Source organism: Caretta caretta, chromosome 7, assembly GCF_965140235.1.
Source record: "Caretta caretta isolate rCarCar2 chromosome 7, rCarCar1.hap1, whole genome shotgun sequence".
Lineage (NCBI taxonomy): Eukaryota > Metazoa > Chordata > Testudines > Cheloniidae > Caretta > Caretta caretta.
This window is the reverse complement of record NC_134212.1, coordinates 105069120-105645835: the sequence shown is the minus strand read 5'-3', so window position 1 is coordinate 105645835 and position 576716 is coordinate 105069120. Positions and strand designations below refer to the sequence as shown.

Below are 576716 nucleotides of genomic sequence, written 5' to 3'. Positions count from 1 at the left end.
TGTTTGTAGATCCTCCTTTGAGTGTGCAACTAGAGCACAATCATCTGCGTACTGGAGTTCGGTTATTGTTGCCGATATTACTTTAGTTCTGGCACGGAGACGAGAAAGGTTGTTGAAGAGGTGGCTGTCAGTCCAATATTGGATGCCAAGGCCCTGTGGTAGACTGTCTTGAGTTAATGTTTTCAGAGCTGCTAAGAAAATGGAGAAAAGGGTGGGTGCCAGTACACAGCCTTGTTTTACGTCAGTTGGGATGACAAAGGGCTCAGTGGCAGAGCCACTGCCCAGGATGGAGGCAGTCATCTGGTTGTGGAGGAGTCTTACAATGGTGATAAATTTGCTTTGGCAGCAGTCCTTTGTCAATTGATCAGTGGGGCTATTTGCATAAGGATTTACTCTCATGAGTAAAGGTTTGTATCATCTGGACTGTACTATTTCCCAGCCAACTCCCATTTTCCATTTTTTATCTGTTGTTAGTTGATCATATTGTCTATAAGGGCCAGATCCTGCAAAATGTTACTCACCTGAGTAATCTTTGCTCACCCAAGTAGCTCCATGGAAATCAACAGGCTTTTTTGACAGAGTACAGTCTACTCAGATGATTAAGGAGTTTGCAGGATCTGGCCTTTATTCTGTATGGAAAAAGTCTTTTTGAATCAGACAACTCTGGTCTTTGGGGGGAAATTATTTTTAAAACAGTATATTTGTAAAACGTGCTCTGGTTTCCGTTAGCTTTTCTAACCTAAAAGCCCACATAATAATATGGTTTATGTAGGCGTTAAAACATCTTTCTGTGAAATCAATGTTCAAAAGGCATTTGCTTTTCCCTTTCATTTTTCAGCTGATAGATAATTGTAGAATACCAAGCAAGTCAAATGCAGTACATCTAATGTCGTTCTATATAATTATAAACAGTATCATATCAAAGGGCTTTGGTACTGCATGCTTCCTTAGTTCCTTTGTCAATCTGGTCTTCTTAAACCATTCATGACATATGTTAGATAGCAAGCTCAATCTTTTCTTTTAATTCTCTAGTTTCAAAACCCAACAAATCAAAACAATATCTGAAGAGTGAGAGGGAGGCTTAGTAGTGACTGAAATGTGAAATAGAGAAGCTAATAGCACTCTACCTTTGTAAAGAAAATGATGTACAATTTTTTAGGTTACTTAACAGATCATAACAAAATAATTCAAATTAGATTTTTTGAAGTTTGCTTTTCACATACATGCATGCCATGAAGCAAAAGAAGATGTTAGAAAACACTGTCTGGATGAGATATTAAAAGAATTTCCCTTATGTTTATTCTAGCAAGTAACATCCAGTGGGTTAATACTGTGTTTTATTGTAACCACTAAAAATATAAAACATTTATAGTTAGGATTTTTGTGAATATTGTAACCTCCAGTCCTTTTACATTCTACCCTAGAGTACTTAGTGTTCCTCTGTGCCTAAATGGCTGGAATTGGAAGGATTAGATTTTTATCGGTAAATGTCTATTTCACTGTACATACACAACCAATGAAAAATATTTCCGTCAATAATAATCAAAATTTACAGATAGGCAAAATCAGAAAAATGCTCCTTGAGAATTTAGAGTTTGATTTAAGGATATTTACCTTGTATATTCTGATACAGTATGTTGTTAATTTGTGTTTAAACAGTTCTACAGTTTTAACTTTTGAATCTCAACATCTACAATCATTAAACAATTATTGTCTAATCCCTCCATTGTCTAACCTCACCATAATTTCCCACAACTTTGAAAATTTAAAATCAATAAAAATTTGAAAACAATGCTTAAAAGTAAACATCAAAATTGTTTTTAAAAATCTCCCAAGCCTATATGACTATCTATCTACATCATGTCATCTGAGCCTTGATGTTCAGCACTGCTGAGTGGACTGACATGGGATAGATACTGTAAACAGTAGTATTTAAGAAATAGTATGTAATCTTGTAATTGCACACTGTCCCATGATGCATATGTACACGGGGTGGGGAGGGGGGGTGGAGACACAAGACAGGTACCAAGATAGATAGGAGGAAAGATGGGGTGAAGTCCTAAGGAAGCTGAAAGCCTGTTTATTTGTCTTTGTGAGTTGGCTGTCAAGGTGGGGAGCCAGAAAAACGGTGAACTGATGCAAGATCTTTATGTGGGGATCCTGGGCTGTGTAAGTCAGGTGAGACTTTCAGAAGCAGTGATAAGTAGCAGCAGCCAGCACAGGGTATAATCATGTCCTCTCTGCTTCATATATGCTTCTCAGACATGAAACTCTGATGTTAGGACATCAGCAGGGACAGACGGCACTGCTCATCGGATACCCCTTCTTCCTTCCCTCCATTGCTTTGAGCTCCCAGCCAGTGGCTGCCCAAAAATGCAATTCCTTGGGGGACATTTCACAGCTTTTAGGGATACTTCTTCAGTAAGGAAGCCTCTGTGGGTTTGCTGAGGACAATGCCACGCAGTGTGGCCATCTCCTGCCACCGCCATGTAACCTACATTGTTCTGGTGAAACTTCTGGGGGAGCAGCAGAAGCGGGAGCATGGCACAGAGCTACTGCCCCTCCTTTCACCACCCTTACATTGGTTTCTATTGGGTTTTGCTCCCTCTCCTCACATTAGCAAAGGGAAAACCATGTTTCATTGAGGGGAGAATATATCTCTTAAATTATATTTTCAATGCAGAAGTGAGAGTCTGTGAAATTTATGCTTTACCCATAAACCAAAATTCAAGGCAGCAGGAAATGGCTGTTAGCAAAGCTAAGGCTTCAGTTCAAAGGGAGAAATATTTTCTTACAGGCATGACTCTTGCTTTGGTTTGGGTATGTCAAAGGAGATTCACAGAAACTCCTCTTCGAAGAACGCAAACTAGCATGTGGTTAGAATTACCATAGGAATGGGTTTGTATTCAAAAATCAAATGTGGCTGTGGTGGAAACAAATGGGTTGTCTTTCTTGATCACCATGTGGCCAACAGTCACAATTTGCTGCCCTCCTGCAACAGCAACACTATGAACGCACCAAAGAAAAATGCCAGATCTCATATTTTTATCCTTTTCTGCTGATTACAAAAATAGATTGTACAGAGGTAAAGAACAAAAACTGGATGTGACCTTTTAAAGCCTCCAACATGCTGCTTGTCCCTTCTGAGGATCAGACCCAAAATTAATGGGCCTGATTCTCTTTTTGATAACATTGGTTTTATGTAGGGCTGTCGATTAATCGCAGTTAACTCATGCGATTAACTCAAAATTTTTTAAAATATTTTTGGCAGTTTTTCTACATTTTTAAATATATTGATTTCAATTACAACACAGACTACGAAGTGTACAGTGCTCACTTTATATTATTTTTATTACAAATACTGGCACCATAAAAATGATAAACAAAAGAAATAGTATTTTTCAATTCACATCATACAAGTACTGTAGTGCAATCTCTTTATCGTGAAAGTGCAACTTACACATTTTTTGTTACATAACTGCACTCAAAAACAAAACAGTGTAAAACTTTAGCACCTATAAGTCCACTCAGTCCTATTTCTTATTGAGCCATGCTAAGAGAAACAACTTTGTTTATATTTATGGGAGATAATGCTGCCCGCTTCTTATTTACAGTGTCACCTGAAAGTGAGAACAGATGGTTGCATGGCACTTTTGTAGCCAGCATTGCATGGTATTCACATGCCAGATATGCTAAACATTCATATGTCCTTCGTGCTTCGGCCACCATTCCAGAGGAAATGTTTCCATGCTGATGATTCTCATTAAAATATAATGTGTTAATTAAATTAGTGACTGAACTCCTTCAGAGAGAATTGTATATCTCCTGCTCTGTTTTACCCACATTCTGCCATATATTTCATGTTATAGCAGTCTCGGATGATGATCCAGCATGAGTAGTGTTCGTTTTAAGAACACTTTCACTGCAGATTTGACAAAACGCAAAGAAGGTACCAATGTGAGATTTCTAAAGATAGCTACAGCACTCGACCCAAGGTTTAAGAATCTGAAGTGCCTTCCAAAATCTGAGAGGGGTGAGGTGTGAAGCATGCTTTCAAAAGTCTTAAAAGAGCAACACCTCTGATGTGGAAACTACAGAACCTGAACTACCAAAAAAGAAAACCTACCTTCTGCCGGTGGCATCTGACTCAGATGATGAAAATGAACATGTGTCCATCCGCACTGCTTTGAATCGTTATCAAGCAGAACCCGTCATCAGCATGGATGCATGTCTTCTGAATGGTGGTTGAAGCATCAAGGGACATATGCATCTTTAGCGCATCTGGCATGTAAATATTTTGTGACGCCGGCTACAATAGTGCCCTGCAAATGCCTGTTCTCACTTTCAGGTGACATTGTAAACAAGAAGCAAGCAGCATGATCTCCTGCACCTGTAAACAAACCTGTTTGTCTGAGCGATTGGCTAAACAAGAAGTAGGACTGAGTGGACTTGTAGGCTCTAAAGTTTTACATTGTTTTGTTTTTGAATGCAGTTATTTTTTCTACATAATCTCTATGTTTGTACGTTCAACTTTCATGACAAAGAGATTGCACTACAGTACTTGTACTAGGTGAATTGAAAAATACTATTTGTTTTGTTTTTTACAATGCAAATATTTGTAATAAAAAATATAAATTGAGCACTGTACATTTTGTATTCTCTGTTGTAACTGAAATCAATGTATTTGAAAATGTATAAAACATTCAAAAATATTTAAATAAATGGTATTCTATTGTTTAACAGTGTGATTAATTGTTTGATTAATCATGATTAATTTTTTTAATCGCTTGACAACCCTAGTTTTATGCGAATGTAGCAAATGCTATTGATTTCAGTGGCGTTACTCCTGATCCACATAGATGAGCCCATTCTGAGTGAAAAATGCATTCTTTGAAGTTTTTTAAGAGTCACATCCATAAAAGCAATAATATTACAATGTAGCTTTGCAGTGAGAGCCCTAGAGAGGAATTCAAAAGACCTGGATTCTGTTCCAGACCCGGTCATTGGCTTGCTAGTGACCTCAGGCAAATCACTTCATCTCTCATGCCTCAGTTGCCTCATCTTAAAATGGGTCTCATACTCCCACTGCTGTAAAATGCTTTGAGTTGTACAGAAGAAAAGCGCTATATAAAAGCTAGGTATTATTAATTATTATATTACAATTAAAGTTCATATTCTGTTCTTTACCTGCCCAGTTTATATACAGTAAGTGTTATACAGGTCTTGACAAAGTGGCTAAATCACAACCATCCTAATGTTTTCTGCACTACATAGGGACAATGCCATGAAACACATAACCAACAGTGGGGACCAAAATGTGCTCATCTCTACACCAGTGAGTAAATTCCATTGGAATAACTGAGCTTTATATTAGTGTAGGTGAGAAAGCAAGATTTGGCCTTGAATCTTAACCCATAAAACAGGGATGTTCACAGACAGTAAAACCAGACGCTTCACATTGTATGAGCCTGGTTTGTGACGGTGAACTGTATTACACATTCCAAAGTATGTGTTTTTAATTATGGTTAATACATCATTAAAACTTAATAGGCCCAAATGTACATCTGCATGTACATCAATGAGGAAGTGGCCCCTATCGGAAGCGCCATTTTCTGAACATGAACTAATTACACTTGTTTATATACATGGTTAGTTTTTAGCTTATGTTTTATTAACCTTTTTGCATTTATATATTACAAAGCTCATTCACATTATTTAAAAAAAACCAGCAAATTTCCATCTAAGATGGTGCAAATTTGTAAAGTCCTATCAAGCTAAATTAGTCAGCCTTTCTGCTAAAGCCTGTCATCCCTGGTCAAAAGGTGGTAAAATTTATTTAAAAATACAACAATAATTAACAAGGTTTGCTAGGGTTCTGTTACGTAGTGTCTCTTAGCATAAGAGAGCATTACATGTGGGAATGCCTACAGTAATGAGTAGTCTGTGTAATTCTTCAAACACACAACAGTGTAAATATAAATACTGGCAGTTGTACATAGAACAGAGAAGCAGGGCTTTCAGAGTTAAGGACACATGTAGGGATGGATGAACCAGTCAGCAAAAATAAGAACTCCCTCTCCTCCCCTCAGCTATTTGGCCATTTCTCGAACTGACAGTTAACCAAACCACGTAGAAGATTCTGAATTCTCCATTAACTGCCTCCATTACTTTTCATTTCCATACATCCTGTGCTCTCCTAAGTTCAGGTCGAAGTGAAAACAGTGCCACAAGAATATCTCCTCCTGTGGTATTTCCAGCCTAACGTGAAGCAGGAACTATCAGGAACCAGGCAAGAAACCTTGGACTCACAAGATCCTCAGACAAATCTTGCACATAGACTTAGATAAGTAGCACAGTTGAACCTCAACTCCAAGGGCCAGCTCCTCTGCTGGTGTAAACTGACATAGTGCAAGTGCAAAAACCATCTCCTGCTAATGGTTTCAACTCATCTCAAGCTCTAACTGTTGCTTCTCTCTAGAAGGGAAGAAAAATAGTAAGCACATGCAGACTAGATAGAGGATTCTTGAAGCATGACAAAAAATAGCATATATCCATGGTTATAAATAGAGGTGCATTAGCAAAGTGAAATAAAGAACATGAACAAGCTGACGAGGAGCTGACAGTATTAGCATATAATCACTCACATTTAAAGGCAGCATGCTCACATGAATTTGCAATGTGTACACATGTGGAAAGTGCTCTTAGCTGCTCTAATGCTTCCTCTGCCCAAATATTTCCACAGTGAAGAGTTTGTTCCCAGAAGGAAACAGGCCCTCACAATGTGTCAAAAGATCACTTTGGCAAGGGCATGGGAATTTGCTATCAGTAGTCCCCCTGAGAATCTCCTATTACTTTTGGGGTCTGGGTAGAGTCAGATTAAAATGGGGCTTTAGGAGATGCAGCCCAGGGCCTTAGGCTAAGGGGGGTCCTGCAACAGGCCCACTGATGGGGGGGGCAAAGGGGACAATTCCCCAGGGACCCGGGTGATTTAAAAGGGCTCGGGGGCCACAGCTGCCACCGGCAGCAAAGTGGGGCTAGGGCGGCTTCCTGCCCACCCTCGCTCCGCGGCCGTCCCAGAAGCAGCCGGCATGTCCCTGCGGCCCCTGGGATGCGGGGTGTCTCTGTGCACTGCCCCCGCCCCAAGTGCCAACTCCACAGATCCCAATGGCTGGGAACTGCAGCCAATGGGAGCAGCGGGGGTGGTGCCTGTGGGCAGCGGTGCACCGTGGAGACCTCCTGCCTCCCCCCTCCTAAGAGCCGCTGCCAGAGGGGTGTGCTGGTTGCTTTCAGGAGCTGCCTGTGGTAAGGGCTGACCCCCTGCCCCCCTCCTACACCCCTTTCCCCTCCCCCAGTCTAGAGCCTGCACCCCCTCCAACACCCAAACTCCCTCCCAGAGCCCATATCCCCACAGACAGGGGCCCCACAAAATTTAATAGCCCTGGACCCAGAGGAGAGTTAATCTGGCCCTGGGTCTAGGAGATAAAATGCAGTACAAGAGGAAAAGGACTTTGAGCTAAATCTTGAGAGCTGTAAATGTTAAGCCTCTCTCGGGATCAAAATCTTTGCTACTGGGACATTAAAGCAGCAACAGTGAGGGTGGTCAAGGGTTGGGATATTGCAGAGGGCAGAAAAGAAGTTGAAGACTGTGTTACCAGGACTTACTGGGAACTGAAGAAAAGGGGTTTGAGAGTGGGAAGGAAATGGAAGGAAAGTGCAGCAAGGAGATGATCCAAAGGCTGCTGGGGCTTTGAGTGAAATGCAGTGGGAGCAGAGTGAGGTGACAGTAAACTGGCTTGATCTGGAGTCAGGTGAGTTCTCGGTTTCACTGGATATTTGGTCAAAATTACTTGTTTCATGGAGTCATGCTGGGAATCAGGCTACATAAGCCTGATCATCAAAGATCACAACAACAGGTTTTGATGGGGTAAGGTGAAGTTTCTTGGGCAGAATACTGTATTGGGGGCTAGGAGAGGTGAGATCAAGTTAGAGCCTCTGGCTGAAATCCTGGCTCCAATGAAATCAATAGGAGTTTTGCCATTGACTTCAGTGGGGTCAGGATATCATCCTCTATGTTTGGAGAATATTAGTGCTTGAAAGACAAGAGAAAATAGATGTGGAGTGAAGGGACAGTTGTGTTTTTATTAAAAGTCCTTCAGGATCTATTTTTCTTTCGGTTCCAGATAGATCACCATGTTTTCAACATTTTATGTTATTCTGTACAAATTCTCTGCACCCAAAGGGCCTGATTTCAATACCCTAATTGACACTGATTACCATGTGTCTCCTTGCAGAGCAAGGTACTCAACATGAAGACAAACAGAATCTGGCTGTTAATGAAAATGAGCCAGATTCTGCTCATGATTACAACACCTTTTAGCTATCATTATTCTTTCTAGAAGCACCCACAATGTGCTCAAGATTTCACAGTGTAAAAGGGCTTCCATTAGTGAAACCAAGAATCCAAAATCAAACTCTTGTTTACTGAAGTAGCAAAATTTCATCCATAAACAAGAATAGTAAATGAAGAGTGAAGAGCAAATAGCATCCTAAAGAGGCCCTTCACATCATTTTATGAGGATTTCTGTTCAGAAACATAACACATACAAGGAAAAAAGAGAAACCTCAAATAAATAAACTTGAATTCCCACAGGAAGAAGAAATACTAGAGACAATCTCTGCTTTCAACAATGGAAAGGAGCCAACCTCATCTGGATTCCAAATAAAATTCTGTAAGAAGTTAAGTGAAGGGGAGGACACATAATGCAGTCTTTCAGTGTGGCAATTTACTTATATCACTAGGATGTGCCATTTATCAGTTACCTTAAAGGCTGAGAAAGATGAGGAAAGGCAGCTTGCAGATACATATATTGATCAAGGAAGACTGTAAAATCCTTGGGCCAAACCCTGTGATCTTTAAGTCCATCAAATCTCTCTGTGATAAAACAGCACATGCTGGCGCTCTTCTGCGGAGACATCCTCTTGTTAGGTTCCTCAACCCCACCCAGAGCTGCAGAACTATGTTCACAGAGTTGCTCTGAGGTTACATCAGATCCATCAAATTAGGTCAGATTAGGTCCAATCTAGGAGTGGCTGGCAGATTGAAATTGGGGGCAGAGATAGAGGGATCCTGAAGGGATAGCTTCGGAACAGCCAAGCCTAGAGTTGAGGTTTACATTCTGTCAATTGTTGCCAGTAAGGCCAAACCCAAGGAAGAGGTTTCAAAGTGGTAGCCATGTTAGTCGGTATCAGCAAAAACAATGAGGAGTCCTTGTGGCACCTTAGAAACTAACACATTTATTTGGCCATAAGCTTTCATGGGCTAAAACCCACTTCATCAGAAAGTTTGTGCCCAAATAAATTTGTTAGTCTCTAAGGTGCCACAAGGACTCCTTGCTGTTTTTGCCAAGGAAGAGGGTGAGTCTGGAATTTGTAGTGAACGTATATTTAAACATGGCAGGAGATCTACCTGTCTACACACCCACTGAAGTCAACGAGAGCTTTGACTGCTTAAGAATAAGGGTATTGGCATGTTGTGGTACTATACACTATACTGTTCAAAATTATACTTCTCAAACTAATATGCCTGAACCAAGTGGGCTTCATTTAAAATAATGCATTTGAACAAAATTAGATTCCTAATAGACATCATTCAAAGTAACAAAAACCAGCCATTAGGCCTAATTGTCTTGTCAGTTACATTTTGTAACTTTGGAGTTACTGAAACCAATTGGATTCTATTTGTATAGGCGGTATCTGTACATTTATCTGCATTTGTTCAAGTGACTTGTACTTTGACTGTCTGAGAGTTATACTGTATGTTCATTTGTATGGCCATCAGACATTACTAAAAAGTTATCTTCTTCTGATGAAAATAAAATCCACACCTATGGGAGAACACAAGTGGGAAACTAAGACACGATATGTGGTGCTAGAAAGAATAGTTTTGTGGTTAAGGTGCTATAGATTGGAGCTCAGGAGAGCTTGGGAAAGTCACTTAATCAGTTTGTGCCTCAGTTCCCCATCTGTGAAATGGGGATAATATTTCTCTACTTCAGAAGGGGGTTGTGAGGCTAAATACTGGGGAAATGCTTAGATACTAGGGTGATGATGATTATATATCAACATGGATGGTAAGAGAAGAAACTTGCCTCATTCTCTTCCCCATTTACTGTTCCCATCTTTCCATTTCCTTTCCCTTTTTAGCATCTTGTTCTCTTCTTCCTTCAGAAGCAATATTCTACTTTGCCATCCTGAAACTCAACAAGGAGACCATGGGCACTCGCTTCCTTTGAATCCTTAAAGTGTGCTGATCAGTGAAACCAATGAAGACTTTTGGGTTTTCACTATAATTGTGACCTGTTTTTCAGCACCGAGATCAGTGTGTATTTACACACAGAGAAACACATAAGCAAAATAGATATGCACAAGCAAATCCCTGATTTGCACACACATGACCAGAGAAACACATATCTACCCATGTAAATGCACGTCAAGAATTTAAGCATCTGTCTGGGTACTGAAAATCACATCCTTAATGTCCAAGGGATTTATGTTAACAACTGCTTAGCTACACTGCCTTCTCTAACAGTACTGCAGTTAATAAATAATTAAATTCCATCAAGTGTATTACTATACATCTCACTTTAATATCATTTTCAATTGTTTCAGTACAATCCTCACCCTTTCAGCAGGTCTCGTTCACAATCCCGTATCACTGATTAGCTTCATCAGCTACAAATGGCAAGCAGTCTGATGCTGCTGTCTTGAATGCACATGCTTTCTCTCACACATTATCTCATTAGAATAACAATGAATGCCATATCCTAGTCCCTGCCAAATATGCTTTAAGCTTTGTGAAATACTAACTTTATGGCAAAAATAGGATCTTTGCAGGATCGGAACTCACAGATGTGTTTAAAATTCATGAGACAACTGCAACAGGCTTAGTAAAGATGAGCTTGAGCCTCAAAATTCAGAACTGGTTCCCATATTTGGGGAGCTTGAAAGCAGGATTTTGGCTCACCCTATACTAGAGGCTAGGAACTAGCAGTGAAATTCAGATGTGATTTCCAGATTCTAAAAGCTCAACATTTGGAAGCTTTGGGGTCTTTGATCTAGAGTCCAATATATCTCTAGTATTTAGTACCGTTAATTTCAAATATTAAAAATAAACAGCCAAATTCTGCCCAAGGCGGTACACAAGTGTATCTGGGGATAAAACTCTGTCCAAAGTGAGTAGATAAAAGCCCAGATCTTCAGCTGCTCTATATTGCTGTAGATCCATTGAATTTAAAGGAACTGCACCAAATGGAACCAGGTGAGAATGTGGCCGAATATGAATAGAATACAAACCCCAAAATCAAACAATCCTTATCATTTTTAGGGGGAAAGGAGGAAAATAGTGAGGAAGAAGAGACCTCTGTTTTTAAACAAACATTCTTCATTTCGAGACACAAGTAAAGGTAAAGTCCATTATTGAAGACATAGACCTATTAATTGGGGCAGCTGAACCTGAGGGCAGCAATACTTGTTAATAATACTTCACCCAGGGTCACATTTTTGTAAAGTAGAGGTTGAGGCCCATGTCTTCAAATACACATCATCCTTCACAGTCACCAGATTTGTGGGCTCAAATACATGTGTATGCTTCCATGGGCCAATATACGCATTTTCTTGTAGTCTTTAGCTTTTACTGTTATGCCAAAAGATGAGCTGAATATTTCAAGGAGAGATACATAGTGATCATGCACCTCCTTTTACTGTTTTTTCACAAGGAACTCATTTCACCTGTGCTACCAGAGAGTCTTCAGGAATGTTAAACTTAATGGCACTCCATTTGATCTACCTGTGATGAGCCTCCACTAATATGTGAGTGTTTGTAAATTATGGAGCATGATCAACATGGGTCTGCTCCTGCTCCCATCCAAAGAAGCTTAGAATTCTGTCAAACAGCAATCTGAAGAAGGATGGATTTATGGATAAGGCACTAAGAAGATTTGAATTCAAATCCCAGCTCTGCTAAGGGCTTCCTGCATGGCCTTGGCCAAGTCACTTTAATCTCTCGGTACTCCTCTGTATGGTCCCCATCTGTAAGGATCAGGGCCAGCTCTAGGCACCAGCGAAGCAAGCAGGTGCTTGGGGCAGCACATTTGCAGGGGCGGCATTTGGGCCTTTTTTTTTTTTTTGGCTTGGGCACCAGCCCTGCGGGCGTTCACTTAGGCAGACGCTGTCCCAGCCCCCAAGCTGACGCCGAAGTCCAGGTAGAAGAGCCGCAGCGGGTGGCCAATGCTGGCTCCAGGACTGGGGTCCAGCAGCAGCAGCACGGGGGGCGCCCTGGGGCCAGCCAGGGCCAAGCCATCCAGCGGGCTCTGACACGTAGAGCGCGGGACACTCAGGCTGGGGGCCGCCCCGTGGAGCACACGCAGCTGCCCGCAAGCCGGGGCTAGGCGAAGTGGCCCGAGCCGCCCAGGGGCTGTGGCAGGGAGGCCAGGAGCAGCAGCAGCGGCAGGTCCATAGAGGGGACTGGTGCCCGGGGCGCTGCCGTGTGGGGCCCGCGTCCTGCTCTCCGGGGCTCCACTCCCCACCGGCTGCTCCCTCTGGGGCTGCCCTGCCCCGGCTCCTCAGCCCCCTGCCGGGGCGGCCCCCCCCGGCTCTGGCCTCCCGATTCCCAGCCGGTCCTGGAGGTGGGAGCCCCAGCTGGAGGGACCCTGGGCTGAGGGGCACCCCGGGAGCCCAGCTGCTTACCCCAACCCTGCCAGTGCCGGACCGGCTGGAGGCGAGGGGGGAGCGGGCAGAGTCTGGGGGGGACCCAGAGCTGGGGCGGCAGGGGGTGCGGGTGTGGGGGGAGAGCCCAGGGCTTGGGCAGCAGGGGGGTAGCGGGGAGCCAAGGGCTGGGGTGGGGGGCAGCCAAAAATTTTTTTGCTTGGGGTGGCGAAAAACCTAGAGCCGGCCCTGGTAAGGATGGGATGATATTCCTTTTTTACCACCGTCTGTCTGATTTATCTATTTAGATTTTAAGCTTCCCAAGACAGGAACATTCTCTTACTTTATGTGTATAGTTCCTAGCACAACAGTGCCCCACGCTCAATGGGGGCCTCTAGACACTTTTTTATAATACAGATAATAATAAACTCCTAGGACTAAATTGTAAACCCCTTTCTTCCACTGGGGAGCAGTTACTCGCACAGGCAATCCCAGTGCCTTCAATGAATCTAGTTTATTCATGTGAGTAACTAGTCCACAACGACAGGCTTCAGAGTAACAGCCGTGTTAGTCTGTATTCGCAAAAAGGAGTACTTGTGGCACCTTAGAGACTAACCAATTTATTTGAGCATGAGCTTTCGTGAGCTACAGCTCACTTCATCGGACGCATACTGTGGAAAGTGTAGAAGATCTTTTATACACACAAAGCATGAAAAAATATGTCAGCCACACTATCAGAGGCGCGTTCACCTGCACATCCACCAATGTGATATATGCCATCATGTGCCAGCAATGCCCCTCTGCCACGTACATTGGCCAAACTGGACAGTCGCTACATAAAAGAATAAATGGACAAATCAGATGTCAAGAATTATAACATTCATAAACCAGTCGGAGAACACTTCAATCTCTCTGGTCACGCGATTACAGACATGAAAGTTGCAATTCTTCAACAAAAAAACTTCAGATCCAGACTCCAGCAAGAAACTGTTGAATTGGAATTCATTTGCAAATTGGATACAATTAACTTAGGCTTGAACAGAGACATTATGCAAGGTAACCTATTTCCCCTTGTTTTTTCCTACCCCCCCCCCCACAGACGTTCTTGTTAAACCCTGGATTTGTGCTGGAAATGGCCCACCTTGATTATTATACACATTGTAAGGAGAGTGGTCACTTTCGATAAGCTATTATCAGCAGGAGAGTGGGTTTGTGTGGGAGTGGGGGGGGGGGTGAGAAAACCTGGATTTGTGCTGGAAATGGCCCACCTTGATTACTATACACATTGTAAGGAGAGGTTTCAGAGGAACAGCCGTGTTAGTCTGTATTCGCAAAAAGAAAAGGAGTACTTGTGGCATCTTAGAGACTAACCAATTTATTTGAGCATGAGCTTTCGTGAGCTACAGCTCACTTCATCAGATGCATACCGTGGAAACTGCAGCAGACTTTATATACACACAGAGAATATGAAACAATACCTCCTCCCACCCCACTGTCCTGCTGGTAATAGCTTATCTAAAGTGATCAACAGGTGGGCCATTTCCAGCACAAATCCAGGTTTTCTCACCCTCCACCCCCCCACACAAATTCACTCTCCTGCTGGTGATGAAGTGAGCTGTAGCTCACGAAAGCTCATGCTCAAATAAATTGGTTAGTCTCTAAGGTGCCACAAGTACTCCTTTTCTTATTGTAAGGAGAGTGATCACTTTAGATAAGCTATTGCCAGCAGGAGAGTGGGGTGGGGGGAGGTATATTTTTTCATGCTTTGTGTGTATAAAAGATCTTCTACACTTTCCACAGTATGCATCCGATGAAGTGAGCTGTAGCTCACGAAAGCTTATGCTCAAATAAATTGGTTAGTCTCTAAGGTGCCACAAGTACTCCTTTTCTTTTAGTCCACAATCTAGTTCATAGGGAATTAGAGAGAAGGCTGCAGAAATGTGTGCTAGCTGAAGGCATCTGGAGGGCCAGGTTCTGATCCCTTAACTCACGCTGAGTAGCATCTTACTCCACAAGCAACACCATTGACTTCAGTGGAATTAGTCAGCCTGAAGGGCTCTAAGTTAAATTGAAGGGTGAGAGGAGCAATCTATTCTTTCTTGCACCAATAGTGTCTTTGTACAATTAACCATTTTAACTGTTACTGGTAAATGATTGTTTCCAGTTAGGCATGAACTCTTTTCTATATTCCTTTGTCACAATGAGCTTATGTATTTTTCCCCCATCATCTGTTTTAATTCTTATAAAACTTAAGAAGAGAGCTGTGACGTCCTGCCTTAAAATCTCCCACTCATGCTGGTCTCCTAACTAGGAGTTACAAGAAAAGGATGATAGAAAGTTTGCTTCCTTTTGATTAGAAGGCGCAACAGTGCAACAATATTTCCTGCCAGCATATGTACTATGAGATACTGGACTAGGTCTAGTCCACGAACAAAAGATTTGCAGCTGCAATCAGTGGTACAAATATTGCTAAACGAATAATGGCAGCCAGAGGATAATCACAGTCCTTTTTTAAGAGACTGAGAGCATTTATTGACTTATTTACTTCCCTCAAAGCTATGTTATGAATGATAGTATGTGGTTAGGGTAATGGTTGAAAAATCCAATATCTACTAATATAAGGAGTTAAGAATGGAAGGATTTCCTTGTTTACAAGTTTGCAAGTGTTTACACTTGTTTACAAGTGATAAAAGGTGTAACCCAGATTCTATTTGTTTATTGCTTTTGTTGTCTTTTTTTTCCCACCTTCCAATGTTTGTTTGCTTGTCTCACAAAGGGAGCAAAAAACTTGAGTATTTACTTAACTCATAACCATTACGGGTTGATGTGCTGCTGTGAATCATATTTTTGGCATTTTAGCTCATGATTAATCATTTTGATTTATGAAATGGGGAATTCCATTAAACAAATAAAAATGCATGCTCATTGCTCTCCCGATAGTGCATTCAAAGACTGTATTTTGCATCAAAACATTTTTTAACAAGGAAAGATTCTCCTAACACTCTCCCCTTGAAACACCTTTACTTTTAGGGAATGGGAAGTCAGACCCCCCTTTTCTGAATGTTTTATATCATTAAAGGCTTAGCTAAGAGGGGAGGTAGTTTACAGAGGAAGTGAAGGCAGCTATAAAAATAAAAGAACAGTGTACAACAACTGGAAGGGAAGGGGGAATGTAATATTAAGGAATACAAATCAAATGCTAGGAATTGTAGAAAACAGATAGTAGAAGCAAAAGTACACAAGAAGATATCTATAGCCAATAGAGTTAAGGATAATAAGAAAGAGATTCTTACGTATTTTAGGAACAAAAGTCCTAACAGTGGTATTGGTCTATTGCTAGATGGAAATCGTAGAACTGCCAATAACAATGCAGAAAAGGCAGAAATATTCAATAAATATTTGTTTTGTATTTGAAATGAAAAGCAGATGTGTTGTCATATCATATGATGATCATTGATTAAACACTTTCCTTTCCAATAGTGACTCAGGAGGATGTTAAACAGCAGCTAGTAGTGTTAGAAATTTTAAAATCAGCAGGCCCAGATAATTTGCATGTAAGAGTTTTAAAAGAGCTGACTGAAGAGCTTATTGAGTCATGCTAATTTTTCGATAAATCTTGGAACACTGGGAATGTTCCAGAAGACTGAAAGTAACCTAATGTTGCACCAATATTTAAAAAGGGTGCACAATGACGACCTGGGTAATTATGGGCCTGTCAGACTGACAAAATAACAGAATGGCTCATATGTGACTCTATTAGTAAAAAATTAAAGAATTAAAGGGATAATATCATTAATGCCAATCAACATGGGCTTATGGCAAATAGAGCCTGTCAAACTAACCTGATAGCTTTTTTTCTGAGATTCCAAGTTTGGTTAATAAAGTTAATAGCATTGATATAAAATACTTAGACTTTTGTAAGACATTTGACTTGGTACCACATGACATTTTGATTAAAAAACGAGAATGATACAAAATTAACATGACATACATTAAATGTATTAAAAACTGGTTTACTGACAGGTTTTAAATGTAACTTCAAACTGGGGATCATCAAGCAGGTGTGTTTCTCGGGGGTCCTGCAGGGATAGGCTCTTGGCCCTACATTATTTACAATTTTTATCTATGACCTGGAAAAAACACAAGGACAGGTCACTGAGCCAGAACAATCTGGATCACTTGGTAAGCTGAGTGCAAGCAAATAATGTGCATTTCACTTTTGGCCAAATGTAAAGTTATGCATTGAGAAACAATGAAAGTAGGAAGGATGAGAGACTCTAACCTGGGAAGCAGTGACTCTGAAAAAGAGTTGGGGGTCATGGTGAATAATCAGCTGAACATGTGCTCCCAGTGCGATGCTGTGGCAAAAAGGGCAATCTTGGGGTGTATAAGCGGGAGTATATCAAGTAGGAGCAGGGGGGTTATATTACATCTGTATTTAGCACTGGTGTGACTATTACTGGAATACTATGTCCAGTTTTGGTGTCAACAATTCAGGAAAGATGTTGATAAATTGGAGAGGGTTCAGAGAAGAGCCATGGAAAACATGCATTATAAAGATAGACTCAAACTGCTCTATCTATTTAACTTAACAAAGAGAAGGTTAAGGGGTGACTTGATCACAGTCTATAATACATGGGGACCAAAAATATGACAATGGGTTCTTCATTCTAGCAGAGAAAGGTGTAACATGACCCAATGGGTGGAAGCTGAAGCTAGACAAATTCAGACTGGAAATAAGACGTAAATTTTTAACAGCGAGGAAATTAACCATTGGAACAATTTACCAAGGGTCATGGTGGATTCTCCATCACTGGCAATTTTTAAATCAAGATTAGATCTTTTTTTAAAAAAATATGTTCTAGTCCAAACAGGAATTAATTCAGGGAGGTCTTATGGCCAGTGTTATACAGGAGGTCAGACTAGATAATCCCAGTGACCCCTTCTGGTTTTATAATCTATGACTAATAATGAGTCTCTATAAATAGATGGAGCCTGAGGGGCAGACCGTCAGCTGGTCTAAATTGTCATAGACCCATTGACTTCGATTCCCTTTACAAACAATGGGCCTATGACACTTTATACCAGCTGAGAATCTGGTGTGGAATCGGTGGACCAGTAAACAAAAGATTTATTTACTGTCCAGCAGGGGCCCAATCCAAAGTATATGGAAGACAATAGGATTCTTCTATTAACTTCAATGGACTTTGGATCAGACCACTGAGAAGTGGGTAGAGTAATTGAAAGACCTGTTATGTTCACTTTTTGCCACCTGATCACTTTATTTGTTTTACCCTTCTCCAACTCCTGTGAAGTTCCTCAGTGGTTGAGCAATCCACCTGCACAGTAATTATGTCTTGGTAGCCAGACTTCAAGATTCTGTCAAGATTCAAGATTCAAGATTTTACTTTGTACACAGAGATAACCTTTCACTCTGCTGCACCTCAAAGGCAGTGTGTCATTTGTTTTCTAGTAGGACAAATGGGTGCTCTTTCATAAATATATTTTTAGAATTGCAAAGCCTTCTGTGTTCCAGCTTATACATCTGAACTTCACTAAACCATCAAAAGATCAAGAGATAAGATCTTACTTTCTCAAGAAATGATACCACCTTCCTATCGCCCTTACAGAAAACATGCTGGTTCGTTGATGTATGCTGCGGAGAAAGAAACAAGATGAAACAATTAAAATTAGATTAAAGATGAGATCTCACTTTGTAATATGCTATGCAGCCTTTGTTTCTGATATGCAATCAACAAATTATTAAATGTTTTTATTTGATAATATCAAACTGGTAAATGGTTTAAAATATTGAGTTCTGCAACCAACAGATAAGACATTATTCAAAAGCAAAAAATTCTAAAGGTTTCAGGCCAGATTCTATTTAAAAACAGATTAGAATTTTTTAACAATCATGTGCTTCAGTATTTTGACTTTTAACGTTTTTATTTAGAAACATTTGATATTGGAGATGAACCTGATGACGTAATTTGTTATATCAGTGTAACACATTATCTAGTAGTTACAGAGCATGTTTTTGAAAGCTTTTAACAGCTTGTGATAAATGTAATTATTGTGTTGGCAGTTTTAAGGAGCTACTGTTTCTGAATGTACAGCTCATCACATCAGCTTTTTCTTAACACGACGGAGAAAAAGATTTTACATTGAGACAAACCTGCTAGAGATGGCAAACGTCGCTTTTCCTTTCGACGATCAGTGTTGCAACATCTTTTCAGCCACTAGGTCTGTTTTGAAAGGATTAGTACAGTACCATAAACCCAACAGGTTTAAATAATTATGTCTTGGAAAATATAACTCATTAGCCATGGAACAACAGGCCAATTTTTATTGGTAATTAATTCCACAACTCTTATGGGGCAAATAATGACTTACAGTCAAAATAGTTTCTCATCAGGGCTGGAAAAACAGCTTCACAATGAACTGTAGACCTATGTTTTCTAAATGAAAAGCTACTGCATATTTATTGTCTAAATTCAAGTTCACATCTCAAATAGAGGTGTTAGCCACCAAGCAATTTCACATATTAAACAGCAGACAACAAGGTAAGGATGCTGGAAGCATTCCAGTTGGTCTAAAAAGGACACTGTTGTCTTTAAAATAGTATTGTTAAAAATCATTTCCCCTTTAGTTACACTACTAATAAAACTTAGAAACCTCCAAGTGAGAGTAGTTTTCAAATGTGATCTGCAATTTTCCGGTTTTGCTATTTGTTTCCATATGCTAATCCCTAGGAAGAGGGAGAAGGCTTATTAGCACAGCATTTACTTGCTACTTCTATGCACTATTCATGCAATGGAAATGGCCCTCAATCCCACTGTATCTGAGCACTTCAGTCTCTATTGTATTTGCCCTCACAACATCATCCCCTTTTTACAGATGGGGAACTGAAGCACAGTGAGAATTAGTAACTTGCCCAACGTCACATAGACAGTCTGTGGCAGAGCAGGGAACTGAAACTATATCTCCCAAGTTCATGCTTTAACCACTGGACTATCCTTACGCTCTATGATGGTGCCATCACAACGCTTATGGCAGGCTATGAAAGCAACATGCTCGTCCCCACACCTCCATTCACTCTATAGGAGGAGAGTGTGAGGAGGGTGGATACTCCACTGTGAGTGTGACTAAAGGAATTCAACATTATTTCATTGCATCACTCAGTTCATTACATCACTATTCAGTAGCCTTTGGGGGGAGGGTACAGATCCCTGCAACAGCCATTTTGAAGGGATAGAGGGACCTCCTATCATCACAGTGGCCTTTTCTTGGAGGATTAGGGCCATTCCTCCACATTAGTTTGGGGAAGGGTTCAGGAGAGATGGAGTTAGGGGCTCAACACCATCCCCATCTACCACAAAGGAGGTTTGAGGGGTTCCAGCTGTTCACTATGAATTTCTTCTCCCTCACCCCATTGGCACAGAGTGGTTCCTGGCCCTGCTAATCCTTCCCATTCACATCTTCAGAGAGGCAACTTGCTTCATACTTGAAATTCCCTTTATTCAGCAGGACTTCCCAAAAAGCAGCTCCTCTTGTCTTCCTGGGTCAGCCCTGCAGGTGGCATGAGCCCAGGGTTGGAAGGTCTGTTTGACATACAGTGCTCTCTGGCTCCTGCACGCAGAGGTCTTCAAAACAGCACCAAGCTGAGATGGTCATCTGCCAAAGATGCATGTTTTAGTGCTAAATCAAATAGCAATCATCCAGACAGACTACTTCTGGAACAGGGAATCTTAATGTCAACTATTTTAAAACAACAACATTTTAACTGACAGAGTCCCAGACTATTGCTTATTAAACTCACCTCTGCCCCAATCCAAAGATACGTCCAAACTGCAAGGTTCACATCCAAATCCAGATCTGAACCTCTCTAAATTTCAAAGAGATGTGGATCTGGAGATTAAGTTTTGGTCCATCTCACCTACTGTAACCAGATATCCTCAGTCTTGAAAGAAATGCTTAATTAATGTTAGTGAAGTTAACATCTCATAGTCTGCTATTTTCAGACATTCTCCCATGTAGAATCTTGGTTACACATTTTAAAATTCAGGCACATCTTTGGGCAGCTCACAGCCATGGATGAAGCAGTCACAATGGCACAATTGCTTCAGTATGGTCCCAATTACCATATCATCTGAGCACCTCATATTCTTTAATGTATTTATCTTCACAACCACCCTGGGAGGTAGGTATCCCTATTTTACAGATGGGGAACTGAGACACACAGAGGTTACATGGGTTGCCCAAGTTCACACAGGAAGTCTAGCAGAGCAAAGAATTAAACCTAGGGCTCCAAAGTCCCAAGCTAGTGCCCTAACTGCTGGACCCCCACCCTTCCTGTCTCTTCCCTATGCACAAGAACAAAATGGAGGTTCTCAGTGCTGTAATCTCTCTATCTTCATTGAATATGTCTGTCGGAAATAAAAGGCACCTCTTTTAGCAAAAATACATGACAATTATGGAGTAAAGGACATTAACCAAATACTACACTCCACCAACAGCTGAAACTGATTGGCAGTAACACTTCAGACAAGAGCTTCTGACTTTTTTATATGTAGAATTGCACCTGTTTAACTAAAGGAGTGATTTTAAACCAGATAGTTAAACTGCTGCAAAAGGCTGTGGGGACACTCTTATTTCCATTTAAAACAGGCTTCCTCCAGTTTAGTTTAAATGGATTAGGAACAACTTTAGGCCAAGCCACCCTTAAAATCGAAAAAAGTGTCTGTATAGCCTATCGCACCAGTTTAAATAAACTAATGCAAGTTTGTGTGTTGATGAGGCTTCAGTCTGTGGAACTCTTTTAAAGAACTAAATGATTTTTTTATTGTTTTTAGGGGGTAACATAAAAGAAATGCCACAAAGTGTCTCTTAAGGGCCACCAAACTACAATAAATTCTGCCCGTATCTTTATTTAATACAAAAGCTGCTAGAGGCTGCTGGAGCTCTGCAAATAAGTATTAAATCTGTACCTGCGTGTGTGGCTGGCTCTTCCACTAGGCAGTTCAAATAGCAAGTTCATACAAGGTCGGCATCTATAAAGAATGCAAAAATATTCAGTAGATATAACAGAGTACAAAGCTGAATCAACATACTTCTCAAGGGCAAATGCAAGCAAAAGTTAAGCAGATACAAACTGTCGCTTGTCTAATCTCTTCCTTCTGATAATGAGTTGTAGCCCTTTGGGGATTCTTTCAGGGAAGGGGGTTGACATGCATTTTTCTTTTAGAATACAACTCTTATATAGTATATTTCATCTGTAGATCTCAAAGCAATTTACAAAGAAGTTAAGTGTAATTATCCCACTTTTACAAATGGGGAAAGACAGCCAAGTGAAGTCAACCAGAAATAGAACCTGTGAGCCTCACTCCTGTGTCCTCTCTCCACTAGTCCACACCACCTCCTTAATTACTTTTGAAAAATATTGTTGGCATAACCGATGCTAATAATTACACAGACCACAGGTAGTGTCCAATATGTATATAAAGTTTATACCATACATTATTGGGAAGGTTATAGCCTCTGTCCAGCATTTACAGCACCATTAGTTCAAAATTAATGCTCCTGTCAACAGTGTTGATCATGCTCACTTTGCTTTAACATGCTATGTAACCACCAACACTCTACAGTGTATGATTATGATGTCCTGTATTTAAACCTAGGGAAAACTGTAATAATCAATACAGATTTATCTCTGTATTTTGTTCCACAGCTGCCTCCAAATCATAAAGAGCACTTAATTGGAAAGTGTGTTTATTTAGATTTATAGAAATACTAAAAAGAAAAGACCCCTATGCATATGCTCTGTGTTTAACCGACATAACTTAAAAATACATTCTAAGTCTTTGAGCCTGCAAACACATGCTTACCTTTACTACTGGAAGTAGTTCCATTGATTTCAACGGGGCTACTCGCAGTAGTAGATGTAAGCATCTTTGTAAGTGTCTGCAGGATCAGGACCTCAATGCATGACAATTTAATATAACTTACACCCAGCAAACCAGACAACTTTAAAACTCATATCCCCTGGCCCTTCTAGCAATTTCCCTTCTGTCACCTATTTTCAGCTGCTGGGAAACTTTCCAACGTGCACTGATTCAGGTTCTTTTGGATCGAAGGGAGGAGTAAATTCCAAAGCTGTGCAGCCTTCAGACTATCTATGATTATGACATTTAGGCAAAGCTACCCAAAATGTCCAGCAGTTCTAAACAATTAGCCTGTTAAAAACAACTGCGAAGAGGGATTCATATTTGTAGTGCCCATGTGAAATTGAGCTATATTCAAATTATGAATTGTTTCCCAGAAAGTAAATGTACTTCCTGATTTTTAGTCACACATATACACTTGGGTGAAGTTAATTATATTATACTAACAAAATTTTGTTTTGTACATTGTTTCTTTGAGGGGGCGGAAGGGGAATGTTATTGACACTTCTTTTTAAAAATAAAATAAAATAAAGCCTGCCTATTTTCTTCTGTCACTCACCTTCAGATTCAATTGTAATTTTAAAAGGTTCTATGGCACTTTTCTCAAAGAGACACAACACATATTTTGGTATCCAATAAAACTTCTGGGTCAGATCCTCACTTGGTGTAAATGACCATAACTCCACTGCAGCGGTGGACAGCAGTGGAGCGCCATCGATTTACAATGGCTGGGGATCTGGCCCTTGAGATCTGAGAGTTAACACCAGCGCTTTTATTTCTCTTTTAATTCAAGCCAAGTGCTCAGCCCTGCATGTACTCAGCACAGGAAATTCTGAAACCAATGAGACTTGCACATATGAAGATCTTAAAGTTTATGGGGCACTTCTCCTCTCATTTACATTAGTGCATCTCCACTGAAGTTACACTGCAGGTTTGGCCCTTTAGCTTAATTTTGACAGATAATTTTACCTAATTCACTACACTCTTCTAATATCATCTAAACCCCATGGTCTTGATTTTGCTTTAACCAGAGATTATTATACTTGAATAGATGTTGGCGTATTACAAGGCAAAGGATATAAAAATATCTTGATATGGAATATTATAACTGCATAGTTGTTATTTTGTATTACACTAGTACCCAGCCCTGTGTGACTAGGTGCTTTACAAAGACATAGTGAAAGACAGGCCTTAGTTCAATTACTTTAAAACCTTTCAGTCCATGCTGGTTGGATTGATCCCAGCATTTCTGGGTCTCACTGACTGCGTGGGCACAAGGGCCCAGCCACACAGAGCAGATTGCAGACTGGGCGGGTCTCACTGAAGACAGGATGCAACAGGTAGGTAGCACTGACATGCCCAAACATTCCAAAATGATATTTGCTTCACATCATGAGATTTCAAATCAATAAAGTGGGGGTTCTTTTTATTTGCCCTCTGCTTTGGGGGTCATATTTGCTAGCTTTTTTCACAACCATGAGGACTAGGAACATCTTTTTATTTAATAAATGAAAGCTGAGATTCTCATGAACTCACATGTCACAAGCAGCTGCAGCTTCAAGCTAAACACCAAATATCCCAAGACTCATAACAAAATCATGAGCTGGCAACACTGAGTAGGTGTAAGAAATGATCAAAGGGAATTAGGGAGGGAGGACCGGTGTTAATGAAAAAGTGCACATCGTTGCTAGTTTGGTTATGTTTTCAAAACAATCATTTAAATCTACAATATTACCTTCTTTTTTCTTTCAACTGTTTAACAATTAATTTTCAGGCTAAAATCTTCCATTCCCTCTGTGAACATTTGCGTTTAATTAACAGAGGACATGGGAAGTGAATCTAGCACAAAAAGTTACAATACATTCCTATTCTCCTGCAGCCTAATAGCTAGAGCTAGTTGGAAAACGGTAAACATTGTGATGCCGGCCTCAGGACTTAATTTGTCCACTTTGACAACGAAACCAGCACCTTGCTCCAGGCCGCTCCCTATTCATGAAATGCTTTTCCAGAGGTCATCTGGCAAGCAACTACAGTCTCCTCATTCAAATCTCAACTTCTGTTATGCCCATTGGAAGTCAGCCAATTTAGACTGTAATCTTTTGGGGGCAGGTACTGTGTCTTTGTTCTGTGTTTGTACAGCAACTGGCACAATGGGGTCCTGGTCCAGGACTAGGCTCTATGGCAACTCAAATCATAATAGTACTGAGGTCATATACAGAACTTTTCATCAATAGATCTCAAAGCAGGTGAATGGTATCATTATCCCTGTTTTGCAGATAGGGTAACAGACACAGGAAGCTGAAGTGACTTGTTCAAGGTCACCTACCAAAACCAGAAATAGAAACCAGATCTCCTGAGACCCAGTCCAGTGCTCTAGCCAACAGGCAACACTGCTTCCAGGCATTTTTTTTTCTTTTACATAGATAGATATTTTTTAAAATGCATTCAACCAAATGCAGCACAGCTGTCTTCACTGCATAAGCATGTCATATTATTACTGTAACCCTGTCCTTTCTTCCCCATTTCCACCTATTGTTTTGTTGCCCCCTTTATCGTGTCTGAAATTTTAGCCCAGATACTGCAAAGACTTTTGCATGTATTTAACTTTATGCACTATGAGTAGTCTCATTGACCTCAAAGTTGGCATAAAATTAGGCACATGCAAAAATCTTTGCAGGATCTGGGCTAAAATTTCCAAAGCAGGACCCATATCTTCTTTTCTATATTGCCAGGTCTCTAGCACAATTGTGAGTGCTGCAAAATAAATATAATAAAAATAATAGCATAATGCATCATAGATCTTTAAAGAGATGAGAACTTCTTATTCCAAATTTCTAATTAATTGGTTCAGGAACAGAATTTAGAACTTTTGAAGTTCAAGATCCATTTGGCTCTGCAGTTCTGGATTGCTGCAAATAGTTTTTTTAAAGTATTTATCACACTCATAATCATGTTGGGGTACAAAGTTTCCAGTTCCCACCACCAAAAAAAAAAAAAGAAAGAACTGGCTGGTGCCACACCATAAGGAGAGACAGGACTTGATATGCACCAGAATGTTTCCAATGCAAATAGAGAAAGAGTGAAGGAAAACATGAAAAAAAATATTTTTGCTGAACAAGCATTATATCTCTTCCCAATAACAAGTGCCCAACATAAACTAGTGGTAGACTAAATCCACTGGGCAAAATTCAGTTCCTTCCACTGGTGTAAATCTGTAATTACTCCATTGACATCTACTCAGTTGATTTATTCAATAAGCATTATTGGAATTACTCTGGATTGACACGATGGACACAGAATCAAGTCTAGACAGCTGTGGTGAAGGCAGCTGCAGAGCAGGTTGTAAAGAGCAAGTGTTATCCCTCACTATGCAGCTTGTTGGAAACAATTCTTGGCTGGGTATCTGATGCTACTAGACTTACTCCTGCAGATGTCTCCAATTCACCCCAAAACAGTTCTCTTAAGAATCACTTCTCTTGTTTCTGTCTTTGCCTCTAATGATCATGACTATGGCTTTTAGCGAATTATTTCCTATTCTTCCTAGATTCACTGTGTTCCTGTCATCCACCATATTCCCCAAAATGGGTTCTGAGTTTTCAGACTCCTCACAGATGACTCCTTTCCCCCAATTCCTGCCCATTCTCATTTTCTTTCCAGGGATGTTTTCTAAACTCTCATGAATCCCCTACCCTATTTGACACGTTTTTACCAGGGAGCCCAGGATCTGGTTTTAGAGGGATGAGCTCATACGGTACATTATCACTCACACAGAACTAGATTATGTAAACTTTATCCACACTGAGTATGTCCTTCCTATACGTTGTTTGTCGTCCCTTCAGTTACAGCGTAGCTACTGGCAAAGGAAGGGACTGATCAACATGCATAAAGGCAGAATCTGGCCCATAGTGACTGCATCCAGACATTACATTAGAACCTGGGCAAAAATAACAAGAACCTTGCCTGTTTGAGTAGCAAATTATTTGTAGAGTTTGCCTACAGGCTTTGGGGTGAGGGTTGGGGAATAATTTTGGCCCTGTAGTTCAGAGGAGATGACAAGAAACTGGTTTTAAAGGTGGCCCCTCTCCTCTGCTGCCTTCATGCTGTTTTCCCCCTGCCCCTTTTCTTTTATTCCCACTTTGTCTCCTGTAGTTCGCCCTGTTCACACACCCTTGGAACTGGGCTCCCTCTCTTCCCCCTGCCCTCTCCTCAAGTTTCCATTTGCCTCTGGTTCCCATGTCTCTCCCACACTACTTGTTCCCCTTCAGCTCTGTGTGAAGCCAAGCAGGCTCCTCCTCCCTACTGCTGGGGAGCTAGAATCTTCAGACTTCTGGAAGAAAAAAGTTTTTAACTCTGCTGCTCCCCCGCTGGCCAGCTGCCTGCAGACCTGTCTCTCTGTGTGCAGCTGAGCAGAATATCAGCTATTGACTGGCTCTGAGAAAGGGAGAAGGGGGGAGACAGAATGGTGTAAAACATGGTGTTGCACACTGTTGCCTGAGTCCCCTCCTTCAGATGTTCCTACAGAGCAAAAGGGGGAGAAGTGCTGCCACTTCCCATAATCTGACAGTTGCAGAGTAAAGATTCCTTCCACCCCACCCCCTGTTTTTGCCCATTGGTGAGGGTTTCCACATAGCCTCACCTAATGGCATTTAAAGAGCAAAGTGAACTACTCTAAACATAGAAAAATAATATACCTTTAATGACTCAATGACCCATCATGTACTTTGTTAATGTATTAGCTAAGGCGCCAATTATAGAATCTCATTTAAGATGCATTTTCAGCAATCTCCAATTTATTAATATACACACTTCAAATGGTCATAACCTCCAGACATTTTCTTTAGAATTTGTTTTCTCCCTCTCGGGGGATGAATAATATATCTTAGACCTCCTTTCTCTTGCAACTCTGTTTCTCTAGAGACTATTTTACCCCAGCCAGCTGGGTCACTGGCATCTGATACATGTTGTCTATAAGACTAAGTCTTAAAGAACAACATGAATAAAACAGCAATTACAGATTAAAATGCAATAAAAGAGAAATATGATTTAATGAACTCTCAAAAGCTTGCCACAAATTTACTCCTTCCAAAGGATTTCTGCTGGCTATTTTTTCCCCTTCCGTCTTTTATTTTCAAACAGATGGTTCAAGGATGTGGTGTCTCAGAATACAATTGTTTTCAGGACCATTCCTGCACGCCTTCCTTAAGCTAAACTGTCATTGAAGTCAATTCATTTAGTTGACAAATACAATTAGCTTGCAGTCAATAGGAGTTTTGCTTCCTACATCAATAGATCCTTATTTTGGGACACAATTTTTATTTATCTGGGAACAGATGACAAGCTTCTACCAGGAACTCTTCTTAACATCAGTCAATTCCATTTTCCAACTTGCTTGTGAAGTCTAAGATCAGGAGAGAAGAAGAAAAAATCCTCCCCCAAAGTTAGTTCTTCTTTTGATCCTGTTTCCAAGAAGACACAGACTTTCTCCTAAAGTAGGGCTTTTCATTTAAAGTCCTTTTTAGAGGAGTTGTTGTGTCCATGCCTGACTAACTCTGTAGTATTTCTCCAGATAAACAGAGGCATTGTTAATCACATCGGTTCTGATTATCAAACTCTTTCGTTCCTCATTCAAAAGTCAAATTACTCTAGGACAAAAGGAGCTATTACCAAAGGAGAGGATATAGCCTCAAGAAAGTACCATGATGCTAAAATAGAAAAACATCCTATTGCGCCCAGTTTTCGGGCCCAAGGCTAGATTCTGGAGTAAGGGGGAAGGTGAGGACAACAAAGATGATTTATAATCATTCTCATCCAGCTCTAACAAAATATAGACTCCCCTGTGGCCATCTTTAGAGGCAGGCCTGTGGCAAAGCAAGATGGGAAATGTAGTCCACTAATGTGACCATCATAGTCAACCTGCATTTTGCAAGGTAGGGTAGCTGGGAAATGTAGTCCACCATGAGGGCTAGCTTTCTTAGCTTATATATGCGGCTAGGCATGGTGGGGAAAAGGGGTGGAGACTTTACTATAAAAACAGCTCCCTTTCTACAGACTGGTGAGAGTCTGAAGGTGGGTGGGCAGGGAGATTAAGCTATAGGGAGCACTCTCTTAGAGAGTAACAAGGTTTTCAAGTTAGAGAAGCTGAGATTCTTTAAAATGCACTACTGCAGGTTTCCTCCCCCCATATCTCTGCTTTCTCTATGCTTCTTTTTTTGTAATATGCATATATCACTTAGTATAGAAGGAATATAGCTGTTACAGAAATCCTGCCTTTCATGTTGAGTGAAATAAATATCTTCTAGTTTGAGCCAACATTTCTAGCTTGCTGTTTTGGGGGAATTGTGGGACAGGAGATGACTTGCTATCACATGCTTTTAATCAGTAACTGTTTACATGTCTTGCTTTCTGCATGCTCTTCAAATTTTCAAAGTTAGTAGGACCTTGTTAATTTCATTAGTTGATGATTTAATTTCATCTTCCAGCCAGATCATTGCATTTTGCAAGTTGTCCCATCTTGTCAGTATTTGTTTCACTGTGATATTTGCCTCAACCAAGAAGGGCTCAGCTAGAGCCTTTATGTAAAACAGAGAAGGTGGCAAATGAATGCTTGTCAAATCAAATGGTGGAGGTTTTGTTTGGGTATTTGGCATTTTGTCACTCTAATCTTCTAGAATTCTTTGAGCATGTCAGCAAAGTAATGGATAAAGGAGAACTAGCTGATATTTGTTTGAACTTTTAAAAAGTCTTTGACAAAGTCACTTAGAAGATGCTATTAAGATAAACAAGTAGTCAAGGGTGAGAAGTGAAGTATTGTGGATTAGAAGCTGGCTAAGAGATAGAAACTAGAGTACACATAAATAGTTAACTTTCAACTTGTTAAAAGTTTGACAATGTGTTGCCTCAAGAGTCCACGGTAGGATGGGGGATCACAATATAGTACATCAAAGATCTGAAATAGGAAGTGGGAGGCAAAATTTGCAGATGGCACAAAATTAAGTAGATTAGGTAAGATTCGGTAAGAGAAGACAGAGCCCTCATAAAATGAGGTGAAGGGGCAGATAAAATTCATTCTTGATGTACTTAGGTAATCCACACTGGTAAAAATAATTTGATCTACTCACACATTACTAGGTTTTTAAATTAACTGTAACCACTCCAGTAAAATACCTGGGGATCATTGTAAACAATTCAACGGAAACTACTTAGTGAACCTCAGTAGTCAAAAAAGCAAACAAAATGGTAGGATGTATAAAGAATGAGCTAAAGAAAATGATACTGAAAATATAACACTAAATTATGACTCAATGAACACAGTATACTAGGTCAGGGTGTACCATGTCCAGTCTATCCAGGTGAGAAATGACATTGCAGAGATGAGTGATGATGCTTAGACATCGATAGGAGGAGAGATTGAAAAGACTGGGATGGTTTAGTTTGCACATGAAATGAAGAAGAGGACATGAGGGGATTTCAAAATGAGTGTCCCAGAAAAGATAAATTGGGCATGCTGGTAGTGCTGATTGGCTGAGTGAAGTGTGGATCCCCTCTGCTGGTATTTGCAGAATAGGTCCCTTTTAGTGTTTCAGGTGGGCAGGTCTCTCCTAGGTAATGTAGAATATTGGGTGGGAAGTCTAGATGTATGGGAGAGGCCTACCCTGGCTGCTGGTGGTAGAGGGATGAGAGTAGGTTTCCCCTTGATGGTGGCAGTGTTCCGAGGGGGAGCAGAGCTCCAGGCTTCTTCCCAGTACTAGGTCTTCATACTCTGGGCTGGGACTGGGCAGGGAGCAGCCAGTGAGGAGAAAAGCTACAGCGATGGTAGCTTGTCTACTTCTCTTGTGCTACTGGCTTGGTTGCCAAAGGAATGTGTTGGGATTACATGGTGCATTCCCATGTTCTCCCACAGGCACAGTGAGGGATTCAAGAAGAAAGCAGAGCCACCTGAACTGCTGTTGGCACAGTCCCAGCCTCAGGGAGGGCTGAAAATGTTAACAAGCAGAACCAGCCTTAGAATTCTGGCTGGGATTGTGAAATAATTTTTTGCCACCTCCTGTAACCCCAGACAAAACTGTCCCTTTTCTTCTATGCATAGGGTTGGTCTAAAGATTTCAGGGGAGGCCAGCAAGACAATGCTTTAGGATGCTTTCCAGTGTTAACAGACCAATTTTAAATAGCATGTGTGGCAGGAGCTGGGGATCCTTAAGTTCTCCCCAGTTTCCTATTGCGGAAGTGGGCCTACCTGACCATTAATTTCTGTACTTGTGATCTATGTACACAGGAGCTACTGCACATTGCTTTACAGATTCAAAACTATCTCTACAAGGAAAATAAGCAGGTTTTTGTTTTTGTTTTTTTATGAAAGCTAAGATTCTCCATCATAGAGCACAAAGGCTGGCTCTGTTAACAAGGATCGCATATCTTCCCTCTAAGGTCATCCATGGGGAAGGAAGGAATGGTCACTGAGATTAAAACACACTCACATCTCTGATGAGGTGACAGAGGAAAGTTTTGAACTGCTGCTGTCCATGCTGTGATGGTTCTGTAGAGAGACAGAAGACTGAAGTCTCCAAAGTTGTCAACCTGACATATTATAAGCAGCTAATTGACAGAAAAATGACATTTTATAAGCAGCTAATTTGAAAGAAAAGGGGAGAAAAAACAACATGACAGGCTGACAGGCAGAGAAGCAGAATGTCAGGTAGACTAAAGCATTCAGAGAGCGGTAGGCTTACACCAGGACTGCAAACAAAAACTACATTAAAAGAATATTCTTAAGATTGCAAAGTCAGGCGCTGAAAAGTTAAGAAATGCCAGAATTAAAGTTGTCCATTCAAACTTAATTTTGCCCTATTCTGCATATGCATTAGGAGACAGTTGTTAATTACATGATCATATGTAATTTTTTCCACAGGATCTCTGCTTCATTCAGTTTAAAAAAAAATAGGAGATTATATTGAGAAATGTTAGGCAACTTTAATAATAGAGGTTACTGCCAGTAGACTGTATCCTGCTTATAGGAGACATTTAATTACAAAAAATTTTAAAAGAAATTTGAATAAAAAAATAATGCAGGAATTGAGAAAAGATTGTTGCCACTTTATTGCTTTATACCAATTATGACTATGGCAGTACATTTATTTGGCACCTTTTTGGATGTAGCTGCTCATTTATGAAAACCTAATTCTTTCTTGTGCTTAGTCAACTCTGTGGCAAGCTTATGGGGTAAAGCTTGTAGCATAAATCATATATAAAGATGTGCCCAGCTATTTGGGAATAATTTTGTTTAGTCAACATTCTTTGAATTTCGTGAATGCTGAGACCACTTGAGACCTCCAAGCTATCACTGTTTGGAATGGCACGTACAGAACAGATTACGGCTCTTCAAATTGATGTGTGTAGATAAGGTCCTTCATTGTACTCTCTTATTATTATTTTTCTGCTTATGCCTGAAAACTCATAATCAGCTATAGAAGTACCTACTCTAAATGGGATGCCATCTATTGAGCACGTACTGGTGAGATATACATGTAGGTCAGAGCATATTTTGCCACCTACGACTCTGATTCTGCAATTGGTAACATACCCACATAGAACCTCATTCAAGTCTTCCAAAATGATACCTGAAGTCAGAGGGGGGCTCTGTATAGCTGCTACAATCCCACCCACATGTTATCAATTGCAAGATCAGAGGAGGGGTCTAATTTTACACACGGGCTTTGAATGACAATTGCTTTTTACTGAATAAAAGCAAAGCACCCATACACACTTTGTGAGCTCAGTAAATTCTTATTCGATCTATATTAAGATTCCCTGTATGCATCTATTATAAATGTTAGGTTTTGCAGGATCTTCATACTTGCCAGAAAGTAAAATCTGTATCAACAATCCTTCAATGAAGCATAAAAGTGTCTTGTGTTTAAAGATCTATTATAAGAAAGACTGGAAGTGTTCTTAATTTTTACTTTATTGATTTACACTGTGTAATATGGTATAATAAACGAAAGATGCTAACTTTATGGATATAAACAAAACACACTAAGGAATAAATTGATCAGTACCTTTTCAGGGGCATGCGACTGCTTCTGTATACAAAATTTAGAGCAGAAAAGTACAAGGAGGGAGAAAGAGGGGTTATCAATTTAGTTCTGAACACTAAGAAGGACAAACATCTTCATACAGACTAACACGGCTGCTACTCTGAAACCAGTATTTCAATAGTGACTATAAATTTGTTACCTATGGCGTTTAATTCATGATAAAGTAAGAGGAGAAATGGAAAAAAGGAAGTGGTTGTATTTGAGTAGCTATAATTATGGAAGAATGCAGATGAAAATGAATGGAATAAAGTAATGGAAAGAAATGACACAGAAAAAATGTAGGTTTCAGAGTAACAGCCGTGTTAGTCTGTATTTGCAAAAAGAAAAGGAGTACTTGTGACACCTTTGACACTAACCAATTTATTTGAGCATAAGCTTTCGAGAGCTACAGCTCACTTCATCGGATGCATCGGTTAGTCTCTAAGGTGCCACAAGTACTCCTTTTCCTTTTAGAAAAAAATATAGAGACTTCAAACCAAATTAGAGTAGACTCACAGATGCATCCGATGAAGTGAGCTGTAGCTCACGATAGCTTAAGCTCAAATAAATTTGTTAGTCTCTAAGGTGCCACAAGTACTCCTTTTCTTTTTGCGAATACAGGCTAACACGGCTGCTACTCTAAAACCTGTCACAGATTTATGTATGTCATTAAACACTAGAGGCACAAAATGCCAAACATGGTTGTCCCTTGAAGTGCAAAAAGTAATCATAGAGAAGAAAAAGGTAGTTACAGGGAAAGACTAGACATATTACAGATTCAATTAGGAGACTGAAATTACAAGTAAAGCAAAGATAAAGAATGAAACAAGATTTCACCAAAAGATGAGCAATAAGAAACGTTTCAAATACAGAAAGAATAGGAGGTCAGTGAAGGAGACAGGATGGTATCCAAGGCAAGGGTAATAATTTATTGACAATAGATTCTGACTCTGCTAAGAAAAAAAATTAAATGAATGCTTTGCTTCACTGTTCACAAAATAGGATGTGGGATTGATGCCAACAGCAGATGTACATTGTTCAAAAGAGAAACATTGCAGGAAATCAAGATTGCTTGAACAACTGATCAAGGAACAGAACCTTTTCAGAAGTGACAAAATGCCAGGATTAGACGAGACCCAAAGAAATATGGGCAAAGTTTACAACAGTTTTTGAAACAGGGAGCCAGTTCTAACCTAGGGGGATGTTGAGGTAAATCATATCCAAAAATGTGTATTTGAAAGACCATGGAAAGTAGAAATATTTTGTGCTCAACAACACTGCCATAAAGCAGGGATTAACTGCATTAAAGCCATTAGAATTAAATCACTGAGAGATCTGAATCAGGCCAATTGTAGTTAGAAGCTATAGAGAATAAGGAGAGAGCTGTGAATGAGAGGGTGTGTAATCCTTGGAGCCTCTGTAACAAAGCCAGAGAACTCTGAGGAGCCAAGTGGAAAATGGAGGACAGAAAGAAAAGTTTGGAGCCAAGAGCAAGAGAGGACGGGGAATTGACTCAGGGCCCAGGAAGAACTGTTAAGAGAAATAGAATCTTGGCCACAGTGAAAGCGAGAGACCAGTCCTTTGAAGTAGTGGAAAATATACTGAGCCCTAAGGGTACATTGAAGGGACCTTAAAGTATATTTATTTTAGGAAGAATGGGAGACACAGTGGTCTACTGGACTGAGAGTCAAGTGATATGAGTTCAATTCCTGACACTGGTCTGTTGTGTTACCTCAGGCAAGTCACTTTGCTTCACCTCTCTTGCCTCTATTTCCCCTGCCAGAGGCTTGTCTGTTTAGATTGTGACCTTGTCTGGGTTCTCTCTCAGTATACTTACAGTGCCTACAACAATGGGGGCCCGCATCTTGGTTGGGGTCTGTAGGGACAACCTCAATACAAATAACAAGGAAAGTTACTTGGTAAAAAAAAAAAGACTTTTTTTGCTGTCCTTTGTTCTTGAAATGGCATGTGCATGGACATACAAATCACATGTACGGTATCTTGTCTGCATTGTACTGAATGGCAATCAGGATACATCATCATGAAATAGCTGTTTGCTTTCCAGTTCGTCAAGTTCTAATTGTGAATGCTACGCTCCAGAATTCAGAACTGTCCTTTCTACATGGGAAAGAGCAAAACTACTCCATGACATTCGAGCACTTTATAGTAGACAAAAATGTGCTGGCAGTAAAAGGAAAAACCTGTTCTGATTTGAATGGGTAAACAGAGTATCATGGAGATGACACAACACAAATTAAAACCGAACATCAAGTTACATAAGACTGGCCATACTAGGTCAGCCCGATGGTCCATCTAGCCCAGTATCCTGTCTTCTGACAATGGCCAGTCCGAGATGCTTCAGAGGGAATGAGCTGAACAGGGCAATTTCAAGTGATCCATCCTCTGTTGTCCAGTCCCAGTTTCTGGTAGTTGGAGGTTTAAGTACACCCAGTGCATGAATTGTGTCCCTGACCATTTTGGCTAACAGCCATTGATGAACCTATCCTCCATGAACTCATCAAATTCTCTTTTGAACTCATTTCTATTTTTGGCCTTCACAACATTCCCTGACAATTAGTTCCTCAGGTTGACTGTGCTTTGTGTGAAGTAGTACTTCCTTTTGTTTTAAACCTGCTGCCTATTAATTTTATCATCTCGTGTTACAGGGGTGAATAACACCTTTTCTCCACACAAGTCATGATTTTATAGACCTCTATCATATTTTCCCCCTCCCCCATTTAGTCATCTCTTCTAAACTGAACAATACCAGTCTTTTTAATTTCTCCTTATATGGAAGCTGTTCCATAACCTTAATTATTTTTGTTGCCCTTCTCTATACCTCTACTTCTAATATATCTTTTTTTGATATGTGGCGACCAGAACTGCACACAGTATTCAAGCTGTGGGCATACCATGGATTTATATAGTGGCATTATGATATTTTCTGTTTTATTATCTTTTTATTATTTTTCCCTTTTCCGATGGTTCCTAACATTCTGTTAGCTTTTTTGACTGCCATTGCACATTGAGCAGATGTTTTCAAGGAACTATCCCTGATGACTCCATGATCTTTCTTAGGTGGTAAATGTTAATTTAGACCCCATCATTTTGTATATATAGTTGGGATTTTTTTTCCAATTGTAAGGGGACTGTTGCCCCGTTACTAACATTCAGTGGGGGTGTTTTAGTTGCTAGCTCCCAGTACTAAAAGGGGGAAGGGTCGATGGGAAATCAGGACCCTGAGACTGACTGTCCCCAGGAACAATGGGGAGAGGCCAATGCTCCAGGTCAGCCTGAATGACAGGGTGGGCATGCTAAACAGGGAGTCAGGAGGCCACGGAGGTCCCATCCTCCGTGTGAACTTGAATTGCCTGGGTCAGACAGAGTGGGGCCGAGCTAAGGAGAAAACGGGGCCCAAGCTGAGCTGGGGAGCAGAGCTGTGCCAGATCCAGAGGGACCAGAAAAGCAGCCCAGAGAGAGCAGCCCCTGTGCTGGGAGGAGAGCTGCAGCCCCAAAGCCAGAGGCACAGCCCAGAGAAAGCAAACTTGCCCTGGGAGGAGAGCTGCAGCAACAAGAGCCAGAGGGGCCAGAAAAGCAGCTCACCAAGCAGGTCAGTGCTGGGAGCAGAGTCACAGAAGCAGCCCGCAGAGCAGACTTGTCCTGGGAGGAGAGCTGTAGCAACCAGAGCCAGGGGGACCAGAGAAGCAGCCCAGGGGGCTGGAGCTGAGAGAGAGTGGAGCTGGAGCAGGGGCTGGAGCAGTCCAGAGCAGGGTGTGGTGAGCAGCTGGGGAGAGCAAGGGGGGACCCTGGGCAGTGGGCCCAGCACAGGGAGACGCCTCAGCCAGGAGGCTCTGCTAGCCGGACTCAGAGCGGGATTGATACCTCCGACAGGGCGGGGGCAATGCTGGGAAGAAGGGCCCTGCCACCTAGAGCCTGAGAGCGTGTGGCCACCACCAGAATGAGTGTCCAAACCACAGCATCCCTGCAGCAAAGCCAGAGTCTGAGCAGGAGGCCTGGGACTGAAAAGGAACAGACTGTGAACTGCCCTGACATTTCAGAGACACTGTTTGTGATGTTCCCTGCCACAGAGCAGGGTGATGTTTCCTTTAACCTTTCCCATTTTTCCTTATTCTTTTTAAAATTAACTGTTGATTAAATAACTTACATTTGCTTTAAATTGCATGTAATGATCAGTGGGTCAGAGAAGTGCCCAGTGCAGAGAGAGTACCCCAGAGTGGGGACACCCTAGCCCCTGTCCTAAGTGACCACAGCAGAGTTGGGGGTCAAGCCGCCCAGGAATCCTGGGCCCAGCCTTGTTAGGGTTACAAGGAGTCTGCCAGACAGGAGAGTGGAAGGGGAGCCCTCGAGGGCAGGGAGGCCTCTGGGTAAAGGAAGTGGGAGCGAGACTTTGTGATCTAATCTTCATAGATTAGACTAAAAAAGTTTTAGCTATTCTTTCGCTAGCCCACTTCACTGGGGTAGTGCAGAAGCCAGGAAAGTTCCCCACAATAGCAGGACTGTTCCCCCACTTACACAATGCACAGTACTTTGCACTTATCATTATTGAATTTTATCTGACATTTTGTTCCCAGACATCCAGTTTTGAGAGATCTTTTGGTAACTCTTCACAGTTGGCTTTGGGCTTATTTTGAGTAATATTGTATTGTCTGAAAACTTTGCCACTGTTCACCCCCTTTTCCAAAACATTTACGAATATGTTGAACAGCACAGGTCCCAATACAACTCCTTGGGGGACCTTGCTATTGACCTCTCTCCGTTGTGAAAAATTATCATTTATTCCTACCCTTTGTTTCCCATCCTTTAACCAGTTACTGATTCATGAGAGGATCTTCCCTCTTATCCCATGACTTCTTAGTTTGCATAGGAGTCTGTGTTGAGGGACTTTGTCAAAGGCTTTTTGAAAGTCCAAGTACACAAGTTTTAATTGCAGAATCTTTATTACTGATGATGAAGAAAGAGATTTTTTTTAAAAAACACAGCACAAAGTCATCTTTATAACAAGACATCTAGAATTATATAAATCTTCATAGATTAGATTTAAAAAGTTTTAACCAATGTTTTGGTTTGAACCTGTCTCTAGTTTAAAAATTTCTCTGAGGTCAAGTTCCTGAGAAAATAGTTCTTGTCAGATAACAATCATAATTCATGAAATTGTTGAATCCAACAATATTTTGCTTAGCTCTGATGAACAGTTCTGAAATTCATGGGAAAGTAGCCAAATAATTTTGAGCAGTTAAAATAAACTGCAGAGATTTATCTTTGAGGACAGAAACAATTTGTATTATGGTATTTACAGTAACAAACAACTGCTGCATACAAAATGCCTTCGGACAGCATCATTTATTCAGTTTATCTTTCAAAAATGTTAAACGTAAATGTAGACTCTAGGAGAAAAAATCTGCTCTCATTTACTGCCTGCAACATCTCTAAAGGCCATGGGGTTACATGGGTGTAAGAGCAGAACCTGACTCTGGGTCTTTGAACTCAATATGTTTATCACTGTTTTTCATCATCCAATGATGATTTCCCTGCATTCTGAACAAATTATGGCCATATGCCGTAGTTGTGCACATTTATTACCCACTGTTACTAAAATCTCAGATTTGTTTGTTTACACAAATTTACTGTATTAATTAAAAATACATTTCTGCAATTATTGTCAAATACAGTCAACTTATTTACCACTGATTCTGAGGACAGGAATGTGGATTCTGTAATAGTTTATATAGATGGAGGTTTTGTGAGTGTGGGAGCAAGGATTTAGTAATATTGCATCCTTTTCTGCTTTATTATGTTACCAGAAACCAAGATGCTAAGGAATGCGTTAGAGTTTCTTATAATTTATCGTAGAAATCAGAGATGCAAAAAACAGAAATGGCAAGCCTGGATACCAGTTTGTCCATTTAAATAAAGTGTGCACATGTCACATTCATGCCCACAGGTATTTCCAAGGCTAACAGTGACTACCACCCGCAATTATTATGACTGTTGGCTTTGGTTTGCCATGGTGAGTCCATATTGGACTAGTCTGTAATTTTGGTGCTATAAATTACACTGCTAAGATGGCTCAGTGAACATGCCCATGTAACAGGGAGACAAGCTAGCCAGTAACAGGTTGGTTGCTTTAGCAGGAACAGGATCTGAATGACTGAAGAGAAATTTCACATAACATATATGTAAAGGAAACTACAATGGTGAGTACAGGTAATTCTGTGATCCATGGAAGGGGCTAACAACCCTGCTATGAGAGCTGTGGGAGAACCAGAATTTCCATGTAGTGGGAAATTCCAAAATATTTTCATTTTGAATCGAGATTTTTGAAATTTCCAGTAAAATGCAATTTAAACAAACAAAACAAAATCCACCCACACAACAATTGATCAGCTGAAACATTTCAGTTTGATAAAACTGAAACATTTTGTTTCAATTTCAACATTTTTAATTAAAAGAATAATATAAAATAAAATTTTGAAACAAAATATCAATGTTCAGTCCCAAAAATGTCAAAATGGAACATTTCAAGCTTATCAAAATGCTTTTCTGGTTTCAATTATTTTCTAGAGGAAGATCTGTTTCCCTGCTGGTTCCCCCTCCCCTCAAAGGGGTAAGAGAAGGAAAGAAGAAGACACTGTTGCTTCCAACTCTCAATCCCCTCTAGGGGAAAAAGAGAGACCCACCCACCTCCCCTTTCCTGCCCAGAATCCAGAGAAGACAGGATGGATCGGCATTTCCTTCTCTCTGCCTGGCACTCCTCAGGAGGGTGTGCAGAGCGGAAGGACAGCTGGCAGGATTTAGATTCCCCCCCCCCCATGAGGAACATAGGTTACTTCCAGATATAGTTATTCCCTTGTTCTCATTCTATGCCCTGTGCCATGTCCCATCACAGAGAAACTGCAAAATTACTTCAGCACATGATTTCCACACCCATGACGGCATAACCTCCAATTTCCCTTCTATTTTGGCCTACATTAACCATTGGAGCATACCTCTCCGTAAGATAGAAAATTGATTGATTAGAACAAAAATATTGACATAATGCTGGTCTTCTAACTAGCGGTTTGAAGGTGAGAAGCTGGTTAAATGTAGGACTATTATGGTTTCTTCTGTTATGTGAGTAGTTCCTTATATAAAATATGGGGCAGATTCCCCCACTCTCCATGCATGTTTAGTAGAACCATGAGCTGGGAGTAATCCCACTGAAGTAAATTAAAATAGGGTTTAGGAGGGTGGATTCAGGTGGGTTCGTGTCCTCCTCTGAAATCAGTTGGATGACTTGAGGAGTAAGGAGGCGTATAGTGGATTCTCCATCACTTACAGCCTTTACCAAGAGTGGACGTATTTCTGAAAGATATGCTACAGCTCAAACAGAAGTTATGGGCTTGATGCAGAAATTATTGGGTGAGGTTCTATGGGCTCAATTATGGAGGAGGTCAGACCTAGATGATCACCATGGTCCATTTGGGCCTTAAAATCTATGAATCTGGCCTAAAATAAGTGTCAGACTCTGTATTATTTATGTCTGCTTACCACAGAAGAAGGCACAGAGCCAGTACAAAATGGAGTGAGGATGTACTGAAAAAAAGGAAAACATTTGAAAGGAAACAAGCTGAATATTTTTTTTCCCCTAAAATCAAAACTTTTTTACACGGATGCATCCAGAACAGCATTTCCAAAATGCAAGGAAATTGAAGCAGGACACGCAGGTAGGTGGTCAATCAAAACACATAATAACCATTTACCAGTTAAATCAGCAACCGTCTGAACAAAACATAATAGTAGCCCAAAGGAGGGATGTAGCAGCAGACCCTGTGTAACTGCACATACACCACGCTATATTCATACACACATGCAAACAGGAACTCGAACACTGAGTACAAGGAGCAGGAACCAGGAAACAAAGGAACAGGAAGCAAAAAGCAAAAGACAAAACACACATGCCAGTCATCACAAAAACTTACATGGGAAGCAATTATGTTGGGTGTTAGCATAACTACTCTTGGTTTAATCTATACCAAACCACCTGGAATGCAGTCTCTTCACATGCATGTGTACAAACATATTCATGCTATTAATACTCCCTATCAGAAACAAACCAATGTTACTTTAAATATAAAGCTCTTTAATTTGGGGTGAAAGTCAAAGAGCCTGATTCTATAAGATAGTGAGAACCATTAACTTACACTGAAGATAGTGAGGGCGTAGCATGCAGGATCAGGTCAAAGCACCTAATAAATTTCATTTTAACACAGGCTATTTCTTTTCTTCCAGCAGAGCAAAATCTCTCTGACACCAGCAAAACAGGATTTTTTCCCCCAAATAACACAGTGGCCAAACTTACTCTGTTCAGTTTTTTACTTTAAAAAAAGCTATTGTTTGATATGCATTCTTACTTCAAAGCTGCAAAAAGCTGAATACAATGGGTTTTATACCAAAATTATAACTCTGTGACCCAGATCCTCATTGTCCTACGCTGATTTACACCAGAAAAAGATCTGATCCTGTTCTCTGGACCTCTATTTAAATAACTGTTCAGAATGCAAACAAGTATGAAAGAAATATTCCATACCCCGTATTTTTATATGATCCTAGGTCCTTTGCCTCATTGCTGGATTTATAATATATCATTTGATGTGACATGATGCAGTCATGCCACATCCCAGAGCACCATTCAGTTTGGCATACTATGGCACACCTCACCAGTGACTCATCAGCAGGCTATTTCTTACACTTAGTGTCAATTTCATTTTTACACAAAGCTGAATTGTTCTTTTTCTTTGATTGGGCACAGCCTCATGTGAACAGTGGGAGGCTATGGTTCCTCCAGTTAAAAGGCTGATTAGCCTGTGCTAATATAAACTTAAATTGAACCAAGGGTGAATGATCCGGAAAATAACAAACCCCATCTAATTAGAGATGGAACAAACTGCTCTGCCTTTTTGGCTTCATTTTACATGTTAATGGAAAGTGATAATCATTGTGCTTGATATTGTTAAAGAGCTGGAGTGAATGAGCCTTTCACTTCCTGGGCTGGATGATGCTATGATTTACACCAGTGTGTAAATGAGAAGGTACTTCCTTGGAATCAGCTGAGTTACATTAATATAGAACCAGCGTAGCTGATATCAGAACAGTCCACTCTGTCTTTCATTACTGTTAGCCCATCTGACAAACCCCAGATTTGTTTTAAGTCTTTAATATAACAAACAGATCATTCGAACCTCTCAGTTAACCTCTCAGTTTCTCTTCCAGCTTTTCTTTAATGGAGGGTCAGTTTACTAATCACATCCCCCCTCTAAAGTTCAGAGGATGAAATGTAAATTCCAAACAATACTGTAGGTTCTTGAACCACTTATAATAGAGACAACTTACATGTATATTGATTGTTACGGATGTAATGGTCAATGTCAATAAAATTATAATATACTGCAAAATTACTTTATTTGCACCATTTAGCCTACAACCCCTTGTACTCTGGCGATGGCTAGACTAGGATGGAATAAAAGGGACGTCTCCACAGAGATATAGGAGAGGAGGATGAGACACTGAAGTCAGGGAAGCAACACACACACGGATGGATGGACAGATGCATTTCAAAATTTGACCCACAAGATGTATGGAAATTAAATCTATAATTTCATCTCAAAGTTCTGGTGAAATGAACTAATTACCTGAGTGTCACTCTGTACATTTGTGATGTCCTGCAGCCATACCACTTTGTACTGTGTTCCTCCTAGATTCATAACCGAAGCAGAGTTGGGTGTGATCAGTCTGTGGAGACCTTCAGAGAAATCTAGGTGTTGCAGAAAGTGGGGACGGTGATTTACTAGGTGAATCTCATTCCTCTGAGTCAGTATATAACCATTGGCTTCTCATGGTGTTAGGGGTACTGTGCTGACTTTCAGGGGCAAAGTAAAACTGAAGAGTATGGTATGTTTATTGTGAGATCCTAGCTAAATTCCAGAGCAGATAATTATGTTCTGCCTGTTTTGATTCCCAAAACATTTTATAGGGATGGGGTATGCTTCACTTCCTGTCCTAAATGCTTGTGTATTTTTGTAATCACACCATGAACCTATCTGACAGGAACTATAAAGTTTACTTAATTAGAGCTGGATTGTAGCCTTACAAAGTCAGCAGTATGTAGCTGCACAGATCCCAGAAATAGGGCAGGAACCAGACTGGGACTTTGCGTCACAATCTGGTTCCTGCTTCCCCCTTGCTCCAGGGAGGAGGTAAGCTGAGGCAACCCTACTATTGATGGAGATTATTTGCTGATTTAGTAGTGACCAGTGTTTTGTGGGATATAACCAAGGCTCTGTCCACTCCTTCACCTTCTTCCTGCCTACCAGCGCAGGATGAGGAATAGCAGTCTGGCAGTGTACTTAGTGCATACAGCAGTGCTCATGACAAAGCCCTTAATGTTTTTAAAGGCATTAAAATCCTCATATTAAAGGTACAATTAAAGGACAAAACATAATTATAATTTCAGAAAGTTAGAATCTCTGAAGCCACACCACGTGAAAGGTGTGAGAGACAGTTGGTGTCCCTGGTAGGTTAGAGAATGCACACAACTATTTTAGTAGTTTTTAACTGACGATGTCTGGCTCTCAGTTCTGTGTTTGGTGTCATGACCTAGACAACCAGCTCTTTCGGGCTGTGAGTAACGGGCATTTTCCTGATGGAGACTTCACCTTGTGACTGCACAAGCTTGAGCTCTGTGCAGCTGCAAATGGCTGGGACCCTGAGCCTCAGCACTGATGGCTGCCTGCTTTGCTCAGGAGTCTATCTCCTCTGTTACATGAAAGAATCCAAGGGGAAGAGAAAAACTCTCAGGGAGGAGTGGGAAAAAAAATCCGTAGACTTACATTTCTGTGGCAGATACTAATTGTTATGAGAGATGTCAGTCTCTCCAGGGATAAGGTTAGAGCCAGAGTTCCAATATAAACCAGATTTAATTCTTCACCCCACCCTCAGGCTCATTCACCAAAGCCAAACTGATCCTCCTAAAATCCAGCATAACAGATCTATCCTGGGGCAGAATTTTTCTGGAATGTTTGGAGCAAATCTGTGAATGCCTTTGGAGGACATAGGGGGTCAAAAAACTGAGGTGAAAGATTTTTCAAAATGGCAAACTCTCAATTTGTTTCTTCTCTTTGTCCTGTCAAAGTTTTGCAAAAGTGTGGAAAGGTGGAAGAGACTAGTGTTGAATTCCTTAGAGATTAGCCATGGAATTAAGTTACAATATAAAGCCTGCATGACTGATGGGCATTTTGCATAGCATCCAGGGTTCATTTAAATAAATTGTTTCTCATTCAAATACAAATGACCATGAGTGGGAGGCATGACAGGCAGGTAACAGGTGGGAAATGGAAAGTAGATGGGATCAAGTATGGGAAATGAGAGAAAAGAAGCAACACATGGAGGGAGGCTGTCTGGACAGGAATGGTGTCTACCCCATGTTCCTTGCATGATGTGAGTCTCCATGCAGCTTGCAAGGCCTGTCCAAATACCCACAGGGACTCCAATCACTGAACAATTCTTGCACAATTTTTAAAACCTAAGGAAATTCTCTGGCAAAAAACTACGGACCTGCGCTGCCAGAGAATCCCTAGCTAGCAGCTGTCCCATAGCCCCTACTAAAGGGCAGGGACTGTGTATGAACAACACCAAGCACAACAGACATCTAGGCATCACTGTAATATGTATAATAAATAATAACAATAAAAAGATGGGTTTTCCAACATGGAGTCAGCGCTTACCTTTGGTGCCTTTTTTCAGAGGCAAAGGGAAAGGAATGACGTTTCCCTCTACCATTCCATCTCTCCCCTCCCACACTTTGTATAAGATGTAGATTCCTGGCCCACACCTTTGCAGTGTCAGGGTTGGAGGGAAGTCCCACAGAGGCAGCATGGTTTGGGTGCACAGTAAGAACTGGGAAGATCTGTGTGGTGGGTCTTCCATGTTCCTTTACTTAGGGGCCCAATGGTACCCTGTGCCATTAATAATTTACATGAGGAATGACATTCTTTTGAGTAGAAAACTATCTAGCCAGAAAAGGCTCTTAGCAGCACTGTTCAGCAATCTAGCTTCAAGAAGTATTAAAAGGTTTCATACAATTTGTGATATACAGTAAGTGGTATTTAATCTATATGGAAATTTACTAGTTCTGAAATACATATTGTGTTTCAGCATTAACTCAAAATGAATGATATCCAGGAATTAAATCACTGTAGATCATAAAAATGTGTTAGTTTATGGATAGTGTCATCTTATTGTTTCTGCTCTATATTTCTGTCGCCATAATAGTATGGCTGTGAAGTCCAACACATCAGTGTTCTAGTAACCATGTCATTTAATGGAACTGGTTTATGATCTTATAGATAGTAGGTGGCTTGATCCTCGGAAGATTAACTCCTCAGAGAAGTCACACAAAGGGGATTTATTCTGTCATGGATGTGCACATGAAATACCCAGTCACACTAACAGGTGATATACATATACATCAATGGGGAGATCATTCCTGAAAAATACCTCTCCACTCGTAAAGACCCAAAATGAGGTCCAGAAAGCATAAAGGTGCAGGAAGCTTACCATAGTATGGAATCAGTTTCATTAGGATAAACAATATTTTGTCTACCGTCAACTAGAGGCCAGTTATGCAGTCCGTACTTGTGGTGTTTAGATGTTGCTTGTAATTATTAGAATTGGGAGCACTCGCTGGTGGGAGTCTGAAAGGACAGGAAACAGGAAGGAGGGGGGAGGAGTTGAAGAAGCTGGGGGAGGAGTTGAAGAGGGTGCAGCTGCAGCTTGGAAAAGAGGTTTCCACTTTAAAAAATAAAGTCCTGTTGAAGTTTGTTAGTACCTTGCCTGGCAACTACTACAGTACTCACACATGGTGAGACACGTCATCTATTCAACTCAATGGGAGTTCTCACCTAAGTGCTACTCAGCATGAGTACAGATTGCAGAATCTGATCCTTAATGATTCCACATTTCTAATATAAATAATTTACAGCACAGTACGAGTGAAATAACAGCAAAGCAAATACAGGATTGTCCAAAGATCTGTCCCAAGAATATATTGTGACATAGAATGAGTTTCAGTACAGTTTAGTGCCATGATGATCAGATATTTTCCTAAGCCTTGTTGGCAAATTTATTCTTTCATAGTAAAATTCTGGATTTCCTGATTTAAGGGCCTAATCCGAAGCTCAATGATGTTGGTGGGTGTCTTTCCACTAACTTGAATTGGCTTTAAATATAGGCCCTGTCAAGGTTCCTCCCCCACTCTGAACTCTAGGGTACAGATGTGGGGACCTGCATGAAAAAACCTCCTAAGCTTATCTTTACCAGCTTAGGTCAAAACTTCCCCAAGGTACAAAATATTACACCCGTTATCCTTGGAATGGCCGCTACCACCACCAAACAATTACTGGTTACTGGGGAAGAGCTGTTTGGACGCGTCTGTCCCCCCAAAATACTTCCCAAAACCTTGCACCCCACTTCCTGGACAAGGTTTAGTAAAAAGCCTCACCAATTTGCCTAGGTGACTACAGACCCAGACCCTTGGATCTTAAGAACAATGAACAATCCTCCCAACACTTGCACCCCTCCTTTCCTGGGAAATGTTGGATAAAAAGCCTCACCAATTTGCATAGGTGACCACAGACCCAAACCCTTGGATCTGAGAACAATGAAAAAGCATTCAGTTTTTACAAGAAGACTTTTAATAAAAAATAGAAGTAAATAGAAATAAAGAAATCCCCCCTGTAAAATCAGGATGGTAGATATCTTACAGGGTAATTAGATTCAAAACATAGAGAACCCCTCTAGGCAAAACCTTAAGTTACAAAAAAGATGCACAGACAGAAATAGTTATTCTATTCAGCACAATGCTTTTCTCAGCCATTTAAAGGAATCATAATCTAACACATACCTAGCTAGATTACTTACTAAAAGTTCTAAGACTCCATTCCTGTTCTGTCTCTGGCAAGAGCAGCACACAGACAGACTCAAACCCTTTGTTTGTCTCCCTCCTCCCAGCTTTTGAAAGTATCTTGTCTCCTCATTGGTCATTTTGGTCAGGTGCCAGCGAGGTTACCTTTAGCTTCTTAACCCTTTACAGGTGAGAAGAGCTTTCCCCTGGCCAGGAGGGATTTCAAAGGGGTTTACCCTTCCCTTTATATTTATGACACGCCCCCCAAATCTCAGCTAGGGTGAAACACTGGCTGGGATTTCTTCCTGGAGCTCTAGGGAAAACAGAGTTAATAAGACACATGCATCTCTAAATATACTACCAAGTACATAAAGACTAACAATATTTTCCACATCTCAAGGACGATTTTAACCAGTTGACTCTGGGAAACTTTCACGGGAGAGTGCATCAGCCACTTTGTTAGAAGCTCCTGAGATGTGTTGGATGTCGAAATCAAAATCTTGGAGAGCTAAACTCCACCGAAGAAGTTTTTTGTTAGTTTCTTTGACGGTGTGAAGCCACTTCAGTGCAGCATGGTCGGTTTGCAGGTGGAAACGCCGTCCCCAAACATATGGGCGTAGCTTTTCCAGAGCGTAGACAATGGCGTAACATTCTTTTTCAGTGACTGACCAGTTGCTTTCCCTCTCAGACAGTTTTTTGCTGAGAAACACTACAGGGTGGAATTCTTGATCAGGTCCTTTCTGCATTAAAACTGCTCCCACACCACGCTCGGACGCATCTGTGGTTACAAGGAACGGTTTGTCAAAGTCTGGGGCCCTTAGTACAGGGTCAGACATGAGTGTCGCTTTAAGCTTGTTAAAGGCCTTCTGACACTTTCCGGTCCACTGAACAGCATTTGGCTGTTTCTTTTTGGTTAGGTCTGTCAGTGGGGCAGCGATTTGGCTGTAGTGCGGTACAAATCGTCTGTAATAACTGGCCAAGCCTAAGAAGGATTGAACCTGTTTCTTTGACTTTGGGACAGGCCACTTTTGGATAGCATCCACTTTGGCCTGTAGGGGGCTGATAGTTCCTTGACCCACCTGGTGTCCAAGGTAAGTCACTCTGTTTAGGCCTATTTGACACTTCTTAGCCTTAACAGTTAGTCCTGCCTCCCTTATGCGCTCAAGGACTTTTTGTAGATGTTCCAGGTGGTCTGCCCAGGAATCCGAAAATATGGCCACATCGTCAAGGTAGGCGACTGCATATTCTCCTAATCCCGCTAGGAGACCATCTACAAGTCTTTGGAAAGTGGCGGGTGCATTTCGCAGCCCGAAAGGGAGTACATTAAATTCATACAGCCCGAGATGTGTGATGAAGGCTGACCTTTCCTTGGCAGATTCATCTAGCGGTACCTGCCAGTACCCCTTGGTTAAGTCCAAGGTAGAGATGAACTGGGCCCGTCCCAGTTTCTCTAATAGTTCATCTGTGCGTGGCATTGGATAGTTGTCTGGGCGAGTTACAGCATTTAGCTTACGGTAGTCCACGCAAAAACGTATTTCCCCATCTGGTTTGGGAACTAGAACCACTGGAGATGCCCATGCACTTTCAGAGGGGCGGATTACCCCCATCTGTAACATATCCTGGATCTCCCGTTCTATAGCAGTTTTAGCTTGAGGAGACACCCGGTAAGGTTGGACCCTAATTGGGTGAGCATTACCTGTGTCAATGGAGTGGTATGCCCGTTCAGTCAGTCCTGGGGTGGCTGAGAACGTTGGCGCGTAGCTAGTGCACAGCTCCTGGATCTGCTGTCGCTGCATACGCCCAAGGGTCATGGAGAGGTTCACCTCTTCCACACCACCAGCACATTTCCCTTCGTAGTAAACACCTTCAGGCCACTCAGCGTCGTCTCCTCCCTGGGCTGTAAACTGACAAACCTTTAATTCTCTGGAATAAAAGGGCTTTAGAGAATTAATATGGTACACCTTAGGCTTTCGGTTGGAGGTGGGGAATGCTATGAGATAATTAACAGCTCCCAGGCGCTCCTGGACCGTGAATGGCCCTTCCCACGATGCTTCCATTTTATGGGCCTGGAGCGCCCTTAAGACCATGACCTGGTCTCCTACTTTGAAGGAACGCTCTCTGGCATGTTTATCATACCAGGCTTTTTGCTCTTTTTGAGCATCCTGTAAGTTTTCTCTAGCAAGGGCTAAAGAGGTTCGGAGGGTGTTTTGTAGGTTGGTTACAAAGTCCAGAATGTTAGTTCCTGGAGACGGTGTAAATCCCTCCCATTGCTGCTTCACCAACTGCAATGGCCCCTTAACCTCACGGCCATATACAAGTTCAAATGGGGAAAACCCTAAACTGGGATGTGGTACAGATCTGTAGGCAAAGAACAACTGCTGCAACACTAGGTCCCAATCATTGGAGTGCTCATTTACAAATTTACGTATCATGGTCCCCAAAGTTCCATTAAACTTCTCCACCATGCCATTTGTTTGATGGTGGTAAGGAGTGGCAACCAAGTGATTTACCCCATGAGCTTCCCAAAGGTTTTTCATAGTTCCTGCCAGGAAATTAGTCCCTGCATCTGTGAGGATGTCGGAGGGCCAACCTACCCTGGCAAAAATGTCTGCTAGTGCCTGGCACACACTTTTAGCCCTGGTGTTGCTTAGAGCTACTGCTTCCGGCCATCGGGTGGCAAAATCCATGAAAGTCAGTATGTACTGCTTTCCTCTGGGTGTCTTTTTCGGAAAAGGACCCAGAATATCCACAGCTACTCGCTGAAATGGAACTTCAATGATGGGGAGTGGCTGGAGAGGGGCTTTGACCTGGTCTTGGGGTTTTCCCACTCTTTGGCACACCTCACAAGACTGGACATAGGTAGAAACATCCTTGCCCATTCCCTCCCAGTGGAATGACCCCCCCAAACGGTCTTTGGTCCTGTTCACCCCAGCATGGCCACTAGGGTGATCATGGGCTAAGCTCAAGAGCTTGGCCCGGTATTTAGTTGGAACTACCAACTGTCTCTGAGGATGCCAGTCTTCCTGGTGTCCACCAGAAAGAGTTTCCTTGTATAAAAGTCCTCTTTCTATAACAAACCTGGATCGATTAGAAGAGCTGAGAGGCGGTGGGTTGCTCGGTGCCGCCGTCCAAGCTCTCTGGAGGCTTTCATCTGCTTCCTGTTCGGTCTGGAACTGTTCCCTTGATGCTGGAGACATCAGTTCCTCATGGGATTGTGGACCTAGGCTTGGTCCCTCTGGAAGCGATATAGGGGATGGAGCTGTTTCTGTTGACTGTGAACCGCTCTCCGCTGGTGCACTATGTTGGGATTCAGGCTCCGGCTGAGCCTCTTGGGTCGGGTTATCGGCTGCTGCCAGTTCAGGTTCGGTGGGGCCCTCTGTTGTTGAGGTTGCAAGTACTGGATTCAGTGCTGACACGGGGTCTGGTGTTGGTTGTTCGGCTGGTTCCGGTTCTGGGACTGGTTCCGTCTGGGTCTCTGGGACTGGATCCACTACTGCTGTTGCAGACATTGGCGTGGGGTCCAGGTCCATCACCTCTGACTGGGTCCTGATAGAAGTTTCCGGAACAGAGCTAGGCCTCATGGCTTGTTTAGCCTGGCTGCGGGTGACCGTTCCCACCCTCTTGGCCTGCTTCACATGATTGGCCAAGTCTTCCCCCAACAGCATGGGGATGGGATAATCATCATAGACTGCAAAAGTCCACATTCCTGACCAGCCCTTGTACTGGACAGGCAACTTGGCTGTAGGCAAATCGAAAGAGTTGGACTTGAAGGGTTGAATCGTCACTTGGATCTCTGGGTTGATTAAATTGGGGTCCACTAAGGAAGCATGGATAGCTGACACTTGTGCTCCGGTGTCCCTCCACGCGGTGACCTTCTTCCCGCCCACACTCACAGTTTCCCTCCGCTCCAAGGGTATCTGGGAGGTATCTGGGCCTGTGGACCTCTGGTGTGATTCCGGTGCAATGAACTGTAATCTGTTGGGGTTCTTGGGGCAGTTGGCCTTTACATGCCCCAGCTCGTTACACTTAAAACATCGTCCAGCTGACGGGTCACTGGGGCGAGGAGGGTTGCTGGAGAACGGGGTGGTGGGACGATAAGGGGTCTGGAGGGTTCTTTGGGAGGTAGGTGGGGCTTTGGGCGGCCCCCGGTAATAGGGTGTGGTCTGGGGTGGTCCCTTCTGGTCTCCACTCCAACTGCGACCAGTTTTCTTCTTCTCTGCCACCTCCACCCATCTGGCTCCAATCTCTCCTGCCTCGATTACAGTTTTGGGCTTCCCGTCTAGGATGTATCTTTCTATTTCCTCAGGAACACCCTCTAAGAATTGTTCCATTTGCATTAGGAAGGGCAAATTTACTGGAGATTCAACACTTGCTCCTGATATCCAGGCATCCCAATGTTTCACAATGTGGTAGGCATGTCGGGTAAATGACATGTCTGGTTTCCACCTTAGGGCTCTGAACCTCCGACGAGACTGCTCGGGTGTTATCCCCATTCTGACTCTCGCCTTGGATTTAAACAGTTCATACTTGTTCATGTGTTCTTTAGGCATTTCAGCTGCCACCTCAGCTAAGGGTCCACTGAGCTGCGGCCTCAGCTCTACCATGTATTGGTCAGTAGAGATGTTGTACCCAAGGCAGGCCCTTTCAAAGTTTTCTAAGAAGGCCTCAGTATCATCACCTGCCTTGTAGGTGGGGAACTTTCTGGGATGGGAAGTGGTACCTGGAGAAGGATTGCTAGGGTTTGTTGGTATATTCTGCTGGGCCTTTATCCTCTCCACCTCCTCCACATGCTTCCTCTCTTTTTCCTTCTCCTCCTCCACATGCTTCCTCTCTTTTTCCTTCTCCTCCTCCACATGCTTCCTTGCCTCCATTTCCCTCTTGTGGGCAGTCTCCTGTACCTCCTTCTCCAGCCGCATGAGTTCTATCTGTCTTTCATGTTCCCTTTGTCTTTCCTCAGCCTGAAATTTGGCTAATTCCAGCTGTAGTTGAGCTGAGGATTTGGTCATTCTAACCTCTCTGTTTTTAACTAACTTTACACCTGAGGTTTAGAAATAAACAAACAAAACTTGGCTGTAAAATTTTGCTGTGCTGCAATAGAATACCTATTCTCTGATAGTGATTGTCAGCCTACAGAAAAAGACAATTCCCTTGTCTCTGCTCTGGGCCCAAATTAAAGCAAAAAACCTCCAACTGCTTGGAAACCTGCTTACCCAGCCCAAAGAAAAAGCAAATGGGTAGAACACACACCCCCTATTTACTTTTAGGAAGAAAAGAAAAAAAAACCTCTGGGATGGAAGACTTCCCTGCAGGAGTTAAGTACTCTGCCTCCAGGCAAAGAAAACCTGCAATTCACAAGATAATCCCCTTTTGTCTCTGCTTGGCCACAAAGCAGAGAGAAACCAAGCTGCTTTCAGTTTCAAAGCTGCTTTCTGGACTTTCTTTCCAAAGAAAAAAAAATTTCCTTTTTAAAATCTGTATTTCTAGTTCAAAAAATCTCAACTGGGTCTCAAATGATTTCAGGTTAATCCCACCACTGTGCCACCATGTCAAGGTTCCTCCCCCACTCTGAACTCTAGGGTACAGATGTGGGGACCTGCATGAAAAAACCTCCTAAGCTTATCTTTACCAGCTTAGGTCAAAACTTCCCCAAGGTACAAAATATTACACCCGTTATCCTTGGAATGGCCGCTACCACCACCAAACAATTACTGGTTACTGGGGAAGAGCTGTTTGGACGCGTCTGTCCCCCCAAAATACTTCCCAAAACCTTGCACCCCACTTCCTGGACAAGGTTTAGTAAAAAGCCTCACCAATTTGCCTAGGTGACTACAGACCCAGACCCTTGGATCTTAAGTACAATGAACAATCCTCCCAACACTTGCACCCCTCCTTTCCTGGGAAATGTTGGATAAAAAGCCTCACCAATTTGCATAGGTGACCACAGACCCAAACCCTTGGATCTGAGAACAATGAAAAAGCATTCAGTTTTTACAAGAAGACTTTTAATAAAAAATAGAAGTAAATAGAAATAAAGAAATCCCCCCTGTAAAATCAGGATGGTAGATATCTTACAGGGTAATTAGATTCAAAACATAGAGAACCCCTCTAGGCAAAACCTTAAGTTACAAAAAAGATGCACAGACAGAAATAGTTATTCTATTCAGCACAATGCTTTTCTCAGCCATTTAAAGGAATCATAATCTAACACATACCTAGCTAGATTACTTACTAAAAGTTCTAAGACTCCATTCCTGTTCTGTCTCTGGCAAGAGCAGCACACAGACAGACTCAAACCCTTTGTTTGTCTCCCTCCTCCCAGCTTTTGAAAGTATCTTGTCTCCTCATTGGTCATTTTGGTCAGGTGCCAGCGAGGTTACCTTTAGCTTCTTAACCCTTTACAGGTGAGAGGAGCTTTCCCCTGGCCAGGAGGGATTTCAAAGGGGTTTACCCTTCCCTTTATATTTATGACAGGCCCTAAAAGAGAAGATCAACTATACCAAATGTCATTGACTGGCAGTAAATATTATATATCTATCTGTTGCCTAAATGTTCTATAAATATATTTGATTATTATTTGATTTCAGTATGGTTACATTTTTAATACATTTTCTATATGGTTAGATTTCTCAAGTGCATTAACAGAGTAGAATAATGAAGCAGGCCAGACTCTACTATTTGAGATCTCCCTGAAGTGATAAAAGAATTTACACATTCAGAACAAATCTGTAACACTATGTCTCTTATGTGTCTGGGCTCAGGCAATACATTTCATGATTCTCTTCTTCAGTGCTTTTATGAGGCATTGCCAGACATATGCTGTATGTTTACAAAAGTCTCAACAGATAATGACTTTAAAAATACTGAAGTTCAGCTGCCAGGACAAATGGCCATAACACCAATTATCTTTGCAGGATTTAGTCATTAGGTTGATTCAAAGGCAAAAGTGAATCAGAGGCCCATTTCCTTCCCTCGTGAGGGAAGCCAAGGAGAGCTTTTTTCTGTTCCTATTTCCTGGTACTTTTCCTCCCAGTGTCCTGATATTTATATTGTTGGCATAATCCCAACAATTAAACTGACTATCCTAAGGGGATGTAATATTATTTTTAACCCAGTGTGTCAAATGTCCTAAGTGTTTCCATTAATTCATCTTTAACATGTGGGGTTTTCCAAGGGCAACACTCGTGCCTGAGACAAGGTCCCATGTATTGAACTGTCACCATAGTTGTCAATCTGGAAAAGTCCAGTATGTATATTCATGACAAATTGGGGTCTATATGAACCAAGCAGTGATCATGGGGGACCACAGATTGCCAAACAAAATTAAAATATTAGTTGCCTTTGGAAAACATCTGCTTCTATTACATTTTCCTCCCTGACCCAATAGAAAACTCTCTGCAAAATTCTACCCAGTGGAGCTGGAAAATGCAGGAAAGATGGCCAGGAGCCTTTGTTTTTCTGTCCCCAAACCCAAGGTGAAACATACTTCTCCTTGGTGTTTAACCTTTGGGGAAGAAGAGTGGAAATGGGGGCAGTTCTGGGGCATCTCTGATAGTCCATGGAAGAATGGCTCCTGAATAAGCCAACATCTAACTGGAAGACATTTTCCCTCTGGCCAGGTTGGTTATTCTTTTACCATTTACAGCTGGGTTTCTTGCACCTTCCTCTGAAGCAGATGTTACTGTCCAATCTGGGAGACAGGAGAATGAAGTAGCTGGACCACTGATCTGCTCCAGGATGGCAATTCCTATGAGCCATGCAGTCCAGGAGCCAGGAAGAACTGATGGGGCTAGGCAACAGAGTGGAGGCAAGGAGCAGCTGTGCAATTCCTGACTAATCTTGAGGGATCTGTGGATTAAGAGGGTGGAGCCTCTGGGTTCATTGCCAGGAGACTAAACCTCCCACTCCCTCAATAAGAACTCATAGGAAGTGCCACTATTTTCAGCTAGTGGAATTCATCTGTCCTATGCAAGTTATTCCCACATTACAGTGCTAAGGGGCCCTTAATTTCAATAGGATTCATATTGAAAAGTATCTTGCACCTGCTGTAAGTTTCAAAAGAAACCTGCGAATGTGTGTCAAATGTTCTGTTAGGGCTGTGAGTGCATTTATGAACACCTCCACCTCAGTTACTACTTTTGGTTTGAGAGCTCAGGTTTACGAAACCCTGGGGAAGGAGGTGGAGGAGGAGCTGCACTCTCACAGGCTCCCTCTTGTTTTAACACCTGCTCAGCAACTCAAAATTGCACAGGCATCATGAGTTACTAAATGACTCTGACTTGCTGCAGTAGTATCAGTAGCTGAAGTTATTGGCTCAGCAACTCTAGCTTGCTGGGTTGATGATGAGGGCAGGCCTTTGAGCTCAATTTGCGCAGTAGCTCTAACTTCTGGGATGTTGTCAAAGTATCATTGGCATGGCACCTCTAGCTTGCAGGGCTGATTTTAAGGTACAGGTTTCTGTGAGGTCTGTAATTCAACATCTCTAGTTTTGTGGGCTGTCAAGGCACAGCCTTCTGTAAGTTCATTGGCTCAGTTGCTCTATCATGCAGGTCTGATGTCAAGGTGCAGGCCTCTATGAGCCTGCCACTATGCTCTGTCACTAGCTAGGCTTTTCCAGCTTGCTGGACTCAATGTCAAGACAGATTTCTGTGAGCTCACTGACTCAGCAGCTCTAACCTGTTGGTCTTATATGAAGGCTCATCTCTGTAAAATCACAGGCTCAGCAGCGACAGAACACTGGTCTGATGTCAGGGCTCATGCCTCTGTGAGGCCATTAGCTAAGCAACTGTAGCATGCTGGACTGATGTCAATGGGCATCATTGACTCAGTGTCCTGACATTAATGGACAAATTCATTTGAGGTCTCTGATTTAGCATGTTTGTTTTACTGGCCTAATGCCCAGGTTTAGTGCTCTGTAAATTCACTAGGTCAGCAGCATTAGCATGCTGGGCTGATGCCAAATCTGAGGCCTCTCTGAAATTAATGGTTCAACGCCTCTTGGTGGGCTGATGTCAAGGAGCAGGCCTCTGTGATGTTACTGACTCAGCAACTCTAGATATCTGCCCTGCTATCAGGGAGAGACCTTTCTGAGGTCACAGGCTCAGCAGCTACAGCTTGATAGATGATGTCAAGGGTGATGTCTGTGATGTCACTGGCCTTTCAACTTTAACCTGCTGGACTGATGTCCAGGGGCAGACTTCCTTCTGTGAAGTTTTTGGTCTTGCTCCTGTACCTGGCTGAGCTGATGTCAAGGCAGAGGATGTTCTGTGGTTATTGACTCAGGACCTGGTCACTGGCATAACATTTCTAGCTTGATGGCTGATTTCCAGGGACATGGTTCTGTGAGGTCTTTGGCACAGCATTTCCAGTTTGCTGGATGAAAGCCAAAGGATATGGAAAGCCAGATCCTCTAGGTGATTAGGCTGACGTGAAGGCAGAGGACTCTCTGAGGCTGCTGGTTCAGTACTTCTGTATTGCTGGACTGAATTCAGGGCATGGGCTATTGGTGAGCTTGCTGACTTAGCACCCCTACGTTGTTGGATGGATGTGAAATACAGGTCGCTGTAAGATTACTGGCTTGGAATGGCAACAAGCTCAACTTGCAGCTCAACAGGAATGGAAGCAACAGTTTCAGGAGCAGCTGCTTTAGGGACTCATTATGCGATTTGCACTGCTCAGGCTGCTAGTACGCCCTAGTCCTTCCCCGACCAAAATGGGACTCAGAAGTGACCCGCAGGTAGGGCTGGCTGAAAATTTTCCAGTATAAAAAAGGGGGAGAAAGGGGAGGGGGAAAGTAAACAACTGAACCCCCCTTTTTTCAGTTTTTGAAATCCAAAACCAAGCTGAAGTTTTCTATTTGAAATAAAATTTAAAATTTCATTTTTGTTTTCATCAAAAAATTCCACAAAAAATGTGGAGCAACATAAAAAATAATCACATCTCATTCAAAATTGTTTGGGAAATTCATTTGGATTTTTTAACTCAGAGGCATTGCCTGTCTTATTTTGTGGCTGAGTGGTTAGCCTCTGCAGCTTTGGGGCTATCTGTTGGACTCCGTTTCTATCAGGGGAGGCATAAGCTGTATGCCGTGCTCTAAACGATAGGATATTGCCAGACTCTGGAGCTGTGAAAGCTGCTAATTTGGACTGGCTGGGCTTCTTAGAGGAAAAATACCCATTGCAGATTAGCATAATCCAGAAAAGTGGCCATATACCTTCTTACCATTTATTATTATTATTATTTTATTATTTATATTTCTACCGAGGAGTCCCAATCGTAGACCAGAACCCCACTGAGGTAGGTGCTGTACAGCTACAGAATAAAAAGTCAGGCCCTGCCTCAGGGGCTTACAATTTAAGCATAGGACAAGAGAGAGATTAATACAACAGATAGAAGGAGTGCAAGGTAACACTGAGACATAGTGCTGGGCAATTTGCTGGCTCAAGCCTGAGACCCAAAGGACTTAATAATGGAGTAAAAATACGTGTCCGGGGGGCTGGGGGTTATGAACTTGGAACACGGGCACCAGCCTAGGAGTGGGGTGAGTTTGGACACGAATTCCTGGGTCTGGGTACTCTGTTGAGGATGAAGTAGTGACTCAGCCCTTTCATCCACACACATTACCCAGCGAAAACATAGCTTTCATTCGCAAACCCCCCAAATCCAACATGAAATATTCTTCTTCTGTTTTTCAGGGCTTTGAAATGGGCATCTATAAAAGCCCTCAGAAATATTGCTGTAAGGATTCTGTAATTCCTTGCAGCTCCCATCCCTAGCAACTAGAAGGTTCCTTTTCATCAATTTCTCGAATTAGCAAGCTACCTGTTTTGAATCAATCAGAAAAAAATACTGCACCAGCCATCGGTCAACCTTTTCTCATCAACAAGTCAAATTACACAAACATGTTTCCTCAGCCTGGGATTCTAGACCTCTCTGACAGAATCTTTTCCTCATTGCTCAGAAGTAAATCTGAAAGCTATTACACCAGGGAAATATCAGCTGATACATCTCTTTACTCCTGATGGCCATAACATGCATTTCTGCCTGTAAACATATGGCCCTGCTGGAATGGATGAAAAGCAAAGATATGCTTGCAATCCTAAAACTAAAAGGCATTCCTATGGGGTGGGGGGAAATAGTGATATGTAACAGTTTCAACTCTCCTCAGGGAATCAAGTAACTGCTTCAAAAATACACTACCACATATTTGTCAGGGGGTCTATTTGTATTACACTTACTGCTACGCTGGGTCTTTCCAATCAAACCAGGGGTCTTACTTCAGTGAGGAAACAGCCCTGCGTAAATAGAGACAGTATGTATGAAATGCATGAACACTCTAGTGTAAGAAAAAATCGTGAAAACAGTAAGCACTTTATGGATGTTTGTAATTCCAAAGCCCTGTGTGGCAGGGCTGCAATAATGAATGCCGTGACTGAATAAGCAATATCAACAATTAATGGTGAGGTTACTAAACCATCATAACAGAAGCTAAACCCATCTGTACGTTGTAACAGAAGTGGTGCACCATTTAAAACCTGTACAGAATTTGGCAGGATGCTTTAGTTAGTTTATGTAGATGTTTAATATCCTTGTGTCTTTAATCAAGACTAATTTAATTTAAGGTATGCGACATAATCAAATTACTATAGCCTGAGCTGCTCGCCTGGGAAGCAGACTCCAATGGGATATAAACCATAGGCTTTTGTTTCAGTGCACATAAAGCACTTTATTGCTACTAACCTGACAAAGAGATGTATTATTCACATGTATTCCTCCTGTGTTTTAAACACTTCATTCTGGAAGTGTCAAAGCTATAATTGATTTCTCCCCCCTCTCCCCCAGCCCTACTGTTGTGAAGTTTTGCTGAAACACCACACTCTTTGTAAGAGCCTTTACGAAAAAAAGGCACTCACACAAGTAGGCATTATTGGCTTTAATGTTAATGCATGAGTTTACTGAAGAAATGGGCTGAACTAATTATAAAGTCTCCAAACATGGGTTATCTACCTTCTTGCCAGTGCTGAGCTCCTTCCTAGTGAGTCAAGCAGCCTGAAAAATAAAATTATATCAATACAGAATGTGTAGTAACAGTAGTACAGCAGTAAGCTTTAAAAGGTCTTCATCTGTTTATATAACCTCCTACTGTGTGTACCAAATTGTACTTCTCCTAAATGCACATCTTAGCCCCAGATATCTTCACTTTTATATTATTTTAGGTACCCTGTTTATGTCCCCCTTTGCTAATAAAAACTACAACAGTAACAAACATGTAATGTTACTACTGCACTACGTCAAGAATCTGATCCTTCAGTTCTTACTCAGAGAAATCATCTAATAAGGCCAATGGAAGTTTGTCTTGAGTAAGGATGACACGATTTGGCCCATTTATAATTATGCAGTACAGTACTTTGCATATGCAGTGATTATAATATGATGTGATTAATTCATTATCACATTATTAATACATTATCTGGTGATATAATTAAATGTATATTCTGCTTGGGGCTAATGTTGCCAGTAATACCAGCTGGATTTTGGTGGTTTACAGTACATACTGTTTGTAACCATTTAATGACAGAACTGGGCTTTAATGCAGCCACAGACATTAACCGTGTGATTAAGTCAGGGTTCTCAGGCATTCACATTTTTGCCATTTGAATCCATGGATCATTTGGCCCATCATAGCAATAAGTTTCCCAGCCCAAAAGAGTCCATTGGAGCACATTCTCTGCAGGCCATATAGATATTTACATCTATTACTCAAATGATCGTTAAACATATATGACAAGTAAGGCTATGGTTTTGTCACAGGGGTCGCGGAAGTCATGGAATCTGTGACTTCCAGAGACCTCTGTGACTTCAGCCGATGGCAGCTGGAAGTGGCAGGGTCCCCCTGCAGCCTACAACAGCTGGGAGCAGGGGGGGAACCTCGCTGCCAGAGGTGTCAGGGGGCCCCCAAGCTCTGAGCCACTGTGGACGGTGGGAGTCCCTGCAGCTCTCAGCCACTGCCACCGGCAGGGGTTCCCCACAGCTCCTGGCTGTCGCAGATGATGGGGTCCCCCAGAGCTCCAAGCCACAGGGGGACCCCACAGTTCCAAGCCACAGGCGGCGGGGCCCCTGGAGCTCTGAATCGGGGTTCCCGCTGCTGCCCAGCCACCGCGAGAGGTGTGGGGAGCCTGCATCTCCCCATTTTGTCATGGATATTTTTAGTAAAAGTCAGGAACAGGTCACAGGCTTCCATGGATTTTTCTTTATTGCCCGTGACCTGTCCATGACTTTTATTAAAAATATCCATGACAAAATCTTAGCCTTACCAACAAGTAATAAATTTAGTATTGTGTGCTATTTATACAGATTGTTTTATGGTGCTTCCCCTGTTAATATTAATATATATATATATATATATATATATATCATCCCTTTGTCAGCAATATCTGAAATCTTACCTTTTTCTTTTAAGTCTTCTGAAATACATGCCCGTAATTTTTTGCCCTGAGCTCTTGCAAACCCATATCTAGGACCATAAAATGGGAGAGAAATCATAGCCTTTATTCTGAAACTGCTCACCTTCCATAATGTTTCTCCTCTTCTATGCAATGGAATGATTTATCCCCATAAGAATTCATATGCTTCTGAACATGGTGGTTATCAACCCATGAACTGGGCAGGTACATTCTGCTAGTGACCCTTTTATTTACTTATGCATTCACATCTTCTAGTATATCCTTAGCTTCATTCCAGTATATTGCTCTAAATTCAGACACAGAAGTTTCTACTGGCCTACACAGAAGCTCGATAATGGCCTGCCTCATTCTTCATTGCTTTAATCCATCCCTCGTATCCATCCTGACTACCCTTTCAGCTGATTACTTAAGGCGCTTTTGACATCTTGACATTTTTTTGCCCATCTGCTCATCACAGTTTATTTCTATGCTCCCTAAGGTTGTCAGTCAATTGCCATTTAGCAATTCTGCTTTCTGCTTTAATAATCAAGGATGTAATATTCTCTGACCAGGAACTAAATGGATTTATAGCTTGATTTAAGCATTTAATCTATTTACCATTCTTTTTATGTTCAGTACTGTCAAAGATAGAATCGTTAGAGCAAATACTGTACAGTAAGTTTCTAACAGCATGGTTCATCTTTCTTTTCTATACAGTTTCTCCTGGAATCCATGGGCAACTCTTTAAGGAGGGGGGAAAGTAAGAACATTCTATTCTATTTGCCTTCTGATGGTTTTCTGTGCACCATTTCAGGCTGCCACAAACGGAATGGAAGAAAGTATGCAATCCCTGCAAAACAGACCTAAGTGAAGGAAAGTTGCATGTTTGTTCACTAAATTCCAGCCTGTATTGAATTTCCCTCTGCACTCTCTTTAAATAAATACTGAGATCATGCTCTTTCACTGAAAAACAAAGAGGTGAAGGTGTTCCTGAATGCTAGAGAAAACTACCTCATAGAAATTATATGGTATGTTTTACTATGGGGATTTTCTTCATCAACACTCATTTCCTGACCAGTAGTTAAGAACTCTTTTTTTTTCTTTTACATTCCTCTATTCATTCAGAAAGTGAATCTAAAGTTCATAACAGTGTTTTTCGTGAACTTTTAGTTCAACAAGAGAGTCTGCAATGTGGTGTGAGATGATGGCATCAATAATGTCAAACACTTGTCAACAAGGATCCAGCCAGTCATGTCACTCATGGAGTAAAAGAGGACAAATAAGTAGAACTCGTTGTCATAGAAGTTTAAGTTTAGACACTTAAATTAAGGGAGGGGCCCACTCCTGCAGCCCATACCCATGTGATTAGTCTCCTAAAAGCAGGACCGGCTTTAGGCACTAGCAAAGCAAGCACGTGCATGGGGCAGCACATTTCCAGGGGCGGCATTCCGGCCGTCCTTTTTTTTTCCCGGGCAGTTGCGCTCTCAGAGCTGCACCACTTAGACGGGGGGAGGGCGCCGCGCCCCCGGCCACAGCAGGAAGGGGAAACCCCAGCCCCGGGATGCTGAGCTGCCAGGGCCCAGCCGCCACCTGGGGAAGAGAGGGCGAGTCCTGCCGGGGCTGCGCCGCATCATCTGCACGCTGGCTGCTGCGTTGCCTTATATCGGGGCTTCTCTGCGTGGCCGGGCGGGGGAGGGGGTAAAGCCCCTGCAGGCGCTGGGAGAAAGTGACATCACTCCCTCCGCTTCCAGCGCCGCCTGAAAGCCCCAGCCCCACCTGAGTGTGGGGTGGCAAAAACCCTAGAGCCGGCCCTGCCTAAAAGTCATTGGAATCGTTTGTGTAACTAAGGACTACTTGAGTGAGTAATATGCAGAATTGGATTTTGTGTTTGGCTGTGGTGATATGAAACTGCTTGATTTGGAATCATGAACTGGAAAGGAAAGAAAGTAAATACAATACTTGGGCCTCTTTGGCAGTATTTTATTTTGTCTTGGTGCTACCCTCTGTGATGGGGCAAGGCCAGATGGCTATAGAAAAGTAGTGGGAGATAGATAGATTAGCTCCAGGCTAAACAAATCCCTGGTACCAGGATAAGTGAAATGGCAGCTGCTCCAGGTCAATTAAGACACCTGGGGCCAATTAAGAACTTTCCAGAAGGCAGGGAGAACACTAGGTTGATTGGGACACCTGAAGCCAATCAGGGGCTGGCTGAAACTAGTTAAATGCCTCCCAGTTAGGCAGGGGGCTGTGCATGTCAGGAGCTGTGGGAGGAAGTTGTGCTGTTGGAGAGACTGAGTAGTACACACCATATCAGGCACAAAGAAGGAGGCCCTGACGTAAGGGTGAAGTGGAGCTTGAGGAAGTGAGGGTTGCTGTGTGGGGCAAGTAGCCCAGGGAATTGTACATGTCGTGTTTCTAAAAGATCAGCTACCATAGCTGATGCTTTTAGGGTCCCTGGGCTGGAGCCCAGAGTAGAGGGTGTTTCCAGGCTCCCCCCCGCCTTTGCCCCCTGATTAATCACTGAGACTGGGAGACAACAGAGACTGTGCAAGGAAGGATAGCTTCTCCTCACCTCCCTCGCTGGCTTATGATGAAAATGGCTCAGTGGACTGTGACCCTTGTCTCTAGAGAGAGAAGGGTTACATGGAGGGTTCACAGTGAGCCTCTGAGGCTAGTGAAATCTGCCAGGAAATGCAGGACCCACGGAGGCAAGGACAGAGCTTTGTCACACCTCCCATCACTTCTTATAACACAACCACTACAGGATGTACCAATTAGCATTTTCATCTTCAAAGTAAGCATTACAAGACAAAGTGGTTATGTGACATCCCAAGGTCTCAGAAAAGGTTAATAGCAAATGCAAGATTAGAATTTGTTCCTAGCTCCCTATCTTAGCTTATGCTTACACAGTGAGACCACATCTCTCATCAACAAGCCTATTAATGTGCTGCTGTGTTACCGTTTGTGTTCTGGACAGTTTGCAATTTGCCAAGTGGTGTTTTCACTAGGTATTGTCGTCTGCTGTACTGCTTCAGTCGAATGTATAATACTATAACCGGTATAAAGTCTCTTTCAGTTACAATTTTCTAAATTGCTCTTTTGCCATCATAAAAAAAAAATACAAGAGAGAGCTTTTAAAAGGCACAAAGGAAATTAATGAAGAATGAACTCCCTCATCTCTTACCAGACTCCAAATTTTAGCAATTTTAACATATCGGAAATGCCTATAATTTTTTTAAAGCCCCAAAGGCCTTGTTGTTTTTGTCTTCAGTTTTAGCATGAAAGATGAGAATGTGTCAGTATTTTAATTTCTCCATAATAAGACAAAGCTTCTCCAAGCAAGAAGAAATATCCAGGTCAATAAAGAGGGAACATATTGGTGTGTGGAAAAAAACTGTCAGCTAAGTTTCCAGAGAAGTGACAAATCAAAGAGCTTTCTCTTTGCCAGGAATTTCCAGTCCTAGAGAAACCTGGCTAATCTGTAAAGACCATCTGAGAGGAAACTTGAGGAAGATTTTCAGGGGAAAGAGACTGTTTAGCTAGCCAGACATTCATGTTCTATTGCTGTTGAAGCATGAAGAATAAAACAAAATCATTCATTTTCTGAACTGGAAGTTAGATATCTTTCCAGTGCTTTTTTCATTTCTTACAAATAAGCACAGATGTTTTATTTTCTCCCCTTGTCTCCTACCTACAGTAATTGTAGATTTCTAGGTTTCAGAGTAGCAGCCGTGTTAGTCTGTATCCGCAAAAAGAAAAGGAGTACTTGTGACCCCATAGAGACTAACAAATTTATTGGAGCATAAGCTTTCATGAGCTACAGCTCACTTCATTGGATGCATTCAGTGGAAAATACAGTGGGGAGATTTATATACACAGAGAACATGAAACAATGGGTGTTACCACACACACTGTAACAAGACTGATCAGGTAAGGTGAGCTATTACCAGCAGGAGAGCGGGGGTGGGGTGGGGGGGGACTTTTGTAGTGATAATCAAGGTGGGCCATTTCCAGCAGTTGACAAGAATGTGTGAGGAACAGTGTGCGGGGGGGGGGGTGAAGGGGGGGAGAATAAACATGGGGAAATAGGACTCCAATGAGAGACTGCTGAATTGGAATTAATTTGTAAACTGGAAACAATTTACTTCAGCTTGAATAAAGACTGTGAGTGCTGTGTAATTACACAAAGTAAAACTATTTCCCCATGTTTATCCCCCCTTCCCCCGCACTGTTCCTCACATGTTCTTGTCAACTGCTGGAAATGGCCCACCTTGATTATCACTACAAAAGGTTTTTTCCGCCCCTGCTCTCCTGCTGGTAATAGTTCACCTTACCTGATCACTCTTGTTACAGTGTGTATGGTAACACCCACTGTTTCATGTTCTTTGCCCTGGTCTACACTAGGACTTTAGGTCGAATTTAGCAGCGTTAAATCGATGTAAACCTGCACCCGTCCACATGATGAAGCCCTTTATTTCGACTTAAAGGGCTCTTAAAATCGATTTCCGTACTCCACCCCTGACAAGTGGATTAGCACTTAAATCGGCCTTGCCGGGTCGATTTGGGGTACTGTGGACACAATTCGACAGTATTGGCCTCCGGGAGCTATCCCAGAGTGCTCCATTGTGACCGCTCTGGACAGCACTCTCAACTCAGATGCACTGGCCAGGTAGACAGGAAAAGAACAGCGAACTTTTGAATCTCATTTCCTGTTTGGCCAGCGTGGCAAGCTGCAGGTGACCATGCAGAGCTCATCAGCAGAGATGACCATGATGGAGTCCCAGAATCGCAAAAGAGCTCCAGCATGGACTGAATGGGAGGTATGGGATCTGATCGCTGTATGGGGAGAGGAATCCGTGCTATCAGAACTCCGTTCCAGTTTTCGAAATGCCAAAACCTTTGTCAAAATCTCCCAGGACATGAAGGACAGAGGCCATAACAGGGACCCGAAGCAGTGCCGCGTGAAACTTAAGGAACTGAGGCAAGCCTACCAGAAAACCAGAGAGGCGAACGGCCGCTCCGGGTCAGAGCCCCAAACATGCCGCTTCTATGATGAGCTGCATGCCATTTTAGGGGGTTCAGCCACCACTACCCCAGCCGTGTTGTTTGACTCCTTCAATGGAGATGGAGGCAACATGGAAGCAGGTTTTGGGGACGAAGAAGATGATGATGATGATGATGATGAGGTTGTAGATAGCTCACAGCAAGCAAGCGGAGAAACCAGTTTTCCCGACAGCCAGGAACTGTTTCTCACCCTGGACCTGGAGCCAGTACCCCCCAAACCCACCCAAGGCTGCCTCCTGGACCCGGCAGGCGGAGAAGGGACCTCTAGTTAGTGTACCTTTTAAAATACTATACATGATTTAAAAGCAAGCATGTGAAAGGATTAATTTGCCCTGGCATTCGCGGCTCTCCTGGGTGTACTCCCAAAGCCTTTGCAAAAGGTTTCTGGGGATGGCAGCCTTATTGCATCCTCCATGGTAGGACACTTTACCACTCCAGGCCAGTAACACGTACTCGGGAATCATTGTACAACAAAGCATTGCAGTGTATGTTTGCTGGCATTCAAACAACATCCATTCTTTATCTCTCTGTGTTATCCTCAGGAGAGTGAGATATCATTCATGGTCACCTGGTTAAAATAGGGTGCTTTTCTTCAGGGGACATTCAGAGGTGCCCGTTCCTGCTGGGCTGTTTGCCTGTGGCTGAACAGAAATGTTCCCTGCTGTTAGCCACGGGGAGGGGAGAGGGTTGAGGGGGTAGCCACGCGGTGGGGGGAGGCAAAATGCAACCTTGTAATGAAAGCACATGTGCTGTGTATGTAATGTTAACAGCAAGGTTTACCCTGAAAGAGTGTAGCCACTATTTTATAAAATGTGTCTTTTTAAATACCGCTGTCCCTTTTTTTCTCCACCAGCTGCATGTGTTTCAATGATCAGAGGATCTTCTCCTTCCCAGAGGCTAGTGAAGATTAGAAAGAAAAAAAAACGCACTCGTGATGAAATGTTCTCTGAGCTCATGCTGTCCTCCCACACTGACACAGCACAGACGAATGCGTGGAGGCAAATAACGTCAGAGTGCAGGAAAGCACAAAATGACCGGGAAGAGAGGTGGCGGGCTGAAGAGAGTAAATGGCGGGCTGAAGACAGGGCTGAAGCTCAAATGTGGTGGCAGTGTGATGAGAGGAGGCAAGATTCAATGCTGAGGCTGCTGGAGGATCAAACCAGTATGCTCCAGTGTATGGTTGAGCTGCAGCAAAGGCAGCTGGAGCACAGACTGCCACTACAGCCCCTGTGTAACCAACTGCCCTCCTCCCCAAGTTCCATAGCCACCACACCCAGATGCCCAAGAACGTGGGGGGGGCCCCTCCGGCCAACCAGCCACTCCACCACAGAGGATTGCCCAAAAAACAGAAGGCTGGCATTCAATAAATTTTAAAGTTGTAAACTTTTAAAGTGCTGTGTGTCATTTTCCTTCCCTCCTCCACCACCCCTCCTGGGCTACCTTTGTAGTCATCCCCCTATTTGTGTGATGAATGAATAAAGAATGCATGAATGTGAAGCAACAATGATTTTATTGCCTCTGCAAGCGGTGATCGAAGGGAGGAGAGGAGGGTGGTTAGCTTACAGGGAAGTAGAGTGAACCAAGGGGCGGGGGGTTTCATCAAGGAGAAACAAACAGAACTTTCACACCATAGCCTGGCCAGTCATGAAACTGGTTTTCAAAGCTTCTCTGATGCGTACCGTGCCCTCCTGTGCTCTTCTAACTCCCCTGGTGTCTGGCTGCGCATAACCAGCAGCCAGGCGATTTGCCTCAACCTCCCACCCCGCCATAAACGTCTCCCCCCTTACTCTCACAGATATTGTGGAGCGCACAGCAAGCAGTAATAACAGTGGGAATATTGGTTTTGCTGAGGTCTAAGCGAGTCAGTAAACTGCGCCAGCACACCTTTAAACGTCCAAATGCACATTCTACCACCATTCTGCGCTTGCTCAGCCTGTAGTTGAACAGCTCCTGACTACTGTCCAGGCTGCCTGCGTACGGCTTCATGAGCCATGTCATTAAGGGGTAGGCTGGGTCCCCAAGGATAACTATAGGCATTTCAACATCCCCAACAGTTATTTTCTGGTCTGGGAATAAAGTCCCTTCCTGCAGCTTTTGAAACAGACCAGAGTTCCTGAAGATGCGAGCATTATGAACCTTTCCCGGCCATCCCACGTTGATGTTGGTGAAACGTCCCTTGTGATCCACCAGTGCTTGCAGCACTATTGAAAAGTACCCCTTGCGCTTTATGTACTCGCCGGTTTGGTGCTCCGGTGCCAAGATAGGGATATGGGTTCCGTCTATAGCCCCACCACAGTTAGGGAATCCCATTGAAGCAAAGCCATCCACTATGACCTGCACATTTCCCAGGGTCACTACCCTTGATATCAGCAGATCTTTGATTGCGTGGGCTACTTGCATCACAGCAGCCCCCACAGTAGATTTGCCCACTCCAAATTGATTCCCAACTGACCCGGTAGCTGTCTGGCGTTGCAAGCTTCCACAGGGCTATCGCCACTCACTTCTCAACTGTGAGGGCTGCTCTCATCTTGGTATTCATGCGCTTCAGAGCAGCGGAAAGCAAGTCACAAAGTTCCATGAAAGTGCCCTTACACATGCGAAAGTTTTGCAGCCACTGGGAATCGTCCCAGACCTGCAACACTATGCGGTCCCACCAGTCTGTGCTTGTTTCCCAAGCCCAGAATCGGCGTTCCACAGCATGAACCTGCCCCATTAGCACCATGATGCATGCATTGGCAGGGTCCATGCTTTCAGAGAAATCTGTGTCCATGTCCTGATCACTCACGTGACCACGCTGACGTCGCCTCCTCGCCCGGTATCACTCTGCCAGGTTCTGGTGCTGCATATACTGCTGGATAATGTGTGTGGTGTTTAATGTGCTCCTAATTGCCAAAGTGAGCTGAGCGGCCTCCATGCTTGCCTTGGTATGGCGTCCGCACAGAAAAAAGGCACGGAACGATTGTCTGCCGTTGCTCTGATGGAGGGAGGGGCGACTGATGACATGGCTTACAGGGTTGGCTTACAGGGAATTAAAATCAACAAAGGGGGTGGCTTTACATCAGTGAGTATTTCAGGCAGGACTTCATGGAGGGTTCCAATAAGAAATGGTGCACCTAAGTAATTGTTCTTATTGGAACAAGCAGGTTGGTCTGGCCTCTGATTGATACATGACTAGATTTACCTCGCTGCACCTTCTACCATTTCCACAGTATGCATCCGATGAAGTGAGCTGTAGCTCACGAAAGCTTATGCTCAAATAAATTGGTTAGTCTCTAAGGTGCCACAAGTACTCCTTTTCTTTTTGCGAATACAGACTAACACGGCTGTTACTCTGAAACCTGCACCTTCTCTGTGAGTGACTGCAGTGTGACCTAGAGGAATGAGTCCCCTAGACGGGGGAGGAGGGGAAGCAAATGAGTACAAAACAAATCTGGTCTATTTCTTGTTTTGATCCACTCCATCTATCTTTTACATCTTTGGCTGGCAGCAGACGGTGCAGAAGGACTGCAAGCTATCCACATCTCATGGCCGCTCGGCAGAAGATGGTACAATAGGACTGCTAGCCATCCTCATCTCTTGCCTGCCTGGCAGAAGATGGTACAGTAGGACTGCTAGCAATCCGTATCGCCTGCCTGCTCACCATAAGATGGTTCAATAGGACTGACTGCAGGACTAAAGAGACTGACCTGGTCAAGTCACTCCAAATTTAGTCCCTGCGCCCATGTCTGCCCAGGCGCTCCTGGCCAACGTGGCCAGGAGCACCTCGGACATGACGATGACAGCTACCAGTCATACTGTACCGTCTGCTGCCACAAGGCAATGGGTTGATGCTGCTGTGTAGCAATGCAATACCATGTCTGCCAGCACCCAGGAGACATACGGTGACGGTTACCTGAGCGGGCTCCATGCTTGCCGGGGTATGGCGTCTGCACAGGTAACTCAGGAAAAAAGGCGCAAAACGATCGTCTGCCCTTGCTTTCACGGAGGGAGGGAGGGAACGGGGGCCTGATGATATGTACCCAGAACCACCCGTGACAATGTTTTAGCCTGATCAGGCATTGGGATCTCAACCCAGAATTCCAATGGGCAGCAGAGACTGCGGAAACTGTGGGATAGCCACCCACAGTGCAACACTCCGGAAGTCAACTCTAGCCTCGGTACTGTGGAAGCACTCCGCCAAGTTAATGCACTTAATGCACTTAGAGCATTTTCTGTGGGGACACACACACTCGAATATATAAAACCGATTTCTAAAAAACCGACTTCTATAAATTCGACCTAATTTTGTAGTGTAGACATACCCTCTGTGAAAATAAATCTCCCCCTGTATTTTCCACTGCATGCATCCAATGAAGTGAGCTGTAGCTCATGAAAGCGTATGCTCAAATAAATTTGTTAGTCTCTAAGGTGCCACAAGTACTCCCTTTCTCTTTGTAGATTTCTGTTTCATCTTACTTAGAGTTAAACTGTGATACCTTCCTTACTCATCTTGGAGATCCGTTTGTCTCACTCTCTGGATTGGCTCATGACCGTGAGTGCCTACCTCAGGACAGACTGTCAGAAAACAGGGCAGACACCCCTAATTGGTGGTGTATTCTATAAATAAATTTCACCAAGCCAGTAACAAATGTGAATGCCTGGATCGCTATACCGGTCTTACAATGGAGTCACAGACTTCCCTTAGACACTCCAGCCTATCTTGCCATCCAGACAAACTGGACTAAAAGGTCCAAAAATCACACCATGTTTAGGTTGCTTCCAGTACAAGAGACCGGTCACTTATCCCAGTTCAGTTGATACCCTAGACCTTACACCAAAGACAACTCTGGTAGCCAATTTTATAGTAAACTAACTAAAGGTTTATTAGCTAAGAGAAAGGAATGAGAGTTCTTGAGAGGTTAAAGCAGGTAAATTATATGTGCAGGGGAGTCACAGTCTATAATTCCAAAGGGTAGCTGATATGTACTAATCTGCCAATTTCCCCAAAAATCTCTCAGGGCTACCCAGAATATCTCTGGGGATCTCCGTCTTCTTGTTCAGTTATTTCATCCTGTTAGAATCCAGACAGTCCAGAGAAGAAGGATCTTTCCCTGAATCCATACTTATAGCTTCTTCTCACAGAGAACAAGCTAACAGGGACTCTACCCACATAGGCTCTTCCTTTGATGACAAAGAGTGAGGAATGCATTTAGACGCTTTGATATCCGGTCATCACACACAATGACCACTTGCTTTGAAATTAGAATATTTCTGTTACAGTTCTTCATTTGCATTCCACAACGCTTCTTTCTCATTTGATGGGTTATAGGGGTATATACAGTGTAAATGTTTGCTACTACATTATAATGGGGTACAGATAAGTGAAAACAGTGCATATAACATCCCATTCGCTTTCATGAAGTTTAAACACATATGCTCTTATACATTTAACAGACACTTTGCTCTATAATACACAAGTGAATTGGCCTGGCTATGCATTTGTAAGCAATCAGTGAGGCCTAGGGCTTTGGCATGAGCTGGTACTTGGTCTGCCAGCATCACACCATTATTAACACAAGTAGTCCCAATGTGATTACTTATGTGAGAAACTGATCATTTAAAAAAAGGTCGTCCTAATACAGCCTTCCATAAATAATACAGAGCCAAATTTTAGTTCCACTGAAGGCAATGGCAAAAATACTATTGATTTCAGAGTTACTAGAATTTGGTCATTAAGGCAGCTGTCTTCCAGGCAAGAAATCCTGTACCAGATTCTGATCTCAGTCACACCAAATGACAAAGTATCTTCATGGCAGGCATGAGAATTACTCTGGATCTACACTAATGTAACAGAACAGAATCTGGTCCCACTTATCTTTATATTTGCCTTAAAAGTGCCTAATGGCTCCAAGACTGTTGGTGTGACAACAGAGTCAAATGAAAGTAAGTGGATGTTGAAGAGAAAAGTTAATTCCTTGGATATATATATCTATATCTATATCTATATCTATTTCTATCTATATATATATATAATATACATATATATGAAATAATGTTGAACTCTTTATTCCAGAAATGACTAAAAAACAGGTTAAGAGCTAGAGTTGGTTGTAAATTCAAAAAAGTTCAAAATGTTGATGCCTTCCACAATTTTTTCCAACAAGCCTTATTAGAAGCAACTTGTAAAGTCTGGTTTTTCTTTAACTCATTCATCAATTCAGAAGAAACCTGACTGAGCTCCAATAGCAAAATAATTTACAAAGCAAAACCTTCATCAGAAATTTGTAACTTTAATGCTGCCAGCCTTGTTCAGCAAACAAATAAATACATCCAGGTTCAATAGATTTTTCTGCGCTGTGGTGAGAAAGCTGGGCATATTTATTTGAGAAACTGGTCCTTCCAAGCTTACCTAACTGATGGATCAATACAATTGCACATAATTAGTGAACAAGTACAAGATAAGAAAGCAGCTGTTTGACCTCTTTGCTTGTCAGCCAATTTCCTGACCATGTTTGTCCCAAATAAGGCTCCTCCTGTCTTCATTCTGTTTTAGTTAGCCATCCAAGAAATTTGTACTATCACACAGTCGGGGACTATCCTGCTCCCAGTGAAACCAGTGGGACTTTTGCCATTGACTTCAAAACATGTAGGATCAGGAACCTAGAAACCAAAAGCTGCTACTTGTTATGTATTGGTCTAACACATGAATTATATTGGAAGGCAAATAATGTACAGCTCAGGCAATGCCAATAAAAGATGTAGCTCTCTTCCTGCCTACAGAATCCAGCATTATTCAGACATTTGGCAAGAAAATATGTACTGACAATATTGCAAGAGCAAACTGAAACAACAAATCACATGAGTATTGATCACTGAAAGTTATGTGTGATCACATGGAAACAAGGGACTGCAAAGACTGGATTCTCGCTTCTGCTGCCTTTCAGCCTCTCCCTGCCTTCCCAGTGTAAGCAGAGTCAGGATGAGCTCCACCCTGACATCTGGTGGTGAGGTTTAGCAAACTGTGGAAAAGAACTTCAGGGGCTGATCTCATTTGCATAGGCACACCCACCCCACCTAGAATGAGGCCATAGCTGCCCAAATGGTCACTTTGGCTGCTGTGGGATCCCCCGTGTCTCTGTTATTGGGGCAGGAAGAATAAATTGTTATTACCCTGATTATGGGAATCAAGGACAGTGGAACTGTACTTGGCCTTTTGTTATGATGGAGGGACTCGCCATCAACTAAGTAGCACTCGCTAGGCAAGGGACATGGGTTCCAAAACTCTGTGAATTGAGAGAGGCTTGAGATAGGTATTAGTACCTGGTGGTGTGGGCCCCTTTGTGAGGGCCTGAAACTTCAATTGCACCTCTGTCTCTCTCCACTGTGGAATGTCAGAGCTAATTTTGGGTCTATTAAGAGTCTAGCTACAGGTACTGTGCTGAATTCACTTTGGCCTTATGGTGCACCAGCACTAAGGCTCCCACTACGACAAGCTAAAATTACTAAGAGCTGAAACCAATGAGCACTGTGTCAAGTAGTGGGGAGCCTGAAGATCTAGAGCACAGCGGAGCCATTCATGGATGGGCTGGTGGAGCAGTTCATGGGACTGTGGGAATCACTTGTGTGGAGCAGAGCTGTTTGTGGGATGGCTGGCGGAGCGGGGCTGTTCGTGAGACAGCTGGCAGAGTGGAGCGGATCAGAGTGGAGCCCTGTGGGGCAGTCAGCTTCAGGTCACATAAGGTGCCCCTTACCTCTTCTCTCCCCACACACACATTTTACCCAAACTGGGGAGTAACACTCTGCAGATGAACTTTTGAACTCTGGGGCTGGACTTTTGGGGTTGTTGGACTTTTTGGACTTTGGGTGATTTTTGGATTGCTGGACTCAAGAGGCGTTTGGGTTGTGGGACTCAAGAACCCCAGGGAAAGGACGTGGCCTAATTTGCTGGGATGGGTCTTTGCTCATGGTTTGGTTGAGGAACCCTAGTTGTGGTGTTTTCCCAATTTAATGCTGATGTCATTTACCTCATGTTATTAAAGATTCTTTGCTACACCGAGACTCTGTGCTTGTGAGAGGGGAAGTATTGCCTCTTTGAGATGCCCAGGGGTGTGTGTAAGATTTTCCCAGGTCACTGGGTGTGGGCTCGAGCGAGTTTTGCATTTGCTTTGATGAGAGGGAACCCCTGTGTACTGAACCCGGCCCTTGCTGCTATCAACTCAGCCTGGCAGAAGGGTTACACCAGTATCTGCGTGCCTGCCACATCCACCTCCAGAAAGAGATTAGGGTGAAAAGTGCCAGGCATTGATGGGATGGAATGGATACAACCAGACCAATAAATGGCTCTGTGTTATGAGACCTTATTTTTGGCTTCAGAGTTTAGGGTTTGTATTACAGGGGAAACCATATTAAAATACCCAAAGGCATCAAGTTGCAGGGCAGGGTCAGTTCAAGCACATCTGCTCCCCTTGCAGATCCATTCGAGTGTAAGATCAGAGAAAACCTGCCCACCAGGCACTATTATATGTGGGGCAGAGGACCTACAGCAAGCACTCGCATCACTCCCGGGAGGGATGGGACAGTGCGTTATCAGTCATAGGAAGAGAGGGCAAGGCACCTAGGAACCCCCCGCGCACCGGTAGGGTCACTATCATCCCCCTGTAAATCTGATTCCCCTCCCAGGGGATGGGTGCATTCACAACTCTGACACCTCTGCTGAGGATCTGCCACTTGATGAGGCCTAGAATGCTTCAGCTTTTACACAGTGCCCAGCAGCTTACTCCTACTATGTGGAGTGAAGAACTGAGCATGCTCAGAACAGTGTCCCATCCAAACAGGGTCCCCAGCTGGTTCCATAAGCAGAACCAGACATCTCTGGAGCTGGGAAGTGCACATGTGGCAGAATTTAAGATATTCAGACAGAAATGTGAATTTGGAGCAGATTTGTATAATCCTTTGAGGTCTCAGTTGGTGTGGGGTCTGTGAGACATGAAGCTGTACAGAAACATTTGCTAACGTGCGTATACTTGAGCTGTAGAAATTGCTGTGAGATTGCAACACATGAGTCAGAAGAAATAGCCTAAGGTAAAAGTGATGTACAGTACACCAAATTAATGCCACTTTAGCCAAAGTTCAGATCAGGCTAGTGAATTTTAAATGGCTTTTCAGAGGCCTAACAGACTGTAAAACAGATGGTTGGTTCAAAGTGGAGTTGTCAGAAAGGCCTGAAAATAAGGCATGTTCAGCCTGTGTAAAAGTAAATGCAATTGTGTAAAATTCAGGTGACAAATACAACAGATTGGGTTATGTGTGAGAGATCACCTGCTCGAGCTAGTGACAGTAACTATAAGGTAGCTAGTATGAATATATACAAACTCTGAAGAAACTCACCTCTTATTTGGCTAGAACTACAAGTGGATGGGAATCATTTAAAATGACTGGACACAGGGTTTGCAGTTTCCATTTTCTACTGGAAGGATTATGCGTGGTTTCTTAGAGCTATCCCACTTCTACTTACTGTGGCCCATCTTTGGGAATGCAAGCTGGAATTTGAGAAGGAAATGGCTCCATCATATAAAGCTAGACTGGCAGGACACTAGGGCAGTGTCACAACATATACTGTAGTTCTAAGCCCTGGAAGTGATTTAACAAAACTTCTGGAAAAGCATGCTGAAGTTTTCAGCAGTGATGTGGATAAACGAAAGGATATTCAGGTCACTTTATCACTGGAAGAAGGATGCCGGCCAAGTTTTTAAAAGGCCTAGCAAATGCCATATGCTTCCAGGCCAAAAACTGTTTTGACTATAATGGAGAGATTAGCACATGAAGGAGTTGTGAGCTAGGTAGAGCAAAGTAAACAAGCAACACCAGTTGACCTCTGTGGTTATTTCTAATTAGCAATCCTGTTTTAAAAGAAAACATACTCCTTATCATGTTAGAAGATATCTTTGCTCCATTACCGGGTGGGCAGAAGGTCAGTTTAGCTCATGGTTATTTACAGATGGAATTGAGCCCTGAATGGTATGCACTCTTCATAGATAATAACCCATAAGGGACTGTTTTCAGTTTAATAAACTGCCCTTTCCAGGAACATCTGCCCCCAGCATTGTGAAAGAGTCATAGCATAAGTGATTCTGTTAAGGTGCCTATGAGAAACATCCCGGTACTTGAGTAGTTTGGTAATTGTTTACGTGTCTTATTTTATATATTTGTTAACACAACAGTATATTTGTTTCTCAAATACCTTCTTCCCACTGTCAGTTTGTTTTACTTATGCAAGTCAGACTTTGTGATCCCCTCAGGGCAGTGATTATAACTCAGATGTCTGGAAAGTACCTAGCACACTGTGGATATTACCAGAAATGAAATAGTGGTGGTTGTGGTAAGTTTTGCAAGAAAACTCTGGAATTCAGTGTTATGTAAATAATATCTTCACAGGATAAACTGATGCAGGACTTTTCAGAAACCTAAGCAGAGTGTTACTAAGGCTGGAAAGATATGGGCTGAGAGCAAACAAGGCCATGTGAATTCTTTCAAGAGGAAACTGAACACTGTGTGCATGTGCTAGATGCTAAGGGCCTGCCTAAACTAGTGAATAACGTAACTGTTGTAGAGAATGCCCCTTGTCCTAACATTTCACAGATATCTCCTTTTTAGGATTTATAAAGTATTATAATCTTCTTTTGCCAACCTTGCAATAGTCACCCACTCTGTGCTTTAGCTGCTCAAGAAGTGTAGAAAATGATAGGATTTATAGCCTTTGCAGAAGCACTGAGGGAAGCCAAGAGAGTTATAACTTTAGATAAAGGATAAAACTTTCAAAAGTGTCTAAGTGACTTAAGTCCCATTGACTTTCACTCCCAAATGCTTAAGATTCTTTTGAAAATGAGACTTACGCTCCTAAAACCATTAGGCGCTTTTGAAAATTTTACCCACTGTGCTCAGGCATTCTGATGCAGGGCTTGCCCTGGGATTGGCTTGTGATGCCTCATGCCATGGCATGGGAGCAGTGCTGTCATATGTTCTGCCTTGACAGCTGTGAGTTGTATTTACATCTCTTTCATTAACACCAACCAAAAGGACTTGTGCAAATAAATAAAAGGGACGAGCAATTTGATGGAGGAAACTCAGAAGTTTCACTAATACTTCTGTGGACAACCTCTAACCCTATTAACAGACTATCAGCCTCTGTCATATGTATTCAGCCCAGAAATAGGATCCCAGTTACAGCTGCTATGTGTTTGCAACACTATGCATTGTTCTTGAGTGAATACCAATACAAAATGGAACATGAACACAGCAGAGCATTCAAATGCTGATGCGGTCGACTATCCCCCGTGAGCGTTGAATTAACGTCTAGAACAGACACATCAGATGTATTCAATATATCTCAGATAGAAACTTTGCCAGTTACCTGTGCAATGCTGAAGAAAGCAGCTAGGAATTATCCTGTTTTAGTAAATATATATGAGGCTACTCTGAAAGAAAGCCAATATATTCTCTCCTTAAAGTGAGAGTTTAAGCCAATGCCATCACAAGCCATTCATGATGAGTGCCTAATGCAAACCATTTGAACAGTCATCCTACCCTATGTCTACACTATGAGCTATGGGTGTGATTCCCGGGCTTGCGTCCACATACTGCAGTAGCTGGTGTAGTTGCATGAGTAGTGGCTAAGCCAGGCCGAGTACAAATCCACCGGAAACTGGTGGGTATGTGCCCAGCATGGCTCAGCGATACCTCCAATGCCCGTGCTACCATGGCTATGCTACTATTTATACTTACTCTAACTAGATGAGAGCTAAGGCGAGTCTGTTTACATGAGCAGGGGAATCACACCCCTAGCTGGTAGTACAGACATAGGAAGCTGTAACGTGTGCTGGAAGAGCTGCATTTAGGCCTTTTGGGGGTGATTAAAATTAAAGGTTTGGCAAGAAGCTGTGTTTGGTGGTCAAATACAGATAGACAATTGAACAGGGGCCAAAGGATTTATAGTATTTCTGCCAATATAGAATGCACCACAAGAGGCACTAGACCACCCTTGTGAGTAGCTGAGACAACCATGGGAGCACATACTTATGGATTGCATGGGACTTATCTGGGGCTTGGGGCCCTTTGTTATGATCCATGTCTGTTCAAAATGGCTTGAGGTATTTTGTTTGTTATCTACAACATCAGCATATACCTGTAACATACTACTCGTTTTGTTTGCAAAAACCAGCACCCAAGAGTAGGTTGCTAATAATAGTGATCTCATCACCTACATAATCAAATTTCCAGGAATTAATGAAGTTTAATGGAATCAAATATCTACTTGCAGTCCCATATTATCATTCTCCAGGGGTTAGGCATAATGGTTTACTCAAATGTTAAAAAAGAGGAATACAGTCTATGAATTGAGAAAAGAACGTTATTTTAAAAAAACTGACTAGCTTCTCCTTTGCTGGCAGAAATGCCCCACACAGCAACACAGACCAGTCACCATCTGCTTTGCTTTTTGGCTGAAAGCTTCATTTTCCACTGGATCTCCTTAAACCAGACCTTTGAAGATCAATTTTTAAGAAGCAAATAAGAGTAGCTGTCCGTAGACAATATAAATTGTAGATGGGACATAGTATGTGACCTGAGCTAACTATAGATTCCACAACTCAGCACCACCACAAAATTGCATCCCACAAATTAGGAACAAGATTTCCAGGATCTCTTTGAAGTCAATATTACCCAGAAAGAGACAGCTGCCTACCCGTCTTACAGTTAACAGAAATGTAGATTTTACTACAGTGCTTGTTTACATTCCATACAGCATTAAATATAAACATATAATATTAAGTATTATACAGCATTAGTGTTGAGTGTTTGTTTGTGTTAAGGGAAGCTGAGATTTTTGGTGGAAGAAACTGAACTGAAATAAGTAATAGTCATAATAACCCTAATGGTGGTTCTATACCTACAACAAGGTACAGGATGTTCTCATGTTTTTGCTGTTGTGGTGTTAATAGTTTGTGTGTGTGTGTGAGAGAGAGAATGAGAGAGAGAGCACACCTCACATGGAAGAGCTACAGATGTCACAGCAGCAAAAGATATTAGAGAGCTAAAGCTATCATGTGACAACAGTAAGAAACATAATCTCACTTTCTTCTAATACTGAACAGAAGCTTTATTTGAATAAGAAAACCTGTGCAAAACTATATTCCCGCTCCCTGTCTGTTTCCCTGTAAAATGTCTACTGGGCAAAACGATATTCCTGCTCGCTGTCTCTTTCCCTGTAAAATGTTCCCCTTCCTCAACCCCTGCCTCACTTCCTGCTGAAGATTGAAACGGTACATACAGAGGAACTGACTTATAAGGAAAGATTACAAGATACATATGTTTAGCTTGGCTAAGTGATGACAAGAGGGGACAGGGTAACTGTCTGCCATTGTCTGAGGGTGGCAATGCCAAGGACAGAGAGGAATTATTTAGGGTGGCGGAAAAAGTTAAGTGGAAATAATGGGATGAATTAGGCTCCATACACTTCCTGACAGTGAAATCTTTTAGATTTTAGAATAGTTTCTCAAGAGAAATGATATTTAAAAGTAGCCAGGACAAAACACTGGGAAAAGGTAAATCAGAGTACATTCCTACACTGGGCAAAGACAGACAGGGTCCACCTTGGCCTCTGCCATCTCTTACTTCCATTGTTCAGAAGTAGTAATATTACAGTAGTGCCTATATCTCCCTCTGACGTGCAACATGAAGTCTGCCTCTTTGCCTGTACATTGCTCCTTATTGATGAAGTCTTTCAGGAGTCTCAGCAAAGCCCGTTACCTAGATATAACGGCATTATATGAGTCCGTTTTGGCTCAGTGCAGTTTCCTGGAGCATAGTACTTCCTATATGTAAACTGAATTTGAAATGACCATTCCTGCTTGAAGTCAGAACTTGTTAGCCTCCCGCTCGCGGCTCCCACATTGCTGAGAAGTGACATCATTTTCATACCTGCACTATCCAGGCCCAGTGATAAAGTCGTAAGCCAGCTTGCCTCCTGCTTTCATAATGGTTTAACATCAAAAGGAGAGGTGAACTATTTTAACTATAGGTGATTTTTTTAAACTCAGAACTAATTGATGCATTGCAGCATCAGATAAGAAGAATATAAGAGAAAAGCCAAATCATTAAGGACTCTCACATTACTAATATACTTAACAAATAAAATTTTAAAGATTAATATGTAGAGCAATGTGTCATAGTGGACAGAGCATGGGACTGGGAGTTGTATTCTATTCCACTGGCCTTCTGGGTGACCTCGGGCAACTCACTTTAATTGCTGTGTGCCTCAGTTTCCCCATCTGTAAAATCGGGATAATGATACTGCCTTTCTTTGTAAAGTACTTTGAGATCTACGGATGAAATGCAACATATAAGAGCAAGGTATTAGTAACAGTAGTATGCATTTAACATTCAGCAATCAAACAATGTATAATCTGATGAGTGAAGGGGCTGATCCAGTAGAAAAAAAGAGTCCAGTTTTAATCTAGATGCAATCTTATATTCTTAAATAGTCAGAGTTAGAGGTTTTGGTTCAGGCCTATATCTACTGTTCATAATTAATACCTTATTCCTAGTAACGTAGAACCAGAGTATGACCTTTTTGGACTTCCATGGGCCTTCTCAGCTGACCAATAGGAGGAAGGGGTCACAATCTCAACCATAACAAGTATCCAGAATTTGGCAGACTGTGTTATAGGATTTGGTAGGTGGAAAGGTAGTTTTACCATTTCTCCCTCCCCCCCAGCCCCAAAGAAGAGAGAGATGTACAGTAAAAAAAAAAAGAAAAGCCTACAAGCTTCAGTGATGTTTGTTAGACCATTATATATGCTAAAAGATTAAGGCACAGAAAATATTTGTTAGTCTCCAAATGGATAATGTCAGCATTCAGAGTGGAAGTGAATATTGAGATAGATGTACACAATAGAGAAATGTGTCACATGGGCTCTATCTAAGGACCCGATCCAACTTCAGTAAATATGGAAAGGTGTCTATTGACTTTGACAGGAATTGGCTCTACCCCTAAAAGTTCCCCCGATGGAACATGTTGTATGCTAAGGAATGGATTACATTTGTTTTAATAATAAAGTGTAGTTCTGACTTTAAAATATATTATATTATATATTATATTATAATAGCTCAATTTAGAAATGCTGATTTCTTTCTCATTCATTGTAGAGGTTAATCTCACCTGCACAATAGGTCAATGCTATCTGTAAACTAAATTTGTGATAGAAATGCAAATGTTTCCATTTCTGCGCTGACCATCTGTAAAATTTTCCTATGTAAAACGGGAAAAATAACAAATTGTCATTCATTTTTCTGAGCTCTGTTGTATTAGTGTGTAGTGTACATTAAATAATGGAAAAACAATCATATTAGCCTCTGTTATGAGCTGCATGGCTGCACCAGGGACTAAGGAAGCATAAGGAACCCAGACCCTGTGAGTGGAGAAAGCAGCCATTGCTGGACAGCGGTGATGAGTTGGATGGGGTGACCAGATAGCAGGTGTAAAAATCGGGACAGGGGGTGGAGGGTAACAGGTGCCTCTATAAGACAAAGCCCCGAATATCGGGACTGTCCCTATAAAATCGGAACATCTGGTCACCCTATGAGTAGGTGGAGTTTTAACTCAGGCCACCAGTTGTCCTGGCCAGAGCATGTGAGCAAACTCAAAAAGGGAAGTAATCTATGCCAGGAAAAATATTGCCAGGCTTCCTTTCTCCCGGTGCAATTGACAGAAGTGCACAGCCATGCTGAGATAATAAGTGTAAAACAACTATGAGATCTTTGCCACTGCTAGCAATTTTTCTTTTTAGAATTATATACTCTCCTTTTTGATATGAAACAATGCAGAGAAAGAATATGGTGTTTAAATAACTTTTCAAGAACATAATAATACTCTGCACCTACATAGTCCCTTTCATCCAAGCATTTCAAAGGGCTTTGCAAAAGCTAGATCTATCAACACTCTGAGAGGTGAGTAATATTGTAATAATTTTTAGATGCGAAAACTTTGGTACAGAGAAGTTAAATTATTTATCCAGCATCATACGGTGAGTCAGTGGTAGTACTGGGAATAGGACTCAGATGTCCTAGCTCTTGATCTTGTGCTCTAACCACCCGTGGGGGGAAACGATCAAAAAGCACACTGCTTTCCAATGTATTATGTGCTCTAAAAGTATTGTAATGCTGATTGATGATTGTTATTTTATAGATGAATATGAGTGTCAATGAAATGTTAATGTGATATTTCCTCAGAATGAGGACAGTGATTTAATTATGTAAAGATCCCCATTAATTAGATTTTCTATGGCTAGAATGTTTTCTAAGACCCAAAATTATGAATGTGATTTCTGGCAATAATCTAGATTCACACCTCTTCAGAGAGTCCATGTATTCCTAACATTCTCCTTTGAAGATGCGTATTTCCAGTGACTATGATACTATATCATTAACATAGTGATAAGTATGGTTTTGTTACCATATCCATCATCATACAAATGGTACATGTTTACTAGAGATGAGCCTAAAGAGAACAGCTGAACCAAGTACCCTATTAGCGTCAACAGAGTTTCCTTACGTTACACTGCTGTCATCAAGAGCAGAATGGCCGATGGTCCTCAGAGCGAGTTCTCTACTTTGAGCTGGGGGGAAATGACAAAACTGTGTAAATAACATTTTTCTGCTTCTTTTCAAAATTTTGTTTGGATGGAAATTTTCTGAGCAGCTACGTTCCCATCTAGCCTCAGACTGAGCTAAATGAACTAATACACTAGAAATAACAGCACAGGCACTGGGCAATATAAACAGATCCAGAGTCAACGGTTCTCTTTCGCTACATGGTAAAGCTCACTGCACTCTGATGAGACAACCATGTGGATATCAAATAGACTTCTCACAGCAGCAGCCTTCTCCTACTTACAGTTGAATACTTCTATTTTTAAAAATCTGCTACATCCTATTTACCTGAGACTCTAATCATCCTGTTTTCAGTGTCGGTTACTGAAATGCTTTGTGAGTGTGTGTATGAAGCCAGGTACAATCCTCACTAGGGTTTTTTTTAGTGAACAGTGAAATGCTGTCAGATCGTCTCAGTGAGCTCTGAATATCCTCAAATTTACTAGCTCCTGCATAATATTATTGGCACAGCAACTCACTCCTATTACACAGTCAAAACCAGGAAGTTGAACCAACTATTTTACAAAAGATTGCCCTTCTTACCTGCCCTGATTTCCTTCTCCGCTTTTGACACACAGTCCTTAATGACTGGATTGTGACTATCCGGGGACTTGTAACAAATGAAGTGCAAATTCTGCTCTCGAACATCTGCAGTTGTTAATATAATCACTATCAGTTCCTGCTTCAGACAGATCAATGCCTATGCGTAAAGGAAGTCCAGACAAAGTGATAATACCATGGTAGAGCAATATGCCAATTCCCTCTTTGAAGATAAATTTGCCTATGTCCTCCATGACTACATCTAAGTCAGACCCTGGGATTTATGAATAAACAAATCATGGGCTTCACAGAGAGGAAATCATCTGTTGACAGAGGAGTCTCGGACTAACGGAAACCATAACATGGATCAATGTTATAGGTTATGCTTGATCAAGTTTGTCAGAATGAATTGAAGTTTCTTTAAAAACTGTTGTCTAAAATCAATTTTAAATCCTGTACAAAGCACATCACAGCACTGTATGCCAAAGTGTATGTTAGCACATTTTATGCAGCCCTAGTTTTGACTTAAGTTATTACTTTGTACCATATTATAGTAAATTAAGAATACCCTTTGACAGGATGACTGATACTTTATCCTGCTATTTCCCTGTAAAGTACATATACTTTCTTGCACATTAGCAGAATACTAATTAGCCACATTACTTTTAACTGTGTACATCAGTTTTGGAGTAGAAAGCCACTGGTTGTAAACCATGTGTCAAAATCAAGTAAGCAATTAATTGTGACTACATTGTGTTCACCTCACTCTCAGCTATCAAATCTGTCTGCATAACTTGCTTGTGATAAAATAATTGTTTCCGTTAGCCAACCTGGTGAACCAGCCAAGGAACAAAATGTGCAAACTCTCAATACCTTTCAAGCACAGCCAGTTCCCCACAATGGTCACTGCACCTGAAGCTGGTCTTTTTATTTTTTACCATATATTCTGTGACCTTTCTGATAAAACAAATTGTTTGATTTACATCTTTAACAAATAGAGATTTTTTTATCCCCATTTCCCCCTAAAAACAACCACACTGACTGCTTTAGCATCACAGCAAAAGACTTTACAGCCATGTTTCTGGTGAAGATGTCACAAACCACAGTACATATAAAAGATGAATAGGTATCAAAGCCTACAAGCTTCTCAAAAGGTGACATATTTTCGTGCTGGCCATTGATCCAAATTCAGCAGTAAGTGGCTGTACTTTTATATAGGAAAGCAGCAGTTTGGCACACATGCCACAAATTTTAAAACAGCAAAAGTCCATGGCTATCAATGACCCAGTCCATTGTGTGTCTTTTGTCATAAACTCTGAGTCCTCGTCATAATGACCAAACTCTGCAACATAATAGTATAATGCACCATCACAGACTAAAACATTATGCTTCACTCACTTTAGCAAGTAAATATTCAAGAGGTCTGAGGCCTGGTTTTCCAAGTTGTCTGAACAATTTATTCCTCTCTATCTTGTGGTAAGAGGGGACAGGGAACAACATGGCAATGAACCACCCTTTTTATTTCACTTTAAGGAGCTCAAATTCTATGGTGATGAGAATATGAATTCTGCCCACCCATATGTTTTCACACACCTAATTTATTTACATCGATATCTGATATGTGTACTCACATCAGGTATTTGCACATGTAGGTTGACCATGTCTGTATGCTAATAACTTATTTACATAAATCTACAAGCCATTTGAGCACACAAATTAGATGTGGTAAAATGTATACATGTAATTGCACATACTTAAGTTTGAAAATTGAGCCCTAAATGTTGATAATTTTTAAAACTATTAAGAATATTGTTTTCAAACGTGTCTTTGTTGTAGATCACACTGAGACTTAAAAATCAAGCCAAGTCAGAAGATTGTATTCGTGTACTTTAACTTCTGCATGTAAATTGTTTACAAAAATCCAGTTTGCATGCTATAGTAAATTGTATGTTGGATTAAATGAAACATTGATAATATAGAGATAATATTTGAAGGAATAAGCACAAGACGGCAAAGCTATGGCTATGCTTTCAACCTTAATTATGCACTTCCTCATTTCTGAACTTTTGAATTCTTGTATTCCAATATTGCATTAATGCTAGCTTTTTGATGAAAAACACTTAACATTCTTATGGTATTGGGTGTATCTGTTTATACAAATCGAGCAGCTGTCAACTAAATTATTTTGAAATTGTTGTTTTAATTATTTTAAATGAGTATTTTGGCCAGTAATGATTGAAAATGGGATGTTTTTATATGAATAAAGCCAGGACTGGCTCTAGGCATCAGCAAAGCACATGCTGGGGCAGCACAATTCCAGGGGCGGCATTCCGGCCATCCTTTTTTTTTTTTTTGCTTGCTTGGGCAGTTGTGCTCTCGGAGCTTGGGGCGGCAAAAAACCTAGAACCGGCCCTGAATAAAGCAGAGTTACAAATCAATTTCAGTAGCCCAGTTTCCTAAATGCCATGTGTTATCAACAGCATCTTTCACAGCTTCTCTGGCTATGTCGGACCCAGCATAGTTCAGTATTACATTTTTTGTAATGACCTGCTTTTATTTTGGACATATGTATTTGTACCCCCTTGTATCGTAACATTTATTACAAAAAAGGTTGATGTATAGCTGTTTTCTAGCATATTATACAGTATAGCCATAATATATTAAGGTTTCTATCATATTACTCCCATTAGAAGAATTCACATTCAATTTGTACATGCTACAGTTGTTCTGTATCATTATCAGTATCATGATACCACTAGTCAAGAATAATGGACAAGTGTAACGCAATTTCAGGCACTCTTGGAGTACAAACACGATTCACAATCTTTATCTTATTAATATTTGATGCACTGTTTTCTTTCATCTGCACTGGAGAAATCAGAGGAGTAGAAGGAAGTTAAATCATTTAAATCTACATTTGGCTGTCACGAGGGACTATAAACATAATTTTTCTTCATTCATATGCAGTATGAAGTCATTGACAGGGGCTACATTAGGCAAGAAGAATGCACTGTGGTTTTCAAATTTTTTTTTTTAATGCAACCACTTTTGGAGTTTCCAGCTTAACTATTGCTTCTGATTTGGTTGGACAACAGCTCAAATGTAAGTGAGGAAACAGCTGCACAGGAATTAAGCAATGACATTTGTCATAACAGTTATAATTCTAAAGTCCTTTGAGCTTATTACGTCATTGGTTCCAGGGCTGTTTGGTCTTTTACTCTTTCCTCTTTAGACATAAGTTGTTTTTTCCAGAATCACAGTATGGTAGATCAGTCTGTATGTTTATTTAAGATACAACAACACACTCTGTCATCCTCTTAGGCCCCAGTACTTCAGCTGCGTCCAGCCAGGTGGAGCTCTATGAGCACCTGGATCCAATTTTAGATCTGCAGGCTTACAGGCCTGGGAACATTTCCCCTCAGTAACTGGATCCAAGTTGCAGTATTCCCTCTTCATGCCTCTGCAAAAGATCAAAGGAAATGAGTTACTGTCCCTGTTAAAGGTTTGCCCTTGGTTCCCTTCCTTTCTAGTGAATGCCCATCATACCCATTTCAGCATCGGACATGCTATGCGCTTACAGCCAAATCCTGTCCTCAGCACAAAATGGGCTAAGCACTGAAATCTGTGTGGTTCACAGAGGGGCCAAGTGGAGTCTTCAGGTTTATATGCCATAGTGAGAGAAATAGACTGAATCTATAGAGCAGAAGTGAAGCTACTTCATGGATGCTACTCTGTTCTTAGGATTGCAGCGGCCCTCGCTGGCATTTATCTAGCAGATCCACTGGTCTCACCCCTGCAGCCAACCCCTTACTTCTAGGAAACAGGGAGTGTACACAGGGTTTTGGACTCCCACCCTGCCTAGGCTCCCTGCTTCCTGACCTTCATCATCCCTATTTCGTGCAAGACGAGTGGAGCAATTCCACTACATTCTCAACCTCTTCTCGCCCTTACCTGGATGACAGGATTTTGCCCTCACTGTGGTACTGGACTCTCAGAATGCCATTCGTGAAATTGAACATCATATTTAAATCAAAATATAGAGGTACATTTTCTCTTTTTTTAACAGCCTGTTACAAAACAGGCTATTATGCACTTTAAAGCACTTTGAAGCTATCAAGAGTAAATGGGATTTTTAATGGTCATATCATTGTAAATTTTGTGCTAGTTACACCAGTTAGGTTACCATGCTGCTGTTGGTGTCACGAGTGTTTATAAATAATGTTTCCAAATAACTACATTGGACAGTCCGGGTTAAGTATTTTGACATCGTAACCCTCTTAGATGACCAACAACATTAAATTGCTCTTAGAAAAAAATAGATCTCAGCGGTATTATTACACATGCCATTTTGGATCTATCTGGTTAATACCTATTTATTTCAAGAAAGTGATACGGTGTCAGGATCCTGAGCAAAGTTATGTAGCACGAGTAGCAGGAGCTCAGTAGGTAAGAACAACTGCCTGGGTTCAGAGTCCATGTAGGGGTTAATAGTCAGGCTGAGGGTCAGGCCAAAGCTGCAGACAGGTTAGAGATCAGGCTCAGGGTCAATACTGGGTATCTGGGTCCAAAGTGGGTAATCCTGGTAGCTAACTAGAAAACCACATTGTTACCTGAATACTTCTGGGAATGCCTCTTGGGTTTCTTTAGTGTGGAGAGCCAGTCAGGTGCCAGGAGGCTGCTGTCCGTCAAACGCCCTGAGAAAGGACTTCCTGTGGTGTGTGTCCAATACGGATTGTGGGTAGGGGAGCACAAGGTGGTTGAAGCTGCTGCTGGGTGGCAGGGTGGAGATGTTTGCTTCCTGCCAGTTGTGTAGACCTGGGTTCAAGACCCGCTGGGCTTTATGTAAGGTAATACTTCAGAAGCACATTGACAGACAGGTGTTGGCTTGGGCTGAGCTCAGTCATGTACTACTGTTCTTGCTTTATGAGCTCTCTTTCTCTGGCAATGAGTTGCTACGCAGAGGATATGAAGTTCAGAGGCTACAAATTGACAACCAACAAAACAATCCATTGCTGTGTTCAAGGCACCTCTAGACTCTAAGATCCCATGCCAGAATCACAAAAGGATTCACAGATCCGCTGACTTGATCATAACAAGGAAATAAAACCTGAAAGAGATGATCCCTTGCCAGAATCTTTTACTGCAATTCATGCATAATAGGATGAACATTGTTTAATATGAAAGGCAAAATCTTTACCCTTGAAGCCACTATAAAGGACCATGATGGCTTCCAACAAGATTGATTTAAAAGGATTTATGTCAAAAACAAATGGAAGCTACTGAGAATAAATCATGTGGCAAGACTATTAGATTGATCAGTATAATTTGGGAGAATATTTTGTAAAGTAAATTCCTCAGGGTCAGAGAGGATTATATTTTCCTGATACTATTTATTCAGATTCAGTAAGATCCCTGCCAATGAAGAAAACTATGGGACAAAAGGCAGTGGAGACATTGGTAATTACTTATTTTTAGTTTAAACTGGTCTAATATAATCATCCAGGGTGGAAGAGATCAGCAAAGGCAAAGAGATATCCAAAAAAGTCCCAGTATCTATTTTCCCTATATTCCCACCTGCTTTCAAAGTCAGGACCCTTGTCTGGACATTAAACATGTGTGAAAAATATTGGTTGTAGACCAGTTCCCTTCATTTCTCTGCCCTGCAACACTTAGTGTGTTCATATATCTCTCTGTTTCTAGGACTGCCTGAACTGGGTAGCCGTGGTGTATGAAGGATAAATGAGGCCTGGATCTAATGCAACCAAAGTACCCTACAGTCAACCAGAGGACCCGCCCACTACAAAAGTGCTTTGTAGCTCATGTACATTTCCTGTCTCAGTGTTGCCCAACTTTTTCCATCCTGTGATGCAATTTTAGAAGAAAAAAAAGCTTTTGGGATCCACTTTCCAGCTACCCATAAAAAAAAAAGATGGTGCTCTTGATCTCCTGCAACATAGTCATGACCCCCCCAGGAGGTCACGGCCCAACGGTTTACACAATCCATGCCCTCTCTGATTCTGATCCATACAGATTTCTTTTTGACTTTGGTGACTACTTACTAATAAGAAGGAAACTGCTGTTTCATGTTTTCATGTTTCGTCTTCAAACACCTTAGATACAAAACTCATAAGATGTTGCATATGGTGAACATGGGCACAATATGAAAACTGTGGGAGGTTATTACATCCAAGTTAAATCCAATACCATGGGCAGGATTCTTTTCAGATTTTCCTATTGTAGTTTTCCCGTGCACAATAGGGAACGTCTGCATATAAATTCGGTTTCTCTCTGGGCTTTTGTCTATCAGGGGGCTAGGGGAGGAGTTTTAACCATTTTTGTATTAAATAAGCTGCTAGTGCAAAGCACACAAACTAAACATAACTATAAAGGTAATCACAAAAATCAGTCACTTCACCTGCTTGTGCCTCGGTTTCTCTATCTGTAAAATAGGGATAATGGTACTGGCCTCCTTTATAAAAAGCCCTTTGAGGTCTGCTGATGGAAAGTCTTATATAAGAGCTAGGTATTAATACTCAGTATACATTTGTGGCAGGAAAATCATCTATCACAAATATGTTTACTTCTGCTGAGCTATGACTTAAATTAGGAAAGACTTTATCAAATGTATGGACCAGTTATTTCATTTTAGCTTAGTAATTTCTCTACACTGCCCAGTTCAGTGGCATTTAACTCTTTCTCTTGAACTTGAAAGTCAGGAGTGATACCATGTCAAGGTTCCCTCCCCCACTCTGAACTCTAGGGTACAGATGTGGGGACCCGCATGAAAGACCCCTAAGCTTATTTCTACCAGCTTAGGTTAAAAACTTCCCCAAGGTACAAATCCTTCCTTGTCCTTGGATGGGTACTGCTGCCACCACCAAGTGAGTTAGACGCAGATTCAGGAAAAGGACCACTTGGAGTTCCTGTTTCCCTAAAATATCCCCCCAAGCCCCTTCACCCCCTTTCCTTGGGAGGCTTGAGAATAATCTACCAGCCAAATAGGTAAACCAGGTGAGTACAGACCAGACCTTTGGTTTTTAGGACACTAAAAACCAATCAGATTCTTAAAAAACAGAACTTTATTATAAAGCAAACAAAAGTAGAAGAAACACCTCTGTAAAATCAGGATGGAAGGTAATTTTACAGGGTAATAAGAGTCAAAACACAGAGGATTCCCCTCTAGGCAAAACTTTAAAGTTACAAAAAACAGGGATAAACCTCCCTCTTAGGACAGGGAAAAGTCACAAGCTAAAACAAAAGATACTCTAATGCATTTCCTTGCTACTACTTACTATTTCTGTAAGTTAGATGTATCATTCGGTAGGAGCTAGATTACTTGCTTGGTCTCTCTCCTTGTCTCCAAGAGAACACACACAAAGAGACAAAGCAAAAACCTTCCCCCCCGTCCCCCCCGCTTTGAAAGTATCTTTTCCCCTTATTGGTCCTTTTGGTCAGGTGCCAACCAGGTTATCTGAGCTTCTTAACCCTTTACAGGTAAAGGAGGGATTTTATGCTACCCTTAGCTGTATGTTTATGACATACCAGTTACCTACATCCACTGCAAATCTTGAACACCAGGGGTCCAGTTCCACCCTCAGTTACTTCAGGTATAACTGAGTACAGACTTAGACCTGCAGTCTCTTTTACAGCTGATGGCCAAAGACCAGAAAGAACCCAGCTTGCCTTTCAGATCCCATGTTTGCACAGCTGGCATTCAGGAAAAACAACAACAATTTTAGTTGTGAGCTGAGCAAATATGATACTGAATCACTGAGACACTGTAAACATGGAACCCCATACTGCCATTTTTCCAATCATTTTTCAAAGGAAAACCACGCTTTAATGTGGTTTTTCCTTTGCACTGAAAAAGTTATAAATAAAAAATGTTTTGTTTTTTGGGGTGTTTTTTTAAAGGCAAATAGGCAAATTCAAGGAAATCCAAGTCAGGAAATATTTAAGTAGAAAAAATGGCTATCCACAGTCTTCCAAAAACAAACCATTCAAAACCTCAGACAGTCTCCTTTTTAGCAATATGTACTTTTAAAAAGCAGCTAATTATATTCTTATCTCAGACCACAGGGGATTTATGCTTGACATTCTCAGCACAGTTACAGTACACATGTAGATCTCACTACAAATTACAAGACTACAGCTGTAAGTTTACACAGGTGGAATGTAGTATGCTCTGAGTAAACTAGGCAGTACTTTTAGTGGCTGGAGGTTGTGCTTTCTTTTCGTATTTTACACCCACTGGCCTTTCCATTCAAAAGCATCCTTCAAGAATGTGCATGTGAAAATAAGTACAAAATGGGCTGTTTAAAGGTGAGGCAGTGCTTTCATATTTTTTCAAAACTTAAACAAAATAAAACAAAAAAAAACACCCTCATGGGTGTTGTCTTTGACTCTCTCTTGCACCAAACCTCTATTCCCCCCCCTCCCCCGCCATGGAACTCTATCTGTGTTTGTACAGTGCCCAGCACAAGGGGGTCTGGTCCATGACTGTGTCTCCTAGGCATTATAGCAATACAAATAATAAATCATCATCATACAGTAGTAGGCATTACACCTGGTAGTAAGTACTGGCAAATCAGCCTCTTATGCATCACTGCAGCTATTCACATGGAAAATTTTGCAATCAGGCTATTACCTACACATAGAAAAATGTCACAAAACCTAGAAATTACATGAACAAACAAAATTTGAATATAATTTCCTTGCACAAAAGTTCCTTTGCATTCCTCCTTTGTCAGGGTGCTTTCCAAAATGAGCAGCTGTGCTTGTTTTGAAAAAAAACAAACCCTCTATTGGTATGCAGTTGGTTTCTGGATCCTGCGGTGCTACTTACCACATTGTAAAATTTTTCCATTGTCACTGGCAATTACAGGAGTCAAATGCCAAGTGGTGGAAGTTATTTTCTACTGCCACTGCATCTGGTTTGCTGGCAGATTTCTCCGACAGTTGTGTTGTTGACTGTGGAGCTATCTCTGTTTCTATTATCTTTTTAAGCCACTTTCGTTAGTTTTGTCTCCTGAATGCTATTTTCCTTTGTCTCACCTTTCAACTGCTTTGAACAATTTTCCATTTATTAATACTGTCTTGCATAATTTCCAAGAGTTCAGCACACAAAACTACCCTGCATATTTTTTTCATTTATTCTGCAAATTCGTCGACAGATTTTTTTATGATGTAACTGAGCATTTCCCTGTGTCTTTATTCAATGTGTCTTTGCATCATTTTGTTTGCTAGAAAACCAGTCATATTTTTATTAGCTCGGCTTTGCTATATCTTGGTGATGTACTCTCTGAAAAGAAACATGTCTGCAATCCTAAACTGCTTCTGTTGGAGATGATTTAGAGAGAGTGCTGTATGTTAGGAGACCTAGTAATTTGGTATGATCTAATTACTGATGGTGCAATAGGCTGGTCTTCAGTAAAAAAGAAGCACGTTATTACTGGACAATACACAGCTTTTCACTGGTGGTGGAAGCATCAAATCTAGCACTGGCATAAAACTAATATATGTGCGTACTCAAGCAATAAAGGGTTTGTAGATTCAGGCCCTCTAGTTTTTTTGGGGGGGGGTGGGGAATTGATGGGCGGGATTGGGGTTGGGGTGGTTTTTCACACATTTATAAGGCCAGAACCTCAGGTGCTTGTAAACTGGCATAGCTCCAGTGAATCAATTCCACTGAAATCAATGGAGCAATACCAACCAACCTACCGAAGCCGAGGATCTGGCCCCTCAGACTTTACATTTATTTGAGAAATTATTTTAGACAACACTGAAAGAAAAGGATTGCTCTGTCCAAAGTGAAATGTTGAACAAAAAGCCCCTTTTCCAATACCGTTTAAGTTCTGATGCAAGCCCTGAAAAAATTCAAAAGCTGAAATTCATTTTATTTCCCCTTAAAAGAAAGCAGCCCATCTCCTGCTGAAATCAGCATTCTGGGAGTTCACACAGGGAGAAAAATTTCTCACCAGTTGTTCATTAAAATGGACACTTCCATGTCTCTGCTAGTGGCAGCTGAAAAGCACTAGCATTTGTAACACCAGCAATATGGATGTCCAATGCAGTGCTATTTGACAGTTACCAAACTGGTTATGACCAGACTCATTTAGTAAAGGGAAAAACACCTTTGTATAATATTTCCATAAATACCTACACACGCATTTCACAAGGGATGCGCTGTCTGTTACACCGGCATAAAAGTAGGATACAAACTGTCTTAAAATGACCCCGAAGCAGCGAGTCTGAGTCAAGTGACTTAAGCTCGTGCTACAAGGCTAAAAATAGTGTGGACATTCCCGCATGTGCTGGAGCCTGGGCTCTCAGAGCCAGCGAGGTGGAAAGGTCTTAGATCCCAGGCTCCAGCCCAAGCAGCCACATCTAAATTACTGTTTTTAGCCCCATAGCACAAGCCCTGAGAGCCTGAATCAATTGACCCAGGCTCTCAGACTCACTGCCATGGGGTTGGGTTTACTTGTTTGTTTGTTGTTTTTGCAGCGTAGATGTAACACTCACCTCTTCTATGGAGATGCACCCACTGAAGGGAAAGTGTATCTAATAAGCACTACCGGGTTCACCTCACAGATTGCTCACTGTGGCTGATCCAAAGCCCATTGAAGTCAATAGGAGGCTTTCCATTGATTTTAACAGGCATCAGACCAGGCCTTGTTTAAGGAGAGGGGTTTAGGAGGTCAAGGAGGGGCTGGGGCTTGGAAATCCTGGGAAGGCATAGGCTCCATGGAGAAACAAGTCTCCATTCTCACAGGCCATAGAATCATAGAATATCAGGGTTGGAAGGGACCTCAGGAGGTCATCTAGTCCAACCCCCTTGCTCAAAACAGGACCAATCCCCAATTTTTGCCCCAGATCCCTAAATGGCCCTGTCAAGGTTCCTTCCCCACTCTGAACTCTAGAGTACAGATGAGGGGACCTGCATGAAAACCTCCTAAGCTTACTTTTATCAGCTTAGGTTAAAACTTCCCCAAGGTACAAACTATTTTACCCTTTTGCCCCTGGACTGCCACCACCAAACTTTATCTGGGTTCCTGAAAAAACGTAGTTTGGAAACATCTTTTCCCCCAAAATCCTCCCAACCCTTGCACCCCACTTCCTGGGGAAGGTTTGGTAAACATCCTCACCAATTTGCATAGGTGACCTGTCATAAATATAAAGGGAAGGGTAAACCCCTTTGAAATCCCTCCTGGCCAGAGGAAAAACTCCTCTCACCTATAAAGGGTTAAGAAGCTAAAGGTAACCTCGCTGGCACCTGACCAAAATGACCAATGAGGAGACAAGATACTTTCAAAAGCTAGGAGGAAGGAGAGAAACAAAGGGTCTCTGTCTGTCTATATGCTGTTTCTGCCGGGGATAGACCAGGAATGGAGTCTTAGAACTTTTAGAAAGTAATCTAGCTAGGTATGCGTTAGATTATGATTTCTTTAAATGGCTGAGAAAAGAATTGTGCTGAATAGAATAACTATTTCTGTCTGTGTATCTTTTTTGTAACTTAAGGTTTTGCCCAGAGGGGTTCTCTATGTTTTGAATCTAATTACCCTGTAAGGTATCTACCATCCTGATTTTACAGAGGTGATTTCTTTACTTCTATTTACTTCTATTTCTATTAAAAGTCTTCTTGTAAAAAAACTGAATGCTTTTTCATTGTTCTCAGATCCAAGGCTTTGGGTCTGTAGTCACCTATGCAAATTGGTGAGGCTTTTTATCCAACATTTCCCAGGAAAGGGGGGGTGCAAGTGTTGGGAGGATTGTTCATTGTTCTTAAGATCCAAGGGTCTGGGTCTGTAGTCACCTAGGCAAATTGGTGAGGCTTTTTACCAAACCTTGTCCAGGAAGTGGGGCGCAAGGTTTTGGGAAGTATTTTGGGGGAACGATGTTTCCAAACAGCTCTTCCCCAGTAACCAGTATTTGTTTGGTGGTGGTAGCAGCCAATCCAAAGACAAAGGGTGGAATATTTTGTACCTTGGGGAAGTTTTGACCTAAGCTGGTAAAGATAAGCTTAGGAGGTTTTTCATGCAGGTCCCCACATCTGTACCCTAGCGTTCAGAGTGGGGAAGGAACCTTGACATGACCACAGACCTAAACCCTTGGATCTTAGAACAATGAAAAAGCATTCAGTTTCCTTACAAGAAGACTTTTAATGGAAGTAAAAAAAAGAATCACCTTTGTAAAATCAGGATGGTGAATACCTTACAGGGTAATTAGATTCAAAACATAGAGAATCCCTCTAGGCAAAACCTTAAGTTACAAAAAAGACACACAGACAGGAATATTCATTCTATTCAGCACAGCTATTTTCTCAGCCATTTAAAGAAATCATAATCTAACACATACCTAGCTAGATTACTTACTAAATTCTAAGACTCCATTCCTGTTCTGTCCCCGGCAAAAGCATCATACAGACAGACACAGACCCTTTGTTTTTCTCTGTCCTCCCAGCTTTTGAAAGTATCTTGTCTCCTCATTGGTCATTTTGGTCAAGTGCCAGTGAGGTTACCTTTAGCTTCTTAACCCTTTATAGGTGAGAGGATTTTTCCTCTGGCCAGGAGGGATTTTAAAGGGGTTTACCCTTCCCTTTATATTTATGACAGGCCTCCTCAAGGATTGAACTCACAACCCTGGGTTTAGCAGGCCAATGCTCAAACCACTGAGCTATCCCTCCCCCTATGCTCGTATGCTCTGCAGAGCTCATTCCCTTTAGAAGATATGCTGCTATTGGGTCACACCCACTCCAACTTCCAAGGGGAGAGATAGTCAGGTAGGCCTGTAATTGCTGTTTCCATCAGCAGTAATGAACATGCGGATTCCCAAGGAGAATACATACAGAACACTGAGGAGCATCATAAGGCACATAAGATTTGGCCAGGGATGTTGGATCAGCCCCAACACAGGTACAGAATAGGCAATGGCAGTGCAAGCTTCTCCCAAATTACCCCACAATGTGCCTTGACCCTCACCTAGTGAAACTTTCTTTAGGCATGAGAGGATAAATCAGTCTCCATCCTCATTCATCCATTTTGCTGAAACAGCCAATGAAGAAATCTGTTAGTGCCAGTTTTGATGGTGGTATTAATGATAGCATAATTGTCCACTAGGAATATGAATAAGATAATCAATTAATTGCACTAAACAGCTATTAGATAACAGACATTTTTGGCTAATATCAACCTGGCCTGGATTTGAACCAGGGGCCTATAAAACCTTCTATAGCCTGTTACCAGTTCCCTGTGCCATCTATACCCCACCAATCAAAGTTGTTCTTGAGTTATGCAAGCCACAAAAGCTGTCCAACATTGCAATTTCTTTTTCTATTACTATAACTTTAGAAGAGTTAAACTGATTTTTCCTCACAATTTGATGGCGGAGTTATAGAAAGCCCTGAAAATTAAGATTTGCACTAAAGTGTTGCCATTTCCTTATCTTTATAGGAGTAGGCTATAATATCACAAGACTTTCTAAGGCAATAAATTGTTTTTGAAAGACATAATTGTTATATGATAATATTTGTACATCAGCTTTACACAGTCATAAACCATTGGTTTAATCCAGACTCCATACATGTTATCAACCACATCATTCAGAAGGAAAAATATAGAAAGATTCTATTCAGTGACAATTACAAAGACCAATAAAGAAATACATTCACAGTGTAGCCAGCCTAAAGATTACAGCTTTGATGTGTGTCTGTGGTGACCTGGGGGGAATTAGAAATGATATCCCTCTCAGCAAATTAGATTGAAAAGTATTGATGAGAAAGTCAAGATCAAAAACAGCTGCCCGCTAAGACATTCCTCTGCCTCTTCCCATTTACTGACATATTAGTCTCTCGTTGATCTATTAAATACCCTTTTTCTTGCCCATTGGTTTTGGGGACACCTGGGGAATAAGTAGAGAACCTACATTACCACCTCAGCAGGTACCCTAAAAGGTAGTAAGGCAAGTGAGGGCTTGAAAAGAAAACCCTGAAGCCATGAATCTAAAAGGATGATATGAGGAAAAAATTGTACTAATTGACAATACGATGTATGAACTTTTCAACAAGGGCTGATATTTTGCTCTTCCTTTCCATATTTCTAAAAACTGGAAACATTTTCTTTTAGCTATGCTAAATCTTAGGGGCATATTGTATCTGGGAAAATGTTTTATTGTATATTGTTTTATTGTATATTAATATTAAATAGACTGCACCTTCCTCTAGTGGGAAACTGTTATTGTGTACATCTGGGGTAAAATCTTGGCCCTACTGAAGTCAGTGGGACTTTTTCCATTGATTTAATTAGGGCCATATTTCCCACAGTGTATATCTGTCTGTCTAATTTCATACTATACTTACCATTGTGGTATCTGAGCTGCCCAAGTAAAACGTGGTACAATTTGCAAGAGAACTCAAAGCCAGATTTTCAAAAGAGCTCAGCTCCTATTTAGGCATGCGAACAAGGGCCAGGTTTTGCAAAATATTCCACCCCCAACAACTCTCACTGTCACTTTTGGGGTCAGATTTTCAGAAAAGTTCAGTGTGTCCCATTGACCACTTTGGAGCCTACATGGGAGCTGAGCCCTTCTAAAAATCTGGCTGTATGTCCCAGGTATAGATATAATAACTGTGTGTCTGAGTCAAGAAGTCAGCTCTCTTAAATCCTTGGGGTTACTGTAAAGAAACTGTCTTTGCCCAAAAAAGAATAGAGTCTAAAGAGACAAGACAGTGCCAGGTGGGAGAAAAGAAGTAGTAGATGGGGAACTAAGGTTAAAGAGGCATTAAGTGATTGGTCCGATTAAGCCTACATGGGCAGTAGAGTAAGGATAAAAGCAAGTTGTAACAGCTCCGGCTGTAGACTGGACAAAATGATATGTTCTGGACAGAAATGGGCTTGACTGCTTAGAGCAGTGGTGGGCCGCATGCAGCCCCTCAGGGTAATCTGATTGCGGGCCATGAGACATTTTGCTGATGTTGACCATCCGCAGGCACCACCCACTGCAGCTCCCAGTGGCTGCGGTTCTCTGTTCCCTGCCAATGGGAGCTGTGGGAAGTGGTGGCCAGCACCTCCTTGCAGCCCCTTTGCCTTTTGAGGCACCGCTTCCCACAGCTCCCATTGGCAGGGAACAGAGAACCACAGCCACTAGGAGCTGAGGTGGGTGGTGCCTGTGGATGGTCAACGTCAGCAAAATATCTTGTGGCCAGCAATCTGATTACCCTGAAGGGCCGCAGTTGCCCACCACTGGCTTAGAGACATTGAAGTATAGCTGTGAAACACAGTGTGTCTGTGCTGGGTATATGAATTACTCCCCATTAGGATCAGGGGGTAGTCGTGTTAGTCTGTATCCACAAAAACAACAAGGAGTCCAGTGGCACCTTAAAGACTAACAGATTTATTGGAGCATAAGCTTTTGTGGGTAAAAACCCCACTTCTTCAGATGCCTGGAGTGAAAATTACAGATGCAGACATAAATATACTGACACATGAAGAGAAGGGAGTTACCTCACAAGTGGAGAACCAGTGTTGACAGGGCCAATTTGATCAGGGTGGAGTAGTCCACTCCCAATAATAGATGAGGAGGTGTCAATTCCAGGAGAGGCAAAGCTGTTTTTGTAATGAGCCAGCCACTCCCAGTCCCTATTCAAGCCCAAATTAATGGTGTTAAGTTTGCAAATGAATTTTAGTTCTGCTGTTTCTCTTTGAAGTCTGTTTCTGAAGTTTTTTTCTTCAAGTATAGCTACTTTCAAATCTGTTATAGAATGTCCAGGAAGATTGAAGTGTTCTCCTACTGGCTTTTGTATGTTACCATTCCTGATGTCCGATTTGTGTCCACTTATTCTTTTACATAGGGACTGTCTGGTTTGGCCAATGCACATGGCAGATGGGCATTGCTGGCACATGATGGCATATATAACATTAGTAGACCTGCAGGTGAATGAGCACCAGAAGGTATAGCTGATGAGATTGGGTCCTCCGATGGTGTCGCTAGAGTAGATATGGGGACAGAGTAGGCAACGAGGTTTGCTACAGGGATTGGTTCCTGGGTTGGTGTTTCTGTGGTGTGGTGTGTAGTTGCTGGTGAGTATTTTGCTTCAGGTTGGGGGGCTGTCTGTAAGCGAGGATTGGCCTGTCTCCCAAGGTCTGGGAGTGTGAGGGATCATTTTCCAGGATAGGTTGTAGATCGTCGATAATGTGCTGGAGAGGTTTTGGCTGGGGGGCTGTACGTGATGGCCAGTGGTGTTCTGTTTGTTTTCCTTGTGGGGCCTGTCCTGTAGTAGGTGATTTCTGGGTACCCGTCTCGCTCTGTCAATCTGTTTCCTCACTTCCCCAGATGGGTATTGTAGTTTTAAGAATGCTAGGTGTTTGTCTCTGTCTGAGGGATTGGAAGAACTGGATTGTTCGTCAACCCAGATTGTGGTAGTAGGCTGGCTCCCTCAGTCGGTCTCCAAACCCAGGGAGAAAGGCCCAGATCCTCAGACCTTATAAGGCTGCTGTAGTGGCACAAACAACCTTTATGTTGGCCTGATCGGGAATTATCCTAGCATAGGTGAACTGCCATGTGGCCTAGAGCCAATATATTTGTCTCTATGGTCATCCACCTCACAGACCAATAAGGAAGGATGTCCTGGGGCTGCTGTAACTTGTACAAAGGGTCAAACCAGTCCCTAGGGATTGGGGAAGTTCATTAGAGGCCTAAAGCCAATTTTGCTCCCACCGTGGGTTCTCCACCAAACCCAGCTTCACCAGATCCAACGAACTGGGCCACATTGCCTGTTTCTCCTTGTCCCTCACCACATTGTAACATCATTCACATAGGCAGGTCTTCTGGAAAGGTCATCACCATGCAGCCGATCACCTGGTGTCCATGGAGTAGCAAAAAGAAAAGGAGTACTTGTGGCACCTTAGAGACTAACCAATTTATTTGAGCATGAGCTTTCGTGAGCTACAGCTCACTTCATCAGATGCATCAGATGCATCAGATGCATCTGATGAAGTGAGCTGTAGCTCACGAAAGCTCATGCTCAAATAAATTGGTTAGTCTCTAAGGTGCCACAAGTACTCCTTTTCTTTTTGCGAATACAGACTAACACGGCTGTTACTCTGAAACCTGTCATGGAGTAGCAGGGCATTCAGAGAGTGGGTTTCTCTATGCTCATACAGTATCTCTGCTGTGAAGTTTAAGGTCTTATGAAGCTTCACTGTATGTCTATTTTTAAATTCAGTTTTGATGGTTGTTCTTTAGAATCCTTTGCGCTGACTTTGGCATTTGAATTGCTATGACCTGCTACAATGCATGGAAAATTTAGCTCGTGATTTCCCTCAACAGTCACAGAGAGCTCAGATCCAGCTAACTTGTTCTTTAAGACAGTTACTGAATTATCTGCATTTCTGAGATGATGAGATGTGACTGTGTGTGGTCCCAATAACAGCTGATGATGGTATTTTTTCTCATGCCTGTTGCTAGTATGTCTATATTGTTCCTATGCTTTTCCTGGAACTCCACGGTTAGCTGCACCAAGGTAGCTCGCAGCTTGTTGATTCAGCAAAGCTCAATGTTAATCATAAAGAAAGACCACAAGCTCTGTTTGGTGGTGAAGGGTCGGCCAGGTTTATTGTCAACAAAGCGTGGTACTACTGCCCCACATAGCACAGTGCAGGTACACTTAACACATGTATGCCTGTGCCAAAGTAACAGCTCAATCAACATAGTGCTGTCCCCTTGGCCCCTCTTTCTACTCTCCTTTGATCATTTGCTCAGGAATGTGCTTACCTGGTTAGCTGATACCTAGGGTTGCTCTTCTGACAAGGTGTTCTTTTGTTTGTAGCCTTATTTTGTTTCATACTTTTAACGATGCCTACAATGGCCTACAAATTTTGACCATGGGGAAAAAATTCATCAGACTCTTGTTCAGAGAAATACAAACTGCTTTCTTCTGCTCCTCGTTTCAGCTCTGAACTCACTAATACAGTGATTCTTGCAGAAATTCAGGGAAAGAGTCACAGGAGAGCAGTGATAAACCAGGCAAGAAGCTGGTAATGTAGCAGAAGAAGGGAGAGGACTGACAATGACAAACCAAGAGGGGTCTTACTCAAATCTTTTGGAAGTATGGCCAGGTAATATACTCTGGAGGATGTTGAGTACCTTCTGTACCATTCAAGGGCTAAGCTGAATTTTGTCTGCTATCTTCTGTCCAAAATATAGAGTGCAATAGCAAAGCACTAGCACAGCAGGAGAGAGTTTGTTATTGGGATGTACATTTTCAGCGAAGAAGAAGCCTTGTTCCTGGGTGCAAATTGCACCTGCAAGAAAAGTACACACCGTGACAGGGCTACCTTCCCCGCCCTTTGGAGCGCCACAAACAGGCTGGACTCTTTGCAGGTTTATAAGCACCAGTGTGTTATTTATTAGATCCCCTCTACCAGTTCAACAGTACAGGCTTGTGCAGCAACATATAAGTGGACAGAAACTTCCCCCTTAGCTCACTCTGCAGGGAAAGGGAGGGAAAGCTTGCCTCATCCTGAGATCCTGTGTCGTCTGACCCCTGCCGACCTGCTCCTTCCTTCCTGTCTTTTAATTGTTCCCAGCTGATGGGTTGATTGCTCTCCTTAGCTTAGCAGCCCCTGCCTAATTAAGTCCCCTCCGGGAGGAATAGCTGGTACCTAGTGACCGGAGTGGTGGGTCAGGTACAGTTCCTTGCACTCTGTCAGACACGCAATCAGGTAGTTAGTTGTGTAAGTACTAGCATTTGCATCTGCAATTCATTTGCAAGGTGCAAAAACGCAGAGTAGCTTTTGGGGGCACCAAAATGCAGGTGCATATTTTTGGTGGGAACAAATTGTCCCCAAAACGAGGCTGATCTTCTGAAAGTATTGGCCCTCTATGGGCATGTGTTCATAGCAATTCCATACCTGGCGATGGGGAAACCCTTTCTTATCCTCTGTATGGTAAAGGTGCAGTCCAGCTATGTAACATATATGAAGCATCATTCTCGACTCTTAAAATATGTGCCAGAATATATGGCAGGAGGAAGCCAGAAAACCCTGTTCAGATGTAGATAGGGCCAAGCAGAATCTCTATAGGTACTGCTTCATGGATTGGTTCTTCAGGCTGATAAAGAGACATTTAAATTATCTTATGGATGCCTGGTGCTACTGTAGCTGTTGTGCATGCATTATGAATAGACTTTCTGCTGCTCATAATCTCAGCAAATTGCAGCATTCAAAGGGGTTCTCAGTTTAAGGCTCAGCTTTAAACTATGTAGGAACTAGGTTAATGTTGCCTATATTGTAGCATGGAATATTTATTTGCCCATAGCAATGTGATGTTTGCATACTGATCATTTAGGGCTAGATCATGCCATTTAGGCACAGACCTGCATTAGGGTTGGCGTGGAACTACACCATTGTAGGGGAGGTAATTGTCCCTGAGCCTTGCATAAAGACCCTGGTGTACACGTGCAGAAACCAAGGCTAATTTGGCCCTAAAAAGCCCCTTTGGGTAATATTTTAGTATTTGTATATATTATATTGGCCTATAAGCCCTTTGAAGTGGATGTACTTTGTAAATGTGTTTTCTAAGCAATTTCATAATCATCTCCACCCCGTTAAAAAATAATGAGCAAGATCCTTAGCTGCTATGAATTGCTGTGGTTCCATTGAAGGCAGTGGTGATTTACAGCAACTGAGGAACTGACCCAATAATCTCACCCATAGATTGTCATGATTATTTTATTGTAGATGTCTGCAGAAAGCGTTCTGTTAATATAGGTTTCCTGAATGAAGTACAAGATTTTAATTCTTCTCTTGCTTACTTCGGTTTAACGCTATTGGTTTCAGTGGACTTACTCCTGATTTACACTGGTGAATCAAGCCCAAATATTGTTACTTTCCCTTGTGAAAAGTTCCACTTGGGCCTTGATCAACCAGGGCGCCTATGTACATGCTTAGCTTTCAGCACATGAATAGTTGCATTTACTTCAGTGATTCTACATGCATGTTTAAAGTAAAGCACATAAATAGGTGCTTGGCTGGATTGGAGCCCTAGCACCTGTCCTCTTTAATGTCAGTCCCCACCCAACACCCGCATCTCGGAGAGTAAATGGAAATGCTTTGAGATGTGTACAGTTTCAGGGATGATTCACAGGTGATCGATTTTTTTTTTCATGCTACTCCAATCAGAGCCCTGTATTGTGGGTGTCATTTAAATGATGCTGAAATGTTCAGATCCACCCAACTGAAGTCCTGCACATCTCAAGATCTAGGTTTTCAAGGAATCTGTGACTGTGCACCAAAATTCTCTTTATCTTTCTTCCCTTTCTCCATCTGACTCTTATTCTTCATTAGTAACTGGGATTTAGAACACACACAACAATATCTGAGTTTTAAAAAACAACTGAGCATTCTTTTTCATATCAGCTTTTCCCCTTGCAATCAGTGTCTTAATATTAAACAGACTGTTCTTGATTACTGAAATTGCATTTGTACCTTATTTCTGGGTTTGATGAATTGAGAGGCATGCTAATACTTGCAACTAAATCCCTGGAAAAAATCTTAGATAGAAGGTAAGGGGGTAAGTGGAGGGGGTGAACAACATGAAAACAGCTGTTATTCTAACACAAAGAAACAAGGTTCACAAACCAAAGCAAACTACTACATGGATATCCCATCCACACTCAAAGCTAAAATCAAATGAATGAATGCCCTAGTGTATTGGGTTTATCCATGCTTATTTGTCTCATCTAGACTTTTCATCACTTAGCTCAGTCTGGCTAAGAGAAGAAAACTGACTTCTCTCCAGGGTGGTACTGACTTAATAGGTATCTAGAAGCCTCCAGCTGTGATTTGTCCTGATCTTCCGTGGCATTTTCGTATGATACTCTGGTCTATGCCAGAAGCAGCTGAGCTAGCTGATAAAATCAAATTTGAAGAGGAAAAGCTATTTTTCATAATGCAGCATCTATTTAAAAATGATTAAACTGAGCATCTGAAACTGCATATGGTCTACCTATATATATTTTCCATTATTTCCATACACATTGATGTTTATCTTGACAAATCATCTTAAACAATGTCCCTAGCCAAAAGAAAAACAGACAGTTCTCTACATTGTGTTACAAATGGGTTCTTGGTATCTTTATGACTGTAGATACTTGAATTTGCAAAGCAACATATGATTCAAATTTAAGCATTGAATAGAGACAGGGATTCTGGGGAGAAGATATTCAGAGTCAGTCAGACTGTCAGGAAATAATTTTGTCACACCCTACTGGGTTTTTCATAGAGGCCCAAGAGGGGAGAGATGCTGATAGAATGCTCTAGTGCACTGAGGTAATGGGCTTGTCCTTTTTAGGATGATGATGGTGGTGGTGAATAAGCATTGATTGTTGCTATCCCTGAAAATTCTACCTTGCAGGAGAGTTATTTCTGATGAATAATGTATGAGTTTGAAATCACTTCTCAATGTACTTTAAGCCGCTAGCAGAGTTGCACAGCACAGCATACCTTAGTTGGATTGTCTTCAAAGTGTTGTTTTATTGTTCTGAGACACTGCATAACATTATCCCTTATGATTTATGCAAACTAATTTTCATCTATAAACAAAAACAACCGGTATGTCCATTAATCTCGTAGCCACCCTCATTGCCATAGGCTCATGTCATCCACCAACAATTGCTAGATGAGAAGAAAGCCACTGTACCACTATTTGATTTTTCTTGTAGAGAATCCCTACATCATCTCCTAGACCATTAGGGACACTGTTAGTTGTTAAGATGTAATAGTTTATTGATCCTCTGCAAGCTGACTGGATGAACATGCCTCATGATAAATAGCCAAAGATGTGAAGTCTTTTCGGGTTTAAATATAATGACACTTAGGTCTGGTGAAGTGTGCAGCAGTGCACGTTCTTCAAACTATTCCTTTTGCAACCTCTGCTTAATCTATGAGTTTAGTAATTTATTGGTAATAGGCTTAGAATTCAATTGATCTCAGGCATGGCTGGAATTCCAGGATTGCAATCAGTGTGGGAATAGGTCCATCACTGATATTTATGCCTCGGAGCAGTTTTGCTTTTGTTTCAGTACTTCATATTTTTCTAGTGTGCAATTTGAAATGTTCTTTGGAATTTTTCTTTCCTTTTAAACATTATTTTATTTGTATCTGACTGCTGAATTTAGGGATTCCTTTATTACAAAATTAGACCAGCAAACGTAACTGTATTTGTATTTAAGGTTGTTTTTGTTGTTAAAGATCATTTAGCTCTTCCCAGGGATCTGAGGTATGAAGGCAACTTGCCCATCAGCATGGGAGCAGTAAACAGCAAGAACAGAGTTTTGGCTGGTTCACAGACACAGCTGATGGCGAGGCACAGCGCTCTGTTTAAGTATTTAATTCTGATTATTGTGTTTTGAGATCACCATATAAAAGATGAGTTACAGCCATAAAGAAAAATGATGATGAATACAGTTCTGTGTATGGCCTACAACTATCTTATCCTTACCCCACAGGGTAAAAAAGAGGAAGAAAAAGAGGAACAGTGTGTCTATCAAGGTACCTATATGCCCCTCCTCATCATAGTATCTAAGCATGTAGGAGTGTAAAGCTACTACAGGAATTAGCCTCTAACCGTCAGTAAATACAGTAGAAGATAGGGCCCCAAATCTATTCCAAGCATCCTCTTCCTTCTGCTCTGTGGGTTACTTATTATCATCATTATTTGAACTACAGTAGCACCTATGTGGCCAAAACCGAGATCAGGGCTCCATTATGCTAGTCGCTGTACAAACACATGGCAAGCTTTACAGGACACGGGCTGTCTCTTACTATTCATATTGACAAGACAGACAAAGGGTGGTTGGAGAAACAAACACAGAGAGGTTTTCCCAGAGGTGACTTGCTCGGAGTGGGTCAGTAGCAGAAGCAGGAATAGATCCCAGGTCTCAATCCACTGTGTTAGCCATTGGACCGCACCACCTCTCACCTCTTCTCTGGTGGTGTCTGTTCTGGAAGCTGTCTGTTCCTGTACTGCCAGTTTCCCATGTCTTCGGAGAATGTAGGATGACCAGATGTCTTAAATAGGCTCCTATTACCCCTCACCTACTGTCCTGATTTTTCACGCTTGCTATTTGGTCACCCTAGAAGAATGGTCTTTGCTGCCAGCATATTAACAATAGCCCAAGAGAGAGATTTTTCTCTTGACAGCCTCTGAAGCCTAGAAACATCATGTAAGAGACAAGATTCTGCTCTGTAGGAAGGTGAACGCTTATGTGACCCATGGTGCCAAGTGCACGTCTCCAAAAGCTAATGATTTCAGCTTCCCAAAGCATTGTCAGTAGTGTGCTTACTATCACCGGTAGGGTGAGTGTCCCACCAATATGCGCTAGTCTCTCAACACTACTTATCTGATTTTGGGTGGTATCCCGTGTTCATGACGCAACAGTCAGATAAACTCTGCTAATCTTATGCAGGGTCTATTATCTGACACACACTCTCCCATATTTAGAGGTGACCCTGGAATATGACTTATTCTATGTGATCTCAAAATTGGGCCCTCAGTCATGCTGGGCTCCACAAATGTCCTTGTCTTACTGAAGGCACATAGTGTGCAACAGAGAATGTCTAGCAAATAGTTCCAAACAATGGAATTTTATAATAGATTTTATTTTTACTAGGAAATTCTATAAAAAAAAACCTGTTTAAAAACATTAAAGATGCCAATAAAGCATTCAGAGCCTGAAAGTGTCAAAGTTAAGGTAGCTTCTGCAACCTTAAGTCTGCCTCTGTGTACTCAGTCTAATAAATTCTTTAATTACACATACTATTTGTTCCTCCCTCATTCAGCACACAGGTTGGACAGTGTATGAGGCAGGACGTTCTCTGTTCCACAATATGTGCACAGAGTTTGTTGGTGTAAAGTGAAAAAGGCAGAGAACCAGACAGTGAACAGGAAAGACAAAACATATATTGAACAACTGCCTCAATAAGCAAGTATCAGCCATTAGATCTACAAAATATGACCTATGAGGAAAGTACGTAAAAAGATTGTTATAAAGAGGAGAGCGATACATTTTTCTTCTTAATCATAGAGGATAGGGAATAATGGGTTTAAATTGCAGCAACTAATGGGCTTAAATTGTAGCAAGGGAGATTTAGGTGAGACATTAGGGAAAACTTCCTAACTTTCAGGATAGTTAAGCACTGGAACAAGTTACCTAGGGAGGCTGTGGAATCTCCGGCATTGGAGATTTTTAAGAACAGGTTAGATAAACATCTGTCAGGGATGGTCTAAAAAATACTTCATCCTGCCTCAATGCAGGAGTCTCGACTAGAAGACCTACTAGAAGTCCCTTCCAGTTCTACATTTCTATGATTACTGAAAGAAAGAAAGAAAGAAAGAAAGAAAGAAAGAAAGAAAGAAAGAAAGAAAGAAAGAAAGAAAGAAAGAAAGAAAGGGATGTGCAGCGCAAAAGATGCTATGTGATCGTGCAATTAAAGGCTGTAGAAGTCAATGGAGATATGTCAATGTACACCAGCAGAGGACCTGGTCCTGAATCTTAATACATACACAGAGGGAAGCAGAGAATTAAGGTTTCATATTAATTTTGGACAATTTTTGGCATTTTTGTGCTTCTCTTTGCAACCTTGGCATTCTTTTAACATAGTTGTTGTTATGGGATAAGATTTGTATTGCCCACTGCAATAACACAAATAATGACCCTCATTCTGATCCCTCCACCCTTTTTCAGATGCTTTCTTCAACCCACCCATCCCAGAATGTCTGTGGAAAAAAATGAACTTTATTATGTATCCTCAGTATAACAAATCTAGATTCTGGAGGAACAAGGGTGCAAGTAAGTCCTAGGATCAGAAGCCTTCATAGAGAAAGCCATGGCAGTAGTCCCCTGCTATTTCAACCAGGGTAGCTAGAGCTCGGGTGACTCTGCCGGATACGACTGTCAGATAACAACATCCCAGACAACTGAGATATTTACTGGTTAAAAACAACATGTTAAATAATCAGTCAGAGGGTTTATTTTGTGTTCTGTTTTGTACATACACGGAGTTGAGCAATACCTGAAGGCATGGAGAAAACACCACCTACCCATGGACATCACTTCTTTGGTATTGAGGATGAGTCAATGCTGCATGCAGTCAAAGAGGCTTAATGCAAACAGCCTGGTCTGTTTCAAACTGGAAAATGTTCCTGGTCAAAAGCAGAACATTTCTGAATATGAAAAGCATTTGTGCCACAGTGGTATATGTGGAGTTGCATCTGTGTGAGGCAACATCAGTCAGACCAGATGGGAAAGTTGGGTTGATGACTGTAACATATTAATGAGGATTTTTCCATCTGTGAAAGAGACATTAAAGAGGGAAATGGGGGAAAAGGGATGGGAACAGAAGTGCTGCCAAAACTCCAGCGTCTTTGAAATTATTGCAAAACATTCTAACTTTATTGCAGGTGGCATGGAAGCTCACTTTTATGCCAATTCTGCTGTCATGAATGGAACAGAACTCACCTTGGTTAAAATGGGATTAAGGATTGCAGAATCTTGTTATTTGGGAAACAAGTGTGCTGGCTTCTTGCATGTCTATTGGGCAATTAAAATAAACCCAAATACTCATCAATCAATTTACAATATTATATGACAAAGGAAGTTTATACCAACTAGTTGTGAATAGGATGATGCATTGATTAACATTGTTTTTATGCTCCTAGGTTTGTGAAATATCATCTGTGATGATAATGCCTTAGCATAGTATTGCTGGCTACTAAATAGGAACATAGAAGAGATATAGGCTTGCCTGAGACACATGAGTCTAGATGACTGATGTTATATAATAATCATTAGGCCAGCTGGTGTCAGCCTTTACCACTTCATTGACTTTACTGGAGCTATGCTGATTTACATCAGTTGGCTCATGTTTTTTTCATAGATTGTATTTGGGGATAGTTGGGTTTGGGGAGAGAAGGTAGTGTTACATTTTAATGAAAGTATCAAAAGAAAAGTTATTTTCTATCTATTACTGACTTTTATATATACAGTCTAAAGCAGAACCTGTTTACAGAAATAAATACTGTTCCTAATACAGTCAGTGGGAATTTTGCCATTGACTTAAATGGGAACATTTTAGCTCATAGTTAACTCATCAGGTGTGAAAAACCATTTACAATGAAGCAGAGAGGGAATCCAAAATTACTTCAGCACACTTTAATAGACTTTTACTCATTTTAGATCTTGTCAAACATACACACACTCTATACCGCTGAACTGTGACTGTGTGTATTACAGCTCATATTACAGCTCACACACTCCATGTGTATATGTAGGTATATAGTGTGTGTTTGATTTTAATGTAACACAACAAGAGTAAAGTGACAACATTTTAGAGCTATAGAGCAAATACTTTTTAAGAAGTAACTGATTCATCAAATTTTACCTTGTTCTGTTCTTGAATTGTCCATGAGCAGATTAAGATTTTCTCAAAAGCATTTGTTGTTTGACATTGTTCACCAAATAATTTCTGTAGATAACTCTGGGTTAGAAGCTTGCAAGCTCACAAGCCATTCTTCATAATTTATTTAATATTCAAAAGTCAAACTAATTGGATTGAATATGTAGGTCACAGGGTGTGTATCTTTTCCCTCAATGGGACGGGTTTGGATTAGGAATTCAGAATTTGTTTTCTGTGAACATTCTGAAAACATTCCTACTAGAAACCCCATTCCCTGGAATATTAATGGAAAACAAACACAAAAGATGTACAAACTCAGTTAAAGCTAATTAGCTTTCAACTTCAAACGAATGTTATTGGGGGGTGGGAGTGGGAAATAGAATTTCAATATTCACTCAATTCCACAACAAATGATGTGATAGAACATTAAAGACCACATTTCTGAGAAGATGCCAGTTATTCTCACAGTTGGCACACTATTGTTTAGCATCAAACTAGAGCAACATAAGCTTCAAATGTAGGACAAGTTAGCCAGTCTCACTTATTTTTCAGCAAGCTGTATATTTACTAGAAGACTTGAGGAAATGAGTTTTCTGTGGTGATAGTGTTCCTGTTTATTCCCAGTGGCTTGGTAAAACCAATGAGGTATAAAGTGATTTAAGTAAGCGAAGGTCTCAGTAGGAAGAGTGCTTCATTAATTCAGTAGTGGTCAATATCCCTTCAACCTACCGATAAAGCATTAAATGTAGTCTTGACTTTTTAGACTTTTAGTCAAACACTTTTACTTTTGAAGACAAATAGCTGACTGGGTCCTGAATGACCTTGAATGGATCCATAGGCAAATTCTTGAGAGTTCAAATTCAGGAAAGAGTTATTATTGATGCAGTATTCATAGCTATAAGAGAAGTATATTATCATTCTAATGCAGTTTCCTCATCTAGATGTCCTGACTGGAGTTAACAGGAAAAAACTCAGGTTTTTGAAAAGTCTGTTGCAGTAAGTGGCTAAGGAAGATAGATTTGTAGAGAATGCTATATTGTTTCCACTAAAAATATCAGGCTCTTACTAGTTGCTTGTAGCATCTGTCTCTTTTCCAGATATAAGATATGATGATCATTGTGATATTGCCAGTTTTTGAGTGCTGAGAGCCTCTCCCTGTGATCCTATAAATGTATCCAAGTATAAATGGGTGAACATTGGCCTATTCAGTTTTTATTTCAACCCAAAACAGAAACTAACCTTTAGATTGTGGAGAAAGTACAAGATTCTCATGGTTTCAAGAGAGGAAGGATGGTCTAGCAGTTAGGGCTCTAGCGTGGGACTTGGAAGACCCAGATCCCATTCCCTTCTCTGCCACAGACTTACTGTGTGCCCTTGGAAGAGTCATTTAGCCTCTCTGTGCCTCAGTTCTTCATCTGTAAAATGGGAGTGCCCTATCTCAACAGGTCTTGTGAGGTGATTAGATACTACAGTGATTGGAGCCACATAAGTTCCATAGATAGAATTCCTCAGTCTAGTGTCAGAAAGTTTTAGATGTTACTTTGAACAATGATTTTCTTTAATCAATGAAAATGAATCCTGTTTATTCCAAAATATGTGTATGTGTTTCCAGGCTTGCAGTCTGTCCTTCAGTGGAATCCATTCATGGCATCTTTTCAGGCCTGGAATTAAAGTGATCCATTTTACTGTCTATACCTGTACCTTGTGAATTTTGTTGTCTGTGCTTCAAGCTCTGACACGCTTTAGTCAGTTCTCCATGAGAATCTGGGCCATGAAGTGTGTCAGACTTCTCTTCATCATCATTCAACTATGGATCATATGCTACACTATGTGCCTCTGACAGCATCAAGTATTGGAGAAATGCTTTACTTTTTAGTGTTTCAGAGAGAATATAATGGCCACCAACACCAGTAAAGTGTTGCTGTTCCCACTGATTTTGAAGCAAAAAAAACGGAGGGCTGGTGATTGAGAAACTGTGCAGAGAACTAAATTGTTTAGCAAGAGGAACACTTGTGATGTGCTGATTCTTATCCTCTTATCTTTGACCATTAAATGGCTAACTCTTTTCTAACACAGCTGTTTTCAAGGCTGTTTCATTTGAGGATTTTCAAAAGCACCCATAATTGGTCTAACTCTGTTCCCATTGACCGTTAGATCAGCTGGAGTGGAGTCAGCTCCGTGCTGAGCACTTGTTTTGGAGCTGTTCTTTTATAGCTTGCCTTTGTACATTTGTAAGCTTTCTGATCACATCCTGATCATACACCAGCATGAACAGATTGAGAAAGGTTTTTGCTGGGAATTAAGCAACAATTGACAGAACAAGACTGGGAGTACAGCCAGTAAAGCCAAAGTAATCTGAAAACCTAAAATGAAGATGACTGGGAATGTATGATATCACTTCATATTATGGCTAGCAAGCTGAAAGTGATGGTTAGTAAGCTGAAAGTGAAAACTGGGACTGAATTATTTGACTTTTTAAAGTATTTCCAGGCTCAAAATAAGCTCTATTTAAAAGAATGTACAATATGGATTTTTAAGCTGTTCTTTAAATGTAATATTATTGGTAGCAAATGTTTTTATTATGGCTGTGACCAAAGGCCCCCAATCGGATTGGTTACCCATTGTGCTGGGCATTCTACATACAAAGAAAAGAGGAAATCCCTGCTCTGGAGGATTAACAGTCTAGTCACAAATTTCAGCAAATAATTCTTGATCTGCAGATTGTTCATGAGAAGTTCAAGACTTCCAGACTCAAGAATTCCAGAGGTGATAAGTATTTATTTATCTAGATTTGTTACAAAGGGGCTCTTATACAAACCCCTAGGTGGTCCTTACACAAATTACAAGACCAAGAAAGGATGGTCTGTCTAGCTTGGGTTCAACACCCTGCTCTGCCATGAACCCCCTTTGACATTGGGCCAGTCACATAGCCTCTCTGTTCCTCAGTTACCTCTTGTAAAATGGAAATAACAGCACTGCCTTACACAGGCTTGTGAAGATAAATACATTAAAGACTGTGAAGTCCTCAGATAGTAAGGTAATGGGGCCATGTAAATAGCCAAGATAGACAAAATGTTATTTATAGTAGCATATCCTCAGCAACCAGTAAAACTCAACCCCCCGTGAAATGCAGTTTTGACTGGGTGCACAGGTCACAGCATTATGTTCCCTGATTGGATGAGTAACTTATAATCAAGCTTCCAGTGCAAGCACTCGCCTCTTGCAAATTCAAACTTTGCTTCCCATGAATATTCTCTAACTTGGCTTAACATTTGCTGTTTCTGATCATATTCCTGCTTGTAAACTGGCGCACTTGGCTATCTGTGGAAGGCAAACTCAAAAGGGCAGGAGAGCAGTCAAAGACTGTTCAGTATATTTTAATCTCATGTACGCTCAGGAAAATAATTTTGATAATTTGCTCAAATCTAATTCCACAGAACCATCTGTGTTGTGGAGAATATAAATGCAGGTCACATAAACCACTGAGAACCCAGTGTCAGGATATCTTAACATACATTAGTGACAACTCCTGCTTTGGTTAGTAATAACGAAATTAAGGATTTTATCGGATATATCACAAATGCTATGGACCTAGATCTGCCCCCTACTCTTATAGTAACACCACTGGAGCTATTTGTGGAGTAAGCTATGCTTGACATGAATAAAGGAGGAAGATCCTGGTGCTAAAAGCAGATGGGCAATTTATGTTTTTAGTACCTCTATGTATATTTACTCTTTAAATCAAGTCTATGCTTTTTGGATTATCTGGGCAGCATGGCTCGCTTCAGGCTGACAATGAGGAATTCCCAAGTGGTGTGACAAAGCCTGTTAACTGCATATTGATGTCATTGCAGTTTGTCATCCTGAGTGTCTAGATCAACTGAAGCTGCTCAGTGTTCCAGAGAGCACCTTGGGAAAAGCTTTGAAAAGTTGGTCTTTTATCTGTCCTTCTGTATCTAAAGATAAAGTTTAATTTATTTTTACTCCAACACATTGATTTTTTATTTCAGGCTGTTTTGCTGTACATTTAAAATCTTGCACTTTGCACTGATTCATGGTTACAGCCATCTACACTTCATTAATAACTGCACTGTATCTCCAATCTGGAATTCAAAATTGGGTCATTCTTGGAAATTTCCTAATTTTGGTCTTCAAATCTAAGGCTTGATTTTTACTTTACCTCTCCCCTCCCCACGCCCTCAGGGCCATAGTTCCTCCCTTGCTTCCTCCATGCTCCCTGGGAGTAGTAGGTTTCTTTTGGCCTATACCAACAGCAAATTAAGACGCCTCAACATAGACTCAGCTGTACTGCCCAGCAAGTGATGTAGACAAGACTCTGCCTACTCCCCTTCTCTGCCCTCTCGCTCAGGGGTTGATGGTAAGAATGTGTTTCACAGTTAGACCCAAGGGGCGAGTAGTCCAAGTAGAAGTGTAAGAGCATGATGGTGGGGGTCCTACTTCCTTTTACTCAACAGCCCAGACACCTAGCCCAATTCACAGTTTGGCCCCCAGTGAGTTCTAATACCACTGTGCTTGAGTAGAACACATCTCTTTGGATGTCCATTCATCTCTTGGGAGTAGACAGTGGAATATCCTGGATCATCACATGCCAAAATAAGGATAATTAATCCCTCTCCCACATACAAGTAAAATGGAACTAATATTAGAAGACAGCCAAAAATACTGTAAATTGGTCTGTGACCCTAGAGTCTCAAAGATTTTAAAAAAGGAGTACTTGTGGCACCTTAGAGACTAACAGATTTATTTGAGCATAAGCTTTCGTGAGCTACAGCTCACTTCATCGGATGCATTTCCACTCCATGCAGCTAAATTCAGTGCCTTGCATAATGACAGGTTTCAGAGTAGCAGCCGTGTTAGTCTGTATTCGCAAAAAGAAAAGGAGTTCTTGTGGCACCTTAGAGACTAACAAATTTAGCCATATGGAGAGGAAGAGCTGTAGCTCACAAAAGTTTATGCTCAAATAAATGTGTTAGTCTCTAAGGTGCCACAAGTCCTCCTTTTCTTTTTGCGAATACAGACTAACACGGCTGCTACTCTGAAACCAAAGATTTAAAAGGTATTGATGTGTTATAAGATCCTGTACCACAGTGTTAGCCTGGCCTACTGCAAGGGGCATAGTGGAACTCAAAGAACAGCCAAGTGGAACTTGAAAGGGAATGCTGAGGGGGATTTTTCTTGCAGTAGTCACAATCAATATGATTGGGGGGGAAAAATAAGTGAAACAAGAAAAGAGATGGAGCTGATGCTGGCCAGAATTCAGGCCTAATGCATTGGAGGAATTTTCGAAGACAATTCTTGTATGTGGGAAATATGGGCTGTGAAGAGCTGCCAAGGTTACTGGGACTTGTGATCATACTCTGAGTAAATCATTTATATTAAAGTTGCGTGCATGCATCAGTGCCTTTATGTAGCGTACTCTATCTTGGAATGCTTTGCCAAGATTGAAAACATAAAATGAGAGAAAAAGAGGACATGTAACCTGGGACTGGGGCCTGTTTCCCTTCCCTTATCCTTGTTCTCTAGTGTATCTACCATGGGGAGCACAGGCCCTACTCTTTGAATGCCTACCACCTTTCTCCAAAATATATCTCAAATTTGATAAGGAAAAAATCAATTGGAAAGATGCCAGTGAAACTCTGAACAAATCCAAACTATGTTTAACAGAAAACAATGTTCTGTGGTGCTAGAGACAGGTAAGGTAATCACTAGAGGGACAATAATGAATTAGGTGGTTTAAAGTAAATAAAAGGTTGCCACAGTTGACAAGGGGCAATATGTTAGGAAGACAGGTGGAAGATAAAGAGTATATGGCCATACTGTGTTTGGTGTAGTAGTGGGGAGTGGTAATTAGGGAGGGTGTAAATAAATGTGAAGAGGTCTGTGAGGCAAGGAATGTTGAGGGGGAAAGGAAACATGGGAAGATGGAGAGGAAGGAGGGAGACTAGGGAACGGTTACCATGGTGATGGGTGTGGTATAAGAATTTGAATGGATTGAGAAAATGAGGGGCAAGAGACTAAGTGGGGGAAGGAGGCAGAATGTTGAGGGAGAGGGGAATGTAGGGAGATAGGAGACCTTGGGCAAGCGGGGATGGGGAGATGTGGGCAGGAGATTATGAGAATCTGGGAGGATGGATCATGGGGATGGGAGGAGGGGCAGTAGCTCTAAGGGGAATGGAGAGGGTTAAAATAGCATCTCCCCATCTTGGGTGTTGGCAGAGGATAAGTGCATTTCCCATCCAAAAAGAAAAGGAGTACTTGCTCAAATACATTGGTTAGTCTGTAAGGTGCCACAAGTACTCCTTTTCTTTTTGCGAATACAGACGAACACGGCTGCTACTCTGAAATCTTCCCCATCCAAGCAGCCGGTGGGGAGGGACTGCATATTTCCAAGTACATTAAGCTTTGATGGTCTCACGCATACAAACTGAAGGCAAGAGGGTTTTTTTCTGTAAACGTCTTATGAGACAAAAACAAACAACAAACAAAAACAGCCTCAGCTTTAAGCTAATCTCATGGTCTGGATGTGGGAGAGGGGTTGGTTTATGATTTTTAACTCCTTCAACAGAAAGGAATGTTTTAAAATTTTGTACAGTGCTGAAAACTGTTTTGGCAGTGCTGTTTATGGCATAATCTGGCCCATAATAAGAGAAGCCTCCATAGGTTGGGACAAAGGATGCAAATTGGTCTGCTCAGCTGGCAACATTCCCTGTTACAAGAGGCTGAAGACACAGAGGTTTAGTTGGATGGTTCTTTAGTTTCTGCTGTTTGTTAAATGTTCACAGATTTTAAGGGAGCAAGTTTCACAAAATTACAAGGACAACAGAGATATCTGGTTCCAAATTCTCTGCTAGGGGAAACTGACGTATCTCCATTTGGTGTTAAGCCAATTTACACCAATTGAGGGTATGACCTATGAAATCAATGAGCACTGATTGAAACAGCATCTAAAGACATGAGGGAAAGAAAGGGTATTAGACACTATGGAACCATGGAGGAAGGATCCCATCCACAGTAAATTCTCGGCACACTGACTCCTACATGTTCAAATATGTGCAGAATTAGATACATTAGGCCTGATCTGCACTGATTTCTAGTCTGTGCAGCCCCTTCTGAAGTCAGTTCAGAATTCACCCCATTAATAAGAGTAACATTCAAGGTAAACACAGAGCAGGCAGAAGGCTGGAGCACATGAAAACAAGATCTATGGTAAGAACAAATTGTAATCATTCTGAACAACAAAAACATTCAGAACCCATTTAGAACAGTATAGGAGAGTGGTACCTAGAGAATAAATCTGTTATTTCCAGATTTAACTAGACTCTTACAAATCGATTGTTTAGTTATAGGACAGTGGGAAAGTGTTGTTTGCAGTGCCAAAGGACAAATTGCAAGGAGTTTAGTATAATATACTTAACCACTTGTTGATTCAACAGTAATAAACTTTGGAACAAGAAAACATATTTATTCTAATGTATTCCTTACGACATCTGATCTTAAACCGAACTTCACACCCCTTGACAATCTGTACATTATTCCCTGATAACCAGAAACTTTTGTGCTTAAACTCTGTACCATTCACTTTTTTTTTAACGTCATCTTAATAATATACTTAATCACTTGTTGATTCAACAGTAATAAACTTTGGAACAAGAACACATTTATTTTTAACAAGATAAATCTGTAATAATTTGAAGGGATGATGTAAATGATCAAGGGCTATTTGGGGTAATAACACTAGAACTGCAAGATAAACAAAGAGTTGCATTTCAAAAACCATTGTAAACTAAGTTTAATGAAAGCTCTTGAGCAGAATACTGTCAATCACAATCACCTGGGGTTAAAGTGCTTTCCTCTGTGAAAGAGTAGCCTGAAGGATGTGACCACAATGAAGGAATATGTAATGTTTATGGTTTCAGTTTAGGTATTAACCTTTTGATATCCAAGATAGAATGCTAAGGGTGACAGCATGATCCAGTGAATAGGGACCTAGCATGGAGACCTGGGTTCTAGTCCTGGCTCTGCCATTAACCTGCTGTGTGATCTTAAATCCCTTCATGTCTGTCTTTTCTGTTTAGCCTGTAAGTATTCTCTTACTAGCAGGGCCAATCAGAGGGGGGCCAGGAGGGCCATTTGGCCTGGCCCTCAAGCTCAAAGGGGCCTCAAATTTAGACACTTGTTAATTTTTTGGCATTTGATAAGTTTCTCAACTCGTTTTAATGCGCATCCCTATCGGACCAAAATGTGACACACTCTCTCTGTTTAGAGCTGCAAATTTAAGCGAATAAAAGATGTGATTTGGTAAAAGACATAATTTTTTTGTTAACTGATATAGATTTTTCCATTAAAGAGATAAAAATATTCATAAATATTAATAAAAATATATCGGTTCTGATGGCACAAGATTAGACCGTGATGAATGTGTTCTCTCAGATCAGCTGATTATATAAACAAACCACTACTAGTGGCTGGCGCTGAATCAAGTGCATGTTGAAAAGTAGAGAATTGTCACATTTTAGTATCTTTATAGTTTTACATCTTGTTGACTAAGGAATTATTTACGTGTGAGAATTCCTCATTATTATCTTCATATGGTAGCTAAAAGGGATGACTGGTTGGTTGATTGAGCCCTAGCTTGGTAGCTTGGCCATCATCATAGGCTTTTGTAGTCTATAGGCCAAGATTCAAGGTGAAAATTTGTGAGGACAATCTGGTACAGTGAGTTTTGTGAGGACACACATTTGAAATTTTTGGACATTAGATGATTTGCACGGATTGATTGAGTTCAACCAGTTGTGCAGCATTTGAATTCAGTGAGAAATGCTTTAAATGAGCTTAAATCTCTCAATCTCACTGCACAAGCTCGAACTGAACTTCAGTCTATTCAGAAGCACATGTCCAAATTTGAATGCATTCTGATATCATCTTTGCGGATGAAGCTACTTAAAATGATCCAGCAAACTAATCTGGTAATTGAAGCATGCAGTGCTACACTTGATGTGGAGAGGAATAACATTGAAAATCTTATCAATGATATTCAACAGATTCATGAACAATGGGGTGCGATCCTGACTGAGTCCAAATTAGTAGCACAGAATATTGGCATTTCATTTGAGTTCTCCACCAGTCGCAACTTACCTACTGAATCCGACGCCGAGCAGCATTATAAGATCAATGTCTTCCTTGTCATCATTGACTCTATTCAATCAGGTCTTACATGTCAATTTGGGTTACTGAGACTAATTTGTACCGTTTTGGGGTTTCTTTGGCAATTCAACAGACTGAGTAATGAAGATCTACTTTCTGCAGCTGAACAATTTCAGCAACAGTACAACAAAGAAATCTCAAAAGTTCTCAGTGACGAGGTCATCTTCCTCAAACAAATATATTCCACAAACTTTAAATTGGATTGCAGGCTAAAGGAATTGCTTGAAGAAATACTTGAACTTGGACTCTCTGGGGTGTTTCCTAATATCACAGTTGCATTGCGTATTTTTGTCAGTTTGCCTGCATCAGTGGCTTCAGCTGAACACACTTTCAATGTGTTGAAGCAGGTAAAGAACTATCACCATTCAACTATGGGACAAGAGTGTTTGAATGGACTCGCCATGCTTAATATCAACTGTGACATTGCACAAAAGCTAGATTTTTCCTCAATAATTAGTGCATTTGCACAGAAAAAGGCTAGAAAAGCATTTGTTAAATAAAAAAATATTCAAATTATGTCTCTCTCTTTTTGTGTGCCTTATTTTTTTTTTCATGTGTTGTCATTTTTTATTTTTATTATGGCTAGGGGCCTCAAAAGCTAGAAGTGGCCCAGGCCTCTCTGGACCTCTGAGAGGGCCTGCTTACTAGCACAAAGTACCTAGCACAATGGGCCCCAATTCCATTCAAGTCTTCTGAGGAACTATTGTATTACTACAGAATAATGTAATTTCCTAGAAATAACCCTTCCTAAATACTTCTGCCCTCATTGCAGATAACTTATGGTTTCTCTCTCTAATGGCAAACTTTTATTTTCTGCTAGATACATTCGACTCACTGAGCTGTAACTTTAATTCACTACATCCAGCCTCTATTTTTAATATGGATCTATTTTACTTTCTGCAAAAAGTAAAATACACTGGAGGGAAAATGTTATTTAAGGGAACCAATCTTTTCCTGCTAAATCAAGTGAAAAGTCTTTATTAAAAGTGACTTCAGACTGTTTTCAGAAAATACCAAAACAGTTTAATGGAGTGCCACATACCACAGGGTAACCTCTGTTGCACACATTCATATATGGATGTTGCAGGCCTGTCAAAACCGACTTTGAAATTGCAGCATACTTAGAATCAGCTATCATTACCAAACTGTGAAAAAGCCTAAAGAAAGGGTCAAAGGAACAAGGAACAAACATCTGAGCTTTGTATCAAATCTGTACAATAACAAGAAGATTTTATGGAAAGGTTTTACTGTTGTATATAACAGAGTTTTGCAATGAGCACTGACTGTAAAGGAGAAAGAGATGACAACTAAAAAGCAGAAGTATCCTTTCCATCACACACAGCCAGGAGACAAAAGAGACATAGCAAGTAAGATTGTGTGTGTGTAGAAAATTTCAAGTATCAGAGAGGTAGCCGTGTTAGTCTGTATCCACAAAAACAACGCGGAGTCCAGTGGCACCTTAAAGACTAACAGATTTATTTGGGCATAAGCTTTTGTGGCCACTTCTTCAGATGCATGGAGTGAAAATTACAGATACAGGCATAAATATATATTGGCACTTGAAGAGAAGGGAGTTACCTTACAGAGCGAGATGGGTACCCAGAAATCACCTACTATGGGACAGGCCCAAGAAGGAAAATAACAGAACACCTCTGGCCACCACATACAGCCCCCAGCTAAAACCTCTCCAGTGCATCATTAACGATCTACAACGTATCCTGGAAAATGATCCCCCACTCTCACAAGCCTTGGGAGGAAGGCCAATCCTCGCTGACAGACAGCCCCCCAAATACTCACCAGCAACTACACACCACACCACAGAAACACTAACCCAGGAACCAATCCCGGTAACAAACCTTGTTGCCGTCTCTGTCCCCATATCTACTCTAGCGACACTATCATAGGACCCAACCACACCAGCCACACCATCAGAAGCTCATTCACTTGCACGTCTACTAATGTGATACATGCCACCATGTGCTAGCAATGCCCTTCTGCAATGTACATTGGCCAAACTGGAAAGTCTCTACGTAAAAGGATAAATGGACACAAATCAGACGTCAGGAATGATAACATACAAAAGCCAGTAGGAGAACACTTCAATCTCCCTGGACACTCAATAACAGATTTAAAAGTAGCCATTCTTCAACAAAAAAACTTCAAAAACAGACTTCAAAGAGAAACTGCTGAACTACAATTCATTTGCAAACTTAACACCATCAATTTGGGCTTGAATAGGGACTGGGAGTGGCTGGCTCACTACAAAAGCAATTTTCCCTCTCTTGCTATTGACACCTCCTCATCAATTATTGGGAGTGAACCACATCCACCATGACTAAATTGGCCTTCAACATTGGTTCTCCCCTTGTCAGGTAACTCCCATCTCTTCATGTGCCAATATATATTTATGCCCGTACTGTCATTTTCACTTCGTGCATCTGAAGAAGTGGGGTTTTTTACCCATGAAAGATTATACCCAAAAAAATCTGTTAGTCTTTAAGGTGCCACCAGAAAATTTCAAGGTTATGTCTTGATCCTGCAGTTAGATTTCCTCTAGTATTTTTGATATCACTGTAGTAGCAAGGTGTCATGGGAGGCTAGAAGCAGAAGAAAACAGCACAAAGGTTGGGTCATGAGCACATATAAAAAGGGAGGGACATGGGGAGGCATAAGAAAAGGGGGAAAACACAAAAGAAAATGTTAGTAGCAGCAGCCTCTGCAACGGATTTGACTTCCATAGACTTTAGGTCCCAGAATGTTACCTCTGGCTGGGGTTTCTGCAAGAGTTAAGTGCCCATATCCCACTGAGTTTCAATGGGGTTTGGGCACCTAGCTCCCTTAGTTGCCTTGGAAAATCTGAGATGTGATTTGCTGGTATTGCTACATCCAGTAACACTGGCGAAACTCTCCAGCCAAAGAACTCCACCTGAGGAACATTGCATCAGTGCTTGAAAACAACACTGAGAAAAACAGTGATGAAACCACATCAGAGATCAATTCCCTCTTTCTCATCTCCATTAAAAATATTCCCAAAATACTGAGTTACTACTGACTACCTCAACTAGCAAATGCAAGAGTAATTTTAAACTGCACTGCTTGGGTTTGACCCTACTGCCTTAAGTATGAAAAAAAGCACAAACGGCTATAAACTGAGATAAGGGGTTATCTCCTATAGTTACTAAAAATAAGATATTCATAAACCTCTTGTGTGGCTACAAAGGCATACAAGCTCGTTAGAGCTCCGTATTCCCACTGCTGATCTGTTTGCAAGACTTGCAAGCTTAATAAGATTTTGAAAAAAGAAGCAGGTTTGCTTCACAGGCAGGTTTTTTCCCCCTTAGCTTTCACAATTCTATTTATCATTCAGTCCTTCACCATCTGAAAGTTCTTACAGGTCTCTCTTATCTCTCCAGACATAAAAGGACACTGGAGACTGAAATGAGAAAGCTAAGGAGAGTATATTCAAATCCCAGACTAGTTATGTGAGTTCACGGTAGGGAAGGTAGAACAAGCATGGTGCTGAACTGATTTTTTGGGGTGGGAGGAGGGAATTCCCTCATCCCTTACCACTATGTGCAACCACCAGATCTGACTAGCTGTGCTCATTCCAATTCTTCCCAGCAAGCCTCTGACTTCTTCCATAGACTCTGGGTGGACCCATGTATGGGACTTATCGAAGCAGGAGCAGATTCTCCTTTGCAAGCCTCCTGTTGCTAATGGTTCTCATTCACCCCCCCCCGCCCGGGTACTGGAGAGGATGACAGTGAACGGATCCTCTACCTTCACCCTATAGGTCAGGAGAGAAAATCAACAAAGCTTCTGTTCCCTTCAGCCCACAATCCCATTTCACTAGATCACTCATATGGACATGAGGCAGGGGTGAAAGTAAGCCGGTACAGGCTGGTACGGCATACCGGTAAAAAGTGGCCATCAGAACCGGCCCATACCCAGCTGCCTTTAAAGTGCTGCCACAGCAAAGGACCCTGCTTAAAGTTTAAAAGGGCCCAGATCCCCAGGCCCTTTAAATCGCCACTGGAACTCTGGGTGGCGCTGACCCCCCAGCCCTGCCCCTTCAGCCCAAGGCCCTGCCCCTTCCCGGGCTGGAACCGGCCCCCGTACCAGTAAGTGTTCTCCTTTACTTTCACCCCTGACAAGGGGAGGTGAGCACTATACCCGCTGACAACCAACTCTCTGTCCTGACTGCTGTTCAGCGTCACCTGCTTGCTCCCGGCATAAGACAGGTGCTCAGACAAGGTGACATTCACTTCTGTGCAGAAGACTTGTACAAAACGTATACATCACTTAAATTTCATTTAGCTCCCTCAGCAAGGGAGTTGAGAACTTGTTGTTGCTCAAGCAAGATATATTATGGGTCTATACCTCAATTGTACCTTATCTACCCCAGTTCAATCAGACTAAAGATAAATTAATTGGAAATAACCCACTTTGATTTTCAGATCCCAAGACGGGTTTTCAGGGTTTAGGGTTAGGAAAAAACCTTCCCTATCTTCAAACTGAGAGGATTTGCTTAACTAGTTTTGTTTCTTTTAACCCAGATACACTTTTGGCAATCACACCATCCAATGGCAATAAATTCCACAGGTTAATTATGCATAGTGTAAAAAAAGTACTTTGTCTTGTTTGTATTAAACCTATTCCTATTCATTTCATGGGATGACCCATGGTTTTTATATTGTGGGAAAGGGCAAATTTTCCCCACACCATTCAAGATTTCACAGACCTCTGTCATCTTCCCCTCTTCCCGGTCGTCTCTTTTCTAAGTTGAAGAGTCCTAACGTTTTTAGTCTCTCCTCGTATGGAAACCAGTCCATACCTTTGATCATCTTTGTCTTTCTCTGAACCTTTTCCAGTTCTACTGTATCCTTTTTGAGGTGGGGTAACCAGAACTGGACACAGTATTCAAGCTGTGAGCACACCATGGATTTATATAGTGGCATTATGATATTTCCTAGTATTATCTATCCCTTTCCTAAAAGTTCCTAACATACTGTTAGCCTTTTTGACTGCTGCTGTGCATTGAGCTGAAGTTTTCAGAGAACCATCCATGGTGACTCCCAAAATCTTTTTCTTGTGTGCTCATAAAATCATTGACAATCAAGAAACATGGAACCTAATCTAAACTCACAGCTTTTCCTAATTTGTAAAAATTTCAGGTTTCTATTTAAAATCAGTTTCTGTGCGTCAGAAAGGAATGAAATTAGCTAAGCTTCTGAGCACAACATCAAAATGAGTAAAATAATACACTGTGCTAGAACATGTGCTCAATGTGATATGCAGCTGTGAGCTTTGGAACGAACACTGACTGCTCTGCACCTTCATTTTGCAATCAGTGTGAGAGGTCCTGAATGACAAGCCTTTTCCATGTCAAATAGGAAAATAATTGTGGGAAAGAAAGTAACCGATGAAGTGAGCTGTAGCTCACGAAAGCTTATGCTCAAATAAATTGGTTAGTCTCTAAGGTGCCACAAGTACTCCTTTTCTTTTTGCGAATACAGAGTAACACGGCTGCTACTCTGAAACAGGTTTTAGAGTAACACACACAATGTGCAGCGGCAGTCAAGAAAACTAACAGAATGTTGGGAATCATTCGGAAAGGGATAGATAAGAGAGAAAATATATTGCCTCTATATAAATCCATGGTACACCCACATTTTGAATACTATGTGCAGACCTGGTCACCCCATCTCAAAAAGGATATATTGGAATTGAAAAAGGTACAGAAAAGGGCAACAAAAATTATTAAGGGTATGGAACAGCTTCCATATGAGGAGAGATTAATAAGACTCAATTTGAAAAAGAGATGATTAAGGAGGATATGATAGAGGTCTATAAAATCATGACTGGTGTGGAGAAAGTAAATAAGGAAGTGTTATTTACTCCTTCTCATAACACAAGAACTAGGGGTCACCAAATGAAATTAATAGGCAGCAGGTTTAAAACAAACAAAAGGAAGTATTTCTTCACACAACGCACAGTCAGCCAGTGGAACTCTTTGCCAGAGCATGTTGTGAAGGCCAAGAGGATAACAAGGTTCAAAAAAGAACTAGATAAGTTCATGGACGATAGGTCCACCAGTGGCTATTAGCCAGGATGGGCAGGTATGGTGTCCCTCGCCTCTGTTTGCCAGAAGCTGGGAATGGGTGACAGGGGATGGATCACTTGATGATCACCTGTTCTGCTCATTCTCTCTGAAATACCTGGCATTGACCACTGTCAGAAGACAGGATACTGGGGTAGATGGATCTTTGGTCTGACCCAGTGTGGCCGTTCTTATGTTCACAAGCATTACTGTGCGTCCCACTATATTATTTTTGAATAGTTCCACCATATTTCTTTGTATAAGAAGCAGAATGGAAATTGTTATGAAATGTTAGAATTAATACACTCTCAGAGGGCAGGACTGTTAACAAATGGAAAATACATGTAAAAGAGCACTCATGAACTAACTCTGTCTCTATTAAAACCTAATGGAGATAATTCCAGGGGGACACAAATGAAGCACAATTATATATCACTCTGCCAAAACATTACCAAGTACAGAATAGCCTAAGATGAATATTTAAGTATAACTAATAAAGCTCTTGCTAATTTTTAATGATCCTTTGGAAATGCAGTGGTATTTCAACACGTAATTCAGTCTTCTCTGTCTAGTATATGTTTGGTTTTATATGCATTTGGTTCCATGCAAGCCATAATAATTCTGCCCACTCTCGTTGACAAAATATCATTGTTTTAAAATGGTTTCTATTTGTTTCACTGGGAATTGCAAAACCAACTAATTGCAATTAATGCACCACTTTAATCATAATATCTTGAGATTGCCTAGCTGCTTCCTAACTATAATTGACTTCCTATCTTTGGGGGGAGTTTTTGACTTGAAAACATCAATTTGTTTTATTTGCTTTGTAAGTTTATTGAGCATTTTGTGAACTGGCTATCCAGAGCTAATAACAGTGGGGCTGTTAGATGTGCTAGCTAGAGAAAACTGCACAGCCATAAAGTGAGTCAATTCAAAAACTGTGAGCTTGCCTATTAATAATTGTGAGAATTATTGTTATTTATTATTCTATTAAATCCATCAATTAAATGGGACATGAGGGGCTGACTTGTTAGCAGTTGTTAGCGCCCTGCAGCAAGATACTGTTTGAGTCTTGCTGACTCTTTGGTAGATGTGGCTCATGAAAGGTGGCTGCGGTGACTCTTTGGTTGAGGGAACTAGAACAGAGAGTTTTTTGTATGGAAAATAAGGCTGTCAATTAATTGCAGTTAACTCACATGATTAACTCAAAAAAAGTAATCGCGATTTTAAAAATTAATCGTGATTAATCGCAGTTTTAATCACACTGTTAAACAATAGAATACCAATTGAAATTTATTAAGTATTTTCCATGTTTTTCTACATTTTCATATATAGTATTCTGTGTTGTAATTGAAATCAAAGTGGATATTATTTTTATTACAAATATATTTGCACTGTAAAAATGCTAAACAAAAGAAATAGTATTTTTCAATTCACCCATACGAGTACTGTAGTGCAATCTCTTTATCATGAAAGTGCAACTTACAAATGTAGAAATTTTTTGTTACATAACTGCACTCAAAAACAAAAAAAAAAGATAAAACTTCAGAGCCTACAAGTCGATTCAGTCCTATTTCTTGTTCAGCCAATCGCTAAGACAAACAAGTTTGTTTACATTTACAGGAGATAATGCTGCCTGCTTCTTATTTATAATGTCCCCAGAAAGTGAGAACAGGCATTTGGCATGGCACTTTTGTAGCCAGCATTGCAAGGTATTTACGTGCCAAATATGCTAAACATTCATTTACCCCTTCATGCTTTGGCCACCATTCCAGAGGACATACTTCCATGCTGATGACGCTCATTAAAAAAAATAATGCATTAATTAAATTTGTGACCAAACTCCTTGGGCAAGAATTGTATGTCCCTTGCTCTGTTTTACCCGCATTCTGCCATATATTTCATGTTATAGCGGTCTCGGATGATGACCCAGCACATCATTTTAAGAACACTTTTACTGCAGATTTCACAAAACACAAGAAGGTACCAATATGAGATTTCTAAAGATAGCTACAGCACTCGACCCAAGGTTTAAGAATCTGAAGTACCTTCAAAAATCTGAAAGGGATGAGGTGTGGAGCATGCTTTCAGAAGTCTTAAAAGAGCAACACTCAAATAAGGAAACTACAGAACCCGAACCGAAAAAGAAAATCAACCTTCCACTGGTGGCATCGGACTCAGATAATGAAAATGAATATGTGTCAGTCCGCACTGCTTTGGATTGTTACTGTCATCAGCAAGGACGGATGTCGCCTGGAATGGTGGCTAAAGTTTGAAGGGACATATGAATCTTTAGCGCATTTGGCACATAAATATCTTGCGATGCCAGCTACAACAGTGCCATGAGACTGCCTGTTCTCACTTTCAGGTGACATTGTAACCAAGAAGTGGGCAGCATTATCTCCTGCAAATTTGTTTGTCTGAGCGACTGGCTGCACAAGAAGTAGGACTGAGTGGACTTGCAGACACTAACATTTTACATTGTTTTATTTTTGAATGCAGTTTTTTTGTACATAATTCTACATTTATAAGTTCAGCTTTCATGATAAAGAGATTTCATGACAGCCTTGTATTAGGTGAATTGAAAAATACTATTTATTTTGTTTTTTTATAGTGCAAATATTTGTAATAAAAATAAATATAATGTGAGCATTGTACACTTTGTATTCTGTGTTGTAACAGAAATCAATAAATTTGAAAAGTAGAAAACATCCAAAAATATTTAAATAAATGGTATTCTATTATTGTTGAACAGTGCAATGAATTGCGATTATTTTTTTTAATTGCTTGACAGCTCTAATGGAAACCCTAGGAATAGTCATGTTTAGGGTTGAAATTTAGGGCAGATCTATACTTAGTCCTAATTTTACATTTCACTGTTGTTTGAATGACCAGAGTCATCCCCTCCGGGAGAGTGTGTGTTTGGACTAAATACAGTGTATGCAGATCCTCTACCCCACTCTTTTCCCCTGGTGCAAAGGGGATAGTGACTGGCTGCAAACTTCCTGCTCGGGATACCCCTGCTGTATGGAAGTCTAGCAATCTTCACCTCCTTTCCCACCACCCTTATATCAGTCAGTGGCTCCCTCCACTCAGAGCCCAGGTGTATCAGGGAGAGACTTGAGTGCAGTGTGCTCTGGTAATCCTCAGAGGACATATGGTTTCTTGGCGACTATTTCCAGATGGCATAAATTAGAGCAGCCCTTAGACTACCCTAACCTGTGTTTGGCACTAGGATTGGGCACAAAACCCAGCCAGGTGTTTGTGGGTTCTCTGTGAAATCAATTGCTTACAAGGAGACAGTTGTTTTGTGTGTAGAACTGGCAGCAAAATAGAGAAAAACACAAAAATATCCAGTTCAGTTCTCAAATACCCCAGTTCAAATCCCACTAAAATCAATAAAAAGAAAAGGAGTACTTGTGGCACCTTAGAGACTAACAAATTTATTAGAGCATAAGCTTTCTTGAGCTACAGCTCACTTCATCAGATACATACAGTGGAAAATATAGTGGGGAGATTTTATATATACAGAGAACATGAAACAATGTGTGTTACCATACACACTGTAACAAGAGTGATCAGGAAAGGTGAGCTATTACCAGCAGGGGACCGGGGGGAGGGTGGGGGGGACGTTTTGTGGTGATAATCAAGATGGGCCATTTCCAGCAGTTGACAAGAACAGTAGGAGGGAAAATAAACAAGGGGAAATAGTTTTACTTTGTGTAATGACACATCCACTCCCAGTCTTTATTCAAGCCTAAGTTAATTGTATCCAGTTTGAAAATTAATTCCAATTCAGCAATCTCTCGTTGGAGTCTGTTTGTGAAGTTTTTTTGTTGAAGAATTGCTACTTTTAGGTCTGTAATCGAGCCCTCTACACCAATATTCCACACAAAGATGGACTACAAGCCGTCAGGAACAATATCCCTGATAATGTCACGGCAAACCTGGTGGCTGAATCTTGTGACTTTGTCCTCACCCATAGCTATTTCATATTTGAGGACAATGTATACCTTCAAATCAGCAGCACTGCTATGGGTACCCACATGGCCCCACAGTATGCCAACATTTTTATGGCTGACTTAGAACAACACTTCCTCAGCTCTCATCCCCTAATGCCTCTACTCTACTTGCGCTACATTGATGCCATCTTCATCATCTGGACCCATGGAAAAGAAGCCCTTGAGGAATTCCACCATGATTTCAACAATTTCCATCCCACCATCAACCTCAGCCTGGACCAGTCCACATAAGAAATCCACTTCCTGGACACTAAGGTGCTAATAAGCGATGGTCACATAAACACCACCCTATACCGGATACCTACTGTCCGCTACACTTACCTACATGCCTCCAGCTTTCATCCAGACCACACCACACGATCCATTGTCTCCAGCCAAGCTCTACGATACAACCACATTTGCTCCAACCCCTCAGAAAGAGACAAACACCTACAAGATCTCTATCAAGCGTTCTTACAACTACCATACCCACCTGCTGAAGTGAAGAAACAGATTGACAGAGCCAGAAGAGTACCCAGAAGTCACCTACTACAGGACAGGCCCAACAAAGAAAATAACAGAACGCCACTAGCTGCCACCTTCAGCCCTCAACTAAAACCTCTCGAACGCATCATCAAGGATCTACAACCTATCCTGAAGGATGACCCATCATTCTCACAGATCTTGAGAGACAGGCCAGTCCTTGCTTACAGACAGCCCCCCAACCTGAAGCAAATACTCACCAGCAACCACACACCACACAACAGAACCACTAACCCAGGAACCTATCCTTGCAACAAAGCCTGTTGCCAACTGTGTCCACATATCTATTCAGGGGACACTATCATGGGGCCTAATCAATTCAGCCACACCATCAGAGGCTCGTTCACCTGCACATCTACCAATGTGATATATGCCATCATGTGCCAGCAATGCCCCTCTGCCATGTACATTGGCCAAACTGGACAGTCTCTACGTAAAAGAATAAATGGACACAAATCAGATGTCAAGAATTATAATATTCAAAAACCAGTTGGAGAACACTTCAATCTCTTTGGTCACTCGATTACAGGCCTAAAAGTGGCAACTCTTCAACAAAAATCTTCACAAACAGACTCCAACGAGAGACTGCTGAATTGGAATTAATTTACAGACTGGATTCAATTAACTTAGGCTTGAATAAAGACTGAGAGTGGATGTGTCATTACACAAAGTAAAACTATTGCCCCTTGTTTATTTCCCCTCCTACTGTTCTTGTCAACTGCTGGAAATGGCCCATCTTGATTATCACCACAAAAGGTTCCCCCCACTCCTGCTGGTAATAGCTCACCTTTCCTGATCACTCTTGTTACAGTCTGTATGGTAACACCCATTGTTTTATGTTCTCTGTGTATATAAATCTCCCCACTTTATTTTCCACTGCATGTGTCCGATGAAGTGAGCTGTAGCTCACGAAAGCTTATGCTCTAATAAATTTCTTAGTTTCTAAGGTACCACAAGTACTCCTTTTATTTTTACGGATACAGACTAACACGGCTGCTACTCTGAAACTGAAATCAATGGGATTGTGAATAATTAATTGAAGCAAGATTGGGCCCAATAGGTCAATATTCAGAAATATTCATATTTTGAAATTTTGATTCCAGAATATATAAATGTATCATAGAAAACTATGGAATATAACTCCTAATAAAACCAGGATTTCAGTCATTTCCAAAAGGCTACTTGCACTGACATATTTAATTATTTTTATACCTTTTCTAATATTTGGCAAAACATATTGATGATATTTTATTATGCACTTATCATAGTGAATATCTCTTCACAGATGTCCAATTTTACTCCTGAGAGCATTCTGTGCCAAAAAATTAAAAATTTTGTGCCAAAAAAATAAAAATTCTGTACTCAATATTTTAAAATTCTGCAAAATACTGCAAATTTTATTTGTCAAATAAATGTGGAGGATCCAGTATGGTAGTGGGGAGCACAGGCCACTGGCTACACAGAGGTTGGAGATCACTGTGCAGCTCCTCCCGGGACCTGGACTCAGTGGTGAGGCTGCATCCAACTCTGACACAGTGCAAGGACTGGGCCTTCCCCATAAACACCTCAGGGCCCTGTCCCTCTTGTCAGGTGCACCAGGTGTGAGCAGGCAGGCCCAGCAAGGCAGGATCCAAGTGTGGGGGGCTTAGTGGGGGGGATTCAGGTGTGGGTTGAGAGGGTTCTGTGTAGGATAATCTGGGTACAAGCAGCTCAGTTGGGGATCTGGGAGTGGGGGGGATCTGGATGCAAAGGGCCTTGTTGGGGGGTTCTGGGTGCAACGGTAATGGGACTCTGGAGGGGGGTCCAGGTGAAGGTGGTTGGGCCTCAGTGGGGCAGGGGAAAATCTGGATGTGGTGGGGATAGAGCTTGGCAGGGGGGTATGGGTGCAGGGGGCTCAGTGTGGGGGCCAGATGCAGCTGGTTGGGGCTTGGTGGGGGAGGATCCAGGTGCAGGTGGCTGATCGGGGTGGTCCAGGTGCAGGGGGAATGGGGCTTATGGGGGGGTTCTTAGTGTGTGGGGGGGTGAGGCTCATCAGGAGGATCTGAGTATGAGGCGGTTGGGTGAATGGGGAAGCAGCTCCGTGTACATGAATGCCTCCCCTTGCAGCTGAGGAACGATGGGCACAGGAAACAGGGGGAGTTTGCAGAGTTTCCTTCAGCCGAGGGAGAAATCTGGGGGGGGTCTGACCCGTCCTTGGATGCCGAGCAAGGGAAGAGGAAGTTCTGTCCTCCCCATCCTAGTCAGGACTAGCAGCTGAGACCAGCGCAGGGTAGGAGCCACCAACCAGGTCTTCTCCAGTCCAGCCTCCTGCCCCACAGTGATTTACCTCTCTGCTGGCTGCCCTGGGCTCCTGAAACATAGTGTGGGGAGGGTCGCATGACCGCTCTTGTGTCTTCCCTTTGCTTCCCCATCAGAAAGTCATTTTTCTGCGGGGAAGCAAAGAAATCTGTGGGGGATACAAATTCTGCACAGTGGTGCAGGATTCCCCCAGGAGTACAAATTTGCTGATGTCATCCAGAATTCTCAAACTGATGAGACTCCTGTTATTTTAAGTACTCATGGCAAAAGAGTCTATTTTAATTGAGTTTCATTCTTGCGGTAATGAGAGCAATCCATTTTGTGCTTCAGCTGACAGTGAAATGAACACACCATGCAGGCACAAAGATAAAGGATGTATTCAGTTGACCTGTGTCACACACAGCTGTGTCTTTTTAAATACATATAATGGACAGACATACAGCTACAGTATAACAATGAGTCTTTCACTTACCTCTGCCTTCACAACGAAGACTTGGAATATCTGGAGTATGAAACTTGTAAAGAGTTTAGTCATCCATCTACATTATCTTGCTGCCAGTTTTACAAATGTCAGAAAAACCTATGTAAAGAACAGTGGAAAAGTTTAATGAACCATTCAGTAAAATTCTGTTTACATGGAATGACAAGTGGAAAAGAATCTGTTGTCTTTTGGGAACTACAGCTATGGCATGCTTTGTACAACAATGTGTCATGATATAGCAGGAGGGGTTTGCATTTCTTTCCTCTCTTTATAAGAAATGATGTTTAGTAATAATATTGCATATCACCAAGGTAGAAAGGTTTTCCTTACAAACACACCCATGACACTAGAGTTCAAGGTGACAAGGTATTTTCATCATAAGACCTAATTTTCAGGTGCTTATAAAACTCTTTGGAGTAATATTTCCATTGGTCTTAAATTCTCCTCCTGCCTCTTATTTCAGGCAGGCGTTTTGTGGACAGTCTGGGAAAATTCCATTCAGCTGTTATTGAGTTATTCAAAGTATTAAAAACACTGAACCAGATGAGTGCTCTGTTTTGGTTGCTTTGCACCACCCTTTATTTAGTTGTATTGTGGCAGTGTCTAGAAACCCCATCTGAGGGTCAGTCCTCATTGTGTGAGGTACTGTACCCGCAAGAAAAGAAGACAGTTCCTGCCCCAGGGAATTCTCAGTCTACATGTTCGACAAGGCACTGTAGACAAACTTCGCACAAATGGGTTGGTAGGACGAGGTAACAGTAAAGCAGAGCTTAGCAGACAAGCAGATATTACAGCTTTCCATTTGACTAACCAGGGTAGATGGGAATGGTGTGGAGAATGAGGGAGATATCTATATTTTTATGAATATCATATGTCCTTCAGTTTACCTGCTTGATATTATTCTGCCTCACTGCACATAGTTAAATCAAAGGAGTTTGTTAGGGGGAAACAAACAGGAAAGGAAACAATGGCAGAGATAAGTTACCTTCAGAGACAATACTCAGGGTCCATAAGGGAACAGTGGAGGGCTATTAATTGGGGAATGGCTATCAGCCCAGCTCCAGACAAGCTAGCAGAATTACTTTTCTCAAAGCAGGAGCCTAGGATCAAAGGGGAACTAAACCATTACAGATCCCAGCCTCAGGAGGAAGGGGTGTGAGTAGAAAGCAGCAGGAGTTGGAAATAAGTCTGACAGAGGGACACAGAGAATGTGTCAGAATTTGTTCCTCTCTCCCAGCCCAGAAGGAAGGGGTCTGGGCTGAATGGAACCTACCCAAAATTTGCAAGGAAAGAATAAGGTTTAGGTGAGACCAAGTCAGATAAGCTTCTTGTTGTTTTATCTCTTTTCTCTGCTTGCTATATACCCATAAGTGAATAAATAATGCTGGGTTTTGGAGAAGCTGTTTTTCGATCACTTTAATCAGCTGCTGGTCGTAGGCACCTGGAGGACAAGGGTTTACAGGTGCCAAACACAGTTATACCTGTTGTGATAGGTTTCAGAGGAACAGCCGTGTTAGTCTGTATTCGCAAAAAGAAAAGGAGTACTTGTGGCACCTTAGAGACTAACCAATTTATTTGAGCATGAGCTTTCGTGAGCTACAGCTCACTTCATCAGATGCGTTGTGATATCACTCACAATTGGTAAACAGAAGAGCTGCAGCCCAGGGATCCACTCCAAGAGCAGTGAAGCCATGGGGTTCCACCCAGAGAGGAGGGACGGTAGAGAAAGCTGCCCCAGAGATGTGCACTCAAAAGGAACACAAAGAGATCTAAACCATAGCTTGCCCTGCGACTTTAATAGTAGGGATCACAGATGAGACAAGTTTTGAGGAAGGATTTAGAAGGGGATAAAATGAGGGTTGTATGAATGGTGAGTCAGTCATAGAATTTAAAGCCAGAAGGGACCACTAGATCATCTAGTCTGACCACATGTATATCAGAGGCCACCAATACCCTCCAGCACCTTCACACTTAAACCCTACACTAGAAATGACACCAGAGTAAATGGGACCCACAGGAGACGAGACATTAAGTGCCAGAGGCATCGAGGTGCCCCAGTGCCAAGGCCCCTGGAATGGCAGGGAAATGATTAAATGAGATATACCCAGATAATCCTGGCAAATGATCCATACCCACACTCTGCAGGGGAAGACAAAACCTCCCCAAGGTTGCAGCCAATATGACCTGGGGGGAAATTCCTTCCCAGCTCCACATATGGCAATCAGTTAGACCCTGAGCATGTGAGTAAGAACCAGCCAGCCAAGCACTTGAGAGAGAGAGAATGTTTAGTGTCACCGCAGAACCCAGTCATGGCTGTCCCTCATACTTCAGAGGAAGAGGATAAAAATACCTCTGTTCCTGACCCCTGCTGGTGGCCGACTCAAACCCTGAAGCATGAGTTTTAGGAACATAAGCTATCAACTGGAAGTGAGCCCCAGGACAGTTGAGCCTTGCTCCCCAGCATCACAAGTAACCCTGTCATACAATTTCAGTCATAAATTTGTCCAGCTCTAATAAAACTAAGTGGTTTGACCCCACAACTCTTATTGGGAGGCTGTTCCAGAACCTCACTCCTCTGATGTTGAGGGTCAACAGTTCAACAAACGAATAGATAGCATTGGGCTAAATGGTGAGGGGCCCTTGAGACAAAGACCGGGAGCTAATGTTTGACCAGGGGAGCCAATGGAGGGAAACAAAAGGGGGGGCATAATGTGGTTGGCATGACAATCCAGGGAGATGAATACCGTGAAGTGCAAAGAAGCCTTAAAGCCAGTTTACTTGGCCAGCAGGGAATCTCCCCTGTGTAGGAGAATAGTCCAGTAGTAAAAAGACCAGAATACAGCTTCTGTGTCACCCACTGCATGGCCCCTAGTATAGAGAACATATTTGGGGGGACAGAAACGTGGCTAGGACATGGCAATCACCAGATGATGGATCAGCCACTTGGGGTCATAGGCAGCCAAGAGAAAAGCAGAGCAGGCTAAACAGCCCCAGGAAGCCATAAAGGTGTCTTAAAGCCCTCTTTTCTCCCCCACCCAAAGCCTGTGCCATACACAGTTCAGCAAGACCAGAGAATTTGGCTCAATGTTTTTCATCACTTCATTCAAATTTGGTTTAGAAAGATCAAAGTTCTAAATTTTAAAAGGTTGTAGGAATTAGAGACTAGAACAGGAGTTAGTCTAAAATACTGAGCATGAGTTCATTTATTTGACTAAGTGAGATGGAATCCTGGGATTTATTCTTAGATAAAATTTGGTCAAGCAGCAAAGACAGTTCAGTGTCATAAGATAATTAATATTCTGGAATATCCTTCCACTCTGTGTCTTACAAAATGTCTGGAACTGAGTTGTGCCAGCTACAATAGAAAACCAAAGAAAAATCCCCTGGAGAAATTTCAAAGGTATGGGGAGAAATCCCTGCAGAGCTTACTAACACTTTCTATAGATTTCCTTTATTCCTGTGGGCTTCTAACTTTCTCTACTCATTCATATCCATTTTAATCATGGGTGAGATGGGAGAGAAACCTTGAATTGTGGGATGCAAAAGAAAATAGGGTTTACCTCAAGACTACAACATTTAGAGACATTTACTTTGGTCTAGATACATGACTGATTTGAGGGTTATGTATCATCATGTACATCTTATCTCTTTTGCATCACATTATAATTCCTCATACAGCATGTGTTAGCACTCCTCTGATGTTGAGGGTAATACCTCAATACCCCTTAATACCTGGCAGCTTATCCAGCCCCAGAGAATCCCTGGTGGAAAAGCGGACATCTGCAGATCTGTGGGCCTACAAATCACACTGTCCTAGTGCCTGGGAACAGGCCTCTTCAGGTCCACAGCATGTGAGCCGAGGGTAGGATTTTCCAGTGCTCAGCATTGACCTGGTCCTACTCCCACTGAGGCCAGTGGGAGCTTGACCGCTGACATCAGCGGGAGCAGAGACAGGCCAAGGCTGTGGGCTGGCACTGGGCAGGATATGGATCTGTCAAGGTCTTAGAAGGAGCCTCTCATTAGGAAAGAACAGACTATGAAATGAAAATGGGACACCTTTGTTTTGCCAGCTGAAAGTTACCATGTCTCATGAGTAATATAGAGATTTTATACAAACAACAAAGTGAAGAAAATAAGCAATATACAGGGGTTTTTCTTATTACCCTTTTTCAATTTTATCCTACTATATGTCTATATCTTAAATCAATGCTTTTGGAACTGAATATCCCAAATATGACAAAACTGGCACACATGTCACAACTGACATGCCAAGCCTTCCTCAAAGAATGAAGCCATAACATAAGCAAATCTACAAGTATAGACAGAAACCCATGTGCTTTGAGGGTAAATAAAGAGCAAGTAGTTATTACAACTTAACAAAAAGAAAAGCTCAGCTCACTTCATCGGATGCTCAAATAAATTGGTTAGTCTCTAAGGTGCCACAAGTACTCCTTTTCTTTTTGCGAATACAGACTAACACGGCTGTTACTCTGAAACCTACAACTTAACAATTTTCCAAACAGTAAATGCACATTTTAGGACTAAAAAAAATCTTCCTAAGAAGTCATCTTAAAAAGGTATTTGCCTTAAATGTCATAGAATCACATACAGAGAGCAAAGGAAACATGCTAAGAGAATTCTCAGATGTATTGCAAGGCTGTTTGGAAAATGAATACCCTTAAAATAGACAAATTAGTAAACAGACAAATCAGTGAGGGATCTAGCCACCAACAAATATCCCTTAACAAATGAAGTAAAATTAATTAGATAAACCAGAGAAGCTGGAAGTCATTGAAATTGTAGAACAAGCTACAGACTGTTTATGCTAGGGTTGTAGTTGAAAACCCAAATCAAGTCTGGATATGCATTGATATATGTGAATAAAGCCATTCAACTAAACATGAATATTATCTGATGAAATTAGTTAGAGTGATAACTAAGCTCTCAAAAGCAAAAATACTTTTGGTATTAGATGAGGAATATGTATTTTGGCAGGTAAAGTCAGGTGAGTCATCCTCTAAGGCAGTGACTTTTAATACATTTGGATATTATAGATTTAAATGAATGATGTTTGATATTAGTCCTGCTCCCAAAGTATTTCAAGGAGTAATTACACAGATCTTTGAATAATTAACAATTGTGAAGTTTAAATTTTTTGAACTAGAGAACATAATGACTGAGGCTTAGGTAAGTTTTGCAGTGAGAGAGAACAGCCAAGAGCAAATAAAAGCTATAGCTGAAATGCCCACTCCACAGTTATAAATAGATCTAGAGAGATTTGTGTGTGATGGCAAACTGTGGCAAAATTAATACCAAATATATCTGTGGTCAATATTTCTTTAAGGAAAATCATGGACAATGTAATGTCTGGCATTGGGAAGACAGACATAATCAGGCATGAAAACATGGATCACCATTTCCATCACTTTTAAAATATGATTTAACTATTTTATTAATCCAGTTGCAGGGAGTATAGAGCTGCCTTCTGCAGAAAAGGAAAACACCGTATTTCACTGGTTCTCTGATATCTAACAAAGACAGGACAGAACATATCTGTGACAATTGTTTGGCTGTTTTTCATTGCATTGTAAGATGAGAGAAAAGATACATAGGAGAAACAGAGCACAATCTATTCTTAAGTTTGTTTTAGAAAATCTTTGTACCTAGCCCAGCCCAGAACCCAATATTTGATGCTCTTACTGCAAAGACCTGATCTCCAAGTGGCATATAACTCAGATAACAAACTGCAAACAATGGATACTTTTAACAAGTAAACCAGGTCTACATCACCTGCAAGTGATATTTTGAATTTTATGAGTGAGGCACATATGCCAGGAATGTTAAAATTAGCAGAATTTAGAAGTGAGAAATAGAACCCTCCCAATTTTGCATCAGTTGAATTAAACAGTTTTATAGGCATGACTCTGAATAAAGAGGGACAACATTGGTCACATAGTGAAGACATGAATGAGGACAACATTTTGCTATAGCAAAAAAAAGTTCCAATTGGCCAAAGAAAAGGAGACACTAGTGATTGAAATAGAAGTTCATAGGGGTAACTGGACAAATTGCCTAGGGAGGTTGTGGAATCTCTATCACCACAAGAACTGGTGGTCACCTCTCTAGATTATCTAGTACCCAAAAGATAACTATAGTCTGTCTCTGTTTGTTTATTACAACATGTAAAGACTAGTGAGAACAGACAGTTCAGTCTCCAGGCCCAATTAATCTTTGGCCACTTTGCTCAGGGTGCCAATCAGTGCCAAGTATGGTGTTGGCTTTCATGATGTAAACCCAAGTCCTATGGGAATTGGATTTAAACCACTAAGCTCTTTTCACATAGGTCAAATAATTTTGGTGATGGTCACAGATCTAGCATGCACCTCTTTGTGGCCTCCCACCAGCATTGCTGTGAAGGGAATCCAAGCCCTTGTGTTCTTGATTTCTTGGGGGGTTTCAAGCTGAACAGAATCCAACCATCATCTCTCATCTCAGGGTCCCAACACACACTTCAGAGCACAGACCTTCTGTTGTTCTCCTTAACCTCTGAGGATAGGACAAGAAGCAATGGGCTTAAATTGCAGCGGGGGGGAGATTAGGTTGGACATTAGGAAAAACTTTCTAACTATCAGGGTAGTTAAATACTGGAACAAATTGCCTAGGGAGGTTGTGGGATCTCTGTCACTAGAGGTTTTTAAGAACAAGTTAGACAAACACTTGTCAGGAATGGTATAGTTATTACTTAGTCCTGCCTTGAGTGCTGGGGACTGGACACAGTGACCTATTGAGGTCCCTCCCGTCCTACACTTCTGTGATTCTAACTGTCACACACACACCCTTCCTAGTGTTGTAACCTACTGTCCAATCACCTAGCCTCTCTGGGCACAGCCCAGATTCTTCTGACTCCCCAGTACTTAAACACACCTCTCTCCCAGAACTCCACCCAACAGGTGTGTAGCTTCTGGTTTAGTTTCACTCTCTCAAGGACACACAGTAGTTGTGAAGTAGTCCACACACTCACAGGTTGCCCAATAGCATCTTTATGCTCTTATATTTAAGCATGAAAAGCACAGGACAGAACAGATTATACACAGCAATAAAACATGCTAAGCACAATGTCCCTCACTAGCTCACCCTTTTCTTGGGAGATAATCTGTGTTCTCACCCCATTACCTACCCTGCCCCAGCAGCAGCCTCCTTCATATTACTCTGGTGCATCTAGTACTCATGCATTCCCACAATACTGGACATTCTGGTACTTCTAAGAACAGTGAGGGCCTGCCCCTGCCAGCATGACCTCACCCCTGCCAGCATGACCTTGGACAACTGGTGCTTGCAAGGTCACCCTGCATGGAGGCGTAATGGCACGCTCTTCAAAATGGTGTCTGGTTTAATACCGGACAGGTGGCCTGCCTACTCCTGTCCCCATTTCTCTCCCCACCCCTTTATAGACTTCTCCTGGTTTCCCCTGCTTCCTTTGTTCTCCTCCTGGTAACTTTCCACTACTTCCACATCCCCACTCCTTTCACATAGGAGGAGGAAGTGTCTTCTCCTAGCTAGATCAAACCCATTGTCCCAAGGTATTTTACTTTGAATAAACAATCACCAAGTGCTGATTACTCACCATTGACTCTGGCCTGGCAATGACATGACACAACCCTGATAACTCAGGGTGGATCCACATACCTATACACTTTCCAAGACATAATTTCATTAGACAATTTCTTAAAGTCATCCACAATTCAGACAGACAAAAAAACTCTATTTTGTCACAGTAATAACTATCATTTGCTAGCACCCCAGGCAGAGTGTGAATGGGCAATCTAGACATAGATGCTGGAACTAGGGGTGCTGCGGTTGCTGCTGCCGCACCCCCTGGCTTGAAGTGGTTTCCATGATATCCAGGGTTTACAGTTTGGTTCAATGGCTCTCAGCACCCCCACTGTACAAATTGTTCTAGAACCTCTGAATCTAGAAGTGTAAGGTTCTATTCGCCAACACAAGACTGTGCTAACACAGCAAAGTTGTGTGTGTAAAAAGGAAACTAAACAATATAGCAAATAAAATAAGCTTATTCCCCTCAATAGCTGAACTTGCCAGAAATCACAAGAATTGGATCTTCCTTGTTTGCCATAAAAAGTTATCTTGAGAACAGAATACATGGGGGATGCTATGAAGAAGGACATTCATAGATTTCCACCTGCTATTGCTCTTTTGACAGATTTAGATATTATTTTTCTTATGATTAAGTCTCTCTTCCTATTTCCAGCAATATAACTTTGGCTTTTTCATTGTGACCTGCTTTATTATTTCTTAATCCCTGCAAGTTAGCTGTTGTCTTCCTTGTCCAATACATATGAGATCACAGACAGTCCTGTATTTTAGACAAGGCTGCAATTCAGTTTAGGGACTCTTTTCATTATCATAAACAGTGGGAGTCTGGTTAGAGTGGTTTATGAACAACAGCAGAACCTTGAGAGTAAATTCAGTTGTGTATCCATTATGGGCCTTTCAGGGCTATCTATTGTTATTTATACTGTATACAAACACACACAAACTATAATAAGATAATATTAGGCCTCTGGCATCAAGTGATGAAAGGCAAGATATTCAGAGTTAAGGTTAAAAATGCATGGTTGATGTATTATAGATGACAATTTCCTAACTCAAAAATGACAGGTTTCAGAGTAACAGCCGTGTGAGTCTGTCAAATAAATTGGTTAATCTCTAAGGTGCCACAAGTACTCCTTTTCTTTTTTCTAACTCAAAAAGTGTTGCATCCAACGCAGGGGAATTCTATATTAGACCTTGTCTTGACAAATAAAGAGGAACTGATCCCAGAACTAAAAATTAATGGTAACTTGTAACAAGTGATCGAAATGTTGATCACATTTATAATGTGCAAACAGAATACAGTACAGATCAGTGATATAGCTACTTGGTGTTTTAAAGCAGCCAATTTCACAAAGCTGCAAACAATTATGAGCCAGCTCAGCTGGCAGGAAGAATTTAATCAGAAAAATGTGAATGATAACTGGGAATTGTTTGAGAACACTTTACTAGATGCCCCAAAAAGCCACAATTGTGGAAGAAGGCCATATTGGTTTAAAATATCTGGTTTAGAGGGGAAGTGAAGGCAGCTAATAAAAATAAAAGAACAATTTATAACAAATGAGAGAAAGCTGATAGCTTCTGATTTATATTCATTACTAGGAATTGTACAAAACTGATAAGGGAAGCAAAGGGACACAAGGCGACATCTGTGGCCAGCAGAGTTAAGGACAGTAAGAAGGGGGTGTTATATTGTTTCTATGTATTTTTTTATTTTTTTGAAACTTTTCATTAAGGCAAAGTTACACTAAAACATTAACATATTACACTGTACATTCTTATTACTTATTCAGGATCAGGTTAATATTTAAAGAACCTGGCTAAAGATTCTGGCTTGCTGACTGCAGAGCTCTCCTCTGAGTATGCTAAAAAGGAAAGGGGTTTTTTAAAGTACATTAGGAAAAAAAATAATACTATCAATGGTACTGGTCCATTACTAGGGGGAAATGATAGAATCATCAATAATAATGCAAAAAAGGCAGAAGTATTCAATAAATATTTCAGTTCTGTATTTGGGGAAAAACAGATGATGTAGTCATATCATATAATAACACTCTTTCCATTCCACTCATATCTCAGGAGGATGTTAAACAGCAACTACTAAAGTTAGATATTTTAAAATCAGCAGATTCAGATAACTTGAATCTAAGAGTTTTTAAAGAGCTGGCTGAGAAGCTTGCTGGACCGTTATGGTTGATTTTCAATAAGTCTTGGAACCCTGGGGAAGTTCCAGAATACTGGAAGAAAGTTAATGTTGTGCTAATATAGAAAAAGGGTAAAAGCTGATGACCCAGTTAATTGATGACCCAGTTAATTATAGGCCTCATAGTCTATCATCGATCTTCGGAAAAATAATGGAGCAACTGATACAGTACTCAATTAGTAAATATTTAAAGGAAGATACTGTAATAAATGTCAATCAACCTGGGTCTATGGAAAATAGATCCTATTAAACCAACTTGATATCTTTTTTTGTTTGCATTACAAGTATGGTTGATTAAAGATGATAGTGTTGATGTAATACACTTAGACTTCTGTAGCGCTCTTGACTTGGTATTGGGTGACATTTTGATTAAAAAAAACTAGAAAAATATACAATTAACATGGCAAATGTGAAATGGATTAAAATCTGGCTATCTGGTAGGCCTCAAAATGTAATTGTAAATGAAGAATCATCATCAAATGGGTGTGGCTAGAGAGTTTATACAAGGATTGGTTCTTGGACCTACTCTATTTAACATTTTTATCAATGACCCAGAAGAAAACATGAATTCATCACTGATAAAGTGTGTAGATGATAAAAAGGAAATAGGGAAAGTGGTAAATAATGAAGAGGACAGGTCACTGATACAGAGCGACCTGGATCGCTTGGTAAGCTGGGTGAAAGCAAACGATATGCATTTAATATGGCTAAATGTAAATGTATATATCTAGGAACAAAGAATGTAGCCCATACTTATATGATGGGGGTCTCTAAAATGGGAAGCAGTGTCTCTGAAGAAGATTTGGGGAGGAGGTAGATAATCAACTGAATATGAGCTCCCAGTGAGACACTGTGTCCAAAAGGCTAATTATAGAATCATAGAAGATTAGGGTTGGAAGGGACCTTAGGAGGTCATCTAGTCCAACCCCCTGCTCAAAGCAGGACCAATCCCCAACTAAATCATCCTAGCCAGAGCTTTGTCAAGCCAGGCCTTAAAAACCTCTAAAAATGGACATTCCACCACTTCCCTAGGTAACCCATTCCAGTGCTTCACCTCCCTCCTAGTGAAATAGTTTTTCCTAATATCCAACTTAGACCTCACTCACTGCAACTTGAGACCATTGCTCCTTGTTCTCTCATCTGCCACCACTGAGAAAAGCCAAGCTCCATCCTCTTTGGAACCCCCCCTTCAGGTAATTGAAGGCTGCTATCAAATCCCCCCTCACTCTTCTCTTCTTCAGACTAAATAAGCCCAGTTCCCTCAGCCTCTCCTCATAAGTCATGTGCCCCAGCCCCCTAATCATTTTAGTTGCCCTCCGCTGGACTGTCTCTAATTTGTCCACATCCTTTCTGTAGTGGGGGGCCCAAAACTGGATGCAGTGCTCCAGATGTGGCCTCACCAGTGCCGAATAATCACTTCCCTCGATCTGCTGGCAATGCTCCTACAAATGCAGCCCAATATGCCATTAGCCTTCTTGACAACAAGGGCACACTGTTGACTCATATCCAGCTTCTCATCCACTGTAATCCCCAGGTCCTTTTCTGCAGAACTGCTGCTTAGCCAGTCGGTCCCCAGCCTGTAACAGTGTATGGGATTCTTCCTTCCTAAGTGCAGGACTCTGCACTTGTCCTTGTTGAACCTCATCAGATTTCTATTAGCCCAATCCTCCAATTTGTGTAGGTCACTCTGGACACTATCCCTACCCTCCAGTGTATCTACCTCTCCCCCGTGAACCTGCTGACAATCCATCCCATCATCCAGATCATTAATGAAGAAGTTGAACAAAACCAGCCCCAGGACAGACTCCTGAGGCACTCTGCTTGATACTGGCTGCCGACTAGACATTGAGCCATTGATCACTACCTGTTGAGCCCAACGATCTAGCCAGATTTCTATCCACTTTATAGTCCATTCATCCAATCCATACTTTTTTAACTAGCTGGCAAGTATACTGTGGGAGACCGTATCAAAAATTTTGCTAAAGTCAAGAAATATCACATCCACCGCTTTCCCCATAGCCACAGAGCCAGTTGTCTCATCATAGAAGGCAAACAGGTTGGTGAGGCAATCCTTGGAAGCATAAACAGGAGAAACTAAAGTAGAAGTAGAGAGGTTATTTTACTTCTATATTTGACACTGGTGCAATCACTGCTGGAATACTGTGTCCAGTGCTTGTGTCCACAAGTCAAGAAGGAGGTTGATAAATTGGAGAGGTTCAGAGAAGAGCCATGAGGATGATTACAGGGTTAGAAAACATGCCTGATAGTGATAGCTTGAACTCCTAGAATCCATTTTGCTTAGCAAAGAGAAGGTTAAAGGGGTGATTTGATTATAGTCTATAAGTAATTACATGGGGAACAAATATTTAATAAAAGGCTCTTCAAGCTATCAGAGAAAGGTATAATATGATAGAATGGCAGAAAATTGAAGCTAGACATTCAGACTGGAAATAAGGCATAAATGTTTAACAGTGCGAGTAACTAACTGTTAGAGCAACTGTTGGAGCAAAAATGGTGGATTCTCCATTTTTAAATCAAGACTGGATGTTTCTTTAAAAGATATATTCTAATAATTATTTTGGGGACGTTCTATGGCTTGTGTTGTACAGGAAGTCAGACTAGATGATCACAATGGTCCCTTGTGGCCTTGGAATCTAGAAATCTAGAAATCTAAGTGTTGCATAGCTCTGTGGATTTAACCTACTGCCCTCTGCATACTGAAATACAAAGAGACAATGGGACAAATCAGGAAGAGCATTGAAGAGAATTTACTTTCAGAGAGCATTTCCACACCTCAAAGAATATTGCAAGTAATGAGCTAGAAAGTGGTAATGTAATGACTGCATAGGCAAACAGAACAGCAATAGTGGACCCAGGAATAGCTCACACTGCCTTGAGCACTAGAACTTGCTGGTTATTGATGCTGTTTTTCCATAAACAGAAAGCAGCCCTCCACTTTCAGTCAGAATGTCTTCTGCTTTATTCTGGGAACACAAGACACACCTGCAGCCAGGTGTCCATGACAGAGTGGACGATGTATGTGTCTCATCTATCGTAGGCTGCATCCACACGCAAAACAGCAGCTGCCTATGCAGCTGGGTGGGGGATTTACTTCCATTTAACTGTACAAGAAAACAAATGGCAACACATGCAGGTTACATACATACAAACTATTGAGAGGAAGTTTGAGACCGGACAGCAGGACTTTCCCTCACTCTTTTCAAAAAGTGCTATAGGGACTATAACCAGACATCCAGCATACCAGAAAAGCCTTGACGTTAAAGCCTTATTTGAGAGATGGCACCTCTAATCACCAGAGTATCAGGTAAGCCATGAACATGAACCTTCTTCCTAGTGTGAGTCTTGAACCACTGAACTCCTGGTTTAGAGGACAAAAGGGAACTGAGCTGCACCAAAAGCAAATCAAGTATGAACTTTTAGCTGTGGATCCCAGGGCAGGATTTTCAAAAACTCTGAGCATTGGCCTAACTCTGCTCCCATTGCACTCAAGGCCATTGACTGGAACGGGAGCAGAGTTAAGTTATCATTAAGCACGCTTGAAAATCCCACTCTCATTGTGCCGCCTTTCCCCTAGTTATATCAGATGCTTGATATTATAATGAGTTATTTGGGTAAAATTGCAGTTTGGTTCTATTTGTGGGGAATTCTTTTGGGTTGGAGAGGTGCTTTTCATAGATTTCTCTTCTTGTTTGAAACTGTCTCTGAAGTGTAGGGGTGTTGACATAAGTTAGAGAAGTTATTGCCTGATGGAAATAAACTTTTAAAAGGAATGTTATCTTGCAGTTTCGCTGTATGCAAGCATAGCAAAAATCCATTTGAAATGTTCTTAAAAAGTAAAAAGAAAAGGAGGACTTGTGGCACCTTAGAGACTAACAAATTTATTTGAGCATAAGCTTTTGTGAGCAACAGCTCACTTCATCACTTTGCATGCATTATTATCTGTTCCATTATCAGTAGCACATATTAGCAAGTGATTATCTGCTTGCTAAATTTCTTGTTTGCTTCATAAATATAATAATAGGCCTGGATCCCCTCTGACCAGAAATGTTACTAATAGCAAATTTCTAAAATTCTTAAACAAAAAAATTGATAAGCCCCAAACAATGTGTCTTTCACTTTTAATGTCTGGCTTTAATGTTCCACAGCAATGCACTGGTATTTGCTGTATGACTTTTATTAAAGTTAGTGAGAGTCTGCCAACTAAAACCCAGTGCAACTCTTTGAAAATGTACAGGGCGGGATTTTAGGACCAGATCTTTTTCTTAGGAGAAAATGTGTGTGTTGAATGGTAGAAGATGCACTAGGAAATGGATCACAAGTGCAGCTCATTACATAGATTCCACCTGCAGGTCAGAATCCTTCCGGAGACAGTGGGACTAGGTAAATGGAATGTATTTAGTGGCATAGGACCTTTGCACCTCCTGATCCTGGAGGCATCCATCCAGTTCTTCTGGATAGTGTAGAGCAATCTGAAGCCTGCTGTATATTACATCAACTGCCCATGACTCCTTGGGGCTGCTCCTGTCATCCAGGAATCATCAAGGTGTAGAGATGCTCTGGCCATGTCCCATTTCCCTTGCACATGCCTCCTGTGCCAGGAGCTGAGAGAAGGCAACATTTAGGAGTCACTATGGCAGCATATGGTGATCCTTGAGTGGCCATTTCAGGTAGGTTTAAGACTGATTTTGGTCACCAGAGCAGCACAAAGCTGTGGCAGCATGCCCCGTGTTGTCTGAAAATGGACGATGTGGGAGGTACTGCAGGGGAGCCATAAGGTATATGGAAAAGTAATCCTCTTTGTATTGTTTCAGGTTTTCTTGATGTACACTGAAGCAGGGTCAGGCTAAGGCATATCACACCAAACATTTCCTCTTTCTCTGCAACAGGAAACCTCCACCCTTTAGCCCCAAAGACACATCCACAAGTTGAGCACAGATTCTCTGCCCCCACCCCCACCCGCAAGATTGCCCTCTGACCCGCAAATGCAGAGATACACAAGTCAGGACCTGCTGGTGAATTGTACACTGACCCTTGTGCTGCCTTCTGAATGGCTTTGCAGAGGGCCCCAGATTTGGTTGAACCAGGCCAGATGTGGAACATGACCCAGCACATCTGTATAACAGAGGGATCATGATGGCCACATGCAGTGGACACACTGCAGTATATTACCAGTGCTATACAATATACGGTATTGCACTGAGGTTATATTTGGTCACACAGATAATAAAGTGAATGTTTGTTCTGTACACATTTGCAGACAGTGATCTGTCTAAGATCAGCTTTAACTTGGGCCTAAACTATTTAACATTTTCATCAATGACCTGGAAGAAAACATAAAATCATCACTGATAAAGTCTGCAGGTGACACAAATTGGGAGAGCAGTAAATAATGAAGAGGGCAGGTCACTGTTGCAGAGCAATCTGGATTGCTTAATAAACTGGCTGCAAGCAAATAATATGTGTTTTCAAACAGCCAGTTGTAGATTTATACATCTAAGAACAAAGGATATAGGCCAAACTTACAGGATGGGGGTCTCTATCCTGGAAAGCAGAGACTCTGAAAAAGATTTAGGTGGGATGGATAATCAGCTAAATATGAGCTCCCAGTACAACATTGTGACCAAAAGGGTTTATGTAATCCGTGGATCCTTAAACAGGGGGCTCTCAAGTAGGAATAGAGAGGTTATTTTACTGCTGAATTTGGCACTGAAGCAACAGCTGCTGGAATACTGTGTCCAGTGCTGGTATCCACAAATCAAGAAGGATGTTGATAAATTGGAGAGGTTCAGAGAAGAGCCAGGAGTATGATTAGAAAATATGCCTTACATGATCCAAGCTATTTAGCATAACAAAGAGAAGGTTGAGGAGTGATTTGATCACAGTTAATAAGTACCTACATGGGGGAAAGAAATTTGATAGCGGAGGGCTTTTCAGTCTAGCAGAGAAAGGTACAACAAAATCAAATGTCTGGAAGTGGAAGCTAGGCAAATCCAGACTCAAAATAAGTTGCCAACTTTTAACAATAAGTAATATAATATAAAATAAGTAACCATTCAAACAACCTACCAAAAGTTATGATGGATTCTCCATCACTGGAATTTTGTAATTTAAGATTCCATGTTTTTCTCAACGATATGCTCTAGTTCAAACAGGAATTAATTCAGGGAAGTACACTAAGGCTTGTCTTATACAAGAGGTCAGACTAGATGATCAGAGTGCTCCCTCTGGCCTTATAAATTTTGAATCTATGAATGAAATCTTGCCCTCCAAAACATCAGCTTTGTGTTGATGGTATTAGAGCAGTGTTGTTGTCGGGATTAGAAAAGACAGTGGCATGACACCTGGACACACACAAACAAGCTCAGGTTGAGTATCACCAATATCAATGCAGAGCAATGGTATTGTAATTGGTGGACATCATACTGCCAAGCTATTCCCTGGCCATAGATACTGCAGTCTTGGGGGTGAAGCAATATATTTCACACACTTGCAAAATACTGCAGTGCAGATATGATTACAGGATTTGACCCTTACTCTTCCTACCTTAAAAAGTTTAAAACATTAGCTTTGTAGCACTTTTCTGTAAGTGCTCCATTCATCTAACTCCTCAAGCACTGAGCCTTTAGCAACCCTCATTGAAGTATCTTCACTGCATAGCTATTATTGCTGGCACAGATGTCAATAAGAGAGTATTACCCCGACCTCTTGTGACATCAGCCAAACAGTATCACTCGTAATCTCTTCAGCTCCCCAAGAAACACATTGGAAGGTACAGGACATGTGAGATAACTGAGGAGTTTATTTCTCCTGTGAAAGCTGCCTTCAGATACGTCAGCTGTCCACTTTAGCTCCTCTGGCCTCAGACCTTCTCATCTTGATTTTTCCTATTTCTGTTATCAAGAGCCATGTTGTTTTCGTCATCTGGGGGGTCATATCCTACGATGTACAATGAAATTATTGGTCCATTGGCTGTCAGCAAGATATGAGGAATCTCACAAAGAGACTACAAAGAGCTCATCCGACAGCTTCAATATCAATATAAAAGCCAAGCTGCTACAGAGCTAGGGCCCAGTCCCATAGGGCCAGGCTCATAGTGGTCCCATTGCACTAGGGAGACTATAACCATTGCTCAGTGCAGCTAGGAAGATGCAAAGGCACCACAGGGTGCCTAGAAGTTCTCCCACCCACTGATGACTGAAAATGGTACAGAAGGCCCATATGCAGAGGTGAAAGTAAGCCGGTACGCCCCGGGACAGCATACCGGTAAGAGCCGGTGCACCATACCGGGACCGGCTTTCCCAGACGGCAATTTAAAGCCCTGGGGTAGCGGCGAAGGGGCTCCGGAGGGGATTTAAAGGGCCAGGGTGGTAACGGCTGCCGGAGCCCCAAGCCCTTTAAATCCCCGCCTGAGCCCTGCTGCCGAAGCCCTGGGGTAGCGGCAGCGGGGCCCCGGAACGGATTTAAAGGGCTGGGGCAGTAGTGGCGGCTGGAGCCCCGGGGCCCTTTAAATCCCCGCCAGAGCCCTGCTGCCGCTACCCCAGGGCTCGAGCAGCAGGGCTCAGGCGGGGATTTAAAGGGCTCGGGGCTCTGGCAGCCACTACCACAGCGGAGCCCCAGGCCCTTTAAAGCTCTGCCAGAGCCCAGAACCCCTGAGTAGCGGTGGCAGCCAGGAGCTCCCAGGGCTCTTCAGTGATTTAAAGGGCCAGGGGCTCTGCTGCAGTAGCAGCAGCTGGAGCCCTGGGCCCTTTAAATCACCCCCGAGCCCCGGGGCTCCCAGCCACCTCTGCAGCTGGTAGCTCGGGGGTGATTTAAAGGGCCCCGGGCTCCCAGCCGCCACTACAGCAGCTGGAGCCCCAGGCCCTTTAAATCTTGATTTAAAGGGCCCAGGGATTTAAGGCCCTGCCTCTTCCGCTTGAGGCCACGCCCCCTGCTCAGGACTCCGGCGTACCGGTAAGTCCTCTAACTTACTTTCACCCCTGCCCATATGCCATACACAGAGCAACTCAGCCAGCTTTGGGCTGCCTCCACTGGAGTCCCATTCTCCCATGGCTCCTGTCCTGGTAGCACAGAGGGCACAGAGCAGTGATGGGCAACCATTGGCCGGCAATGGTGAACTGCGGCCACTGGGAGCTGCGGGTGGCCATGCAAATGTAAACAAACTGTCTGGCGGCCTGCCAGCGGATTACCCTGATGGGCCACATGCGGCCTGCGGGCTGCAGGTTGCCCACCACTGGCATAGAGGCATCAGGGGATACATGGAGGTGGGTCTTGAGTGGAGCAAGGGTGGGCAGGGCAGAGACGCCAAGGCACTCCTATACCCTGTTTTTTCCTGTACTCCTGCAATGGCCCATTGCAACAGAGACACAGTGCAGTGACATCCTGAAGGCTGCTCTAGTCTGCGCTGGGGGCTGAACTAGTTCCCTCCACCGCACAAGTGGCCCTTGAAATTGGGAGGCACTAGCTGCCTCTTCTTCATCCAGGGCCTGGTGCCTGCTCCAGCACAAAGATGAGTCTGTGCCATACAAGTCTGGGTGCAGGGTCAGCCCCATAATCTAGACACACACACACACAGTGGCTCAGTGTAGCTAGCTGCACTGAGTGTTGTAACGAAGTCTGGACCTACCTGAGTAGTTCTTTCTAACAGTGTTTCTTACTCCCTTTGCAATAATCTGAATGTTGTGGGACTTAAACTATGGACTCTTGCCACTTGGAAGCCTTACTATTGCCTTCTCGCCTTGCCCTTTTCTCTATACTCCTCTTCATGGGTGAAACTCACCCCTGTGCAGCGGCCTATGTGCTACTGAAGTCCTTGAGGATTTAACTGGGATGTCAGTGGCCTTGTGCTTATCCAACACAGTGAGTTTCACCCAGTGGTCATGCACTCCACTCTGTCACTCCTCGCTTTACCCTCCAACACAAGGACTGTACACTTCTTCAGGATCTAGGTCCCGAGATTGTTTCCAACATTTCCATGATGTGTGTGGTCCCGGGCACTTTTCTGACAAGACTTAATGAACCAAATTCATCCCTGACTTTAATACAAATACACCAGGGATGAATGTGAGCCAACTCTCTGCACCTGGCTTTATGGAGTTTGAGGTCTGAGATAAAGAGAAAGTGAGGATGTTGCTGTTGTTGGTTTGTTTGTTCTTTGGTCCAAACATACCCAAAGTTTAAGGTGCTCGGATTCAGACTATTGGTTTGACTCATGTTAGATAATATCAACCAGCTGTGTAGTCTGGACCAAATATTGTAAAGTTTCAGGTGATTAGTTCCGGAGTTTTGGTTCCAGCCCCCAGATGTCTGGGGACGGCTTAGAAGAATTAATTAGAGTAAAAGCAGCTCAGGATGCAGCTGTATTTTGAACAGCCACAGTAAAGAAGGTAGGTTTTAAACAGAGTCAAGAGGAGAAAATGAAGTTAACAGCAGCAAGAAAGATTGGGCCATATTTTCTGCTGATGTAAATCAACATTGCTCAGTTGATTTGCATCTGTGCTGATATACACCAGTTGGTCCATTAAATATATAAGAACCAGAGGAATTTAGTTCTTCCTGATCTTTGGCCATTGTAAGTAGGCAAAAGACAAGGTTTGGTGTCCAAGAAATATGACTTTCCGTTTCAGATGTTGGCATCAATTCTTCTGTGTCCTGCTGATCTCTGGGTAAGGTACAGAAAAAAATATACATATTGCTATTTTGGGAGGCCAATGCTAGAGAAAAATCTGTTTGAGTGGAGAAAGTTTTCCCACCTGAGGAATTTGAACTCTAACCAGCATCTAATTTTGGATTTTAATTTAAATTTATGTGCTCATCTAAGCCACAGTTATAATGTTAGATTGCTTTCTTTTTCCCCCATCTCCGTGCAAATCCTTCAGCTTATGTGTGAATGAAGAGAAATGCTTTAATATGCTGAGATATGCTTTTGTGAACAGATGTTTGAATTACTGTCATACAGCAATAATCGTAAGATAGTGGCTGGGGGATACAGCAATATGGACTGAAGGACATCCATGTTACTGTAATGTGTTTTTAGTGTTAATTGCCTGTTTAGAGTTAGGTAATTAGCAAATGAACCACGATCATAGTCTTAATATTCTTCATACTGTCTCAGTGATTAATATGCCTCCTTAATTTAAAAGCTTTCAGTGGCAGGACTGAAGTAGCAATCTTGTCTTCAGTTACCTTTATCTTTTCTTCAACATCACCCTCTCAAATATACCCCAACACCTCAGCCCATGCCTCTGTAGAGGACAGTGTAAGAGAACTATGAATCACTTCTAGGAGTTAGGATTGGCAAATTTATTTTGCTTAATAACTAACTCACCCAAACCTGTGGGGTGGAAAGGTGGGCCATAACTTGGACGTTATTTGATTCACATTGTGCTAGAAGAGACTGTAAAGTAGGAGCAGGGATGGGGCAGAGAGGCAAAAAAATCTAATGGAAAGTGAAAGACAAAGAGAGAATTTCTAATATAAATTATCTCCAGTCCAAATACTATAAAGAGGATGTGTCAACCTAGCACTTGTGTCAACCTAGCACTTTGACTGGCTTCCTCTTAACTAGGAAAACATGCTGTCCTGTCCTCTTTTTGAATCAACCTTGAAAGCACCCCAGGTTTAAATGACAGAAAAGGGGTTGTGTGTGCTAGCTAGTTTCGCCACTCTCCCAAAATGGCTTGTGAAGTTTTGAAGCTCTTCTGTTCCATGAGCATTGTTGCCCTTCCCTATTATTCTTATTAAATACTTATATGATACTTATATTGGGATCAGGACCCCACTGGGCTGAGTGCAGTACACAAATAGGACAGAGCAAATCCCTGCCCTGAACGGCTAACAATCTAATCAGCAGGGTGTTTTTGCTTTGTTTTCTGATTTGTTCAAGGTGTTATCTTTTGAAAGACTTCCCTGAACCTGCCCTTATTCTAACTGACCTGGCTGGCACTATGGTTTCCAACCTACTGGAAGAGGATTTAGACCAGGCGATTTATAACTCCCTTATCTAGTAGCAAGGGAGGCAAAAGCATTCAGCCAAGTATTTGCAAGTCTGCACGCATCCTCCAAAGCATGGAGCCTCAAGAAATCAGTGGCATTCCTTGTGTATTAAGGGGCTTGATGCTGCAAAGTGCCGAGCATTCTGCTTCCACTCTAGCATAACACTTAAGAATGTGTTTACTTTGGCTTGTGAATAGTCCTAATGACTTCGGATCAGGCCCTAATTAGATGTTATCAGACAGATATGAAGGGATATGTGAGCGATTGGATCATCTCTGGCGTGAGTGTATAACAAGATGACCCAGCAGGGAGGGTTTCATTGGGCCATTATGTGCCTCTGATCCTGGATGAAGCATTTGTCTGTTTGCACATTCATATGTTCCGTAATTGCACAGAGAGTTCCAGAGTTTTTTTTCCTGTGCCGTTTCATGAACTGATCCAATTGATTCTTCTCCGAGTCTCCACTCTGCCACATCCACTGCATTTCATATTGCTTCATGGAGATGCTGACCACGTTCAGGATTCATTTTAATGCGCTCGTACAGAAGCTGTGTAATGGCATTGATTTAGCTCTCCAAAGAGAAACTAAAAGCAAAGGACTGTTGAAAGCGGCAACAGGTCAGTCATGTAAGTTTTGTTTAGTGCCCTGCTTTTCTCTCTGGATCTCATTCACCTTGAGGCTGCGTTCCACAGGGCTTCATGGGCAGCTGGGACGCAGACAGCATGCCACATATGCAAATAAATGTCTTCCAGGTTATTTTATCAATATGTAATTGAAATCTCAGTGGCCATGCCAGACACAAAGTGCTGATGAACACAGCGAGGATGAGGAAGCGGCGGCAAAGGGGAAGTAAGGTCTGTCCCAAAATATGTTCAGGCTTTAGGCTACTTCATTTTCTTTAGGCCGGGATCCTCAAATGCATGTAAATAACATGATGTATTTGTAAGGCTGGTCATTTTATACCTCCATTCGTCACTGGGATTTCAACACTGGGGCCAAATTCTGACATCAGTGACACCTGTAACCATCACAAAATCATTTCACTGGGGTTGCATGGTGCAACTAACGGTAAAGTTTGGCCCACATATCATCAGCAAAGGGTTTCTTATTGTGGGGGGGGGCAGGGCCAAGGCAATGCCACAATTCTGAGACTGCAGAATTTGAAGGCCAGAATCTTTTTATTATTAATTATTATTATTATTGCTATTGATTTGGCCCATTACCACTCTATAGTCTGCAGAGTCCTGGATGTAGCCAAAACATTCCTGCTCAAACTCATGTATTCTGAATTAAAATCAGTTGAATGTAGTCCCTAATAGAAAGCATTTGTCATTTGTCTAATTTGCCTCTGCACTCTAGTACTTCAGTAAGGGCTTGATCTTGGGACAAGATGCAGATGTAGTAGAGCATCCCACCCCATACCACAATCCCACCCTGACTCCCCACCCTCATGAAGGGTCACAGGTTTAGACCATGAATTTACCTCAATTTGGGTGGTTCTTAAGAAATTTGATATTTTCCATGACTCACACTTGAGGGTTTTTTCCTCCAATCCCTCCCCTCATCCCCACAGTCCTAGTCCCAGTTCCACTCCTCACCCTATGCCATCTCCTTCCCTTTCCCTGGTACAGTGTAGTCTGCTGAGAGCATCTGTACTCTTTCCTTTGCTAGTCCCCGTGCTCCTGTCTCTTCATAATGCTGAACTCTCTGCAAACAAGCACAGAATGCATTATGGTGGTACTGGCAGAGCAAGACTCATTCTTGGGTTCAAAATATGGTACCACCCTAATATCTGTCACCCTCCACCCCGATAGGGATGGCTATGCAACCACTCATGACAGTGACTGGCAGAGAATAGGATCCTTGGTACGGTATCTGAATGTAAAAACAAGAGGGACTGGAATCGGGGTTGCGGCTTATAAATTGAAATTTATTCATGCACCAGCTGATCTGTTAGATGTGCCATCTGCCACCAGCTAGAGCCCTATAGTTTTTCAGGATAGACATTCACACTACAATCACTAACCCAGCAGGTACAATTAAACTCTGTCCATGCTAGTCCTATCAAGAAGTGGGCAGGTGAAACTGACATGGAAAGGAACATTCAGAACTGATTGACACTAGTGAAGGAAAACTGTAATGCATCTGATTCAAAACTGGGTAGGCCATGGCTAACCTGCCAACCCAGAAGAGTATCCACTACTGAGACAGAAAGAGAGAGCCTGTGCTGACAAACTGCCTGATGAACGAAAAGCAAACAAAATGCATCCTGCCTATGCAACAAAGGCAATTCCTAAGAAATTAAAATTGTTTGGCATAGTTAACAAATGGCTATGCATCTCTATGACTCATGCCTGCAGATGTAAGAAAGGAATTATTACTGGCGATAATCATCTTGGAAGGAACCATGTAGTAATTGCATTCATAAAATACTTTCAGTTCATCTTCACACAAGGGCATGCAGGACAATGCTTTTAGAATTTCATGTTTGCATTATCTCCTCTAGCAAGAAGCACTAGTACTTGGGAAGGCCACTATCTGCATCAGTCAAATGCACTGGTGAGCAAGCATGCGGCCCATCAAGATAATCTGATTGCGGGCCGCGAGACATTTTGTGGACGTTGACCATCTGCAGGCACGGCCCCCAGCAGCTCCCATTGGCCAGGAACAGCAAACCGCAGCCACTGGAAGCTGTGGGGGGGTCATGCCTGCAGATGGTCAAAGTCAACAAAATGTCTCGCGGCCCACAATCAGATTACCCTGATGGGCCACATGCAGCCCGCGGGCCGCAGGTTGCCCACCACTGGTCTAATGTCTTTCATAATGCAGATATCATCCCTGGAAATTGATTGTCTGCACAGGAATGCCTGCCTGGGATGGTTTTAATCTCGTTTTTATTTTTGTGCTTTTGAAGGTTAACTTCAGAACTAGGAGCTCAAACCTTTGCTTTGTTCACAGTCCAGCTAGCATGCAAATACCAGTCATTTTCTCACAGTGCCTAAAAGTGACTAACCTTGATAGGAAGGAGCTGTTCCCTGCAGATGTGAGTATAAGAGATCAGGAAGTATATCAGCAAGACCTCATTCCTCTGCCTCTCCTCAGATTGTGTGACATTTACTGCAAGCTGTTCAGACAATACAAAATCACCTAGTTATATAGCTCTGGTTCATGCTCAGATTTGTCCTCCCTCTGGGACGAAGTCAGCCCTGCTGTAGCAGGACACAATGCTATTGAAGCCAATGGAGAAGAACCTGTTCACAATATTGTTTAATTGGTTCTTTATTTTTTCTGACTATTCTCCTTTGAAGACTATGTTTTAATACCATGGCAATAAAAACAGATTTCAGTCCTATTCACGCTGGCACTGTTTACGTGATGATTATTTCTATTAGAGGCCCTAAATGAGATTAAGTCCCCATTGTTCCAGGCACTGAACATATCCATAGTACAAGACAGTTCCTGCCCCAAAGAGTTTCCGATCTAATTAGACATGACAGGCAGATGGCAGGGAGACAGGAAGTATCGTTAGCCCCAGTTTACAGATGGGACACTGAGCCAGAGAGAGACTAAACATCTTGCCAAAAGTTAGATCGAAAGCGTGCATCAGAGCTGGGTTTTGAGCCCAAATCTCAGGAGTCTCAGACCAGAGTCCTAACCACAAGCCCAGCCTTCGTCTTGGATGCCTCTGTGTTTAAGGCAGAGGAAGCAGGAGATCTAGGTTCCTTTCCTGTCTCCGACACAGACTTTGTCTGTAACCTTCAGCAAGTCACTTAATTTCGCTATGCCTCAATTCCCAAGCTGTAAAAAGGGAATGATTAATACTTCCCAGTCTCACATGGAAGTCTAAAAATGATTAATATTTGCAAGTGCTTTGGGCTTTTTGGGTGGAAACTGATGTCTAAGTGCAACATATAGCTACCCCTTTTGCCCAAAGCAGTGAGGCAATACTTGGGATCTTGCAGGTTCTTTCCGTTAGGAGGAGAAATTGATGTCAGGGATTTGGTTGATTCAACCCCATTTATTTACACAGAATGTTTGTAAAATCCTGTTGCCCTGAACACAGCAGGAAACCATTTCTTTGCTCACCGTTCTAAGCCACCTATCACTCTGCTTAAAAAACTCTTATCTCTCTCTCAGAACAAAGTTACCGATGCTTTATATTGCTGTCTGCTTGGGTTTTGGGTGCATGTCTCTGCCTGCTTCTACTAACGAACAGATACATCTCCATCAAACAACACCTAACAAAACGCCTCTGTGCACATAGCTCAGTTTCTGACTCGTCTTGCATGAGGCCTGCTCTGTGTTTTGGGCAGTGGCTCCTCCATTGCATCAGCTATGTTATTCCAAAAAAGTAGGTAAGCTGCTCTCACACTTATCCCGAACGAAGGGCATGTATTACACCGACCAATGAGGTTCACTCAACTTCCATCATAATATTTATGAATTTATCCCTTTGTAACACAATGTGGCCACTGATTTTCTGCCGGATATTTAGCTGTGTTTATGACGTGTTTCACATTTGACACACAGCATGTAAAGTTGAGGGCTTCTGCATCTAGATAACACTTCACATGAATATACAAATAAATACAAAATCCTCATCCTACATCCACGTGGGATGTCAGAATACATGGGATCCCTGTGGAACATATTTTATCTTTGTTGCTTAAGACCGTGTTCAAAGGAAGGATGCTCAGTTATAATCAGATTGGGTAAGCTTTATGACGTTATCTCGTGACAAAATGTGTGCCTGATCAGAGCTCAAGATAATAGCTGAAGTCTTTATGATTCCCTCAGATATTATGCTTCCATCAGTGTGGAAAACAGTGCCCTTTGCGGGAAACTGTGATAGTCATCACATTTTTAAAAAACAAAAGCTTTCGAAATATCAAGTAATTCATATTTAATGTCTGTGCAAACCAGCTACTCTCTGATTGCTACTTGGGGACAAGTCAAAAGAAAAAATATGAGGGAATGCTAGAAAACAGACCCTGATACCTATAACCCCATTGAGCGAAGCAAAGCAATAATATCCCCAACCAATGGGATATAATTTAACAGCGGTTACCATAAATATATTTAGTAATAGTTCAAAGCACTACAGAAGTGTATCTCATGCTAAGATCTCAAATACTTTACAAATATGAAGCAAACTTTGCAGTATCCTCAATGAGGCTGGTCACGCCTATAATGCTGAAAAACTAACTGTTGCTGTTTATACTGGCCAACTATGGGATACGCTATTGCTGGGGTATGCTATGGAAAATGTAGATAATGATATTGCACCTGAGCCTGCCCAGGTTGGATAGGCTATTTAAGTTCTTGTTTCCTCCAGAGATTATTTCTATAGACATAATGCTAATCACAGTTACTACTGTGGGGCCAGTTCCTGTTTCTCCCCACACCAAGCAAGCCCAGTCTCAGTGCCTACTCTGGAGAAATATGACAGATGGATGGACTAGATTTCCTAAAGTGTTTTCCAGCTTGCATATTTATATTCCCCACCTCTAGTAGCAGCGATGTATGTTAGAAGAACACTAATTTTACATATTTCCTTTTACTCTGAATTATTTCAAGCTAAATTTTATTTACAATTTTCTTTACACCTTTCATTTAAGATCTTTATTCATTTTGAATAAATGAGTTAACTTTAGAATAGTCCCTAGGATTTGTAGGATACTGGAAAAGAGGTGAAAGTTTGAACATGGTTAAATTACACTGTTGGGCACTGTGTTATCTTTAGGGTTCATATTCCTGAGGAGTATTATGTAGCCTAAACCTTGGGAAATTAATGGGACTCCTTGTATGAGCAAGGTGAATAGGAGTAAGCTGCAGTCTTATTTGCGATAGTACCACGAATGTGCTGGGCATTTTCCAGCCAGCAGAGTCACTGTCCCAAAGTACCCTCAGTGTGAGCCTTCACTTTATGCACATAAAGACAGACAAAAGATTAGGGAAGAGGAACAACAAGAGGGATTTTCCATACACATCAACAGAATTCACTACAGGCCAGTATTATCTGGTCTGTGTTACTGTCAGCATGATAGGCTATTAGATGAAAACCCCAGCTGCCTAAAGTATTTGGAAGAAAAACAAAGGAGCATTTTCAAGAAGCAACCCAACCTCAAGCAATTCGTCCTTGACCCCATCTAGCTCAGAGTATCTAAACTCCCTTTGGAGTAGGGCTTTATAGCTGTCCAGTTCCCACAGTGCTTTGCAGTACAGGAAAGAAAATTTAAAAAGCAATTACTGTCTGGCATCTGGCACAGAAGCTGAGACCCCAGGCGCATAGTAATGTCTCAGTAGTTTTGCCATGTTTCTGTTAAAACACAAGTGACTTATGACTAGGATTCTTTAACTGCAGAACATTGCTGGTATCGTTAGCTCCTCCTCTGCATTTCCTGCCTTAGGATGAGCGTACATTACGTAAAACATCCCTTTTTACATCATAAAAAATATTTTCCAGTAGATCACTGGATTGAACAGTCACACAGATGTATATACTTTGTAATAATCAGACACGGAGATTACATCCCCACAAGCTAACAGTCCTGATTTAGGAGTGCCAGTCCCATTCTTTTGAACAAAATATTTATGTTTGCCCTCTTCATCTCACAAAAAGGTCCCCCAGTCCCTGTATTTCTGTGTTATTAAAAGGTGTAGTGTAACCCACACACCTCCTGGGTGTGTTGTTCTGTCCCACCTAACGAGAGGTTAATGAGTCTGCTCTACAGCCTTAGCTAAGCATGATATGGCTTTTAGCTCATGCAGTAACGGCTCATGAACTGAGGTCCCTGGTTTGATCCCACATGCTGACAACCAGGGTCTGTTGGTATTTCAGTAGCCCTACTTTTCTTCCAAGATTTCCCTAGTTATAGCCTTCACATGTTGACGGGTATGAATCACACAGTATTTTTTAGTAATCTTTATGGGGGAGAATAACACTGATGAATAATTCCACCTTGCTGGAGGGATAGATTGATTGATTTTTAAAAAAAACCTCCTCTACCTATAAAGCTAGGATGCAATAAGAAAACCCAAAATGTGCTTATGAGTTTACTTTGAGAGCTCTTACAAGTAATTTTCTTTGCACTTTTTAGAGTATACTTTTTAAATGACCTAATTTGTAAAACAGTGGCAATTTGAATTTAGCTAAATTAGTCTCCTTTTCACAGCCCCATCCATACAAAGCTTCACTACCTCACCATACACTAAGTCCCTCTGCCTGCATAGCACACACAGATGCAGTGGTGTTTGTGTGGCTTTTCCCGGCTTTATCAAAGATCAGAAGCAAGCCCAAAACAGGAGCAATTTCCACTAATGCTACACCCATGACTTAGCTTTCAGCACAAAGCTGAGCTTTTGGCTCCATCTGCTGAAGGAAAGTTGAAAGAGACAGGGAATAAACAAGCAGTAGCTACTGCAAAATGTGGAGAAAGAAAGCAACTGAGGACATGTTTTTCTCCTTAACTGAAGTAAAAATCAAAGCCAGTAACTTTGCTGTTGAAATACAAATAAGAGGGTTTGTTCCACCATAGACACTTCTAACACGTTCAGGATGTTGTGCGGCAGAGTGGCCTATGGCATAGGCTTAGTATGCCTCAGGAGCATACATGCTCAGACATTGAATTTATGGAAGGAAGAGGTAAAGTAACAGGTTCGTTGTCTACTGCTTTTTTTGTATAAGAACCACCTTGAAGAAAATTTCTAAACCAAACTAAAATTCCGGAAAATGAAACAGGAGGGTTGCTTTTTTGTTCTGTTTGGTTTTTTAAAAACAAGACTATCCATTATTTATATCCATAAACTGGAGAGATTACAGCTATGCCTATTAAAGGAGGAACAAGAGAAGCAGAGAGAGAACAATTTTACCAAGGGAAAAATCCATAATGCGCATGCGCGCGTGCACACACATAGAGTAGGTGGGAGTCTAACCGTATTATGACTTTGCCCCTTTGAGCAGTGGGGGAGTGGGGAGAGAAGGAATTTTGATATGTCCTAGTGTCATCCTAACTGTTGCTACTATCTTGCTGGAGCGCCCTCCCGAGTCTTTTATTGATGATGAATGGAATATATCCTCTCTGCCTGGGAGGTTCTCCAACATCTTGACCGTCTCTACCCTTTTAAATAAAAGGAACCGAGATGGGGTTAGTTTGCTTTCCTTCTTCCCCAAGTTGTATAGATGTCCTGCCAAGTATGTTTATAGCACTAGCTTAGTAATGATAGCAGGTCTGAGAGCCTTAAACAAAAGGCAGGATGTGTTATGTTTGTTACTAAGTGACTATGATGCATGGAGAAGGTAAACTTCTGTGCTAGGCTCTAGGATCAGACTTGAGAAAAAAACATCTGACACCAACAAACACACAAGTCACTAAGATTTATAGGAATCCGAGGTCCTGCTTCCACCTACTTTCCATGGTGCTACAAGGCTCCATGATTTACTTTTTGAAGGGACTTAGTCATGGATTATATACCACTTTCTTTCTGTTATACCATTAGCCCTGTTTATATTACCTGGCAATCTTGCACCTCTAAGTGCTGTTGACATCAAGCCACACCTTCCGGCATTTTGTCCCTTATCTCCAAACCCAACAATCACCATTATGTCTCTCTCTCTCTCAAATACATATTCACCTTTAAGGAAAACTTCACTCTCATTTTTACTCATCCACAGCTGATATTCATCCCATCCCTTTTTCCAAAATAATGTACATTGTGAGGCAGCATAAGGTTCTCTAGTCCTGTTCACTTCCATAAATAACCACCAACTTAATGTTGCCTTTGCAAGAACCGTGTACACCATTTTTATATACTCTGCTACTATTTAGTAGTCCTGGTTCATAGTTAGTAGGAAGTCTTTGCACTGGGCAAACTGAGAAAGGAATTTTTTAAAGCATGAGATGCATGGCATTGACTAACCACTGCCCTACCTCAGTGGGAACTGCATTACATGGTCCAAGAAAAAACGGTTACTCGCCCTCTCATAACTGCTGTTCTTCGAGATGTGCTGTTCATGTGCATTCCAATCAGCTGTGCGCATGCCACGTGCACAACAGCTAGAAGATTTTTCCCCCAGCAGTATCTGTAGGGTCGGCCAGGGCACCCCTGGAGTCGCGTCTTTATGGCAACAAATATAGGGCCCTGCCAACCCGACCCCCCCACAGTTCCTTCTTGCCGGGTACTCCGACAGAGGGGTAGGAGGGAGGGTATTGGAATGGACATGAACAACACATCCTGAAGAACAGTTATGAGAACGTGAGTTACCGTTTTTTCTTCGAGTGCTTGTTCATGTTAATTCCAATCAGGTGAATCACAAGCCTAAATTCTGGAGGCGGGGTCGGAGTTGTCCCCCGATTGGAGTATCACTCTACCAAAGGCCGCGTCATCTCTGACCTGCTGGGTGATTGCACAATGTGTGATGAAAGGGTGTATGGAGGATCATGTCGCTGCTCTGAATATTTCCTGGGTTGAGTACCTGCACCAGGAACGCCACTGAAGAGGCCTGCACCCTGGTGAAGTGTGCAGTGATCGGAGGGGCAAGTACCCCTGCCAGGTTGTAGCACTCTCGGATGCAGGAAGTGATCCATGACAAAACTCATTGAGAGGAGACTGTAAGACCTTTCATTCTGTCTGGCACAGCCACGAATAGTTGGATGAACTTTTGGAATGGCTTTGTTCTCTCGCTGTAGAAGGCTAACACTCTGCAGACATCCAGCAAGTGAAGCCTCTGCTCCCTACCGCTTGAGTGCGGCTTAGGATAGAACACTGGGAGGAAGGTATCCTGGTTGATGTGAAATTGGGAGACAACCTTTAGGAGGAAAGCTGGGTAAGGCCTGAGCTGAACCTTGTCCTTACAGAAGACGGTGTCAGGAAGTTCTGATGTTAGGCCTTGAGCTCAGACACCCTCCTGGCTGAGGCTATTGCCACTAGAAACGCCACCTTATATGAGAGGTAGAGCAGGGACCATGTCTCCACGGGTTCAAAAGGAGGCCTCATCAGTCTGGAAAGGACCAGGTTGAGGTCCCAAGCTGGGACCGGCTGTCTGACTTGCGGGTATGGCTGACCACAGGGTTGGCGAACACTGACCGGCCCTCTGCTCCTGGATGGAAAGCAGAGATGGTGGCCAAGTGAACCCTTATTGACAACATGGATAGCCCCTGCTGCTTGAGATGGAGAAGGTAATCCAGGATGAGTGGCATAGAGGCATCAGGGACGAATGATACTTGTCCGCCAGAAGTCTTATGTTCACCACCATGTTGGTGCCAGGAGTTCTTAGCCTCGTTTCTTGGTGCCAGTGCGCTGCATGCAGAGGAAGCAGCGCTCAGCATGGGCTCCGCCGACCCGGGGTTAGACTGTGGATGGATGGCTGCCTCCATGAGGAGAATTCTGTCTCTTCTCCCGATCCTTAAGGGTCCTCGGCCGAAACCCCTTGCAAATGCAGCATTTGTCTTTTTGGTGACTCCCACTGAAGCACTTCAAACAAGAAGTGTGCGGGTCACTCTTCGGCATCAATTTCCTGCAGACTTCACATGATTTGAACCCTGGCAACCATGGCATGCCCTGGTGTTGGGGAACAAAATGGAGGGGGGGAACCCCCACCACGGAAACGTAGAGAATCTACTAATACTACTAACTAATAATCTAACTTTATACAGCTGACAGTGGGACACTGCTAAAGGCACTTGCAAAAGCGAGAGAAGTTCCAGCTAGCCATCACCAGCGGTAAGAAGGAACTGAGGGGGAGTTGGGTCGGCAGGGCCCTATATTGGGTGCCAAGAAGGCACAACTTCAGGGGTCGCCTAAGCCAACCCTATGGGTACTGCTAGGGGAAAAATCTTCCATCTCTCTTGCATGCGGCTCATACACACCTGATTGGAATTGACATGAACAAGCACTCAAAGAAGGGAGACTGATTAACCAGGACCAAGGAGTATCCTAGTGAAAGATTAGCAGTGACTATCACATGTGCGTGTTTAATACTATACCCAGCAATTTCCAAAAGGCAGGAAGGATTAGAAACACTAGTCCTGAAGGAAAGTAAAGCAGAAACCTCCAGTGTTAAGGTGGCTGCAAACAGATGGGATATTCATTAATATGAAGGAGCTACTTGGCCATAGCTACTAAGAAAAGCTCTTGTAAGGTTCAAGTTAGACTAATCCTTTTTTAATACATTGACAGTTTTAATTGAACATGGACATTTCTTGATAGAAGATGTATTTATTTTAATGTAAATAAACATCAAATTATAGAAGGATAACAGTTTTAGAATGGCAAACCAAGATCTGTACACTGATTGGTTTCACAATCTGTAAAACAGAACACTGAGATCACATTCTTGAAAACAATGTCTATTATTGTCATACATTCAAGAGATTTTACATACAGAGTATAAGCTGGTCTGTGACACATTTACAGGTAGAACATCCAGTTTATCAAACCTTTATGGTTAGATGCCTTTTTATAAATTGCAAAAGAAGAACAGAAAAATTATGCTATTCTTGATGCTTTGAGGATGGGAGCCAGGATTTCTCGGCATGACAACCAATAGCGTCCACAGCAAGAGATTGAGTCCTACAAGTACTGCATCAAGTGAGATAAAATTCCAAATACAAAGCTTTGTGCAGTTATATAAAAGGGAATGTTTATTATTAAAATATGTGTAAATTACACATTAAACTTTGGCTGAGACCTTCAGCAATTTAAGAGATGTCTACATACAGACTCCTGTTAAGAAGTTTAACTTAAAGCATACAGTACATAATTGGTTGAATATAGCTTCACTTCTTCATTTGCAAATAGTCACAAGAGATTGGAAATTTCAGAGTCATGATTTACCTTCTTCTGATCCATTAAAATTTAAATACCTAAACATAACTAAGTTTTAGAAGTATAAGTCCTTTAAGATATACGGGAGTTGATGTTTGCTTTCAGAGTGGGGTCTTTATAGCACATCTTTCAAATGCATCTGCTAGTTGACCCAAGGTGATGTGCTGAAACAACATGTCTTCAGAAAGACAGAATGGTTTTATGAATGATTTCAATGCACTCTCTGATTTCATCCTCCTTGATCACAAGTGGGGGTGCCAGCCTGATGATATCACCATGTGTGGGTTTGGCGAGAAGTCCGTTATCACGAAGCCGCAGACACACTTTCCAGGCATCATAGTCTAAAGCCAAAAAAAAAAAAAACTTTATGCTACAGCATATTAAATGTCACCATGTTAACTTGTAGTGTGTGGTACCAGACTGCAGCCTCTCTGCTGTCTGGCAGTACAGTAATTAGATTACATACGCAGTGTTCTTTATCTTAAATGGAGTGGCCAGCTATGAGCTACTTCCCAGGTAAATGTTAGGACTGCACACATGGGACAGTGGCATATCCATATTTTATCTCCAGCATAGGTTTTCTGCTATTCTGCTACTGAGAACTTGACACAGAAATAAGATAAAATTTATTCTGGACTATATTGGCTAGATATAAAACAGACCGGAATGGAGCATCCAAAAGTTTTGTCCTCCATAAAACACATATCCCTTGCTCTGATGAGATTACTATCCATCTAGACCCTCTCCTCCTTCCCAAAAAAAAAAAAAAAAAACTGTAATGTTTAGGTGCCCAGATGCTAAAATCTATATATAAACAAAGTGGAGAAAGAGAGAGGAGGAAGGCTGAACAGAGGTTACAAATAAGGTGCATATGATATACCTAAATCAGTGCATTAGGTCTTAAAACTACCAAGGTAACTGCAGTATTTCCCTGCAGCACTTTACCACAGAAAGCAACAGGACCAGAATCAGCAGAAAAAATTAATGAGAGCATATGACAGCACTACTCTGTATTCTGCACTGGCTTTTAAGCCACTTTCAGGTGCAACTCAAGGTGTTAGTCCCTGGAAACTGATTTTTCTCAGGGGTCATCTCTTCCCCTCCCAATGCCTCATTGTACTCATTTGTGACACTTTACCTCTTTATTCCAGGACTGACAACCTGGGAGTACAGCAGCAATGCATGCTAATAGTGTGCCTTCAACTCTAAAAGCTATTCCCTCTGTGTGTGGCTGGGATTGACTTTCAGGGCACAGTACAAACGACATCTCTATCTGTTCCATCCAGTTTTGTTTGGGCAATTAGCTGGGAGGGTGTTTATTGACAGTGATAAAGATGTGTGATGTCTGTTGCCTATATTGGTTGGATAGTTTAGCATTTGTCATGTCTGTGGGAATTTACAATGGTTGATGTGACATAAACTAACCAGCTTTTTCTGCTTGAAAGTATACACACTAGAAGGGAAAAGTATCTCTTGCCAGAAACATACAGTTGTATGGAGACACTGCCACTGGAGAGTAAGATGAGTTAGCCATGATTTGAAACCCAAGGTGCTGTAATTAACTCATCCTCCATTTCACGCAATATCTGCAAGTCAAGTTAAAAACCTGTCACTCACTTTGGCTTTGCAACTGGTTGAGAGTTTTCTTACCTTTAGTTTCACGGATAACAATAGCATTTAGTAATCCTTTTCCTCTTACACAGGTCACAATGTCTGATGGAGTCTTCATGAGCTCACTTCTTAATAGGTTGCCCATTGCTTCTGCATTTTCACTTAAGCTTTCTTCTTCAATCACCTAAAAAGAAGTTGAAGCTGAAGATAACTGAAGGGCTTTTTGGTTGTTTCAGTCTCTCTGCTAAGGTGGAATACACCATACTGGTACGTATAAAAATGAAATATATTACCAAGTACAGCACTTAGTTTTGGGGTATAAAAAAACATATCTGCTAGAAAAATCATGGTGGAGGCTGACCATCCAAGCTGATTACTGTACATTAGGAGTCCTTAATACTTCATGCAGACAAGCTGTGGATTGCTCTGAACTTTTAATCTAAACTCTGCCTTCTTTTGCCTGTTACGTTCACTTTTTTTTTTAAACTCCACACAAGCAGGTGGACACTCTTCGAAGACACAATCTATTAATCCATTAATTTTTCTGAATCTATATATTGGACAATACTTTAAAAAAAAAAAAGCTTCATGATTTAGTGGGAAACTTACATTAAATAATTCTTAAAACATGGATTCCTTGACATGATATTGTAACAACATCTGTTTTGAATTGTGACACCACAGATGTTTGAGTAAACTAACTTTATTAGTGTGTAGAAGGATGTTAGTCTATTATAATGACAAAATTTAGAAGCTTTTTTATTAAAAATGGCATAGGAGAATGTTATTTTATTAACTCCAAATAATGCCATTGAAATATTTGGTCTTCCACTAGACAAAGCTGATATGTAAAGCATTATCATCCCCAACTTTTTTCTATTGGAATATTTAAGAATTTTAAAACAGTAAAATTAACAGAAAGTAGCAGATAAAATTCTAGCAGTTATTTCAGAATGTGTGTTGTAACAGTCAATATATACAAGTTATAGTAAGCTACCATCAGTTTTCCATTCCTATCTAAACCTAGAATTCAAATGGACAGCACCACTAGAAATGCTGCTTATTTAGTAAAACTTTGAAGTCATTATTCTCCACTGTTTACACTTTAGCAAAAGTCGATGTGTATATCATTGAAACATAAGCAATTTTCCGTTCTAACCCTGTCAAATTTAACGTTGTCCCTGGAATTTCAAAACCTTAGCTAGAACCTACATACCTCAAGTGCTGCCATAGCCACACGGCAGGCTAATGGATTTCCTCCGTATGTAGATCCATGTTCACCTGGCTTAATGGTCAGCATAATTTCATCATCACACAGTACTGCTGATACCTAAAAATTGGGAATGTCCATCAATTCATTTGCATATATGTAATGATCAAAATAATTTTACACTTAGACCAGACTTTCTTCAGTACCTAGAAATTGTAACAAACTATGCAGATTGAGAACTACCAAACATCCACATTCCTCTATAAATTCCACATCTACAGATCTGTATAGAAGGAGAGGCTGTCTAGCAGTCATATGACACAATATAACTAAGCTTGGAAGAATTAGATTTATATCAGTAAATGTCAGTAAACATTGATTTCACCATGCATACACAAACTGATGAAACAGTATTTTCAGTGATAATAGCAATATACATATAGGCAAAGAAAGAAGAACTCAGCTTGAGAACTCAGTTTGATGTAAGGATATTTACTTTGACATAATGTTGGCAATTTGTGTTTTAATAGTTAAAAAGCTTTAACTTTATGAATCAATGTCTACTGTCATTAAATAATTGTCTAATCCCCCATTGTCTTATCCCCCCATAATTTCCTGCAACTGTGAAAATTTAAAAATAAAAAAGATAAACTGAAAAAAGCTTAAAAATAAACATTGAAATTATAAAAAATAATAAAGAACAAATTCTGCCAAGCCTATATACAACCCACTTAACTACACAGGTACTGTATAATGTCTTAGTAGATATGAGAAGCACTTTGCATTGTTTAGCATTTTGGGGGGATTTTAATATTCAGTATTCTGATTAACAGCTCAGACAGAGCTCCAGTTAACAGTAATGCTTAATTACTGGTTGTAGCTTTCCTACTCAGCAGGAATTTCATTACATTAGAGCCATTTAAGCCAGTTCACATGGGCATTCTAGACAACTAAAACAAGATCAAGACTAATGCTCACTCAGAAACAAATCTTTAACAAAAGCCATTTTAATGTGTGTGTGTGTGAGAATTTTCTTCAGCTTTCCAAGTTCATTCAGCTCAGCACAGAAATAGCAATGAAATAGCTCTATGAGAATAGGAGCATAGAATGATTAGTACTCTGACACAGAGCAGAATCCTGCCCTTAACATTTGATAGTTACAGTTGTTAAGATAACATTCAATGAGACACAAGTGACATACTCCAGTACTTTGAATGTCAGAACCACTGTACCTTAAATGACCATCATAAGAACTAGGATAGTTCATACCGTTTATACTTATTTGGAAGCCAATCCTCCAAAGAACAAGTCTCAGTGGTTGGCTTGGAAGATGATAGCAAATGGCCCTGCTCTTTTGGCAGGAATACCATTAGTCCAATCATTAATATATAGTGCTTACTATACTAACAGTTGGACAAGCAACTAATAAATTGTGTAAGTCATGAATTTCACCTGTATTTCTAGCAAGTTAGGGTATCTAGTTCAGAGTACCTCATAATTCTGGAAGCAGTTATTCCTATATGTACATCACCTTCCCAAGAATGCCACATATCAGACCAATTTTACATTTTAGTTTGTGACAACACAGTCTCTCCAATATGAGCGGTTAGTTTAAACTGAAACAGTGTTTTGCTACTTACAGGATATAAGCCACCAGAAAGAGCCTTTCCAAGCAGCACCAGGTCAGGTCTCACATTTTCATGGTCAACAGCCAGCATTTTCCCAGTTCTAGCTAAGCCAGTCTGTATTTCATCAGCAATAAACAGAACCTTCACAAAAATTCAACAATGAATGACAGTTTACTCAGATATCGAATTAAGATTTAGACATACTGATCTTTCAGAAAGTTAACACACAACATAGCAAAGTCACCCCAGTTACCTGAAATACCTGCCAACTAACCTACACCAAGCACCTTTCTTTTGCCTCCGCAAAACTCCTGAAAACCCATTGTTTTCATGACACACTGACTGTAATGACTACTCGACGTACTATATGGTAATTTTTACATTAAGACTTGTTTGGGGCAGACAAGAATTCTCTTCTACATTTAGCAGATTCCACATTGTTATAACACCTGAAGTTCTATATAAAATAGTTTCACAAGGGGTAATATTTTCATCATTGGTCTAACTCTACTCCCACTGAAGTTAATTCAGTGACTGCAATGGGAGCAGAAGCAGGCTAATGCTGAGCACTTTTGACAGCCCTAGGTAGTAAGTCTGTTGGTCTTGTAATAAAATAGATTACAAACACTACCATCTTAAATTACTTTATCCGGAGATGCAACCTATAGTCACGTTGCTGCATGGAAAAATGCTCAGGGAGGAGGAGGAAGAAGATGACAGCCTAAGGAGAGAGAATCATTGACTATGTCTGGAGAAAGAGATAATTGTGTATTATGCATGAAAATCTAATTGCTGGTATTGTATTTGTCCTCACTTTAAAAAGAGGGATTGTGGAGCAGATACTCCACTATGAAGAGGATGCATTGTTTGGGTTTCCGTACAAAATGGTTGAACAGGGAGACCATAAGACAATCACTGTCAAGCAAAAGAGACTAACAGATGCATGTGGGATATTAATTTTAATTAAGTGCTTTACAGAGGCCTAAAGTAGTACTAGCTATGCATTAATTTTTGGACCACTCTCTTATGAGCTTCTGGAGGAACCCAGAATTCCATGTGCATCCTGATCCCAAATGATGTTATCTGGATGGCAGGATCTGCAATGGCAGCTGTTGTCTCATTGACTCAATTCACTGAGGGGATAAACAGACAATTTCAATAATTTGAGAGAGTGCATCCATTTACACCACTGATTAGCCTGGCCCATTGTGTTTATACGAAATGCAGATCCGGGGTTGGACGCAGTGATGAGTAGCTTGCACCAGTGCCAGTGAACTTTGTCCGTTGTGTTATTTGAAACCTGTCCATTACATGGATAATTAGGAGGTATGCCTCTGGCACCAAGAGACTGAACACAGCTTTTGGCTTGCTAGCATTATTCCTCAACAGCAGCTATATTTCTCAAGGCACAGAATTAATTAAAAAAAAAAAAAAAAAAAGGACAAACTCAAATGCTTTACACTTCCATTTCATCTTGACTACTGTTAATACCATGACACACTTGATTTTACTCAGACACATCATGTTAGATCTAGCCCGCAAATTTTGATTCCCATCACTATGAAATTTAAGAAGTTAATAATTAGATAACACACTAATGACCTAAGTATTAACTACTACCGCTCCAAAATACTGTAATGGCTTGTCATGAAGAATCTGAAAAAGGCACTGTTAGGCAGTCTCCTCATTTATACTGGAAGAAAACAAATGGTTTAATAATACACAAAGGCCTCAACATTTTGACTTAAATGCATCAATTATTTACAAGGGCCTTACAGGCCAAGATTCTGGTAAATACTCAACTTTGGCAGGATGTATTTTAAAGTATTTAGCTCAAATGAATTACTTACATTGTGTTTTGTGCAGAGCTCTTGCACTCCTGGTAGATAACCTTCATCAGGGACAACCACACCTGCTTCACCTTGAATTGGTTCAACCATGAAAGCTGCTATGTTTGGATCCTGAAGTGCACGCTATGAAGGACATGTGGATTGAAAGGAGGAAAAAAAAAATCATTTACTGAAGTTAATCATGGAAATAGATGAATCCCTATAACAGAACCTAAATCTAACCTGAAATTTCTACCTTAGATAAGTATTTTGGGTCACATTAACAATGTATTTTAACATTTATTGGCATGAAGGACTAAAGGCTAGATTTCAGTCTCCAATACCTAAGCATACATCACCATGTGTCTCAAAAAATTAGTCTGTTTGCATGCATAAGAGACTAGAAGACTTAAAAGGGGTTGGGCACCCAGACAAGTGGCTTATCAAATCAGTTAAACATATTAACTTGATTAACCTCTTGTGAGAGAAAAGCAATTGAACAATAGTAGCTCCTGGATCTCCTCTCAAGAATGGAGCCATTCAAGTGTAGCTTTATCATTCCATAGCAGGGTCTGCAGACATGTAAACACAGATTCAAGCCTTAAAAGTTGGAGGAAACTCAGAGACTAAGCATTCATAGAGGGGTTTTGCTACAGCTTTCTCAACAAGCTTTCCCCCATAAGGGTAGAGACAAGGTTAGAACTGGCAAGATTTGTCAGCATTAGGAGAAGTTTTCTTAAGCAAAGACCCAAAAATTGCCAGTATGAGATGCTTGCACCTCAGCCACCCAGAAAGAGATAGTCAGAGCCTCCCATTAATAACACAACCAATGTATGTTTATTATCAGACAAAATAAGTATGAGTTTAAGTTACAGACCACAGCTCAAAGCACCTCCAGAACCTGAACGAAGTTGACTGAAATCAGATAAAAACAGAGCTTCCACCATGAAGGAAGATGATTCAAAATTGGATAGACTATCTTATCCTCAAAGCAACTAAAAATACTGAAAACCTTTGTTTCTGTAAGAATTAAGTATGTAGTCTCAGTCGAGTTCTTAAGAAACAAACATCTCTACTACATCAATCTCCACCTCCTCTCCAAACCACTGGCATCCTTGTTGGCACAGATACCAAACTAACCTCTCACCCCTTTAAGTGTTGTCTCCAGATCATGGCTAAAGTATATGAGAAAGGCAGATGGTAAAGCTTGCACCCCACTGAGCTTTACTTGTGTTATGGCTAAGTGGAAGCCTTCAGTCTCTGAGGCTATTAATCCAGCATCCTATTAGCACTAAGATGCACTTATTTATTTGGGCTAACAATCATAGGTGGAGTTTTGAGGTTGTCAGCTCTCAAACAATGCAGGGCCAAGCTTGGCCAGTAGCTTGACGGGAAACCTCCCAAGAAAACCCAGGATGCTGCAAGAAATGGTGCTGGCACTTCAGTTAAGTAAGTAAAATACCACCCCAGCATGGTTTTGGGGGACATTGTGCTATAGGAAGTGACTTACATTCAAATGTCAGGCCTAATCATTTGGCCATTGAAAAGCCATTTGACAGAAAAGTAGGTGAGGGTATTGGGACTAACATCGAAGTTTCAATTTTTGTATTTATTCTGCCTATCCAAATTCCTTCTGCAGTTACAGATATACATGATACTCTTCACTCATGTCATGAACAATCTACTGCAGGTAGTATAATTCTCCCTTTGGGTTCTAAAACAAAAACCGCAAAAAAAACTAAACAAGTACAAAACATTATATTTTGTAGTCATAAACATTTGTTCCAAGGATAAACCATGTTCACTTTCTTTGCATCAGAATTTACTATACCTACAAGGAGAGATTAAGAATGATATTTTAGAGGAAGATATTGTGAAATACCTCAAGAGCTGGAAGGTCATTGTACGGAATTACTTCAAAACCTGGCATAAATGGTCCAAACCCATCATAACTAGTTGGATCTGTAGAGCTAGAGACAGCAGACATTGTTCTGCCCCAGAAGTTCCCAGCTAGAAGGAGGGGGGGGAAGAATAGATATTTAACACTTGTAAAGGCATTCAACTGTAGCACTTGGCTGACAGAATTATATGTTTTCAGCTATGAGATGGTTAGAATCACGTAAAGTACACCAGTCAGCCAACAGTCAGTACTGGTGATGCAGCAGCAACCAGACTTCAAGCTGGTTGATTTTTATTTTTTTAAATGAATTATTTAATATCTGAGGCCCTTTGCTAATTTATGAGTTTACAAAACACACTAAGACTATTTCTCTCCCCATTGCTATATGAAAGGCACCAGAAACAAAAAAAAAAAAAAAAAAAAATGCCACATCACAGGAGAAAACAGACGATGCAGGAGAAAAAATATTATGCGAATGTTTAAATTATATACAGAATTAGGGGAAAACATTGTTTAATTTTTGAGATTAACTCAAGCTTTATAAATGCCATGTATTGCACTAAGTATACTATCATCAGTCTTTACAAAGGAGCAAATGCTTGCATTTACATTTTTACAAACGTAAGCACTTTACATTTTCTGTTGTGCAGAACAGCTTTTGCCATAATTACTTGTGGTTTCAATTTAGCTAAGCAGGGCAGACAGAATATTTTCCTCATCTGTGCTAGTTCATTCAAAGTTAAGAAACCAATTGGGAACTGAAAAAGCAAGAAAGCTTGATTTCCTCTTCCAATTTATAAATCAAAATCAGGAGGGAGAGGATGAGATCTACTAATTCTAAGAATTTGAAAGACATGGGGCAAGATTTACAAAGGTAATTAGGCACTTCAGTGCCTAACCTCGTGGGATTTTCAAAAAGCACAGAGGCAGGTAAGGAACCTAACTCCCATTAATTTCTATGGGAGTTAGGTACCTAACCTGTTTAGTACAGGGTAACCAGAAACAATCTGTCAATCCACTAACTACTGATAATGCTTCTTTTGTTTAATAAAACAGCTTTAAAAACAAAATATTTTTATAAACTTATTTTTCCTATGTACCCAGCACATTTAGGTAGTTTTATTTAACTAAAAAAAAATGCTGTTATACATTAGTTGAATTCTAATTTCCGTCCGATTCAGCTTGACACAAGTCCTGCATTGAAAAAAAATCACCTTGTAAATAAGAAGTGCTTCATTCACCATTTTCTAAATGTAACCCCTGCTTGTAAAAAGTAACAATCAGAATGTATGTTAAAACATATAATTGCTTTAATAAGTGTATAGATATAATGTATCCTTCTCGTTACCAAAAAGTAGTACCAAATATACTGCAAAGAGTATATCTGGTTGCAAATCAACATGTTTTAATAGTTATACCAACAAATGAGATTGAACCTTTCTTTCTGAAAATAAAAAGTACAAATGCAAAACAAGATTAAAATAGATTTAAATCAAGGTTTCCTCCTTGCTGACTTAAATGATAATTAAAAAAAAAAAATCAGTGACAAAAATTAATCCACTCTTTGTGCCAATTTGCTGGTGTAAAGGGGCCATAAAAGTCAGCAGATTTAGCCAGTTAGGAATCCTGGGTGAAATCCCCAGGTGCTGTAGAGCTCATAAAGCCAGCTGTAGACAGCCTTCCTTCTGGTCCCCAACATAAGGGGCATAGCCAGAACCACCCCTGCACTGCAGCAATGCCTGAGTTCTGAAGACCCCCTGGATTGTTACAGCAGCCATGTTACTATAGTGAGACACACATACATGATCTGTAACCTTGGTTACTACAACTCACGCATCTAGGATCAAAGCATCACACAGCAAAATAAGTTTGAATTGGTATAACATGCCACAGTTTGTCTACTTAACACTACATCACCCTAGTGCTCTGCTCTCAGGTCCCCTATCCAGTAGAAAATCCACCTTAAGTACTCTGCCATGGTGTTCAAAACCCTCAAGAGGACTGGCCCTAGCTAGCTGGACATTGTCTCTACAATCCCTCCACAACACTTACCTTTCACAAAGAGAGGGATTATTTCTGTTTTAGATAATTTGCAGGTGCTGAGATATTATGGTGATGGGGAATTCATATAAGTAGAATATGCCCCTCATGATGGGAAAGTACTTGTTAAACTGCACTATTTAAATACTGTAAGTTAAAAATATATGAAAAAAATCAATTGTTTATAACTTCCACGCACTCTGGCATCTGTCTCTTCAGAGGACAATGTATTACTAAACTCCAGACTTTAAAAAGCATTTATAAACTTACTTGCATTCAATTAGGCTACAAAAGCATAACTATTGATTAGAGCTGGGCGAATAACAGATTTTTCGGTTCACTGGCAATTCTGAAAAAATAAAAAAAATGTTTGTTTTGGGTCAAATGAAACGTTTCCTTCAACCAAAATAAAATGTTTTGTTTAGATTTCAAGCATTTTTAATTATGTTTGGGGGGGAAGGGTTAAATAAAGTTAAAGGGAAATCTGAAATGGAAAGTTGTTTACAAAGTGTCAGAACAAAATATTTTCATTTTTACTGGATTTTTTTTTAAGGTTTTTTCAACTGAAACAATTTGATGAAATTGACATAACCTTGCAAAATGTTTGTGCCACTGAATCTGCATTTTTCACCAAAAAGAGTTGTGCAAAAAATTTCACCCATCTCTACTAATGATTCAAAGATTTATGGTTTAAGCACCATGTGCACCAAGTGCCAGAAGTAGTCTTAAAACTTTTCTACTACTGCAGTTGTCAAACGATAAATTTAACAAAATCACTGCCTGACATTTTAATATTGTTTTAAAACAGCATTCTGTGACCAAAGGGAGCCAAAGTTCAGTAATTATAGCTATACAGAAACGAGATTTTTTTACGCTATGTATGCACTTTTCTCAATCACAAGTAACATGTCCCTGTTCTGCTTATAGAATGCATTGTGCATTAGAAGGTAACATCAGACAATTCCAGCTCCCAGTATTAACTCAAGGTTCCTGTTATAGTCACTACATAATCAAGACTGTATACAATGTAGTTTTATTGCCGAAATGGCAACTCCTGCTACATCTGGTATGAAAGCCTCATCCCAACTGCTGAGATTTCTATGCTGAAGTCTTGAACTCTGGGTTTAGCAGCCATTTCAGAAACCTCTAACTTGCTGGAAGCTGCATGAAGATGACAGGTAGGCTTTGGAGAGGGTGAGGGCAGCAAATATGGTTTGTGCTTTAACACATCAGCAGTGGTATCCAGGGGCTGTGATGTAGTCTCATAAGAGGCTGACAGCCTCCCAGTGAAAATTGCTACCAACCATGCAGCTGATTTTAGAAAAGTAATTTTAAAAGTGTGTAAAAAAAAAAAGCTTTCATTTTATTGTAGACATACACTGAATATGTATCTTCTATAATATGGAAAGGAAAACTGAAGACTTTCTACCTTCCAGGACCTGAGTTCATAGTTCTTTTGCCCCTGCAACAGATGGCATCACATCACAAGCACCTAATAACAAAACAGGGAACTATATTCATTGTCTTGTTGATACATGCAGTATCAACTTTTGCCAAGAAAACAGTATCCTGAACTCTGAATGGAAGGCAAGGAAGAATTAATTTTCAACTCCTGCTTTTAAAAAGTCTTTCTATTAAGACAATATATGTTATTTATATTACATGAATTTTTTAAAAATTCCTGATAATCAGTTGGGATCATAGATAGATAGATAGATTTAAGATATTAAAGCTTAATCTATTTCACAACCTACAACTGACCCATGTCAGAGGGTAGCTGGCCCTCTGAAGGGGTCAAGAGCTCAGCCTACCTCTGATAGGTGCCATAAGGGGGAATGAGGTAACTCAGGTTCACTTGGGACTAATTAGCACATTGAGTAACTGGGAGACAGTTAATCAGGAGGGAAGCACCTAGGCATGATAAAAGGAAATCTACAGCCAGTGCAGGAAGCTAGGAGAACAGAGGCTCCTAGGAGAGGAACAGTTCCCAGAGTACACAAAGAGAAAGCTCCTATAGAGAAGGCTTCTTGGGGGGCAGAAGGTGAGAGGGGCTTGCCAGCAATGGGATAATACTCCTGGATGGAAGAGTTTCCAGAAGAAAAGGACTATGAATCCTAGATCTCAGAGAAAGCTGGCTCCCATGAACCACTTCACAAGGTAACAGCAGAAGTCCTAGGTTAAAGGAATTATATGCTGTCCTTGAGGTTCAGTTGCTGTGGGGAACCTTGACCCAAGAAGCAAGACCCTTCCCAGCTAGCACCAAGAAGCCCCTGACTCCAGAAGAGGGTTCTGTGTGACAAAGGCCTTGCAGGTAAGGGACCTTGAACATAACTGGAGTGGACAGACTAGGGTTGATTTAGCCCCTCCTCCCTGCAGCTAGAGATACTCAGGGAGAGGCCTATTCATGTAATGTTCTGCCTTTGGGGTTGAATAAATTAGATCCTTGAAGGGTGCTGTCCAATATACAAGCTACAGTGGATTTATGAAAACCTTCATTTGGGAAAACTGAGGCAGAGACGTAACAGAAGCACTGCACTGAGCTGCCAGGGGCATTCACAGGTAAAGGCAGCCATTACAACCCAATTCAATGAACAGGAGAGATTCGGACATTAAAGATACTATGGTGTAATCATCATACCCTAGAAGACTACAGTGTTTTAGCCTATGCTTGGGGTTCTATTATGATAGGGCATCTTCTCTTCTCCCCTGAAAAACAAGCTCTTATGAGAACTTCACGTACCTGCAAAAATAATCTTTGCTTTGTATTTTGGAATTCCCTTTACAGTGTATGCCCACTTGCGAGCCAGTTTACAGGCAGTTTCTCCAGCTTCCACCCCTAAAATAAAGAACCATATATGTGCAATTTGGCCACTTGTAATTTTTGTTCCTTTATAAGAGTAACTCTTTTACATGTAGGGGGTAAAACAGAGACGGGAGGACAGTACTCTACCTGTGTTCATTGGAAGAACTTTGCTGTAGTTGAACATTTTGGTGATATACTCTTCATATTCACCAAGTACATCATTGTAGAATGCCCGAGAGGTAAGGGTCAGTTTCTCAGCTTGAGATTTCAGAGCTTCCACAATCTTTGGATGACAGTGACCTTGATTCACAGCACTGTAAGCGCTCAAGAAATCAAAATATTTTCTGCCTTCTACATCCCACGTATAAATACCTAGAAAAGTTTAGGTTAGATGAGTACATGAGAAAAATGAGGCCATCGGTAAACAGTACAAGCTACAGTTACAAAACAAAGAGACCTGGGGTCTGGTATATATGGTATTCTAGCAATTCCTTAAAATGTGAATGCATGGTGGGTCTGCCATACAAGCTCCTTGCTGTTGCTTCTACATGCATATCTTTGACACAGAACCACTTCAACCCCTTTTAGGAATTATGGGAACCATAGAGAGCAGCTGAGTGATTCTGTCATCATATGTGCCAAGTGACACTTGATCAACCAAGGGCATGTGTAAGAGGTTATTGATTTTTTTGTTTGTTTGTTTTAAATTACAAGTGAGCTGACAAGATTCGTTCTATTTCTCTATGGTGTTTAAATACAGTAACTTTATTTACTGCAGTTGGTTTGTTTCCTTATTCAGTACCATATTTTGTTTCAATATTATACACTCAAAGCACTCATGGTAAGAGAAAAGAGACTTATGTCCATACAACAGTTATGATGATCGGTAATTAGCTGGAGCTACTCTAAGATATTACAAATCCACCCCCACCCTAGGGTTTTCTTATGATTTTTCACTCCAGCACTGGGACTTTTCCCTACCCCCTTTTCCTAAAGGGCTGTGATCTTCCAGCAGCTTTTTCTTAGCTGCTTGCTGTATCTTACCCAACCAGGAAATTGCTTCCTCCTCCCCTTTCTCTTGGGGGCAGAGGGGGTCGTCATTAGCATTTTCACTGACACTCAAGGCTTTAGTAGGATTCTCATCCTGTCTTAAAGAGACAGTTTCCACAAGTGCATCAGGAATAGCGTTTTGCAAAAGTGGGACCTGGATTGACCATATCTTCTGTCACCCCCTCACTATCCCCAAGAGGTCAGTTGTGTGACTGCTCCCCTCCAGGAGATCAGTTACACAGTCCCCTCTTAAAACCTGAGCCACAGGTTGGGTGCCTAGCTGCACAGAAGCTGACCCAACATTTCTGTCCTGGGCAACCTCTTTCCCCACACACACACACCCATGTAATCAGTGAGGAGACATTCTTGTACCCCCTACTAATTCTTTTACAGCTTCCTCCTCTGAGCCCCCATCCAAGGCACACACCTCTGCCCTCTAGAGTGGGATCTATCCCCTGCTCAGCTGTAAAGAGCTCACAGATAACAGCCTGAATAGTTCTTTCACGGGCAGGCACTACACACCCCTCCCTTCCTGAATTGGGTTTGCCTCACCCACCACAGTGGTTTCTACGATTCCATCACCCACCTCTAAGCTTCCCTCTAGGACACATCTCCCTTTGCCTGGGATTGGTGAGTATCCGAGTGCGTGTTTGCTGAGTGAGTAGCCGAGTGTGCGTTTGCTGGGAGGGCAGTTTGAAAGCCCGAGCGAGTGCCTGATTGGGTGGTAGCCTACAGGGGGCGGGTATTGGGGGTGTCTGTTTCAGGGAAGCCTGGCTGTTTAAAAATAGCCAGAACTCCGCAAACCATCTGAGCGGCGGCGAACCAGCAGAGCAGCACACAGCAGGAGTTTGCCTGGGGCGAGCCCGGTTTAGGCTTACATCGTGCCAGCTTCTCTGAGGAAGCTCATAGTAGGAAGGTGATATGGGGGGGGGGGTTCAGCTGTTGTTACCTGCACAGGATATGCCATGTTTGTCTTTCTTCCACAGGACAGAAGCAAATTTGTCTGTACAAAGTGCAAGCTAGTATCCATAGTGGAAGAGAAGATCGAAGGTCTGGAGCAGCAGATATCAACCCTGCGTTGCATACAAGAATCTGAGGATTTTCTGGACAAAAGTCAGGATGCGCTTCTACGGGCACAAAGCTCTAAAGATTTAGAGCAGGTTGCACAGCAGAGCCAAGAGGCCAGTGAAGAAGCTTGGCAACATGTGACCTCCAGAAGAAGAAGGGGGAATGTCCAGGTACCAGCAACGCAGACACAGGTAAGTAACCATTTTCATGTTCTCTCCACAGGTACCATTGTGGTGAGCAGACCAGATGATGCGTCTGAGGGGAGAAAGCAGAAGGAGACTCCTGGTTGGAAGGCATGAGATGTGCTGTTCTGAGGTTGGGGGCTCCACGACCACCACTCCCAAGAGGAGGCGGGTGGTGGTGGTCGGGGACTCTCTCCTCAGGGGGACTGAGTCATCTATCTGCCGCCCTGACCGGGAAAACAGAGAAGTCTGCTGCTTGCCAGGGGCTAAGATTCGCAATGTGACGGAGAGACTGCCGAGACTCATCAAGCCCTCGGATCGCTAGCCCTTCCTGCTTCTCCACGTGGGCACCAATGATACTGCCAAGAATGACCTTGAGCGGATCACTGCAGACTACGTGGCTCTGGGAAGAAGGATAAAGGAGTTTGAGGCGCAAATGGTGTTCTCGTCCATCCTCCCCGTGGAAGGAAAAGGCCGGGGTAGGGACCGTCAAATCGTGGAAGTCAACGAATGGCTACCCAGGTGGTGTCGGAGAGAAGGCTTTGAATTCTTTGACCATGGGATGGCGTTCCATGAAGGAGGAGTGCTGGGCAGAGACTTGCTCCACCTAACGAAGAGAGGGAAGAGCATCTTTGCGAGCAGGCTGGCTAACCTAGTGAGGAGGGCTTTAAACTAGGTTCACCGGGGAAAGGAGACCAAAGCCCTGAGGTAAGTGGGCAAGCAGGATACCGGAAGGAAGCACAGGCAGGAACGTCTGAGGGGAGGGCTCCTACCTCATACTGAGAATGAGGGGCCATCAGCAGGTTATCTCAAGTGCCTATATACAAATGCACAAAGCCTTGGAAACAAGCAGGGAGAACTGGAGGTCCTGGTACAGTCAAGGAATTATGATGTGATTGGAATAACAGAGACTTGGTGGGATAACTCACATGACTGGAGTACTGTCATGGATGGTTATAAACTGTTCAGGAAGGACAGGCAGGGCAGAAAAGGTGGGGGAGTAGCACTGTATGTAAGGGAGCAGTATGACTGCTCAGAGCTCCAGTATGAAACTGCAGAAAAACCTGAGTGTCTCTGGATTAAGTTTAGAAGTGTGAGCAACAAGAGTGATGTAGTGGTGGGAGTCTGCTATAGACCACCGGACCAGGGGGATGAAGTGGATGAGGCTTTCTTCCGGCAACTCGCAGAAGCTACTAGATCGCATGCCCTGGTTCTCATGGGCAACTTTAATCATCCTGATATCTGCTGGGAGAGCACTACAGCGGTGCATAGACAATCCAGGAAGTTTTTGGAAAGCGTAGGGGACAATTTCCTGGTGCAAGTGCTGGAGGAGCCAACTAGGGGGGGAGTTTTTCTTGACCTGCTGCTCACAAACCGGGAAGAATTAGTAGGGGAAGCAAAAGTGGATGGGAATCTGGGAGGCAGTGACCATGAGTTGGTAGAGTTCAGGATCCTGACACAGGGAAGAAAGGTAAGCAGCAGAATACGGACCCTGGACTTCAGGAAAGCAGACTTCGACTCCCTCAGGGAACAGATGGGTAGGATCCCCTGGGGGAATAACATGAGGGGGAAAGGAGTCCAGGAGAGCTGGCTGTATTTCAAGGAATCCCTATTGAGGTTACAGGGACAAACCATCCTGATGTGTCGAAAGAATAATAAATATGGCAGGCAGCCAGCTTGGCTTAACAGTGAAATCCTTGCGTATCTTAAGCTTCTTTTTTATGTTTACAAGAAGTGGAAGATTGGACAAATGACCAGGGAAGAGTATAAAAATATTGCTTGGGCATGTAGGAATGAAATCAGGAGGGCCAAATCACACCTGGAGCTGCAGCTAGCAAGAGATGTTAAGAGTGACAAGAAGGGTTTCTTCAGGTATTTTGGCAACAAGAAGAAAGTCAAGGAAAGTGTGGGCCCCTTACTGAATGAGGGAGGCAACCTAGTGACAGAGGATGTGGAAAAAGCTAATGTACTCAATGCTTTCTTTGCCTCTGTCTTCACGAACAAGGTCAGCTCCCAGACTGCTGCGCTGGGCAACACAGCATGGGGAGTAGGTGGCCAGCCCTCTGTGGAGAAAGAGGTGGTTAGGGACTATTTAGAAAAGCTGGACGTGCACAAGTCCATGGGGCCGGATGCATTGCATCAGAGAGTGCTAAAGGAGTTGGCGGATGTGATTGCAGAGCCATTGGCCATTATCTTTGAAAACTCGTGGCGAACAGGGGAAGTCCCGGATGACTAGAAAAAGGCTAATGTAGTGCCAATCTTTAAAAAAGGGAAGGAGGAGGATCCTGGGAACTACAGGCCAGTCAGCCTCACCTCAGTCCCCAGAAAAATCAGGGAGCAGGTCCTCAAGGAATCTATCCTGAAGCACTTACATGAGAGGAAAGTGATCAGGAACAGTCAGCATGGATTCACCAAGGGAAGGTCATGCCTGACTAATCTAATCGCCTTCTATGATAAGATTACTGGTTCTGTGGATGAAGGGAAAGCAGTGGATGTATTGTTTCTTGACTTCAGCAAAGCTTTTGACACGGTCTCCCACAGTATTCTTGTCAGCAAGTTAAAGAAGTATGGGCTGGATGAATGCACTATAAGGTGGGTAGAAAGTTGGCTAGATTGTGGGGCTCAACGGGTAGTGATCAATGGCTCCATGTCTAGTTGGCAGCTGGTAGCAAGTGGAGTGCCCCAAGGGTCGGTCCTGGGGCCGGTTTTGTTCAGTATCTTCATAAATGATCTGGAGGATGGTGTGGATTGCACTCGGCAAATTTGCAGATGATACTAAACTAGAAGGAGTGGTAGATAGAGTGGCAGGTAGGGATAGGATACAGAGGGACCTAGACAAATTAGAGGATTGGGCCAAAAGAAATCTGATGAGGTTCAACAAGGATAAGTGCAGGGTCCTGCACTTAGGACGGAAGAATCCAATGCACCACTACAGACTAGGGACCGAATGGCTAGGCAGCAGTTCTGCAGAAAAGGACCTAGGGGTGACAGTGGACGAGAAGCTGGATATGAGTCAACAGTGTGCCCTTGTTGCCAAGGCCAATGGCATTTTGGGATGTATAAGTAGGGGCATAGCCAGCAGATCGAGGGACGTGATCGTTCCCCTCTATTCGACATTGGTGAGGCCTCATCTGGAGTACCGTGTCCAGTTTTGGGCCCCACACTACAAGAAGGATGTGGATAAATCAGAGAGAGTCCAGCGAAGGGCAACAAAAATGATTAGGGGTCTGGAACACATGACTTATGAGGAGAGGCTGAGGGAACTGGGATTGTTTAATCTGCAGAAGAGAAGAATGAGGGGGGATTTGATAGCTGCTTTCAACTACCTGAGAGGTGGTTCCAAAGAGGATGGTTCTAGACTATTCTCAGTGGTAGAAGATGACAGGACAAGGAGTAATAGTCTCAAGTTGCAGTGAGGGAGGTTTAGGTTGGATATTAGGAAAAACTTTTTCACTAGGAGGGTGGTGAAACACTGGAATGCATTACCTAGGGAGGTGGTAGAATCTCCTTCCTTAGAAGTTTTTAAGGTCAGGCTTGACAAACCCCTGGCTGGGATGATTTAATTGGGGATTGGTCCTGCTTTGAGCAGGGGATTGGACTAGATGACCTCGTGAGGTCCCTTCCAACCCTGATATTCTATGATTCCCTATGCACCCTAGAGCGAGGTGTGTCCCTTGCTTATCTACAACCTGCTGGCAGCCAGCAACCTGGACAGTTTCCTCACTAACAGGCAATACACTCCCCTCCTCCCTCGAGGAGATCCTGCCATTAGCTACTGAGCAGGAGCTGGCCTAAACCACACCCACCCCTGGAAGCATACTGTTTAGCACTGCTTCAGAGAAATTAAAGAGACACTCAAACAGCAGTTCCTGGGACTTCACCCTTTCCCTCTGGGGGTCCAGCATAAAATTTCTCCTTGACAGCCCGAGCTACACGGAAGAAATCTTTCCCCAGTAACAAAGCAACTGGATTATCATTTACCACTGCCACAAACCATACAGCTCCCAAATCCTCATTTTCTGTGTGCACTTTAGCCAAAGCACAAGGATTTTGTAACTTCCCACTAATAAAAGCTCTGCAATCTGTCCTGGCAGTAAGTCACTTTCCTGTACAATATTCCTTCTAACCACAGAAATTTCTGACCCTGTCTCTTCCCACCCAAGGTATTCTTTGCCATTAATCCTGACAGGCTTTGTGCTTCATGCCTGGCTGGGCAGAGGCTACTTTTACAAACCCTGAGGTGCCTCTGTGCTCAGGGTAGATATTCATGGAAATGCTGCTAGCTGCCTGTTCCTTCCCACTACAGGACATTTATTCCTCAGATGCTAACTGTAATTACACTGATAGCACCTTCTGGGCTCCTCTGTTTTTATAGGAGTTTTGGGATGAGGGCTAGAGGAATGGATTTGGAGCGGTAAGTGTCCAGCCTCCACCCTCCTTCTTCCCAGGGGTAAAATAGGAACCCAGCTTCCCGTCAGGTTTAAACAGACGATTGAATTTGCTCAAATTGATCAGCTAGAGTAGCCAGTTCTTTCACCATTTTCCCTTTTTTGTCCCACAAACACTGCTTTACATCATCTTTTCATATACTCAAGAGCAACAAGGTCATACATTCCTTCAAAGCTTGTAACACCTTTCCCCCTTACCCACTTTTCCATCAAATCTTTCATGTGGTTTACATATGCCACATTACTCATCCCAGCACCCCTCTTGAGGCTTCAAAATTTTACTCTGTTTCAGGTGTAATCTAAAATGGTTTCAAAACCATTTCCTTGAATTGACCATAATCTGAAGCATCTCTAATTGGCATCTTATTCAATAGCTTTACCCGTCAACTTTGCAATCAAAGTGGGCATCTTTTGGTTCTCAAGAATCTGGTGAAGTACACACAGCCTCTCAAAGGTGAAGAAATATTCAGCAATGTCCCCTGTCTCACTGTATGCAGGACACAACTGTTCCCATTTGTGGATTTTTGGAGAGGTGGGACTCACTGGCGTGTGGGTGTTCTGGTTCTGCTTCTCTATCAAGTCCAGTTGGCACTCCTATCTTTCTTTTTCCTCCATGACTAATTTCTGTATCACCATTTCTTTGTCAGCCTCTGTCTGTTTCAGTTCCAACACTCTCTTCAGCTTTTTGCTTAGCCTCCTCTGCTTCCACGGCTCTTCGGTGTGCAGTTTCTTGTCCAACATTCTCTGCTTCCATTTCTTTTATCTGTAATTGTTTTAATTCCAAGAGTCTTGTGTTCTTTTTCTCTCTTCTGCCTGCAGTCTGCACAGCTCCAGCTTCTTACTAGTTTAACTTTCACTCATTTTGCTGCTTTTCTGTCCCTACTTCCTTTGCCGAAATAAGCAAAACAGAAAATAATAAACTGGTAACCTCTGACTGATCTCTAGCCTTCACACTTAAAAATCACCACCAGAGCAAAACTCACTCAGAGCAACAAGCTGTGCAAATGATCCTGCCGACTATACCACTGTGACAGGTTCCCCCTGGGGTTACACCTGGAACTGGGGTACCACTGAGCCCTCTGGCCCACGAGGCTGGGCTCCCCCACTCGCTGTACTGCTGTGACAAGCTGCAAAGCCCTCCAAGCTTGCCCTTTCACCAGCATTCACAAAGATAGGGACACAGTACCCAGCTGCAGTTACATGCAGGCTCTCTAACCACCAGCCTCCCAGCCTAGGATCCTAGAGCAGTACCGTCCTTCCCTGGATGAATCTAGCCAGTATACGGGTTTAACACCTGGTCCGCCTCTCCCTCAATGTGAAGAGGGCCATGCACACTTGTGGTAACCAAACTGAGATTTTCCCCAGACACCTAATCAAACACATACTGGTTTGGATTAAACATAAAGTAAGTATTAACTACTAAAAATAGATTTTAAGTGATAACAGATCAAAGCAGATTACCTAGTAAACAAACAAAAACCACAAACTGAGCTTAACATACTAGATAGGTAGGATATGAATTAGCAAATTCTCACCCTGAGTGATAAACAGGCTGGCAGATTCTTAAGGCACAAGCTGCCTTTGCTTTGCAGCTTGGGTTTCCCAGGTTTTCATACACAGGCTAAAAATCCCTTTAGCCTGTGACCATCACTTCCCCAGTTCAGTCTTTGTTCCTTAGGTGTTTCCACGGGTGTTGTGTAGGGAGAGTGAGGTACCATCATGATATTTCCCCCTTTTATATCTTCTTCCCACTTGCTGGAAAGCTCTTTTGCTGTGACCTGGGTCAAATAGTCCCCATTGTGCAGTACTATCTATGAGAGGTTTCTACTGTACACAGTTCCTGGGATAATCCTTGTGTTGTGTGCATTTCCTCAATAAGGCATTAACATTATCTGGCCTTTTTACTGTTGTACTTGAAAGGCTGCTTATGGGTGTTTTCAATTTCACAACATGTTTCGGTAACACATACATAGCCTAACTTCACATATGATAGCACGTAGAATCCAATGAGATATTGTCTAGCAGATCAAGACTTTTAGAATGATACCTCACAAGGCATACTTTGTACAAAACATATCCTAATTATATGACAGTGCTGAACAAGGGGGTGCCAGGGTGTCTCATATACCATTGCCTATTCCTTACTCTAGTAAAAATGTGTAAACTGTTTAAAGTTCAGGAAAGAGCTGTAAGGAAACAAGCTCTCATCTTCAGCAAAAGAAACTCCTTACTTGACAAGAATAATGAGTCTTTCAAATAAGTTACATTCTAACTTAACTAAAGATGAGGAATTTTTCCAATTAAGGCTTTTAAAAAAAAAAAGACTGAAGGATTATTTTTCAAAAGCATTTAAGTAAATGGAGCACAAACCTCACAGAGTCAATGGGACTTCTCTCTTAAATCAGTTAAATGCTTCTGAAAATCCCACCCTAAATACCAGCTTTGCAGTGCCAAACCAACTGCCAGTTGGTTTAGACTTCATAGCAAGACTCAGTCTAGATATTAAACATTTATAATGGAGACTGAAATAAGCAATCACATAAAACTTTTTGGCCAATCAAGGTTTGACCTCTCAAGGTTTAGATCCTCAGATTGAATTGAACCAAATCAAACAGTTTTATTAGAAGTCATTAGTTGCACAATCCCTCATTAGCAACAGAGTGTTTGTCTACACAAGCTAGGGTATAAATCTACCCCTCACTAACCTTCTGTGCACTAAGTGTCCATGGGGACCCTGCTGAAATACACTAAGAATTCCATAGTATGGTATGATCTACCCCCATTTTAGGGTGCAATGGCAGGGAACACATGTACAATTAGTGCACAGCAGGCTAGTGCTGGGTAGATTTATACCCCAGCTTGTTGCAAATTAAGTGTTTGTTTGTGTAGACAAATCCTAGGTTTCATCAACTGTCCTGGATGCAACCAAATTATGTGCCAACCTTCAAGTTTTTAAAATCCTGAACATCCCAAAAAAGTTTTGAAGCATCACACTTTCTTGTGCAGCGTAAAGGCAAATCAAGATACAGTACCTCTTCCTTTTTCTAGAGCAACAGGTAGGGGATGATAGTTGTGTGCACCATATTTAGCTTCACGTTCAAATATGTACTCAGAGGACAGAGTTCCCTGGCTGGTTTTTTTAGGTGCAACTGATGTAGAAGCACTCACTGAAGCATGAACGCCACGACGCAGAACAGCAAAGGTTTGCGAGTGGGCTAGTTTGGAAAACATTCTTGACTTCAGGTATATTGTTACAGATCTGAAAAGAGAAAATTGACACTTTAGAACTAACATACTCTACTTGTGGATGGTTTCAGAGTAACAGCTGTGTTAGTCTGTATTCGCAAAAAGAAAAGGAGTACTTGTGGCACCTTAGAGACTAACCAATTTATTTGAGCATAAGCTTTCATGAGCTACACCTCACTTCATCCTTGCAGGGATTCAAGTGCCTATTCCACCAGGATTATAGAATTTACAACTCTTTTGCAATTCAACTGAAAAAGTTTATACTCGGTACCGAGGAATGTAGTGCCCACATCAAATACCTGATAAAACAAGTTTCTTGCTTTCATTTACTATATTTCAGTGGTCTACAGAAAGTTAACATCTCTGATTAAGTTCTTGTGTATGCACACAAGCTGCAACTCCCTTTTCAATGTACTCCGCAGCAACCTGGGCCGAAACTCTGGAGCATGGGATCCAGATTTCTGTGCCATTCCAAAGCAGCAGACTAGAAATTCTGGAGCAGCTTCAGAGAAATTGTTTTATTTTCATCTTCATGAAAAAGCAATAATCAGCACCATTTCAACTACAGTAGTATTTTTATTGTATTAATTGAATTTAGTAAGATAATAAAAAATACAATATAAATAAAAAGGCAAACAATAATATATAAAATCAATAATAATTTTTATTCTATAGTTCAGCAGATGAGACAAATTTGTATCCTTTAAAAACATTAACATAAGATCAGAAAGTAAATAAAACAATCCAGAAGTAGGCAAAACTTGTGCCCAGTTCTGACCCAAAGCTTAGATGACAGTACTATCAAGTTTGACAGGAGCAAAACAATTCCACACAAAGTTTAGGCGAGCCTGAGTTTTGGAAGTGAAATTTGTGCTTCCATATAAATTCTCCTGTACTTTCATCATGTGAAGTTTGTCTGTAAATAAAGGATATAGATTTTAAAAATTACATCACTTAAGAAGTGCAAATGGAACTCTTTGCTTCATTTAGAGGACAAAAATCAATGGCTAAGTTGAAAAGCAGACTCATGAAAGGACTTCACTACAGAAATTCTGATAGTTACTTGAATAATTAACTACTAAATAGATGCAGCTGGATATGAATGTTTGTCTTACATTCTTATAACTCCCCAGTAAACCCATGACTTCAGATATCTTGTCTCTAACTATGCAATAGAGAAGTCCATCTAACTCAAGTCATTTCCTAAACACAAAAGTTAGAGATAAGAGTTGCTTGGAAACCTGAAGAAGAGACTAGATCTTGAGGACAAAAACAAAATAGCAAAATAAGACTACTCTGAGAGCACAAGAAGCCTCTCCTAAAACAGAATTTGTTTAAAAATGCAAGCCATTCCACACTCTGACAGCTTTGTGGGGAATGGAATTTTCCATCTTAATAGCGTGATTATTTTTTCTGAAGTTAAGATTAAATAGGTGGAAAGTGACATTGTGCCAGAGAATGAACATGTTTATGCAAAACAGAATGAATTTTCTAAAAGAACAATTAATCCATGTTAGAACATGAACCTTGTAATGCTAGCATCAAAGGATAATATCAGGGCAGAGTTCACTTATACAACCAGTTTTACAGAAGTTTCCAGGACATTTTCTGTGTTTTCCATGCTTCCAGAGGGGACAGATTCTCTGCGTTTTCAGAGGAAAAAAACAACCATTATATAATTTCAACAGAAGAGTAGCACACTACTACTTTTCCATTCAAATTCTGTAAAACATCTGACAAAAGGTACAGCTGAATATTCCTAGATTCACTCTGTGTAGATTTTTCCACACACCAACCAGGGGGAGAACAGTTAAGAGAAAAAAATAGGAGTGATGTGAGGAAAAAATAGGGCTCACTATTTAGTTCTGAGGTGCAACTACAGCCTCCTGTAAATAATAAATTAAATACACAGGATAATTTAAGATATGTAGACATTATGCAAGGCAAAAGTTTAAGAACTTACCTACTTACATTCTATGATGGGTGCCTCGGAAAAGTTGAATTAGTTCTTTCAGATTTCTATTTTGCAACAAAGTTTAACAGAGTCTAGTGTTTTAATGCTTTTCTTCATGAGTTGAAGAGAACCAGCACTTACAAATTTCAGTTACACTACTGCAACTAGAGGAGACCAAGATTCTTCTAATACTACATAGTTTTGCTGGATAGAATAAAAACTCAGCATTAATTTAGGTCAGTAAAACTGATATGAGTCACATTTCATGTTAAAGTTACAGGTAACTATAAAATGGCCAATAAATTTTTTAAACGTTACACAATGGAGCCCACCTTGTTTATCAGATTTCCATTTGAAGCTTTCAGCTTCTTCATTAGGGCAAAAGTTTTATCCGAATTAAAGTCTAAGAACAATTAAAGTTTTAAAAAAATTAATTTCCATTGTATAATAAACCTGCTGGGAAACCATTTTCCTTTTATGTATTCTATTTTTATACGATATTACAAATCAGAAACTGCCTGAGTTTGCAGAGAGACAATAGCTATAAGGTATGAACTGCCCCATTAATTTCACTGGTATCTAACTCAGCTGCCAATGAACAAGGACTTAAACACAAAGGTTCTAACTAACTCAGAAAAGTGATCCAATTAACAAAACTTGCAACTCTCCTTTCAATGTATTCTGCAGCAACCTGGACCTAAACTCTGGAGCATGGGACCCTGGTTTTTGTGCCATTCCAAAGCAGCAGACAAGAAATTCTGCAGCAGCTTCAGAGAAATTATGGATTTTTGCTTTTTAAAGAACATGAAAATAAAACAATTAGCACACTTTCTCTTGTATTTTGCTACTGAATTCCATTTTGCTCTGTTCCAAGATTTTGGATCTTTAATATAACACGACTGCACTGCAGTAGATTTTTGTCACAGGAGGCACAGTATATTTTGGCAGTGAGTAGGGGACAGTTTGGGTTTTTAGCGTTTGGAGGTGTGTGTAAGATGGTGTAAAAAACGTAAGGAAACTGAGTCTTTGCACTGTGAAAGGGATACATCTGTTTATTTCCTGTTGAACAGGAACAGAGGTGAGACACTGTGAGGCTTGAACTCCTTGTTCTTCACCAGATCAACTAGCTCTCTTGCTACCTGGCACTATCTCCAATAAAGATGAATAAGCTTTTAAATTGTTTGTGGAAACATGATATGTTCATCCTCACTAGATTTCACAGTTACCCCTTCACTGGGCAGTGGAAAGAGAGGAGAGAGAAAGAAAAACAGTAAATCAGCCCCCACCTTTGGATTTCTCAGTGAAATGGAGGGAGATCTCTGGGGCAAGGACAGTGGGGGGAGGGGGATTGTGCTGCACAGCAGAAAAAGCACATTGTCAAAGCTAGTCAAATGACAGAGATTAACAGTGGACACAAATACGGGCAGTTCACATTTCAGAGTTTCAGGCTGTCTGTAGACTCAAAAACGAAAGCATTGGTTTACATTCTGGTTCATATTTGAAAAAGTTTTCATGAGGGCTAAAAATATAAGCTTAGATCCTTCTGGACAATTTTAAAACAAGGGATGCATTTTGCAGCAAATTCCACAGTTATGAACTCTCAAAGCTCAATTTATAAGTAAAGCTAAAGTCCTATTGTTTATTGTTCAAATAAACTGATGCTATATGTTTAGCTCTTTAAAAAAAAAATCAATATTTTTCTTTTCAAATAAGAGACTATCTTACCAGCCATTGCCCTGCTGTTAAATATTAGCTTTGTGTTAGCTTTTTAAAACACACATCACATAAAGAGATTTTACAAATAGAAAGGGCAAAGAGATAACTGAAATGCAGCTCAATTGCATCAGTCAAAATTACATCTGGTTTAACTACTCAAATGTGACTGGTCCATGACAGCCAGGCCCCTCAACACACCTCCCTAGTAGTGTAGCCAGTGTTACTAAGAGCACAGCTACATTGGGAAAATTTCCAGAATGGACAAGCCTTAAATAAAGACAAGTAGGGAATTTAAGCTGTACATGCCATCTATTAGAAAGCTACCTTTTGGCATTATTAGGGCCCTACCAATTTCACAGCCGTGAAAAATGTGTCAGACCCTGAAATCAGCCCTCCCCTGTGAAATCTGATCACTGCCACTGAAGCCGGATATTGGGGCAGCCCAGGCTTGGGGCTTCCATGCCCCCCCACCACTCCAGCTGGGGCTAAGAGCAGTCCAACCCCTCCACCCCTTCCCCAGATCACATTTTGGGTCAGGACCCCCATGCTTACAAACCCTGAAATTTCAGATGTAAACAGCTGAAATCATGAAATTTACCAATTTTAAAACCCTCTGGCCATGAAATTGACCAGAATGGACTGTGAATTTAGTAGGGCCTTAGGCATTATGAGTTAGAGACAACCAATTTGGGTTCCCTCTTACTTTCCTTTAAAGAAGAAAAATGTCAATCAGCAACACTGAAAAGGATTTGAAAGTTGTGATTTTTTTAAAGAATCCTCCTTAGAAACCCAGACAATGGGGAGGCAACAACCCAACAACCATGTGTACCCTGCCCTGCATGAGTACTGTAAACCAGAAAAAAAAAACAAGAACTTGGTAAAAGCTCTGGGAGGGAGAAAAACTGAGTTACGCTGAAGCCACATCAAATATAGTTATTGGGCAAAAGCATTTGATGAAGTGGACGGAGAGAAGTTCCTGGATGAGGATGGAAGACAGACTGCAGAAAACACGTAAAGAACTTCACCCAGTTACAAAGAATGTTCATGAGGGAGTGCTGTTGCAGTCCTCACATACAAATTGAACTATTGTTCACTGCCCTTACTAAAGCATCAAAAAATCATCCCATGTTGTAAGTCTATGTCTTTACATGAGAATTAATACAATGCAGAGAAATCAGTGAAATATTTTCAGTCTATAAAGACTCAGATTACACAGATCAGACTGGTTGGCTACAAGGCACAAGCTTTCAGGAGGAACAGCTACAGCTGGTTATGTATTATTTAAACCTTTTCCAAACAAGATCTTCACAAAAATTACATCACACCTGAATCAGGCTCAGGAATATACATCATTAAAGAGATCTAATAATTGGGTCATTTGTGAGAGGGCAATTGTGCCATCACTCTCTTCTCTGCCAAGAGCTATCAAAGACAAGTTAAAAGCAGGACACTGAGGATGTAAATAGCAGGGGAGGCTAATGTTACATAGCCAAGGGAGAAGGAAACTGTTTGTAAGGCCCCATGTCCTATCACCTTGGAGGAATAGGTGGGTTGTGGTGTCTCTCTCAATGAGATTTGAACTCCCCCCTTCATTCAGTTTCCACTAGCCCAGAATGTCAAATACTTGGCCCATCTGATGTATTTATGTGATCCATAGAATAGATTCAGACTATGCAGAATATAGGCCTTCATTTTGGAAATCAAGTTTATAGCCCTCATTGTTAAGAGGAAAGTCTTCCGAATGTAACTGATGCAGTGGTGTCCTGCTGAGTCAGAAGACAGCAGGAAACAATGACTCAGAAGGGCAAAACTTCCCTCCCCCTATTAATCTCCCTGTGATATTAATGCTAAAACTCAACGATGACACTTCGATATCTCTATTAACTACTGAATTGCTGACCATTTTAGCAATTAGACTAGGGAAGAAGGGGAGCGTGAAACTCACGGGAGGGTGTGAACTAGGACTTGCTGCTGAGAGCAACATGCAGAGGAAGAATTTAGCAAAACAGGGAAGTAAGAGAGAAAGGAGAATGGAGGAAGGAGGAGAACAAAAAGGCAGAAGGGGCTCTGCGGTAAAGATTTCAGAGCACTAAGGGCCTGAGGAACCTGCATCCCACTGGCTTTCAAGGAGACCTGCTCCAAATGCCCGAATCGCTTCTGGAAACGGGACTGGGGCGCTTGAGTAGGTTTAACCCCTGGCCCGAGATGGGGGGCAGATTCCCGGGAAGAGCTGACACCTCGCTCGTGCCCTGGGACCAGGGCGTCCACAGCAACACAAACGGCCACTAGCGACCTCAGCGGTGCCCAGGCAAGCCCAGCTTCGCCCCTGCATCTCCGTGGGATGCGCCCAGCCCCGGGGGAGCCGAATGTGCGGGCAGCGGGCAGCGCAGCCCTGGCCCGGCCCCGCCAGTGCGAGCGCCCGGCCCTACCTGCCCCTGCCGGGACTGGGGCTCGGGGCAGAGCCAGGGCTCCCGGGGCGAGGAGCCAGGCCTGTGCGTCTGGGGGCGCGGGGGCTGCTGTCAGGCCGCCACTGTCACCGGCCGCCGAATCCCCGTGGCCGCCGGGCTCAGCCCCCGGCACGGGGGAAGGCAACGGCGCGGCCCCGGACACGTCGCTGCCCCGGGAGCCCCCAGCCCGGCACTCACCCCTCAGCACCGGCGCGCTGCTGCCTCTCCGCCCGCAACCCAAGAGAAAGAGGCGGAGGCTTCGCACACGGCAACTGTCACCGCTCTAACCCCCGGCTACGTCACACCCCCGCTAAGGGCAAGTTCTGCCAGCGACACGCCCATTGGCTACCTCGGCCACGCGTCGCCAATCACGGCCCGACCCAACCGCCCATGCCCACTGCCCATTGGCTACCGCCACTCCACCCTCCGATCGAGGTTCCACCCATTTCTTCCTCTGCCGGATCTAGGCCGGATCCTGCTCCAGCTGCTCCCCAGGGCTTACTCCCGTGCCCCCCAAGGCCCTCTCCCATCTCCCGGGCCTTACTCCCGCCCCAGCTTCCCCCTCCTCCCTGGGCCTTACTCCCCGCCAGCTCCCCTCTTCTTCACCTGGGGCTCACTCCCCTCCCCAGCTCCCCCCTTCTCCGTGGGCCTTACTCCCGGCCCGCTCCCCCCAGCTCCCACTCTTCTTCCTGGGGGCCTTTCCCCAGCTCCCCCCCTCTCACCTGAGGCTTACTCCCCTCCCCCTCTCCCATTCTCTTCGCCTCCCCTCACTCAGTTTTTGTCTGTCTGCCCTTCTACCACCAATCTCCCTTCTCCAGACCAGTCACCTTAAACAGCCTCTCTGTCCTTCCATCAACCTCCACTTCTGGTCCTTACACAAAGACCAGCGTGGCAGTGTTGCTTGGCCCTGAACTGACGCACCTAGGCTGCTTTGGCAAATGTCTCATACACCGCATGCCAGGAGCCCAACTGCAGCATGCACACAACTGATGAGAGAGACCAGCAGTTGCCAGCCGCCCTGTCGGATCATAGACTAGAGACCACAGTCCAGATTATTTTCAAATTACTGTACTATTTATGCATGGTCATCACGCAGCACACAAAAAATACTATCCCAGGCCTGAGGCTTTTGCAATGAGAGCAACTCAACTAGAGTATCCAGTCCCCCTTTCAAATGCAGAATTATTTTTGCCATATTACATACTTTCTAGTCAGTAGGCATGAGTAGGACTTTGTTAATCAAGCCTTGCATATGCATAACTGAAGTTCTGTGTGCTTGAGGGAATTTTTAGTGTATTTAGAGTCCCATCTACACTGCTGTTTTCGTGTTTATACCAATAGTCCAAGCAGCTTCAGATAGAAATCAGTTCTGGAAAGTTTCATCCCCAAAGGCAAAAAGTTGAGAAAGTTATGAGAAACTGAAAAAGGCCCATTAGAATGGAAGTCACTAGGCAAACAAATACACAGTTCAGCTATAGTCAACCCATGCTGCTGCTTGTGGTTCTGTCATATTCTACACACTTAGTCATCTTCTACACATTTTTCTACCAGTTAATGTCCATTATTTTACTAGGTACAGAAGTTAGACTTATAGGAAAGTAATTGCCAGGATTACTCTTCTTTCCATTTTTTTCAAAAAGAGTACATTTGCTTTTCCCTAATCTTTTTCTACTTTGTTAACTGTGGCTTTTCATAAATATTTGTCAGTGGTTCGGTAAGTTTGCTATTGAATTCCCTTTTTATCATGTGAGTTGTGGTATATTTACATGCAGAATGCATTGACTGTAAAACCTTCCTCCACACTGACTGAGTAATAGATTATTCCATCTGTTATGGAATTGGGCCAGCAAAAGGCATTCCTGAAGGATGCTTCCATGGCTAGGTAAGAAAAGGAGAGGCTGAGCCACAGAGACTGCCTTGAGCACTCCCCATACTGTTGCTAGTATCACTGGGGGTGAAACGGACTTTGTTTTCTAGGGTGTGATGAGATGCCATCTTCAAGACCTTGTCCTCTAGCAGGAAGGACTGGCAGAAAGGGGAGCCAAGATGGAGACTGTGAGACTCTATGCCCCACCCTCCTTGCAGCCTCCAGCATAAAGGATAGGCTGAGAAAGGGGTGGGGTGGAGGAACAAAGCACCACTGAACTCTGACTACTCTTTTCTGTTGTAATAGTACCCAGGGATGCTGGACAGCCAAGTGTAAGATTGTAAGTGTAAGGATATAACTTATGTCGGGGGCTGGGGTGGATCCTGAATACTCTCAGAACATGGAGAGATGCCAGATTGGTGAAAAGCCAATTTTGCCACCACCACCAGTATTCTCCCATATTTCCGTGCTGAGGATAGCTGAGCCAGAACAAATGAACCCTTGGTGAAGAAAAATCTATTAGTGTTTTTATGTAGGGCAGCTGGCCGCCTATGGCAGGTGTTAAGGGTCAGAAAATGAGCTTGGTGCCAATGTCACTCCCAGTACTCGCTCTCACTTCTTTCAACCTGCCCAAATGTGTGATAAAAACCCAAAAAGAGTGACACAAATGTATTCATGCAGGAAGCGGCGAGAGTCACTCTTTTGGTGTAAATAACTCTTGCTATAACCTCAGTCCCACGATTTTTATTTCTGATGTAAATTTTCAGCAGTAAAATGAAGGGATACCAGATAAGTATGGAAAGTAGGTAACTTTGGGACTAAAATGAGTGACATCCTCATAACGAGGGACAATTGAGAGGTATCTCTCTTGTCAAACTCTCAGCTGGGGTTAGACAAGAAGGCACCAGTGGGGAGGAAGATACAATTAGCCACTGTCCTTCCATGACTCTGGTGCTTCACCATGTTAAATTTTACCTATAGACAGCATTTTATAACCAAAAAAAACTTTAAATTCATTGGTGAACTGTGAGGTAAGCTTGATAAATATGCTAGTCCTATTCTGAACAGAAAGAGAGACTGGGAAAACTACTGAGCATAATTACTTTTATCTTCTCATTGTTATCAGAAAAACAAAGTCTGAACAGTGATCTTTTATTGGGGCCTCTTGTTTTTGCTCATAAACTGTCCTTGACAAGTCTGTTGATGCTGGAGAGCAGTACATTTTTTCCACAGAGAAAACAAGTTATACGAGGTTGACAGTATAGAGAATTAGCATATCTTCCTGCCTTTGAAAACATTTCTGAATCCTGTCATAGCCTCTTACTACATTGTTCAAACCTTGGCAGTCAGAGATAGAGCAGCACTGCTCATAAATTTACAGAACAATACCCTCCGAGAAACATTTTCCCTATGTACAGTCAGCATTCTGTGGAATGAATGGGAGCGTACCACAAAAGACTATGCTTTTAACAAATATACATATATTTGAGATCAGTTCTGCTAATATTTCTTTGCCTCTTTATGGCCTGGTGCGGCAAAACGGAGAATGCTCACATCTGCCACTGAAATAAATGGGAATTAAGAGCTCTTAGTGCTGCAAGATTGGGCCCTTAGTACTAAACTGCAGTACATGTTTCACAACCACATCTGCTGACAGATAAGCAGCAATACTGTGCTAAATAAAATTCCTACCATCATTCTTAAAGCAGTTGTGTTTCAGGGTGCAATGAAACCAGTTTCTTTCTAGTTAAAGCTATGTTCTGAGGTGATTCACACACACACGAAAAAGTGACCTGAAAAACAAGGAATGGCATATCTACCCCATAGGACAATTGTTTACATTTAACAGCTCAAATGCAGCCCTGGTACAAGCTTGCACCAGGTCTTGCAATCCTTGCACAAGCAAACTCCCATTGAAATCAGTGCCTGCAAAATTGGACCTGATATTTAGACCTTTGGCATTTTATTCCCTCATTAGATATGTTATCTTATCAGCTTATTAGAGTCACACTAAGTATGCCTTTGTCCTCACTAGAACTGTTTCCAACTCACACAACTAAGATATTGAACGCTACATTCTACCCAGATTTTGTAGAATGAGACTCTTATTTAACTTAAGCAACATTAGTCTTGCACCAGCCTTTAAATCTGCAGGCCTAAATAGTTCATGTCAGAATGGGGAAAAGGGAGTCTATTTTTTTTTAACTTTTTCACAGTGTCAGTAGATCCTGAAATAAGAAAACAAGTCATTCTTTTGCTCTTATGCTCAAATACAAATATAATATAAAATATAAAAATAAAATGTACAGAAGATTGTGTAGTAAATGTATTTTAAAATGTATTTTAAAAACTGATATGAACTTTTTTCAGAGCTAAAAGCAAAGGACTACAAGCAGGAAATAATTCACATTTGGAGTCTAGTTGTTTAATATCTGAGAGAGAGGGCCTCTGGAACTATCCACATGTAGCCAGGACCAAAGTTTCATTTGGGATCTATGGAATGTAACTCATTTCCTTTCCCAATTTTTTTTTTTTTGCATTTATAATCAAAGCACAGAAAATACCCACTGCTATGGTTACCCGCATGGCCCCACAGTATGCCAACATTTTTATGGCTGACTTAGAACAACGCTTCCTCAGCTCTCGTCCCCTAACGCCCCTACTCTACTTGTGCTACATTGATGACATCTTCATCATCTGGACCCATGGAAAAGAAGCCCTTGAGGAATTCCACCATGATTTCAACAATTTCCATCCCACCATCAACATCAGGCTGGACCAGTCCACATAAGAGATCCACTTTCTGGACACTACAGTGCTAATAAGCGATGGTCACATAAACACCACCTTATACCAGAAACCTACTGACCGCTATACTTACCTACATGCCTCCAGCTTTAATCCAGACTACATCACACTATCCATTGTCCATAGCCAAGCTCTAAGATACAACTGCATTTGCTCCAATCCCTCAGACAAAGACAAACACCCACAAAATCTCTATCAAACGTTCTTACAACTACAATACCCAACTGCTGAAGTGAAGAAACAGATTGACAGAGCCAGAAGAGTACCCAGAAGTCACCTACTACAGGACAGACCCAACAAAGAAAATAACAGAACACCACTAGCTGCCACCTTCAGCCCCCAACTAAAACCTCTCCAGCGCATCATCAAGGATCTACAACCTATCCTGAAGGATGATCCCTCACTCTCACAGATCTTGGGAGACAGGCCAGTCCTCGCTTACAGACAGTCCCCCAACCTGAAGCAAATACTCACCAGCAACCACGCGCCACACAACAAAAACACTAACCCAGGAACCTATCTTTGCAACAAAGCCTGATGCCAACTCTGTCCACATATCTATTTAAGGGACACCATCATGGGACCTAATCACAGCAGCCACACCATCAGAGGCTCGTTCACCTGCACATCTACCAATGTGATATATGCCATCATGTGCCAGCAATGCCCCTCTGCCATGTACATTGGCCAAACTGGACAGTCTCTACGCAAAAGAATAAATGGACACAAATCAGACGTCAAGAATTATTACATTCAAAAACCAGTCGGAGAACACTTCAGCCTCCCTGGTCACTCAATTACAGACCTAAAAGTCGCAATTCTTCGACAAAAAAACTTCAAAAACAGACTCCAACGACAAACTGCAGAACTGGAATTAATTTGCAAACTGGACACCATTAAATTAGGCTTGAATAAAGACTGGGAGTGGAGGGGTCATTACAGAGTCAGGCAAATTCCCTTCCATTGACTTTGCACAATTATTCCCATTATTCATTGAAATCAGGATTCCACTTCCTAAGGCTTCTGCAAGACAATATATATGCACATGCTTTTCTGCAGCATCACAGAGACACTATGCAAAGGCATCACATCATAACACAATGGCTACAAGCTGTAGTTCATGCAGGAGGTTTCCCCTGATCAAATTCAGATAGAGATTCTTAAACGTCCTCCAAATTACTTTTTGCAGAGCACAGTATGGATCCCCCAGAATCACTGCTGTCTGGCAACATTTGGGATGGATGATATGTTAGAAATTCCAGTTGAAGTGACTGACCCTTGGAGTAGATATCTCCTAGTACAAACTAAATTACAAGATAAAGCCTGAGCTTTAGTTAATATTTACCCCTCAATGAGTGTAAGGCTGCTTGCTTTTCAAAGATTTTTGAAGATATTGTATCAGTATCTCTCTCTAGCACAGGGGTAGTCAATAGTCACACCGTGGGCCAAATCCAGACTGCCAGATGCTTTTGAACAGACCACAAAATCTTTTTATTTACTTATTATCATCATTATTGTTATTGCGGTGTGAAAAATATTTCTCTGGAGTCTAGGCCTTGACTATACCTTGACCGAGAAATTTGGACCTTTACAAAAAATAATTGAGTACCCCTGCTCTAGCATCATTATTAGATAATATAAGTGGATAATTGAATTCTTAACGTCAAATTAGATAAAGTCACTGCATCCTCTTCTATATACATTGCTGAATGTCTGAACTTATATTGAATGTTTTTCATTCCTCCTTTATTGATGCCTGATTCCTGAATCTATCATAAATGAGAAGAGATTAGTCACTGTATTCCTATTCCTTAGTGGTTTATTCTTTGATGTATATATAATTCTCCTTTGCAGGGTGACTAATGTGAAACATGGAATAATAAACCTTCTTAATTGTAGTGCTTAATTTCTTTTATTTATAGACAGTTTTAGCTTATAAGGCAAAGATGTAAGAGGTCCTCTCTGTGAGTTTCTGGTATGACCCACCCAGAATATCATATTCCCTTCTGGGCAGCACATTACCAGAGACATATTGACAAACTGGAGCGAGTTCAGAACTGTTGTAAGAATGCTTGATAGAGATCTTGTAGGTGTTTGTCTCTGTCTGTAAAATTATTTCACCATGATTTCAACAATTTCCATCCAACCGCAGCCTGGACCAATCCACACAAGAGAGCCACTTCCTGGACACTACAGTGCTAATAAGCGATGGTCACATAAACACCACTCTATGCCAGAAACCTACTGACCGCTATACTTACCTACATGCCTCCAGCTTTCATCCAGACCACACCACACGATCCATTGTCTACAGCCAAGCTCTACAATACAACCGTATTTGCTCCAACCCCTCGGACCGAGACAAACACCTAGAAGATCTCTATCAAGCGTTCTTGCAACTACAATACCCAACTGCTGAAGTGACGAAACAGATTGACAGAGCCGGAAGAGTACCCAAAAGTCACCTACTACAGGACAGGCCCAACAAAGAAAATAACAGAACGCCACTAGCCAACACCTTCAGCCCCCTCTAAAACCTCTCCAGCGCTTCATCAAGGATCTACAACCTATCCTGAAGGACGATCCCCCACTCTCACAGATCTTGAGAGACAGGCCAGCCCTTGCTTACAGACAGCCCCCGCAACCTGAAGCAAATACTCACCAGCAACCACACACCACACAACAAAAACACTAACCCAGGAACCTATCCTTGCAACAAAGCCTGTTGCCAACTGTGTCTACATATCTGTTCAGGGGACACCATCATAGGGCCTAATCACATCAGCCACACTGTCAGAGGCTCGTTCACCTGCACATCTACCAATGTGATATATGCCATCATGTGCCAGCAATGCCCCTCTACCATGTACATTGGCCAAACCGGACAGTCTCTACGTAAAAGAATAAATGGACACAAATCAGACGTCAAGAATGATAACATTCAAAAACCAGTCGGAGAACACTTCAATCTCTCTGGTCACTTGATTACAGACCTAAAAGTGGCAATTCTTCAACAAAAAACCTTCAAAAACAGACTCCAACAAGAGACTGCTGAATTAGAATTAATTTGCAAACTGGACACCATTAAATTAGTCTTGAATAAAGACTGGGAGTGAATGTGTCATTACACAAAGTAAAACTATTTCCCCATGTTTATTTTTCCCCCTACTGTTCCTCACACGTTCTTGTCAACTGCTGGAAATGGCCCATCTTAATTATCACTACAAAAGGTTTTTTGGTTGTTTTTTTTCTCTCCTGCTGGTAATAGCTCACCTTAAATGATCACTCTCATTATAGTGTGTATGGTAACACCCATTGTTTCATGTTCTCTGTGTATATATATATCTTCCTACTGTATTTTCCACTGCATGCATCTGATGAAGTGGATTTTAGCCCACGAAAGCTTTTGCTCAAATAAATTTGTTAGTCTCTAAGGTGCCACAAGTATTCCTGTTCTTTTTGCGGATACAAACTAACACGGCTGCTACTCTGAAACCTGTCACTTTTCAATACTTACCTTTCCTGTCTAACAGAGCAGAGTAACAAAGTTCAGACTGTTACAGACTTAGCTGGTTTCTCAGGTACCAGGATTCAAACATTCATAAAAGCACGCCTGCTCCACAAGGCGTTTTCCTCAGTGAATGGGTACAGAGTGCTTCTTGTTCTCTATGTTATACTGAAAACAGCCTTTTATTTCTGTTCACAGATAAGGTGAACCCTTGTCTTGTTGTGAAGTTTATTTTTTAACTTTAAATGGCTTTGATTGTTTGTTTATCATTGCCTCTGATAGTTTCCCATTCAAAGTCTTAGTGTTGCGCAATTGAGCCTTGCACTGCATCACTGCCCAGACAGGGCAGTGTGACAATTTCCCCTTGCCTGAGTGGGCCATCATTGAGACACATTATCTCCGAATGACTAATTTCTACTCCAAGTCCATAAAGCAGGGGTCGGCAATCTTTGGCACCTGGCCCGTCAGGGTAAAGCCGCTGTTGCTCCGGGCCGGTTTGTTTATCAGGAGTGTCCACAGGCACAGAGCCCCGCAGCTCCCACTGGGCATGGTTCGCTGTTCCCGGTCAATGGGAGCTGTGGGAAGTGGAGCGAGCCAAGGGACGTGCTAGCCGCTGCTTCCCACCGCTCCCATTGGCCGGGAATGGCGAACAGCGGCCAGTGGGAGCTGCAGGGCTCCGTGCCTGCGGATGCTCCTGACGGGCTGGGTGCCAAAGGTTGCCCACCCCTGCCATAAAGCATACTTTCAGGATAAATATATTATTCCTTAAATATAATCCTTACATAGAGCTAACAATGATTATGAATCCTGACAAGTTACGAGCTTTCTGTATCAAAGGGGTAGCCATGTTAGTCTGGATTTGTAAAAGTGGCAGAGTCCTCTGGCACCTGGACTCTTTGGAGCTTTCTGTAGATACCTTACAGGATATTAATCCATAATGAGCAACATGTAAGATCTGTGTTTGGTATAGTGAGTTTGTCAGGTCTGAAGTGAGAGTTTTTGCAAAGAACAGGGGACCCTTTGCCAAGAGACCACTGTGTCACAGCTATACCAAGTGCTAAACCCTGCCCTTCTCACAGAGATCAGTGCCTAGGTCCAGACTGGAGGAGACATGTGTCTCTGCTTGTGATCCATGAACCAGGGCAAGATAAGTGTGTGCCTGCCTATGCTCAGAGGCTGCCCAATTCCAGACAAAACAGGCTGGGGGAGAGGAGGAAATGTCCCTTCATTATAACCTTTAGCCCAGTGATTAGAGTATTCACCTGGAATGTAGGAGACCACCTGCTCAAGTCCCCTCTCTGCCTGAGAAGGGATTTGAACAGGAATCTGCTGCCTCTCAGATACATTCCATAACAACTGCACTATGGGAACTATCTGAGGCAATGTAGGACTCCCTCCGCCTCTCCTATTGAAATTATCCCACGTTAGCTAAGTGATTGAATGATTAAATGTTAATTGAGCTACAGAGAGAGACTGTGAGTTTGAGAATCTCTCTGTAGTCCAGTGATAAGCACACTCACCTGATAGGGGGCAGATCCCTGTTCAGATTCCATCTCCTCATAAGGGTATTGAATGGGTGGTCTCTCACATCCTTGGTCAGTACCCTAACCATGAGGTTTCAGGTTATAAGGGAGCTTCTTCTCCTCTTCCAGCCCCCAGTTATTTTGTGTGGAATTTGGTCAGCCTGTGAGCACACCAGATTAGTCCCTGCCGGCAAGATAGGCACAGGAATAGGACACTATCCCCGATAATGTCACGGCTAACCTGGTGGCTGAACTTTGTGACTTTGTCCTTACCCATAACTATTTCACATTTGGGGACAATGTATACCTTCAGATCAGCGGCACTGCTATGGGTACCCGCATGGCCCCACAGTATGCCAACATTTTTATGGCTGATTTAGAACAACGCTTCCTCAGCTCTCGTCCCCTAAAGCCCCTACTCTACTTGCGCTATATTGATGACATCTTCATCATCTGGACCCATGGAAAAGAAGCCCTTGAGGAATTCCACCATGATTTCAACAATTTCCATCCCACCACCAACCTCAGCCTGGTCCAGTCCACACAAGAGATCCACTTCCTGGACACTACAGTGCTAATAAACAATGGCCACATAAACACCACCCTATACCGGAAACCTACTGACCGCTATTCCTACCTGCATGCCTCCAGCTTTCACCCTGACCACACCACACGATCCATCGTCTACAGTCAAGCTCTGCGATACAACCGCATTTGCTCCAACCCCTCAGACAGAGACAAACACCTACAAGATCTCTGTCAAGCTTTCTTACAACTACAATACCCACCTGCAGAAGTAAAGAAACAGATTGATAGAGCCAGAAGAGTTCCCAGAAGTTACCTACTACAGGACAGGCCTAACAAAGAAAATAACAGAACGCCACTAGCCGTCACCTTCAGCCCCCAACTAAAACCCCTCCAACGCATTATTAAGGATCTACAACCCATCCTAAAGGATGACCCAACACTCTCACAAGTCTTGGGAGACAGGCCAGTCCTTGCCTACAGACAGCCCCGCAACCTGAAGCAAATACTCACCAACAACCACATACCACACAACAGAACCACTAACCCAGGAACTTATCCTTGCAACAAAGCCCGTTGCCAATTGTGCCCACATATCTATTCAGGGGACACCATCACAGGGCCTAATAACATCAGCCACACTATCAGAGGCTCGTTCACCTGCACATCCACCAATGTGATATATGCCATCATGTGCCAGCAATGCCCCTCTGCCATGTACATTGGTCAAACTGGACAGTCTCTACGTAAAAGAATAAATGGACACAAATCAGATGTCAAGAATTATAACATTCATAAACCAGTCGGAGAACACTTCAATCTCTCTGGTCACGCAATCACAGACATGAAGGTTGCTATCTTAAAACAAAAAAACTTCAAATCCAGACTCCAGCGAGAAACTGCTGAATTGGAATTCATTTGCAAATTGGATACTATTAATTTAGGCTTAAATAGAGACTGGGAGTGGCTAAGTCATTATGCAAGGTAGCCTGTTTCCTCTTGTTTTTTCCTACCCCCCCCCCCCCCCGATGTTCTGGTTTAACTTGGATTTAAACCTGGAGAATGGTCAGTTTAGATGAGCTATTACCAGCAGAAGAGTGAGTTTGTGTGTGTATGGGGGTGGGGGGGATGTGAGAAAACCTTGATCTATGCAGGAAATAGCCCGACTTGATTATGTAAAGAGTTGTCACTTTGGATGGGCTAGCACCAGCAGGAGAGTGAATTTGTGTGGGGGGGGTGGAGGGTGAGAAAACCTGGATTTGTGCTGGAAATGGCCCACCTGTTGATCACTTTAGATAAGCTATTACCAGCAGGACAGTGGGGTGGGAGGAGGTATTGTTTCATGATTTCTGTGTGTATATAAAGTCTGCTGCAGTTTCCACGGTAAACATCTGATGAAGTGAGCTGTAGCTCACGAAAGCTCATGCTCAAATAAATTGGTTAGTCTCTAAGGTGCCACAAGTACTCCTTATCTTCCCCTGGTTTGTAGATTGCTCTGGGTTTAGGCAACAGACAGGTATTCTCATGCCTAGAGTGAGACAGCAGCATGCATACCCAGATGCAGAAACGTAAGTGCCTAGGGAACTATTACTGCAAAAACTTAGGTGCCGCATGAGTATAAACACCTACAGTGTTCTGTAGCCGCTCAGCAGGGGGGTTGTCGATTGCAGTGGTGCCTATGAATGGGATTTAGGCACCTGAATCTGGGGTTAGGTGTCTAAGTACCTTTGTGGGTCCAGGCTTTAGAGCCTAATCCTGCATTCCTTGTACTCCCAAACCTCCCAATGACTTCACTTAATTAAGTCTGATCTTGACGGTTACTGACCAGAAAAGGTTATCTCTTTACCTGTTCTCCAAACTCCTGAAATCTAATCAAGAGATCTTCTGTAGCTGCCATTAGAGCTCAAATAACAATAGATATACCTAATCATGTGATAGGAATAAATTCCTTGACAATTTGATAAGTCTCAGGGCTGAGCACTTGGGAGCTGGAAACATTTTATTTCAGGAGTTGCGGTATTGATAGTCCAGACAAGCTTTATAAACAACTCTACCAAAACACACGGATGTTGACCTGAAGTACCTTGCTCTTTTAATCCTTGGCATCTCTACAGCAGAGATCGCTAATCTTGCTAAATTGTGGGAGATGGGAATAATCATCTACTTGTGATTACTGTAGTTCAAGATTGAAAAGCGTATATAACTCCTCACCCAAATCAAAATTTTAGCTTAGCTCCCCTGAGGTGGAAGGCTATTCAGTTAATCCATTGCACCTCCTAGCCGCTTGTTGTCTTCCTATGATAAAAAACATTTGCTGAGCTACTTCACTCAGGACAGAAAAATTGGCGCTAGGTTATCCTGGAATCTCAAAGGAAGCCCAAAAATTATTCAAAGAATTTTTTGGTGCCTGTGAATTTAATGGTAGCTGTGCGTGCACGATACTTCTGAAAAATCAGGCCATTAGCAAAGAATTACAATGCTATTTGCTGGACTTTTTATAGATTTTTTTGTATACATCCTTTCCTTTAAAATTCAATGTTAAAAAAAATCAACCAAATTGAGATATCAGTAAGTGGAGAAGCGTATTGTCAAAGGAAGGCAAGATTTGCTGTTAATAGGAAGCACTTGCGAAGAGACTAGGCCCAGAGCCAAGTTAGGAGCCTAAATACCTTTGTAGATTCGGGTCCTAGTTACTTCCCAACTATCACATGGCAGACCCATATGTTGCCGGCACCCAGTGCCGAGAGGCTGAACAACAGCTTGAGTTGGTTCGCTACCCGATGTGCTACACCCAATAATCACAACGGGGTGGAGAAGCAGAAAAGTTTATTTGAAGCTTCAAAAAGGTACAGGGAGATTTGAATCTCAAATCCTGTACACAGAGCAGGAAGTTACACAGGCTTTTATACATCCTTTTTCCCAGCATACTTATCTAATAGCAAGCTGCCCTAAGTTTCCATATAGCCAGCCAATCCAATTCCCAGCTAGTTCCCTTGTTCTCTGTATCATTTCTTAAACCGTACATAAAGCTGCTTTATTCAGCATTGTTCTTCCATATCTCCCCTGTGTGGCCTTGCTTAGTTTCAGGCAGTCTGACTCCGTAGCATATTGTTGCAGATTCTCAGCATAACTGCTGTGTGTGCCTCCAGGCGGGGGGGCCAAGGACACTTGGGCCTAGTACGCAGAGCTGCTGCGAGTGCCTCCAGGCGGGAGGGGGGCCAAGGACACCTGGGCCTAGTGCGAGGGGCCTTCATCGACACTCGTGGTCTTCCATCCCCTCGAGTTACCTAGTGGCCATGCCCCAGTGTCCCCAACAACTCCCCCCTATGAGAACACTCAACAACCTTGGCTCTGAGTTTTCTCACTTGGGCTACTTATTTCTTTACAATAGGACTTTGCATAAGCACTTTGTGATAGCACTAAAGAGAATGATTCATTAACTTCTGCAAAGGGGCCCTAACACATGATACTGCACAGCATAATACCAGTAATACAAGCAATACAGGAAAGAGAAGTTTCAATAACAGGCTGAATAAACCACCAAGCCAAGACGACAAACCCCAGCCTGAAAACAAGGTTTGCAACCAATCGCTCTCGGGGGCAGTATAGGCAACCTGTGGTCCGGCTCGGGCATGGGCCTCAGCCTGTACCACCTTTTCATAGATCTCATAACTGCTATCATTTACATATACACAACATCGGGGTCTGACGAGGGCACAAACCCCTCCTTGGGATGCCAAGAGATAGTCCAAAGCCAGCCTGTTTTGGAGGGAAAACGTCCTGAGCTGCTGTACCTCTTTATTTAATGTTTTTACTGCCGACCCTAAATCACTAACCGAGTCCTCTAACTCTAAGGCCACTTTCTCAAGTACCATTTGCAGCCTTACAGTATAGCGGTCTATGCATGCCATGCCTGGCCCGGAAAACAGTGGCGCTATTCCCAGTACAGAGCACCCTACAAGCTTCTCGGTTGTGAGGGAATTCTTCATATTGCCCGCCAATGCTGTAGTCAGTTGCCGCAGGGTCTTTTTTCGTGACTCAACAGAGGTGTCTCGGGCATTTCTAATCTTTCTTTTGGGCAGTGTGGCAGTTATTGACAGATGAGGAACTCCATGAGCTATATAACAGCTACCTGTCCAGTTGGCTGGCAGCACCTTGTAAGCCTTTCGGACACATACAAAATAGTGACCCTGTAGGGCCCAGTAAGGACTGTTTCTTAAGGGGATTCCTGGGATATTTAAGGCTGCTTTTCCAAACAGTTCATATGCCCCTAAGGGGGCATCCCATCCTCCTGATTGGGTACAAGTGGGGGCGTTTCTAATTGTGCCGTTCAAATTACACTCGCCATAGGGACCACTACAAACCCACCATTGGTTTGCTACATTGGAGATATTAACTGGACGGCAAGTTATATTTCCAAACCCCTCTTTTGTGGTAAGATTATTTGTAAGACTTTCCCTAAAAGGGGAGGAACCATTACACCCACACTGTTGGCCTCCCCTGTTGGTCTTTATCCAATACCCATCAGCCCACTGTGTAAATAACACAGGAGCTTTTTCCCACAGGACGCCCATAGTGATCAGATTGGTTTCGGGTAAAACGTAACACTCCCTCAGTGAGTACTGCAACTGAATACTCCTGGTCCTGATAGGTGGCTTGCTGTAAAGAGGTCTTATTCCAGAATGGCGAGTCCGTTCTTTCCTGCTCTTTGGTGGTGGCTAATTCTGCTAGGGTCAAGGGCAGCATGTCAAGGGGCATTCCCGTTTTGGGGGACAGTGGAGTTGAAGCACATACCCAGCAATCAGTCTGGTTTGTTAAAGTAGCAACATGGTGCGCAAGCAAAACAAAGGAGTTATGCTCCCAATATGCACAATTTGGAAATACCAATACAGAGAATAACAATGTTACCCAATTAACTATCACCAGAGTCTTCCCAACCCAGGGCCTCCAGTACCTGGGTGGGCCCATTTTAGCATTAAGGTGCCCGCTATTTGTGTCTTTTAAACAGTAGCTTTAGCCCGAGATCGTCACTAGATGAGGAGTCAGCAGGTTGGATGGTCCACTGTTCTGCTGACGAGGGGGCAGGTACTGCCTTCAGACGAGAGTGATGGATCCAGTTCTTGTGTCCCTCGATCTTTGCCGCTGAATGGGAGATCAGCAGGACGGTATAGGGTCCTTTCCACTTTTCCTGGAGAGGCTCGTCTTTCCAGGTACGAACAAGCACAGAGTCACCGGGCTGTAAGGAGTGGACGGTAGTGTCCAAGGGGAGAGGCTGGGAATCCTTGGTATAACTGTGAAGAGACAAGAGAACAGCAGACAGGGAACACATATACTGTAACAAAAAACCATTACCCAACTCCCATTCCCCTGACAGAACCAGGGTGCCATTCATAGGCCATGCCCTTCCAAACATAATTTCAAAGGGACTGAGCCCTAATCTACCCTTTGGGAGAACGCGGATATGGAGTAGGACGAGGGGCAAAGCATCAGGCCATCGCAGTGAGGCTTCTTGGCACACTTTTGAGAGATGCCGTTTAAGGGTCTGATTGGTATGCTCCACTACACCACTGGCTTGTGGTCTCCAGGGCGTATGGAGTTTCCGGGGGATCTGTAAGGCATGTGAGGTGCTTTGAATGATTTTTTATGTGAAGTGTGTCCCGTTGTCAGATTCCATCCACAGGGGGAGTCCAAAGCGAGGAATGATCTCCTTAACAAACTTGAGGGCCACTGTTCTGGCAGTGCAGTTACGGCATGGGAAGGCTTCTGGCCATCCGCTGAACCGATCCACTATAACAAGGAGATATTTGAACCCTTGGGTCCAGGGAAACTCAGTAAAGTCTATTTGCCACACTTGTCCAGGGCCCGGAGTGGGTTCTAGGGCAGCTGGTGGCACAGGATGTCCCGGTCGGGGGTTATTCTTTTGGCAGACTAAGCAGTCCGCTTGTACCTGGGCAGCCAGGGGTCAGAGTCCAGAAGTGATAAAGTATTTTCCCTTTAGTTGGATAAGTGCTTCCCTGCCAGCAAGAGTGGTTTGATATAGTTTCTGCAGCACTGGCCGGATTAGGCCCTTTGGTAAGAGGACCTTCCCTTCTGGGGAATGGAGCCATCCCTCCTTTTCCCGGAGACCGAGTTTGTCAGTTAGCTGTCTCTCCTCCCCAGAATACTGAGGGGTTGGAAGCTCCCCTACTGATGGGATAAGGGCATGCATATGGGCGTTCTCAGTCTGAGGGGATGGCAGGGTGGCAGCATGCTTAGCCTCTCTATCTGCCCGGGCATTACCTCTGGCCACATCTTGATCCTCCCTTTGATGGGCTTTACAGTGTACCACCGCCACTTCCGAGGGAAGTTGTACGGCTTCTAGGAGCCGGAGGATTTGGGGCCCGTACTTGACTGGGGAGCCTTGGGCTGTCAGCATTCCCCTTTGCTTCCATAGGCCAGCATGAGCATGCAGCACACCAAAAGCATACTTTGAATCAGTAAAAATGTTGACCCGCTTTCCTTTTGACAGTTCAAGTGCACGGGTCAGGGCTATTAGTTCGGCAAGCTGGGCAGAGGTCCCAGCAGGCAAACCTTCAGCTTCCACAGTGTCATGGAGGGTCACAACAGCATAACCCGCCCTCCTTTGCCCATCTGTTACAGTACTGCTACCATCAATGTACCACTCATAATCTGCATTTGGGAGAGGTACATCCTTTAAATCTGGACGGCTGGAGTACTGGACATCTATGATCTCTGAGCAGTCATGTTCCTGTTCCTCTGTTTCTGGCAAGAGGGTGGCTGGGTTAAGGGAGGGGCAAGGCTGTAAGGAGACTTCAGAGTTCTCTAACAGCTTAGCCTGGCACTGAGCAATCCGAGCCTGGGTGAGCCAAAGCCCTCCCTTTGCATCCAATAAGGCTCGGACCATATGGGGAGTATAGATTTGCATAACCCCTCCCAATGTTAGCTTCTCGGCTTCCTCAAGCACAAGGGCAGTAGCTGCGACCGCCCGTAAACATGCCGACCAACCCTTTGTAACCTGATCCAGTTGCTTAGAAAAATAAGCCACGGGACGTCTCCATGCTCCTAACAGCTGTGTAAGCACTTCTAGGGCCACCCCCCTTCGTTCATGTACATACAACTGAAACGGCTTAAAGAGATCCGGCAGGCCCAGAGCCGGGGCTTCCATCAATTTTCTTTTCAGGATTTTAAATGCCCTGTCAGCCTCTGGGGTCCAATAGAAGGGGTCATGATCTGCTCCTTTTACACAGTCTTACAGGGGTTTAGCTCACAGTCCAAACTCTGGGATCCATATCCTGCAAAAGCCTGCCATACCCAGAAATGCCCTGAGCCGCTTACGAGTACTTGGGGTAGGAACTTGACAGATAGCTTCCTTTCTTTCGCTTGAAAGCTGACGCTCCCCTTGCCGTATGTGAAACCCGAGGTACCGTACCTCTGGGAGGGCGATTTGAGCCTTACTCCGTGCTACCCGATATCCCCGGAGTCCAATAAAATTCAGAAGGCTCACGGTGGCTTTAAGGCAGGGGGTTTGGCCCACAGTGGCAATTAACAAATCATCTACATACTGCAGAAGGAGGGCCTCCTCATTATCCCACTCCTCTAGGTCCCTGGACAGAGTCTGGCCAAAGAGGGTGGGGGAGTTTTTAAATCCCTGGGCCAATGCTGTCCAGCAAAGTTGCTTTTTAACCCTTTTTCGGTCCTCCCACTCGAAGGAGAAGATCTCCTGTGACGGGGTGGCAACTGGGATGGTAAAGAAAGCATCTTTCAGATCAAGAACTGAAAAATGGGTATACTGTCCCCCTGTAGAAGCCAATAAGGTATATGGGTTAGGGACAAGAGGGTGCAGAGTCTTAACCCGTTCATTGACTGCCCTTAGGTCCTGTACCAGCCGATATGTGCCATCAGGCTTCTGTATGGGTAGAATGGGAGTGTTCCAGACTGACTGACATTCCCAGAGAATACCATACATTAGGAATTGATCTATAGTTTCCTGTAAACCTTCTCTGGCTTCCCTCTTGATTGGATACTGTTTTACTTGCACTGGGCCTTTCCCTGGTATGAGCTGAATAGTAATGGAGGTCTGGTGGGTGTCCTTTCCTGGAATCCCTGATGCCCACACGAGGGGGTACATCTGGTCTTCCAACGGGCTCCATTCTGGGGCTTGCATGGCTGAGGGCTCAACTGCAAGGGTCATGATCCATGCAATCTCAGGGGGTAAGGTAAGGGTTATTTCATCCTCAGTAAAATGCAGGGTGGCACCGAGGCAACAAAGCAGATCCCGTCCCAGCAGGGGCATTGGACACTCAGGGAGGTATACCAGCTTGTGGGATATAGTCCTGTTTCCCAAAGCGCATTCCGCTGGGGCATACACTGGGCACTTGGTGTCCCTGCCTGTGGCTCCCACCACAGTAAGGGAATCTGCTACTGGCAACTGAAGAGGTTGATTTATGGCAGTTTGGCCCGTTCCAGAGTCCACTAAAAAATTTATTTCTGAGCTTCCCACCCACATCTTTACTCGGGGTTCGAGGGTAGGATGATCCGTCTCCCCGACACCCTTATTCCTGTTCTTCTATCGCCATCATAGAGGTACCCCCCTTTCCTTCTTGTTTGGGCACTCATTCTTCCAGTGTCCCTCTTGCCAACACAGGGCACACTGATTGCGCCCCAGTCGTCTCTCCCACGGGCCTGGACGTCTGCGTCCACGGCCCCTTCCTTCTCGTTCACTTCCCTTCGTGCCTGCCTGCACCGCCGCTACCATCAATCTCACTTTCTTCTTCTCCTTCTCCACTTCTCTTGAACTATACACTCGATTTGCTGCTTCTAAAATCTGTGCCATGGTCATACCCATCAAATCCTCCTTTTTCTGTAGCTTTCTCTTAATGTCAGGGGCTGCCCTGCTTGTAAATGCTCCTTTAATAATTGCCTCAGTTTGTGGATCATTAGGATCTGCATTGATATACTGTCGGATCGTGTCTCGAATGCGCTGTAAAAAGGCTCCAGGGCCTTCCTTTGGATCCTGCATTACTTCATATGGCTTTGCCCAATTATTATGATTTTTATTCTTTGCAAACTCCGTGTATTTCTTTGTGTTTCTAAAAAAATATTTAAGACTTCTTTTTCTAAAACAATGCCAGCAGAATAACTTTTATTACCAAACCTACAACAACAAAGAGTATGTCTACTGGTGGGACAAAATATTTTATTTGTATTCAATTTGTACATTGATCTGGCATCTTTGAAAGTATTGGGCTTATCACAGGCTGATTAGTAAAAAGGCATAAATCTTGAATACCACTGTGATCCCTCTGAAGTGATACGACATAATGTTTAAGCTCTATGACAGAGGTTCTCAAACTGGGGGGTGGGCTCTGGGGGGGGCACAGAATGTATTGTGGAGGGGCATGAGAAGATTTGGGTGGGGGGGGGAAACTTACTGTGTACATTTTACCCACAGCAATGAATAACTAGCAAACTTGATTCCTCCAGACATATCAGGTCCTCAGATGGCGCTGTGCATTTTGACGGATTTCTGTTAAGCTTGCATAGGAGTATACAAAGTTGTTGCCATCTCTATGTGAATCCATTTCCTACAAGTCGGTGTGCACATTTAATTGTAAGTATGGACCAAAATTGTAGTTTTGTTTTTGCTCTTATCACAATGGATTGTTGGCTCATTTGCACAAAGAAAAAAAAACTCAAGTGAAAAACAAAGAAGCCAAAACTGATTCAAGCGAACCACCACATATATCCTTGTATGTACTTGTGCGGCAGGAGCGTATAACTACGCCAGACAAAAAGAAGGGCGGCACGATCAAATACGTTTGAGAACCACTGCTCTATCGCACACTGTAGCTTTATCATATTTGTCCTGTGGCACGATTCATACTGTATTAATCTGGACAATCCGCCATTAAAATCAGCCATTCATGGAAGGTTGGCAGCCTCCCTTCTTGTCTCTTTTATCAGCGGAATGCATTGAGAGTAAAACCAGCGTGGGAGTTCTTTTGTGTTTGAGGGCCAAAAACCTAGAAAAATTTAGTTTAAAACTTGCAAAATACTAACAAGCAGAGGTGGTGCTGCCACAGACCTCCCATAAATCCAATCCCTCCTCCATGTGGAGGTGTTACTCGCACAAATTTAGAGCCCTCTCCTCCCCCTCTGGGTGCAAGGGCCCTCTGTGGATTAACAGGACCTTTTCCCAGTGAAAGAGCCTTCACGCTGTAAAACCTTAACCTCTATTTATCAACAATTAATCAACAGAATACATCCGCCAAGCATATAATGCTCACCACTCCCAATAAAGCAGATGGATGTCTCCTGATGGCCAGTCAGGATCCTATTGTCTGGGGCTCCGGCCGCTGCACAGTATGGTCATGCAGGATATGAGAACTCTAGCAGCTTTGTCCCAGAGTTAGGTTCCAACAAGCTTTCTCTTCTGTCCCTCATTATATCGTGAAAAGGGGAGTCTTTATCTATACCTTATCTAATTACTTTACGTAAAGCATGACTATGCAATAAATCATAACCCCCCTAATGGGCTAAAACCATTTTCCTAACAGCAAAACCTCAATTCTATGTATCAGCAAAAGCAACTTTTAACAAGAAACTCATTCAGGCACCCAGTCAGAAACTTGCAGAAACTCAAGGTTAGCTTGTTCATACTCCTTTCTATTCCCATGAATCTGTGATTGTTCTGTATCTATCCCTGTTAGTAATGCTACAGCTGCAGATAGTATTTGCCCATCTGCCTAAGCCAAGCCCAATTTTTTCTGACAACATGCCTCAGTTGATTCAATTTACCTTGCCACTTGTTGGCCAAATTGGTGCACAACTGCTCATCCATTTTAAACAAGTTCTCACGCACCCCTCAACAGTCCAAGAAGTCCCACAGTGATGGAGGAACTGCAAAAGTGACAGGCTATGGCCATTGCGAGGAGTCAGAGTCGTGATTCTGCATGTGAGCAGTTCAAGACTTCGGTGTGGGGTGACGCAATAGTCCAGAGGCATCTTGATCGCCTCGGCTGCTCTATTCAGAGACAGCACAGCCAACTCAATCTGAGGAGGGGGCTAGAAAAGATGCCCTAAAAATTGCTCATCCTGAACAGCCCTGACCGTCTTACTACAGCTGGAGGGTGTCCGATCATGTGGGTTAAAATTCAAACAAGCCTTGAAAAGTTTCCTTTTGTCTCAATGTTAAGACATAGATTGTTCATACACTCCTTGATTGTTCAAACCACACTGATCGTGCTGCCAGGCAGACTGCTCTGATTGATCAAGAGCTTGACAGAGATTGTATAGGCATTATGGTGCTGAGCAAGATGCGACTTGCTGAACAGGGTCATCTGGCTGAGGACAGTGCTGAGTACACTTTCTTCTAGAAGGGATGCTCACAAAATGAGCCACACAATGCAGGAGTCAGCTTTGCAATCAGAAAGAATCTTGGCTATCATTTGGAGAGACTGACAGACTGATGAAGCTTTGACTGCCTCTGAGAAGTGGACATTATGCTTCACTGATCAGTGCTTAAGCACCAGCAATGACTATCTGATGAGGTTAAAGAGCTTGTCACGAAGGTTCACTCACCATTAGAGTGCCCCCTCCTGGCTGCTGTGGAGGTTAGCTCCATCCAAGTCTGATACCCTTTTCTGAGGCTTGTTCACATGCCCTGCCGCCTCTCTTTCTCTGTGATTCAGGGTACTTTCTCTTTGTGGCTTGGTCCTCCAGGCAGGTATCAGAATCTTTCCATACAAGCTGTCTCAGGAAGTGCCTTTTCCTACACCCTCTCCCCTAGGTTTTTCTCCTTCCCTCTCTAATGTCCGGAGAATGGCTACAGGCTCCCTCACTGCAGTCCTGTCATGACCGAGAAGTGGGTGGTCAGACCTAATGGTAGGAGCAGGAGTCAGGCCAAGTCAGGTACCAGGAGGTCAGAGTCCAAGATGGGCCCCAGGGCAAACCAAGAATCAGGCATCAGGAGGCAGGCAGGATCAGCTTACCAGGAGATCAGGCTCAGGTTACAGACAGCAATTGAATAGCAAAGTCAAGGACAAACCAGGGTTGGAAGCTGGAGTCTAGGGTCAATTGCAAGCAGGGTTGGGAGCAGAGAGGCAGACAGTCCGTGTTGTTGCTCAGACAGCTCCCTTTCATTGCTTCCTGATTTAAGTACTGGTACCAGCCAGTCAGTGGGCTTTGAGGGGCCATCACTCAAGTCCTGCTGGGTGGTACTTTTGGCCATACCCAGCCTCCCAGGGGCATCCTGTGGTAGCCTAGCCTAAGCCTCCCATGGCAATATAGAGGCATCAGCAGCACAGAACCCCATGGTCCCAGTTTCCAGCATTGCAGGTTCTAAGAAGCCCCTTTCTGCTGCTAGCTTCCTGACTTTATACTAGCCCTACCTGTTCCTTCTCAGTTGGGCTCCATTATCATTCAGGGGTTACTTGGGCTACCTAATTCCCCTCAGCTGTGGACTACTCGGTGAATTGTCTTCTTCTCACCTCATTAACCCCTTCTAGGCTAGTGAGGAGTGAGCATACCATCATAGATCAATATTGCTCCGAACAAAATGACCTGATCCGACTGACTCCGTATGAAGACAAGTTGATTATTTTAGGTAACTTTAATGCTCATGTTGGTGGTGAAGATTCTGCAGGGTGCGACTGACTTTGCAACCATGGCATTGGCAAGATGAACAGGAATGGCCTACTTCAGCTAACGAGATATTGAGCACCATCTAGTTATTACAAACACTGCCTTCTTATCCCCCAACAGATACAAAACAATCTAGATGCATCCTCGCTCATGTCATTGGCATATGATCGACAACGTGTTGAGCCAACAGCGCGACCTACAAGATGTGTGTATAACAAAGCTGATTGTTGGACTATCCACCAATCTTATTTGATCAAATCTTTCTTTCTCTTTTCAGCTTAAAATGTGTAAAAACCAGTTAGTTAAATGTGTATTGCCCGGCTGAAAGATCTGACAGTCACTGAACAATTTTCACCACAGCTATTGTATTAGAAACTCTTCTAATGATCAGTGATGACATATCTACTGAATGGTATCCCTGTATAACACTATCTATAACACTATTGTGGATTGTGTTGGGTATTGTGATGGGGTGTACTCCCCACACTGGCTCTGACAGGGTAAATTAGGCCCGATGAATCTATAGGTGGCTCCTAGAGAAGAAGCCATGGAGTAGGGATTGATTAATGAGACATAAGGCTCAGCTGTACAGGAACAGAAGGAGCCTGTATAAAGCTAGGTAGCTGGCAACAGAAGGAGGTGGCAAGAAAGTCATCTGCAGTCACTCCCTGGGAGAGGGGAGGTGTGTTCAGGACTATAGATGGTTACTCCCTGAGAGGAGGGAGTTGGGAGGCTGGCAAACTCAGACAGGGAGGAAGCCAGGAAGGTAGGAAAAGGCTCAGGGAGAAATCAGCAAGGTAGGACAGTGCAGGTCTTGGCTGCTGACCGGAGGGCCCATGAGCTGGAACCCAGAATAGGAGTGGGCCTGGGTTCTCCTACCAGCCACTGGAGGAGTGGCACACTCAGAGCAGTGAAGCAGACTTTAGCAAACTCAGGGAGTTGGTAGGTAAAATCCCATGGGAAACAAGTCTAAGGGGAAAAACAATTGAAGAGAGTTGGCAGTTTTTCAAAGAGACATTATTAAGGGCACAAGAGCAAACTATCCAACTGTGAAGGAAAGATAGGCAGTATGGCAAGAGACCACCCTGGCTTAACCAGGAGATTTTTAATGATCTAAAACTCAAAAAAGAGTCCTACAAAAAGTGGAAACTCGGCCAGATTACAAAGTATTAATATAAACAAATAACACAAGTATATAGGAACAAAATTAGAAAAGCCAAGGCACAAAACGAGATCAAACTAGCTAGGGACATAAAAGGCAACAAAAAATATTCTAAAAATATATTAGAAGCAAGAGGAAGACCAAGGACAGAGTAGGCCCGTAACTCAGTGACGGGGGGGGAAGACAATAACAGAAAATGTGGAAATGGCCAAGGTGCTTAATGAGTTCTTTGTTTCGGTTTTCACCAAGAAGGTTGGTGGCGATTGGACATCTAACACAGTGAATGCCAGTGAAAATGAGATAGGATCAGAGTCTAAAATAGGGAAAGAACAAGTCAAAAATTACTTGGACAAATTAGATGCCTTCAAATCACCAGGACCTGATGAAATGCATCCTAGAATGCTCAAGGAGCTGACTGAGGAGATATCTGAGCCATTAGCAATTATCTTTGAAAAGTCAGCAAGGGCAGTTTAGGTTGGACATTAGGAAAAACTTCCTAACTGTCAGAGTGGTTAAGCAATGGAATACATTTCCTAGGGAGGTTGTGGAATCTCCATCATTGGGGATTTTTAAGGGAAGGTTGGACAAACACCTGTCAGGGATGGTCTGGATAATACTTAGTCCTGCCTTGAGTGCAGGGGACTGGACTAGATGACCTCTTGAGGTCCCTTCCAGTTCTATGATTCTATGGGAAGAGCGCCATTTTACATAGTGGGACTTTGATACACACACCCCCTGCCAGAAGAGGGAACCACATAGTGACCTGGCCTGAGGGTTGAGTCACGAAGAGGAGGCTGCAGTTCCTGGTCTGCAGGGCGAGAGGATGACGGAAGGAACACCGCCAGAGGAGGACACAATACCTGGCCAGAGCTAATCCCCAGGATGTCAAGGAGCAGGTACTACTAGCAGTGAGTGCACCCTGTGACAGGTATACAAAACACTGTCATGCAGACTGATTCAATTATAATGATCTTGAAATATCAGATCTCCCTGATGTCAAGCACAAGCACATGCCACGCTCTTAACAGACCCACTCTCTGAGTTGAAAAAGGCCACTAGAGGGCAGTTTGCAGCACACTCGAATGCAAACTCCACCAAATGCAAAAAATGTGGTTGACCATAAAGCGGATGAATTACAGGCCCTTGCTGATAAACATGACTCCAAAGGTTTCTATCATGGGGTCAAAGATGTGTACAGGCCTACCCAGTCTGAGTCTGTCCTGATACCACTAACAAGTGCTAAGGGGGTGTCAATATTGGCTCAGGGTACATCTACAAAGGGATAAAAGACCCGTGCCATGGCTGCAGCTGGCCAAGGTCAGCTGACTCCAGCTTGCGGGACTCAGGCTACAGGGGTAAAAATTGCTTTGTAGATGTTTGGACTTGGGCTACAGCTTGAGCCAGAGCATCTACATGAGGGTTTTTCAATCCCAGAGTCTAAGCCCCACGAGCCCAAGTCAGCTGACCCAGGCCAGCCACAAGGTGGTTTTATCTTTGTGTAGATATAGCCACAGTGGCCCGTGCAGTAACTGTTGTTCTTCCCAGATTGGCCTATGGAGTCATGCCAAGACCCATAAGTACAAACTGTGATTGTCAACGTCATCCTCAAAATTGAGGTGACTAGCACCGTGTGTGTGCGTATATAGATATAATCAAAGATATCATGACAGCCACAGTGAAACACATATGAGTAAAGCAACCAGAGGTGTACAAAGTCACCTACCAAAAGGCTGAAACACACCAGTATCATGCAGTTTGTAAATCAGTTGCAATCATCAACATCTTCCCAGCAAAACTTGTATTGAGTGTAATGCCAGAAATAGGCTCTGGCATGCATCAGTTCCCAAATCAGTGAGGAACCATAAAGCTCTATTTAAAATGACTGGAGCTGATATGCAGTCATATTCTGTCATGGAAAGCAAAGAATTTGTCCAGCTTCTAAAGATATTGCAGCCCTCCAATCCACTTTTCTCTAGGAAGATTTTACTAACCAGAAATATTACCAGATTAGCTAGTACCAAAGCTGCTAAAAACAGATTTTTTATCTCATTCCTGGCCAATTCATAGACCAAAACCTACATTACCCAATCAATCCTTGGCGACCTGACTTCTTAGCAGACTGATGAGGCATTTAATAGATCAGCTGTTATGATTTGTAAGCCTTTGATGATAAACACCCAGGTGTCTTTATTATCATCACTTTTCTGAACATGCTATAAAACTGGCAGATTGCCAAAGATAGCATCCATCTAGCTTTATTAAATAAGGGGGCAAATGCTGAAAAGGTTTTTAGCAATTGTGGTGAGTGCACTGTGAGTTGTGTTGCACACACCTTGTAGCTGTGTATTAATGAGGCTCTGTAGAAGCAGATGTCCAGAGGCAAGGTGGTCAATATGACCTGAACGTTGCTAATCCCTTTTAAGCACTCAGCTAGTGCATCTTCAAGAGTCTGCATCTTACAGCAAAGAGTTCACCTGCTTCAAAAATGTCTAAACCAGAATGTGATCATTAGATGGAATCCACTCCAGCCTTCGCTACTATATCCTGCAATGACTGATCAATCATAAATGGGTTCTGAGTGTGCTTTGCATTGAGGAGATAAACACTTCCTATCCAACTCCTTCAGTGGAAACTAGTAGACAGAGTGGGTCAAATTTATCCCTGGTGTGGATAAAATCATGGAATTGCAGTCAATGGAGTTACAGAAAGAATGAATTTGGCCCACTGATAGCTATTCTTGAGCCCTATGGGCATTTAACGAGCAAAATAAGCACTGGGCAAGCCTGCGCCATTATGGTTTTATGTGTATTAGCTACTCTGCACAGCAAGGTCAGCACAGAACACCCTTTGGTGTCATCAGAGTTCCTAGTGGAAATCTGCCCAGAAGTTACTGCCAGGCATCTCCCTATTTAATTACAACCTGCCCCACCATGAGCAGGACTTTTTTTACATACAGCCTTGGCAGGGACAAAATGGAAGGGTCTCTTCTGAGGGAGCTGTTCTGCCAAGTGAGAGGGAAGCACAAGGAGTATTGCGGAGGTACTGGGCCTGTGTGTGGATGTCCTGTCTCACGGTCTTGTCTAAAAGGGTCTTGAGCTGTCCAGTTTTTGTGCCATCCATTAGTTCCTCTTCATGTTCCACATAAGGTTATTGGAAGAAAACTCCACAAATGGAAATTCAGTTTCCTAGCCTCTGCTCAGAAACCCATATAAGGGGTAGGATATATCTTATTACTTAGTATTCCATCAAATAGGGGGTTTTTTAAAGGCAGATTCATCCCATTGGATGTAAGGAAATGGGTTTCGGTTTCATGCTTCTAATGGCTTGTAATAATATGTTTATGAAAAATACGTTATCTCTTCCCTTTGAGTTAATACACTCCACTGACAATTCCAAGGCTATAGGGGCTGTTTTTTCTATCTTGGGCCAGCCATCGGACCGTATGCTATTTTTATGAGATTTTTACAAAATAAAAGTTTAAAGCTACATTTAAACTAAGATTTCTAATGCATCCTTAACTATGTTGTTGTGACCAGCTCTAGCATAATTCTGTAGGTCATAAGGTTAAATAGAGTAGATTTTAAAAGGGGATGGTTGCTTGTATGACCAACAATAACATTTTAGTTATGTCTGTTATGAGAAGGATAAACAAGTTTCATGATTCGTGGTGGGTGATGATCACTATATGGGTCACGAAAGATATCCACCCCGTGTGTCCCTCATACAGCACTGTACAGTTTATTAAGTGCACTGTAGTGCTTTGGTTGTCTTCTTATGAAGTATCAGATATCAGCCACTGCTGCAGACATGATACCAGATTAGATGGCCCAGAGTCTGATCTGCTGTCGCAAATCCCATGATGTTATTCTAGAATTAGAATGAAGTGAGTGCAAGCAAGAATGTGTGTTTGCAGGACCCACTGAGAAGTTACCTTCTGTTCAGTCAATCTGAACTCTCAGTTGTTGATGCATGAATATGGCTGACATTATTACCGGAAATCAGGGAAGGACCAATATGATGGGAATGAGAGAGACTAATTTCCTTATACTGACTGGAACATTTTTCATTTAAAACTGTTTTAATTTAAGAGAGATTCGTTCTTTGTATTTTACATGTGGGACACAATTGTGGTTCACATCTAACATTTATGTTTGTCTGTGGGTAAAGCCAATTTTTGCCTGAGATTATTGTAAAACTGCATATTCATAGTGGTCATGCCTTGCCCTAGAGATAATGGATCTTCAGTGGAACATTTACAAAAGTGATAAAGGCCTATATTGAGAATAACATAATCCGGACAATCTAATGTTTGAATGATGGAACAATTGCTAACAATTTAGTTCTCAGCACCGGGTTTGGAATCACAGCTTTGGTAAGTGGCACGTTATCATATCTAGAGCTGACTGACAAAGAGGTCATCCTCAGGGGCAGCTGACCCTGGACAAAAGAGAAAATAAGGAGCACTTTGTACCATTTAGCCAGAACGTCACTTGATGGATTGTGATCAATGCTGCATAATCTGCAGTAATGTTGCTCTTCACTGCTACTCATCATTCTTTCAGCACTGTGTGGTACACAAGAACTAATATAAAGTTGGGGATGTTTGACTTTTTTTTTTTTTTTTTTTTTGTAAAGTAGCACTAAAGCTATGACTCCAGAGCTACTGTCTTTGCTATAAAGATAAGTGTTTTCCTGGCGAAGATAGAGAGTGGAAAAAGTCATTTGGTCAGCTTTTCTCTCCATAATTGGCATATATAAGAATTAAGTATTAAGATTTTCTGGGAAACTAGAGTAATTTAGCCAAACAGAGAGACAAAATATGTTACAAACCCTGGTGCCTTAAAAAGGCACATGAATGTCAATGCTGAAAACTCAAAGGAGGAAACTAGTGCCCTACCATTCCTTTTATTTTAACATGTAATGTTCTTACACACTTTGTCATAATATTTCCTTATTAAAGTGGAAAACTAACCATCTTATCAAGAGCAAGGCATAGTGTGGGCCGGTGTTTTGTAAGCTTTTGAGTATGATTCTAATACACCTGAGTGCTGACCATGCACCACTACTATTCTTATCCTGGGAGTCTGTTGGTCAGACTCTCAAACATACTTTAGATAAGCTATTACCAGCAGGACAGTGGGGTGGGAGGAGGTATTGTTTCATATTCTCTGTGTGTATATAAAGTCTGCTGCAGTTTCCACGGTATGCATCTGATGAAGTGAGCTGTAGCTCATGAAAGCTCATGCTCAAATAAATTGGTTAGTCTCTAAGGTGCCACAAGTACTCCTTTTCTTTTTGCGAATACAGACTAACACAGCTGTTCCTCTGAAACCCATAATAAAACATGTGACTATTCTGATACAGATAATAAATAATGCAATGGCAAAAAAACCCACATTAACACAGAATGAAGTTTGCTTAGTGGTCTGTTGTCTCTTGCAGAATGTTGAATTGAGCAAACTCAAACTTCTGAAAACAGGAAATACACAATTAAGTTGTCCATGCAACCATACGTCTTCCTTCTTTCAACAATGACCAAATGCACACAAGGAATGAACCTACCAGAGGGCAGAGTTAACCCTGCATGCGCAGCCTTTATTGTGCATTTCCTGTGAAATTTGAAGTTTGAGTTTTGCTCAACTCAGTGTTCTGCAAAGGGACAACATACGAATCAAACTTAACTCTGTGTTAAATAAACTAGGCAATTCAATGGCAAAAACTATATTAACAGGAAACTGTAGTAAAGCGAGAGAGCCTGGAGTACGGGGCCTGCTCCAAGATCTGAGGTCTGAACCAGAGGCTGTGAACCAAAGTCAGGCTATAAAAGCAGATGCTTACAAGTTTTTCAGTACATGAACTTGGCAAACTTGCTGCTAGTGTTGCTAAAGCATAGGCACTCCTAAGAAGTAGTGGGCATGAGATATTTTACCTAAATACATTCCAGAAGGCTAGTACAGATACACCCCAGTCTAGTACAAGATAAGATGGTTTGACAGAACAGTTGAAAGGGATGTTGTGTCCAAGATATCCGGAACAAGGGGAGGTAACAAACAGATGTCACAGAACATGTAAGGTGGTATGTAAGGTGTTTATCCCAGTTGTTTGTCTCAGTCTATAAATGTCGGGATACCTTGCTTTAACCCTTTCTGTGGCCAAGGGGACAGCAGAAACTCTTGCTGCTGACTGAGCCGCTCCTTCCACAGGGCACTCATGTTAATGTACTTGTGCAAGTTGTCAGAGTCATTAGGACTGTGCCTAGAGGGTAATAAATCTGGTGGAGTGCCTTTGTTCCTGAACCGTGTCTCTGGTCTTTTGCTATGAGTAACATTGAGGTCTGCTGAATTAGCAGGCTGTGCTTTCTGCTAGTGCTGATAACACCAGAGCTTCACGGACAGAAGCACTGAGAAACTGAAATAGCTTAGCTGCCTTTATAGCATACTGCAATAATAACATTCTTCCACCCTTCTACAGAAACAATCTGTTCCTTTTAAGAGTTAAGAATCATTTAGGCCAGTGGTTTTCAAACTTTTTTTCTGGCAAACCAGTTGAAGATTGTTGATGCCCGTGACCCAGCGGAGCTGGGGATGAGGGGCTTGGGGTGTGGGAGGGGCTCAGGGCTAGGACAGAGGGTTGGGGTGAGGGCTGCGGGGTAGGGCCAGGAATAAGGGGCTCAGGGTGTGGGAGGGGGCTCTGGGCTGTGGCAGGGAGTTGGGGTGCAGGAGGGGGGTCAGGGCTCTGGGCTGGGGATGCAGGCTCTGGGGTGGGGCCAGGGAGAGGGTGACCGGACATCCCAATAAAATCAGGACTGTCCCGATATTGAGCAGTTTGTCCCGCATCCCAACTGAAGTACGGTCAGGATGCCATTTGTCCCAATATTTTGTTTTGGGCGTGTTTTTTTTTTCTTTCCTTAGGTGGCAGTGACAGGCAGGGGGAGTGCCTTTTCAACTGTTACACTCACCCGGCACGTCCGGGTCTTCGGTGGCACTTCGGCAGCGAGTACTTCAGTTGCTGATGGGCTTCGTGGCATTTTGGCGGCGGGTACTTCTTTTTTCATCGGCAAGATTTATTTCCTGCCACCGAATGTGCCGGGTGAGTGTAACAATTGAAAAGGCACTCTCCCTGTGGCGGTGCCGATATTTTGTATTTAGCATCTGGTCATCCTAGCCGGGGATGAGAGGTTTGGGGTGGAGGAGGAGGCTCAGGTTTTGGAGGGGGGCTCAGGGCTGTGTCAGAGGGTTGGGCTGTGGGAGGGGGTCAGGGCTTACCTCCAGTGGCTCCCGGTCAGTGGTGCAGCCAGGGTGCAGAGGAAGGCTTCCCTCCTGTCCTGGCACTGCAGACCGCACTGTGCCCCAGAAGCAACCAGCAGCAGGTCCAGCTCCTAGGCAGAGGTTCACAAGTGGCTCCGCGTGGCTCTCGCCCGCAGGCACCCCCCCTCCCAGCTCCCATTGGCTGGTTCCCAGCCAATGGGAGTGAGGAGTCAGTGCTCAGGGCGGGGGCAGTACGTGGCCGCTTCTGGGGCGCAGCGTGGTGTCGGAACAGGTACAGACTTGCCTGCCTTAGCCAGGTAGCACTGCCGATGGGACTTTTAACAGCCCTGTCAACGGTGCTGACCAGAGCCACCACGACCCAGTCCCTTCCATTCCGCGAGACCCCCAGTTTGAAAACCACTGATTTAGGCTGTTGTACATATGACGTCCTGCAATTTGCACACTAAGTCGAATCAGCCTATAGTCAGCAATCCCCATGTCATAGTGTACTCCTTGCTTTCCCTCAAACTTCTACAGCCTTGTGATCCAAGAATTGCCCAGAATCCATACACGGGCAACTCTGACCGCACACGTATTTTTTTACCCTCAGTGGTCAAGATACCCGTGCTGTCAGTTCCAAATATATGCACTATATGTCTTTGGAAACACCATGCCACTTCCTACCCATCCCCAGGAGCTAGTAAAATACAGATTTTTCTCAACCAATCCAAGGCTTGCCTACTTTCTGACCTCATTGCCCAACCCTCTTCCGCCCACACCCCCGCCCCCCGAAGCCACAGTTCTTCCCCCATCACCCCAACCCCCATACAAAGTCCTCTGACTCCAGCTCCACCCCATCTAATATAACAACAATTTTGGTTAGACCAGCTGCTGGCTATTCTGCTGTGTTCACAGTAAAAATCCCTATAAAATAAAAACATGTTATATTATAACAGAGATAATTTGTAATAAGCAACATGCCTTATTAAATCTTTATTGCACAGGTGTACAAAGGTTCAACTAGACAGGTCAGTGATGGGGAAGTTCACCAGGTCAACAGCATTGGCACATTTCCTCGAACTATCCAGGCAAGCGTAAAGTGGCTGCATAGAAACCCTCTCACATTCTTTTGTTTACCGGGGTAGGCACACTGTGTTCCTTCCAGACTGCATATCTACACAAGCTAAGAAATAAACATGTTGTTGAATACTGTTCTCAGTGTGGATCCCCAAAAGATTTAGTGGGTGCCCTGCACTACTTTGGGGGGAAATTGACCTACTGAGACAATTTTGACCTGCATCACTGCAACAGTTGGATCTCTAGCTCTGTGCAAAAGAAAAAGAAAAAAAAACCTAGAAACTTTTTTTAAAATGGCTTATATCTCTGGAACCCCTAGATCAAATGACCTCAAATTTGTCTCTCTACCCTACTCTGCATTCACACCAGGCATAGCAAATTTCAAGAAAATCCATGCAAGCAACAGAATTTTAGAGCACTTAGAAGCATGATCCGTGAAACAGGAATGGTACAGTTAGTAATAGAGAATGGAGGGAAAGATCTCCTCTAGAGTATCTGGGGGCTCTTAAAGGTGTGAAGTCACCCACTCATCTCAATGTGATGTTCTCGGCTGAATGAGAACACCCCAAACAGATGAATACAACCTGAAACAAAATAGCTCTGAGATGTGAGAGCCTCTCCTCTCATCTCAATGAGTGTTCCCATCCCCCTCCTGAATGCTTTAGAGCATGTGATATGCATGAAGTATACCTGTTCTCAGCTCCTCACCCAAAGAGGTAGGACTTCCCCAGATCTTGGCTCACATGGGGGGCAGGGAGGGGGCCTCAGACCCTCCCAAATGAGCATGCCCCCTCAGAACTTGGCTCATATGATGGGATTAGGGATAGGGCATCCAACTCCTGGAGATGGGCACAGGCCCCCCAGATCCTGCAGCTCACATGGGGTAGGAAGAGGGGCTCAGACAACTCCAGAGGGGCAAGGGTCCCCTTATCCCAGCTCATATAAGGGGCTAGGGAACAGGTCTCAGACCCTCCTAAAGGGGGAAGAGTCCCTCTAGATCTGAGTGCACATATGAGAGGGCAGAATGTGGGGGGCTGACAGATGTCCCTGCACCCTGCCCCTCTTCACCCACAGTCCTCCCGCCACTCACCCCAATGTCCCCCTTCCTAGTATCCCACCCCTCCATTCCCCGTAAGTCCCAGGCCTCCCTCACCTGAGCCCCAACCTCTCTACCTGCCCCTACCACACGTTCTCACTTATGTCCCTTCCCATAATCCCCTTCCCCTCACTGCAGCCCCAAACTCCTGTCTCCCTATTCCCCCATTCCTCTCCCCACTAATATTCCTCCCCTCCCAGGAAGTATTCACGTTTAATTTTTTGAAAAACTTAGGTTACATTCCCCCCAAAATAAAATTGCCAGCAGGACTCACAAATTGTAGCAATCTCCAGGCACTCAGTCCAAACCAAAACTCCTTTTTTCTTAGGTGGGGGCTTCTGATTAACTTCTCCTTGTTTATATTAATTGTAGGGTGAGTTCACAACCACCAATCTCAAAGAGATTCATCCAGTCATTAATACCTCTCAGTTGAGGAGTACAAAGCAGCAGAAGGAATCCAGGTTTGTTTGGGGGGAAAGAAGTGATGTAAGTTGGGAACCTCTTGGTCAAATGATCCCAGATTTGATTCACTAATGATACCCCATGCAGCACACCAAATTTCAAGGCAATCCAAGTAACCGTTTGGATTTTACAGCACTTTCAAAAGTTGAGCTTTAAAGCATTAAAATGGTAGGAATGGAAATCCTCTAACTGCTTTTCTGTTTTGGGTCATGAGCACTATAAAACTTTACATTTTCTTAAATGCCACTATAAATTTGGGTTCCCCAAAGATTTAGTGGGTGCCATGCACAACCTTGGATAAAATTTGACAGAGAGAGACCATTTTGGCCTGTATCACATCAATAGTTACATCTCTAGCTCTGCTGAGAAACTATTTGAAAAATGGTCATTTCTTTCAGGGCTTATATTTCTGCAACCCCTAGCTCAAAATGATCCCAAATTTGGATCACTAACCCTACACTGCACGCCACCCTCCTGAGACACACCAAATTTCAAAGGAATCTGACTAATCACATCAATTTTAGAGGACTTAGAAAGACTGACCTTTAAACAGAATTTGTGATGAAACCTTAACTATAGCGGCATTGCCATGCCACTATAATGTTTAGAGGACCATGTTGAGACCACCATATTCCTTCTAATTAATACCCAAGTCATTTGAACCCAGGCCTCTAGACATCAAGTGCTATGTCATTAATCCACTCTGACATATCTCCAAAGCTGCTGCTGCTACCTTTTGTGCATGTTGTTAAACAGCAGTCAGTTGCTTCACACATTAGGAGGCACAGTTATAATGATCCCACCTCCTCCCAGTTAGATCCTGTTTACCTTAAAGATATAACCTTGCTGTAACCTGGCATAGTTTATTTCTAGTGTCGCTATTACCTGAAAGAATGAAACCATCTAGTGGTGGGTTTCTCTACCATCTAATCTATCTATCTATCTGTCTTTCTATAGATATGATACTTTAAAAAACATTAACATTTGTTTTATAAAAAATGTGTTCTATGTGAAAAGAGCTGCCAAATCAATTTTAGTTAGTCCACCCAGTGGTTTGACAGAAGCACGGGAAGTAGCAATTCATAACACCTGGGCTTAAAAGTGTTTTTCAGATACTTGCTCCCCAGGAAGCTGCAAGTTATGCAGGCCACAAAGGTGATTTGCTTAAAAACAGGTATCCACTTGATCATCACCTCTTACCAGTCTTCAGTCTATTTATGAAGAAGCAGTGTCAGGGATGGTATAGATAATACTTAGTCCTGACTTGAGTGCAGGGGACTGGACTAGATGACCTCTCGAGGTCCCTTCCAGGTCTATGATTGGTTGGTACCATAAGAGGACGCTGGTCCACTGACCTTCTGGTAAGAGAATAAACGCAGTAACTACATCTGGCCACTAGAGGGTTCATGGGTTTTACAGAACTGAAAATGATGGCTCAGGAACCAAGGAGTTTTAGGATTCTCCCTGGGGTCATGGCCAGGGTAGTGTTGCAAGGGATTATTTAGGTTTGGACCCTGGGGGGAAAAAGGTCCACAAAACAAAAATAATTTCATCTGGGAATGATTAAGAACAATTAAACAAAGTCTAATTTTTAAAACTGCTTTATTTAGACAAACACACCTATAGATAGATAGGACTTACCAGCTACCTTTTTGGTTGGAAAGCCAATGTGCAGTTTAAGCATCATGACACAGAAAAGATACGTTCTTGAACAACATGTTGTAATAATTTGTGCAAACTGCATGAGACAGATTTTTGTGAACCAATTACTTCCTGGCAGTTCAGGGATGGATAAGCCCCCAGCTAAAATTCTTTTTCATTATGGTACTTGTAATGATGAAGATGAAATGTGATTTTCCTCTCTAACAAATCCTTTAAAAAATCAGATTCCTCTGTTATGGAAAAGAGTGCACTGCATACTGGAAGCTCTGCACTTTAACTATTTTCTACCACAACCACCCCTTTTAAAAATAATAATGTAATGCTTTTCTCTGATGTATGTTTTCTACCTCATTTGGCATTAATGCTGTGTTATTAAAAGAATAATTGCAGAAAAAAGCTCTTTTGATCTAAGGCCTGATCCAAAACCCACCGAAGTCAGTAGAAATGAAAGGTAGAGAGGTAGCAGGTATATCACCAATAACTGGATACTTCCTCATGTGTCAGCCAGGTTTCCCACACCCTGCCTGACAATTACAGAACTAAAGTTTCAAGTAGCAGTAAGCAGTATTACTTTCCTATTCCCACTAACAAACTCTCTTCATTAATTTCTTGGGATGCCAGACTCCTAGCTTTCAATTTTTGAGCCCAATGCAGCACCCTTGAAGTCGATAGGAGTTTTAACATGATTTTTAAGGTTACAGCAATTGCCCCTTTATAAGGTTGTATTACCCACCTGAAACAGGTAACTGATCTCCAGAGATAAAAGCAGGGCTTAGGGGCATCTTTTGTTCTTATCCGCATCATTCATATAAAAGCAACAGTAACTAGTCTCAGAGTTTCTGAGTTTTCAGGTTAGGAGGGATGCCCTGCCAAACCAAATGACAAAGAGAAATGTTTTAAAAGGAAACTTCAGGAGAGAAACTTGGGAGAATTAGGGTTAGGTACAGTAAATGTAGAGAGGATTATCTTTTCCATCTCCTAGGCCTATGATTACATCTCAAATATGCCAATAAAATCCAGTGGTTACTTTTTTTTCCCCCTGACGAAAACATGCTTCGGTAAAGACTCAAAAAAAATCAACTTCTTACACTTTAAATTACCATGCAACCATCAGAAATGTACACTTGAACTCTGCAGCCTAATGAGGAAAAACGTATAAAATGATATACATTTATATGTATGTATAAATATTTGGACCACATAATGTCTGAATGTTCCACCTGTTTGGTTTGTCACAGTCGTTTATCTATGTATATCAGGACCTTTACTTTTGTTCATCCAAAGATATAGCGCAGCACGATTGTGAAGTATAATCTAAGAAATCAATCATTACATGCCACAAACTACACTTGAACTCAAATATGCCTTTACAGAAGCGCGGCTGCTCTGCTCATAGACATCCATCAATTTAAAGGGATTAACTGGAGGAGCGCGACCCTGGCTCCCACGGAAACTCCCATTCGTCGCGATGGGGCCAAGATCCGGCGTAAACTATGCCGGGGAAGGATGCCTTAAAATACCAAACACGTGGGAAGATGTCAAACCTGAGCGTAGTGCAATGCACGTTTTATTAAAGTTCTCCAGTTTCCAAACTCCATGTTGCATCCGAGCAGTCGCAGCCAGGTCCTCGGTTCTGACCGGACTGCACGCTCCGGTCGGTCACAGAGACAGCAAACACGGGACCGCTGCTGTCTGAACTGGAAGCCTCCACCACCACCACCACCAAAGCGCGTGTGCCCTGCAAGTCACCCTGCGCCCCTCTGCCATTCCCTCCAGCCGTGGGAGAGGGGGAGACGGGGCGGGAGGGGCGCTCCCTGCAGATGGCAAAGGCGCTGTCTGTTTCTCCTGCGGTCCTGTGGCCGGTGTTCACGTGGGCAGGGCGGCGGGGGCCGCCTAAGGGGCTGCGATCCCCCCGGGAGGGGAGTGCGGGGGTTGTGAACGCACTTGGCGGAGGGGCAGCGAGACACACCCACGGGCGGAGCCCCCGCGGGCTGCCCCCAGGGTGGGAAAGGCTGGAACTGGTCGGGCGGGCTCTTTAGAGGTGCGGGGTGTAGAAGGGGGCCAGGTAGGCCGGGCCGAGGAAGGGCGCCGCGGCCAGGGGCAGGGGAGTAGCCGCTGGGAAGAGGACATTGGCGGAGGGGTAGGAGGGGAAAGTCTGGAAGGCCAGGGCGCTAGGGCCCGGCGGGCTGGGGCTGCCGCCGCCGGCTCCGCACGGGGGCACCGCGGCGCTGGCTGCCGGCTGCCCCGCCCCGTCCGCCCCGGGGTTCTGCTTCTTCCACTTGGTCCGTCTGTTCTGGAACCAGATTTTGACCTGGGTCTCGGTCAGGCTGAGCGACAGGGCCAGGTTGAGGCGCTCGCACACCGACAGGTAGCGGGTGGCCCTGAACTTGTTCTCCAGGGCTACCAGCTGCTCGTACGTAAAGGCCGTCCGGGCCCGCCGGGGCTTGGCGCAGCTCGGCGCGGCGCGGCGCCGCTTGGAGGCTGGCGGGGAGCCGGGGTCGTCTCTCTCCTCCGGATCGGGCGAGCCGGGGAAGTCGTGCAAGCGCGGGGGGGCTGCTGCGGGCTGGCTCCGGTCAGGTCCCGGGGCCGGCTCCTCCCCCTCGCACGCGGAGCCCTCCAGGGTGGACGCGGCCTCGCTCTCTCCCTTGGAGTTGGCATCTAAGGGTATGTCTACACTACAGAATAAGGTCGAATTTATAGAAGTCGGTTTTTTAGAAATCGGTTTTATAAATTCGAGTGTGTGTGTCCCCACAGTAAATGCTCTAAGTGCATTAAGTGCATTAACTCGGCGGAGCGCTTCCACAGTACCGAGGCAAGCGTCGACTTCCGGAGCGTTGCACTGTGGGTAGCTATCCCACAGTTCCCGCAGTCTCCGCTGCCCATTGGAATTCTGGGTTGAGATCCCAATGCCTGATGGGGCTAAAACATTGTCGCGGGTGGTTCTGGGTACATATCGTCAGCCTCCCGTTCCCTCCCTCCCCCCGTGAAAGCAAGGGCAGACAATCATTTCGCGCCTTTTTTCCTGAGTTACCTGTGCAGACGCCATACCATGGCAAGCATGGAGCCCGCTCAGGTAACCGTCACCCTATGTCTCCTGGGTGCTGGCAGACGCGGTACGGCATTGCTACACAGTAGCAGCAACCCCTTGCCTTGTGGCAGCAGACGGTACAGTACGACTGGTAGCCGTCATCGTCATGTCTGAGGTGCTCCTGGTCGCCTCTGTGAGGTCGATCAGGAGCGCCTGGGCAGACATGGGCACAGGGACTAAATTTGGAGTGACTTGACCAGGTCATTCTCTTTAGTCCTGCAGTCAGTCCTATTGAACCGTCTTATGGTGAGCGGGCAGGCGATACGGACTGCTAGCAGTCGTGCTGTACCATCTTCTGCCGAGCAGTCATGAGATGTGGATGGCATGCAGTCCGTCTGCTGCCAGCCAAAGATGTAAAAGATAGATGGAGTGGGTCAAAACAAGAAATAGACCAGATTTGTTTTGTACTCATTTGCTTCCCCCCCCTCCCCTGTCTAGGGGACTCATTCTTCTAGATCACACTGCAGTCAAGGTGCAGCGAGGTAAATCTAGCCATGTATCAATCAGAGGCCAGGCTAACCTTCTTGCTCCAATAAGGACAATAACTTAGGTGCACCATTTCTTATTGGAACCCTCTGTGAAGTCCTGCCTGAAATACTCCTTGATGTAAAGCCACCCCCTTTGTTGATTTTAGCTCCCTGAAGCCAACCCTGTAAGCGCCCCTCCCAGCGTCAGAGCAATGGCAAACAATCGGGCATCTGAGAGTGCTGTCCAGAGCAGTCACAATGGAGCGCTCTGATGGGGCTAAAACATTGTCGCGGGTGGTTCTGGGTACGTGTCGTCAGGCCCCCGTTCCCTCCCTCCCTCCGTGAAAGCAAGGGCAGACAATCGTTTCGCGCCTTTTTTCCTGAGTTACCTGTGCAGACGCCATACCACAGTAAGCATGGAGCCCGCTCAGGTAACCGTCACCCTATGTCTCCTGGGTGCTGGCAGACGCGGTACGGCTTTGCTGCACAGTAGCAGCAACCCCTTGCCTTCTGGCAGCAGACGGTGCAATACGATTGGTAGTCGTCCTCATCGTGTCCGAGGTGCTCCTGGCCGCGTCGGCTGGGAGCGCCTGGGCAGACATGGGCGCAGGGACTAAATTTGGAGTGACTTGACCAGGTCATTCTCTTTAGTCCTGCAGTCAGTCCTATTGAACCGTCTTATGGTGAGCAGGCAGGCGATACGGACTGCTAGCAGTCGTACTGTACCATCTTCTGCCAGGCAGGCAAGAGATGAGGATTGCTAGCAGTCGTATTGCACCATCTTCTGCCAGGCAGGCAAGAGATGGGGATGGCTAGCAGGCGTACTGTACCATCTTCTGCCAAGCAGCCATGAGATGTGGATGGCATGCAGTCCTTCTGCACCGTCTGCTGCCAGCCAAAGATGTAAAAGATAGATGGAGTGGGTCAAAACAAGAAATAGACCAGATTTGTTTTGTACTCATTTGCCTCCTCCCCTGTCTAGGGGACTCATTCCTCTAGGTCACACTGCAGTCACTCACAGAGAAAGTGCAGCGAGGTAAATCTAGCCATGTATCAATCAGAGGCCAGGCTAACCTCCTTGTTCCAATAACAACGATAACTTAGGTGCACCATTTCTTATTGGAACCCTCCGTGCAGTCCTGCCTGAAATACTCCTTGATGTACAGGCACCCCCTTTGTTGATTTTAGCTCCCTGAAGCCAACCCTGTAAGCCGTGTCGTCAGTCGCCCCTCCCTCCGTCAGAGCAACGGCAGACAATCGTTCCGCGCCTTTTTTCTGTGCGGACGCCATACCACGGCAAGCATGGAGCCCGCTCAGCTCACTTTGGCAATTAGGAGCACATTAACCACCACACGCATTATTCAGCAGTATATGCAGCACCAGAACATGGCAACGCGATACCGGGCGAGGAGGCGACGTCAGCGCGGTCCCGTGAGTGATCAGGACATGGACACAGATTTCTCTGAAAGCATGGGCCCTGACAATGCATGCATCATGGTGCTAATGGGGCAGGTTCATGCTGTGGAACGCCGATTCTGGGCTCGGGAAACAAGCACAGACTGGTGGGACCGCATAGTGTTGCAGGTCTGGGACGATTCCCAGTGGCTGCGAAACTTTCGCATGCGTAAGGGCACTTTCATGGAACTTTGTGACTTGCTTTCCCCTGTCCTGAAGCGCATGAATACCAAGATGAGAGCAGCCCTCACAGTTGAGAAGCGAGTGGCGATAGCCCTGTGGAAGCTTGCAACGCCAGACAGCTACCGGTCAGTTGGGAATCAATTTGGAGTGGGCAAATCTACTGTGGGGGCTGCTGTGATGCAAGTAGCCCACGCAATCAAAGATCTGCTGATATCAAGGGTAGTGACCCTGGGAAATGTGCAGGTCATAGTGGATGGCTTTGCTGCAATGGGATTCCCTAACTGTGGTGGGGCCATAGACGGAACCCATATCCCTATCTTGGCACCGGAGCACCAAGCCGCCGAGTACATAAACCGCAAGGGGTACTTTTCAATAGTGCTGCAAGCTCTGGTGGATCACAAGGGACGTTTCACCAACATCAACGTGGGATGGCCGGGAAAGGTGCATGATGCTCGCATCTTCAGGAACTCTGGTCTGTTTCAAAAGCTGCAGGAAGGGACTTTATTCCCAGACCAGAAAATAACTGTTGGGGATGTTGAAATGCCTATATGTATCCTTGGGGACCCAGCCTACCCCTTAATGCCATGGCTCATGAAGCCGTACACAGGCAGCCTGGACAGTGGTCAGGAGCTGTTCAACTACAGGCTGAGCAAGTGCAGAATGGTGGTAGAATGTGCATTTGGACGTTTAAAGGCGCGCTGGCGCAGTTTATTGACTCGCTTAGACCTCAGCGAAACCAATATTCCCACTGTTATTACTGCTTGCTGTGTGCTCCACAATATCTGTGAGAGTAAGGGGGAGACGTTTATGGCGGGGTGGGAGGTTGAGGCAAATCGCCTGGCTGCTGGTTACGCGCAGCCAGACACCAGGGCGGTTAGAAGAGCACAGGAGGGCGCGGTACGCATCAGAGAAGCTTTGAAAAACAGTTTCATGACTGGCCAGGCTACGGTGTAAAAGTTCTGTTTGTTTCTCCTTGATGAACCCCCCCGCCCCTTGGTTCACTCTACTTCCCTGTAAGCTAACCACCCTCCCCTCCTCCCTTTAATCATTGCTTGCAGAGCCAATAAAGTCATTGCTGCTTCACAGTCATGCATTCGTTATTCATTCATCACACAAATAGGGGGATGACTACCAAGGTATCCCAGGAGGGGTGGTGGAGGAGGGAAGGAAAATGCCACACAGCACTTTAAGCACAGCACTTTAAAAGTTTACAACTTTAAAATTTATTGAATGACAGCCTTCTTTTTTTTGGGCAATCCTCTGTGGGGGAGTGGCTGGTTGGCCGGAGGCCTCCCCACCGTGTTCTTGGGCGTCTGGGTGAGGAGGCTATGGAACTTGGGGAGGAGGGCGGTTGGTTACAGAGGGGCTGCAGTGGCAGTCTGTGCTCCAGCTGCCTTTGCTGCAGCTCAACCATACACTGGAGCATACTGGTTTGGTCCTGCAGCAGCCTCAGCATTGAATCCTGCCTCCTCTCATCACGCTGCCGCCACCTTTGAGCTTCAGCCCTGTCTTCAGCCCGCCACTTACTCTCTTCAGCCCGCCACTTACTCTCTTCAGCCCTCCACCTCTCCTCCCGGTCATTTTGTGCTTTCCTGCACTCTGACATTATTTGCCTCCACGCATTCGTCTGTGCTCTGTCAGTGTGGGAGGACAGCATGAGCTCGGAGAACATTTCATCGCGAGTGCGTTTTTTTTTCTTTCTAAGCTTCACTAGCCTCTGGGAAGGAGAAGATCCTGTGATCATTGAAACACATGCAGCTGGTGGAGAAAAAAAAAGGGACAGCGGTATTTAAAAAGACACATTTTATAAAACAGTGGCTACACTCTTTCAGGGTAAACCTTGAAAGTTAACATTACATACATAGCACATGTGCTTTCGTTACAAGGTCGCATTTTGCCTCCTCCCACCGCGTGAACGGATTTTGGTTGAATGCCAGCAAACATACACTGCAATGCTTTGTTCTACAGTGATTCCCCAGTACGTGTTGCTGGCCTGGAGTGGTAAAGTGTCCTACCATGAAGGACGAAATAAGGCTGCCCTCCCCAGAAACCTTTTGCAAAGGCAGAACCGCAAATGCCAGGGCAAAGTAATCCTTTCACATGCTTGCTTTTAAACCATGTATAGCATTTTAAAAGGTACACTCACCAGAGGTCCCTTCTCCGCCTGCTGAGTCCAGGAGGCAGCCTTGGGTGGGTTCGGGGGGTACTGGCTCCAGGTCTAGGGTGAGAAACAGTTCCTGGCTGTCGGGAAAACCGGTTTCTCCGCTTGCTTGCTGTGAGCTATCTACAACCTCCTCCTCATCATCTTCTTCGTCCCCAAAACCTACTTCTGTATTGCCTCCATCTCCATTGAAGGAGTCAAACAACACGGCTGGGGTAGTGGTGGCTGAACCCCCTAAAATGGCATGCAGCTCATCATAGAAGCGGCATGTTTGGGGCTCTGACCCAGAGCGGCCGTTCGCCTCTCTGGTTTTCTGGTAGGCTTGCCTCAGCTCCTTCAGTTTCACGCGGCACTGCTTCGGGTCCCTGTTATGGCCTCTGTCCTTCATGCCCTGGGAGATTTTCAGAAAGGTTTTGGCATTTCGAAAACTGGAACGGAGTTCTGATAGCACGGATTCCTCTCCCCAAACAGCGATCAGATCCCGTACCTCCCGTTCAGTCCATGCTGGAGCTCTTTTGCGATTCTGGGACTCCATCATGGTCACCTCTGCTGATGAGCTCTGCATGGTCACCTGCAGCTTGCCACGCTGGCCAAACAGGAAATGAGATTCAAAAGTTCGCGGTTCTTTTCCTGTCTACCTGGCCAGTGCATCTGAGTTGAGAGCGCTGTCCAGAGCGGTCAGAATGGAGCACTCTGGGATAGCTCCCGGAGGCCAATACCATCGAATTGTGTCCACAGTACCCCAAATTCGAGCCGGCAACGTCGATTTAAGCGCTAATCCACTTGTCAGGGGTGGAGTAAGGAAATCGATTTTAAGAGCCCTTTAAGTCGAAATAAAGGGCTTCATTGTGTGGACGGGTGCAGGTTTAAATCGATTTAACGCTGCTAAATTCGATCTAAAGTCCTAGTGTAGACCAGGGCTAAGGGAGAGAAGGGGGCTGATCAGAGTGACAGGACGAGCCCTTCCCCTGCCACATCCCTGCGCCTGCCGCTGATCCAACCTGACCTGCGCCAGCGCTCGCCTCCCGCCAGCTGCTCTCCGCACGCATCTGTGTCACCGGGGACACGCGCGGCTGGGGCAGGCGCCTGCTGCCGGCTGATGTCAATTCCTCATTTGTTTATTAAACTCAGCTTGCAAAAGACACTTCCCCCCTTTCCCCCCGTCCCCCAGACTGAGCAATTGAAGCGGGCTCTTCTTTCCGGTCCCCCTTTAAAACGGGAGCCAATTTGGGATTGTTTCCTCCCTCCTAAAACATTTTTTTTTAAATCAGATTTTATTTTTAAAAATGATCATTTGCCCTTTAAGAAAAACCTGGCCGTCTGATATGTGAAACCCTTTATGTGCTGCAAGCTGTGCGAAACTCGTTTGTGTGCGGCGGTATGGATCTCTAGCCAATTAAATAAGTTATTAAAGCCCCCTTTAAAGAGACAAAAATCCCCTCCCCCTTTCCATCTGCTCTTCCCAGCCGTGCTAATAGAGTTTCAGATTTGTGAGGGGCGGATCGATAGATGTCATCTATTAAAGGTAAGTTTTAATCGAACAATATTAGGATCAGGCAGGGGGAAAGAGGTTTGAAGTTGGTACCTGCAAGCTGCGGGAAGGAGATATGCAGGAGTCAGTAATAGGATATCGATCAATGGGGAGCTAAGGCATCCTCTTGTGGGGACGATTTGAACAATTATCCAGCCTGGCTGTCCCAGTGCCAATCAGGGCCAGCCAACGAGCTGGAGTCGAAAACAATTGCATCTAACTTTTGGTTTCCCATCAGACCTGGGGGCGCTGCAGTATAAGCGGTGACCCGAGGAGGGTCACGGCTCAAGGAAATCTGCACCTAATGACCCTCCTCCCAAAGCAGTTTTCCACGGCAGCTTCTTAAAGGTGACATGTCCCCACACCAGGAGCGGCTAACCGCTGCCTGCCCGCCCTTCCTTGGGAAACATTCTGCGGAAGGGGTTAATAAATATCTCCGTGTCCATCGCTGACACAGGCTGCATGAGCCAATTTTGACTTACGCTCATCAGCAATGTGTTGCTTGTTCTGTGGGAGTCCTGGCTCTACTCCCACTCTAATTCACGTGCTCAGATAGTTCAGCATCAAAACGAGCCAGTCCACTATCTTGTTTTTTAAAATATATCATCAGGTTTTAAATCAACTACAGCCCCGTTCTGCTGCCTGTTTCACGACATCCTCTGCCGACCCGCTAAATAAATCGCAAACACACTAAAGCATAATCCTCGGTGCTTTTAGCCCCGTTTGTTTTAGCCTGCGCACACAATTTATGGAACTGGCCCCTTTCGGCTGATAGACGGGACAAGGTTTCTTGTTAATTTGTTTGAAAATAACCATGCGGATTGAATGCATTCCTACCATATGCCTCTAGTGTGTCCTTGCTGCTCCTTTGATTCGCGGGATCCTTTTCTGCTTCAACTCCGCCAAAACTTTTCTCTGGCTCTCCTGAATGCGAGATGCTGCCCCTGCTCTGCGCAGCCGGATTGCTTTTCCTGGTAAATTTCTGGGGATCCAGGATGTCTAAGATGGAGAAGGAGATTTTATGATGGATGGGGGCCACCTTGGCCCCACTGTCCTGACATTCCAGCATTCCCCCCTCAAAGATCCCGAAAGAGTTGTGGTGCCCCCAGACAAATGCACAGGCAATTGGCCAGCTGCTCGCAGGGAGGAGAGACGTGGTGCCAAAGATGCCTTCGGTCGATGCGTGGCTTTCAGTCCTGCTCGCTGCAGGTTCGATCCCCCGGGGACGCTGTGTCCGTAGGAGGAAGGGTCCTGAGGTGTGCAAGCTTGCGCTTTGCAGATGTCCTTCTGGAGGGAAGCGGCTCCTCTGCTTCGGTCTAGGAGGAGGATGCAGGCTTGGAAAGGGAAAGGGTTGGAAGTGGGGGTGGGGGCCGAGGAGGGGGCTGCTCCGCCGTTGGCACTTTCTCCGCTTTCCCACCAGCCTGGCTGCCCCAGCCACGTGGAGAGAGCAGCGCGGGCTGCCTTCAGAGGGGTCTTTGAAAGCTGCACTAGTATCGTTAAAGCAAGAGCCGCCGGCTGGAACTCACACACGCAGCTTGTGTGTGTGTGTGTGTGTGTGTGTGGTGTGAGCGAGACGTGTCTCCCAGACTAACGTGTCATGGGGGGGGGGGGTTAACCCCTGCAGGGGGTGGGTTAAAATCCCAGAAGAGCACAGATGTTTGATTTGGGGGAATCCATAGCTCCACGTACCAACGAATTACAGAGTCTAGTTTTAACCTAGGACATCGCTGTACCAACATGCACAACGTGTGCCCTTTCCTTAGAGACCACCAGGTAACAGCAACACGTTGTAACAACGTGTATACAAAGTGTACCGCTGCCACAAGTTCTCGGGTGCAGAAAACCCCATTGCTTCGATTTAAGAAAATCTCCACTCCAGATCCAGGTCAGACCTGGATTCGCCGTATGGTTGGGGAAAGGGCATAGAAATTGCAATGCTTTCAACCCTCCAATGGACCGTTTCAGGCCCGCCACCCCCTTTGCCGGCCAAAATCGCCCCGACCCGACACACTCATTTGTAGCAGGTAAGGTTCTAATAGCGAGGTTGTCCTACGGGAGTTTCGTTGCACACTGATTTAAAAACCCACTGAAATAGGTTGATTCCAAAAATGTATTTTAATTTTTAATGGTGCACGGACGGAGACAACAGGCAGACGTTAAAAGAGAACTCAGGATCGTCAAAGAGTGCAAGGAATTCAAATGACTTCTAAGCAATCAGTTCACTGGGTAAATCTCTTTGCGGTTGGGGAACATATCACACCCCTTGTTGGCCGAACAGACTGCAGCCTGGGATATGACATGACATCTTTTAAAGGCAAATTAGGAGGTTTTTCAAGGATCATCCACCCGGAAATAGCACTGGGAGGCTAATGATCTCCTTTCCCCACCCCTCCTGCAACCTTCTCACTGCCAACCCTCCTCGATTTTGTTATGGAGCAATAGGTTAGCAATTAATATTGTCTTAGTGGGTATGAAATAGGAAGAGGAGGAGAAACCACCACATTATAGCTCTAGGCCTCCTATACCCAGCTGGCGTTGTAAATGAGCTTTTAAAGCAGCAATGTCCTTTTAGCATTTCTCATTCAAACCTCCACTTCTCCACCCCCTTGCCTGCTGCAGTATTCATCCAGGCTCTAAAACACCTACCAACCTCCCCGCTAAAATCCTCTATAATGCAAACCGTCTACTAGTTGGGATTTTACCTTCAGCATTCAGCGAAGGAGGGACTGAACCTGTTTTACTGCCTCAAGAGAAAGTTAAGTAAGTCAAATATGAAAACAGGCTAAAGTAAGAGTGATCTAAGTAGCATCTTTTAAAATTCTTGAATTTTAATAATTAAACATGGGCTTAGGTTATTACTATTTAAATATATATCATCTTTATACATCATGGTCAAATTTTCTTGCGCAACTGCATGCATATGACTTCTGTTATTCCAGCATTATTATGTTATTACCTAGCACAGAGTACAGTATAAACCACCTTTAGATCTAAGGGCTTGATCCTGCATTCCTTGTGTATCCAAAGTTCCCAGTGAAGTCAATGGGAGTTTACAAAGTATGCAGGATTGAGTCTTATGTTTTAAAAAGGTCCAGAAAAATATTAAGCCCTTATATGGCATTTTATGTCATCTAAATGTGGTTCAAAGATTAAGAATGAGATCTTGCACTCACTGAATTCCTTGAGGGTTGTGGCATTGACATCAGTGGCAAAACTATGGGCCTGATCCAAAACCTACTGAAATAAAAGAGAGTCTTGCTGTTGGCCCCAGTGGGTTTTGGATCAGCCCCTATATCACCACACTGCATGAAGGGCAGGATTGGGTCTGAGCTAATTAATCCTCACAGCACTCCTGTGGAGTATATATGATTCCCCTTTTATAGATGAGGAAGCTGAGGGACAAGTGACGTGAGTGAGTTACGCAAGCTCACACACCAAGTCAGTGGCAGAAATAAATATTAATATACTATTGAAAAAGAGGTTATAATCTCTCTCTCTCTTTTTCTCTCTCGGCAGATTAAGGTGGTGGCTTGATTCTTCGCCACCACAGGACAGGAATAACTCTCAATGGAAATGACTCCTATTCTACAGGAGAATAAAATCCTCTATTTATATACAAAACAGGTAGAGGGCTGACAAAAGCAGGGCATGCTTCTTTACACCACTCAGCCAGTGTGCCATCCCCCTGACCATGACTGGGGGCGGGGGGGGGAGTCCCCATAACCAGTTCAAGCAATCACAGAGCTGTAAATTTTTAAACTTCACACTAACTAAGTGAGCTGTAGCTCACGAAAGCTCATGCTCAAATAAATTGGTTAGTCTCTAAGGTGCCACAAGTCCTCCTTTTCTTTTTGCGAATACAGACTAACACGGCTGTTCCTCTGAAACCTAACTAAACTGTGTGTACTGTATCTATAAGGTGGATTTTCTTCTCACTCTCGCATTTGCATTTGACCTGACAAATCAGGATGAACATTGGAAAAAGGAATATTATTTCTGGATGAAGGATTTGGGGATGGCAATATTAATGTTGTCTGTATTTGGGAATCATCTGGTTAACATATAGTTTGCACCTTGGTATGCCATCGATTCTGCCACCCTTATTCGTGTTGAGTAGTATCTTACACTACCAATTGTCCCATTGAAATTAATTATTTTTAGGTGCTCAGAGCTTCTGTATGGATAAAATTGTTGTTAAATCTAAAGAAATAAAATGAAATAAAATACAACAGTACTAAGGTAATGGAATTAAAAGTGGCAGAATCTGACCCTTATTTTCCATTTTGATATCACAGAACCTAAAATAATTGACTAGGAAGAAAGAGAGACAAAAAAATGATGAAGACGTGCAGGAATCAAATTACAGAATTATTATGATTAATTATTATCATCATTTATACTATGGCAGCACCCAAATGCCCCAATTAGTGTGGTGTTCTACTGTGCTGAGCACTATACAAACATAAAAAAGAGACAATCTTTGACCCGAAGGGCTTCCAGTCTAAAGGTACAAACAGACACAGGGCAGGGACAAATGAACCTAGTAAAGAATTGGCACGCTTTGTTAGATACTTAGATTGTATTTTTCTTTTAATTGGGATAGAGGTAGGGAGGAAGAAAGTAGGAAAAGGAAAGAAGGGGAAGAGTAATAGTCACATGGATATCATTCTTAGTGTGATCAACTAAGGAAAATGGATACCAGACCTTTACATATTTCTTATCAATATTTCTGAAACGTGATTCTCTTTAAAACTTAACATGCTAGTCTAATAACTGTGGTATAAAGAATTACTTAGAAACAATTATGATGCCATCACAGATGCTGTGATATGGAAATATTCCTCTGGCCTGTGTATGCATTAACTTAACTTAAAGCACATGCATAGGTCTTTGCAGGATCAAGGCCTTATTTTGTAAGAGAAAATCCAAACCATCTGATATATGTAAGATTACAAAATATAGCCTTGTGGATATATTTTAATATTGTGGCTGCAAAACTGTAAAAGGTGAGTTGTAGTAATGGAATTCTTTAAGATATACATTTTTGAGCTAGCAGACATCTTCACATATTGTCAGTTTAACATACACATGTGCACACACACACATATTAGTCTTAACTGTTTGCTTGAAGTTGGTTGTTTCTCAGCTTAGGCATTAAAATTCAGTCTGAGTGCTGTCTTTAAATTGCTTTGATGCTAGGTGGGTTTCAACCCTGACCTGTCCTGACGGCAAGTGATGGCTGTAACAAGCTCTGGATCAATATTCATAGCGGGTGTCCTGGACTGATAACACTATCCAAGACAATGTTCACTATCTGTGTGGACAGCTGAGATATTGCACCATTAGCGATGTTGTTTTAAATAACCTGATCCATTTCTGGGTCTATTTAATTAATTTCACTGTTTAGATATTATCTGTAAGGAGAAGCCAGAGGCTATTCCAGAAGCAGTGATGCAAATCAGTGGTGCCAAGGCTACCCTGCTTTTTTTTTCAAAACAAAGTGGACTATAATTCCAACCCAGTTCCTTATATATTATGTGAATTGTGGCAGGCTATTTATAGTGTTAAGAACAAAAACTATCTGCATTGTATCAAGGGGAAAACAATATTATCGGTAAGGCTGGAACACAACTGATCAAATCTTACCCATGATTATAAAATAGTGAGGATTAGTCTAATTCTTTATGTGACAGGCTAGTGTTTTTTCAATTGTTTCTATGAGGTAATGGGATGTACTGTATGTAAAGGCACAAACTTTGTAAGGTACAGCTTAGTCTGTATTTTGGCTGGGTCAAAAAGGTCTTGCCAGGCTTTCTGCTACTTTTTTGATCAACACAGCCTCAGTTAAAGTAAATATGCTCTCTATGGGCCCCATTTTATACTTACATCAAATCTCTACTACACTGCAAAAATTTGCATGGTAGTATGCCTGTGCTGCAAATGCTGAGCTTAAAAAGCAGTCAGTATAAAAAATGGGATCTGAGCTGGCAATCTATATTTACACCAAGTCGTTCTACTGAATTCAGTGCACAGTGCCTCTGAAAATCAGGCCCGTTGTGCCTAAATCAGGCAAAAACTGAGGCCCCCAAAATTGGAGGGCACTTTTGAAAACCGGGGCCCTAATGTGAAGGTGACCATGTTTTCAAAATGAAAACCCAAGACACTTTTGTGCCAACATTTTCAGGGTCATGAAATACTCCCACAAAAGACAAACAAAACTACACTTTTAAAAAATAAGTGTGTGCCATTGTTACTACTGGCAGTGTCTGACTCAGTAGTGACGTATATTCCTTAGAATGGAGGATTTTTTTCCAGTAACTTAGTGTCCCAATGAGTTTATCATGAAACGTTGAAGAAGTGTTGTTAACATTTGCTCTGAGCAAAAGAGCAGCTTTCATAGTGTCAACATACTTTGGAATTTTCTCTTTATTCAAACACTCTTTATCATGCTGACCACTCATTCACTCAACTGTTTGTCACTGATAACCACTGATGCAAATTCTGTTCATTATAGCAATATGTCTATTTTATTCTGTTCTGTTCTATTCTGGTTCTTGTACTTTCCTCATCCCCGTAATATTGGAGCCCCTTCCAGTAATGCATTAAGCAACATAGCTAACATCTGTCACATGTGGTTTAATCTTTCTCTTATCAATTTAATGGGCTTTCTTGTATACAGTCTCATCCCAGAAGCCAAGGAGTGAATAGGTATGGAGACTGTGACTCAGCTGCCTTCTTTTCCCTGGAGGTGGTCCCTTCACTAGAGAATTGAGGAACAGAGGTAGGGTAATGTGGAGAAGTTTCCACTGCAGCTTGCATTGTGGGGAGAAGTAGAGGATATCAGTTTCCAAGGGTGGCACTCTGCAACCTTCCATGAAAATAAGAAAATCAAGATAATATTATAAAGAATTTTAAATTGTTTCTCTTCTTGCCCTGCTTTTTTGCAGCCTTTTTAAATTACAGGCAGAGCACATAGCAATGCCTGTAGGTAAGGCTGCACAAGCCTTTCCACTCTGATGAGTCATTTTCAGGTGCCTGTAACTTACTCAGGCTGCTATTCTGAAGGTTTGATTTCAGCCCAGGAGTGATTTCTTTAAATGGAAGATTTGAATAAAAAGAGTTTCTGTTGAGATTCATGGCAGTTTTATCATTAATTTCATGAGGATGGGGATCAGGTTCTATGTCTGTGAGTGATCTGAAGTGTGACCATATAAGATATTCGCTTACTATGTGTTTGTTCAGTGCCTAGTACAAGCGGGCCCTCATCTTGGCTGGGGGCTGTAGATACTACTGTAAAATGACTTGTAAAGGGCTGGGTGAAGTGTGCTTGGTGGCGATGATGATTGCTAAGTGCAAGACCGTAGTATGATAGTAATTACTATTATTTATTATAAAAGACACAAATGAAGCAGATTGTGACCTGAAGTTGTGTGTAGAAGCTTACTTCAAGACAGCCACCGTGAGAATCTGTTTCTCCCCCTGCTCACTGTCATCACTAGCAGCGAATCAAAAATGCTGCCTGCCCATTAGTCCCCGTTCTACCTCCCTCTTGCCCCTCCACAACATATGCTGGGTGCCACACCTCCCACCATTCCACCCCCCCCAATGTATGCTGGGTGTCACACCCCATTCCACCCCCCTCCCCAAGGTATGCTGCGTGTCACACCCCATTCCACCCTTCCTCCCCAATGTATGCTGTCAAGAATTATAACATTCATAAACCAGTTGGAGAACACGTCAATCTCTCTGGTCACGCGATTACAGACATGAAAGTTGCAATATTACAACAAAAAAACTTCAAATCCAGACTCCAGCCAGAGACTGTTGAATTGGAATTCATTTGCAAATTGGATACAATTAATTTAGGCTTGAATAGAGACTGGGAGTGGCTAAGTCATTATGCAAGGTAACTTATTTCCCCTTGTTTTTTCCTACCCGGCCTCTCCTCAGATGTTCTTGTTAAACCCTGGATTTGTGCTGGAAATGGCCCAACTTGATTATCATACACATTGTAAGGAAAGTGGTCACTTTAGATAAGCTATTACCAGCAGGAGAGTGGGGTGGGGAGAGGTATTTTTTCATGCTTTGTGTGTATAAAAAGATCTTCTACACTTTCCACAGTATGCATCCGATGAAGTGAGCTGTAGCTCACCGAAAGCTTTCGCTCAAATAAATTGGTTAGTCTCTAAGGTGCCACAAGTACTCCTTTTCTTTTTGTGAATACAGACTAACAGGGCTGTTACTCTGAAACCTGAATGTATGCTGGGTGGCACACCCTGTTCCAGCCCCCCATCCCAATGTATGCTGGGTGGCACACCCCGGTGCACCGCCCCGTCGCCCCCTCCCCAATGTATGTTTGGTGCCAATCCCGTTCCACCTTTCCCCCCCATGTATGCCCGCACTTCGTCTTCTTCTGCTCAAATTAACACCAATGAAAAACTACGTTTCCCAGCGGCCCTGGCGGAAGGAAGGGCTCTGGACTCGGCGGAGTTCAGCTGACCCCACGCCCCGGCCGCACGCCCCAGGCCGGGCTGTGCGCGCTATGGCAGAGTGGGCAAAGCAGCATGCGGGCATTACGGGAGTGGTGCTAGATATCAGTGGGGTCTTGTATGACGGTGGAGGAGACGGAGGCGGGGTTCCCATCCCGGGATCTAGAGAAGCGGTGGAAAAGTAAGTGCCCGCAGAGCTAGGGCGTTACACAGCCCCGGCGGCCGGCCCCCTCCTCCGCCCCACCCGGCGGTGCCCTGACCCGCCCCGCCTCCCGGGCACGCTGCGAAGGGGGCGCCGCCCCCTCCCTCCTTGCAGCTGTGTGGGGCCGCCCCCTTCTCGGCCGGCGCCAGGTTCAGCCAGGGGCCACGGCGTCCCGCCGGGCTCCTTCCTCGCGGTGCTTCCAGCCGCTCCCAGGAGAAGGGTCCAAACTACCGCGGGTTGGGAACCTGCGGTCCTAGCCCTGTGGGCAGGGGAAGGGACGCAGAGCTGCAGGCCTGGGAGAGAGCCCAGCGGGGCACGCCTGGGGGCCATACGCCGTGCCCCGTTGCCTGCCCCCTCTCCTGGGTGCCACACACTATGCCACACTTCAACCCCCCCCCCACTGTACGCTGGGTGCCACACGCCATTCCTCCTCCCCAATGTATGCTGGGTGCCACCTCCCCTGTCATGTATCCTGGGTGCCACACCCTGTTCCAACTCCCCCTCACACCTCTGCCATATACTCTGGGTGCCATACACCATTCCACATTGCCTGATGTGTATCCTGGGTACCACACATCACTTTACATTGCCCTCTGGATGCCATACACCATTTCACATTTCATCCTGCCACCCCGCCCCAAATGTACCCTGGTTGCCAATCACCACTCCACAGTTTCACCTCTCCGACTCCCGGGCCATGTATCCTGAGTACCAAACAGCATTTCACTTCTCCCTCATCTCATGTATACTGGGTGCAACACACTATTCCACATTTCACCTATCCCTGCTGCCATGTACACTGGGTGGCACACGCTATTTTACATGGTTTCCCACTACCTCCCCCGGTATGCTGGATGTTGTACACCATTCCCACATGCTCTCCCTTCCATCTGCTATGCATCTTCAGCCCTATGCAATGCTCCCTGTATGCTCTCCCCCTCCTGCCATTCACTCTTGCATTGCCTCCTCCCCTCCAAACCAGGCATCTAGGATGCCATATATCCATACATTCTGTTCTCCCCCACACCTGTTAATCACAATCAGATTGTGTGTTCACTCTGAATTTTTCCAAAGGGTCATCAACTGCAGTGGGGCTGGTGCTTCAAATGTTAGGACTTCAGCTAGTTGAGGACTGTGTTCTTCTGATTCAGAGCCATAACTTATAATCTATTCACTACCTTGTGCAGGCCTTTAAAGAATGAATTAGCACATACCTGCAATATCTTTTGAAAATCTTTGAATATCTTGTGAAATCTGTGCTAGATCTTCTAATTTTCTGTACTTATTTTCAAAATCTAGAGCTCTCATTAATGAGAGAACCTTTTTTTCTCTCATCAGCTCACACAGTGCACTGAACCACATTTTCCCAGCAACCACAAAGAATATCTGGGAGAATCTGTCTCCAAATAATTAACCTTCAGGGCATAAGACAACCTTTAAATATTGATCATTAGGAGGAAGCTTTCCCTGGAGGCAGGTTATTCCGTAACTGTTTTCTGTAGGGTTTCTCCTATCATCCCCTGAAGCAGATGGTACTGGCCACTGCTGGATTTGATGGATTATTGGTCTGATCCAGTAAGGCAATTCCTGTGTTCCTATAATGTCCATTTGTGTAGTATTCTTCTATCCAAAACGATTCACAAGTCTGCATGCATATATGCATACATATCCACTGAAATATAGAGGACGGCATCATGCTTGTACAACAATCAGGTGAAAGGAAACTTTCGCCAAGTTCAGTAGGTCAATCCCCATCTCTTATAAAAGGTGCTAAAAGCACATTCATGTAATTGGTGGAGCAGGGGAAGACAGAACCATAGTTTATAACAGTGGTTCTCAAACTTTTGTACTGGTGAACCTTTTCACATAGCAAGCCTCTGGGTGTGACCCCTCCTTATAAATTAAAAAACACATTTTTATATATTTAACACCATTATAAATTCTAGAGGCAAAGTGGGGTTTGGGGTGGAGGCTGATGGCTTGTGACCCTCTCCCCATGTAATAACCTTGCAACCCCCTGAGGGGCAGACCCCTGTCTGAGAACCTCTGGTTTATAAGGTCTTATGTGAAAGTCATTCTTGTGCCTCCACATCTTCAATACAATAAATTGAGTGGTGCTAAATCTCTCTCTGGTGGAATTACTGAGTGAATCCTGCCACATTTGGGACCTGTAATTTCAGGGATCCTGATCTTCCAGAAGTGATGCTTAGATCTCCAAGCCATCCCCACCCAGTAAAATTGGTCTTTGGTCTCTGTTGAGTTTTATTCTAAGACTCTGATCCAAAACTCTTTCAAGTGAAAGGGAGTCCTTCCATTGATTTCACTGGGGTTTGGACTGGGCTTTTTTTAGTTTTGTAAACCCTCACTCTGTGGCTAGATGGTTTGTCTGCAGAGGAGCAGCCCTCCCCTGACTGTTAGGCCGTATTATCTATATACTGAAAGTGTGGGTATGTTTTTAAAGCAAAACTTTAGCATTCTTTTTCTAAAAGAAGCAATTCAAACAGCTTTTCAGGAGGTGCCAGTGTACCTATAGCAACTAGTGCATTGTGCGTTGGTTTTCAGAGGCTCTGAGCATTGGCAGTTTACAACAGTGGCTCTCAACCTTTCCAGATTACTGTACCCCTTTCAGGAGTCTGATCTGTCTTGTGTACCCCCAAGTTTTACCTCTCTTAAAAACTATTTGCTTACAAAATCAGACAAAAATACGAAAGTGTCACAGCACACTATTACTGAAAAATTGCTTACTTTCTCATTGTTCCCATATAATTATAAAATAAATCAATTGGAATATAAGTATTGTACTTACATTTCAGTGTATAGTATGCAGAGCAGTATAAACAAGTTGTACGAAATATTCGTTTGTACTAACTAGGCTAGTGCTTTTTATGTAGCTTGCTGTAAAACTAGGCAAATATCTAGGTGAGTTGATGTATCCCCTGGAAGATGTCTCCATACCCCCAGGGGTACATAGCCTGGTTTAGAACCACTGAGCACTAGACTGGAACTCAGGAGACCTGAATTCTATTCCCAGTTCTGCTGCTAGAGTACTAGGTGACCTTGGCCAAGTCACTTCATTTTCCGGTGCCCCAATTTCCTCATCAGTAAAATGGAGATAATTTGCTTACCTCCTTTGTGAAGGCTTTGAAATCTATGGATGTAAAGTGCTACCAAAGAGCTAGATATTATTTATAATTACTGTTCTGTCATCAGGATGTATAGTGTCCAGGCATATACCCTTTTGCTTGATTATGCTACATGTTCCATGGTATTTAAAGAGTTACATTTTTTATTTGGCTCAAGTTAGTGGAATTATATCCAAAAATAAAGTAGGATCAGGGTAAAAAAATAGACTTTCCAGACCTCAAGTTTGTAGTCTTAAAAATTGAGTAAGATAGGAAAACAAACATGAAACTTTTGGTTTACCTTGACATTTTAAAAAATATTTGTTCAACCATGAGAGAATCTATTGAGTTTGAAGCTCTGCTTTCCTTGGGCTCCTAGCAAAAAATAGTAACCCAACCCCAGAGAAATACAGGCAGGTTAGATTCAGTTTCAGCTGATATTTACTTTAGTCACTATGTATATTACATCTAAAAATTGGAGGACAATGTAGCTGTGAACTCTAGTATGTTCAATCATTAATCAGTTGAAAAAAATTGCCTGCACTGGTAGGGTACTATCCCAAGTTGATGAACATAGCAGTCAAATTAGTTTATATTTTGCTCCAAAAAATTCAACCTGAGGCAGACACCAAGCATGGGAAATTTCAGCCCAAATGGTGAATAAGCAATTGAAAACAGCGTGTTATAGTAGTATTCTTCTATCCAAAACTTTTCACAAGTCTGCATGCATATATGCATACATATCCACTGAAATATAGAGGACGGCATCATGCTTGTACAACAATCAGGTGAAAGGAAACTTTCGCCAAGTTCAGTAGGTCAATCCCCATCTCTTATAAAAGGTGCTAAAAGCACGTTCATGTAATTGGTGGAGCAGGGGAGGACAGAACCATAGTTTATAACATAGGCTATTTTTAATAATAGAATTCACGACCTCTGTTATAAAACATGCAAATCAATACAAAAATTGTCAAAGTTACTGTACCTTCCCTTAATACATACCTATTGTTTAATTAGTGTTTGGGTGTTAGGGCAGCTTAAGGCAAACCCAGTAGTGACATGCAAGGAGTTTCTTTTTAATTGAATTTAAGGCTTGTGTAAGATGCCAGGCTGGGAGCCCAAAGACTAAAGTTGTCCATTTATACATGGAACAGGTATGTCTGAGCAGCATCAGTGCTAGTTTCCTCACACTGCCCTGCCAGTGTGTCTCAACTGTGTCCTGAAGGGACCATCACTTGAGTGGTGAGGGGATAGATCTATCTCCACTCCTAGGCAGTCATTGACCCTTGGTTGAGACAGCTGGCAATGGTGCAAATTATGGTGGTGGTTTTGTGTTATAGATATTGGTTCAGTAGAGATCGCCAGGTCGTCTTACATCAGGTCACTGGAGGGTCATCAACAAAGCAGCGGCAGGCACCATAACCCATGACGAGCCCCTGCAAGGAAATTTGCCGTTAAAGCTGTCACACTACACAATTGATTCAGCACCATGAGCTCTGGTTAGGATGCAGTTTGAACCCCTCTCCACCTGTGGGTTCATCTGCATTAGTAGTGGGATTCACACCTAAGGAAAGCAGGCCACTGTGTTGAATGAGCACATCTCCTGGGTGCCTTGTCCCTGCATCCTCCTTTGCCAGCACCATTTGCTTCCTGGGCCATACACTTCAGAAGAGCAGTGGTTAGTTTGAGCAGCTTTTGCTGCCCCCAAGTCAAACTTTCTTCCCTAGCTGGGGGAAGAGGGCATATTTTAGTTCTGTTGGTTGAAACGAATGAAGCCCTTCACCTTGAGGGGATCTCTAAACGTAAGTCACATGCATTACAACCACAGATACAGCAAAGTGAGTTCACGACAGGAGAAGATTTATTTTTCATCTGATGTGCTCATTTATGTTTGACCATGAGGACCTAATTCTTGTGCTGAATTATCAATTGGGATTGTAAAGGAGTGAAAATCACTGCTAAAGTGACTCCTAATGTTATTTTAGGGCTTGATCCATTGATTTCAATGGGCTTTGTATGTTTTTAAAAGAAGTATCAAAACCTGTTCCTCATCTTAGACCAGAAGGGTTCTAATCGAACCTTTCTGATATGCGTTCTATTTCTTTATGCTTGTGCAGAAAGTCAAACTTTCTCAGAGTGTCAGCCACTGCTGTGCTAATTGGTCTGATATTCCTACCATTAGACTCAAACAATTATTATTAATATTGTGTAAGTTTTGACAGTGTGCACAGTGACAGTGGCACTGGTATAAGACACAAAACTAAAGTAATTTTCTTCTCTGAGGCATATGCATTCCAGGGCCCCTGCAAGTACTTATGTACGTGCTTTGCTTCAAGCATGGGAATAGTGCTGTTAAGGACAAGTAACTGGGGGAAAATATTGAGTGCAATCAGAGAGGTTATTTTAAGCTCTGCATTTGGCACTGGTGCAACTGTTGCTGGAATACCATGGTGAGTTTTTGTGCCCCCAGTTAAAGAAGAATGTTAAATTGGAGATGGTTCAGAGAAGAGCCACAAGAATGATTAAAGGATTAGAAAACATGCTGTCAAGGTTCCTTCCCCACTCTGAACTCTAGGGTACAGATGTGGGGAGCTGCATGAAAACCTCCTAAGCTTACTTTTACCTGCTTAGGTTAAAACTTCCCCAAGGTACAAACTATTTTACCTGTTGCCCTTGGACTTTCGCTGCCACCACCAAACGTCTAACTAGGTTTATTATTGGGAAAGAGTCGTTTGGAAACATCTTTCCCCCCCAAAATCCTCACCAAAACCTTGCACCCTCCTTCCTGGGGAAGGTTTGATAAAAATCCTCACCAATTTGCATAGGTGACCACAGACCCAAACCCTTGGATCTTAAGAACAATGAAAAAAGCATTCAGTTTCTTACAAAAATAATTTTAATAGAAGTAAAAAAAAAAATCACCTCTGTAAAATCAGGATGGTAAATACCTTACAGGGTAATTAGATTCAAAACATAGAGAATCCCTCTAGGCAAAACCTTAAGTTACAAAAAGACACAAAGACAGGAATATCCATTCCATTCAGCACAGCTTATTACCTCAGCCATTTAAAGAAATCATAATCTAACGCATATCTAGCTAGATTACTTACTAAATTCTAAGACTCCATTCCTGTTCTGTCCCGGCAAAAGCATCACACAGACAGACCCAGACCCTTTGTTTCTCCCCCCCTCCTGCTTTTAAAGTATCTTGTCTCCTCATTGGTCATTTTGGTCAGGTGCCAGCGAGGTTATCCTAGCTTCTTACCCCTTTACAGGTGAAAGGGTTTTTCCTCTGGCCAGGAGGGATTTTAAAGGTGTTTACCTTTCCCTTTATATTTATGACACATGCCTTATAGTGATAGACTCAAAAAGATCAATCTGTGTAGCTTAACAAAGTGAAGGTTAATGAATGACAGTAAGTATCTGCCTGAGGAACAAATATTTAATAATGGACTCTTCAGTTTAGAAGAGAAAGGTACAACACAATCCAGGGGCTGGAATTTGAATCCAGACAAATTGAGGCTGGAAATAAGGTGTAAATTTTTACCACTGAGAGTGATTAACCATTGGAAGAGCTTACCAAGGGTCATGGTGGATTTTCCATCACTGACCTTTTTTAAGTCAGATTAGATATTTCTCTAAAAGATATGTTCTAGGAAATATTTTGGAGACGTTCTATGGCCTGTGTTATACAGGAGGTCAGCTGGGATGGTAGCAATACTCCCTCTGCCCTTGGAATCTGTAAAGCATGGCTATTGGCCACTGCTGGACTTGCTAGATAAGAACCTAGGCATTTCAGGACCTCTTATTGAGAAATTCTCTTCTGTAGTTTCCTGAATAAAGACTAGATTAATAAGGAGTTTTAAAAATCAGACTGGTTCTATTTTCCTTGTTGCTTGTAATATCTTTATATAAAGAGGAAGGATGGTTTTGTGGTTAGCGAAACTAGTGTGAGACTCAGGAGATCTGAGTTCAATTCCTTGCTCTGCCACAGACTTCCTGTGTGACCATGGCTAAATCATTTAATCCTCTGTGCCTCACTTTCCCCATCAGTGAAACAGGAACAATAGGCCTTCCTTTGTCTATTTAGACTGCAAGCTGTTTGGGACATGGACTGTCTCTTACTATGTGTTTGTACAGTGCCTAGCACTGGGGCCCTGACCTGGGCTGGTGCTTCTAGGTGCTACCACAATAAACATAAACAATAACAATCATATAATTACTGCAGGAAAACAGGTCATTTCTTATAAAACTGGGAAATATTTGATAATATCTCCACCAAAATCCCCCCTATGTCATTGGAGATTTGGTTTTGTTTCTTTTAGGTTTTTCAACTTAATTTTTTATTAGGTTACATACTGTTATTAAACAGTTTTGTTGCTGCGTTTATTGAAACCTCCTGTATGTAAGCAACATAGACTGTAATTTAACTTACAGTAATGTCAGAAATATGTTGGCTGAAATAGCAGTAAAACTCTGGCCTTGGGCACAATGCAAGATGTTAAGAGTTTTCTCTTGATATGCTGGAAATCCCTAAGCCCTTGTTCCTCATTAGAGATCACTATATTTCAGCAGTTAATTTGGTCTGTATGCTTATTTGACCTGGGGGAGGCTGTGTAGAGTCTTCAAAGCGGGTTTTGAGATCCTAACTAACTATAGACCCCTGGATGCTGTCTTCAAATAGGCAAACTCCTTTGGGTTGGAGTTGAAGTGTAACAAAACTGGAAGACAATGTATGACATTCACCCGTGGTGTAAGGACGGCAGAAGGCCTCTGGCACAGCAGAGCTGCTGCTGCAACTGGGGCTGGGTGTGCAGAGGAATTTGTGCCCCCGTGTTTTGTATGTCAGCTTTGGCATCAGCTGGGGGAAGTGGTATGATGCATGGATCTGTGATTCCATGGATCCAGTGGCTACGACCTCTAGGGTAAGAAGTTCAAGGCTGAGGGGAGACCCCACACCCTGCTCATGAACTGCAGAGTGGCTTCTGTATAGTTCCAAATACAAAGCCTGTTTGTTCAGATATGTGTGTGGGGAACGGAGGGTGAATTTCACCCTGTATACGCTGGGTCATTCAGTCTCCTACCATGAGCATAATTTATAAAGCTTCTGGCTTTCTGTCTAAACTGGTTGATGGGCTCCATAATGCCTTTAACACACAGCACAGCACTGCACTCACAATGGTCATAGGAGCTCCTCTCCATAGAGCTGTAGGGCTCATTGTGCCTCAAGCAGGCATGAGGCCTTTCTGAGCTCCAGATGTGTGGTTGCTGGCACTCAGGCTGCTTTGTTCTATTGTACAGTGCTTTGGGACATTGCTTTGCCCTCTTTGGAGAGCTAGTACAACTATGGTTGTTAACCTCACTCAGGAGGTATGCAAGGCTCAGGTGTGCCCCTGGCTTCTGAGATTCTTGCACTTTTATTCCCGTTCCCACTTGTGCACAGAGTCCAATAAGCACCCACGGAAATGAAAGAATGAGCTCACCAGAATGTGCAGCTGCTGAACGCCTCCTCCCCGCCCCAGTGAGCATTGCAATTTCTCACTGGCGTTCAGAGTAATACTTAGCACATATGCATCTGCACAGCACCTATGAATCCTCACAATTGTGACATCATTATTATATTGATCTTGATCTTTGTGCCTGTCTTGCTAGATCTTCATTGTTGATTCTGTATAGCTCCTTGGCAGTTTTATACTAAGGAGCAGCACAGAAGTGACAGCCATAGTCATGGAAATCTGGTGCAGCAGGAATACGTGCCAAAAAGTGCCAAAGAAAAACATTATTCATGGCATTCAATATAATTGCTTAAGAATGATCACTTTGCTCAGTGAAGTCCAGGAGCCTTATTTATCTCCTTATTAGACAAGAAATTATTCTAGCTCACATAATTTAAAACCTTTATTGACTCATTATCTCATTACCAACTGATCATTAATACTGTGTTTGGATGATAGCATAGGTCAGTATGTAGTTGTATGCAAATGTGTTGACACTAAAAGCTGCTATTTTTTAAGAAATTGCTTTTTAATCAAGATTTCTAAAAAGTCATACATTCAGATGCAAATAAATAGAAACCCTGTAAATAATTCAGATTCATACAATAATTGTTTGATGTGATGCATGCCTAAATAAATCTCTTAGTAAATATGCATTTTATTCTCTATATGATTCGTAAATATATTTTTGACACATAGATACTGCTGAAAGGATGTCTCTGCTCTCATATAATGCAAGTGCTGACCTTCTCTTCAAATGCCTTGCTGTACCATCTTCCGCACACAGTCACAGCACTGAAATCTCATGTAACAGTATACAGTACACAAGGACAAAACACAAAAGCAACATTTTCCTTTGCAGTAGATCTGAGATAGAGGAAGCGATTTTTCCTTCCACTAAAGCTATATTCCTAGTTAGGAATATTACAGCAAGGGTATCCATTCCTTCTTAGTATTTTTTAACTCTAATGCATCTCTTTTACAGTTTGTGGTATTGGAATATTTTAGGATTACTCTGGAAGGAAATTGCCAAATCAGAGTCTGAAAATAAAACCCAAAGTAAATGCTTATTCTGCAGGATAGGCTAAGTTCTGCTCTTGGTTATGCTGGTGTAGATCTGAAGTAACTCCAACAACTTTGCTGGATTACTCCACATTTACACTGGTGTAACCATGAGCATTGATACCCCCTTTTGCCCAAAATACTTCAACTGACAAAAACAACAAAAAACCAACTCACAAACAGCAACCCTGAAACCAATCAACATTACAAAAAATAAATTAAATGAATAAAAACCTAAAAAATTAAAAACAAAAATTCAACCCCAAACAGATGTTTTACCCTGAAAAAGAAGAAAGTGCCAGAAACTCCATGAAGACCATTACTACTGATTTTTCGTGAAAGGCACTCAGATACAACAGTGATAGGTGGCAGTATAAAATCCTGAGACAGGTAGAACAATAGGGGAATTTGGCCTGTTATCTGTGTTGCAGAAAAGCTTATTTAGAGACTTTAAAATCAAGTTGAATTGTGATTGTTTATTTTGTTAGTCATTCATGCGACGCGGCATACATTTGTTGTGGGGAAAAAATTCCTTATAGTAGGGCTGACTACAACATAGGAAATGTCTCCTCTACATGTAATAGAAATAACTTGCGTAGACCAGAATATCACATTTGTAATGAATCCGAAAATACATCAGTGATTTAAATGACTCCTTCAGAACTAACCTTAACAGCTCCTTTATTCTGTGCTATTATGGTCCTGATAGATTGACACTGCATGAAAATGAGGTTCACTTTGCATGTTACAAACATTAAGGAGTTGGTCTGTTCCAAGACAGAAGGTGATTAAACATCCATAAAACATGCCCATCCTGAGATCTGTTGTTTGCATTTACAGCTGTATGCTCATAGCATGCCTATTAGCATATACATATGAAAAGCACACAGAGGTTAGACATTTACAACATCCGGTTGTTTGGTCAGTATAGTGCATCTGTTAGCACAACTTTTAACAGGGCTCTTTAAAAAAGCAATGGAAATCTTAGGCATAGGGAGGCTGTGGAGCAGCTGGACAGCCATGTTAAAATAAAATGCCTGCAGAGTCTTACAAGGCTAAGATTGTGAGAGAAACAAGCAGAATTGTAATCATAAAACAATTCAGCATGTGGGGGTGGGGGGAATAGTGAGTTAGTACATGGAGATCAGTTGCAAGTTTACAAAGAGCCATCTGAAGGCGCGTGTAGAACAAGAGAGAAATTCACGGTTTTAGTCTTAAATCTCTTCGCACAATCTGCTACAGACATTAAGAGTTTCGAGAGCATGCTACATCTGAAATGCTTCCAATGGTCGGGGTTGGGTTTGTTGAGAAAGAGTCTTTCAATCAAAGATGTCTAAGCATGTTACAAATATTAATCAATTAATTATTACTTAGCTCTGCATTTTCACTTTTTGTCAGTAGAGCTCAAAGCTCTCTACAAAGGAAGGTATGCATCAGTGCCTAAAAAGTGAGGTGCAGAGAGATGAAATTACACGCTCATGGTCACGCAATACGTCAGTGACAGACCCAGGAATAGAATATGGGGAACAGAGCCTCAGCTGGTGTAAATTTTTCATAGCTCCATTGAAATCAGTAGAGCTATGAATATTTTCCCCAGCTGAGGATCTGCCCCCAGGTCTCTTAGTTCTCTGAGTCCATTGCCCTATCTACTGGACCATACTTTCATTAAGTTAATCAGTACTGTGTTTGATTATTATTTTGAAGACCCTCCTTTCCTGAAATGGCATATACCCCAAGCCTGTGGATGTTTGTGTCAGCTGAAAGGAGAAAACACTCCTGTCTCTCCATTGGAATTTAAATGCGATTGACATTTAGCATCATGAGTTATTTATTATCCAGTGGCATAATTGGCTAGTGTGCAAACATCCACCAGTGGGTAGATAATGAGGAAAAAAGATTACCACAATACTCGTCACTTATTTATGTACAATATCACTTTATATTTCATAGCATTGAGCAAATGTATTTCAACTAATTAATCCATACAACAGTCCACTGATAAGTACTATTATTTCACAGTTTGCAGATGGGAACCTGAATCATGGCTCAGTTTAAAACTAAAAGATTTTTTTTTCTAACTTCCCACCTGAAAGCTGAGAATGAAACTTCTCACATATCATCACCAATATTACAATTTCTGGAGGCCTAATTAGGCCCTGAATTATCCTTGTGCATTGTCTCCAGTGGGGCTGCCAGAGTGTAACTGATTGGGAATCAGTAAACAATTCTGTTGGTGAAACATAAGAAGGAATAGTCTTGCTCACTCTTTCTTATGTGTGTTGGCTCTGCAGGGTTTATAGGCGTAAAAAGCAGTAAAAATTAATTTTTCAGGACAGAAGTCAGCAGATGGGGCTCTGCACACATACAGGGAGAGGATCTGTTTAGTTTGATTGGTACCATTTTTTGTCAGTCACTTTTCAAAGTAGACCCACAGCTTAAGCTGTATGGAGAATTATACAGCTCGCAAATATGACAAAAATAAAGCTGATAAATACTGACTGAGTTATTTCTAGTGATAGAGAGAATAAGCCAGATTCATCCCTTGTGTAACTCCATTGAAGTAAAGATAAACCAGGCTGAAATTTGCTTTTTTTTTCTTCATCACAAATATCTACTGAACATTTGAAACTAACATAAAGGGACATTGGGGAGAGAAATAAGGACACAACTGTAAATTCAGATAAAATTCACTGGTTTAGGAGAGCATTCAGGAGAAGGGGCAGAGTGGAAAAATCATAAATATTCTGTTTAAACTATAGAGACTGTCCTGCTCAAATAGGGAAGGTTGGCATGCATCAAAAAGGATGTAGGTTCTTGTGTTAGGCATGAAGTGGCTGATTCAAAGCCCATCAGAGTCAGTGAGTGGAGTTTTTCCATTGATTTCAATGATACTTGGATCAGGCCCTTAGTTTAGAGATGAACCTGACCTTGTTTAAATTAGATTTGATAAAGGAAAGGATTTCAGAGAGAGTCTTACATAAATGCTACAGCAATCTACAGTTACTAGTACAATACACTCCATCTTACACTAATGAGAGCACAGTGTTTGGGGCTATTACTACAGAGTACTGTGGTACATTTAAAGTAGGAGTGAAAGGAAAACAAGTGGGAGAATTGAATTTTTATTTGTGACACAGGCCAAATGAATCTCTGGGATAACAGTATTGCAGTCAAAATAGTTATCCCAAGGATGAGCCCAGCCCTATATCTTTGATGTTAGTAATAAAATAGGTGATTTCATCATTGCTCTTTCAATGGATCACAGATGGCTGAATGATCCACTTTACCTGCCTATTTGAGAGCATAAAAAAGAATTCACTGAATAAAAAGAGGCAAAGTCTTCCTTTTCCTTTCCTTTCCTTTCCTTTCCTTTCCTTTCCTTTCCTTTCCAGAAATACAGTTAACTGTTTACCAACAGATGTCCTTTGTATGCAAAGTATAATAATGATTTGACAGTGGAAAAGATATTAGGTTTCATTGGCTCTTATATATGAATAATGAGTTGCTTCAAAGACAAATTGTTAACTATCTGTCAGTATGGAACAAAGGCCAGTGTAATATGGTTATCTGATTATATTACCCATAAAAATGTTGTGATTAAATTAACACTGTACAGTAGTTACTGCAAATAAATGTATAACCAGAGCTGTTTGTACTAATTAATAATGGTTGAAACCCAAACGTTCGGATGTTTCTTTGGGATAAGAACCCCAGAATTGAGAAGCTTACTAACAGAGGCCTGGTGTATGCCTAAAATTTAGGCTGACCTAGCTACGTTGCTCAGGGAGATGTAGTTAAGTTGAACTAAGTCCTGGAGTTGACACAACATGGTCAGTGGAAGAATACTTCCATCAACCTACCTGCCACCTCTTGAAGGGGTGGGTTTATTACAGTGACAGAAAAGCTCCTTCCGCCACGGTAGCAAGTATCTACTCTACAGGTGCTACAAGGCACAGCTTCAATGTTGCAGCTGTGCTGCTGGAGCACTTGTGTAGGTTCTCATGACAAATTAGTTGGTGGCCTCAGAGTGCGGCCACCAACTCTGGCTAGTGGCTGCTCTCACACTTTTATCTAAAATACTTAATTAGCTTTAGGGAAAACCAAATAAATATGTACACATACACGTCCATTTATTTATTGCTAGCTAGTAAGTCTGTTGTGAAAAGTGATATTAACAAACATACAAGTATCACTTTTCACAGCAGACTTACTCAGCCCTGGCAAACCTGGGGCCGGGGGAGGCAGTGTGGGGCTGGAGCCTGATGCCCCACAGCCAGGGGACAGGGCCCAGGGATGGAGCCTGACGCTGCATGGCCAAAGCCTGGGGTCTGCCACAGTACAGCTGGAGCCCAGTGCTGGAGACCAAAGCCCTTTGGCTAGAGCCTGCCACCGCACCACCTAAGGGCTGAAGCCCAAAGCCTGAGCCCCACCAACCCTGGGAGGTGAGGAACTCACTGGCTGCATGCTCCTCCAGCGTTGTGCCCCACATGTCTCCAGAGGGAGGCAGGGCCTAACCCCTGCTGGTGGCCCCAGCAACCAACACCAAGGTGATGCATCCAAGAGCAACAGGAAGGAATAGGGGCTGCTGCTTTGCCCCCCTGCTCCCAGTCATAGCCCAGGAGTCTGTGGTCACAAGAAAAGCCCCTGGTGGCTGCATTTGAGAAACGCTGTGTTTCTTGTTACAGCGAGCTAGACTTTCCCATGAGATTTTGGTCCTTCCTGCTTCCAATCAGTTCATCAGTGCCTTGAGAACACCCTTTTAGAGTTTTTTGACACTTTCAATCCTAAATGACACATGGAAGTGCAGAGATATGTAGAAATGAAGGGATACTGTGGTCTTTAGAACCTTAACCTCAATAGCTAACAAAAGCCAAAACAAAAAGTTCTAGTATTTAATTTTTAATTTTTCTCCTGTATGTTTCCCATATTCTTTGATACAGAATAATAATGAAACAGAGAACATATAAATATGCTTACAAGCAAAGACACCCATGTGTTTGAATAATACACTACATATTGCTGAGTCATAATCTAAAGATCAGCAACCCCTTAGAAGGCTGACTGAGGAACCCTAAATGATTTCCTTGCAATCAGTTAATATGTGGTAAACCCTGGGGCTACTAGTTTTATGCTTTGCATTAACATGATAGAAGAATCTGGTGTAACTAGACAAATTGTTCGAATTGACATAATGGCCAAACAGATTTCTTACATTTTTTTAATTATTTTTTTTGCTTCACATATCATTTCTATAGGAGTTCATTAAGAGAATACATGTAAAATGAATAATTAATAATAGTCTTTTCTATGGCAAAATAATCAGGCAGTTCACCTTTAGTTATCTAGTAAATTGATGTGCTACAAAATTGTTTCACTTACATAGGTGGAATAGGATTTACAAGACCAGACCAGACCATTTGTTCAGCAAATCTCGTATTCTGCCTGTGACTGGAGCCAATGTATCAGAGAAAAGCAACCCTTTTCTCCACTCACCCCCAGCAAACTCCAGAGTTAACCTAGCAAACTGTACAATGCTGAACAAGGAGGGGGAATGTTCCTTTCTGACCTCTGTGATAATCATGTTATCCTGAAGCATTAGATTAGCTTTCATTTATGCATTACTGCAAATGCTGGGCCTGATCTTTCAGTCCTTCTCAGGCAACTGTCCCATTGGTATCAATAGTCGTTTTGTCTGAGAAAGCTTTGTAGGATTTGGGCCCATTATTTTTTAATGGAAAGTTATACAACCTTTTAAAAATCTAGATGAGGAATTGCTTGTATTCTGGGTATGTTTGTATCTACTTACATACCATTTGCTATCATGTATTACATCTTCTTTGGACGTTTACTGAGTCCACGTACTGTCTAACAATTTCAGTGACAAGCATGCTTTTATTTACCAGTACAAAGGGTCTCTCTGTTTTTACAGTAACACCAGACAAAATCATTACTTCAACATCTAGAGGAAGGCTAGATGTAAAATGAGCTGTCAGTTACTTTGCATCAATTTTTGCCAAGTTTTAAAGTATTGTACTCTTGTGATTACATACACACACCTATCCTCCCCACCTTTTGCTTGGTGGTAGGTACTCTTGTTCACAGTGGGCTAGGAATGTTGCCCACTGTGATTTAAGGCAGCTGCAATTAGCTGATAGAGGCCCTGATCCAGTGGTCCCACTGAAATCGATCAGACTACTCACATGAAGAAAAGGAGTACTTGTGGCACCTTAGAGACTAACCAATTTATTTGAGCATAAGCTTTCATGAGCTACAGCATTGGTGCATCCAAAGAAGTGAGCTGTAGCTCACAAAAGCTTATGCTCAAATAAATTGGTTAGTCTCTAAGGTGCCACAAGTACTCCTTTTCTTTTTGCGAATACAGACTAACACGACTGTTACTCTGAAACCTACTCACATGCTTGAACTTAAGCATATACTGAAGTGCTTTGCTGAATCATGGCCTTAATTACATAGCAAATCCTCTCACCGTCAAACTGCAACTTGGAAAAGGCAAAGTCTTCCTCAAGGGTGTGACTAGGCCCTCAGTCTTTGGCAATTTGATCCTAAGGGCCTGATGCAAAGCTCATTGAAGTCAGTGAGAGTCTTTCCATTGACTTCAGTGGGTTTTGGATCAAGCCCTAAATACGCTACTGTTACTTGGCCACATGTTCGTTCTTTCTTTCTGGTTAGTGACTCTTTCCCAGGGCACCAGTATCTCATTATGCCCTAGCCAGATGACCTTCTTCTGTCCACACAATATGCTCAAACCACCTCAGTCTTGCTGACCAAATCTTTTCTGTCTCTGCTGCTATTTTTGCCTCTTCTTTGATCACCTTGTGCTTTCATTCACCCATGTCCTGTCACTGCTCTCAGGTACAGCAGCATTCATTAAAAATCACATTCCCTGGTGGCCCAGGTTTCTGCTCCATATAGCAAGGCTGATCTTACACATTCTTGTGCATCACACTCTTGGCCCACTCATCCTTGTGCACCGAAGTCTGAATCTAGTCTCCCCACTCACTATCTCACTTGCCCAATTTCCTATCCTGCCACCTTTGGCTTCCTTTACTCTTTTGAAGGTGATAATCTAGAGGAAATCTGAGGAAGGATCATAAAGAGGATAAAATAATAGGAGGGAATTGCCTCTGAACAGGAATGAAAGGAGATTAGTAGGTACAGCTTAGAGGAAGGACATAAAAAAAGGAGGAAAATATTATTTAAGGTAGCTAAGGGTGAACTAGGGTTGCCAGCTTTGGTTGGATGAATTCCTGGAGATTTCATCACATGACATCTTTAATTAATCTTTAATTCCTGGAGACTTCAGGACAATCCGGAGGTTTGGCAACCCTAGGGTGAACTAATAGGAGTAATATTATAAAACTAGGGGATTGTTGAAATGCCATTAAGAGAAGCCGTTCAAAGAATAGATAAAATGGTCGTAAGTATAGGCCAAATTTTCAGAACATAGGTCCCAAAATCCATATTTAGGTATTTAAATAAAAGTCTAAAGTTTAGATATACATAGGAATTGCCAGACAGGATCAGATCCAAGGTCCAGCTAGTCCAACATTTTGTCTGACAGAATACCAGTACCAGATGTTTCAGAGACTGACATAAGAACTCTGCAGTAGGCAGATGTGAGATATTTCTGCACCCTTATAGATCTCTTCCTGCTCTCTGATAGTTAGAGATTGCTATAAACTCTGAAGCATGAGGTTTAATATCCCTTCCAAAATTTTTGTTGTCATTAATTAATTCTGGCAACACTGGATATTCTTGGTATTCATGTAAATATCCAATCAGTGTTGTCAGGTTCTTGTCATAGAAAGTCATTGAGGCCAATGGTTCCATAGTTAATCATGTGTTCTAAGAAAAAGTATTTCCTTTTATTGATTTTGAATTTCCCACCTTTTAATATCATTGACTGTCCCACAATGTTAAAGAGCCAGGGAGCAAATGGGTTCCCCATCCACCTTCTCTGCACCATTCATTTTTTATACTTTTTTTTTTATCATATCTCCTTTCTAAGGTAAACAGTCCCTGTCTTTTCCATCTCTTCACATGAGCATTCTTCCATGCCCTTGATCACTGACTTTAATTGGAGCTGGAAATGTCCAGCATCTCTGAAAATGAGGCTGCTTTTAGTTAAATGCTTAAAAATGAATTTAAATGGGCAGATTTCAAAGCCCAAATGGCAGTTGGGCACCTAACTCCTTTTGGAAGTTAATGGGATTTAAGCAGCTAACTGTCATTTGAGCCTTTGAAAATCTCCCCCGAAGTGCCTGACTTTAGGCACCCAGCACTGAAAATGTGGACCTCCATGTATACAATACAATCAGTGGGGATGGACTAACAGGCACAAGCCCTAAGCCACCTTACCATGTTTCATTCTGCAAGTAAACAGTGTCCAGTTACAGTGGTGGAGAAGTGTAGAATGAATTGCTTCCTTTTAACTCTGAACAAGAAACTTTATTAGAATGATAAAACAGCAATGTCCCTAAATCTCTACTCTCTTTCTCTCTCCTTCACTGTGGAGCTTCTGCTTACCCTTGCACAGTCTAGTTCCGCCTGGCTTTCTGCTACGTATTTAAATAAATAGTATTCAGATAGTGACAGGAAAGGCATCTACCTTATTTGTAACCATCACTTCTGACTTTTTTAGGCTCATCTTCACTTAGTGACAGTTTGTATAATTCTTCTGTTTGCCTAGCTCTCTGAACATTCCTCTCTCACTTCTATATCATCTGCAAATGCTGAATCACAGATCTTTCTACTGCTGCCTTCAGTGTTTATAATACGTTATCTTTATAAGGGGAGCTTAGCTGTTAACTTTGGTGGAGACCCACTTCTGCTTCTCCTATTGCTGTTAATCCACTACTGGTTACTTCATTTCCACTTCTGAAACCAAAGTGCTCATCTCTTAATCTTTCTTATCTTTTGAGCGGAATTTGTTTCTGTGCTCAGGCAAATTGATTATTCTGCCTGTCCACAGCAGAACTTCACTAAAGTTGCACTTTGGCAAACCGCACTCCCATGCTGGAGATGGCTTTTTAACTTTGCAATATATTCAGGGACCGTCGAATGAGATTCTACAGCTGTGCCAAGTGTAGTGCCAGAATGGGTGATGTAATGCTGCTCACATACGAGTAGGGGAGCGCTACGTCACCTAGTATTCAGGATGTCCTAACTGGCTGGGGGTTCTGATGTGTCTGGTGTCAGCAGCACTCACTAGGCCTCAATCCACACCTGGCTTTCCTCACCATTCGTGCTGTTTAGTGAGGTTCTTATGTGTATTTGTTTGCTGTAATACCCTTATTATTATCATTGCTTTTTCACATACTGGCTAAAACAACAAAATGCAGTGGGATTTCCGGTCACTTGAGTAGACTAAAGCAGTTCTACCCTGTTAGTTCTGTTGTTTTAAAACTCTTTTTTAACTTTTCTTAAAACCATTAAACTAAAACAACGAGGAGTCCGGTGGCACCTTAAAGACTAACAGATTTATTTGGGCGTAAACTTTTGTGGGTAAAAAACCCACTTCTTCAGATGCAACTGAAGTAGGTTTTTTACCCACAAAAGCTTATGCCCAAATAAATCTGTTAGTCTTTAAGGTGCCACCGGACTTCTCATTGTTTTTGTGGATAGAATCCTTTGTAGATAGAATCAGAGGGGTAGTCCTACCTTTGACTATTATTGATATTCATTTTACTGGTTTATAAGACCTTTCTATTTTGCTTTGCCTTGACACCTGAGATGTATATCTTGAAGGCTATTCCCTGTGTACATGTTAAAATTTTCCTTCTCATCTTGTAGCAAAATAAGCTTCCAATGAACTCAACAGAGTTATGGCAGGAATTAATTTGCCCCCAAATGTCTAAATTCCGCCCTTATCCTTACTGTTTTGAGAGTGCTCTCTGTCGGTAGGTATGTAAATAGCTAGCTAACACATATGATACCAGCAGATGGCACTCAAGAATTTGTAATGTAGTTCCTGGGTTTTGTGGAACCAATATACTTGTTTTATTCTCTGCAAATGGCTTATTTCTGGACCTCTTAGCACTTAAAGCTGCCATTCTTCTAATCATTCATATACTTGCAGTCTTCTGTAAGCCTAGAAGCAGGAAAGTCATTGCCTTTTTGCAATCACTTCATCACACATGATGCTGTGTCTCTATACTGTGTTGCTTTATATATGATGACATCATATGATATAACATTAGTGCTATGAAAGTGGTGCAAAATGCTAAAAACAGCCTGGCAGCTGGTTTAAGTGTTTTCCAAAGTTTTCAGCCATTCTTAAAGAGGGAATTGTACTTGATTGGACAGGAGATCTGAGCCCCTCCAGAGGAAAATAACCCAGATGTTACCTACCCAGAAGGGTAGAGCTGATGCAGCATATTCATGATGATAAAGTGCAGTGTGTGTTGAATAAATTTATTTCATTGCTTGGTCACAGGTAGTTGTCTAATATTCATTTTTTCTCTTGTCTCTGAGACAGTCATTAGATCACTGACCCATGACTGCCACTTTTTATGTCAATCACACACTGACCATACAAAGGTTAAACACTCCAAAACACATAGGTGTGTTGCAAGATTTTTTTTTTTAATATATATAATGAGTGGCCAGTTCTGCAAATCTTGTGCAACCAGTATCTATCCAAGTCCTGTTGAACTTGTGCTCAGGAAAACACCCCACATGAGATTGTTGCCTTATCTGTGACTGAATTTTCTGGTTGGGTTCTCCTGTCATCCAATTCATCAACATCGGCTGCCGCCAAATGAGGCAAATGTGGTTTTCAGGTGCTGTGTTTGAAATAGCGTGAGTTGTGACAGAGACCAGTGGAGGAGGGGATGTCCCAAGTTTTGCCTTATGACTTGTCTATAACTTGTGGACATGTATCTTTTTCTTTATCCTGCCTTTTGCAGAAGAGTATGAACTTAGAACGAAATGACAGCTTTGACTCCACATTCCTCAGCTTTTTTTCCTGATGGTGTCACAACCTTTTGGTGGTCTAAAAGTACATTTTTTGTGTTTTATATGCCCAAAGTCTAACCAAGAAAAGGTTGGCAAGGGCAGTTGGTTAAATCTGCGCAAGGTCAGTCAGGATATCTAATAATTGTCCTAACACTTTACCTGTTATGGAACAATAATGAGAGTTTTTTCATTATTTTCGGGTGAGTGAACCTGGCAGATGCTGACAGCCAGCAGATGTGTAAAGTTCGAGGTGATTTGTAAGGGACCAGCTCATCTGACGCACAGTAATTGCATTGTGGGACATTGTCACTCAGAGTCTTGTCCTGTTCTGTCAGAATGAGGTAAAGGTCAGTTCAAAGAACTGGTGTAGTATGAGGGACAGCTCTCAACTGAAATTAAAAAACTGATTTTCATACATCCTGTACACACACATTCACAATACAAGCAAAGTCAGGAGTGTGTCCCGATCTATGATTTAGGGATTAGTTGGGTGAGACTGCGATGATTTTTGTAGTTTTAGGCAGGTTAAAAAATTCTTCCTACTGTAAAAGTATGTCATCTAGCCTCCACCTGTTGGTCTTTAATTCGTTACTAACCTATCCATTTTTAGTTTCTTGACATGGAGATTTCTTTTGTGACCCAATTCCTTATTTCACAGTGTTGATTACATTAAAGTCAGCTCTTCCTCCTGTCTGTTGCCTTCCATGTAAGTATAAACAATATTTGCAAAATTAAGTATGCAGCCTAGAGCTGTGCGAACTCTGTTTCATTTCCAGATTGCTTTGAAAGGGCCTTGAGAAATATTTTTGCATCAGAAATAGGTTATACAGGTTTGCTGTCTTTGAGCTTCCAAGAGGTAAGAACCCAGTTTTTCCCTGTTAAAATTTCACTCTGAACTCACAAGCAAAGTTTGAGTTCCATGGGTTTCTGCACAGAGTTAATCGGAAGCAGAAGAGGGACTAGAGGCCATATTGGAAAATGTAATGTGATTTGGCTTCTGTGACAAGGGAACCACTCACACTCAAAAATCACAAGTGAAAAGCAGGTTTAGAATGTCCATAGATACCTGGCAAGTGCAAAAATCTTCACAAAGCTGTTCAGACAGTTCATGGGTACAAAATAATTGTTAATGGTCCACTGCTTGGTTGTGTACACAGCTTGAACTCGAACCATGGTTGATTTATAATAATTTTAGAGTTTGAATCAAATATTTGTCACAGCAGCGATATATTTGACATTGCTGGAGCCCTGATCATTTCATTATTCACATTCTAGTTATTTATTATTTGTATTACTGCAGCGCCTCAGAGCCCTAGTCATGGACCATTGTGCTAAGTGCTATACAAACAGAACAAAAAGATTGTACCTGCCCTAAAGAGCTTATAATCTGTGTATCAGACAAGAGACAGCCAGTGGCTATAGACTAGTGGTGCCCAAACTTTTCCTGTCTTGGGCCTCCCCCCGCCATTTCTTACCAGTAATGGAATCTGCCCTCTCCACTACTGTACAGTTGGCTCAGCAGAGGAGCTTGGGCTGAAGGTGGAGCTGGGGGCAGAACTGGGGATGGGGGAGAACTGGGGCTAGAGGCAGACCTGGCCTGGGCGTGGAGAGGGAATGAGGGCAGGGCTGGTTTGGGGGCGGAGCAGAGGGCGAAGTGGAGCTGTGACTGGGGCCAGAGCAGCACAGGGGGTGGAGCGGAGCTGGGGCAGCGCAGGTGGCAGAGTGGAGCTGGGTGGCACTCCATCCCTGCCCCCCATGGGGGCTGGCCCAGACCTCGCTGCATACCCCACCAAACATTCCTCCATGTCCCCCTAGGAGGGTGTGCCCCACAGTTTGGGGATCACTGCTGTAGACAAATGGGGGTGTACCAGTCTTGACTGGAGCTGGTAGTTGCTACTGTAATACAAATAGTCATAAATCTGTAGTTCCACTACAAATGTGGCCAAAGTGTGTTGTTGTATTTTTAATTTTGATAAGGGGAGGGTTAGTATGTTTATACCTGCAGGAAATTTTTGAATGGATTATTCTTTAGCTGATAAGGTTGGATTCTTTTCTAACGAGTTTTGTTGCAAATAATTTGATCTTTACTTTTATCCTCCTTTCTACTATCTTCAGTACCCCCACAGACTTGCTAATACTAGAGATCACTATTAAGTTGCCCTATAGCAGATTCTAACAACTTTTGACCATGAATAGCTGAACCAGTTTAACAACACAGGATTTCTCATTTCTCTTTGCTAATTCAGGGGCAATGGCTTCAAATATAATAAGTATTGACTTGCTTTGCATGGCATCTTGTATTCAACAAATGCAATTGTTCAGTCCCTGTTTTGTAACACTTCCGTGGGTGAAATCCGGACCCTGTTGAAGTGAATAGGAGTTTTGACTTCAGGGGACCAGGATTTCATCCTATGTGTGGTTTGACTGTAGAGTCAAGTCCTTTGACAATTACAAAGTTCATAGCTGTGCAAGGGTAATAGGCACAATAGTCTGTCAAAGAGCAAAAAGAAAAGGAGTACTTGTGGCACCTTAGAGACTAACCAATTTATTTGAGCATGAGCTTTCGTGAGCTACAGCTCACTTCATCCGATGAATTGAGCTGTAGCTCACGAGAGCTCATGCTCAAATAAATTGGTTAGTCGCTAAGGTGCCACAAGTACTCCTTTTCTTTTTGCGAATACAGACTAACACGGCTGTTACTCTGAAACTTGTCAAAGAGCAATGACTTGTAGGCTCAATACACATGCACTAAGGTGAACACTGAAATATCCCTCCTAATATCTTTGAAAATACACATCTACTATGACTGAACAACTGCTTAGTGCCAGGAGTTTGATCCAGGCCAAAGTGCTCAGTATTGGGGCAGGTCAAAAATTTTCCATCAAAACTGTTCTTCAAGGTTTTCGACAACATAAATAATTTAGTAAAAAGTGTCCGCTATCGGTGGAAAATTTCAGCTTTTCATTGAAAATCCAAATACCTCCAAACTGCAAAGTTTTTGATTTTCAACTGAAAAATGTTGTCTGAAAACCAAAACATTTCTATTCAGTTTTGATATAGTCTGGCCAGGAAGCTCAGCCTGGAGAAGAAAATGTAGACATGAGGCACCCAAACTACAACTCTCATGAGGTGACCCGGCAGCATTTCCAAATCCAAATGTTCGGTGTTTGATTTTTCACCAAACATTTTTGGAGAACTATTTTTTTCTTTTTCATAGACATTTTCCACAGGAAAAAAAACCCATTTTTCTGACCAAGTCTACTCATTGCCTAGTATGGGCTCAGCTCTGCAAAGTAGTTACCTACTTCTGTTGACATAAACACTAAGAGTCATTGGTCTGAAAGACAGTGAATATTGATGGTCATCAAAATATGAGGTTGATATTAGCATTGTTAAGTATTTCTGAATGTCTCCAATATGGTCATGAGTTTCAGAAGTGTAAGTGTTTTTCCTTCTAACATTCTAAAGAGGAGAAGAGTTAGAAAATATATTTAAAAAAAACCCCTATTATTCACTTCCAGTGAGCTGAATAATAATTTTTGCTGCATACATCATAACCTATCAAGTTGCAGTTATTTGCAATAAAATTTGATTGTTTAATGTTGTTCTAGAACTCATTTTATTGACCTTTGAGGAAATAAACAGTAGATTTTTATTCATCACATGGTTGTTTCAGCCAGTCATGAGCCATGATTTTTTCCAAGGATGGGACAATACAATTTGTGTTTAAATTAAATTGTTTTAACTGTAAAACACTCCCTAAAGTTTTGTTGTATATATAAAATATATCGTTTTGTTTTTTAACTGTTCCTGAAATCATGTTTAGAATAACAGATGTGAAATACTGTCATCTAACTGTCACACCAATTGTTCATTGTTCTGAGAAGGTCACATCATAATTCATTAACAATAATTATTCCCTGGGTACACCCTGCACTTCTTCACTCAATTGCTTCATTAACTTGTGAGTTAATCTCACATTCACTGCTCTAATCAATGAAGATATATTTATAATGTACAAGTGAATGCTATTAGTTACAATATATTAACTGCCTAATTTAAAATAGAAAAGCTATCTTTATGAAGGGCAATTAACCACTAAGTGTAATTGATAATTCACATACCTATGATTAGGAAAGACAAATAATAAGAAAGAAATGAATCACCTGTGTTATTGAAGAAGACGTTGCCAGACAGTGTAAATGTGTAGAGGGGGCGCCCTACATTAGGATCAGATTTCTAAGAATTCTTTCTGATGGAAGATTCTTCACCAAATATATTTTATCTAACTAGTTTTTCTGTTGCTACCATGCTACTATGAACTTCATTGGGGAAAGAATCCACACATTTTGTCATCTGGAGAGGAGAAGCAGAGCAGAATGATCCTTTCCTTACAAAAAACTATTGTTTCTTCTTACAACATTTTAATAAAAATGTATAAAATTAGTTCCAAACTATCAAACACTGGTGTTTAAGGTTAGGTACCTAAATCCATATTAACTTCAGTCCTTTTGGCCAAGATATTTTAAAGCAACTAGTGATGTGGCATGGCTCCATTTTGGGGTGCCTTACAAGGGCCTGATTTTCAGAAAATCCTCAGTGCTTGTCCTCTAAGAATAGGCCTCTTTGTGGCATCTCAGGTTGGGCAACGAAAACTTGAGGAACCCATAATCACTAAATTGCTTTTGGAAAATCTTGGCCTTTATATCATGTCACAGGATAGAGTCATGAAATAATTGTCAATATGACTGTAATTAAGCATAATAACAATAACTAGTTCTGATATTGCACCTTTCACCTGTAGATCTCAGAGTGCTATACAGGTACCATCATACCTGTTTTACATATGGGGAAACCTTGCATAAGATCTCACAGCAGTGAGCCAGGAATAGAACTTTTGTTTCTTGCCTCCCAGTTCAGTACGCTAACCACTGGACCATAACTACTTCCCTTTTCTCTAAGGAGCCAGACATGCTTTACAAACATTGATTAAACCAGTCAATATTTCTGTGAGATAGTCAAGCATGATCATTTATCTCCATTTCATGGATGGGTATATTGAAGCACACGGAGGTTAAGACCAACATTTTCAAGTTTGGATGCCTAAAATAAATCCATATAAAGGTACCTACCAAATAGGGCCCTGTTTTTCAGAGTTGCTCAGCCCCCAGACTCCCAATGAAGTCAACAAATAACAGCACAGATGTTTTGTTTGGGGAAGAGATTAAAATGTGGCTGCTACAGCACTCATGCACATATTGATATGAGCACCATTATTGCAACATGAGGAAGTGGCCTGGCTGTACCTTGTGACTATACAAGTGCAAAATATTATTGTTTTATTATATAACAGGGTAACTCCCCTGGACTGTAATTCAATAGCCATATAATAGGGTTGATCATTGGAACAGAAGTTAAGTAAGTGGGAAGGTGCAAATCTGAGTTAAAATGCTACTACATAATGATATCATGCTAACCTTTGTCATTATGGCTATATAATGCCCTCAGTTAACGAGTGCAACTCTCTGGACCAAAGGCTGAAAGATGCAGAGCTAGATTTACCTCTTCTGCTACACAGAGAGAAAGTGCATTTGAAAGGGTGATTCACCCCCTGGGAATGGCCAGCATTGCTTGCAGTTCTATTTTATGGCTGTGGCTCTGCTGGTGTAGGTTGCCTATGAGATGAGCTGAATCACTATGATTCTAGTGTGCCTTGGCCAGACACTTTGTGCTGACCACTTTCTGTACTGGGTCAGTAGGCTCCAGGCCTCATGTGCTGCTTGGGCTCCCTGGTGGGTGGGCTGTCCATCATAAGGGGTCCACAGCCCCAAGGTAGCTCAGGGGAAGCTGAAAGTAGACCACAGTTTTAAATGCTAGATACCACCCTAGATCTACAGTGCAACAGGAAAGTCACGTCCTGTGATCCACGGTCATGCCTGGTCCTAGGACGGTATCTTTAAAACATTTGCAGACTGTCAGTAAGTGCAGTAAGTGAGGGGGATGGGTGTTCATAGAGAAGGGGGCTACTCCACGCTGGCACCTGGTCTTTTCATGTGTATTACAATTTTGAGTTCAATTCTGAGCTCCTTGTGGCAGGGCCTTGTCTTCTGATGTGTTTGTAAAGTGCTGTTACTTTTGTTGCACTATGTTAAAAGTAAATAATAATACTCCAAAATCTTTGCGTTTGTGCTTAAAATGTATTCCTCCCTTTCCTTCCCACCCTGGTTATCCATGAGCTTTGAGGTGACAAATCTTTCTCTCCCTACACGTTACCTGTCTGATTAGCATCTCCACTCATTTTACACAACAGGATCAAAGCGTCTGGCCTGAAGTTGCGGTTCTGCACCAATGAAACCCAGGCCACTCGAGGCAAGTTAGTGGAGAAGCTTCAGCACTTGGGGTTCAACATTTCGGTGAATGAAGTCACTGCCCCGGCACCGGCAGCCTGTCGCATTCTGAAGGAGCGAAACCTGAGGCCACACCTCCTCGTACATGATGGTGGGACAACACTTCAGTAGACTTTGAGACTAATACAGATTAGCAGCTCAGCATGCCGTGGATTGACAGCCAGTCTGGGTCAGGAGAGATGTCACTTTTACTGAGAAAACTGTGAGGATAAGAACATCTAGTTGATGTTTTCCTGTCAGGAAAAGCTCTTTAATTCCGTTTTCTCCAGTAATGTAGCTGTAGTAAATGTCCGTGATGGGGCCAGATTCAGTTCTCATTTACCCTGGTGCCACCCAGTAGATCTGTAAGCAGGTGGAATGACTTAGTCTCAGCAGAAACGCACAGCCGTCAACGCTTTTTCTTTAAGGAACAATGTTTATAACAAGCAATAAAACAGAGAACACAGGCAAATAAAGAGAACAAAAAGCTCACCGTCCTGGGTTTGCAGTCTCATCTTCCCAGTGGTATTCTCCCCCTTCTGTCTCCCAAGCAGCCTTTATCTGGGCAAAAGGAGAGGGAGGCTGAGCTGCATGAATCTCTTATTCATCAGGGATCAGGCACTGTGATGCCCTTGCACCCTGTCACAGATCCATTGAAATGGTATATAGATCTGCTGGAAGATGGTGAAATTGCATACCGAATGAGTCTCTGCAGTTCCATTGTGCTGGGGACCTTCTGGGGCCCTGACGACAGAAGCTGAATTTCACCCTTATAGTGCATTATGGGCCAAATTCTTTGCTTGCATAGATACTTCTCCCATTGAATTCAATGGAAGATGCACCTGTGTGTCTGGGCTACCCAGACTTTGCATACAGGTGCCCACAGGTAAGAGGACAGTGTGTGCTGATTTACGCTCCCTCTGGAGTAGCTATGCATGCAGTGGAGTGGGAAATGATGGAGCCTTGGCGCTGACTCCCCAAAATGCCACCAGTTCCGCTGACCATACATAGTGGGTCACAGTTTGCTCCTAATGTAGGCCAACAAGTTTACTACACAGTGCCTCCTGGAGCCACTCCTAGAGTGGGGCAATAAATGCCCCACCTTGCTCAGGGATGTGCCAGAAGGCACAGTGTAGCTCCAATTTTGCAAAACAGCTGCATAAGCAGGCCCTACATCCCTACTTGGCTGTCCTTGGTCAGCTCATGTTGTGTTACTCTGGAGCAAAACTGGGATTTCATAAAATGGAGAGATCAGTTTATCAGGACTGCAAAAGTTAGCTCTTTCCAGGGAGGGTGGGGAATAAAATCCCAGGGCCTTGTAAAATTAAAATACAAGGGCTTATGGGCTTGGCCTACTCTTTTTTCATTATTTTTTTTGTTCGACATGACAGGAATGAATGTATGATGTGTGATTTATTAAAATAATATGCTCAGTTTTTGTAGGTGTTAATATCACCAAGAGGACTATGTTTAAGAGAGAGCAGATTCTTCTCTGTGTGAAAATCAAAATGGCATCTGATAGGATGTTTTGATTATCAATAGAGACTGGCCAGAAACTGGAATCTATGGAGGGTCTTCTGGAGGGAAATGGAAGGAGCAGAATTTCATTCCTCACCTCCTAAGCAGCATAACTGAGGAAACCTCCTTTATCAAAACACCCTTCTCTAGAGTCCCTGTCCTGTGCTCTAACCACGTAATCATGCTGCCTTCCCTTAGAAAGAGGACAATGGGTTACCATATTCTCATGGTCTCTGAAAAGGACACTCTCCCACACCAGGCCCTGAGATCTAGCTTTGATTTCCAACCTCACATCCTAGATTGTGGAGAAGGAGGAGTGTGATGGGACAAAGAACATCTCATTTCATTCAATAGCAACCTTCTAGTCAATTAAGGAGAGTTATAAACAGGTTCCTAGGGAAACTGAATCTCTCTTATCTTTCTCAGTAAGACATAGGGTTTGATTCAAAGTATTTTTTCCCTTGACATCATGGGCTTTGGATGAGGTCCAGAGTCCTCAAGGCAGATGGTAAGCAGTATTTAAGGAAGGGAAGATATGAAAAGATCCTCAGGGAAATTACAGGATGGAGTGGAAATCTCAGGGAAGGGGAAAGGACACCGGAAGGTTATTAGGCTGTTAGGTCAGTTTATCTTGACAGTGGTCCCATTTGGAAGATGTCATTTTTGAGAATGCAGAGATGTGCTGTATTTTGTTATCAATCCAAACTCCTTTCCAAAATGTAACTGAAATACTGATCTTCAGCTCTGTGTCCGAGTCATTCTAAACAACTGATGCGTGCCTGCCATCTCCTATTCGTGCATTCCTTTCTCAAAATACCAAAATGCCTGTGTTTTGGGGATCTACAGTACTTCAGTTCTAGAAATAAATACACCATTGGAGCCCACAAACTTGCTGCTGAAGTACAGGAAGGCTGTTTTTTTTTTTGCCTTCGACCTCTTGATAATATTGCTGTTTTCTCTGGGTTCCCTTATTGTATCATAGTCAAGAAATACAATATATTTTGCTAACCTTCTCCCCATGTCTCCTTCTGCTCCCCTTCCTTCCCATGCCACATTGTGGAGGGAAGGTGCATGTGGTCCATGATCCACTGCTACTTGAAACTAAAAGGGGCTGGCATGTAGATATTAACCTGGCATTCATAGTTTTGCCCATCAGGCAATGAATAGAGGAGAGACGCAAAACTAGAAGAAAACCAGCAATTCCAGTTGTTTCTTACAAGATGTGGGATTTGTGTTTTATTTTGTTTCTTTTCTCTTTAGATCTGGTCCCTGAATTTGATCAGCTTGATAAAACAAACCCAAACTGTGTGGTAATTGGAGATGCAGCGGACAATTTCTCCTACAAAAATCTCAATGAAGCTTTCAGAGTTCTGATTGGACTGGAAAATCCTATTCTCATATCTCTGGGAAGAGGGTGAGTTAAGCACTGTTAGTTAGTACACCTAGGGCTGTATATTTTGCTAGTGTTCCAAGTCTGTTTGTACATACCTGTCACCAGACCTCATGAATCCCATTGCTCTCTTCTGCTGACACAATGACTGAGATTTTCAAAGCCAACTGGGGGATGTAGCCACCAATTCACGTGTGTAAGGGACCGGGGCATAGACGACCTAGAGGTCACAGCTGGTCTGGGGCTGCACGTCAGGGATGATAGTTGTTGAGCAGAAGTTGGAGGAATCGCAAGAGCCAAGTTCAGTAAGCAAGAATCAGGATCAGCTTTGGTCTCCCTGCCTAGACTGGTGGGGCTTGGGCTTCGGACCCCCTACCCGGGGTATTGGGGCTTGGGCAGGCTCAGGCTTCGGTCTCCCCTCCTGGAGTCGTGAAGTAATTTTTGTTTTCAGAAGGGGGTCGCTGTGCAATGAAGTTTGAGAACCCCTGGTCTAGCCTGTGGGATGGCCTGTTCAAACAGAGGTGTCTTGCTGCAAGCCAAGCCTTTTGACCCACAGTGAGAGCTGGGTCTTCCTGGCGTTGGTGATCTTCGAGGTGGTCCATAAACTCCACATGCATATGAAGCCATTACAGGCTAATGTTGGGGAGGATCAGATGGCTCAGAAGGCTGGTAACAAAGTTCCTTATGTCTGAGTGAACAGCGAGCCAAATTTTCACTTCCAGGTTCAAACCCTGCCCTGATCAGTAGTGAGTTGATGCTATGTTAGGCTAATTGCTGTTCAGTGGTCTGTGTGAAATAAGTTGGCCAACACAGGGCACGTTCTACTTTCAAAAGATATCTGTGAAAACTAACTAGAGAAGCAGCATTCCTAAAGAATGGCTTCTATGCTGGGGCTCCACCATGAGCTATGAGAACCACGTAAATGAGAAGTTGGTTTCTATACAGTTGCTTGAAAGTCCTTGGAGGTTCGAGGCTAAACAATATTTGCCTGTTAATATAGATTCACTCTTCGGTTATGCTCTTGGTGTAAAGGGGGCTCATTGGTATGGCGTAGGTTCCATAGCATGGCAAGTGTTTATTATAAGCACAGCTTTCAGCTTATACTGAGGGGGGAGGGATAGCTCAGTGGTTTGAGCATTGGCCTGATAAACCTAGGGTGGTGAGTTCAGTCCTTCAGGGGGCCATTTAGGGATCGGGGCAAAAATCAGGGAGTGGTCCTGCTTTGAGCAGCAGGTTGGACTAGATGACCTCCTGAGGTCCCTTCCAGCCCTGATATTCTATGATACTGAAAAATAAGAACATCTGATTTGGGGGGAGGGATAGCTCAGTGGTTTGAGCACTGGCCTGCTAAACCCAGGGTTGCGAGTTCAATCCTTGAGGGGGCCATTTAGGGATCAGGGCAAAAATTGGGAATTGGTCCTGCTTTGGGCAGGGGGTTGGACTAGATGATCTCTGAGGTCCCTTCCAACTCTGATATTTTATGATTCTATGAAGGAGCTATTCTCGGAGGCCTGGTTCCAGCTAATCCGGAAGCCCATATTTAAAGTTTAGCATGGGTTTAAGTTGCTGTGCTGTAACAGAGTAAGAAAGATCAACACAGACTCCACAAAAGAAACTGAAGATCTTAGAGTCTAAGGGAACACTTGGAACGAATCATGATGAGTCTTGCCTTGTACGTAGGAAGTGATATATGGCACCTAAACAATGAACAATAGTATAGCAATATAATTATAATTAAAGACTATTACCAAAATAATTAAAAAAATTATTTCTGACTCAGCAGTGTGCTTGTGATGGGTATAGAGTCGACAGCATCATGGGCGCAGGACAGGTTAAGCATGGGAAGTGTCCTTGAGGGACCAATTCTAGGAATAAGAGGTTAGTTTAGTCTTCATATCCCTTTAATCCTTGGCTTCTCTGCTGAGATTGTCAGAATGTGCAAAGTGGTGTTAGCAAAATTAGGGCTTAAAAATTTTGATTATGATACCTCATTTTGTCATGTGGGTTGATAGGCCTTTTGTTGGCCAAGTAGTAGCATTCAACTAGCAGGTGCTATTTTTAGTACTGTCCTGGTGTTATGTGTGATACTGATTCACGAACAAAGATTTTGTATACATGCATGCCTTCAGAGTGAGGGGCAGTTTCAGGGCCTATGCAAATTTGGGACACAAACAGACATGCAAAAGTTGTATAAAGGTGGACATATATTCTGAACCAGGCGATGGAGATGAAAAGTCCAGTGGCCAGAGCTGTCCCTTAGGTAGGACGAATTGGGGCAACCGCTCCAGGCCCTGCGCTTTGGTGGGCCCCGCGGGCCAGTGCAATTGGCCGACATGGTCAGTCCCAGAAGAGACAAATCTGTCACTTCTGCCCCGGGCCCTGCACTCCTCTAGGGATGGCCCTGCCAGTGGCACATTCCTGAAAAGACAACTGTGTTTAAAAGTTAGTTAACTGGAAGCTAAGCTGAAGACTGTAAGGCACGGGGGAGAAAACACTTCTCGAACAGAATGGCTGTAAAATCTGACTCATTGGTATCCAAAGAGATTAGTAATCTGCACACTGCAAATTACCAGTGCACCCTTGTATTCTGAGCAGTTTGAGCACCCTTGTATAAATTATGCGATTGATTCCAATTCTTATGCTAATCTCACACGTGTTATGCACCTATGTAATTCTATTGATGAGAAGGAGTACTTTTGGCACCTTAGAGACTAACAAATTTATTTGAGCATAATGCTCAAATAAATTTGTTAGTCTCTAAGGTGCCACAAGTACTCCTTTTCTTTTTGTGAATACAGACTAACACGGCTGCTACTCTGAAACCTGTCTATTGATGAAGTTACTCCCAGTTTACACCTGCATGAGACAGAAATCAAACCTACTGTCTGGGTGCTTAAAATTGAAAGAGAACTAGGTGGCAACATTCACTGTTAAGATAATTCAACCAATATAGTAACAGTGGGAGATCCTCAGGCCTATTACAGTTTACACAAGCTGAGGATGGAGCCCAGGCCTGCTGCGAGTAAAATCAGTGGCAGTTTTGCTATTGGTTTTAATGGGACGGAGAACTGTCCCAGAAGAGGATATAAATGTTACATAGTGATTTAATTGTCATGAAAAAGATCATGAAATTATATTCTGGCTTTGACACTTTTTAAAAGCTGCTATATTTAATACTGTCAAAATCTGAACATGAACTACATACAACTTCAATTTGAAAATAAAATTCCAGACCCTGCAGAGTAGAAAAAAACAATCCAAAATGCACTTCATGATCCAAGAAAACAAATCAAATGACCATATGTAAAAAAGAATTAGCTCACAAGTTATTTTTAAAAGCCTTTGCTTGTTTTTACATTGCACGTGATTTAATTTTTCTTTTTTACAGGACAGGCAAATTGCATGCCATCATGACTAAGTATGAGCTGCCAGCATTTATACCAAGACAAATCAAATGACAGTGTTTAATTTTGCCCTAAGTATGGTCAAGTTACCCCAAAGCTTTTAAGATTATTTAGTACTTTTATATTTTCTTATTATAATGGTAATTTGCATTAGTACAGATCTTTAAAGTTTTCCTGATCAGGCTGCAGACAGGTCCCTACATGACTGAAAAAAATGTACAATGAGCAGTCAGATAAGATTTTATGCTTTATCCTTCTGCCATTTTCGATTATTCAGCACAGCCTCTCTTTAAAATGGCCACTTGACCTTTGCTAGAACAGCCATTAACCTTCTATAGTCTAGCGTAAACAGCTTAATTTTCTGACAGTGGCATGACAGAAGAAATTACAAAGCCAATTCCCACTCTCAGTCCAAAACAGATGCTAAATGTAAATCACTCCATTTTCAGGAGGAGGGCATTCTGCTTCAGTGACTCTGACACTTTTGCTTTCTAGAGAATGAACTAAAACTTTAGAAGAAATCAGTCAAGGTGTTCTATTTTTTTTAATTACTCTAATTCCATACGTGAACAGTAAGGGCAGTTCATTGATGCTTTTTACGTGGCACTTTAGATCGCTGACCCTATTCTTGACATCATTTGTGCCACTGTGTCTCATACAACCTCTGTTTTCAGGGTCTGGAAACCTATCTAACAGACTGTCTAGCTCAGCAATTTCTATAGCACCCCTGTCTGTAGTGTCCATGTGCTTGGTCATAAAAAATAGGCTCCAGATGAAATTTGAGCTCACAGAATTTGAACACATGTTTTTTAAAAAGAATCTTTAATAAAAAATTGGTCAGCCTGTTTTTAATTTAAGGCAACACAAATAAATAAATACACATGGGATTCAAAGGTTTTATCACTTTTGTGTTGCAGATCTATAACATAGGGTCATTCTGTTTTATATTTGGAAGGACAGTGTTATTTGCAATCAGCTGGTTCTTTGATGTACAAAAGTGATGACATTGCTGGTTCTCAATCTTTTTCTTTATCTTTCTGTTTATTCTTCTACATGAATAGTTGTAGGGACTTTTCACCCATATTGAAGAATCCACAGACAAAATGTGTCAAGGGGTAGCAGCACAATGGATTTAACTGCTCCTGGGCAGCCATTAAGCTGTTCTCCAACAGGTCAATAATCCACAAACTAAGAAGATTTTTCCATTTCCATTATGGTCTATTGAGCCCTTGAGATAAGAAGTTGTCACTACAGCTTCTGGGGCCAAGAATTAACATTTAAAAAAACAAAACAAAATGTGTGTTGCACAACAGACAAGAATGGCTCCTTCAGGGCCACCGGTATTTATCTCTGTTTTGGTTTAGCGTTAATAACCTGCTCTTTAAAAACTCAAAAATAACTATGACTAAATCAGCTTTTTGAAAGGCTTCACCTCCCCAGTAGTACTTCTCCAGCCTGAAGAAAACAAGTTGCCAAATGTAGCCCAACGTATTGTGTCCTAGGTGCTGGAACGGATGGTGCTCCTCCTGTTCCAAAGAACAGCCAACACACACAGTGGAAGATTGTGGGGGGGAGGGGGGAGAGGAGGCATGGCTTTATTTTAAAAGATAACTCATTATAACACTTAGGCAGGCACCAAGGTTTTCAGAGCCACTAGTGATTTTGGGTGTTCAGCTTGAGGCAGCTGATTCAGAGGATAGGTGCTTTGCAATTTTTGAAAAAGAGGGTCCCTTTAAAACATCTCAAGTTGGGCACCCAAAACAATTTTGAAGACCTTGGCCATAAATGACAGTGTAAGCCTTTTCTCCAGATTGCTTCTCGACTTCCCTCTTAGAACTTCTCAGTTCCAGCCCTTTGTTCACAGGCAGAGCAAGCTCTAGGTATTTTGCTGCCCGAAGCAAAAATTTGCCGCCCCAAGCTCCGAGCGTGCAACTGCCCAAGGGTGGCCGGAATGCCGCCCAAGCAAAAAAGGGTGGCCGGAATGCTGCCCCTGGAATTGTGCCACCCCAAGCACGTGCTTGCTTTGCTGGTGCCTAGAGACAGTCCTGTTCACAGGACCACTCAAGAGAAAAATCCACACACACGCTTCCCTTCTTTCCAGGGTGGAGTTAACAGACTACACCTGCCGCAGTGAATCAGCAAGATTCTCCACTAACATCTCCCTGCAGTATTCATTTAAACTTTGCAGGAAACACATGGGAAAAGTGTATGTGTTTCTACTGTGACTACCACTGTCGGGCTCTGAATCTGTTTGCGGCCACTGCCTGCTACCACAATACAAATGATAATAACAAACTGTAAAGTTTTAGCATTTGTTAACAGATATGTGAAAAAATTTAGTCATTAATATATTATGTGATCTTTCTCCATGAATTGTTTGTGTGTAAGTGGTGTATCCTGTGGCTTGTACAATACAGTCCCAATACTGTGCAGCAATTGCCAAACTTAATGGCAAAACTGATTGATTTCACTGGGAGGAGGTGTAGACCCTATGACTTAAGAACTGTAGCCAGATAGAACCAGAGAATTATGTTGGGCCTGACATAAGCAGTTGCAACTCCATTGAAGTCAATGCTAATAATTTTGCAGTTAATCTCTTTTTGGATAGATGAACTTCTAAGAAAAAAAAGTCAAGAAAATAGAGGCGCTCTTAAACTGGTTGTGTTATTTTGAATGAGGAGCCCCCTCAGGCAGCTTACCCCCGAACTAATGTCCCAAATTCAGCCCTGGCATAGGATGGTTGAACTTCATTGGAGTCAGTGGAATTATGCAACATGTGGCAGGTCTGAATTTGATCTTGGGATTTGGTTAGGTCTCCCCGTTAGCAGTGCACCACATTGAGAAGCGGACAGACTGCATAGTACAATTCACTGTAAATTAAGGCTCCAGAATACTTAATTACTTATCTTCTAGTCCCAGCCATACACACATTTGCATAGGCACAGAATTAATAGAATATAGTTTATGTTCAATTGCCAACATCTTTATCACTTCCATTTCCAGACGCTATTATAAAGAAACCGATGGTCTGAAACTTGACGTTGGAGTGTATATGAAGGCATTAGAGGTATGTTATAGCTTGTATTATGTTTACCTGCTCTGTGCACCTTGCTCAAAATAACTGATAGAAATATGTGTTATCTTCTGTGATTCTTTTTGCTCATTTTGGGAGAGGAAATAACTATAAATTAACTGCATTGCTGCGCATGTGAATGGGTGAACTCATTCTGCTTGGCTCTGACCCCATTCTTATATTATGTATTCAAAAGTTTCAGCTTGAACTTTAATATTATTTGGCTCCTGTATGGGAAGGAAAGACAGTGGAAAAAGGAGTCAGAGAGGAAAAATACAATTAAGAAATTCAGTTAAGAATGGGGCAGAGAGAATTCCTGTTACAAAGGCTAGATATCCCAACCAGGACTGGTGCCCCTTTATGCAAGGCTTTGCGCTAGGAATGTGCTTGGTAAGAAACTCCTTTTTCTTAAGAGCTTACAGTGTAAAGTTCTGATTTAGCAAGATGTTTAAGCACATGTCCAACTTTCAGCATATGAGTAATGCCATTGATTATAATTAGATGACTCATGCATGAAACTAGGCGTGTGCTGAAGTCATAATAGGAATGGGGCCTATTAGATAAGTCGCGCTAAATATGAGTGAAGGGAAGAGTTATTATGCCCCGTTTACTGAGGCCAGGTTTACACTACACACTTATTTTGGTATAACTACATTGCTCAGGGGTATGAAAATATCCACACCCCTTAGCGACATAGTTATACTGACCTTAACTCCCTGTGTAAACAGTGCTGCTCTCCCACCGATATAGCTACTGCCTCTCACTGAGATGGAATTATTAAGCTGACAGAAGAGCTCTTGCCCATCAGTTTAGAGCATGTTCACCAGAAGCGCTACGGCTTTACCGATGCAAGTTTGTAGTGTAGACCTGCCCTGAGGCTCAGAGAGGGATTAAAAATAAATCCAGAGCAACTAGGGAGAAAGGAGCAAAGTGGGAGGGGAGGGGATACAGGGAGCATTCTAATGGAAAAATAAAGAGCATGTATATATACTGTACCATGTGAATGCAGTGAACTCACTTGTGCCAATGTAGCTTTTGGGGAGGGTTGCCTGTCCATAATAAACAGTGCAGGCTTCCTGTTAGCTAGGAACGTCTTATTTATTACAACATGGGTATATAACTACAGCTAAATAAGGCTTTCAACCTTAAAAATGGGCTATATGGTTCACAAAACCTCCATATCCTTGAAATTCACCCGCAATTCCTGAACACAAGTTTGTCAGCAAAGCACATCATTGCTGTAACAATGAATTTTTGTGACTCAAGTGTGAGCAAGATTAGAATTAGAAAACTACTTTCATGTTGGAAAATATGCCCAATTCTTAATTCTACACATTTCTAGAGGGCCTTTGCCCCTAACAGAACAGTCAACACTTGTATTATCCAAATCCTCTGTTAGTTACCTGCATCTACTAATCCATACATTATTGAAAGGAATCAGTCAGTAATCGCATACTCTTTCATACAATCTACAGAGAATGTGGAGTTGAACAAATCCATTTCTAATCTATACAATATTATTTCTGTCCTTTTTCTTAGTATGCTTGTGATGTTCAAGCTGAGGTGGTGGGAAAGCCGGCAAAAATGTTTTTCCAGTCAGCCTTGGCAGAGATGGAAGTTGAGCCACAGCAGGTAAGATGTCTTGTGCAACATTCACTGGATGTGCTGCGCAGTTATTGTCACCTGAATAAAAAAAGTATATTTCTGGGGCACCAACTGGCAATCTTTTCTCAGTCAAAACTTTCATTGAAACCAGTGGAAAGATTGATGGAGTATGGACTTCAGGATTGGGCCCACACTGGCAAATGAAAAGTGCTTTGTTTAATGGCCATTCTAAAATGTTACATTATATTTACATTATACGTATATTTATTCCCATGAAATCTTCGAAAGATCTGATGAAGAATCTTTACAATAACATTGTAAAGAAAAAAATTTCTGGCCCAACCCACAAATCTAATTAGACAGCAGAGTCTGACCTTGTCTACTAGTGTAAATGTAGTATAAATACCCGAGTGCAGTGACCTCCTCTATTTCTTCTCCACTGCATGTTCTTCTCAATCACTTAGTAGAAGTACTGTAATGCAGGAAATTCACTCCTGAAATATACAGTGTAATTTTTCCATATTTTGTCCTCTTCCTCTTGTGATCCTTTGTGCCCTTCCATTACTTTCCTCTTCCTATCACGCTGCGTGTCCTGTACCATACACCTTTCTTCTCCCTAATTATCCCTTCATCCTCCTCTCCCTTTTCAATTGTTCTGTCCTTCCTTCCTTACCACCTCTGATTCTCTCCTTTTACCACACCCTCTTTTCTCCTCTCCACCATCTTAGAGTATTTCAGAAGGAAGGACTATTACTTAAGTTAAAGGAAACAACAACACAAAAAAGAACAAAAGTAGAGTCTCCACAAAAGACTCTTCAATTTGTCCACATCTCTTCTAAAGTGTAGTACCCAGAATTAACATAAGAGCGGCCACACTGGGTCAGACCAAAGGTCCATCTAGCCAAGTATCCTGTCTTCCAACACTGGCCAATGCCTGGTGCCCCAGAGGGAATGAACAGAACAGGTAATCATCACATGATCCATCCTGTCGCCCATTTTCAGCTTCTGGCAAACAGAGGCTAGGACACCATCCCTGTCCATCCTGGCTAATAGCCATTGATGGACCTATCCTCCATAAACTTATCTAGTTCTTTTTTGAACTAGAAATTGGACACAATACTCCAGCTGAGACCTGACCAGTGTCTAGTAGAGTAGGATAGTTAATTCCTGTGTCTTACATACAACACATCTGTTAATACACCTCAGAATAATATTAGCCATTTTCTCAACTGCATCACATTGTTGACTCATATTCCATTTGTGATCCACTTTAGCCCACAGATCCTTTTCAGCAGTACCACCACCTAGCCCGTTATTCCCCATTTTGTAGTTATGCATTTGATTTTTCCTTCCTAAGTGAAGTACTTTGCACTTATCTTTTATTGAATTTCATCATGTTGAATTCAGACCAACTCTCCAATTTGTCAGGGTGATTTTGAATTCTAATCCTGTCCTTCAGAGTACTACTTGGTCAAGTAGACCCCATCTCTTTCCAGCAGAGCATCTTCCTGGAACAGCATCCCATGGTCGAGGAAGCTGAAGCTCTCCCATCGACACTATTTGCACAGCCATGCATTCATCTCCAGCATGTGTGTGTCCCTGTGTGAGCCCTTGCCTGGAGAAACTGGAGAAAAGCCTGTTGAGAGTCTTTGGGTTAAGTTTAGAAGTGAGAGCAACAAGGGTGATGTCGTGGTGGGCGTGTGCTATTGACCACCGGACCAGGAGGATGAGGTAGACGAGGCTTTCTTCAGACAATTAACTGAAGTTTCCAGATCACAGGGCCTGGTTCTAATGGGGGACTTCAATCACCCTGACATCTGCTGGGAGAGCAATATAGCAGTACACAGACAATCCAGGAAGTTTTTGGAGTGTTGGGGATAACTTCCTGGTACAACTACTGGAGGAACCAGGGTCCTCCTCTTGACCTGCTGCTTACAAACAGGGAAGAATTGGTAGGAAAAGTAGAAGTGGGTGGCAACCTGGGCAGCAGTGACCATGAGATGGTTGAGTTCAGGATCCTCACAAAAGGAAGAAAGGAGAGTAGCAAAATATGGACCCTGGACTTCAGAAAAGCAGATTTTGACTCCCTTATGGAACTGATGGGCAGGATCCCCTGGGAGGCTAATATGAGGCGGGGAAAGAGTCCAGGAAAGCTGCTATATTTTAAATAAGCCTTATTGAGGGCGCAGGAACAAATCATCCCAATGTGCAGAAAGAATAGCAAATATGGCAGGCAACCAGCTTGGCTTAACGGTGAAATCTTCGGTTAGCTTAAACACAAAAAGAAAGCTTACAAGAAGTGGAAACTTGGTCAGATGACTAGAGAGGAGTATAAAAATATTGCTCAAGCATGCAGGGGTGTAATCAGGAAGGCCAAAACACAACTGGAGTTGCAGCTAGCAAGGGATGTGAAGGGTAACAAGAAGGGTTTCTACAGGTTTGTTAGCAATAAGAAAAAGGTCAGGGAAAGTGTGGGACCCTTACTGAATGGGGGAGACAACCTAGTGACAGATGATGTGGAAAAACCTGAAGTACTCAATGCTTTTTTTGCCTTGGTCTTCACAGACAAAGTCAGCTCCCACACTGGTGTCCTAGGCAACACAGTATGGGGAGGAGGTGAGCAGCCCTCAGTGATGAAAGAACAGGTTAAGGACTATTTAGAAAAGCTGGACATGCACAAGTCCATGGGTCCAGATCTAATGCATCCAAGGGTGCTGAGGGAATTGGCTGATGTGATTGCAGAGCCATTGCCATTATCTTTGAAAACTCGTGGTGATCGGGGGAGGTGCCGGACAATTGGAAAAAGGCAAATATAGTGCCCATCTTTTAAAAAGAGAAGAAGGAGAACCTGGGGAACTACAGAGTGGTCGGCCTCATCTCAGTCGCTGGAAAAATCGTGGAGCAGGTCCCCAAGGAAACCATTTTGAAGCACTTGGAGGAGAGGAAGGTGATCAGGAACAGTCAACATGGATTCACCAAGGGCAAGTCATGCCTGACCAATCTGATTGCCTTCTATGATGAGATAACTGGCTCTGTGGATATGGGGAAACAGTGGACATGATATATCTTTGACTTTAGCAAAGCTTTTGGTACGGTCTCCCACAGTATTCTTGCCAGCTAGTTAAAAAAGTATGGATTGGATGAATGGACTATAAGGTGGATAGAAAGCTGGCTTAATTGTTGGGTTCAATGGGTAGTGATCAACGGCTCAGTGTCGAGTTGGCAGCTGTTATCAAGAGGAGTGCCCCAGGGGTCGGTCCTGGGGCCGGTTTTGTTTAACATCTTTATTAATGATCTGGATGATGGGATAGATTGCACCCTCAGCAAGTTTGCAGATGACACTGAGCTGGGGGGGAGAGGTAGATATGCTGGAAGGTAGGGATAGGGTCTAGAGTGACCTAGACAAATTGGAGGATTGGGCCAAAAGAAATCTGATGAGGTTCAACAAGGGCAAGTGCAGAGTCCTGCACTTAGGACGGAAGAATCCCATGCACCGCTACAGGCTGGGGACCGACTGGCTAAGTAGCAGTCCTGCAGAAAAGGACCTGGGGATTACAGCGGATGATAAGCTGGATATGAGTCAACAGTGTGCTCTTGTTGCCAAGAAGGCATAATGGGCTGCATTAGTAAAAGCATTGCCAGCAGATCAAGGGAAGTGATTATACCCCTCTATTTGGCACTGGTGAGGCCACATCTGTAGTATGGTGTCCAGTTTTGGGCCCCCCGCTACAGAAGGGATGTGGAAAAATTGGAGAGAGTCCAGTGGATGGCAGCGAATATGATTAGGGGGCTGGAGCACATGACTTATGAGGAAAGGCTGAGGGAACTGGGCTTATTTAGTCGGCAGAAGAGAAGAGTGGGGGCGGGGGGATTTGATAGCAGCCTTCAACTACCTGAAGGGGGGTTCCAAAGAGGATGGAGCTAGGCTCTTCTCAGTGGTGGTAGATGACAGAACAAGAAGCAGTGGTCTCAAGTTGCAGTGTGGGAGGTCTAGGTTGGATATTAGGAAAAACTATTTCATTAGGAGGGTGGTGAAGCACTGGAGTGGGTTACCTAGGGAGGTGGTGGAATCTCCATCCTTAGAGGTTTTTAAGACCCGGCTTGACAAAGCCCTGGCTTGGATGATTTAGTTGGTGTTGGTCCTGCTTTGAGCACGGGGTTGCACTAGATGACCTCCTAATAACCCCAATTATACATACAATATGATGGGGGCTAATTTAGCTACAGCTAATCAGGAGAAAGATCTTGGAGTCATTGTGGATAATTCTCTGAAGACGTCCACACAGTGTGCAGTGGCAGTCAAAAAAGCAAACAGGATGTTAGGAATCATTAAAAAAGGGATAGAGAGTCAGACGGAGAATATTTTATTGCCCTTATATAAATCCATGGTACGCCCACATCTTGAATACTGCGTGCAGATGTGGTCCCCTCATTTCAAAAAAGATATATTGGCATTAGAAAAGGTTCAGAAAAGGGCAACTAAAATGATTAGGGGTTTGGAACGTGTCCCATATGAGGAGAGATTAAAGCGGCTAGGACTTTTCAGCTTGGAAAAGAGACTAAGGTGGGATATGATAGAGGTATATAAAATCATGAGTGGTGTGGAGAAAGTGAATAAGGAAAAGTTATTTACTTGTTCCCATAATATAAGAACTAGGGCCCACCAAATGAAATTAATGGGTAGCAGGTTTAAAACAAATAAAAGGAAGTTCTTCTTCACTGAGCGCACAGTCAACCTGTGGAACTCCTTGCCTGAGGAGGTTGTGAAGGCTAGGACTATAACAGGGTTTAAAAGAGAACTGGATAAATTCATGAAGGTTAAGTCCATTAATGACTATTAGCCACAATGGGTAAGGAATGGTGTCCCTAGCCTCTGTTTGTCAGAGGGTGGAGATGGATGGCAGGAGAGAGATCACTAGGTCATTCATTACCTGTTAGGTTCACTCCCTCTGGGGCACCTGGCATTGACCACTGTCGGTAGACAGGATTCTGGGCTGGATGGACCTTTGGTCTGACCCAGTATGGCCATTCTTATGTTCTTATGAGGTCTCTTCCAACCCTAATCTATGATTCAACCGGGAGGATGGACAAGAGTTCAGTTGGTGCCTTGACCCCTTCACCTTTGTAGTCACTGCTGATCTCCTCAGGGTTGCCTCACAGGATCATTGGTATCCATGTGGCTGAGGAGCATAGGGTAGTGATCAGAGAGCCTCGGCAACCTTTCCATAACATCTCTGACATGGGCCCCAGGCAGGCAACACATCTCTCTGGTCATCATGTCAGGTCAGCAGATGGGTGCCTCCATGCCCCTCAGAAGAGAGTCTCTGACCTCCAGCACCTTACACCGCCTCCTCTTGGGTGCAGTGGCCATGAGTCTTCCACCTTTGGGGTAGGTAGGTCCTCCTCAGTCACTGGGGTCTGCTCCTCAACTTCCTGTTACCAGTACAGCATACTGGTTTGTCACCACAATAGACAGTCGACTTGGGTGTGGGGTGGAGCACTGTCTAATGCCAATGTGGCCAGCAGCCAATCTCTTCCCTTTAAAACAGCCATTCCTCCTTCCTCCTCTGGTGCTGCTGTAGTCCTCTGTAGACAGGTAACGTCCTCTGTCCCAGATGTATACATGTGCGTCCTGTTGATGCGATCCTCATGCTCCTGGATGCTACGCAGATGAAGCATCTCCTCTTGCAGCTCTCTTACCTGCTTCCTAAGGGAAACACCTCTCATACCAGGTGATTCCCTCAGCCTGGGTTTCATCAGCAGGGACATGCAGGCCTCATTCGCAGCAAGTCAAGACCAGGGCCTGGGTAGACGCCTCCACGTTGCGTGTGTCTATATAGAATGTTTTTTATATATTCAATATATATATTTTTATATATAAAAAGTGTGTGTGTGTGTGTATTAAATAACTGAAAGAAATTATAGGCAGAGCTGGTAGTGCTACCTATAGTTTAAGTTGCTTGACACTTTTCACTGCAGAAAAATAGTATGTAGGCTGAAGAATAGGTTGTACCATAATGCATACGCACAAGGGGGCCAAATCAAAGTTGTTTGGGTAGCATTAATTCTGGCTTTTCCTAACTAGACTTTGCAAATGTAAGAGCGAGAGAGAGAGAGTGTGTGTGTGTGTACACATATAAAAGTACAGAGTTCTTACAATACAATTGGTTCCCTAATGATCTGTTATATAATGTTTTTCTCTCTCTCCTAAATGTGCTGTATGTCTATACCTATGACTGCAAAATAAGGAGCAGTTTAATTGCTTCTACCATTATAAAATACTCAGTAATAATTTATTCCATTTCTGAAATAAATTTAAACGTCAAATCAGCAGTAGCACACAATCGTTAAATAATTTTAGACGAATTGTGTTTTATAAAATATATTACAATTTTCTATTACCTTATTTTTAATGAAAAAATATCTTTTTTTTACAATACTATCTCACTACAGTAATGGTAGGCTGTGTCAATGTTTAAAATTCTCAGACTGCTTTAATCAATAATCACCAGTCATTTCCCTTGATGACTGCTTCTTACTGAGACCCTGACTTTGTCTTCTACGGCTGAGATGTTTTCAACTTGCACTTGGAGTAGAAGGAACTCCCTGAAGTCCAGTTTTCATTGTAATCTTTCCTCAGTGGCATAAAAATAACAGATTGATGGTATTACTTTAGTAGATTGGAAATTTAAATCTCTAAGAGGTAGCCAGAGCCTTCTTATGGTTCAGTAGTATGGCAAAGAATAACACATCTTATAGGTTATTGAAATACGTAATTCAAATGTTTTAAGGCAGATGAAACTATGGATGATTTTGACAAATTTACAATAAAACCTAAATAATTTTAAGGTTCCAGAAATATTATATTATCACAAAAAGTTCTGTCTATAGCAGATTTTCTTGTTTTAATGGGAATTATGGCATGTCATATCAGAGTACATAAACTACAGGTAGCTAACAAATTCTGATTCTGTTACCTGCAAACCCCGGAGTTAGTGATGCATAAAACCCAGTGAGGTCACTCCAAGCGTGGTAGAAAGTGTCTACTTCTGTGGTTGTACTTTCTGCATTTATTTGGGATGGGATCGCCCCTCTGGGGTTTAGGAGAGATTTGTAATGGCACAAATAGGAGTTAAGCGCTCACCTTCCATTGAAAGATCAATTCAAATATAACTGCCCATTAGGCGTTTGGAAAACTGCCCCAGTGTCCCAGCGTATTTGTCTCTATCTTATCTGCCTTATTGTACAATATCTTGCAGGTCAGAATTCACATTTGATGCCCTTTGCATGTTTGGTTGCTCAGCAAGTAGGGGTCCCAGATATACACATCATTTTAAAGTGAATTGGAATCTCAAAGCCGAGATGATTATCAGGCTGAGGGGAAAGAGGAGAAAAGTAAATACAAGAAGTTTCTCTTATAAAGGATTTTAATACATTAGTTAAGATTTTGCATATAGACTTCTATTGCTGCACATCCCAGTCATATTTAACATGATTATGGCTATTAAGCCTGTAAAAAAAATCTGCTTATGCAAAAATACTTTTTATTCTTGGAGGTTACACTGTATGAAAATTCTATTAAAGTTGGCATAGATATTTCGGTGGCATCTTTTCCATTTACCTTCTCCATGCACTTCACTTCACTTCAAAGTACAGCACGTGAGCTTGGCTTAAGTGTAAAAAAACACAAAGTTATTATTTTGTTTAGCATAGATGTTTTGGCTGTGTCATTCGTCTTCTTAATCTGTAATTTTTTCTCCTTCAGAATTAGTGTGTGAGTTTATTTGTGTGTGTGTGTGTATAGTTCCAGGTCGGCAACCCTGGCTAAACTCCGCTATTCACAGAACAGGTACAGTAAGAGAAAGTTTCCACATACTGCCCTACCAGTGCTCCATAAGCTTACTAGCATGGACTACTTTTGGGGGTGAGAAGATGGTTCAGTCCACATGTGTTCAGACTGCCAACAAGATTTCCAGTTGTAGCGGTGATATCTATGATATGGCCATATATCCACTAGGGATTATTTTGTGGCTGTCAGATGTCATTGATCAGCCATTTCACAGTAACTGTTTTCTCATCACTACTGATTGGGGTTGGATTTGAACCAGCATCCTGGAGATAAAGGGCTATTTTAAAAATATATAATGACCAATTTCCCTGAGCCATCCAGCGCCCCCGTAAAGTGTAATTTTTGGAGAATATGCATTCTTTCAAGAAATATATATAAACCCTCTTTCATTGCTTGCATTTTATAGGATGTAGAAAAATATATATTACAACTCCTTCCAATTTTTGATATATCCAGTTAATATTGTTATGGTTTTCTGACAGCCTTAGTACATTTTGTCTTTTTTGGTAAATTTTTAGTTGAATTTTAAAAAGAAATAACTTCCACATGCTCATTGAACAGACTAATCACCTGTGTTCCCTCTGTAAATGTGATCATAAGTGGGGATCTTTTAATTCTTGCTTTCAGTGGGTGTGTGACCTTTCAGTTCTCTCTCTTTCTCTCTCTCTCTCTCTCCATATTACAGTCAGAGAGGAAGTTAAACCTAGGTTTGACAGGTAGAGTTTTTTTATTTCCCTTGACAGTGCACCTCTTGACCTCTATCTTCTTGCCAATGATTTTTTTAAATCCTAAATGATTTGGGAATAATTGCTCCTCCTTTAGTGATTATTGCCCTTCACCAATAGTAAATCTATGAAATCCCCTGAGGTAGGAGTACATTTTTGTATGCGTATGCCACAAGCTGGCCTGGATAGGCATCAGTGCTCTTTTGCAGCTGCACTTTCTGAGCTGACTGTCTTCTTGCATGAAAACTTGCCTATGCAGAATATAACACACCACTAGTGAGCAGCCTTCTCAGCTACTCACAAGTGCTCAGATCCCTCAGAAACCCATCTTCATGGTTTCCCTTTTTCAAAGGAAGTCCCCTTTTAGGGTTTTAGAACTGGAGTGAAGACCCATTTCCTTAAGAATTCATGTCTTCTTAGGGTATGTCTATACTGCTGCAATTAAACACCTGCAGGTGGCCTGTGCCAGCTGACTGGTGTTCAGGCAAAGGGGCTGTTTAATTGCAATGTAGAAGTTCAGGCTTGGGCGGGAATCCGGCCTCTAGGACTCCCTGTGAGGTGGGAGGGCACCAGGGCTTGAGCTGTAGCCCAACTCCAAATGTCTACACTGCAATTAAACAGTCCCTTAGCCTCAGCCCCTTAGCCTGAGTCAGCTGACACGGGCCAGCCACGGGTGTCTAATTGCAGTGTAGATATACCCTTACAGTCCCCAAAACCAAGGCCACATGGGCCCCTGCCCTTGTGGAAGGCAGCTCTGCACTGAATCTGAGGACGGTCATGCCTGCAATAGAGTCCTGCTGACATACAGGAGACGAGAAACTCATTCATATTATCTCCCTGCAGCCTCCACTGACTCTCCATGGATTCTGCCCCCTTTCCCACGCCGGAGTCAGGGAGACACCAGTAGCCATGGAGAGCTGCCTGAAGGGAGGGGGAGGAGTTTGATGATGAGGGGGCTAATTTCAAAGCTACTGAAGCCGATGCTTGTGGGTGAGAGATGACTGGAGGGAAAGCAAGAGGCTCTGCTCCTGCCCCTTTTCCCAATGCCTGTGGAGCTCTGTGTGTGTGTGTGAGGGCTAATGGCCCCCATTGTCAGCTGCTAGCATTGTGAGCTCTGGTGCTAGATCAGGAAGAAGGTGGCTATTTGGCTGCCTTGCAATTTCCCAGCTAGCACTCCTTCGGGGAATCCCTGTTTGCTTCACATTGAAATATCAAGGGAGGCGCTGCCTCCTTCCTCACTCCAGTCCCCAGTGCTCCCTGTTGTCGAGAAATTGGAGAGAATGCAGAAAATAGCCACAAAAGTGGTCTCAGGGCTGAACAAAATGCCCATACAGTGAGAGACTTAAACCACTCAATCTGTTTAGTTTATCAAAAAGAAGATTGAGAGGTGCCTTGATCACAGTATACAAGTACCTTCATGGGCAGAAAACACCAGGTACTAGAGGGCTCATCAACCTAGCCGAGAAAGGCATCACAAGAGCCAGTGGCTGGAAGCTGAAACCAGGCAAATTCAAATTAGAAATCAGGCACAAGCTTTTAACTGTCACTGGTAGTGAAAGTGATTAAACCATTGGAATAAACTAGCAAGGGAAAGGGTGGATTCTTCGTCTCTTAAAACTGGATGTCTTTCTGGAAGACATGCTTTAGTCAAACATAAGTTACTGGGCTCAGTGCAGGAGTAAGTGGGTGAAACTTAATGGCGTGGGGTGTACATATAAGAGATTGGGTTAGCTGATCTGCTGGCCTTGTCTGGCCTTAAACTCTTTGAAACAATGAGGCAGACACAGAATAGCTCCATGAATGCTACAAATTGAAAATTTTAATAGTTATAAGGTATGGTGATGAAGGGCCAGAGCATGTCATCTCTTCTGTCCTTAAATTCTGTGAATCTATGGAAATAGTTCATTCCCTCCCCAGCATCAGACCCAACACACTATGGCAACCAAATTTTCCTGTTACTTCAGTTTGTGAGTCTTCATTTGTGCTCTATCTAAACAGCAGCGGAGGGGACTGTGATAACAGTGTGACTGTATAGAGCAAAGGCTCTTAAATTTGGCCCTCATTATGGGAACATCGATGCGCATGCTGCTATGTGGCTGCATCGTATATGAAAAAGATGTGTTTCAAGGACCAGGCTAGGAAAGAAGAGGTTTTAATATTAGCTAGAAGTGGTAACTGGGATGATGCCTAAAATAGAAAGATTCTGTATGTTATTTTAATAAATCTGTTGCACGCCACACATACAAACACACAAAAACAAATCAGAATTCCCCTTAGAATATGGTTACTAGAGAAGCCAACCCCCATTTGTGGTGTACGTGACTCATTCCCATGACCTCTCTGACAATGGCCTATTTATCCGCCCAAGTCAGATGGAAAAATGCTAGGCTGGTTTTCTGTGCATGCTCAGTGGAGTCCCCTTGATGCTATTCTTGGCAACACCATTGCCATCTAAGGCAATTCTGGTCCAGTTACAAATGTGCCTTTTAACCTACAAAGGCCCGTAGGTGGAACATGGACCTGTAATGAGGGACACAAGAAAAAATGTAGGGCAGAGCGCTTAAAATGTGCGATCAATTTATATAGTATAAAAATAAATACTGTGTGTAACCCCAGTGTAACAAGTCTATATTTCTACTTTGTCAATGTTAGAATAATTGAGATAGCAAGTTTAATGTGGAAGAGAAGTAAATTTCGGCAAAAAATGAGTAATGAGAGAGAGTTATGAGGTATAATTATTGTGGAAGCCTGGTAGCACTGTAGGTAGGGTTGCAAGTTAAGCAGCTACTGTAGCAAACTTGCAGCTAAGATAGTTTGGTCATGTAACTAGTTAATACATTTTCAAACACAACTGGCTCTGTCTATAGTAGGTGCATAGTCATGTTTGAAAAATGGGAGCTAAAACCTGTTGTTTGACATGTTTTTGAACAAGACGTATTTTCCCAGTCTACCCTATAATGCACTTTGTAGCCCTCTAATGTAAACTGCCTTTGTTTATCTTGGGTGCAGTCCAGAATTTATTGAGAGATTTGGGTGAGGAAAGAATGCTGAGTCATAATTTGGGGCTGAACTTTTCTGTGATTGCTCAGAGGTTATTTTTTTCTTTTTGGGGTGTGGGGGAAGTTTGAGATAAAGCAGTCAGCCATTTTTAAATCCAAAGGAGGGGAAGGCAGGGTGACAGCAAGGACTTGAAATTTGTCACTTACGACTCTGGTTTGAAACAAATGGATTTTGATTTAACAAAGATATCACCATATGAAAACTGTGTGTATTGAGCATGCACGGTGATGGGGCAAGGCCAGATGGCTATAGAAAAGTAGTGGGAGATAGATATATTAGCTCCAGGCTAAACAAATCCCTGGTACCAGGATAAGTGAAATGGCAGCTGCTCCAGGTCAATTAAGACACCTTGGGCCAATTAAGAACTTTCCAGAAGGCAGGGAGAATGCTAGGTTGATTGGGATACCTGAAGCCAGTCAGGGGCTGGCTGACAGTTAAAAGCCTCCCAGTCAGTCAGATGGGTGTGCATGTCAGGAGCTGTGGGAGGAAGTTGTGCTGTTGGAGAGACTGAGTAGTACACACCATATCAGGCACAAGGAAGGAGGACCTGAGGTAAGGGTGCAGTGGAGCTTGAGGAAGTGAGGGTTGCTGTGTGGAGGAAGTAGCCCAGGAATTGTACATGTCATGTTTCTAAAAGGTCAGCTACCATAGCTGATACTAATAGGGTCCCTGGGCTGGAGCCCGGAGTAGAGGGTGGGCCCAGGCTCCCCCCCCCACCTTTGCCCCCTGATTAATCACTGAGACTGGGAGACAACAGAGACTGTGCAAGGAAAGATAACTTCTCCTCACCTCCCTCACTGGCTTATGATGAAAATGGCTCAGTAGACTGTGACCCTTGTCTCTAGAGAGAGCAGGGTTACGTGGAGGGTCACAGTGAGCCTCTGAGGCTAGCAAAATCCGCTAGGAAACGCGGGACTCACGGAGTCAAGGACAGAGTATTTGTCACAATACACAGAGACTTTTCTCAGTTAAATTTTGCTTTGTAACCAATGTACTTTAGTTTGCTTATACAGTATTTCACTTTCATAGACAGTAACTGATTTTGATGCGATCATTGCTACATACATGGAAAATGCTATGTATTTTTGCATAACATGACATTGGACTGCATTGTGATGCATGTCTGTCTAAATTTTCATATTTCCCAACTGTGATTTGAGAATAAATGTTCCCAAGTTATTTTTTTCATAGATTTGCAAACATTTTGATCAGCCTTTATAGTATAACTTCTAAGGAAATGTTTAAAACTTTATATTATCTTATCTGCCATTGCCATAACATAAAAACATGTTTGGTAGGAATGTAGGACTAACTTTATGAATTTCTACATTGTTTTTGTACTGTGCCTAATCATTTTTGACTCTTCTGATTTGATTTCAAATTGTGTGGATATATACTGTTCAACTGTATAGCCAGCAGAGGTGCAGTGTGAATTATATTCAGTGTAGGATGACTTTTAATCAATATGATGACAATATTATCTTGTTTAATTTGTATGATGGCAGTATTAAACATCAAATCAAGCAGTTTATTATGTCAAGAAAGATGAAGTATGGCAGAAATAAAATTCACTTGACACCAATTTTGTCTGTATTTCATTGCTGTGACAGGCCATCATGATTGGAGACGATATTGTGAATGATGTAGGAGGTGCCCAGCAGTGCGGTATGAGAGCTCTACAAGTACGGACAGGGAAGTACAGGTCAGTGCACGTTATACACCTTACACTCCACATGGCTAATCACAGAAAGAGGGAATATGACGACTGAGTATGATTTGCTGTATTTACGTTTGTCCTCAGGTACAGATTGCTCCAGTATTCTTATGACACCTTGATTTAAAAGGGAAGGAGGAATTATGGCATTGCACCCAATGCTGTTTCAGAATAGTGCTGCAAAATGAGCATTTATGCTGGATCTGATTTTCAGAAAGGCCTCTACCAGATCTCTGGTGGTTGAACAATTTTGTTATCAGCCTGTGCAACCACTTTTTCAGCACAAACCTCTGCTTACACTATTGTTAGATTCTGGCAGGCATTAGAATTTCCACGAGCAAAAACCCTTTGGACAAAATTGTGTGTGCACAAGTGGAAGCTGGGACCTGGAGATCAGACCCACAGTAATTGATTATTTTTTAAAAAAATTCCTTTCTAGCACACAGATTATTGATAAAACTTGTTTGTGTGTGAGCAAATGAGTCATCTGTGATACAACAGCTCTTGTTTCTTTGATAAAGTCTGCCTTATGCTTACTGTATGTGAAAATGTTTGATGGGCTGTGTAAATTACTCTACGCTTGTTTTTGATATTCTCAAATTGCACCATTGTTACTAAAGACGAGGACCCCCTGTCTGCTTGGCTGAATTCCACCACGAGTAATCCAAGTGCAAAATTTAAGGGGCCAATCCTGCTAGCTGCTGAGTTCCTTGTGCAAGATGCTGAGAGCCCTCAACTTTCAGTGAGGCCAACATCACAAAATCCGACCTAATATTAGCTCTTTTGTATTTTTTGGCAAGTTTCTGGATATTTCAAGTCTACCCTGTCCAAGGTGCTATTGCAATCACAGGGCACCTCCATATGTGTGTCCATATCTCTAGGCATTTATACCACATGCATCACTGAGGATATTTGGGATATGGTGGATATTCTCTCATTGAGCACCCTATCTGCCCACTGGTCGATGGGGGCAGGCTTTTACAAATGGATCAAACTCAATTTTATGGGTATTTTCTTCTGACTGTATTTTCTTCTGCTAGGCCCACCTGTGTATCTGGGCTAGGCTCCCTTTCCCTCTCTGGATGATCTAAGAAGTCCTATCTGTTACATATCCAAAAGTACGCTCAATCTGGAAATGCTGATGCAGTAAAATGAGTGATTGTTAGTGCAGGGATCTTAATAATGTTCTTTCTTCCAGAGATAAGTAAGCAGGATGGACAGATGAGCTAGGACCCCTATGAAGTTAGTTTTCAAGGGAGCATGTCCCTCAGTCTCCACTTGATTTGGATTAGCAAAGACACAGACCTTTGAAGCCAAAATAGTACATGCTCTCCCAGTTCTTATGACAATCTGTGAGAAATGAGTAATTTTAAGATGTCTGTAGCTAGAAGCAGGTACAGTGTATTTTTGTACTCACGTTTTTAAGCATTAGTAAATAAAATCTCAAAATCAATTATCTGTCTATTTCTATAAATCTCGGTATTAACATTTTTTTTGTTTTGCATGACTGGGGTTATTGATCCCATTAATTTCCGTAGGGGAGTTTTTCAAAGGGACTTGTTGTTAACAGCTCGTCTCTCATTGATATTGATGGAGATCAGCATGCACCACTTTGAAAATCTACATCTTAATGTCACACAATCAGTTTAGGGGTTTTGTTTCCTAAAAAGAGAAATAAATTAGGATTGAAAAGTGCTGAGAACTTCAAGGGTGCTCAGCACCCCACAGGAGACCATGGAATACAGTCTTTTGGACAGCTGAAAATAAGAGTGGGAATGTTGTTTTTTCACATCAGAAAGATATTTGTTTCTATGAACCATGATTCACATAAATACCAGCTAGAGGAGAATGATCAATTGCTCTGGATAGAAGAGAATGTTTCCCTCTGTCCTTATTTAAATTTCACATTCAAATATGTGTTTGCTGCTATCCAAAATCATATACCATTATATGGGTATGAAAAATAGTGGCATCCCATTGTGAATTGAACACCTGGTGCTATTCCAATTGCTGTGTGTAGCAACCACCAATAAAATCAAACAATATGTCTTGTATACAAATAGAGACTAGAGACACTGGTTTATTAAGAACTACTATTTTAATTTACATGGAAAATAAATAAGAATACAATAGGAAACATCACAAAAAACAAATATCAAATGAAAACTGATAGGCAAGAAATTTGAAAAATAAAAGAAGAGCAAAATTATTCTGTGGTTGATTTAAAGACTAATTCCTAATACAGATTAAAAACTGATGGTGTGACATTATGCCTGGATTCCATAATTGCACATAGATATATCTTTTGCACACAGACCTGTGTGCTATGCTCAGGTACCTCTGGGTGGCACCATTGGTACATATACTTGATGTAACTAACAGTCTTTCCATGAAAGCTTAAACTAATTTTGCAAAATCAGCATACACCATGAATGCTCCACTAGGATGTTATAGTGCAGATGCTGGGTGACAGCACAGTCCACTTTCTGGAAATTTCACCCATGAAAATTTTGCAACTCACCAAACTTGAGTTCATTGTGGATGTCAGATAACTCCCTTTATGCCTGTGGACCAGAAGCAGCTTTCTCCCATTTGAGCCAGGAGGTTGCTGGCTGCCCAAAACAAAATGGAGGCAGAATCAGGCCCAAAAGCTTGTGTTCCGTGGGATAAAGAGCAAATGAGAGGAATTCTGGATGGGAACTGTTCCAGTCGTGTTTCCCAACATACCAATGAATAAATAGGGATTAGACTGTTCTCGCAAGTTACCATATATATGGCAGTTTACTCTAGCATTCTGTAAGCTGAGCATTTCCACTGTAGATCTATGGCACTGTATGCTTACCGCTGAAGCACAGACATTCTGATCTCAGTTACACTGATTTCAGGGCACCTGCACTTATTTCAGTAGGGTCATTCTGATTTACACTGGAGTACTGGAGATCAGACTCTGTCCTAAGTAATCCAGTTCTGTCTTCAGTAAGGTGTGCAGTTCTGTTGAATCCAAAAGGAGTTATGTCATCATGTGTAAATGTAGGCAGGGCTGATCCAGTGTTACCACATATCACCTTATTGAACCTTATAAACTGTTGTTTTTTTTTTTACTCTAGAGGCAACAAATGATCCTAGGGCTTAGTTTATTGAAGAAGCTATGCTGTTTACCCACAGCTGTGATAAACCCTGATATCGGAACATCCTTTTTATCAAATCACCTACATAAAAGTTTAAATACTGAAAAAAATTGAAAACCCCACATCATCATCATCATGTTCATATTACGCCTCTGGCATTTCAGGCAGTGACGAAGCTCCTCCACTCCTGTCTGTTTCTGGAAGGTCTTTCAATGGTTCCCCAGCTGTGCCTCAGGTTTTTCAGCTCGGCTTCCACAGCTCTTCGCCATGTTGTTTTTGGGCAGCCTCATTTTCGCTTGCCTTCAGGTGTCCATCTTATTGCTACTCTGGTGATGGAATCAGTTTCCATCCGAAGCACATGACCGATCCATCTCCAGTGTCTCCTGGCAATGATAGTGCTCAGATCCTCTTGGCTGCACTGTGTCAATAGATCTTGGTTTGAGATTGTTCTGGGCCAAAAGATACAGAGGATTTTTCTGAGGCAGGTTGTATAGAATGAAGATAGTTTGGACATGTCATACTTTCTCATTCCCCAGCATTCTGCACTATAAAGTAGTGTTGAAAGTATGCAGCTCTGATAAATCTTGAGTTTGGTTTTGGTGTTGTATTTTGATGATTTCCAGACTGCATTTAAGCTCCTGAAGGTTTTCCTGGCTTTATTGATTTTGTTCTGGATGTCCTGGCTTGTTCCACCGTCCTGGCTTGTTCCACCATCCTGGCTGATGATGCTGCCCAAGTATGTGAATGTTTCTCCGTTGGTGAGAACATAATTCTCTATCCATACTGGTGATGGTGAGGCAATATTAATGGTCATGATATCTGACTTATTGCGATTGATTTTCAGTCCAATTTGCTGGCTGAATGTGTTGAGTCGAGTTGTTTTTTTTTTTGTATATGGTGTTGGGTATGTGATGAGCGACATCATCTGCGAAGTCCAGGTCTTCAAGGGATGAGAAGAGTGTCCATTTAATGCCTCTTGGCATATCTTCTGTTGTACGCCGCTGTGACGTTGCACTCCATATGCTTTATGTAAATATGCTTCTGAATATGACATAACTGGAATATGCTTTACACCCTTGTATGGTGTCATTTGTTAGCCTCTAAGGTGCCACAAGTACTCCTTTTCTTTTTGCGAATACAGACGAACACAGCTTCTACTCTGAAACCTGTCATTAGAAATCTTGTAATCTACTAAGTGTGTTCATCCTGTTTGTTTGCATGTATTATTTCTATATCTGGAGTTAGGAGAACAAGATATAAACTTGTATTACTGATGTAAACATATTAAGTGGAGGCCATTAAGATTGCACCAGAAACAATCAGTTGTAAATGGCCTTAGTTACTTGAAAGCCTTCCTGTGTATGTGTGGGCCAGCCCATAGGGAACGGAGACTAGGGGTCTTACAGTGACATGTGACCATGTCCCCTGATAATGAAATCCATCTTAAATCTGGTATTTTTCCATTTAGAAGAAGGGGTGAGGACCCAGAGAGAAGAAAGATTCCCGCCTTGTGACAAAGCTATGAAAGGGGGTGGAGTAAGACAAAAGGGACTGCCAGTCATGAGAAAACCGCTGCTTACCACCTGAGATGTCTGCTGGATCTAACAAAGACTGTACCAGGGGAAAGGATTGGGCCCAGACTAGGAAGGAGTCTAGTCTGTGAAAGAAGCTTATTGGAACATCTTTGAGGGTTAGATATTACCTGTAATCAGTTTCTTAATGTATTAGGTTTAGACTTGCGTGTTTTGTTTTATTTTGCTTTGTGACTTACTTTGTTCTGGCTGTTATTACTTGAAATCACTTAAATCCTACTTTTTATACTTAATATCACTTTTGTTTATTAATAAACCCAGAGTAAGTGATTAATACCTGGGGGGAGCAAACAGCTGTGTATATCTCTCTATCAGTATTATAGAGGGCGAACAGTTAACGAATTTACCCCGTATAAGCTTTATACAGAGTAAAATGGATTTATTTGGGGTTTGGATCCCATTGGGGTCTGGGTGCTGGAGACAGGTAACCTGCTGAGCTGTTTTTAGTTAGTCTGTGGCTTTAGGGGTGTGGCCCAGACCCTGGGTCTGCGTTGCAGCAGGCTAACATGTCTGGCTCCACAAGGCAGGGTTCTGGAGTCCCAAGCTGGGAAAATGGGTTCAGAGGTAATTTCAGCAAATCAGGTGACAATCCCAAGGGGATCTCTGTGACCAAACCTGTCACAGCTGCATTATCCAGTCGATGACAATGTTGAAGAGGATTGCAGACATGACACACCCCTGACATACTCCTGTTTTGACTTCAAAACTGAGCTCACTGTGATCAACACTGCATGTATAGTTGAAACAGAAGCTTTTGATGACACTGATTATATGGAAAGGAATTCCGTATGCCCGCAGAATGCACCATAGGCTGGTCCTGTGAATGCTATCACAAGCCTTCTCAAAGTCTATGAAATTTATGTAGAGTTGCCATTGCCATTCTAAGCACTGTTCTGTTATGTTTCATAGAGTGAAGATCTGCTCTGTGCATCCACAACCTTTCCGAAAACCAGCTTGCTCTTTTCTGAAAATGCTATCAACTGCCTCTGATATACACTGGACTCTGATCTTACACAATACTTTGCTTGGCACAGATAGAAGTGTGATACCACACCAGTATCACTCTTACAATTCCACATGGGGCCAGAAAACTGAGTTTCAAACTGAAATTTCATTTTGTTAGTTGGTCTTTCAAAGGGTGAGGTTTGTGCTTTGGTGCTTAGTTACTGTGGTGATGGGTGTCATATCAGAACTTAGATAGAGAAATTGGTTTTGTGGAAGGAATAGAAAAACAGTAGGTGACTCGAGATCCATTGGGATCTTGGGATAATTTTGGAGGCTGAAGGCATCTGTATGGAGGCCTGGTGCTTCCAAGTGTTTGTCTGGGGCTTCTCCCTACTGCATAGCATCACTACCTTTCCGGGAACTATGCTCCCATGAGGGCTTCAACAGAAGCTGTTCCCAGGGTGAGCTTTAGAGTGAGGAGGGTTACCATGAAAGAATGATGACAGGATCAGCATCATCTTACACAAGGGATGGATGTCATCATAAGTGGCTCTCTCTTGGTTCTGTCCCTGCTGGATCTTCAAAGCTTAAAGTCCTCAGTGTACCTGTGGTGGGGCTTCCTGGGAACAGGGAGACCCACTGTTTCCTCCACTCCTGCATGTTCCACCTCCAGTCAATCTGATCAGCCTCCTCAGTATTAGAACTGACTCTCAAGCTCCAAATGCCGAACTTCTACCCAGTAATCAAACCAGACCCAGAGCAGGTCACTCTGTAAAATGTAACAAATTCTATCTGCAATATTTAGTTGTAATTTCTGTTTTCTCAGGTTTGAGGAGAGTGATGATGGGAACGGTCCAGGGTGATGACTGGGAGGAATTCTTTTGAGTTAATGCCGGTCACCATGTTTTCTAAGATGTAGGAGGAAGTTTTGATTGGTTGAGTGGTTCAGTTTTATACATGTGCCAAGTGATGCTATGGTGGGCCCATTGTTATCAGCTGTGAATCCAAAATGTAAAGTGATGGTCCAGTGTTTGCCCTGTCCTGCCAGTGTCATCCCTTCACAAAAGATTTCATCCATCTGCCCACTTGTGGAAGAATAGAGCTCTCTCTCTGCTATGATCTCTAGCATTTCAGGCAGACAACAGATGAGGCAGGCCCTCTCTGCATCTTGCTGCTTTACAGAGTGTATCCACTCCCATTGCATTCTGGGATTTCCTATGGGCCTTCAGAGATTTCTGCCCATCTGAAAATGGGCAAAAGGCTCAAGGGCCAGATGCGTTATTTGGAGACAGATGAAAATGTTTGGAATGCCATTGGGAAGTCTCATATTCGTGTGATTCCTGGTTAATGATATAGGTGGGGAGCAAAGTTTTCTGTGCGGTTCACTTTGGGCTGAATGTAGTGAAGACTTTGCCTGCCGTCCATAGCGTGGAGGCTGCGACATGACCACAGAATTCCATTTTGCGGGGGAGGGGGAAACAGCATGGTGGTGTCTGGATTTTCACAGCATGGAAGGCAGATGGTGTACTTATTGAATCTGACCCTCCTTAAGCAGTTTATATGAGCACCCATGTGAAATTTCCATAGCAGAGTCTTTATAGTGAATGTGCATGCAGTGTAATGAGGAACTCATACTCTGTGGAGGAAAATGGATATATGCTAATTCCACTTGCAGCTAGTTGGCATCGACATCAAACCAGTCTTTCCAAGATAACCATTGATTCTGCAGTGCTGCTTATTATTGTGATTTGTCTTTGTAGAGAGCAAGTTAGAGCAGAGCCAGAAATGTACCCAGAGGCATTTCAAACTCTCTCTCTCTCTCTCTCTCTCTCTCTCTCTGAATAAAGTCAGAAGCAGCTTTCAGATGTATCAACACGTCAGATGTGCAGGTGATTTGGAAGAATTACTGAGTTGCTTTTTTCAGAGTAACAGCCGTGTTAGTCTGTATTCGCAAAAAGAAAAGGAGTACTTGTGGCACCTTAGAGACTAACCAATTTATTTGAGCATGAGCTTTCGTTGCTTTTTGTTTACAATGATTGCTTTTAAATAGTGGACTCTGGCTGAAATAAACCAAACTACAGGGATTTCTCTGGTTCTGCAGAATATTCACTGTCCTTAAGCTTTTATTATGTATGAAATGTTGTAAACGTTTAACTGTTTGGCAGGGGTTTGGGTGAGAATTGCAGTGTAGGAATTTTGCACTGCTGTGGAATGAAGTGTTCACACAAGCTACGTTGAAATGGCATCAGTGGGGAAGGAGACTGATGTAGTCCACAAAAACCCAGCTTGTTGTATCATTCAGCTAGGAGTCCTTAAGGTTCCCTCTGGCATTCTTCCTTATACCCACCAACGGACTGCTGACAGATGACTGCAGTATCATTTCCCAAATACAGTACAGTAACTCCTAACTTCAAGTTGTCCCGGTTAACGTTGTTACGTTGCTGATCAGTTAGGAAACATGCTCATTTAAAGTTGTGCAATGTTCCCTTATAACGTTGTTCGGCAGCGGCCTGGTTTGTCCACTGCTTGCAGGAAGAGCAGCCCATTGCAGCTAGTTGGTGGGAGCTCGGAACCAGGCTGGACCAGCAGCCTCCCTATCAGCTCCCTGCTCCCCTAAATTCCCCGTGCAGCAGCTGCCCAGCAGGCTATCAATTGCCAGCAGTTCAGCTGTCCCTCCCCCCACTGCCATGTGCTGCTCCTGCCCTCTGCCTTGGAGCTGCTCCTGGGAGCCTCCTGCTTGCTGTGCAGGGAGGGGGGAAGAGGGAGGCTAATGTCAGGGTGTCCCCCTTCCCCCAACTCCTGCCCCCTGCTTACCCCTTCTCCATATAGAGCAGGGTGGGGACAGGACAGGGCTCAGGAGGGAGAGACCGCAGCTGCTGTCTCAACTTCCTGATCTTTTTAAAGGCAATGTACTTAGAGTCCGGTCAGCATACTTAAAGGGGCAATGCGCATCTCTCTCTCTCTCCCACACACAAGGTGTGTGTCTCTGACTCTGTCTGCCATGCTGTCTCCCTTCCCTTCATTCGTGCTGCCTTGTAGAGCATGAGGCTACATTAACAACAATGTGTTAACCCTTGAGGGCTCAGCTGAATGCGAGTTTATCATTTAGCAGTAAGGCATTCCCTAGGAATTATCCCACCCTCTTCCACCCGCTGACTTCACCACCTCAACCAAGTTTCACAATCATGGTTGCTGCATACAGTATTAAATTGTTTGTTTAAAACTTATACTCTATATGTGTGTGTGTGTGTATATATATATATATATATAGTTTTTTGTCTGGTGAAAAAAATTTCCCTGGAACCTAATTCCCCCCATTTACATTAATTCTTATGGGGAAATTGAATTTGCTTAACATTGTTTCGCTTAAAGTCACATTTTTCAGGAAGATAACTACAACGTTAAGCGAGGAGTTACTGTATAGGACTAATCTGTGCAATGCACTGGAAACAAAGTAAGTCTGGTTTGCAGCATTACTCTTGCACTGCAGTTCATTTAACCTTTGTGAGCTAGAGTGCAACACTGGCCATGGAGCTTCAGTCTTGCAGTAACTGATGGTATCGCCATTAATGGAGGTCCTGGAGCATTTACATTATCGAGCACCATTTTCAAGGGTTCGGGATTGGGCAGCACAGCTTCATTCCAGGTTGAAACTGTCCACTCAGTTCTCAAGGGCTTCCCCCCCAGAGCAAATTTAGCTGTTGTAATATTAAACAAAAAATCAGTCAAGCTGGTTTTATTAGATTACTGTCTCCCCAAATATTTTTCCCCTTCTCAATTTCCAAACACTTAGCAGTTCTAGAGGCTTTTTAGTGGTCCCTAGCACCAGAGGATATTAAAAACGTGATAACAGGCCCACTGTTGCTATAACCTCACAGTCTTGTTCACTGAGTCACTGTGTCACTGACCACAGCCAACCAACCATTAGCGTGCTCTCATTTTATGGGTTATGATGCAGGGCAGTGGAACCCACTTACAGGAAACAAGTCTACAGAGAAACTCCACTTACAGTGAAGCAGAGAGAAAACACTGAGTCACTACTCAACTTGATAATACTTTGTCTGCCATGAGTGCAGGGGACTGGACTAGATGACCTCTCAAGCTCCTTTCCAGTCCTACAATTCTGTGATTTCCGGGCTTGTTGATAAACTTTCAGTCCTCATATAAGGCCTGTTCCAAACCTCATTGAAATCCATGGAAAGACTCCATGGCCATATCTGTGTAAGGAAAAAAGGTGTATTTTAATACATTAGCTAAAACATGTTAACTAACTGTGTTAAAAAACTAGTGTAGACAAGGTAAATGTAATTTTAACACATGCTGGTTGAGGTAAATCCTTGAACAGTTGACTTGTTAAAACTACATCTTGCCTTGTCTACACTAGGATTTTAACTTGTTAGTTAACATGTGTTAACACACCTTTTTCTTCTAGTGAAGATGAGGCCCCATTTAGATCAGTTCCACAGTGAACTTTCACTCAGTTTACAATGAAATTACACTGATCTAACCCTCTTGGACTGCAGCCATGTTCATCTATGGGATAGATATTTATTGGTGAGTTCCAAGAGTATTATCCCCTCCCGCTTCTTCCTCAGCTTTGAATGAGCGAAGGAGGAGAAGACGAAAAGGTTGCTACTTAGATATGGGGTGAGGTGTTGGGGTTGGAGGGAGCAATAAGGAGAGCTCTTCAATTTGTGACTTTGCTGCAGTTGCTTTCATTGAGAATGAAAATGGCTTTTCCAGAGCCCCTTCCTCCCACTAGCTTCCAGAGCCCCATGAAACGGCATGTGGTAAAGTGAGGACCTGCCTCTACCACTCATGGTGTGGGAGAAGAAATTTCTTCCCCCATCCGCCCTCTCCAATTACAATTAGATTTAAGTTTATAATGAAGTATTTGGTTTCAGGGCAAAATCCCCACTAACTAGCTAACAAACACACAATTTGTGTTAGGTTCGCAGCAGAAGTGAGACGTGAGATTATTATTAATTCATTTGTCCTGTGGTAGCTCTTTGAGACCCTAATGGGGGACTGAGGCCCAGGTGCGTTAGGTGCTGTACATATGTGTTATAAAAAGACAGTCCTACGCCAAAGAGATTCTAATCATATGATGAGACAAGAGACAGAGAGAGATTAACAAATGGGGCATGGCGGGGGAGACAGGGTTGCAATGAAATGATGGTTTTTGGTATAATAAGCAGCAGTCCCTTCACACCCACTCCATAGCTATCGAGCAATTAACTTCTCCTTAGCATCCCCAATTTAATAAAGAGTCAGAGTTCAAGGATTTACACCAGGGAACAATGTTCTTCTCATGAATGACAAAGAAGCAAGTGACCGTGTCAGTTTCAGCTCTACCACTCCCCTCCTTCCGCTTCCACACAGGAGCTGTTTAACAAGTGATTATAGCGGGTTTAAAGGTTGCTGTTCCTTCTGCCCAGTGGCTGCTTAACAGTGGGATCAGAGGAGAAAAAAATGACGCCAAAGGTCACTCAGGAAGAACCAATAGGTCGAGGCATGTGAAAGGTCAGGGAGCTGACACGCAATGGTTGCATGGAACTAGATTGCTTAAAAAACACCTATTCTGAAAAGCATCCCAGCCACAATGACCACTTTGTTTCTGTTCTGTTTTGGTCCAGTACTGTATCCCACCCAAATGTGCCTCTCTAGCATAAACTCTTTCAGGCAGGGGCTAGCTGTTGGGTTGGTGCTGTGCTTATATTTTATAGTGCTGTTTTTGCTACTACATAAATAACAATAGAGCCCTTGGGCTACTTTAGATTCCCAAATGTTTGGCCAAACTAGTTTATATTTCTCCCCTCCCTACAAATGCATAATTCATGACATGACAGGAATTCTAGTGGTAGCTGAAATGGAAATGCTTAATAAGCAACATTCTGTTCAGTGCTCTCCAAAGTTTCTTAAGGATTGTGTTCATCCCACTGTACAATACACTGTGTAGAAAGAGAGACCCATTGCATCCCCAAAGAATAACCTACTCCAGGCAGCACATTGAGCAGCCTCTCTGCCTCATTATGGATGGGTGAAGGTCTAGCTGCTACCATAACACAAATCTTTCCCTCCTGTGCAAGATTTAGTAATTCAGCCTGATAAGACAATACAGGAAATAGGCCTTTTTTTGATAGAGGTGGGGGAGGTAGCCTTTTCTCAGTACTAATGTAGTGTTGCAGTAGAAAAATTCCACAGCAAAGTAGTCATGGGGGTTAATCAAACATTACATGGTTTCTCAACTCTTGTCATTTGCAGTGTGCCAAAAATATTAGCTAGCTCAACATTTGACAGTAGTGATGAATGTCACTACCAATAGCTAAATATTTTGTTTCTGTAAAAATGCTAATGAGTGTGTTGAAATGTGCTTCAGAAGTAGCAGCGCAGAGACAGCTGCACAATTGTGGTTTCACTAGAGATTTCCTTTAAGACTCAGGTTCCTGCTCTCTGTGTTTTTCTCTTTCTGTTAAATGTCATATCTGGCTTGTTTGGTTTGTATGATAATTGAGCAATGGCTTTCAGTAAATGGCATAGGGAAGGAGAGGTCTGATTTAGACTTGGATAGTCTGATAAAACCAAAGCGTTTATTTAAAAAAAAAAGGGGGGGGGCTAACTTCATCACTAGTTTAACTCCATTGAAACAAGCAACTCACTACTTAAAACTTTCATCTTTCTTCTGGTTTATGCTCTTCTTATTGATTTGTCTTACGGTAGCACCTATGAGCCCCAGTTCTGGACCAGGACCCCAGTGTGCTAGGTACTGTGCAAACACAGAACAAAAAGATGGTCCCTGCCCCAAACTGCTTACAATCTAAGTAAACCACTTGCAGTAAAATTCATACAATCTAAAATAATTGGGATGGCTAATTTCAGTTGCTGAATAGCATTGAACTTCTCTTCCAGCTGGTGGGCAAATACCACAGTGGGCTTATCTAATGAAGAGAGTCTTCTATCTGGTGACTGGACTTACTTGATTTATATCATGTACATGTATTGCACTTCAGACTCAAATTAGGATCCTAAATTTTTATAAACATCTCTGTTAGAAGACCCTAAAGGGAGCTTCCATTTGACCAGCCATTATGAGCTATGGTAAGGTAGAAACCATTGGCCTGTTTTACAAACTGTTGTAGCCTGGTAGCATTGATAGGGAGCCCAATATTCAAATGTGGGGGCCTGAGTGAGTCCACTCACATCCAAATTTGGGGTGCCCAAATTGGCACTTAGCCTGCCCAAATGTTGAACTGGGTGCCTTTATTTAGGCACCTATATATGAAAACTAGGCTCAGTCTTTGAGCCAAAGTCACTGGTGTAACAGAGAGTAAAAGTTGGTTCTGTGTGTGTAAAAGATCCACAGGCAATGATGATTGACTAATCTTTCATGCTTAATATGAATGAGTGGCCCTGCCAGCAGTCTCTCGCCTCACTTTCCCCTCTTGGTTCCTCAGATAAACTCAGTGCAGCTGTGGGAGTATATTAATAGCCCTTTATATGGTGTTACTTTATTACCAAAAATCCCACTACCATCAGAATCCCCCCAGCTCTGTCCATACAGTGCATTAGTCCCAACAGTCCAGCACCCAGTACGGCTCTAGCATGTCTCACCCTTCCTCCCCCAGGCCCGCTACCTAGAGTGCTTCTTTATCCTGTTTCCTTCCCAGCTGTGGTCCCAGTTTCCTGGAGACATTAGTGGGCCTACCCCTCCACCATTCCCCAGCCTTCTCGGAGAGCCAGCAGGCGTCTTCCTGTGCCACTCTCAGCCTTCAGCTCTCTGGCTGTGGCTTTCTGGTTCGGGGAAGTGTGATTCCCTGACCGCCTTCAGCTTTCATTTCCTTGCTTGGGCTCCACTGCTCACTAGGGAACTCTCACTGCTTCCCCCTTCAGGGGCATCCCTTCCCTGAAGCTCTCAGCACAGCTCTACCCTGCTTCTGAGCTCCTGTTCTGGGATCTCTCTCGGGACTCTGTACTCTCATTTGTAACTCCCAGTGGCAGTCTTGCCCTCCCCATGGCAGCAAACTAAGGAAAACCTGGACCAGGAGCGTTGGGCCCAATTTTATTTAAGAGGACAGCTATCCTGTTACACTGGCAAAGAGCCCCTTCTAAAGCAGAGTTGAGGGTGCTGATGGGGACAAGGGAAAGGGGAATGTTTACGTTAAAGCTGCCTCTCCAGTGCCTGGCTTGCGTAACACTTCACGTCCTTTCAAAGACTTTACACCCTTATGCGGAGAGATCAACAGAGACTTAAAAGAACGTTAATAATCGAATGGTGGGATAAGTCTACTGTAACTACCATGAAATTACAGTCACTTCAGACACCAACACCTCTTTTGCTTGGCCTGGCAAGAATGACAAATAATGTGGAGAAATGGGGTTTGTTTGAGGAACAGAGTTCTCCTCCTTCACCTCGCTCCCCGTTTGATAGGAACTGAAGATAGTCTGCAGCTGACACTCTCCGTTGTGACCCAGGCACACGTGTTGCACCATAACAGTTACGACAATCGGTCATCATGGTTTCCATCCATCGCCAAGCAACTGCATTTGGTTATACCTCAAACCTTGTCCTTTGTGATTTTTCCAGAAGATTAGCTAATTCAGAATGTATGGCCAGCACTTATGAATGAGCTCTTCATGATACTCATTGATAGTCGTCAATTACGTCCAATCCATATGCTTCCCTAAAAAATGACAGTTGGTTTGTTGACATATAAAGCAGAGGACTAAGCCCCAGCTGTCTAGACATTACACACGTAGTTACACATTGTAACTGCTTCCAGATTCTCATCTTTAGACATTACCTTCCATTTCACTGACCCTGTGTGTGTTTTTAAAGGGAGGACGAGCTGGGTGAGGTAGTATCTTTTATTGGGTGATAAGAACGGCTGCACTGGATCAGACCAATGGTCCATCTAGCCCAGTATCCTATCTTCTGAAAGTGGCCAATGCCAGGTGCCCCAGAGGGAATGAGCAGAACAGGTAACCATCAAGTGATCTATCCTGTCGCCCATTCCCAGCTTCTGGCAAACAGAGGCTAGGAACACCATGCCTGCCCATCCTGGCTAATAGCCATTGATGGACCTATCGTCCATGAATTTATCTAGTTCTTTTTTTGAGTCCTATTATAGCCTTGGCCTTCACAACATCCTCTGGCAAGTAGTTCCTCAGGTTGACTGTGCGTTGTGTGAAAAAATACTTCCTCTTGTTTGTTTTAAACCTGCTGCCTATTAATTTCATTTGGTGTCCCCTACTTCTTGTGTTATAAGAAGGAGTAAATAACACTTCCTTATTTACTTTCTCCACACCAGTCATGATTTTATAGACCTCTATCATATCCCCCCTTAGTCATCTCTTTTCCAAGCTGAAAAGTCCCAGTCTTATTAATCTCTCCTCATACAGCAGCCATTCCATACCCCTAATAAATTTTGTTTCCCTTTTCTCACCCTTTTCCAAGTCCAGTATATCTTTTTTGAGATGGAGCAACCACATCTGAGCACAGTATTCAAGATGTGGGTGTACCATGAATGTATATAGCGGCAATATGATATTTTCTGTCTTATTGTCTATTCCTTTCTTAATGATTCACAACATTTTGTTCAGTTTTATGACTGCTGCTGCACATTGAGTGGATGTTTTCAGAGAACTATCCACAATGACTGCAAGATCTCTTTCTTGAGTGGTAACAGCTATCATTTTATGTGTATAGTTGGGATTATGTTTTTCAATGTGCATTTCTTTGCATTTATCAACATTGAATTTCATCTGCCATTTTGTTGCCCACTCACCAAGTTTTGAGAGATCCTTTGTAGCTCTTCGCAGTCTGGCACTTAACTATTTTGAGTAGTTTTGTATCATCTGCAAATTTTGTCACTTCCCTGTTTGCCCCTTTTTCCAGGTCATTTATGAATATGTTGAATAGGACTGGGCCCTGTACAGACACCTGGGGGACACCACTATTTATCTCTCTCCATTCTGAAAACTGACCATTTATTCCTACCCTTTGTATCCTATTTTTTAACCAATTACCAATCCATGAAAGAACCTTCCCTCATATCCCATGACTGCTTGCTTTGCTTAAGAGCCTTTGGTGAGGGACCTTGTCAAAGGCTTTCTGAAAATCTAAGTACACTATATCCACTGGATCCCCCTTCTCCACATGCTTGTTGACCCCCTCAAAGAATTCTAGTAGATTGATGAGGCATGATTTCCCTTTATAAAAACCATGTTGACTCTTCCCCAACAAATTATGTTCATCTGTGCATCTGACAATTTTGTTCTTTACTATAGTTCAACCAGTTTGCCCGGTACAGAAGTCAGGCTCACCGGCCTGTAATTGTCAGGGTCACCTCTGGAGCTCTTTTTAAAAAATGGCGTCACATTAGCTGTCCTCTAGTTGTTTGGTACAGAAGCTGATTTAAATTATAAGTTACAGACGACAGTTAGTAGTCCTGCAATTTCATATTTGAGTTTCTTCAGAACTGTTGGGTGAATACCATCTGGTCCTGGTGACTTATTACTGTTTAGTTTATCGATTTGTTCTAAAACCTCCTCTAATGACACCTCAATCTGGGACAGTTCCTCAGATTTGTCACCTAAAAACAATGGCTCAGGTTTGGGAATCTCCCTCATCGATGCAAAGAATTCATTCAGTTTCTCCACAATGGCCTTATCATCCTTGAGTGCTCCTTTAGCATCTCGATCGTCCAGTGGCCCCACTGGTTGTTTAGCAGGCTTCCTGCTTCTGATGTACTTTAAAAAAATGTGCTATTACTTTTTGAGTCTTTGGCTAGCTGTTCTTCAACTTCTTTTTTGGCCTTCCTCATTATATTTTTACACTTCATTTGCCAGAGTTTATGCTCCTTTCTATTTTCCTCATTAGGATTTAACTTCCACTTTTTAAAGGATGCCTTTTTGCCTCTCACTGCTTCTTTTACTTTGTTGTTTAGCCATGGTGGCTCTTTTTTGGTTCTCTTACTATGTTTTTTAATTTGAGGTGTACATTTAAGTTGAGCCTCTACTATGGTGTCTTTAAAATGTTTCCATGCGGCTTGCAGGGATTTTACTTTTGGTGCTGTACCTTTTAATTTGTTTAACTAACCTCCTCATTTTTGTGTAGTTCCCCTTTCTGAAATTAAATGCTACAGTGTTGGGCTGCTGTGGTGTTTTCCCCGCCATAGGGATGTTAAATTTAATTCGATCATGGTCGCTATTACCAAATGGTCCAGCTATATTCACCTCTTGCACCTGATCCTGTGCTCCACTTAGGACTAAATCAGTAATTGCCTCTCCTCTTGTGGATTCCAGGACTAGCTTCTCCAAGAAGCAATCATTTAAGGTGTCAAGAAACTTTATCTCTGCATCCTTTCCTGAGGTGATATGTATCCAGTCAATATGGGGATAGTTGAATTCCCCCATTATTATTGAGTTTTTTATTTTAACTTCAGTTGGTGGGAGAGATGAGCTTTTGAGCTTACACAGAACTTTTACACAATCTAGGTTGTTATGCCTTAAGATGGATCTAATATTCCTTTGAATAGTGATCCCAGCTGGTAGGTATATTGCTGTGCCAAAATTATTTACAGTGCGTATTGTTTATGTGCTTAACTCTTGGACAGTCTGCTCAGTGTACACATAAGTGGTTATATACCTAAGTTACCTGCCAATGACTATACATCTAAGTTATCTGAAATTGGACTCTTACATTACAGAGTTTTACCCTCTCTCAAGTAAACTGAATTGGTTCTGTTCTTCTTCAAGTCCTTGCTCATGTCCATTCCATTGTAGGTGACTCCCAAGCAGTACTTCCGGAGGCGGGTAGGATTTTATGGATGTGTTGATTGCAGCACAACTCTGCCAACCTAGTGTCATCCCTGGCTTGCTGGGTGATGGCATAATGCGTCGTGAAGGTATGTACTGACAACCACATTGTGGTTCTGCAGATGCCCTGGATGGGGACATGAGCCAGGAAAGCGGCCGACGATGCCTGAGCTCTCGTGGAATGAGCAGTTACTATTGGTGGGGGCGTCACCCGCTGGGGGAGGGATAGCTCAGTGGTTTGAGCATTGGCCTGCTAAACCCAAGGTTGTGAGTTCAGTCCTTGAGGGGGCCATTTAGAGATCTGGGGCAAAAATTGGGGATTGGTCCTGCTTTGAGCAGGGGGTTGGACTAGATGACCTCCTGAGGTCCCTTCCAACCCTGATATTCTATGATTCAATTCATAGCAGATACAGATGCAGGTGGTGATCCAGGACAAAATCCCCTGGGACGACACTGGGAGGCCCTTCTTTCTGTCAGCCACCGCAATGAAGAGTTGAGTCGATCTGCAGAAAGGCTTAGTACACTACAGGTAGAAAGCCAGGGCACGCCTGACATCTAGGGTATGCAGATACCTGTCCCCATTGGATGCATGCAGCTTTGGAGAGAACACTGGGAGGACAATGTCCTGGTTGACATGGAAGTGTGTCACCACCTTTGGCAAGAAGGCAGGATGGAGATACAGCTGGACTTTATTCTTGTAGAACACTGTGTGCGGGGGCTCCGACATAAGAGCTTTAATCTCAGAGACTTGCCTCGCCGATGTAATAGCTACAAGGTATGCGACCATCCACGACAGGTGGGGGAGAGAGCAAGAGGCTGGAGGCTTGAAAGGAGGACCGGTAAGCCTTGAAAGGACTAGATTGAGATCCCATTGGGAAACCGGATCACAGACAGGAGGAAACAGCCTCTCGAAGGCTTGAGGAACCTGATCGTCATCTTATTTGAGAGTACTGATCTAACATGGATATGCGGATGGAATGCTGATATAGCCGCCAAGTGCACCTTAGTTGATGAAAAGACAAGGCCCTGTTGCTTTAAATGCAGGAGGTAGTCCAGGATTGTAAAGAGGCACTTATAGGGGAGAGATTCTGCTCCGAAGCGCAGCAGGAGAAGCGCTTCCACTTTGCGAGGTAGGTAGCTCTAGTGGAGAGCTTTCTGCTTTCCAGAAGAACCTGCTGGACCTGAGTGGAGCAGGCCTGCTGCTCGGGGCTCGGTAGGGTGACCAGATGTCCCGATTTTATAGGGACAGTCCCGATTTTGGGGGCTTTTTCTTGTATAAGCACCTATTACCCCTACCCCCTGTCTGATTTTTCACACTTGCCCTCTGGTCACCCTAGGGCTCAGCCACACAGCATCCCTTCTGTGAAGTGGAGAGAGGTGAGGTTTGCATGCAGCAACCATCTGTGATCCTGAGAAAGCAGGTCCAGATGGCTGGGGAGAGCCCATAGGCTGCCATTGCCATGTCCGGGAGAGTGCCAAACCAATGCTGGTGAGGCCAGGCTGGGGCGATCATAATGACTTGCGCCTTGTCCTTCTGGATCTTGAAAAGGACCCTGCTGATCAGTGGGATTGGCAGAAAGACATACTTAAGACCCTCTGACCATGACGGAAGGAAGTCATCTGATAGCGAGCTGCTGTCGAGGCCTTGTAGCAAGCAGAATTGGTGGCATTTTATGTTCTATCTGGTGGCGAACAGGTCCACTTGGAGAGCTCCCCACCTTTGGAAGAGCATCTAGGCAACCTCCAAGTGGAGGGATGACTCGTGGTGAGAGAAGGACTGCTGAGGTGATCAGCCAGCGTGTTCCAAACACCAGGAGGTGGGAGGCTTCTTGGTGGATAGCATGCTGGATGCAGAAGTCCCACAGGCGAAGGGCTTCCTGACACAGGACTTACGACTGGGCTGCCCCTTGTCTGTTGACATAGAACATGGAGGCCGTATTATCTGTCAGTACCTGCACCACTCGACCGGAGAGATGGGGAAGTGTCACCTCGCATGCCAGGCGGATGGCCCTGAGCTCTCTGACGTTTATGTGAAGCTACAGCTCCTCCCGTGACCATAGTCCTTGAGTTTTGAGGCCACCAAGGTGCATTCCCCAGCTGAGGTCAGACGCATCCAACACCAGGAATACTGTGGGCCATGGAGCTGCAAACGGAACCCCTCCCATCACTGGATTTGGATTGCACCACCATTGGAGGGAGGTGAGTACCCAGGGCGGAATCGTGAATCTATTCCTGGCTGGGGAATAGATCGATGACAACTGAAGGGGGCCTCAGCCTCATTCTTGCATGCTGGACAATGTAGGTGCACGCAGCCATGTGCCCTAGGAGTCTGAGACAGACCTGAGCTGTGGTGAGCAGGTGTGCGGTGACTTGGCAGTAGGGTCAATATCGAGTGAGTAAACTCTACACGATTTTGATGGCATCAGATCTCTTTAAGCCCCAAACTCAGGCTCCACATTCAGGACCAGGGCGGCGGCACTATACAAAGAGACCCCCACTGAAAGCTGCCAATTTCCAGTTTATATCTGATGCGATGCATTTCCCACGGTGTGAATTTCCAGAGCGCTGCCTGGAACATAAAGCCGCCAGCAGAAGACTCTGAAGTGCCAGATCAAATTCAAACTGTTATTTTGGGTTTACAATCACAGTTGATGGATGGTGGGAGCCTGAAGTGTTTCTCTTCACCATGTGAACTCTCAGAATGCTGCGCTGAGCAAAGCAGCTGCAGCCTTCCTTTAAAAGAGGCTCCTGTGCTGTGGAGCATTGTAACCTGCTACAAAGTGAAGCTTTGTTTGAACTCTGACAGACATTTGCAGTTGAATAACCTTAACTGCTCTGCTCAGCCATTGGCTGCAGGAGACTGAAATCAGGCCTAAAAATAGGAGAATGTTTAAAGTGTCTGACCCTGAAAGGAAGAATTTTCACTCATAACCCAACCTGGCTCTCACCCAAGCTTACATCATCTGGAGGGGAAGCTGGAAAAGCTTTCAGAATGATGCTTTCTGTGAAGGAAGTCTAAACAGTTGTCAGCTAATCATCATGCAACACATTTGCAATGATCATGAATCAACGAAAGAAGGAAAGAGGGAATGAAGGAGAGAAGAGACAGAGGCAGAGGAGGGAGATGGAAGAAATGTGTTAGGAGGAGCATCCTTTGTGCTTATTTCAAGGGTAAATGATATGAACTATCAGGGTTGGATATTAGGTTGGATATTAGGAAAAACTTTTTCACTAGGAGGGTGGTGAAACACTGGAATGCGTTACCTAGGGAGGTGGTGGAATCTCCTTCCTTAGATATTTTTAAGGTCAGGCTTGACAAAGCCCTGGCTGGGATGATTTAGTTGGGGATTGGTCCTGCTTTGAGCAGGGGGTTGGACTAGATGACCTCCTGAGGTCCCTTCCAACCCTGATATTCTATGATTCTAGGGATGGATTCAGGCCCACTCTGAAGTTTCATTGCTCCACTCCAATTGGGAAAAGAGACCATAAAGCTAAGAATTCCTGTAGCGTGTGGGAATCATCTGCTGGTGTAGAGTTAATAACTGGTAATGCACTCCTGCATCCCCTAGCATTTGGGTGGGAGCATTGCAGGGTGTCTGCTGTGCTCTGGTGATCTCTGCCCAGCTTGACAGCACCTCAGGTGGTGTTACAAGTCACCATAACTTAAAGCAACCTAGAACCTGCTCGAAGTTTGCCAGGGATCGGGGGAGCACAAAGATGACTTCAAGCCACGTTGCTCCTCCTCAGGTGTGCCAAGCAGAGCTCTGGAGCAGCTGGGTATCTAGATATAGCTCTTGATTTCAAGATTTATGCAAAGCTTTTCTTACTCTTTGTTTTGGTCATTCTTTGTAAATGTCTTTAAGTGAACCTAGTGTTCAAAAAAGGAGTCAGATAGACAGCCCTGGAGACCGAAAACTCACAGCATGGGCAGGGCAAGCTTACTGGCATTGGGCTTACCCTAGTGTGCCTCACCCATGGCAGTGTTCTAAGGGGGTGAGAAGCCCATGCAGGCTTTGGCTTCTTGGCTCAGAATGCCTCCCTCCTTCCCGTCAGCTTTTGTAACCTGTCCATTAGCATATGGACTGAGCTCCTCCCAGCTTGTTTCATCAAGCGTCTGTCAGATACTAATGACCTTCACTTGCTACTAACCAGGGCCAAATTCAAACCACTAACCCGAAGGTGAAAAGTTCTGTGTTTTATAACCAACCCTCAGAACCATCCAGGCTCTAGTTGTCTGTCTGTCAGAGTGTAACATGGAAACCCCCACACCGCTCCTTCTCTAGGGTTGATACCGACTCTTTACCTTCCCTTTCTAATTTTCCCTGTTAGAAAGTGAACACTCCACCCTTCTTCACAATGGCTCCTGGAGAAATAAAAAAGAGCCCCTGTTTGAGGGTAATACACTGGGCAGTACTATGTAGCACTGAGAAAACATTATGGGTGCTCTCCCTATAGCCCTTATTGATAGAGAGGAAGGATTTCCCTGTGATTAGAGTCCTCATCTAGGACTTGGGAGACCTAGGTTCAAGTCCCTGCTCTGTCAAAGACTTCCTGTGTGACCTTGGGCAAGTCATGTAACCTTTCTGTGCATCAGTTCCCCATCTGTAAAAGGAGGATAACAGCACTTCTCTACCACACGGGGGTTTTGTGAGGATAAATATGTAAGACTGTGAGCTGCTCAGGTACTGTGGTCACGTGGGCCATAGAAGTACCTAAGATAGCTAGATACTAGGTCATCTGGAAACCTCAGTCCTTGGACTTCTGTGCTCTGATATTTGAGTCTGGAGAGAAACTCTGCTATCTCAGACTATCAGAGTCTCATTCAAAATCTGTGTTCCAGTAGCATGAATGGACCTTGATTTGCTCATTGAAATCTTTCCAAAATGTTTCCTGAACCTAGTTCTCCAGATTTGTTTAGACTCATTGTTTTGTAACAGTAGCATACGGAGCAGTTAGTGAGCACTTTCCTCTGAAATCAGTGTGTCAGGCTCAGAGACTTCTTCCCATCAGATGCCATTCCAGGAATCTTTTGTGTTTTTTCCCTAACAAGAAAGCCTTTCCTCTGTCTGTTGTCAGGGAGCACTGAACAGACTATACTGCATATTGTGGAGCCTTTGAGATGGAGGTAGGCCACCTATTTAATTCAGAGTCTCCACTAGCCATTTTCCCTTACCCCCTCTCAATTGTCATTACATATTTATTGTGCTATTACAACAAGAATACCCAAAGCACAGTCCAGAAACCAGGTGCTGCACAGAGCTTGAATGTGGCTGAAAGCTGCCCTCTCCTTTTAAACACAAGATAAGAGCAAATTTTGATCAAATGCAGGTTTTTATTGTTGGTCTTTTCAAACAGGCAAATTCTCGTCATATAACTATCTGCCAGTGAAACCAAGTACAATTGAATACTCTTCACTTAGTCAGTTCCCTGTTAGGATTTAACTGGCTGATCCACCAGAACATTCCGGGTGTGTCTTGACCCTGGGAGGTGTCTCAGGGATCTCTGACTGGTATTGGCTGAGCCACTCGTGAAGGCAGATGTGTTATTCCATGGAGGGTCAGGGGTTGACTTCACATGGTCTGTTCTAACTAGTCCACAAGGGGTGCCAAGAGAATCAGGTAACTGTGGAAAGGTGTTTTTTTAAGGGTAGGCTCTTTGCGAGCCAAGACAGAAGTGGAGGAGTGGAAGGAGGTTGGCGTGCGGGACATTTGAATAGCATCAGATCAATGGGTGATGAATATTGGAGTCAGGACCGGCTCTAGGCACCAGCAAAGCAAGCACGTGCTTGGGGTGGCACATTTCTAGGGGCGGCATTCCGGCCAGCCTTCTTTTTCGGAAAAATCCACCGTGTGGGCCACTCTGTCGAGATCAGGAGAGCGATTTTGACCGGCTGAGACCCCCCCTTGGGTCCAGATTCGCTGTCAAGCGGCAAAGTCAAGGTCAAGAGAGAGGAGACGACGCTTAGCTGGCGGTCAGCCAAGCCACAGGGCGCCCCTCTTTGTAGGAAGAGAGTGAGCACTCAAGGCTCAGTGTGGAGGGGGTCGCGTCGGGGAATGGACGTGTGCGGGGGTGACTGAGCGAGGCAAGGGGGACACCCCGCAGCTGGGAGGAGAGGAGAGCGGTTGTGCAAGGGGTGAAGCATCAGGGCGGAGGAAAGCTACGAGGGCGCGCAGTGCTAACGGGGCAGGGGACAGCTCTCAGCAGGGCGCCTGTGAGGGGCAGGGATTGCTTTCCAATCCCGACCACTGCAGCCGCCCCCGCTGCCTCCCTGCGCAATGGCAGGGCTTCCCTGTGGTCTCTCTCTGCATGGGGAGCGCGCGTGCAGCAGGCGAGCAGGGCGGGAGAGGAGAAGGGAGACGACAGCCAAGTTACTCCTGGGATCGTTCCCGTGGCTGGGGGCTGCAGTGTCACCCATGGCTGACCGGGGGGAGCCCTGCACGCATGTGCCCCTGAAGGGGCGGAGCAGGGCGGGACCGTAAGGAAAAAGAAGGCAGTGCAAATCTGTCATGCTGGGTGACTCCAGCAGTGCCGCTAGTTAAGGCAGTGGAGTAGGGGAGCTCGGGGCGAGCTGGCTAGTTAGCGCCCTGAGGCATGCAGGCGAGGGCAGTAGCTGCAGGCGGCGAGAGGGACCTGCTGGCTAACGCTGTGGCTCAGGGGGACGTGCAGAGGGTGCGGCTGCCAGGGCCGGCTCCAGGCACCAGCGTTCCAAGCGGGTACTTGGGGCGGCAATCTGCAAGGAGCGACAGTCCGTGTTCCGTTAGGGCGTTTCCGCTGCAGCGCAATTCTGCAGCAGCCTGTCTCTTCAGCCGCCCGCGATGGTAGATCGGCAGCAGCTTCTATTTTCAGCTGCTCACGGCGGTGGCAATTCGGTGCGCTGCTTGGGGTGGCAAAAATGGTGGAGCCGGCCCTGGCGGCTGCTGCTGGAAGCCGGGTGAACCCCAGTACTGTTAATTCCTTTGGCAGGACCCTGATTCAGGCCCAGGCAGGTACATGTGTAAAAGCCAAAAAAAAAAAAGGGGGGGGGTGGCCAAAAATTTTTTGCTTGGAGCGGCAAAAAACCTAGAGCCAGCTCTGACTGGAGTTGCGTGAAACTCATCAGTTTACTTCAAAGGGTGTCTGTGAGCTTTTCCTCTGGTTTTGCTTCATGTTTCCCATGTCCAGACTTTGGCTTTGAGTTTCTGGGTTTAAACAAACCCTAAATCTCAAAGTGAAACTTAGTCAAAACCTCCATGTTTCATCTGTTTTTTGTGTTAAACCAATCACGTGAAGCTGCTCTCTTTAATAGAGAGAATTTCTTCGCAAGTGAATTGTGGGATTTTTTTAAAAGCCTTTGTTCCTCAATATTTTTTACTATGACAATGTAAAATGAATAATTGTGTGAAAAGCAAGGTTGTAAACCTTAACAGCTGAAATAAATCCATTGCAATTCAGTAATGTTTGCCACTTCTGCCGTAGGTCAACTGACTCAGGTGCAGACCCCTAGTTTCATGGGGCATTAATGGAACTGACATCAATGAATGAAGTTCATCGATGAGCTGGATTTTATTCTTGTAGACGTAGCTTTTATTTCCCCGGTTGTTTTAGATGTTCCAGAAGTCATCCTATTTCCCTGCATTCTTATATTCATATCATTTTAAAACAGCCTCTAAATAGGAAGAAAAGGAGTACTTGTGGCACCTGAGAGACTAACATTTATTTGAGCATAAGTTTTCGTGAGCTACAAGCTCACTTCATCGGATGCATTCAGTGGAAAATACAGTGGGGAGATTTATATACACAGAGAACATGAAACAATGGGTGTTACCATACACACTGTATGTATTTGTGAGACTGAATGCTCCATTTATCAGTGTATGATCTATTGAAAGACAGAATATATCCTAGATAATTATAACTAAGGTCAGCCTTCTTAGAATGGAAAAGTAGTGACAATCCCAGTTTTCCCAAATCCCCCAGAATGTACTGTCTGTTTATCTAACACCCTGGACATGTGTTCCGGTGACTGAGGATCAGCTAGATTTATGTAGGTACGGTTTAGCAATCTGAATACTTCAGAGTTTGTCCACAAAATCTGTAGCCTGCTCTGGGTGTTTTCATTGTCACTGCTCACAAAGGCCGTGGGAACACTGAGTGCAGTGGAAGGACTCAGGTTGTACAGTCAGAAAAATAAGACTGACTTTTGAGTAATCCAAAATAGTCCCCTTCCTTTTGTTTTTAGTAGGAAGTACCAGTCCTGTCTGAGCAGCTTTAACTGAAAGCCTAATTTGACTCTCCCATGGGAAGGGATTGGGGCGGGGTAGCGGGGGAGTCTTCTCACATCTCCCCTCCAGCAGCCTCCTGTGATTCCTGAATTAGAGAAGGGTTCACTGTGATTTCCTTATGGCAATCCACATTTATCACTTGTATCATTTCGCAAAGTCTATCAATCTGAAAACCTTTCCTAGAAGGAGGGACAATAGTGGGTTCTTGTATTTACTTGCTGGAAGGAAAACGACTTCAGTATGCTACACAGTCCATCTTAGTTCTAAAAAAGGGAAGTCGCTGTCAAGCACCAGCTTAAAAAAAAACACAAAATGAGCCAAAATGACAGAGCTGCTGCAGTGGGAGTCCTTTTGCCAGCATCATTGAATGTTAAAGAAAAATGCCCCCAGTTTGTTCAGCCCAGCAGTGAAGCACTTTTGTGCCTCGTGCTTTGTTTTGTTTAGTTTATTTGTATATGTTTTTAACGGCTTGGCATTTCTGAGCTTGTTGTTGATGTATTGTGTTTGCCAACCCTCTGTATTCAGAAGAAGACACTCCCCTCCGTAGTATCATTTTTCTTCCATGTCCCTTCTGAAACCCTCATCTAGTCCAGCAGTTCTCAGACTGTGGGTCAGGTCTCCAAAGTGGGCCGTGACCCTATTTTAATTGAGTCTCCAGGACTGGCTTAGACTTGCTGGAGCCCAGGGCCGATGCTTGAGCCCTACCACCAGGGGCCAAAGCCTAAGAGCTTCAGCCCTGGGTGGCAGGGCTCAGGTTACACATCCCCTGCCAGGGGCTGAAGCCCTTGGGCTTCATCTTTGGCCCCCCACCCAAGGTGCTGGGGCTCAGGCTTTGGCTTTGTCCCTTCCACGCGGGGCAGTGGGGCTCAGGTGGGCTCAGGCTTCGGTCCCCCCTCTTGGGGTCATGTAGTAATTTGTGTTGTCAGAAGGGGGTCATGGTACAATGAAGTTTGAGAACCCCTGATCTAGTCCATTTAAACAGTATATCCTTGATTTCCATCTCAGTATTGATTATTAGTGCATTTATATGGATAACAAGAATATACAGTTATAATAGTTACAGATTTCAAAAACAAAGGTCAGTGGCCATTAAAGTCAGTGGCGAAACTCCCATTGACTTCAGTGAAGCCCAGATTTTACCCCAAGTGTTTTGAAAACAGTACAGGCCCCTTTTGTGTCCTGACTGCTAAACCAGTATTGATGTTTGCAGTGTACTTGTAGCCATGTCGGTCCCAGGATATTAGAGAGACAAGATGGGTGAGGTAATATCTTTCATTGGACCAGCTTCTGTTGATGAGAGAAAGCTTGTCTCTCTCATTAACAGAAGTTGGTCCAATGAAAGATATTTACTCGCCCACCGTGTCTCTCTAAACCAGTATTGAATCAGTCTGGAAACCAGTTTACAGCCCCTTGCTTGGGACTCACACTGTCCATGTTTGTCAACCAGATGCCTGCCTTTAGCGCTTCTGCTTCCATTTAAGTCATGAAGATCTTGGTCACTGAGGTCAGTGAGAGTAGGATTGGGAATTAGACTCAGAATGTTTTGTGGCTCATTAGTGGATGTGAATGCTTTGTACTTTGTGAACTTTGACATTGTTAGACTGTGCAAGGAGTGAGTGCACTTTTGCGAGACAGAGACGGCATTGCACATGCTGTACGTATAACTGATTGAGAAAACGTTGGGACAGAAACATAAAATGCAATTTGCATGAAGGCCTTTGGTGCTGCCTGGTCTGTGCTCCCAGTGCTGAATGACGATGCATTTTATGCCAGTTTAGCTCCAAATTCAGCCATAATAGAAGCAGCTGAACACAAACCTCCATTAAAAGCAAGTAAGAACTAAATTCAGCTCTGAGTGTTGGGAAATCTAGAGGTTTAATGTGTCATTTAATTCACTGAACAATGTTAGCAAAGACAAAGAGATTATACAAGCAGTTAAGGAAGGGGAAATGTCTGGTGGTTAGAGCAAGGGATTGGGAGTGATTTCTGTTTTGTACTCCTAGTTCTGCCACAGATTCGCTGTGTGACCCTGGGTAAGACACTTCAGTTTCCTCAGCTGTTGATAGGAATAATACTAATCACCTACCTTTGTGAAGCAGCTGGAAACCCTTTGTTGACAAGCTGTGTATGAGCCTTGTCCAACTCCCATTTAAGTCAATGGGAGTCTTTTCATGTGAGTGTTGAAGCAGGTCCGATAAGCATCAAGTATACATCTGTCTTTGGGCTTTTTATTATTTTGCGTTTTAAAATACAACATATCCCTGTCACAAAAGTGAAGATTTTGGTAATAAAAGCGTGACCTGGAATTCGGGTACAGAAAAATTGCTGCAATATTCTCAGCATCTTGTCTCTGGAGAGTGTATTTCGTCTTATGTAAACAAAGGATTTCTCAGAAGTTGCTTTGAGAGGCTTCTTGGAAAGCATTGGGAAGCACTGAAGATGCTACATAGTGTGTCGACAGAAGAGAGTGGGAGGGTAGTAACCTACTTGCTTTTCTATCAGAAGAGTGTCAGCACTTGTGTTCCAACTACAGCATGTGTAATCTAGCCCCAAAGCGCTGCTTCTGGCATGCTGCTCCCACGCACTTCTGTACTAATATGGTGGTTTTCAGGGGTTTGTCCCTCCCAGAGCAGAGCCTGTTACAAAAGACAATTCAGAGGGAGCAATGGGGTTCTCCATATAAAATGTTTTAAACCGTACCCACGGAGGGCAGCGCAGAGCACCGTTTCATCCAGGGAGATGCTTCCTGGATTAGAATGAACAAACTGGACCTGACGGATACTCAAATAAATGGCTTTACTGTTCCCAGTTTCTTCAGTTTATAATAACACCAGGTATTATTCCAATTAACATTGCTTCTTGTTTGCTTGACTCTGGGCTTGACTCAGCTATAAGCCCCACAAGATAGCTTTTAATGTTATGCAGAATCAAACAGGGCTTAATATAAATACCCCGCAGTTCAGCCCGTGCATTCAAACTGAGATTGCTAACAAGCCTAGATTAATATCTCAGTCCTGAGCCCAGACATGTGAGTTTGTGTTGTTAAGTTTAGTAGAGACGGGCATGAGCCACAGGATCAGAAGCAGATCAGAACATGCCCAGTGCTGGGGCTTTGACTTTGGCCTTCTGCTCCAGTCCTTATGTTGTATTTTTCCCGACATCAAAAAATGCACAGCAACATGCATTCATGTATTGGAGGGTAGAATTGATCTTGCTGTTTGTATTGTTTCTCATTTTTATTATGATCATTGTCAGAATGGAAATATGCTGCATCTTTTGTCAGTTAAAGAGACAGTGTCAAGTACCTTCAAAACTGTGACTTACCTTAAATGGTTGTGATCTAGTGGGGAATATCCCTTGTATTCTGAATGACACTTTAAAAAAAGGGAAATTTTATTAATAAAACTGTAATCTTTCTATTCTGGTAGGTCTAGAGGCCTCAACTAGCTCCGACCCCCATTGTGCTAGGCACTGTACAAACATAAAGTAATTGACAATCCCTGCTCCAAAGAGTAGAGAGTCTAAAAGACCAGGCATAACAGGTGGATGAGACAAAGAAGTTGGGGGCAGGGGGATGGTTGAGGGATAGGGTAGCAGAACTAATAGGATGCTTTAGAACTGAATAGTAGTGTCTATACTTCTTAGCCAGTTAGTACAGTAATCACAGCACACCACTGCCTAGCTGTTACCAGGTGGAAAAGAGATGCCGGTCCTGCCCATTGCTGCCACATTGTTCTGAAAGACCTCTGGACTGGCTTTGCAATATCAGCTATTTAACAAAAACTACGGTGCTGGACAAAGCAAAAGAACAAGTAATAAATTTCAGGCTATTTGAAACTTTGTCAGAGCTCAGAAGTTGAGAGTCCATCTATTCCTTGTCTCTGACCCTGATCGCTTCCCTGTTTCTGACCACAAAGTTGACCCCTTCCCCTCCTTCACACTCTTGCCTCTCCACACTCCAAGCCAGATCCCCTTTTTCCTCTCTCTACTCAGTTTTCAGAGTAACAGCCGTGTTAGTCTGTATTTGCAAAAAGAAAAGGAGTACTTATGCTCAAATAAATCGGTTAGTCTCTAAGATGCCACTAGTACTCCTTTTCTCTCTACTCAGTGTAGTTGACATAAATCACACTGCAGAGCTTTCAGCATCTGGTCACAGGGCCCTGCAAATCTGCCATCCCTTTCTGCTAAGCTCCAAGCTATTTCCAGAGTAATTCAATTGTAACTCTCGGGCCCCTTAGAAAAAAGGAATCAGATCATTCACACTCACTGGGGTTCAGATCTCACGGGGAAGGGAGCGACCAACCTGGCACATAGCACCCTCAAAGGCATTTCTGAGCAAAGAACACCAAGAGCAAAAGTTTCAATGCAGCAATGGCAGACCAATGCCCAGTAGAGTTTTGAAGGAGAGATGGCCAGATTGGAAGGTGAGCAGGTAGATGGATTTTGGAAAAGTACCGGGGGCGCCTGGCTTTGTGGCTAAGTAGAGACTTGGAATCCAAACCTAAGTTCTCAACAGTCCCAGCCTGCAATCCAGGGCCCAGACATGTTCTTAGCAAGACCCATTCCCAAAGCTGAACAGACGTTATCAATGATGATGGTGCCCCAGCAAAGGCATAAACAAAAAATGCCATGCCTGTTTTAGCTCTGTGCTTGCTAAATGTAAAAAGAACAGAGCCCTTTGAGAAAAAGTTCAGAAAGAAATCTGATCTTGGAGCTTTTTTCAAGGGCACTGCAAAAAATGGAGACATAAAACAACCTATATACAAAAGTAATTGACAGTGTCCTTTTCACTTCTGCCTGACCTTTTCAGTGGTCTGTAATTTGATTACCTGGCTGTTCCTGTTCTCCCTTTCACAGCCTTGGCAACCTGGGAGATAGAATTAATGTGGCCAGCCAGTCGAAAAGGAAAAGAGAGCAAAAAGTGAAAGCAAAATAACATGCTGTTGTCTTTCTTTAAAAAAATCTCTGTATTGAGTGTTACTACTGTTATGTGTCTTGTAACTATAAGGAGTATGGGTTCCATATTCACTGCAATCTTAACCAGTTAGGAAACGACTTAAATCCCCTCTGATGTCATCTAGAAACAAATGAACTTGGGAACTGCTGTCTTCATAGAAAACTCCTGTAGGATTAGTAGGGAACAAATCAATAAGTTACAATGCCAGCTACTCTGCAGGGAAGTTGGAGAGATTCCTATAGAAAATGTATAAGAAATATATCTATAGGAACCCTATAGAATTCTATAGAATTTAATCCACCTGGTTTGTATGGAGATTACAGAGAACCAATCCAGATCCCTCTAGAAAATGTATAGGGCATATGAGAGGTAGCAAGCTACTAGACAGGGGTTAGTGTGGCCTAGTATACAAAATACACAGAATATTTCCTTTTTTCTCTCTTTTACCCTTTCTCTGCATCTGCATCCCAGACACAAAGTGTTTCTCCCTCCTTTTCTCTTTTTACCTTCCTATTTTTTCTCAGTTTTCTATCTTTTTTTCTCTGTCTGGTTTCCTTCCCTCTTGTTCTTATTCTGGGTACTCTGCTGGCAGTTGGGAAGAGAAAATTAATTCTGATCAGGCTCCTCTGGAGTAGTGTTTACTCTCAGCCCCTGTGGCGATATGAAATTTGGTAGGATCATAGACACAATACAGATTCTAGTAAGTTTCATACTGCTGCTGATAGCCGCTATAGGGGAAACCTACCACACAAGAACATTCTGCGGGGAGTAGATTGGGCAGAATTATCCTATAGACATCAGCCAATACAAGAGAATCTCTTCACTCACCAACCAATGAGTATCCTTGGTGTAGATTAACCCAGGATCTGAAATTACAGTAGGCAACAGTCACATAAATCTCAAATGAATTCCTAACGATCAGCACCACGGCAATGGTTCTGTCTCCATATAACTGATTTTCTCAGGCATATTTGTTAATACCTTTGGATAGTCTCTGTACAGGTCACATATCTGAGCTGCACACTATTTATCAATAAAAAACATCTCCTATATACAGTAAAGGCACCCCAGCAAGGTTGGACTACTTGAGTAGTGATATGGCCAAATGTGGCCTTTTTATTTGGCCAATTAAAGTCACATTGACAACTTAAAAATTGCTTCTGTCTGAAAAATTTCTACTTGCTGCTGTTACAAGTAACACCTAAAGTTAGTACAACTGTAAGAGGTTAGAGGGAAAAAAGTGACCTTTTCTCTAAGTTTTCGGCTTGCTTACTTTGTGCACTTGACAGCCCTTGGTTTATACTTGGTTTCACTGTGTCCCCTGAATAGTCAGTTATTTTCCTCTCTCGAGTTTGTGTGGGTCTTTCACACAGCAATAAGAAAGTGAAAAACAGTACAGTATAATTATGTAATTTTAGGCCCTGATTCAGCAAGGTACTTAAGCACATTCCTAACCTTAAGGGTGTGAGTAGTCCCATTGAAGTCATGGACTTTAAGCAAGCAGTCCCATTCACCTCAGTGGTAATACTAACTTTAAATGCATTAAAGTGAGACATGTAATTAAGTACCTTGCTGAATGAGGGCCTAAAAGAGCAGAGTACAAGCTAAATTCTTCTATGTGATGAATGGGCCCAATGTCTCCACAAACACACACGATGAGAGTTCAGTGCCGAGGAACTGGTTGGTTTCAGAGGACAGTGTTGGAGAAGTGTGCTCTATACTGATGCTGACGTGTCTGATGTCCAGAGAACCGCTGACTCTGCTTCCAATGCCAGCACGTGCGCTGTTGATGGGAGAAATGGTAGGGGTTCAGGGGAAGAAATTCAGTGTCTGTACCCAAAATATGGAACTATTGGTGCAAAAGGAGGCTAAATGTTACCACCTGCCATATGCCACTGGAGTCTTGAAGGGAGTATCCTAAAAAAAGAGTAGAAGTATAGAATAAGGTTGTTAATTCCCTCTTAAAGTAGCCAGAACTATGAAAGGGACATCTCAATGTTGTGGGAGTTGTTTTACAGGTTTCTGCATAATGTAGTGATAGCCTAGCATGTCACAGAGTAGCTGAATGGTCTTAGTTGGGGCATCTCACAATACACTTTAAAACTATGCTCAGTGTGACATATGTCAATTTCCTGCAATATCCTTGGGAGACCTTATTGAATTAAGTTTAAGTATCTTTGGGTCCATTGCACTAAATGAATGGTTAAGATATAATTGTGGGCCAGGATTGTATGTAACCACTCAAGGGGGGAGATGTGACAGATGTGAGACCTGGGAATTCAAAGGACTAAACTGAACAATGTGCCAGACAAGAATGGGCTTTTGGAACAAAAAAAGTTAAGTGGTTTTCTTGGGGAATATCTAGGGGGAGGTGAATGAAAAGTTCCCACAGCAGGTTATGCAAAACCCAGGCTTTTGAAGCTACATCCCAAGGAGTGAGTCATTGTCTGCTGCTCACTTGTTCCATGAGGCCAATATCTAAGGCCCACATTCTATAAAGGAAATACTGAACTATTCATGGTTGTTCTGGTTCTGAATCTAAGACCGTTATGAATTTGTGACTATGGGGAAAACCCAGCTGTGGGTTTTGAAGGACTGACACCTACCAGAACCCAAAGCTGGAGTTGGGATGGCCTCTGGTAAGTTTTTTTAACATGCTTGTAGATTCTTTTGTTTTTAATATGTTTTCTCTGAAATACTTTTACTTTAATAATAAATGTGATCCTTATAAGGAATTGTATGGTAAACTGTAATGGCTGGCAATTACGCTGCTTATCGCATTCAGAAAGAAAGCTAAACACAGACGCTGGCCTGTTTAGCCCATCTAGGTTGCTGGAGATATCACAGTGTAGGCAGGGAACTTTGAAGCCTGGAATAACCCTGGTCAGGAAGGAGAGAGATGTAGATCTCTGCCCAAGAGACTGGATGGCTGAGGACCTAAAAGTGGGTGCCCTCAAGGGACCATGGAGGGGGAATAAGGTATAATTACTCTGAACTGTGACACTCAGCACTCAAGAGGATTAATTGTGTTAACACCTTAGGAGGCTGAAACTTAAATAAACAGAGAAATTTTTCTTGCACTGATCACAATACATTGGTTAGGAGCAATAAAAAGCAAACTGATGGGGGAACAGAAGCTAGTCATTGCCAAAGGCTTAGTTGCCACAATACTCCATCCTTATGTAAAAGTTCTAGAGGTGGACTTCAGCCATAAGATCCAGAGTCCACTATAGCTCAAATGAAGGCATGATGATTTTGGATCCAGGGTTTTGGCTTGGTCCATTTTAAAGTCAGGAATCAGAGATGAAATTCATATCCAAACTGTGTGATAGTTCAGTGGTTCGGAAATTATTTCTGATCTGGAGACTTTCTAATTGCACAAAACCGAACACCCTTACCCCGCCCCCTTCTCCAAAGCCCCTTAGCGCTCACTCCATCCCCCCTCCCTCCGTCGCTCGCTGTCCCCCACCCTCACTCACTCGCTCAATTTCACCGGGCTAGGGAGGGTCCCTTTTCAACCGGGTGTTCCTGTTGAAAACCAGACACCTGGCAACCCTAAGTTCAGACCCAACTCTTTAAAAAAAAAAAAAAATTAAAATCCCTACTATTACTGATGAAGTTGACACTTGGCATAAATTAGCAATTACCAGCGTTATGGCTGGCAACATTACACCCATCCTAGGGCACTTCTTTTGCTACTGTGAATTAGTGTTGATAAACTGTCTTGCTTCCCTTTCCTGATCCCCTCTTTGGACAAGTGCGTCCTCCTGCAACTTCGGGCTGATTTGTGTCTTTGCACAAAGAGTAATCTGTGTTGATAAACATTCAGTTGGTGTAGATTGTGTAGTGGGAGAGCCTCATTACGCTAGAATGCGATGTACTGTAACTGACAAAAATCAGTCCTTAGCAAGGCTTGTAGGGTGGGAAGTAGCTAAGTGACTTAGGAGTATGTCTCATTGACTTCTGATGGGTCCTGTGCTCCAGAGTCACCTAGGTGCCTCGAAAATCCCACCCATATTGTTTAAGCAGAGACTCTAATTGTCTATTTTTTTCTTTTATAACTTTACTTATAAGATGTGGGACATACATCAGTGATCCAGTGCAGCACTTTCTGCCATTTTATCCATGCATGTATGCACTAAATTATTCTACATTAATAACTCATTTAGTCACAAGTGGGACAGTCCTTCAAAATGTGACCTTCCCTCAATCACTTGCTTGTCATGGACCCAAATGTCCATTAGGTGGCATCAAAGATAGGATATTTCACTACAGCTCTAGGCTTCCTACTAGGAAGTAATGAGTAATGTTTTTCAGTATGGTTGTAGCCCTGTAGGTCCCAGGATATTAGAGAGAGGCAAGGTGGATGAGGTAATATCTTTTATTGGACCAGTAAAAGGTATTACCTCACCCACCTTGTCTCTCTAGTGTTTTTCATGAATTCAAATTTTACAGGGGCATTAGAGAAGCAGAATATCAGTGCTAAACCTCAGCCCTTGGATTGCAGTCACCTTTATAGAAAATGAGCTGGGTTGGAGACTACTGGAGTTTCAGGAGCCCATCAGCTCAACAAGGTGGTATAATTAGAAACACCAGTTCATAAGAAGTCCATTTAAATTGTTTTTCTTGGTTAAATTTTAAGATTATTTGTAAATTAGAGAAAAAGTAGCCCCATTTCCCCACCCCCCTTCCCCCCGTGTGTGTATGTGTGTGATTGCCACAATACTGAAAAGAAGATATAAGACTCTATGTATGGTCTTTCCTGGCTCTCACAGTATAGGTGTGCTTTTTAAAAGAGAGCGACATTCATTTGTTTTAGTTCTAGGTTAAATAATATCTTATTTTAATATAGGGGCACATTTTCTAAGCTGAGGCTATATCAGCTCTTTCATTCTGAGCCCCGGATAAACCCCTTGGTAATTTCTCCAGCAGGAGACATATTTTCATGCTGAGATCTGAAGCACAGGTACTAACCCAAAAATCACTCTCCTTGGTTAGTTTTTTGCACACATCTAACTATTTATTAGCATTTTGCAAAGATAGTGTGAACCACTTTGATGTAGACTGATGATATTTACTTAAAAAAAATGTATGTAATAAATTTAACTTTGACTTCTGAATAGTTGAGGCAGCTGTTCTTTTCAAACTCCTGAGTTTAGGTGCCATGGAATCAATAGAGCAATTCCCCCACATTGAGAGTTTTCAGTGGATCTGGGTAGACATGCAGAATTTGAAAAACTCCGGCACTAGGTCTGAGTTATTTTTGTCCCCTAAATGGAAACATTTTCAAAATTAAACTCAAATTTAGCAGAAATGCAGTCCATAGGAGCTATTGAGCGCTCAGCACTTTTGAAAACCAGGCAGGTGCCTAAATCAGGATGTAGATTACTATCTTAAGGCTCCTATTTTTGAAAATCTGGGTCATATTTATTTTAAATCTAATAACTACATCACAATTATGTTCCTTTTAGTAGTTGCATGGCCCACGTGAGGAGTATTTAAGCTGCATCCCAGGGCTTCGAATTAATCAACAAACCAATACATTTGAGCAGGTTTTTTGTTTGATTGATTTAATTATTAAAATGAATGAGCTGGAATTTTATTCCATTAGATTTGTCTTCTGCTCCATTTGTGAGTTCAAGGAAAAGCTAGTGTCCTTTGATTGCTAGTCCAAAAAAAAAAATGCATACATTGGGCCTAATTCTATATTCCTCTTGCATTCAAAGCCCACTTTGACTTCAGTGGATGTACAAGGAATGTAAGGTCGGGCCCATTATGTGGTGGTTGCAGGAGGCAGTCTCTGGGCAGGGAGAGAATTGGCCACACAGCAATTAAGCCAGTCATGGGTCTCCTGTGGTTTCAGCAGTCAGCACAAGCTTTCTTAGATGAAAGGGTCTCTTAGAAAAGTACAACTGGGGAGGTGGCAGGCAGTTTTATTTGATATGAATGTGCAGTCTTATGGTACAAAGCATACTTCAGTGTTACATGCTTGATCTACACATGAAAACCTGTTAGAAAAGAAGATGAAAATTGGAGAGGAGTGCTGGTGAGTTCCATTTGATAGTGTACGGAGAAATTCGCTTTCCGATGTTTTAAAAGATTACATGCTCAGTTTCAGCCTGAATATTCATACACTCCCAGCTTTGAAGATTTACAAACCTGAGAATTAATCATTCTTGTAATTATTTTATTCCAGTTAAACTGGGATGAATATCATATAATTACATTCTTCCATCCTGGAAGGCAAACAAATAGGTTCAAAAACACTCCATGGATGGTCCGGTTATTCTTTCCTAATGTGTGATCTACAGAGATATCATTTAAAAAGAAGTGAAGAGGTTTGGAAAATTATTTCAGTAATTTCCATCCAAGACCTACCAGGTCATAGAGAACAGATCCCAGCAATTTATTGTAGCACTGCACTGAGAACTGACAGGTTATCTCCATTAACGCTAATGGGAGTTTCACTCTGAAACCTCCTTGCTAGAGATGGGAAGAAGAGACCCTTTGGAGTGTAGCTCACTCCACTTGTGTCAGAGTTTTTCTGGTAATCCGTCTACTCCGGTCACCTAGAATTTATTGTCCTTTTCCGTGTGACCCATTCTGGATAGACGAGATGATTCCTGATAGCTGTTAACTTCAGATTACACTTGGAGTTTAGCCCACATTTTTCTTTTTAACATGGGTGCCTAAAGTGAGGCACCTGCACCTAATTGCCTGATTTTCAGAGGGGCTAAGACCTCATGGCTTCCCACTGGCTTTATTGGCAACTTACACCTTAGAAAATCAAAGCACTTAGGTGACAGAATGTGGATTTAGGTACCTAACCTTAGGCACCCAAATTTGAAAACATTGGCCTCATAGATCCACGCATCAACTACTATTGATGCTACTGTGAATTCTTAACTCTATGGAGAGCAGAGCTCTTGAGCACTTTGGGCTGAGCATGCTGAACGCAACCATGAGAACTCAACATACCACTGTGTTGCTTTTTGATTTTTCCATTAACATGATGTCATTTAATACCCAGATGAGGTCAAGATGTGAAAAAATAATGAAGTCACTTTCTCAGAAGCCATATACATTTTCTACACAAAGCCCATGTGGTGTTTGTTTTCCCGAATTTGTGAAATTTAATTTACAGTGACTGTAGCAGCTAGAATAAGAGGAAAAACTTTGGACCAAATCCTCAAGCAGGTGTGAGTTGTTGTAACTCCACTGAAGTCAATGGAACTATGCCAATTTACACCAGCATGGGGTCCGGTGCTTTGTCTTTATAACCTAAATCTTGGTTAAGGTTTAATTTTGGAAGTCTCAGTGCCAATAACCTCCAGTAGCACCGGAATTTAGCTATCTGCACCTACTCATCAGGTCTCCTAAGGTACTGTCAACTTTTATGTCCTTAACAACACTTCTGACACTCTTTTAAAAATAGTCCCAGAAATGCAATTACGTTTTTTCCCCAACAGGGCTAAAGCAAAGAATGTGAATAAATGAATGAATTGTTTACACTTGACAAAGCTCCCATTTAGGAACAGTTCTATAGCTACTCACTGATAAAATCCTAAAAGATATTCCATGCCATACTCTAATCACATCACTAGACTTGGCAACTGATATTGAGGTAGAAAATTGCTCTAGAAGGTAGAAAATGTAGCCTTTTACAGCCGGCAACTCTTGCCAGCTAAACCTAGAGTTGATACCTGTTTGAAGGACTTAGATTTAAATTAGTCTAGGATCAAAAGTAAATGTTCTTTTCTTGTCTCTAGAACTGCCCTCATAGAGATATCATTCAATGTTATACCACACACCAAATTAATGTCAATATGTAAGACCGGTAGTTAAGTTCTGGGATTTTTCCATTTCGTGGCCAAATGGCTCTCAATTAAAAGCTTTTTGAAATTTTATGATGTTTCGCTACCCTAAGGATTTTTATGCAAGAGTCAGTGGATCATGCCTCTGGTATCTTTGATTATTGCTATGCTGGTTTATAATATTGTCAGGTTATTAGGTGCGTGTCCTGTTGGATCAATGGAAAGCACAATTTTTAGTTATCTGAGAAACCTGGGTTTCAAAGCTAGTCAGGATGGTGAAAAGCCTCCCCCATGTCAGGATGGCAGATGATGGGCGTAGTGGATATTCAAATGTTGTCTCCTATTATTGACTAGCTCTACAGCTGGCTGAAAATTGTAAAAAAATAAAATTGAATTTTGAACAATCATTTTTTAAATTTTTTTAATTAAAAAAATGCGAGGAAGAGAGGAGGAATTTGAAGAAAATTTCCCATGAAATGTTAGTCCCTTTTACTTTAACTTGCTGTAGTAGTAGGGGTTAGGTGATTCCTTAAGCAACAAGTGCAGAGGGACACTGTTCCAGTACAGCTTTTTACCAAACAGAGCTAGTATGTTTCTTGAAGAAAGAAAACCAGAGAATAATATTATATATCCTTTAGATAGGTCTGGTGGGCATAAAATTGACAAAGCTGATTTGGAAGCCTCTAAATACCTGTTTTTTACAATATACAGTCAACACTTAGAGCCGGGGTCTCAAACTCCCAGCCCACGGGCCATCTGTGGCTCGCGAACCTCTGCAATGTGGCCTGTGGGGCTCCAGCAGTTTTGGGGCCGGGTCTCTCCCTTGGCCCCACCTGCCCCCCATGGTGTTTCCCCCACCCCCTGGGGCCCCGGCAGTGCAGCGGAGCTGAGCGGCATCTGCCTGCTCACTCCAGTGGCTGCCGGCCCCACCCCTGTGGCCCTGCAGCAGGGCGGGGCTGTGCCGCCACATGCTGCCCCCGCCCCAAGCGCTCCTGCCGTCAGTGGGAAGCTGCGGGGAAGGTGCCTGGGGGCAGCAGCGTGCAGAGGTCCCTCCCGGCCCACCCCGCCTTGGAGCCCCAGGTAAGCCGTGCACCCCTGACCCTCTCCCAAGAGCCTGCACCCCCACCCCCTCCCCACATACCCGTTCCCGCCCCCAAACTCCCTCCCAGAGCCTGTACCCCCTCCCCACACACCCCCAACCCCCAAACTCCCTCCCAGAGCCTGCACCCCTCCCCCGTCCCAGAGCCTGCAACTCCACCCCCTCCTGCACCCCCACGCCCAGCCCAGAGCCTGTACCCAGCACCCAAACTCCATCCCAGAGCCTGCACCCCAGACCCCTTCCCCCACCCAAACTTCCTCCCAGAGCCTTAGGCAGGTGGAGGGCGGGTTCTGGGTGGCATGAGTGATATTATTGGCCCGCTGGGAGGATTTGAGGACTGGCACTGGCCCTAAGGTAAATTGAGTTTGAGACCCCTGACTTAGAGTCTTCTTCATCACCCTGCACTTTTGAGTGTTAACGTACTGTCCAGAAGACACACAACAGAATAGTTGTTGACAGATTTCCTGAGGTGAGTTTGTAAGACAGTGCAAACCTACAACCATTGATGCTAGAGTGCCAAATAATAAAGCGTTTGCCCTACATCAAACAGCACTGCCATGCTTGGGTCCATGCTTAGAATAGATGCAAAAATGCAATAATCTTTTGAGTCATTAAGAAAACATGATTTGCAATTATGTGTATGTAACATCAAAGATATGGAGATAACAAAGTGCTGTCAAAGAGATGCAACTGATACTGAGCTTTCATAGGACTAAAAAAAACCCCAAAACAAATCTTGGTAAGGATAACGCATTTGTTTAAGAGATTATCCCTTCTCGGAATTTCAAGATGGCAAATGAAAAGCTTGCTCTCCAGAGAAGATTCACCTGGGATTCTCAGATTGTTGTGCTCTTTTTAGGCCTTTGACTGTCATTCTTGATGTCCGTGGGGACCTGAAGCTTTAGGGAGAGTATCTGTCTGATACCCACCAAGGCCAGGACTGTCTGGGAATGATGACAGTACTAACCTCTGGTTTTCATTACTGCCTGCCAGTTTCCTGCTGATGAAAAGCAGTGCTGGGAAAAGTGGTCCTTGAGGAGAAGCAAATTAGTGATGCTCTCAACAAAGGCTGGGCTGGGGATTGAGGAGGGAGAAGGAAAACTAGATTTAGGTTTAGCAGATAGAGTCCAGAGATCAAATTCAGCCCATGGTTTAAGCTGATGCAATTTCATTGACTTCTCTGGGGATACACCCACTTTCACCAAGGCTGACTTTGGCCCTAAATGTTAGGATTAAATGGATACTGCAAATAGACTGATACTGCCAGCAATGTGCTCTTCTGCAGTGGTCAATGAGAACAATTTCCTTTCCAGAAAAGGAACATGACATTCACTTTACTAATTCTTGGAATTCACTCTTCTCAATACATCTCAATACAAAGAAACCTGAAAACAAGCACTATTTTCCTTAACCTCCCTGCAGTGTATGATACAGTCTGGCCCCTGGGTCTACTAGTTAAAATATCCAAGAGTCCTCCCAGAATGGGTTACTGATGCCATCGAACTGCTACTCCGAGACAGACGGTTCAGGGTGAATGTGTGTGAGAAAAGTGCCTGGGGAAAAACAGATGAACGGGTTACCCCCAGGGTCTGTTCTACCCTCAACCTTGTTCAATTTATACATCAGTGAACCTGCCACCAACCAAGTCACAGAAGTTCATCTATGCAGAGGACATTTACTCCGGACTATGGGCTTGAATTTTTTCTGAGTTGGAGAAGACCCTGAGTGACGACGCTGCAAAGCTGGCCAACTACTGCAAGACATGGCGCCTTTAGCTTAGCACCAGCTAGACAGTTTATGGCACCTTCTACCTCCATCATGCCAATGCTAAGAGGGAATTAAAAGTCATAATTAGGGCTGTCAATTAATTGCAGTTAACTCATGTGATTAATTGTGATTCAAAAATTAGTCACGACTAATCACACCGTTAAACAATAGAATGCCAATTGAAATTTATTAAATATTTTGGATGTTTTTCTACATTTTCAAATATATCAATTTCAATTACAACACAGAATACAGTGTACAGTGCTCACTTTATATTATTTTTAATTACAAATATTTGCACTGTAAAAATGATAAAAAAAATAGTATTTTTCAGTTCACCTCATACAAGTGCTGTTGTGCAATCTCTTTATCGTGAAAGCGCAACTTACAGATACAGATTTTTTTTCTTACATAACTGCACTCAAAAACAAACCAATGTAAAACTTTAGAACCTACAAGTCCATTCAGTCCTACTTTTTGTTCAGCCAATCGCTAAGAGAAACAAGTTTGTTTACATTTATGGGATTTTTTGTACATAATTCTAAATTTGTAAATTCCATTTTCATGATAGAGATTGCACCACAGTACTTGTATTAGGTGAATTGAAAAATACTATTTCTTTTGTTTTTTTACAATGTAAATATTTGTAATAAAAAATAAATATAAAGTGAGCACTGTACACTTTGTATTCTGTGTTGCATTGAAATCAATATATTTTAAAATGTAGAAAACATCTAAAATATTTACATAAATGGTATTATGTTATTGTTTAACGGTGCGATTAATCACGATTAATTTTTTTAATCGCTTGACAGCCTTAATCATAATGAATGGCCAGAAGCTGAAGCATACCCAGTTTACTTAGGCATGACCCTTGACCAAACACTGACATACAAAAGCCACCTGAGCAAGAGAGCAGTGAAGGTCAAGACACACAATAACCTTTTCAGCAAACTGGCAGGTTCTTCATGGGGAGTGGATGCTCCAACCCTAAGGAACTCTGCCCTTGCCATCTCATACTTAAGAGCAGAATACTGTCCGCCAGTATGGAGTCAGTTGGGACACCTCAAATTTGTTGACATGCAACTCAACTCAACAACGCACATCATCAGGAACTCTCCAACTGACTTATCTTTCATGGCTTCCAGTTCTGAGCCACATTGCTCCCCCTTACCTCAGGAGGCTGATTGCAGCTGGCATGCTGCTTGAGAAGGTACGTGCCAACCCAGCTTGCCCTTGTTTAATGATCTTTTTAGCTCACCAGCTACATGTCTTTCATCACAACACCCACTGTGGTCGAGGCTGTCACACCAGGACATGACAGCGAAGTCTCTGTGGCTGGAAGGCTGGTGTTTAACATCGGCCACCAATCAGTTCCTTGTCACAGCCCTTACTGCTCGCCCACCTGGCTTCGACCTGCCATGTTGTCAGTGGGCCCTTAACCGATTCCAGACTGGGAAAGCTCTCTGTGCAGCCAACCTGCACCATTGGGATCTTTGAGACAATCCAAGCTGTGGCTGAAATGCAGCTCAAACAATGATACACATTGTCAAGGAGTGCCAGCTAACCCAGTGGTCCCCAAATTGTGGGGTGTGCCCCCCCAGGAGGGCACAGAGGAACATTCAGGGGTGCATAGTGGAGCCCGGACCAGTCCCCACCGAGGGCAGGAAGGGAGTGGCATCCTGCTCTGCTTCACCCCCAGCCCCAGCCCTGCTCCCCCTACAGCCACAGCTCAGCTCCACCCCCCGCCCAGCTCCACTCTGGCCACAGCCGTAGCTCTGGCCCCAGCCACAGCTCCACTCCACTCCCAGACCTGCTCTGCCCTCATTTCCTCTCCACCCCCACGCCAGCTACGCCTCTAGCCCCACCTCCTCCCCCATCCCCAGTTCTGCCCCAAGCTCCGCCATCAGCCCAAGCTCTGCTGCTGAGCCAACTGTGCAGTCGTGGAAGGGAGGCATGGACAGATTCCATTACTGGTGAACGGTGCGGGGCAAAAGGAAAAGTTTGGGCACCACTGCACTAACCAAATTCAGCAGAGGGCTCCGAGAGCTTCCCTGGGCCACTAAGAATGCTATTGCGTGGCTCGGACGCATCCACTGTGCCTTTTGGTGGCAGGATTCCTGGCATTTTATTGGTATAGCCCCAATCCCAGACACAGTTCCAAATGGGAGGTGGTTTCAAGAATGTTTATTTGCACACTAGAATAATATACCTGAGGATTTAGACCAGAGGGGCCAAATCCTGCTGGCTTTGCTCTCTTAAGCAGTCCTATTGAGATAAATGAGGCAGCTTATGTGAATAAGAGAAGTAGGGTTTGGCTGTACATGCGCTGAGGAAAGAATAAATGAACCCTCTTTCTTGGTCTGTGCAATTCGCTATTTATAATCATGCAACAAACCCTTATACTGTAGTTTTCAAACAGCAACAGCTGCTTGCAAAAGAAAAAGGCTCTTTATCGTTTGACATGTGACCGGAAGCTTAATCCCAAAGCCACTACAAATCCAATCCAATGGAAGTGCCAAAAGCAGCCCATTCTTTTGCAAAACCAGAGGGATGCTATCATACAGTAGTTCCATTTTAAGGTATCCTGTCTGTTTCAGCCTTTATTCCTGCATATTCTTATGGTAATAGGGTTATAGCATGTAGACATTCTAGCAGTACCAGAAAGGCTCATCTTTATGCCAAGATCCACATTTGGCCTGGAAAAGAGGTTTTCAGGTCACAGTTGTGGTTAGGCTACTATCCCATAATTTCAGAGGACCTAGTCTGGTCCATTGCATTTTATAGGAGTTTGGCCATCGTCTTTAATGAAGGGTGAGGCAGACGGTGAATGTTTTCTGCTTGCTTGCCTTCTTCAGTGAACACAGCATATCACATGTCCCAACAGCGATGATGAGGTTCTGTAGTGCGATATGAAATCAGGAAAGCCATATGCAGTGGGAATGCTGGCAGCATGATGCTTCTTTCTCTCCAAATTCTGGCCAGGTCATTTGCATGTCAGAATTTTCAGATTTACACACGTTTTCTTAATAGTTGTGCCAGTGAAATCGATTTAAGGCTAGCAACCAACTCTTATGTGAGCTATGCATTTCATGATTGCATGCTCAAAATTCATTGAGCATCAGTAATGGTCAGAACTGCAGGGACAGCTAGGGATAAGTCTATATCGTAATTAAATACCAGAGAATAGATTGTCTCTGTGATTCAGCTGCTTGCATGTGTTACAAAATCTCAGAAGGTTTGTTGTAATGGGAGAGTGGGGGTGGAATTACTCAATTTGCTTAACCTTAAATAAACTTAAAAAAAACCCACAGTGTTTTGATTTTTTAAAAAAGCACCAAAACATGTTCCTGTTTCGTAAATGAACCACCTGTCATTGTTGCAAAAGATGAGTTTGTATTATGTTTTAGATGAGGTTAGTTGCTTTTACGGTGCATATACCTGGGTAGACTCAGTATATTCCAGTATAAGGAGTATGTTTCTTTTTCTTTCATTTTTTACTATATTTATTTATTGTTCCAGTGGGTTAAAAAAGATTAGCCATGCTCTAGGTAACCCAATTCAGCTAACCACTTTTGTATGTGCTTCAGTTCATCCTTATTCAACAAAGCGCTTCAGCAAATGCTTTACTTTAACAGGTCTTAAACATGTCCCTGAAGTTAAGCATGTGGTTAAGTGCTTTGTTGAAAAACATTGATTTGTTGAATCAGAGCCTATGTACTTATACAATACTAAAAGTACAAAAACTTCACTAAGGCCCAGATCCTCAAAGGTATTTTGATACCTAACTCTCATTCATTTCAATAGGAAATAGGTGGCTAGATACCTTTGAGGAGCTGAGCCTAAATAACCATAATACAAAACAAATCCTTCTGCCCATAGTCAAGTCTCAACAGAATCCATCAATAGCACAAAAACCCAATTAGCAATTAAGAACCCCACTTTAAATAATAATGCCCCACAGTTGGACACCACAAAGCTCTCGCCCTACTTCTCCAGGAAAAGCCAAAGGAAACAGATGAGCCTTGCAGCAAGAGAATTATTGAACACACCTCACCACCCGTACTGTGCTTCCCCAGGATGCATACGCTAAAAAGAAGACAGATGTAGCCACAAGGACAGTATATTTTGAATATCTTCTATTACTGCGCTAATAAAAAAACAAACAAGAGGGGCCTCTTTATCTCAAAACACAATTGCATGAAAATTAGCAGGGCCGGTAAAGTAGCATGTGTGTTATCTTCTTCCTAACACTGCTTTACCTCGCCTCATCTCAACATGTAAATCCTATTGCTAAAGGGATTTACTGCTCGGCCGCTCAGGAACAAAGTCTGTGGATTTTAAAGGAATATATAGCTTACATTTTTCAAGTTGAATCATATCATTTTTATTCAGATTGTTTTACTCCTTCTTGCCCCTCTGATAGGATGTCTGCAGACTTCCTATTACTGCTTGATGTCAGGTGGTGCTATATATAGGCTCAGACATATCTGAGGCCTCTCTTTGCATATCTGGGAGGACAATCAGACAGAAAGAGAGACGTAGAACACAGTTCCATTATTAAGCAGACACTACCTCTCCCTCTTGATGCTGTGCTTGGCACTGCTTCCTTATTTCTCTATTTTCTCTGAGTGTGAACTCAAGGGCAGGGCTCCAGCTGGGCGGGTATGTAGCACACACATGCTTGAGGATATTTTCTCTGAGTAGCATCTTCATTTATGGCTGCTTCTGGGAGTGATTCTTTGGTGAAGCCACTGCTAGTAATGTTGAGTGTAAGGTAGAAAGTCCTGGCAGCACTGTCTGGTTTAGAATCTTTGATGTTTGTTTTTTAAATACGGGACAGAGCAGTCAGGATCTTAACCCCTCATTCATCTCCCACCTTCTATTCCTCATTTTTAGTGAATACCAAGTTAGTTTGCCCAACACATCCATATAGCTATAACCATTGTCATTTCCCACACTGACACCTTTCCCCTCCCAGTTCTTTTGCAGACTTTCTGTAATATGGCACCTAACTGTACACATTCATCTAATAGGTGGTATCATCACACCTCACACATTATAGAATCTATGCTGATTGGCACTGTGCTTCTCTGTTGAAGCAGCCAGTTATTCTCATAGCTTTCCTATCTGATGCTTGATTCTGAGATTTTAAATTTCTATCCATTATCATTCCAGAGTCTAACTCCTGATCAACATGCAATCTTTTACAGCATGTAGCCATCTATGTTGCTCCATTTGATTGAGGCATAATCCTCTTTAACCTAGTCCTCATCTCTCCACCAATCTACATAGTCCATTATTTATCTGGGCATGGCTACTCTGTCTGCATCCTTTTGGCTCCAGGTTCCATCCTCTTCAGTACTGATTGGGTATGTCACTTCCTTATTCTGTGAAAATGTGCACGCCTTTTAGTATGTTCTCTCCTCCAGGCTCTTGGCAATCTAATAGGAATATGACTGGGCTCAACACTAATCCCTGCAGCTTTCCATTTGTCATCTCTGTGCTGAATCAATTTACTATCCCACTGCTTTCTGACCATGTATACTAATCAGTTCATTTTAGACCAAATCCAGTTTGCCCTACTCATCCAAGTGGTTCTATTGATTTATTAAGTCAGGGAAGCGGGAATTGGTTCTTTACATCCCATTCAGAATTTCATCATCAGTGCCCTACTCCCCGCATCTGTAAGTACTCCTCTCATTTGGGTAGGCAGAATCCAGCAGCTGGAGCTACTAGGTGAAGAAGGCTAGTTATAAAATGGTGTCAAAAATGACCACGTCTCAAGGGGAATCCACAAATGCTTTACTAAAGACCGCCTCACCCAATATAACAAGATTGTGACTAAATAAACCACAGATGAGTTTATGCTGTGACTAAATAAACCACAGATGAGTTTATGCTGTCATGACACTGTCATACACGGGCTTAACAAAGATGGGCAGTAAGAAGTTGAGAAAGATGGATGGTGGGATTTCATCCTTGGCCGTCTTATTCACATGGTGGTCAGATGAAGAGAGATGACTGGAACAGCTTTTCTGAGAAATAAATGCTAAGAAATGTGTGTAAAACATTTAAAGAACGAACATATGATTGTGATTATGGGCATCATCAGGAACAGGCGCATTAGCAAGATCAGACTTGTTGCAACAAGTCTGTGTGGTATGTTACAAGAAGACAAGGTGAAAGCCAGTTGCATAAATATCTAAACGCTCTAGTCACACATAGAACATAACTTGAATGTCAGCCCTTCTGAAGGGAGTTCTGTAACAGGGGACAAAGGTGTGCTGGGAGTGTGAGTAAGGCCATGAGCATAGTGCATGACAACTCCAGCACTGAAGAGCCAAGATTCAGTACTCAAGCTGTTTTACAATGAGATACTTAAAGCTTCTCTGACGACAGTGGCTAGGGGTGAGGGGAATGGTTTTAAGCACATGGCTTTTCATGACCGAACATGGGAATTAATGAAATGGTTGGCTTTCGTGGATAAATCTGAACTTAACAGCAGTGTTCTGGGGACTGGTTCAAGTGTAGTCCCTGCTACGGCTGTTCGCCCTTCAGTCGCTTGGTCTATTCCAAGAATGGCTGCAGTGTGCCCAGAGTCAAGTATTTTTATGACAGGAAGCCTTCAGTTTAGGCTGGTTATAAGTGCCATCTCATTTGCTAGTTTAGTGGCTTTCATGACACCTCCGAACATAACCACAAGCTCTTCCTGAATTCATGCTTCTTCCTCGCTCACCAAGTGTCTCTTTGAACATTCATTACTACTACCCTAGTTCTCAGAAAGAGCGGTGCTGGTTTGTATGAAGTCCGGAAGGGAGTTGCATCGTCCCTTTGCTAGTACAGTTGTCTTTCCAGGGGAAGCTGCATTATTGAATTGCTTCCTCAGACTGTGCACTAACAGGCCCTGTACCTTTATACTGAAATATTTTACACATATAAAGTGCATGCTGTTTGACTCTACAAGTGTCTAGCTGTTGTAGGAACTGTCTGAGGTTTCCACCAGCAACACACATGCCTTTCCCCCACTCCACCCTCCCATACACACACACAGAAGGGAGAGAAAGAAGAAAGGCTTTGCATTGTGCCTTAAAGATGTGCAAACACAGGCACTATCAGATGGTTGGTGGAAATGAATTCCCCAGTTCAGACCCTTCCACTGAGAATGCCTTGCTCCCAGCCCCCAGTTAACTCCAGCAACTGTTAGTCTGGCTTTCAAAAGTTTGGTTAAACTAGGTCACTTCCTTTCAGTGCTGCAAAGACTGTTAGAGCTGGCTGGAATCATGCACCGTGCAGGCAACAGCTGCACATCCTTCTCATTGCTTTGCTAATGCACCTCAATCCTGACCTTCAATACTCCTGCTATTCTAGTCCTATCCCCTTCTGATCAGTGCTTTACTCTTCTGATCAGTATTTTGCTCGTCTGATCAGAGCTATACTTAAGTGCTACTTATCTGTCAAAGGCTAAATGCCTTCTCCCTATGGCTAGTGGCAAGAATACATGCTATGCTCTCTATCACTATCTAAATACAGGGCAGGCTAATGAGGCGTTTCCTCCACTATATGGTGTATGGAGGAACCAACTGTTGAGCAGCAATCAGTACTGCTCCTATTTCAATCCTGTGCAAAAATGCATTTTTAATCAGTGCATCAGTTGATTCAGGAACATTAGCCTTCTTCATCCTTTCACTGACCTACTTTATTTTGAGGAAATCAAGGAAGTCAGCACTCCTATATCAAGGTCACAGGCGTATGGCACGAGAGTTACAGTCCAAATCAAATTCCAGCTCCTTTTTAAGAGCACCAGAAAATCTTACCTGGATATACCATTTTAAATAGTATCTTTTCAACTTCAATAGAAAATACTAACTAAATTTTGGAGGCCTTAGAGAAAACATCAATATTTTTTTAACAGTGTGACCCTAAACAGCTCTAAAATGTCCTTCTGATTCCTAATACATAAACGAAGCATTTTTGCTTTAATTAGAACATGGTTGTAATCCATACTTTAGTTAAAATAATTCTACTTATAAACCTAATACAATCAAAAGATCAATCAGTCATTAGTTAATTAAGCCCACTGTAATTAACATTTGCAGAAAACTTTTAATTGCATGCATATCCTTTAGATAGGCCTTCACAGATGATAATGAGAGGGTTAAGGCTACGCTATCTTTATGCCACTTACTCATAAATCAGGTTATTACTATTGCTCCATACGAGTCACAAGTTCATGATCAGTTGAACTCAGGTTGGTTAAGACACCTTCAAATGCAGCCTATACCAATATGATGTGGTAAAAAAAGTAGAATGCAGCTAAGTGGCTAACATTTACAGCTGTCTGAGAGAGAAGGCTGCAAAGTAATAAAACTAATCATAATAAATATTTTGCACATATAGAACACTTTTTTTATCTGAGGAACTCAAATTGTTTTATAAAGATAAAAGTAATAATAATAATAAAATAAAAATAATTAGCCCTTGTGTCACACTTCTCATCAGTAGATCTCAAAGTGCTTTGCAAAGGAAGTCAGTATCATAATCCCCATTTTACAGATGGGGAAACTGAGGCCCAAAAGGGGATGTGTCTTGCCCTGTGTCACCCAGCAGACTAGTGACAGAGCCAGGATGAGTAGGTAAGATTATCCCTTTTTATTGACAGGAGAACTGGGTTACAGATGGGCTGGCTTTCATAGAGCAAGGTCAGTGGGTTCTGAAGTCCACCTCTACTTTTGCATGCCTATTTACTGCATGGATGTGTGTGAACAGAGGATTTGTTTGCACATATAGCCAACTACAGGAGGTGCCGACCTCGCGATCTCTGTGTACAGATCCCTGATTTGGGCACCTACGTGCAACAAGTAGACATGCAAGTGGGGCCTCCACTTTTCAGATACCAGGCCCAGAGAGGGGAAGTGACTTGGCCAAAGTCACACCATAATTTTCCCTTTCCCCTGCCTGTCATAAAGCCCTTTAGCTACATGGATGATCAGCAACTCCTCTGTGACTAGGTGAATATGATTATCTCCCTTGCACATGTGGAGATACTGAATCCCAGAGGGATTAATGTGGTGTTTTACCTTCTCTATCCCTCCCACCTTTACAGTGCTGAACACTTGCTACGTAATTGGTTAGACTGAAGTATTTTCCTGGATGGGACTGCAGGATCCTCTTTAGAATCTCACCTAGAAGCATAGCAGCTTTGCTGCATTTGTCCTGGGGAGATATGCATGCTGGTTCCAAGATGGATGATAGAGGTCTAGGGCCAGGCTTAAACCCATTGGTATCTTCAGCTGTGCGCTCCCCATTTTCTGCTTACATCCCTCTCTGGTGCCTCTTCCTCAGTTGTGCCCTGCAGGCTGTGTGAGCTCCCCACTTTCTGCTTACATCCCTCTCTGGTGCCTCTTCCTCAGTTGTGCCCTGTGAGTTCTTCATCCCCGTATCTTCTCCACAGCTAAAAGGAGCTGCCAATGTTTCCCTGAAATCCCCTTTCCCATTCCCCACTCCTCCTTGGTGTTGAAGCATAACCCACATTAGGAGAGCTTAGGCCTTTGTCCCCCCTTTAGTGGTTGGTCCAAATAACAGACGGATGAGTCTGCTACAGCTGCCAGCTAGGGGACTTAGTCCTTTAGCTCAAACAGTGGAAGTTCATGAGTGTCTTGGGTTTAAACTGCATCAGCAGAACAAGTGGGGTTGATTACACTGTCATTTGCAAATAGGCAACCCCTGGCAACCCAGTCATCCGCAGCTTGCTTGTTGTTCCAGCTGTTGGGAACCAGGCTGGAGTGGCCAATGGTGGGAAAAAAAAATACAAGGAGCATAATTTGTTACTGTGATTGCACTTACAGTCACAAAAACTGTGGAAAAAGTTATCGGAACATGCAGTTACCATGATCGTTGATAGCATGATATGTGCACTAGTGTATGCGCAGTTCTAAAAATCCACCCTTAAATGTTATGCGTAATGTCTTCCATCGCGCCAGTGGCAGACTGGATATAGTACTGTAGTACTGGTTGTTTTGTTGCAGTAGACTTTCCTTTTTAGCATTACAATAGAAGCCCTAAATGATTTTTCAAAATTGTGTTTGTCTACAAATAACAATTACTAGGTCTTTATACGTGGTAACTGAGTAAAGATGCTTTCCCATCCCGATGAAAAATCTGCACCCTTCCCTAAAGGGTCAGAATTCTATTACTTTTTCCATATGTGGACTGCATAATTCACTGTAATTTCATTATCTTTGTGCACTCAGAGGTAAGCCACATGGCTCATCTGTAAGTGGAGAAGATAAGAGGCTCTACCAGCATGAATTTTTCCTAATAAGATTACACTATGATAATAGGCTACTAGAATAATTTAGCTGTTAATGATTTTGTTCTCTCTTGCTTTCAAATGATCAAGGGCAACATGCATTATAGGTGCAGAGGCATTTTTTAATTATGCAGTAGTAAGTGTATTTTTTATATCATGACCTTAATTATTCAAAGGGGTAATACTTGCTCAGTGTAACCATTTTCAAAAGTGTGTGGGTGTGGGTGCATGCGCACATACAAAGAGTCTGTCTACACTGCAGTTGGAGCCCCAAAGCTGGCCTGTGTCAGCTAACTCAGGCTTGCAGGGCATGGGCTGCAGGGCTGTTTAACTGCAGTGTAGACTTCTGGCCTAGAGGACGCTCCCACCTCACAGTGTCCTAGAGCCCAGGCACCAGACGTATAGGCTCTTGGAGCTGCAGTGGCAACTTGGTTGTGGAGGAGGAGGGTTCCAACCACTTCACACCCACGTGGAGGTCCCAAGACCACAGCCTATGGAGTTGGGCTGCAGGTTGAGACCAGGATTTGGTTTTTAAAGGTCAATCCAAGTCATTAGAATAGGGTTAAGTGCTTGCATGTACCCTCAGGAGCAGGATATTTCTAGCCTGTGGTTTCGAGGCCTTCTCTCCCTCTGGCATTAATTGCCGTAAAGGAGCGCTTTGGCTTAATAAGCACGTTCATCAGCTGCTCTTCTGGAATCCATTCAAGACTGAACTTTTATATAGGAACTGGCTTTTTATTCAGAATTTACAAGGTTTTATTCTTACAGCTAAATGAGATCCCAGAGGTCTTAAAAACCCAAATTAGATCCAACCTGAAAACAACTCTGGCTGCACACTCTCACATACTTTTTCAACAAATTAGGGGTCCTCTGCTAAATGTGATTTCAGAGGAGGCTTGGAAGGAATGCCCAGTTCTGTCTGTCTTCTTGGTCTTTCTTTGGGGTAGTTCCTGGTGCCTTTGCACTGGAAGGAATCATTACAATGAAAAAGGATTTAGCTTCACTTTTATGAATGGCCTAAACTATGATTAAGTGTGTTTTGTGTGGCCAGATTCTGATCCCCTTGTGTATGGTGAGTAGCGCTTTCCTCTACAGGTAGTCTCTGTGAAGTGAATAAGGTATCATTCAGGGTGAGTAAAGGGGTCAGAATCTCGCCTTTCACTACAGTTCTTCCACTGTAACTATTAATTTGCACAGGGTACTGCAAGAATCCTTCACTTCTGGGACAGGAAGCTTGATTCCAGTATGATCCAAATGGTAATATTGCAGTGCGCACACACACATATCCACACACAGTATTGTGTTATATTATATGGCTGACTGCTGCATGCTCCCCAGAGGTGGGTGCATTCCAGTAGTGCTGTATGTGTGTATATATTTAAATATTCAGTATAGATGAAATAACGTGTGTGGTAAAATACGTGTACTGAATGTGTTTCTCTGTGTGTGTCGGAATGCTAAAATACTTCCTTGAAATCAGGGGGAATGTAGGATGCTAATGGGATGCAGGATTTGTCTCATTAGCAGTAAAATACTGCCTGAGGATTAAAACCTATTTTGAGATTGTGCTGCTTCTGGCAATATCGCAGGAAGTGTTGTACCCCTCAGGCATTATTTTACTGGTATTGCCTTACCAGCCCACTGAGAGCTATGTAAACACCAGCCCTGAAGTCGGGGTGGGGGAGAACCTGTTTCGGAGTTATCAGCCCCTCTCTCCGCTCCGCAAACAAAGCAGATGTTTCCAGACCAAAAAATCTATTGGAGAATTCAAATGTGGCTCAGCAGATTTTCCCCATAAAATTTAACTTTGGGCTTTGAACAAACACAACAATTTCCATCCCAGAGGAGAAACTTCTGAGAAAACAATGCGTGCCTCAGGCTAGGGGCTGAGCAGAGGCTGCCTGCCTCAGCCTGAACTCCATAGTAATCATTCTAGTGATCACCTCTTTGAGTCTTCTCTGAGCCACTCCCTGGAAAGCAAACATTTTAATTGAAGCCAGATTACTTGGGCTTTTAAAATAGAACTGTTGCTAAAATGTCCGCTAGCCAATATCAAGGTTAATTTATGTAAAGATAGAAGAAACGTTTTTATATGGTAGCCAGATGTTATTGGAAAAGACAAAAATTATTAGGCCTTCCCTTAATCCTGATTAAACTGGCAGTTGGAAGATATTGATCAGTGTATTCTCAGCAAGCTATCTATCTCTATTTCACTCAGTAAACAAGTTCTGTACTCCAGGGTTACATTAAACCCTTGAACACCTGGGAATAGTCGAGGCTCAGTCCCATGGATTATACACCTGCGTTAAATACTGCTGTATCATAAAGGATCTGCCATAAGTGGCACCATCCTAGTCTGCCAGTTTTCCAGTCTACAAAAGATAGGTAATACAGAGAAGGAAGCATGATCCAGGCAGGAGCCTGGGTTCAATTCCCTGCTCTGTGGCAGACTCCCTGTGACCTTGGGTAATTCACTTAGCCTCTTTGTGCCTCAGTTCCCCCTCTGTAAAAGAGGGGAATAGCACTGCTCTTTCTCACAGGGATGCTGTGTGGATAAATACCTTCAAGACTGTGAGGTGCTCAGTTCTATGGTGATAGGGGCCATATAAGTACAATAGATAGATATTGTCTGCAGTGCGAGTAACTAAATTAATGAGATGGTGCTAAGTCTTATTTAGCACGCTTTTTGGCACTTTAAAGTAAGTGCATTTCCAGTTTCTAGGCAGAACATAGAGTATTGGAATCTCTTTCTGCCCAAGTAGGTCAGTGATCCTAGGAAATTACCACACTTCCAGCTGCATAAGCAGCTAATAAACGTTAGATTTGAAACAGATCAGGCTGCTTTTCATATAATACTAGTAATAAAGGCTACATTTAGAAAGCCGTCCTGTGTACAGTAGTTTAGGTATGACTGATGTTAAAGCTTATTCAAAGCACTGCAGCTAAACTAAGAGCAATTTTTTAGTTGCAAATGTCACATGTTCAGGGCTTTGCCTCATAAATTTAAAAAGAAATCACTGGAGAGTAAATGCAAACTTTTAAATATATCTCTGTATTTAGTACTTGTAAATCAGAGAAGACACAAAACTTGCTCCAATACTCTCTACAGCAGGGGTAGGCAACCTATGGCACGCGTGCCGAAGGCGGCATGCAAGCTGATTTTCAGTGGCACTCACGCTGCCCGGGTCCTGTCCACCAGTCCCGGGGGCTCCGCTGCTGGCCTGGGGTAACCGGCCGCTGGCCCATTGCCAGCTGGGGTTCTGTCCGTCAGCTCCGCTCAACCCGCTGCCAGCCCCAGGTCGGTTCTGTCCGCCAGCCCCACTCAGCCTGCTGCCGGCCCTGGGTCCCGGCCACCAGTCCGGGGGGCTCTGCTGCTGGCCTGGGGTCCTGGCTGCCGACCCGGGGCTCTGCAGCCACCCCCAGCTGTGGCCCAATGACCCCAGCCTGGGGCAGTGAGGGATGCAGACAGGGGCAAGAGGGGGCACAGCTCAGCACCCCCACCTTAAAAATTGTTCCAGCGCCACTGTGCTGGGATATTTTTAAGTCCTGATTTGCTGCTTACATCACTCTCACGCCACGTGGAACAGGGCACGGCATTTGACATTGAGATTAGAATGTACATGCAAGAACTGGAATCAGAATTTTCTGACAGATTTCAAAATTTCCAGTGATTTGGCCCAATGCTTTCTTTTCTAATTAAACCTGAAAAGTTCAACAAAAGCGACTTGGATTTGTCTGTATTTCAGTGGATGGGTGCTGAAGATTTTGAAATGCAGCTCGTTCAGTTAAAAAGCTCAGAATTGTGGGCATCAAAGTTTGGAGATCTGCAGAGTGCACTTGAAGCTACTGACAGAGATCATGGGGCCTCTGTTCTGACCTGCTGGACGTCCCTGCCAGTGAAATTTAACTGTCTGAAGAAAATTGCATTTGCAGTGCTTTCAGCATTTGGATCCACATACCTGTGTGAACAGATATTTTCACACATGAAATCTGTCCTCTGTCCCTCTCGGAGCCGGTTAACAACTGATCACTCAGAAGCTTGTGTACAGCTTAAAGTATACAAATATGTGCCAGACATTGGAAAACTCAGCAAAGAAAAGCAAGGGCAAGGATCACACTAAACTGATAAGATCTGCATTTTAATTTAATTTTAAATGAAGCTTCTTAAACGTTTTAAAAACCTTATTTACTTTACGTACAATAGTTTAGTTATATATTGTAGACTTATAGAAAGAGACCTTCTAAAAACATTAAAATGTATTACTGGCATGCGAAACCTTAAATTAGAGTGAATAAACGAAGACTCGGCACACCACTTCTGAAAGGTTGCCGACCCCTGCTCTATATGATCCCACTTATGTAGGGCAGGAGAACTGCCAGGGGAATGGCTAGAGAGACAAGGTGGGTGAAGTAATATCTTTCATTGGGGATATTGGCTGTTTACTGGGGAACGGCTGTTCTCTCAGAACTGGCAGTGAGGTAGGTCTAGTTGAGGGTTGAAGTAGAACACTCTGCCTTAGGCCTGGTCCACACCTAAAAATTAGGTTAATCTAGCTATTGCTCAGGCCTGTGAAACATTTCATGCCCTGTGCAACATAGGTAGGTCAGCCTAACCCTCATTGTAGGCGCAGCCAGATCGACTGAAGAATTCTTCCGTCAACCTTGCGACCACCTCTCAAGGAGGTGGGTTTACTATGGCAAAGGAAAAACACCTTCCGTCGTTGTGGTGTCGACACTACAGTGTCACAGAATTCTTCTGTTGACCTAGCTGTGTCTACAGTTGGGGTTAGGTCAAACTAAGTTTAAGTATAGACCAGGCCTCAGAGTCATGATCAACTTCTGCCTGAGCAGACTGTCTCTGTCTAGCCTAAGGTCTCAAACAGATTGCCCCCCCATCCCCCCAAAAAGTCTGCAGGACTCCCTGAGCAAAGCTCCCAGACTTTTTCTGCACATTATGTGACACGCTGTCACGTATTGCACTGTATAATCCTGAACATTAATAAGAAAACTAATTTATAGTTAGCTTTTGTTTGAGAGAAATCTAGAGCCACATCCAAAGCCTACTGAAGTCAAAGGAAAGCCTCCCATTGATTTCAATGGGCTTTGGATTAGGCCCCAGTTTTGCTGATGTTTAAGAATCCTGCCTGCCTGCATTACTGCTGGTGGTTTTCACACATTTTTCCCCTTGATGTGTACATTCTCTGGACAGATGGCTGGTGTGAAACATCCTAATGTGCCAGGCCCACCTGTTTTATCATGTTCTATCACTTAAAGTAATAAACTATAAAGCAATTTCCAGGCAGCAGAAAGGAGGAGGTGGCTCAGCTCTCCTGACGTCCCAGCTCAAGTGTTTTATTATCCTCACCGAACACATGTTCCATATTAGACACCATGCATTCTTAACGCAAACACTGCCAGGGTGTTTCCAAACAAAACAAATTGCTCTGCATTAGTCTTGCCTTAAATATTGATAAGGCCCTTGCATTTGGTGAAACCCGAGTTGTTGTTGTTGGGTTTTGTTTGTTTTTGTCTTCCCTGCCCAGGTTAGCATTGAGCAGGACTAAAAAATACTTGCTACTTTCTTCAGCCTTTGAAGAAGTAAGTAGTACAACTAAGAGTAGACCTGCATCAACTCAACTAAGCAGGGGAACAGCACTCTGGAAGGAGCCCTGTGTGTTGTGTAGCTTCTGGTTTATGAGCCAAGTTGTTTGTAAGCAATATATCATTTGCTTTTCAAACCAGTCTTCAAAGGGTTGTGGGTTTTTTTGTTTGTTTGCTTGGAAAGGGTATTATTTTTACATTGCTGGACTTCCTGCCAGGATGATTACTTTGGCATTTTAGCCTTTTCACAGAGCAGTAAAGAGGGGGCTGGGTGACTCAAGGGACTGGTAATAGAATAATTTTAATAGTAGTAATAACCTTTGGTGCTTCTAGTGTCTCTCATGCAAGGATCTCAAACAGCTTTACAAGCAGAAGAGTGAAATTCACCCCTCTACAGAAGACCTATGCACCTCTGAAGTCCCATTTAAGCCCTCAAAATAGGCAGTAAGTGGTGTTTAGCACTTGTGACATCCCTCTGCTGGGGTACATTTCACCCATTAATGAAGGAACTCTCATGACATCTGCATGAAGTAGTGCAGCTCTGGATCTCATTCTTCCTTCTTCTTATGGCTAACTGGCTTTCCTGATGCCCTGATTAGATCTGAGCACGCGTGTATCGTATGTGTCATGTCAACCAGGACAGTTTAACACTCCTGCATTTGTATTTGTTTGCACCCACGCACACCCACTTGTAGGCTGACTCGTACTAGTTTTTAGTAGAACGCAGGTTGCTCCGTGTCCTGCACATCCCAGCATCTCACAGTTCACACAACTAACTTTCTCACGTGCATTCACATATGTGTTCATCACCCTCATGCTGACTCATGCAAACAGTTAACACTAACGTGATTCATGACAGCACCCTCATTTAGTCCCTGCTGAGTGCAGCCAGAACTGGGGGGCACTGCAGAGGGGGTTGCCCCCAGTGAATGCTCCAGGAGAGGTACTGCTTCCTGTTCTGCAATCTGTCTCTCACAAGAGGTCTGAAGGCTCCCCTCCTGGGGAACTTTCACTACTGTAGTGACTTATGACATATCTAGTCCTATATTTGGCAGAAGTTCTTCTAGGGAAGTACAACTCCTGTAGTTCCAGTGCATTAAGCAATTTGTTACATTTCTAGAGCAAGTATCCTTTCTCCTCCCTGTCACTGAGACAGCATATTTCCTCCAGGTAATATTGTAATATCTAGCTCCCATATAATGTTTTTCAGTAGAAAGGAGGTCAGTATCCCCATTTTACAGATGGGAAAATTGAGGCACAGGGAAGCGAAGTGACTTGCCCAAGATCACCCGGCAGGCCAGTGGCAAACCCAGATCTCTTGAGTCTCAATCCAGTGCCTACCTACTAGGCTGTACTGCCTGCCCTCTCACTGCTTACCTCTTTCGAGTGTCTTGGGTATCACCAGATATTGTGATCCACATGGGGCAGATAGAGCGCAACCTTTTGGTGCATGCTGCAGTTCACACCTCTGTAGTCCTCACTGCAGCATGGTCAGTGCTGCTACTCTCAGCAACAGACAACGTTGCTTTTCAGTTCTAAGTCACTAGTTCAAATCCATGCTCATTCAGGCCCCGATCCTGCAAGCTGCTGAACATCTGCAGGGTGCTGAGCTCTGGGTGCTCAATAGCTGGCAGGGCCAGGCCCCAACTCGGTAGTGACCAAACACACTTACTCTCTGTTGATCATTGAGTTTGGTGGAATCAGACCATTTCCTGTGGATATGTGCCCCAGTCACAGAAACCACCGCTCTGCTGGCAAGGTTAAGATGCTAATACTGCCATTCCCCATGTTATATGATGCGTCTTCCGCAGACAATATTCAAGATACTTTAAATGGACCTTTCTTAATGTTAGCTTTTAGTTGAAGGGTTAATCTATTTTATTTGCAAGCCACTTCATTTTCAACAATGCTATTTATTGACCACAGTGTTTTCCCACTTAGCCATATTCTGTCAAGTGGAATAAAAATGACCTTACTGAGTTTGTTATGACAGCGAGCCAGAACATATACCTCCACTTTAATGGTATATTGTCACTCATCGTCACCCTTAAAGTGTACTGCCTTGCTGATTAACAAGATTTTAGGTGTTAATCCAAGTCAGATCTTGGCACCTCCTGCCATCTCCTTTGTGCTGATCTGGTGGCCTGAATATTCCTCTTGCTCTGTGCCCCCTGTCCCTGGCTTCCCCAGCATGGAGGGTGTTCCAGGAGAAGGGGCTATGTAGCCAGAACATCTCTGCACTCTGGCGATGCAGAACAACTCCTAGTAGGCTCCAACTGCTCACGCACACTTGAAAGAAAGAGAAGACTCCTGTGCTCTCGGTCACTAGGAGCTCTGCTTGTGAGGCATTAGTTATCTGCGAGGCTGGCATTCTGCTCCTACTTGACTAGGCTGAAGATCTCCCACATCCCTGTACCTTCTCCATCCTTTGGGCTGCAGCTAGTGTTACCGTACAGTTAGCACCTCCTCATTCAGTTAAACTGAATCCCTGTTGCAAGCCACATATGGAGAACACTCGAGTGCAAATAACTCTTCTACTCAAAAGCAAGAAGAACAGAAAACTCACCTGGCTTCACACTTGCAGATTCCTTTAGGGATGACTTCTTCTTTCTCCAGCTATGAGATGAGCCTTTCTTATAGGAGCACCATCTCGTTCTTACCCACTTCAGTATAGCAAACCTACCCTCTCTTCCATGGGTGCTGAGGGATATCTGGCTAAAGAACCCACAAAGAGAGGAGGAATGGGTTTGAAATAGTGAGCATCACTTGCCTGGAGAGTTCTTCAAGGCCTCATGATATTACATAATCCAGGGCTGGGCAGAGATGGAAGGGGGTCAGAAAATCATCTGTTGCACAGAACCTCTGGTCCTGCTACCCCACTCCAGCTTCACCAGGGAGGGGAGGGGACGGTCATAAAAACTATTTGAGCCACCAGACTAGAGCAGCCTCCATGAAGCAGCCCCATCCCACTGTACAGCCAGTGGGGAATAGTCTTCATCCTCGGTGCACAGCCAACATACTCGAGCAGACCACTAGATTTATGTTTCTAAGCATGCAGTTCACAACAACCAGACATTACAAGGCACTGAATCAGGAGGGTCTATTTCATGTTAAACTGAGTTTCGGTATCCTCCAAGTTCACTGTAAGCAGGCTCTCTTGCATTTGTTTTCCATATTTGGTGCGTCATTTAGACAGACCAATGAATAGGCAGATTGGCAGGTATTATTAAATGCTGCAGCCTGATCTGTGTGAGATTATTTTTCTCTGGCTCTTTTGATTCCTAAGAGCATGTGCCAGAGGCCCCTCATTGTTCAGTTATTTATTTACAGCATCTTCTCAACTCTGATGGAGAACCTGTTTCTACATCTCATGGAACTGGAGACCTGGAATGTTTCTTGCACCAATTGGTGGGTTCATTGATAGTGAAAGAGACCTAACACTACTGAGGGTAGAAGGTGAATTATGGCGAATGATTCTGTTAGATAATAAATAGGCAGCTACATCTGTTTCATAAGTCAGTGCATTATTTCTGTTTGCTGTACTCTTTTGTAACATAATTGACACTACTGATCTCCATTCTGCCTTGGGCAACACATGTTTCATAGCAATTAACAGAAAGCTGCCTTGTCTTTGTTGTATATACTGTGCATGCTTTACCCCCTTTCTCTTCCTCCAGACTCTGTGTGACTGATGTAAGGACAGAGAATGTTCAGCAGAAAGGACTATTCGAAATGTAGCCCAGATGATGATGGTGAATAATTTATTTTAACTGAAAGCTTGAACATTAGCTGAAGTTAAGACACAGTTTTAACTCTTTACAAGGTAGTCATTTGTGGTGATTCATTTATTAAGACAACTAAAGCAGTGGTCTGTCTGAGCAGCCAGCAGATATCCACTAGCAGCAAAACTGACCATCTACAGAATAATAATCCTAACACTTCATAGCAATATTCTGAATTACTACTGAGCTATGATAATGATGTCCAAGTGGGACAAAGGTAAATTTTGATCTAAAATGAGCAACATAGTTAGATAAAAATATTTAGCACTTATGTAGCAATTTTCATTCATAAATCCCTAAGTGCTTTACAAAGTCAAGTAGTATCTCATTTGACACTCTGTGAAACTGAGTTATAGAATAGCTGATTTGTACCCAGTCACAGTCAGTCAGTAGTAGAGCCAGGGGTAAAAAACAGATCTTCTGACTCTAAGTCTAGTACTCTATCCACTGGGCTGCCCTGTCTGTGTCAATACAGCGGTTAGATGCCAATCGTAGGCCGATCATGTCAGGGCAGTTTGATGACCGTTCTGACTTCCCCTTTCCATACACCTTTAAATTAAACTTTTTGTGACAGAAGAGGATAAGATACACTCAAATGCAAACAAACAAATCTGCATTGAATCTGGCGGTAGTGCAGGAAAGAGTAAGCTTTCAGGTATAGCCCAGAGTCTAAGGCTTTGTCAGTTTTATTCTTGGCAGCAGTGTTAAAAATGTCAAGACCATTTTTGTGATGATTATCTAAGACCCCTTTTCCTTCCTGCTTTGTTTATATAAGAAACATATACACACAGGACTAAATTCTGCTTTCAGCTGCAATGGTTAAGTTCTCACAGAAGTCAAAGGGAATTCCTCCCAAGTAGCAGAAATCAGAATTTGGCCCATATACTGTGTACTGTAGACAAATATGCTAATTTCATTGTTGTATCCATACCGCACGGTCCCTGAATTATTATTGCTCTTTCCTTTTATTGCAGTGGTTCTTACAGGCCCCAACCAAAATTGTTAGGCACTGTACGTGAAGAACTTAAAATCTAAATAGATAAACAAACAAAGTGTGAGAGAAAAGAATCATCTGTTGTCCCTGTTTTACAGATGGGGACCTGACACTGTTGAAGTCAGTGCTAAAACTCCCAGTGTCTTCAATAGGACAAGGAGTTCATCCAGAGAGATTAAGTAACTTGCCCAAAGTCACACAGGGGCAGAGGCAGCCCTTTGTTTCCCTGGATTGGTCTCTGTGTATCTGTCAAAACCTGAGGATCCCACCAATTCTACCTGCTTCATACCATTATTCTCAAGGCCAAATGTCACAGCAACACTCTTCTTGTCTTCTGACTGGATGAGTCTCCACTGGAACTCACCATAGCTAGCTTCTCAAGCTACTAGAGTAGCTTCTGTTCAAAGTTGTGAGGTGCTACCTTCCCCACAGGACTGAGCATGTTCTTGCGTCAGTGCTCCCTGCCCACAATGGCCTGGGGAGATATAGCAAACTTTTTTAAAAAAAGCAAACTGTTAACCGGATGGAGTGTCCCCTAGTGGTTTCCAATGCCAGTCTCCTTGTCCAGCCAGTCCCAGTCTCTTCCCCTGCCCCAACTCCATGAGCAGTTGCAGTATTTCCCCCACAGCTGGCTCCTGCTCATTCCCACGAACCCACCTTCATTTCCCTCAGTGGCTTCCAGTCCCTGTCTTCTTGCCTATCAGTCCCAGCCTTCCTTCCCCACCCCTGCTTTCCAGTCTCGGTCTCCTTGACCAGTCAGTCACCGCCATTCCTCCCAACCAGCTTCCAGTCCCAGGCTCTTTGACCAGTCAGCTCCCAGTGTCCTGCTACTCCCAGTCAAGTTTCTCTACCCCCACACTCCAATCCCAGTTTCACTAGGCTTTTTCTCCCAGTCTTCTCCTTTCCCTCCCTCCTGATCTGTCTCTTGTCCCCTCTGCTTTCAAATCAGATGTCTTGTTCTTGTATGCTGCCTGGGTGTTTGCCTGGGGGGGGCAGGTCATTGAGAGCACAGGAGAGACAGGCTCAGTTTCTGTGCCCAGCCCCAGCCTGGCCCACAATAGCCAGTACAGGGAAAGTCCAGCTTCCCCCTTTTAGCCCTGGACTGGAGCCTAGTGCATGTTCAGTCTGGTCAGCACTAGGATCTGTGAGGGGATGGAGCCTCAATTATGACAGAATCTTGGGAGATTTTAGATTTAGATTTTAGATTTTAGCTGCTAAACTGTAAGTCTCTTCTGAGCATGTGCAAACTGAGATTTTTTTCAATGGCTTATAATTTGGCTAAATTTGGATGGATATTTACAGGAACAGCAAAAGATACATCCCTAAAATAAAGAAACATCCAGGCCAAATTTCATGTTCCTCCTCCAGAGCCTGGGGTCACTAGCATTTCTTAAAGAAAAGGTTATCAGGATTTTTTAACATGGGCAACACAACATATTTTTTCCTAGCCTTGTTCTTGGAAACAGCTAAACCAAAAAATCAGCCTCATTCAGACGCCCGGCATGGAAAATTTCTGCATGGTTGCATCTAAAGATCTGCATGGTTATATGCATGGTTGCATATGGTTATATGCATGGTTGCATCTGAAGAAGTGGGGGTTTTTACCCCCGAAAGCTTATGCCCAAATAAATCTGTTCGTCTGTAAGGTGCCACTGGACTCCTCATTGTTTTTGCATGGTTATATTTTGGCAAAGTTGTAAGCAATTGTAAATATGACCCTACAATGGAAAGCGTCTGGCAACCTTAACAGTAGACAGCCACACCTAGGAAAATCTGTTGTTTTGCAAGAAACCAGAGGCATCGAAAAGAAAACGAGAGTTTTGTCTTGGGAGATTAAAATAGTCATCGATTTGTGCCAAAAAAGAGCTCAGATGATCCACAAGCTATGGAATCAGCTGAAGTCAGATAGCTTGAGGGAAACCATGATGCTAATGATCGCAGTGATATTAATACTTCTCTACATAAATAAATAGCAAGAAACTACAGTAAAAGTTAATTATAGAGATGGGAACCAGCAGGAAAGACAAGCTAGAGTCATTGGGTTAAATCTAGCCGTGGTATAACTCCATTGACTACAAAGGCAATAAACCAGGAATAAATTTGTTCTATTGAGATGAATTGTCTTCCTCTTTTATATATCGTTTAAAGGGGAAAGATCTTAATGTGAAATCTGTTCATATAGAAAGAAACAGCCATCCATAATTAACATATATGCTCTCTCTGTGTGTGCACGTAATCATGACAGTGTTTTCAGTATCTTATTTAAAACAGCCCAATATCTGTTGGAGAATAAATTCCTTGTTTATTTTATATTAGCAATTCCAGTACGTAATAATGATATAGTACAGCAGTTACTGTATTACTTGTTTCTCTACTCCATTTCTTTGGATTAATAACTAAATTCCAGATTTTTAAATCAGTGATACTTGCATGCCAAAATATTATTACTTCACATTTCTTGGTGATATGGTTCTACAAATGTGAACAAACCAAGTAAGAAAACTAGGGGTCACCACTGGAGCCATTTTGATCCAAATTGTGTGTCCATGCACTAAGTTAATGCCTCGAAGATGCACACAGCAATAGTAACATTATGACTGTCTATGAAAATCTAGGGTCAGATTCTGCAGTCTCTCCTGGGCCAAATCCTCAAGTCCTTCCCTAGCTTTCACTCAATTCTTGCTCAACATTATCAACCAAGGGAGGAAGCTGAACTATAGGAGCTATCCCGGGGTAACACCTGAATAAGGACTTCAATATTTGGCCCATTGACTTTCATGTGAGGGTAGCCCGAATAAGGAATACAGGACTGAACTCTTAGGTGGATAAAAATACAGCAATTCACTGTAGAATGCCTTAGTGTTCCAGGTGGTTGGTGAGAATGTTCCACTTTGTGCTTCTAGCTCTGGTTAAGTGACTGTTGCAGATATTTTTCAGTCATGGTAATATAAACAAAAGAGCTTGTTTAATGGTAGAGTAACACTTAAAAAAAAAAAGTTAGTCCTAACAGAGATTAGCCATTTCCATATTCCCTGCAGTGTTTAGACATGGTTTTCACAATCATTTTGTTCTCTGTGTTCCCGTGTTTTGACTGGTAGCTTCCAAGGATCACATCATACGTGATTTTGTTACTTAATATATTATGTACATATTCAAAAAATGATTGACTTTGTAAAGGTGAAGTCTAGGTTGCAACCAGAAAATAAATATTGTAAAGTCAGTAGAAAAGTCAGTAGAAAGGGGGTACTACAGTATGTAGTAAAAGAGGTAGAAATGACCCTGATGAAGTCAGTGAATGATGTTCAAGAGAAACTGTGATGAGCTGTACTAAATGGAAATTGGATCTTCATGTTTGATTTTAAATCTTGATGCGATAATGTATGTGAAATATGAGTATATACACATGCATCAAACTGGCTCTCTCAGTTCCTTATTATCATCTTTACAACACTACAGACAGGCTCAAAGACACATTAAAATGAAGTGAGCTGTAGCTCACGAAAGCTCATGCTCAAATAAATTGGTTAGTCTCTAAGGTGCCACAAGTACTCCTTTTCTTTTTATTAAAACATTAGAAACAGAAAAATGGCACCTTCTTACTATCTATTCCCTATGCGCAACAGCCTGGGATCTGTCCTGCTTGTTGAACTCATGTTGGTGTCAGGTGGGAAAGTCAATGGGATTTGTCCTCTGAAATAACGTATACACTTGAAAATCCCACTTATCAACTGGATTCTGCACAAGGACTGAGAGGAGATCATAGCTCTCTGTGTCACAAGTACTCATGTTACTGACAGACACCAGGTTTTACTCCTTAGCACTGCTGAGCCAGGGAAAGCTCTGGGAAAGTGAGCCGCATTCTGTCCTGACTTATGCATTGTCAGCTGAGGTCTGATTGCAGAATCTTTGTTACTAGTGATTGTGCACAAAACAGACTGATTTTCACAGGCCGGGCTGAGTTTCCGTCGCTAGAAAAACAATCAGCTTCTGACACATGGCCTGATTCTGCCTGATTTGAAAATCTTGGAGAGAGGAAACCTGGAACCCCCACCACCACTCAGGTTCCAGAAATTTTCTCCTAGAGATGGTGCTGCCTACAGCAGATTTAAAAAGCCCCATTATCATAGAGTACGCTCTGAGGCGTTTTAATCAAGCCCAGGTGACTCCAAGATTTCCATCTGTTTCTCATTTACCGAAGAATATTATTACCGTAGGGAACATAAATATCATCAATAATAATGTTGCCTTTTGGGAAACACAGAATTCAGGCAGTTTTGTTTAAAATATTAAATCACTGAAAATACTGAACTTGGGTTCAATCACTGCAAAGTCAGGAACCAGCCAATCAAATTCTCATAGAATCTGGCCAGATCCTCAGCGGTTATAAATCAGCACAGCACCTCCCCTGGGCTGGTGTAAATTGATATATTATTATTTATTAGTATTGCTGTAGCACCGAGGAGCCCTAGTCATGGACCAGAACCCCTTTGTGTTAGGTGCTGTGCAAATGTAGAACGAGATGATCTCTGCCCAAAAGATCTTACAGTCATAGCTGTCTGCCCTCAACCAGCATAAATCAACCTAGCTACATAGATTTATATCCACTGAGGATGTGGCCATTTGTTTTCAATGTTAGTGTTTGCCGAGGGAGGTGAGGTTGCTAAATGGAACACGAACTAATGAAACCTACCCAGGCATTTAGAACCTGTATCTGATCTTAATGTGTGCAAAATTTGCATGCTTAAAAATAATAAAGCAACCACGATGTCAAGGGTGATCGGCCTAAGGGCTGGAAAAAGTCATAACAAGAGGAAGACCACAGGTCTTCAGCAGGGTGCCCTATGAAGTAGAAAAGCTAGTCTACTACGGAAGCACTGAGATGCAATCTGAGGAGCAGCCAGGAGAGGGAGGACATATTCAAACAGTTCTTCACCTCCTGTATTCCACTGCTCCCAATTCTTGGGACCATCAAAACCCTTTCCCAGCAGCCCTTCATCAAAGTAAAGTCAACCCAGGTGGTGGGAAAATAAATAGGCTTGACACCTTGTTCTCTAGGCCAATTGCCTTTGTTCATATAAACGCTTGGGGGGGTATGGGACACCTACTCTACCACTAGTGTTGTGGGGAGCTTCCTCTTTCCTGACTGACACTGTGTTGTGGAAAGGTCTCTTTTCTCCCTCAATTACCATAACATCACGGTGGCCCCCTTCCTTCTCCCTCCAAGTGTTGTGTAGTGAGATGTCACCAAGTACTAGTTGCTATGGAGTTTCTTTCCTTCCTTGCTCAAGTATCTGATGGACCTCCTTTCTTCTCCCTCCATGCTGTAATGTTGTGGGCCTTCTTGCCCCCATTACTGTGTTTTTTGTGAGGTCTCCTTCCTTCCCTGGATCCAACACTATTGTGTGGTGAAGTCTGCTTTAACCCTTCCCCACTTCACACACACATTGTTATTCTGTTATGCACTTTCCTCCTTCCCCTCCCTATTGCTGTTGTGTATTGTGGGCTTCTTCTTTTCCAAAGGTCCTCTTCCCTCATCTCCCTGGCTGACCTCTGGAACAGCGATGCCCTCCAGGCCTCATCCCTGCTGGACTGATGTTCGTACCCTTCCTCACAGAACATTTATTATTCACGCAGAAGAGTTTTCTTACGTGTACCTCAGCTTTAATGCAGTTTGTATGTTGTTATTCAGTTTTGCATATTGTTCTGAGTTCTGTGTTCTTTAAACAAATACAATCTTGCAAAACATTTGTAAAAGATTATATTATTTACCGCTCTTGTAGGAATGTATCAGTGGGTGGCATAATAATAAGTAATATAATAACAAGAATCACTTCCCACACTGTTGAAATGCAGCCAGCTCTGGTGCTGTCTAGTAGTTCACATTAACACTGCATAGTCATATGGATTGACAGTGAAAAAGAGAACTTTATCCAGTTGACTTGCAGAGGGAATGTAATTGAATAAGCAAGCAGGTTATTTTTGTAATAATTATTTCATAAATTGGTTGCACAGTACTTTTCATCTAAAAAGCTCCAAAACCATTTTACAAGCTTTGCATTTAAGGTCACTTCACCCCTCACTGAAATGCAGCTACCTCTAAGGAAGAATGTAGCGACTTTTGCAATGCTGCATAACAACAATATACAACTGTTTTGTCCCATAAGTGAAATTGCAGGGGTTATAAAATGATCATGCCCATACATTCCAGCTGTTAAACATATGATCAGAGTCATTCCCTTCAGCCATATTTAAATCGTCCCTCTCCTAAGCACCACCTACATCGGTCTACCCCTGAAAGTTAGATTTTTTTCCCTTGCTGAATTACACGTACAATGCACACCTTGTGCTGTGAGTAAAAGATCTATTGGAAAAACATTACCCAACTTAGCAAGTATGTGCCTAGGATTAGGCACCATAATGAATGTAAGCACTAAAAAGTGTCTCAGACCACTATATTGTACCATAACTGTGTCCTATTTCCTTTATTCTTATTTGGGAAGATGGACATTAAATCCAGTGTGGAATGCGTTTTGTTCTACTTCCCTGAGCTAAAAAAAGAAGAAGGATAAATAGAGACAAGTCCTTTACTGAAATGTTATAAAAATATTTCAAAGTTTGCCAGAGCTAAATATCAGTCTTTAGTGGTACTGAACGTGCCAGGAAATGCTGCTTTAGTGACCCCACCAGCATATGTGCAGAAGTGGCAGGTCTGGAAGTAAGTCAGTTTTTAAAAAGAGAAACTATAAGGAAGATGTGCATTCTGACTTTTTTGAACGATGAATACCTAACGTTACATTTTGCTTGTAAGAAGCATTCAGATGTATGTTGTCTTTCAGAGAATGATCATGTTACACGCCTTGAGCTTTGCCATAGTAGCAGAGGAAGGGAGAGTACAAAGGTTATGGAAAACAAAACATTAATTTTCTTGACCAGCTGTGTTACAAGCAAAGTTAAGCTTATTTATAACCATGGCATACTGTTCATAAATCAAGCCTGCTATCCAGCAATGCATTTAATGAGAGCTATTAAATTATTTCATGATGTACTCATCATTACCATCTGATAAAAAACAGAACTCCCTCCCAAGACCTGGACTTCCAATTGCAGCTTTATATTTGTAGAAGGAGGTGGAGGGGAAACAACTCCTAGATATTGTCAAGTATGTTCAAAGGTCTGTAAACAGAACACTATGTATGGGAGAAGTGATAGTCCTGGTAGAATCAGGCTTGAATTTTTTCAGCTTTCAGTGAGAATGATGGGTCAGTAAAATGAATAGGTATTTGGTTTTATATAATCCCTTTCATATTGAAAATGCCTGATTCTTATCTCACTTTCAGCAGTATAAATCAGGAGGGACTCTGCTGAGGTCAGTGTAGTTACACTGGTATAAGAGAGGCTGGAATCAAGCCCAAGGTATACAAAAGAAGCTGAAAAGTTGAAAGCAGTCCACTCATGAGCTATGCACATTGTTTATGCTTGAAAAACAGGAAGCATATGCTATTTGAATTAAAGTCAAAGGGACAGATTAAAGTCAAAGGGACATATTCTTATCTCAGATGCACTGGTGTAAATCCAAAGGAGCTCCATTGACTTCATCATCACTAAAGTCAAGGGATTTCTCTCAGATTTACACTGGCATAAGTGAGACTGGAATCTGGCCATGATTTCACATTTGTTACCTCTTCTGTACACACAAGCACAAACTACATGAACTAGTGGGACCATGTGGTCAGGAATACAGTCCACAAAGAACATAACAGCTTGCCAATCTGTACACCCTATGCTCCAGCTCAGCTTTTAATAGTGTAATATGGTTCAGTAATGGAATAGTTTAGAGAGTCCATAGTCATTTGGATTTCTGCCAGCTTTCCAAATAAGAGAAGTCATTGCCAGTTGCTGCACAGAACTCTGCAAGAACCCCTTTGACAAGGGCATATTGAAGCATTGAAATCATGGGGCAGCTAATTTATGTGAGAAGGTTTTATACTAAATCAATGGTAAGGTCATTGTTGCCCAGAGGCTTACCCCTGTATAAGTGCTTAATTGCTAATCAGAGACTGAATTTAGCAATTTTCATTATCTGATACTTTCCATCTCTGTCAATAAAACTGGAGAGGTTTATGTTTTATAACTGAGATGTTTCTTTTACCCAAATTTGTGGGAAGCTCTAGAACTCGGTCATTTCTCATTATGCCATTTCAGTGTTATAAACAGTGGCTGTTATTTAGTTCCAGTCCTGCAACTCTGAACATGGGGGGAAGGGGTAATTCATTATTTTGGAACGTGGACCAGATTCTGATCTCAGTTATTCTGAATTTACAGCAGTGCATCACCACTGACCTTAATGGTGTTCCTGCAGGTTTACACCAGGGTAACTGAGGTCAGAATCTGGCCCTGTGATTCTGTAACCCTCTCCAATTTGAAAGTTCTCTTGCATGTAACTGCTCCAGTGACCTGCTCCACTGTTTTGAATTGTTTCATTATTCTCAGTTTCTCAAGTCTGTATTTTGTCAATGGTAACTTGAGGGCATCAGCAGTTTGAGGTTGTGTGCGAGCTTGTGAGCCACTTTAAATTGTTTGATTTCATGTTCCAAGGCCAAATGTTTTCAATGGAAATTTGTTTTCTTCATCCAGATAGTATGGGTATAGTATGTAGTCAGTAAGCATTTCATTTTTGACAGGTTTCAGAGTAGCAATCGTGTTTGTCTGTATTCGCAAAAAGAAAAGGAGTACTTGTGGCACCTTAGAGACTAACAAATTTATTTGAGCATAAGCTTTCGTGAGCTACAGCTCACTTCATCGGATGCATCCGATGCTTATGCTCAAATAAATTTGTTAGTCTCTAAGGTGCCACAAGTACTCCATTTCATTTTTGTAACTTAGAAGAGATTTTGACCTTACAGATGCTGTTGGCCATCTTCAGCAAGGGTTTATTGCATATGGTTTACGAGGAAGTTATTGTAGTTAATTGTTTGATTTATTTCTTCTTAGGTATTTGTTTATAAGGCTCCTATCACATGGTTTGTTTGTTTCTCTGTTCCTTCTGCTTACAGGGGAGTGTGAATTAACAGCTGGAGGGAGTTTGTTTGTTTGTTTTTCATTATAACTGTCCTCTGTGGGGAAAGACTTTATGGCAGAGGCATGTCTTCAGGCTTGGGTATAGTCTGTTTTCTTCCAGCAAGTAGTTCCATAGTCAGGATCCCACAACAGAGAATGCTGTTCCCCATGTGCCTGATAATGTAACCCTGTGACTCTCCAACTACATCATCCTCGTGGAATTGTGCTGTCTTGAAGGGTTATAGACTCATAGATATTAAGGTCAGAAGGGACCATTATGATCATCTAGTCTGACCTCCTGCACAACGCAGGCCACAGAATCTCACCCACCCAGGTTTTTCTCCTGAAAAACCTCACCTATGTCTGAGCTATTGAAGTCCTCAAATCATGGTTTAAAGATATCAAGGTGCAGAGAATCCTCCAGCAAGTGGCTCATGTCCCACGCTACAGAGGAAGGCGAAAAACCCCTAGGGCCTCTTCCAATCTGCCCTGGAGGAAAATTCCTTCCCGACCCCAGATATGGCGATCAGCTGAACCCTGAGCATGTGAGCAAGATTCACCAGCTAGATACCCAGTGGTCTCTGAAGTAGCCAGGTCCCAAACCATTAAAAGCTTGGTGGAGTTTTTCTCGAGGTGTCAGATCAAACACTCCGCAAGGTGCATGGGACAGTTCACACCACTCAGAGCTATTCTTTCAGGATCTCTGAACACTCTGGAAGACATGAATGTGTCAGTTTACACGTGATTCATGTTTTTGAGGTTTTCTTTGTAACCTAAAATGTAAGGAAAAATTTTTTTAATGAAAGCTTAAATTCTGATGCACAAGTCCATGACAAGGATATTCTACTGCTGCAGGAACTCAGGTTTATGATCAACAGTGCTGAAGGCTGCAGAGAGATCTAGCACTTTCAGCATAGAGATTTTTTTCCTGTCCAAGATTAAAATGTATAGGGTAACAGTAACAGCAAGTCCATTTTTGTGTCATGGGCTCCTTTGACACCTGCTTGTGCAGGATCCAAGATGTTGGCAGAGGGTAGATGCTGATAGAGCTTGGAAGCTATTGACTTCTTGATGACTTTGGCAAGAAGAGGGGAGTTGGCAATTGGGGGGTCTCTGGCTAGGTGATTTGGCATTAAGTGTAGAGTTCTTCAGGACTGGTTGGTCTGCTACATTTTCAGAGGATCAGTATCTTGTCTTCTTTGAAGGAAGCATTACAATGTTCTCTGGCATCATGGGGGTTAGGTTTTGTTTGCAAGACTTCAGCAGCCAAAAGGGCCAGGAGTTCTTCTCCCAGGACATGGGAGGGACATTTTTCAGAGGTTTCAGGGTTTGTCTCTGGGATATTAGTTCAAATTCCATCAAGCCAGGTGGAAGGTTGGATGTGTGTTTCTGATATTGGTGTGGTTACCTCTTTCTCACCTCTTTCTCTTTCTCCTTTGATTTTGTCTGTGAAGTAGCATAAGAGGTCTTTCAGTGGACAGGACTTGCTCATGTGTACATGTCTGAGTTGATTTCAGGTCAGTTAGCCAATTTACTCCACAGAATAGTTCTGCTGCTTTGGTTTGGGTGATGCAGTTGTGTGTGAGAAGAAGATTCCTTTAGCATCCCTTATGGCTGCAGCCTGTGTATGCAGGTGAGCTGTTCATGTGCTGTAGCAATTTAGCTTATGTGCCCTGGGCACTCCAGTCCCGTGCTCTCACAATTCAGTCTCCATAGTTTGTCAGAGAATCATGGTGAGCTGCCAGAGTGTGTGGGTGAAGAGGTAACCTGGCAACTGCCTCATCAGTGGTTTGGGTCTGCAGCTGATTCTAGTGTTTCACAAGCTTATCAATGCCCAAGTCTGTCAGAAGGGTGGTTTTCCCCACCAAGGTCTTCTGGAAAGTTTCTGAACTTTGGGAGTAAAGTGGTTTGGTTGGTTCAGTGACAGGGTGAGGAGGTGGTGTTCTGCCTAGGCGGATGGTTATTACTAATATTACAGCAGCTCCTAGGATCCACAATCAAGGACCTGGGTCCCATTCTGTGAGGTCCTGTACTGACACACAACAAGAATACAGTGCCTGTCCCAGAGAGTTCACAGTCTAGATATAGGACCAGATGCAACAGGTGAACGAAACAGGCAAACAGAGGTATGGAGGGAAGACAAGGTAAGAGAAAGTGAGGACCTATTCTTGCTACCTGCCTAGTTATCAGCAGCTGGCAGCATTCTGTGGGCATCGTGGCAGAAGTGACAGTGGTGTGTTGTCTTTGCTTTTGGGCACTAGCCCCAAACTGAAGATGAGGACTAGTGTGGAAATAACATATTTCTTTGCCTTTTTCACTGCTTATTGACTTGTGCTTGAAGCAGGGAATAGAACATGTAGAAAAATATCAGAATGTTGGAAGAAAACTGATTGGACTTGGTCATAAATAAAATCTCCCCAGCTTTTACTTAATGGAGCACACACCAAAACAAAACAAAAAAATCCCCAACCTAACTGAATGTAAAGTATATAATTGCTTGTGGCTATAATCACTCCAAAGTATCATATTCTCCTCAGCCTGCATGGGTTGAAAATGCTCTTCAGCATAACAGTGCCACTGTAGTTTAGGGTCTGTCAGCCTTTCCATTATAACCCCCCCAATTTTCAGATTAGCGATTTAGTCACACACAAAAAAAAATGCTCTGGGCAGAAACACAAATGCGCGCTCAGCTCAGGATTCTAGACAACACTTATTCTTAAAGAGTTAAAAATCTATCACCTTATTTACAAAAAAAAAAATAGTGTAAGAATTTAGAACTCCTGAAAGGAGGGTTGACAGCCCTGGCAGCCACAGTCCTAACCTTAACCGCACAAGAGGTATAGCACAGATGGGAGCCATGCAGTCTTCCCTGCAAAAGTGCATCAACTATGACCTGTAGGGAGGAAAAGGTAGAGCAGTCTCCATACCAAAGCGGTCTCTCTAATGATGCTGCCATTAAGGGTGGCTAATTGTGAAAGGGACATATGTCTACATGGCACTAGACTGAGAGCACCTAGAGCCAGTAGATGGTCACTGCTGATGCAGGCTGGAGTTGAACTAGTGATCAAGCAATGAGAGCCTGTTAATCCACTTATCATTCTACTGACCCTCTTATGCCATCAGGTTTAAAGAAACACTATTGGTAGGTTTATACACCAATATATTTACATTTCTATGGTCCACTAGGGAGCATTCTCTAGATTCTACAGCTCTTTATTTATGGTAGGATTTTGTTTTTGGTTGGTTACCAGAATTATTTTATGTACCACTGAAATAAATTCACCACTAGGGTGGAACACAATAAATGCCCAATAGCACACAGCAAAGGACAGGAGATTAAAAAGATGTCCAGATAAATGGGGGAGATTAGGGAGGAAGACTGCAACTATGCAAATTGGACTTTGGCCCCACACTTGCAAAAGGTGCTTCAGGATATTCAATGACCACCGGTGATCAGGATGTTAGTTTTGTATCTCATCTGAAAGGAGTCATCTACAGCTTCATGGTACCCCTAACAGAGTGTTGAGTTATTCCTAAGCATTAATTTAGGGCTTGTGTTCACTAGCAAATAATAATTTTAACTGGGGTAAAGTTAGCTTGATTCACTATAGCATTCACCATGACAAGCTGACATGAAGTTACATGACAGCCCCTGTCTACATTGATTGCTGGCCCTTGTTAGTTACCCTGACTCCTCAAGGTCAACTTCTAATGCAGCCTAACTTGCAAGTGAAGACAAGCCTTTAGAGAGGAGAATGGCATCTACTGATCCACCAACGTCATCTCATCCTCCCCCTGGACTATCTTCATTGGACACCATTAAACAAATTTTAGAATGCTAAACTAAAGGAAAGGGAAGTGAATCACTGTAAATGCATTCAGAGCACTTCAAAGGTCTGATTAAAAATACACAAAAGCCAAGAAATTAGGAATTCTTTTTGAAGCCAGTTCTCAGCTAATGCAGCCATGCTAGAGTTTTGCAGAAATTCCCAAACAGTGGGAATCTTAAGGTACAGATTGTCTTACAATTTTTATGCACAAACATGAGTTAAGATCATTTCAGTCTTAACTCTGTTTTCTTGCATGATTTCACTTCAGTGAGACTGCCAGATCTTTAATATTCTCTGAACAGTGTGTGGTTGTTTTGATAGCATAGAAAGTTGTAGTTTGAAACAATATTTGATGGAGTATAAAATACTACCATGATAAGCACTAGCCATGGAGATGACAGAATAAAATTCAGTGGACAGTGATGGAGACAGAGTTGGGTGAGCTAGTTCAAACATGGATGGAATGCATAAGTGCTAAGTCTTAGTTGTGGTAGTGTCGAAGAAATAGCATTTCTAATGGCTTTACCACCCCAGATTCAGGGTCAGAGGGCAACAGGGTGAGAATCCAGATCCCACTGGAATCAATAGGAGTCTTTCTATTGATTTCTCTCAACTTCGGAGCCAGGACTTAGGTAGGTAAAAATTCGAGGTTGGTAGCTTATATGGTCTCAGGCAGTTATCAGTAACTTTATTATGGTAAATTTGGGGGAATAAGTTATCGCTAAAATCAAGAAGTCACAAGTTTTTCAGAAACCAGTTTACACTTGTAAAGCCACATGTCTGCTCTGTTTAAGAAGTGGGTATTTTTCCTGTTTTGGTTTGTATTTTGTTTCTTGTTTCAGTTTTAAAGGCCAGCTCATGCCACCCTGGGGGTCCACCATCTGAGTCTTTCTTCCATATGTAATCCCTACTGGCCGTGTGTGTACGTCCAAATTTTAGAGGTCCCACATGGCCCTTTGGGTGATTCTTATTTCCCTTCCTCCACCACCACCACCACCCGCTCCCCATCATCCAAACTGATTGTCCTGAACATATTATAACAATGTAAATGCTAGGCATCTGCCATCAGTCTGGTCCTGTGTCTCTGCACAGAAAAGTTCTTCACAGTCTTGTGGTGCTGTTCCCTCAACACTCTCAATAAAGTTGTCTCAGCTGTTGACGTTTGTGCTTGCTCGTTCACCCAGTGACTCTCACTGGGTCTCATTCACTCACACAGCCCATAAAAATAACAAACTCTGTGACTTTGGTCACAGCCATGGCAGAATCAGAAGCCATGAGGTCATACAGGATTGATTCAGGTTCTTATATATCATTCACTTTTTGTGTGTGTGTGTGTTGGGGGGAATCAGTTTAAATTCTGTTGTTGATTGTTGACCCAATAAGGAATTACTGCTTATGATAACTATTGGGGTTAGAAAAGAGGTGGGGATGTTATACTCTAATTTGAGGTCTCTTTAATATGGGAGCCATAGCGTGGGGAGTGATCTGGAATGGCCTCATCATGCTAATAAAAATATGGGGGGAGGGGTAGGGCTGGCTCCATCCCTTCCAGGCAAGTGCCTTTGGTCTCCTCTACCTGGTGTGGTCAGCACATTATCAGGAGAACTCAGTATCGTTCACAGCAGGAAAGGTGTTCGCCCCAGATTTTCTATCAAGTCCATCAGTTGCTAAGGTCAGCAGTGTTAATTTGTAAAGGTTGGTTTGGAAACTTGTACCAATGACCACTTATTTGGGTTGTGAAAATACAGCTGCAGCCTTCTTCCCCAATAATGATGGGTTTATTGAGTACATAGAAAGCAGAGCAGGAGGAAGGTATGAGAGCATGTTTATGTTCATGTTCCTTTTCAGTGGTATTTTCTTGTCTAATTCAATGAAGAAAAAAGAAAACATTATTAACACTGAGTGGGACAACTGAGCATCCAACTGAACTTGACCATCTGCCTAAAGTCTCAATTAAAGGGACCACTTTCAGGCCTGAGAAGCTAGTTCAGTCTCCCATGCCCATTCACTTTTCGATGGTCTTTCTGCAGAGTCTGCCGATAAGGGTGCCAATAATTCTGATGGCTTTAGTGTTCACTGAGATCTGGACAGAGACCCCCAAATCATTTCATGTATTGCCTGCCATCCAAGCAGATAATAATGACTAGGCCTGAATTAGAACTATTGACCTAAAGGGTAAAAATTCTGTACCTTGTGCCAATCTATGAACTATCCAGTTCCTCAAAATGTCTAGCCTGTGAAATTTTACCTTACAGCATTTGAGCCACAGTGGCTCTTACAAAACACAGTCCACAGGACAAATAAGGCACTGAACCAGAGTTTACCAGTGTAACTAGATTGGGATTCAGGGCATATCTGCCTACTGGTTTTGTGCCTACAACAAACTGAAAGTGCAAATGGTAGCTGTTGAAAACTGAACTCCTTTTTGTGCCTGAGCCCCAGCTGGAAATCAGCCCCTTAAAGTACAGAGATATTTTTAAGTGTACACCACGATATTATAAACTTGTTTTACCAAATTTCCATCATGTTTGAGCATCATGATTTGAAACTGAACTCCATCTTAAATGGTGTTGAGTTTGCATTCCGTCAAGGAAAGATTTTGGGAAAAGGAGCGCAGAGAGAGAGATGGAGGGAGAAAAACTTTGACAATATAAAATGTAGAATCTATACTGTATACACATCATCTGCTTGCATCACCCTAGCATTGATTTTGGTGTTGTTTTTTAATTGAAACACTCTTGGGACCGGAGAAAAAAAAAGGTAGTCAAATATAGGAAACCGGAACCCCCAAAGCAGTCTAGAGGTTGCAACATCGTCACATTCTCTTGGTGATTAGGGGGGTTATTTTAAGATAGAGATATACTTGGTTTTACCACAGTTTTGTTGAACCTTTACTGTAAAGTAAGGTTTCATAATTTCTTTAAATAGCAGAGGGTCGTGTGGGCAGCTGCTGCTGTTGCTGCTAGATCTGTGGGTTTGAAGATTTTCACAGTGTGTGGGTATTCGCCTCGCTTCATTTTTGGAAGCTGAATCAATATTTTGTTAAGTTTCACAGCAGAAGTAGACTTAAGAGATCAGCATTTTTCCTTCACACTAAGATTCCTCAGCCTACACTAGATTTGAGTTAGGCCTCCTCCTTGGGACTCACCCATGACTCTGGCTTACAAAAACCTTTCAGATTTGGTCATACAAAGCAATAGGGCTAAACAGTGAAACATTTTAATGTGTAGGAGATCAGGGCTTGGACTTTGAGAGGATGGGTTCCAGACTTCATGGAATGGAAATACAAGCTTCTTTCCTACAGATTTTAGTGAGAGGTGATGGGTCATCATGGAGGCAGCTGAAGATTTTTTAAAAGCTTTAAGATCTTTAAAAGTAGTTGCCAATGGGGAATTATCATCAAATGGAGGTGTTTCTGCTGGGGTCCGCAGGGATCAATACTAGACCTAAATAACGAGGGGTCCTTGTGGCACCTTAGAGACTAACAAATTTATTTGGGCATAAGCTTTCGTGGGTTAGAACCCACTTCATCAAATGCATGGAGTGAAAATACAGGAGCAGGTATAAATACATGAAAGGATGGGGGTTGCTTTACCAAGTGTGAGGTCAGTCTAATGAGATAAATCAATTAACAACAGGATACCAAGGGAGATACCAATAACTTTTGAAGTAGTAAGAGAGTGGCCCATTACAGACAGTTGACAAGAAGGTGTGAGTAATAGTAGGGAGAAATTAGTATTGGGGAAATTAAGTTTAGGTTTTGTAATGATCCAACCACTCCCAGTCTCTATTTAGGCCTAATCTAATGGTATCCAGTTTGCAAATTAATTCCAGCACATTTTCATCAGTGATCATAGAATCATAGAGATGGAGGGCTGGAAGGAACCTTGAGAGGTCATCACTCCAACTCGTGCCCCAAGAACCGTCATACCGCTCAGTCTTCTGTTCTCCAGAGTAAACATGCCCAGTTTTTTAACCTTCCCTCATACGTCAGGTTTTCTAAACCTTTTATCGTTTTTGTTACTCTCCTCTAGACTCTCTCCAGTTTGTCCACATCTTTCCTAATGTGTGGTTCCCAGAACTAGACACAGGAGTTCAGCTGAGGTCTCACCAGTGCCAAATAGTACACAATTACATCCCAAGTCTTAGATATCACACTCCTGTCAATACAATCCAGAATGATATTTACCTTTTTTTGCAACTGCATCACATTGTTGACTCATACTCAGTTTGTGATCCAATATAACCCCAGATACCAGATACGTTTTAGCAGTACTACCTCCTAGCCAGTTATTCCCCATTTTGTAGTTGTGCATTTCATTTTTTCTTCCTAAGTGCAGTACTTCGCACTTGTTGTTACTGAATTTCATCTTATTCATTTCAAACCAGTTCCCCAATTTGTCAAGGTCATTTTGAATTCTAATCCTGTACTCCAAACTGCTTGCAGCCCCTCCCAGCTTGGTGTCATCTGAAAATTTTATAAGCACTTTCTAATCCAGGTTAAAGAATGAAAATACTGAATAGTAGCAGCCCAGAACTGAGTGCTGCAGGTCCCCACTAGATACATCCCCCCAGTTTGTAAGTGAACCACTGATAACTTTCAAAGGGGTAGCTGTGTTAGTCTGTATGCACAAAAACAACGAGGAGTCCGGTGGCACCTTAAAGACTAACAGATTTATTTGGGCATAAGCTTTCATTGGTAAAAAAACCCACTTCCGAAGTGCATGCATCTGAAGTGATTTTTCTTAAGCACTGTTTTTTACCCATGAAAGTTTATGCCCAAATAAATCTGTTAGTCTTCAAGGTGTCACCGGACTCCTCATTGATAACTACTCTTTCAACCAGTTTTGCACTCCCCCTTATAGTAAACCATTTCCCTAATTTGCTTATGAAAATGGCATGTGGGACTGTGTCAATTGCCATACTAAAATCAAAATATATCATGTCTGCTGCTTCTGCCTATCCACTGGGCAAGTAACCCTGTCAAAGAAGCAATTAGGTGTTTTGCATTATTTGTTCTTGACAAATCCATGCTGGCTATTCCTTATAATGATATTATCCTCTAGGTGCTTACAAACTGATTGTTTAATAATTTGTTCCAGTATCTTTCTAGGTATCGGAGTTAGACTGACTGATCTATAATTCCCAGGGTCCTTTTGGTTTTAAAGATAGGTTTGCCTTTCTCCAATTCTCTGGGACATCACCAGCCCTCCATGAGTTCTCAAAGATAATTGGAATCTTATGGTTCCAAGATTATTTCAGCTACTTCCTTAAATACCCTGGGATGAATTTCATCAGGCCCTGAAAACTTGAATACATCTAACAAATGCTATAGGAGGCTGAAAAGCCTCCAAATGTCAAGGAGATTAACAGACCTAGGCAGAGAGCAAAGGCAAACACCCTGCACCCTTCTGAGAAGTCTTATCAAGCTGCTGAAGAGCAAGGGAAGGGCCAAGTAACACGTTCCCCCGTGGCTAACCAATGCCCAAAGTATGCATCACATTACAATGGGGCAACAGCACCACTTAGTTAAGATTGAGACTAACTTACTTTCTAGCAGCTGATTTTTCTTAAGCACTGTAAAATCTACATGCTTACTCAGATTGCCTCGGAATTCATGTTCCTGAAATGAAGAGACAGTGAAGTAGGTCCCAAATGGCACAGTGCTCCAGACTGTTTCAGTACCACCCACAACAGTCTTCTCCAAGACCTTTGGACTTTCAGAGGAGATCTAGAAATCAAAAAAGTGGACCACCCCTGTCTGCTGCAACACCCACCACCTGTTCCTCCCTCTAAGAAATGCTTTTGATATCTTGGCTGATCCCCTTGGTTTCTAAGCATTGTCTGAGATTTATGAAGAAATTATCAAAGTTCAGAGGTGTTGTCCTCTCGCCTTTCCCTGGTTGCAGGGAATGCACATGTTGTGTTTAAATGGGAAAGGCCTTCTGATAAAGGGGACATTTTGTGCTGAACAGTCAGGCTTGGGCTCAGTCTGATTCTCTTTGCCCAGGAACTCCGTAACTGGGGTCCTGCTGCTGAGAATACAAGGTCTCCTGTACCTGAATGTTTTGTCCTGGGATTCTGTAGCCACTCTATTCATGGAGAGAGAGCATCTCTCTCAAAGCATCCTGGGTGATGAGGTACTTAGCCAGTGCCATTCCATTAAGGGAGAGTAGCTTAGGTTCAGTATTTTGAATTTGGTCCCAAAATGAACTAGTAACCAGTGGACTTTGTGAAGCACCAACATAGGTACATGTCAGCATCTGTGGCCAGCTACCTGCTGCACTGATTACAGACTTTGTGTGCAGGTTACATTCTACCCCAGGCAGATGTATTCTTTTCAATGTGAGGGTCACTTTCGGCTAGTGGCTTAGTGAGCAGGGGACTTACTTGCCTCCACTGAAGTGTAAGCACTGTATCATCTAAAGCATATATCAGCCTGAACCCAATTAATGGAAAACCTGCATCAGAGAGTTGGATAATGCAAGTAAATCCTGATGTCACTATATATAAGACTTTCCAGGATAGCTGTCACCATTTCAGCATCTCCATAACTGTGAAGGCATTATCACAGTGAATGCTAATATTATACTGATACTTGATAGCAGGGAGTCCAGTCTGATGATGCAGAGCAGGTTGTGGGGGAAGACCTTTCCCATCCCAGTGCAGAGCTGAGAGCAGGGAATTCCCATGTTGTTTTAAGGTCACTTCTATTAGCCGGTGAGGCCTGGGTGTATGCACTGTAAAAGAACCCATAAATATTTTTTAAAATAATAGAAATTACCTTACAGCAATTCTCCAGGTCTTCTGCGTTGCTCTATATTCATGCAGCTGTTCATTGCCTGTGTCCCATTCATGGCTTTTCAAGTTAGCAGCTTCATGATTGTTCTTTGTAGTGTATTTAAAATACTTTTAAAATTCTGTGCTGTGCAATTTGTTATTAATATCTGCATGGTATCTCTGAAGCACATATTTCCGGAGTATCTGGGCTTCAGGTATTATTATATCCATTAACACACAGGCAAAGTGTGGCACAAGAGACAAAACTTCATGCCCAAAGTCACATGGAAAATCAGTAGCACAGATGGAACCAGAACCCAATAAATCTGATTCCTAGTTTCCGGCTCCAACCAACTGAGCACATTCCCCCATAGGAATTATTTATTTCAGTTAGAATGTCTAACTTCAATTTTCTATTTAAAATCATATATTGCGGTGGCCATGATGGTGATTATTTATTTGCATAACGGTAACACTTACATGTTGTCCTTCAATTTTTGTGAGACTTGTTCTCACTTTTTCCCTGGAGACTTCATTCAAGTTTTGGATTTTAAAGACTTGATCCGGAGAGGTTCGGAGCACCTTCCATTCCCTGGTACAGAGTGGCTCAACTCCCAGTGAGTTCACCGAGGCAGTAATAGCTGCTCAGCATCTCCCCTGAGGTACCGTAAGAGCCCGAGCCCTAAGTATTTGTAGCTCAGCATTAACTGTGGGAAGAAAAAACATATTGAGCTGAGCAAATCTAGTTGAAAGGCTCACTCACTCTGCTGTTCTGGAACATTAACAATGTAAATGCTGTTTTCATTAGGATTAGTTTTGTTTTGACATTGACAGGATCTTTACTGTTAACATGTGTCACTCCTTTCATCAACACTTCCTGCACCAAGCCAATGCACTAGCAATGTAAGCGAACTGTGTCAGTGCATTTTTTTCTTCTCCTGAGCACTCTAGCTCTAGAGCCAGATGCTTTTGGTCCATATTATCGCTGACACTGGGACAGAAGGAGGTTTGTGGATATGCATTTCAGTGCCAGAGACAAGTGTTAATAATAATCAGTGAATAAAGGGAAGCTTTAGATCCATAGCACTGCCACCACCCACCACTATTGACAGTGAAATAACAGCTCAGGGCATTATGACCTATTGCAAGATCTTCGTGGGAAATCGCTGAGTATTAAATTTGCTCATGTCGACAGCATGTGAGTTACACACAAGGAGGGTTCAGCAGAGGTTCAGAAGTTCCCAGATACTGGGCCGAATCCTCAGCTGGGGTAAATCACTATGGCTCCGTGAAGCCAGTGCAGCTACACCAGTTCACAACAGCTGAGGATCTAGCCTTCTGAATCTAAACACTGAGCACTGTGGAAAAATCTCACTGTTCTGCCTCCTGAATTGCAATTTAAAGTCCTGATCCTCCAGGATGATTGGTTCCGATGTACCCTTGGGCCCACCTTGGGCCAATATGGGACTTCATGCAGGCTTAGAGATCAGCCTTTGTGGCTCAGCCTGCAGGATTGGGACCCAAACAAGAACCTAAGTCTCCACTGCTCCTTTGGGGGGTGGGGGAGGGGGGAAATGAAATGCCTTAGGTTAGCCCAAAAAGATGTGTTTTAAAAAATAATAAGCTTACTTGCCCTTGAATAGCAATTTAGTTGGATCTTGCTACAGATTTTTTTTTTATTGTTTCTTTGCTTACGGCAAGAAGGTGAAGCAATAGTTTGTAATGTTCTCACAGAAATATCTGCTCTTGGCACAAGTGGTTGCTGCAGGGATAGTCTTTGGCATTTCTTACCAACAGGTGTCACTGTGATCAATAGAAACTGCTATCAAGAGATTCATGAACACATTTAAGTACAGAATCAGAGAACAAGGTCATCCCAAGTGTGCCTAAATTAGATGCCATCCTAATCTCTGCACAGTTAAGATCACTGTTGTTTAAAAGCATGCAGAAAGGGGTGGGGGTGTCTGTGTGTGTGTACACGCAGACAAACACACTTGTAAATTCTGACTGCCTTTGCTAGCATGAATTCAACTCTACAAGATTCACAGGGAGGAAATAATAGCTAATATATTTTTAAAACTTCTAAAAATGAACCACCTTTTCTCCATACAGAAACCTCACAACTATAAAGCCTAATATTTCTGGATTTTCCTGGACCGCAAGCAAATGCTGAGAATCTCACTGGAAAGCTGGGTCTGGTTGCGGACTCCACTTTCCAACGGCATAAACCTCCTATTTCTGTGTGAAGCTGCTTAGAGGTTTGGAAGTAGAAGTAGGCCTGGCAGAGATGGATTAGTAGTTTGCACTCCTGGTTTGTAATGTCACCATAGACCTTCAGCAAAAAAATAGATCATACCTATCTCACCAGAGCCACAAGATAGAAATACACCCTTAATATATGTGCAGTTTGGGGTCATTTAACACAGGTACCAATAAAAACAAATGCCAAATGAAAAGTGTCATGGCTGCTTTCAACAATAAAACAGTAAGCCTAATGGCTGTGGAGATCATTGCTGCAGTATAGCAAACTGAGAGTTTTAGAGAATGCATCGTGTCCCACAGTGATATATTAGATCATTACAGGACATGCCCTACCCTTTAACTCCATATTGCATAGTTATTAAACTAAAAAAATACACAGCAGTAAAAACATTTAGAGTACTTTATAGGAGGCTATCACCAAGCATATGTGGAATAGGTGCACCAACAAATATTCATGAAGATTGATTGCATCCCCAAAATCTGCATATCTGTGTGAAAATTGGGTAATTGCAGCTCAATCTGCTAGTTTCACTTGGGTTGAATATATGAATTTCTTGCTTGCTTGTACAAAATGGGAGTGTCAAATGCACTTTTTCCAAGTGTTCCCATTGCACCCACCTACTGTGAATTAATTCTTTCCCTCCAGCTTGAACCACCAAGTGCGATCTATATTTGGAAATGATCATATAGTTTATAAGCAGGTCCGGATGAATGTTCTTCTTCTGTACCATTAGTGAAGATGATAATTTATGGTGGGGAAGCAATAGGCAATTAACTCAAGCCTCTTACATTGCTGAGCGTTAATGTACTGTGCTATAAGTTAAAATGTTTCATTTAACTTTTCTTTTAATGAGGTTGAAGTCTGTCTCTTTATGATCTAATAAGTCCTTTACACATGAGGACTTAAGTATTCTTTTTTTATTTTTTTAAATACCAAACTAGCATTTAAAGCTACTGTTTAATCATAGACCAGGAATAAAACAGCACAGAAGATTGATTAGCCTTCCACAGATTTCTCTTTGCCAGTCTTGCAAATCCCTGTAATGTGTTACTTTTCCATATTTTGTAACTATGTCTAACCATAGGAATCCATTAAAGGATTCAGCAAAGTGTGTTAATGGTGCTGTTTCACTCTAATTATAAAGTTATCCTTGGAGGCTTGCTATTTGTAGTGCAATAGGTAACAAAGTCATAAATTAAAAGGGTACTGTTAAATGTGCTTCATAAAGTCATCCCATTCCCAGCAAACTTAGGTTGTAGCAGCACCTACACTGTCCCTGGCTATGGATGGTGCTATGGAACTTTGACTTTCCTAAGGACTACACTTCACTCAAAGTGAATGAATCATAGAATCATAGAATCATCATAGAATCATAGAATATAAGGGTTGGAAGGGACCCCAGAAGGTCATCTAGTCCAACCCCCTGCTCGAAGCAGGACCAATTCCCAGTTAAATCATCCCAGCCAGGGCTTTGTCAAGCCTGACCTTAAAAACCTCTAAGGAAGGAGATTCTACCACCTCCCTAGGTAACGCATTCCAGTGTTTCACCACCCTCTTAGTGAAAAAGTTTTTCCTAATATCCAATCTAAACCTCCCCCACTGCAGCTTGAGACCATTACTCCTCGTTCTGTCATCTGATACCATTGAGAACAGTCTAGAGCCATCCTCTTTGGAACCCCCTTTCAGGTAGTTGAAAGCAGCTATCAAATCCCCCCTCATTCTTCTCTTCTGCAGGCTAAACAATCCCAGCTCCCTCAGCCTCTCCTCATAACTCATGTGTTCCAGACCCCTAATCATTTTTGTTGCCCTTCGCTGGACTCTCTCCAATTTATCCACATCCTTCTTGTAGTGTGGGGCCCAAAACTGGACACAGTACTCCAGATGAGGCCTCACCAATGTCGAATAGAGGGGAACGATCACGTCCCTCGATCTGCTCGCTATGCCCCTACTTATGCATCCCAAAATGCCATTGGCCTTCTTGGCAACAAGGGCACACTGCTGACTCATATCCAGCTTCTCGTCCACTGTCACCCCTAGGTCCTTTTCCGCAGAACTGCTGCCTAGCCATTCGGTCCCTAGTCTGTAGCTGTGCATTGGGTTCTTCCGTCCTAAGTGCAGGACCCTGCACTAATCCTTATTGAACCTCATCAGATTTCTTTTGGCCCAATCCTCCAATTTGTCTAGGTCCTTCTGTATCCTATCCCTCCCCTCCAGCGTATCTACCACTCCTCCCAGTTTAGTATCATCCGCAAATTTGCTGAGAGTGCAATCCACACCATCCTCCAGATCATTTATGAAGATATTGAACAAAACCGGCCCCAGGACCGACCCTTGGGGCACTCCACTTGATACCGGCTGCCAACTAGACATGGAGCCATTGATAACTACCCGTTGAGCCTGACAATCTAGCCAGCTTTCTACCCACCTTGTAGTGCATTCATCCAGCCCATACTTCCTTAACTTGCTGACAAGAATACTGTGGGAGACCGTGTCAAAAGCTTTGCTAAAGTCAAGAAACAATACATCCACTGCTTTCCCTTCATCCACAGAACCAGTAATCTCATCATAGAAGGCGATTAGATTAGTCAGGCATGACCTTCCCTTGGTGAATCCATGCTGGCTGTTCCTGATCACTTTCCTCTCATACAAGTGCTTCAGGATTGATTCTTTGAGGACCTGCTCCATGATTTTTCCAGGGACTGAAGTGAGGCTGACTGGCCTGTAGTTCCCAGGATCCTCCTTCTTCCCTTTTTTAAAGATTGGCACTACATTAGCCTTTTTCCAGTCATCCGGGACTTCCCCGGTTCGCCACGAGTTTTCAAAGATAATGGCCAATGGCTCTGCAATCACAGCTGCCAGTTCCTTCAGCACTCTCGGATGCAACTCGTCCGGCCCCATGGACTTGTGCACGTCCAGCTTTTCTAAATAGTCCCTAACCACCTCTATCTCCACAGAGGGCTGTCCATCTCTTCCCCATTTTGTGATGCCCAGCGTAGCAGTCTGGGAGCTAACCTTGTTAGTGAAAACAGAGGCAAAAAAAGCATTGAGTACATTAGCTTTTTCCACATCCTCTGTCACTAGTTTGCCTCCCTCATTCAGTAAGGGGCCCACACATTCCTTGGCTTTCTTCTTGTTGCCAACATACCTGAAGAAACCCTTCTTGTTACTCTTGACATCTCTGGCTAGCTGCAGCTCCAGGTGCGATTTGGCCCTCCTGATAACATTCCTACATGCCTGAGCAATATTTTTATACTCTTCCCTGGTCATATGTCCAACCTTCCACTTCTTGTAAGCTTCTTTTTTATGTTTAAGATCCGCTAAGATTTCACCATTAAGCCAAGCTGGTCGCCTGCCATATTTACTATTCTTTCGACTCATCGGGATGGTTTGTCCCTGTAACCTCAACAGGGATTCCTTGAAATACAGCCAGCTCTCCTGGACTCCTTTCCCCTTCAAGTTAGTCCCCCAGGGGATCCTGGCCATCCGTTCCCTGAGGGAGTCGAAGTCTGCTTTCCTGAAGTCCAGGGTCCGTATCGTGCTGCTTACCTTTCTTCCCTGTGTCAGGATCCTGAACTCAACCAACTCATGGTCACTGCCTCCCAGATTCCCATCCACTTTTGCTTCCCCCACTAATTCTACCCGATTTGTGAGCAGCAGGTCAAGAAAAGCGCCCCCCCTAGTTGGCTCCTCTAGCACTTGTGCCAGGAAATTGTCCCCTACGCTTTCCAAAAACTTCCTGGATTGTCTATGCACCGCTGTATTGCTCTCCCAGCAGATATCAGGAAAATTAAAGTCACCCATGAGAATCAGGGCATGCGATCCAGTAGCTTCCGTGAGCTGCCGGAAGAAAGCCTCATCTACCTCATCCCCCTGGTCCGGTGGTCTATAGCAGACTCCCACCATTACATCACTCTTGTTGCACACACTTCTAAACTTAATCCAGAGACACTCAGGTTTTTCTGCAGTTTCGTACCGGAGCTCTGAGCAGTCATACTGCTCCCTTACATACAGTGCTACTCCCCCACCTTTTCTGCCCTGCCTGTCCTTCCTGAACAGTTTATATCCATCCATGACAGTACTCCAGTCATGTGAGTTATCCCACCAAGTCTCTGTTATTCCGATCACGTCATAGTTCTTTGACATCACCAGGACCTCCAGTTCTCCCTGCTTGTTTCCAAGGCTTTGTGCATTTGTATATAAGCACTTGAGATAACCTGTTGATCGCCCCTCATTCCCAGTATGAGAATGAGAAAGGAGGGAAAAAGCCCCAGCAAAAGTGCTCAGAAAAAAGCAGAACTCACAAACTCAAGAGGATGAAGCAATCAGAAAGCTGCTGTTCCCGTTTTCTTTTTCCCCTCCATTTAAAAAGTATAAAACTTTTTCATCAATTTAATATTTTAGAAAAGAAAAGAAATTTACAAACCTCAGTCTGATCCCGTGAGGTTCTGAGCACGAACCCTTACAGGGTTATGGGGGAAGAGCCAGAGGGTGCAAAACGTCCTGCTGAACTATGACTAGTGCTTTTTGGACCTTTACTAGAAATGCAAGTGTACACTCTGGCATGACGCACACGCACTGTTTTTGATCTCACTTGGGAGAGGTCAGACACCCAGGAACCATAATTTACCTATGCTGGTAAAAAAATCACATCATCCATCATATTGAACTTGGTGAAGACATTCCAAAGAGAACCATTCCTCATGTGAGTCATCCTTTTGATTTACAGCTGTTGTGTGCATGTTATGTGTCAGTTCTAGGAGCTATACAGATCCCTTTTAGAAACCCTTTTAGCCTCACAAAGGTAGTGCTATCAGGATCTGAGAATGAAATGATTACTATTGTTTATATTGCAGCCTGCATTCAGGGACCAGGACCCCAGGGTGCCAGGTTCAGTACAAATAAGTAGTAAAACGATAGCCCTAAAAAGCATAATATTTCAAATGTCAAGGCTTGGGTGTCTGAATAATACTCCTATTACCAATCATCCACGATAAACTACCATTGGAATATTGATCTGTTATTACATAGCATAACATATAGGAGCCATTTGGAAGGATTATTATTATTTGTTATTAACTATGTTATTTATGGAAATTTCTAAGGGCCAGCCAAGAACTTTGTGCTAGACACTATGTAAGAATAGCAAACAGTTTCTGCCCTGAAGATCTTATAGTCTAGATCGCTTGGAACTGAATCTAAGCATCCTGAATATCTTTGAGATTTTTCATCGCTCTAACCTGAGTATATGCTAGTAATTCTTTCATATTTAGGATTATTTAAAATACAACATACTGAGTGTGAAATCCCAGTTGACCTCAATGGGGCCAGGATTTCAGCAAAACTCCCATTGACTTCAGTGGAGCCAGGAGTTCACCTTGAATCTGCAAGGACTGAACACGTGCTGTAGATGGCAATAGAGAAGGATATGCTAATAACCTCCAAATAAGGAGCACTAAGGAGCACGAACACCAATCTGAGAGGAAGGGCAATTAATTACCTCCCATCTTTGAGTGTTCTAATGGTCTAAACAGAGGGCTCAGAGCCAGGAATGCCAGTGTTGTACTCCTTGTGCTGACACTAACTCCCTGGGCACGTCCAGACTAGGAAAATACGTTGTATTTAAAAAAATGGTTTCAGAGTAACAGCCGTGTTAGTCTGTATTCGCAAAAAGAAAAGGAGGACTTGTGGCACCTTAGAGACTAACCAATTTATCTGAGCATGAGTTTTCGTGAGCTATAAATTGGTTAGTCTCTAAGGTGCCACAAGTACTCCTTTTCTTTTTGTTTAAAAAAATGTTAGCTAACATGCTTTCAGTAATGTGTTTTTAAACACAAGTGTAGACAGGGTTTGACATCTTTGAAAATATGTTAGCTAGTTGTTGTCAATGCTAGACTGTCTGTGTTTGGGTCAAGTGGGAGCAGAGCCAGACAGAGAATCAGAGAGCCCTTGCTAGTTCTATGATGGTCCTGTTTCTCTGCTGCACTGGGCGGATCTTTTCTCATTTCCTTCCAGGTTTGTTAAGAACTTGAGATCCTTGGGTGAAGTATGCTACATAAATGCAGTGTTTTCAGGCAAAGTGTTCTCACTCTTTGAACAGGTTCACTCCTTTATAGGCATTGATAGCGGAGCACAGTTCTTATCTATCTCTGGTGGGGTAGATGATCCTAAGATCTCTGTTGTTGATTGCTAGACTTCCCCACCCACCCATGAGCTGCCTAATGAAGTGCTGAATAGAATAGACTTGATTTATGTCTGTTTTAGGAGCTTACTGCCCAAACAGGCCCTCTGTCCTAGCTCAGAGACTGCAGGCACACAACACAATGCTAGCTTCCTTACCTGCTCAGCTGCCAGACAGGCCTGTTTTTCTCATCATAGACACAAAACAGAAGACACAGCTGCTGATTGGACTGTCAGTTGGAGCAGTGATGGAAAGTCTGCAGAATAGCACTGTGGGTTGCTACCTCTGGGAATTTATTCAGCAGGATGCCCTAATGAAGCACACAAGGGCTTTTCCCTTCTCCGGATCATACAGCATCAGGCGGGGTAGCCGTACAAGAATTGGCAGTAACCCCTGGAAAATTAGGACTGGCCCAAAGAAAAAGGACGGGTGACAAACTTCACTGTTCCAAACAATGGAACTTGAGTTTTATTAGAAAACATGAACAGGCAAATGCAGGCATGAAAAATGGGGTGTGTGTTTATTTTCATATATATATGTTGCAATAGCATCTTAAGGTCAGCTACATTGTATTAGTCACTGTACAACTATATAGAAAATGACAGTCTTTGCCCCAAAGAGCTTACACCCTCTAATCCAAGAGGCGCTGTATGAATACATTAGGCCAGAGGCGCCGGAACGGGGGGCAGTAGCGGGTCATGGGGGCCCCATCACTTTTAAAAGAATGGGGAGGGAAGTCGGTGCAGAAGCAGGGCCTTGGGGGGAATGGGCAGCATGGGCGTGGGGCCTTGGGGAGACGGGACAGTGTGGGGGCGGGGCCACGGTTCAGGCACCGGCAGCCCCACACACACACTTTTAGGGAGCTTCCGTCGCTCCTAAATTAGGCAATGTAGATTTGAAGAAGTTGGTCTGTGAAACTGGTTCATGGGAATCTTGACAATCAACGTTCGTGTTTATTGGTAATTCTCTCGGTTTTTTTCAAGAAAACCTGTTTTGCTTGCCTGATGCTATGAAAATTGAAGGTGGGGCCAGGTACCCATTAGCAGCAGGCAAGGTACAGAAGAGAAGGCACTGTAAGTCTGGTTTACAGAGTGGCTCAATAAACAAACCATAATGTGCAGTGTTTACAGTGAAATGGATGCTTTCGAAGTGGCAGCAACCCCTGATTTAAATCAGTGAGCTGCACATCCTCAAGTTACTCTGAGCAGTTTCTTTAGTGATTAGCAATGCACCAGCTCAAAGCTAGACTGTGGGTCTGTACCAGTTAGTTTGAAAGCCCATTGCCCTTCATTTTACAAGTTACTTGCGTGTTCCTAAGTGGTTAAAACAGCTGGGCCTCTATGGGTATGTCTGCACTGCAATTAAAAACCCGCGGTTCGCCCAGCTGATTCAGGCTTAGGGGCTCAGGCTAACTGCGGTGTAGACATTCAGCCTTGGGCTGAAGCCTGGGCTCTGTGACTCTGTGAGGTAGGAGGGTCCGAGAGCTTGGGCTGCAGCCCGAGCCTTAATGTCTACACCACAGTTAAACAGCCCCTTAGCCCGAACCCTACAAGGCCGAGTCAGCTGGCACAGGCCAGCCGTGGGCTCTAATTGCAGTGTAGAGTTACCCTGTGCTGGCTTTTTTGGCACACCCGTTTATGTTATTCTTCCCCCGAGACCCTGTGGATAGTGGGGTTGGTGCATTGATGGTGTTATATTCCACCCCCAGGTATATCAAAAAATTGGTGACTTCTCATTGCCCTTTGGGCAGAGTTTGTTCCATTGTGTATTTAATGTAGAATTCAATGGTAGAACTCTTTCTGGAACGCATATAGTACCGCACTGTCACTGTACAGCAGTCATCCAGAGCGCCCAGTCCACATTTCAAACTCAGCCACTAGCATTGGACAATGTGGTTCATGGCTGCCTCCGTCTCTAATATGGAGGTGTGACCTTGGAGATACACAATGCAATTCCCTCTCTTGATGCAAGCAGCCATGTTTAGCAAGTTTATGGAGTTATATTATGAAGATTTTAACCAAGCCTGCCATGCAGAAAGTCTGCAGGGAAATAATAATAATATAGGTAGGTGAGAAAAAAGAGTGTGCCAGGTAGTTTTGATCAAATTTTATGTAAATGTGGGCATCCAAATAACTTTTCAAAATGACTAGCTGGTAGCCTAGTCTGGATTTTCGCGGGTGGTGTTTCGCTGGTTAGGTCTCCAGCATCAAGAAAGAGTGGAGCCTGGCACGCTGATAAATTTAGGCTGAGATTTCCAAAGCCACCTATGGTGCGTGGGTGCTCAATTCTCGTTTGTTCTAATCCAAGTTCTTGAGGCATTTTTGCAAACCTCAGCCTTAGTCTCCTTTTAGTAAATATGAAGCCTCGGTCCCACAAGCTGATCTGCAAGGACAGACTCTTGCATGGAGTTCCAGTAAACAGAAAGAGACTCCTCCTGGGAACACAGATCACTTTGCAGGAGGAGAGCCATATTTAGCTATCCAGGGCTCCCAGGACTGTACAATATGAAAACACCCCAAGCTCAACAGTAGGTCAGAAAGGCAACTACCAGACCTCCAAACCCCCCAAAGTTAACATATTCCCCCTCCCCTCTAGTCAATAGCCTTACACTGCCATGAAATCCTGGGGAAATAGATGAGCCTTGCAGCATGCCCAGAAACTCACAGGCCTAGGCTGAGATGGTGCATAAGTTTCATCGACAAAGACCTATCACTGGAAATGCGCGGCTACCAGAGCCCCAGCTGTTTAAACAAGTGGCTGTTAACCTGGGAATTCCAACCGGTAGGGTACAAGGAGAGGGGTGATTCTAATCTACTGGGTGTGGTAAATTACCAATCGTTTCAAGAAGACCAACCACTAGGTCTTATTTTCATTAGAACTAGAATTGGTCAGAACACATTTTGATGGAACCATTTTCTGTTGGAAAGTGCAGTTCTGTTGAAACTGAATGGCTTCCTAAAACTGTCTATTTTCGCAAAATTTTTATATGGGGGGGAGGGGGGGGAATTGACATTTCGGAACCAAACACTTAAATTTTTTGTTTTGAAGCAAGGTTTCATTTCAAAATTTTTTAATGTTTTCAGTATGTATTATAATATACAATTTTAAAATGTCAGACTTGAAACAGTGTTCTGATTATTGTGAAACTAAAACACTTTCAGATTTTTCCTTAAAGGAGAATTTCTACGTTTTCAGGTTTCATGCCAATTGTAAACAAAGCCAGATTTTTAATCTCGAAATCCTTAGCGAAATGGAATTGTCGTCCTTTGGCCAGTCCTAAATAGAACCTGAAAACAGAAATCTGCTCATGAAATTTTCTGGACTTTGGGAATAAGTTTCTTTTTAAAGATATGCTTGTGGCCTCTAGAGTTTGTCTTTCCTTTTGATGAATGATTTTCCTGTTCATCTAATAGGTAATGGCATCACCCCCTGCCCCATCACCAATGAACCAAACCACATTTTATTGCAGAGGTGTAAGCATGTGAAAATGTACCTCTTGAACAGAGCACTGAATACAGCTTGACTGTGCAGGGGCTGAGTCTTACTATAAAAAATATAGATAGTGATTGAGAGAGATCAGATAAAAAGCCAGCAGGAAAGAAAAAAGTCTTCACTGACCTATCATTCCTGTTCGGTAGGTCAAGGAACTTTCTGTGATCTACATTCCTACACAACTGGCTTGTCTGGGCTAAGTGATTCCAAAAGCTGCTTCAATTTTCCAACTCGGAAACATTTAACTTTTTTAGCCTCCCATCTGAAAAAGGTTTTAAGGTGATAAAATGCTGGTTCCTAGCCATGAATAGGGCATCACTTCATTTGAGATGGGAAATTGATTACATAGATGTCATTCTTCTTTAGTTTTGGTTTCCTGGGAGTCTCACTGCATTTCTGATAGCCACATCCCTAATTAAAAGCAAGAATATATGATTCACCAGACATTGTCCAAAGAGAAGTATTATTTTCACTGAAAAGTTTACCTGGAAAACAGCCTTTAAATGCTACCTGGTATTTAGCCACTGGCACCTTGTTGCTAGAAGATCACATTATTAGTGGTTGTAGAATTTATGAGAGTTACACCTCGGATTAAATTGGTCCAATACTTTTATAATTAAAGATCACCAAACAAGTTCATAAACCCTAAATAAATAAATCTTTCTTCCACTGCTTGAAAAAGACCTTTCCTCCCCAACGTTCAGGTCCATAGGCATTTTGTAGTTAAATTTCCATAAAGTGCTTTGCAAATGCAAGTGTCAGCATGAATTTCATTCATTTATTATATTGTGAACTTGTCTAATGAATTAGAAGGATGAAGTGACATGTTCTCTCAGGCGGGGCTTTTCAAAAGGTGTCTAAAGGAGTGAGGTGCCCAAATTCCACTGAGTTTCAATATGATTTGAGTGCCTAATGCCCTTAGGCAAATCCCAGCCCCAGAAGCTAATAATTTCTGCTGCAGTGTGTTAGTGAGTCCATAATCTGTTCAGGGCTAATGCAGTAGTTGTGTATAAGATGTATGTTTGTGTACACATATATTTGTGTCTATGCCCACAAATCCTTTCTTGGGATTTTAAAATGTTTTCTTAATTTATTGAATAAGGTCACATGGCAAAGGCACATAGTTCGTCAATAATTAATCCAAGCAGGCAACGGACAGTCTCCTGATGCTTGCAAATGCCATACTATGCTGGAGAGTTTGGCAAATCTGTGGCAGTTCTTTCTCAGATTTTTCTCAGCAAAGAGCATGTGTGACTTTTGAGGGGCAGGGAGGAGACTTTTGTTTTTATTGAAAACATCTGTGCTATGCACAAAAGGAGAACCCTGCATGAACCCATATTTAAGAAATGAAGCTGTTCTGATTACACAGCATGGGAACCATTTCAATTACACAAACATACATGGCAACTGCTCATACCAAAGGCCACATTTCTGCTGTACAGTTCCAGAGTATGATAGCATGCACTGTATATAAAAACTCAAGTGACTAAGCACAGAAGACACAAAAGGATTTACAGCCAATAGAAAAGCAATGTTCTACTTCATAATGCAGGGAACCATTCCTCTAAGGGGAAATAACAGACCCTCAGAGGTCATCAAAGGGATTGAAAGGGTCCATTAAATGATATAATAGCTTTCGCATTTCATTGTAGCTGGGCATAGATTTCACCATTCCTATTTGAAATGTAAGTTCAGAAACATTGCTCTAAGTGTCTGGCAATAACCCTTCTGTCAACAATCATGAACATACTTAACAAAGTAGCATCCTCTTTAAATTAGATGCTGCCAGGCCCATTCCACAAGCAATACCAAGCGACTGTATACCAACAGAGAAGGTTCCAAATTCCTCCTAATGAGCAATGGAATCCTAGCAAAACCTCACAAATATGCCTTTCACTTGCACTTCCAGTGCACGAGTCCTCTGTTTACTGATGTTTCTAGCATTTCATGCAAGCAAGCACATTTTTAATCTCTCATTTGGAGTCTCATATGTTCTGTGGGATGCCTGAACTTGGATTATGTTCAGAGCAACATCCTGTCCAAGATGCACAAAATTGAATACATAGTATATAGTTCAGTAACCTCAGGTCACTGCTCCATAACCTCTTAGGGCCAAATGCAGACCTGGTGTAAGCAAGTGCAACTTCTTAAAGGCCTATGCTGTTGCACCCTCTTCCCCTAGGTGCTTCAGTAGAATTACCTTTATTTACATGAGCTGAGAATAATAATAATACCGAGCTCTTATATAACAATTTTCATCAGTGGATCTCAAAGTGCTTTACAAAGGAATTCAGTATTATTACCTCCATTTTACAGATGGGAAAACTGAAGCACAGGGTGGTAAAGTAACTAGCCCAAGGTCACTCAGCAGAGCCAGGCATAGAACCCACATGTCCTCTTGAGTCCCAGTCCAGTGCTCTGACCACTAGGCCACACTCTGAATTTGACCCTTAGTCTGCCTGAAACTTGACACATCTTAAGTTATCATCAAGGAAACAGATGTGAACCCTCCGGTAACATACCAGTATATTAACATGTGCAATTTCCAGTTCAACTAGCTCCCACACTTGACAGAATCTACAAAGTATGTGAAAACTGGGCCTCTTCTTATACAGTGATCACCATTTAAAACTTAACACTTACCAGCAGTTCCCTCCCAGCTATGTGGTGTTTTAAGTATAAAGCAAAATGATAGTACTTGCAGGGCAACTATTCGCAGATATTGACTTCCGAATGGCTACCATTGTGCAACATTCTTAACATTGGGTTGCTCGTTTGACCAAATGGAATTGCACACTCTCAGGGCTAATTGGCACAAATTAGAGTAGCCCCCAGGTCTGTCCAGGTGAGCCCCTTCATGCTTGCAGAGCCCCACTGACAGCAGAGGAGCTCTGTGAAGTAACAGGGATCCATTCACGTGGTGCTTTTGGTAGCACCAGGCCTTAGTGAACAGGTTTTGTGAGATTGTTCTATGCACAGAGAGCATTGTGGATAAAGGCCTGGAGATGGGAATGAGTGAAGAAAACAAAGGGAGCATAATGGATACTGTCATTGGTGCAGTGGGGGCAGCCTACGAAATGTGAACTGGGCTGCTGGTCTCAGCTGAGTGCCTGGCCCTAGGGGATGTATGTCACCATGACGCGACTAAACTAACTTTAGTCACCTGGTTGGCAGTCTCAACAGAAAGGCCAAAGATTGAATGGACGTGGCAACTGTCCAGCTTTCTCACCCCTGGCAGTTGTCCCTACGAGGCTGAGGCACATTGGTGGGGGGGTTGTTGAGAAGCTTTCTTTACTACTGTCCATGCTGTATTCTTAGGCCATGTAAAGAGAGGGCGTCAGTCTGCAAAGCTCTTAATCTGGCACCTTCACATGCGCTACATTTCCTGAAAGAAAAAATAAAGAGCGGGGGGAGGGGTACAATTCCTCATGTCATCCGCTTCCTCAGAATTGTATATTTATAGACTGTTTGGTACAGTAACTACAGAAATCTAAAATATAGGAGAATTGGGACTACTTGAGGAGTAAGTTACTACCAACATGAACGAGAGAGGGGGAATCTGCCCGTAAATATACGTAGCCAGCTGTGTGCTTACTGCAGTTATACAATATTTGAGTTTAAAGACTGCCGCATCAGAGTGCTGAAATTCACAGATGGGAAATACATTATCCATGGGTCTCAGTTGCATAGTAGCATGCTGTCTTCAGGGCAGCTTTTGGATGACATGCTACAGATCTCTGCTGTGAGCTGCCAAACATTATCAGGCAGGTGAAAATCACTGATAGGTTCTCACAGGACTACACGTTTACATGATGCAGATAAATTCGTGGCCCTGCAAATGTACAGCCACAAAAATTCACCCAGCTGAGGACTGAACATTCAGAATGAATTAGCGCAGGTGGAGACAGGGTTTCTAAATGGACCTGATCCAATGTCCATTTAAGACAATGGAAAAACTCCCATTGACTTCAGTGGGCCTGGGATCAGGCCCTAAGGCCCAGATTGTGCCCACCCCAACTGATGGTGAGTAGTCCCTTACTTAATTAGTAGTCCCATTGGAATGAATGGAAGTACTCGTGGAGGAAGGGACTGCTCAACATGAGTAAGGGTTGCAGAATATGTCCTTTAGGAATATGTCCCACACCCACTGTAGTCACTGAATACGTCTACACTGCAAAAAAAAGCCCCAAGGAGGCGAGTCTCAGAGCCTGGATCAGCTGACTTGGGCTCACACAGCTTGCACTACGGGGCTAAACATAGCAGCATAGATGTCTCCACAGGGCTAAAAATATCAGCATAGACGTTCCCACTGAGGCTAGAGCCTGAGAGCCAAGACCCTCCCCCCCTCACCAGGATTCAGAGCCCGGGCTCCAGCCTGAACCTGAATGTCTGTCTACATTGCTATTTTTAGCCCATAGCACAAGTCCTGTGGGTCTTTTTGCAGTGTAGATGTACCCAATGGTATTCTTACCATTGTCTTGAATGGGCATTGGATCAGGCCCTTAGTGGACTGACATGAGAGAGACTATTCTGTGTCTTGTTTCCTGCTCTCTGTGTCTGAGTTCCCACGGCTAGTCAGGGATGTACTAACTCATTCGGTTTGCAGCACTGGACCTACATTCATTGAGAATGTTAAGGTGGAAGCAGTAAATTGTCTAAGAAAATGGATAGGATTTCAAATTAGAGTTATTTTGCCTAACGGCTTTCTTTTCTTTTCACTTGTCCTTATTCTTTGTAAAAGACCAACTTACTCTGTTTTAGAAATGGAAGAGCACACACACTGGTGAATTTTTCAGAAATCAAAGATGCAAGAAACCTGCTGTAGTATATATAACTTTTTGAAGGTACATAGCTCTTTTCATCAAAGGGTCTCAAAGCTCTTTATGAACATTAATTAACTGGGATTTATCGCAAATCTGATGTACTCACTTTCTCTCTTGTTTTGAGCAAGTCACTTAACCTTTCTGTCTGGTGATACTTGTTTACTATCTTTCAGGGATGTTATCAGGATGGATTAATTAATTAATTAAAGTGTGTAAAGTGTTTTGAAGACAAAAACCCTGTATAGGTGTTTAAGGTATCATCACCATCATTTTATTATATTTATTTAAGCCCTACAACACCCATTGGGAGACTGGGAAGGTTTTTATGATACCTGTTTCACAGGGTGGTAAGCTGAGTCACAAAGAGGTGAAGTTACTTGTCAGAAATCAAACAGTGATTCAGGAGTAAAGCGAGAAATGGAACCTGAGACCTGACTTCCAGTCTCCTGCTCTAACTACTGGAAACACTCCTTCCTCTCTTGTGTCACATTGCCAACCTTCTTGCTAATGCTTACCAAATCATCTTATGTTTTCAGTGTTCCTTAGAAGATTTTCAGAAACAGTCTCCATTGATATTAGTTTTCTGATTTATCGTGCCTGTGCTCTGCTTTCCTCCTTTATTTCTAAGACCTGCTTGACCCTACTCCTGCCCCGCCCCCCAGCAATTTTTATCCCTGTCTCATCTTCCTTTGGTTGTGTTTTTTTATGTTATTCCTGAGTGACATAGCCCTGTGCTTTGAACGCACTCCATTTGAAGGGTGTGCCCGAAGCAATCTGTGAATACAAATGGGCAGTGGTCACAGCAGCATGTCCGCTGTAAGGGCATTCTTCATTGTCAGAGAAACCTCTGAAGGATTCCGATCGCTTTCATAGCTGTCAGCTTCCTTTCTCCTCATTCTGCACACTAGATGGAAAAAATCAGGCTGCCTCCTTTCAGAGTTACCGAGTCAGGGGCATGGGAAGATGAAGTGGCTCTCAGATGTGGTAGGAAGCAGAGAGGGTAGGAGAACTGCTACAAAATTGGGACAATGGGGAATCCTTTGGCTGAGAGGAACCCTGATATGCAGTGGGCAGGGTTGAGGGAGGGCATGAGGAAGCCATAAATTCGAGCATGGCACCAAGTAGCTACAGTATATTGTATCGTGACTGTTAGCCCTGTTAGCTCTTTTTTCTTTTTTGCTTCCAATTGCTATGAAATACCTGCACTTCCCAGGTGTTGGAGGGACTTGGCCTGACTCCCAAACAACTGAATTGCACTCAAAGATCTTTTAATAATATATGTCTTAAATTTCATGTAAGTGGAACATGAGCAGGATTCTCTCCCCACTGATTTTAGTCTTAGCAATTACATAAACTGTTTTTAATTTCCTCATGTCCTCTTATATGTTCATCAAGGAACTGGACAGACCCAAGGTCCAGCACAGTCATTAAAACCTGGCATCCCAAACCTGTCTGTCTACCCTTCCCCCCCATCCTGAGGGAAAACAAAGGAGCTGCAACACTGATAGCATTCGTATCTTGCTGCTGGGCTGCCTGCCATCCAGGACTATGGTTCTGGGTTTGTTCACAAGTGCATATGTCCATGTCTCACCACCCTGTGCTGCATCCTGGTAAATAGGCGGAGCACTGAAATATAATCCTGCTCTCTCAAGTACTCCAGTTCAGAGCAAAGGATTTCAGTATACCTCAGCACCCTTCCTGCCCACAGGGCTAAAGCAAAGGGAGGTATGACATGCATGCGTGTGTTTGGACACCGAAACACACCCACTCAGTTCTAATTTTAGGCTTACCAGCATTGACCTCGTTCTTTTTAAATGAATATTATCTGTAGAGTTTTATCCATGAGGACACCCCCTTTAGCATCACCATGCAGCCAACTGGCTAGGAAGCAAACAAATGAGCATAGTGCCTCAGTTTAACTTGTTCAGCATGCCTGTGTTTAAAAAGTGAACTTATTCACCTCAGAAAATGTGTTCCAACAGGGCAGGAAAGCAGCAATCTAGGTAACTAGTTCCTAACATTCGTCCCATTTTTGATTTACAGGGGAAAATACTTCTCTAACCCCTCAGTCCATGTGTTTACCTGCATTTTGACAGTTTGTTTCCTGAAGAAACGCTCTACTAAGTCTAAAGAAAAGGAGTACTTGTGGCACCTTAGAGACTAACCAATTTATTTGAGCATGAGCTTTTGTGAGCTACAGCTCACTTCATCTACTAAGTCTGTTTTTCTGCTCTGTTAAAACTGTAGCTTTTTCACATGATATGGAACAATTAGGAGGCAAACCCACAGATTTCCCCTAGATGTTAGCAAACAATTTGGCTGTTAATTTAACCCATTTGTGGATTCTTGCATGTAAATTAGATGGAATTAAATACAATTAAGCTATGTGTGCTGTTCTGGGAGGTAAGAGAAGCGAGATGGAGGTTGCTAGGAATCTGTGACATAGATGACTTCTTGCACAGGCTTGTTTTCTGTTGCTCTTGCAAGTGCATTTACCAGAAATAGTGCAGTGAGGTACAGGGTGTCATTATGATATTCCCTATTGTTAGATCTTTTTGTTGAAGGGTTTTGTAATCTCTGATTAAAAAACGTTGCCTTAATAATAATAGAAAAGAAAAGAAAGCATATAATAATTAGAGACAGACCCAAGCTTTTTCTTGATTATTATTTCTATTATGGCAAAGCCTAGGGGCGCCACTTAAAGTTGAAATCCCATTGTGGTAGGCACTGTGCAATTATAGAATAAGAGGCAGTTCCCTGTCCCAACAAGGTTACAGTCAGACTAGACAAAACAGGGAAAGGATGGCAAACTGAGGCATTGGGAGATTCACTGACTTGCCCAAGGTCACTTAGCAATTTTGTGGCACAGTAAGGAACTGAATCCAGCTCTCCTGAGTCCCAGTCTAGTGCTTCAGCCGCCAGGCCATCCTTCCTCTCTTCAAAGGGAATTCTGAACCTGGGGCAGGGCTGGCTCTAGGTTTTTTGCCTCCCCAAGCTCCAAGAGCGCAACTGCCCAAGCCAAAAAAAAAAAAAAAAAAAGGATGACCAGACTGCCGCCCCTGGGATTGTGCCGCCCCATGCACGTGCTTGCTTTGCTGGTGCCTAGAGCCGGTCCTGACCTGGGGTTTGATCATTGCACAGATCTGATTTTGTAGTTCCCCAAAGCTCAGAAATGCTTAGATTTGGAGTTTTGGTCCCAGCCCATTACAGAGATAATGGTAAGCTACAAAGCTCAGAGTGAGATCCAAACCTCTTCAAAGTTGGGTGCTCAGCTCTGTGGTTTTGGTTCTGGTTCATCTCAAATTACAATGTCAGGGAAACATACTGTACAGACATTTACTAACGATGCGTCAGCGTGCTGTCAGTCGTAGTGATTTATTTGGATTTGCAGTGCTGAACTAATTAAATTGCCCATGTTGGACTAAAAAAAAAGTTTCTCTTGTAGCACTCAGTAAAATTATTGCCTCTGTCTAAACAGACTAGCAAAGGTTAACAGTATCTGTTTATATTGCTAATAAAGAAAATCCTCTTAAACTGTGTCTGATGCCGTTTACAGGTTCAGTAAGAGTCCTCGAAGAACACATTGCCAAGAGAAATGGTTTTGGACTTTTTAATCTAATTTTATGTGGGGGGAGTGTATCCTATTTAATTAGCGAGTAAGTGGGAACTGTGCTGTGACACAAGAAGATTCCCCTGTATAAACACAAGGAGGTTGTGTGGAATGAGTTTAGCTCTCTTACAGGATGCAGTATTGCAAAAAGGTCAACAACAGGGGGACACGTATTGTTACAGATTAGATTTGCCAAATTACTTCAGCATTGTACACTGGAATGCAAGATCATTTGTCTTGTTCAAATTAACATCTGTACCTTTCTTTGGCCCTGCACGCTGTTTTCCTTCACACCCCTATTTTTAAGGAATTGTGCAAGAAGCTAATTTTAATCCATCGTGTCAATCATGTGTTAGTTGGTTACCATCTGCTCCTATTCTCTGAAGTCAAGTTTCTGATGGTCTAGTTGAGGTTGATCTGAATAATCTTGCTATTTTCATCCCTGTGGCCATGGCAATCCATGTCAACTGTCTCAGTTTACACTGTCATGTGTTAAGCCTTTTATATTTTATCCATATAGTACTTCAGCTGTTCCCATTTGGTTCTCCATGTGTTTGTTAAAGAATAATACAAGCAAAGTACTGAAAAAAGACATTCCAACCAGCTTGCTAGCTTCTCTAGTGCAGAGTTGTATGATCACCATGTCTTCAGTGTGAAGTAACCCACTTGTACTTGTACAGGGGTTTTGCTATCAATGTCTCAAACTGCCTACATGATCTAATAAGAACTTTCTGGGTAACACACATTCTAAGACTTGGGGTCCTTTCTGATAAACGGTTCCTTATGATTATGTGTTTAGTGGTTCACCCCCAGCAAAACCAGACACCCACCTGGAACCACACATACAAAGGTACAAATTAGCAGATCCTAAAGTAATAATGGACAAGAATCATTTTAGGGGGTGGGGGAAGTAGTTACACTGAAAGTGTCCATTGCATATGAATAGTCTATTATCCTGCCCCCCAAAACATCCTCTTAAATGTATAATATCTCATGTGTATATAGCTGTATTCATTTCAGAGAATCCCAAAGCACATTACATACTAATGTGCAAATAATACCTGGATAACTTCACTCACCACAGCTATGCATTGTGGTGATGACCTGAGGTCAGAGACTCAAAGTACATTCCTCACTCCCACCAAAGGAAAAGCCCACATGTGTAGAGACACTGCCAGCTTACTTTCTGTATGAAGATATTATAAATATGGATTCAAAGAAAGATCCTTGATCTCTGGACTGTTTGGATTCTAACAAGGCAAAATGACTGCATGAGAAGACAGAGATCCCCAGAGTTATTCTGGGTAGCCCTGAGAGACTTTTAGGAAACTGGCAGATTACTACATCTCTGCTATCATTTGGAATTACAGACTGTGACTCACTTGTACATATATTTTTCCTGCTGTAACCTCTCATTAACTCTCATTCTGTTTCTTAGCCAATAAATCTTCAGTTAGTTTATTGTAGAACTGGCTGCATTGCATTACAACATTGTCTTTACTAAAAGCAGAAAAGAAAATGGGGAGGATGGGGCAGGGTCAAAGGTGAAGTAGGAAGGAGCCATTGGGGACAATGGGCAGAGAACCTGTGGCAATGTTCACTGCCTCATGAAGTATGACAGATTGATAGTCCTGGAGAAAGAGCTTCTTTGTTCAGCCTTAATAGGTACACTACACAACCCCAACCTGGGCAAGACAATCTGTACAGCTCAGAGGGTAGTTCACTCTCGGTACTGATTCAGTCCTTGTCCCAGCCACTTGGGGCTTGTCTACATGGGAACACTCAGAAAAGTAATCCACATTAACTTTTAAAGTGGATTAGTTAAACCACATTAAACCCCTGTGTGGATTCTCTTATTCAGAATGGAAGTGGCCTTAATTTGATTTAGTTTAATTCACTTGCAAAGTGACTTAGGGCCACATTTCAAAGGTATTTAAGTAGCTAAAGATGTAGGTAGTCAGTGAGACGTAAGCTCTTAAGGGCTAGATTTTGAAAGGGATCTAGGCACCTGCAGAGGCAGATAGCTCCTAGTGGGATTTTCAGAAGTGCCTGAGCAGGTTCAGCACGTAACTCCCATTGAAACTCCATGGGAGTTAGGCATCTAATTCACATAGGTGCTTTTGTACATTCCACTTGGTGCCTATCTGCTTCTCTTGGCACCTACATACTTTTGTAAATCTAGCTCTGCCTACATCACTTTTGAAAATAGAACTTGGGCTCCTAAATCACTTGCACACTTTTGAAAATGTAACCCTTGTCATTAGCTTTTTAGTGCTATTGTTTAATATTCCATTGGGACAGAAAACTACAATGGCCAATATTAAACTCAGGAAAAAACGTTACGGTATGGTTGGGTTTTGAGATCTACAAGGCAGCCTGCAAGCTGGAGCAAATGGCCAGCTTGTGTGTTGGTGTCAACAGTAATAGAAATTTTCTATTTTACAGTTAGCAGGAGGTGATAGATAGAGCTGGACTATTTGCTCAAGATTCCTTGTTCTGCTTCACAAGGGAGTCACGGTGCAATAATAAAAATATAAAGAACTATTTTATGTATTAGTTTCCCCTCACATAACGAAGGTCACCATGCAGCAACTTCAAAAGTACAATGAAACAAAACAAGCAAAATGTTAAACCAGTTGAAATTAAATAAACCCTCTGAACCTGTTGTTGCTCTTATTAGTATTTGTTATCATTTATTACTTGTATTGAGGAGCCCTAGTCACAGAGCTGGACCCTGTTGTGCTAGGTGCCGTACAAACACAGCAAAGCACATAAGCACATAGAATCATAGAATATCAGGGTTGGAAGGGACTTCAGGAGGTCATCTAGTCCAACTGCCTGCTCAAAACAGCAGGACCAATCCCCAACTAAATCATCCCAGCCAGAGCTTTGTCAAGCCTGACCTTAAAAACTTCTAAGGAAAGAGATTCCACCACCTGCCTAGGTAACACATTCCAGTGTTTCACCACCCTCCTAGTGAAAAAGTTTTTCCTAATATCCAACCTAAACCTCCCCCACTGCAACTTGAGACCATTACTCCTTGTTCCGTCATCTGCTACCACTGAGAACAGTCTAGAGCCATCCTCTTTGGAACCCCCTCCGTAGTTGAAAGCAACTATCAAATCCCCCCTCATTCTTCTCTTCCGCAGACTAAACAATCCCAGTTCCCTCAGCCTCTCCTCATAAGTCATGTGCTCCAGCCCCCTAATCATTTTTGTTGCCCTTCGCTGGACGTTTTCCAATTTTTCCACATCCTTCTTGTAGTGTGGGCCCAAAACTGGACACAGTACTCCAGATGAGGCCTCACCAATGTCGAATAGAGGGGAATGATCATGTCCCTTGATCTGCTGGCAATGCCCCTACTTATACATCCCGAAATGCCATTGGCCTTCTTGGCAACAACAGCACACTGCTGACTCATATCCAGCTTCTCGTCCACTGTAACCCCTAGGTCCTTTTCTGCAGAACTGCTGCCGAGCCATTTGGTCCCTAGTCTGCAGCGATGCATAGGGTTCTTCCGTCCTAAGTGCAGGACTCTGCACTTGTCCTTGTTGAACCTCATCAGATTTCTTTTGGCCCAATCCTCTAATTCGTCTAGGTCCCTCTGTATCCTATCCATACCCTCCAGCATATCTACCTCTCCTCCCAGTTTAGTGTCCTCTGCAAACTTGCTGAGGGTGCAATCCACGCCATCCTCCAGATCATTAATGAAGATATTGAACAAAACCGGCTCAAGAACCAACCCTTGGGGCACTCCACTTGATACCGGCTGCCAACTAGACATGGAGCCATTGATCACTACCCGTTGACATGCTTAACTTCAAGCACCTGCTTATGTCCCAATGACTTCAATGGGAATTTCTCCTGAATAAGGGTTACGTGTCCATCTGTCTGTGTTTTATTTTATACAGTGCAAGTAACAAATTGCAAAGATCTCTCCTAACCAAAGTTTGCATTATATAGAAAGCCAATTGCCATGTTGAGTTCACATCCAGAATGGGTAACAAATAGATCATTTTAGTCCTGTCAGCTATTTGTCTGCAAAACAGAACAGAAATGGGCAGGCTGCAATAAATGGGAAGAGTGCTGCAGATGTGGACGAGGGCAGGGGGTACATTAGCAGAGCTGTCTGGGAAAGCTTGCAGTGCTCCAGAGTATGTTGTCCTCGCTCACACCTTTTCCAGACATTGCTTTCAGAGTCCATCATAGGCACTGACAGTCACCTGGTATTAAATCATGCCTCTTGTTAATTTTTCCACCCCTAAAAGGTTTTCCTCAAACAAATCAGCACATGTGAAATCACACTGTGTAGTGGAAGGTCCCCAGCTGTGCAACTCTCTCATTCTGGCAATCTGTTAATCTATGTAATGTGTCCACACGTTACTTGGATAGATATACAAAAATAAATATATTACCTGGGACTAGAGTGTTGAAAGCAAACCCTGTCATCTGAGAGCTAGACTGACCAAGTAAAAACAGTCTGACCTTCTCAACCGCTTGCTGCTTGTGTCAAAAACACAACTGCATCTTGAGCACATTGTCTAATAACTTGTACATATTCTATTGTTTGCTGAATATAATTAGCTTTTACAAAATAATAAATGTTTGACCAACATAATGACTTAGCCGTAATTAAATTCAGAACCCGTTTGCGCAGTTTTTGTAAAGAGATGCAATAATTTTAGAGTATTGTTAGCCTATTTCAACCACTTCCTAGCAAACAGCCCATTAGTGGTTTTCTAGCACTGCTAATAATATGAGAATTACAATGGGTAGCTTTAGCTGTCTGAGGCACCCAGCCTCGCCTTGAAAGTTCTTCAGAATTGGAGAAGTCACCTATAGACTGATTTTCAGTCATCTTTGGTGGTACTGCAATGTATTTGTACACCAGGGACATCTTTAAATTGGTTAACCCCAAACAATAGCATATTTGCAATTAGTATTACAGTATTCAGGCTGTAAACCTAGCTTGCCCTCCTCCAACACACACACACACACACACACACACACAGCATTACCTTGATCACTCAAGTTTACAGAACCTTATGTTACAGAGAGATCACTGGAGTGTTAGTTCAGATAAGCATTTCATTTTTTTTTTTTTTTGTAGCTCAGAGAATGCAGTTTACTTGAAAATTCCTGTAAAAGTTTTTCTTTTTCTGAACAGTTCTTGTATACTGGTATTTTTTTTTCTGTGAAAGTGAGAAAAGGAGCATATTTTAATGTGTAAAATGGAAAGAGGTCTTGTTTTTTACACTCAGGATATCTACTCAGGATGCAAATGAACTTTCTGTACAGTTTGAATTCTGGTTCGGAAAGAGGTATCTACTTGTATCATATGAAGTGAAACAAAGATAGACATATCTTTCCTTGGGCAAAACTCCCATTGAAGTTAGTGGGTGAGTATGGATAGCAGCACAGAACTGAAGACTTTATTTAATTTTTACTGGTTTCATATTTTTTGGATTTTGCCTGTTTTATTCCATTGTATATTATAAGCTGCTGTCCCATGTGTGAGCTGAGGAAATGCTTATTTGGGTGAGGAAATCCTAATAAATGAAGCTGCCATCATCATCACTATTATTATTGCGCCATGACAATGTAACAAAGCAGAACTAGAAGACCAAAGCACTGAGTCATGAACTAATCTTCTACATTTTAGATAAGATATTTCTGTTAAAGTTGATACCAAAGTACAGTCTGCTTCATGCGGCCATTTCCTTTGTTTTGCAGGTTGCTTTGTTGATCTCACAAACAAAACCAAATAGCAAAGTAATATTTTTCCCCTAGCTGTATGTTGGCCTTTGTAACTTTCTGACAAATGAAATCTCAGCCAGCATGGGCTACTGAAAGAGGCTATTCCCAGCTCCTTTGTAAGGAATTCATGTATTCAGAAACTCTGAGAACTTCTGAAAAATGAACAGCAAGGAAAGCGCTCCAGGGAGCTCTAGTTCAAAAACTGAAAAATAATTTGGGACTTGTACTGACAAGTACCCACCAAATTCTTCACATCATAAATAATAAGAATCTCCATGGCTACTACACATCCAATGGGAAATGCATCTTCCCCCATTAATACAATAACCCTCACTAAATAGTCTTGCCCTTTACAGAAGAAAATAGGCCACTGAGAGGGAAGGGAGCTGGATAACTGGGCTCTCGTCTCTTTCAAGAGGGAAGCCATTAAGAATAGAATCCATGTATTTTCTGATTCACAACTCAGCCCAACAGGTATAAAGTTGACACAGTCCCTCAGGTTAAACCCTTAGTCCCCCATCAACTGAAACTACATAGAGCCCACTTATTTTTCCAGGCCAAGAATGAATTCTGATCTGTAGTAGTAAACTGAAATGCTCATAAACTTTATAAAATCAGAGGCCTGCAATGAAACATGGATGCTCAAACTCTTCTAAAAGCTCTTGCTGATATAGATAAAATGCTATGTAAGATACAATGCATTCATTTTGGCTAATTAGTTAATTATATAGACCGCCATCCACACAAGGTATCACAGAATGTTCCCCAGCCAAATCATCTGTCTATGCACATTCATGGAAGATTTGTAGGATATAATATAACACACAGGTAAGATCTGTAGAGATGGTGGGAAAGAGAGGGAAAAAAGAATATGAAAGCCAAACTTCAGGAAAAATGATAGAGCTTGGGGAAACTGTCAGAGTTAGAACATAGGATCAGTTAAATTTGTCCCTGGCTCCGCCACTGGCCTAGTGGCTCACCTTGGGCAAGTCACTTTGCCTCTCGGTGACTCTGTTTCCCCATCTGTAAAATGGGGGTGATGATACTGATCCTTTGTAAATTGCTTTGAGAGCTGCGGCTTGAAAACTTTCTATGTAAGAGCCCATTATTATTGCTATTTGTTATTAGCGTGAGGACTTGGTGTCATCTTCAGCCAGAGAAGAGAGATGGGGCTTTCTCATGGGATTTGAAGAGCATCTCATGAGATTAATTAGGTGCAGAGAGGGAGTGGAGCTAATGCAGATGATAGTGGAAGCATAGGGAAAGATTTACCTCCCAGCCACAATAAAGAGAAAGTGAGTGGGGACAGTTTGGCATTTCTCCTCAGAGGAAGAATTCTGTGACCTTAGGGGGAGTGATTCCACCTCTCTGTGCCTTAGTGTTTTCTCTCCATCCTTTGTCTGTTTAGAATGTAAGTTCTTCAGGGCATGGACTATCTCCCACTGTTTGTACAGTGCCTAGCGCAATGAAGCCTTATTTTGGTTGGGGCCTATAGGCCCTACCATAATACACATAATTCTAGTAACAACAATAAAACATATTCAGAAGTAAACTAGGATGAGATTGACTTATTTATGCGCCGTAATGGAAGGACACTAAAGAAAACTAATAGCTGCATACTGGGAAGCATGTGAGAAGGAACATCAGCTCACACTTTCTGGTGCAATGAAAAGGCTTGCAGACGCCCTGAGACTAGAGCTACGCAAATAACAGATTTTTCAGTTTGCTGGCAATTCTAACAAATCAAAAAATTAAAATGGTTTCCGGTCAAGCTGCAAACAGTTTTCTTTTTTTCAAAATGTTCAGTGAATCAAAAAGTAAAACAAATCTTTTGGGTGAAATAGAAGGTTTCATTTCATTTTCAAGCTTTTCTTACATTTTTAATTTAAAAAAAAATGAAAGGAAATTTGGAAACAAAATATCATTTGAAATAGAAAAATCTAAATGTTTTGTTTCAAAAATGATAAAGCAAACATGTTTTGATATTATGCAGAGGTTAGGGGGGTTTTTTTAGGGTTTTTTCAATCAAAACGATTTGGTGAATTTAGCACAAAATTGCAAAATAATTTGGTGTCGCTGAAGCTGCATTTTTCTCCGAAAAAAGTTTTGGTAGAAAAATTTCGCCCACCTCTACATTAGATATGACATTTAGATTGACAGGCTGTGCATTATCTGGGTCTAGAGTCGCTGAGAGGCATCCTTGCTAATTATCACAATTAAGCGGGTTTGGCATTTATCGGAGAAATGACTGAGTATGTTCTACTGTAGTTCTAATGATAGACAAGTGTCATCCAACAAATATCCCAAACCTGATGTGTGCCAGTAGTAATATTATAAAGGTTTCATGGGAGTACTTCCCAGACTAATGGATAGTTGCAATGGAACAAAAACTAAACATCTGCCCTTCTCTTCATGTATTTCTGAGAAACCATCATTCGTTTTTATGTACCTGTTTATGGAACATCCACTCCCACTTTTACCAGTGTCACCCTACTGTCTCCTCTTCAGGCCTTGCGATGAGCAACACCCGGAAGTGAAGGCAGATGGATACGTGAACAACCTCGCAGAAGCAGTGGACATTATTGTGAAACAGCTGCACAAGTGATCGTGCTGTAGAAGATACTGATTTAAAGGCACAAAGAAGTTGGACTTGACATCTGAAGCTTAGCATACAGCTCACACACCAGGCTACCTCTTCCCCCGTTTAATTCATTTCCCTCTCTTCACCTAATTTCTACACATATGCAAGTAACCATAGGCAACCAGTAATGCTAATAGTTTGTTGTTAACTGCCTGATTTTCAAAGCGTCTCATTTCTAGGTACTAAAATGAAATGCCTTAATGATAAAAACATTAAACCTAACAGGTGCTTATGACTTCCGTGAATCGTCTGGTTTTCTAGCACCCGCCCATTCCCTTGAGTGCCATGTAGCCATGCAGGAGGAAGAACAGATAAAATTAGCTGACATGAGTGGGTGTTGCACCACTTGGGCCAGACTCTGTCCCTACCTAGGGAGCAGCGGGTTGCCCCAGCATGTGGGGAATCCCCAGGCAGCATAGGTCAGGCTCTAGGCTGCCCCTTTTTGTAGATGAGTGCAGAACTTTGTGTGTAAGATGCGTGCGCACACCAGTCCCAAGGTGAAGTTTTGGGGGAACCCCCTCATCTTGTAATGACATCCTTGATTTCCTCCTGGCTGGGTGTAACCATCTGCTCCGAATAGCATCTTGTTCGAGATTTCTCAGCCTAGTGTGTGGGGGGCTTTGAAGCTGCTCAGGGCAGCAGTCGGGGCCTGCTATCGGTGAGATTTTCAGAAACGCGCAGCACTGGCCCAACTCCACTCCAACTGAAGTCAAAGTACAAGATCTAGGGGCCACTTAAGTCCTGCTTCGCATGGGTGTCCCACATTTGAACTGTCATCATCTCGTCGCATTGTTTTAGTCTTCAACTGCTAAAAATAGCCTCCGATACTTAGATGTTATTTTATGGCTGCTGGATGCCAGGCTTAATGATCTGGTGTTCAGTTCCCAGATTTAAAAAGCCAAGTAATGACTTTGCCCTGCATTGCTATTGCTTGGAAATCTTACTTGTAACAGGAAGAGGGCAGTGAAATCATCTGTGAATTAAATAGCACGCTGCTGCCTACATTAACTGCTTTATATTTTGCCCTTGTGGTTTTCAGCCTTTACTAACCATTGAAGCAAATTAAATCTTGTGAATATGCTAGGACTAGTCCTGCAAGGTGCTGAGCACCCTCAGCTCTTGTTGAGGCCAGTGGGAGATTAGAGCACCCAGAACCTTGTGGGATTAGACCCTGATACATACCACCTAAACACATGGGGCCGAAGTCACCCCTGGGTGCAGTGCCATGGACTTCACAGAAGCTACATCAGGGCTGAATTCGGCCCAAAAAATTAATGCCTAGGTAAAATGAACTCTCACATCAAAAACCCTTGTGGTTACAGAGGAGAAAAATGCTTCATAAAGTAACAACAGGAAAAGGTGTGTGCTATAGAAAGAGATCAGACTGTGTCTGTGAATAGAGTGGGGAAGAGGGAAGGAGACATCACTCCTCATTGCATGGTCTGTATAAGGGACAACCACAATTACAATCTCTGTGCTCCACTGGCACCATCAGGGACACAGTCCAGCTAAGGGGGATGAGGCAGGACTAGAGTCATGTCACGGCCCCCTGCATCTGTCTCCAGAGTGGAACCAGTGCACCAGGAGAGTATTCTGCACCTGCTGCAGACTGTAAAAGCAGGTGCTCTCCTCCTGTGTGCCAGGGAACTCAGGGCAGGATGCCTCCCCGGCTCAGCCTCTGGGGCCAGGTGGCTCTCCTTCATCTGGGCTGGTGCATCTTGCACAGCCTAGCCCAGGGTTAGTGTGACATCTCTCTGGGTTCTCACTGCCCAAGATTGTGATGATGTCATTGTGGAAAGGATGATAAGGGAATTTTCCCATGTCTGGCAGTTTATTCGGGTTTCATGTTCACATTTCCCCCTTTTATGTGTTTGTCAAACCTTTAATTGCATTTTTCTACATATTGACAGTTGTCTGGGGCTGAAATGGTTTAGATTCTGGAGATAAGTACAGTTATTACAAATTGAGGAATAACATGATTGACATGAAGAAAAGGAGTACTTGTGGCACCTTAGAGACTAACCAATTTATTTGAGCATGAGCTTTCGTGAGCTACAGCTCACTTCATCGAAGTGAGCTGTAGCTCACGAAAGCTCATGCTCAAATAAATTGGTTAGTCTCTAAGGTGCCACAAGTACTCCTTTTCTTTTTGCGAATACAGACTAACACGGCTGTTCCTCTGAAACCTGTCATGATTGACATGGGGTCTTTTGGTGGCCGTCTTCATTAGAGAACTGACTTACCGAATTAATAAACCCAAGTACTGTGATTCTGACTCTTTTGTTGTTTTCAGCCAACCAAGTCGTCCTTTATGCCCCTCCGACAGTTTCTTAGAGATTCAGGAACACGTGTTTCTAAGAATAGGATTAAAGGAAGAGCTCATATGTGGTGCATTCCCAACTACCTGCGCCTGCAAACTTAAGTTCATTAAAGGGCCCTGCACACCACGTTACATAGGTGATTCACTGCTGATGCCAGTGGTAGTCTGAATTCACTGGATGCCAGGATGATACTGTTATAGAGATAATGTGGAAAAAATGCAACAGAACATCTTTGGCAAAGATAAGGACGGGAAACACACTTCAGTAGAAGTCTTGAAGCATCAAAGTTCCTGTATACAAATAGCTCGAGGCAAATAAGAAAATGAACAGCTGTTTTACTACCTGTCAAACTGGGTGTAAAGGGCTGCCAAAAAGGACAAATTAACAGAAAGAAAATATAAGATCCTCGTCCTATCATTCCAGTAACTGCAAGTGAGAACATTATTGTATTTGGTCACATCACACTGATTGTTTCCACTCACAGTCATTTATGGGGAGGTTTTTTTCAAAGGTACAAAGCCTGTGCTATGGGAGGGAATGTGGCTTAGTGGCTAGCGCACTGGGCTGGGACTCAGGAGAGGATGTTACAAAGGCAGGAAACGTTAAGTGAACTTTACGGATGTGGAGGCAGAGGCACAGAGGGGTTAAGTGGTTTGCCCAACGTCACACAGAGTCAGGAGCAAAACTGGGAATAGAACCCAGGACTCTTAGTCTAGTTCCGCTGTGCTAACCACTAGGCCACACTGTCTCCCTTAAGCCCACATACATGGGTTCTAACAGTGGATTCTCCTCTCTTTTCTCTTTACAGAGTGTTAAAGTCTCCCCAAGATCATTTCCCAGGGGAAAATTTGGGGGTTGAGAGGGGTCATCAGGATTTTGAGGCTTGCTTCTTTTACTGAAGAACTTGCAACCCAGTGTTAACATGACTGGTCCCTGAGAATGGGGTGGGAATTTTTTCTACCAGTCCTTATCAGACAGACAACTTGGGGTAAAATGAGTAAAAGCAAGTGAAGGCAATGAAGGAAATTATGAGTTAAAGAAAAAGCTAAGAGAGGGTTAAAAAATGTACACAGACTAGTGCTGGCATTTTCAATAGTAAAGCATGGTTTCAAAGCATTTCCTTTCAGCTTAGATCCACACCAAGAGAGTTTCAAACTCAAGCTTATAAGAGAGGGGAGAAAATGTTGGGGTGAAAGAGCTAAAGGGAAAATGCCCTAAGTTAAGAACATATGGTTTGTAGTGTGGGATTTCCCTTCCTGTCAAAATATCCTTTGCTGGTAATGTGAAAGGGGACAAGAGACCTACCAGAGAGATCTCTGCTAACAGGAGAATAGAAGGTCTCCAGAAAGCCCTGGCTACTAAAAGATAGTGGTCAGAGAAGTTAACTCAACTGTGATCAAAACTGTCCTTGTTACCAGAGGACCCAGTCCCTTTAGGGAGGGGGCCAGAGAGGAAATTTACTGTTGTGTGTCTGCTGGTTAAACAAATGCTATTGGCCTGTAGTTTTATGGAAACTCTTCCATTCCTTAGGGAGAGGGTTCTAGGGTTGTACGGATACACAGAGCTGGGAGGGGAAATTTATTTCCCATTTCCCTCTAGATAAAGCAGTACTGGCCACATTAAAATGCTTGCTGCCTCTTTTCTTCAAGAATGTGCTCGTGAGAGCAGTTTAGGTGAGATCAAAAAGAGCTGGAAGTGGAAGTCAGGAGAGTCTTGTCTCCCCTAAAAGTACAGATAGTATCTCCCAACAGCAAGTGACAGGCATGGCGTCACTCACAGATCTATTATAAAGCATCCTTGGGTATTGTCTATAAAAGATCAGTCCCTTAGGAACTCAACTGAAGGGCCTGTGAACTGCCCCTTTAAAAAAGCTGCAACCAGCCAACTAGACAGAAACCCTAATCAGTCTGTCAGTGACCCAGCTGTGAATGAGTGGGTGCAGTCAAGGACAGGAGCTTTCAGGTGCATAAGAAGCTGCACTCAGGAAATTGTGGGCCTTTTTATGGGGCAGGGAGTGTTTAGTACTGGGGGAGACAGGGCTGTTCTGCTACCCTATGGCAAATTCCTTACCTGGCCTATTATTTACAGACACTCCTCCCTTTTGGTGCAAGATAAGATTTTGTGGCATAATTTCCCAAGAGTAGTGGTAGAAACCTCATTGCTCGGGACATTTAAAACTAGCCTAGACAAACCACTAGTAAATCTGCTCCTTGGAGTGTTATGCACTGCTAAATGGGAAAGGACTGTCTGATGTAACAGGTCTCTTCTAGCTCCAATTTCTATAAGCTCTTCATAGAACACACAATATGATGCTTTAGCCAGCTGTACACACAGTGCAGCAATGTTATCTAAAGTTCTTATAAGAACCTTAATAATGCACCAGAAAAGAACCTAGTGGTCAGTGGGGAGGCTTTTTACAGCAATGGGGGGATAAGCAGAAGGTTGGGAGTCAGGTCATCCCCTTGAGAGCTAATCTGAGGTCTCCCACTGACTTTGTTTGGCATTGGACAAGTCACTTCACTTTTCTGTGTCAGTTTCATTATCTATCAAAACCAGAGTAACACGTAAGTACCTGCCTGCCGGGATGTTGTGAGGGTTAAGGAGTAGACAAAGCACTAGAAAAATGCTAACTCCTATGCTGAATTACCCACATTGTCTATATTAACTAAAGTGGTTTGACCAAATACAACTTAGTGCTAAAATGCTGCGCCACAATCTCTTCTCCACACTAGTCCCAGACCCTGTCATGAATGTCCAGGCCCTCCTTTGCCATATTGGAGAAGGTGACAAACAACAGAAGAATGAGTGAAAATAGTTAGAAAACTCTTGAGAGCCACCAAACTTAGCACAGTATTGTACAAATACATGTTCAGAGGCAGTGGAATGACACAGCTATTATACGGCCAGGGGTTGTGGGGGGTTCTGACTAATGTAATCACATTCAAATCAGTTCATCTTGACAAGTTAGCAAAAACAATCAAGTATGCTCTTGTTGCCTTCCAAGACTGTTTTGTGTTCACCTTCATTCAAGAGCAGTGGCTTTAAATACCAAAGAAGTGGTTTAAATACTTTAAAGTTTTAGCATGTGAACAACCTGTAACAGAAAAGGTAATTAATTTAGGTAACAAACACTAATGAGGTGTTGGCAACTAACGAGTAGCAAATGCAGGGAGCTGGTGGGATTGGGGTGTCTTTGGGTGGGGGATGTGGGCAGAAGGAAAAGGTTAGTTCTCTTCCTGCTACCAAAATCTGCCCCAAGCATTTCAGTTCTCCTAGATGCTGCCGTTTGCGCCTTAAATCTTCAGAGTCAGTAGGGGCAGACTTACTGTAAAATACCAGCTGAGACTTGGGCTCCACCAGTCCTCCAGCCATCACTGTAAAATATTTGATTTTAAGCTGTGTTGTGATAACCTACTGGTGTTATTGCCTCTGTAGGCTGCAACGTTTGCTGTGGACCTGAAAGTCAAGTCTTAGCAGAGGAGACTGTGAATATGCTCTGTGCATGGTCTCCATTCTTGCACTGTGGGGAGGGTATACCTTTCTGCTGGAGAAATTGCCCTGGCTATAAATGGTGCTAAAGTTTCACTCTAAGCTTATTACTGTGAAACTTTATCATGACCTTCAGAACGGGGATAGGGCTGCTTTTATAACTGAATGGTAATGCTCCTGCCATGGTCTAAATTAATATCTCTGTGTTATCTGCTGGTATTCAGGCTCACTGCATTTACAAGCAAAGTCTCAGGCTTCTGTGGGAGGGGCCACTGATTTTCAGGAGAGTGAGTTACAGTTCTCTTTAATTGTGGATTAAAGAAAACAGAGTTGTGTACCACAAAGCAATCCAGATCATGATAGGAAGTGGAACACACAGAGCATATCTCAGATAACTCAAATAGGTGTATACTGTAGTGTGGAGTTAAAAAGATTTTTCAGCTGTATTAATCAGCTCCTCTACCTCCTCAGGAAGACGCAGTTCTACTTTATAAATAGGGCTTTTCAATCACCTTAGTTACTTTTGCAGTATTTATTTCTATGCTCGCCTCCAATTCTCTTGGATACCAAACACCCATACCACACCCTAACTACTGTAGCTACCTGAACCCTATGACCTGTATCTGTTTGATAAATTTCCCTGTGGGAGATCGACTGGAGATAGCACAGGGCATGTTGCGGTAAATGTCATGTTAAGGGCACTCCAAGTCAAATGCCTCTCTCTGCAGCCCAGCTGAATCCATGCAGCAAATATGGCTGCTGAGAAGTGCTAAGTTGAGTTTACGATTTATTGCTGAAATGGAGTCAGTGTCCACTCCCTAGATCTCTTTTTAAGCATTATTAACTTTATTTAAATCAGTCACACACTGACCCAGGGCATTACAATATTCAAACACTGCTCCATGATATCGAATATCCCACCTGCCTGTAGAATGCCTCATCTGCTAACACCTAGTCAATATCAGAACACAAAAGGATAGGAGGGGTAGGTTGCTTGAATTCCTACTCATTTTAATTCTCTCCTCCACTTGTTTTAAGAGCTTCCTGTGAGCATTTCTTAAAAGAAATTCACAGGGTTGGTTTTCAGAGAAGCAGAGCACATGCAGTTACCACTGACTTCATTTGGAGTGCTGGGAGCTCAGCAATTCTGAAAATCAGGACCCCATATGGAAGTTGGCTTTGGTTTCAAGACTAAAGAAAGCAGTTCTTTAAAACCCTAAAGATCATGCCTTTTCTCCCCTCCCCTCCCCATCTCAATATGGTAAGAAAAACTGTCCCTACTCTTCGAGTCTCTGATCAGCTGGGATTATAGGCATAAAAAGCAATTTCCTTAACATCAGTAACTATTTAAAAAAAAAAACCAACTTTGCTTCACACAAACGCTTACAAATCCAATGCTTCCTGAACTTTCATCTGATTACAATAGAAACTCCATGCCCACCTCTAAACAGCTTTAGAGAAAGGATGTGTCAGCTAATCATACAGAACTGGTACTGAACTGCGTCACTCACTGCCTCAGAACTTCCTCCTAACTCGGCCTTAGGTCAGCTGATGCCTGTTTTGTCTGGTTGTATGGCTGCAATTATCAGGGATTAGCTTGTCACTCTCAACAAATAACCTTGTAATCTTGATTTAGGACTGTGAATTAATAGGCAACTCCTAAATTCCCTTTGTTTTTTAACCATAAGCTTGAGCTTGTGTCTTAGACTGGACTGGGATGCAGAAGATTTGTGTTCTAATGGGCCTCAGGCTTCTTGAGTGACCTTGGACAAGTCACTTAAATGTTCTCTGCCTCAGTTTCCCTGTTTAAGTGGGAATAATAATACATGGAAAGGGGGTGGTGAGGGTTAGTTAATTACTTCAGTGGTACTAATGAGGCCAATGCAATCAAGGTGGCCCATTTCCAACAGTTGACAAGAAGGTGTGAGTATCAGCAGAGGGAAAATTACTTTTTGTAGTGACGCATCCATTCCCGGTCTTTAGTCAGGCCTAATTTGATGGTGTCCAGTTTGCAAATTAATTCCAGTTCTGCAGTTCCTCGTTGGAGTTTGTTTTTGAAGTAATTTTCCCTCCCTTGGTATTGACCCACTTCTTGTCAACTGTTGAGAATCGGCCACTTCTCTTAATTGAATTGGCTTGTTGGCACTGACCCCCCAATTTGGTACGGCAACTCCCATCTTTTCATGTGTTGTAATATATATTCTGCTTACTATTTTTTTCACTCCATGCATCTGATGAAGTGGGTTTTATCCCACAAAAGCTTATGCCCAAATAAATTTGTTAGTCTCTAAGGTGCCACAAAGGACTCCTCATTGTTGTAGCTATCTTTAGAAATCTCACATTGGAACCTTCTTTGCATTTTGTGAAATCTGCAGTGAAAGTGTTCTTAAAATGAGCTTCATACAACACACAGTCAACCTGTGGAACTCTTTTCCAGAGGATGTTGTGAAGGCCAAGACTATAACAGGGTTCAAAAAAGAACTAGATACATTCATTGAGGATAGGTCCATCAATGGCTATTAGCCAGGATGGGTAGGGATGGTGTCCCTAACCTCTGTTTGCCACAAGCTGGGAATAGGCAACAGGGAATAGATCACTTGATGATTACCTGTTCTGTTCATTCCCTCTGGGCCACCTGGAATTGGCCCCTGTCAGGTGAAAGATACTAGGTTAAATGGACCTTTGGTCTGACCCAGTATGGCCGTTCTTATGTTCTTAACATGTGCTGGGTCATCATCCGAGACTGCTATAAGATGACATAAATGGCAGAATGCAGAGCACGAGGCATACAATTCTCTCCCAAGGAGTTCAGGCACAAATTTAATTAATGCATTATTTTGTTAATGAGTGTCATCGGCATGGAATCATGTCCTCTGGAATGGTGGCCGAAGCATGAAGGGGCATACAAATGTTTAGCATATCTGGCACGTAAATACCTTGCAATGCCGACTACAAAAGTGCCATGCGAACGCCTAGTCTCACTTTCAAGTGACCTTATAAATAGGAAGTGGGCAGCATTATCTCCCGTAAATGTAAACAAATTTGTTTATCTTAGCAATTGGCTGAACAAGAAGTAGGACTGAGTGGACTTGTAGGTGCTAAAGTTTTACATTGGTTTGTTTTTGAGTGCAGTTATGTAACAATAAGAAATCTACATTTGTAAGTTGCATTTTCATGATAAAGAGATTGCACTACAGTACTTGTATGAAGTGAATTGAAAAATACTATTTCTTTTGTTTATCATTTTTACAGTGCAAATATTTGTAATAAAAATAATATAAAGTGAGCACTGTACACTTTGTATTCTGTGTTGTAACTGAAGTCAATATATTTGAAAATGTAAAAAAAATCCAAAATATTTAATAAATTTCAATCGGGATTCTATTAACAGTGCAATTAAAACTGCAATTAATCACAATTAATTTTTTTAATCGTGATTCTTTTTTTTTAATCATGTGAGTTAACTGTGATTAATTTACAGCCCTAATGTTGATAGATGAATTGGGCCTAGGATAAGCCCACCAATATTATTATCTGCCCCTTCAATTCAGCTGTCCAGGGAAGGTTTTGGTACTCACGCACTCACCTTCTTTTTGCATCCTGATCTCAGAATGATACAGCAACTCGACACCACAAGTGCGCAGTGAAACTAATGTTATGCTGTTGTTGCATATATGACATTTTTTGAAGCCAGCTTGACTGGTACTAATTCCTGGTAATGGGCAACATAAACCCTCATTAAAGACAGCTATCAAAAGTGTCACAGAAACTGTGAATTATCTAGTGGTTCTAAGTAGTACAGGTCATCTACTATAAAGAAGGTTTAATTATTTCTGGCACCCAAAATATCATGAACCAAATTGTGTATGTGTTGTATATGTCATTCCATTATCCATTTGTTCTGTGCATCTATTCCTTATTTCTTTTTGCTTGACTCTCTTAAATCGTTATATAAATATGATACAAATGCACAGCAAATCAGAGGAAATATAGTATTGTACTTTAATGCTGTAAGAAAAATGAACATATATATGTTATATTAAAGTTCAGTGGGGGCAAAAGGTAAACGTGCCCTTCTAAACCCAAATATAGATAACCAATTATTATTTGAGGGGAGGTTATTAGATTCCCTTTCCTTTAAAGGAACAGACTCAATTGTTATCTTTATTCATCAACAGTAAATCTGTGTGTTTCTGGAAAACTACACAGAAATACTAGCCCTACCATGGCATATGTGGGTAGCACCATTACTCAAGGGTTGTGATCCTTTGGCTACTGGGAGCCACATGCATGCAGTCCATGTGGAAGAGGTCAATAGCTTCCCATCATCAAGGCTGCTCCAGAGGTTCCTGTGGAAAAGATAGAGTAGTCCCAGACTGATAAATTTCTAGTGGATTTCTGCAGGGTTGTTAGGGCAACAATCCACCACTTTACCTAGTCTCTGCCTCTCCCTCACTGTAGAACTGGACCTGCATAGGTGTGTCTGTGGGGTCCAGAGGAAAGAGTGAAGCTATCACAGCAGTGGTTGATCTCCAACCTCTTTCCATGTGGGACAGGAAGGAAATTCATGTGGAGGGTCCTATTTGTGTACAGGTGTGAGGGAGATTATTTGGGATCTTGTTTTTTTCAGGCACCATGGTTATTCCCGGAGATTTAAAAGGTACTTGTTGCCTTTGGTAAGGCCCACCTAGCCTAACAACCACAGCACAAAGCTCCATGTCTTTATAGTAGCAGAGGAAGTCTGTCAACACCAGCGGTACCCTGGTAATGGAGAAACATAGCAAAGCATAAACAAAGACCAGTGCTGGGCAACCGGTTATTGAACCAGGAAGCTTTATTTACATAGTAAAAGTAACAAGCAAATTCCTGAGACTGAGCTGCTCTAGTGCAATAAAGTCATTGAGAGAGTACAAATCAGCAGTCTTCTTGACTTTCAGGTGAAAGAACAGTCTTTGAACAAAGATCACACCTTCTGCAAATCCAACTTTGTATACATTTACGTACATTTGCATTTGTGCAATTAACATGGAGAGACTCTTACTTCAGTTCATAGCTTTCAGAAGGCTTTTTTTTGTCCGTCATCGTCTTTCAATTCTTAAACATCAAAAACAGACTCTGTAAAGCACTGCTACAATCCTAAAATGTCCTACATAAGTCCATTGTCCTGTTTATCCAGGATCTTTAAACAATGCACTTGAAACACAACTTTATTGGCCAAATAGGCTATTATGTGAGAAATTACAATCTATTCTACAAATACTTCCTTTGTGTCTCCTTTTTTCCAGATGAAGATGTATTGCAGTCTTTCATAGAACCTCAATAAGCTATACCTGCAAATACACAGCAAATTCCCTGTGAGTAAGTTACCAGTGCTAACAAGGACATTATCCACTAATATACTTTTTAAAAATAATTTTATTGAATGCTGAAATTTTATTGCTGTTGATATTTTGTTGTCATCATTAAATATCTGTAATCCAAATTGATCCATGTTCCAAATCAGTCACAGTCTATCTCCATGATGATTAGACTGTTAATTACCTAGCATATAAAATCATTTGCTCCGTAGTGCCAGACTCTTGCATATGGTAGGAATTTGAAATACGGGTTATTCAAAGCATCTGTGTAATATTGGTGAAGTCCTAAAAAGCTAAGAAATCCTCACCATAGGGATCCATTGTTTTTAAGCTGGTGTCACTGCATGTCTAAGATCTTGCTGAGCTTCCATCATGTTCTGAAGAGCAACACACCTTCTAATTTTACAATCAATAGGATGTCCCCACATACTATATTATAGTTCAGATTTTTTAAATTGTTTTAATATACATATAAATCTGGAAATGTTTTACCTCTACAGGAAAAAAAATTAAAAAGTAAGGCTTTATTAACCTGAAAATCAGTACAAAATCATACAAAACAAAAAACCAACCCTCAAAACAAAACAAAACACCACTGTGGCCTAAAACTGTTGCTAATTGTCGTTTGTGTCTATGCTAACGTGCCCATCTAAGGCCATTGCTCATTGTAGAAGCATCTTTAGTAAGGCAAACAGGTTGTACTGCAATGTAAACTGTATGCTCCTGCTATGTTGAACACAGCTGGGTAGTGATCCATCTGGTCACTTTCCTACTGTGCATGTTTTAACATGACATAGCAGCCCTTTAAAAAAAAATAAAAGCCCTTATGAATTAAAAGTTGGAGATATGTAAATACCAGAGTGCTTCAATAGCTCTAAAAGAAAACAAATAAAAAACAAGTCAGTCCAGGTTTTCACAAATCGGCATAACAAGAGATACTCTAGATCCTTCTAGAGAGATACTCTAGAAGCACTGTGGTGATGGTCCAATGCACTACATCTGTGAACCGCTGCACCACTGCATCTGTGAGCTATCAGGCTTAGGAATATTGACCTCTGTGGAGCTGTAGAGGTCAGAAAGAAAGATCTGCAGCAGCGGGATACACAGTAGAGAGGCAACCTCTTGACAGAGGAGAGGGAATGGGAACAAGATTGGTGCTGTAGAGGCTGGGGCAATACTAACAGTTCAGGAGCCATAACTGACAGTAAAGGATTTGGGAGCGTTTGCACAGTGTTCAATCAGTCCAACTGGTAGCTGATTGGATGTTAATGATGTCTCAGAGTTATGCCACCAGCAGAGTTTAGGAACTATCATTTGGGGGGAAATACCAGTCATTTCACTTTCACAGGAAGACTCAAAATAGTCACTGAAGCCAAATGGTATGATGTGTGGCTATAAAAGATAAAATAGACAATAAAGCATTAACAAAGTATTCTCTCATACAGTGAAGAAACCACCCTTATTAGGCAATCTTCCAGCAGAAGAGACCATCTCGGAATGAACTGAGTAGCAGTTCTTTACGAGAAGGGCACTACCCCAAAGCATCTTATTCTTGCCTTTCCTTTAGAGCAGTGGTTCTCAACCTTTCCAGACTACTGTACCCCTTTCAGGAGTCTGATGCCTGAGCCCTGCTGCCTGGGACTCAAGCCTGAGTGCTGCCAAAGCATGTAATTTAGCTTTCTGGGGTCCCCTGTGACGTGGGACCCCGGGCAATTGCCCTGCTTGCCACCCCCTAATACCCACCCTGCACTTGCAACCCCCCCACCCCCATCCATGCCCCCCAGGTTGTGAAACACTGATCTAGATGAGTTGAGGTACCCCCTGGAAGACCTCTGTGTACCCCCAGGGGTACAGGGACCCCTGGTTGAGACCCACTGCTTTAGAGGTTTCACTGAATAGCTAGTCTGCTTTTGAGGAAACTGATATTTTGTCAGTGTGTCTTTTTAAAAAGTGTGCACACAGAAGTGCATGTGTCCCAGGGTGCACTTCTGGATGCAAGGGTCAATGTGTGCGTGATCACCTTTATGCACCCCCCAACTTGGGCATACAAACTTCTGACTGCACTTTCCAAATGATGTGCCTAAAGAATTTAGACAAGGTGTGTTTTCTCGATTAATGCATTGAACAAAACATTGTTTTCACACAGCTGTGTTAGTTCCCGAACAATAAAAATAAAAGCATCGCCCATCCCCCCAAAATGATTACTTGTTTGGCTTCCACTGTGTGCCAGCACCCTATCTAGAGAGAGAGCTGAAATTAACATTGTCACAAACAAAACACTCTATGCAATTTGACTGGACACTTTATAAAGCCACACAACTGGATGGATTCCACTGTGATACGAGATGCTACACACATCTTGAACCACTGCAGAAAAAAAGTGCAGTCACATAAGAAGATGTGGTTAAAATTCCATAGCTAGGCTATTGTTCTCCTATAAGTAAAAAAGAAAAGAAAAGATTGTTTCCTCATAGACCTCTTAGCAAGTGAACAGCTTATTTTACCAAGGTAAAAGGTATGATAAATTGTATAAACTTAATGTTCACCACTTTATCGTTGCTAAAAATGGGGACAGGGAAAGGGGAAGCTTTCAGTGCTGCTACCTGGCTTTTCAACATCTTGAGAGCTTACTTTGTCAAATAATCATACTGCATTTTACATCAAACCATTTCACAGTAAAACACGCCAAACGAAAGCACGGAAAATCTGTATTTGTTAGTGGGACAGGGTTTAAACCCTCTCTGAATGTTCGTGTTTTATTTCTGTGATTTGGTAAATCACAGGATAAAACCCATCCTAAGTGACCAGAAAGCAATTTCTCATCACACCTATTGCATCTACCCTAACAACATGGATGACCATTGGCAACAAGCTCTGTACAGCACTAGTGCTGTGGAAATCCTCAAGCGCAGTAAGATCAAGCTGTCCAGCAGTTTAGACAGAGCGAATGCTGCACCAGATGCTTTGTGCTGGCAGTGTTCTGTAGGTCACCTCACAGTCATTATGAGTTCCATGCCAAATTTAAAACAAACTTGTGTTGTTTTTTTTAATGAACCCTTAAAAGAAAGAAAGAAAAAATATCACATCCCTGAAGTAAGAAGTACTGGAGAAAAGGCTGGCAAGATGTAGGTAGAAGCAGAGGAGTAATCAAAAAGGTTCTGGTGTATGAAACCTTGGACAGGCTTTCACAAGAGTTCTTCAAAAAGAGGAGGATGACTCACTTGGACTCTCCCACAGTGATGAAGTAAGTACCTTCTGTCTTCAGCAAAACTAAATGTGAAATTCTCCCCCCCCCCCATGAAAGTCAATGAGAGTTTTGCCTCTGGGTCAGAATTTCACTCTATGTTACCTGCCAGACGTGCCCGACAAGCACAAAGGCTTTAATCAATGTACTCTTATCACACCAGACAAGGACATCTAAGAAAATCTGAGCCTGTTGGGATGTTTGTTTTGTTTTATTGTTAAGTCTCCAGTTCTGATCTCACTTACACCAGTTTTCTACTGGCTTTGCTCCACTGACTACACTGGACGTACTCAGATTGACACTGGTGTGAGAGCGAGATCAGAACAGTCACCATTAGAACTCATGTTACCTGCCAAACACTGAGTTGCCTCTTCTAAAAGCCTTGCTTTCACAAGCCCAGTAGAAAGCTGGACTATTTTTCCACTGGGTCTAAAAGAGAGGCTTGAAAGGAAGAACACTAAAGCAGCTGAGTCTAATACCAATTTCTTTTGGAAACAGCAGAATTTGCTTTTATGCTAATGCCCGGCACAGCTCTAACACTGATCTGAAGTTCCCAAACACTGAGACATGGGCCAGATCCTCAGCTGGTGTAAACAGGCATAACTCCATTGATGTCAAAGGTAACTTACGTCAGCTGATGATCTGGCCCCAGGGGGGTTTATTTTTATTGTGCGTTCCCTAGCCTCTGCTTTCGTTGAATTAAGGAAACTGAAAATATAAATCCTTTGCTGTGATCATGATCAAATGTCAAGCACTATGCTTGTGATTTCCCTCTAATGGCTCTGTTGATGACTGCAGGACTAAAAAGGCTTTATGACAAGGCAATATGGGATAGTTCTGTGGTTATGACTTTAGGAGTGTTGCCTAAGTAAGGACTGCAAGGTTTCAGTTATAAGATCCCTAACTCAAACTTGAGCTGAATAATGATCTCCAGGATGAAATGTTAAACTAAGGATTCATCACCCCCTTGCAATCTCTCCTCTCCTAGTGTCTAAGGTGCAGTATGGAATCAGAAGAGGGGGTATGAATCAGTTAAAATGAAACATTCCTTATATCTTGCTGCCCAGGAAGTCCAGGCTGATGAGGGTCCCAGTGAGGCATAACATAGCCCCTCTCAGTCTGGCTCTCTGTACTAGACAGTACCTAGTTTGTGAATCAAAACCAGTACTTTATTTTCCAGTCCTTAAAAAAAAAAATCTAAACACAAGTATTCACTAAGAAATTGCAGTTACTCCAACAGCTGCAATTTCAAGTTTACTAAAAGCTGTTGACTTAATGATGGAGGGGGGGAAATGCAGTTTGGAGAGCTCTAGAATGTTTCTTTCCAAAGCCTCATGGGCTATTTTAACCAAACTAGCTGATATCTGGCTACAGTAGTTATGTAGAATTTCAAGATTTAAAAAAAAAATTTCTCAGGATACCTGATGACATTTTGGCAAGGCTGCTTTTGTCTCCTATTGCTGATAGGACGAGAACATTGATTTGCTTTTATGCCTAAATACAGTATAACCCGAGGATTAAACCTAGGAGATTCTACTACTCCCTGTTCTTAATTCACATCCCCAAACCCTGATGCAAACGACATCCTTTAATTGTTTTCTATTTGCTCAATGTCTAATTCACCATCTAGCGGAAAGACATTCCGCCCCCCTGTCCCACTACTCTTCCATGAAGCTCTTTCATCTTCTTTTCTACTGCTCTCGTCTTCCGTGGCACAATAATCTGACTCTTCCCAAGAGGAGTCGTCTTTGCTAACTCTACATTCTTCTGCGTTTGAGTGCGGCTCTGGCACAGGGGTGCAGGCTGGTGTCCTGCCTGGCATGACATCAGAGGAGGAAGGAGATGCTGTCCATGACTTGGGGCTGTTGACACCAGGGCAGAACTGATTCTGCGGAGCACAGTCGTCTACTGTGGTGCTAAGGCAGCTAAGGCTGTTAAAGGTTTGACGATTCTGCAAAGGGAACATAAAACAGGCAGATGAAACAATGGCATTCAGTTTGCACAAACAAGGTCAAAGAATCAGCTGAATTTAGAGAGAGGGGAAAATGTACTGCTTCCCTTAGGACATCTCCCTGCCAGAGCAAAAATGGTCCTTATTGTACACTTACCGGTGTTCACCCCCACCCCACCATGGAAGTTTCATGACACAGACATTTTCTAAGGATTATCCCAGGGAGAAAATACCCCAGGTACTAAAGGGCTCTTTAATCTAGCAGAGAAAGGCATAACAAGAACCAGTGGCTGTAAGATAAAGCCCATCAAATTTATAATAAAAAGAACGCCCAATTTTTTAACAGAGAGAAATTAATATTGGACCAAGCCACGACAGGATGTGGTGGATGCTCCATCTCTTTTTGTCTTCAAATCGAAACAGGATGCCTTGCTGGACGATAAGCTTTAGGCAAACTTATTGGGCTGAATACAGGAGTAAGTGCATGGAATTCTAAGGCTTGTGTTATCCAGGAAGTCAGACTAGATGATCTAAAATTCCCTTCTGGCCTCAGAGATCTATAAATGAACTCCAACAGCATTCAAAATGATTAATTGAAATGTTCCTCTTAGAGTCTTCAGAAGCCACTGCAGAGAATGCTGTTCAAGTCTCTCAAAAGATAATAATTACACTTAGTAAACCCTCTGTGAAAAAGAAAAATCCCATCAGCAAACCCATCTAGCAGACAATCTGCCTCTCTCAAGCCCTCAAAGACTTAATATGTTACTTTCCCAAAATCTGCCAGTAAGAATTAGGTACTCTTAGCAGCAGCAATTTACATGCTGGAAATCCAGGCCTACTGTTAGTTCCCTTTGCAGTAGTTCTTGCATTTCTTCCACCTTCTGTAATGTCTGCTGGATGCAAATGTAGCCACTTAGTTTTGGATACATTACACATTACCCCAGCCTGGCTGCTTTAGGACCTTGAGATCTGAGAACTCAATCAGCACAGATCCATTCAGTTGCAACTAAATGAATTAATTTTTTTAAAAGCCATTTACTGCCATTTGATGGGACATTTTGGACAAGCTGATATTACTGAAATATCATGCATAAAAGGATCACAGCTACTGAGCAAGGAGACTTCTCCCTTTCATAGGAGCGCTTGCAGTATTGCTCCTAAATACGTGCTTCTCGTTACAAATTGTTTAAATCTATGGCCAGATTCAGGAAAGCCTTTAATCTTGTAGCCTCTGTAGGCTGCACCTCTGTAGTAGGAAATGGAGAACTGGCTCCATTTTATATGGATTAGGACCCTAATTTTAAGCATGTGTTTAAGACCCATTAATGTCTATAGGACTTATGCATGTGCTTAAGTGCTTTTCTGAATTGGGGCCTTTGTGGTTATGCCACAGTGATAAGCACTGCATCTCAGTACCATGCCCATTTATTAAGGGGAACACAAGATGATCTCTGTATCGCTCAGCTCTGTATGAAACAGGCTTTGTGGTTGGTTGTAGTTTCTTGAAACTCTTTATTTAGCTCACATACTGTCCGATCAAAATGGTTTCAAAACACTGACAATGATGAGATCTTTGCTGGCATTTAGAATTGCTCACGTTAAGCTATGGTATGTATGACATGACAGTTCTCGTCCCTGGAGATACTGCTGACTGCACATGCATACATATTTGTAGTGACACTTTTTAAAAGAAACAAACAAAATTCTAATCACTTATCTTTATTAAAATAAATTGCTACTCTCCTGATGTTTACTATGTAAGCAAAGCACGTACTGCAACAAGGAATATCCAGGGACCAGTGCAATTTGCAGTAGAACAGGAAATCCCTGTTCTGAATTTTCCAGTGGTTTGTGAAAAGAGGCAAAAACAACTGAAGAGGGAGAGACCAGAAAGACAAATGGACAGAGGCAATGCAAAGTTGCAAAACCTAGGGAAAGGGATAGAAGTCTCACAAAAAACAAAGACCTGTGGAAATCTAACATCAGCTGATAAGAAATGAAAGCATATCCCTTTTGAGTTAAACAAGGACTTTAAGAAAGCACAAAGATAACTTTAAGAAGTCAGGTGATCACTGAAAATATTACAGGAAATAATGTCACTCCCCTCAAACTGACAAAATGTCCTTGCACCTACTTACATTGAAAGGTAGCCTACTATTAATCATTAGTTTCTAGTAATCCCATCTGTGCCCCATGAATCTAAAAATCCTTGGCATCTACAGTGCCAGTTAAAGCAATGCATGGATATCCAGTGGTTTGTGTACACTTCTCCCAAAACGAACGCCAACCATGTGATGCTATCATGTAAGCATTAACTCATTTCACAGAAATCTGGTCTGGCCATATCCTGTCTAATCCACATATTGCTATACACCCAGCACTGTAATATCTGATTGCTGTATCAGAGCTATAGTCAGATAAGGGTGGTTAACATGTTTAGTTCATGTTGCTGTATCCTCCTGTAGAACAAGATTGTTTTAATTCAAGGCTAGGGTTATAATTAGCTTTCAGAACAGACCAATGTTATACTGCAAACGGGTGCTGCTAATCTGCTCAGTGTATTTTGGAATGCTGGTGTGAAAAATCCCCATTATATTAGGATTATGCCACAAACCACACTGCTGGTCAGATGATAATACTCAGCATGAACTTGACACAAGAATATCCAATCACATTTCTGAGTCACCTCCAGATGTACAGTTTGGGTTCACTGGTAATGATGGTGCACCACTGTGGACTGCAAAACCTATATGGCATTTCAAAAGAGCACAGTTCATAGTTAGTCTTGTCTGTTTTCAGTTACACTTCCTGAGTTTGATTTAGAAAGTGGGAAGGGCTGCCCACGGACAAATGGATCAATTGCCCTGGGAAATGCACTGATTCAGCATATCTCACAGGCAGGCTTTAATAGCAGGGTGGATGATCAAGGTACTAAAAGAAAAGGAGTACTTGTGGCACCTTAGAGACTAACCAATTTTACTCCTTTTCTTTTTGCAAAGACAGATTAACACGGCTGTTACTCTGAAACCTGTCAAGGTACTAAAGGGGCACTCAAGTATATAGGTAGTGGACCTGGGGGTACAGCAGTGGTTTCTATCATATACAGGGTTTACAGTTTGGTTCAATGGCTCTCAGCACCCCCACTCTACAAATTGTTCAGGCACCCCAGCTCTAGGAAGACAAGGCCATTGCAGAGAAGCTAAATGAATTCTTTGTGTCAGTCTTCACTACAAAGGATGTGAGGAAGACTCCCACACCTGAGCCATTCTTTTTAGGTGACAAATCTGAGGAATTGTCCCAGATTGAGGTGTTAGTAGAGGAGGTTTTGGAACAAATTAATAAATTAAACAGTAATAAATTTCCAGGACATAAGAACATAAGAATGGCCATATTGGGTCAGACCAAAGGTCCATCTAGCCCGGTATCCTGTCTTCCAACAGTGGCCAATGCCAGGTGCCCCAGAGGGGATGAACAGAACAGGTAATCATCAAGCGATCCATCCGGTCGCCCATTCCCAGCTACTGGCAAACAGGGACACCAGAGACACGATCCCTGCCCATTCTGGCTAATAGCCATTGATGAACCTATCCCATGAATAAAGAAAAGGAGTACTTGTGGCACCGTAGAGACTAACAAATTTATTTGAGCATAAGCTTTCAGGAGTGAGCTGTAGCTCACGAAAGCTTATGCTCAAAAAAATTTGTTAGTCTCTAAGGTGCCACAAGTACTCCTTTTTGTTTTGTGAATACAGACTAACACGGCTGCTACTCTGAAACCTATCCCATGAATGAATCTAGTTCTTTTTTGGACCCTGTTATAGTCTTGGCCCATAGGGTATTCACCCAACAGGTCTGAAGGAACTCAAATTCGAAATTGCAGAACTACTAACTGTGGTATGTAACCTATCACTTAAATCAGCCTCAGTACCAAATGACTGGAGGATAGCTAATGTAACTCCGATATTTAAAAAAGGCTCCAGAGGTGATCCTGGCACTTACAGGCCGGTAAGCCTAACTTCAGTACCAGGCAAACTGGTTGAAACTATAGTAAAAGAATAGAATTATCAAACACACAGCTGAACACAGTATGTTGGGGAAGAGTCAACATGGCTTTTTTAAAGGGAAATCATGTCTCACCAATATTTAATATTCTTTGAGGGGGTCAACAAGCATGTGGACAAGGGTGAGCCAGTCAATATAGTAAACTTGGACTTTCAGAAAGCCTTTGAAAAGGTCCTCACCAAAGGCCCTTAAGCAAATAAGAAGCCATGGGATAAGAGGTAAGGTCGTCTGATGGATCAGTAATTAGTTAAAAGATGGGAAACAAAGGGTAGGAAAAATTGGTCAGTTTTCACAATGGAAAGTAGTAAATAGCACGATCCCCCAAGGATCTGTACTGGGACCAATGCTGTTCAACGTATTTGTAAATGATCTGGGAAAACAGGGGGGCAAATAGTGAGGTGGCAAAGTCTGCAGATTATACAAAATTATTCAATGTAGTTAAATCCAAAGCTCACTGCAAAGAGTTACAAAAGGATCTCAGTAAACTTGGAGGACTTGGCAACAACCTGACAGCTGACATTCAAGGTTAATAAGTGCAAAGAAATGCCTCTTGGAAAACATAATCCCAACTGTACATACAAAATGATGGGGTATAAATTATCTGTTACCACTCAAGAAAGAAATCTTGCAATCACTGTGGATAGTTCTCTGAAAACAGCTTCTCAATGTACAGTGGCAGTCAAAAAAGCTAATAGAATGTTAGGAACCATTAAGAAAGAGATAGATAACATGAAAATATCATAATGCCATTATATAAGTCCACAGTATACCCACATCTTGAACAGTGCATGCAGGTCTGATCACCCCCATCTCAAAAGTAGATATATTAGAATTGGAAAAAGCATAGCGTGGCAAGAAAAAAGATTAAAGGTAAAGAACAGCTTCCATATGAGGCTAGATTAAAAAGGCTGTGGACTGTCCATCTTAGAAACGAGACGACTGGGGGGGGGGATATGATAGAGGTCTACAAAATCATGAATGGCATGGAGAAAGTCAATAGGAAAGTGTTATTTACCCCTTCACATAACACAAGAACCAGGAGTCACCCAGTGAAATTAATAGGCAGTAAGTTTAAAACTAACACAAGGAAGTGCTTCTTCATCCAATGCACAGTCAACCAGTGGAACTCGATGCCAAGGGATGTTGTGAAGGCCCAAACTATAACTGGGTTCAAAAAAGAATTAGATAAAATCATGGAGGATTAGCCAACGTTGTCAGGGATGCAACCCCATGATCTGGTGTCCCTAAACCTCTGACTACCTGAAGCTAGGACTCAACAACAGGGAATGGATCACTCCACAATTGCCCTGTTCTGTTCATTCCCTCTGAAGCACCTGGCATTGGCCTCTGTCAGAAGACAGAATACTGGGCTACATGGACTGTTGGTCTAATTCACTATGGCCATTTTTATGTTCTTGTGATCTAAGCCAGTGGTGGGCAACCTGTGACACATGGGCCCATCAGGGTAATCCGCTGGTGGCCCGCCAGACCATTTGTTTACATTTGCACAGCCGCCCGCAGCTCCAATTGGCTGCAGTTTGCTGTTCCCGGCCAATGGGAGCTGCGGGAAGCGGTGGTCAGGCCTGCGCTGCTTCCTGCAGCTCCCACTGTCCGGGAACGGTGAACTGCAGCCACTGGGATCTGCGGGCGGATGTAAACAAACAGTATGGTGGCCGGCCAGCAGATTACCCTGACGGGCCATGTGCGGCCCGCAGGTTGCCCACCACTGGTCTAAGCGGTACTGATTGGCTTAGATGACCCCCTTGCATACATGTGTGAATGTAATAGATGGGCTGTTTCCTGTGCAATACATGGTGTAATAAACTCATTGCATGCATAGAGAGGAGTCAAGACTTTATGTTAACCATGCCATAAACAAACTTTCCGAAAGAGGACACTGAAGACCACACAGCCATTTTACGTTGCCGCATCTAGTTTTTTTGATGACACATTCTGGCAGTGTGGTGTGCACACAGTATCTGAGTAGTACTAGACGCAGTGATTTAAAAGAGTGAGTGGAAGTGATGTGACTGTCTCTGCAGGAGCCCATGGGACCATACTGCTATACTTCCCTCCCAGAATGCCTGATATCCATGACTCATAAAAATAATGCTGAGAAACATCTTTCCCCTTTTATTGCCTTAAAATGCACCAGGTTGTACCAGCTGCTGTGTTTCTGGGGGAGAGAGGGGGGAAACTACCCTTCAATTTGCTACTGAGGCCCTATTCCCCCCGCATCCAGCAAAACATGAAGTACTCTGGCTAGAAACACCATTTAGCTCAGACTTGATTTTAAGCAAATGTTGCTCTCAGACCAAAACAGCAGGAGCTCATTAAATTTTGGCAGCACAGTCATGTGACCCCCCCCCCCCCCCAGGAGCCATATGCAACACATCCAACCTGTCTCATTGTCTTCAAAGAACTGACTCTCACTCCACAAGCTTCCTGTCCCAGCATGCACTGGATCTTCATGTAATACCTGGGACAGCCTTTTGAGGAACTGTCACTACCTCAGTGTTTCCTAATCCTATTCTGGACCATGAGGGGAAAAAAAAACTTCCCTAGATGTTATGATGAGTATTGAGAGCTAATAATTTTCCCCTGCTGTACATCCATGTAAGGAAATGGGTAACAAAATCTACGTTTTTATAGGGATCTACAATACGACTTAATGCAGCAATAAAAGTGTATGTTAGAAGCTACAGCTACTTCAGCTACTCTGACGCAACAGTTTGTTGCTACTTACCTCAGTTACTCTATAACCAAAGGGCTACCACAGCCAATACAAACATTTTAGCATCCCATTTTGAGTGAAAGTTATGTAAAACCACAGGGCAAAGGCTGCACATGCTCTCTCTTTGTGTAAATTATTATCTCCTGTGACTTATTCTCTCTCCTTTCCATATGCCTATCTCTTGCTTTTGCATCACAGAAACACATGATTCCCAAAGGAGGAAGGCTCTGATGAAAACCAGCTGTGTAGACCTTTTCAGCAAAAACATGTGGGGGGTTTTCATGGGCCAAGTAGCCTGCTATGTAGCTACCAATGTTCAGGTTTAGCTGTTTAGAATATGAATCTAATGAATGTGCCTACAGAAGAAAGTATCTGTTCTGGATGAAGACGATCATCTGACACTCACTTCTGAAAGAACTAGAAGCTGAAGCAGATAAATGCAATACAAACAAACAACCGATTAGATTCAAACTCTCTCATCCCCACAAACTCTCATTTCTCTACATGGGAATTGCATATGGCATAACCTGTAGCATATTTGGAATGCAATAGGGTGGCAGGTCATGAGATCCCTGAGTTTAAATGCTGAAGGAGAAAACAGTGCTGTCTCCATACTGTGTTTATATGTGCATTTGTATTCTCTTAAAGACTATGGGCTAAATTCACTACTGGGGTAACACAGAATTACTTCATTGGAGCCTCACTTGCTTATACAAACAAAGAATTCTGTGGCTTTGTATTAGAAATTTTCATTTAAAAAAATCCCCAACTTCCCAAGTAAACCTGATGGCTGGCATTCTCCAGTACTCTACACAGATTTGTTTTGGGATTTGTCTCTGGCGCGCCTCTCACATCAGGAGTAACGCAATCGAGGTAATTTACACCAGTGTAAGCCTCATCTCAATGAGAGTAGAGTCAGACTCCAAATATCTATTGAGTAATCTGGTGTCAGTGTCTCAGCTACTTTACACTTCAATTATCTTTTCAAAACACAGAAACCCAAGGCACCGGCACTAAATTTATACAAATTGATCATCTCCTGAAATGCTTTAATCTCCATCCTTGAGCATTATGTTAAATGAAGCATCATCAGAAAAATAAGACATTGCAAGCAAAGGCACAGTTCTATATAATAAATTGTTGTGATTGAGTCTTCCACTAGGAGTCCCTGCAACTCCAACTCAAGGGACGCAGAGCCAGAGTCTGATCTCATTTACACTGCTATAAAGCCAGAGTAGCCCCAGTAAGTTACATGGAATTGCACCTTGGAGCAGGTTTCACTTGGAGGCCAGCATGCCTAGTGGCCAGGCCATGGCTTGACAGTCCTTCAACCCCATAGCAGGTTTCGCTCTGGGGCCAGCAGGCAGACTGTAGCCAATCAATTCCCCAGTACTCCAAAGCTCTCCTGGACAGATTGAGAAAGATAAAGAGACCCAGGCCTTCCCTCTGCACTGGGTCCTGGCCTAGGACCCAGTGGGGAGAAGGGTGGAATGTCTTGTCACCTCTTCCTGGTGCACCTGACCAGCCTCTTCCTACCTTCCCACATTCTCTTCTCTTTGACGTGTGGTCACAGCCTACTTTCCTGCCCAGTTGGAGTACCCAATCAGTCCCAGAAGCTCAATCATTCCAGCTCTCTTCCTAGTCTCCAGTTATGCTCCATCAGCAGTGTGTGTAGGAGGGAAAAGGGGCAGGCCCCTACAATCCCAGTTGGGCCTTACCAGACCCTCTCCTGTGGACTGCTTTGTCCTCAGAAGCTGCAAACTAGGTTCCTCCCTTCAAACTGTCTCTCGTTCATCCTCCCTCCCTGCTTGACTGTCAGAGTCTTTTTCTGAGCAGATCCTCCACTTGGAGCATGCCCCACCGTACTGCGCCTTCACTCCCTTAGGTTCGGTAACCCCCCTCACCACACCAGCTTACATCAGGTCTGAACTTGCCTGGAGGCAAGTGTCAACTAGCCAAATGAAATAAGAAGTGTTGTGTTTTTGTTTTGTTTTGTCTTTTTTTTTTATGGGGTGGGGGGAGGGAAGGCACAGACATTCAGCCAGGAACAGTCTTTTCTTAGAGGGGGGCAGAAAACAATGAACTGATCTGACAGCATCTTTATCACTCCTGGTGCTTGGTTACTGCAGCGTATTGAGCCATATGAGTGAATTTCTTTGGAAGCCTGTTTGTGAAAAATAACAGCTAGTGCATGAGTTCAGCGGCTGCATTTCAAATGGAAATAGCTCTTTTCTTTAAAATAAAACCCTCAAAGAATCAAAAGGCACTAGTCCATATAAAAGACTAGGTATTAGTCCATATAAAGGCCTTTGTGTTGCACAAGGCACACAGCAAAGAATCGCTGCCCCAAGGACTATCCTTAATGAAGTGGTAGATGGTACATGTGAAAGGCCTGGCATTCTAACTGGTTTGTGATGTGCGTTCTCCTGTCTCAAAATGCAGACTTTTCTGTTCATCCCTAGGAAGCTGCAGGAGAGCTGAAGTATACTAGCATGCTGAGCATAGTGCTTTTGCAATGAGTTATCCATATCCTATTTCCCTTGCAACGGCTTTCATATATCATTTGTTGACAGGAATATTCTCATCCTGGGTCTATGTAAAACACATATGAGATTCCCAGTGCCAAAGAGGTCGTTTCAATATTCTGATGTAGCATGATTTCAGTAAGAGGTTCTCAAAATGTGGTGCGTGACCACTGGTGGAGTTCTTGCTTGTGGTCTGGTGGCAAGACCCTGATAGTGGACGCCAGCTCTGTGACAAGATAGTACACTACATCACTGCTCCTGACCAACAGTTGGAGAGCTCAAGGCCTGTGACCTCACAACAGCCATGCCCCTAGCCCCTGATTGGCTGGACAGACAGCATTCTCATTGGATACCTGGCCTCTATAAAGATCCCAACAAGAAGAAGAAGCTGGCCTGAGCAACAGGCCATTGCCTATTGGTTGCTGCCTCGACTGCATTGCCTCGCTACCTTGTGTAACTTTACCTTGCCATCCTCCTATCTCACCTGATCCTGCCCTGCTGTGTGGCCTGACTTTGCCTTACTGCCTTACCTAACCCACTGACCTAGCCCCTTGGATTGGAGCTCCGCTGGTCAGCCACAGGGAGTATAAATTTCTAAGCATCTAAGTGACTTCACAGTCTAAGCCCTATTTTTCAAAAGTGACTTAGGTACTTAGAAGCCTAAGTTTCCTTGAAAGCCAATAAGACTTAGACTCCTAAATGCCAAGGACTTTTTTAAAAATTGACTTAGCCTAAGTGGATTTTTCAATTCATTAGCAATTTTGAAAAAATTGGGGAAAAATTTAGTTTCAGGTTGAACCGAAAACAATTTTTAAAAACTTTCTAGTGAATTGAAAAGTTGGGAAAAAATTGTTTTGGGGGTTTGAGCATTTAACATTTTAAAGTTGTTTTCAATAAACGTGAAGGAAATTTTGAAACAAAGCCATTGTGCGCTGAAAAACTGGAATGTTTCATTTCCAAAATGGTAAAACAAACATTCTGGCTTTTTCAACATTTATTTTTTACAACACATAACTGATATGAATTTGCAAAACAGTGTGACGATGTTGAATCTGCATTATTTACCCCGCCCCCAACCAAAAAAAAGTTTGACAAAAAAATTTCACTCAGCTCTACTCTTAAGTCACTTAAACACTTCTGAAAATGTTGCCCAGGGTGCTAATTCTCCTGCACCTGTCAACTCGTATTAAAAGACCTGCTAAAATAAATCTAATAGGTTTCTGCTATTAATTTTCCATGTAAACGAATGCTGCAGTTGCTCCAGGGATGTTGTATTATCATGAATGGGAGAGAGGTGTCCACACAATCTTAAAGATGTGGTCCATGTAATGGTGAATGGAAGGGGAAGTATTGGGAGTGGGATTTGGAAGTCCCCCTGAGACACCTCTTGATTTCAGTGGGAATTAGGGGCCTAAGTACTTTTCAGGATCTGAGCCTGTATCTGTAGAGAGTCATTTTCTCATTGTCCTATAACATCCAAAATTAGATCTGCATCTGCTGCAATTCGACCTCTGACATAAAACCATTAAATAGAAGGATCACGTGTAAGCTGATGAAAAGCTCATATGCTCTTGGGTTGCTGTATATTTTGTTGCCATGCCTAATGAAGGAAGAACATTGCTATTTCAGAGCTACATGCAGTTTTATAAATGAGACACTGTTTATAAAGTTGATTTGCCAGCACTCAATTTAGAAAGCAAGTTTTCCCAGGCACTGAGTTTCTGTGAAATTCTCTGTGTTACTAATCCTCATTGCACTGGTCTGAGGGTAAAGAGAGGAAAAGATGGCCCTATGACAATTCATTTGGCTGGCATTCTGAGGTTGTTGCAGCTGTCCGTTTTAACAGGAACAGAAGCCTTGCTAATCTTAATGTCATAAACTTTGGCGGGATCTGTGATACTCTAGTTACCCGGTAACAGATGAGGGGTATTAAGTTTGTGAACAGTGTTGCAAATTAAGTTCTTCGTGCCTGAAGGAGATGATCTCCTCTGCATTCTAGGATTAATGATGTATCCCACATTGTCTTCAAAGGACCTTTTCACTCTTGCACAATTTCAAAACAAACATTTTGTTTGTCTTGCCTACATTGTAGACTCAGTCAGAAACCTCCCTTTCTCGTCTTTTGGCATGAATAGAATTTTCCTTGTAACAAAAGAAAATGTACCCTCCGCAAGCACAACATTCTTTCAAGTCACCCAGCTGCAGATACGCACTTGTACTGTACACTGTAGAGCTCAGTTTTGTACACCTCGCACATGCAAAGCTGCCAATGAAATGTGCTTTTGTAAGGACCAGAGATGGTTAAATGTGGGGAAACCCCCCAAAAAAACTGATTCATAAATATTTTCTCAGATAGAAGCCTTGAGTTGAATTAGCCATGATATGCAGGGTCATATTGGACCACATCTTCAGTTACTGCCAAGGAATTTAAGGCCTGATCCAAAAGCCTATTGAAGTCTGTGGAAAGAATTCCACTGACTTTAATGGGCTTTGCATCAGGTTCACACAGTGCATATCAGGGAATAGCATCAAGCACAACATTGCACTCCACTGATTGAGGGGCTGCTAAGTGCAAGGCGGTCTCCGGGCATAAGTTAGAGCAGCCCATGGGCTCTACTGTTTTTAGTGCAGCTCTTGGATACTCCTACAGAAATGGGGGAAAACACCTTGAAAAACACCTCATTTGTTTTGAGAAGGCTATGACCTCTACTTCCAAATCTGATTAAAGGGACTTTCCTCAGACAGAGAACATCAAACTTCAAAGGAGGGGCAGATGGTTCAGAATTAGACCTGTGTGTGTACACATGAACAGTGCAATCAAACAAATAGGACCTCTTCTACCATGATTTTAAACTCTCCAAACTCAGTTATATATCTATAGCTATAGATTATGTAAAATATATACAACAAAAGCTTCACTCACTCATTCTCATGTGTTACTCTAGAAGAAAAGTGCTTTTTCATACACATTTTGGGTCTGTAATGGAATAACTGTACTTTGATAGGAACCTTTAACACACTAGTGAGGTTATTGTATATGGTAACATGGAAAAAGCTTTTTGAGCAAGGATCTGCAATATTCTTGTGATGATGAAGCCCACATTTTCACCTGCTGTTGGATGTCTCAGCTGCCTGGTGAGCAGATGTGAATCAGATGCTATATTCACTGCACCATCTGTTCTACATTCATCTGGATTTTTTTTTTGTTCATTTATTGGGTGAATTTAGTGCTTGTGAAAAGTGCTGGACTGGCAAAAAGTCCTCTATTTATATCTGCCAGACAGAAACAACATCAACATAAGCAGTACAAGCTTCCCCACAATATCTCACCAGTAGTAGTTCATTCTCCACTCCCACTCAGCCCTTCGCTGCTTCTGTGACTGTTAACGAAGTTGACATATAGCACATAGTGTGCTGGCAGATTTTGTAATGTAGAAACTCATCCACTTTGAACAAGACTGAGTTCATCACTGCACATCCAGTCTGCAACTGGGTGCTTCAGTAAGATAATTAATAGTGGGTAATTTGGACCATTGTTTTCACTAAATTGGGTTCATATTCCCCACTGGACTGCCATCAGGCAGTAATAACTTTCAGTCACCAATAAGTAAGCTGAATCTGAACCAGTGAATGGCTCTATAGTCCATTTCTAATCTCATGCGCCATTCAGTTTATCCTGTTATCCCTTCCAAAAATATGAAATCTTAGGTGCCCAAAGAGAGAGTGCTGATAAATCTACATATATGGGAGGGAAGTAAGAAGATGCTAAAGAAACAACATTGCCATAAAAATTAAATATATGTAAGAAAAGCCTAAAAAAGCAAAACTTCTACATCTCTCCTCTTCTTCTTCTAGCATCTTTAGAGCTAAGGAGCTGCTGACATCTCCAAAAGGTCGAACTGCAGGGGAAAAGCCATAAAAACGCAAAGCTGCAAGACCAAACTGAGGGAGCTACAGGCCGCCAACCTCAGTTCTTGCAAACCAGACCACCCTCAGGGCAGGTCCTTTAGCACTATCCAAGACCTCTTGTATGACTGCTGTAAATGCTAAATAAAGCACACACTCTTGTTTGACAGGTTTCAGAGTAGCAGCCATGTTAGTCTGTATTCGCAAAAAGAAAAGGAGTACTTGTGGCACCTTAGAGACTAACAAACTTATTTGAGCATAAGCTTTCGTGAGCTACAGCTCACCTCTTGTTTGACTTGCACTTTACTCTGTGCCGGTCCAGTCTTGTGAAACTAGGCACAGTGCAGCGACCAATGAGCCCAACATATTCTAAAGGGAAACGATACTTTATTTGGTTTCAAGGCCTATTCTGATCTTGTCAACTTGCCTGTGAGTATCTATGCCCTATACAGGGATTGCTCAGGTTCATGGGTGCCTATTTGATTTCTATTCTGCCTTTTGCTGTATACTCTTGTGCCCCCATCCAGGGGCCTCCTTTGTGGGAAGCTGGAAGCACAGAACAATTCAGGCAAGAGAGATGATCTCAGAAGCACTCTCAGCAATATGGCTAAAAAACTCCAAATACACAGCAATACGATCCACATATCTGAGGAGGAATAACAACGTGCAGTGTTTATCTGAGCATCACAGGGCATACTTAATTATCTAGCTGGCCTGTTTGTATTTGCACTGGCATTTTTCATCTAGGTTTTAATTAATCTAAGTTTTATGGATCAGGATTCCATGGAGCTGTTTGCACTTCAGGGCATTCCTTATATTCCCTAACCTCCATCCCTGCATCTTTAATCCAACCTTTGGTTAATCAGTATTACACAGCTCGGAGAACATTGCTTGTTTAGAATGCACACAGTTATACATGTTCTGCAGTACCCAAACAGGCCTAGACATGCCAGGGCAAGTTGTGCTGGCCTTATCTCTGTCCTTTTCTGATTCAGTCTGTTTAAACAAGGCTGGGAATGTTCTTCTAACATAATGTTTTCTATTTAAAGTACAGTAGCTCTATTATAGAATCTACTTTTTCCTTCAGTCAGTTGATTCATTTTGTTGTTCCTTTTGTGTGAATTATTAAATGGTTTTCCCGCAGTCAAATTCTGCTGTCATTTTCAAGGATAAGTCTATACTGACTTCAGTGGGAGCTGACCCTATGTAACTGATAATAGAAATTAGCTCTTGGTGTTTGTTTTCACTTGGTTTCAGATAGGAGTGATACCACCTGTATGCATGATTGTAAAATGCTTATAACAGATGAACAAGGCATTTGGGAGCCGGGGTTAATAAAGGAGAAAAATGTGTTATTGTTTGTATTTTTGCTTCTTTAGCATGTATTACCTCTTCCTGACCTCCCAGGGAACCAACAGATATACCCTTAAACAAGGAATCAGGACTTCTTACGCTTCTTAACACATGTGGCAGGACACATTGATTCTTCAAACACTAACTCACCCAAAGCCTACTGACCATGGTGGAAGTCTTTCAATTGACTTCAACATGCTTTGTATCAGGCCGTTGAGCAGTACCACTGATATCAATGGGACTACTCCATCTGTATAAAGTTCCTCATGTACTATAGGGTTTACAAGACTGGGCTCTTGTCTGCAGCTGGGTGCTTTAGCAGAGCAGTAATTATAGAGTAGCTGTGACCATTAAATTCAGTGGGAATTTTGAACATGCAAGGAATACACAACTGAGCCCTGTGGTCAAAATTATCAAATTTCAGGCAGCCAAATTTCAGGCACCCAAACTTAGCTGGAGGAACATATATAAAAGTGACCTGAACATGTGCAGCTCTTACTGACTTAAGTGGTCACTGACTGACTTTTCTCGGTGCCTATGCTTTAGGCACCCAACTTGAATGTTTGGCCTGAATTCTTAGGAAAATAGCTCTTTCATGACCACCTTGCATACACCATATAGGGGCTGGCTAGATTTTTCGGCTTCTATCTGCACCTTCCCGATGCAGCTGTCAATCCTTTAACTACATTTGAAATAGTTTCCAAGATGTGCAAATCAAGCACTCAATCCCAAGACAACTTTACAATTCAATGTCTCTTCTGTGACAAGTCACTAATTTAGGGTTGGATGCAAAACTGACTGGAGTCAATGGGAGTCTTTCCATTGAGTTAATGGGCTTTGGGCCAGGTACTTACAATTTCCTCCAGCCACCGTTTTTGTATCTAACAGACAGAGTTATATATTAAGAATAAACGTGGAACACAGGCAACTTAACCACTGCAAAAGGAAATTCACCTTACATGTTTCTTCATAAAACTCTCTGCCGCCCCAATAAAAGGTAAAACTTAAACTCTCTCCTCCAATGAAATTCTAAGAATGTCTCCCTCAAATAAGAAATCCCCAAGTAAATATGCTAGAATAAATATTAACAGAACTATAGTCTCCAAGGTAAAACACTTGGAATGGGTTTTGCACAAACACTTTTTCCCCCAGTTAGGTAATTGCTGCAATTTTCTTGTTAAAGGTGTAATGCTACAAACTGTCGACAATAACAACCCTACCTACTAAACTGTCAGCACCTCCTATTAACACACGGTGCTACAGTTTCTTCATAGGGCTGAAAATAACTATCTATGAGAAGGAAACTGAGAACTGACCTGTGGGTGGAAAGTATTCCGCCTTCTCATACTGCAGAGAAATCTTGCTGTGATGGAACAACTCCATCAGCCTTTTCCTTAACACAGCAACTGCTACTCAAGCATTTGCACTAAAGGGAAAGAGGTGCAGGCAGGCGGTTCAGACCAAAACATTAGATTTAGGGGTTTTTTAAACTTAATTATAGCAGGATCAGCACCCCAACTGGTAATATTTAAGTTCCATAAATTTCCAGTCGAACCCCCTTTTCAGTCAAACCATAATTTTCTCAAACTTTCATTTTAGGCCACTGTATTTGAGACTTGGTCATAGCCTGTAGGTAATATCATAGAATCATAGAATATCAGGGTTGGAAGGGATCTCAGGAGGTCATCTAGTCCAACCCCCTTTGAGTGTGTGCACGTCTGAAAGTTTGAGCCAAAATGTTTCAACAATGTTTTAATATAAAGAGAATGATAACCAACTCTGTTTGAACAGACCTCCATCGGAAACGACTGGGAGAAGAAAGCTGAATTTTGGCATGGAAATAGCTCTCACTGAGGAGAAATACATTTGGAGAATTTGGGTGATATTTTTTATTGATTTCACTGAGTTATGGCTCTTTGAAAACTCCTTGTAGAGATACACAGTGCATTTGCACAGAGGTTTTTTTAGTAGTGTAGGCTTTGTTGCATAGTTTAGCTGCGTAATGAAGAGTATACTGATGGTTCAGTCTGTGCAGGCCTTAAAAGGTGAAGGAGTTTAGAAATGCCTGGTTTGTTAAATATGTGTAAGCAGAGATTTCACTCATTTAATAAAATCATCAGAAACAGCATGTCATGGATAGTGTAAAGCTGCTCCCTCTGCAATATGGCAGCACCCTGCTAAACAGAGTCTGATGATTATATGACTGTATAAACAAACACTCACTGTTGTAATGACTATTGTTTTGCCCCTGATAGTTACATGGCAAGTATTTGTAAACCAGTTAAAACTTCCGAAATAAATAAATAGTTGTTTTTTAAAGAAGAAGGGCTGCTGTGCACCAGGCAGGGCTAATGCCAAGTCCCAGAGAGGACAGAACATCGATTGAGATTGCTTTCTTTTACAAAACCCGGGAAATGGCTTACGAAAACTAAGTTAAGTTTTATGTTAAGGTTTTATTATTAAGCAATCTGTTATCTCTGCCTGCCCCATTGTACATAACACAATAGTCTTCAACTATAACTACAGTTTAACATAGAGTTTTTCTACATGGGTGTAGCATCTTGTATGTTATAGTACTATGTCTATGCCATGCCAAGTCTATGAAAGTACACAGTATCCACACCTGCACCATGTATTAGGGCTAATTTACACCCTGGTATGCACATGAGGTTGTAAGACCCCCCCCCCCAAATGCATGGCCATGTTACATGTGCCAGGATCTTGTTTCCAGAGCACAAGGGCTGCATAGCTACTGCTTCCCTCCCCCCACCCCACCCACAGGCAAGTGGTTAGGGTGGAGGTGGAAGGGGAAAGGGAATAGTATGCAGAGCCATTGCTCCTCCCCACCCCATGCAAGTGGAGCTAGCTGGGGCTGGGCACATGAAGAAAAGGAAGTAGTGCCCTTTGAAGAGATGCAGACCACTACCCCTTTGCCAGATGTGACCCTGTGCAACTTCAGCACCTCCTCTCTCAGTCACAATCCCTCAGGGGACTACTCGTAGGATGGTGCAGCTAATACACCACACACTACTAATGGCTGGGCCAAAGGCACACTATAGCACTGAATATGGCACAGGGATGGAGACTTTCATATGTCACCTTAGAGAGCTGGGTCCTATTCCCATTTCTACCAACTGTGACCTTGTGCAGCCTCTCAATACCTTGCTTAAAAACTGGTAGGAAAGAGAGTTGCCTGCCTCCTAGGGAAAGGGTACTGAGACCTTGTTCAGTAGCAAGGGTTGTGAACTGCAGAGAAGTATTAACATGAGTTGGTAGAAGAGGCAAATCCAGGCTTTCCGGTCTCCTAGGCCAAAGAGTATTTTGAGTGAGCTTTTACCTGAGATGCAAGCAGGCATGCAGGGTTGCAACTCAAACCCTGCTAAATTGCAATAGTGTACATAAAACATAAAGTAAAAGAGACAACAATAATAATACAATTCTTGGACTAAATTTAAACTAACAAGTCTGTTTTCACTGTGCAAACTCTAAGAAATAAACAAATAGGCATCATGAATAGTCAAAAGTATGTTACATTCTTGAATACATTCTGTTTTAATTATCAAAAATGTGATTAGAAAGAGCAATTGGGAATTTTTTTCTTTTTTTAAATGTATGATTTTTAATCATAGCAGCATCTCATTAAACCCAGAGCTGAAATGAAATATCTCAATGCATTGATTCTGTGCGCTAATCCCACTGTAGGACTATAATCTTTCTAACTGCTGGTTGCACTGGATTTCTAATTTACACGGTGACTGTGAGCTTTGGAGTCCGTCTCCAAAGGATGCTGAAAGATGTGGCTGTCTTACTTCTACCAACAGTAATTGGCTACCACTGCCATCATATACTAGGGCAATGAGGAAAAGGCTAAGGAATTCCAAGATCAACATTCATACTGGAGGAAAGGATGCAGATTTTATACTGACATTACTTTTTCCTAGAACAAACTTCCAGTGATTAATGAAGTGTCAGAAAAAAATATGACTGAAATATCCAAGGAAAAAAACACAGGGCAGTTATAAAATATGTGAAATACAAATAGAATACTCTGTCTGTCCTGGAGTCTGAGCTGGATTATACCTAGGGAAACAGGCCCAGATATTGTCCTGTCATTAAGTTCTTGTTCATCCAATATTTTTTCCGATAATTAATAGCTAATGCCTGTTTACCCCTTTTGAATTATTTCAACTCACAGGAAATTCTTGCTGGCTGAAGTGACACACACAGATGGGGTCAGAACTGTGCTCTCTGAGCTATGGGCTTCCTTTGCAGTCCTGTATTGGCCAGTCACATAGTGATCTGCATCTGGGTTATGCAGGACTTGGGGAATTCGAAAGACTAGATACTTTATTATTAATTATTATTATTATTATTATTATTATTCCTATCTACTAGATAGTTATTCATAATACCTAACTCTCTATAATGCTTTTCATTCATCAAAGCGCTTGACAAAGAAGGTATCATTAGCCTCATTTTATACATGGGGAAACTAAGGCACAGAGCAGGGAAATGACTTGTTTGAGGTCACCAGCAGGCCAGTGGCAGAGCTGGGAAGAAACCTCAGGTCTCAGTCCAGTGCTGTAGCATTTGAGCCTCTCTTTAGCCTTAAAGCTACCTTGGAATCTGCAGATTGTATTTAATTTCACTTGCAATTTTACTTTCGTCTTCTTTCCAGCTCTGTAATTGTCCCATTACCATGAAGAATTTAGTGGGTTTTTATGAATGGGGAAAAAAATCCTGAAAGTGTTATGTTACCCATCAATAGGACTCTCTTGTGAAATGTGTGTCAGCATGGAGTGATCATTTTAAAAACTCTTCCATCCCCACTAAAAAGGAATAAAATAGGCCTGCATATTCATGATAGTAGAGAATGAAGAGTGCAGTAAGAGAAAGATCAGGTTAATCCAGATGCACATCAACTAGCCAATTCTTAAAATGACAAAGTTAAAACAAGAAATGCCAGAGATTTGGAAAGTCAGTATGGTCTAGCAACTTGGATACTGAATTAAGAGACAGAAGACTTGGGTGCTAGTCCTGGCTCTGTCACTGATCTGTTGTAGGACATTAGATGAGTCACTTCCTGTCTTGGTTTCCCCTTCACTCTCTGTCTAGCTTATCTACTTAGACTGTAAACTCTTTGGGGCTGGGACTGTCTTTCCCAATATTCTGTGCCTAGCTCAAGGGGCCTCCAGATCTTGGTTGGGCCTCTAGCTGTTACTGCAACACAAATAATAATAATAATTGGGGAGAAATCATCAATGCTTGCGAAAGAAAACCCCTTCTGCTATATCCCCTGACCACTGCAGTGCATGCTGGAGGAGTCTATATGCTCATTTAGGTCACTGTGAAACCATACAAGTATTACACATTTTAAAAAAAAATTCCCAGAATTTTTGTGGCTCCTTTTCTCCTTGATCCCCATGGTTACATTGTGTCTATGCTCAGTGTTTGCTCTTTGTCTGTGACAGACATTTCTCTCCTGATATTTCATAGCATTCATCACTGAAATATGCTAATTAAAATCACAGCTCCTATATGTGCCCTTCTAATGGAAAATAATAAAGAAAAAAGCAACAGTCAAATTAATGAGCATCTTTAGTTTGTAAAGTGTTTTTAATAGTTATCATGAAGGAAAAGTAATACTACTTCTGCAAGGCCCTCAGATGGGAGGTGCTATGAAATGCCACGACAAGACTGACAAAGAAAGGGAAAAGGTTGGTTTATTAACCACTTTTACAGATGGGGAACTGATGCTAAGAGAGATTAAATGACTTGCCTAAAGTCACACATGAGGTCTGGGACAGAGCCCAGATCCCTTAAGTCTCATTCCAGTGCCTTAACCACAAGACAATCCTTCCTCTCAATTCTTCCCTTTATTCTGTAACACAGATACTGAATGGTGCATGGATTACAAAACCAATTTGTGGCCTGATTGTGCCTCCCATATATATTGGAGAGCAGTAGAGACTCTCGGTGCCTGGAACTGCCCACAGCTCTGAAAAGGATGGGGGAAGCTATCTAATTGGGACCTACAGCAAGCTCTCCTGTTGTCTATATGTGGGAAGAATGCATGGCAGGCCAGGGGGAGAGGATGAGGTTGAAGGCGGAATGAATGTTGTAAAAGCAACAGTGCTGTCCAGTTTGAGACAAATAGCAACTTAGATGCCTGCTACCTGTGGGGACTGCACCTGGAACTGTACTATCTTTCCCACAGAGCTCTCTCTACTCAAGGCCACATTGACTTAAAGGGAGGCTCTGGAGGCTGCATAGGCACGGAAGCCATAGCACATGGCTCTAATAATGGGGAAGAGGAGCGTTCATTGTTAAACACCTAATTGGTCTGAGTATGCTCTGGCATGTCAATATCACCTTCCACAGGTTTAGCAAATACACTGGGTCAAACCCTGTGCTGACTGATGTTCTGTGCAATGCACTGGCTTAACTTGGGCTTTTTAAAAGTGTTAAATCAGCACAGAATTTGGCCCATTCCACTGAGTCTGGGTTTCATGTCTCTATGCACCCAGAGCACTGGTCTACAAATGAGCAGTGACAAGTTTGCTGAATCCGCTCCAGAATAAGCAAAGTCAATTTGGTCTTAAAAGCCCTGCAGCACGAGTAAGGGCACTTTCTCTGAACATAGACAAGCAGGCAGCTCTCTAATATCTACCAAAAGCAGGCCAGGGGAAGAGGTTTCCTGTGATATTGTTCAAGCGTCGTAGACAGCAGGCTCATTGAGTAATGTGCTTTTTTTTTTTCCTTCTGTACAATATATATAAAACTGAAAATTGCACTCTGGAAATGTCCTGCATGTCCAAAATTAACAAGCTGCTGGCTCAGTTAAAGCTCCTGGAGCCAGAGTAGCTGCAAAAATATATTTGCATACATCTTGGAACTGGCAGTTTTTTCCATATTCCCTCCAGTTATCCTCTGAACCCCAGGAAGCCAGGCTTCACTCTTCAGTAGTTGTTCCCTTAACTCAGAATGGGAGCAATTAACTGGTACCGTTCATGAAGAAAAGTAGATCCCTTCTGCAGAATAGATTGTCTCAAGGAATACATGGTGGAAAGCACTGGTACATTTTGGTTCTATTTAATCAAAGAGGATCTCCTTCCAGATCATGCTGAAAAGTTGAAATCTCAGTATTTTTCTTGAAACACAATATTCTGAAAATATTTCAGTGTTATTGTTTCTCCTTTTATATTAATGATATTTTGCTATAATTTAGAATAGAGTAGAATAACTTTAAAGTTTAAATGTTTTGACTTTTATATTATATTATGACAATATAATATAAATAAAAATGATAAAGTAGAAATAAAACATTTTGTTAATTTCTCATTAAAAAAATGCAACAAAACTGATACACTTCCACAAAATTTTCAATTTTGTCAAATCAGCATTTTCCAGTGGAAAACTGTTCCACTGGAACATTTTCAACCAACTCTATCATTAATATTCATGTAGTAGTCGTGACAAAGTTCCTCCTCTACCTTGGTGGGTCTTGTGCTTATTGGAGGATTTGCTCACCTCGGAGATTCATGGCAGCCCTCAGTTTGGCCATTTTTGTGAACCCACAGTCCAGGTCAACTCCTCCTGTGTCTGACCAGGAGTTGGGAAGTTTGGGGGGATGGAGGGATAGGGGGAACCCGAGCCCACCCTCTACTCCGGGTTCCAGCCCAGGGCCCTGTGGATTGCAGCTGTCTACTGTGGCTCCTGTAACAACTGCGTGACAGCAACAAATCCCTGGGCTACTTCCCCATGGCCTCCTCCCAACACCTTCTTTATTCTCACCAGAGGACCTTCCTCCTGATGTCTGATAATGATTGTACTTCTCAGTCTTCCAGCACTATGCCTTCTCACTCTCAGCTCCTAGTGCCTCTTGCTCCCAACTCCTCACATGCGCACCACAAACTGAAGTGAGCTCCTTTTTAAACCCAGGTGCCCTGATTAGCCTGCCTTAATTGATTCTACCAGCTTCTTGATTGGCTGCAGGTGTTCTAATCAGCCTGTCGGCCTCAATTGTTTCCGGAAAGTTCCTGATTATTCTGGAACCTTCCCTGTTACCTTACTAGAGAAAACGGACCTACTTAACCTGGGGCTAATATATCTGCCTAGCAATATGTCTGGCCGGGGCAAAGGCGGTAAAGGACTCGGAAAGGGAGGTGCTAAGTGCCATCGGAAGGCACTTCGTGATAACATTCAAGGTATTACTAAACCGGCTATTCATCGTTTGGCTCGTCGTGGTGGTGTCAAGCGTGTTTCTGGGTTGATCTATGAAGAGACCCGTGGCGTGCTCAAAGTTTTTCTCGAAAACGTGATCCATGATGCTGTTACTTACACCGAGCATGCGAAGCGGAAGACTGTGACAGCCATGGACGTGGTTTATGCTTTAAAACGCCAGGGTCGCACTCTGTACGGATTCGGGGGCTAAGCCTTTCTTTTGACTTAAGTTTAATCACTCTCCTGTAGCCCGCCCACTTCCCGGATCCCAATAGGATCACTCTCCTGTAGCTATCTGGCCCGACCCTGTCATATAGTATTAATATGAGACTACATTCAGCTACCACAACCTGAAACATCATGTAGTCTAAGCCAGTGGTTCTCAACCAGGGGTCCGTGAGCAGATTTCAGGGAGTCCACCAAGCAGAGCCAGTGTTAGACTTGCTGAGGTCCAGGGCAGAAAGCCAAAGTCCCACTGCATGTGGGGTGAAGTGTGGGGCCCTGAGCCCCACCACCATGGGCTGAAGCTGAAGCCTGAGTAACTTAGCTTCACAGTGCCCCCTGTGGCATGGGGCCCTCAGCAACTGCCCTTACACCAGCCAGGGCTTTTAGATGCAGAAAACCAGTTACTGTGGCACAGGTGGGCCATGGAGTTTTTACAGCACGTTTGGGGGGCCTCAGAAAGAAAAAGTCTGAGAATCCCTGGCCTAAGCCACTGAAGCTGGTGGAATTCTCCAGGCTAACAAACTGTGCTTCAAACAATCTCCACTGCTATACTGGAGAAAAATTCTCTATGAGGAAAATATTATATTTACATGTTAGGCACAGAGAGACAGCAGCTCTCCAATGAAGACTAAGTGAAAAACTGATTTCTACTATAAGTTGTCAAGTACTGGACCAAATTAATCCCTGGTGTAATTCCATTGACTTTAACGGAATGTTACCAGGGATGAATTTGAGCCATTGTGTTTTAAGGGTGACATCGCTTATAATTATAGCACTTTCCTGTGACATGAATAATCATCGTAAAGATCCTCAACACAGGCCCTTGAATACTCTCATTTGTGATTCTGATCTGGGATTTTTGTTTATGGGCCATTATGGAATACATACATCCCAATTTGTTTCTTACTTGCACAGGTTCGTGCTACTGTAGCTACTGATTTCAGTGGAGTTACTGCTGACTTACACCAGCGTAAGTGAGAGGAGAATTAGGTCCATTTAGTTTAAAGGGGCTGTGAGCTCTTTTTGGCTCATTTGGAAAGCACAGAACTACTACCAAATATTTCATGGTCCTTTCTAATTTCTCACTCGTTGTTCAGTCTAGCAGCTTTGTTAATCATTGCTGATACTGCGGCAGTGTCTACTTCTATGGCACTAGCCAGCAATGCACCCAACAGATGTACTGTGATTTTGTCTCTTATCAGCCTTCATTTCAGAAAGATGCTCAAGCCCAAATGCGATTCAATTAATCACTTTATGGAGAAATTGGATGCAAATACGATTGATCCCTTAAATGGTTCTGGGAAAAGCCTTCTGCAGTTTTCCCGCCAGCAGGGAAACATGGCTGAGGCCTAGCAGAGGACAGAACAGTAGTGTCCTGGCTGGAACCCTGGAAATTTGTGTTCATTATACTGTCTGCATCTAAAGCCTCAGAGGAGAGTTACTATATAACTACTGGATTTTAGAGCTATTACCAGTTGGCCCATCTCCCCTCCGCCCCCACCTCCATCTATTCTGTAGCAACCATTACAAAAACATACATACAAAGGGCCAAATTCTGCTCTCAGTCACACCATTGTAAATCTGAAGTAACTCCTGATTTCAGTGGCAGATTTACACTGTTATAACTGAGAGCAGAAGTTACCCTAAAAGCCCTGATCTCCATTTGGCACAGGTTGCTGAATTCGGAGTTTGATAATATGAGACTAATCGTGTATGCAGGGTAACCTAAAACAAGGGAAGAGTCAACTGAACCCACAATCATCATGGGTTTGGATCTTCCTCTTTGGCGTCCGCATGTGCTAAATGTCTCATAACTCAGCAATGCAGTTTCCAGAACTGCCAGAGAATAAAGGAATACAGTTTTACTCCAGCCTTCCATTAGTCATACGAAGGACAGAACAGGGCAGAATTATAAAGATCCATGCAAATCAACCCCAGTAATATCATCAGCCTGGTCTTAGAGACCTGGGTGACGTGCTGGCCGCACTGAAATCAACGGGAAAACTCCCAGTGAGTTCAGTGGGAATACATCAGCCTAGATCTTGGGGCTGAGTGAGGAAGTTCTGGTTTTCAATCTCTGTTCTGCTACTTACTCACAGAGTGGCCTTATGAATGACACGTATTCTTTCTACATCTCCTTTCCTCCGGTGGTAAAACTTGAGTGGTATATCTTACTAACCTACTAGACAGAGTGCTGGGAAGGCTAATTAGTTGGTGTTTGCACAGTGCCTTGAAAATAACCCCTATACTAATAAATTCCTAGTACTAATCTATTACCATGTAACTGTATTAATGTGTAATTTCATTTAGGCATGGTACACTTTACAGAAGCATGTAGGAGAGAAATGGTGTTAGTTTCACAGCAGGCCAGACGCAATCATAAGGGCAAGAAAACATTAGCATTAAATGATAGGACATAAGGCAGGGTCACTATATGCAAGAGTGACTGCAAGGAGCACAGCAGCATTTATCCAGCACAATAGATGAGGCAAGCTGTGATTCAGTGGAATGGAAGTGAAGTGAAGAAGTGCTATGGGATACCCAGAGCACGGAATCTTTAGTGCACTATGAATGGCAGCCCAGTCCTATCTAGAGCATGGTATGTGATCTGGTGTTGTTAGAGTACAATGCAATATGGGCCTGATCCAGCTCTCGTTACAAGCAGTGGAAATAAATCCATTGACTTTAATGAGAATTAGATTGAGCCCTCTGTGAGATAGCATCAGTTACTACAACAGGAAGTTTACATACATCAGCATTGTCTTTATCACAGGGAACAGAAACGAGAGAGGGGGGATCATGCATAGATGATGCAATATATGCAGGGATCATTTAATTAAGGGATAATGCAAGGAACATGCAATGAATATCTAAAGATCGCGTACTTGTGCATTTCATAGATGATTCCTGCATGCTGCATATACATCACTTTTGCTGGCACGGGAGGGAGTATACAGTTAGGACTAGCTCTTAAATCCAACATCTCCTGTAGCATGTAGCTGATACAGGTTTAGTGCCGAACAACTACTTTAACAAAATAATGTCAACTTGCTTTTCCTAATGGCATCAAATTAACGTTGTGTTTGATTAAAAAAAAATATGGGAGGAAAATGTAATCTGGAGTACTTTTAACCAATCACATTCGTTCATTACATGTCATTTCATGCCTTTGTGCACCACTGCTCCTGGCTACAGTGCCTTCTGTTTATCTGCATTTATTTCAAAAACTTTAAAGGTCACTCCTAGCAGCCTGGAGTGGGATTTACAAAAGCACTCAGCACTAGCCAAACTCCACTCCTGCTGAAGTCAGTGGTCAAACTTCCACTGATGTCAACAGAGCAGCATTAGGCCAAAGCTAAAGCCATCTGAAAATCCCACTCTTAGTGCTTTCCCCTTTGAAAGCAATTTAGAAACACATCACCTTTTTTTCAGGAGAACTGAGCACCTTGAATGGGAGCTGTAAATGCTCAGAGCCTCTGAAAGTCAGGCCAGGAAGGGTATGTCTACACTGCATCTAGGAGCAAGCTTCCCAGTCTGGGTCTACAGACTTGTGCTAGCAGGACTCACACTGGCATGCTACAAGCAGACATTGCAGCTTGGGCAGGAGTCCAGGCTCTGACACCTGGAGAGAGGAGGGGGCTTTGGAGCCCAAACTCCAGCCTGAGCTGCAATGTCAAAGCACTATCTACAGGTATCTTCAGGGCCCCGTTAACCCAAGTCTATGAACCCAGGCTGGGAAGTTCACTCCCAGATGCAATGTAGACATACCCTTAAGGGCTTAGAAGGTGCCTAATCCTGGGCAGGTCCACAAGCTGGGGTGGTGCAGAAATGCTGCAAACAACCACCCCTTCCCCACCCTGCCAACTACAATCAAAGCTTTCTGCCAGTGGCAGAGAGGGGAAAGGGAAGGGCTAGTGTGAATCCTAGGGAGTGCAAAGAATGCAGCAGGGATTTCTCTGCCCTAGCCCCCATGTGCTATCCAGCGCATTGTGCCTATCTCTAGCATCTCCTGCTAAATCGGTGTATCTCTGCCCCTCTCTCCCATCATGGGCTGGAGCTAAGAGCCACAATGCAGCTCTAATTAAATTTCACAACTTTCCCATCTAGGAAGGCTGAGACAGAGATATGAAGTGATTTATGGGAGGCCATAGAGAGAAACAATGTCTCCACATGGGGATTAAAACTCAGGTGATCCTGGCACATAGCTCCATGCTCAGACCACTAGGTGATGTCTCTCTCTATACCGAATATAACAGAATGTGCCTTCAGTTAAAGAACCAACTTCCTAATTAGGTTCTTAGAGCTGCATGAGAGGAGGCAATCCAATTATTTAAGCATAGCAGCCGGTTCTAGACTTATGCACCATGTATGACTGCACGAAACATCCCCTCACACTCTTCTTCTTATCCTAAATCAATGGCCAACTAGCTGCTTTGGGGGAAAAATGACCCTGCCCAGGTAATTCCCAAGTGTTCTGGGAAAGGTTGCATGAGTGGCTGGCACCAACGGGCACCCTTGGAAAGAGCTCCTGAATGTCTGGAAATTCAGAATGGAAACAAGCCCAATCATTCTGAACTTTTAATGTTGCCTATCTACAGGAAAATATTAACAATAGCAGAATCAAAACCCTGCCACCGTGCAGTGGCCTTTCTCTGTTGGAAGCTCCAACACAGATGCATGGGAGCCCACATAGGGACTAAGCAAGAGATAGCAAAGGCGGGTATATGAAAGGAGATTCAGTGATGGAAGAGTTGGCTACATCTCCAGCAGGATAAATATAACCAGGAGCAAAAGGAGCACTGCCATGGCATGTCAATGTGGGCATCAAAGGAAGCTGTGGAAAAGAGTTTCAGAAAGTGGAACATTTTCCAAATGAGTCAACATCAGCTTGTCCAATACTATATTTTGCACAGTCAAATGCTGTAGTTAGTAGATTTTCCAAGAATTAGTGGAAGAGGACAACACTGCACAATTGGACAAACTGAGACTTTGATGAGATTGTTTCTACAGTCTGTCTTTAAGAGCAATTTACTTGGATTAGTAATACAGTGTCTGTTTATGAGTAGAAACCACAATAATTAATCCAGTCTTTAGTTACTGTTTAGGGCAGTGGTTCTCAAACTGGGGGCCATGACCCCTCAGGGGGGTCGTGAGGTTATAATGTGAGGGTCGCGAGCTGTCAGCCTCCACCCCAAGCCCTGCTTTGCCTCTAGCATTTATAGTAGCATTAAATATTTTAAAAGTGTTTTTAATTCATAAGGGGGATCTCTCTCAGAGGCTTGCTGTGTGAAAGGGGTCACCAATACAAAAGTTTGAGAACCACTGGTTTAGGTTACGGGGCCAACTTTGTTTTTTTTCCATGGCATTCCTCAGATGTTGAAAGAACTCCGCATCAACATGCATGGTGACACCACCTCATTCTCCTTAAGACTCATCTCTTGCATGAACGCTACCATTGAGCAATGACTATACAAGTGGCGAGCTGAAACTTCTGCTTCTTATTATTTCACCTTCTTGTTTTATTGTTATTTCAGCCTTCCAACCACTCTGAACAAAGTTTGCCACTTTCACCCACCTGCTGTAACTTGTCATAAACCTGGACTGTGAGCTTTCTGGGGCCTGGACTTTGTTACTTGTTTGTACAGCAGGTAGTACAATGGGCCCTGATCCCTTAATTGGGATCCCTAGTTGCTACTGAAATACAAATAATAACCATAAGAATTAAGTAAAGGGCAATTAAAAAATTCAATACTAACTGTGACCTATGTGATCTACACAGAGGGATCTCCTTGTTTCCCATATTGCTTATTTTGTATAACCACATTTATAGCTTAACTAAAGTAGTTTTCTTAATATCCAGGGATGCATGCAAATTATCCATCAGATTTTCATTTGCAGGAGACAGAGCAGCAATTGTAAGCAGTGCCCATGGTAGTGGGATGATCTAGAGATCCAGTGCCCCAACAGAAGCTACTGAAGGCAGCAGTTCTTTCACTCCATGGGTATATGAATAAAAAGACTTTTTGCACCATTTCCTTAGCACCAATATAGCTCCACAGGGGCTCGTAACAGTGGAAACATAACCCGCTGGTCAATGTGTGTTTCACATCCCCCTCTCTGCATGGGATGTGAGTGTGTTGTAGCCTCTACCTACTAAGCCTGAAATGTTAACTCAGGCTGTAGACAAGAACAACTGCATCTGATCTACCCAATGCTTACCCATGTCTTTTTAAATATGACCCTCATTCAGATTTTGAAATACACCAGGGAAAAAGTGCAGACAGCTACTAGGAGTGCTGCACAGAAACTAAGAAGCAGCAGAGTCCAACTCCCACCAGCACATGCCAATATTGGTTATAACAAAAACCAGATAGATCTCAGGTACTTTGGGTATACACACAGAGAGAAGGTGTATCTACATGACCTAGCCTTCATGGCCTATGTAGAGAGGTGAACAGTAGCCTCTGAGTACAGTGTGGTGGCCCAGATATCTAAATGTGCATCCATCTCTCAGTGGCATCTGGCTGGACAAATACCTGCTTTAGGTGGCTAGGTAGTGACTTGAGCACCCAAGTGCAGATCTTAGCTATCCATGTTTGAAAATTGGGCTCTGCGCCTGGCAAGACAGGAAGGATGGTCTTGTGGCTAAGGCACAAGCTTTGGCCTCAGGAGCACTGGGAGAGATGTACCACCGGTAAAACTGAGAGAATATCCACCCTTTGTCTCTCTTATCTATTTAGACTATAAATTCTTTAAGGCAGGGGCTGTGTCTATAGAGTATCTAGCACCATGGGACCCCACCCTCAGTTTTGGCCTTAAGATGCTACCATACTGCATATAACAATGCCGCCATTCGCATGTTTCTCTTTATATTGCCATATATTTAGACACAAGGCTCTGTTATGCCTATCGTGGAGCAGAAGCACAAGGATTACGGAAGAGGGTGTAACAGGGCTTTCCTGTTCCCTTGAGAATCTTTTGCAATCTTCTAGCCTCGCACTGCTGCCAGCATTAGCCATACCAGCAGGGATGGGGCCAAAACTCCGTTCTCCCCCTTCTCCTCACAGACAGCAGAACTGGTCCTGTGCTGGAGTTAGCACATACCGCACCCTTGCAAAGATTATTTCAGTGACCGCTTTTCCCAAAGGATCCAACAGGTGCAAGAGCTTTTTCTAGATGTGATGAAGCTCCAGCTTCTAATGTTGCTACTGCCTGTGAAACTTAGGGTGACCAGACAGCAAATGTGAAAAATCGGGATGGGGGTGGGGGGTAATAGGAGTCTATATAAGAAAAAGACCCAAAAATCGGGACTGTCCCTATAAAATCGGGACATCTGGTCACCCTAGTGAAACTGCACCAGTGCAGAAAAGCATGAATGAATTTCCCATGTAGACGAGGCCTCTTTCTCAGTTTCTGTATGTGCTAGATGGGAATCATGAGACCTCCCTCCCTTGAGGGGAGTTGTGAAGTTTAATTAGTTATTGTTTACACAGTGATTTGAAAATAAGTGGTATGTATAATGATTTACTGTGTCTTATTGGAGTGTGGCAATTTGCTATCATTAAAACATTACTACTTATCAGCGTACAACCGCCTCAAATCATTGTATAAACAACAACTTAGCCTCACAAATCCAATGTGAGGTAAGCACTATCCCCCTCAATTTTTTTGATAGAGAAGCTGAGACACATTAGGTTTAATGATCTGTATGAGACCACAAAGCAAGTATTGCCAACCCTGAATGTTCAAAAATCAAGAGATTGGCTTCAAAATCATGAGATTTAACAAAACAATAGATTTGGAGTTCTTTTTATTTGCCTTCTGGTTTTTTGAGCCATTTGTATTCATGTTTTTTCTTCACAACCATGAAACCTAGAAACTTACTTTAAAAAAATAACTGTGATATTCATGTAATCACCTGTCTGCAGTTACTTGGGGCTTTAAGAAAATAGCCAAATATCAGGAGATTCATGATCAAATTGCAAGAGCTGGCAACAGTGCAGCAGAGTTGGGTTTAAAATTCAGGCTTTGCTGTTGCTTAATCCCATGAACTAACCACAGGATCATGCTGCTCCTTTAAGAGTCACTGAACAAAAACTTGTAAGCACAAGCATATATTTAGCAATGTGAATTACAAATACAATTAATTACCCAGCACTTATCTCTAGTGGCCTTTTTTGCTTTTAGGAATCGTAAAAGATGTGTGTATGCATACGTGTGCATCTTTCTAAAGAACTACATATATCATCTGCAGGCATCTCAGAATACAGTGGAATTTTGCATGCTGGGATTTGTAATTTTTGTGGGTCACATTATCACATTAAAGCTGTCATCATCTGCTTCATTTTATATAAATTAGTTGAAAGCCTCTGGTTTCAGGTAAGTTTCCAGTGCAGCCCACACTTGGGCATAGTTTGGAGCATCCCTGTGGTGCAGGAAGCATTGATTGTCTCTTCAGTTTATTTAGCTCCTCTTTCTGTAATGATTTCACAGAGCTACAAAAAAGAGTCATGGAGTTTAAGGCCAGAAGCATCATCTAGCCTGACCTCCCATATATCACAGGCCACCAACACCATCCAGTACCCAAATTCTAAATCCAACAATCAAAATTAGACCAAAATATTACAGTGCACAGGATTCCCCTTGAACTAGCTTGACCATGACTACCAAAACTTCCCATTGGAAAATACTTTTTTTTAAAAAAACACCCATTGCCCAGGAGACCATGGTAACATTATCTCATGCCCAAGGAGCTGTTATGACAGCTGTGCTGAAATTGGCTGAAGATCCAAAATCTTCTTTTAATGCCCTGCCATGCATGTTCCCTGGACACTGTCTGTTTACTTCTCTTCTGATCTCTCTCACACTCTTTGATTCTCTTCAACAACCTCAGACAGAAAAAGAAGACACAATTATCAGCGGGGGAGGGGGGGGAAGAGGGGAGGAATATCAGACTACTGTTTTCAGATTGCATTGCTGTGATATTTACCAGAAATATTGACGAGACTCTCAAGCTAAGAAAACTGCAAAGAAAGATCTTTTTCTAGATTTCTTAAAACATGGTGAACAAATGCTGTTGGCTGCCTCTTTATAGTGTGTCAGTATGTCAGGAATCTGGCAGTAGCTAGCGAGAAAGTGCCACACTACCTGACCTTGATACCAAGCCAGCAAAGAGAATATACTCAGTTTAAAATAGGTGGCAGCTGACAGACAAACTAAGTCAGATCTTCTGCGTTTCAGCCAGTGCATGGAAGAACTTTTCCAGTCTTTATAACCGAGTTTGAACTGTGATTTGCAAGGACAGATGACATTTGCTGACTCACACACTCCTCAACGAGCACGGAGTGTGCTGAAGCTGAAGTTGGCATCATCAACTAGATGGCACCAAATTAGACAAAGGATATTTCCCCTGCTTGAGGTGATCTTTGCAATAGCAGGGGGCTGACCTCTGATCAGGTGAGCCTTTCCATGTCTGCTGAGTGCATAAGACAATTTTAGCTAAACTGATGTGTGCAGATTAGACAGAAGTCAGTAAGCAATTGTTATTTAATAGCCATGCTTCCCTAGCAAGCTCTCAGGCTGGCAATCTTCAGGCTACAGGTGGATGCAGAATGCAACAATTAGCTGTAAAGTTCTAGCAATGACAATTTGAACTGCAATTTTCTTGAGTCTCAGCAGAGGGCTTTTTCTCAGCATTTCTTTAACTTGAAGTGGGAAACTCTTTGCCAAAGGGTTTTATTTTTCTATAAACAGAAATTATCTATGGACCCCAGTACCAAAGTATCTGAATGCATCAAAATCTTTAATGTATTATCCTCACAACATATGGACTTGAGGTAAGGAAGTGCTATATAGCCCCCTTTTATGGCTGGGGAACTGATGCACAGACAAACTAAGTGACTAAGACACACAGGAAGTCTGTTGGAGCAGGGAACAGACTCTGGCTCTCCCAAGACCCAGACTTGTGCCCCAGACTTCCTCACTAAAGACGTGGGCCTACAAATTTATTGCACGTGCAATTGTGATGGCCGCCGCCTTGGCTGACACACTGAATGAATGAACCAGAACCATCAGAGAGAAAAACATAAGTATCTGCAGGTTGAGCTAAAGAGCCAGGCTCTTTCTATATCACCCCCATTCAAGTCCTAAGAAAGGGGTGATTAACAGTCAGCACTCCTCTAGCTCATCAAGAAGCAGCCCAGGACTATAAGGACTCACTGTGATATGTTAGGCAACAACCTTAACAGGAACGATGGAACTTTCAGAATAATCTTGCAATCTTCAAAACTGGAATTTGTTGGTGTCACTAGTGGCTTGTCAGAGAGCAGCTAAACAATGGACTTGCCAGTAGAGCATTCAGAGTGGAACAATTCCTTTTGAAACACAAATCAGAACCTTTCGTAGAGACTTTAAGGGCCTGATTTCTCCATTACACCATAAATTTCCTTTCCTTCATGATTGTTTTGAGAACCAGTATTGTAGCTGTGGGTTAACCAAGGGGTTTTGCTGGGGACCGGCTTCTTACAAAAAAAATGCAAGGTCACCCTTAAGCTGCCTAGCTTTCTAGATCAGGCATTTGCCTTGAGGACTTCAGTAAACAGGAGTTCAGCCCAGGTCACATACCAGGTTATGATATGACAGGCTGACAGGGTAGTTATTTAGCTAGCTGTCCATCGACAATAAATGACATTCCAGAAAAGATGCTGCAGTTGTGTGAGGGCAGTAATTTTTGCCAGGCTGTGTTTCTGGGAGGGCCAATTTTAGCCAACAAAGAAATGGTACATGGGGTCTAAATCAACTTCTGTGTTTGCTACAAAGGTCCCTGACCCACCTAGACTCTTCACTCTTTTGTATTCATTCATAACTAAAAATATCCCATCGAGATTTAAAGGGGCTTTAAGATCTGCCACATTTTGTCACTTTTAGAAAGGAAGCAACAACAGTGGCCCGAGTTAACCCAGGTTGAAATTCATCCCTTCAACATTTCATCCACAGAGCTGTCCATCTTGTTTGCAAACCAGTCCTTGCGATTGTTCAAAACGTTAAATAAAAAGGCATGTGGCTCACTGGGGTGAAGAGCAAACCAACAGTGTATTCTGAGCCAGTATGTGACAGGCATTTATGGGAATTCATACAGAAAACGGAGCTTTATTCAGACCTGCTGTGGTTCCCTCAGAAAGTCACACAATGGGCCCTATCCATCTCCATTTAAAGCAACAGAGTTTTGACAATAATTGGAAGCAGAATCTTTTTCTGGGGGCAAACAATGGGTTCCTGAAAGAATTTCAAAACAGACCCTGCAGGTGGCTCCAGTCAATTGTGGATCAGTTGACATTATTGTATCCTTTTAAAAATGAGCTTGCTTCAGAAACCTTAATGGGGTAATACTGGTCTTTTAATTTTGGAATACATCTCTAGGCCTATGTAAAAGCTGGTTTATGGGACTGTATGCAATATATTCCCAGACACTCCAGAGTTAATCACAGACATGTGATACCTCAGATGTATTCCTTTTGGATACAATTGGAATCTGTTCCCATTCTGAAGAGAAACACTGTACATCTTTGTTGTATTTTAAGTCCAGTCCTCTCATGTGAGTGCAAACAAGGGCATAACACTTGACCCACTGTTGTCTTTCAGAAATCATGCTGGCCCAGCTCTGCCCTTATCTACACCCCTCTGACTTCACAGAGGTAAATAAGGGCAACTCTGGGCCTCACATGTTGTTTAAAGGGCAATGCCTGCATTTCCATTCACATGAGTAAAGGACATAGATCAGCCTTTGTCTGCCCCATAATAAAATGTTAATTCCATTCTGGCCTCACTAACTGGGTTAAGGGGATGTATGGAGAGCCTACAGAATACTTACATCAGGCACTAGGTAGATGGGCACTGGGAAAGGTGGCCACCTATGGCCTCAGATTTCCAGAACTGGCAAAATATCCTCCTTTCCCCCAAGAATGCAGCATATAATGCTGCTGTAATGTGCCTCTTCAGAGTAGCATTTCCTACCACAGCTACTAGCCACCTGTGGGAACCACACACGTAGGGTACACATTGTGGCAGTGCGCGCTGGGCTCATACCACGCAGTCTGTGGCTTGAGACTGTTTAGGCTTGATTAGAGTGGTCTGCCAGGGTATTCAGGAAAACAAGCTTTCTTCTTTGGCTTCTTAATTTTATATGGTCAAATCCCAGCTAAGCTGAATTCATTGGGAAAACTATCATTCGAATGACTAAAATCAAAAACAATTCCAGGTTCACAAGACAGTGCTGCACAGAGTACATGCCATGAGACCGACATCACAAAAATCTTTTGACTACCCCAGAAACATCTGGCTAAATTATGCAAAGGTTAACCAGGTCTGTCTGTGTCCCTAAATCCACTTCAGTTTGTCTGATGGGAATTAGTTTTTAACCAATGTGATAAAGTTTTTTAAAGAGAATGGCAAATTATAATTCAAGTAGATGGGACTGTTTTGATTTTCAAGTAAAAACAGAGTATGTCATTGTGTTACATATTATTACTAAATGGATTATAACTGAGACAGAGCCCGCTACAACAAATCACATCCTTACAGGCTCTTTCTGAATCTCAAAGATATCCTGCTTCAGTAATTGTATTCCCGGACTGCCCTTTTACAGGCAAATGGACAGTCTTCCTATATTATTATTATTAGCAGTAGAATGACACAGAAGCCCAAGCTAAGATTAGAGCACCATTGTGCTAGGCACTGTACCGAATCACTACAGAGACAGACCCTGCCCTGAAGAACTAACACTCTAACTAAATAAGACAGACAAATGGTGGGAGAAAAGAAATGTTGTTATCCCCATTTTTACAGATGTGAAAATGAGGCACAGAGCCATGGTCGCACAGGAAGTCTGTGGCAAGCCAGGAATTGAATCAATATTCTGAGTCCCAATACAGTGCTTTAACCACAAACCATCCTTCCTTTCTGTGTGCTGTGCTTTATGTATTAAAATGTATGCAGTTTTCCTTTGATCAAGAAATGCTCAAGCTAGGCCAATCCATGATAACTAACAAAAGTTCTTCTTTTGGCGACAATGTAGAAAAAGCTTCGCACAAAGATCTATAAACGCAAAGTAAATATGTCAGGCCTGGAGAAATTTGTCATAGCAAATTAGCCACTTTCCCAGGGTCATAAGATGCACTGAGCTTCAAATGTGGGTCATGCCAATGAGTAACCCCACATTAGTGCCACTCACTCTGCCTTTTTCTTTGGTGAACATGAGCAGTAATGTGATTCCAGTGATGTTATAGCCCAGTGAAATGAATAGGGTGAATTGTTTGTCAAAGAAACAAGAAGGGAAGAAACATCAAGATTTCATCCCCGCACTAAATGTTGTTCTAAACATAATTTCCAAGATTGATTTAATATTTTTTCAATTATTTGTGTTTTTAAATAAAAATTAAGGGATAATGAATAGTTATGCCCAGACGCGTAATGATTTGACCAAAGAAAAAATCCTTCTGCTTCCAAGATCCTCTACACTATTTACACCATGCCATTTCCTTTTGATCTTGAAGTGAAATACAGTTCTGATGTGTTTTCCCACCAAGCCACAAATTGACTTTTACTGTCTTGCATACATGTTTATTTTAAAAACACTGAGGCTTAAAAGTTGGAACCTATCTCATGAGTTATATCAGAATCAAACTATTTCCTGGGATACGTTTGGAATTTAAACTTTGTGGCTTTTTCACCCTTCGATACCTTTTTTTTTTTTTTTTACGTTTACCATTCATTTCAGTGGGTGCTGTACTGGAAGTGAGATCAAATCACTTTATACTGACCAATGCAATTATAATTACAGCTGCAATGAGCCATCCACCAGAGACTTTGAGCTGAGGTGCAAAAGCTCTCAAATTTTCGCTGCTGTCCCAACCATTACAATCAACCTGAATGCGAGTCTGAAATCTGTCAGTATTCACACAGCACATCTTTATGGGGAGATTTTTTTATTTTACCTGAGAGGGAAAGAGCCTTATGATCCCAGAATTTAATAACAATAATAAGGTTGCCAAGTGTCTGTTTTTCAACCAGAAAATCCATTCAAAAAGAGGACCTGGCAGTGTCTGGTCAGGTGTACTGAATGAACACCAAACATTCAGTTACCTTGGGCAGGAGGGGGGATGTGCCAGGTCATCAATCTGCACCAGCCCCTGCTTAGTCAGGGCCGCCCCTTACCTGCATCTTGTGGGAAGGCAGGCAGCAAGCTCCACATCAGGCTGCAGCTCCCGTCCCAGCCCCAAAGCAGAGGAACCCCATCGGGAGGTGTGGGGGAGGGAGGTGGAGAGGATCAAGCCACGAGGAAAGGGTAGGGGGAGAGCAGTGAGCGACGGCGGGACGGGTGAAGAGGAGCGAGTGGGGGCTGGGGCCTTGAAGAAAGAGGTGGAGCAAGGGGTGGGGCCTCAAAGGAAGAGGAGGAGCAGAAGCAGGGCCTGAGGAAAGAGGCGGAGTAGGGGGAGGTCCGGTTTTCAGAAATTAGAAAGTTGGCAACTCTAAACAATAATAATAACCAGCCATTATGTGGCACTTTCTATCAGCTGATCTCAAAGAACTGTACGAAGGTGGTCAGTATCCTTATCCTGATTTTACAGATTTACAATGTAAGGAACATTGTTATAAAGAAACTGACAACTAATTTGTTATAGTATTATAACATCTGTGTTGTTTTCAAAATTTTAAGTGGGTATGGTAAGTAAAACGTCTTCACCTGTTGAATGCCCTTATTTAAAACAACAATAATAATGCATGCAACACTTCTAAAAAAAGACCATGCCAACACAGACCCCCTTTTTGTTTACTTTCTTGTATGCGAATTAGCAAAGTCAACGTGTGCAGATATGGGACTAATTCAGTATATGTTAGTTCATTGTTGCAAAGTAAAAGAGAGGGCACCATTCTCATTCAGTCAGCTGGATTGCACAAGCAAAACGGTTAAGTGTTTCCAGTCTATGTGAGGGAGCCATTTCTGGTTGAGAGTCATAGGCTGAATATATACTCAGGACCATCTCTCTCCAAAGCTCACAAACTGTAGTTGTTCTCATCACCACAATCTGCTCCTATCAGATTACCATGAGGGAAGGGCTCAAGGCAGAATACCAGACCCACGAAGTTTGGATCTCAATCTAGAACTGAACTTTGGATTTGGGTCTATTCTCTACAAAGGGCTAAGCCCAACCCCACATGTGAAAACCCCCAAAGCTTTGCTCTGGATCCAAACTCTGCAGCTCAGGTCCACCTCTAACTTGTACCTAGTACTTTTTTAAATCCTTGGGTCAGGTCCACAGCTGACGTGAATCAACACAGCTCTATTGTCTCCTATGCTCACACCAGTCTTGACGTCTGTCTAAGATACTTTGATCCCCTTCATTACTGCAGTATGTGAGCACCCCACAATCTTTATTGTATTTAGCCTCACAATACCTCCTGTGAGGCAGGGATCCTCATTTTACATGTGGGGAACTGAGGCACAGAAAGATTAAGTGAATTGCTCAAGATCATACAGGATCTGTGGCAGAGCAGGGAATGAACATGGGTCTCCAACAGGCCAGTCTAATACTTAAACCATCCTTCCTCTTGTCAATGGAGTTATGATGATATACCCAAGCTGAGGATGTCTCTCTCTCTCTCTCTCATATACATATATAACAAGAAAAAGAATTACAGCAGAAAGTGGGGTAATTTCCATGCTTAATGCAAAGGTCAGTAACATGCACATGGTTTAGGCACGTGTAAATCAAGCTCGAGTTACTATTTCAATCCTGAACAATGCAGGAATCATCCATTTATATGTTTAATAGCATTCACTTAATATTACATAACTTATGAATCTATGGTGTCAGGGTATGTGTTCCTAGCATGACAGCAATCTCATCATGAATGTCACAGTATGCATGAGAGAGCCAGGAAGCAGAGATGAACAGTTTTATTGCCTATATCACAAACAAATCAACACTCAGCTCATAAAAAGACACTCAGAAGGCATAAAATCCTTTATTATAAAAACTTTAGCAGTGTTTTATTACTTTCATCTTCTTCCAAGTTAGTGTTCAGTGTGGCCAAAATTCCCCCATCCATTTCGACAGCAGATATCCCATCTGCAGGACATAATCTCCATTGTGCATCTTCCTTGCATTCTTGTAGAACTCCCATTGATGTCAATGTATTTTTAATTTTCATTGCATTATTTGTTTTCAATCAAGAACACTCCATAATGGAATGTTTTCTCTAGGAGGAACACTAGCCTTACCAGCCAGACAGGATTCCCCAGCATACAAACAGTCATCACTGTGCAGGACTCTGAGCAAAACAGGAGGGTGTCAGAGTCAGAGATAACTGGTGAGGACAAAGTAATGAGATTCTGAAATGTAGTGTGGCAGATACATCTCTTTAATCCAAAAATGCCTCAAAAAATCAGGTAGAAGCTAAAAACCTATAGTCTTTCATTGGAACTTATCAGCACTAAAGATCCTGCATTATAAACAAGAACAATGCCGGAATAAATTTGACTGGGAGCTAAATTCAGCTTCCTTAGTACTTTCTTCTAACCACCTGTAGATCAAAATAACAAGTCCCCTAAAATATGACTGAAGGGAGTTTGGAATTTATATTCTTCCTCTAGCCTTCTGGAAATGTACATTAAAGAAGTGTTCCATCTTTGATCTTGAGCCTTCATCTGACCTTCTAGTGATTTCTTTGTCTGTACTATACTGTCTGTCTAATTTAGGAACTGGTCGTGGAAGGTTTCAAGCCCCACCTTGGAGCCCTCAAATCCCCCTATTGTCAGTGGGAGTTAGGGACTCTTCAGCTTTGTCTACACACAAAAGTTGCATAGTTAACTGTACAGATATAATTAACTATACTCGTAGTTGTAACTACAACTACCCTAGGTGTAAAAGGCACCTTTATACTAGTATAATGGCATCCATACCCGCGGTTGTACCAGTATAATGATTTTGGTAAAAAAAAAAATAAAAAAAAAATCCCATCCCTAATGGAAATAGTCATATCAGTACAAAATCTGTAGATAGACCAGGACTCAGCACGTTCCGAAATCAGATCTAGTTTGGGACTGACTATCCAAATGAGACTATGCTCTATTGACCATTCCACTGGGATTATAATACCCATTACTACTGTGAAAAATGCCTAGAGATTATAAATTATCACCTGACATGGGTGGTCAGGGTCTCAACTGAAAATCTCAACCAAAAAGACAACCTCCAACAGCTCAGTACCTTCCTCTAACACTAGTCTGGCTTGAGAAAGTGGATCTCCACCTTCTGATTTCCCAACACCACCTCCTAGAGCCCCTGGCCACTCCAAAGGTTTCCCATACAAGTATTAAGCTGGTCCAGCTGTGTTTGGTTTATGAGGTCTGACAGAATCACTGACGAACATACTGTTTTTCAATCGAGTGAAAAGTTAAAATAAGCTTAATTTCTCCTTCCCTACACAGCTGGAAACACTCTGGTGCCATCCCCATGCAACATCCACACCTTCCTCCCAGTTCTTACTGCACTGACTTGAGACGGGTTGAGAAGGGATGTTTGTAGTTGGGGCTACAATATACTAGAGATTGGAGTTCAGATTCTAAGGTGAATCAGGCCAGAGTTCGAGTTCAGGTTCATCTAGGCTGAAATCAGCCCTAGATGGTTAAAATTTCATGGGATCCACTGTGCTTTTGCAATGTTTCCTTATCTTGACCCAAATTCTCAAGAAACTGGATATTCCTGCAAGATTTCCAACACATCTGAACCAGAAATGCAAAATACGAATTAGTCTTTGGATCTAATGCAAAAATGAAACTGGAGCTGCAGGCGCCAATCCAGCCCCAGTACGAGGTGACCCTGTCACAAATTATTTTCCTCTTTTATAATCCCTTCCATGGAAACCTCCCTTCTCTTTCCTCCTCAAACCTTTGGGGAAATTCTCATGTCATACTCTGTGCTCATCACACTCTGTGCTCATTAAGAGCACTGTTGAAAGATAAACCTTAATTCTGGCCATCTTTGATTACAGCTTGATGGTAGAGAAACATTTCAAAAAGCTGTGAAGCTAAATTTAGAAAATAGAGCAAGTTGCTGCAGGATTAATTAACATGTTAGAAAGACAGTAATTTGGATACAGGAGGGACTTTGCAGGGTGATGGAGCTTCACATGAATGGAAAGACACTCATGACAGAAAAGGAACCCCAAAACAAAATTGGAACAAGAAGAGAAGAAGAAAGAGGCTTTGGTTCTGTATTTAGAATTATACAATGAAAGTGATGCACAATTCTACAGAAACAAGAGGCTTTATTTACACTGGAAAAAATTCTGATTCTTCTTCCTAGATCTGTGCAGTGGATCTGAACTTGCACAGAGCTCCCATTGATATCAATGAATAGCTAAGTAACATAAACATATGGTGCTTTATAAATAATAAATGACTAATACATTATATTTTAAATGCATAGGAATGTTTTCCCTTATTCAATTCAGTTTAATGGGCCTGATTCTGTAATGAGAATTTGGCTAAATACTAATGGAGAACTATGGCCCTGATCTAACAAAGCACTTAAGCACCTGCTTAACTTTAAGCACATGAGTGGTCTCAAGTGTTTCACTAGATATGGAGGAGATAATTTCAGAAGAATCCATGCTACTGACACTGTATATATTGAACTTTGAAAGTTCATATTTACATAGAAAAAAATCTATGTGGCTAGGTTGCTGTAATTTGATCAAATTCAGCTTTATTATTCTAATTTGGGCCTCTGGTAAACATACCCTTTTAAAAGGGCCACACTACTGGACTAAGTTTCAGATTTCCATAATAATCCAATTACAGCACATGGAGTCCTTTAACGCCTTCTGAATGACCTATCACCTCAAGCTGTCTAGACAGCTCAACAATTTTAGACCAGAAGTACACTGGCATCTGCACCAGTATGCTGTTACATGAGATTTATAAAGGTAACTCAGGTTTAGGCATAAATCAACAAGTCTGACAGGTCTGCCATTCATTAGGAACAACAACATTGCTGTGATAAGAAATCGAGGGCAGTTCTTAGGTGTACAGGGCACAGTGAAAGAACGTAAGCCAAACTCCAGGCAAACTTTCCTTTTCTGTGGGGTGATGGGGGGCTGGGAGTAGGGGAGTGAGATTTGGAAACCGACTTTTCATTTCACTTTCCTTCTAATGGTGAGATTTCCTTTCAATACTTATATTATGCAAGATTGTAATCTGCTTTGCTGTCATTTTAGTATTTTCAGTTATGTTCTTACCCAGAGTATATTCCTTAAGGGGACACGGCAACTAATTTTAGACCAAAACATAGGTTTGAGTTTTGTTAAAGAAAAAAAAAAGGCTTTAACAAAATCTAATGCAGAAGAGGAGTATTTTGGTAGGGTTTTTTTATTTCAATGAAAACAATTTTTCTCGTCTGTTTAAATTTAGCATCGGAAAACTGGGAGCATTAGGTTACTGAATGAGAATCACACAGTGAAATGGACCAGTCTTAGTTTCCCCATCTAAATTAAGGGAATTGCAAAGAGTCAAAAATATTGGGGCCTCAATTTCAAAAGAGTCTCAGGACTTGTCCATATGCACAAGTTGTACTGCTTTAACTGTACTGGGATAGTTAAAATGGGATATAACAGGCCTAGTGTGAACACAGTCTTTTTGTATAAGAGTGCTTTGTATTAGTACCACTATTCTTCTATAGCAGGGGTAGGCAAACTATGGGCCGGGGGCCACATCCAGCCCTTCAGATATTTTAATCCAGCCCTCGAGCTCCCACTGAGGAGCAGGGTCGGGGGCTTGCCCCACTCCATGTATGCGGTGACTCCGCACAGCTCCCAGAAGCAGTGCCATGTCCCCCTGTGGCTCCTACACGTAGGGGCAGCCAGGGGGTTCTGCATGCTGCCCCCGCCCCAAGCGCCAGCCCTGCAGTTCCCAGTGACCTGGAACCATGGCCAATGGGAGCTGCAGGGGCGGCACCTGCGGACTGGTCAGCATGCAGAGGCGCCTGGCCGCGCCTCTGCGTAGGAGCCAGAGGGGGGATGTGCTGCTGCTTCCAGGAGCTGCTTGAGGTAAGCGCTTCCTGGAACCTGCACCCTAACCCCATTCCACCCTCTGAACCCTTCTGTCCCAGCCTGGAGCACCCTCCTGCACCCCCAACCCCACCCCAGAGCTCGCACCCCCATCCTGAGCCCCCACCACCACCACCACCGCACCCCAACCCTCTGTCCTAGCCCAGAGCTCCTGCCTGCACCCTGAACTCCCATTTCTGGTCCCATCCCAGAGCCCGCACTCCCAGCCGGAGCCCGCACCCCCTCCCACACCCCAACCCCCAATTTCATGAACATTCATGGCCCGCCATACAATTTCCATACCCAGATGTGGCCCTTGGGCCAAAAAGTTTGCCCACCCCGATCTAAGCTTTGTACAAACAAGTGTTGTTATTATTAACAGAAGTAAGGAATTCTATATCTTCCTATTAAGTGAGCTCTCTTCTTGCCACTTCATCATTCTATTTTTTTTCCTGCCTCTGAGGGAAAAAGATGTTTAATATGCCTGTAAATCCATTTGATTTGCAGAACATCTTTTAAGTTAGCCTGCTTATGCAAACAGCCTTCAACATTTTTTTAAAAAGTAATTTAGAAAAGTAATGGATAAGAGGTAAATTTTTTATTGCAACATGGCATGGTAATTGACCAGCAGCATTTACTTCAACATGGGCAGAAGTACAGAATGTCTACTAAACTTTTGTTGTTAGTTTGTTTGTTTGTTTGTTTGTTATGGTTATGACAAATTTGCTTCTTTGCTGAAAAGTTCTGGAAGGTAACTAGCCAACCCAGATCCTGAAATTCAGAACACCCCTGTAATCATTTTGTTAATTTTTAGGCTGTTTATTTTGATTGCCTTCTCCAGGAATTACAAAGAGCTTTTCCCCCAAACTTGAGGAGAGAGCAGAGGAAACATGTAGTAATAAAGATGACAAGCCATTATTCGGTGTCTTTATCTGACACCAACTAACACTCCAGACTTCTAATTCATATCTTACTCCTGTAATCTCATTAGAATCAGCCACAGGGAATGGCAAGTGTGCTAGACTGCACATGGCTCTACAGCAAAGCTATGCCAGTTTCTGCCACTGCCTAAGCAGCATGAAGTCACTAACATTATGTTCCTTTTACCTCCAGGAGTCTGCCCTGCTTGCCTGCTGTGTCAAAATCCCTTTCACCTATGAAAATCGACTCCACCAAAGTCAAGAATGTTCAACATAACTTGCCTAATCTTGCTCTGTTGCTCTGTGCCAGTTAATATATTACTCCCACATGAAGATATCCTGTACTTTAGCATGAAAGGTGGTAGGGCTACTTTCCTAAGTGAACTGTACAAGTAATAAAACTCCAGGCCATACTTGGGTCTGATCCTTCTTCTTATTATTTATAGCGACACTCTGCTCCCACTCAGGCCAATGACAGAATTCCTGAATTATGACTGGTAAATGGTTACCCTGTAGTGTTCTCTCCACCACCAGCTGAGGGGCAAAATTTTGCTCACATTTTCAATGGTGTAAAACCAGACATACTCCACTCAAGTTAATACAGTTACTCTGTATTTGCTGGTTTCAGAGTAACAGCCGTGTTAGTCTGTATTTGCAAAAAGAAAAGGAGTACTTGTGGCACCTTAGAGACTAACCAATTTATTTGAGCATAAGCTTTCGTGAGCTACAGCTCACTTCATCGGATAAAATCCGATGAAGTGAGCTGTAGCTCACGAAAGCTCATGCTCAAATAAATTGGTTAGTCTCTAAGGTGCCACAAGTACTCCTTTTCTTTCTGTATTTGCTGAGAGTAAAAGCTACAAAGTCACTGTATTGCTATGTATTATTTATTTATGATAGCCCACACAATGAGCTAGGCACTTTTCAGGCATTCAAGAAGGGAAGTCCCTGGCACAAGGAGCTCAGTCTAATGCCTGATAGGTGGAGAGAAGTTACAGGAAGAAGAACAATCTTTAGGGGGGTTATTTTATATATATCCACAGATTTAATCAGCAGCCAGCCCAGCAGAAGTGGGGCTGAAAGTGGGACTTAATGTGAATAGGGTAGGGTCCCTGCAGATGAGCTCAGGGGGGCCGTACCAGTCACAGAAGGTGGCATGGAAGCCTTCTGCCCGGGCACTGAAAGAAGCTAACCCTCAGGTGGAAAGGGGGTGCAGAGAGGAATGCGCAGAGGTGAGGTGAAACGTGACAAGGAGAGGATAAATAGAGAGAGACAGTTATATAGCACTTTGAAACTGGAGACAAGACACTCGAATCCAATGCAATAGAGGATGAGGAGCCGAAAGGGGGGATGCAAAGAGGGGAGTTACATGATCAAACCAACAGTCAAGAAAGATTACTTTTGTGGCCATGTTTTTTATGGACTGAAGGGCTGCATCGTGTGTGTTTGGAAGGCCAGGAAGAGGGATGTTGCAGTGGTCCAAGTGGGATATAATAGGGGCCTGATCGAGAAACTTGTCTCTGGGGATGGAAAGAAAAGGGTGAAGATGCTGAGGAAGAAGAGAAAGCAGGATTTGGATATGGCCTGGATATGTGGAGAAAGGGAAGGGGAGGAACTGAAAATAACCCATAGATTGCAGGCCCGAAGGATAAACCATTGGAACCATTTTCCAAGGGATGTGGTGGATTCTCCACCTCTTGAAATCTTTGTCAAGATCAGATGCCGTTTTCTGAAAGGTATGTTCTAGTTCAGCCCCATGGGAATAGGTGCAGTGCAGGAATTACTGGGTGAAATTCTACGGCTTGTGTTGTGCAGGAGTCATACGATATGTTCACAATAGTGACTTCTGACCTTAAAATCTCCGCTTCTATGATGGGGATGATGGGGGTGTCTGTGGTGATAATGACTCGAGCCTGATCATTTTCCAAACCATGATCTAAAATATTTTAAAATAATTTACTTTTGAAAATTTTGTTCCTGGAGCAAATATGGCTGAAACGGCAAACAACAGTCATGTTGAAACAAGCGTGTTGCTAGCAGGGTTCCAGCATGGGTTCATTGATCAGCATGCACAGGGATTTGTTTTTTCTACGAAACATGAGCCTGGTATAAAAAGGCCTGGGCTAACATGGTTCTCAAAAATACCCCCACATCAGAAAAGCCATGCTGTAAGCCAGTTAGGAAACATCTATGTATAGAGCACTGTTTGTTGCTTTATATTCGTATGATCATTTATTATTCACATACTACCCAATGCGTGCTCGTCACCATGGTTGCAATCATGGCGTGGACAGGGCCAGAATGTCTGGAGCCTGCCACGCCATGGCACCTAAAAACGAAGGAGACCTGTGCTTGGAAGTGACCTTGGGACTTTTGTTGCCAGGGTTGGTGGAGGAAGACCAGCTGTGTAGCAACCGTTAGCACCCTGGTCTCTTAGATAAGGGAGAGCTTTCTCTGATCATGCTGCTTTATCAGCCATGCTTTGCATTTTATGAGTGTGCACTACCCTTGTATAGGGTTATATGCTTTGCCTTCTACTATGCTTTACAGTGACAACTGCCTTCCAGGTGATGGGGACTGGAGAAATTCAGTAGCCCCAGAATGACAGGATGTTTGGTAATACTTCAGTATCTAGGAGGGAGATTTCTTAACAGTAAAATTACAACCCTTTTGTTTTTTTAAAGAGGGATAGTTCTGTAACTGTATCAGAGCCCATCATCCCCTTGTCATGTCTTCCCATTACAGCCCCTGCCTTGAGGCTACTGTATACTATGGTTGTAGGAAATAAAGGGCAATGGCATGAAAAATAAGGGACAAAGTGTCTTTTTAGGATCATTAACCCCACTTTATTTTACAGATGATACAATATGATACATCTGTATCAGTTTATGAAAATTGGCAGGATTATTGCTTGAAAACCATTTTTGTCTGATCCAGTGCTCCATAAAAGCTTTTTCAAGTTGTAGGATATTAGACACTAATGACTGTCTCCTAATTAGTGTGGTTACTCCTTTGGGAGGTGAACATAACCATTTCCTAAGCAGTTGGTTTTCCAGGAACATGGATTCGGTTGTTTTTGGAAGAGTGAAAGACAGAAATTTCATTGTTTTGGGGTTGGCTGTCTGTGTCAAAGATGAAACCATGATCCATATTCTAAATTCAGGCATAAGCTTTCTTTTCTTCTAGAGGAAAGGGAAACTTCTTCTCCCTCATGAGGTGTCTCCCAGAACAAACTCTCTGTGGTTTCGTTTTCCACTGACAAACTGCCATCCTTAGTTAGAAATGATGGAAAAGTTGTTTTTTAACTAAAACTTCCAAAAGACTCCTCGGAGGATAATACAGATTGTTCCTAAAATGCTATTCTAAAAGCTACTTTATTTATTTATACATTTATTTATGTATTGTTTTGTATCCTGCCCTAGGAATAACAAAATGTTTCAGGAGTGAAATTTTCCTTTAAAAGAAGGAGGGTGCTTCTGGACTAGTTTCCAGGTTTTGCTACCATAAGGCAAAGCAACTTATTACTTGCAGTTACCCAGGAGAGCACAGTACTGCCTTTCCTACTGGAGAGTAGCCCCTAGTTTCCCTAAAAATCCAAAAAGAACACATTTAAAATAAATTGTAGATTTTTTTTTTAGATTAATCATGTATGAATGAGTGGAGCAACTTACAAATTATCTTAAATAGTTTTATGAACCTTGTTAGCACACTTCAGCTGACAAATAACATGCCCAATAGTTATTCAGGTGATACCTCTAGGATATCCAAGGTCATGGATCAATTAATGTATTCTATAAGGTTGTTGTCCAGTAATTCTACTTGTGGCATGGGAGCCAGAGGTGAATGCTGCCACAAAGATTCTTTTCGTAGCCCGTTCTTTTGACTCCAGTCTTTGCATCCCTCCACTGGCTCCCCATTTTCTACTGCATCAAAAACAGGCTTCTTGTCTTCACTTTCACAGCCTATCCCCACCCTACTTGTCATTTCTCATTCCCTATTGAGCTGTCAGCTCCTGCCTTGAATGCCAGTGGTGCCAGCCTCCATCACTGACTTGCTAAATTTTCAAACTAGCATCTCCATGCTTTCTCCCATGCTCCCTGCATAGTGAGGAGACGCTCCCCCTAAAAATATGCCAAACTAACTCATTATCCTCCTTCAAATCCTTCTTACAAATGCTCCTTTTCTGTTATGCCTACACAACACTTGACAAGAACTAGGCTTCTGGTGTGCTGAGCCCACTGCCCATTGTGCTGACCAAGACCATTTCATGGTTTCCTTGCATTGCCCCGTCGGTCAGTCTGTATCCATCTGTTGTCTCTTGTCTTATACTTAAATAGTAACCTTCATGGGGCAGGAACCATCTTTTTGTTCTGTGTTTATTCTGGTCCAGGACTATGCTCTACTGCAGTAATAACAATCTTCAACCACATCACTTTAGGGATATGTATTGTCAGAGAACTGCATATATGTAAGCACCTCTCGCTTGCTGATCTGAAGATCCTCGCTCACAACCTTTTGGTGGCATCATTGAAAGCTGGGAAAAAACAACTGCCTTATTTTTCTTGTTATAAAATTTCTACATGTTTAGTGAAAACTCATGTTCAAAACAAGGGCTGCAACAGTGTCAACTCACAGATCTTCCCCTACCCTCAAACCCAAGGTTCTCAGTTGCGTGGGAACCAGCACCTGCTCTCCCTGACCTTTCTTGTCTTGCAAGACCACTGGCTGGGACTGAATGGAGAGTGGGGTTTGTTTGGTCCAGTTCAGGAACAGCAATCCCTGCAGCTCTTGTTTTGCAGATTGACCGGGCTTTTTCACTAGCTTCATGATATTTTTTGTGCAAATGAGTGTAATTTTGAGGGAAAGATGAGTTAAATGTTGGGCCTGTGTCAACCTTGACAGTATCTTTCTGAACTAATGGAAGCTCTGATTTTTCAAACCTACTGGAGTTCTCCCGTGACTGGGGAGTAGAGGTGCTCCTACATTCAGCTCTTCTGACTCTAAGACTCCAGCATGCATAGTAATTGATGATTTCTCCATTGACGCACTGCAGTTTTGCCCCAAGAATGATATTTAAATTTCATTAAGAATTTTTTATTGTCTGGAATAGAGCCATCAAGGTTTGAGCTATTAAGGATCTCTGAGCCAATGAGGTTACAGAATAAGCTAGTATGATCTTAAAGACAGGTTTCAGAGTAACAGCCGTGTTAGTCTGTATTCGCAAAAAGAAAAGGAGTACTTGTGGCACCTTAGAGACTAACTAATTTATTTGAGCATGAGCTTTCGTGAGCTACAGCTCACTTCATCGGATGCATACCGTGGAAACTGCAGCAGACATTATATACACACAGAAATCATGAAACAATACCTCCTCCCACCCCACTGTCCTGCTGGTAATAGCTTATCTAAAGTGATCATCAAGTTGGGCCATTTCCAGCACAAATCCAGGTTTTCTCACCCTCCACCCCCCCCACACACACAAACTCACTCTCCTGCTGGTAATAGGATGTAATAGGTAATAGGATGGGCTATTACCTATGGCCCAACTTGATGATCACTTTAGATAAGCTATTACCAGCAGGACAGTGGGGTGGGAGGAGGTATTGTTTCATGATCTCTGTGTGTATATAATGTCTGCTGCAGTTTCCACGGTATGCATCCGATGAAGTGAGCTGTAGCTCACGAAAGCTCATGCTCAAATAAATTAGTTAGTCTCTAAAGTGCCACAAGTACTCCTTTTCTTTTTATGATCTTAAAGTACTCAAGAGCATCTTTTATTGGGGCTTCCATCCATATCCACTACTTTCTCAGTGCTTTGCTTCTTAAAAGACCCCCCCATCCTCCGACCCTCCACTAGGTATCAGGATCCTGGCAGCACCTTGTCATCTCCAGGGTTCAAAACTATAGTTAGAAAATGCCCAGTTATGAATGGAAGGGTAGGAAATGCAAGTTACACATTAATTGACCTGAAATTTACAATCTATATCTATTGACCTGAAAATTACAATGTATTCTAGCCTAGATGTCCTTCAAGAACATAAAGTGACATGCAATACAAAACCAAAGAAGGAGTAAGGAGCCATTAACATTCATTTTTCAAAAACTGCTGATTTGGAACTGAAATACAGTATCTGATCAAACAGGACAGAATGACAACAAGAGACAGCATCATATTTCAGACTTAGATTATTACAGTGGTCCATTCATACCACTGCAGTCTGGGGAGAATCTGTCAGGATTTGCCTCCAAAAAAGAGGAAATTATGGCTCTGATTCCCACTGCTTTGCTGCACTTTGTGCGGTAATTTCCAGAAAGGCTAAGGGAGTGTAAAATGCCACCATTCTGCTGTGTTAACCATTTGCACAGGCATCTAAAATAATACAGTGGTGAATTAAGACCTTGTGCTGTCATACAATGTGATGGGGCTCAAACAAGAACAATTATCAGGTTGCTGTGATGTTTTGAGTTATAAGAAAACACACACACCCACACAAATGGTTTCAGTAGCTTAAGATTTTTTTCTACTCCTATAACTCATAAACTATCTTAATAGGCCAGTAATGTACAGACTCTGACCAATGATTATCAGTGTAAACCCACTTACAGTAGGTTAGAAAAGCAGTTACAAACCCAATTACAGACCAGTCTATGACTCTGGTAACTTCGGTCTGGCCATCAGGATGGTTTGGATTTGTTATTGTTTTGTCTGTCCCTTTAGTTTGTAAGCCTCCTGGGGCAGGGACAATGGGTTTTTCTGTGTTTTTGTAAATCAGAGATGACATCTGCACTTAACAAATAATAGTAACAAATAATAACAGAGACTGTCTCTCTGTGACTTTCTCAAGATCATAGAGCATGTCAATGGCAGATCTGGAATAAAACCCAGCTATTCTGACTGCCTTCCTCTGGTTCAACCACTAGAGAGTACTCTCTCTATATTCAGGGAAATGACTTACTCCCCTAGCAAATGGGGGCTGTGTGTGATTTAATTCACCACATGGGTTGCAATACCAGAGGTGTAACCAGATGAACTCAAATAGGAGTTTTAACCATAACTGGGAATGTCCTGATTTTCAGAGGTTTAAGGCTGACACCACTGAATTTACTTTTCTATTATTTTTTCTGTGTGAATCAAGCTGTCGCTCTTGTACCTCTGGTGAGTGAAAATTAATCTCACAGCATTTTAAATTACATCTCCTGTTTCTTGCCAAACAGCTAATGCTGCATAATCGACACCACATCTGTTGAAATTCTATTATCAAATACATTTGCTCCAGTGACACACTGCTGCTTTTAGTATCTTGACTATTTCATAACCACAACCATCTTGTTATAAACCATGCTGTCTCTAGTTCTTAGTCTTCTACTGTTTTTCTTCTGTTGCCATTTCTACCTACTGTACAATATCCCCTTTATGAAACTTGTTTCTGATTAACCTAGTGAGGAAGTTTTGAAGATGGATTGTATGTGGTTAGGGCTTTGATCAGTGGGGAAGATATGAAGATAGACTGGAGCCCTGTTGAGTGTTTGTTTACCCCTGAAGGAGGTGCAGCTCGAAATATCTTGGGGAAATATGTAACAGGATTGAGAGAGTACACCTTTAAATGGGTAGCTGTGACCTCTAAAACAGGTAGCAAAGGACAAAAATAATATTTTCCTCACCTGTAATAATACTTAGCACTTACATAATATATGAAATCTTCAAAGAGCTGTACAAATATTAACTCACAAGGTATGGTAGGAATGCCTTTTTACAGATGGGGAAACACAGAGAGAGAGAAAACAAGTGAGTTGCACAGAGAACTCAGCATTAGAGCTCGTGTAACAAAGCCATGGATGCATACATACCTGCACCATGGTTATCAGCTGATCCTCAAACATGAGGCATCTGGGACAGAACCCAAGACTTTTGGCAGCAAAAACAAAGCTCTGTAGCACATGAACTAATGAATTCCTTACCTACCACTAGCGGCCTGAATCCAAACTCCATTGAAGTTAATGGAAAGACTCCCATTGACACCTGTAGGCTTTGCAGCAGGCTCTCTGAAGGTATGTCTACACTGCCATTAAAAACTTGCAGCTGGCCTATGCCTGCTGACTTGGGCTCACGGGGCTCAGGTTAAGGGGCTTTTTAATTGCAGTGTGGACATTCAGGCTTGAGCTGACCCCAGGCTCTAGGACCCTGTGGGGCGGGGGGGAGGGTCCCAGAGCTCAGGCTGCAGCCCAAGCCTGAACTTGTACATGATAATTAAACAGCCTCTTAGCCCAAGCCCTGTGAGCCCAAGCCAGCAGGCATTGGCCAGCCATAGGTGTCTAATTGCAATGTGGACATACCCTTATTCTGTTTGTGGGCCAGTCACCGGAAAGTAACATAACACACCCCCTGAGTCAGGCAAAAAGCAAATGGGTATACAGGGCAGTTCGGTGGAGGGCAGGTGTATCTATCTGACCTGTAACTCACACTCCTCTTAGCACATTCACCCTGCTGGCACTGAGTTGGGATATACTGCCCATTCAAGAAAATTTCACACTTACTGTACCAAGCCTGCCCCTTATTAATGATTAAGCTGTAACACTTTAGTACAAAGTCCAGGAACCTTTTCAAAAAAGGTTCCCCCACCCACAGCATGCTTCAAACCACATTACCAGGGAGACAAAGCCAGCAGCAGCCTCAATTTACAAATGACAAGCGTGGTGCTCCCTGCAGCCTCAGGTCAGGCAGCTTGAGAACTGAAAAATGCATGTGCTGGTGCACTTGCAGAGCTGCTTGTTGCCAGAGAACCACACCTGCTGGCTGTACACAAGCCCCACTTTGCAGTCAGAGAGCATACTCCTGGCGGGACTTGCTCTGCGGGGGTCTGCAAGCCCGGCACTGAGCAGTGGAAGTGGAGAGCTTCCTATGGGACAATATAGAGGCTGTCTGGTCGCACTTCTCATTTGGTTTTTGTGTTCCTGAAACCTTATTAGCATCTCTTTACTGTATGTCTAAGTCCTTTTCAGACACACAGTAGAGTATCATCTGGTGCAGCATACAGGTCTGTGAACGTTAGACCACAATGTCCTGCCACTTTGCTATGGAAACTTTTATGAAAACAGAGCCATGCCTTGAGTTACTATCACACCTCAAAAGTTATGATTCAAGAGTCACTACCCTGGAACTAGAGTGACATCACACTGACCCCAGTCATGTGATTCCTGAAACCTACAACAGTTAAATCTGTACTGTAACTTTTTTTTTAATTAATAAAATGGACCTGATTGTCAAAACTCAAGACACATAGACCAAATTTGAAAAAGATCTAAATTCTATCCATCATTGTTCTGAAAAATGTAAGGCATAAAATTACTGCAATTTAAATAAACTAATTCTAAAATCTGGCCGTAAGTCTGTTTTCCTTCCCCCACACCTCCACACCACAGTTCCTCATCCCTTCCCTATGGGGTTTGCAATTCAAATTCCACTGGATAAAGGTGTATAAACATCAGTGTAACATGAGCTATTGTGTGGGGCTTCAATATTGCTTGGCATACGTTACTGCAAGCCAGGCACCCCAGCAGAGGCTGCAAGAGAAACAATGGCAAATCCCTACAAGGAATCTGAAGGAGAAGGTGCCAAATCCTAGGAAGGAGGAGGAGCAATTGGGTCCCTGCAGGGGTGAAGAACTTGCCTTTTCACTACAGCAAGTGGAAGGTGTGTTACCATCTTGGGCTTTGGGGAACACAGCACAAACTCTGTTTCTCTCTTACCCCTCGGCCAATCCATGCAACCATTCTACAGATACCTATCAAAAGAAAGCTGAAATAATACCAATCGCTTCACTTTTTTAAAATGCTGTACAAACATTAACTAACTAGTCCTCACCACATTCCAGTGAAGTGGGTAATTATTATTATCCCTGCTGGGGGAACTGAAACATTGAGGTTACTGACTTGGACAAGGCCCGCAAGAGTCAGGAGCCAGGATTAGAACTGAATTCCTAGTTTCAGAGCATGGATCCACACTACTCTAACCGGATATAGATATAGCCCAGAAATGTATCATGCTGGTAATTAGCTAAGATATCCAACTAATAGGCTTTCCCACACTGCATTCAGCAGGCATTTGCCAAGTGCAGGGTTCTCTCATCTTTCTCTGAAGCATATAGTGCTGGCCTCTGTCAGAGACAGGCTGCCAGACTAGATGGGCCTTGGGGTCTGATCCAGCCTGGTGATTCCTATGTTCCTCGTGTACTGGAGGGAATAGAGGTGAAGAGAGAGCACACCAGATGCTTTAGTCTAGCTCATCTCGATTTTGAATTCTACCACTTGCCCACATTTTACTTCTCTTATCCGTACTTCTTTATATCCCCCTATGTCATAATGCTATCCTCCTCCCCTGGGTGTCTTCTCTGCAAGATACCAGAGCGCTGGCTGGGTTGGCGCCTGAAGCCAGCTCAATGTTTTCAGAGAACAATTTAAAGATTTAATCACCAACAGTTATACTTCCTGGGTGTCTTACACAAAAAAGCCTCGACAGTAATCTCTTTCACCTCTGTTTTAGTAAGGGTTTTTTTGTTCCCCGCATGACTGGAATAGTTAGTTTCTACCAAGGCTGTATAGTGGCCTCTGTGGACACTGTGTTCCTGACATAGTGGCCCTGTGGTAGTGTGACAAAGCTGTAACACATTTAAATCTCTATTCAACATTATCTCACTGTTAAATATGCCTTTCCCATCCCTGCCTTACTTCCTCAGGATTTGGAAACACCAACTTGTGACAGGCAACTGCTGTGGGATTCGTAGGCCATGTCTACACTGTGAATTTACCCCCCTTAGCCATCGGGGCCAGGTGGCCCTACTGTAGGCAGGCAAAGCTGTTATATGCCGTGATTTGCACTAGAGCAGCCTGGTTTCAAGCACAGATAAAGCTGCAGTGGTGTAGACGGAAGCTTTTAGCAGCTTGGCCAGTCTATGCTACGGACTTGCACCAGCAAAGTTAATCCCATGGCTGGTCACCAAAGACGGAAGCCCTCAGTGTAAGCAAGGCCACAGTCTCAAACACTGCAACTGACTCTTGATCTGAGACTAGTATTCAATCCTGCCCTCTTTTGTGACCTTTCCTGAGTATAGTTTCCTATATGTGCTGTCAGCTGTAGAAATATCTCCTGCAGCTAAAAATAGCTCAGGCAATAAATGGATGCTAGTAACTCTTTTATTAACCCTTAACTGGTTAAAAAGAAGAGAGAAGATGTATAGGGAGTCAGGCTTGAAGAAATTCCTCATTGGATCTTCATTCTGGGTTCCTTTATAATTAAGAGGTTTTGATCCAAATCCTTACACATTGTCTTTAATGCTGGTTACCTTCTGAGGCATACATCACCAGGTTTTATTTTGGGTGTTGATGGTGAGTAGTAGGGGATACCACTTTATCTACACCCAGCACTCAAATCCTGTGTGACAGCAACATCCCTGCATCCAGGAGGACTAGATGAGATCACCTCTCTAACCCATCTAGGGTGATCAGATGTCCCGAGTTTATAGGAACAGTCCCAATTTTGGGTTTTTTTTCTTATATAGGCACCTATTACCCCCCCCCATCCCGATTTTTCACACTTGCTATCTGGTCACCCTAAACCCATCAAGGTACTTTGGCTATCCAGCAAGCAGTCGACACCTAAATGGGGCACTGTAGTTGTCTTTAGAGTAACAGCCATGTTAGTCTGTATTTGCAAAAAGAAAAGGAGTACTTGTGGCACCTTAGAGACTAACCAATTTATCTGAGCATAAGCTTTCGTGAGCTACAGCTCACTTCATCGGATGCATACTGTGGAAAGTACAGAAGACGTTTTTATACACACAAACCATGAAAAAATGGGTGATTATCACTACAAAAGGTTTTCTCTCCCCCCACCCCACTCTCCTGCTGGTAATAGCTTGTGTAAAGTGATCACTCTCCTTACAATGTGTATGATTCACATTGTAAGGAGAGTGATCACTTTACACAAGCTATTACCACTCTTACAAGTGATTCTCAACCAGGGGTACACGTACCCCTGAGGTACATAGAGGTCTTCCAGGGGGTACCTCAGCTCATCTAGATATTTGCCTACTTTTACAACAGGCTACATTAAAAGCACCAGGGAAGTCAGTACAAACTAAAATTTCATACAGACAATGATTTGTTTCTACTATTTTATAAACTATATACTGAAATGTAAGAACAATATTTATATTCCAATTGATTTATTTTATAATTATATGGGAACAATGAGAAAGTAAGCAATTTTTCAGTAATAATGTGCTGTGACACTTTTGTATTTTTATGTCTGATTTTCTAAGCAAGTAGTTTTTAAGTGAGATGAAACTTGGGGGTACGCAAGGCAAATCAGACTTCTGAAAGGGGTACAGTAGTCTGGAAAGGCTGAGAGTCACTGCACTATACAGTCTGGGGCCCTGGAGCTGCTGCCTCACATGGATCTTTCATCTGGAAGAGCAATTCTGTTAGTGCAATAGCCGTGAATGGCACATAGAATTGCGATATAGGTGATTTTATGCTGATTTATTTTCTCATTTTTCTCAATGGGGCAGCTATGATGATCCATCCATTCCCATCAGCACAAGAGACGCATTGTAACCCATTTTGCACAGTGTGTTATGTATCGGCTGATTGACAGAATAGCAGCCTACTACCGCTTCCACCAAAGAGACCTACAGTGAAATCTTGGACCCACCGAAGTCCATGGGAGTTTGGCTTAGCACAAACGGTAAAGGTTTGTGCTGCAGTAGTGACAGTCTATGTTCAAACCCTTTTGCCAGTCTGCGATGGGAATATTACACATTATCTACCGGGTCCAGTAGGGGAAGTAGAGGTCCTTCCTACAGGTAAAAGGTGAGAGACAGCCACCAGATGTTGGAGAAACTGGGAGATTTGGCAGCCAAGGTCCTTCTCGTTTGTATTTTGTGCTTTGCTAAAACTGAAATAAACCTGAAGAACTGGGCTAAAGGATGCAGTATGTTACCCTACCTTCAGGTTCCAAAATATTTAGTAGTTTAAATCCTCAGAGAAACAACAGAGCCAAACTGGAAGCCTTCGGCCATGCCTGCAGAGCCTCAGGCAGCTGAGAGAGACCTCTATAGAGTCAAAGGAGCTGACTGGAAGGTTTGGAGACAAATGATCCGTATTCACTACTGCCTTGTCTAAATACCTATTAGGCACTGATTTAAAAACTAAGAAGCATTTGTATTACAGGATGTCGGCTGATGGGGTGGGTCAACTGGAAGAAAAGCCATAAAAACAGTCTTTCAGGCTCTATGTTCCTCCTCCCAGCTCGTATTCCCCAAAGTTTTCAGAGTGAAATATTTACAACTAAATAAACTGGCATTGTATCACAAGCAAACAAATAGGAAAGCAACAGTTTGGCCTACAACCTCAGGCCAGTAGTGACTGCGTGTAGAGTCCCCCTTTCTCCACCACATCCCTCCTCTGACTCTCAAATAGCGATCTATCGACTTCAACAGCCCTTATCACTGGTGACATCTGAGCACCTCTCAAATGCTAACGGACTTCTCCTCACAATGCCCTGTGAGGTAGGAAAGTATTATACTTGTTTTACGCATGGAGGAATGAGTCAGAGAATAATTCAGTAACTCGCCCACGGACACACAGGAAGTTTGCAACAAAGCTGAGAATGGAAGCCAGCTCTCCTGCTCCTCTGCCCAGCATCTAAACCACAAGACCATTCTCCCTCCCTTCCAGAATGAAGTTCCCTACATTCTCACTGAGAACCTGAGCCTGCACTCTCCAGCTTTTCCTTGAGCACTTATGTATGATCTGAGCCAAGAGAAGGATGCCCACTGGCTTCATTGGGCCAGGCACTAAATCTCCTCTCTCCATAGCAATTTCCCAAATGTCTTTGGTCTCCAGACTGCTTCTGCATTAAGGGTGGACTGGAGCTACATTTTAACACTTGCATAGGACGCAGGATTTCTTTCTTTACCCTGTATAAGCAAGAAACAGTGTATTCTGCCATGCTACTTTTCCCTTTTTCAGTGGCTTTTCCCTCTTAGGAATCTTTAGTTGCAAATGGCCAACAATTAAAGAGAAGAAAATTGCAAGGAGCCTTTGAAAAAAATTACTTCATTGGCATTTTCAAAGATAAACTCATTAATTTTTTTAACGTGAGATCGAGGCTGCAGAGCGCACAGTCGCCATGACCTTAGGAAGATTACTTGTGCAATAACAGCGCTGACAGCTTAAGGCAGGGTAATTCATAAAGCCACAGCAAACGGCACAGCGACCTGCAGCTCAATGGTTCTCTTAATTTTCCTAGCAGCCTAACACATTTTAATACAAAATGACGAGCCAAGACAGATGACTTATTCTCAACTTTCCTGTTTTTACAGCACGCCCCTGTTTAGCACACACAGGCCCCATCAACAATTACTAACATAGTATTTAAAGCGTAGCCAAGCAGCTGTTCCAGGGCTCACTGTGTAGGCTGGAGCAATCAGTTGCACTTTCATTTTTTACTCTTTCTTGTCCTGATATTTAGAAAGCATTCAACTTACTTTCCGTATGTACAGACTCAAGCAAACAAAAGGAGCCCAGGCCATTACACTGAGAAAACTGAAGTGAGAATATCAATTAAAAAAAAAGCATTGACTAAGATATTTGATTCTTATATCTGTTTCCCTCAGTCGTTCTTAAACTGCCAAATATGGTCCTGACTGATCCTGGGTTCTCCTGCAATGTCCAGTGGGCTGAAACTGCAAACTAGTGATAGCTCCTGGTAGTCAGGGTCTGCCCGATTCTGACCCCTTCTCTTCCTGCAGCCCCCTTCCATCCCTGCAACTCTCCCTTCCCCAGGATTTGTACGGATTGTTTTCTGCTCTTCCCATAATGTCCAAAATCCTGCTCAAGATGGAGGAGAGTTTAGAGGCCTTTGTGCAGACTCTCAGAATAACTTAAGGAATAAAAATACTAACCTTTATTTTATTCATTCAACAGCTATTCTTACAACAAATGCAATAGTAACAGAGAGGCATATGGAATGATTTGGCATCCAGGGGCACTGTCTCTCCATTTGGGTCTGATCCTGAAAAGTCCTGAGCATCTCTAAGTCCCTTCACTCGCTTTTGAGGTTGCTGATGGAGCATTTGGGGCATGCCAAACTTTGCGTACACAAGTCATTAGATAAAACAAGCAAAATGTTAACAGGTAGATTTACAAGCCCAGCCCACGTCTGCATGCAACACTGAGGTTTGTGTGCATATCCATTTTACCATCTGTGATGAGTGCTGTAGGAGAACCTATCTAGCATGGAACAGACCAAGGGTGAGATGCTGTGCAAATGTTGCATGCCAAGTTACCCAGGCACAAAACAAGCCAGGATGCAAAAACCGGCCTAAAGCCTGGCTCCTTGTAAGCAGATTTTTTTCGTATATAATATACTCTGCATCTCTTTAATGCCTTTTATCCCAAGAATGTCACTGTGCTTCCCAAATATTACTGAATTTGGTCACACAATCTCCCTTTGAGGAAACATGAGCCAAGAAAGGTGAAGTTGTTTGCCAGTGGTCACACACAAAAGACTGCCAGAACTGGAAAGAGAGCGCATCTCTCCTGACTCGGTCCAGTGCCTTATCCGCAGAAACATCCTTCCTCCTCCATCTCCTGTCGGTGGGTATCACTGCATTATTGTCACAATTTCAAAAGCAGCAACACAGTCCTGTGTGACCTTTTTCTCAATGAACATGTTACTAATGGAGCCAAAGAAAAATACAGTCACCAGTGTGTGGTGGCAAGAAGAAAAATACTGATCATGCTTCTGGAGCTACAAAACTCTGATGCTATAAATAAATGATTGGTTTAAGCCCTGCCCTACTGTAGAGCATATTGTGTCATTTTTCAGGGTCCTGCAGCTAAACACAGAAAGCAATAGGTCAAAGCCGTTTCATGGAGTATTTTTATAGCAAAGAGTTGTTTGTGAACTCTAAATGAAACCACCTTGTACATGGATCAGAGGAATGATGCCTTGCACTGCTTTAAAACAACTTCTGTTGTGATACAGCGTGGTTATCATTACAATTACATAGAGGCTACATTTCTTGGATGGGTCCTTGTATCATTCCAAAATGTTGGGCTTTTCATTACTTTGATAATTATTTGGGATTAATTTACTTAGTTCACTCCATCCCAGATGGTAAGATCACTCAAGAAACAACACAAGGTGGAGGGGAGGGGGTCATGCGGTCCTAAAGATGCAGTTACCCATTCCTGCAGAGGATTTCTATTGTGCAGCATTGTCCTGCACAGCAGGAACCTGCAAACTCCTGCAGGCTGCAGGAACACTACACTTTTCAGTGTTGTCAGATATACTGTACGTACCCCTTTAGCTTGGGTCCATCGTGGGAACCAAAGTCAGAAGAGAGAAATCTTTAGTGTGTGAAAACTGTGCTCGGAATACTATAGCCATATAGCCAGTGTGTAGCATTACAGTTCACTGCTTTTCTTTTTCGCTATTATTTTGTTCTACAGACCTGAAATCCAAAATGTTTTGGGGACATAAAATACCTTCAGCTTCACCTGGGTTTAAATACTGAGAGAGTGGCTAGGGGCATAATCATGACGCAGATAGGAGGGAGTTCAGCTGAGAGGGGATACTGAATATGGTTGGTTTGTTTTGCTGGGCACAGGTACAGGATTTTACAAAAATGGACTTTAATTTTTTTAATAGTCTCCTTCCCTTGCAGTACGCAATTTAGCTTTTGTTTGCATTCTTTTAAAATGAATATCACACACCCTTCCCTCTTCACAGACCCTGGACTCTTGGGCCTCTGAAGATCTGAAAGGTCTTTGTCACTGGAGGCAGATTTAAACCTCTCCATCAATCCAAACCAGTGTGTCATTTACCGTCACTCAGCAATAGAGGCAGCTGGGGCTGAAGTTGAACTTAAATGAGAAGCTGCTGCAAAAGGAATTGAAGTTTATTCTTCTATTTGGTACAAAGGGACTAAGTAAAAGGTAGCTGAAAAATGGATTTTTCCCAATGTGGGATCCATTTTCCGGGCTGTGGTTACTCAGCTGGTTTGGAGAATGTGCTCCCAAGTCCTATGGCTCCCCACCCCTGATGTGCTGCACATTATTCTTTCACCTTCAAGGCCTCTTGTCATGGCATGGTACCCCCTGTCTGTGCCAGCTCACAAGGCCCTCTCTGCACCCTAACAAAGGTGTTCTGCAAACAGCCCAGGGTTCTCTGCACAGTAACGTAAAGGGCTTCCTCCATCACTGCCTCTGCAGCACCCTTTAGCACCACCACCTGAGAGCAGTCACAACAGGGGCATGCCCCCACCCCCCCGAATAATCATCAGGGGCACAGAACTTCTCCAGCCCCAGGGCGACGGAGGCAGGGAAGAGCGAGCTCCTGCCAGGGCCAGGGCTGTGGGGAGGGTAGAGCAAGTTCCTGCCGGGGCCAGGCACAGGGGGAAGCAAGCTCCTGGGTGCCCCTCCTAAAGGGGTCAAATTTTAAATACTGAGCACACCCTTGACTGAGAGTGAGAGGTTGGGTTCAAGGACCATGCTTGGAAGGCAGATGACTGCGTGGCCACTTGGTAGCATAGCTGGGCCACTGTTTTGCTTTTTCTAAAAAAACAAAGAGAGAGAGAGACTGTAGTGCCAGGAAAAAGCTTCTTCAATTGCACAGCAGTCATGCCATCTTCTCCACACTACTTTACAGATTTGCCTCGACCTTTATTTAGAACCAGACTGCGCAACCCTTGCCCATGGTGGTGAGCACTCACTCGTGTGAGTACTGCTGTTGCAGCCAATGAGACTACTACTTGGCTCACCAATACAAAGGTTGCACAAGCCAGCCCTGTGTCTTTCAGGCAATATAAATCCCCAGAATTATTCCAAATCACACAGCATCAACTTCTCCCAAGGCTCCTTCTCCCTGAAGGGATTATAAATCCCCTGCTGTCCATTTTTAAGTGTGTTTAATGTACCTAGAGACTTGTTGATGAACACTGAGCCATCAGCAGAAGTGTTTTCATTCACAGCTGCCCCTTCTACCTCTTCCTACCACCCCCACCGCTGACACCATCACTTTCTTGGAGACCAGTCCAGCATACATGAAGTATCCTATATATGTGGGCACAAATATGCAGAACTATATATTTAAAATGTTTCTGCCAATGCCAGGAAATGAAAAGGACTTCAGTGATGCCGGTTGTGTTATTTCAACTTGTGGCTAATAAAATATAACCACATGTGTAAATTGCTTTTACCACTAATCCAGCTTATTAGCTAATAAAAGAAGCTAAGCGTGTTAAATGTAACTGACACAGTTTATCAAATGGCAATCACAGTGCATCACCCAAGAACGCTGTTTTCTGACCCTTTTTATCATTTAAGCTTCTTTGGAAGAGGACAGACTAGTCACTTCCTCAAACACAAATGAACTCATTCAAGCAACCATTGAACCATATAACCATAAAATGTCATAAAATATCACATTATTCTAAAAGAAAAAAATGTATTTATAACATCAGAAGTCATTACTCTGGGTGACGGGAAGGAAAGGAAATTTGCAACTCTATTTCTAAACTGTACCTGCTTACGAGATGTCACTAGTTTTATTGTTAACAATAAACTAAAGTTCATTATGCTCTATCCTACTGAAATGCTGTCACCTTTGGGATGAAATGCAACAGCTGTTTAACAGCAACATTACACAACAGAGAGTGAAGAAGAATATCGTATCCAGTTGAAACTTTAGCAGAAAATTTTGGCAGGCAGAATGTAAAATTAAAAATTGGAATTTGGCCAGGACAGCAGGGTTAATACCTTACTCTTGCAAAAAGAGCCATGGGATCTTTAGACCCAAATTTATCTCTGTACCACACAAAGTTGGTGTTATCACAGAGTTTATTATTGTAAATTATTGACATTAGAAACGCTGAATCATAAAACTGTGGTTGTGGAAAAATTTATATATGCAAAATGAAATTGCTTCTTGTGCTGTTTCTTTGATGTATCCTTTCATTTTGATTCTTTCTCATGCATTTTTAAAGGCCAATATCACATAATTGGGTCTTGAAGGTTGAGGGTTATGGAGCAAAATCCTCTCAGATACACACTTCAAATCTCTTATCTGCACTGCAGATTTGCACTGCAGATTGAGGAAGAAAATTTTGCCCTATGTTTGCACCTGAAAATGAAATGTGATAATATCTCCAGAGTGGAAAATTACAGGAGTCAAGACTGCTTGAAGTCACCGCTAATAGCCAGTACAGTCCCTACCAGTGAAAATTCAAATAGTGATAAAGTTAGTGCTGAATACCCAGGATGTTGCCTTCACTTCCTCCAGCATGCTCTCAAAGCTCCTTTCCTCTAAACATTTCCTACATAAATTCTACTTTAAAAATTATTTCTGGTAGAAATACATACTGTGAGGAAATACTGATGTGGTGTGCTACAGGCCTCAGAGTGCAGGAACAAAAAGAAGGAAGGTTTTAAAAGAATAATGCTACACATCCAGCTGGACAGTAATTAGTTTTCTGCTCTAACAAAAGGAACAAACTTATCCATAAGAACCACATCTATTTAATGCAGATTAATACAGCTGAGTCAGGAGAAAATGGATTTTAACCCAAATGGAAACAGTTAAAATTCAGGCTTCTGTTGACTAAAAAATAACCCCATGTTGGTGCTGCCTGTTTAGTGTTGTGTTCTGTCCACACGTAAATGTTCAATTATATTCTGTAAATGTCTGTGCCACCTGTGTTTGACTGTTAGTGACATAAGTATGTCTTACCTGGGTCATCTTGGCAAGGTCCAATGAAGGTCTTTGTTCCTGAACCTCCTCAGGCCGTCGTCGTTTAACTCCAACCTTCTTGTCATTAAGGACACATGGCTGCGATCGGCTTCGGGACAGCCCGTTGGAGCGTCTCATCAGCTCTGGTGTTGAGGCAGGTGTGCTGTTTGCCGAGGGTGCACAATATTCTGAAGAGGAAAACTGATCATGTGAACAGGAGAGGGACCTCTGCATGTCCACCCGGTTACCATCTATAGAACTGTGATCATAACCCCAGATGTCACCTGTCTGTCCATAGGTGGTTGACCTCCTCAGCCCCTGGCATGGCTGACATCCAAATTTGTTGCTAAATCCAGACTGGTCATATGATGAGGAAAGCATGTTTGACCTTGAAGGGAGGCTAAAACTTGAACTCCGCTGCATGGTGGTGATGCCATTGGAGTAGCGCTGGACACTTCCCCCACTATAGCACCGTCTCTTTTCTACAGGAGTCCAGACCTTTGACCCTAAAGGCCTCCATGATGTCCTGCAGCTAGACATTTCATCAGAAAAAGAGAGTGACCTACACTGGCGTTTGCTGGGAGGTGCTGATGGGTTGCCATTATGGTCACTAAGACTGAGGTCTTTGATCAAGTTGGTCACTGAACATGTGTTAGCTGCCTCTCTGTGCCATATTGAGCCATCTTCACTTTTATCAGGCAGACAGTCCCAGATGATGGTACCAGGTTGCTCAATTTGAAGTGGATACTTCCTGCTGAGATCTCTCCATCTGTCATTTTCTAGTTTAGAAATGATAAAAAAAATGTATATACATCGATATATCTATACACACACACATATTAGCATGAATTAATTATATGGGTCATTTTCTGTGTCCATTTACTAAAAATAACACATGGGACATTTTCCAATATAAATTAACCCATGGAATATGGTTTCCCAGAGTGCTTGCCAAGTGATTGCTTTCAGATGAATGGACAGAGAGGGAGATAATAGCAGCAGCAAAAAAGTTAATCTTGAACTAAAACTGCTATAAGAAGAGACTACACAAAATGAACTAGCTAAGGGGAACTTAGCTTTACAAACGCATAGAATAATCATTTTATCTCTGTGATAAAATATGCTTGAGAATCATGCATTTAGTTCTAGACTCTATAAGCAACAATTACCTGAGAGGTTTACAAGGTTACAAGAGTCTAAAGGACACTTAAAATCAGAATTAAATGTCAAGGGCCAGGTTCTTAGCTGGCATACTTTGGTGTAGCTCCACTTAAGTCAATGAAGCTACACCAATTTACACCACCTGAGGATCTGGCTCCAAGGTTTTCTTTGGAGTTGTCCTTAAGATAGCAATCCTAATGAAGTAAGTACATGTAAGCTCCAATTAGATCTAGTGGATAGCTCTTACTCCTCTTCTATTTAAAAAAAGAATGGCTTTAGAGCAGGGTAACATAGGAGGAACAATACATAATGTGACCTTATCAATGTGGGGAGGTAGCTGTTGTAATGGAATTTCTTTGGTAAAAATTTGCAAACACGGATGCCTAACATCAGATACCTCTATCCACAATCGAGTACTTAAGTAAATGACCTTATTTTCATACGGTAGCTGCTGAGTAGCCACAGGTCTCACTGAAGTGAACCCATATTTGAAAATGTTGGCCCTCACTTTGATAGTAGCATTCAATGTTGAGTCTCTTAAGAATTCAGAGTAGCCTTTCAGTCTATGTTCATATGAGAATAATTATGTAAATAGGATGGGATTTTCAAATTAGCCAAAGGGAGTTAGGCACTCAAGTCCTATTGAATTTCAGTGGGAGATGGGTGCTTACCATCTTTTAGGTTCCTTTGGAATTCTCAGTCATAAAGAGTACAATAAATTGTTCAGGCTTTGTGATAAACCTGACAATACGTAACAATTAAATACTTCTTCATTTAAAGGGACAAGTCAATGTGTGTTTAGTTTTTATACTCTTCCCCCCCCCCCCCCCCCGCTTTTACATTCAACAAATCCACATGGAAATTTCTTTACCTGTCAATTTTGTCCATCTCACTTAGAATTTTTAATGCATTTCTAATATAGCAGAACAAAAGCCAACATGACCTCCTGTTGAGTATTTCTCAATGTGTATATATCGGCTCCATCAACGAGCATGTCCCTGGTGAATGGCTCTGCGAATAGCATTTGTCCTGACTTAACCATGCAACAGCTCACAATTATGTTTGGAAATATTTACAGATGTGGTTATGCTTAGAACACTGATTGCAGCTACACGAAAGAAGGTTACAAATCATGTTCCATCTATGTTCAGATATATTGCTGTTGACCACCTAGGACAGAGGGCAAATCCTGTTGATCATATTCATGCAGATAGTCCTACTGAAGTCAATGACAGTACGCAAGTAAGAAAGATTTGACCCATATGCTACAATATGGTTAAGGCTAATGAAGTTCTTTAAAAACATCCTTGTTCACACTCAACAGGAAAACCGTGTTAGAACTATGCCATCAACAGCCGTGATGGAAAAAAGTAATCACCTAACCATGCGTGACTGGCAACTGTTTTTGTAGACTGCTGTTGCAAACAGAGGCAAAATATATCAGTTAACTGTTACTGCAGAGTTTTCATGTGTTCACATCAAAATAGTGTGATTTTTTTTTATGTAAGCAATTGAATGCTGATTTTAAAAGAACTAGATAGTCAATCTACAGGTCTAGGCACTACCATAATACAAATAATTAATAAATAATAACAGACTATTCCCCAACATATAATGATCATTTCAATCAGAGAGGCCAAATTTGGCACTTAACTAGGTTAATGTCCTTTCATTTCTCACTGCATTGGGCGAGTTTTATTATTTCTGATTCCAAGAGAATGCTACTTAATAACTGCAGAGCCAAATGTTGTTTGTGGCCATAGCTATGAATTCAGTTCTATTTTAACCCTTGCTGTCTTTCTCATTTTAATAAACACAATGAAGAGTGAGAAATATACACTAAACAATTACATCTATATTTAGATCTTTATTATTCCACCCCGCCCCCCTTAATGCAGCCAACAGAGAGATTTCTCAGGTCAGATCACCAGACAAAAGAAACAGAAATAGAAGCTAATTTTTGATGGCAAGCTGCCATGACCTTCAGGTCCTAGACGTCATATTTCACAAAAGGCCTTGGTGAGCTATAAGAAGAGGATACAGGATACCTTCCTCTTTCAACATCACTTTTGCACAAACAGCTATAAATCTCTAAAAACTACAAAGAAAATGGAAGGTACAGTATCATCTTGAGCAATACTTAAGATTTTTTTCCCTTTGCACTTTAGAACAAACCTTGCAAAACGTACTTTTCACCAGTGGAGAGTATGAATTCTCGTTGCATATGAAGTGTGCTACCAAGGAGTCTATCGCCATACTCCTACTGTGCAATGTCCTTTACAGTATGGTGGCCAATATAAATGATTCAATATATGTTCAGTCAGCCATATTTAGCTGGGTTCTCTCTGGGCTGAAGAATTACAGCATGAAGACTGTCATATGTTTTAGCCTGCTTGTAGTCCATCAGTATCAGATTATTATTTTTAAATATCACATGATAACCCAGAAAATCATTTTCACAGCAAATAAATGTTAACCTTGAAACTGATGAGATGTTAAACTGAAAAAAAAAAAAAAAGGATATTGCAGAGGTTTTCTTTTTAAATGACTCAATAAAGCCATTTAAGGAAAAAGTATTTTGCTATTTTTTTTAAGAACAAGATTACCATCTTCTAAACACTGATACTAATTGTAGGGGAGCCCTTCATACTGTTGTAGTTAAGGATGTATTAATTTTTTAAAGTTATACACCTCAATGTGGTTTACCCAGCTGCAGAAATTTGTTCCAGAACAAAATTTACTATGAGAGCATCTCAACTCAAAAGCAAATTGCTTTGTTCGACAACATTTATTTGCCCGTTTATAAATGGGAGAGAAGCTACACAAAAAGAATCTCAGGTGCAAATAAAAAGGTATCGTTGTGAGTTAGTTTGTTAAAAAGAAATACTGCTGGCCCTCAGGCCACTAACTTTTGGGTTTAACTTACAACCATAAAACTGAAAATGTCAAGTTGCTTATTGCACATGTCCAATACATTTTTTTCCTAATTTTTTTTATCCCGCAGGTCTGTATTTACAGAGTATACCGGATGCATTTTGTAGCACCTATTTGATCATGAAATAGCTTTCAAAGCTCCCAAAATACAGACTGTCACTGTCAAACAGATTATTGTAGCTTTTACTTCTATTGCAGTAGCACCTCAAGATCCCAGTTGAGGTTAGAGCCCCATTGTGCTATAGGCTCTACAACACACATAATAAGGGACTGTCCCTGCCCTCCAGTGTTTACGATCTACATGGAAAAGACAAAGGGTGGGAGGGGAAACAGAGGCACACAGAGATTTAGTGAATTGCCCAAGGTCACAGGAAAAACTGGGAAAAGAACCCAGAAAGTAATTTTACAGAAGTTTTAAAACCTGTGGTCAGAGAAATGCTCAGACCTCCCATAGCCTCCCCCGCTTCTTTCTATTTTAAACTCTCCAATAAGAAAAGGAAATGACATAAAAGTATTACAATTAAGCACCTTCAAGTTGTAACATTCAACCACAGAAGTCAGAGAACTCTGACAATGAATAATTTTCCTTTACTTGTCTCTTTGTGTTTGAGTGTTGCAGAAGTCTGAAAACGATGCTTACCACTCACACTGCAGTATCCTGGCACAAAAGAAAGAGGCAGGCATGAAGCAGCAGCAAATTAAAAAGAAGTTCCAAGTTTACAGGCTGTCCCAGCCATACAGGGACACGTGACCAGACTGATCCAGCTCTCCAAACCAAGTTTGCAGTATTATTAAAATCCTAGCTTGCATTTGAATAACCCTCTGACACGTGCTATCTCATTCAACCAGTTCAGCCTGATCGTGCATTCCTTGTGCACTCAAAACTCTCACTAGGGGTCTGATCTGAAGCCCACAATGAAGTCTCCATTGACCTCAGTGGGCTCTGGATCAAGCCCTGAGGGGCTCAGTCTCACCTCTCATTGAAATTAATGACAAAACTCTCAGGATATGTCTATACTTGGAGCGAGAGGTGTGATTCCCAGCCCAAGGAGACATACACCAGCTCTCATCGAGCTAGTACACTAAAACCAGAATAAGGCTGCAGAGTATGAGCAGCAGGATGGACTAGCTGCCCTGACGACTTGCCTGTCGGAGGCCCTACGTTTGTATTCAGGAAAGCTAGCCCATCTTACTGCTCGTGTGGCTGCAGCTACATTCTATTTTTAGCATACTTGCTCAATGAGAGCTAGTATGAGTATGTCTCCTCAAGCTGGGAATCACACCCCCAGCATCCAGTGTAGACACACCTTCAGTGACTTCAATGAGTATAGGCTCTAAGTTTGTTCTTGAGGAGATGGCAACTTAAAGCTGTATCAGACATTGTTTGGGAGAGCTACAGAAAGAACTTTTTTGTGTCAGGCTAACAATAAAGTAGTAGGGCTACATTCATTCCTATTGTAACTTCATTGATTTCACAGGAACTACACAAAGATGAATTTGGTCCGGTATCTTTTTTAAGATAAATTACATTTTAGAATCTGACCACTTTGGCTTTGTTCCTCTAACCTTGAAAAGCCTGGTTTGTCTTCAAGCCTCATATTCTTTGTGCCTTTAACACAGGCACAAATTAACCTAGTTAACTATAGAGGATCCAAAGCCCTTTGTGATCAAAGCAGAACAGTCACATGATGACCCAAGCTTCAGGCACCTATTTGACCTTGATTCTTTTGTTCTCACACATGGTGCTATTTCATGACATAAACCTAAAGACTCCGTAAAAGGTGTGGTTTTCTGCAAAAAGCTAAGAACCTAAAACACATCAGACATGTGGGTGAAAAGATGCTGGAAGTGTAGCTACACTATTGTTCTCCATGGCCTGCTTATTAATTGTAATGTTTCACCTACATCTGCTGTGGTTGACGGCTATTAAGACTTGTCTGCTCAACTGTGGTTGACACTAGCTTTGTCAATTACCAAGCCACGAACAAGCCTCAACTAGAGCCAACACATCCTGTGCTTTTAATGTTAGGGCGTGCTGTTTTACCTGTTCAGAGACTAAGGCAAGTCAGAAAGTTGGAACTGAAACTGCTTGTGTGTGAAATATGGTTTAACTGATCTTCAGAACTTTGGTAACATGTTAAATCGCCATTGCCATGATGACATTTTGAACTTTCCTTCAAGGCAAAAAGTAAACATTTATATCATCTGATTTTGAAGAGGGCAGAATTTGTTTTTAAAAGAAGGAATATTGTCCATTTTCCATTCTAAAGCTGGTCATTTCAAAATAATGTAAGTCTCACACCATTGGAGAGTCGCAAGTGAGGGAGGAGAAACTGCAGATGCTAGTGCTGGGAGAAGGAGCTGATTTCTGCACTCCTGAAGACCAGTAGTAGCCCGAAATCAGAAAGGTATCTCCCCTGCTCTCCTTAGCATCAAGTTCAGTACACCCTGCTCCTTAACACCACTGCCTGCCTGACCTTTGAGCAATCCCTTGGACTTCCTCACCCACCCCAGCTGCTGAGACTACACCCCATACTGGATTTAGGATGCAGAACTATGTATACATCAGACTGTTGCTAGGACCAAGTTTTTGATAGGCCCTAGTTATGGTATGAACCATTTTACAAAATCCTGCTATAAACAAGCCCTACTCCCTAATCTCCAGTAAGGTTTTGTAAAACTGACTGCAACACAACCCACCCATATGTCCATGAAACAGGAAAACTGTGCGAGAGGCATTCTAGCAAAAAGCGTGTTGAAACCTGGTTAACCTGGTCCTAGCTTCAGAGGCAAGAGACATGACAGTTGGAGGGGGTCAGGTTATCATCACTGCAGAACGCTCCTGAAGTTGCTGTTTTCTGCCTAAATGCTAGCTGTGCTGTTTACTGGTTCTGCAGTGACATCAGGGCCCCTCAATCTGCCTTGAATTAGGAAATGCCAGCACTTATCAGAACTGAAAATATCATCTGAACTTAGAGTATTAACATTAAAGAGAACTTTAAAGGATCTTTAAACAGATCTGGAAAATATGGCCTGCTGAAAAATCCAGTAGGCTGCAATGCTAAGGTATCTTTAAAGAAACGGAGCTGAAACGCCCAAACTTGGAATGGCAACGTCCCACTTTTTTCTTATATTTGTTTGCAGAGACTATGTACGTTTTTGCTTTCTTTTCATAATAAATTAAAGGCTCTATTTTTCTAAGATAAAAATAAATACATCAGCAGCAGTGGCCTATCACTCATGAGCAACCTTCTAAGCATACTGGTGTGAGGAGTGGTGACCCAGTTGTTTGGCAGGGATACAGATTTCACCTTCAAGCTTCTAGAAGGTCATACATATTAAAGATGATGAAAAACACCTTGACAATATGTCATAAATATAAAGGGAAAGGTAAACACCTTTAAAATCCCTCCTGGCCAGAGGAAAAACCCTTTCACCTGTAAAGGGTTAAGACGCTAGGATAACCTCACTGGCACCTGACCAAAATGACCAATGAGGAGACAAGATACTTTCAAAGCTGGAGGGGGGGTGAAACAAAGATTTTCTCTGTCTGTGTGTTGTTTTGCCAGGAACAGAAAAGGAATGGAGTCTTAGAACTTAGTAAGTAATCTAGTTAAATATGCGTTAGATTCTGTTCTGTTTAAATGGCTGATAAAATAAGCTGTGCTGAATGGAATGTACATTCCTGTTTTTGTGTCTTTTTGTAACTTAAGATTTTGCCTAGAGGGATTCTCTATGTTTTGAATCTGGTTACCCTGTAAGGTATTTACCATCCTGATTTTACAGAGGTGATTCTTTTACTTTTTTCTTCAATTAAAATTCTTCTTTTAAGAACCTGACTGCTTTTTCATTGTTCTTAAGATCCAAGGGTTTGGGTCTGTGTTCACCTATGCAAATTGGTGAGGATTTTTATCAAGCCTTCCCCAGGAAAGGGGGTATAAGGTTTGGGAGGATTTTGGGGGGAAAGACGTTTCCAAGCGGGCTCTTTCCCTGTTATATATTTGTTAGACGCTTGGAGGTGGCAGCAATAAAGTCCAAGGGTAAAAGGTAAAATAGTTTGTACCTTGGGGAAGTTTTTATCTAAGCTGGTAAAAATAAGCTTAGGGGTTTTTCATGCAGGTCCCCACATCTGTACCCTAGAGTTCAGAGTGGGGAAGGAACCTTGACACAATATGCTTTTAAAATCAGAATAATCAGTACATCTGGATTCCCAAAGAAATGCAGTTATACATTAATGATCTTAATCCTGTAGTATTAGGAATTCCTAGGGGATTTGTGGGATCTATTCTCTCCTCCATAAAACAGCATAAATCTAAGGTCAAATTCAGCACTTAGTTATACACACCCAACTCCAATGAAATACAATGGGATTCAAGCTCAAATAACTAACAACAGAATCTGGACTAGAAGAAGTTAAGCCCTAATGCCAAAAAGAGGACACTGTAGTTCCCTTGATAAACTACATGAAGTTAGAATTCTTTGCACACCCAAAACTCACAAAGTGGGTGAAGGAATCCCGCTCGGACCCTCAGGGACAGATTTTCAGAAGCTGGACTCCGATTCTACCTAAATAACTTTCAGGCAAAGCTAACTGAAATTCCAATTTATATCCTTTGGGTTTCTGGGTCACTTATTGTGCCTGCAAACCAGTTATTTAGATGGTCAGTAAACCTGAACTGCAGGAGTTAAAAATGGTGGCCCTCTACATAGTATTCATTTCACCCTTAGTCAATTAATATTTCAGGGACAAATTTCACTGATGGCATAAGAGTGGGCCAATAATGAATTTCACCTATAGGCTCAAGGAGCCTTAGTTAATCAGTTCACAATTACAACAATTGTCCCACTATGCTGTAATGCTATCCACTGTTAAAAGACTTCCAGTGCCTCCTTTGCAGATTCAAGAGCTCCTTCCTTCCATTATATATCATGAAAGGGAAAGCTTTGTGACATATTGTGCCTAGATAAAGCAATTTGATATTTTTTCCTGCAGAGATTTCCTACTTGATATTTAAAGGTGAGCTCTACAGTGTTTTGAAACTGAAAAATACATTAAAATGAGTCAGGGTCTGATTTTTACACCTGACCACCCCTTTTGTGCCCAGAAATATAACTGTAGCTTCAATTAGTTGCAGATGCAAATGATGGCAGATGGATGTGCACCCAGTTACAAGTTTCATTGCCATTATCAGTGCCTGCATTTAGTTACATTTGCAAAACCAAGCCCACAATAATTTTCAGGCACAAAATGAGAGGCCAGATTTAGATCCCTTTAAAACTGCAGTGTTCTGCAGAGCTTCGTATCACAATTAGGGAATCTTCATGGGCAGTAGGTCAGGAGAACCTGTTAGTGTGGTTCTATTACGTGACTGCAGCAAATCTCCAGAAATCCACCGGTTACAAGAACTGACCCCTCTGACTGGGGAAATTCCTTCCCTCATAAATCCCACATATTCCTCATCCTTCCTACAAGTTTTTCCATGAAATGGCATGTCATGGCCCAATATTATAAGGGGAGTTGACAGTGACTCCTATATTTAGATTGCCTCACACCTTTCATTAAGAAGGATTCTCTTGACCTTTTCTTTCTTACACCTGCATTGTTGGCAGCAGTCTTTTGTTAGCTGGCAGAGGAAATACACTTGGCTACAGAAATGCCATTTCTTTGAAAAATTCCATGAAATTCTGTTCAGCTGTTGCTGAGATAGAATCTGTTTAAAAACTGCCATTTCCCATCTCTCTCTTGTAGGTCTCATGAAAATTTTGGTAGCCTGCCAAAATAATAACAAAACATGCATATTCTAAAGCCAGGTTTGCACCTCTTTTAAAACAGCAGACACTGTACTGGGAATGCCTGTAGCAAGAAGGTGGTGGTGAGAACCAGGATGGGCTCACCTCTTGGACCCAGCAAACAGTGACAGTGGCCCAGGCCCCTTTTCCCAACGCCCAATGGAGGCCCCGCATGGGCTGGAGCTCCACCACCTCTCAACCAGAGGGAAAAAAAGAGACAGAGAGCCCTGCTCTGGACTTTGCTCCTCTCAATAACCCCTTAAAGCCAGCAAATGGAAGCAGCAGTCCATCTCCTCCTTCACTGGGCAGGAACTCCCTCAACTCCCAGGAAGGTCAGGGAGGGGGAGAGAGATTTTTTTAAAAACATCTAAAATATGAAATTGCATTATCACAGTAGCCAAATTTAAGCTGGCCATTTTAAAAGGGTTTAGTCCACATTACAGACTAACTAGGGTCCGACAAAAATTCATATGAAGTAACTGACCTGATTCTGAGTTACTGTAGCACACACACACACAAAGTAAAAAGCACAGGAAACTTTGCCATTTTTTTCCACCTCTACAGCTTCAAAATGGCCACATTTGCTTTTTAAATTAGTGTAACTAAAAATGTGTTCCCCAGATGACACAGTGTAAATTTTAACAACCAAGTTATTAACCACAGAAAATAAGGGTGTACAACTTTAACTATAGCAAGACAAATGTTCTGCTATAATATTTTTACAGTTCCTTTTTATACATAATGGATGATCCTTCTGCTCATGTTTCCTTTATGTTCTTTTCCTGTGAAATAATTTACATTAATCAATAATTTATTACAGCAACTCGTAAAGTAATTATGGGTTTCAATCAATTTTTTTTTAAATTGGCGTATGAATTCTGTTTGGATCCCAATTTAACAACACATATTTACAAACACTTCTTTTTGTGCATGTCTTGTTTGTGATAAGTTTGTATTTAATTCACTTTCTCACATATTCTTTTACTTAAATTTTAGTCTTTTCTGCATTCTATGCACAGCGGAAAAGACAGTCTGTATTTTCCATTGTCCCCTGTTTATGTGCAAGCGATGGCTTCTAAATGTGGAACAAATTTAATGGTTGTAATTAGTTGATGGCAATGACATAGAACCACACCAGTACTCCTGCTTTCCTGTTTCACAAACAAGATTAAAATATGATGCATGCAGCTATGCTTCAGTGGGAAATGAAAATGATAGTCCCAAAATCTCTCGCTTCAGAACAAACACGACAAACCAAGTCTGTGGTCTGCACACCATTCGTGCCAACTGTATTTAAGAGGGAAAGTCCCTACTTTTTCAGCAAAAACTTATTTCATTCTTTAATATGTCCCTCTATACAGCTCTCCCAATCTTGGTGGAGTTAAATGTCTCCCTATTTTTCTACCAAGCTGTGCTTTTTTCTAGTTTTCAGATGCTGGTAGATACACTGCACACATGCATACCCTCACATACAACTACACATCCAAGCAAACTTGAACAAAGCTCTCATGGTTAGGCTGGCTTGAAAAGCAAAGCCTAGGCTATGCATATAGAGTTGGAGCTGCTTTCTGAGCAATATTTCCTGTTACAAGTACACAGCAATTAGTCATTTAGATGGAACCTTCCACAGACAAGCTGTTTTCAAAGGAAATTGCAGTTCAGAAATAGGAGGTGTGGATTAGAAGGGAAAATGATGCCTTATTGTGGGAAACAGAGCTGCAAAACAGTCTTGTTCCAATAAAAAGGCAACATTTCCAAATTAGCAGTCTAAAAGGGCATGACTGTAGCCCTTGCCACAAGGATTGTCCTCGCCCTTGCCAACTCGTATAAGGTTAATATGATGATGATGTCTGAAGTTATATGCTCAGGTTTTGGTTTGGTTTATTTTTTTTATTTCATTATCAGTTTTTCTTCTGACTTCTTGGTTTTCCTCCTTGTAGCGCTCAGAACCTTTTTCATGTAGCCATGTTACTAACACTAGCTGCAGTGATGCAACCATTATTGGGCATGCTTGCTTCTTAAAGTAATCCCACTGACATCAGTTCTATTCACTTTGAGTAAAATCCTGCCCACAGAATTTAAAGAAACTTTGCTCCAGTCCCACTTCCAGTGTCAGAAGCAGAATGCACAAAATTCAGAATTTTCTTCACCACCATATTTTATTGTGGACTCTTTCCCGACAAAGTACTAAACTGGAATGAATTCTGGGTAAATTCTCCAGGAACAGGGCAGGCTGCTTTTTTAAAGTGCGTTTTATAAAGAATTAATATATGATTCAACAATCCTTTTTGAACATGATGAACCAAAACGACGAGTTTCATAAACTTACCAAAAATAAGCACGTTATTTTTACTGGGATGTTGTACTCTTGCACCTCCCATTGTCATTTTGGTTCCTCATGCAAAATCCTTCTCCTTTTGGTAACAGCAGAACGCAACCATCACATATAAACTTTCTTGAGAAACTATGAGCCTGATTTTCTGCTGAGCAAAGAGTTCTTTAGTTATAAAATGTTACTTAGTTATTATTTTTGTCTGCCTACTTCTGTTTGTCTGTCCTGTCTGTTTAGAGCTTAAGCCCTTTGTACGATGTCTTTACTGTGTATATACAGTGCCTCGTACAATGAGGTCCTGATATGGACCTTGGAGCTACCATAATCAAAATAAAAGGCTGACTGGATTTGGCTAATGCTCTGATGCATAGCCTGAAATGTTAGCTTTAGTAAAGTATCTATCTAGTTTCTTATTCAGCCATCCCTCACAATGGTATCTGATGTTGGACATTCAGATACTGGGTGTTCCTTCAATATCTGGTTGGGAAGAATTACTTGATGATGTTACTATATTGTTAAACTCTTTAAAAGATTTTACCATCCCAACCCCCTCAGATACAGAAAATCTGTATCAAGAGGCAATAACCAAACTTTCTAATAAAATGGCTTCTATCTCTGGCACAGCTACCATTACATTTCCATGCCTTTTGACTGCGGGCATGTAATGCCAGCTGTGTGGGAGGGAAATGGAAAAATTCTGTTTCATAATAGGAAATGTCTTGTATTCCCTGATGTTTCAAGGACCACTCAAGCCAGGTGCAAGAAATTGTTCTTTCTCAGGGCTGAATTTATAGGTGTAGGGTTTTGAACTTTGGTCCTCTTTCCAGCAAAGCAAAGCTATAAAGATCAGAATCAATCTTTTTAGTATTATTATTACACTGGGAGAGCATTTCTTGTTTATGTCAAAATAAAAAACAAGATAATTCTTTAGGTCATTTGGAAAATGGTTCTGATGTTAGATTTTCTGACTTATCAAATCTTTAATGGCTCTTTATATAGCTTAATGTTTCTTATAGATTCTCATAATGTTTAGTGCTTTATAAATATCTAAATTATATAGAAGATTTACAAGCTCTAGTTCATTCTCTTCCCCCCTCTTCCCTTAGGGTAGTTTTCAGTATCTTTTCCTCCTTCACAAAACATTTGTATGATGTATTGATATGACAATTGCAAAGCTTTTGTGCGAGTTTTCATATTGATTCATTTGTTATAATCATCTAAAATAATTTATTTCCAAAAGGAAGAGGGTCCCTAAATGAATGATAAGATCTTCCAGTGGTGTAGCACTTTCAGTCTGCAGAATCTTAAAGGGTTTTGCAAACTATATATATATATATCTTGTGACGGGGCAAGGCCAGATGGCTATAGAAAAGTAGTGGGAGATAGATATATTAGCTCCAGGCTAAACAAATCCCTGGTACCAGGATAAGCGAAATGGAAGCTGCTCCAGGTCAATTAAGACACCTGGGGCCAACTAAGAACTTTCCAGAAGGCAAGGAGAATGCTAGGTTGATTGGGACACCTGAAGCCAATCAGGGGCTGGCTGAAACTAGTTAAAAGCCTCCCAGCCAGTCAGGTGGGTGTGCATGTCAGGAGCTATGGAAGGAAGTTGCGCTGTTGGAGAGACTGAGCAGTACACACCATATCAGGCACAAGGAAGGAGGACCTGAGGTAAGGGTGAAGTGGAGCTTGAGGAAGTGAGGGCTGCTGTGGGGGAAGTAGCCCAGGGAATTGTACATGTCATGTTTCTAAAAGGTCAGCTACCATAGCTGATCCTATTAGGATCCCTGGGCTGGAGCCTGGAGTAAAGGGTGGGCCTGGGCTCCCCCCCCACCCGCCCCCAACATTTGCCCCCTGATTAATCACTGAGACTGGGAGACAACAGAGACTGTGCAAGGAAGGATAACTTCTCCTCACCTCCCTTGCTGGCTTATGATGAAAATGGCTCAGTAGACTGTGACCCTTGTCTCTAGAGAAAGAAGGGTTACGTGGAAGGTCACAGTGAGCTTCTGAGGCTAGTGAAATCTGCCAGGATACGCGGGACCCATGGAGGCAAGGACAGAGCTTTGTCACATATATATTTATCACATTTATATATTTGTCACATTTATATATATTATACCACTCCATCCACCAGTGAACTACAGTCAACCTTCTGAGATGTATCATGGCAGCTGTTTAACACTGCTCAGCAACACTAGCCATCAGTTAGGGCAAGGAAGTGAAGCAGAATACCATATCCTGTTGAAACTGCTGGTCAGTTTACACAGGCCAAATGTAATTACCCAAATCAGAATTTCACTAGGACTAACAGGTTTCAGAGTAACAGCCGTGTTAGTCTGTATTCGCAAAAAGAAAAGGAGTACTTGTGGCACCTTAGAGACTAACCAATTTATTTGAGCATGAGCTTTCGTGAGCTACAGCTCACTTCATCGGATGCATACCGTGGAAACTGCAGCAGACTTTATATACACACAGAGAATATGAAACAATACCTCCTCCCACCCCACTGTCCTGCTGGTAATGGCTATCACCAGCAGGAGAGTGAATTTGTGTGGGGGGGTGGAGGGTGAGAAAACCTGGATTTGTGCTGGAAATGGCCCAACTTGATGATCACTTTAGATAAGCTATTACCAGCAGGACAGTGGAGTGGGAGGAGGTATTGTTTCATATTCTCTGTGTGTATATAAAGTCTGCTGCAGTTTCCACGGTATGCATCCGATGAAGTGAGCTGTAGCTCACGAAAGCTCATGCTCAAATAAATTGGTGAGTCTCTAAGGTGCCACAAGTACTCCTTTTCTTTTTACTAGGACTAACAGCAGCCTTACTTGTGAAAAGCACTATGGTGTATTTAATGGCCATAAACTGTTCCAGTTATAGCATGGTCTCTAACCTCCTACTGATGAGAAATATTTCTGATAAAGTGATGTTGGGAAATCTTAGTCCCTTTATGTTTGGATTAAGACACTGGTAAGTAATATGGGAATGGGAATGCTATTCTTTTTTTACAGTCTCCATCTGGCAGCTGACGTAGTTGTGTCCATTATGTTTTTATTAAGTTTATTCACAGCCTTTAATGCCACTATGCCTGAAGTTAGGTTGGGCTTCATTCTTTCCTCTTGAGAATAGTAATAAGTGTTTTACTCTCCATCCTCACATGCAGCATCCTGCAAGATTCTGACTTGTCACCCAGCGTGTTTAGTGTGTATGTACAAATGCCAAGGGAGACCGTGAGATGCTTTTGCTTGCAATGCCATCAGGAGAAACATGACACTCCACTCTACATCTCATTTTCAGTAACCCTGAATTCTGTGGCTTCCATGTTCTCCCAGGACCTGTCAGAAGTAGAGATGTGGATGAGAGTAAAACGACTTTGGCTCAATCAGAATAAGGTGGAGGTGATGCTGGTGGAGAGGGGCAAACATCTGGAGGAATGGGCAAGAACCTGAGATTGCCTTCTGTTGGAAGCTCATGTCCAAGCTTTGCATCTTAGTAATAGTCTAAGAGTCATAACGAGGCCAGACGGGCTTCTGGATTATCAGGTGTAACCTGTGGCACAACATACTTTTTTTTTTCGGTTGTCCAGACAGCTGTGACGCTCTGATCCAGATGTTGTTACAGTGATCCCCACCTCTGTCACCGTGAAACGAAATGACTGAAATCCACTCTCCTCCAGGCTATTGTTGAAATGCAACTGGAATGTTCAGCTGGTGTGCAGCTCACCCCTTGACTGGAAGAGCCCCAAATGCCCCATACTCTACACTGGCTATGTGCTCCCAAGTGCAATTCAAGGTGTTGGTCACAGTCTCAGACCCAGATCTCTGATACATAGCCTCTTATGTCTTGCCTTGGTCCGGTGGTTACAATCTTGCTATTCCTTCTTGGAGACATACTCTCCAAAAAAAGTGCCAAGTATTCTCTGCGGAGAGCCCATGCTTCTGGACCTCACTCTTTCTGGCAGCCTGGCACAGTCTAGGTTTGACAAGCTTCAGCAAGCAGTGCATGACTTAATTGTTTTACCACACTTTTACTTAGCCAATGGGATCCCTACTACAGCAGGATACAAAGAGTTTTACTTTGTCCCATCTTTAAGACAATAACTTTCATATCACACTGTCACCAAAATGGGGTATTGGTTCAATATTTATTCAGACCAGAAACTCACTTACTGAATCACTTAGAGCATTCTGGGTTTTTCTTTCATGGCTTCCATCCAAAAACTGACTTGCTGATCTTGAGTTCTGAAGAAATTGCAGCCAAAGGTATAGACAATTGAAAAAGAAGGGACATGCCCTTTTCCACCACTTGGCACCACTTCATTCCTTGACACTTTTCAGTTCCCTGTAGTCAACCTCATGGCCTCTTATTTGAAGCCAAGAGGTTGGCATGGATTTCCTTCTGAAAATGTAATGCCAGTTTGCTCCACAGACTGCCCAGCAATATCTCCCTCTCCATTCACTGCTTCCAGTGGAATCCAAAAGGATCATTTTTTAAGACACCCTGAATGAAAGGACAAGAAATCCAGCCAAGTTCTCTCCAATCCCCAGAGATCTTACATGGGACTGTAATTCTTGGCCTCCTGCTGGCCCTACTGCCAATCCAAACTTCAGTGTATTTATTTCTCTCTCCGCTTTTCACAAGCGGGAACCTAGCCAGCTGATCTGAAATAGTCAACCAATTTCAAATTCAATGCCACTATAATCACTGAACGGACTTAAAACATTGAACAAGTTTCAACACTGAATTGGTTTGTGATCTTGGCACAAGTTTGAAGACATCAAGAAATGCATTGGGAAAGATGCCTAAAAACAAAATAATGCCTTCACATGCCAATGAGACTCACTCTTCTTGACTGGGCATGACAAAGACAATTACATGGTGAGCTGTGGTCAAGGAGGTAAGATTAGGTTCCCTTGGAAACAGGATAATTTGGCACACAAGGAAGACCAGCACAGTGTAGCTCAGATCCTAACGGCTTTGTAGAAAGCTATTAACAAGCTGTTTTTCAATTAGGCTTAGACCCTTCATATTTGTTGACAGTTCTGTAAATGCCTTATCACAAGGCTAACCCAACTGATTGAGTACTCTTTGTTCCTTATTTATTCTTGACAGGCTGAATAAAGGGAACTGACTGTTTCTGTCATGTCTTGACTTTGAATCTTGTGACTTTCATTTGGAAAATCAAAATATTTAATCTTCCCCCCACCCCCTTCAGAAGACTCTAGTTATCTGGAGGCTTGGGAAATGTCTCCCCTTAATGCATGTACTCAGCTCCCATTAACACTAATGAGAATTACATCTGTTAATGGAGGGGGCAGCCTCTCTGTTTGTAAAGCCCTGGCTTTCATATCAAGTAGTTTGACTCAATCACCACCTAAAATTTTAATTGGGTTTGGAGATCTTAGCCCAGTGCCTAGCAAGTCACTCTCCACATTACAAAGCCCACTGAGCATAATACAGTGCCACATCTTTCAGTCTGATTGGTCCCTCAGGATCGTCAGTCCATGCACCAAACTCCCATGGAAGTCAATGGCAGTTCTGCATAAAAAGTGATGCACTCTGGTGCAAAATACATTAGAAGTCATACACTACAATCGATGCTCTTGGTAAAGACAAAGGACCAAATAAGCAACTGTCCTTACTAACAGAGGCTTGTTCAAAAACTTTTGGCTCAGAGGTATTCTTTTTTACTGATAATATTGTTTGTTTGTTTATTTGTATTGTGGTAGCACCTAAGAGCCCCAGTCATTGACCCGTTTCAGAGGAACAGCCGTGTTAGTCTGTATTCGCAAAAAGAAAAGGAGTACTTGTGGCACCTTAGAGACTAACCAATTTATTTGAGCATGAGCTTTCGTGAGCTACAGCTCACTTCATCAGATGTAGTGAGCTGTAGCTCACGAAAGCTCATGCTCAAATAAATTGGTTAGTCATTGACCCATGACTCGCTGGTGTTAGGTAACGTACAAACACAGAATAAAAAGACTGTCCCTTCTCCAAAAGGCTTGCAATCTATGTACTGTATGAACACTCTAAAAATAAGCAAAAGCATCAAAGTATTTAGAAAAACAAGGTAAATAACTTATTTATCAGCTGCCAATGGAGCCAGAAAGCTACCCTGGAATAAGTGGTGGGTAGTGCATGACAGCAGACTAACTTATTTCCTACCTGTGAACTCCTTCGACCAGGCTTACGGACACCATTGGACGTGCCATTTAGACACAGGGGCTGTGGCGCTTGGCCATTTTTTAGAGTCACAAAAGGCTTTGCACTGAATTGCTGGCAACTGTTCCAGTTAAATGCATGTGGCAATAATCAGAAAGGCTGGATGATTAAGTAGATTCTACTGCTTGGGATGATGCTAAGCTTACATATAGCTGAAGATACAGGTTGTCCAACTGGAAATGAACACACTGCTCCCCACCAGAGTGCCATGAGGTGTAGCATACAGGAGATAAACAAATAGCTATGTGGCTTCCAAAGTAAAGGGCCCTGAGGCCTTTCTGAGTTCAGATATTGTATTTAGAGAAAAGGAGCAACACAGCTTGTGATTTGTAGGAAACAATTCTAGGATATATTCTTACTAAGATCCCCCTTCCCCCCCCCCCAAAAAAAAAATGCTTTCCCTTTACACCATGCAGTTATGAAAGGTCACGGATTAAATGACTGGAGCAGAGATGCAGTAAATATTGAAGAAATTTCTGTTACTTACCCATAATTCCACAAGAGAAGAGAGTAGGTCCTTGACTCATCTTTGGAGTGTGCTGAAAACAACCAGAAAAGCTATTCACTTCTCGCAGGCTTGACTAATTCATTCGAAGTTATTCTGAACTTTAGGGCCCAATTCTGCCATCCTTATTCTTGCTGAGTTAGTAATCAGTAGGACTAGTTAACATGAGCAAAAGTGGCAGTCCATAGGGACTTGCCCAAAGAACTCAGTGGCTGTGCTGGGGACAGAACTGAAATTCCCTAAGACCCAGTCTTGTGCATTAACCAGCCAACCATCCTCCCTCCATATTTCCTTCAGTTAATCAAACTTTGTTAAAAACTGCAAAGTGGCAGCACTAGGATCCAGTCACGCAAGCCGTGAGTGTGAGTATTCCACTGAAGTCAGGGACTACTCATTGCTGGACCCAGGACCCTAAACTACTGGGGAAACTAAACAAAGAGGGGGAGTTCATCAATAATTCTGTGTTGGGACAAGCAAGAGACCAGTGGACTTAGTGGGATTTTGAATTTCTTAGAGGCTCACTACATTTTCCCATTTAGAAACTGAAAGACCATTTTTAACAAAGGTGGGCTCCCACACTACAGCTCTTCTGCAAATGATTCTCACAGCACTTAGATTGTTCTTCTTATTTACACTGAAAATGGAAGAATCAATGTTTTACAGGTACAAACCAATTCCAGTGACTTGTGATGTTTTCTATTTAAACACCCTTTCCAACAATTTTTCCCTTGACAGCACAATCATCTTAAGCCTTCTCCTAAAAGCTGCCATGACCAAACTGCAGCTTTAAACACAAGTCACTACAGGTGCAGAATATGTTACCAATGCCTATCATGGTCACCATTCTTCTGCTGTCCCAAAAATGTCCCTATTCTACTTCTGACATTTCTCCCCCTGCACCTGCATCCTACTTTACTTAAGTAATGATAATTTTATTCAAGTACCAGCACCAAAATAAATTCCAGGGTGATCCATTCTGCCACATTTGCATTTTATCTGGGTTTAGGCAATTGCATATGCACCTTGTTCTCTCCCAATTCATATTTTAAATGTTGGCCACTTACATAACAATACTCCAATTACTTCTGACAATCCATTATAAAAATTATCTAATGAAAATGATCCTAATAAATATGCACACCACATACCTTACAATCTAATACAAGATGTTAAGGAGGCAGAAAATGCCAATTGTGCAGATGTGAAAAAGTCATTTAAGTCGTACGTAAAAGTTTGGCCACCTTTTTGAAGCATGCTGTCACTTCCCAGGTAAAATAGAAACATTTATATCCATTGGGACCTAATTTAGTTACAGAAGGTATGAAGTAACCAGAGAACTAGAGAACAAAGATGACAAATAGCTGTATCAAAAGTAAGGCCGAACAAGAGCAAATTTGAACAGAGAACAAACGCTAGAAAACCAGGTTTTCACAGCATACATCTGCCTAGCCCATATCAAAGAAGAGCAAGTACTGTTCGGAGACAAAAGTTAAGGTCTAAAAATGAGGAAGAAAGAAACATTTTGAAATGACATATGTTCCTATATTAAGTGCGATTGCCATTTCATAAGATTTGAGTTTTACATCAAAACTGGGAAGTAAAACAGTGAACTAATTCACTGGGGGCGGGGGTTGGGAGGTTTCTTCCGGTCTTTTGTTTTTTATATGTGGTTTTAGATTTGGTTTTAGATTTTATTCAATTTTCACTGTTTGGTTTCTACTCTTTGGGCTGGATCCAAAGCCCACTGAAGTCATTACAAAGACTCCCACTGTATTCAGTGGACTTTGGATCAGGCCCCTGTGTGAACATCTGCACCAATGTAACATCCCAGAAAATTAGAAATTTACATCCAGACCCATTTTTATTATTGTATTTACACAGCACCAAAAGTGCTAACAAGCAATTAATAACCAAGGGCCCTGCAGCGAGGCAATTACATTCTAACGAGTCTGCAGTATATCAAAAGCTAACAATTTTGCCCCCAGCAAAGGAAATGGAAGGGCTGCTTTTGTTGTTTTACAGTGGACTGGTTCCATGTGGCTCCATAATGCACAGAATAATTTATACTCATCCCAAACCAGTGAGTCTCCCACAGCCACCAAATCTCATTAGAAGCTTGTACATGACACTTCGTCACTTCCCTTTGCCCACCCACTTAATCCAATAACTTTCAAGTGAACTTTAGCCAATGGTTTGCAGAAGGCCTGCCTGGGGGAATCTTTCAGACCAGTTAAATTTCATCATGTTTTTCATATTTTTTCCTTTATTGGCTAATGACCAAAACAATGCATGTTCAGACAAGGACTTTGCTCCCTCATAGAACATATTCACCTCCTCTTTGGGAGACATTTGAGTCGTATGCCTTCTAGATTGCTCTCAGAGGGGGACCCTGTGCCCACAGAAGGGTGAAGTTCAGCCTCTGCAACATGCTTCCTCCAACCCTACAGAAGCTCCTCCACCTTCCACAGGGACATCAGCTGTGCTACAGGCAGCTGCCCGTTGCTTTCCCCCGCAATCCGCATTGATCTTTGGGGGATCTGTCAGTTAAGGGGGTGGAGGTCTCTGCTTCTTCTGGGGTGGGGAGGGAGAGAGAGGAGTATTTGTACTTGTGCATCTTTTCTGAAACTCCCAAAGCATTTTCCAGGCAACAGCACCTTGTTCTAATTTCTTTCTAGACTGTGAATAATTCTCCTGAATGCCACTATATATAAACACGTCTGAGACTAGCATTGACTATTTGGCACTTTGAGAGCCTATTCAGATTGCTCTCTATTATCACCCCCAGGTCATTTTTGCACTCATTGCTTTCCAGGCAGTTGCCCCTAATTTGCATCTGTGCCACTTATTTCTTCTCCTTAGGTACACTCAGCCCACTGTTCCACTCTCCCCAATTCACTTGGCAATGTAATTTGGTCTTTCTGTGTGTTTGTTGCCTCTCTGATTTTTCTGTGCTGCCAGCTCATTTGATGGTGTTTGAATTTGTATTTTTCTCTAGATTCTTAACAAAACTGTTAAGTTACACAGTACTGACCCTTGCCACCCCCCACTTAATACTGCTCCCCACTTGCTCATCTTACTATTACCGGTGACCATCTGTTCACTGTTAGTCAGACAACTTCTAATCCAAGCTATTCATCTAGTTGGTGTTTATCCAGTTTTTTAATGTGTTTATTCTATGGCAATAGATTGAATGCTTTGCTGAGATTCACATATACTAAAACCACAGCATTCCTGTTATTTACTAAGGGCCAGATGCTCAGCTGGTGTAAATGGATGTAGTTCAGCTGAAGTGTCTGGAGCTACACCAGTTTACACCAACTGAGGATCTGGCCCTAAATTTGAAACACATATTATACAGCTACAGTGCAGCTATCAGCAGGAAGATAGTTTGTCATTAAGATTTTGCATATCTTACCAGCTCAGTCCTGCATGTCACAGAGTCAGCACCTTTGTTTTCCAGCGTTTTGGTTAAGATCATCACCATGGTAATGAAATCATGCACTGGGATCCATTACAGTACAGGCAAAGGTCAGCATCAGCCATGTTCTAGCAACGCTTCTTTTTTAATGCATTTTCCCAAGTGAAAAGTTCAACAGAACCAACTCCCATCTGCTTCACTCACAGGATGGGTTGACAGTAGTTTCCAACTCTTGTTAACTCCCTGCATAGACAAAAGAAAGACACAAACATTTTTCAAGCATTTTCACAAACCAGAGAGTTAAGTGCAAGGCTGTGAGGGAAGGATGGAAAAAGATGTGACAAATTTTAGGTGCTGTAGTCAATGAAACAATGGGCTACACATCAGCCTGTGAATTGTGTAAAATTACTGCAATAATCTTGTCTTGGCTACTGGCTACTTAAGGGGAATATTTACTTCAAATTCATGTTACTTTTAAAAAAGTCTTCAAGATACACTGCATCTCATTACCTTACTCTGGGTTTAACCACATTAGAGGATAGGAAATTTCATGAAATGTAAGATGCAAATAAAATGACATGGAGTAATGTAAGTATTAAAATGCATAAATATGTTAACAGTTCTTAAAATCCTTTTGGCTCTGATATCTATACTAAACTATAGACACGGATATTACACAACTGATGACATGCACTGATAGGTAAAAGTCACATCATTATCCACAAAACACAGTCATTTTAGGATGCTTTCAAAAATTAAATATAGTGCTCTTCCACCACAAAGTCTGGTGTGTTCTACCTTCCTGTAGTTTTAGTATTTGTTCTAAAGATGAATAAGAGCTTTGAGCTCCTCAGATGAAAGGCACCATAGAAACGCAAAGTATTATTAGTCAGTAGTTCCAGGGATGGTGTAGCTACTTGAGCTCTACTCTGAACAGAGCTGGCACTATGCATAAGCAGATGAAGAAATTGCTTAGGGCCCAGAGCAATTCAAGGGGACCCCCTATCAGTATGTGTTGCGGGGGGGGGACTATTCCTGCTTAGGACCCCCAATGGGTTAGCACCACCTCTGACTCTGACTTAATTCTATCAGGGCCAAATCCTGAAATCATCACTCAGTTTCTAATCAATTCTTGTGCCAGCAAAACACCCAGTAAATCCATAAGCCAAATTCTTACTTATGGTCAGACAACTTCCCTATGGAGAAATACATGCATTGGGCCAGGGAACGCCATGTGGTTCCCTTTCTGGACTTTTCTCTGAATTCCTCTATTAAAAAGTGGTCACTAGGCTCTGTCCCCTACAAAGAAGAAATTAAGGTTCTGAAACAGGGATCCACCAAGGTCCCAGGACCAATTTCACAAAGGCCCCTGTGCCTCCAAATCAGTTCTGGACATCCTGGGGCTCTGCTAGAAACTCCCAAACTAGGGGTTTCCCAGCAGGGAGTAGCACTTTTCTGATTGCATTAACTTTCCTCTGATGATCTCCACTGCTTCCCACCCCCTCATGGATTCCTGGATCCACACAAAACCCTTGTGAAGAAGGCAATGGAGTGGTGGACTTGGCTGACTCTTCCTTTCATGTGGGGAGAGGAAGAGTTCTCCATCCACAAATCCCAAGGGCCACAATTCGCCACTCAGTCTTAGTTTACTTTTTACTTTAGTCTTTACTTGGGAGTTTCACCTGACTAAAAACTGAATAAGGGCTTCAGAATTAAGCCCCAGTGTGTATTAAAAAGAAAGAAATCAAGTAAGGCTTCCATGGTACTAAGCAGACTACCAAATATTCAGTAATAGTAGCCCAATCATTTCTCAGCTTCTGGCAGTCTCTGTGGCAAATTTACTGCTATTCAAAACCAGACAGATTGCAATTCAGATCTGATTATAGAAATCAGTGTTTTTCCTAAATTCCCCTAATCCTCTTTCACCATTTTGCTGTATTGTGGTTAAAGCAACTGAAAAAATAATTCACATAAATGATTTGAAAAACACAAAACCCTTATCTCCTAATATGCAATTAAAAAGAAATTGCTATATGAAAGAACAACATTTAAGAATATGTTGCTAAGTATTAAAACTCATTATGGACTGATATTGATTGGCTTTGCAGATTGTAAATCGTATTTTCTTGTTTATTTGGATTAGAGTTTGTGGTGGATATTATTGAGATTGTTCAGTTAAAGACCAGCTGGCTAGTAAAAAAAAAAAAAAAAATTACCTACTATTGTCTTGTGAGAGCAAGGTTCACACAGAGTGCAAAACTGGGGGGGAGGGGAGGGGGAAGAATCGATACTTTTTTTCTTATGATTTACCGTTCTAAAGGGCCAATGGTAGAGACTCAAGATTCTCATGTTAGATTGGTCAACTTAATGCACTGGTAGCTTCCACATAAATCTGTGACCAACCCAATGACCACGTGGAAACTGTCAAAGCTAAAAGCAAAGAATTTCAGGCAATCATAATTACACATAATTATCCAAATCAAACCACATATTTGTAATACAGATAGCCTGGGTTTGTGCAAGTAGTGTGCAATGTAAAAAAGGCAGAGTGGGGAGAGGCCCAGAAATCAATCACATCAGACTCCCGTTTGAAGAATTACGTTAGCGTGAAGTAGGACCCCTTCATTTCGCGCCCGCAGTGTCCACATGGGGAAGTTATAGTGAAGCACTTCGGTGTGCGCTGCTATTCACACCCCCGTAGTCCGAACTGCGGAGCAATGTAATAGGGCAACAAAGCCGCAGTCTGCCCAGTTGTTACTCTGCGGCACGCTGTTCAGAACTTCACATCAATAGCAGAGATAGAACTCAAGTGCTCCTATAAATGCACAGCCTCCTAAAGCTTGAGCTAAAGAAGAACCTGCTTAACCTATACACAGTATAGGGGCTGTGACCCACAGCTGTGCACTTCTGAATCTCTCCTGTAGCAGGCAAGCTACAGAAGCACTAACTAGCACATCCCAGTGATTTACATCTCTATATTACAGCATTTTAGTATTATTTATCATATATGTATTTATATTCTGGTAGCACTTAGAGGTCCCATTCAGGGATGGGCACCCCATTGTGCTAGGCTCTGTGTAGACTGTCCCTGCCTTAAAGAGCTAACAATCTAAACCTATGACATGGGAGCAATCGATGAAGATAAACAAACAGATGTGTGGGAAGGAGGACAAAGTGACACTGAAACAATCATATTTGGTATATAATGGCCTCCCTTCTGCTTAGCCACTGTCAAGTGTTTTGTAGGCAGGATCCCAAAGCACTTTGCCAACCAAATCCATATAGCACTACTAGAAATGCAGCCTGGCAAACAACCAGCACACAGCCTGCCATGTCACAGTGGTGGGAAGGAAATTTGGGGGCCAGAACATAGAGGAAACTCCTACTGCTTACAAGTATTTTTGTTATGAAGACTAGTACATAGGCAAGGGGTGCCTAGACAAACTCTCACTGGTGTCTTGACCACTTATGTGGTATTTTATGTGATTTGCTGACTTTAATAACTGTAAAAAAACGCAAACCTTTCCTAGCCTTTCTTGGTCCTGTGAGAGAGAGGCCACTTTCTAAAAGAAAGCTGCTTTCCAATAGTCACGTAAACTTTGTGCAAATACGAGAGAAATACAAAATGCCAATCTCAAAGCTGTTCTTTTCACAGGCTTATAACATTTCTGGAGTATGTAGTGTTCCTGTAATGCCACACTTGCAGCTATTTTCAGCCTATAGGAGGGGGTGGGAATCAGGTTTAAAATTAGCATTTCTACCTGTAATATCCCAGCATCTCCTTTGCTTGTGGAAACAAAGAGGAAACTTAGGAAACCCTACCCAGAATAGCTGTGGCTCTGCTGATTCATCTCCTCTTCCAGGTGATCCCCATGGAAGTCCCCACTACTATTTTATAGGGTCAAGTCTCCTAGATGTATTGTGGTTGGGCATGGAGCAGAGAATCATCTGTCCCATAAATGTCCGAACAAAGATCCATCGGCTAAAGAGATAATGCTGCCTTTGTTGCTAGGTGCTTTCTGTGCTGAGCCAGTAACCTTACAGAGACCAGTGCTTCCACATCAGCCCAACAAATGAAGGGCACTGAGCTCACTGTAGCTTGTGCTTTGCATCATCCTATCAATCCAGAGCCAGAGGCCTCACAAAACGCTAGGCCATCGCATATACCCCAAAAGCTTAAGGTTCTTGATCCAAAGACCTCATAAAGGCCTATTCCTTGACATCAGACCAGCAATCTAGAGGTAATCTCAGTAACCTCTAGTTACTGGTCAGTAACTTCAGAGAGTCCTCTGCCTTGACCTCTACATGTAACCAGCAGTGGGAGCTGAGCAATAACCTCACAAAGGCCCGTCAAGCTGGAAGTACTCATCCAGTGACATCAGCATGGCTTGTCCCTTGACATCGGACCAGCAAGCTGCAAGTGCACATCAAGTAACCACACAGAGGCCTTTACTTCAACACAGGCCTCTAAAGGGAAAGGGGCTGAGCCAGTAACTTCACAAAGATGCACACCTTGGCTTCAGACCAGCAAGCTAGAGGTATGAGAGAGCGCTTCCAGAAGCCTGTCTCTTAATATCATCCCAACATACTAAAGCTACTGAACTAGTGACCTCAATGAGGCCTTAGCTTTGACATCAATCCAGAAAACTTGAGCACTTGGACAGTAAGCTCCCAGAGGCCTGTGCCTTGGCATCTGCACTACAAGGTAGACTACTGAGCCAATGACCTCCCCTGACATTTGACCAATAAGCTAAAGTCATTCCCCTCGGAGATTCCTCCACCTTGACATAAGCCTAGCCAGCTAAAGGAGATGAGTCAATGATACCACAAAGGCCTATGCACTGACATCAGACCACCAAACAAGCACTGTTGAGTCAGTGACATCAGAGGCCTGCCCTTGAGAAAAGGCCAGCAAGTTGAAATGGCTGAGTTAGTGACTTCAGAGGCCTGAGCCCTGACATTAGGGATGCTGAACAAGGTACGTTGGCGTCAAACCAGCAAGGGAGTTGCTCAACAGACATTAAAGTAAGAGGGAGCTTGTGAGAGCCACAGCTCCCCGTCCTCCACTAACACAAGAAGGAGAGTTCTTTTTCCTCTCTTCTTTTGGGATTGGGGGTAAGGGAAGAGGTGCAGAGCTCCACCAGAGTTCCTCCCCTTCCTGCCTCTTCAGTGGCTGGTGAAATGAAGACTCGTTGGGTGGGAGAATCTGAAGTGGGAGCAGCAGGAGCTGGGGCCTGGCTAGGAGTTTATAGGGCTCCAAGCCTTCCCGTCAGTAGGTCGAGCAGCACCTAATTGGAGAAGAGCTGTCCAAGCTGGGCTGGGATTCCCCTATCTGCCTCCCTTCTTCTGCAGGAAGATCTGTGTCCCTTCTGGTTCCCCCTCCCCTCAAGGAGGCAGAGAGGGAAAGAGGGAGAGAGAGCTGATACCAGCTGTCCATCCCTTCCAGGATGGCTCAGGGCCTGCTCGGGGATATAGATGATACCTTTCAGGTATACTTACTCTCTTGTTCTTGTTCTTTCCTGTGCCACATCCCATCCCACAAGATGGTGCAACAGTACTTAACCACGTGACATTAACACCAGTGCTGACTTACAGCCACCAGAATTGCTGAGCTCCCTCTCCAAATCTGATCTGCTTTAACCATGATCTGTGGCTGCTAGTGCTACTCAGCCAATGCCACAGCTCCAGTAGAATTTTGCAAAGTGGCCAGCCCTCCATGTGGATATCTTCTCTCTCTGCTAGACTGCAGCTTCCCTACTTCTCTGACCACCACGATCCACTGGGTTGGGAGGCCAAAGACCCTACCCATTCTGTAGCTCCATAAATCCCTCCCACTTCAGGAGACAGTCCCTGGGAAACTTCAAGATCCAGTTCACAGTAATGATTTAACTCTTTCGCTGCTAATCTCTGTGCTGCCATTACCATTCTGTAGGCACAGAGAAGAGAGAATGGTTAAACCACAGGACTTGGAATGGTGATATTTGCATTTTGGTTTTGTTCTGCCACAAACTTCCTGGGTCATCAGGGTAAGTCATTTGATCTCTCCGTGTATCTGTTTCCCCCAACTATAAAATGGGGGTAACTATATTTCCCCTCTTTCCAGAGGTGTCATGAGGTTGAATTCAGTGTGTTTCTCAAGTGCTTTGAGATCATCAGATGGAAAGTGTTATACAAATGCAAAGTAAGTGGAAAGTTAGGATGTACAGTGCCTGGAGCACTCAGCAACATTCAAACAGTTAAGCAAAGTTCCTTATTAATAGGGCATGATTTCTCTACGAATAATTATCTTTCCCTAAGGTAATGATTAATGCTTCTGCAACAAGGTCCTATACACACCTAAAACTGCACTACCCAGGAGGCAGCAACAATGACAAGTTCAGGCAAAAGGACTCTTCCTTGGTTGGACATACTATGGTGTACTCTGTTCTGCGTGCCCCCAAGGCATCTTGGTCTGGCCATAAGTGAGGATTTCAGAATGTGGCAATAATAATAATAATAAGCTCCCTATATGCAAAAAAGAGAAACCGTAGGGTCTTCTAAACTGGGTTTTAAGATCATCTGAAGTTCTCCTTCTGTTCAGGTCTCCCTCAGTTTGTCCACTCATGGGTGGTCTATTTTGAACTCGGACTCCTTTGTTTTAACTACCACTTGATGATAGATTTTTCAAAACCCTTGCCACCAAGAGAAAAGTCAAACTTTCCACTGAAATGTAATCTTTGGCTTCCCATCCTGCCTCATAACACTCCTGAGGCAAGGTGTGACCTGAGCACAGCCATGCCCTGTCATGCCCTATTTATGAAAACCAATGATACAAGAAACAGAATGTCCCTCAGGCTTTCTACCTTCTTTTTATTAACTTTTCTCTTTTTGAAGAAAGCCAGTGTATATATTTGTGTACGGTTTTCTTGTCTATTGTAGGTGTAGGCTTCAGTTTTCAATTGGGCCGATGTTTCTAAAGAGACACTTATTTAGATAAAAACCAAATATTTTAAAACAATACATTTTCCTCAGCTGCAATGAGATGAGGAGATAATATTCATACCTGGATCAAGATTAGGCTTAAGCTGAGTTTAAGGCAGAACCTGAGCTAGAGTTAGTGCTGACATCTTGTGAACTGTTCTGGTGAGATTTCATCACCAAACTGACTGAAATCTCACTAGACCAGTTAATCTCATTAGTTTTCCACCATCTTGGACTGAATCTGAAACAGACCTGGAAAAAAGGCCTCCTGCACTTTTGAGTCCAGCCACATACCAGAACCTCAGTGGTGGGTTCAGATCCAGAGATTCGAAGAGGAAAACCCCATTGCACCCAACTTTGAAATTCAAATGGAATCAGACGCAAGGAGCTAAATTCAGCCCTGAGGTAAGCAGGCACAACTCCACTGATTTCAGTGAAGTTCCATCCGCTTACAGCACAGCTCAGTTTTCCACAGCATTCCAACTTTGGCCTATTTCTATTTGCTGATAACACTTAAGTCGGTAATACTCATTTTGGGCCCTACAATCAGTTCTTGCAGGGTTCACACATTTAATCAGAACTTTCTTACTCTGCCTGTTCCCAGGTAAGCCTATCATAAGAATGCCTATCATAAGTGCACTGTCCCCACCACTTAACACACAGGAAGTAGCATGATAGTGCTGAGCAAATGAACCAAGAGGTTACAAGGTACAAGCAGCTCAGAAGCAGACAGAGAAAAGACATATACAGGAGACAGACACTCCTCTTACCTCTCAGCAGCCAGGAGGAAGAAAGACTAGGCAGCACAGACTGGAGACACAGAGAGCCACTATAATCAGATTTCAGAGTAGCAGCCGTGTTAGTCTCTATTCGCAAAGAGAAAAAGAGGACTTGTGGCACCTTAGAGACTAACAAATTTATTTGAGCATAAGCTTTTGTGAGCTTGGGTCTGTGTTCACCTGTACCAATTGGTGAGGATATTATTATCAAGCCTTCCCCAGGAAAGGGGGTGTAGGGCTTGGGGGGATATTTTGGGGGAAGATGTCTCCAAGTGGTCTCTTTCCCTGTTCTTTGTTTAAATCACTTGGTGGTGACAGCATACTGTTCAAGGACAAGGCAAAGTTTGTACCTTGGGGAAGTTTTTAACCTAAGCTGGTAAGAATAAGCTTAGGGGGTCTTTCATGCAGGTCCCCCCATCGGTACCCTAGAGTCTCCAAGGTGCTACAAGTACTCCTTTGCTATAATCAGAGTGCATCAAAGTGTGGTAGCCAAGTGGTCAAGGTGCTTGACTACAATCCTGGAGGTTGTGGATTTTAGTCTCACTCAATCTCACACTGACAGCCTGCTTCCAGTTCACCCAGCTGCAAAAGGGATACCTGATCCATAGGTTAGGGAAGTCAAAGGTGGCTGGAAGTGATGCTCACCACACCACTCCCATCTGTACCTGTGGCTATGGAAACTGACATGCCTAAAGCCATGTCAGCCTGATGAGCAATCTGTGGCTCAGGGAAGACTTTAATGACATAATATTACACTACAGACAGCACAATGCAATGTCACCCTAAGATTCCTTTCCAGTGGACCTTCAAGGTTGAGTAGATTACTAAAATGGAAAGACATTTCAAAATATAATTTGCATTTTTGCTGCATATTTACTTTTCATGCCTTACCCAGCTCAGACAGTGAAACATCATGTTCTGGTTCTCCTGCACCAGCACAGTGCTATTATGTCTGGGTTTCTCCAGGCTGCATGGGAAAGTTTAGATCTCAGAACTGCTATAACCACCGAAATTTACAAAATAATGAAGCCAACACTTCAGTTCACATTGAGTCTGTGTAAACTAGTGGTGCAGGTATACTAGCTAGGAAAGGCAAAATAAAAGCCCAAACTGTAGTCCAGTTCAAGTCCCTTTCTTCAGGGCTGGCTTTATTAACACAAAGATTCAAAGATAAGAACAAAGTCTCAGAACATGTGGTAACAACCCCCAAGGTCTTCCCAGCTTTTAGCAAGCTGGGAGAAAAGAGTCACACCTTTCCCCGTAGATAACCACTACTACAACAGTTTGTTTGCTTTTATATCCCCATCTTGATCACCCCTGTGAAAGGCTCTTCTTGGACTTAAGGAGTATTTTTATGCCTTATCACAGTCTTATAAAACCCTTGCTTTCTACAAAACCAAAATTTTAGGCCTATACTGCTGGACAGTGTCCCCTTAAAACAGAAGCAGAAAAATCTCATTTTGTGGGACAATGGGAGAGAGAGTTTCATAGGGCTCCAGTGCTACATGTCATAAGGGAGGGTGTATCACTTCTCTTTAGTCTTCTTTGTGCTTGCTGTATTTCTGTGAGTATATTGCAGTTCAGTGGCAATAGCTAAGGGCTTTCTTTTTTATAAAACTCGATGCAAATTTCATGTTTACACCCGTGATCAGTCCTTCTGGAGGCAAAGTGAATTACTTTTCTGCTCATGTTTGTTCTTTATACTCCACGACTTCTGACAAAGGTTATTTATACATCCTGATTTCTTAGGACTCACTTCTGCAACAGGAATGCTATGGGCAGAGTGCTACATTACTGAGAACTAATGCATAGGCAAACTCAATATGATAATGTGTCCAAATCTTCCCCTTACCTTCTTCACATTTACTTTTTGGTATAAATTATGTCCCCCCCCCAACTACCACCCAGCTGAATACTATTGAAAACCACTGGTCCTATAACCATACCTAGAAATATATTGCGGACATGGTTATATCTGTCTTTAGTATTATCTCTAGCAACAGTACTAAGTTCATGGAAATTGGAAACATCAAGCAAATAATTTCCCCCATATTTACCACTTCTAAATTCAGACTGAGTGGAAGCACATGTAGTAGCCCTGACAGTTTTATAAGAGGAATCAGGGTTATCTTAAATCTGCTCTCTGGGACAATATCACAGCAACCAAGTGTTGTTCTTCGAGCAAACAGCATTATGAGAAGAAGAAACCAACATTGCTAAGTGTCACGTAAGGCCACTAGGTCTTGTGATCAAACGCCAAAACAAATGTTCATGCTGTTTGAAGATAGAGGTAACCCGTGTTGAAACTTAGAAGTGAAGCCAACACCCTACATAATTTGTATTATTTTATCAATTAACATCAATGGCCAGAAGAGTTTCTTAAGGCTAGTCTACAATTTTTTGCTGTTGATACTGTAAATTAATGGTACATTTCTCTTGTTACTGTCAAATTAATTAATGAACAAATAAATTGTTGTGCATGTCATCACACAGCAGAACCTCCTTCATGATTCAGAAATGTATTTCCTCTACCTACAATTTACTGGCTCTTCTTCATGGATCATGTCTTTGCTTGATTACAACTAGCTCTTTTCATCCACACTGCTCAAAGCGGTCTACAAAGTTGGGTAGCTATTATTGTCCCCACTTTACGGATGAAGAAACTGAAGCACGAAGTGGTTCTGGTAACTAGGGAAGCCTGGCTTTACTGGCTGAAGGATAAAAAAAGCATGAAAACATTTAAAAACCCTTCTAAAACATTTCTAAAATAGTATGTAACATATGTGGTATATATAGAATACAAGGTGGTGTGGCACAGAAGTTTTATCTGCACTCGCTTGTAATGACCTGTAAAACTTTGCCACCTGTGAGTAAAGCAGCTATCCCAAACTCATGTCAGTACAAGGATTCTGAACATAATATCAGACCGCACCATCACTGTTCTCTAGGGGAGAGATTTCTCCATGATGCAGAGGGCCAGTTAAAGGACCTCTGCACCACATAAGCCCCAAACCGGGGTGCACCAGGCATCCAATGGTGAAACATCCTCTGCATGCAGCAAAAAGCTCTCTGAGCCAGTCCCACATAGTCTTGTGTGCAAGACCACAATAATAATAACAAAACCGTTCTCTTTTATATAACATTTGTCATCAGTAAATCTCAAAGGACTTTATACAATGAGGGTCTGGTCAACAAATCTACCTGTACACAGATCCAGTGGCATCACTATCCTGTGCAACTGTGCAGAGAGGCCATGGCCATTATTCCATCCTATAAACTGGAATGGCAGCTGCCCTGAACTCTGGCCTTGGGTTGGGGGGGGTACATTCCAGCTCCCCAGCATCTGTGAACTCACCCACATAGATACTTGGGCTTTACGAAGGTGAAATGGATTTCACCCTGTATGGGAGGCAGGTAGAGAATCAGACAGATACTTAGATACTTTTAGATTAGATTCCATACTGATAGGAATGAATGAAAACTATGGAACAATTTTGCAACTGATATTTTGACAAAACAAAACTGACAATACTTTATTCCCTCCTCTCTGCCCTTTTAGTCCTCAGAGTCCAGTTTAGCGCCCTAAGATCCCACACTTGCTCTGTCTTCTCAATCTCATAGTCCCATGTCTTGGCCACCATCATCCTTTCAGCCAACAAGGTCAGGGGGAAGCTCCTTTCTTAGCCCCTAAGTGACATGAAGCACTCTTTTGTGTATTTGCAATAATCGAGTTGGTCAGACAAAGGTTCATTCGTGGGATTAAAAGGTAATGCCCAGTAAATGAAAGAATACCATACATTATGCCTATAATGATTACAGTCTTAGTGCTGCTGTTCTCATTCAGGCAAATATTACTGTGGCCTCTATGGAAGTTTTGGGTATGCAAAGAATACAGCTCCAAATTCAGCAATGAAACACTAGGAAAAACCCTACAATTTATTCAAAGTTGCATCTCCTTCATCAACCACAATGAAAAGTATGGAAAAGAGGCTCCACCATAGAGATGTATTAAGCTGTAACATATTTCAGCTACTATGCCATGACTGAAGGGAGCATGACCAATACTTAATATGACGTACACATATACCACCCTGTCCTCCGTACTCTCTACCCTGAAGAATGTGGGGAAGTATGTGTGCTTTACCAGCAAACACAGATTTCAAACTCTCTTGTAACAGTGACCCTCTGTACAGAACAAATTCAAAAATTACTCAGCTGCAAATAATTTATCTCTCAGTAGAAAGTCTAACATAAAATCCATTTATAAGAAGAGGATACAGAAAATCAGAAATTGATCTTTATTTTACATTTTTATATATCTCAAAAACAGTAAAATTTGATAGATTTTGGAATACAGATTGCATTTCCGCATTGATTTTTTTAATAATTTGGTTGCTAAAAAACATCAGTGAAAAAGCTGTGTTTAGCATAGCTGAAGTGATTGAACTAAGATTCAATTTTTGAATGAAATACTCTCATGGTGATGTTCCTTTGATTACTGCAAGAGTAAAATCAATTCAGGCATCTGTTTTGCTTTGCAAAACATATAACAGTGTCTGTTAAAAGAAAAGGAAAGAATAAATGAACCAGTCATTTTCCTTTCTGAATCAAATCTCTTTGCTCATCCTAAGAATTGCCATCCACTTCTGAATCTGTGAAATTTCAAAACTTTGTGAAATGTGATGGAATAAAAATACTTAGGTCCAGAATTTGCTCTTTATGTAACTCTTGAGTTAACTCTACAGAAATCAATAGAAATACTCCAAAACTACACTAGTGTAACTGAGAACAAATTTGGCCATTTGTGAAAAGCTTCCACATCACCATACTGCAAAATGTGACAAAATAGCTCTTTATATCCAAGTCCAACTCAAATATCTGCTTCAATAAGAAAGGGTAGGTGAGGCCAAGTCTCCAAGCTAAGTTCATCTTTTGGCAGCTACTATTTAGAAGACTGCTGAAAAGGCAACATTTTCCTTGTACCAGGGCAAGAGAGGTCAGTAAATGCAATCCAGCCGTTGCAAATAACACCACGAGTAAAGTTACAGAAAAATGAATGTGAGACATAGAAGGGAACAAGTAATTTTTACACCAGTGGCTCTCAAAGAGGAAAAGCAGTGGGGCTTCACTGTGGAAAATGCAAACCTCACTTCCACATAGCAGAAAATCACGAACTTGAAGATCATGTATGTGAACAATTACTCAGTTTGCAAACCTTATTTGACAAGTTTTAGACAATGTACAAGTTTCATTGTCCAAACCAAGTCCCCTTAGGCCAGATTCTACACCCATATTCTGACTGGCGATGGAGCCCCATATACACACAAAAATCCCCTCCCCTTTACACAGATTATAATCTCTACATGCAGCAAAACCACCGCTGAATATGGGACTCTAGGTTCAAAAGCATGCAAGCCAAACACCCTGCCCCATAATGTCCATCCCCAACTTCTTACCTGGAATTTTGAAGGATTAGCTTTCCTTAGCATAGGAGGGTTTTCTGAAGAGTGCTTTATGTACGCAGTGCTCTGCTAGAATTTGGCCAGTATACTGAAGATTTCAGTCTCTCTTTGCTTCTATGACCAGATTCTGATACCCTTACCCGTGCTCACTAGTCCATTACTCAGTAAATGGTTCTGCTGAAGTCAGCGGGACCTCTTTTGGCATGAGGTGTTTTTACATCACACATAAGGGTGTCAGAATCAGGCACATACTCTTCAAAGTATAGCAGGTATGTCATCAGAGGACGGCATAAGCACAGACAGAGCTGTGCAACACAAAAAAAATTCCCAGTTCCAAGTCATCCTGTAGATTTAAAACAAAAATTAGAAGTCAACCAGCATTCTCACAGGAATCCAAATTGCTCCAGAAAATTTGTATGGGACAGTAGTTATGTGCTGAAAGGCATAATTAAAGCTATAAATATTGTGTAATACTTCTGCCCAGTCAGGGGAGACTGTCCATGTGATAACAGCCATACTTCCCTAGAAGGTTTCAAACAAAACTGGAAGGCTGACTAAATATTAATAGAAAGAGATTCTGATAAGAATGGAGATATTAAAGGCTACAGTTCAAATCGATCCTCATTCTGTGCAATTTAGATATCTCAGAATCGGCATCTGAAATGATAGAGGTCTATATTCACTTTGATGTTTACTTCATTTTTTTTTCTATTTTGGAAAACCCTGTATGTTTAAAGTTTATTCTAATAATTATTTGACATGTGGTCTCATTTCCTCACTCTTTCAGGAAATAATTTAACTTCTGTAGTGGAGACGATAGGGGCTCAGTTCTGTGTATTCTGCCCCCTTTCTAGAGTAATTTAGGTCTGTTTCTGACACTCTGCAAAATAATTGATGAAGAATGTTTTCATTTAGGAGGAGAAAATCTACACAGCACAATAAAACATCCCTACCACCATTCTGGGGCTGAGAAGAGTATTTTACATCACACAAGCCCAAGTTGTATCAGTCTTAGGCCATATCTACACTACTGGTTAAACCAGCACTGCTCTGATCAATGCAGCGGTGTCAATTTAGCAGGTCTGGTGAAGACACTCTAAGTCGATGGGAGGGCACTCTCCCATTAGCATAGCACGGTGTAGACACCTCTGTAAGGCAACCTACATTACATCGACTTCAGTTACATAACTTATGTAACTGAACCACCATAATTTAGATCAACTTACAGAGTTAGTGTAGACCAGCCCTTAGATTCTCCATCTGTAAAATGGCTATAATACTTATCTACCTCACAAGGCATATTGCAAGGCTTGATTAATATTTGTAAAGTTCACTGAGACTGACTCAAATTCATAGTAGCCAATGAGAGTCTTTCCACTAACTTCCAAGGGCTTTGGATCTGGCCTCTGGAGAGCCTTGGATAAAAGATGAAAGGTAACGGGCAAGGATAAAGGATTGTTATAAATCTTTTCCCAACCCCAGTTCCAACTGTCTCCTAAACACTTTTCTAATTCATTTTACCTCATGACTTATTGTGTGTTTGGTCATTTATCTGAATCTGTTTAGATGGAAAAGCTATGTTAAGGAAAAAGTAAAGTTTATAAAAAATATAGTAACCTATTACACCCAAATCTAGGATTTAGTTGTAAAATTTATAGTAGGGGAACCACAATCCTCCTGCCATTTCATTACAGTTCAGCATGTAGCTCTTTGCCAAGAAACAAGACACTACTTCTTTCTATGATAAGAGGCGACACTCCTTTCCACAGCATTCCTCTTCAACTTAACCATGGAGAACAGTGATTCAGCCTCACCACAATAAAGGGAACTGATATAACACAGGTAGCTGTCAAGTGTTGCGAAAGATTTCAATAAATAAAAAAGAATCACTTTAATTGTGTAGAGAGGAACAATTCTATCATGAGAATATAATTTTGTCTTGACTTAATGGTTCAGCCATAAAAAAAAAAAAGCAGGACTATGAAGTCTCCCAGTTTTCCTGCCAGTGGTAGCGACACCATAACGTTTTGCTTGGCTAACAAGATAAAGATACACTTTCACAATTAATAAGTAAAAGACTTGCCTTGATTTAACACTTAAACTACACATATAACAAAGGGCAAAGTAATAAATGTTGGTGTTTAAGAAGACAGAAGCTCTGCAGCTGTGCTTGGCTCTCTAACCCACATGATCTCTTCATTTATGTTTAACATCTTAATGAAGGAGAGAGGTTCTCTTCAAAGAAACCCGTATCACTCAAGTGGGGAGGATAATTGCCAGTACAGGATAGTTCTAGCCTAAGCGGTTGTCCTCTACAGCTATGCTAATGACAGCGATAGGCAGAGCCAAAGATTTATTGTTATAGTTCTGCAAGCACACCTTCAGACGAGCTGCATTCAGACGAGCTGCACTGTAAATAGAACGCATGGCAGCTTTCAGTCATTAGGGATGACCATGTGCAACCCCACTTGTGAGTTCCATGATTATCCCTAAATCGCAAGAACAACAACTGTTACCCACAATCACATTTAAATAACTAAAGCAAGTAGAGATGGGCGTGAACCAAGTCCTGGTCCCAAACACCCCTGCACTTGGAGCGAGCAGATATCAAAATGCAAACCTTCAAATGCAAAATGCCTTCAAATTTTGCAAACAGCCCTGATCTTTATAATGAGCCAAACACGAAACCTTAAATACAAATATCCCCAAAGGCTGTGAGAGTTTGAAATCTAAACACAGACCCAGATCTGAATATTTTGGTTGGAGCCCATCTCTAGGTACAAATTTAAACTGAAAGAATTAAGAGTAATTAAAGGAAAATGATACACCATCTGGTCAGTGAAAAACAACATCAGTTTATTGTCCCCTTGCTCTTAAGGAATAGGAGTGGCAGGGGAAAGACTCCCTTACAAACAAACAGCGGAAAGGGATAGAGAAAAATGACAGGAGAGGGTCAGAGGTGGTTTGTCCGAGTCATCTCAGTTGCTGTTCCTTCTCAGATTAAGGATGTGGTGCTGGCAGTGCTTTTGCATTTTCCTTCTTGGCAACTGAAAGGGGAAAAAGAGCAAAATTAGTAACTGCAAGCAGCAAATACCAACTGATGGATAAGAACCCAGCAAACTAGAAGAGTGTTGGGCTGCTACTCAGAGGTGGCAGCTATGCTTTCTAATTGACTAGACCATGAGGATCATGGACTCCTGCAAATATCTGATTTGCTATGTGATACTGACACAGAAACAGTGACAGGAGACATGGGAAAACCCACTGATGGCTTTGATACCACTGTTCAGGATGCACGAAACTTCTTGTGGAGGACCATGATAATGGCACAAAAAGAATCACTCATATCTTAAGCCACTGGGAGATCTCAACTTAAAGTGCAGTTATGGTCAGAAAAATGATTGTAAAAAGGCACCTTCTTACTGAATAGACCTGTATTCAGAGTCTGGTTTATTCACTTTGGTGACAAAAATAAGATTTTACCACTTTTTACTCCCAGTAACACTTCAGAGCCAATACAGCTATGGGAGAGTGAGCAGATTCCGTTCCAAGGGCATCATCTACAGAACTGTTTCGGCTGCAGACTCTTAATTACTAAGGATGCTGCACAAGCCAGGAAGAATCCAGCTTGACTTTGACTTCCCATATTGAGCTGGCAAATAGAAAAACTTTTTTCCCATAAACAGAATAAATATGATATAGAGCCATTGAGAAACACTTTTCAAAGCATAGGCACACTTCAAATATTACTTAAACCCATATCAATGCCTACCTTTGTGAAATGATGTCCATCTACTTACAGCCAGTCAACAATGCTCCAAAGGCAGAGAGTTCTTGGTGGACTCAGGACTTGCTTGCTCAGAGTTCTTGATGATTTATAGGAAGGAGTTTGTCTTGAGGAAAGCTTAAGCTGCAAAACTATACCTCAGAATGCAGGTGTTCCCTATAACAATGCCAAAGTGTCAGTGGTGATCACCAGAGAGGGACTGGATGGACTGAGTACTAGTGAAATTCACCTGCACCACCAGAGAATACAGCCTTTCACAGGACAAGTTAGGACAATGTTGGCAAGCCAGATTCTTCTGTTTTCTTAAGGCTGAACCTGGATAGGCAGAGCTCTCCTGGCATTGTTGACTTAGTGACAAGGCGACATTAAGATCATAGAGTCTGGTGTAAAGCCTAGAAAAATGATTAGTCAGGAAAGTTCTAAAGTTCAAATGGCTCAGATGAACTAAGTAGATTGAACGATCTGAAAAAAGAAAAGGAGTATTTGTGGCACCTTAGAGACTAACCAATTTATTTGAGCATGAGCTTTCGTGAGCTACAGCTCACTTCATCGGATGCTGTAGCTCACGAAAGCTTATGCTTAAATAAATTGGTTAGTCTCTAAGGTGCCACAAGTACTCCTTTTCTTTTTGCGAATACAAACTAACACGGCTGTTACTCTGAAACCTGAATGATCTGAGTTTCTCAAACCTAGTGACCTATGAAGTGTGTCATCTAGGCACAACAAGCATGCAAAACCCATTATTTGGTATAGATTCCATTACAGATCCCATCAGTATGGTTACAATCCGTAGGGCTGGAGACAGTTCAAAAATCTTAACTGCCATTGTAATAATTTGTGTTATTGGGCAATCTTTGTTAATAAATAACCTGAACAGGCGAATGTTCTCAGTGACACCTTCCACTGCTGAGGTGTTAGCTTAGAGCTTTCCATTAGTCTACTGGTTGAAAAGCCTCAGAAAACACACAGATATAGAAAGAACCACCCCTTTCAAAAACCAGGGTTTTAAGCTACTCATCCACCCAAGGAAAATATTTGAAGAACAAGGCTGCCTAGAATGACTCTGTGCTGAGAGAAATTATCTAAATCTAAAGGTGGAAGGAAATGATGTAGCTATTCATTTGAAGCAAGCCAGATAAAGTGTCACGCAGTTGAGCTAATATGCCATAATAAAGTTTGATAAAAGGTCAAACGCATCAATTACAATAATATATACATCTTTGTTCTGATACCACACAGCTGGCATAGGGCAGCTGGGTCTTATGTTTACGGTAGTAGTGGAGTGCTGGAGAAGGTCTTGGTGTTTTCTTTTCAGGGAACCATAGAATGAAAACTAGCTATACCTCTTATTAGTACATTTCAGTAATTTAAGAGGGACATTGGTGTGTTGATTATTTAGTGTTAACATCTCACTGGCCCCACCCAGGTACTGGAGCTGAAGTTAGATTCCTGATGAGATACGTGGGTGAAGCTCACACACATGTTGGTATATTTGTTTTAGCCTGCTGGCTCAAAATAACCAGCACTGCAAAGTGTTATACAACGGAGGCTTTCTTTGCAACTTGAAAAGAATAGGGGCTTGCTTTTTTTAATGCTATTCTAGTTTCTTTAGAATATATAGATTCTCTGTGCCTATGGCTTTTGAGTACCTTACATTGACTGACTAAGGGCCCTTGCAGTGGACTGAAATAGGCCTTAGACAGAATTATAACAGTGGATGTTATTCCATGCACACATTCCCAAAGAACCCACTGATCTTAGGCAACTGAGCCACTACAGTGCCAACTGGTTAAGGAATACAGTAGCCCCTCAGAGTTACGAACACCTTGGCAAAGGAGGTTGTTCGTAACTCTGAAATGTTCATAACTCTGAACAAAACATTACAGTTGTTCTTTCAAAAGTTTACAGCTGAACATTGACTTAATACAGCTTTGAAACTTTACTATGCAGAAGAAAAATGCTTCTTTTAAGAATCTTCATTTAAATGAAACAAGCACTGAAACAGGTTCCTTACCTTGCCAAATCTTTTTTTTTAACTTTCCCTTTATTTTTTAGAACAGTCCTGTACTGTATTTGCTATTATCTCTGCTGCTGCCTGATTGCTGCCTGATTGCGTCCTTCCGGTTCCAAGTGAGGTGTGTGGCTGACCAGTCAGTTCGTAACTCTGAGGTTCTACTGTAGTTGTTACCAGTTAGGTTGCTCCGATTCCCCCTGCAGAGGTGCTAATGTCTGGACAGTTATTCCCTTCTGTATGATAATGAGCAGTGTAAGTGGCTGGCTCCACTTGGATTTCATCTCACACTTGCAAATGGCTGATGCCACTCAGGACTCTCCAGAATTCTGGAACTAGATTTTGGAACCTGTACCTTACATAAATCTCTTTAACGAATGAGAAGCCAAACTTCTGTGAGTTGTCTGAGTTAGTGTGAATTTGGCAGACTGAACAGCAAACTTGTGGAGCCCGGCAGCCTTTAAATTTCTTTGTTTTCCTCAGGTTCATTAAACACACAACAATCTGTTACCAGATGATGGTTCCTATATGTGGAAGCTTCAAAGGAACCAATTTTGATAGTTCCAGTGGAAATATGGAAATACTGTACAGAGAGGGGGGGAAGGGAACTCTCCTTCCTGTTCTTCACAATTCATCAGTGCAAAGGGACACACTAGTTGCATCCACTATGCTAAATTAAGGAAGCTTTGGAGGGAAGTGCTCTAGCAATTTCCTTTTGCTATTGCCAACTACACTACAATGCTCAGCTCTAAATTTGGAACATCAGAGTATCCATCAGAGCTGATGGAACTTTGTGAAGCTTCAACAGGGATGGGATGTAAGGGAGTGAGAGGATGAAAAGACAGATAGGACATATGTGTTACATATGACCCACCATCTGAGCTATGTGGACAGACTGGATGCAGATGCCTTCATAAGTCAAGAGCAAATGAGCATGACAACATTACTTATATCTTCAAAAGTTTCTCAGGTCTTTGGGTAATGAGGAAAATCTAAGGGTCACAAGTAATTCCACTAATTTCAGTCAGACTACTTGAGAAGTAAGGCACTACACAGTGAGAGTAAGACTGGCAGAATTTGACTTGTTGTTTTAATGAGACTCACAGAGTAAGACTACCCTATATGAATAAAAGTGGCAGAATCTGTCTATTCAGGAGGGGGTTAATTTTGTGACGAGTTATAGTAGCTGTTGCTTCAGCCTGTCCATGTTTTCTCACATAAAGTCTTCCTCTTTGAAGAAGTCAAAGCAACATCCTGCCATGACTGTCCTTTGAATCAAAGCCAAGTAGCACCTAAAGAAGCTGCTTTCTTGAAAACCATTCTAGTGAGATATATTTGGGGGTCTAGTATTTATGTTTATAGTTTCACTTGCATTTTAACACCTCAGGGAGCCATTTATGGGGGTGAAATAATACAAAATCTGGTATTCTCATAGGTTTCAGAGTAACAGCCGTGTTAGTCTGTATTCGCAAAAAGAAAAGGAGGACTTGTGGCACCTTAGAGACTAACCAATTTATTTGAGCATAAGCTTTCGTGAGCTACAGCTCACTTCATCGGATGCATACTGTGGAAAGTACAGAAGAACTTTTTATACACACAAACCATGAAAAAATGGGTGTTTACCACTCTCATAGTATCATTCTCATAGTATTTCAGTTCCTGGAGGGTAGAAACAGCAGGAGACTAGAACTCTTATAATTCTGAACCTATAAGGGGCTCCCTGAGGGCCACATTGGGGAACTCTTATTCACACATACTCAAATGAATAGCTCCACTAAACTGCTGAGATTACTCATATGAGCAAGTGTGCCCCAACAAAGTAAAGCAATCTAATCTGCCTCTGAAGTATTAGAAAGAGATACTGAAAAGCAAACACAAATGAAATATCTGCTTGTATTCAGGCTGAACCAAGCACCTTATTTTCAGCTTTCTTCAAATGCTGCCTCTGAGATACTGCTCAATTCCCTTCAGTGTTGAGTCATTTAGAATTGCATGCACATCCACGAAAAAGAAAATCTGCATTTTCCCATTGATACCCCCAACAGCAAGCTGACTTTGTAGTATTTGCTAGGGAATAATTATCTACTTATGGTATTCAAAAATAATTATTCTGAAGTCTATATTAACATCAAGTCAGAACGAAGTTAAGGCTCAGGCTGAAGTTTATTTTAGTCCATAATTTCTCAACCTTCTTTCATACTCCAGCCTTCTCTTGGTGGCTTCTATCCCCTCTCACTTCTGAGCGGTTTTGAGGAAAGAAGACTGTGGTAGCAAGGCTGTGGTGGCATGAAGTGAGGCAGCAGCTTCCACAAGTGCTTCTAGCCATCTCCACAGAAGAAAAGTGAGAAGTTTCAGTCCATTTTGAGCCATGATTTTTAACTAAGGGCTCCCAGGAGCCTCATCCAGCATATCTCCGATCTCACCACAGTTCTCTTCCGAAGCAACATCTTGAGAAGAACTGACCCAATGCTGAATCCTGACAGCTTCAAAGCTGATGACAGTCCCTGTGCTATTTGGATAAACAACTGTGCCAGCTGTTTTGTCAGTGCACAACAATCCTCAGTACAAACACAGAAACTAGAAAACTCATCCCTGTTATACGGGAAAATCCATATCAACATGTTGCATGGGCTAATTACAGTACTGCCAACTCCAAGCGTTTGAAAATCATGAATTAGGCTGCCCAAAATCATGAGATTGGTTTAAAAATCATTAGATTTGTTTTTTAAATGTTGGGTTCTTTCCCTTTGTCTACTGGTTTCTGAGCCTTTAGGGAGCATTTGCTTCACATTTTCAAGCATTCCTTGGCAACCATGCCTCGGCTCATAATGCATATCTTTGCATGAGAAGCTCAGCTTTCATTTAAAATCTCTTGATTCCAGCAGTTGGAGATTTAAGAAACACACATTGCGAGAGTTGGCAATACTGTAATTACCTAATATTACTTGATTAACGTACATCAACCCCTTTTTAGAAACATCAACATTTGCATGTATTTCCTTCCAATGAAAGGACAAACCAAAGGTCTATGATCAGATACTGGTAACCATTTCTTGGCTTCTTTGTGAATTTAAAGAAACCCTCTCAGAATTGTGTGCGTGACTGGGTTGTCCAATGCAAAAAGACTCACATATAAGCTCTACTAGACATTTAAAACTTGGCTTCTTCTGGCCTGGTGAGGCACTTTGTTCCATCCCTCCCATGAAATCCTGGTGTTGCACTTCCACCCCTTGGTACAACCCTCTTTAGGTTCTGTAGCTACTTGATGTTAATTGATTTATGTTTCATTTTATTTTAGTCCCATAAAACACTTTTACTATTATGATTCTCTATTAAAGGGGCCTCCTTTTGCTTAGAAAAGCATGAGAAAGAAAAATGAATGTTTCTGACTCTTTCAAGAAAATAAAAGTTGACTCAGTGCTATAGTATCTCCTGGATGGGAACTGGTTATCTGAATATCAGAAGACCTGTTTCTCTAAATGGGTATACTCAATGTTAGACATCTTTCCTCCTTTTTAAAAAATGGGCCAGTATAAACTAGCACAGCTCCATTGAGAGCCAGCTAGCAGCAGCTGAGGATGTGTTCCAATCAATCTTCAGTCATAGAAAAAGTAAATAATATTCTGCCTTCAATAAAATCATGCAATTCTCATTAGCAACAGTAGGAATTATTGCATATCAAAGGGTTCCCTAATTAGTTCTCTTGCTAGAGAGATTATCTCATTTGATAAGGTCTTTTATGTTCTGCACCTATTCAGGGCAGGGAACTTGTCTCCCCACATATATGTAAAAGAGCATGCACACCTTTGGCATCACATTAGTAAATAATAACAATAGTAAATAATAGAAAAACGATGTATTTATTACAGGAAAAAGTCTATGCAAAATGCACACTGTACTGATTTTTTAACAACTGTAAATGCTGGTATTGTATACACTACTGAAAATATCTGCAAAGTATTTTGAGATCCCTAAGGACGAAAACTACTTAAAAATTGTACAGATATTATTCTGAAATGTTAGAACACAGTTATATGACCAAAATATGACTTTTCTATCACATTAGGTGTCAAAAGTTACATCAGGTGTAAAGGATTAATAAAGTTTCCATTCATCAATTATGTAAATTAAAAGCTGTTGTGTGGGTGAAACTGATGATTGGCTCAATGATGACAAACCCAATAATTTAAAACACTAGAGCTAATTCTGTTCTTACATCAAACCGTGCTCTATCTCTCCTACTCCAGTTTTAAACAGAGCAGAAATCCATCTACCCACAGTCCTCTTGTTTTCTGCAAACATTTGGACTACCCATCTCCAACAGGGTGCCCAATTCATACTGTGCAACAGGTGTAAGATGATTTCACTCTTCTCTTGAGTGCTTTCTTATTAATTAGCTTTTAGCATGTATCTGCTGCCAATTAATACAAGAGAGAGTTTTCTAGTGGTCACATTTTTGTAGGTTAGACGGTCAATATGAGGCGTATGCATGGAAAAACTAACAGCATATAGTATTAAAAGAGAAGAAGACACTGAGTTCATGCCAAAGTCAGTGCCTGCTCTCCATAGATAGAATGGAAAATGGTACAGTTCTTAAGAACTAAGGTGATAGGATTCTTATAAATATCAAAGAATAGATAGTTAATGTTTTTTGCTTTTAGAAGATAGTCCGTGGGCCCAATCTTAAAGTTTTACTCAGTCACAACTTGGACAAACTCCAGCTGGGAAGAACTGAGTAAGGACATCAGGATTTGCCCTTGATGAGCACAAGCAGACAGTATGAAGTTAGTGTGGAAAATGGCTGGTGGTGACAGAACTCCCAGGGTTTCTTCAATAACTGAAAACTATTCTGTCAATGTGACAGACTCACTTCCCTTTGCAGTGCTTTACATCATGCCTTATAACTGAGATATCCTTAAAAAGGAATAAAGCTCAACTTAATACTGCCTAATTAGTTTGAATTTACATGCTGAGAAGCAGTGTGTTCCAGTGAAGTCAATGGGACTACTTCTGTAAGTGCTACTAACCATGAGTAAGGTTTGAAAAATCAGACCCTCTGTCTGTAATTTGGACTTTCATTTCAGTTCTAACATTATTATTTTAAAGTCTGTGATCTTATTGTGTCTGTGAATTACACCATTGTCACACTACACAAGAGGCGTGCACACAGCTAAAACAATAGTTTGCATATAATAAGGGTACTAGCAATCCAATCAATCACATAAAAGAGTTTGAATTTTAAAAATGAAGTTAAAAATACTTAATTTGTCAAAACATATAAGAGTATGTATTATATTCATGGAATGGCTTGGGAAGTCTTAGGATAAATTTGTTTCCAAAGAATTCAGCATTATTAAATTGCTCACTTCAATACATATATACATAGACAAAGAGCAGATCTACTACATGTAAGTAATGTACATTCATTTAGTTTCATGGGTTTATAGCCAGAGTAGTTAATTTGTATAGAGACCTAGGGCCTGCGCCAGCAGCCACTGAAATCAATGACAAAACTGCCTTTCACTTCTGTGGAAACAAGATCGCATCTATAGTCTGAATTATTTAGCCAATGTTTAGCCTTCTAGATAGCAAGTATGAAAAATGTTTGCAATTTTACCCAGTCTCTGCCCCCTCCTGACCTGTATCCAATAATAACAATTTATCCAAAACCTCTATGGGAAAAGTAATTTTGACCAACAGCATACACAATGAGCAACAGAAACTGTGGGTGAATAAGTTTTTCCAAATTAATCTATCAGTAATTTTAAATCTTCTTTAAACATGATCCTTTCATTGTGCAAAACACTCTCTACTGCATTATATTTCAATTATAACACAACTGATATTTCAATAAATGGATTATCTTTTCTAGGTTAATGGAGATGCTACAAAAGACTAATGTAGATTTTTCTTTTAAAGCTTTCTGTGTCTTCCTAATTGTAATGGATTTTCAGTTCTTGCACTTGATGGTATGTTTTGACATATATTTAATTGTATTAAAATTTGCCCCTTCAAAAATGTTATATGATATTGTTTTTTAATGGCTGTGGCAAAAAAAAAACCCCATAATTGGTTTTAGTAGCATACACTTAAAGTGACTTCATGACCTGTATGACTATTATCAACACAGAAGGTTTGATAATAGGCTTCAGTGCTACTAAGGTTATCACACAAATATAAAACCTAGACCATTCAAAAGTATTGTCGCTTTTAGCATATCATTGTGACACAAGAAATGGCTAGAGCACCCAGCCTTGCTCAACTGTTAGATAACATCCCAAAGAAATATATAATAAAGAGCACATTTTGTACCTAAAGCTTTACATCCATAGCACTTTGCAAAGATTGGTAAGTATTATTATTCCTATTTCACAGCTGAAGCAACTAAGGCACAGAGAGGAAAAATGACTTGCCCATGGTCACACAGTTAGTCAGTGATAAAGCTGGGACTAGAACCCAGGTCTCTTGACCCCAAGTGCCATGCTCTAACCATTAGATCACCATGCCTCCCTATTAAAAGCTATCCTATAAAACACATCGGAATGCATCCGATGAAGTGAGCTGTAGCTCACAAAAGCTTATGCTCAAATAAATTTGTTAGTCTCTAAGGTGCCACAAGTACTCCTTTTCTTTTTTCTATAAAACACTACCGCTGTCTACAGGGAGAAATCTCTCTGCTCCTACCAAACCATATTATAGAACTCCTGATTATATCAGACATATTGCCACTCAAGAAATTTTTACAGAAGCAAGCAGAAACAACCTGTTGGCGTGTGAGTGGAGTATACAATATGTGCTATGTGAAATAAATGAGATAGATACCTCAAATTTTTACCAAATTTAAAACCAGTTTTCATAATAACATCACCATGAGGAGAATCAATGCAGAAGAACAGCAGGCCGCAACACAATTTGACATTTCAAAATAGCTAGCACCAGTGCTGATTTAAAAACTAAAAAACTGAACTCTGAAAGATGAGTTGGACTAGTTTCATCATTTCTTCTCCACAACTCTAAACCTAAAACTAGAAATCCTAAATATAATGTAGAAGGTTGCCCTGGTGATGACCAAAGAGACTGTGAGTGTTTCCCATAATGTGTAAGTTAGGGACAGTCTAAATAAAATAGGACCATAGGCCTTGATCCACACGCAGAACAAAGGCAAAACATGGCCACATAACTAGGCTACTGGAGATGTGCATTACAGACACAAAACAAAAGATCTCTTAAAGTGACTTTCTGATCTTTAGGATCTTTAGAACCAGAGCTGGAACTAAGAAGCCTTTCATGATGGAGATGCCCTAGTTATGGCAACTGAATTCCAACACAGAAATACTGCAAACACATCAAAAGGCCACTTCAAAGCAATCGTGTTGTGATTGGTTGACCTGTTGGAATTGCTTTATACCACTCCACTGGCACAAGGGAATCCTCAGGTGGTTTAGAGTTGGCATAGCATCTCCTATACCATACACACACACACATACATTTCGGCTACTGACTAAAGAGGCATAGCTGGGTTTCCAGTTCACCTGGCTGTTCCTCAGCTGTGGGGCTCCTGACAGCCAGCACAAATGAGTCTGCTTTTCATTTATACTGGAGAGTGGATGGATGCCTGGAAGGCCACAGATCAAGAAGACTGAGGCAAAATAGTCATTAAATGCCTAGGCTTTCTTGATATCCTCCATTATTAGCATGCCTACCCCACTAAGTAGAGGACCTACACTTTCCTTCATCTTTCTTTTGCTCCATATGTATTTAAAAACCTCTTCTTATTGCATTGTATGTCCCTTGGTAGGTCTATCTCATTTTGTGCTTTAGCCTTTCTACATTTTGTCCCTACATGCTTGTGCTATTCTCTTGTACTTCTCCTTAGCATTTTGGTGCTTTGATGCTAATTTAGTGCAAGGGAAAGGTACCTGACTGACCCCTGTGGAGACTGAAGTCCTCCTATCTTACATCACAAGCAATCGCAAGGTTTGCTTCCCCACAGGACTCCAATAATGTGCTTTAAGTCTGACCTGGAAGGATATTATATTTAGGGGTAAAAGGATAGCTCTACCTTCACACCCAGCCAATTCTCAGCTCCTTCACTGAGACTGTCAACAAAGTTGCTGATTTATACCAGTTGTGCTCGTTTTTGTGACTTCAATCACCAAACCTCATTTCTCATCTGCCATAAAATAACCATCATAAAGACTTCTGGTCATTTCAAATTAAGCTGGTTTTGAACTGGCAACCAAGAAAATTGGTACATTTTTAAACTGCTATATCAACATCTGCCAAATTCCATTTCTAACAAAGCCTCGTATTTGTAAAGCTATGGCACAAATGACAAACTCTTTTTGTTCACTTCATTCCAGTACCTACAGCACAGTATAATTTAAAAAGTGCTAAACCTTTGGCTGTGAAAAGCAAACTTTATGGCCAACTTCAATGAAAATAGGGAATTACGTAACCCAAGGGATGACTCAAATGGGCTGCAGTACAGCAACACCAATGCTACTGTTATATTTAATTTTCTGAAAGCAAAAACCATGACCAAGGTTTGCTTGGGCCCTTTTTGGTACAATGCACAAAATGAGCACAGCGGATTTTGCAATCATTATTCTAATTTTTAACCTTCATTTTAAATACAATTATTACTACAGAATTACACTGGGATGAATTTGTCCCTATACTAAAGAATGACTGGAATTTGTTGTGGTTTCTATATTTCTGCATTTATTGATGTCAAACAATTTCTTCCCAAGAGTTCCCTTGGATAGAAGGCTTTTTCTGCAGCAAATCTTATTAGACAAAGTTTAGAACCCATGAAACAACCTATTCAAACCAACAGAAGTCCTGAATGTGAATTAATTGCTGGGTCAGGCTCTTAATATTGAAAACAAATTTAACATGCTGATGACTTGGAGATGCATGCATGCAAACTCTGTAATACTGAAGTCCAGAGGTTCACACCAACAGGGCTGAACTTCTAAATTAAACTCTTGCTTGGAAATTTTGTCTTTCTAAAGGTGGACAACCCATAAAAGTATGAAAAAAATCAAAACAGCCTCATGATCTGTTAGCTGGTTCACTGTACCGAAGCCATGTTCTGCATTACTGGCCTAAGCAAATAGCTAGGTCAGAGTTGGCTGGGCTGTGAATTTGTAGCATAACCTTGTTATGAAACAATAAATTCCCTCATCATGTGTATATCATGCACATTACTGATATGCAAAATAAGAGTACAAAACGGAAGCTCTTGGGCCTGATTCTGCTCTTCCTTACTCCAGTAAAAATCAGGAGTAACTCAATGGAAGACAGAAAAACTTTTGCGAAACTGGTGTGAGAGGGGAATCAGCTCCAGTGACTTCTGTGGAGATATTCCTGATTCACACCAGTGTGAGCCTGGTCAAAATCAGGTCCATGGTCCACATGACATATAATGAATTCTATCATTACAGAGGTGTCCAGAGCGTATGGTGAGAGGGCCATAAAAGCAGGTAGGTAGATAGATGAATTAGATTTCTCTCTGAAATGTCATAGCTGTCTCTCCTAGGCATTTCTAATGCACACATCACTGTAGCATCTAGTCTAACAAACATGCTAGTAGGTCTGCATTCTGAATAGCACTAATTTTATAGGCCTGGGATCTGCACTCTGATAAAATTGCATTCATAATATTCAGGGAGCTATTGTGCAAATCTGAATTTTCCTACATGCTAATGTAGAGCTCTGCTATCTATTTGCAGCCATTCGGGTTCAGGTCTTGTTAGTGGCTGATACACTCACAATCTCCCAAGAGTAGTATGATGGAAAATTCCCTTCTCTTATGCTGATTAGTTTATATTTTAGTTCTCCTGGGATCAGACACACAAGAGGCTGTTAGTATGATATTTCTTAAATGGCCTTGCAAGGACCTCTGCAATGCAAAACACAGGTTCCTGGTACAGATTGCCAAGCTTGCCCAGCCATTGCCCCCAGCAGAAGAGAGGGGAAAATGGCTGTCACAGTCACAATTTTTAACCATGGTGATACGATACAAAATTCTACAAAGTGGAACCTTTGAAATGCAAAGTCCTCCAAGGCCCTTCAAATATTTTTATTTTCCCTAATTGTTTCTGCCACACATCCTTCGCCTTCCCTTCCTTGTCAGGGAAACAGGGGCAAAAAGAAACCAAACAGGTCTCTGTTCCTAAAAACAGACGCCCCTCACTCTTCCTTTTCCACTGTACAAACATCTCCTAGCTCTTTCATGCTACCTTGGCTGTCCTGCTTCTCCATGGCACCAGAAGAAACAAGACTTTGTTCTCAGTGTTTTTTCACCCTAAGATACAGAGTTCCTCTAGGTACAGGTATTTTACAGGAATGATCATTTCCTCCCTCTTACAACATGCCAAGAGGATCCCAAACCCCTAGGCTGGCTCTGTGGGCTAAACCCTTTAAATACCAGTGAACAACTTTGACAGTTCTCACTGCTTCACCTATTTGGTCCAAATTCTGCCCTGATGTAGCCTGATGTTAATCAGGAAGAACTCAAATTAAGTTAATTTCACATCAGTGTGAAGGGGGGTGTAAGTGAATCAGAATCAGACCATTCAAATTGGTTTTGTTAGTTTGTTTCGTTTTTCTTTCTTTTGCTGGGATTTTGTAGGAATAGCACAGAGAATATATCTCCTTCATCCACTCTCAGAAATAGCTAAGGAGTTTCCACTACAGAGTGAGGGAGAGAAACCCTGTAGAATTTTGGGAGAAAGGAAAGAATGGAAGAAACAGCCTCAAAACATGTAGCAGCCTGTCACAAAATCAGAACTTGAACAGTAATATAAAATGGACACAGTGTATAAAACACAGTTACACCTCTATTCATTCACTGGAAAAGCTTCTTTAAACATGTTCTCACAAATCTATTATAGATTGATTCTGGCAAAAGTTGTATGCCTTACTGTGCCATGAAAGTTGTTGAAATTGAATCACAACGTGTTATATTGAAAAAATACACTAAAGTTACATAAATAATTACATACATAATTTTAGTGGACTGTATAATATAGATGTATATATGAGAACCCTAGCCTAAATCAATTCTGGATCTGCTTTGTACACTGCCTGCTCAGCCTGTATATACTGATTCTGAGCTCTAGAAGGCAGTGGATCAGATATTGATTCATTTATACTAGGGATCACGTTCAGAGCTCAGTCAGGACTATGATTCAGGTCTAGGTTCAGATTAGATAGTGCTGCATAACTGAGTTTTTCCTCACAAGATATCCGCCTTATAAGACAGAAGTCTCATGTAAGTTGTCCTCTGAAACCGGGCCTGTATCCAAACCAGAACCAGGAAATATAAACCTTCCTGTTTTAGATCTGACCTGGAAACAAAAAAATTGAATCTGCAGATTCAGAAACAAAAATTGCCTTCCCACTTTTGAAATGTAAAGGAGTGCAAGCAATTCCTGCTGTGGATCATCTCGTTCTGTGAATGTATGTAGTACAATGTGTGTCTTCAATAGCCTTTCTAAAGCCAGTTTAATTTGGGGAGGGAATTCTACCTCTGACGGTGACAGAAAGAAAGAAACACTTATATGGCAGACAGTTTTTTAAAAATGGCAGCTGTTTGAAGCATGTAATAAATGGCACTTATGCACCTTTGACTGCCCCCACCTGCATTCTGCCTATTAATGCAGCTACATCAGGGCTACTTCTAACATTCCAAACCTCTGAGCAGCTTCAAACAGCCTTAATAGTGCTGCTTAAAGTGGCCTGAAAAAATGGGGTTTGGGGGGAGAATCTATCGGAATCTAGAAGCAGCATCTTTGGTAAGACAGTGTTTAAAGTGTGCCCTTCATCCACCTGGCTCAATCTGGGGGGCCAAGGGGCTGGGTCTGTAACCCCTTGCAAACTCTCTCTCTCTCTCTCTCTCTCTCTCCCCCCCCTCCCTCCCCCCCACTTCACACACTGTGCCTTTATTTTTAATTTTTTTATGACAAAGAAATGTTTCCATCTTTCTCTCCATATGTGGAATAGTCCTCCCCAAAATTACAGTGGGCTGAGGCCCCACATACGTAAATAATAGAACTGATCAAAGCATTCAGATTTTGAAAATTTTGACAACATTTTTCACCAAGAATTTGGTTTTTTGAGCCACCCAAAAAATTTCTACAGAAATTCTGTCTTAAATTTTCTGGTTTTTCAACCAGACTTAGTAAATATTTAGTCCTAGATCAGTCACAGGTTGAAGGCACTTATTATCCTACAGGATTGGCACTTTGTTAGCTGAGAACTGTTACAGTGACACATTCTGTACTCTAATATTCTGTGTATTGTTCAGAAATCATAGCTGTGCTGCCAGGAGAGAGACAGAGCTGAGCAGACCAGGCCATGCAGATGCCATGTGCATCGCTGCTGTTTAGAAAATGGCTCCTTCAAGAGAGGGATGAAGAATCTGGCTAAAAGGTGATGGAACTAAATAGGATAGAAGATGAAATGTAAAGCCACTCAAAGTGTTCAGTATTTTTACAAAGATAGTTATTCCAAGATAATGTTACCTTTGCAATTTGCAAGTAGCTTTTAATTTGTCAAAATATACTCTTACTGTTGTTTGAGCATTTAAAAAGAAAACATCCACATCTGGTTTGAATCTCCAGCTGAAGCTCACTTTATCAGCATGTTATATACCTTTTTTTATGTCACATTAGAGGGATTTTTAAGCAGATGGGTACATTTCCAAACTACAAATCCAGCTGAAGACAGCTATAGATATATATGCTGGCTGCATGGCAAATGAATCCTTTGAACTACTCATTGTGCATGAGCTTGCACTCTGTTACAAACGCTATATATATATTATTTGGTGTCAAGGAAATTAAATCTTTTAAGACTCCTGGGGAGAAAAGTCTTAAATAATACAAAGAAAATGATAACCTCTCTGTAGGTATTTTGAACAATCTCATATAATTTAATGGAGAAATGTATCCTTGCTATAGTACGCTTTGGATGGCTAAACTACTTCATAGATTTGTAGAGTAAATTCTACAGAACCCAATTAAATATATGTAAAACCCAAATGTATTCAACTCCATTGGACTTCACTATACAGGTAGTCAGATTGCTCTTCATTACCCTCTGTTGGAATGATTCACCTAATGATACTTAGATACGCCCCTCACCCCTGGTATTCAGGAAGTAAAATTCTACAATATGGCTACCAACAGGAAGAAATAATGTGAAGAAATGAGGGACTCATTGAAGGGAAGAGTTTTAAATAGCTAAAGATGGCGCTGGCAAGTGTGTCAATGCAATACATTCAGTCAAATGTCCGTCCTGCTATGCATTTAAGTCCTGGTACAGCTAGGTGGATCAGAGTTTTGTAGCTGGTGGTTTGAACTTTCAAGTTTCAGCTGTGCTAACCGTTACTCCCAGTCTGGAAGGGCAGTGGAATAAATTGATACATTCAGGAAAAAAATTACACAGGCAGAGCATACTAATTCTAACACAAGAGAAATGGTTGTTCGCTACAGCCCAAACTCTTGAAGGGCAACTCCATCCCCAACCCTCATTGGCTAGGCTATATGAATTTGTCTGTTTTTCCTGCAACAAATGTACATCAAAGCACCTAATTGATGCCATTCTCTCAGCACATGCCAGCTTCACCATTATATTTTGCTTGGTTTTATAGCTTGATACAGCTTCTCTATGGCCAACTCACCACTAAAGTCTGCTGAACTCAGGGCAGTCCTTATGCACTGTACCACTGGGAGTACAAATGAAAGCACAACCTTCCATCATTTCAGCAAAGATATAATATACCCATGATCCAAAAAAGGGGTAGTAATACAAATATGGAGACACACAGTTTGTTTCCATCCGCAACTTATTTTATGGTGGAAAAAGTGCAGAGTATTAACACGTAATAACCCAGTCTCAAATATCTTAGCTGCACCAGGTTTGTCACAGAGTGTATTCGAATTAAGATGAAATCAGAGCCTATGACAAAATTGACAACAAATATAATAATTTCACAAGACTAGCTGTTACTTTGGTCAGCATTAGTCATGAGTTCTCACATACATGATTTTCTCAGCTAACAAGATCATATACCATATGGGCCAGTTAATGCTGCCGCCATCTATTTCCCTGCTGTAAGTAGGCTCAGCAAGAAATCAGTCTGCTATTACCAGTGAATACAGCTATTAGTACATAGGCAAGGAAGTCACATGGAGGTATGCTATCATGTTTTTATGAAAAAAAGCCATTTGAATATCTCTGTCAGCATACAGCAAACAGCTGTACTGGCCTTAAGACAACCCCCAAAAAGATAAGGGAGCAATAAATCCGCACCATATTTGACAACAGCCAACCATAGCACTCATTTGCTTTGGATATAGGAAAGTATACACTGGCTTGTACAAAAGCACTGACAGACATACACCTAACGTTAAAATGTACAGTTTACTAGTGGGTACCCTATAGTCAAAGAACATACTGTATATATAATGCTAGAGAGTCGAGCCTATAGGAGGCCGAAGGCCATTTATCATAGGCAGCCAAGAGCTGTTCTTTGTTCACCATCAAAGTACAGTATGTCTAAAATATACACTGAGGCATAAAGAATCCAGGAGCTGTATTTCAGCCCAGCAGTGAGACACCTGAGGAGACACAATATCCAGTTAAAGTAGCTGCAGGAAATATCGCTGCTACAATATACAGTGGGCCCTACATACACATATAGAGCACTGTGGACAAATGTTATTATGGAGTGGACTATAAAGCACTCAGGGACAACAGAACGCATGTCAGCTTTGCAAGCCTGGCTATGATCAGATTTACTTCTTTCTTTTAGCCCTCAGAGAAGAGCCACCAATCTTGGGGAATAAACTCCCCTGGGACTGACAAATCAATGACGTATTGCAAAAATGTGACTTTACAAGAAGCTTTCAAGGACGGATCCTATCGCCATGTGCAAATGCAAAGCATGCAATTTTCAACCAGCACAAACAGAAGAGCAACAACTCCAACCACGGAGGGGTCCTAGCCCACTGCCAGATGCAATTCCCAGTGGCAAGCAGCAGCCACTGCATGGTTCCGCACGGTCCAAAAGTAATACACCAAAACAAAACTGCGCGACTCAGTATCCAGATCTCTGGGCTAACTGCAAAGTTCAAGCAACAAAAGCGCCGTCCTCTAATAACGCCGAAACTTTTCGGAAAGCTGCCGCCCCCCTCCCTACCGCATCCCCCTCCTCTTCGCTCTTCCCTAACAACGGCTCTGTAATGACAGCCGAGAAAGATGAAGTTATAAACCGGATAAAACGAATACCGCAGGATCAATCATCCCCTGGCTCGCTCGCTCTGGACCAGACTTTCAGTGGGACCCTGCTCCCTTGCTTGCTTCGTTGGGGCTCACCCGGGCACTTCCCTGTCCCATCCCTTCAGATACAGGCGAGCCAGTCAAGCACAAAGAGAAACAAAAAAGAAATAGCCTCCACCTCAAGCCATCAGGCCAGCCTCTCTCTCTCTCTCTCTCCGAGAAGAGAATAAAAGTGTCCCAGCTCTACTATTTTACACATTGCAACAATATCTGCTCAGGGCCAGACCACTGGCAGGGGGATGGGGAAAAGGGGAGAGGAGACCAGGCGAATGCCCAGCGTGTCATTAAGAAAGCGACCCATCTTAAGCGGGATCTCTTACTCTGTCTCTTTGTATTAAGTCCCCATCCTCCAGCACCCGGCGGTGGGTCTCCTGGGTACGGTTTGCAGCATCCGTCTCCAGAAGGAGCCCGCAAGACTCCCCTGCTGGATCTGGAGTGCTTCGTACCGATCTGCTCACCGAGAGGAAATAGGCTTGTCACTTCCTGAACTGTTTTCAACTCGTCCCTTTAAAACGCACCACGGGGCAGGGCAGGGCTGCTGCCCTCGCCGCCTCATCAAGGTTACACCGTATTGCACTTGCAGGCTGTTCATCGGCTGGCGTCAGCAGCCTGATGACTTCAGCGTGGGGCGCAGCGCAGACCTTGTAGCTTTGGTGGCAGGGCTGGGAGCTGCTTTTCTCAGCGGCCGGGGGGGCTTGTCACTGTCTTACAGCGAGGCTGTGGCGAGAGGGCGGTCTGCTCTGGGCAATCTGCAGCCGGCGGCCTCAGCTCCTGGGGGGGGGGGGGGGGTCCGGTCGGGAAACGCGCTGCGCTGGGGCACGCACCCACAAAGCCCGGCAGCATGTTTCGGAGTCCAAACCTGGGCCATCGACTTGCCTCGGCTTTCTTCGGGAGGGGGTGGCTCATTGCTTTACACCAAATCTTCGGCTAGCTGCTGATTTCCCGGGGCAGCCGCAGTCCCTGGCACCCATCAGTCTAAAGTTCTTTTCGGGTTCCTTCGAGGAAGGGGGCGGTGGGGGGTGAGTCGTGGTTTTTCCGATCCGTGGTATTTGAGCATCGCTCCCCACATCAGTTTACAGATCTGGGGAACGGGGGTGTTTCTGTTAAGCTGAAGTAGCGCTCATAGTACGTTCGTGATCTTTTGCTGTTTGCTGTTGTCCAGCAAAACATTTTAAGTACGGGTATATAAGATGTCTTTAGGTCAGGCATCCAGGCTTAATTTATAGTGTAAATAATTCTTAATTAAAATTATCTATGGGTGAGTGAATTTATGTTTTCAGGCACATGCTCGAAATTGCCATTACTTGATCTTCTGAGCTATATTGCATTTGCTTTATACAAGGTAATTAAATCAATTTTGCATGGGGGGGGGGGGGGTTAAAGTAAAAGGTTTATATTATGAAGCACACCCCTGTTTTATTTCTCTTTTATAATTTAAAACTCTCTGAACCATTACACTTTGATCACTTGGGAATTCATTATATTTACGAATGCAAACAGGCCAGACTTTTTTATTTTGTGGCTTTTCTGACTGTTCATTGAGGTCTAATCAGGTAACCAGTGAAGCTTGTATCACAAGGTAAAATTAAAAAAATGAAAGGCTTTGTCTGTACAATTAGGTCTTGGACTTGTGTGTGCTCATACAATTCTAATACACCATCACCAACACATATTGGAATCTTTTTATTATTCTAGATGCATCATTCTCAGAGTATTAAGAGTTAGCACTGATCTTATACTAAAGATGGGTCCCACTGATGATGCCAACAATTAGGAATTGCAAGTAACAGTAGGGAAATACCTGGGTCCACTCACTACTCCCAACAGATATTGCTGCAGGGTAGTGAGATTAAGAAATTTGAGGCAACTTGATATAAACTGCTCCAGACCTTTGTTCTTTCAGTCTGCAGGATAGATGTAGTCTTTGTCCCAGGAAATAGCTTTACTTATTACATTTTTTAAAAATGAGTTATAAAATAAAATAATAAAGTAAAATCAAAAGGCAACCAGATCATGCAGAAGTAAAACTAATAAATGATCAAGAATGCTGCAGAACTTACTAATACTGGTGTTGTTTAAATGTTCGTTATCACCTGCAATTAAATGATTCACCTCAATCTTTGATTATTTTGAAGACTTCTGTTAACTTCCTAAATTTCCATTAGGAGGCTTACAGTGACTCCTGCTGGCATACTCTGATCCCCTTGCAAACATTTGGCTCATCAGACCCATCCTAAATACAGTGCAGTGGGATACTATTTCTCTCCTTTGCACTGGAAAATTATTCAGGCCTTTGCTATTCCCTCTCCCCACTTCTTTTACTAAACAAAGCATGTGAGTGAATTATGTGTTCCTGAAAGTGAGGCCACCAAGGGAGAGTCCTGGCGTGATCACAGGAATATGGATCAGACTGTCACTCCTAAGAGCTTTCCCATACCCCTTTTGCCAACATACCTCAGTCCTAATTCCTGCTATTCTATTCTGAACCTTCCTTGAGCAGAGACCACTGACAATGCTGAATTGTGTCATGGTTTTATGATGTGCACAAATGGGGACTAAGGTAAGAGCACACCGCTCCTTTTAAAGATTCAGAGCAATGGTCTACTGTGCAAAGAGGGAAGGGATTAGGATGTGGGGAGGCTCTGCAAGGGACATGTATACCCTGTATAGTCCACTTGCAGAGTTGTGTGCAGGGACAGGTGGATTTGTGGCAGGAGCAAATGATCTGCTGCCACAGGAGTCTTCCAGTCAACAGGCCCATTAAGAGGTTGAGTTAAAGGGACTGGAGTAATCTCTGAGAGTCAGCATGGAATAATTCTCACCAAGTAAGGGTGGCAGAACCTTGCCCATAGCAAATAAACGATCAGGTTTTCACCTCTGGACCACCTCAAAAATATGCCACATGACATTAATATACTGGAATGAAGAGTCCAAAAAGAGAAGAAAATCTGAATGAACACTCAGAATCCCCATGGATTGGGGATTGAGAACACTGGTTTTCCCTTTCCTTTCCCTCCATTTTTCATCTCATTCAGTGTTTCCTTCCAGGAAGTGGTTGTTACTCAAATCCAAAGGTAGAAACACATCAGATGAAGGCAGGAGCAGAGGTTTAGAAAGGCTCAAGGATATGTCTGCTCAGATTGCTGCTAAAATCCGTCTCCAAAATACACCTGTTTTAACAGCAATATTTTACGTTGGTAAAAAGTGGATAGCATCTAACATATAGTTGGACTTCTTCCTGGGACAGAATGCAATTAAAGAATTAAGATGCATGTTATGCATGAGTAACTAGGCTACATATAACAATTAAAAGTGGACGTAGGAACGAGTACAAAATATACATAGAATATACTCATAAACCATGGGCATGTAGATGCAAATACCACAGATGTCAGCAAGGAGTGAACCCTGAGACCTTTATCATCTAAAGCATAGGCCTATGCCTCTTGGGCTAGAGGAGAAGGTGGTTATCATCATTGCTAGGTCCAATGCCAAGTGGGATTCATGATCATACACACTAAGGGAGAAAAGGTGTGATAGTTCACATGTTCCTAGCATGAGCTTAAGTGTTCTGCTGAATTGGGGTTCAAATCTACTGTACTAAACAAACACCAAGAAATAATATTAATTTAGCATAACAGAAGGGGGTAAGTAACTACAAGTAATAGGGTGAAATTAAGAAAGGGAAACTTAGGCTGGATATCTGGGAAATTTCCCTAACAGGCAAACTCTTACAAGAAGTGATGAAAGCTCCATTGCTTGGAACATTTAAAATTAGACAGGACAAAACATTATTAATGTGCTTTACTAACAGGAAGAAGGGCTGAATGATCTGGCAGATATTTGCCATCCTGTTCCTCAGCTTCAGTTAAACTGGGCGCTTTTCTGATCACATATGCAGCCTAGAAATAATAAAAATAAAACATTCTCAAACCCCTTTTCCAGAACATGGGGATCAAATTTTTAAGATGTGTTTTTATAGTTTCCCAATTGAACAGATAAGTAATAAAAGTTTATAGGGTAACTTATCCGCAGCCTCTGTACAGCAATTTCACTTTCCCATAACCTGACAAAGTTGCATTCTGTTTATTCTCGTACCTCCATGCAAAAAATAGCCCTTGTTTACCACCAGTCCCCTATGCTTCAAGACACGTGTGTTGTCTGTGTAGTGCTATCAATCTAGGTGAACATGACCTTTTTGCTTAGGTATAACAAGATGCTTTCACAGAGACAGTATTTAACAATCTATTTAAATAGTATTATTTAAATTTAGCGATTAGCCATTTTAGATCTCTTTGAAAAGGAGAAAAACAGAGTCCCAGTTTTGATGGACTATATAAAAGTTCTTTGTTAAAGGGAAGGAAGAAAGGAAGAGCCCTTTGAGACTAGCTGCCACAGGCTGTAGATTTGTTTGGCCAAATTCTGTGCTGATTTAGGGTGTAGACATTGGAGTTGCATTAAGTCAGCACAAAATGTGACTCCCCATGTTTACCTTCCAGAATTAGCTTCTAGAACTATGACCACAATATAACTAGAAAGAAAGAGTCCACAAAGGTCCATAACTGTCTGTTTACCAGAGGCCCTACCCCTTCCACTGTACTTTAGCTAAAAGAAACAGTCATTTAAGGTGTCAAGAAACTTTATCTCTGCATCCTGTCCCGAGGTGACATGTACCCAGTCAATATGGGGATAGCTGAAATCCCCCATTGTTATTATCCCCATATTGACTGGGTACATGTCACCTCAGGCAGAGATAAAGTCTCTTGACACCTTAAATGAGTGCTTCTTGGAACAGCTAGTCCTGGAACCCACAAGAGGAAAGGCAATTCTTGAGCTGGAAGTTCTTACAGGAAAAACAGCTGGAAGGGGTAAGGCCTCTGGTAAACAGATAGTTATGGACCTTTGTGGATCCTTTCTAATTATATTGTGGTCATAGTTTTTATAGCTCTTAGCTAAAGTACAATGATAAATACCATAGATAGATACAATTTCCTTTACTTGCTGTTGCCCAATATTTTGCTAGTAAATTACAGTCCTGTGGCTGTGTAAACTTTGTGATCGTCTTTCCACCCATGCAGAGCCAATGCAGTGTGTTATGTTGTCACACTGATTATTTGCACTGTATTTGCCATTGATAGTCATTTCAGAAGAAGTGTTATTTTTATGACACCTACATCTTATCTATGACTGTAGTATCTGAGCACTTGCTAACGTTTATAGTTTTATCCTCCCAACCCGACCATGAGATGAGGAAGTATTATCTCCTTTTTCCAGAGGGGAAATTGAGGCACCATGCAATTAGGTGACTTGTCCAAGGTAAGACAGAAAAGCTCTGTGACAGAGCCAGGAACTGAACCCCAATCTTATGAGTCTTAGTTCAGTGCTTAACACAAGATCATCATAGGTATCAACAATTTAGGATCAAATCCTGGCTCCATTTAAGTCAATGGGAGTCTATGCCCAAGTATTAGGGTGCTGGAACACTTTGTGTAATGGGGGTGCTGAGAGCCATTGAACTGTAAACCCTGTATACGATGGAAATCACTTCAAACCAGGGGGTGCAGGAGCATCCCCAGCACCCATGCCCAAGTAGCACAAATATGGACACCTATATCAGATCCCACCCCCAGTGTGAGAAGTGATTCTAAAATGGAAAGTATCCAAATGACATGAAGCACAGGTATCCTTGCAAAATGTGTCCTATCTTAACTACTGTTTCATTATAAATCCACAAGATAATCAACATGTTCCGTCTCACAAAACCAATCTGGATCAAGGAGATAATCTCACTCTAAATCAGATGCTGCTGAGCACAGAGGGCTGTAGCTAGTGGTGCTGTTTTTATGACAGTTGACACATGAAATATCCTGTCTTAATTATGGAATTTGCTAGTTCTCTGATAGCAAAAATCCTAAAAACCTGTTTTCCATCATAGAATCCTTGCCACATGCAGCATGGATTTTCACTTCACAGGCATGTATCTGTTAAGAAATGTTATCAATTTTTTAAAGGACAAGATTTACCCCAAATACAAAACAAATCACATAAACAATCTTAAATCCACCTGGGGCAATCTTAAATTGCTTTATGCCTGTTTTGCATGTTAGAAAATTTTGGCCTAATTTCCTGAACTGTCATTACAGATATTGTTAGTATTCTGCAACATTCTACTTGCTCTCTTGACTAAAAGTCCAATCCAAAGAACATTTAAGTCAATAGGAATCTGGTTTAGATTTTGAGATCCTTGTGGTAGGGATCAAGACCCAGACCTTCAAAGATTAGGTTAGGGCACCTAACTCCCACTGATTTCAATCTGGACCCAAATCTATTTTTAAAATCTATGTAAGCTGCCATGCAAAATTATGGTGCTATGTAAATATTAATAATAAGGAAAAATGGATCTCTGATTACTAGGTTCAGCATGTTTCTCCTTTTTAGACTCTAGCTGTTCCAAGAAACACACCTTGCACAGTAGGGTCCTTAGAAATTAATGCCTTCTTTCAACTCACCTTTTCTTGATCAAGGTTTTAGAATGGCTGGTGGCTTATCAAGCTGTGGTATGTATCAGAATTTCTAGTCTCTGTGTTGTAAGTAAAAGGTAATAATTCAGAGAGTCCTAGCAACATTTTACATTCCTTAAGAAACGCAGGATCTTCCAGTCTCATCTCTGCTTGACATCTGACACTGTTAGTGAACGCTCAAGCCCTTGAGGAATTGTGTTGAAACTGATTTCTGTTCTCTCAGTAATGTTTATGAACTCTAGCTTTCCAGCAGTGGATTGCACACTCACTATTATTCAGCATTTATATGTTACTTTGGGGCTACATCATTTTTCTGCATGACGACCTTGAGTTTAATTTCTAGTATCCTAGAAAAACTGTTAATCAGAATGGCACATATTCCAAGCTATTGCATGCTATTACTTAGCTAATCAAGCCAGGCATTGACATTTCCTTTAGTTACATTATGGAACACATGTTGATGATCACTTCCCCTCAACTTGAGGCCACTTCATCTCAAATCCCCCCATACCCACACACTCAATGCCCTACGGCTCCATTAATACTTCCCCACTTAACTAAACTATTATCCTCAAGGCCTGGATCATGGTGAACATACTTCCAACCAAGCAGTATAACACAGGTGTTCTTTCAGAGTCCATCAGTAACCTCTTGATTTAGCCAAAGGGGGTAGATTTGGGCAGTATAATCCTACGATCTCATTATCCAAGCCAAGACAGCAAGGAATGGGAATGCAAAGCACTGGCCTGAAGACTGATTTATTTTCCCTTGTCTTTCAGTATATTTTACGGAAGATCATTTGATATGTTAAAGTACTTAAAACACCTTATAAAATAAAACTGTTATTGAGGTAGCAAAGGATGTTCTTTGCTTTGTTGCATGCCAAGATTAAGAAAGCAATTTCAGTGCAAAAGCACTAGAAATTAATGCTGCATGTTTCTAATTACCATATTTACAGTTTCTCTGTAACCCTAGATAACATGAATTTGACAGTCCTGTACTAAGTACCCTACAAAACATAGATAGATAGGTGATTTTCCTTGCAATGACTACAGTACTGTCCATATGCATATTTTCAGGATGAGGACATAAGTAAAAGATCAGTATCACTGATGAAGAGAAGCAAGCTTATACCTAATGTACTGGAAAAACTATTCAAGAACTCACCCTTATGTAAAAATGGTTCCCATGAACTCACAACCCTGGGTTTAGTAGGCCAATGCTCAAACCACTGAGCTATCCCTCCCCGTAGCACTGCTTCAATATAGCAAACCCATTTGGAAGCCAACAACAATCCTAACTTTCATCAAGGCAGCATTCAAAGATCAACCATTTAAATATAATTATTACCGTTAAATAGTGGGCATTATATTCATTTCATTATTAAGCTAAGCATGTACTGGTTATTTGTATTATAGCAGTGCCTTGAGGCCCAACCATAAGGGCCATACTGATTAAATATAGGATGAGACAATTCTTGCCGTAAAGAGCTTACAACGTAAGGCTACGTCTTCCCTGCCAAACAAGTGGTTTTTACAGTGAGATGGCTAGTGTGCAATAGTTATCTCACTGTAACATCCTAGTAGAGAAAAGGCACCTGTCTTTTGTAACATATGATAGCGAGGCAAGGTCAGCATGTATTCACCCCCACAGTAGTTCACCTTGCCTAGCTACCTTGTAATGGCTGTGGAGATAACTTTTCAGAGACAATCTCTGTGTCTGGGTCATATGCTGTGCTCAACATTTCCTTACCAAGTTGAAGCCTACAAACATTTATACTCATCAATGGAAAACCAACTTTTAAAAAGGGAGGTTGAGAAATGTTTTGGAGCAGTGGTTCTCAGCAGGTGCATTTACTAGTTCACACGGACTTGGCTGGTCACACGCTGCTGAATCTCTTTCCTTGTTTCCAGCTGCTGACTCATATTAAAAGAAGCTAAAAATACATTAAATACTTTCCTCCTGTTACTTTGCCAGGTAAACAATTGCTGTAGTTGCCACAGGTATGCTATGTGATCACTGTTGAATGTGAGGTTTGTGGCTAATCACCGCCCATGAACTGATAAAGGATCAGACCTCAGACTTTGCCTGTGGAACCAAGATCTAGTTGGATGTCATGGCAGGACTGCTGTGGGGTGGGTGTGTCTTTGGCTGGATATGCGCTTCAGCAGAAGGTGAAGGGGGAGCAGGGAAGGGTTTCTGATACAAAGCCCACTGAAGTCAATGGAAGTTCTCCTATTGACTCCAGAAGGCTTTGCATCAGACCCAAAGGACCTAATCTAAAGCCAGCTAAAGTCAATGTAAAGGCTGACGTCAATGAGCTTTGGATCAGGCCGTATACAAAGAAGTGGGCTGTGAGCAGGGTATTCTCCACGAGGGATCCACAGTTTTGGAATTTATTTCCCTCCCAGTCCTCTTGAGCAGTTAAATCTTCAGGGCCTAGTGCAAAGCTGGTATAATCTTCTAGGCATTTGAGGTCGGAGTGCATTAAGGCTTGGACACATTTGTTGTGGGGCTCGTTTTATTTGCGGTCCTGTATGTATTTTACATTGAGAAAACCAGGCCCTTCCATTTTAAATTGTACTGGGAAAGTAAACTGTCCAGATCCCAGAATTTGGATGGGGACCTAGTTCTTCACTGAGTCTTAGTCCCATCTATGTGGGGTCGGCAATTTGAGTTCTTCTTTTCCATTCCAGTATGTCTTGAAGCAGTTCTTAGGAAATTTCATAGCTAATCAAATTCTTTTGTATGACATCCACCCATCTAGTTTTAGGTTCTTCCAACCCTTCTTTTAATCTCTATTTCTAAGTTTAACACCCTGTTTACTATATATTCTTCTGATTTTCTTTTCACATGCTCACACCATCTAAGCCTGGATTCCTTCAGCTTTTCTACAATTGGTAACACCTTCACACTTCCCCTAATTCATTTGTTCTGAACATGGTTCACCCTTGTAACTCCAAGCATTCATCTTAACATTTTCATTTCTACTGTATTCAAGATCCGCTCTTTGCTCTTCCTCAGTGCCCAGCATTAAGAGACACACAAAAGTGCAGGCCTAATTACCATCTTGTAGATCTTACTTTTCAATTTGATAGGCATTCTCCTATCACAGAAAGAAAAGGAGTACTCCTTTTCTTTTTGCGAATACAGACTAACACGGCTGTTACTCTGAATCCTATCACAGATCAGTCCAGTCACTTCTCTCCATTTAGTTCATGCCTTCCCTGTTCTACTAATGGGGGGTGGAGGGGCCTGGTTATTTTTTATAAATAAATGAAATAAGCATGTTTTTAAGAGGACAACTCTAGTGGCATTTCTACACATGGGACTCATTTCGAGCCACTGGGTACATATATTCCCCAAAATAATTGATTCTTGGTAAATAAAAATTCCCCTCTTCTTCACAACAAAACATTTAGTTGAAATAAGTATTTCCCTATCTTCAATGCCACACAGGGTTTTTTTAAAAATAAGGAAATATTATATAAGAAAGGTCATGAGATAAGCTAACAAAAGCCAGGAAATTGAAAATGGAGGCTGATGCTCCCCTAGTTTCTGACTTCCACCTATTTGTAACCATACTATTTTTTACAAGTAAGGGGATATGTTTACATGACGGTAATTGTCACTTAGGGGAGCAGGAATTATCACTTTCAAAGGCTATTATATGCTGCTGTTTTTTGGTGTAATGTTTGTGGAGAGGCTTAGAGGTTAAGGAATTAATATTTTGTTTTTGGATTCAGTATCTGGCCAGACTAAAGTGAAATCATTTTGGAGGGTCTGGGTTTTTAGAAGATATTGGATTACATCCTAAAACTAATAGAATTATAGCTCATTGGCTGCTGCTGCTCCATAGAGGGCCAGAAATGAGTAAGCATGTAATTACATCCTTTCTGTTCCTTTAGGAGAATGTTCTTCAGGTTATTACTGAGGGCCCCAGATTAAAACTGCAACTGTTTGCATTGTACTTGATTTATATCTGAACAGGGGTATTAGGGACTCACTATATTGATTCCAAAATTAAGATTATGAAAATTTCGGTGAATTCAGAGTTGTCAGCTCTCATGGTTTTATCACAAGTCACACCATATTTAGTGATTTTAAAGGCTGCTTTCTTCCAAACATTTCTCATGCACAGTCCCTGCCAAGAGGTGAATATTTTTTAGAAGTTTGACACTCAGACAATTGAGTATTTTTTAGGTCCAATCAAAATCACTCTGATGTGAATCCATCAAACTTGTTAAAAGCGGATCCTAACTAGCACGTAGGACTATTTTTTTCCAAGATCGACGGATGACACTGTCCTTCTATAATTTATATGAGAAGTGTGGATAATTCTGTAAGTTTCTCTTCACCTGATCTTAACTCACTTTGCTTTTTAAGGAGTCCTGTGGCCTTTTAGCACGCCCAGTGCTTTTGCTAATGTAAGCTGATATGGAGTTTGTGGATTTTGTACTGATCTTTCCTAACGATTGCAGGTCATTTATGACTTTTAGAAAAAAAATCACATCCCCACTTAGCTGTGCTCTCACCTGCCTCAATCATTGGCGACCGGCGCCCATACCTCAAGATCCTGGCAGGCAGCGCGTGTGCACACACACACAACACACACACACACCCCCCACTGGGGGTATCGATAGTGGTGGAATCCTTACTGCCATGCTCTCCTCTTCGACCTCTGCTGTTAGCTATAGCCATACTATGGGGCGAAACTGTTAGTTACCCCTCCCACATACAGCCCCTGAGCCATTTCCCATCATTCCTGGCTTCCTTCTGAGCAAAGAGGTGCCTGGCTCCTGCAGGCGCTATTGTATACAGTGACAAAGGCGGCTCCAGGATTAGTACTGCCATGCCTTGTGCTGAGGAGGGGGAAGTGGCTCTCCCTCACAGCATTCTCCTGGATCAAAGACACCTGAGTCTCTAAGTTTCTACCTTCCATCAGCAGCCTCCAGTTCCCACAGATGCTAATGCATTTTCCCAGCAGTGGAAATGTTACAGGGGTCATACAATGGTAGAAATCAATGGAAAATATCTTTCCCTTAATGTGGTAGTTGGGTGTGCCACAGTTTAGGGCAACTGCAGCAGTATTTCTTCCTTGTCCCCCACCGAGGGCATCAACTCTTAGGTTTTTGGCTCCCCAGCCATCACGTCTCCTGCGCAGAGACATGTGTCTCTCCCCCTCCTGGCCAGCATTTTTCCAGGCTGCACAGCTCCTTGCCTGCACTCAGAATTCCCCAGCAAGTCAGACTGCTTAAGCACACCTGCTTTTCTATCTTCTCAGAGGCTAACAGCCTCTGAGAAGAAGTGCTCACAGTTATAAGGTACCACCCAGCTCTTTCTAAGCAAGCACATTTATTCTTAAGGTGAAGGCATCACAGAGAAAACATATTAAAACAATAAAAGAATCTTTCACTGAGTACTTGCATACCCAGAGGGGTGCATTTGTGTATACCTACCCCTAGGGATTTTCTAGGAAACTCACTTGAAAAGTCCATTCTTGTCTGGCACATTGTTTCAAATAGTCCTGTGAAATTCATAACACTTCCCAGGGTTTACACATCTTCCCCTAGAAACGTTATGTACAATCTCACAATAGTACATAAACGTTTTTCAATACACTGCACTCCTAAAATACTTTAATTTAATTCAGTAAGATTTGTCCAGGATACTGCAAGAAATTGCTATAACTCTCTCATGGGGATGGTGGAATATTCGGTATATTTGTTTATCTTCCCTGGCAAAGGGTAAAATGTGTGATGTTGGAGTCTCTGGCCTGCATGGAGTGGGGGAATGTTTAACATGTCCATACTTGGGGTATGGGTTTTGTGGGTCAGGATGGGTCTGTGGCCCGTAGAAGAAGTATAAAATTCAGTGGGGCAGGATAAGGGGATCTGTAGCCTAGGAGTGGGGCAAAGGTAAAAAAACAAGGGTAGTGTAAAGGTTGGTACTAGAACCTCAACTGCACATTGCCTGAGCTCCTAGGATTTAGAAACTGTACAGCAAAAATGCCCATCATTAAAAACAGCCAAAGAAAGACACTGAATAGCATTGGAGTTATACCAGAGAACAAAGACATTATATGGAACATTTTTGAAAGCTGCGGCTTTAGTTTGTACTTCGTTGGGGGAGTGGCAGATTATTCATCAAAACTCCATACAATCACAACCTTTTGTGAAATTAAAGTAGACACCATCTAATGACCACAGAGACAGACGTGTCCAGTGGTTAGAGCACTGGGTTGGAATTCAAGAGACCAGGATTCTGTTTGCAGCTCTGCCAATCACCTGCCATGTGGCATTGGCTAAGTCACTTAATTACTCTGTGCCTATGTTCCTCATCTCACCCTTTGTCCTGTCTGCTAGGGCTTTGTCTTCACTGTTTAAAAAGGTGTGTTTTTACCACAGGATAATCAATGTGCATTAGCTCTCTCACAGTAAAATTCTAGTAGAGACTAGGCACCTGTAGTTTCATTACAAGCCTTTTAATCAAAAAAAAAAATTCAAACTGATGAAGTTTATATTAAAGACGCACTGGAAACCTCCAGTTTTAAAAACCAAATATTAAAACAAATCAGGTTTCTGACAGAGCATCCTTCAAACTGGTCCTCTTTTTCTTTTTTTTAGAAAAAATCCTCTTTAAACCCAGTTTAGAAGGGTTTTTCTGCTCCCCTCTTTATGAGGAGTTTAGGAGTCCAGGACAGCGGGCTGTATTTTAAAAAATCATTATTGAGGTTACAGGGACAAACCATCCCGATGTGTAGAAAAAATAGTAAATATGGCAGGCGATGAGCTTGGCTTAACAGTGAAATCCTTGCTGATCTTAAACAGCCTCACCTTTGGGGGGAGGGATAGCTCAGTGGTTTGAGCATTGGCCTGCTAAACCCAGGGTTGTGAGTTCAATCCTTGAGGGGGCCATTTAGGGATCTGGGGCAAAAATTGGGGATTGGTCCTGCTTTGAGCAGGGGGTTGGACTAGATGACCTCTGAGGTCCCTTCCAACCCTGATCTTCTATGATCTTCTATGAACACCTCAATCCCTGGAAAAATCATGGAACAGGTCCTTAAGGAATCAATTCTGAAGCCCTTAGAGGAGAGGAAAGTGATCAGGAACAGTCAGCATGGATTCACCAAGGGCAAGTCATGCCTGACTAATCTAATTGCCTGCTATGACAAGATAACTGGCTCTGTGGATGAGGGGAAAGCAGTGGACATGTTATTCCTTGACTTTAGCAAAGCTTTGACACAGTCTCCCACAGTATTCTTGCCAGCAAGTTAAAGAAGTATGGGCTGGATGAATGGACTATAAGGTGCACAGAAAGCTGGCTAGATTGTTGAGCTCAACGGGTAGTGATCAATGGCTCCATGTCTAGTTGGCAGCTGGTCTCAAGTGCAGTGCCCAAAGGGTCAGTCCTGGGGCCGGTTTTGTTCAATATCTTCATTAATGATCTGGAGGATGGCGTGGATTGCACCCTCAGCAAGTTTGCAGATGACACTAAACTGGGAGGAGAGATAGATACGCTGGAGGGTAGGGATAGGATACAGAGGGACCTAGACAAATTGGAGGATTGGGCCAAAAGAAATCTGATGAGGTTCAACAAGGACAAGTGCAGAGTCCTGCACTTAGGACAGAAGAATCCCGCGCACCGCTACAGACTAGGGACCGAATGGCTCAGCAGCAGTTCTGCAGACAAGGACCGAGGGGTTACAGTGGACGAGAAGCTGGATATGAGTCAACAGTGTGCCGTTGTTGCCAAGAAGGCCAATGGCATTTTGGGATGTATAAGTAGGAGCATTGCCAGCAGATCGAGGGACGTGATCATTCCCTTCTATTCGACATTGGTGAGGCCTCATCTGGAGTACTGTGTCCAGTTTTGGGCCCCCCACTACAAGAAGGATGTGAAAAAAATGGAAAACGTCCAGTGGAGGGCAACAAAAATTATTAGGGGACTGGAACACATGACTTATGAGGAGAGGCTGAGGGAACTGGGATTGTTTAGTCTGCCAAAGAGAAGAATGAGGGGGGGATTTCAACTACCTGAAAGGGGATCCAAAGAGAATGGATCCAGACTGTTCTCAGTGGTAGCAGATGACAGAACGAGGAGTAATGGTCTCAAGTTGCAGTGGGGGAGGTTTAGGTTGGATATTAGGAAAAACTTTTTCACTAGGAGGGTGGTGAAGCACCGGAATACGTTACCTAGGGAGGTGGTGGAATCTCCTTCCTTAGAGGTTTTTAAGGTCAGGCTTGACAAAGCCCTGGCTGGGATGATTTAGTTGGGGATTGGTCCTGCTTTGAGGAGGGGGTTGGACTAGATGACCTCCTGAGGTCCCTTCCAACCCTGATATTCTATGATTCTATGATTAGAAGAGTCTTTTGGGCATGCGCAAGAGCAGGAGAACTCGAGACTAGATGAAGAAACCACTCTGTTAGATTTTTGGCTTGTGTTGACACAATGGCCCCTTCTAGAATTAAAATCTATTAATCATAGAATATCAGGTTGGAAGGGACCTCAGGAGGTCATCTACGCCAACCCCCTGCTCAAAGTAGGGCCAATCCCCAATTTTTGCCCTGGATGCCTAAATGGCCCCCTCAAGGATTGAACTCACAACCTTGGGTTTAGCAGCCCAATGCTCAAACCACTGAGCTATCCCTCCCCGCCAACCCCACCAAACCTGCTTGGGCCACCCCATTTCTTCCACCACTTCCTGTCTACTGATTCCTCCTTCTTAGTTTTACTGCTCTTGTTAAACACCTTCTTACAGAGCCTGAGGAACAGCACGCAGGTAAGGTCCATCCCCGAGTAACGCATGAGACCAGGAAACACAACTGACCATCAATTAAACATTGAAACTGACTATACACAGAGTGCTGACAGATGCACAAAGCAAGCAACCTGGGCGGGGAGTTCCTCTCTCTACACACTTTCAGTTACAGTAATCTTTTGAGGGTGGAGGGGGAGTTAATTGTAACAATACTAGGTACAACAGTTGCAAATGGAAAGATTATTTCCAAGTTGACGGTGCTTGTTGAATAGGTGTGTGCATCTCCTCTGCACTACCAAACCCCTCCCCACCCCTTTCCCTTTCAAAGAGAGCAGGTGGGGGGAGATGTTTGAAGGCAGTGTGTAGCATCTATGCAGGCCTTGTTGCCTATCGAGCTATACTGCTGAGGAGAGCTGGGAGGGAATACTGCAGTGAGTCACAGGGCCTTAGCTTTTCCTACAAAGATACATAGGTTTGGGGAGCTGATCCACCTCTTTCCCACACCAAGGAAACCATCCAGAAGAAACTCTCTCACACAGTGGAGAATAGGGCCCATAGAAAATCTTCAAACCAGTGTTAAGATGAGAATTTATAATCTATACTGTTAAAAGCTTTGCTGAAAAAATAAAATTAAATAAAATGTCAGAGGATTGATCCAATTTCAGTTCTATCACCAATTTTGCCTGATGCACATTTATTTGTAAGAATTCTTCAAGTCAAGATTTGAATAAATAGTTGGAGAGACTTCATATTTTTATATAGCTGCATGGATAAAAATAATCTAGATAACAGAATCTAATATTAAAAAAATAGAAATCAGTCATTTTAAAAAACAAAACAAAGCAATAACAGGCCTAAACCATGGAAGTCTTATGGACTGAAGAATTATGGTTAAATTCCTGTTGGTTGATTAAAGGAATTTCCTGTAGTTTGCGATCATAGTTGATTTATTTTAATGCTTTTAAACCCTATATCACTCCTAGATTAGCAAAGATTACAGATGGAAATAAAACAGAAGCCTCATAGGCAAACACCCCATATTGGGGTGTGTGTGTGTCAGTTAAAATCTGCTTGTATTAGATCCACCTGATCCCACATTTATTACAAAAATTCAGACCCACATTTTAAGGCTTGGGAACATCTCTCCAAAGATTTATTGTTATCTCATCAATATATCCAAGGTAGGAACTGATGATGGGCAACTCTTACAGGCACTAGTAGTCCTATGTGCAGCTGGAAACCTTTGGGTGGGAGGTAGTAAATACTACCCCACTGGCTATTCAAATGGTAACATCACCACATCTAACTTTTTTTTAAACTTTGAACGTAGGTAAGGATACTAGGCTGCCTAAGCATATAAAGAAACATTCTCATTTGGGACCAAAACCTGCTCTCTACTTCTGTTGGGTCATTTTTCAGTGGAACTAGCACAGTTCCATTGTGCAAGGAGGTGCAGAATTCGGGAATGCCACCCTGGGGGCAGGTTAATGATGAAGGATCTGCTACTGTACAGCTCTTCTGGTCCTTACTTCTTGCAGAGGGGGAGCACTAGAACAGGAGCGGGGCAGCCAACGAACCTGCTCAGACTGAGAACCAGGAAAAACATTTCCTTGATGAGCAAACATGACATTCTTCTTCCATGAGAACAAATTGCCTAATAGGAGTTGTTGGATGCTTAAAATGTCATGTTTACTGCCATTTGAAAATGTGCGTGGGGCAAGTCATAAAAGAAGGAAAAATATTTCTTTCCTCTCTCTCTCCAGGCATCTGTATCGTTATTCCACAAATATAAAATAATAAACGAAGAAATGAACATGGGTTAAAAACAATAATAAATATAACCAGGGTTATTAGGCTGGGGATGTGGGGTTTTGTGGTCTCTGTTTGGGTTTTATGCAACTAAAATGTCATACAAAATTCATTGGAGAAGATGTTCATTAGTGGCCCTTCATAACACATTAGCATACTATAAATTAATATTGAAATAGGTAAGCATATCTGCTATTGAGAAGCTGTAATAACACCAAACAGCGTCTTTTAAGTATTTAATTGGATCGATGGTACTGATCAGTATTAGCGAGCACATATTAGAGATTCAGGAAGGGATTTTTAAAAGTACTCAATGTTAGCCTAACTCTACTCCCACTGAAGTCAATGGATTTTGGTGGAAGTAGAAGTAGGCCAATTCTGAGCACTTATGAAAATCCCGCCCCAAAGCACTATATTACAATGTCTTGTGAGTGCTACAGTCTTTACATCCATTTTCCTCCTTATTTAACTAAAGGTTGATTTCGGATTACACTGTAACATACATGTTTCATTTACAAAAATAAAATAAAATATTACCCAGTGTTTAGATCTCAAAAGCATGTTCATTAGTACGCCAAACACCACAGAAATAAGACTTCTTGCTTTGTATGATTCAATTACTGCTTAAATTTATTTTAAACTGTTCACTAGAAACCAAAATCAAAAATAAATAGGAAAAAATATTTACACTTCAAATGCAAAACTAATGTGAATAGTTTTAGTTGGTCTCTGAAAAATTAGAGTACCACATTTTTCCTCACTTACACCCATACAATTTTGTTGAAATAAATGAAGCTATAACACAGAGAAACGGCACCAGGGCAGAATTTACCCTAGAAACATTTCAGATTTATATAACTTGCCCTGAATTTTATGGAAGCCCATTGCAGTTCAGCACATGCACTGTATTTTATTGTGTACTCAGTGAGCAGTTATTTACACAATACTGGAGGTGTTTTCCTCTCTCTCTCTCCTTTGCATCAGGTTTACTTTGAAGTGCAGACTTTTCTTTTCTCAACTAATCTAATTTGTCTAAGATTGATGGCCTTAATTTTTTCTTTGGAAAACCAAGGCTGTTACACTGTTTCCAATCCTCCCTCCAAAGCAGAACTTGGGTGTTGGCAGCTCCTCCAGAATTTCAAATCCTGCCAGACAGAAATTAATGCTTTTATTAAGAAGTCATGTTACTCTTCCCTTGGATAACCTTTTGCAAACCACTCTTAATTCATATGGAAAACAAGCAAGTCATTTACTATGTAAGTGTATAGTACTGTGTCTTATATTGCTTCTTTATATAGCTGAAACTCCTCCATAGATAATAAAATCTTAGCTAGCTGCAGTGTGTAGACTAATGAAAGAAGAGATAAGAATTTGCCAGCAATTCTAGTTCTTGGCACACTTGGGTTTCAAGCTTCAGGCATGAGATTCAGAAGCTGACTAGCAAGTAAAAGAATTCCGACCCATCAGGAGGTTCACTGAGCAAGTGACATGTGCGTGCACATGGAATGTCACAGCCTACAACTGCCAGTTCCTTTGTGACTAAGAGAAAAGCTAAAAATGTTATCCCAATTTTAAGGTGAGCTGGGTGGGTGAATGGGGGATCTATTTTAAAGACCACAGGAAAAAAGCCATATATTCTCTTCTTCTCCATAATAACTTGCCTGCAATTCTTGTTCTCTGCGGTTGGAAGGTATAAAAAAAATCCTCACTCTTAAAGTGCATCTATACTGGTAAAAATGGGAGCCATAACTCCATACCCATGCCTACAACGATGGAAGCTGTAGTGAGGATAAGGCTCAGGACACACACCCACGTTTTATCACTGTGATATCTAATCCCGCTCTGATAAAATAAACACAGCAATAAAAGGACATTAACATTTACCTACTTAAAACCTTAAACAACCATAAATTGGCAGATAACTCTGCCCAACTACTTACCTTCTCTGAACTCATTTAGCAGCTCCTCTTTGGTCCAATTACAAGAGGTTATGAGGAAAAAGCCTTCCATTTTCAATACCGTGCAGAGGGATTTCACATACTGCTTCCTCCTCTCAGCTGCATTGTCAGGATTAAGGCTTATGGCATCAAAAGTTCCCTTGTCAATACAAATCTGAAATCCTGATAGCTCAGCTGATGGAGTCAAGAAGTCTTTTACCTAAATCAAAAGTGTACAACTATGTAAATAATCATCTTTTATTTGGGAAATGCTGCATCTCTAATGTAGACTGGTGCTTTCATTTGTGAGGGTACAAAAATTGACAACATCTAAGTGTCATGGAACAAGATAACACTCACAACAGACTTGAGATCAGCTGAAGCAGTTTCAGGCTTTATTCCAAGCACACAACACAGCAGCTAGTGGTTAAGGAGCCAGGCAGCCATTTCACTGAGCAGACACTGACTGGCACTCGCTGAGCTCTTATATAGCCAGCCTGGGCATCCTCTGGTGGGCAATGACCAATATCGGGTAAACTATACTAATTCAGTTACAAATTCTGCAAAGGCTGCATGAGTACCTTACAGACAAGTACATCCCTACATGGGCTGCATGAGTTCCTTACACTAGGTCTATTTGGGAAGTGCTTACAATGCAACTTCTTTGCATAATTTTGATGCCATGTCAATTTGATTCTCCCTTTGCATTATGCAAAAATCTTTAGTTGAACCCAGCTACCTGCCTACCTATTTGAAGTGCGTAGCTGGGCTCCATTACAGTAGTATTTAAGCACCTCACAATCTTTAACGTATTTGGGAGTTCATTCTACGGTATTATTTACTATTTGCAGTGTGGCAGCACTGAGAGGCCCCAGTCATGGACCTGGGTCCCAGAGTGCTAGGCAGCATATAAACAGAACAAAACTGACACAGCCCAAGGAGTTTATGATCTATTCTAAGGCTATGTATACGCTGCCGCGGTAAGTTGACCTACGCTATGCAACTCCAGCTACTTGAATAATGGAGCTGGCGTCGACGTACCTTAGGTCGAGTTACTGCGGCGGGGAGGTCTCCCGTCGACTTACCTCACTCTTCTTGTCAGGGTAGAGTATGGGGTCGACTGGAGAGCGCTCTGTTGTCGATTTGGCGGGTCTTTACTAGACCCACTAAAAAGACTGCTGGTGGATCGATCTCAGAGCGTCGATCCCCACTGTAGTGTAGACCTACCCTCAGTATAAGAAAAGAGAACATCCAGACGGGAAAAGCACAAGCTAACAATGAGATAAAAGTGGTCAGCATGAAAAGCAGTGGTCTCTGTGCACCAGCTGCCTAACCATTGTTGAATTTTTTATAGTTTGACATATTTAGTCTGCTATTCCTTATCTGAAAGTCAGAGTATATAATCTAGAACACAGAATTGATCTTTTAAAGTGTGATGTAGTCTCTCCCCTTGCTCAGGGATGACACTCTTGTTCGACTAAATGGGAGTTTTGCACAGGTGTCAAAGGGAGTAAAATCTTCACCAACCAAGAAATCTTCTGGTAAATACAGACATATTAATAAACTGTTGGTTAGAGTCCTCCTCAAGTGAGCAGAACTACAATTAGATTTCAAAAAATGTAGTCAGTATATTAACGTGTCTGAAATCAAGTGACTCGAATAATCTCTCAAGATCAATTGCTTTCTATTTTCCTTAACATAATCTCTCTGAACACTTACCTGCAATTTAATATTAGATAGCCCTTCTTTCTCTATTATGTTTTGAGAAAGTTGTATTGCAGAAGGAGAGTAATCAATTCCAGTGAGATTAGTGTAACCACATTTTGCCTAGAGAAAGAGAGAGAATCTTACTCAATGTGCTAGCAAACTATCCTTACTCAGCAGGTCTGCTCCCTGTGTATAATCCAAGTCAATTCTAGTCATCCTAATGACAAAAAAAGCTTTTACTCATTTTTATTCCTGATACCTCTGTAGAACCAAAAAAGCTATGGGAGCATGAGCTGTTATTCTATTTTGTTTTGTACATCATCAACAGAATTGTTAACTAAGAGCTAGTTCCTTCCAATAGGTGGAAAACTGAGCAGAACCATGACAAGTAACACGCTACAGAAGTAGTTGTAAAAAACAATAATACATCCTCTAATCTGCACCAAAAGGGAAACTAAGAAAACAGGCATTTCCATACAGATCACAACAACGGTCAGTATCAGATGATTCAAAGGAAGGAGTAAATCCTCCATACTGGACAATTATACAATAACATAGCTACGGGAAAATTTGTTTCTTAAATTCAGGCAGGTACTTGATTTGTCCTGAAGCATACTGAAATCCCTAATACCTTTTATCCTCGCTGGTGTAACTACATGACATTCTGATTATTCACATTAACATCTAATCCTTATTTGAATGCCACGGGGTTCGTTGCTTCAGTATCATCAGCGAGTTCCACAAGCCAATTACGTGCTGTGCCACACAGACATTGAGTTAGACTCTGTACTCAATAAACCAGTGCAGAGGGCAGAGCGCAGAGGTAATGTGTTAATGGCAAACCTTTTGTTAAGCAGATGAGTTACTACATCTTGTACCTGCTGGCATTTTACCAGAGAGTGTGTGGTTTCATTCCTAGATAGAATGAATTGCAAAAATGAAGTCTGAATGTCACAAGTGGCCAGGTCTGAATCCACCATGGAAGGTGCGATCTTCTGGCCAGCAGCAGATATAAGTAGGTGTTTTTATGACAAGATGGCCATTTGGGCATTCAATGGCATTAAGAAGTTCAAAGTTATCCAAGGCTGTGCACTGACTTAATAGGAAGGCTGATGCCCTGGATAGCAGCGGATATACAAAGACACACTTTTTGCAGCACGTTCTTCCTAACAGCATAACCTCTGTGAGTTCAGCTTTAACTAGCTGCTTTTAATCCAGTCTCTAAATTTTAGCTAAACATCAGGAAAGCTGAGAGACTGTGTTGTTCACATTTGGCATGGAGAGATCTGACAAAAAGCTGTGTACTGCTAAGACTTCTGCCCCTGTTGTCTTCCCAGAACACCCAGCCTTGCAAGTCTTCATAGTTGAGGGCTTTGGAGGTGGAAGAACAGTCCCCAAACCAGCCCTCTCAATTTGGTGTTTGAGGAACAACATGATTCACTTCAGGGAGTTTCAGCTCACCCTACAGCTTCACCTACATTCTCTTGGTACAGGACAAGAGTGTTTGGAGATCAATGATATTGAATACTGCAGTGTGCTCCAGCTGAACGTATGTGGACTAACTACCCTCTTCCACAGCGAGGAAAATAAATCACACAACAGAGCAACCAATGATGTCTCTGTACCATGCCCTGACCTATGGTACTGGTAGTTGATGTTGGAAAATGCTTTTAGCTGGTTTCTTGATTAGTGTGCTTAGAAAAAGGACGTTAAATACTGGGTCATAGTTTTCAAGGTCACTAGCACTGAGCAATGGTTTCTTTAATGTTTGCCAGATTATTGCATGTTCTGAATTGGGTGGTAGATTTCCCTCATTAAAGAATGTACTGACAATCTCTGTTAATAGGGAGTCACATGTTTTCTGCTCTTTGCTATTCAAGAAACAGAGAGGTCAGAGTCATAAGTGGTGCCCTGATTGCCCTATCAGTCTTTCCATTGCTATTAATAGTGAATGGGCTAAATTCCTGGTGCTGTATCCAGGAAAAGGTAGCTGAAGGAGAAAAGCTCGTCACAAACACAGGCAGGAGAAGTCACAACTGCTCTGAGAGTCAGAACACTAGACACTCAATAAGCAGGTCCACAGGCTCCTCATGATACACATATGTCAAAGAGCAAGAGGACCCAACATTGTGGGTGGTGGGATAACAAATACGGGGAGCAAAGACAGAAAGAAAAGAGAAAAAAAATAAAGGAAAGGACAACAGTTTTCAAGAGCTTGTCTCTTGGAACTTGCAGAATGGCAGTTTCCCCACCGTGCCTGTATGATACATGCAACAATGTGAGTATTGTACCCACTAGCGGGTGCTTTGGCTTGTGGATGGGTATCAGGATCTGTTAGCATCACAATGGTCACTCATGTGGTGTACCTGCTTATGGTATGTTGGCATATGGCATTCTGTTTGACTTCTTCTAGAGCCACCTACTTTTGTCAGTATGCTTTTCCTCATCTATATACAGCCTGCTGCACAGGAGTTAATGCCTCAACCAGCATTAATCTCCATGGGAATAATTTTTCTTAGTACAGTAACTCCCCACTTAATATACTTTTGCTTAACGTTGTTTCGATCCTACGTCCCTGCTCAATTACAGAACATGCTCCATTTAAAGTTTTGCAATGCTTCGCTACAATGTCGTTTGGCTGCCTGCTTTGTCCACAGCTGATAGCCCCCATATCAGCTTCCCTATGCCCCCCACACCGCCTCCCACCCGCAGGCAGACCCCGCAGATCAGTGCCTTCCCCCTCCTCCCTGCGGCAATCAGCTGGCTTGCAGCGTTCAGGAGGGAGGGGGGAGGATCGAGGACTTGGCGCCCAGGCTCCCCCTCCCTCCCGAACGCCGCAAACCAGGTGATTGCGATGGGCAGGAAGCAGGGGAGCGAGGGGGCAGGCTGCGAGCAGAGTCCTCGCTCCTCCCCCCACCCTCCTGCCCCCTGAACATCGCAAGCTACCTGACTGCCGCGGGCAGGAGGAAGGAGCGAGGACGCACCATGCACCCTCCCCCGTCCCTCCCCTGCCTCCGGCAATCAGCTGGCTTGCAGTGTTCAGGAGGCGGGGGGGGGGGGGGAAGGGGAAGCCTGTGCGCCATGTCCTCGCTCCTCCCCCCTCCCTCCTGAATGCCGCAAGCCAGCTGATTGCTGTGGGCAAGAGGCAGGGAAGGGAGGGGGGGGAGGAGCAAGGACGCGGCATGCAGAGAAAGGGGGCTGGTGGGGTAAGAAGAGGCGGGTTAAGGGTGGGGGTTTCAGGGAAGGGGTGGAGTGGGCGGCCCGAGGGTTGAGCCCCCCGCCCCTGGTGCTTGGAGAGTAGGGGAAGCTTCCGCTGCTGCTGCGCAATGTGCTTCTCCTAGCCTACAGCACCTTCAGCCTCCTTGCCTGCCTCACTGTCTCCAGTGCCAGTGGGCTGTGCCTGTGTGGGGTAAGGCGGGGGCACCTCCCAACTATAGTACTGTACGGCAAAAAAAAAATTTCCCTGGAACCTAAACCCCCCCATTTACATTCATTCTTATGGGGAAATTGGATTCGCTTAACATCCTTTCACTTAAAGTCGCATTTTTCAGGAACACAATTACAACGTTAAGTGAGGAGTTACTGTATAATCCCACTTATTGTTCCTGACTGTTTATACATGTCTACTTTTCCCCTGGGAACCAAGATATGACTTCACTTCACCTCTTCTTGCTCTGATGACAGCCCACCACATAACCTGTACAACCACCTTCCAGAGATATTCCATCCTATTTAGTTAATTAACTTCATTTCAGCACTGCAGTTTCTATGGAATTATCAGGTCCCAACTTCCAGCTGTAGAATTTTATTACTGTTGATGATGCATGGGCCAGAAGAATCCCAGCATTACTTCCAGATCCTGGGCTGAGGTTACAGAGCTGCCAGTTGGAAAAACTCATGCTTTTTTTTATAAACTGAGCAAATCTCATCTTGAGTTGAGAGTAAACAATCAACATCTCAGTCATTTTTCAGACTAGTACTTCACTTAAAAATAACTTTCCTGGTCAAACCACAATACTTTGGGGCACTTAAATTTAAATTTAAGTAAATTTAAAATTATTAGCTTTCAAATTAACATCTCTAATGAGATAGATGGGACAGTTATACTTCTCGGTGCTACGGTTTCTGTCTATCTGCAGATTCAGGAAGACAAGACAGCATTGGCTCACATTCATGGAAACTATAAACTTTAAAAAAAATACAAGAGCTGCACACGAACTTAAATTCTGCTTTAACTGCTACAGCCTATGGATAAGTGCTAGTACAGTGAATGCCATATACTGACTCAGTCTAAACCAGCTGGGACATTCTACCAAAGCATTTAATCAAAAATGTGAAAAGGAACACAAAACTACTCATAACTAAACTTACTGAAGACTGCTCAACTTCATGCCCTATTGTACCCCTGTGAAATAACAATATCAGCTTTTAAAACATACTTGGTACTCTGTTTCCACCTCAAGAGAAAAATTATCACTGTTTTGTTTTTAATTAAAGGGATACCATCAACTTAAAAAACAACACTTCTGCCTGAAAATATTTTAACTACTATTTTCACAAGTAATGCTAAGGGTGGTATAACCAAGATGAAAGGGGGGAACGTCTCTATTTTGTGCATTTGACAGCCCTTTGTGTATCAATTTCACTATTTCCAATATACAGTATGTCAATTCTCTCTGTTGTGGGTCTTGCACACAGCAATAGAGCAGAGGAAAGCATTTTAAAATATAAGAAAATATCATAGTAAATCTACGAACACTGGCAGGGGAATTTAGGAGCTGGTACAGAACCGGAAATTATTTATAACAGTTTTTGAAACTGATTAGATTTCAATTTACAGTTCCCTTTAAAGTACTCAGAGAAACAGAAGACATTCACAAGAAGTTGTAATCTAAACCAGTGGTTCTCAACCAGGGGTCCAGGGCCCACTGGGGGGCTGGGAGCAGCATTCAGGGGGTCTGCGAAGCAGGATTGGCATTACACTTGCTTGGGCCCATGGCAGAAAGTCGAAGCCCCACCACCTGGGGCTGAAGCCTGGACCTCCAAGCCCTGCCACCTAGGGCTGAAGCCGAAGCCTGAGCAACTTAGCTTCACGGGGCCTCAGGCAATTGCCCTCCTTGCTACCCCCTAATGCTGGCCTTGGCTTTTATATGCAGAAAAACAGTTGTTATGGCACAGACACACCGTGGAATTTTTATAGCATATTGTGGGGGCCTCAGAAAGAAAAAGGTGGAGAATCCCTGATCTAAACAGCTCTGGCAAAAGAATAGCTCCTCTTCCATCCAGTAAAACAAAACTTCACTCTAGTTTGCTAGAGCTGGTATTTTTAAAGTCCCTAAAGGAGTTAGGTGCCCAAACACCATTGAAATTTAGTGAGACTTGGGTGCCTAACTCCCTTAGGCTGCATGGCAAACCTGCTGCTATCACACACTACCAGTTTTCATTTGCTGATGTTCCCTAACCGAGTGAATTTCAATCAGTACAACTACATCAATTAAAGTAAAAGACTGTATGCACAACAACCAATGTGCTCTTGATGGGAAAACACGCTATGGCAGTTTTAATTTAAGTTTTGTTTTGCTTTTTATAATGTCAGCATCAGCTGAAACTAGCAAATATTCTCTCATTTGCAGTAAATGTATATACTCTGTTCTTAGCCTTGATTCTGTAATTTTACAAAATACCAACCAATTCAACAAGTAAAACACCATTTCCAGTTCCAATGTCAAGCACAGAGCTGTCCAGAGGGATCTTTTGTTTTTCCATCCATCTGATTAAACGAATCATGCTTTCTTCTCCAAACCTATCAGAAACAGAGGCTTGAGTAATCAACATATCCAGGACACATGAAAGGCACAGCAGCTGTACTTCATCTCTCCCCCTATCTGGCATTCGTAAAGCACCTGTCACTATAGCATCTAGGCAACAACCTATATAGATCATATTCCAAGTCTGATTTGTTTAAGTTTTAAGTAAACCAAATGGCTTAAAACCCACTGGGATTAGCAGTACTTGAAACTAAGGCCCTCTTTATGGCCACATAAAATAAAGCCTGCATTGGAAGCTTCCCTAGGCTGCCTATTTAATTCTTAGCCTCTGATGATAATAATGGATGTCCTTGGTGATATGAGTACGTGCCTAGTAGTAAAACAGACTGCAACCACCAACTCATGGCACACACAACTAATTTTCAGGGGGTAACTAACAATTTTCAGTCACAACAGATTTGGGCCAAATAGGAATTGGTGACTCCAAGGTAAAAAGCTCCGTATCATATGACTAATACTTTGAACTACCCAGTGACCCAATGAGTTTTTTATTTTGCTTTTACTACATATATTTTCAAAAGCATAAAAATATGCATATGTCCATTGATAGTTATTCTCTTTATTTACCAAATTTCCCCAGCATCTTCACTCTCCTGAAAAATCTGTAATTCACTTTCATATGCAGCGTCCCAGCTAAAGAGGAAGAGAGGACAGAATATGAAATTAACACAGGAATGACTTCGATGAACGATCAGGAAGAAAGGGCACAGGTGGAGATTGTATTCACATATCATACACCCCATGTCCAACCCACAAGCTGTTGAATTTCCCAAATTAGACATGTGCATCAAAACAAAGGGCTGGATCTCCAGCTCCGGTTGAGTAGTGTATAGCACAACCCAGGAGGGGTACGGGGGTGGGAGGCAACAGTGTGGTTTTGCATTCCCCTGATCCTGGGGTTGTTCTGCACATTGAGTTAGTCCTCCAGAGTAGGTCAGACTGTTATAACCTCCACTAGCTGCCAACAGCCCCAACAGACTGTTGTAGGAGCTAGGAATTGCTGGGAGCCCCAGTCACATCTCTTTATCCCAAACCACGCTTCCTATACAGGCAACCAATATTTAAGAGGTGGCATGGGAATAGCTTTGGTGACTATATGCCAAGGCTAACCCAGGGGAGATTCTCCAGTGGTTGGATCCCATTGGATGGAACAGTGTAAAGTTGCCAAAGTACATCAAAAGTCTCCATCTTGCAAGGACAGCACATGTTCCAATAAGCATTTTAATGCCAAGTTAGATCAATAAGGTTATAATGGTGTTTGTCATACTCATATGCTCTAATGTTCCTTTTCTGGAGCCTTGCAGCATCCATAAAGGTGTGAAGCTCCTTACAAACTCTGAGAACATTGAGCAAAAATAAAAGAAATCACTGCCAATCTGATCCTTACAAAACCTGAGAACCAAATGAATGGCATATTAAGTGATTTTATGATCCATATTAGAACTCATTACGTTCGTCATGGTATTGCTCAGTCAAAGGTTTATTTGTATATTATACAAACTGATGTGGAACATTTTGTCCACAATACAAATAACTCTGGATGATCAGAGTGAACTGAAAAGGTGCAGGTTGATAGATATGAACTGCATTGAGGGGAAAAAATTAGATTTTTCTGACTGCTCTTGAGATTGAGCTTAAAGCCTGAAACATTATAGCTCATGTTTAAATTTTGGATTTTAAAATGGAACTGCTTTTGAGTTGTAGGATTATAAAAAGCTTTCAGAACCACCACCTTCTAAGGTTTTCATTTTTATACCAGTTACCATGATGTATTTTTCACAGAGTCCAAAAAACTTCTTTTAAACAACTTTTTTTTTCCTGTAGCAGGTGATGAAGAATAATTAGAAAATTGTACAATGTACTAAGGATTCATTCCTCAGGTTCAAGAGAAAATACTAGGCCTAGAACACATTGCTACATACTTAAGGTCACATGCTCTCCTCCTAAACTCTACAATCAAATTAAAAAAGGAAAAAAGACTGAAACAAGGAGAGATGCAACTAACTTTGCTGAGATCTAGTGCCTGGGGAAAATATCATTAATTAATGAGAAATTACAAAAAGCTGATAATTTTTACTTCACAATTGTCTACATGGGGAAATTGCCCAGAATAGCTATTGAGGAGTAAACTATTCTGCTTTGAAATAAATCACACTCTGATTATTCTGGAATAGAGTGTCCACAGGGGGAGCTATTCTGGAATAGCTAGAGCAGTCAATTTCTCTGTGTAGACAAGCCCAGAGAGTATCGGCAGGGAGGTTTGATTTCCAGCTCAGGAAGGAATCCATTATATATGCTAGCTCTGCTGCAGCTCACACGCTATAAATGGCAGCGTGACCCAGGGATGCTGGAACAATTTTCCTAGTGGGGGTGCTGAGAGCCAAAGAACCAAACTGTAAACATTGTATATAACGGAAACCACTTCAAGCCGGGGTTGCGCCAGCACCTGTGGTGTGATCAAAGGTATGGGCAGCACCCAAGTACAACCCTTCCTGATCCCAGGGGACATGCACCCAGCCACCACCTGCATCGCCGAAGCCACATCGCTATTTCAATGCCCTAAGGCAACTTGCCAGCCTGCCCGCCCGGGCTGGGGATGACACCTCGCAGCCGCAGCGAAGACTTCACCAGGCCTCAGCAGCCGCAGAGCCCAAGGCAGCCTAGGGGAGGCAGGTACCAAGGTCCCAATGAATGCCAATGGGCTTTGGGACTAGGGTTGCCAACCGCTTGCCCTGGAGTCTCCAGGAATTAAAGAGGAATCTTTAATTGAAGATTACGTCAAGGTGATGAAACCTCCCAGGAACAGCCCGGCCCAAACTAGCAACCCTCCTTGGGAGCCGAACAGCCGCCGCCCCTCTGAAAAACCTGCCCGCGGGGGAGCGACACCCAGCCGCCAGGGCCGGGCACCGGGGCGGGGCCCCGCCTGCAGCCTCCCGGCTGCCCCAGGCCGGTGGAGATACCCCTGCGCCCGCCAGGGGCGAGGCGCGGCGCGGCTGCGGTCTCCAAGGTGCTGGGCAGGCCCCGGGCCCGGCACCGCCCCGCCCGGGACTCACTGCTCTTTGGTGCCCAGGGCCGACGGGCCGAAGGCGGGCCCCAGCCCCGGGGCGTCACGTGGCCGCTCCCCGGCGACACTCATCCTCCCGGCGGCCGAGAAGCCGGAAGTGCCCGCGCACCATAGAGTGCGGGTGGGTTTGAGCACACCAGGCGGCAAACCCCTCTAGGCTGCTGGAGGACTTTTCCTCTGCCGTGGGCTGCTGCAGGGATGCCGAGGGGAGTGAGGGTCCTGGAAGCTGTGCTCGGGCTCGGCCGCGGGATCGGGGCTGCTCCTGGTGTGGCCCGGCTCAGTTGCGCTTGAGTTGTGCCCTCCTGGGGGGGTGCCCAGACCTGGGTCATCTCAGCAAGGGGTCCCTGTCGCACACACACCCACCGGGCGGCGGGCGGCGTTTTACAAAAGCAGCAGGTTCTTGCAACGTTTTGCACACACGTGTGGCTCACGCTGTGGGTCTCGCTGACCCCAGGGGGTCGCTGGACATTGATCTCAGCTCGGGCTCTCCAGACCAGTAGGTGCCAAGCGCCCCTGTGCAGCAAGACCAGGGAAGAAGGGGCTCAGACCGGCTTCGCAGAGAGAATATAATTGCCCATGCGGTGTGCAAGTGAGAGAATGACTGTCTGGTGGGACTTTTCTCTCTAGGGGGACTATAGTAGCAGAGAGCCAGCGCTGATTAATCAGCGAGCATTGCTTAACTAGAGGGAAGAAGAAAGACAAGGGAATCCTTATTTCTTGAACAATGGCATTGAGTGGGGTTAAGGACAAGGGGGCTCTGGGTTCACAGCCCCCTACCATGGCATGCTCATAACATTTTTAGATTCTTATAAGTTTTTTTGCTGCACAACTATGGGACTATGGCAGGGGTGGGCAAACTTTTTGGCCCGAGGGCTGCATCTGGGTGGGGAAACCTCCCAGGATGATGATCAGGGCACAAACAGCTCCCTCTCCCAGTGCCCTTCTTTGGGTGCACTGAGCATGCCCAGTAACCTTCGCTGTTGTCACTGCCCTCTCTCTGCCCTTACGTCTCCTTACGATTTGCTGCCTCCCCTTTGGAGGGGTTTAAAAGGATTAAGGGGGGCAGATCGCAGCGGGGGTGGGGGGTGTCAGGATCTGAGCAGGGGGCAGAAATTTACTGGCAGGGGGGATCAAGCTACTGTAGGTAGCGGCAGAAGAGGGGCTGAAGGGGGAAAATCAGGGGTGGTAGCTGGGGTTAAGCCTGGGGGAGGGGGAAGACTCTGCCAGACCCTGTGGGGGGACAAAACCCCCGTTTAGGGAGGGGGAGAGAGCCACCTGCTGTGCTCGCAAATCTAGGGCGGGGTCGGGGCAGAGGCTTTTTCGTCCTCCTCATAGGATGCTGTATGTCAGCCCCGGAGCAGAGGGTGGGTTCTTAACGGCCCAGGCCTCCCAATTCCTAGACTGTCAGTGCTCAGACACCTCAGCTCCTCTCTATCTGCAGGCCCACATTACTGCTACAGCCAGGAGACTGAATGTTGTGAAATATTGTACAGACACGCCCTCCCTCAAACTCTGCATCTCACATTTTGAATATGTAAAAGAGTCTTCTATCAGTTTCTATGTCTATATGAAATCACTGCAGCGCCTTTCTCTTTATACAACGTGCTGAGTTGCTAACTCCCAGAGCCCACATGTTTGTACCCCTCCTGTACCCCAATCCCCTGCCCCAGGTCAGAGCCTGCACCCCTCACTCAAACTCCCCATAGCCTGCAACCCTCCAGTACCCCAACTCCATCCCAGAGCCTGCACCCCAAAAAGGGCCGGATTAACCAATGCTAAACATATTTGTGGGCCCCCATGGGGGCAATGGGGACATGGAGCAGGGGGGCAGAGTTCTCAGAGTGAGGGGCTG

The 576716-nt window shown here is 42.3% G+C and overlaps 6 protein-coding genes and 1 long non-coding RNA gene across 17 annotated transcripts; 2 read left to right on the top strand and 5 right to left on the bottom strand.

Annotated features, from left to right (window-relative positions):
* Positions 1-163519: 163519 nt before the first annotated feature.
* On the bottom strand, positions 163520-193592 carry OAT (ornithine aminotransferase). Its single transcript, XM_048857688.2, has 10 exons — positions 193479-193592; positions 186950-187176; positions 177317-177541; positions 177107-177202; positions 172309-172436; positions 170448-170570; positions 168610-168738; positions 166976-167089; positions 165799-165943; positions 163520-164489 (listed from the first exon to the last, which is right to left on the bottom strand). Exons 2-10 carry the CDS (start codon positions 187146-187148, stop codon positions 164329-164331), a joined length of 1320 nt encoding a protein of 439 aa, XP_048713645.1. The 5' UTR covers positions 187149-187176; positions 193479-193592; the 3' UTR covers positions 163520-164328.
* Positions 193593-206320: 12728 nt separating this feature from the next.
* LOC142072828 (uncharacterized) lies at positions 206321-213979 on the bottom strand. The gene is made up of 2 exons (XR_012669417.1): positions 213798-213979; positions 206321-208802 (listed from the first exon to the last, which is right to left on the bottom strand). It is a non-coding gene; the product is annotated as an uncharacterized LOC142072828 (long non-coding RNA).
* Positions 213980-228782: 14803 nt separating this feature from the next.
* Positions 228783-239053, bottom strand: NKX1-2 (NK1 homeobox 2). The gene is made up of 2 exons (XM_075131031.1): positions 238582-239053; positions 228783-231517 (listed from the first exon to the last, which is right to left on the bottom strand). The coding sequence occupies exons 1-2, from the start codon at positions 238811-238813 to the stop codon at positions 230895-230897; spliced, it is 855 nt and encodes a 284-aa protein (XP_074987132.1). The 5' UTR covers positions 238814-239053; the 3' UTR covers positions 228783-230894.
* Positions 239054-246224: 7171 nt separating this feature from the next.
* LHPP (phospholysine phosphohistidine inorganic pyrophosphate phosphatase) lies at positions 246225-437931 on the top strand. Of its 5 annotated transcripts, XM_048859295.2 has the most exons (8): positions 246225-246414; positions 273402-273589; positions 276256-276409; positions 282793-282856; positions 284402-284494; positions 297712-297803; positions 358439-358516; positions 408183-408550. In XM_048859295.2, the coding sequence occupies exons 1-8, from the start codon at positions 246287-246289 to the stop codon at positions 408277-408279; spliced, it is 894 nt and encodes a 297-aa protein (XP_048715252.1). In that variant the 5' UTR covers positions 246225-246286; the 3' UTR covers positions 408280-408550. The 5 variants fall into 5 exon arrangements, with proteins under 5 accessions (XP_048715252.1, XP_048715255.1, XP_048715256.1 ...); XM_048859298.2 differs by lacking the exons at positions 358439-358516; positions 408183-408550 and adding an exon at positions 437853-437931; XM_048859299.2 differs by lacking the exons at positions 358439-358516; positions 408183-408550 and adding an exon at positions 302412-302722.
* FAM53B (family with sequence similarity 53 member B) lies at positions 421247-545955 on the bottom strand. Of its 3 annotated transcripts, XM_075131029.1 has the most exons (6): positions 545356-545529; positions 524080-524428; positions 510882-511127; positions 507449-507500; positions 488523-489301; positions 421247-424677 (listed from the first exon to the last, which is right to left on the bottom strand). In XM_075131029.1, exons 3-6 carry the CDS (start codon positions 510948-510950, stop codon positions 424315-424317), a joined length of 1263 nt encoding a protein of 420 aa, XP_074987130.1. In that variant the 5' UTR covers positions 510951-511127; positions 524080-524428; positions 545356-545529; the 3' UTR covers positions 421247-424314. The 3 variants fall into 3 exon arrangements, with proteins under 3 accessions (XP_074987130.1, XP_048715248.1, XP_048715249.1); XM_048859291.2 differs by lacking the exons at positions 524080-524428; positions 545356-545529 and adding an exon at positions 545558-545955; XM_048859292.2 differs by lacking the exon at positions 524080-524428.
* Positions 447379-447690, top strand: LOC125640582 (histone H4-like). Its single transcript, XM_048859305.2, has one exon. The coding sequence runs from the start codon at positions 447379-447381 to the stop codon at positions 447688-447690; it is 312 nt and encodes a 103-aa protein (XP_048715262.1).
* On the bottom strand, positions 526921-575276 carry EEF1AKMT2 (EEF1A lysine methyltransferase 2). Of its 5 annotated transcripts, none has more exons than XR_007357826.2 (7): positions 574854-575276; positions 572368-572433; positions 571661-571775; positions 565985-566092; positions 564269-564485; positions 549050-549139; positions 526921-527132 (listed from the first exon to the last, which is right to left on the bottom strand). XR_007357826.2 is itself a non-coding variant. In XM_048859301.2 (6 exons), exons 1-6 carry the CDS (start codon positions 574934-574936, stop codon positions 527086-527088), a joined length of 636 nt encoding a protein of 211 aa, XP_048715258.1. In that variant the 5' UTR covers positions 574937-575275; the 3' UTR covers positions 526921-527085. The 5 variants fall into 5 exon arrangements, 3 of the variants coding, with proteins under 3 accessions (XP_048715258.1, XP_048715257.1, XP_048715261.1); XR_007357825.2 differs by lacking the exon at positions 549050-549139 and adding an exon at positions 527858-528028 and having other exon boundaries at positions 574854-575275; XM_048859301.2 differs by lacking the exon at positions 549050-549139 and having other exon boundaries at positions 574854-575275.
* Positions 575277-576716: the final 1440 nt, after the last annotated feature.

Excerpts from the sequence above, each read along its gene's own strand:
- NKX1-2 (XM_075131031.1), bottom strand. The coding sequence starts at position 238,813 with ATGCTGGAATGTCAGGACAGTGGGGCCAAGGTGGCCCCCATCCATCAT. Across the intron at positions 231,518-238,581 it reads GGACACACTAGAGGCATATG|ATGCCAACTCCAAGGGAGAG; the intron begins GTAGGAATGCAT and ends ACATACCCTTAG.
- OAT (XM_048857688.2), bottom strand. The coding sequence starts at position 187,148 with ATGTTTTCCAAACTAGCCCACTCGCAAACCTTTGCTGTTCTGCGTCGT. Across the intron at positions 170,571-172,308 it reads ATGACCTTCCAGCTCTTGAG|CGTGCACTTCAGGATCCAAA; the intron begins GTATTTCACAAT and ends TGTCCTTCATAG. Across the intron at positions 168,739-170,447 it reads AGCTCTGCACAAAACACAAT|GTTCTGTTTATTGCTGATGA; the intron begins GTAAGTAATTCA and ends ATTTTTGTGAAG.
- EEF1AKMT2 (XM_048859300.2), bottom strand. The coding sequence starts at position 574,936 with ATGAGTGTCGCCGGGGAGCGGCCACGTGACGCCCCGGGGCTGGGGCCC. Across the intron at positions 566,093-571,660 it reads GTGTTTTACTTGTTGAATTG|GCAAAATGTGGTTACACTAA; the intron begins GTTGGTATTTTG and ends CTCTTTCTCTAG. Across the intron at positions 563,474-564,268 it reads GCTAAATGAGTTCAGAGAAG|GATTTGAAATTCTGGAGGAG; the intron begins GTAAGTAGTTGG and ends TCTGTCTGGCAG.
- LHPP (XM_048859295.2), top strand. The coding sequence starts at position 246,287 with ATGGCAGAGTGGGCAAAGCAGCATGCGGGCATTACGGGAGTGGTGCTA. Across the intron at positions 276,410-282,792 it reads CTCATATCTCTGGGAAGAGG|ACGCTATTATAAAGAAACCG; the intron begins GTGAGTTAAGCA and ends TTCCATTTCCAG. Across the intron at positions 282,857-284,401 it reads TGTATATGAAGGCATTAGAG|TATGCTTGTGATGTTCAAGC; the intron begins GTATGTTATAGC and ends CCTTTTTCTTAG.
- FAM53B (XM_048859291.2), bottom strand. The coding sequence starts at position 510,950 with ATGGTGATGATCTTAACCAAAACGCTGGAAAACAAAGGTGCTGACTCT. Across the intron at positions 507,501-510,881 it reads TGACATGCAGGACTGAGCTG|CACACTCCAAAGATGAGTCA; the intron begins GTAAGATATGCA and ends GGTTGTTTTCAG. Across the intron at positions 489,302-507,448 it reads CTTCTCTTGTGGAATTATGG|AAAATGACAGATGGAGAGAT; the intron begins GTAAGTAACAGA and ends TTTCTAAACTAG.
- LOC125640582 (XM_048859305.2), top strand. The coding sequence starts at position 447,379 with ATGTCTGGCCGGGGCAAAGGCGGTAAAGGACTCGGAAAGGGAGGTGCT.